The sequence below is a fragment of the Pelodiscus sinensis genome, chromosome W (assembly GCF_052426305.1).
Source record: "Pelodiscus sinensis isolate ZL-2025 chromosome W, ASM5242630v1, whole genome shotgun sequence".
Taxonomy (NCBI): domain Eukaryota; kingdom Metazoa; phylum Chordata; order Testudines; family Trionychidae; genus Pelodiscus; species Pelodiscus sinensis.
In genome coordinates, this window is record NC_143084.1 from 10,243,466 (window position 1) to 10,752,189 (window position 508,724).

The 508,724-nt window shown below is 54.1% G+C and overlaps 3 protein-coding genes, 1 long non-coding RNA gene and 3 pseudogenes across 4 annotated transcripts; 6 read left to right on the forward strand and 1 right to left on the reverse strand.

Annotated features, from left to right (window-relative positions):
- Positions 1-825: 825 nt before the first annotated feature.
- Positions 826-265,464, forward strand: LOC102454332 (scavenger receptor class F member 2-like). The gene is made up of 11 exons (XM_075914780.2): positions 826-1,115; positions 55,835-55,893; positions 89,110-89,211; positions 100,186-100,705; positions 100,918-101,136; positions 103,324-103,452; positions 153,155-153,258; positions 160,730-160,847; positions 224,651-224,772; positions 261,221-261,373; positions 264,112-265,464. The coding sequence occupies exons 1-11, from the start codon at positions 1,009-1,011 to the stop codon at positions 265,398-265,400; spliced, it is 2,922 nt and encodes a 973-aa protein (XP_075770895.2). The 5' UTR covers positions 826-1,008; the 3' UTR covers positions 265,401-265,464.
- LOC149520855 (uncharacterized) lies at positions 39,049-45,468 on the forward strand. The gene is given in 1 exon segment (XM_089775091.1): positions 39,049-45,468. A coding segment is annotated over 1 exon segment (2,070 nt). The 5' UTR covers positions 39,049-40,349; the 3' UTR covers positions 42,420-45,468.
- LOC149520856 (uncharacterized) lies at positions 64,017-68,999 on the forward strand. The gene has a single exon (XM_089775088.1). The coding sequence runs from the start codon at positions 66,996-66,998 to the stop codon at positions 67,749-67,751; it is 756 nt and encodes a 251-aa protein (XP_089631214.1). The 5' UTR covers positions 64,017-66,995; the 3' UTR covers positions 67,752-68,999.
- On the reverse strand, positions 188,014-195,300 carry LOC142823555 (uncharacterized). The gene is made up of 3 exons (XR_012898739.2): positions 195,056-195,300; positions 189,127-189,277; positions 188,014-188,142 (listed from the first exon to the last, which is right to left on the reverse strand). It is a non-coding gene; the product is annotated as an uncharacterized LOC142823555 (long non-coding RNA).
- On the forward strand, positions 230,988-232,685 carry LOC149520857 (uncharacterized; annotated as a pseudogene).
- A 133,322-nt stretch (positions 265,465-398,786) lies between the features above and the next one.
- Positions 398,787-399,896, forward strand: LOC149520858 (uncharacterized; annotated as a pseudogene).
- A 39,230-nt stretch (positions 399,897-439,126) lies between these two features.
- LOC149520859 (uncharacterized) lies at positions 439,127-444,432 on the forward strand (annotated as a pseudogene).
- The last annotated feature ends 64,292 nt before the right edge of the window (positions 444,433-508,724 follow it).

Sequence of the window (508,724 nt, forward strand, 5' to 3'; positions counted from 1 at the left end):
ACAGTCCCTCTTGGTATGGCTTAACTTTGATGCTGAGGCAGACAGAACTTCCTGCGATTCTGTCTCATAGAGATGCAGCTCATACGCACAGGTCATTTGCACGTTGTCTTGCGCGCCTCCCACTTTCTGCTGTGGGCAGCGACCTCCCAAGTCTGTTCCCGAGGTTCAGGCATTTGCAGCGCCCCGCAACTAGCCCAATCGCATACACACAAAGCACCTCGTCCCCCTCTCTGAGCCCGACCCCTTCCACGGGCTCCTGGCTACGCTCAGGTCCCAGCTCCCTTCCTTGCCCACCCCCGCAGCGAGCCGCACAGGCTGTCTCCTCCCCGTCTAGCGCTCTCTCCTCCCCAGGGCTGTAGCGAGATCCTTTTCCTCCGCAGAAACTGACCAGTGCAGCGACCGAAACACTGAAACTGTGACGGTCACAAAAACTGAGAAGTTTCACTTTTTGACTATACACCGGCAGCCTCCCTGTGTCTCTCCCCGGCAGCTTGGTACATGTGCTGCAAAGTGCCTCGCCCGCTCCGGGTCACTCTGCAAGGCATTTGGCCCCGGGGCACACTCCACACAACAGCGAGGGTGGGCGGTGCCCTCCCGCCCCCGCTCCCTAGCGAGCGGGGGCCAAGGGTCAGCCCGCTTCTGCCCAGCGACCCTACAATAACTTCAGGGGGCCACGAGGGGACAGGGCCGCGGCGGGGCGAGGCGCTGCAGCCTGGCCGGGCACAGCGCGGGGAGGCCCTGGGGCGGGCGGGAGGCGGCGGCTCCGCGTCCCCCAGCGCCTGGCCCGGGATCAGGGGAACCAATGTGGAATTTCCTGGCTGGCCGGGCGCCCTCCCGCTGCTGCCGAGAGGGGCGCGGAGGAGGCGGCGGCGGGGCAGCTCGGCGCTCGCACGCAGCTTCCGGCCGGGACCCCGCAGGCAGCCGCCATCGGGGAGCCAGGGGCTGCCGCGCTCGGGCCGGAGAGCGGACCGCGCTGCCCTGGACCCGCTGCGAGCGCGCGAGACGCCGATGAAGGCGCCTGGGGGCCCGGCTGCCGCGCGGCTGCTACTGCTGCTGAGCTGGGGAGCTGCCCAGGAGCTGAGTCCCGGCGGGAGGAACGTGTGCAGAGCGCCCGGGTAGGAGCCGCCGCGGGACCCCGCCGCCCGGCACTCGCTGCTCTGGGGGCGAGCCTCCTCCCGCCGGAGAGGGGCCCTGCGTTGCACCCCCTGCCCCCGAGGGGCTGCCAGGGGAAAGGGTGGCCTTGACCTCCCTTCGGAAAGGGGGCTGGTGCCGATCCCCGCTGCTGGGGAGCCCAGTCCCGGTGGGCGCTGGGAGCCAACAGCTCCTGGGGAGGAGGTTTTGGGCGACTGGGTGGGGCTGGAGCACCAGAGGATTGAAGTGTCTCAGTTGGGGGCGATGTCAGTGAGGGTTGGGGGTTTTGAAGGTTTTTTTTCTCACTTGTGTGGTCCCCAAGTGATTTTTTTTTCTGTGGATCAGTGGCCCCTGACCCAAAAAAAGGTTCTTCACCCCTGCCATAAATAAAGAAAATATGGGAACCTTTTGTGTTGGACATAAATAAATATTTTACTTTATTGAAAATGAAGTTTGATAAACTAACATGAGAAAGTTAAAGCACTTATTAATTTAAATTATTAAACAGACTATTTCCTTTCCTACTGGTTAAACTAAATGGGTTTCCCCAGCTGCAGCACTAGCCAAATGGCTCAGGTGTAATTACATAATTAACGGAGAGTTTCCATTAGCACAGGCCTGGGCAAAATATGGCCCATGGAGGCAACAGAGAGTCCAGGGCTGGCCCACAACATTTTGGCAACTGAGACGGGGAGCTCAAATGACACCCCCCATGCCCCCTCGCTTGGGCCAAAACTTTGAAAGGTCTCAATCCTGTCTTCTTCCTGTTCTACTCCTCTCATGGGACTGCTCTGCTACCTACCCCAATACAGGAGAACTAACAACTTAAAATGCCTTGTTCAAAAATGTTAAGTAACACGTAACTTTCAAACGCCTGAACAGCAAATGTAACTTTTCTTATCTGTGTAGTAAACACTGGCATTTTTATCTGTTTGAATACTCAAAGTGGTGCTTTCCGTGCCTTCTTGGTTGCAAAGATTTGAACAGCTTCCTGAAGGTCCACAGACTGGGCCAGCTCATGCTCTATTGAGATGGTTGCAAGGCCGACCAGCCTCTCCTGTGTCGTTGTGGAGCGTAGATGTGTTTTTATTAACTTCAGCTTGGAGAAGCTGCGTTCCCCACTCGCAACAGTTACAGGAAGTGTTAGAAGTACACGCAGAGCAACAAAAGCATTTGGAAAGAGGGTGGTCATCTTATTTGTGCACATATATTCCAGAACAGCCTTTGGAGTTGATCCTGCTGAAATGTATCTTGAAAGGGCTTTCAGTTCATCACCTAAATCACTCGCCTCAATATCGCACATGTCATCATGTGTCAACACTGTCTCTAGTGCCCTGCATTGCTGGTGTAGGTCTTCTTCAGGTATAGTGAGGAGTTTTGGGATATCATACAACATCCCAAATATACTGCTGTGTTCCTTGAGCTGCATGAAATGTTCTTCAACTGACTGTATTGCACAATCTAGCACCTGGCTAAAGAATTCAACTTTGAATTGTTGTTTGGGGTCTCTTATGGGATTATCCGTGCCTCGTAATCAAAATGTCTTCTTCTTCGGTGACTCTTGTATTCTTGAATGGGTAGGAAAATAGCTTCAGTGTGAAGTTCCTCTGCCAACTTCTGTGCACTCTTCAGAACATTTTGAAATCCCCCATCTGACTGGTAAGACTGTAGGCATGACCTTGCTTTGTCCAGTTGTTCCATTGCTCCAGATATATCAAGGTCAACACCTTGGAGTCTCTTACTTACAACATTTATTTCAAACAGTATGTCATGCCACAACACTAAGCCACACAGAAATTTGAAGTTATGTATGTTTCTGGTGATTCCATTTCCCTCTGCCACTGTTCTCCCACAAACAGTTCCTGTCATAGCATTATCTTCCATAATGGCAACTATGGCATCATCTATCTTCCCAATATGGTGTTTGATAGGCTTTATCGCCGCCACTCGACTTTCCCATTGTGTGGCACTCAGTGGTTTCAGTGTCAGAGAGGATGTTCCCAGATGTTGCTTCAAAATTTGCCATCGATGTAGTATCATCAATGTCAATACATTCTAGAAAATGCTCTCTGACAGTCACCATTGCAGGGACATTTTCACTAGGTTCTGTTGTTGTTACAAAACGCACCATTAAAGTCATTTGTTCCCTATGGCTGTCAGGTGTGCAGTCCAGTAATATCTTGCTGACTTCAGATCTGTCACAATCTTCTGTTTGACTTTTGTTGTCAGTAACTGTATGATCTCATTTTGAATTCTTTTTCCAAGGTAGTGGTGTGTACATTTCTTGGGTGGTGACTCTTCTTAGATGCTCCTGGAGTACAGCATCAAACTCAGAAGGCAGAGCTGTTGCTGCGGAGCCGTTACCACCTAGCTCCTGAGTGAGAGGCCTGCCCGTTAGGACTCAGACCTTTCAGTTGCAGGTGTTGCCTGCAGCCATTACCACAGGCGGCCTTAAAGCCAGGAGGCCGGGCCCGAAGGGGCGATCTAAAGGGGGCTGCCCTTTTGAGAGAGCCCTTCGGGGGCAGACCGAGGGCAAGGGTGTGTGCTGTGATGGTAGATTGTAATTGAGTGTGTGTTTGTGTGTGCTGGTGAGAGCAGCACACTTGGTTGTGTGGTGGCCTATTCAGTCCCTGGTGAGAGCAGGGAGGGCAGGCGAGGGTTCTTGGTGAGAGGAAGTTCCCTTTAGCTACCCAAACTGAAGGTGTGTGTTTGTTCTGCTCTCCCGCCCCCCAGCCACTATGTGGTTTGGCACAGATGGGGTGCCTATGGAGGAGGGCTCCGATGGCATCGTGGCAGTTGTGACAGGTAGGGGAAGATATGGAAGTATGATCCGGACTGGCCAGCCAAGGGGAATGAGGTTTAGACAGTTATGTGCTATTCCTTTTTCCGGTCCTGTTCCCAGCCTTAAAAATGTTGGGAACTTGAATACCTGGCCATCAGCCCTGAGGGTGCTGTTGCTGAATGCCAGGTCGGTATCCCAGAAGACAGCTGTCATCCACGATTTAATTCTGAATGAAGGAGCTGACCTGGCTTGTATCACTGAGACCTGGCTGAGAGTGGAGGGAGGCGTCGACCTTTCCCAATTGTGCCCGGCTGGGTTCTCAGTACAGCATCAGCCGTGGCTTAATGGTCGGGGAGGTGGGGTGGCAATTGTCTATCGAGATACTATCTCACTGGCTAGGGTTGCGGTCCAACAAAGTGTCAGATTTGAGTGTCTGTCCTTGATGTTGGGTGGCCGGGATAGGTTGGGTACGCTGCTTGTGTACCGCCCACCTCGCTCTACGGCAGATGCTCTGCTTGAGCTGGCCGACGTGGTCTCAGACGTGGCGTTGAGGACGCCGAGGCTTTTGGTCTTGGGGGACTTTAATATCCACGCCGAGGCTGTTCTGTCTGGTCCGGACCAAGATTTTATGGATACCATGACCACCCTAGAACTATCCCAAGAAGTAACTGACCCAACACATGTTGCAGGTCATATGCTCGATTTGGTTTTTTGGACTAAGGGCGATGGAGTTCTTGGGATAAGGGATGTGGCTACACTCCCTTTGTCATGGACTGATCACTACCTGGTCAAGTTTAGACTATCTGCTGACCTTCCCCTACACAGAGGCGGAGGACCAATTAAGATGATCCGCCCTCGGAGGCTGATGGATCCGGAGGGTTTTCTGAGGTCCCTGAGGGATTGTTCAGCCATTATGGCAAATGGTCCTGTAGATACCCTAGTTCCGTGGTCACCAACCAGTAGATCGCGATCTACCGGTAGATCTCAGGGGCTCTAAGAGAAGCTCTTGAGCCCTCTCTGAACTGTGCGCCTGCGTAGTACATTTACATTAGATTTCCTCATGTAATGTAGGCGGGGCTTCAAGGAAGGGGTGGGGGAGTATATATTTGCCTGTTTTTAGATTTAAAAAGTGATCTTGGGTGTAAAAAGGTTGGAGACCACTGCTCTAGTTGATACATGGAGGAGTACTAGAGCTGAGTCTGATCGACTGTGGGTTAGAGCTGAACTGCGAGCTTACTCTGTGGCGGTGCTGACAGCGAAGAAAAGCTACTTCTCCACCCGTATCGCATCCGCACAATGCCGTCCAGCGGAATTGTTTCGAGTAGTGCGGGGCCTGTTGCAGTCTGGCACTCATGACGAAATAGAGGAGCCTCTGGCCCCCCGCTGCGATCTGTTTGCAAAGCATTTTGCTAATAAGATCGCCTGCATCCGGGTGGATTTAGACTCTGGTTGCTGTGTAAGTGGGGCACAGAATGTGTTGAGTGCACCACCCAGTCTTTTTTCTCTGGATCAGTTTCAGCTATTGCAGACTGAGGATGTGGACAACTGGCTGGGTCCAGGATATTATTAATGCGTCTTTTAGATCTGGTATGGTTCCTGCTGCCTTGAAAGAGGCAGTGATAAAGCTGTTACTCAAGAAGACTTCCCTAGACCCATGTGACTTAAATAACTATTGCCCAGTTGCTAATATTCCCTTCTTGGGCAAGGTACTCGAGCGGGTGGTGGTGCTGCAACTCCAAGCTTTCTTGGAAGAAACAGACTACTTAGATCCATTTCAGTCTGGCTTTAGGCCTGGTTTGGAACTGAAACAGCCTTGGTCGCCCTGGTAGACGATTTACGCCAGGAGATAGACAAGGGGAGTGCATCCCTGTTGATTCTCCTAGACCTCTCAGCGGCTTTTGATACCATTGACCATGATATCCTTCTGGGACGCCTGGCAGAGTTGGGTATCAGAGGCACTGTTTTGCAATGGTTCCGGTCCTACCTATCAGGATGCTTTCAGAAGGTGGAGCTAGGGGGCTGCTATTCGACCCCGTGGCGATTGTGCTATGGGGTCCTGCAAGGTTCCATCTTGTCCCCTATGCTGTTTAACATCTACATGAAGCCGCTGGGGGAGGTCATAAGGAGTTTTGGAGGACGGTGCCATCAATATGCAGATGACACCCAACTCTATTTCCCTGTGACATTAGAACCAGGTGTGGCAGTGACTGATCTAAATTGGTGTCTGGAGGCAGTGATGGTTTGGATGAAGTCAAATAAGATGAAGTTGAACCCAGATAAGACTGAGGTCCTGTGGATCAGGAGGCCATCTGTTCGGGAATGTGGCATGGCACCTGTTCTAGACGGGGTTACTCTCCCCTGAAAGAACAGGTGCGCAGCTTGGGAGTCCTCCTGGACCCCTTTTTAACATTTGAAAATCAGATTTTTTCGGTGGCCAGGAGTGCCTCTGGGCAGCTTCGTTTGATCCACCAGCTGCGACCCTTACTGAACAAACATGACTTGGCCACAGTGATCCATGCTCGTGTTACATCCTGACTAGATTACTGTAATGTACTTTATGTGGGGCTGCCTCTAAAGAGCCTTTGGAAACTTCAACTGGCCCAGAATGCGGCTGCTCGAGTTTTAACTAACACTCGTTATACGGAGCACATTATGCCAGTGCTTCGGCAGCTGCACTGGCTTCCGGTATGTTTCCGGGCACAATTCAAGGTTTTAGTTCTGACCTATAAAGCCTTAAATGGGTTGGGTCCGGGGTATCTGAAGGACCATCTTCTCCCATATGAACCTGCCCGGGGATTGAAGTCAGCTGGGGAGGCTTTGCTTCGTGTTCCCCCACTTGTGGAGCTAAGATTAACATCTACGCGGAACAGGGCATTCTCAGCTTCTGCTCCCAGGCTGTGGGATTCTCTTCCTCGGGATAGTCGCATGGCGCCAACGCTAGCGTTGTTTTGGCGTCAGGCTAAAGCCACCCTTTTTACTCGTGCTTTTATTAATGTTTGAGTTTGTATGTGTGTGTTCCTCCTCTCTATGGGTACGTCTACACTACAGCGCTAATTCGAACTAACTTAGTTCGAATTAGTTAATTTGAACTAAGCTAATTCGAACTAACGCGTCTAGAACTAAAAACTAGTTCGAATTAGCGTTTTGCTAATTCGAACTAGCACGTCCACATTAAGTGGACCCTGAACCGGGCTTAAGGATGGCCGGAAGCAGTGCCGGCAGGGCATGAGAGGAGGACTTAGAGCGTGGAGATGCTGTCTCAGGCTAGCCGAGGGCTGCGCTTAAAGGGTCCCGACCCCCACCCCGGACAGACAGTTCTCAGGGGAGCCCCGCTTGCAAAGCAGTCCTGGCTTGGAGTGCCTGGAGTACCCACACTGGGCACATGACACCACTCAGCCATCAGCCCGGCTGCACTTGCCACAGGCTGCCATCTGGGGAGAGGGGGCAATTGGGGGGCTGCAGGAGAGCTTCCACCCCCAGAAGCCCGCAGAGCCAGCCCAGTCCTCCCCATCGAGGGCTCGTACCCCATTCCTCCCTCACCTCCTTCCACTTACCCTTCCCTAGCCCCTTTTCTTGATGTACAAAATAAAGGACAATTGTGTTCAAAAATGGAATCTGTCTTTATTGAACAAAACTGGGGGAGACTGGGAAAAGGAGGTGGGATTGGGGAAGAGAGAGGCTGGGAGAGGAGAGGGCAACTAAAATGATCGGGTTGGGAACAGGTCCCATATGAAGAGAGGCTAAAGAAACTGGGACTTTTCAGCTTAGAAAAGAGGAGATGGAGGGGGGACAGGATAGAGGTCTCTAAAAGCAGGAGTTGGGTGGAGAGGGTGCATACAGAAAAGTTCTTCATTAGTTCCCATAAAGAAGGACTAGAGGACACCAAAGGAAAGGAATGGGTAGCAGGCTTCAAACTAGTAACAGAAAGTTGTTCTTCACAAAGCAAAGAGTCAACCTGTGGAACTCCTTGCTGCAGGAGGCTGTGAAGGCTACAACTAGAACAGAGTGTAAAGGGACGTGAGATCAAGTCATGGAGGTTGGGTCCATGGAGTGCTATTAGCCAGGGGGTAGAAATGGTGTCCCTGCCCAAGGTTTGTGGAAGGCTGGAGAGGGATGGCACAAGACAAATGGCTTGGTCACTGTCTTCGGTCCATCCCCTCCAGGGTCCCTAGGGTTGGCCGCTGTCGGCAGACAGGCTACTGGGCTAGATGGACTTTTGGTCTGACCCAGGACGGCCATTGTAAGCTCAGGGCTCAGGGTCAGTGATCTCAGTGGACCCCCTTGATTTTCATGCACACCTGCTCCTGGGTGGGCAGGCTGGCAGCTCTCCTGCCTTAGCTGGCCACTTTCCTGTGCCTAGTGCGGAGATCGTGGATGAGGTCCACGATGTCCGCACTAGCCCAGGCGGGTGCCCGACTCTTGCGGTCCCGGGCAAGCTCCCGGGAGCTGCCAGCCTGGTCCCGGGAAGAGGGGGAGGGCTGGGGGGCATCGGGTGGGTGGCTCGATCCGTGCCAGGTGCAGGGTCTGCTGGCTGGGTGCTGGCAGGCTTGCACCTGGCACGGGCACCGTAGCCAGCCCGTGCCCCTTTAAGGGGTCCGGGGCCGGGAGGGGGGCATAGAGTTTCCCTGGTGTTGGCCAGAGTGGCCACCAGGGAAAGCTGGGGAGGGCTAGCCTCCCACTAGTTCGAATTAAGGGGCTACACAGCCCTTAATTCGAACTAGTAAATTCGAACTAGGCTTAGTCCTCGTAGAATGAGGTTTACCTAGTTCGAACTAAGCGCTCCGCTAGTTCCAATTAAGTTCCAACTAGCGGAGCGCTAGTGTAGCACCTATCAAAGTTAATTCGAACTAACTTTGTAGTGTAGACATACCCTATATGTTTTTAGCTGGTTATGTCCCTCTGAGGCCTCATATTTTAAATTCCCATATAAATTTTTTTTTTTTTGTTTGTTCTTGTAAGCCGCCTTGAATATTTTAAATAGGGGTAAAAATATTTAAATAAATAAATACATTAAATAAACTCGGCCATCAGCTCCACAATTTTAAGGAAGTTTCCAGTGTTTGGCACATACAGCTGATCTGAAGTGCCACACAGTGCTAGGTTTTGGGCAGCAAGCATTATCACAATGGCAATGAGCCTCTTCAGAACTTTTCCATGCAGTAATTCTGCGGGTGATCTTTGCATTGTGGCATGTCGTGTAGCCCTGTATGCTTGCAAGAAATCAGAAGTGAAGGTTATCCATGAGCGCCCTTCCAGTTTAGCCATTTGAAAACTCTCTTTCAAGCTTCTGTTAAACCTTTCGATTTCCCCATTGGCTTGAGGGTAATACAGGGATGATCTTCTATGTAAAATGTTCCTCTCTGCTAGAAAAGTGTCAAATTCCAAGGAAGTAAATTGACTACCATTATCTGAAACCAGTTCTTTGGGGTTACCTTCCCTGCTAAAAACTGTAGAGAGGCACTGAATTACTGTAGCAGAAGAGATTTGCAATGTAAACGCTACTTCAGGCCATTTACTGAAATAGTCTATTAAAATGATGGCATAACGACAGTCAATTGGAGCAGTATCAAAGGGTCCTATGATGTCAAATTGCAACTTTTTCCCATGCAGAATCAGGAAGAGGAACAGGCTGTAATGGTGGGGTACATGTCACTGCTGTCTTATCATGCATTTGGGTAGGATAGTGGTGGTCGGAGACTCTCTTCTGAGGGGGACGGAGGCGCCCATCTGTCGCCCTGATATTTCATCTCGGGAGGTGCTGCCTGCCAGGGGCCCGTATCCAAGATGTTACGGAGGCATTGTTGAGGATTATCCGGCCCTCTGACTACTACCCCATGCTACTCATCCACTTGGGCACAAATGATACTGTGAGGTGTGACACTGAGCGGAACAAGAGTGACTACAGGGCTCTGGGAGTACGGGTGAAGGAGTTTGGAGCACAGGTGGTATTCTCTTCAGTCCTCCCTGTCGAAGGTAGGGGCCCGGGCAGAGACAGGTGCATCCTGGAGGTGAATGCCTGGCTGCGAAGATGGTGTCGCCAGGAAGGCTTTGGCTTCTGTTACCAGATTTGCCCAATACTCTGGGGTATGCTCATTTATCCGGGTTACTCTTATGGGACTGGGGAAGGTTAACAATTCTATCCGTGTGCTGCTTGTGCTACTTGTGCTCTCATATGGAGCTGAATTCTCCCTGCTGCCAATTCCCCCTCCCACTGGAGCTCTCCTGCAGGAACTAGGTTCTCAGGATGGGGCTCTTCCCACCTTGGCAACACACACAGACACTCACACCCACTAACAGAGCACGTCTGAGAGGACTGGGTACTCAGCACTCACAAGCTGACCCCCTCATATGTCCCTGGACTCAGCAGGCTAGTTTCACAGCAATGCCACACTGCACCCTCATGTGCCTTTGGACTCCGTGGGCTGGATTAAACAACACTTTAAGAAATGGTACCAGGTGTCGGCATTTCTAGCCCCTAGGGAGGAGGTGTGGGGAGTGCTGGGGCATTGTCGATTCTTTTGTCAAACCCCCCACCTTATTAGAAGCCCCCTTCTTCCTTGTAGAATGAGGAATACAGTGGCTTCTGAAAGAGCGCGTTTGCTCTTCCACAAAAAAAACCAGAAGAGCAAACGTATCCCCAACCCCCCCCCCCCCCCCGCAGTCTAGCCGTACCCCAAGTAAAATGGAGGTTGGGGCAGGGGGAGAGTTTTACCTTAGGGAGGAGATTTCCCAAGTGATCTCTTCCCTGGTTTTTCTTGGAATTACTTGGATGGTGGCAGCAGATTCCCCACAATCCGGGTATTAGGATTTTGGAAGGAGTCTTTGTACCAGAGCCTGTAGAGGCAAGGTTTTGGAGTACTCTTGTGGGCCCCCAACTCCTGCATTCATCGTGCCAGAGTGGGGAACAGCCTTGACAGCACCTAATGTGGACTGGAACACAGATGACCAGAAGTGTACATTGTGTTCCAGATGAGGTCTTATCAGTGCCTTGTACAATGACATCAATACTTGGATATCTCTGCTTGAAATGCCTCATCTGATACAGCCTAGGATTACTTTTGCAGCTTATAGTCATTCTGTGATGGACCCAGGTACCCAAGTCCTTCTCTTCTTCTCCTCTGTCACTTCCAAATGAGGAGCCTTCAGCTGGTAGCAGAAATTTTTATTAAACCTGAAGTGGATGACCTTGCACTTCATACTACTGAATTTCATCCTGTTTGTCACTCTGGTCTTCAAGGTCATCCAGATGTTCTTGTATAACATACCCATCCTTCTCCATATTGGGCGATACTTCCCTACTGTGTATCATTGGCAAATGTCATTGTCACAACCCTTGTTTTTGTGCCAATATCATTACTAAAAATATTGAATAAGATTGTTCCCCAGACCAATCCTGGAGGAGATCCACTATTAACCACCACAGTAGAACCTCCTTCTCTGGGTTTTCTAAGTATCACAGGCATTGGGATGAGTCGATTTTAAAAAAGTACAAATCACATCCCTCTCATGTGGACTAGATTGTGGGGACAGTAGCACAGAGGGGGATGGCTGGGTGTGGGGGGGCAAGGTACTGGTAGTGAGTATGCAGGGCATAGTGTTAGTAGGTGATTGGGGCAGAACATGGGGCAGCGGGCTTAGAAGGCTGGGGTGGAAGAAAAGGATGCCCTCCTCTTCCCTATCCCAGCCAATATACCTTCCTCCCATCAAATCTCCTATCTTTCAGAACAGATATTGGGATTCATTACAGAGGAGGGTAGGGGAAACCACTATTTACTAGCTATTCCTTTCCCAGACTGACTTGTGCCTGCCCTCTCTCCCTGCCACTCCCACCCACCTGCCTATTGTATTTATGATTTCTGTTAAGCAGCTCCTAGACACTCCAGCTAAGATTGTGGCCCCCTGCAGCAGGAACTGCACAGAAGAGCTTCCAGTGGTTATCCCCATTGTAGAGATCAGGAAGTGAGACATTTATGAAATGGACTTATGAACATGAATATACATTACTCAAAGGTGTTTCTCGGTCTGTGAGCATTTGTTTGACTGTGTTTGGTGGTTTGAAAAGAGCGGCAGTTGGAAAGTTTGAAAAGTGTGAATTGGGAGTGCTTTGTTCCAGGTGGGCCTTCAGGGGATGATTGGATTAGAGGCAAGGCTTTGAGACAGGCCTAGCCTCAGCCTTATATAAAGGCAGCCAGAGTGAACGGGGCAGCAGCTAACAGGGGAGTTTGCCCTGGCGGGGAGCCCCATAGTGTTTGGTGGTCTTTTCCTTGAATTTTTTTCTCTTCCGCCCTTCGAGGGGGCATTTAAAAACATCTGAGGAATCTCTCTGAAGGAAGGCAGGTATGGATAGCGATAGGTCTGCTGTTGTTACCTGCACAGCATGTGCCATGTTTGTCTTCCTCCCAGAAGAAAGAAGGGATTTCATCTGCACTAAGTGCAAGCTGGTCGCCATTTTGGAAGAAAAATTAAGAGGACTTGAGGCCCAAGTATCAACCCTACGTTCCATCAGAGAAGATGAAGACTTCGTCGATAGAAGGCAGCATTTAATCCTGCAGGCGCAGCAGGCTGAAGAACCAGTGAGGGCAGTACAGAACAAGGAAGAAAACTGGCAGCATGTAACCTTTAGGTAGGAGAAGGCATCCAACTCAGGTATTCCCCATTCCTGTAGAGGTAAGTAACCACTTTCAGGCTCTCTGCACAGGCACTGCGGTGGAGAATGCTTTGGCAGGGACCCCTCAGGGAAGAAATCAGGAGGAGACCCCACATACCGGAAGGTATGGGATGCGTAGTCCATGACCACCCCCCGCAAAAGAAGACGATGGGTGGTGGGGGTCGGGGAGTCCCTCCTAAGAGGGACTGAGCCATCCATCTGCCGTCCAGACCTGGAATCTCGAGAAGTGTACTGCTTACCAGGAGCTCGAATTCAGGATGTGACCGAGAGTCTTCCAAAACCAATCAAACCTTCGGATCGCTACCCCTTCCTGCTTCTCCATGTAGGAACGAACAATATGGCCAAGAATGACCTTGAGCGGGTCACAGAAGATTATGTAGCCCTGGGAAGAAGAATCAAGGAATTTGACGCGCAAGTGGTGTTCTCATCCATCCTTCCGGTTGAAGGAAAAGGTCCAGGTAGGGATCGTCGAATTGAGGAAGTAAATGTGTGATTGCACAGGTGGTGTCGCAGAGAGGGCTTTGGTTTCTTCGACCATGGGACTCTGTTCTGGGCACAAGGATTGTTAGGAAGAGATGGGATCCACCTAACCAAGGGTATGTCTACACTACCCTCCTAGTTCGAACTAGGAGGGTAACGTAGGCATACCGCACTTGCAAATGAAGCCCGGGATTTGAATTTCCCGGGCTTCATTTGCATAAGCGGGGCGCCGCCATTTTTAAAACCCCTCTTGTTCGAACCCCGTGTAGCGCGGCTACACGGGGCACGAACTAGGTAGTTCGAACTAGGCTTCCTAGTTCGAACTACCGTTACTCCTCATTCCACGAGGAGTAACGGTAGTTCGAACTAGGAAGCCTAGTTCGAACTACCTAGTTCGTGCCCCGTGTAGCCGCGCTGCACGGGGTTCGAACAAGCGGGGTTTTAAAAATGGCGGCGCCCCGCTTATGCAAATGAAGCCCGGGAAATTCAAATCCCGGGCTTCATTTGCAAGTGCGGTATGCCTACGTTACCCCGCTAGTTCGAACTAGCGGGGTAGTGTAGACATACCCCAAGAGAGGAAAGAGCATCTTCGCTGGCAGGCTTGCAAACCTAGTGAGGAGGGCTTTAAACTAGGTTCGTTGGGGGACAGTGACCAAAGCCTTGAGGTAAGTGGGGAAGTCAGATACTGGGAAGAAACACAAGGAGGAAGGAGCAACAAAGAGGACCCCTGATTCGAATGGAGAAGGTAGGGCAATCAACTGGTTATCTAAGGTGTTTGTACACGAATGCAAGAAGCCTGGGAAACAAACAGGAAGAATTAGAAGCCCTGACCCAGTCAAATAACTATGATTTGATTGGAAGAACAGAGACTTGGTGGGATGACTCGCATGACTGGAGCACGGTCATGGAAGGGTATAAACTGTTGAGGAAGAACAGGCAGGGGAGAAGAGGAGGAGTTGCATTGTATGTAAAAGAGCAATATGATTGCTCGGAGGTCCAGTATATAGAGGGAGAAAAGCCTGTTGAGGGTCTATGGGTTAACTTTAGAGGTGAGAGCAAACACAGGTGATGTTGTGGTTGCTGTGGACCACCAGATCAGGTGGATGAGGTAAACGAGGTTTACAGGAGCGGTCGACAAAGGCTTCCCTTGTCGACTGATCTGCATCTTGACTCGCACGCTGTGCCAACGATCTGCTGAGCTGGCACAGCTTGGCGGCCATTTTTATTTTAATGAAGCCAGGGATATTTAAATCCCCACTTCATTGACTATGTGGTGGGGTACACTCACTGCCACAGTGCCACCAGCTGTCGGTCCTGGGAATTAGCTCGGACAGCAGGTGGCGGGATCCTTTTTGGGACACTGCCCTCCGGCAGTGCCCACAACAGCCTCTACACTTCCCCCCTTCTGGGGGCTGGTCATTGATCGGTAGGCCTTCAGGAGGGTGGGGTTCCTCCGCCTCCGGTGCAGCAGGCGGCCAGTCCACCCCACTGCCCTACCGTACCTTAAAATAGTCCAAGTCAGTGAGTCTATACCCGGCCTTGCTTCAGGTCGGGGTGAGAGACAATAGTTCACGTGCCCAGCCTTGCTTCAGGTCCAGGCCACAGGGGGAAGAAGTTCACCGTGTCTCAGCTCACAGTTCTGGGCAGGGCAACAGTCCTAGTCCTGCCCCTTTAAAAGGCTCGGCCCGGATCCCGGCCGGGTACCAAAGCACAGTATGTAAGCCCGGGCCCTCGAGTAAGGCGGGGCGACAAACACAGTGTGCAAGCCCAGGCCCTTGAGCAGGCCGGGCAGCTAATCAAAATGGCAGCCAGGCCCTAGTACAAGGCATAGCCGTAAACAAACTGGCAGCCCGGCCCTAGCTCAGGGCGGGGCCGCAAATGGCGGCCAGGCCCTGGTGCAAGGCATGGCCGCAAACACAGTGACTAGGCCCTAGTCCTGGGGCAGGGTGGGGCAACAAACACAATAAGCAAACCTCGGGCCCTGGAGCAGGGCGGGATGGCCCTAACTCAGGGTGAGGCAGCAAATGGCAGCCAGGCCCTAGTGCAAGGTGTGCCCGCAAACAAACACCCAGGTTTGTAGAAGCTCCTAGTTCAGGAGCTGGGCAGGTAGCACACCTACAGCAGAGGTGAGGGGGAGACTGCCACCTGGTTGGTGGGTGGCAGGGGGGGCGCAGGCCCACCCACTCCACTTCGCCCCAGCCCAGGGGCCCTGGATGCAGCAGTGCAGCTGCTACTGGCTCAGCAGGGCCCCAGCCCGCAACATGCTGGCCTAGGGCTGCTCTCAGCCCGTGCTACCCCCGGGCCACTTCTCGTCTCCCCCTTCCCAGGTACCTGTACCTCCAGCAGGTCCATCAGGGAGTTGAGGGCGGTGTTGTCCCAGCAGGGTCCGGGTGGCCCGATCCAGGCTTCAATGGCTTGGAACCTTGCAGCGTCCAGAGGGTTAGTCAGGCAGGCTCCGGGGTTCCAGCCAGTCCACCAGCTCCAGCAAGCCCTCAGGGTCCCCATCAGTCCATAGGTCCTCTAGCCCAGGCAAGGCCTTAGGATCTCCAAGTGTCCACAGGCCTCGGGGCTTGAGCAGGACCTCCGGCTCAAGCAGGTCCTTAAACTCACCAGGCACCAGCACAGCCCCAGGCTCCTCTGGGGCAGAGGGTAGCTCTGCTAGCTGGCCTGGCCAGACCTCTACAGCCCAGGCAGGGCAGTCTTCGTGGGCCCCGTGGAAGGCAGCTGTGGGCGGCCCACACCAGGTCTCAGCCTCCCAGTCAACCAGGAGCCCTGGACAGACCTCTGTCTCCCTGGGTATGTCTACACTACAAAGTTAATTCAAACTAACGGACGTTAGTTCGAACTAACTTTGATAGGCGCTACACTAGCGCTCCGCTAGTTCGAACTTAATTGGAACTAGCGGAGCGCTTAGTTCGAACTAGGTAAACCTCATTCTACGAGGATTAAGCCTAGTTCGAACTTACTAGTTCTAATTAAGGGGTGTGTAGCCCCTTAATTCGAACTAGTGTGAGGCTAGCCCTCCCCAGCTTTCCCTGGTGGCCACTCTGGCCAACACCAGGGAAACTCTTCTGCCCCCCTCCCGGCCCCGGACCCCTTAAAGGGGCACGGGCTGGCTACAATGCCCGTGCCAGGTGCAAGCCTGCCAGCACCCACCCAGCAGACCCTGCACCTGGCATGCCATGAGCCAGCCACCCGATACCCCCCAGCCCTCCGCCTCTTCCCGGGACCAGGCTGGCAGCTCTCGGGAGCTTGCCCGGGACCGCAAGAGGCGGGCACCCGCCTGGGCTAGTGTGGACATCGTGGACCTCGTCCATGAACTCCGCACTAGGCACAGGAAAGTGGCCGTCTAGGGCAGGAGAGCTGCCAGCCTGGCCACCCAGGAGCAGGTGTGCATGAAAATCAAGGTGGTCCACTGAGACCCCCGATCCTGAGCCGTGAGCTTAGAATGGCCGTACTGGGTCAGACCAAAGGTCCATCTAGTCCAGTAGCCTGTCTGCCGACAGCAGCCAACCCTAGGGACCCTGGAGGGGGTGGATCAAAGACAGTGACCAAGCCATTTGTCTCGTGCCATCCATCTCCAGCCTTCCACAAACTTTGGGCAGGGACACCATTTCTACCCCCTGGCTAATACCACTCCATGGACCCAACCTCCATGACTTGATCTCACTTCTCTTTAAACTCTGTTCTAGTTCTAGCCTTCACAGCCTCCTGCAGCAAGGAGTTCCACAGGTTGACTCTTTGCTTTGTGAAGAAGAACTTTCTGTTACTAGTTTGAAGCCTGCTACCCATTCCTTTCCTTTGGTGTCCTCTAGTCCTTCTATTATGGGAACTAATGGAGAACTTTTCTTTATGCACCCTCTCCACACCACTCTTGCTTTTATAGACCTCTATCATATCCCCCCTCCGTCTCCTCTTCTCTAAGCTGAAAAGTCCCAGTCTCTTTAGCCTCTCTTCATATGGGACCTGTTCCATACCCCTGATCATTTTAGTTGCCCTCCCCTCTCCCAGCCTCTCTCTTCCCCTCTTCCACCTCTTTTTCCCAGTCTGCCCCAGTTTTGTTCAATAAAGAGAGATTCTATTTTTGAACACACGTTTTCTTTATTTTGTACATCAGGAAGGGGGGCTAGGGAAGGGTAAGTGGAAGGAGGTGAGGGAGGAATGGGGTACGAGCCCCCGATGGGGAGGACTGGGCTGGCTCTGCGGGCTTCTCGGGGTGGAAGTTCTCCTGCAGCCCCCCGATTGACCCCCCCCCGGATGGCAGCTTGTGGCAAGTGCAGCCGGTCTGATGGCCGAGTGCTGTGATGTTCCGCATGTGGGCACTCAGGGCACTCCAAGCCAGGACTGCTTTGCAAGCGGGGAACCCTGAGAACTGTCTGTCCGGGGTGGGGGTCGGGTCCCTTTAAGCACAGGCCTCGGCTAGCCTGAGACAGCAGCTCCATGCTCTAAGTCCTCATCTGATGCCCTGCCGGCACTGCTTCCGGCCAGCCTTAACCTCTGTTCAGGGTCCACTCAATGTGGACATGCTAGTTCGAATCAGCAAAACGCTAATTCAAACTAGTTTTTAGGTCTAGATGCACTAATTCGAATTAGCTTAGTTCGCATTAACTAATTCGAATTAAGTTAGTTTGAATTAGTGCTGTAGTGTAGACGTACCCCCTCAGAGGCCGGGCCCTGACTGAGCTCCCTGGCAGCCTTCTTATAGTCCTAGCCATGCCCCTTAACTTCCTGTCATGTGAGGGGGCGGGGCTAGGCTGCACATAAGATGGCATCCAGAGGGGTATTTTCTCCTCTGTGGTAGTGGGGGAGGTCCCCCCGCTCCACTCTAGAGAAAGAGGAGAGGGAGCAAGGTGCAGGGACTGCTCTCTTTCTTCTCCCCCTGTTCCTGCTCCTGCTGCCTGCACTAGCTAGAGCCCTCCCTGCCCAGCTGCCTGCCTGCTGAGGCCTGCTCCCCTGGACGCTGCTCCTCACCACCACCACTAACTGCTGCTGCTGCCTGAGAGGGGAGGGGGGGCTTGCCGGCTGCCCCCCTCCCCTCCACTGCTCCAGAGAAGGAGGAGGACCCCACCAGCACCACTACCCAGAGGCCTTCCCCCACTGGCTGCTGCCCGCCCGCTGCTGCCGCCGTACCACCTGCACCCCGCCGAGGGGGACAAGGATTGCCAGTCGGACTGTGGAGGGGTTTGTTTGTTGGGACTGAGCCATTCGTCTGCTCTTGGGGTGGTGGTGGACAGAGACACCGAGAGGGGGGTTGAGGGAGAGGTGCAGGAGCCCTCCCCCCGGTCCAGCTGCCCCCCCCATACCACCACCCCCACAACCCCCTCCACCAACCCTTGCACCACCAGGACTTGCCCCTCGGTGGGGCTGGCTGCTCCCCCCGTCTTTGTTATCTGGGACTGTCCTGCTGCAGCTGTGGGCGAGGACTGAGCCTCCCACAAGCGCTCGTGGGTGTGCTCCCCCCTTGGACTTGGCCCCCCTCCCTCAGCAGTGTTGGGTTGGGGTCCCCCCTAACCCCTGCTCTCCCTGCCCTACTCCCCACTCTGGAAGCCTTTCCCACCCCACTCCCTTAGCCAGTTCTGTTTCCTTCTCCCTCCTTCAATTTGCTGACCAGCCCCGCCCAGCCTCAGTTTGTCTTCGCCTGCCCTGCCCACCTTTAGTTTGTGCCCTACTTCCCAGCCCTAGTTTTGCCCTGCCCCACTTCGTTTATCCAGTGCCTGATCCCAGCCTCCCACTAGTTCTCTGGCCCCACCCAGAACTCTGGTCCCCGCCCCGAGCGCTCGTACCCCTTCCCTCCCCCCTCCTTTTTAGTTAGCCCCCTTGCACGTTGCAACGGCCCCATAGCCCCCTCTTGTACCCCAGTGCAGCCGGAGGAGCCGGCCCCCGCCCTGTACCCGTTACCTTGCCCCCTGCCTGTCCTGCCAGCGCCCTCCTCCTCCGCCTGCAGCCTTGCGGGGAGGAGTGGTTGCTGGCCCCTCGGTTCCCCTGTCCCTATCCTGCCCTTTTCTGGTTCCCTCCCTCCCAGCAACTAGTCGGCGGGAGGGAGTGGCTGTCCCCCCTTCCTTTTCTCCCCTTCCCTCCCAATTGTACCCTCCCTTCCCTCGTGTGTCCCTTCCCCCGTAATAGCGCCCTCCTCCCCTGCCACAGCCTCAGCAGGGAGGAGAGGCTGCTAACTCCCCCACTTCTTCAATCGCCCCTCCCAAAACCAGTGCCCTCTCTCTCTCCCGCCCTCTCCCCCACGGACACCCTCCTCCCCTGCCTGCTGTTGGTGGGGAGGAGTGGTTAACCCTTGTTCCCCCGTCCTGTCATCTGTGCCTCCTTCCTTACATGATGGAGGAAGTCCCTGCCCCTGTCAGTCCCACGGTCCCCTCGTTACCACCGGGCCCAAGGAATGCCGTGGCTGACCTCCCGACCCCAGGTCCGAGCTCCGCCGCTGCCACAGCCGACGCTCCCTCAGATCTGGGAGCAGCCTCCACCTCGGCCGGGAAAAAGGGCGGGGGGAAGAAAAAGGGCAAAGGCCCGGCCCCGAAGGCCAAACCTCCCAGGGCCGAGGCCGCCCCACCCCCTGTGGCCTCATCGTCTGCCACAGCCCCTCCTTCCCCTGCTGTTCCCTCCACCAACTCTGGGGGTGATTCAACCAAGGACCCCAGAGCGTACGCCCAGGTGGCCGCTGCCGTCCCCCACATGCCGTGTCATCTGCCCCAACTGCCGCCTCCAGCTCCATCCTGGGTGGCCGGGGCCCCTTTCCCGCCATGACCAGGAGGCACGGCGTTCGCTGCCTCCTGGTCGCCCGCTTGCCCCACGTCGAAACTTACGTGCGGGCGTTGGCGAGGGTGGTGGCGGCCTCCAACATGTACGGCAAGGCGGTGTTCTTCCTTGCCTCGGAGGCCGCTGCCCAGGAGGTGGTGGAGAGGGGCCTGGCGGTGGGGGGCGTGCACGTGCACCTCAAGCCATTGGAGGACCTGGGGGAGCCCATTTCCATCATCAGCCCTCTCCCGTTGGGCTGTAAAGACCCCGCCCTCTGCCACGTGTTATCGTTCCGCCGGCAGGTGCAACTAAAAATGCCGCTGGTGGCGCGTGGCGGGGAGGCGCTAGAGGGGTCCTTTATGGTGCCCTACCAGGGGGCCCTCTACCGGGTTCATTATTCAACGGGTGAGGCCCGATGCTTCCTCTGCTGGGCGATGGGGCACATCCGGAGGGACTGCCCCTTGGCCCGGTCGGGGGAGGCGTCCGGGCCCCCCGGGGCCCGGGAGGGCGCCGGCCCTACCACCGCCAGCCCCCCTGGTAGTCCGGCCTCCGCGGCTACCCCTCCCCCAACCGACGGCTCTGCTCGGGAGCCGGAGGCACTCCCTCCGGCGTGCCCGAGCGAGCAGGCGGGCCCCGCCTCCATTCCCTCTGTCTCTGCGGGGCCTGAGGGGGAGAGGGTGGCGCAGCCGTTGCCGGGCGAGGGAGAGGGCTCCCCCCAGGTGGAGGTTTCCTTACCCTCCTCTCTCCTTCCCTTGCCTCACCGCTCCCCGCGAAAACCAACTGTGCCCCCTGGCCTTGCCCCTGCTGACCAGCCTTCCACCTCCACCTTGGAGGGCTGGACGCTCGTCGGGGGAAAGCGCAAAGCCCACCGTTCGTGGACTCAATCTCCCCGCTCCGAGGGGGGCCAGCGCTGTGGAGATCGCCCCCGGCGAGCGTCAGCAGGAGGCGCCGGCTGAGGAAGCCGTGGCAGTGAGGGGGGACGACGACGTCCCCCCTGTGGAGCCTATCTGCGAGGAGGCCTCGGTTTCGATTGCAGTCCCCGCAGCTACCGCCGAGGTAAGTGTCACCTCGGCGGCCGGTGGGGGAGGCTCCGGGGCCGAGGGGATGGAATTGAGCTCCATCTTCGAGGAGATCGAGGCCCTGGGTCTGACCCCGCTTACCCAGGGGGATGACGGCCCTCTGCCAGTGGGCCTCGGTCTGGGCAGCGACTCTGTGGCACCACCCCCTTCTCTCCCTAACCCTAGTCCTAATCCTGACCCTACGTCCCAGGTGGTCGACCCCGTCCTTACACTCGGGGCGCCCCTACTGTTACCTATTGGCCCGGCCGACTCGGACGCCGTAGGCGCCGAGCCCTCCGGGGTGACGGCCAGCACCGAGCGGCCGGGTCTTGAGCTCGGGGGCGCCCCCTCTCCGGCGAGTGAGGCGGGGTGGTCATCTTCCCTTCCTGGTGGGGGCCCAGCAGAGAACACCATTCAGGCCGACGCTGTGTTGACTACTCCTGCCTATCCATCTGCACCAGGCGTCGGCGCGGGCCCCCTCCCTGCTCCTGTCCCCCTGGTTCCCATTCGGGAGGAGCCGCAGCCTGGTGGCACAAATCCGGAGGACCTTCCCCTAGGCCCCGCCCCAATTTCTGGTCCCCTTTCTTGTCCTGAACCCCCCCCTCACTCCTGCACATGCCCTTTGCCCCGACCCTACACTTTACGAACCCATTTCTAGTCCCGAGTCCTCCCCTGTCCCTGATCCCTCTCCTACCGTCACCGCCCTCCCTTTTCCCGCTCCCGCCCTACCGTCCGGCCATGAGCCCGCTCCCCGCTTCCACCTCTACCATGTTGCCTGTCCCGCCTTCACCGTCCTCCCAAACCGCCGTCATTGCCACCCCCACGGGGGCCGTCTCGTTCATGTTGACCGTGAGCGGCCCTCAGGGGGTGGTGTTCATGTCCCCGGTCCCTAGTTCCCTAGGGGCTGCCTTGTTCCCTCCGCTGCACCTTCCCTCGCCGGGGTTGGGGGCGGGTAGTGCGGCGCTGTCGCTCTTGGTGCCGTGCCGGGGCTCGGACCCCGGTTTGCCTGCCTCTGTGGCCTGCGAGGTCTTTCGGGGGGCCCAGACGGAGGAAACGTCTGGCGCCCCCTCGGCGCTGGGGGACGAGCTCTGCCAATTCCTCACGGATACGCGTGGGGCTAAGGGAAAGGTGGAGCTTGCCCTTCAGCGCTGGGGGGACTTTCATTCCATCTTGGGGGCCACAAGGGCCCTCTTGCAGGAGGGGAGAGGGACCAGGGGGTGGGACGTCGCGGCCTACCGACAGGCCCGCAAATTCCGCGACGCCCTCCTCGCCTTCGGGTCGGGGAGCGGCCTGTTGTGGGGCCTGCGGGAGGCCGACGATCACCCTGCCCGTGAGGATCCACCCCAGCCCTCGTCATGAATTACACCACCACTGCAACGTTGAACGCCCGAGGCTGTAGGGCGGGTCTCCGCAGGAGCCGGGTGCTCTCCTTCCTTTGGGAGGGGGGGTACTCTGTGGCTTTCCTGCAGGAGACCCACACGACTCCAGCCATTGAGGCTGGCTGGCGGCTGGAGTGGGGGGACAGGGTGTATTTTAGCCACCTCGGCGCTCGCTCGGCCGGGGTGGCCACCCTGTTCTCCCCTGCCCTACGGCCCGAGGTGCTGGGGACCGCCAAGGTTGTCTCAGGCCGCCTGCTGCGCGTCCGGGCCCGCGTAGAGGGGCTGACATTGAACTTGGTCAACGTCTACACCCCGAACGCGGGCCCAGACCAGGTCACCTTTTATCGGCAGGCGGCCACCTTCCTCGGCACTCTGGATCCTCGAGAGTGTCTGGTCCTGGGCGGGGACTTTAACACCACCCTCGATGACCGGGACCGTGTAGGACGCGCGAACTGCCAGGCCGCAGCAGGTGTCCTCAGGGAGATGGTGGACAACCACTCCCTGGTGGACGTCTGGTGAGACCACCACCCGGACGACAATACCACCTTCACCTATGTCCGGGTGGAGGACGATGGGTCGAGCCACTCCCGGTTGGATCGCATCTACCTTTTCCGTTTCCATCTGGCACGGGCCCACTCCTCCAGCATTCGGCCGGCCCCGTTTACGGACCACCATTTGGTGGCCATGAAAGCCTCTCTGACTTAGGAGAGGCTGGGGCCGGCTTATTGGCACTTTAATAATAGCTTGCTGGAGGATGTGGGCTTCGTGGCATCCTTCCGGGAGTTCTGGCAGGCCTGGCGGGGGCAGCGGCCCGCCTTTCCCTCGGCGCGGCGATGGTGGGACGTGGGGAAGGTGCGTGCCCGGCTCTTCTGCCGCGACTACTCCCGGGGCGCCAGCCGGTGGAGGGATGGTCTTGAAGCTTGAGAGGCGCCTGGTGTCCGACCCCGAGGATCCACCCCTCCGCGAGGCGTACCGGGAGAAGTGGGAGGAGCTCCGGGCCCTGGAAGATCACAGGGCCCGGGGTGCCTTTGTTCGATCCCGCATCCATCTCCTTCGGGAGATCGATCGCGGCTCCCGCTTCTTCTACGCCCTGGAGAAAAGGAGGGGGGTGAAAAAGCACGTCACCTGCCTTCTGGCAGAGGACGGCACCCCCCTCACGGATCCGGCGGAGATGCGTGGAAGGGCCAGGGTCTTCCACGCCAGTTTGTTCTCCCCGGATCCGACCGAAGCCGACGCCTGCAAGGCGCTCTGGACCGAGCTCCCGACAGTCAGCGCGGGCGACTGAGACCGGCTGGAGACGCCTCTCACTCTGGCTGAGTTCTCGGAAGCCCTCCGTCCAACAATAAAACCCCGGGCATGGACGGGCTGACCGTGGAGTTTTACCGCGTGTTCTGGGACGCCCTCGGCCCGGACCTCGTCACTGTCTGGGCCGAGTCCTTGGAGAGCGGGGTCCTCCCTCTGTCGTGCAGGCGAGCGGTGCTCGCCTTGCTACCGAAGAAGGGGGACCTCCGCGACCTACGGAACTGGCGTCCCGTCTTGCTCCTCACCACGGACTGCAAGGTCATAGCAAAAGCCATCTCGCTGCGACTGCGGTCCGTGCTGACGAACGTGATCCATCCCGACCAGACCTACACCGTCCCGGGCTGCAGCATTTTTGATAATCTATATTTGGTCCGGGATCTCTTGGAGCTCGGGTGTAGGGATGGCTTGTCGTTCGTCCTCCTGTCCCTGGACCAGGAGAAGGCGTTCGATAGGATGGATCACGGGTATCTCCTGGGCACCCTGCAGGCCTTCGGCTTTGGGCCCCGTTTTGTGGGTTTTCTCTGGGTGCTGTACGCCCTCGCGGAGTGTTTGGTCAGGCTCAACTGGACCCTGACCGAGCCGGTCAGCTTCGGGCGGGGGGTACGTCAGGGGTGTCCGCTGTCGGGCCAACTGTACGCTCTGGCGATCGAGCCCTTTCTCTGTCTCCTCTGTAGGAGGCTGACGGGGTTGGTGCTTCGGGAGCCGGAGCTGCGGCTGATCCTGTCGGTGTACGCCGATGACGTGCTCCTCATGGTCCAGGACCCGGGCGACCTGGCGCAGGTGGAGGCCTGCCAAGCTGTCTACTCGGCGGCTTCCTCCGCCCGGGTCAACTGGGTCAAGAGCTCTGGCCTGGTGGTCGGGAACGGGTGGCGGGCCAGCTCCCTCCCACCCGCGCTTCAGGCCATCGGGTGGAGCGCGGGTCCGCTGCTCTATATGGGCGTCTATTTATCCGCCACGCATCCTTCTCCGCCGGAGAACTGGCAAGGTTTGGAGGCCAGGGTGGGTGAGCGGCTGCAGAGATGGACGGGACTGCTCCGGTGTCTCTCCCTTCGAGGGAGGGCGCTGGTGCTAAATCAGCTGGTCCTGTCCATGCTCTGGCACCGGCTCAACACCCTGCGCCCGGCCCCAGAGGTCCTGGCCAAGCTCCAGAGGACAGCTCTGGAGTTCTTTTGGCCAGGACTGCACTGGGTCTCTGCAGGGGTCTTGTCTCTTCCCCTGGAGGAGGGGGGTCAGGGCCTGGTCTGCATGCGCAGCCAGGTCCGGACCTTTCGCCTCCAGGCCCTGCAGAGACTCCTCTTTAGTGCAGGTAGTCCGGCATGGAGCATTTTGGGGTGCGCCTTCCTCCGCCGCCTCCGAGGGCTCCGATACGACCGGCAGCTCTTTTTTTATCCACTCGAGGGGCCTTCTGCGAGACCTCTCAGAGCTGCCGGAAATCTACCAGGACCTCCTCCAGACCTGGAAGTTCTTTTCGGCAACCAGGTCCGTTTTGGCCACCGAGGGAGCAGACCTCCCCGCGGAGCCCCTGCTCCACAATCCAGCCTTGTGCGTGCAAGTGGCGGAGTCTCCTGCAGTGCGCCGGAGTTTCATCCTGGCAGAAACCACCAAGGTCGGAGACCTCTTGGACTACGACAGGGGGGACTGGTTGGATCCCCGAGCGCTCGCTTGGCGCATGGGGCTCTCTACCCTTTGGACCCCCCTGCGTCTACTCCAGGAGGTGGAGGCTGCTTTGTCGCGGCCCACTCTCGACCTGCTACAGAGAGCCCTGTGAGAGGGGAAACCCCGCCCCTCCCTTCCTGCAAAGCTTCCGTCCCTTTTTATTGGGCCCCTGTTCCGTGGGGCCCCCCGGCCTTCCCTTCCCTGGACTCCCAGCCGGCTGCAAAATCTGCAGCTGGTTTGTTTCCGAACCGCGCCTAGGGAACAGCTGTACACGCTCGTGCTCCACACCCTGCATTTCTCCACCCTCGTGTCCCGCCCCGATACTAAGTGGCGGGACTATTTAAGGTCTGTTGAGGGTGGGGGACCCCGATGGGCCAGTGTGACATTAGTTGGCGGCTCCTCCACGGGGCCGTGAGCACGGGCGTGTACTTGGCGCGGTTCACCCCAATCCCAGACACCTGCCCCTTTTGCGGTGTGAGGGAAAACCTGGCACACGCCTACCTTGAATGCGCCAGGTTGCAGCCCCTATTCCGGCTCCTCCAGAACCTCTTATTGAGGTTCTGGCTGCACTTCTCCCCTCACCTTTTCATTTATGCACACCCAATCCGTGGCCCCACAAAGTCGCGAGACCTCCTCGTCAACCTCCTCCTGGCCTTAGCGAAAGCTGCCGTCTATAATAGCAGGAGGAGGAGGTTAGACGAGGGGGTTCTCTGCGACTGTGGGGCCTATTTCCGCTCTTCCCTCGTGTCACGAATCCGGGCAGAGTTCCTCTGGGCGGCGTCCACTGGCTCCTTCGGTAGCTTTGAGGAGCAGTGGGCACTGTCCGGGGTTCTCTGCTCGGTGTCCCCATCCGGTTCCTTTATTTTAAACCTGTGACCCACACTCCTTGACCCTTTCGTCATTATTTGTTCCCCGTAATCAGTTGGACATGGGTCCAGTTGTCCCTCCCGTAAGGCTGGGGAGGGGCTTTTAGTTGGTGGGCGGGCAAAGCCCTCCCACCTTCCCTTGATTTTCAAATAGACCCCACTACAGTTGGGTAGCCTATTTTACATGCCTCTGTTGGCAGAGGCATGTAGTCTAGACATACCCTAAGGCTATGTCTACACTGGCGGGTTATTGCACAAGAACGGCTGTTCTTCCAGAAAGCATCCACACTGCCCACCTGCTCTTGTGCAAGAAGATTTACAGTACGGCGTGGTAAGAGAGGGCTTTTTGCGCAAGAGCTACGCTCTTTTTTAACAGGTATAAGCTCTCTAGTGCAGGAGCTCTTGCGCAAGAGGGCAGTGTGGACGCTCAGCAGAGATTTCTTGCGCAAGAAACCCCTATGGCTAAAATGGCCACCAGAGCTTTCTTGCACAAGAGACCGTCCACACTGCCAGGGATGCTCTTGTGCAAAAGCACAGCTCGCACATGGCAGTGTGGACATTTTCTTGTGCAAGACTTCTTGCACTAGAACCCTTGCGCAAGATGTTCTTGTGCAAGAAGTCGCCAGTGTAGACATAGCCACAGATGGCTAGAAAGCTGGCCAGACTGTCGGGCCCAACGGGTAGTGATCCTGGTTTCCCTTGGATCTAAAAATTGAACCACATGACACACTGTCAGTAGAATGATGTCAGTAGAAGAGCAGCTGGCTTGGTCAATATCTGATTATTCACTCATCATGCTTGCCAACCTTATCCTGCTGTCCTTACATGCTCATGACTGAAAGGAATTCTGCATGTGAAGAGACTGCAAGATCTTAAATGACAAAGGGTGCACTTCAGCCATCTTTAGTCACATTGACCAGTACCTTAACTAATGCATAATTCCATTGGAGGCAATTTATGCAGTCAGGTAATACTCTATGTTCATGGGTGGCAGAATCAGGCTCAGAAGGATGTATCTGTCCTGCCCCCTCCAGTCTTCTGAAGAAGTGGGCTGTGCCCACGAAAGCTCGTGATCCCATCTACATGTTTTGTTAGTCTTTAAGGTGCTACCAGACTATTTGTTGTTTTTTAAGTTTTTCCTGTTACAGACTAACTCGGCTACCCCTCTGAATCATTATTAAGAATGATCAACTATGACAGATGGTAAATCACCAACACTGCAGGCTATCATGCCAAAGTTAAAGGTCATCCTTTATCACTTTTGTCTGCTTGCATAATAGATTTAATCATACTGGGATCCACAAGGAAGAAGAGACAGGAGGACATATCCCACAAATGAAGTTAATGTAGATTAAAATTTAAAAGAGAGAGAGAGAGAGGTTCTTAATTGCTGGTTCTCATGGTGGCCTGTATCACCTATCAGCCCAATTGAATATTATTCTAGATGTATATTAAAGTGCGCACTGCAACGATAGTTGATTTTGCACAAATATGTTTGTATCAGCAAACGTGTTTGTTTATAGTTTCCAAAATCAAATTTGATTTAATATCTTATCTCATAACAAAACATATATTAGAGGAGAAACTGATTCCTTAACTTGTATACTATTCACAGCATGTGGTAGGATCGCAGAGGTGTCAGCTAGAGAAGCAATTTTATCTTGAAATTCATGGATGTCAATGCGGCAATTTCTGATGTTTGCTATTATTTTATACACTTGTTCCTGTAGTGTCATTTAAAACCAAAAAAGAAATTCAGTGATGTTTTGAAGTTTATCCAGGAATGATAAGCAAATCCTGCCAGCCAAAGCTGAACCCTGATTAGCAGCATAGACATCACATGTGACCCGAGCAAGATGTCATTTCAAAAAAATTCATAGCAGCTGATGTGCACCCCATTCAGTGAGGCTACGTCTACACTGGCACCCTTTTCCGGAAATGCTTAAAACGGAACAGTTTTCCATTATAAGTATTTCTGGAAAAAGCGCGTCTACATTGGCAGGATGCTTTTCCGGAAAAGCACTTTTTCCAGAAAAGCGTCCGTGGCCAATGTCGATGCGCTTTTCCGGAAAAAAGCCCCGATTGTCATTTTTGCGATTGGGGCTTTTTTGCGGAAAAGACTACTGTGCTGTCTACACTGGCCCTTTTCCGGAAAAGGACTTTTGCCCGAATGGGAGCAGCATAGTTTTTCCGGAAAAACACTGACAATTTTACAGTAGATCGTCATTGCTTTTCCGGAAAAGCAAGCGGCCAGTGTAGACAGCTCACAGCCTATTCTGGAAAAGCGGCTGCTTTTCCGGAATAAGTGGCCCAGTGTAGACACAGCCTGAAGGTTCAGATGCAGCCTGAGGCATATGGCAGGAGTAATTGCAACCTATCAAGCAGTCTCCTGTGTTTTAGCTAAACACAGTATCCTCTGTTGCTAGCCGAGACCTTTCCTGAGATCAGGCTTATACTGTGTTGCTTCAGTCCAGAATGTCCCAACAGACTTTATTCACAAAGCCAGCTGTGTTAAACGTCTTGAAACTCATGTTCCAAAATTTAAAGTCAGGGTTGTGACAATAAAAGGATGGGAAATTCTCAAAGCAGGTGACAAGCTTTCTCCTATCTGCTTTTGGCAAACTACATGGAAGACAAACCCACTGAGTTCTCCGGTTTGTGCTTCAATGACATTCTGTGTCCCATGCATGTGAAAAGATGGTTCTCGTTTTATGACAATGACTGTATGTCAGAGATCAAAAGATAGCTGGAGCTAGAATCTCCTCTATTTATGCACTTTCTGAATAATTTTCTTGCAGTTTCTCAGGATCTTTCCCCACTTGAAGTAGGTAATTGGAATTAGTAACCAAAAAGGGATATTCCAACAAATCTGACAATCAGGTTTGGATACTTTATTGGAATGCACTGTAGAGGAACCCAACAGTGGATCAATAATAATTTTTGAAGCAGGATTTTGATGAACTTGTGTCTCTTACTTTGAAACTGTCTATTCTGCAGAGAGTGTATATGGCAAAACTTTGAGAATTATCTTTCTAGGTAAGTATTAAAGCATGCTTAATTATCTAGCACAGTATCTGAGTTGTCATCTGGTAAAATTATGCCAGCTGTATGCAGAAGTAAGGGGCTGGTAAAACACGTTGGGTAAATACAGTAAAACTATTGTCACATTAGACATTTATGGTAAAACACTGCTACTTTATGATAATCTCGTGGACCTGATTTTCTTCTCCTGTGCGACTGCAGAGAAACTCTACTGAAATTCAGAGGACGCCACATGGTTGCTGCAGTCTGTGTATATGCTATGGATTGGAACATTGGGACCCTAATTCACACCAATGCACAATAAATTATTTTTAAAATGTCAATTAAATAAGAATTTAAGAAACCCCAAGAAGCCAAAGCAAATATATCTTGATAATTTTCTGTTAAGGAACACAGAAATTGTCATACTGGTTCAGTTCCATGATCTATCTAGTCCAGTACCCTGTCTCCACTGGTGGCCATCATGCCTCTGAGGGAACTGCAAAAAGTTTCACATTAGGCTGACAGGGGATACTATCTCTCCAGGGGAGCCTTCTCCTAATCCCCAATAGTTAGTCAGAGATGGTCTTAAATCCAGAAGCAGGAAGGTTTATATCTTTCCCAAACACTTTTAAAGGATAAAGAAATAACTTTTCAGAGCAGTTTATGGTAAGATATACTCCAGTTCAAACCGGAATTCAGTCAGGGTATGTCTACAATACAAAGTTAATTCGAACTAACAGACGTTAGTTCGAATTAATTTTCATAGGCGCTACACATGCAAACCGCTAGTTGGAACTTAATTGGAACTAGCGGAGCGCTTAGTTCGAACTAGGTAAACCTCATTCTACGAGGACTAACGCCTAGTTCGAATTAACTAGTTCGAATTAAGGGCTGTGTAGCCACTTAATTCGAACTAGTGGGAGGCTAGCCCTCCCCAGCTTTCCCTGGTGGCCACTCTGGGCACCACCAGGGAAACTCTTCTGCCCCCCTCTCGACCCCGGAGCCCTTAAAGGGGCACGGGCTGGCTACGGTGCCCGTGCCAGGTGCAAGCCTGCCAGCACCCAGCCAGCAGACCCTGCACCTGGCATGGCACGAACCAGCCACCCGCTGCCACCCAGCCCTCTGCCTCTTCCCGGGACCAGACTGGCGGCTCCCAGGATCCTGCCCAAGTCCGCAAGAGGCGGGCCCCACCTGGTCTAGTGCGGAGATCGTGGACCTCATCCACGACCTCTGCACTAGGCACAGGAAAGTGGCCGTCTAGGGCAGGATAGCTGCCAGCCTGGCCACCCAGGAGCAGGTGTGCATGAAAATCAAGGTGGTCCAGTGAGACCCCCGACCCTGAGCCCTGAGCTTAGAATGGCCGTACTGGGTTAGACCAAAGGTCCATCTAGCCCAGTAGCCTGTCTGCCGACAGCGGCCAATACCAGCTACCCTGGAGGGGATGGACCGAAGACAATGACCAAGCCATTTGTCTCGTGCCATCCATCTCCAGCCTTCCAAAACAGAGGCCAGGGACACCATTTCTATCCCCTGGCTAATACCACTCTATGGACCCAGTCTCTATGAATTTATCTAACTTCTCTTTAAACTCTGTTCTAGTTCTAGCCTTCACAGCCTCCTGCAGCAAGGAGTTCCACTGGTTGACTTTGCTTTGTGAAGAAGAACTTTCTGTTGTTAGTTTGAAGCCTGCTACCCATTCATTTCATTTGGTGTCCTCTAGTCCTTCTATTATGGGAACTAATGAAGAACTTTTCTTTATGCACCCTCTCCACACCACTCGTGCTTTTATAGACCTCTATCCTATCCCCCCTCCGTCTCCTCTTTTCTAAGCTGAGAAGTCCCAGTCTCTTTAGCCTGTCTTCATATGGGACCTGTTCCAAACCTCTGATCATTTTAGTTGCCCTCCCCTCTCCCACTCTCTCTCTTCCCCTCTCCCACCTCCTTTTCCCAGTCTCCCCGGCTACGTCTACACTGGCCCCTTTTCCGGAAGGGGCATGTTAATTTCACCTATCGTAGTAGGGAAATCCGCGGGGGATTTAAATATCCCCCGCGGCATTTAAATAAAAATGTCCGCCGCTTTTTTCCGGCTTTTAAAAAAGCCGGAAAAGAGCGTCTACACTGGCCCCGATCCTCCGGAAAAAGCTCCCTTTTCCAGATGCTCTTATTCCTACTTTGAAGTAGGAATATGAGCCTCCGGAAAAGGGTGCTTTTTCCGGAGGATCGGGGCCAGTGTAGACGCTCTTTTCCGGCTTTTTTAAAAGCCGGAAAAAAGCGGCGGACATTTTTATTTAAATGCCGCGGGGGATATTTAAATCCCCCGCGGATTTCCCTACTACGATAGGTGAAATTAACATGCCCCTTCCGGAAAAGGGGCCAGTGTAGACGAGCCCCCCGAGTTTTGTTCAATAAAGAGAGCTTCTATTTTTGAACACACATTTTCTTTATTTTGTACATCGGGAAGGGGGGCTAGGGAGGGGTAAGTGGAAGGAGGTGAGGGAGGAATGGGGTATGAGCCCCCAATGGGGAGGACTGGGGTGGCTCTGCGGGCTCCTCGGGGTGGAAGCTCTCCTGCAGCCCCCTGATTGACTCTTCCCCCCCCCCCCCCCCCCCCCCCCCCCCCCGCATGGCAGCCTGCGGCAAGTGCAGCTGGGCTGATGGCCGAGTGCTGTGATGTGCCGAGTGTGGGCATTCAGGGCACTCCAAGCCAGGACTGCTTTGCTGCCCCTCATCGAGTTAGAGTGTGGAGCTGCTGTCTCAGGCTAGCCGAGGGCTGTGCTTAAAGGGACCCAACCCCCACCCCGGACAGACAGTTCTCAGGGGTTCCCTGCTCGCTTGTCTAAGTCCTAACCTGATGCCCTGCCGGCACTGCTTCCGGCCATCCTTAACCTCGGTTCAGGGTCCACTCAATGTGGACATGCTAGTTCAAATTAGTTTTTAGGTCTAGATGCGCTAGTTCGAATTAGCTTAGTTCGAATTAACTAATTCGAATTAAGTTAGTTCGAATTAGTGCTGTAGTGTAGACATACCCTCAGAGAAGTCCTATGGCCTGTGTTATACAGGACGCCAGAGTAGGGGCTTGCCTCCAGCATAAGGTGGATTGACACTGTGGTGCTCAATCCACAAAGGGTTGATTTAGAAGGTCTAGTGAAGGCCCACTAAATCAACTGCCGCTCACTCTCCAGTTGACTCCAGTACTCCACCAGAATGAGATGAGTCAGGGGAATCAATGGGAGAGCTTCTTCTGTCAATCCAGCTCGGTGTAGATCCTGCGGTAAGTAGATCTAAGCTACTTCGATTTGAGTTACGCTACTATTGTAATTCAAATTGCATAGCTTAGATCGACCTGTCCTTGTAGTATAGACCTGCCCTCAATGATGAATAATCCCATCTGACTTTATAATAAGAATTATGGGTCTGAATATCTGGCCACCATTTGACATTTTGCCCAGGGACCTTTATTGCTACTGGTTCAAAAAAATGGAATGACCATTTCAAAGCACTTCCTTTAAATGTTTCACAGCCTGGAGTGTCTCTCTGCCTGGGATGGAGAGAATACTATATCATTGCTATAACGTGAGAGTTGAAAATTTACTGGCTTTAACAGTAAAGCCAGTACTAATCTACAGACCTGGAAACATAGGGCTGCACTATCACATGATTTTACTGCTCCTCTGTGTAATCATCATCTATCATGACTGCTACCTTCTGCAAGAGCAGCTTTAATGTTCTAAGAAAATACACACTTAAATACATTGCATGATATATACTGGCCACGTTCCCTGAAAAGTGTTCTCTCGTGGCTGGAGCAAGCATCTGCAATCAAGACTCCTGGAAGATAGCTATATATATATATTCCCTGTTCTGCTTCTCACTTACTAGCTGATCTTAATAAGTCACCCACAAAGATTGGTATATAAAAAGCCTACTTGGGGAGGCATTTGTGAGGGGTATTGTGAAGTTCTGCAAAGTGCTCCGAGATCCTCAGATGAGAGATGCTTGCTATACGCACTAAGGACAAGTGTTACTATAGATTTCACTCTTTTGCTAGATGCTCCACACAAGGTAGCAACTTGATCTAGTGAAGCCAGATGAAGATCCATGCAAGTACAAATGCTGCCCTGCAAAATGAGAAGGAATAGTACAGCCATAGTCCAGCAAAGGCACGTCTGTCATAATTTCAATACAATGCACAAGCAGGAGTAGGATACATGCACAGTAGGAGCCTGATGCAGAGGGCCATAAGGAGCGGACAGCGGGGCAAAGGCTAGCATCTAGCAAGAGAGCAGTTGTTTCCCAGCTGATAGTGGAGCTGGATGGGCACAGAAGAGTATGGAGGCAGCAATCTCACAGAGGATGATGCAGTGTCTACCTTTGTAGCCATGTAGCTAAAATGTAGTATTATCCCCCCCCCTTTGACCACCAAAGAGCAATTTTTAAGAGGGTGTCATCACTATTTCAATATGAACTAGTAAAAGTTATTGGATTTGCCTGGCATTCAAGAAGGGTGAAAAGCCAAAAGAGATGGCTCCCAAAAATTGTATTGAACTTCTATGGGTAACACTAAATTAGGAGTGGGGAGTACTAAATGCTACTAACACAAAGGTAATAGCAAATAAATGAATACTTTTAAAGATTGATCTCCCTCATGGACATCAGTCCTGAATACCATGATTCAGCCTATAATCATGTTTTGTATCAACTGGAATATTGTTTGCTATACTGTGCTGTATATGTTGAACAAAAATAATAGATTTTAAATTCAAATCACCAGCTTGTATAGTAACACATATTGCTTTGAAATAGTGATGTGACCCAGTCAAGAATTGTTCTTGAGGGGTTAAAAGAGGGTAATGTAGCCATAGAAGAGTGTTTCTCAAAGTGGCCCATGGACCCACTCTGTAAAAGCTGTTATTGAGCTGCTACTTCCCACGGCTCCCCTTCGCTGCAAAAGGTGCACTACAGCCAATGGGAGCTGCGAGGCGCTGTGGCTGCAGAGCCAGTAAGTAAACAAACCAGAGTGGCCCGGTAGCAGCTTTCTCAGAGTAGGTCCATGGACTGCTTTGAGAAACACTGTCATAGAATTATAAAATACTAGGCCTGGAAGGGATCTTGAGAGGTCATCAAGTCCAGTCCCCTGCCCTCGTGGCAAGCCCAAGCACCATCTAGACCATCCCTGACAGGTGTCTGTCTAACCTGCTCTTAAATATCTCCAGAGATGGAGATTCCACAACCTCCCTGGGCAATTTATTCCAGTGTTTCACCACCCTGACAGTTAGGAACTTTTTCCTAATGTCCAACCTAAACCTCCCTTGCTGCAGTTTAAGCCCATTGCTTCTGCTATCATCAGAAGTTAAGGAGAATAAATTTTCTCCCTCCTCCTTGTAACATCCTTTTAGGTACTTGAAAGCAGCTATCATGTCCCCTCTCAGTCTTCTCTTTTCTAAATGAAACAAGCCCAATTCTTTCAGTCTTCCCTCATAGGTCATGTTCTCTAGACCTTTAATCATTCTTGTTGCTCTTCTCTGGACCCTCTCCGATTTCTCCACATCTTTCTTGAAATGTAGTGCTCACAACTGGACACAATACTCCAATGCAGAGTAGAACGGAACAATTAGTTCTTGTGTCTTGCATTAACATGAGTGTTGTGAGCATCCCAGTATTGTGTTTGCTTTTTTTGCAACAGGGTCACACTGCTGACTCCTATTCAGCTTGTGGTCCACTATAACCCCTAGATCCCTTTCTGCCGTACTCCTTCCTAGACAGTCGCTTCCCATTCTGTATGTGTGAAACTGATTGTTCCTTCCGAAGTGGAGCACTTTGCATTTGTCCTTATTAAACTTCATCCTGTTTACCTCAGACTATTTCTCTAGTTTGTCCAGATCATTTTGAATTATGACCCTATCATCTAAAGCACTTGCAACCCCTCCCAGCTTGGTCTCATCTGCACATTTATAATCGTACTCTCTATGCCATCATCTAAATCAGGGGTCTCCAAACTTTTCAGCCCGAGGGCCGCATTAACTATCAAACAGCAGTTCGGGGGCCGACTACACACTTGAGGTCCAAATAAAAAACAATCAAAACATGGATGTTGTTTTTAATTATTTATTTAATATTATTTTATTCAGTTATTATTTAATAACACATTGATACACTACACATGAACACCTGTATTAGTGTGAATGGTGAAATTGTTTCCTGGATGCCAAAATAGCAGACATTTCTGGCTTTAGATTTGTTGTCCCTAACATCAACAGTGACCTGAGATTATCATCGGACAAGTTTGTTCTCAAATTGTTCTTCACATATTTCATTCTTGAAAATGTTTGTTCACACAGGTATGTTGTTCCAAAGATTGAAAGGTACCTTGATGCAAAAGTTTTGACATTAGGAAAGTCTTCCTTGGGCAAAAACTGGTAAAAACCCACCAGTCCTATTTTGAACTTGTCCCTAAGGAGGTCATTTGCTTGCAACTCAATGACTTCCAGCTGCAGTTCATCTGGGCAACTGGCCACATCTGCTTCAAATGGGTTTTGAAACAATCTCACTTCTTCTGCCTTTGAATCCAAGTCAGAAAACCGCTGCTGAAACTGCAGCTGGAGGTCTTTGATGATCTCGCATGCAAATGACGTGGGGAACTCAGCTGTTGCTTCAGCCATGAAGACCTTGCACTGCTGAAAGTGCGTCAAGTTGTTGGCCTGTACTTGTTCCAAAAACAAGACAAGTTTGGATCTGAAGGCCTTTAGGTGGGTGTATAGATCAGAAACTAGATTTTGCTCTCCTTGTAGTTTTAGGTTCAGAAAATTTAAATGACTAGTTATGTCTGCAGCAAAAGCCAATTTCCATACCCACTCTTCATCAGACAGTAATGGCTGTGGCTTGCCTTTACTTTCCAGGAAGTCACCTATTTCCTTTCTTAACTTAAATACTCTGCTCAGAACTTTCTCACAACTTAGCCATCTTACTGCTGTGTAATATGGTAAATCTTGCGATTCTGTGTCTGTATCTTTCAACATGTCTCTGAACTGTCTATGGTTGAGCCCATGTGACCTTATTAAATTCACCATCTTCACCACAGGATTCAGTACACTGCTAATGTCCACATATTTAGCACACAAAGCTTGCTGGTGAATAATACAGTGCAGGAACATTGGTTGTATAATGTTTTTCTCATTACACATCTGCTTCACTTGTCCAACCAAGCCTTTCTTTATGCCACTCATGTTCTTTCCTCCATCAACAGTCAGGCAACTGAGGTTAGTCCAGTCCAAGTTATAATCAGCAAATGTTTTTTTCAACTCATTGAATATATCCTCTCCGGTAACAGTGCCATACATGCTATGTAGGGAAGCCAGCTCTTGTGTTATGTTCATGTCTTCATCCACACCTCTAATGAACACAAGCAGTTGAGAGGTGGAGCAGCTGTCCAGCGATTCATCCATTGCAATTGAAAAATGGCGAAACTTGCTTGCATTTTTCGCTATTTGAGTCACAATGTTTTCACCCATGTCTGCAACACGGCGGGCAATGGTATTCGCACCCAAAGCTACATTTTCAAATTGTTTTGACTTTTCTGGGCAAAGTTCCTCAGCCACTTCCAACAAACATTCCTTCACTACTTCACCATCTGTAAAGGGTTTGCCACTTTTAGCCAGGACGTAGGCAACTTTATAACTGGCCTTAGTTAAGGATTCATTTTCATTTGAGGATTTACTGAACAATGTCCTCTGAGATGTGAGTTGATTTTGTAATTTAGAAAATTTTTCAGCACGGACTTTACCCTTCAACTGTACATATTTCTCCTGATGTTTGCTTTGATGATGACGGCGCAGGTTGTATTCTTTCATCACAGCCACGGTTTCGTTGCAAATCACACACAATGCTTTCTCGCCGGATTTGATGAAGAAGTATTTCAAACTCCATTCTTCTTGAAATTGCCGACACTCATCGTCTATTTTTCTTTTCCTCTTCTCGGCCATCGCTGGGCACTAAAATAAAGTGAATTCAACATGAATAAATAATGAAACTGAAAGTATCTTGCACACAATATCGCTCAAAAAACCTGATTATGCGAACTAATTTTGTCGCAATAATAGCTGCAAATGACCCGAAACAATTTTTAAAAATTCTTATGATTTCTTAAGTTAAACTTACCTGAATATAGTGTGCAAATATATCCACTTATGGTAGAGAGATTGTTGCTTTTAATGTTTCCTCTTCAGAATATTCGCCTGCGAATCCGTTTCTCCCGGAAGGGGGGGGGGGCTTTTCCCCCTGCTCTCCCCTTCCTCTGCACGCTGTCCTCCCCTCCTGCTTGCCACCGCTCACTCCTTCCCCCCCCCGGGCGGAAGGGGTCACCTTTTTAAAGTTCCCGCCGGGGTTCACGTTCCCCCGCACGTCGCCGGGCGGGCGTTACCACCACCGCCCATCCTGCCCCCTGATTGGCCGGCTGCCCTGTCAGTCTGGGCGGGGGAACGCCGCCCGTGCTAACCCCCGCCCCCTGCGCCGTTTGCCGCCGCGCGGCCGCTTGTCAGAGGAGCGGCCCGCTTCTCCTGCCCCCTGATTGGCCGGCTGCCCTGTCAGTCTGGGCGGGGGAACGCCGCCCGTGCTAACCCCCGCCCCCTGCGCCGTTTGCCACCGCGTGGCCGCTTGTCAGCGGAGCGGCCCACTTCTCCTGCCCCGGCGCGGCGTGAGTACACGCCGCACACCCCTGACAGGGCCCCCCCCCGTGGCAAGAAGGGCCCGTTCGGCGGCACACCAGGGACGGTCTCCACGGGCCGGATGAGAGGGCCTCGCGGGCCGCATCCGGCCCGCGGGCCGTAGTTTGGAGACCCCTGATCTAAATCATTGATGAAGATATTGAACAGAATCAGTCCCAAAACGGATCCCTGCAGAACACCTTATTATCTTCCAGGTGTTTGCAGATTAATTCCTTAATTACTTGCTCCATTATCTTCCCTGGCACAGAAGTTAAACTAACTGGTCTGTAGTTTCCTGGGTTGTTCTTATTTCCTTTTTTATAGATGGGTACTATATTTGCCCTTTTCCAGTCTTCTGGAATCTCTCCCAACTGCCATGCATTTTCAAAACTGATAACTAGAGGCCCAGATACCTCCTCTATCAGCTCCTTGAGTATTGTAGGATGCATTTCATCAGGCCCTGGTGACTTGAAGACATCTAACTTTTCTAAGTAATTTTTCACTTGTTCTTTTCCTATTTTAACTTCTGAACCTACCATATAGCTAAAATGTAGTATTACAGTGTTTGTATAAGAATACAATAACAAGCCTCATACAATATAATGTGCCTCAGTGTACCCTGCCAGCAACCCTTTCTGGTTAGCAGAAAGGAATGGCCTAGTGTCATTGGTAAAGATGCATCAGACAGGCTGATTGTGTCTGTCAATTATGTCAAGGCAGGAGCAGATCAGAACAGTCCTAATGACTGACTATGATTACCAGGTGGTATAGGGTTAGTTGATGTAAGCGATAGATGTTGCAGAACTCTGTCATTTGCAATTAAAAATAGTTCTGGGTATGTCTACACTACCCTCCTAGTTCGAACTAGGAGGGTAATGTAGGCATACCGCACTTGCAAATGAAGCCCGGGATTTGAATTTCCCGGGCTTCATTTGCATAAGCGGGGAGCCGCCATTTTTAAAACCCCGCTGGTTCGAACCCCGTGCAGCACGGCTACACGGGGCTCGAACTAGGTAGTTCGGACTAGGATTCCTATTCCGAACTACCGGTACACCTCATGGATCGAGGTGTACCGGTAGTTCGGAATAGGAATCCTAGTCCGAACTACCTAGTTCGAGCCCCGTGTAGCCGCGCTGCACGGGGTTCGAACCAGCGGGGTTTTAAAAATGGCGGCTCCCCGCTTATGCAAATGAAGCCCGGGAAATTCAAATCCCGGGCTTCATTTGCAAGTGCGGTATGCCTACATTACCCTCCTAGTTCGAACTAGTGGGGTAGTGTAGACATACCCTCTGTGCTTTGTGGTGATAGTGGTTTAGTGTGAGTGAAGAATGTGTGTCTTAGATAAGTTTGAAGGTTGTTTCTAGGCTCAAATGTACCAAAAGGGGAGAACCGGGATCTCAGATGCACCGAAAAATCATGTAAACACTTCTGTCACGAGAGCAGAATGACAGCCCTGAACTTAGAAGCAAGCACTCCCAACGTGTGATGATAACAAATCCCACTGAAACCAGGGTGAGACAACACCCAGAAAAGACATCAGCAGATTGATGTTAAACAACAATGAAAACAATCTTCAGATAGACAGATCTTGGGAAGTGACTGATTACAACATGATGCAGCAAAATCCATAGACTTGCATTCCTATAAAATATTTGATGTCTTGCACGGTTCTTTGTCCTGCCAACAGCTTTGGAGCATCGGAATCACATCCAACAAAACCTGGCTCCCTCCTTGCATCCACTCTAACTGGCCACTAGGTTGGTACCAGCCTCTGATTGGTAACTATAACATCAGTTCTTCTTTGGGGATGTCCCCGTGGGTGCTCCACTATGGGTGCTGGGCTTGCCCCGGCGCCACAAACGGAAGCTTGTGATGAGCAGTGTTCGGCCGGACCGCGCATGTGCCGCGGGCTCGCGGCTTTCGCACTCTTTTCTGTCTCGCGTGGTCCGGCCTCCCGTCAGTTCCTCTTCACCGCCTCAGGCTGCAGACGCTTGGAACTGCGCTCTTCACTTGCTCACTAAATTAGACTATTTCTAGTTTTTCCCCCTTGTACATATACCTTACTTCTCTTTCTCCTTTATTTCCCTCATTTCTTTAAAAAAAAAAAAAAAAAAAAAAAAGGAGAAAAACCATAGAATAACAAAACTTGAACGGGAATAAGAATAAAAGCTGCTTGTTCTTATCTCCCGCTTCTCAGCTGTTTTCCCTTCCACTCCTTTGTACATAGTTACCAAAAAAACAAAAACAAAAAACAAACAAAAAAACAACCCCACAAACAGAGAAAGAAAGAAACAACAGGCGATAAAGACAACATAATAGAGACATTATCACCACATTATCTCTACCTAGAGATAAGACTCAGCTAGGAGGACCTCAGGGGAACCGGCAAAATGTCAGCTGCCGGCTTTAAGAAATGCAGCTCTTGCTGGGAGGCAATGCCAGCCTCCGCTGGTCATTCTGAGTGTATCCGCTGTCTGGGGGAATCCCATGTCCCCCAAAATGCACCCACTGCACCAGACTTACCTCCAGGGCCAGGAAGGACAGAGAGAGGCGTCTTCGGATGCTTCTCTTTGATAGAGCCCTGCAGCCCCAGCAAACTGATCCGGACCAACAGCCTCACAAGCGCAGGGCTTCTTCCCCGATTACGGGGCTTCAGAAAAAGCCCAGGATCTCTCCCACAAGATCCCTACCAGCTGCCCTGAACACCAGAGAAAGCCAGCCTGAAAGACCGGGGACTTCTGGCGCGGCTAAGCCAGGTCCCCCTGTCTCAACGGCTCCAAAGCCGAAACGACCACGGGAGCCTTCGCATGTGCAGGCTCCCCAGGCAGCATTGCCTCAGCTACCGCCTCTGCCTCCCTTGCAGAGAGCTGAGTCGGCTCCGAGAGCGGACCCGGAGCCGACCATCACGGCACCCGCACCCGCACCGCTCCCAAGCCTCCGTGCGGTGCTGGACTGTGCGGCGCCGACCTGCCTCCCTGCTGGCACGGTGCCGGCTGCTGCGGCTGCCTCTGAGCCCCCGGCACCGATTAACACCGCGCCGGCTGTCTCTGCAACAAACGCCGGCAGATCAGGAGCTCCAGGTCCTGCTCCTTTGATCTCCCCGCGCCGGAGCTCTTCTCACTCCCACCTTCTATCGCCGGCACCGTCCTCGCCTCTCCCGGTACCTCACTCTCCACGCCGCTATAGCCATTGGCATGGATCCCCCCATGCTTCCTCCAGGCTGCCTTCACCATTCCTGGCTGCTGCACCTTCCCACCGCAGACACCACTACAGGCAGCTCTCTGTGTCTCCCGCTTCTTCCAGGGCATCAGACATCCGTTCCTCTTCGCTCTGTTCTCCGTACCAATACCGATGTTACGCCCGTTCCAACTATCACCACGACTGCTCACTGCGGCATGACAAAGGTCATCACATCGACCGCCACTCTCGAGACTCCCGCAGTGGCTGTTCCTATCGATCACGTTCTGCTTACGATTATGTACCACGCAGACGATCTCCAACTCCAGCTCCTCTTACCCCGCCACACCATTCAGCATCACCACCTCATCCTCCATCAGAGATGGATCACACCGCCTTCAGGGACCACCTACCAGGGTCTTCCATCCCAGACTCGTCCCCACCAGATGAGGCAGTCACACCGGGCGACAGCTCTCCACCAGATGACCTCCGTCAGTTCCAAGAGTTGTTTAAGCGGGTGACTATCACACAAGAGATCCCGCTACAGGAACTCAAGGACAAGCAACACAAGCTTTTCAGGAATCTCCAACCGCAGCATAGCTCACGCCTGGCCATCCCTCTTGACGAAGGCATCCTGGAACTGGCTGATGAAGTGTGGCGTGCTCCAGCGTCGGCTCTTCCGACCAACAAGCGGGCCGACAGGAAATATTTCGTACCACCGAAGGGCATGGAATTCCTCTTTGCCCATCCACAACCTAACTCCCAAGTAGTTGACGCAGCTCAACAGAGGGCTAGAGCCCCACACCTCAAACAACAGGGCTCCGATAAGGACGTAAAAAGACTTGACGTCCTGGGCAGGAAGGTCTACACTTCAGCCACGCTACTCCTCAGAATCGCCAATTACTCGGCGCATCTCTCCAACCACACTTTTGACACCTTTTCACGCTTCACCCCCCTCATGGATCATCTCCCTGATTCTAAGAAATCGATCCTGAGGTCAGTAATCCAAGAGGGCTACACATCAGCGAGAACGTCCCTCCAAATAGCCATGGACGTTGCTGACACTGCTGCTCGCTCCACTGCTACTGCCATCGTTATGCGCAGAGCTTCTTTCCTTCAAGCGGCGGGAGTTCCGAAGGAACTACAGGCCAAAGTCGAGGACTTACCCTTCGACAAGGATAAGCTCTTTGCAGAAACCACGGACTAAATCTTACACTCCTCTAAAGACTCCCGAACAACCTTGCGAACTCTGGGGATGTACACTCCCCCCTTTAAGAGACGCCGGTACTCACCATACCAGTGCAGATACGACTACTCCTACATTAGACATCAGTGGCAGCAACAACACCAGCAACAGAGGCCCTTCGATAACCAACGCTCTCGCCAGAGGCCTCAGCGACGCCGAAACCCAAACGGCAGGACGAACATGCATCCCAACAAGCAACAGGTTTGATGCGTTGGTCGGGGGCGAGCAGACAGTCACAGGCAGCATCACGAATCGTACGACCCAGCTCTTTCACCACCGGCTGAGGCCCTTTCTACATCAATGGGCAAAAATCACCACAGACAGATGGGTCCTCGAGATTGTTCAATCTGGCTACCCTATCCCTTTCATAGCCACTCCTCCCACCCCGTCCCTCTTCAGGGACCCCTCTCACGAGACCCTCCTCCGACTAGAAGTCGACTGCCTTCTCTCTCTAGGTGCCATAGAGCCAGTCCCAAAGGATTTCAGGAACAGGGGCTTTTACTCACATTATTGCCTCACCCAGAAGAGGTCCGGAGGTTGGTGCCCCATCCTAGATCTCCGCCATTTGAACAAATATCTCAAGAAACAATGATTCAAAATGACGACTTTAGCTGCCATAATCCCTGCGTTAGATCCACAGGACTGGTTTGCCACCCTCGACCTCCAGGACGCCTATTTTCACGTCCCTATCCATCCAGCTCACAGGAGGTTCTTGCGCTTCGTCGTAGCAAAGGACCACTTCCAATACAAGGTCCTCCCCTTCGGGCTATCGTCAGCCCCCAGGGTGTTTTCAAAGGTTCTATCCATGGTCACGGCCTTTCTCCGACGCCAAGGGGTACTCATCTTCCCTTACCTGGACGATTGCCTACTCAAGGGCCCTTCTGCACACGAGGTCTCCCAGATGGCTCACCCCACGAGGCAAGTCTTTCAATCGCTCGGACTCCTCCTCAACGAGCAAAAGTCCGTTTTGCGCCCGACTCAGAATATCGAGTTAATTGGGGCCCGCCTGGACTCACTTGCCAGCAGAGCGTTCCTACCCTTACAGAGGTTTCAAGCCATCCAAGACCTCATTCACACCATCACCGTCAGCCCTACCATTCCACTCATCACATGCCTCAGACTGATGGGTCATATGGTAGCCACAACATACGTGGTGAAATACGCCAGACTACATCTGTGCACCCTTCAGTACTGGCTGACTCTTGTATACGACCACACCAGATACGATCTCCACAGGCCGGTAACGCCGCCACCTGGCGTTCTCCAATCACTCCTATGGTGGACCAGCCACACAAACCTACTGTCAGGTATACCTTTCCATCAGCAGGAGCCACTCCACCAAATCACAACGGATGCCTCCCTACTAGGCTGTGGGGGCTCACATGGGCTCCCTCTCAGTCCAAGGCCAATGGTCCCCACAAGAAGCAAGGCTACACATAAACCTTCTAGAGCTACGCGCCATTTTCAACACATGCAAATCCTTCCTCATCTACATTCGAAACACCACAGTGAGGATACTCACAGACAACATCACAGCCATGTATTACGTGAATCGCCAAGGCAGCGCTCGCTCCCGTTCCCTATGCACGGAAGCCATCCGCTTTTGGAACTGGTGCATTCGCCAGAGTTACACCTACGGCATCCTACTTACCTGGCACCACAAACGTGACGGCAAATTTCCTGAGCAGACATTTCCATGTGAAGCACGAATGGGAAATGCACGATGACGTCCTACGCAAGATCTTCCAATGTTGGGGTACTCCCCGAGTGGACCTCTTTGCAACTCCCGCCAATACAAAATGTCGCAAGTACCGCACCAGGGCGGGCCTAGGCCGCGCATCCCTGGGGGACGCCTTCCTTACAACTTGGCGTGGACCCCTCCTCTATGCATTCCCCCCCATACCTCTGATCCCCAAAGTCCTTCAGAAGCTGAAGGCGGACAGGGCAACGCTGATCCTCATAGCCCCGGGCTGGCCTCGCCAGCACTGGTTTCCCTTCCTCCACTGTCTCTCCGCGCGGACACCGATCTGCCTTCCGCCTCTCCACAATCTCCTCACACAAGACCGAGGATGCCTGAAACACCACCAGATACAAATGCTGAACCTAACAGCATGGTTCCTAACTGGCTGACTCCATTCGAATCCCTCTGCTCCGTCCCAGTCCAGCATGTCCTTGTACACAGTAGACGACAAACCACGAGAAAAACTTACCTTCACAAGTGGCGCAGATTCTCCTCCTGGTGTACCTCGAACCACCATGATCCGACACGTCCGTCGATCCCCTCCGTACTGTACTACGCATTGCACCTAAAGAACAAAGGCCTCGTGTTAGCCTCCATCAGGGTGCACCTCGCAGCAATTTCAGCATTCACATCACCGATAGATGGTGTTTCTGTCTTCGCCCATCCTACTACTAAGAGATTTCTCAAGGGCCTTACCAACATGGCCCAGTCCCACCGGTGTGGAGCCTGGATGTAGTCCTCAATGCCCTAATGAGGCCGCCATTCGAGCCTCTGGCGACTGTATCCTTGCATTTCCTCACTGAAAACCGTTTTCCTGCTTGCCATAACATCGGCACGCAGAGTGAGCGAGCTTTCTGCCATGATGGCCACGCCACCATCTACAATTTTCCATAAGGATGGAGTAGTCTTGAGAGTACACCCAAGATTCATACCCAAAATCGTCTCACATTTCCATGTCAACGAACCAGTGATCCTGCCAACCTTTTTCCCAAAGCCCCACGCCTCACCACGGGAAGCGGCCCTACGCTCCTTGGACACCCGCAGGGCCTTAGCATTCTACATAGTTTGCACTAGACCTTTCAGGCGTACGGACCACTTATTCGTCTCCTTGGCACAGAGGTCAAAGGGTCAACGCCTGTCTTCCCAGAGGATTTCCAATCTCGTAACCTCATGCATAACGCAATCGCACGCAGCGAAAGGCTTATCCCTTCCATCCCAACCACGCGCCCACTCCACTAGAGCCATGGCCACATCTATAGCGTTTCATAGAGGGGTATCTCTGAAGGACATCTGCAGGATGGCGACCTGGTCCTCACATGAGACCTTCGCCAAACACTATTCTATTTCTCTAGGCACTCGTTCAGATGGGGCAGTGGCGACTGCGGTGCTGTCTGCAGCAGATAAATGGGGACTCCTTGCCCTCCTTCCATTCTGGCGACTACTGCTATGCAGTCACCCATAGTGGAGCACCCGCGGGGACATCCCCGAAGAAGAAAGCGAAGTTACTCACCTTCGGTGCAGTAATTGTCGTTCTTCGAGGTGGTGTCCCCGCGGGTGCTCCACTACCCGCCCTCCTCCCCGCTTTGGAGTCCTCTCTCTCTGCTTTTGTCTCTTACAGACTCCGAGGCGGTCTCAAGGAACTGGCGGGGGGCCAGACCGTGCGAGACAGAAAAGAGCGCGAAAGCCACGAGCCCACGGCATATGCGCGGTCCGGCCGAACACTGCTCGTCACAAGCTTCCGTCTGTGGCGCCGGGGCAAGCCCAGCACCCCCATAGTGGAGCACCCGCGGGGACACCACCTCGAAGAACGACAGTTACTGCACCGAAGGTGAGTAACTTCGCTTTACAGTGGGACTGTGTGTGTGTGTGTGTGTGTGTGTGCATATACTGATTTCTATGTTCTCAATAAACATGGAGCATTGTCTGTTCCTCTAAAAAGATTCCGTGTGCTTCTTATAAGTGTAACATCCTCCCTCTTGTGCTCCCTGGAGTTCTAGGAGGCTCCCTGTCTTGCCTACTTGGGGACAGTTGGAAAACGAATTAAATTTGAAAGCGAATTAGTTGAAGCAATGAAGCTCCTGTGTGGATGCGCTCATTCAGAATTAAAGTGGCCTTAATTCAGTTTAGCATGATTCACTTTGAAAGACATGATTATCTACCATGGTTTCTAGGCCTGGTTTTGAAAGAATCAGCAGGTCGAGAACTTGAAGTGTAAAGGGACAGAAATTTTCAGACTCCTCATTGTTGCTCAGCTCCTCTGATATATTTGTTTGGAACATTTCTGAAAGACTCTCAGTTCAGAGAAGTGGAACTATTTATAGTTCCATGACAACAGGTTGCAGGACAGTAGTCCACTGTCACTTTCACCACTCACTTGCTCAAAAACTCAGCTAACCTCTGTTCTCACGCACAAGTTACACCAGGATGGTTTTATCCATGTTTCTTCAGGGATCGTATATAGATATATTTTTAAAAAAGAATTATGTGATTCCACTCCATACTTGTGAAAGGTTTTTTTAAAAGTTCTTTTCATTTCTTCACAGAGAAAGCTGCAAAGTGGTACAAGCGAACAGCTATTGTCATGTTTGCTATCTCTCTCTCATGGCTCAGACTTCATACTGCTCAAATTTCCCATCCCTCGAGGTCATGGTCAACCTGACTATTCTCCAAGGGTATGTCTACACTACAACGTTAATTCGAACTAACTTAGTTCGAATTAGTTAATTCGAACTAAGCTAATTCGAACTAACGGATAGAGACTAAAAAATTAGTTCGAATTAGCGTTTTGTGCAAGAAGCCCTCTCTTACCACGCTGTACTGTACATTTACTTGCGCAAAAGCAGGCGGGCAGTGTGGACGCTCTGCAGATTCTTGCGCAAGAACGGACGTACTTGCGCAAGAAGCCTCGAGTGTAGACATAGCCTAGGTGTTTGCGCTTGCAGGGTACAAGGTTACCAGGCTGTGTACAGCTGGGATGGAAACTTCCATCCCAGCTCTCTGAGGCCTGCCAGCATGTCATATGACACAGATGACCTGGATGCTTTTTTGGGGACGTTTGAGTGGGTAGCCATGGGCTCTGGATGGGAGAGGGCTACCTGGGCCCTGCGTCTGGCTCCCTACCTGGCAGGAGAGGCTCAGGTGGCCTATGTGGCCTTGGGGGATGATCAAGCCCGTAACTATGAGGCAGTGAGAGTGGCCATTTTGGACCGGGTGGGTCTGTCCACGGAAAAGTACCGGCAAAAGTTTCGGACAGCTCGATGGACAGCAGCAGTGAGGCCCCGGGCGTTTGCCCAAAAGCTACTAGACTGGGCAACCCGCTGGCTGAGGCCAGAGACATGAACAGTGCAAGAAATAAGGGACTCACTCGTTCTCGAGCAGTTGGGAAATGGTATCCCAGGAAGCTGGGCCCTTGGACCAGAAGAGGTTCAGTGTCTGTGCTGCTTTTCGTAGGGGCAGGGATCTCAGCTTGGGGCCTTGGCTGGGGGAGACCAATGGAGCTGTCCCAGCAGGACCGGGTGGTGAGGAGTCCCCGAGAGCGGGAACGCGAGTGGCAGTGGCCGTGTCAGGACCTCAGGAGGCACCCCCGAGGGGTCTTCTGACACCTCACCCCATCACATGGTCCCTCCACCCTAATGCAGTGAGGGTAACTTTCCAGCAATCGGGGATTCCCCACATACATTTGTAACCAAACAGAACAGGAAACGTCATCAATTTTGCTCCTATAAGGCTGCAGCCTGGTCTCACTCATGAATGCTTTCCTGGTCCCTTAGACACAGCACCTGTTCTGCACCTTTCCTCCCATTCCTCTTGTGCACAAGGTCCTGGTGAAGATCAAGCAGGACAAAATGCAGGCCATTCTCATAGCCCCAGCGTAGCCTCACCAGCACTGGTTTAACACACTGCTAGGTTTTTCAGTAGTGACCCCAATGCTGCTCCCTCACCTCCTGGACCTGATCTCCCAGGACCATGGTCAAACTAGGGGTCACCGAATGAAATTAATAGGTAGCAGGTTTGAAACAAACAAAAGGAAGTTTTTCTTAACGCAGCGCACACTCAACCTGCGGAACTCCTTGCCGGAGGATGTTGTGAAGACCAGGACTTGAACAGGGTTCAAAAAAGAACTAGATGGATTCATCGAGGTTAGGTCCATAAATGTCTATTAGCCAGGATGGGTAGGAATGGTGTCCCTGGCCTCTGTCTGTCAGGGGCTGGAAATGGGTGACAGGGGAGGGATCACTTGATGATTACCTGTTTCTGTTCCCTCCCTCTGGGGCACCTGGTGCTGGCCACTGTTGGCAGACAGGATACTGGGCTAGATGAACCTTTGGTCTGACCCAGTACGGCCGTTCTTATGTAAATGCTCCGCCCAAATGTCAACACCCTCCACTTAACAGCTCAGAAGCTCCAGGGTTAAATCCTAAGGAGAGGGCCTGCTCAGAGAAAGTCTGCAAGGTGCCCTGGCTGCTGGAGCAGCCACCCTCCACGTGGCTCCGCCAGCCAGGCTGTGTTGCATTCCACCGTATCTGGAACCGGGGCCATAGTGAGGCTGTCCCAGTAGGGACAGTCTCACTGCGGCCCTGGCTCCAGCTGCAGCACGCCTGTCTGCCCATCGTGCTGCTGGTAGGGAAGTGGGCAGGAGGAGACTTTTTTGTGCGCACACCTCATGGAGAACACCAGTGGGCGGGGCTCATTAACAGCTGGGGGCATGGCCTGGCAACGTGCCACAGCCCAGCAGGCAGGAGTTTGTGACCCGCCACTGGTCCACGGACTGGCGGTTGGGAACCGCTGATCTAGATGTTGCTGGGTCCTGCCATAAGTGCAGGAGACTGGACTTGATGACCTCTTCAGGTCTCTTCCAGTTCTATGATTCTATTGCTGCACCTAGAACCAAGCTCCAGTCAAGTTCCTCCTTTTTGAGTGCATCTGGAAAACACAATGGGGTGGGAGGCAGCCTGGATGTGGTCTCTCTGCTGGCTCTCACTGAATTTTTCAAATGAAGGTGGGGGCTAGTTGGTAGATTTTGTAGAAAATGGCAGGTTTCCCCTCTGAACAGCAAATGTTCAGAGGGGAAACCTGCCATTCCCCCCCGCAGCAAGAATGCCAGCTCCTAAGTGAGCACATGGCTGGGATTCTGAAGCCCGTTCAGGTTCATAAACTGTCTCATTAGAAAAGGCAGCCTGTAATTTGAGGAGAGGGCACTAGAGCTCACAAGTTTTGCTCAGTGAGCTCATTATCCAAGCCCCTCCAGAGCCCATGAAAGGTGTGTGTTGTTCCTGCAGCCTGTGGACTCGCTTGACCTCACAAGTTGTGATACAAAAGGTGAATATATGCACTGTCCTCAAGTAGGAGCCCACCCTTAGCACAGGCAAGGGGCTCGAAAAGAGAGGGGCTCTTGCCTCCCGCAGAGAGCAGGTCTCGGCTTCAGCTCCACAGACCAACTAGCTGCTTTGAATGTTGGGTTTGTTGGCAGTTCTTCTGACCCCCCTTCCCTCCTCCCACTCCAGCCATGCTGAAAACGAGATATTGCTCCAAATCCAGTGCTGTGGAGCAGTTGAGCTTGTGAAAACAAATCTGCAGTGTCAGGCATACACTCAAATGGGAGGAAGTGGTGGCCTCTGGGCAGCTGTTTGGAGTGTGAGGCAGGGACACTAGCAACTCCCTGGAGTTCCTGAGCCCTGCTAGTGGAGTCTGAGACTGGCAAAAACAAAATACAGGACTATGTAGCACTTTAAAGACTAACAAGATGGTTTATTAGGTGATGAGCTTTCGTGGGCCAGACCCACTTCCTCAGATCAAATAGTGGAAGAAAATAGTCACAACCATATATACCAAAGGATACAATTAAAAAAATGAACAAATATGAAAAGGACAAATCACATTGCAGAACAGAAGGGGGGATGAGGCACAGAACAAGGCAGAGGCTGTGGAAGGTGAAACGGCAGCTCATCTGGTGACTAGGAGAGTCAGGACATTTGGAACCAAAATTAAACTCTTTGTGATTCTATACTGCTGCAGCCCACAAACTGCCCAGGGGTGATCTAACTTTGGTGCTGGGCCTGGGAAGGGGCAGCATGAGAGGCATTCAATCACCACGTACAGAGGTCAGGCCAGGGTGTGTTCCTCACCAGGCCCCATTTACAAACACACACACAATTGCTCCCACTGTCTCCTTTCCACCGTCTGTTAGGTATCGTAGACCCCAGCTCCTCATGCTACTCCCCCAGCCCCTGACTAGCCCCCCCCAGCACGGTGCTGTCAGACCCCACTGTCCCACAGTACCACACAAGAATGACTTTGTCTTGCAAGAAAAACAGACCAGACGCTTCCTAGGGAGGGGGTGGGGGGACCTTGTGCAGAAATTCCACAGAACTGGAAAGTCCTCTTGTCTAGGAGGGTTTGTTTGCAAGAGTTTAAATCCAAAGCAGATGGAGCGCTCCTTGCCACTGGGTTTTAGGTTACACTTGAGCTGTGTGTTCCCCCTCCGAACCTCGCAGAAGGGGGGACACCTGTTGTATGGAATTGCCCCAGAAATGCCCGCCCTGGAGCTGGGGCCAGCGGTGCAGGGCTGCTGGTGGGCTTGGGGCGGGGGAAGGGAGCTGCAGCATCCCAAGAAGCCTAGCCCACCATGGGGTTAATTCTCCAGAAAGCGGTGCCCCGAGGGAGGAGAAGCCAAAGGCATTGAGCTCCGAGCTGGCACTCCATGCAGGGACCAGAAACGTGTGACTAAAGTTAGAGGCTCGGCCAGTCCGAGCGTGGCACAGGGGGCGATTCAGGTGACCCTTTCGGTGAGGCAGTCCCCCTCCCAACCCAGGGCAGCAGTGCACGGATGTGGAGGCGCACACAGAGCCTGCCCTGCCAGGTGCCTGCCTGTCTGCGGGTCAGCCGGGCAGAGACCATTAGCTACAACCTGCCCCGTTTCCATATCCCCAGCCACCCAAAACCTCCTTCTGAGGAGCTGCTGGCTCCCAGCTGCCAGTGCCCCCCGAGACTGGGCTCCCCAGCAGCGGGGATCGGCACCAGCCCCCTTTCTGAAGGGGGGCAGGGCCACCCTTGCCCCCAGCAGCCCCTTGGGGGGGAGGGGGGAAAGGGCACAGGGCAGGGCTACTGGGCTAGATGAACCTTTGGTCTGACCCAGTACGGCAGTTCTTATGTAAATGCTCCACCCAAATGTCAACACCCTCCACTTAACAGCTCAGAAGCTCCAGGGTTAAATCCTAAGGAGAGGGCCTGCTCAGAGAAAGTCTGCAAGGTGCTGCTATATAGCAGGAAGCTCTCTACCAGAGCTACAGACCTCTCCAAGCGGAAGCATTTTTTCATTTGGTCTTTCCAGCAAGGTTTCTCACCCACCTGGCTAGCACTGCAGACCACAAGGGCTTGGCAATCTCATCAGTTAAAAAGCTTCAGAGGGGTAGCTGAGTTAGTCTGTAACTGGAAAAAGCAACGAATAGTCTTTAAGGTGCTGCTAGATCAGGGGTGGGCAATAATTTTTGACGGGGCCACTCCAAGATTTTGGAAAGTGGTCGAGGGCCGCACTCTTCCATGATATTGACAGAGGTTGGCTGCAGAAGGGACCTTGGGTAAAGGATTGGGGTGCAGGAGGGAGACTGGAGTCTGGGAGGGAGTTTGGGTGAAGCAGGCAGTTGTGACCTAGGGCAGGGGACTGGAGTGCAGGGGTTTGGGATGTGACCTAGGGTAGGAGGGGATTGTGATCTGGGATGGGAGATTGGGGTGCCAGATCTGGGAGGGGGTATGGGTGTAAGAGGGGGACAGAGGGGTTGGGTATGTTGAGTGGGGGGGCAGGAAAGGGCTGGGGTGCCAGAAGCAGGCTGTGGCCAAGAGACTTACCTGCCAGCTGCCAAACTAGCCTGTTTGCCTGGCCATGTGCTTCATGAATAACTGAGCCAAGGAGAGGGGGCGTGGTTCTTCTTGGCTGCTTGTTACTCCAACAAACTGGCCAGTGGGATTGTGCTGGGGGCGTGGTTGTTGCATAAATTGCAAGGTTCGTCCCCTGGAGGCTAAGTCAATTTGCCCACAGAAGAGAGTCACACTTTTAGGCTGGGTCCAACTCAATTTTATTGGTTGCAACCAAGGTTCGGCTAAGAAGCTCAGTGCTCAAAGCAAAGCCGACCTCGGGCGTAGGCTAAGCATCCTTTTTTATACTTTCTTTAACTTTCTTATCTAACTTGGCATGTCTTGATTTGTTACCTTAGCTTCGTGTTGCAGCGTTATTGGTTAGCATACTTCAACTTTATTCCACTCAGTAACAACCACCAGTATAGCTTACTTAAGCAATAGCAATTAGCAAATTTCCCTAACTCAAGTAATACGTGTAATCCAGTCCTTGAGAAATGGGTCTAAACAGCTAGTTCCCCTTTTTACTGCAGCTTCTAAAACATGCGCAATTAGCTAAATGATATGTGCTGTTTCAAGCTTAAGTAATGGAAGGGGGAAGAAGCACACATAGTCTTTACTATATTTTACTACATGGTGGCTCCTAAAACTTCCCCCTTCCCCTCCAGTTTTAAAACAGAAACAGAGCCTGCAGTCACGTTTCTGCACGACACACAGGGCTGCGGGGCAAGCTGGGGATTCCCTCAGGGCTGGCCCTACCATGAGGTGAACTGAGGCGGCCACCTCAGGTGCCAGACTGTGGGGGGGCGCCACTAGGACCCAGAGTGTAGAAAATTGTGTCTGCTGCTGGTGCATCTGTATTCTCTCTGCTCTAGATGCACAGAGGTGGTGGAGTGCTGTGCTGGAGGAGGGAGGGCACAAGAGACATAACAGGCGGGCAGGAGAAAAGGTGAGAGGGAATAACAGAAAGCAGCAGGAGCTGCAGGGAGAGAGAGGAAGAAGAGCCTCTTATGTACCTCTCTAGCACCCCCAGGAACCTGGACTGATTGGCACCAGCTTCTCAGGGAGCTTCCTGTTTCCTGCTGCTTCCCTGAACCCACTTGAGGAGAACAGGCAGTCAACTGAAGTAGTAGGAGCCAGTTAGGCCCTTAAGACGCTGCTATCTTCCCTCACTCAGGCCCTGCTACCAGCCTGCTTATTTGTCCCCTTCAATTGAGTGTTGAGAGCCACTATAGCTGGCACAGAACAGCAGTCATGAGTGAAAGAAGAAAACGCCCCTCTGGGGCAGCATTAGGGGTTGACAAGTGTCTGGCATTTACCTGGACAATCCGGTATTTGCGGGCTCCGTCTGGAAAAAAAACCCAGGAAATACCGGACATGTGAAATGTCTGGTATTTCCTGTTTCCCTTGGACGGAAGCCCAGCGGGGACAATTTTCCCCTGCCGCATCTGGCGGGGGCAGGGGACTGAGGAGCACGGCAGAGGCATAGCGAAGGAGGACAGGAGGGGGCACTTGCCGGGCGCCACACTAGGGGGGCGCCGGGCTGGGGTGGGAGTGGAGCACACGCCACTCTGGCCCACGTGACCAGCAGAGACCCGGGAGCTGGCCACGTGATGCCTCCCTCAACACCAGCTGTGGCCCACATGTGGCTCTTGCCCCCCTGCTGCCTCCGCAGGCTGGATCCAGCCCATGGGCCATATTTTGCCCAGGCCTGTGCTAATGGAAACTCTCCGTTAATTATGTAATTACACCTGAGCCATTTGGCTAGTGCTGCAGCTGGGGAAACCCATTTAGTTTAACCAGTAGGAAAGGAAATATTAATTTAAATTATTAAACAGACTAAGTGCTTTATCTTTCTCATGTTAGTTTATCAAACTTCATTTTCAATAAAGTAAAATATTTATTTATGTCCAACACAAAAGGTTCCTATATTTTCTTTATTTATGACATGGGTGAGGAACCTTTTTTCTGATCCACAGAAAAAATCAGTTGGGGACCACTCAAGTGAGAAAAAAACCTTCAAAACCCCCAACCCTCACTGACATCGCCCCCAACTGAGACACTTCAATCCTCTGGTGCTCCAGCCCCACTGGGAGACAGGGAGGGACAGGGCTTCCCATAGGCCAGATTTCCTCTTCTGGGGTTCCAGGGTTAGTGGATTTTGTGGAGCCTCCTAGGCTCTGGGGTTGGGACAAAAATGGGGGGATTCAGTGTAGGGATGTGAACAACTAGTTGACTATCTTGATTGGCCTGGGGGTGGGGGTGAGCGTGCAAAGTCTCCTCCTGCTCTGTGAGGGGCGTGGCACTTCTGAGTACCGCATGCTCCTTGCAGGACGGGGGCAGGGTGAGAGGAGACTTCGCATGTTCCCCCTGCCCCAGGTCAATCAGGGCTTGGGGGCGGGGGAGTGTGTGAAGTCTCCTCCGGCTCTGCAAGGGGCTCCGCACTTAAAGTCAGCCACCAGCTGTTGCTCAGCTGGCAGTTGACTCTAAGCACAGAGCTCCCTTACAGGGCGGGGGCAGGGAGCGAGAGACTTCACGTGCTCCCCCTCCCCAGGCCCTGATTGACCTGGGGACAGCAGGAAGGTGCATGAGAAGTCTCCTCCCACTGCCAGGGGCATGGGTACCTAGAGGGAACCGCCAGCTGTTCAAAATAGCTGGGAGTTCTCTTTGGGGGCAGGCAAAGACTTTGCAGCTCCCCCCACCCCCAGACCAATCAGGGTCTGTGGGTGGGGAAGCACAGAAGTGTCATGGCTCTGCCCCTTCTGCCTGAGACCCTGCCCCTTCCAGGTGGCCCGGGGCCACTTCAAAAATTTCTGAAGTGGCCTCCAGTCAAAAAATTTTGCCCACCCCCTGGGGTAGGGTGTCTGGCCAGGTGGGAGGGTGCAGGAACAGGCTGGGGGTGTGGGGTTTTGGTTGGGTGGTGGTGCATGAGGGGGCTGTGGGTGCGAGGGTCTGGTCATGAGGGGTGGGGGTACTTACTTGCCTTTGCGCCCCACGCCGGTCCCAAGCACTGCCTCCTGCTGCTCCCATTGTCTGGATTCTGCTGAAGTGCCAGCACTGGCTTCCCATGGCGGGGGGGGGGGGGGGGGGGGGGGGGGGGGAAGAAGAGGGGTATCCCCAAGCCTTGGTGTGTGATCCAGCTTGCAGGGAAGAAGTGCTCCCCCTTCCCCTCCCTTCCCCCTCCCCCAGATGGGGGAACAACAGCGTGCCCATGGGCCCCAGCCAGGAGAGGGTGAGGTTGAGCGCTCCTTCCCTGCGAGCTGGATTGCAGCGAGGCTCAGGGCTTCCCCCCCCCGCCCTGCAGTGGGAAGCCAGCACTGGCACTCCAAGTACACAGGGAGGGAGGGCAGGTGAGGCTGCAGCGCCAGCGTGGGCTCCCTGCTGCGGGGGGAAGGAGGGGAGCTGAGCTGGAGACGCGGACCACCAGGAAGGCAGCCATGGAGCCCCCTCACACTGACTTGGGGGACCATGGGGGGTGCATTTGCACCCTTCGTACACACCTCCCCCCTGCATACGGGCCTGGTCTTGGAGCCTAGACCCTAGCTCAAGCAGGAATGTGCACAGGCTGCTCTTTTTAGCCCATAAGACAAGCCAAAGTCTGTTGACTCACGCTCTGAGACTCCCTGCGGCTGTGTTCTTTTGTTTGGTTTGTATTGTAGCCATCGGCACCCTGCATTGGACAGCCCTGGAGGAGGAGAATTGCCCCAAAATACTCTCTGAGGTGGGGGAGGGGGGAGGGGAGGGTAACGGAACAGCCCAGGAGGGAATGCACCAGCCCCTGTGATGGTCAGGACTCGCAGCCAGTGACGCTTGAGACATTTGTCTTCCTCTCAAACAGGCCTGCCTGCTGGGTTTTAAAGTGGAGCCCTGGACTTTCTGGCTCATTCCAAGCCGTTGGGGTGGAGTGGCTCAGAGCTGTGGAACCCACATACAGGAGAGGGAGTTCTTTCCAGAAGAAGAGGAAGCCTTTGGCAGAGGGACCGAGGCACATGAGAATTGTAAACAGACTTGTGTGTTTTTCTTTGTGCAGCTTCTCTGGGTCTGTGTGCTGCCCAGGATGGAGGCAACAAGGAGTCGAGTGTTTGATAGGTAAGCACCAGCAAACCTTTAGACAGCTTCAGGGGGTAGCCAGGTAGCCGAGTTAGTCTGTACAGGAAAAACTTAAAAAACAACAAATGTTCTGGTAGCACTTTATAGACTAACAAAACATGTAGAAAGGATCATGAGCTTTCATGGGCACACTCCAGTCATCTGAAGAAGTGGGCTGTGCCTACAAAAGCTCATGATACCATCTTGTTTTGTTAGTTTATAAAGTGCTATTGTTGCATAAATTGCAAGGTTTCGTCCCCTTGGAGGCTAGTCTGATTTACCCCAAGAAGAGAGTCACACTTTCAGGCTGGGTCCAACTCAAGTTTATTGGTTGCAACCACGGTACGGCTAAGGAACTCAATGTTCAAATCAGAGCCGACCCCCAACATCTCATATGCAGGGGTTTTTATAGGGTTCACATCCTTCCTGGTTTAGGTGCCTTAACATGATAGGTTACTTCATTTTTTGACGTTTAGCATTCCTATAGGTCAGGTTAATTTTCCAAACGAGGTTAAATACAGTGCCTACTTGCTGACTTTGCGGTTACAGCTGTATTACATTCATTCACTCTTGCTGAACAATGGGCAAGCCATACTTCCCTTTTCCCTTTCCTGCTTGAGCCGGTCACAAGTTTAAAGGATGTGGAATCTATCCATATCTCTACTTAACAGAAGACTGGTTTCACCTCCCCTCGTCTCCTTATTATAAGTTATTACCTGTGACAGGCCTTGACCTTTGTCATGTCTTACTCCTATACAAATAGCAAATATATCTAAGCATTAGCAATGTATGTATATTGTACGTGCCCCTCATAGGGGAATCAATGGCTCCGGGGGATTTGACTTCCCTTTTACACATCAATTCCCCCCTCAAGAGGCTTTCTCTTTCTTATACCTCATCAGTTTCTTCTTTGGCTAATCTTTGGTAATGTACAAGCATTTCACGGTTGACAGTAGTCAATACAGTGCGACATATAGAGGCAATTATACAAGGTATAAAACAGGGCATTAAGCATAATATAATCACAACAAAACAAAACTAAACAGGAATGTGTACCAACATAGCACAACAAGAGTTTTCCTCTTTTTCTTTGAAACAGTCGTGGTTCAGCATCATGCAGGGGAGAGGTTACTAGCACATCACCCTGTAATATTTCGATTCTTCTGGTGTCCAACAGGTGGGAAAGCAGGACCAGAAGGGAGAGAGGCTTATCAGCAGTCGGGGTAGGATCATTTTGCAATGGGAAGCATTGGCTAACAGTCAGTTCTTGGCACTTCACAGCGCTGATGGACATAAGAGTCTTTATTCTCTGAGCCAAAAGCCAGCTAGCTCTTTTGGAACCAAGGTTATTTCCTAGGAATAAAGCAAACCATAAAAACAATCCCACGCGGTTGCTTGATACCGGCCTTATCAAAGTGAGGCCTTTTTGGCATGTGGTTGCCAGGGGAACCAGGGTCGCAGTTACTGCTGTAGCATACGCTTCTCAGGCTGACTTAATTATTTGAGTTTGTCAGTCCTTAGCAAGATACCATGGACTGCCTCAGTTTACTCCTATAGTTCTTTTCTCTTGACTTTGGGGTTCTTCTTAATCTACTAGGTTAAATACAACAATTTAAGGGATTTTAATTTACTCTGGAAGTGCTGGTACAGCACTATCATTATTATAAATGTTAAAATCAAAACTCTCTACATAATTTGGCAAACACTATTCAAATCCATCCCCAAGATATTTCGTCGCCTTACTGGCACTGCCCATGATTATAGGTTTGACCTCTACTGCCTGGTTGAGTGCTGCAGAGATAGGTGTTTGGCATGGTCCACGGTGTTTCCCTATCTGTGTGTACCTCAGACGGCTAGCCCCAATATATCTTTGGGCATTGGCCACCAACTTCTTGATCTTTGCCTGCAGGGCCAGTAAACCCTCCTCTTGGTACTTACTTCCGCCATGCCACTCAGCATCTCATGTGTAGTTATCTCCACTACCAAAGTGCGATATGTCCACATTCTATTGACGGTTAGGCCGCTTGATGAGGGACCGTTATGCACACAGATGGATATACAGAGGGGCAGGATGGAGTGATCTGTCTGGGTAGTCAAACACCAGTAGGTACCGTTCATTTGGACCAGCTCGATGTTCATTTGTTTTTCTATGACAACCACATCAAGCCTAGGCAGATTCGTCATGATGTTAAATGGGCAGGTACATAAAATTTCCTTATCAAAGTGGGTGCAACAATCCCTGGGTATAGGGAGGCTCCCACACCTTCAGAATAAGCAATGCCTTCTATTCTATCTATATGCCCTTGCTTTGGTACAAGCAGGGAGGTTACCATTCTGATCTGATCTGAGTGAGGAATCCTCAGAGAGACCAAAAACAAATGGTTGTACTATGCCCTGTCCAGGTGGGCCTTTGGGTCCTCATGGATTCTCTCTTTCCCTACTCCCATGGGTAGGCACAGGGGAGATTGGGGACTCACCACCATAAGAACTAAGTGGTAGTGGCTAAAGCTTACCTTATTCTTCAATACTGGCCTTCTAATTTCTTTATTTTACTTCTAATCCAATTAGTTTCTGGTCCAAACATCAGGTTAGGTCTACAGAGCTGGACAGATCCTTCAAACTATTTAGGATCAATTGATTAGCTTGGCTGGTGTGTAGGCCTTTACGGGCACTGGATATTACTGCATTTACAAGTCTGGATTCTCATACAATTTCTGGGCTATGACATAAGTGTTGCTGATAGGGTTACCAGGCTCAAACCAATCTGCGATGGTATCTGCTAAGCCTTGTCATTGCCTAATCAGGCATTTGCCAATTTGATTAACCAGTCTAGCACACAACTGGTCTGTACCAGTGTGGAACATCATCAAGGTAAGGACCAGTGACAGTTGTCCTTGTTCTGGAACAGGGGCCTGTTCAGGGCATGGTGCACAACTGGGAGGCTCCATTTTGTCCTTAAAGTCCTGGTTGATGATATCCAAATGAGGGCAAGTTAGCAATGGCCATTAAAGCAAAACTAGTCTGGTGGGAAGGAGCTAGTCCTGTCTCCCATCCTTCTGTTCACGTGATGTACTCCTTGCTTCCTTCCAGTTCTTTTTGTTCACCTGTGGAGACATTGTTAACATTCTCCTAGCCTAAACAATTTTCTATTCACAACATTTGCAATACGTATTACAATTAAGACACACAAGACAAACTTGGACAGAACACAAACACATGTCATGACACAGAACCATGGCATTTTGTTGTTGTTTTTCTTCAACTGGCGCCAGCGCTTTCTGATGATCTGAAAGACAAGAAAACATTTCTTCCCCCCCATCGGGGTGGCCTATTATAACTTAAAATACTGCCTAAGATCTGCTAGGGGAACAGGTTACAGCTAGTTCCTTACCATTTTCATGTGCGAGTGAGCTGCAACTTTCTGAGAACAAGAGCGCTTCATCGGTACTCGTGACCTTCCACTCCCTTGAATTACCTTAGAGTTACTAGCCCTCCCCAACAGTGGCATGGTTCTGTTTCCCTCTCGTATTGCAGACCGGGCTCTTTTTTTTTTTTTTCCCTTATGATCTGTCTTGATCCTGCTAAATGACTTTTCTTAATTACACAGATTTGTCTAGCATTAATTTGGTAAGGAGAGTGGGCTTTCTAATTAGCCCCCACACTTCCTAATTCTTTTCAGTATATGATTTTCATAACATCCAGGCTGCAGCAGTTGAGTTATGCTGCTGGCTCTGGGGTGAATCACTTGCTCATGTTCTGTAAGGAGATTTATGTTGCAGAATGTGTCTCCTTGTTAAGGCAGATTTAGTTTTTAGTGATTACATCTTCACATTCAATTTCTACTGGTTGACATCTGGGTGGCTTTTAAGTTACCTTCCCCCACGCCCTCAAGCCAATTATAACAGCGTGTGAGGGAAAGGTTTTAACTGTTTGTTATGTTTTTTTCCTCTGGATGGCCCCCACTCATATGTTGTGAAACATCTTTGGGTTGCCTGCGTTTCTAGCCGTAGAGGCTGTCGTTATCTATTTGCTAAGAAGGGCTTGAGAATTTCCTGAAGTTGCTTGGATTCGATCCTTGCTCAAAGCCCGCATTCCCTTTTCAATCTCATAGCTTAGGAAGGTGCATATTTGGGCCTTCTCTTGTGAAACTTTATATCCCTTCTTCCCTAGGGCATTCAACAGGGGTTCCGTTGCCCTTTTTCCCTTTTGCATATCAGGACTGGTAATCAACAAATCATCAATATACTGGAGGAGAGCTACCTCAGGGTGCTGCCCCCTCCAGTCTTCTAAGTCTTTTTGCAATGTCGTCCCAAAAATATGGGGGGATGACACAAAACCCTGGGGCAACACAGTCCACAACAGCTGGGTTTTGTGATGGGTGTCTGGGTCTTCCCATTCAAAAGCAAATAATTTCCAACTACTTTTGTGTAAAGGTATAGAAAAGAAAGCATCTTTCAAGTCTAATACCGTAAACACTGTTGTGTCTGCTGGAATTTGTGTTAAGATAGTGTGTGGGTTGGGGACCATAGGATGGTCTACAAGAACTTTCTTATTTATTGCCCGTAAGTCTTGCACGAGTCTATAAGAGACGCTATCCAGTTTTGGCATCCCTAAAATAGGGGTGTTGAAGGGAGAGGAACTTTCTACTACCTAGCCATATCTTTTGAATTGTTCGATTAATGGCTTTAAGCCTATCCAGGTGGCTCTTTTTTCTCTCAGGGGATATGGCTTTACACCCACAGAGCCTTCTCCTTCAATGAGAGGAATTCTTACTGGAGTCACAAACTTTGCTCGGGCAGGGGTCTCATCTGCCCATACACATGGATTGACTCCTTCTAAGACCTCAGTCCCTTTTGTCTCTAACAGCATTTCAGCTGCACAGAGAGCCATCTGGTAATTTGAGCCCTGTTTCACCGGCAGCTGCACTACATTCTGATCACTACGGAAGAAAATTTTAGCTTGCAGCTTAATTAGCATATCTCACCCTAGCAGGGCAACTGGGCATGCAGATGAAACAACAAAGGCATGCTCTAGCATAATTTTTTTTTTTTTCTAATCTTCGTGAGGAGGGGTCTACATACGGGTAGCCTGCTTCTCTTTCCCTCAATTCCTTCCACTATCACATGCTTTCCACTTTCCTTAGCTGAGGGGGGTTTTACGGGAATCATAGAAAATGTGGCTCCAGTATCCACCAAAGCCTCATAGTCCCTGCCACCCACCCTTATTTTTACCATGGGATCCTTTCGAGCTTTAGCTCGTAGGGTAGTGGCCTTAGATTCCCGTCCCCTTCAACTAGATTCTTCTCCGGAGGATTCTGCCCGCATCTGGCGGTTCTCCGGTTGTCTTTTCTTCCCCTTTGCCTTCAATTTTTGGGCAGTCTCTCTTCCAATGTCCTTTTTCCCCATCAGTGCACACATCCATCAACTGCTACCCGTCCCTTTCCTTTCTGAGGGGGCCCCTTATGGTCCGGCCTCTGGTTGCTGGAGAGTGCTGCAGCCAGCACTGCCATCTGCTTCTGCGCTCTCTTATCTTCCCTCCTCTATTACTTCTCTAAGGGGGTACTGATGGTATGATGATCCCGGATCTGATGGGCCTTTTCGCAAGAAGTATTTTTTTTGCCTGAATTGAGTAGTCCACCCTGTTGGCTCAGCCCCCCTCACTTCAGCCTCTGCAGGGGGGGCTGAAGTGAATCCAGGACCAGCAGGAGTCTGATAAGGGGGGGGTAACTTTTCAGATGTAAGTTCACTTATGATTTCAGAGTTACTGTTTCCTCCTGAAGTGGCAGGAGAGGAACAATTCTCATTCTCTCTAATAGGGCCAGACCCTCCTGAAGAAGAAGGGGGTTTCCTCTTTTTTCCATAGGACTCAAATTCCTCATCACTAGAGGGAGCCAGTATTTCAGGGCTTTTACCTCCCAAGGTCTTTGCCTTTGCAGCCATGACCTTACACACACCCATACTACATTTTAATATCCATTTTGGTCGATCTGGACGTGGAATAACCAACAATCAATATATGGAAGTGATCCCACTGTCCGTCCCGCGTCACAACGCTATGTGTTAGGGATACCAGGTTTACATCAAAGGAGCCCGTATCTGGCCATCCGACACCAAAAGTAGGCCACTCAAGTTGACAAAATTTAATTAACTCATCTTTTGCCATTTTTACTCTATAGTCACTTTTAAAATTACTAAAATTCTGTAACATGCATCCCAATGGGGTTGCGGAGTTTTCTATCCGGGAACTTCCCGAACCCATATCTATCTATTTATATATATTGCGCGCACACACACATACACAGTCAACAAGCTTTTATCGCGGCTCCGTGTGTCGATGGAATGACACCACACCAGCTTTTAGCGTCCGAACTCAGAGAGGGTCCAGCGCTTGGCTGCCTCACTAGAGACACCGGTGTGCCCTTGTGGAGCCGTGACACTTAAGACGGGCCTATTAGACAGCAACAAATATAGACAAACAGGGGGCTTGGAGACTCGCTGGGTCACGAGGTTCGGCTGACCCCCCTTGCAATCAAGAAATCCTGGTCATCGGGTTTCCCCTTGCAGGATTCTTGGGGCGGCTGGAGTCAGCTTAAGTCTCAGACCTGGTCAGCGACAGTTATGCTTACACACAAACCTGTGGTTTCACAATTTAGGTTTCCAACAAATCATTTAAAACAAAGAACAAGAGTACTCCTACTAAAAACAAAAGCAATCCACTGGAGTTTTCCTAACTCCTCATAACTTCCCCACGCAACCCACGGGTTCATGGTGTTCCTTCTGGGGCTTACAGAGGCTTTTACCATTCGGGTGCGACCCGCCTACCCTATACGTGTTTTCCTACCGGATACACCGTGTTTATTCGAAGTTCCTACTGTCCTCGAAGGACAGTTCTCGAATTACCAACACTACCCAAAACACAGGGAATTATCGGTATACTCACTCTGTCTCTGCCCCGGCGCCTTCTCTTCGGACCTTACAGCCTAGTTGACTCATTCAATAGAGACTCCTTTAACTTTCCGGATGTCCCGACTCACGCTTTCGGTGCCGTGACGGACTCAAACAGTCCGGTGCGCACTTCACGGTCACCTACAGCGAATCTTGTCGTCCGACTCCGGAGTAGTCCAAGGGAGGTCCCATCTGGGTCGCCAATTTGTTGCATAAATTGCAAGGTTTCGTCCCCTTGGAGGCTAGTCTGATTTACCCCAAGAAGAGAGTCACACTTTCAGGCTGGGTCCAACTCAAGTTTATTGGTTGCAACCACGGTACGGCTAAGGAACTCAATGTTCAAATCAGAGCCGACCCCCAACATCTCATATGCAGGGGTTTTTATAGGGTTCACATCCTTCCTGGTTTAGGTGCCTTAACATGATAGGTTACTTCATTTTTTGACGTTTAGCATTCCTATAGGTCAGGTTAATTTTCCAAACGAGGTTAAATACAGTGCCTACTTGCTGACTTTGCGGTTACAGCTGTATTACATTCATTCACTCTTGCTGAACAATGGGCAAGCCATACTTCCCTTTTCCCTTTCCTGCTTGAGCCGGTCACAAGTTTAAAGGATGTGGAATCTATCCATATCTCTACTTAACAGAAGACTGGTTTCACCTCCCCTCGTCTCCTTATTATAAGTTATTACTTTGACAGGCCTTGACCTTTGTCATGTCTTACTCCTATACAAATAGCAAATATATCTAAGCATTAGCAATGTATGTATATTGTACGTGCCCCTCATAGGGGAATCAATGGCTCCGGGGGATTTGACTTCCCTTTTACACATCACTATCAGACCATTTGTTTATCTTTAGACACTGATTCGTTCTTGTTCCTCAGAGCCACGTCTCCTCCCATCCCCGAAGACCTTTCCCAGAACTATTATATCTGAGTGCAGCTCCCCCAGAGCCTGCCTTGCTCAGAACGCTGTGTCCAGGTGGTTCCTTTGGGAGGTCCTGCCTTTCCTTCCATGGTCAGCGCTAGCCCTGGGGCAAGGTTGGGACCAGCAGCAAAACTGCAGGGCTACGTCTAGACTGGCATGATTTTCCGGAAATGCTTTTAACAGAAAAGTTTTCCATTAAAAGCATTTGCGGAAAAGAGCGTCTAGATTGGCAGGACGCTTTTCCACAAAAGCACTTTTTGCGGAAAAGCGTCTGTGGCCAATCTAGACACGCTTTTCCGCAAAAAAGCCCCGATCGCCATTTTCGCGATTGGAGCTTTTTTGCACAAAACAGTACTGTGCTGTTTACACTGGCCCTCTTGCGCAAATGATTTGTGCAAGAGGGCTTTTGCCCGAGCAGGAGCAGCACAGTATTTGCGCAAGAAGCACTGATTTCTTACAGTAGGAAGTCAGTGCTTTTGCGGAAATTCAAGCGGCCAGTGTAGACAGCTGGCAAGTTTTTCTGCAAAAGCAGCTGATTTTGCGGAAAAACTTGCCAGTCTAGACACAGCCCAGATGTCTGCGGTGCAGTGAGAGCACCCAGGGCAGCATGTATATCCCCAGGCTCCTGTTGGCCAAGTGGCATTGCAACCAGACAGGTTGGAGTTCAGTCTGCCCTGTGCTGGGCCTCCCCACAGACAACTAGTCACAGCTGACGTCCTTTCCCATTACAATGCCAGATGCCTCCAGGAGACAGCAGAGTTCAGACATCAGTTCCAAAAGCAGTGTCTGGCTTTCCCTAGTCCCTGCCCTGATTTGGGGTCTCTTCGCTGTTACTGCTGACAGCTGTTTACATCCATAGCGAAGCCTTGTGAAGCTGAGCCAAGAGAGCCATGTACACTCAGGGGAAGAAGTCTACAGCAGTTTTTCCTGCATGAATCATTTTGAAGTGTTCCTCGTTTAGGGTCCTTGTCACACACTAGGTTTTTCATTTGGGCCTTGGCAGGAGAATGAAACTCAGGCTGGCCACTTACTCACTATGCAGGGGTTGAGGGGTACTTTGGAGACAGTCCTTTCTGCCCCCATGCACCTCCTCCAACTCTGGATCCACCGTGTTTGGAATGTAATGGGTGTGTCTAGACTACAGGGTTTTGTCAACAAAAGTGGACTTTTGTCGACAAAACTATACCTGTGTCTCCACTGCCACTGAGTTCTGTCGACATAACGTCAACAGAACTCGGCAGTTTTGTCGATGGCTGTAAACCTCATTCTACAAGGAAGAACGCCTTTTGTCGACAGTTCTGTCGATAGAAGGCGTTATTGCATCTACACTGTCCTTTGCGTCTACACTCTCACGTTGACAAAGCGGCTTGCTTTGTCGACAGAACTGGATGTAGTCTAGACGCTCTTTGTCGACAGAAGCTTTGTTGACAGTATCTGTCGACAAAACTTCTGTTGAGAAAAGCCTGTAGTCTAGACGTACCCAATGAGAGCAAATTGAGGGGTTTCAGAGTATACTTCACAGCCCCCCAGAAAGAAGATGTAGCTAACAGAGAGGCCTCGTCTCTGAGGTGGGAAAGGAAAAGAAGTGAAGGAGGGGGCACAGAGATAGGGGGTGGAGAGAAAGAAAGGCTGTGTGGCTGGAACGTGAAGAGCTTCAGTGAACATTGCTAGAGTTCTAATGCCTGATGTTTGGCCTGACCATGTTTGTGGTGAGTGGAAGAAGCAAATGGTTAGAATTTGGGGGTCTGCATATGTGTGTTCTGTGTACAGCCTCACACTAACACACTGTTCACGCTGACACAACTGCAGGGAATTCAGAGGCTACAGTTCCTACAAGAGAATTAAGTGAGCCCCTTTTCCCTGCTGCTGCACCATTGCCTGGATGAGAGGCCTGCAACTTTAGGACTAAGATCATTTGCTGCAGTTGTGGCCTGCAGCCACTACCAGGCGAGGGCTTAAACCCAGGAGGCCACCACTGGTGGCGGACCACTGCCAGTGGGTCGCACCAAAGCGGGGAGCCAAAGGGGGCCGTCCTTTGGTGGGGGCCGTCCTTTGGTGCAGCCCTTCGGGGCAGACTGAGGGTGTGTGTTGTACTGGGGTGATGGTTTTTGTGTGTGTGTGTGTGTGTGTAATGAGCCCGGGACAACAACATGGCCGCCTGCTGACCCGGAAGAGGAAGCACCCTCTGTGACCCCTTGGTGGGCAGGTCCAACCACACCTAGCCCCGCCCACAGGAAGTCAGAGGGCGGGTCTAGGACTCTAAGAGCCCCGGGCTCAGTTAGAGCCAGGCAGCCAAGCCGAGCAGACGCCTGGTCTCAGCTCCCGCAGCAGAGGCCTCGTCCGTGCTGCCCTTGGCTGGATGACTGGGTTGGGCCGCCTGGACCCCTGCCAACCCCGGAGCCCTGGCCTGGGCAGCGGAGACACCGGCTGCCGCCTGAACCCACACCGATCCCACCGGGACCCTCGTTGGGCACCGACAACTGGACTGGGCCTCCGGGACCCCCGCCTGAGCCGGAGCCCATGGACATCCTGCCAGCCCCTCCATCGCCTGAGGACACCCCGGAGAAGCGCCGGAGTCTGGTAGGCCTGCAGGGGGGATCGGAGTGTGGCCCAGGGATAGCCGACCTCGGGCCGGCTGAGGACATGGACGTCGGGTGGTCAGCATGTTGCGGCCAGGACCCCCGGCAACCCTCGACCTTGTCAGCGTGTAACAGCCCGGATTCCCACTGACCTAGTGGTTGCCAGGCTGCCAGTATCAGGGCCCTGGGCCGGGATGCAGTAGAGTAGGTGGGCCTGCATCTCCCCCCCCCGCCGCCACCCCTCCCATTGGGTGGCAGGTTCCCCCTGTGGGGCAAACCCCCCGGAGCGAGGAGACCCGACCCCTGCCTGGCTGGAACCTGGCCAGAGATTCAACTACTGCTTTCCCCCATTGCTCATCACCCTGACCTAGGGCCGTGTCTTAAACTGTGTTCATAAACCCTCTGTGCTTCCCCCTCCACCTGGTGTCCTGACCCCAGGCTGGGTCATAGGGGGTTGTCGCTCAGCCAACCGGAAGGCCAAGGCGTGTCACGCTGACTTGTGGACACCCTAGAGAGTCAGCGGTGCCCCATTCACTGACGAGAGACTCTTTACATGTGGTGGAGAATGTGAGCAACGCCCACTCCCCTGACATGAGGGAATTGTTGGAAGTTAGGGATTTTTGGGTTTAGGGAACTACAGACTCCGGGATCATGAAGCCACTTGTTAAGTTCCTCGTTGAGAGTCAGCAGCAGCAAGAGCTGTTGCTACAACGCCTTGCTACGCAGCAGGAGCAGCTGCTCCAGCAATTGACGGCCCAGCATCGGGAGCAACAACAGCGACTGGCCACTTTAGTCCCCTTACCTGGGGACAACTCAGCAGCAGGGGCTAGAGACTCGCCATCTGCTGCACCACCGATCCACCTCTCCAAGATAGGGCCAGAGGACGACCCCGAAGCATTTTTGGAAACTTTTGAAAGGGTGGCCTTGGTGGCCGGATGGCCCCAGGGACAGTGGGCTGCCATAATCACCCCCTACTTAAGTGGCCTCGCCCAGATGGCTTATCGGGGCCTCTCTCCTGTGGTGGCCAGAGACTATGGGCAGGTAAAGGCCGCTATTCTGGACGCCCAAGACATCACCCCTGAGACCTTTCGGTGGCACCTTAGGACGCTTACCTATCCAGCAGGGGCTCAGCCCCGGGCCATCGCCCAGGAAATCCAGGATCTGGCCTGTCGCTGGCTACATCTGGAGAACCGGACTGTACAGGACGTAGTGGAGGACATAGCCCTAGAACAGTTCATGCACGTCTTACCTCCCCAAGGCAGAGCCTGGGTACTCCGCCACCGGCCCACAACTCTAACTCGGGTGGTCACCCTGATGGAGGACTTTCTGGTGGCAGAAGCCCCTGTGGGTCCAGAGATGCTGAGAGCTAACCCTGACCTTGCACCAGGACCTCCCCATCAACTGTGACGGTGGGCCCCAGAGGGGAGAGCCAGCCCCCTGAGAGGAGTCTTTGAGGCTGAGCCCAAAACCACGGGCGGGGAGGACCACGCACAGGGCCCTCAGACATACGCCCTGAGAGAAACCGAGGCAGCAGACCCCACTCCACACACAGGGAGCCCCTCCAACCGGGGCGGCCTGAATTGGGACCCTGCTTTTCTTGCGGTCAGCGGGGACATTTGCAACATGACTGCACTAATACAGACTGTAATTTTGGGAAGGTCTGTGCTGGGGAGTCTCATGCCTGACTCCGGTCTCCCCTTAAATTGAGCACCTTGGTTAAGGTTGGGTCCCAGGACTGGGCTACTCTCATAGACTCGGGTTGTGGATAGACCCTCATCTGGCCTGGGCGGCGGAGACACCGGCTGCCGCCTGAACCCACACCGATCCCACCGGGACCCTCGCCGGGCACCGACAACTGGACTGGGCCTCCGGGACCCCCGCCTGAGCCGGAGCCCATGGACACCCTGTCAGCCCCTCTGTCGCCTGAGGACACCCTGGAGCAGTGCCGGAGTCTGGTAGGCCTGCAGGGGGGATCGGAGTGTGGCCCAGGGATAGCCGACCTCGGGCCGGCTGAGGACATGGACGTCGGGTAGGCAGCGTGTTGAGGCCAGGACCCCTGCTGACCCTTGACCTCATTGGCGTGTAACAGCCCGGATTTCCACCAACCTAGTGGTTGCCAGGCTGCCAGTATCAGGGCCCTCGGCCGTGATGCAGTGGAGTGGGTGGGCCTGCGTAGTCCCCCCCCCCACTCCTCCCATTGGGTGGCAGGTTCCCCCTGTGGGGCAAAACCCCCTGTGCTTGTTGGCTCTCCTGGAGTGAGAAGACCCGACCCCTGCCTGGCTGGAACTCGGCTGGAGCTTCAACTACTGTTTTCCCCCATTGCTCATCGCCCTGACCCAGGGCCGTGTCTTAAACTGTGTTCATAAACCCTTTGTGCTTCCCCCTCCGCCTGGTGCCCTGACCCTGGGCTGAGTCGTAGCGGGTTGTTGCTCGGCCAACCGCAAGGTCAAGGCGTGTCATGCTGACTTTTGGGCACCTTCAAGAGTCAGCGGTGCCCCACCCACTGACGGGTATAGCTTATTATTTTGTGGTGGTGAGAGCAGCACATTTGTTATTTGTGTGGTGGCCTATTCAGTGCCTGGTGAAAGCAGGGAGGGCAGAGGAGGGCTCCTGGTGAGAGAAGGTTCCCCCTACCTGCCCGTACTGAACGTCAAGGATGGGGTGTGTGTGTGTGTGTGTGTGTGTGTGTGTGTGTGTGTGTGTTGTAGACTTCCCTCCTCCCCCAATTGTGTTGTGGCCTGGGTGGGGTGGTTAACAGGGCGGGTTCAGATGGCATAGTGGGAGTTGTGATGGGCAGGGGGAGATATGTGGTAAGATCAGGATGGGTCAGCTGAGGGGATCGAGGTTTAGACAGTTACAAGCTATTTCTTGTTCCTTTGCTGTTCCCATCCTCAGTGGTCTTGGGAATCTTAACAGCCAGCTGTCAGGCCTAATGGTGCTGCTGCTGAATGCCAGGTCAGTATCCCACAAGACAGCTGTCATCCATGATTTAATCCTGGATAAAGGGTCTGACCTGGTGTCACGAGGCCGCCCTCTCCTGTAGCCCCCCAGGCCGCGCTCAGGATACCACTTGACTCGGGGTCACCGGGCGGAGTGGGGGGTCCGGGCCCGCCCTCTCTCCGGACCCCGACCCAGGGCCCTGACACTGAGAGGTGCCCTCTCAGTGGTAGCAGGGGGGGCCGGTACCCCCAAAACGCCCCTGCTCTCGGGTTACACAGCCCGCCCTGGGTCTTGCTCCACTCCGCCGACCCTCACTGCTTTGGGTACCCGCCTGTCTCTGCGGGCTCCCCGCTGCCTTGGCTGCCTCCTTGCCTGGCTCCCGTGGCTCGTTCCTCCCTCGCTCGGGCCCCTCCTCCGGCTGGCTTGGCTGCCGCAGGTCTCACCCCCGCTGCCGCTGGCTCCTGCTCCGCCGCCGCTGGCTCCTGCCCAGTCGCTGCCGGCTCCTGCTCCGCCGCCGCTGGCTCCTGCCCCGCCGCCGCTGGCTCCTGCCCAGTCGGGTCCGCTGGCACCGCCGGTTCCGCCGGTTCTGCCCCCCTTCCCCTGGCCTCCCCGGCTCCTTTTATCCCCCCTCCCCTTGCCGTCCCTGGCGTTGCTCTCCCGACGTCATCACCGGCGCGCCCCGGCGCCGCGTGATGACGTGTCCCTCCGCCCCCGCTCGGGCCTGCCGTGCTGATTGCCGGCTCCGCGGCGGCCCCGTCTGCCTCGCTCAAGTGGCGGGGTTGCTCCACCCCGTCACACACCTCCCCCCTTTGCAAAGTTCCTACACCCCCCGGTTGCTCGTCACCCGGCAACCGTGAGAGGCAGTCTGCATTCCCATTGTCCTTGCCGGGTCTGTGTTTGACTTCGAAACGAAAAGGTTGTAAACTTAAATACCACCGCATTATCCGCGCGTTATTGTCCTTCATGGTCTGCATCCACTTCAGGGGTTCGTGGTCCGTCACCAGCGTGAAGGCATTGCCTGTAAGGAAATAGCGCAGAGAGTCTATGGCCCATTTGACGGCTAACGCTTCCTTTTCAATCACTGCGTAGTTTTTTTCCCTAGGGAACAGCTTGCGGCTCAGGTAGGCTACGGGGTACTCCGTGCCCTCTTCCTCCTGCGCGAGAACCGCTCCGAGCCCCACTTCGGAGGCATCGGTTTGTAATATGAACGGTCTTTCGAAATCAGGTGGCCGTAATACTGGCCCTGACATCAGGCACTGGCGGAGCGCCTCAAAGGCCCGCACCCCTTGGGGCGTCCACACCACCCTTTGGGGGCGATCTTTCTTTGTAAGGTCTGTTAGCGGGGCCGCCAGTGAGGCAAAGTGGTTTATAAACCGCCGGTAATACCCCGCGAGGCCTAAAAACTGGCGGACTTGTCGCTTGGTGTGGGGCCGAGGGTAGTCTCTAATGGCTTGTACCTTGTCCAGCAATGGTTTTAACCGCCCCCTCCCCACCGTGTATCCCAGGTACGATACTTCCCTGTTTCCGAATTGGCACTTCTTGGGGTTTGCCGTGAGTCCTGCTCGTTGGAGCGCCCGCAGGACAGCTTCCAGCTGTTGCAGATGGTCCTCCCAAGTCCTACTAAAGACGACAATGTCGTCTATATATGCCGTGGCGTATTCGCGGTGGTCTTCTAATATCTCGTCCATCATCCGCTGGAATGTAGCTGCCGCGCCGTGCAGCCCGAATGGCATGGTGACGAATTGGAAAAGCCCAAACGGGGTAGCGAACGCTGTCTTCTCTCGGGCTGCCGGTGCTAAGGGTATTTGCCAATACCCCTTTGTGAGGTCGATTGTCGACAAATACTCTGCCTGCCCCAACCGTTCCAGCAGCTCGTCTACTCTGGGCATGGGGTACGCGTCAAACTTAGACACGGCGTTCAGCTTACGGAAGTCAATGCAGAAACGTGTCGCTCCGTCCTTTTTTGGCACTAGCACGATGGGGCTCCGCCACTCACTCCGCGATTTCTCCACTACTCCCCACCGTGTCATGTCCTGCAGTTCCCTTTGGACTGTGTCCCACAACTTCCGGGGGATGGGGCGCACTGGGTCTCGAACCTTTTTTCCCGGCTCCGTGGTGATTTCGTGTTGTACTAGGGTCGTTCTCCCAGGTCGGCTCGTTAGGCTGGCCGCTGCCCGTTGCAACACTGCCCGGAGTTGGCCCTGCTGAACCTGATTTAGCTCTTTCCCCACAGGGCTAGCTGCCCAGGTGACCTCTTCCTCGCCCCAGGGCCCAAACTCGATCTCTGTACTCAAGGCCTCTGCTAGGGGCTCTTCCCGTGGTACCCACCGTTTTAATAGGTTGATGTGGTACACCTGGCTTTGACGGTGCCTACCCCCCACTTGGACTTCATAGTCTACCTCTCCGATCTTTTTAATGACCCGGTACGGCCCTTGCCACTTGGCTAACAGCTTGGACTCCCCTGTTGGCAGCAGCACCAAGACCGGGTCGCCCGGACTGAGGGTCCTCGGCCGTGTCCCCCTATCGTAGTGGCGGGCTTGGGTTTCTTGAGCTTTCTCCAGGTTTTCCCGTGCCCACCTCCCTATGGTCCTCATACGGTCCCGTAGCTTAATTACGTATTGGACGGCCCCCAGTGCGGAGGACGTCTGCTCCTCCCACCCTTCCCGCACTAAGTCTAGTATACCCCGCGGTCGCCGGCCGTACAATAGTTCAAACGGCGAGAACCCCACCGATGACTGTGGTACCTCCCGTACCGCGAAGAGCAGGGGCGGTAGCAGCTTGTCCCAATCGTGTGGATCATCCTCCACCAACCGCCATAGCATCGCCTTCAAAGTTTGATTAAATCGCTCGACGAGGCCGTCCGTCTGGGGGTGGTAGGCCGCGGTGCGGATCTTCTTCACCTGCAGCCAGTTGCATAGCTCCTTCATCAGCCGCGACACCAGGTTCGTGCCCTGGTCGGTCAAAATCTCCTTTGGGAGTCCAACACGGGCGAACATCTTTACGAGCTCGTCGGCTATCGCGGCTGCAGTGGTCTTGCGTAGGGGCACGGCCTCCGGATAGCGCGTCGCGTAATCAACTACAACCAAAATGTACTGATGCCCCCTCCGGGTGCGCTCCAGGGGTCCTATCAGGTCCATGCCTATTCGCTCGAAGGGTTCCGATACCAGCGGCATGGGCACTAGGGCGGCTCGGGGTACCCGGGCCCCAGAGGTCCGTTGGCATTGCGGGCACGACCGGCAGAAATCCTTAATGTTCTGGTACACCCCTGGCCAATAAAACCTCTGGAGCACCCGTTGCTGCGTTTTCTCGGTCCCCAGGTGCCCTGCCCAATGGTTGTTATGGGCCATCTCCATCACCCGCCACCGATACGCCTTCGGCACGACCAATTGGGTTGCCCCATCTCCTAGCCCCGGGACCCGATACAGCCGATCCCCCTGGATCTTGAAATATGGGCCTTGCCCGGGCCTCTGCTCGGCCTCTTCGCCCTCCCCCGGGGTGCTCAGTGCGTTCTCCCATGCGTGCTGTAGCGTCGGGTCTTCCCGCTGCAGGACTAGAAAATCGCCCTTATCGATCTCTAGGGCTGCCAATGACTCTCCCCTCCCCGGTTCCTGCGGGGGCAGCGGCCCTGCGTCCTCCTCCTGGGTGGCCCATGCCTCGTGCGTGCCTCCCTGGTCGCGGGGGTCCCATTCCCCCAGGAGCCGCCGCAGTCCGGGCCAGTCTCTGCCCAGTAACACGGGGCAGGGTAGCCGGGGTGTTATTGCTACTCGCAGATCCCCGCCCTGCTGCCCGTCGTGTATCTTCACCCAGGTCGTGGGGTACGACCTAGTGTCCCCATGCACGCATTTAATCCACACCGGGGTTCGGGTGCGCACCCCTTTCCCTAGCGCGTCTCGCCGCACTAGCGTCTGCCCGCACCCCGAGTCCAGTACGGCCTCCACTGCCTCCCCATTTAGGCGTACCTGCCCTGTTATACGGGCCCGGCTTACCTCCGATCGCGGCCCTCTCTGGGGTTTGGGCTGTCCGAACGTGCAGTCCATCATGGGGCATTCCCGGCGGAAGTGGCCCTCCTGGCCGCACTGGAAGCACGTCGGTTTTACTTGGGGGCCCGGTGCTTCTTCCGTGCCCCTTTCGGCCCCGGTCCGTGTTTCCACTCTCTCGCGGTGCTCGGCCCCGCGCCACACTGGGGCTAATCGCCGTTCCGGCCCTCGGGTTGGGGGGCTTCTGGCCCTGGGCCCTGTGTTGCCCCGCCCTTCCTTCCCTCTGGGGCTGGGGTCTCCCCGACCCGCCGGGTTGGTCACGGACCCTATCTTGCCGTGTCCTACTGGTGCCTCGGCCGCCATGAAGTGCTCCATGAGCGTCACGGCTTCTTCCATAGTCCCGGGCAGGTGTCGGCGTACCCATTGCTGGCCCTCCGCGGGGAGCACCTGCAAGTACTGCTCAAGTACCACCAGGTCCGCCACCTGGGCTGCTGTCTTATTAGATGGCTCCAGCCACCGCAGCCCGGCTTCCCGGATCCGCTGGGTGACCGCTCGGGGGCGCTCCCCCGCTCCGTACTTTGCTGCTCGAAACCGCTGCCTGTACGTCTCTGGGGAAATGCCCATCTGGTCGAGGATCGCCTCCTTGACCTTGTAATAGCACAACGCGTCGCGGTCCGATAAGCTTCGGTAGGCGAGCTGCGCCGGGCCGGACAGGTAGGGGGCGAGTATCGTAGCCCAGTGCTCCTGGGGCCAACGGGCTGCTATGGCCACCCGCTCGAACGTCACTAGAAACGCTTCGGTATCGTCCTCCTCCCCCAATTTGGCGAGCCTGATGGGTAGTCGTACTGGGCCCGTCATGTCCTCCTCCCCCTCGTCGGTGGGTCCCGCCGGCCTTGTCCCATCCCTCAGCTCCCGAACTAGCTGTTTCTGCTGCTCCCTAAATTCGGCTGTCAGTTGCCGCAATGCCTCTGTCTGTTGCCTCTGTAATTGACGCTGGCTATCCACCAGCCACTCCACGATTTTGTCCCCATCCATGGTGCCTCAACCTATTCGGGGTGGCAATGGAAATGGAAGAGGGGGAAGGGACCAAAACCGAAAGAAAAACGAGGCCCCTCTCCTCCTGTGCCCTCCGTTACAGGGCCGCCATTGCCCACATTCTCCACCACGTGTCACGAGGCCGCCCTCTCCTGTAGCCCCCCAGGCCGCGCTCAGGATACCACTTGACTCGGGGTCACCGGGCGGAGTGGGGGGTCCGGGCCCGCCCTCTCTCCGGACCCCGACCCAGGGCCCTGACACTGAGAGGTGCCCTCTCAGTGGTAGCAGGGGGGGCCGGTACCCCCAAAACGCCCCTGCTCTCGGGTTACACAGCCCGCCCTGGGTCTTGCTCCACTCCGCCGACCCTCACTGCTTTGGGTACCCGCCTGTCTCTGCGGGCTCCCCGCTGCCTTGGCTGCCTCCTTGCCTGGCTCCCGTGGCTCGTTCCTCCCTCGCTCGGGCCCCTCCTCCGGCTGGCTTGGCTGCCGCAGGTCTCACCCCCGCTGCCGCTGGCTCCTGCTCCGCCGCCGCTGGCTCCTGCCCAGTCGCCGCCGGCTCCTGCTCCGCCGCCGCTGGCTCCTGCCCCGCCGCCGCTGGCTCCTGCCCAGTCGGGTCCGCTGGCACCGCCGGTTCCGCCGGTTCCGCCCCCCTTCCCCTGGCCTCCCCGGCTCCTTTTATCCCCCCTCCCCTTGCCGTCCCTGGCGTTGCTCTCCCGACGTCATCACCGGCGCGCCCCGGCGCCGCGTGATGACGTGTCCCTCCGCCCCCGCTCGGGCCTGCCGCGCTGATTGCCGGCTCCGCGGCGGCCCCGTCTGCCTCGCTCAAGTGGCGGGGTTGCTCCACCCCGTCACACCTGGCCAGTATCAGAGGGTATGTCTACACTACAAAGTTAATTCGAACTAACGGATGTTAGTTCGAATTAACTTTGATAGGCGCTACACTAGCGCTCTGCTAGTTCGAACTTAATTCGAACTAGCGGAGCGCTTAGTTCGAACTAGGTAAACCTCATTCCACGAGGACTAAGCCTAGTTCGAACTTACTAGTTCGAACTAAGGGCTGTGTAGCCCTTTAGTTCGAACTAGTGGGAGGCTAGCCCTCCCCAGCTTGCCCTGCTGGCCACTCTGGCCAACACCAGGCAAACTCTACTGCCCCCCTCCCGGCCCCGGAGCCCTTAAAGGGCCACGGGCTGGCTACAGTGTTTGTGCCAGTTGCAAGGCTGCCAGCACCCTGCCAGCAGACCCTGCACCTGACACCCCATGAGCCAGCCACCCGATGCCCCCCAGCCCTCCCCCTCTTCCCGGGACCAGCCTGGAGGCTCCCAGGAGCCTGCCCAGGGACGCAAGAGGCGGGCGCCCGCTTGGTCTAGTGCGGAGATTGTGGACCTCATCCAGATTTGGGGGGAAGCCTCCAATGTCCACGATCTCCGCACTAGCCACAGGAACGCGGCAGTCTACGGCCGCATGGCTGCCAGCCTGGCCGCCAGAGGCCACCACTGCAGCAGGGAGCAGGTCCGCTGCAAGATTAAGGACCTGCGGCAGTCCTACTCCCGGGCCTGCCTGCCAGGGGCCGACCCAGAGGCCTTCCCCCACTTTCTGGCTCTGGACCGCATCCTGGGGGCTCATGCCATCCCTGCCCCCCGGGAGGTGATTGACCCTGGGGCAGAGGGACCACTCCCTGACACCGAGGAGGAGGAGGAGGACACCGAGAGCAAGGAGCTTGGCGGCAGCCTGCCCAGGACCCAGGACCCCCGAGGCACCCCACTGAGCCGCTCGCCTGTGTCGTCCGAGGCCGGGGAGGCCTCCACATGTGAGTACCATCATGCTCCCCTTATGTGTACGGGGGGCTGGGGGGAGAGGGAACCCAGGGACCGTGCGCCTGGGCCTTGCCCACCATGGGGCAGCAGCTGGGTGTCATGCAGGGGCCCTGGCCTTGCAGAGGGGGGCTGGGTTTCACCCACCTGGGCCCCAGGGATAATTGACCGCTGCTCTTGTTTTACCACAGCTGCAGCACCTGGGCCTGCAGGGCGCACCACCCCGCCTGCAGCAGCTGCCCGCGCCCGGGCCAGCAGGAGAGCCAGGAACCAGGAGGAGTACCAGCGGCGGCACCTCCGCTTCCTGGATCACCAGCTCTGCACCCAGGACCACTGGGTCCAGGAGGACCTTCGGCTGCGCCAGCGGAGCTTGGAGGCGCTGGAGGAGCAGTGCCGTGCCCTCAGAGGCCACCTCCAGAGCCTCCTCGACCGGTTCCCGCCTGCTCCTGCTCCTGCTCCCCCTTCCTCCGCAGCCCCTGTCCCTCCTGCCCCAACCTCCACACCCATTCCCCCCCAAGGCCCCCGCACCCGCAGTGCTGCAAGACGGGAGAGGCAGCCGGACCCCCACCCCTGAGCTTTCCATTCCCTTCCTCCCTTCCCTCCCCTTCCAGCTCCCTCCTCCCAGGTTTCCCCCTCCCCTCTCCCACCCTCACTCCTCCGTCCCCCCACCCCATTTATGTTAAATAAAACGAGAGGTTGTTTGCCAAAACAGGTGTCTTTATTTGACATTAGGAAGGGGGGTTAGGAAGGGGAAGGGGGGGAGGGTGGAAGAAGGCCCCAGTGGGGCATGCAGGGAGAGTTCAGTCCTCCTCCTCCTCCACCAGGAAGCTCTCCCGCAGGGCTTCCCGGATCCGGACGGCCCCCCGCTGGGCTTCCCGGACAGCGGCGGTGCAGGGCTGACCGTAATGGCCAGCCATGCGGTCAGCCTCAGCCATCCAGGCTGGCAGGAAAGCCTCCCCCTTTCTCTCACACAAATTGTGGAGCACACAACATGCCGCCACCACGGGAGGGATGTTGTGCTCGGCCAGGTCCAGACGGGTGAGGAGGCATCGAAAGCGGGCTTTCAGTCGCCCGAAGGCCCCCTCCACCACGATGCGGGCCCTGGTGAGCCTGGCATTGAAGGCCTGGTGGGAGGGATTGAGGTGCCCCGTGTAGGGCTTCATCAGCCACGGCTGCAGTGGGTAGGCGGCATCCCCCACCAGGCAGACGGGCATGTCCACGTCCCCGACCCTGATGTGGCAGTGGTCCCGTCCTGCAGCCTCTGGTACACGGAGGAGTTGCGGTACACCCGTGCGTCATGTGCCTTGCCGGACCAGCCCACATTAATGTCCGTGAACTTTCCCCGGTGGTCACACACGGCCTGCAGTGTCCCTTCTGCGCAGGGCAGGGGCGAGCCACTCGCAGAGCTCCAGGAAGGTGTCCCTCCTCATCCTGAAATTCTGGGTCCACTGTCGGTCTTCCAAGCGCTCCAGGACGATGTGGTTCCACCAGTCGCTGCTGGTGTCCAGACGCCAGATGCGGCGGGGCACGCCAGCGTCCAGGCGCCGCTGCATCTCCTCCACGGCCCCCAGGGCGGCCAGGCGAAGAGGCAGGGGGCTAACGTGCACCAGGAGGTGCCAGGCAGCCTCGAGCCATTGGTGGCAGGCTTGCAGCAGCAAGTCCAGAAAGTGCACCAGAAGGTGCAGGGCGAGCTCTGGCTCCATGTTGCCACCTGCGGCGGCGTCCCTGAAGGGAAGCACCGACACAGACGGGCACAGAGAAAAACGCTTTGCTGTCCCTCGGCGAGGTTGGCAAGCAAGCAGGAAAAGCTGAGAACCGGCTGTCCAGGGGGGTCCCTTTAAGCACGAGCCTCAGATAGCCTCAGACAGCAGCCACACAAAGCAACTACTGACCTGATGCCCTGCCAGAACCGGTTTCAGCTGCCCTTAAATGTGCCCCTGCGTCCAATCAGTGTGGACACGCTAGTTCGAATTAGCAAAATGCTAATTCGAACTAGTTTTTAGGTCTAGACGTGTTAGTTCGAATTAGCTTAGTTCGAATTAACTAATTCGAACTTAGTTCGAATTAGCGCTGTAGTGTAGACATACCCCCAGAGACCTGGCTGGGAGTGGAGTCTCCAGCCTTGACTTGATGGTCGGGGAAGGGGGGTGGCGATTGTCTATCGGGATACCATGTCACTGGCCAGGGCCCTGGTCCAACAAAACACTAGATTTGAGTGTCTGTACCTTTTGTTGGGTGGCTGGGATAAGTTTGGGTGTTCTGCTTGTGTACCACCCACCTCGCTGCACGACAGATGCTCTGCTCGAGGTGGCAAGGTGGTCTCAGATGTGGCATTGAGAGGACCCCAAGGCTTTTGGCTTTGGGGGACTTTAATATTTATGCCGAGGCTGTCCTGTCTGGTCCAGCTTGAGAATTTACGGCCACCATGATGACCTTAGGACTATCCCAAGAAATAACTGCCCCCACACATGTGGCAGGTCGTATGCTTGATCTAGTCTTTTGGACTAAGGGTGATAGAGATTTCAGGATAAGGGATGTGGTTACACTCCCTTTGTCATGGACCAATCACTACCTGATCAAGTTTAGACTATTTTCCGATCTCCCCCTCTGCAAAGGTGGGGGGGTGGCGATTAAAATGGTCTGCCCTCGGAGGCTGATGGATCCAGAAGGTTTCCTGAGATCTCTGAGGGCTTCTTCGGCCATTATAGCTCGTAGTCCTGTTGATGCCCTGGTCGATATATGGAACTTGAGGTAGCCCAGGCAGTGGACATGATTGCTCCTAAGCACCCTTTTCGGGCTAGTCAAACCAAGTTCTCTCCCTGGTTTTCTGGGGAGTTGCAGGCGGCGAAATGGGCTGTGTGACGGTTAGAATGCCACTGGAGGAGAACTTGAGCCAAGTCCAATTCACTGTGGGTTAGAGCCGAATCACAAGCCTATTCTGTGGCAGTGCTGACAGCGAAGAGGTACTTCTCCGCCTGCATCACGTCTGCACAGTGCCGTCTGGCGGAATTGTTTCAAGTGGTGCGGGGTCTCTTACAGCCTGGCCCTCGTGATAAAATGGAGGAGTTCTTGTCTCCCTGCTGTGATCTATTCACGAAGCACTTTACAGATAAGATCGCTCGCATTCGGTCTGATCTGGACTCTGGCTGCTATGTAAGTGGGGCACAGAATGTGTTGAGCGCACTGCTCAGTCATTTTTCTTTGGAACAGTTTCAGCTATTGCAGACCAAGGATGTGGACAAGGTGCTTGGAGGAGTGCGACCAACCACGTGCTCGCTTGACCCCTGCCCTTCGTGGCTTATTAAATCGAAGCGAGAAGGGATGACTGGTTGGGTCCAGTGGATTATTAATGCGTCTTTTAGATATGGGTCGGTTCCCGCCATGTTGAAAGAGGCAGGAACCGTTCCTTAAAAAGCCTTCCCTGGACCCATGTGATGTGAATAACTATTGCCCAGTCGTTAATATTCCTTTCTTGGGCAAGGTACTTGAGTGGGCAGTGGCGTTGCAACTCCAAGCTTTCTTGGAAGAAACAGATCCATTTATCTAGATCCATTTCAGCCTGGCTTCAGGCCTGGTTTTGGAACAGAAACTGCCTTGGTTGCCCTGGTAGACGACCTATGCTGGGAGACAGACAGGGGGAGTGCATCCCTGTTGATTCTCTTGGACCTCTTGGTGGCTTTCGATACCACCGATCATGATATCCTTCTGGAGCACCTAGTGGAACTGGGTGTTGGAGGCACTGTCTTGCAGTGGTTCCAGTCCTACCTGTCAGGACACTTTCAGAAGGTGGAGTTTGGGGGTTGCTGCTTGACCCTGTGGCGATTCTGCTACAGGGTCCCGCAAGGTTCCATCTTGTCCCCTATGCTGTTTGTTTAATATATATGAAACCGCTGGGAGTGGTCGTAAGGAGATCTAGAGGATCTCATCAATATGCAGATGACACCCAACTCTATTTCCCTGTGACATTGGATCCAAGTATGGCAGCAATCAATCTAGACCAGTGTCTGGAGGCGGTGATGAACTGGATGAGGTTGAATAGGCTGAAGCTGAATCCAGATACGACCAAGGTCCTGTGGATCAGGAAACCACCTGTCCAGGAATGTGGTGTGTTACCTGTTCTAGACGGGGTCACTCTCCCCCTGAAAGAACAGGTGCGCAGCTTGGGAGTCCTCCTGGACCCTTTTTTAACATTTGAAAATCAGATTTCCTCGGTGGCCAGGAGTGCCTCTGGGCAGCTTCAGCTGATCCGCCAGCTCTGACCCTTCCTGAATAAGAATGACTTGGCTGCAGTGATTGATGCTCTTGTCATAGCCTGATTGGATTATTGCAATGCGCTCTATGTGGGGCTGCCTTTGAAGAGTCTTCAGAAGCTTCAACTGGCCCAGAATGCGGCTGCTCGAGTTTTAACTAACACTCGTTATACGGAGCACATTATGCCGGTGCTTCGGCAGCTGCACTGGCTTCTGGTATGTTTCCGGGCACAATTCAAAGTCTTGGTTATGACCTATAAAGCCCTAAATGGGTTGGGACTGGGGTAAATGGGTTGGGACCGGGGTATCTGAAGGACTGACTCCTCCTATACAAACCTGCCCAGAGATTGAGGTCGGCTGGGGAGGCTCTGCTCCGTGTTCCTTCACTTATGGAGATACGGTTGACATCTATGTAGAGCAGGACCGTCTCAACCTTTGCCCCTAGGCTGTGGAATTCTCTCCCCTGGGACATTCACCTGGCACCGACATTGGCACTGTTTCGACGCCAGGCCAAAGCCACCCTTTTTACCTATGCTTGTATTGGTGTTTAGGGGTGTGTGTGTGTGTGTGTGTCCCTCCCGCCTCTTGAGGTGTTTTAGCAGGTTTTATGTCTCTTCCCCCCGCCCCCTTGGGATCCTATATTTTATACATATTTATCGTGTTTTTAAGAATGTTGTAAGCCGCCTCGAATATTTTAAAGAGAGAGGCAGGGTAAACACATTGGCTGCGTCTAGACTGGCAAGTTTTTCCGCAAAAGTGGCTGCTTTTGCGCAAAAACTTGCCAGGTGTATACACTGGCCGCTTGATTTTGTGCAAAAGCACTGACGTTCTACTGTCCGAAATCAGTGCTTCTTGCGCAAATGCTCTGACGTACCCATTCGGGCAAAAGCCCTTTTCCGGAAATGTTTTTGCGCAAGAGGGCCAGTGTAGACGCTAAAAACTGTTTTGCACAAAAAAGCCCCGATGGCGAAAATGGCGATCGGGGCTTTCTTGCACAAAACCGTGTCTAGATTGGCACGGATGCTTTTCCACAAAAAGTGCTTTTGCAGAAAAGCGTCCGTGCCAATCTAGACGCTCTTTTCCGCAAATGCTTTTAACGGAAAAACTTTTGGTAAGAAGAGCCGGGCGCGCACCTTCCCCACGTCCCACCATTGCCGCGCCGAGGGAAAGGCGGGCCGCTGCCCTCGCCAGGCCTGCCAGAACTCCCGGAAGGACGCCACGAAGCCCACGTCCTCCAGCAGGCTATTGTTAAAGTGCCAATAGGCCGGCCCCAGCCTCTCCGCTGTCAGAGAGGCTTTCACGGCCACCAAATGGTGGTCCGTGAACGGGGCCGGCCGGACGCTGGAGGAGTGGGCTCGTGCCAGATGGAATCGAGACAGGTAAATGCGATCCAACCGGGAGTGGCTCGACCGTGTTTTCCCCACCCGGACGTAAGTAAAGGTGGTACTGTCATCCGGGTGGTGGTCTCGCCAGACGTCCACCAGGGAGTGATGTTCCACGATCTCCCTGAGGACGTCTGCCGCGGCCTGGCAGTTTGTGAGTCCTACACGGTCCCGGTCATCGAGGGTGGTGTTGAAATCCCTGCCCAGGACCAGGCCCTCGCGAGGATCCAGAGTGCCGAGGAAGGTGGTCACCTGCCGATAAAAGGTGACCTGGTCCGGGCCTGCGTTCGGGGCGTAGACGTTGACCAGATTCAACGTCCGCCCCTCCACGCGGGCCCGGACGTGCAGCAGGCGGCCCAGGACAACCTCGGCGGTCCCCAGCACCTCGGGCCGTAGGGCAGGGGAGAACAGGGTGGCCACCCCGGCCGAGCAAATGCCGAGGTGGCTAAAATGCACCCCGTCCCCCCACTCCAGCCGCCAGCCAGCCTCGGCGGCTGGAGTCGTGTGGGTCTCCTGCAGGAAAACCACCGAGTACCCCCCTCCTGAAGGAAGGAGAGCACCCGGCTCCTGCGGAGACCCGCCCTACAGCCCCGGGCGTTCAGCGTCGCGATGGTGGTGTACTGCATTGAGAGGGCTGGGGTGGATCCTCGCGGGCAGGTGAATCGGCGGCCTCACGCAGGCCCCGCAGCAGACCGCTCCCAGACCCGAAGGTCAGGAGAGCGTCTCCAAACCTGCGCAGCTCGCTCCTCAGCGCCAAGGGGGAACCAGGGTTCTCCTCCGTCTGGGCCCCCGGATGGAGCTTACGGGCCACGGAGACGGGCAAACAGGGATCCGATCCCCGACGCGGTGCCGACACAGATGGTGCCACGCTGCCCGTTCCCAACCCTGGCGGGGGAGGGGGCGGCGGAGGGAACAAGGCAGCCCCTAACGGGTTGGGGACCGGGGATACAAAAACAACCCCCCAAGAGCCGCCCACAGCTAATGGGAAGGAGACGGCCCTCGCGGGGGTGGCACTGGCAGACATTTGGGGGGGGAGTGGGGACTGGTCAGGTAACACAACGGGGACCGGGATGGGAGGAGGACGGGGGGACGGCAGCGGAGGGGTTTTCTCCACGGTGGGGGTGGGGGGAAGGATGGGCTCTAGGCCGGACGGTGGGTTGGGGTTGGGGAGGCAGGGATAGGAAAGGGATCGGGAGCAGCGGAGGGCTCGGGGCTGGAGATAGGTTCGTAGAGGGCGGAAGCGGGAGTAGGGGGAGGATCGGGATGTGGGAAGGGATCAGGATCCTGGACGGGGTCTGGAGGGGCGTCCCCCGTGGCAATCCCACCGGGCTGCGGCGCCTCCCGAATGGGGACCTGGGAATTGAGAACAGGAAGGGGGGTGCCCGCGCCGACGCCAGGCTCAGGTGGAAAGACAGGTGTTGGTGCCTCGGCCGGAGTGGTGTCTTGTGTGGGGCCCCCAACGGGAAGGGGGGATGACCGCCCCGCCTCGGTTGCTGGAGAGGGGGCACCCCCAGCCCCGGGACCTGGCCGCTCGGCACCAGCCATCGCCCCTTAGGGCTCGGCGGCATCACCTCTGGCGGTCGAGTCGGCTGGGCCAGTGGGCAGTATCAGGGGCGCCCCGAGTGTGAGGACGGGGTCAGCCACCTGGGACACAGGGTTAGGGAGAGGAGGGGGCGGCGCCACAGAGTCGCAGCCCAGACCGAGGCCAACTAGCGGAGGGTCGTCCTCCCCCTGGGTGAGCGGGGTCAGACCCAGGGCCTCGATCTCCTCAAAGATGGAGCTAAGCTCCATCCCCTCGGCCCCGGAGCCTTCCCCTCCGGCCGCCGAGGCAACAATTACCTCAGCGGGGACGGAGGGGGGCTCAGTTGGAGCCGGGGTCGGGGGGGCTCCACCCGAGGCCTCCTCGTGGAGAAGCTCCGCAGGGGGGGCATCGTCATCCCCCCTCGCTGCCACGGCTTCCTCGGCCGGCGCCTCCTGCTGACGCTCGCTGGGGGCGGTCTCAACAGCGCTGGCCGCCCTCGGGATCTTTCGGGGGGCCTTCCCACCTTCCCCATCGGAGGGGGGAGAGGGAGCCCGGAGGGGGGAGAGGGGAGGGCGTTGCGGTAAGGGTTGGAAAGGGGGGGTAGCTCCACCTGGGGGGGGCCCTCTCCCTCGCCCGGCAGCAACCGCGCCACCCTCTCCTCCTCGGGCCCCGCAGTGACTGATCGAATGGAGGTGGGGCCCGCCTGCCCGCTCGGGCATGCCGGAGGGGGCGCCTCCGTCTCCCGAGCAGGGCCGTCGGTTGGAAGAGGGGTGGCCACGGAGCCCGGACTACCAGGGGGGCTGGCGGTGGTGGGGCTGGCGCCCTCACAGGCCCCGGGGGGCCCGGACGCCTCCTCCGACCGGGCCAAGGGACAGTCCCTCTGGACGTGCCCCATCGCCCGGCAGAGGAAGCACCGGGTCTCCCCCGAGGAGTAGTGGACTCGATAAAGGGCCCCCTGGTAGGGCACCATGAAGGACCCCTCGAGCGCCTCCCCGCCACGTGCCGCCGGCAGCAGCTGCAGCTGAACCTGCCGGTGGAAGGACAGGACGTGGCGGAGGGCGGGGTCCTTACAGCCCAACGGGAGAGGGCTGATGGTCGAGATAGGCTGCCCCAGGGTGGAGAGGAAAGGCAGCAGGGCGGCATTGGGGAGGAAGGGTGGGACGGAGGTGAGCACCACCCGTACGCCCAGGTCCTCCAGCGGTTCGAGGGGCACGTGCACGCCCCCCACCGCCAGGCCCCTCTCCACCGCCTCCTGGGCGGCGGCCTCTGAGGCAAGGAAGAACACCGCCTTGCCATACATTTTGGAGGCCGCCACCACGGCCGAGGCCCCCACCACCCTCGCCATCGCCCGCACGTGGGTTTCCATGTGGGGCGAGGCGGCGACCAGGAAGCAGCGGACGCCGTGTCTCCTGGTCATGGCGGGAAAGGGGCCGCGGCCGCCAGGGATGGAGCTGGAGGCGGCAGTCGGGGCAGATGACCCGGCACGTGGGGGGGGGGGGGGCAGCGGCCACCTGGGCGTACGCTCTGGGGACTGTGGGTGGATCGCCCCCAGAGCCGGTGGAGGGAACAACAGGGGGAGAAGGGGTTGCGGTGGCTGTTTGGGCCGCAGTGGGCGGGACGGCCACGGCCACAGGAGGCGGAGCTTTCTGGGCCTGGCCTTTACCCTTTTTCCCTCCCCGGCCCTTCTTACCGGCTGAGGTAGAAGGCCCACCCGCACCAGGGGGGGCATCAGCCGTGGCAGCGGCAGGGCTCGGGCCAAGGGCCAGGAGGTCAGCCGCATCAGTCATTTGAGGGCCAACAGGGGCAGGGGCCTCCTCCATCATGGGGAGAGGGCGGAAGGAGGCACAGATGACAAGGAGGAAGGGTGAGGACTAGCCACTCCGCCTCGCCAAGCAGCAGGCAGGGGAGGAGGACGTCAGTGAAAGGAGAGGGGGTGGAAGAGGGGAGGGCACTGGGTTCGAGGAAGGGGCAACCATGGAAGGGGAAGGTTAGCAGCCACTCCTCCCTGCTGAGGCTATGGCAGAGGAGGAGGGCGCTATTGCAGGGGAGGGACACGCGAGGAGAGGGGGTACACAATTGGGGAGGGAGGGGGAACCAACCACTCCCTCCCACCGACTGATTTCTGGGAGGGAGGGTTCTACCAGGGGTAATAGACTAGGGAGCCTAAAAGGCCAGCGACCTGTCCTCCCTGCAAGGCTGGAAGCAGAGGAGGAGGGCGCTGGCAGGGCAGACAGGAAGCAAGGTGGTGGGTGCAGGGCGGGGGCCAGCTCCTCCGGCTGCACTGGGGTACAAAGGGGACTATGGGGCTGTTGGGGGGGGGGGGTGATGTGCGGGGGGGCACTAACTACAAAGGGGGGGACAAGCGCTCGGGGTGGGGACTGGAACTCTGGCTGGGGCTACAGGACTGCTGGGGGCAGGGGTATTGGGTGAACAAGGCGGGGCAGGGCAAGCAAGGGCTGGGAAACAGAACACCAGCCAAATGTGGGCGGGGTGGGTAGAACAAACTGAAGCTGGGCGGGGCTGGTCAGCAAACTGAGGGAGGGAGGAGAGAACAGAGCTGGCTAATGGGCTGGGGTGGGCAAGGCTGCTACAAAGGGGAATAGGGCGAGGAAACCGAGGGTGAGAGGGGCCCCCCAACCAGACACTACTAAGGGAGGGGGGGCCAATCCTATTCAACTTATTCATAAATGATCTGGAGAAAGGAGTAAACAGTGAGGTGGCAAAGTTTGCAGACAATACTAAACTGCACAAGGTAGTTAAGACCAAAGCAGACTGTGAAGAACTTCAGAAATATCTCCCCAAACTAAGTGATTGGGAAACAAAATGGCAAATGAAGTGTAATGTTGATAAATGTAAAGTAATGCACATTGGAAAAAATAACCCCAACTATACATATAATACGATGGGGGCTAATTTAGCTACAACTAATCAGGAAAGAGATCTTGGAGTCATCGTGGCCAGTTCTCTGAAGACGTCCACGCTGTGTGCAGCAACAGTCAAAAAAGCAAACAGGATGTTAGGAATCATTTAAAAAGGGATAGAGAATAAGACAGAGAATATCTTATTGCCCTTCTATAAATCCATGGTACGCCCACATCTTGAATACTGCATACAGATGTGGTCTCATCTCAAGAAAGATATACTGGCATTAGAAAAGGTTCAGAGAAGGGCAACTAAAATGATTAGGGGGTGGAACGGGTCCCCTATGAGGAGAGATTAAAGAGACTGGGGCTACGACTAGACTGGCATGATTTTCCGGAAATGCTTTTAACGGAAAAGTTTTCCGTTAAAAGCATTTTCGGAAAAGCGCGTCTAGATTGGCAGGACGCTTTTCCGCAAAAGCACTTTTTCCGGAAATGCGTCCGTGGCCAATCTAGACGCGCTTTTCCGCAAAAAAGCCCCAATCGTCATTTTTGCGATCGGGGCTTTTTTGCGGAAAACACTACTGTGCTGTCTACACTGGCCCTTTTCCAGAACAGCACTGATGATTTTACATGATATCGTCAGTGCTTTTCTGGAAATTCAAGCGGCCAGTGTAGACAGCTGGCAAGCTTTTCCAGAAAAGCGGCTGATTTTCTGGAATAACTTGCCAGTGTAGACACAGCCTGGGACTTTTCAGCTTGGAAAAGAAGAGACTAAGGGGGGATATGATAGAGGTCTATAAAATCATGAGTGGTGTGGAAAAAGTGAATAAGGAAAAGTTATTTACTTGTTCCCATAATAGAAGAACTAGGGGCCACCAAATAAATTTAATGGGTAGCAGGTTTAAAACAAATAAAAGGAAGTTCTTCTTCACACAGCGCATAGTCAATCTGTGGAACTCCTTGCCTGAGGAGGTTGTGACGTCTAGGACTATAACAGGGTTTAAAAAAGAACTAGATAAATTCATGGAGGTTAGAGTCCATTAATGGCTATTAGCCAGTATGGGTAAGGAATGGTGTCCCCAGCCTCTGTTTGTCAGAGTGGAGATGGATGGCAGGAGAGAAATTGTTTGATCATTACCTGTTCGATTCACTCCCTCTGGGGCACCTGGCATTGGCCACTGTCGGCAGACAGGATACTGGGCTGGATGGACCTTTGGTCTGACCCAGTACGGCCGCTCTTATGTTCTTATGCCCCCAGGAGGGTGGGTGGCTGGCCAAGTCACCTTCTCTCCATGCTGCCAGCTGTCTTAGCTGTGTCTGCCACAGGCTGCCTGGCATTCTCAAGCCTTGGAGTAGGCCTGGGCTAAATACAGCCCGCCAAACCACTGAATCCAGCCCGCTGAGGCAGCAGGGAGCCCCAGGCAAGCTACCCTGCTTGCCCCACGCACTGTGCAGAAACGCAGCTGCAGGGCTCCATTTCTGTTTAAAACAGGAGGGGAGTGGGGAAGTTTCAGGAGCCGCCCCACCCCCAGCACATTCCCATTGGCCGGTTTCTGGCCAGAAACCAGCCAATGGGAGCTGCTTGTTGGAATAACAGGCAGCCAAGAAGAACCACACCCCCTGTCCTCGGCTCAGTTATTCACTGAAGCACATGGCCAGGCAGGCAGACAGGCTGGCTGGGAAACGTTTTAAGCTCTGCATGCCTTAGCTCTGCAGGCAGGCAGGCAGGCTAGTTTGGCAGCTGGCAGGTAAGTCTCTTGGCCACAGCCTGCTTCTGGCACCCCAGCCCTTTCCTGCCCCCCCACTCAACATACCCAACCCCTCTGTCGCTCTCTTACACCCATACCCCCTCCCAGATCTGGCACCCCAATCTCCCGTCCCAGATCACAATCCCCTCCTACCCTAGGTCACATCCCAAACCCCTGCACTCCAGTCCCCTGCCCTAGGTCACAACTGCCTCCTTCACCCAAACTCCCTCCCAGACTCCAGTCTCCCTCCTGCACCCCAATCCTTTACCCAAGGTCCCTTCTGCACCCAACCTCCATCCCAGACCCTGCATCTCCTCCATTAATATCATGGAAGAGTGCGGCCCTTGACCACTTTCCAAAATCTCGGAGTCCCCCCCCCCCCCCATCAAAAATCATTGCCCACCTTGGAGGCTGGCATCCCCTCACCCCTGAAGTTGGCTGGCTGATGCTGCTTTTGACATTTAGGCTGTGTGTAGACTGCATCCCTTTTCCGTAAAAGGGATGCAAATTAGACACATCGCAATTGCAATCCCTTTTATGGAAAAGGGATGCAGTCTAGACACAGCCTAAGTGTGTAACAGGACTGGCCCTTTCTGCCTGTAGCTGCCATGTTCCATCCTGGGTTTTGCAGGAGACTTCCTTCCTTGCCCTCTTGCAGCACTGTTGGCCTGTCGCTCACCCAGAGCCAGTGCAGGGCCTCCCTCTCAGCTTGACCTCTCCCCCGACTCCCCAGGCAGACCACCTATCAGATGGCAGACAGCCATGGCACCCCCTTCTGGCAGGCAGCCAAGTCCTTGCTGTGGGGTTTAGCCATAGTCAGACTCTGTGGCAAGGGGAGGCTAAGAGGGAGCAGCCCCCTTCTGTTAGACCGAAACCACACTAGACTGGACTTTTGCTTTCTCCCTCCACGGTGTCCTTCATCTTCTATCCGAAGTACCTTATTAGGTGGCCAGAAGGCAGCAGTCTGCTGAGCACTGAGGCACTAATTACTGTTCTGCCACTGTATTCTGGCATCCAGGATCCCCCCACCCCAACCCACCAGGCACTTGCATGGGTGCCAGTAACTTCCTGAGGGAGCTCTCTTGTTGGGAAGAAGAGCGATGGTGCTGCCTAGTGCCTGTTTTCCCAGAGTGCTGGAGGATTTCCTCCCTTCCCTTCGCTAGCAGGCAGTGCTAAGCTCTGGCCTTGCCTTACCTTACCCTGCCCCTGGACAATGTCTCTTCCTTTCTCTCCACAGCTGTGTGTGAGGGGAATTTCACCTGCAAGGAGAATGAGGTGTGCGTGAGACCCAGTGAGTGCCGCTGTCGCCATGGATACTTTGGGGCCAACTGTGACACCAGTGAGTATCAGGCATCTGTTGGAGTTGTGGCGCAGCAGCTCTTTCCTCTGTTCTGGCATCACCCCCTAGCAGTGACACAGTCCTGCCTAGCTCTGGGTCGTTAACCCTGGGTTAGTTCATAAGCAGTAAAGTCAGAGTGCAAAAGCTCTGTTCTTGCAGTGCTTATGGCAAAAGAATCCAGGGTGCACAGGGTTAACTTACCATGCTGCACACCACACCAGAGATGTGAGTGTTTGATGGGGTGCTGGGCCTTTTGCATGTTGTGCTATGATTCGGAAAGTGCAGTAGGGAGTTTACTTGGAGTAGATACTCACTGACCCCTTTGCTGGGGTCTTGCCCAGGCTTAGGTGCTACAGGGTGCTTTTAGGGGGGCTCCGCTGCAAATTGATCAGCTTTCTCCTTGGCTAGAAGATGACATTTCCTATCTGGCTTACACCTTCAAAGAGCAGAGAGAGTGGAGCAGGGAGGCCTCTATAGACTCTGGGTATGTCTACACTACACAGTTAATTCCAACTAACAGCCGTTAGTTCGAATTAACTTTGATAGGCGCTACACATACAAACCTCTAGTTTGAACTTAATTGGAACTAGCGGAGCGCTTAGTTCGAACTAGGTAAACCTCATTCTACGAGGAGTAAGCCTAGTTCAAATTAAGCAGTTCGAATTAAGGGCCGTGTAGCCCCTTAATTCGAACTAGTGGGAGGCTAGCCCTCCCCAGCTTGCCCTGGTGGCTGCTCTGGGCACCACCAGGGAAACTCGTCTGCCCCCCTCCCGGCCCCGGACCCCTTAAAGGGGCACGGGCTGGCTACGGTGCCCGTGCCAGGTGCAAGCCTGCCAGCACCCACCCAGCAGACCCTGCACCTGGCACGGATCGAGCCAGCCACCCGATGCCCCCCAGCCCTCCGCCTCTTCCCGGGACCAGGCTGGTGGCTCCCAGGAGCCTGCTCCGGTCCGCAAGAGGCGGGGCGCCCACCTGGTCTAGTGCGGACACCATGGACCTCATCCACGACCTCCGCACTAGGCACAGGAAAGGAGCCGTCTAGGGCAGGAGAGCTGCCAGCCTGGCCACCCAGGGGCAGGTTTGCATGAAAATCAGGGTGGTCCACTGAGACCCCCGACCCTGAGCCCTGAGCTTACAATGGCCGTCCTGGGTCAGACCAAAGGTCCATCTAGCCCAGTAGCCTGTCTGCCGACAGCGGCCAACACTAGGGACCCTGGAGGGGATGGACCGAAGACAGTGACCAAGCCATTTGTCTCGTGCCATCCATCTCCAGCCTTCCACAAACAGAGGCCAGGGACACCGTTCCTACCCCCTGGCGAATAGCACTTCATGGACCCAACCTCCATGAATTTATCTAACTTCTCTTTAAACTCTGTTCTAGTTCTAGCCTTCACAGCCTCCTGTGGCAAGGAGTTCCACAGGTTGACTATTTCCTTTGTGAAGAAGAACTTTCTGTTATTAGTTTGAAGCCTGCTACCCATTCCTTTCATGTGGTGTCCTCTAGTCCTTCTATTATGGGAACTAATGAAGAACTTTTCTGAATGCACCCTCTCCACACCACTCATGATTTTATAGACCTCTATCATATCCCCCCTCAGTCTCCTCTTTTCTAAGCTGAGAAGTCCCAGTCTCTTTAGCCTCTCTTCATATGGGACCTGTTCCAAACCCCTGATCATTTTAGTTGCCCTCCCCTCTCCCACCCTCCCTCTTCCCCTCTCCCACCTCCTTTTCCCAGTCTCCCCGAGTTTTGTTCAATAAAGAGAGTTTCTATTTTTGACCACACGTGTCCTTTATTTTGTACATCAGGAAGGGGGGCTAGGGAGGGGTAAGTGGAAGGGGGTGAGGGAGGAATGGGGTATGAGCCCCCAATGGGGAGGACTGGGTGGGTCTGTGGGCTCCTCGGGGTGGAAGCTCTCCTGCAGCCCCCCGATTGACCCCCCGGATGGCAGCCTGCGGTAAGTGCAGCCGGGCTGATGGCCGAGTGCTGTGATGTGCCGAGTGTGGGCACTCAGGGCACTCCAAGCCAGGACTCCTGAGAACTGTCTGAGAACTGTCTGTCCGGGGTGGGGATCGGGTCGCTTTAAGCACAGCCCTCGGCTAGCCTGAGACAGCAGCTCCACGCTCTAAGTCCTAATCTGATGCCCTGCCGGCACTGCTTCCGGCCATCCTTAAGCCCGGTTCAGGGTCCACTCAATGTGGACATGCTAGTTCGAATTAGCAAAATGCTAATTCGAACTAGTTTTTAGGTCTAGATGCGTTAGTTCGAATTAGCTTAGTTCGAATTAACTAATTCGAATTAAGTTAGTTCGAATTAGTGCTGTAGTGTAGACATACCCTCTGGGAGCCCAGGATGGGTTCTGCAAGGGCAGGGGTGGGCAATAATTTTTGACGGGGCCACTCCAAGATTTTGGAAAGTGGTCGAGGGCCGCAATCTTCCATGATATTAATGGAGGAGATGCAGGGTCTGGGACGGAGGTTGGGTGAATAAGGGAGCTTGGGGTAAGGGACTGGGGTGCAGGAGGGAGACTGGAGTCTGGGAGGGAGTTTGGGTGAAGCAGGCAGTTGTGACCTAGGGCAGGGGACTGGAGTGCAGGGGTTTGGGATGTGACCTAGGGTAGGAGGGGATTGTGATCTGGGACGGGAGATTGGGGTGCCAGATCTGGGAGGGGGTATGGGTGTAAGAGGGGGACAGAGGGTTTGGGTATGTTGAGTGGGGGGGCAGGAAAGGGCTGGGGTGCCAGAAGCAGGCTGTGGCCAAGAGACTTACCTGCCAGCTGCCAAACTAGCCTGCTTGCCTGGCCATGCAGCGAGGAGTCCTGTGGCACCTTATAGACTAACTGAAGTGTTGGAGCATAAGCTTTCGTGGGCAAAGACCCACTTCGTCAGATGCATGTAGTGGAAATTTCCAGAGGCAGGTATAAATTTGCAGGCCAGAATCAGGCTGGAGATGACGAGGTGGATCCAATCAGGGAGGATGAGGCCCACTTCTAGTAGCTGATCTGGAGGTGTGAATTCCAAGAGAGGAGAAGCTGCTTTTGTAGTTAACTTTGAGTTTTGTAGCTTGCTAACTACAAAAGCAGCTTCTCCTCTCTTGGAATTCACACCTCCAGATCAGCTACTAGAAGTGGGCCTCATCCTCCCTGATTGGATCCACCTCGTCATCTCCAGCCTGATCCTGGCCTGCATATTTATACCTGCCTCTGGAAATTTCCACTACATGCATCTGACGAAGTGGGTCTTTGCCCACGAAAGCTTATGCTCCAACACTTCAGTTAGGGTATGTCTACACTACCACCCTAGTTCGAACTAGGGTGGTTAATGTAGGCAACCGAAGTTGCAAATGAAGCCCGGGATTTGAATTTCCCAGGCTTCATTTGCATCTTGCCGGGCGCCGCCATTTTTAAATGTCTGCTAGTTCGGACTCTGTGCCCGCGGCTAGACGCGGCACGAACTAGGTAGTTCGGATTAGGTTTCCTATTCCGAACTACCGGTACACCTCGTTCCACGAGGAGTAACGGTAGTTCGGAATAGGAAGCCTAATCCGAACTATCTAGTTCGTGCCGCGTGTAGCCGCGGGCACGGAGTCCGAACTAGCAGACATTTAAAAATGGCGGCGCCCGGCAAGATGCAAATGAAGCCTGGGAAATTCAAATCCCGGGCTTCATTTGCAACTTCGGTTGCCTACATTAACCACCCTAGTTCGAACTAGGGTGGTAGTGTAGACATACCCTTAGTCTATAAGGTGCCACAGGACTCCTCGCCGCTTTTGCAGATTCAGACTAACACGGCTACCCCTCTGATACTTGCCTGGCCATGTGCTTCATGAATAACTGAGCCAAGGAGAGGGGGCGTGGTTGTTCTTGGCTGCCTGTTATTCCAACAAGCAGCTCCCATTGCCCGGTTTCTGGCCAGAAACTGGCCAATGGGATTGTGCTGGGGGTGTGGCAGCTCCTGAAACTTCCCCACTCCCCTCCTGTTTTAAAACAGAAATGGAGCCCTGCAGCTGCGTTTCTGCACGGCACGCAGGGCTGCGGGGCAAGCTGGGGAGCCTGCCTAGGGCTCCCTGCTGCCTCTGTGGGCCGGATCCGGTGGCTTGGTGGGCTGGATGCGGCCCGTGGGCTGTATTTTTTCCCAGGCCTGGTCTAAGTGAACTACAGAGCAGCAGCAAAATATTCCTTGGAAGCAGAAGTGACTGAGGCCTTGCCTTAAATTCCCCTCCCCCCCCCCAACCAATCTCCTTCAGGCTGACACCAGGAATGGAAAATTTCAAGCCACAAGGGGGATTTCTGGGAAAGCAAACTGAGATGATGTAGCTGGCTGTGGAATAACAGGCTTCTCTTTTTTTCTTGTGCGTACCTCAGATAAAACACAAGAGGGAGACCTTAGGTGACACTGTTGGCCCCCACAGCCTCTCGGGGTCTTTATTTTATTTACCTGCTTCAGGGCTGAGCAAAAGGCAAAGCCTGACCTGCTGCAGTGAGATGTCTGGTAATTTTAGGGGAAGGGTTGGGGACAAAACACTTTTGTTCATTTAGCGTGGCCAGGAAAGTAACACTGACTAATGGGCCTGTCTTATTCCACAGATCAGCTTCCATTGGATTTAGTCATGCCAGTGATGTAAAATAGGTTTTGAGTCCTCCTTACTCCATTTATCCCTGTGGAGCCAGCCTAGGCCAGGCCAGAGCAGAGACAGCTGGAGTCTGGCAGCTGGCCATGTATTCTAATGTCAATGTACTTACATTGTGCTAGCGCAATTCAGCCTGGAGAGCTAGGCTGGCTGGTGAGAATACCCCTTCACAAATGGCACTTGCATCCCATGGCACTTGCAGCACTCGCATAGACAAATCACATCCACTGAACAAACTCAGTCTAGCCTGGGAGACACAATGAACAGGGCACCTCACAGCACCATTTTTAAAGAGCTGAGAGGGGCCAGTCATTACAGGGTGCATTTATTGCTTCCTGAGGGAGGGGAGAAGTCAGGTGGGAATCAGAACCCTGAACTAGGAGAAAAGTCCATGCGTCTCAGAACCATCCTATGCTGACTTGCTCCTGGTGGTGGCTGCAGTGTTTAATCTACTCTAGGGCTTGGCAGTGCATAACCCTGGCACCTCTGGGCTTGACACATTAGTTATGAAAGTAACTGAGGGTATGTCTACACTACAGCGCTAATTCGAACTAACTTAATTTGAATTAGTTAATTCGAACTAAGCTAATTCAAACTAACGCATCTAGACCTAAAAACTAGTTCGAATTAGCGTTTTGCTAATTCAAACTAGCGCGTCCACATTGAGTGGACCCTGAACCGGGGTTAAGGATGGCCGGAAGCAGTGCTGGCAGGGCATCAGAGGAGGACTTAGAGCGTGGAGCTGCTGTCTCAGGCTAGCTGAGGGCTGTGCTTAAAGGGACCCGACCCCCACCCCGGACAGACAGTTCTCAGGGGTTCCCCGCTCACTTGTCTAATTCAATGAGGGACAGCAAAGCAGTCCTGGCTTGGAGTGCCCTGAGCGCCCACACTCAGCACTCGGCCATCAGCCCGGCTGCACTTGCCACAGGCTGCCATCCGGGGGTGGGGGGGTCAGTCGAGGGGCTTCAGGAGAGCTTCCACCCCGAGGAGCCCGCAGACCCAGCCCAGTCCTCCCCATCGGGGGCTCGTACCCCATTCCTCCCTCACCTCCTTCCACTTACCCTTCCCTAGCCCCCCTTCCTGATGTACAAAATAAAGGACACGTGTGTTCAAACATAGAAACTCTCTTTATTGAACAAAACTCGGGGAGACTGGGAAAAGGAGGTGGGAGAGGGGAAGAGAGAGGCTGGGAGAGGGGAGGGCAACTAAAATGATCAGGGGTTTGGAACAGGTCCCATATGAAGAGAGGCTAAAGAGACTGGGACTTTTCAGCTTAGAAAAGAGGAGACGGAGGGGGGATATGATAGAGGTCTATAAAAGCATGAGTGGTGTGGAGAGGGTGCATAAAGAAAAGTTCTTGTGGTCCTGGTCCGGCTCCTGGGAGCTGCCAGCCTGGTCCCGGGAAGAGGCGGAGGGCTGGGTGGCAGCGGGTGGCTGGCTCGAGCCGTGCCAGGTGCAGCGTCTGCTGGCTGGGTGCTGGCAGACTTGCACCTGGTACGGGCACCGTAGCCAGCCCGTGCCCCTTTAAGGGCTCCGGGGCTGGGAGGAGGGCAGAAGAGTTTCCCTGGTGGTGCCTAGAGTGGCCACCAGGGAAAGCTGGGGAGGGCTAGCCTCCCACTAGTTCGAATTAAGGGGCTACACAGCCCTTAATTCGAACTAGTTAATTCGAACTAGGCTTAGTCCTCGTAGAATGAGGTTTACCTAGTTCGAACTAAGCGCTCCGCTAGTTCCAATTAAGTTCCAACTAGCGGTTCGCGTGTGTAGCGCCTATCAAAGTTAATTCGAACTAACGGCTGTTAGTTCGAATTAACTTTGTAGTGGAGACATACCCAAAATTACTTGTGCCCTTGCACCTCTCTTGTTACAAATTAAGCACTGTCCAGCTCCTGTAGCCAAGGAATAGCGAACGCACCAGTCCCCTCTCTCTCTGCTGCCTCCTTATCTAGGCAGGAGGCCTCCTTCCCACCCCCGAGTAGCTGAGCATCAGACTCCCTCTCAGGCATAGGAGAAGGTATGTTCAATTGATGGACCAGAGATTGCTTTTGTGATGAAGCTACATGTGCAAGATGAAGCAGCTAAGGAGTAAGGAAGACAGAAGTCATCCAGCACAGCAAACATGTTCCCTTAAACCAGGGGTCTCCAACCTTTATAACCACAAGATCACTTTCTGAATTGAAGTGCAATGTAAGATCTACCTCAAACCCAAACACCCTGGCCCCGCCTCCTTCATGCCCCTTCTCTGGGGCCCCGCCTCTGCTCACTCCATCCTCCCTCCCTTTCACCAGGCAGGGGCAGAGGGTTGGGACACAGGCTAAGGGATTTGGAGTGTAACAGGGGCTCTGAGCTGAGCCTGGGGCAGGGAGTTGGGGTGCAGGAGGGGGTTCAGGATACAGGGTCTGTAAGGGAGTTTGGGTCTAAGGAGAGGGGTTCGTGACTGGTGCAGGGGTTTGGGATTCAGGCTCCAGCTGGGCACTGCTTACCTCAGGTGGCTCCTGGGTGGTCATGCAGTGGGGCTAAGGCAGGATCACCCCTGCCCTGGCCCTGCACCACTCCCAACGGCAGCCAGCAAACTCCTTCCATCCCAAGCCCTGTGCCACTCCATCCATTCTGTAGAGATAGAATACTGGGTGGAAGGGGGGGCACCCCGACATCAGTGCCCCTCCTCTTCCTTCTGTGCTCTGCTCAGCAAGCAGGAGGCTCCCCAGGGGAGGGGCAGCTCCAAGGCAAAGGGCAGGAGGTGCGCAGCAGCAGGTGGAGGGGCAGCTGAAGTGTAGGCACTTGATAACCCCTTGGCCAAACCAGTCAGGATCACCTGTCAGAGGCTCCAAGATCTACCAGGAGATCCTGATCGATTGCCCAGTGATCACTACCCTAAATAGTAACAAATGTCTACCAAGGGGAAAAGGCCCTTTGCAGTGGGAAAGCCAGGGAAGGAGGGCTGTGAGAGGCCAGGCTTTGCCTGGAAACCCCTGAGGTCAGCCAGACAGCTCTTAGAATTGTTGCTTTTGGAAGCTGCAACAGGGCTGGGCCCCAGCCCTTGTTCTTGGGACCTGCCTAGGCCTATGGTTTATAGCAGGGGTGGGCAAGAGGCTGCCAGTGGGCCGAATCCAGCCCACAGCTGCCTCGCTGGAACCCTTAAGCACAGTGCAGCATCAGCTGCTTTAAATGTGGCTGCTGTATTCTGGGAATGTGGAGGGAGGCTTTGTGCTCTGTCCCATCACTCAGCAAAATCTTTCAGCTCCCATTGGCCAGTTTCTGACCAATAGCAGCTGAGATATTTTGCCGGCATCAAGGGGCAGCCAATGAAGCCCCCCCCCCATCCTGACAGGAGCAGAGCCACATGGAGCAGCTTGTGACTGCACCCTTCAGGTTCCTGCAGGGCTGCTGCCTAGGTAAGCACCTCCTAGCCAGAGCCTGCCCCTGGCACCCACCCCGCAACGACCTCACCACCCAAACTCTCTGTACCCCTTTACCCTGGGTCAAACTCCCTCCCCAACCCTGCACCCCCTCCTACCCCCTTTCCCCAGGCCAGAATCCTCTCCTGCACCCATAACCCCTCCCTGACTCTGCACCCCATTCCCCTGCCCCAAGGCATCACCCAAATCCTCTGCACCCCCTTCACCCAGGTCACAACTCCCTCCCACACCCTGTGCCCCCTCTTAGAGCCCCTCCCTCAGGCCAGAATCCTCTCCCCTCCTGGACTCTGCACCCCAAGCCTCTGCCCCAGATCACAACCCTCTCCTTCACCCAAACTCCCCTCTCAGGGTATGTCTACACTACAAAGTTAATTCGAACTAACAGCCGTTAGTTCGAATTAACTTTCATAGGCGCTACACATGCAAACCGCTAGTTCGAACTTAATTGGAACTAGCGGAGCGCTTAATTCGAACTAGGTAAACCTCATTCCATGAGGACTAAGCCTAGTTTGAATCAGCTAGTTCGAATTAAGGGCTGTGTAGCCACTTAATTCGAACTAGTGTGAGGCTAGCCCTCCCCAGCTTGCCCTGGTGGCCACTCTAGGCACCACCAGGGAAACTCTTCTGCCCCCCTCCCAGCCCCGGAACCCTTAAAGGGGCATGGGCTGGCTACGGTGCCCGTGCCAGGTGCAAGTCTGCCAGCACCCAGCCAGCAGACCCTGCACCTGGCACGGCTCGAGCCAGCCACCCAGCCCTCCGCCTCTTCCCGGGACCAGGCTGGCAGCTCCCGGGAGACTGCCCGGGTCCGCAAGAGGCGGGCGCCCACCTGGTCTAGTGCGGAGATCGTGGACCTCATCCACGACCTCCGCACTAGGCACAGGAAAGTGGCCGTCTAGGGCAGGAGAGCTGCCAGCCTGGCCACCCAGGGGCAGGTTTGCATGAAAATCAAGGTGGTCCAGTGAGACCCCCGGCCCTGAGCTTAAAATGAGCTTAGAATGGTCAGACCAAAGGTCCATCTAGCCCAGTAGCCTGTCTGCCGACAGCAGCCAACACTGGGGACCCTGGAGGGGATGGACCGAAACAATGACCAAGCCATTTGTCTCGTTCCATCCCTCTCCAGCCTTCCACAAACAGAGGCCAGGGACACCATTCCTACCCCCTGGCTAATACCACTCCATGGACCCAGCCTCCATGAATTTATCTCACTTCTCTTTAAACTCTGTTATAGTTCTAGCCTTCACAGCCTCCTGCAGCAAGGAGTTCCACAGGTTGACTATTTGCTTTGTGAAGAAGAGCTTTCTTTTATTAGTTTGAAGCCTGCCACCCATTCATTTCATTTGGTGTCCTCTAGTCCTTCTATTATGGGAACTAAATGAAGAACTTTTCTTTAAAAGCATGAGTGGTGTGGAGAGGGTGCATATAGACCTCTATCATATCCCCCCTCAGTCTCCTCTTTTCTAAGCTGAGAAGTCCCAGTCTCTTTAGCCTCTCTTCATATGGGACCTGTTCCAAACCCCTGATCATTTTAGTTGCCCTCCCCTCTCCCACCCTCCCTCTTCCCCTCTCCCACCTCCTTTTCCCAGTCTCCCCGAGTTTTGTTCAATAAAGAGAGTTTCTATTTTTGACCACACGTGTCCTTTATTTTGTACATCAGGAAGGGGGGCTAGGGAGGGGTAAGTGGAAGGGGGTGAGGGAGGAATGGGGTATGAGCCCCCAATGGGGAGGACTGGGTGGGTCTGTGGGCTCCTCGGGGTGGAAGCTCTCCTGCAGCCCCCCGATTGACCCCCCCCCCCCCCCCCCGGATGGCAGCCTGCGGTAAGTGCAGCCGGGCTGATGGCCGAGTGCTGTGATGTGCCGAGTGTGGGCACTCAGGGCACTCCAAGCCAGGACTCCTTTGCAGACGGGGAACCCCTGAGAACTGTCTGAGAACTGTCTGTCCGGGGTGGGGATCGGGTCGCTTTAAGCACAGCCCTCGGCTAGCCTGAGACAGCAGCTCCACGCTCTAAGTCCTCATCTGATGCCCTGCCGGCACTGCTTCCGGCCATCCTTAAGCCCGGTTCAGGGTCCACTCAATGTGGACATGCTAGTTCGAATTAGCAAAACGCTAATTCGAACTAGTTTTTAGTTCTAGATGCGTTAGTTCGAATTAGCTTAGTTCGAATTAACCAATTCGAACTAAGTTAATTAGAATTAGTGCTGTAGTGTAGACGTACCCTCAGACTCCGCATCCCCTTCTGCACCCCACTCTCCTACCCCAAGCTCCCTTCTGCACTCAACCTCTGTCCCAGACTCCAACCCCCCACCTGTTAGAAATGTGGCCCTTGACCACTTACCAAAATCTTGGAGTTGCCCCCTATTAAAAATGATTGCCCAGCCCTGGTTTACATGGTGATTTTAGGGGTTTCTGCTGAAAATTGCTTGGCTTTCTCTTTCGTTGGGAGTTGACATTGTTTCCAAACTAACACAGCTAGAGGTGCTGGCAGGGCTGCAGCTTCTTGTCTCCCTGGCCTGCTCTTCTCAGAATCCCATGATCAGTGGCAGCCGAAGCAGCAGCACAGCCGGTGGGCACTGTAGGCTCTCGTGGGTCACTTAACCTGCTGGGGAAGAGCAAAGTGCAGATGCAGAGCCAGTGCGCCATGTGCTGGGGAATTGTGCCAACAATGCACAGTTGCTGTTACTGACTGATATTCAAACACCCTGCACCACTCTTGGCATTGAACCAGGACTCTATCAGTCAGCATATGAGTGTGCTGGAGGGGGCTCCTTGAAACTTAGGCGGGGAGGGGTGCAGTCCTCCACGGAGTTGCAGCTTGTATTCGAGCTGGAAAGATGGTGGCAGAAGGAGCCTGGTGACTGATCCAGGAACCCCTGCTCTCTCATCTTGGTTTTGGTGGCTGCTCAGCATGTGTTGGCATGTTGCTTGTTTTGCAGAATGTCCCCACCAGTTCTGGGGTCCCGACTGCAAGGAAATGTGCAGCTGCCACCCCAATGGCCAGTGCGAGGATGTCACAGGCCAGTGCACGTGCAACCCCAATCGCTGGGGGCCCAAATGTGAGAACGCCTGTCTCTGCAAGCATGGCAAATGTGACCAGAAGACGGGCAAGTGCACCTGTGAGCCCAATTGGTGGGGTCCCCAGTGCTCCAGCTCTTGCTACTGCAGTCTCAACTCCCAGTGTGACCAGCAGACAGGTATGTGCATCTGCCAGCCTGGCTGGTGGGGCCGGGGTTGCAACAACCAGTGCTCCTGCAACAATTCGCCGTGTGAGCAGTTCACCGGGCGCTGCCAGTGCTGGGAGCGAATGTTTGGCCCGCGCTGTGACCGCTACTGTCAGTGCTACAAGGGGAAGTGTAACCAGGTGGATGGTACCTGCACCTGTGAGCCGGGCTATCGGGGCAAGTACTGCCGGGAGCCCTGCCCAGCTGGCTTCTATGGACAAGGCTGCAGGAAGCGGTAAGTGTGCAGGGCCTTGGGTGGGTTTGGGCCCCCATGCTGCACTTGGCTCTGGCCTTCCAGTGCTCTTGCAAGTTGAATGCAGTCCCTGCTGCATTTGCCTTGTGCAATCATGGCTTGGTCTAAGAGCCAGTGATCCGGCTGGAGGGAGGGACCCAAGATGAGCGCGGCAATGTTCAAATGATGGCTAACATTCTGGGTTGCATCTGTAGATGTGGGCAATGCAAAGGGCTGCAGCCCTGCACCATTGTGGATGGCCGCTGCCTGGCCTGTGAAGCTGGCTGGAATGGCACCAAGTGCGATCAGGCTTGCTTGTTGGGCTTCTACGGAGATGGCTGTGAGAAAATCTGCCCCCTGTGCAAAGACGGCCACACCTGCAACCACATCAATGGCAAGTGCTCACACTGCAATCCCGGCTGGATAGGAGACAGGTGAGTGGAGGCTGGGAGGCTGCTTTGTGACAATCCGGACTGCATGCTCTTGTGCTCTTCTGTTGGCCAAAGTGGCGCAGGCTACACAGGACATTTGGGCACTACTTATATTAGACCCATAGTCCCCTGACACCTGTCCTTTGCCTTAACTACTAGGTAATGCTTTCCTCTGAAAGCCCTCTTCTAGGGGCGGCTCTCTCCTCCTCCCAACAGCATCCAACACGCTGGCACCTTCTGTAGCGCTCAGTCAGCATGCCCCAATCCTGTCACGGAGCCACCCTGCTGGAGACTCTGGTCAGTCATGCACGGACGTTGCCCTGGCCAGTGTGATTGTTCTGGCCCTCACCAGCTTCCTGCAAGGGCAGGGAGTGCAAAAGGTTTCCTGCAGTCCCTGAAAGCCACCAACCTCACCCGTTTGCTCCCCGCTCCCAGGTGTGAGCCCATGGGACACAGAACCCAAGGGAGATGCATGTGGCTCTGAGAGGAGCACACAGCACAGAATGCAGCATCAGAGCCCAGTACAACAGAAACCCCTCACACAACCATGTCTCTGTTGCCCATAGCATGTTCCTCCTACAATGGAGCCTGGCCTACTTCAGCCTGCAGGGAAACAGAGCCCTAGTGCCCTCAGCCAGACCCTCTCTGCCAGACGGAGAGAGAGAATGGCAGCCCCTTCCTCTATGCCCAGAAGCTGCCTGCTGAGGACAGAGCTGTGGCCTCTTGCCTGGCATTGCAGAGGCTGTGATGAGTGCTGCCTAGATCTGGTGACTTGCTACTCCAGGGCAGTGCTCACCCCTGGGGCTGTCCCAGCCTGCTGCAGTGTACCCAGTGCTTGCTGCTATGCTGGAGCAGGTAGCACCTCCAGGCAGCTCTGTGGAGATGGGGGATGCCCAGACCCTTTTTTCCATCCCATGTTGTCAGCTCTGGAATTTACTGGGAGTTTGTAAGCCCAGCAAATGGGAGGATTGTTAACAAGACAGTGAAGTTGCTGGGTTGTCATCTATCCAGATGGGTTACTATCTATCAGGTTGGCAGGATATAAAAACATAAGAACGGCCGTACTGGGTCAGACCAAAGGTCCATCTAGCCCAGTAGCCTGTCTGCCGACAGTGGCCAGCACCAGGTGCCCCAGAGGAAGGGAACAGAACAGAACCCTCTCCTGTTACCCATTCCCAGCTTGTGACAAACAGAGGCTGGGGACACCATTCCTACCCATCCTGGCTAATAGCCATTGATGGACCTAACCTCCAGGAACTTTAGTTCTTTTTTGAACCTGTTATATCCTGCCACAGCTCTAATCCTGGCAGAAAGTGCCATCCAAGCAGCTCTTGCTCTGTGTTCTGTCCACAGGCATTTATGGCTGGGCCTGGGCTCCAGATAGAACCCAGTCTAAGAGCAGAGTGTGGTCAGTGGCTTGTGGGGACATCCCAGGGTCCTGGTCTTGGAGCAGACCATGGGCAGTGGCCAGTGGGGCTGTCCCGGGGGGCCAGTCTCATGGTGAAGAATGGTATCTCAGGTTAGAAAAGGAGGAGAGTGTTCCAGGGTGGTGGTGGAGGCCCTGCTGACTCATGTCTGTGCTTTGTGGTCTAGAGAAGCGCCTCTCTGCTGCAATCACAGTTTCACCTGCCAGATATGCTGTAACCCAGTGGCAGGAGTGCCAGAGCAGCACTAACACTGCCTTTCCAATGGCCACAGTTCCCGCCAGTGATCATGGCACCCTCACTCACAACCTGGAGCTCCCAGAATGTTTGTGGTGACCCTGTTTGAATCCTGGCTAGGACCTCACTCTGTCAGCACTGTGGGCTGTGGCATAGGCTGCTGCTTTCCCAAAGGCCCTGAAAGGGCTCCGTATGCTGAGAGAGGCAGCGGAATCTTTCTTTGTGTTTCCTACATACCCCACAAACATCATTATCAATACATGACCCTGAGCCCAGTGCTACCTGCATGGACCCAAGGGTCAATTAGCTGAGGTGGAAATAGCCTGGCAGCTCCCTGCATCTAAATCCAGCCTTTCTACCTGCTGGCCTCTACTTGGGACAGGGAGGGACCACACCAGGTCAGTGGCTTTCCAGCACACAAATGTATTTGTCTGGAGAGTCCAGCACCCCCACAAAGCTGCCTGATGCTGCCAGAGTGGGCTCTCCTCTTGTCCTCTTCCTGTAACCTGCTCCTTTGGCCCTTTCCTAGGTGTGAAGTGAAGTGTCACAATGGGATGTATGGTGAGAATTGCGCCTTTGTGTGCAGTGACTGCTTCAATGGAGAATGCCACTTTGAGACTGGCAGATGCCTCTGCCAGGCAGGCTCTCACGGCACCTAGTAAGTAACTCTTGTGTCTCGCCCCCTGTGTGTCTGGTACTCTGGTTGCATAGGCTGCTCTGGCTATTGCAGAGTTGTCTGGATAAATACACATGGATTTGGGCACATGGGTGGGGCTATCTCTGACATCCCCAGGAGAGGAGCCCAGAAAAGTGTGACAGTGACCAGTGCTTAATTTGTAATGAAAGAGGAGCCAGGGTTCAAGCAATTTACTTTCATAACAGATGTGTCAAACCCAGAGGTGCTAGATCTGTAAACTGCCAAGCCTAGAGCCCTGGCACAAAGTAAGCACTGACAACATCCCCTAAATAATCTCTTTGGAGCCTGGAAGAATATACAATGTGTGGAGGTGGGTGCCTTTTTATTGGAATCACAGCTCCCTCCATGGGGAGCTAATTGATTACTATTTGTTTTTGTCCTACCTGGGGTGGCAGGTGAGGGGGGCTTCACGTGTCTCAGATCAAGTGACCATTCAATTATTAGTGCAAAGTTATCCTTATTTCTTCATTCCTGGCTTCCATCTGCATCAACCCTATCAATGAGAATATTCTGGGCATTGGGTCTGTTTCCTACTTTCAGTTGCAGCACTGTCTTTTTGCATTTTCACAAACAGCCCTTTTCAGGCTGCCCGCTTTCATTCAGACACTCAAGCAGAATTTGCTGAAGAATACACCTGAATTTTGTGAAATTTTCCCTTTGTTGTTATGCTGGTTTTTACTGTCAGATCCCAAAATAGAGGGACAAACTGAACAAAATTCTTCATACAAGAGAGTAAGTGCTAGTAAAGCAGTATCTTACTTCCCAGATTCCGTCACCATTTGTCAAGGGGCCAGTCCCCTCGCCAGTCCAAAAGTCCCCAAAGTTTGGGTCCGTACTCCCTTTTTGCAGGGCAAACGTGGCCTGTAGGCTCAGTTCCTAGTGTAGCTCCCCCTCTCCACCCGGTTACCTTCTTTAATGCCAATCTGCTTACAGGTGTCTGTGGACAGGTCTGGGTTCTTCTGGATCCCACCACCCACTCAGCAGGGTCTATCCTCTTTATTTTTCCCCTATCAATTTATTTGGCGGTGCTTCTCCCCCCTCGCTCCTGCCTGGCAGGGTCACTAGGGCAGCTTGGGAGGAAAATTCTAACCCAGAGTAATCCCCACTTACTTGCCAGATAGTTGGAGACTTCCAAGAAATAACACAAACACACACAATATGTTCAACAGAATAATTATATTAAACAGGAGACAAATGTAACATAACAGGGTAAAACACTATTTTTAGGTTCACCGGTGCCCACGCTGCTAATACCTGTGACTTCCCCAGTCACGTGACTTGATGTAGCAAATATAAGATTAGTGTAAATCCCTCCACAGGTTTAATATGCAGCTTTTTGTGACACCCCCCCCCCCCCCGATCAAAAACTAGTCTGAGACAAAACCAACACCACAAACCCACTGAGAAACTCAGGGCAAAACAAATAAACAAGCAGACCCCCCTCAGAAGATTTTTGAAATAGAACAGAACATCATGTGTTACTCATATCACATGTCTGTTCATCCTTCAAACATAAATGGGCACACCTCATTCAGCACAAGAAACCTGTAAGGTTGTGAGGAAAACACAAAAAGCCAGGAATCCACTGGTGTGCTTGGTTTGTAATTAGATCAAGGCAAATTTCTGCTGACAGTTGTCATGAGTCTGCCAGGTCCCACCTGAAGCACTTTGAATTGCTTACGGAAACCTCTCTGTATCAACCCTTTCCTGTTGAAAATATCTACTGCAGTCTTGTTCAAATTCCTTTTGGTGATAACTGGCTGATAATAGAGATATGCTTTTCCTGAGAATTCAATCAAAGTCACTGGGAATTTTTCTTGTCTAGTTACACAGTCAGGAGCCTGACAGTGATTGCAGAAGAAGGCATGAACAACAATGTGCTTTAGCAGAGTGCTGGTTTTTGTTTTGTTTTGGATGCACAAAGTGGTACCAGCTCAGGATGACTGAACCTGAGCATTCTCTCATCTCCTTCGTTATATTTCCATTATCAGCCCTTCTGGTGGATACAACCACCTTAGGAACAATTCATTGTCACCAACTGTGGCGGGCCCCTCCCACCTGAGTCCCCAACACCGCTACGATGCAGTTTATAGCTGGCCCCTTAAGCAAGGCCAAGCCCCTCCAGCCTGAGTCCACAACGCAGTTCAGGGGTTGTAGCGGGGCACACCCCTGGGTAGGGGGACCTGGGCCCACCCTACTCCACCGGGTCCCAGCCCAGGGCCCTGTGAGCAACCGGTAACGGGTCACTCCCTCGGCAGGGCAGTCCGGCCGAAACGCGCTGAGGTTCTCTGGGCGGGAGAGGCGGCTCCCACTCCTGCCCTGGGCCACTTCCTACCCAGTCCCCAGGGGTGCTTTCCCCTGTACTTGCCCAGCTTGCTGCGACCTCCGTGCCGGCATCCCCTCAGTCAGTAGTCCCAGGGTTACCCCAACTCGCCTCCGCATCCCTTCTGGCCTCTCCTGGCGTCCCCGGCAACAGCTGAGTGGGAGCTCCCTGCCCCGGTCCTTCTCCTCCATCTGTCTCCCCCGACTGAGTCCTTCCCCAGGCTTTTATAGCCCCGCTGCAGCCCGGGCATGCTCGGTAGGGCTGTGGGGGAGGGGCCTCTGCAGCCAGGTAACCCTGGCTGGGCCCTGCAGGTTCAGTGCGGGGCTGCCTCGCCCCGTCACACACCCTCCCCCTTAAGAGGGTTGGCGATGGGGTTTCGGCCGACCCCTCTTCACTCATCCTTGAAAAAAAGTCTGCGTTAGTATGGGCTTTTCCCGGCCGATGCGCTACCTGGAAAGCGAATGGTTGTAATGCTAAGTGCCAACGCATGAGCCGCGCATTTGAGTCTTCCATGGCCTGGAGCCATCTCAGGGGGGCATGGTCAGTCACTAAGGTAAACGGGCTCCCCAATAGGTAATATCTTAGGGTATGTCTACACTACAAAGTTAGTTCGAACTAACGTCCGTTAGTTCGAACTAACTTTGATAGGTGCTACACTAGCGCTCCGTTAGTTCGGATTTAATTCGAACTAACGGAGCGCTTAGTTCGAACTAGGTAATCCTCATTCCACGAGGACTAAGCCTAGTTTGAACTTACTAGTTCAAATTAAGGGCTGTGTAGCCCCTTAATTTGAACTAGTGGGAGGCTAGCCCTCCCCAGCTTGCCCTGGTGGCCACTCTGGCCAACACCAGGGAAACTCTATTGCCCCCCTCCCGGCCCCGGACCCCTTAAAGGGGCACGGGCTGGCTACGGTGCCCGTGCCAGGTGCAAGCCTGCCAGCACCCAGCCAGCAGACCCTGCACCTGGCACGGATCGAGCCACCCACCCGATGCCCCCCAGCCCTCCCCCTCTTCCCGGGACCAGGCTGGTGGCTCCCGGGAGCTTGCCCGGGACCGCAAGAGGCGGGCACCCGCCTGGGCTAGTGCGGACATCGTGGACCTCGTCCACGATCTCCGCACTAGGCACAGGAAAGTGGCCAGCTAGGGCAGGAGAGCTGCCAGCCTGGCCACCCAGGAGCAGGTTTGCATGAAAATCAAGGGGGTCCACTGAGACCCCCGACCCTGAGCCCTGAGCTTACAATGGCCGTCCTGGGTCAGACCAAAGGTCCATCTAGCCCAGTAGCCTGTCTGCCGACAGCAGCCAACCCTAGGGACCCTGGAGGGGATGGACCGAAGACAGTGACCAAGCCATTTGTCTCGTTCCATCCCTCTCCAGCCTTCCACAAACCTTGGGCAGGGACACCACTCCTACCCCCTGGCTAATAGCACTCCATGGACCCAGCCTCCATGACTTGATCTCACTTCCCTTTAAACTCTGTTCTAGTTCTAGCCTTCACAGCCTCCTGCAGCAAGGAGTTCCACAGGTTGACTCTTTGCTTTGTGAAGAACAACTTTCTGTTACTAGTTTGAAGCCTGCTACCCATTCCTTTCCTTTGGTGTCCTCTAGTCCTTCTTTATGGGAACTCATGAAGAACTTTTCTGTATGCACCCTCTCCACCCAACTCCTGCTTTTAGAGACCTCTATCCTGTCCCCCCTCTGTCTCCTCTTTTCTAAGCTGAGAAGTCCCAGTCTCTTTAGCTTCTCTTCATATGGGACCTGTTCCCAACCCCTGATCATTTTAGTTGCCCTCCCCTCTCCCACCCTCTCTCTTCCCCTCTCCCACCTCCTTTTCCCAGTCTCCCCCAGTTTTGTTCAATAAAGACAGATTCCATTTTTGAACACAATTGTCCTTTATTTTGTACATCAAGAAGAGGGGCTAGGGAAGGGTAAGTGGAAGGAGGTGAGGGAGGAATGGGGTACGAGCCCCTGATGGGGAGGACTGGGCTGGCTCCGTGGGCTTCTGGGGGTGGAAGCTCTCCTGCAGCCCCCCAATTGCCCCCTCTCCCCAGATGGCAGCCTGCGGCAAGTGCAGCCGGGCTGATGGCCGAGTGCTGTGATGTGCCCAGTGTGGGTAGTCCGGGCACTCCAAGCCAGGACTGCTTTGCAAGCGGGGCACCCCTGAGAACTGTCTGTCCGGGGTGGGGGTCGGGACCCTTTAAGCACAGCCCTCGGCTAGCCTGAGACAGCAGCTCCACGCTCTAAGTCCTCCTCTGATGCCCTGCCGGCACTGCTTCCGGCCAGCCTTAAGCCCGGTTCAGGGTCCACTTAATGTGGACATGCTAGTTCGAATTAGCAAAACGCTAATTCAAACTAGTTTTTTAGTCTGGATCCATTAGTTCAAATTAACGTTGTAGTGTAGACGTACCCTAAGTACTGTGGCAAGGGTCCCTCTTTCCCTGGCCAGCATTTGGGCCAGCAGCCCTTCCCCTTTGTCAGGGGTTGTGGCTTGCAGCTGGTTTCTGGGGTAGGGAGCCTAGCCTCCTTCTGGGACTCCCTCCACTGCAGTTTCTAGCTCTATAACTGCTAGTACTTTGTCTCAATCCCTTGCTCTCAGTCTCTCCCCCCACTTTTTAACTGGGGTAGCCTTTAAAGGCTTCCAGCAGGCCTGAAGTGGAGTCAGCTGGCACCAATCTGCCCAGGCCAGCTCCCTGCCAGCTGCTCCTAATTGCCCTGCAGCCCTCCACCCCTAATTAACAGGCCTTTGAGCCTGCCTTTTTTCCCCATTCTGTAGCAGTCCTCTGATCTAACCTTGGCACAATATCTACAGAGAAAGGTCTAACATAATCTAATAGGTGGAAGTTGAAACTGGACAAATGCAGACTGGAAATAAGGCATGTATTTTTAACAGAGTAACCACTGGAACACTTTACCAAGGTCACATGGACCTCCATTACTGACAATTTTTATATCAAGGTATTTTAAAAAGGAGTGGGTTTATTTTACTTATTTGAAATTTGACACACAAAAAGGTAATCTGAAACTTTCCATTTTGAAATACTTATTTCAGGGGTTTTGTTTATTCCCCCAACCACCTGCGATTATAGTGCACAGACTGTCTCTTCCTTTTCCTCCCTCTGCTTTCCCCCACCCACACACTTTCCTACTGGGAAAGGGGGCAAAAAGAACAAACAAACAAACAAAAGAATACTGAAAACACAAACTAAACGTTCAATGTTCTTCTTGTTTTATCAACAAAGAACAATGTTCAAAAATTAACAACCTACATGAAAAATGTTGGAGAGAGAAGACTATTTATTTATGAACACCTCTTTTCTTGTTCACAAGATTTCTGCCAAGTTCAAACAAACCCTTGAGGGGACTCAGGTGAAAGCCTGACAGACAGAGTTGGGAGAAGGTCCTATCCTGTCTCCCAGATCCTCAGGCCCAGGTAGTTGGGGGGCTGTTCTGTTTCCAAATGTATGGAAAGATTTTTAAGTCTTCAGCAACTGATATCCCTCATCTTGGCTCCTCACTACTGCTATGCACAGGGGTCAGGGCTGTTCCCCACTCTGACACTCTGGGTATGTCTAAACTTGCAGCCTATTGCAGGAGGAATAACAGGTATTTCGAACTAGGGCTTTATTTCAAACTCCCGTTTCACTGCCGCATGTAGACGCGGGCAGTTATTCCAGGCTTGTAAATTTCAGAAATGGCGCCCGGCCGGGAAGATGCAAATCAAATGTGGGATATTTAAATCCCGGGCTTGATTTGCAATTCTGAATGCCTCCATTTGCAGTCCTATTCTGAAATAGGCTGCAAGTGTAGACATATCCTCTGAGTGCAGAAGGTGGGGGCCTGCAAGAGGGCTTCAAAACCTTGTTTCTACAGCCATGGTCACCAACCCGTCGATCGGGAGGGCTCAACCAGTCGATCACAAGGTGTTCAGGGCCCCCCCATTTCTCCCCACTCCCAAGAAGCCCCACTACCTACCTCCAGCGACAATGGAGGTAATGCCGGCTTCCTGCAGGGTGGATGGAAGTCCGGCAGCTGTGTGCCACTTCCAGGTTTCAGGAAGTGTGCTGGCTGCTCCCCCTCCCCCAAACAGCCAGCGCGGTACCAGACCCAGGTCTGTGGCACGCCGGGGACTTGCTGCACAGACGGGGGAAGTGGGGTAGGAGTCCCCAGAAGAGGCACGTGCTGGGGCTTCCCTTCTCTGGAAGGGGGAGGAGGAGTCCGGGGAGGAGTCCTGGGAGGAGGCACGTGCTGGGGCGTCCCTCCTCTGTGTGGGGGTAGGGGGTAGGAGTCCCAGGGGGAGGCGCGTGCCGGGGACTCCCTGCCCCCACCAACACCCTGCCCTCTGCCCCCACTGGCACCCTGTCCCCTGCCACAGAACCCCGTCCCCTGCCCTCAGTGGCATCCTGTCCCCTGCCCCAGCACCCACTAGCACCCTTCCCCAGTACCATGTCCCCTGTTCCCATCAGCACAGTTGGGGCCACATTAGTGAGGCTTGGGGCGGGGGGTTGGAGGAGTCATTTTTTTGCATCTCACTTGTGTGGCCCCCGACTGACTTTTCTGTGGGTCAGTGACCCCTGACTCAGAACAGGTTCCCTGCCCTTCTCAGAAATAAAGACAATGCTGAAACTTTGTGTTTAACATAATATTTTATTTAAACATGAAGCCTGGCCAACAAACCCCCAATTGGGGCCAAGCCCCCATCTGGCCACAGCATCATGACACTCCTGCACCACCCCATCTCCTGACCCTAGATCTGAGTCTATTATACACTGGAACCCCCTGCCCTGAGCCTTTCACATCCCCAGTCTTCTGCCACAACACTCCTGCACCATCCACACACTGCAAACCTGTGTCCTGAGCCCCTCATGCCTCCCAGCCCAAACTCCTGCACCCTCACAGCCACAAGCCTGTGCCTTGCTCAGTACCCCAATCCTCCACCTGATCCCAACACTCCCCAGCCTGGAGCCCCCTCCCCAAGCCAGCGTCCCCTTCTCCACCTCCTCCTGCATCCAGATTTCCTCCCAGAGCTTGCATCTCTTGCCCCTTCCCACACCCAAATCCCTCATTCCCACCCCAGAGCCCACACATCCTGCCTCAACCCTGCATTGGAGACAACTTTCTGTTTCAGAAGGTTGAAAAAGCTACCAGAGGAGAAGCTGTTCTGGATTTGGTTTTAACAAATAGGGAGGAACTAGTTGAGAACTTGAAAGTGGAAGACAGTATAGGGGACAGTGATCACGAAATAATAGAGTTCATGATCTTAAGGAAAGGTAGAAGGGAGACCAGCACAATTGAGGTAATGGATTTCAGGAAGGCAGATTTTGATAAGCTCAGAGAACTTGTAGGTAAGGTCCCATGGGAAGCAAGACTGAAGGGAAAAACAACTGAGGAGAGTTGGAAGTATTTCAAAGGGACGTTGTTAAGGGCCCAAAAGCAAACAATTCCGCTGTGTAGGAAAGATAGAAAATATGGCAAAAGACCAGCTTGGCTTAACAAGGAGATCTTGCATGATCTCAAAATAAAAAAGGAGTCATATAAAAAAATGGAAACTAGGACAAATAACAAAGGATGAATATAGGCAAGCAACACGGGAATGCAGGGGCAAGATTAGAAAGGCAAAGGCACAAAATGAGATCAAACTAGCTACAGGCATAAAGGGAAACAAGAAGACCTTTTATAAATACATTAAAAGCAAGAGGAAGACCAAGGACAGGGTAGGCCCACTGCTCAGTGAGGAGGGAGAAGCAGTAACAGGGAACCTGGAAATGGCGGAGATGCTCAATGACTTCTTTGTTTCGGTCTTCACCGAGAAGTCTGGAGGTGTGCCTAACGTAGTAAATACAAGCAGAGAGAGGGTAAGTTTAGAAGATAGGATACACAAAGAATAAGTTAAAAATCGCTTAGGAAAGTTAGATGTCAGCAAGTCACCAGGTCCTGATGAAATGCATCCCAGGATACTCAAGGAGCTGATAGAGGAGGTATCTGAGCCTTTAGCTATGATCTTTGAAAAATCATGGCAGACAGGGGAGATTCCAGAAGACTGGAAAAGGGCAAATATTGTGCCCATCTATAAAAAGGGGAATAAAAACAATCCAGGAAACTACAGACCGGTCAGTTTAACGTCTGTCCCAGGGAAGATAATGGAGCAGGTAATTAAGGAAATCATATGCAAACACTTGGAAGGTAATAAAGTGATAGGGAATAGCCAGCATGGGTTTGTGAAGAACAAGTCATGCCAAACTAATCTGATAGCTTTCTTTGATAAGATAACGAGCCTTGTGGATAAGGGAGAAGCGGTGGATGTCATATACCTAGACTTTAGTAAGGCATTTGATACGGTCTCGCATGATATTCTTATTGATAAACTAGGCAAATATAACTTAGATAGGGCCACGATAAGGTGGGTGCATAATTGGCTGGATAACCGTAGTCAGAGAGTTGTTGTTAACGGTTCTAAATCCTGCTGGAAAGGGATAACAAGTGGAGTTCCTCAAGGGTCTGTTTTGGGACCCGTACTGTTCAATATCTTCATCAATGATGTAGATATTGGGATAGAGAGTACGCTTATTAAGTTTGCAGATGATACCAAACTGGGTGGGGTTGCAACTTCTTTGGAGGATAGGGACATAATTCAAAATGACCTTAGCAAGTTAGAGAAATGGTCAGAGGTAAACAGGATGAGGTTTAATAAAGAGAAATGCAAAGTGCTCCAATTAGGAAGGAACAATTAGTTCCATACATACAAGATGGGAAGCGACTGTCTAGGAAGGAGCATGGCAGAAAGGGATCTAGGGGTCATAGTGGACCACAAGTTGAATATGAGTCAACAGTGTGATGCTGTTGCAAAAAAAGCAAATATGATTCTAGGTTGTATCAACAGGTGTGTTGTAAGCAAAACTCGTGAAGTCATTCTGCCGCTCTACTCTGCACTAGTTAGGCCTCAGCTGGAGTACTGTGTCCAGTTCTGGGCGCCACATTTCAAGAAAGATGTGGAGAAATTGGAAAGGGTACAGAGAAGAGCGACAAGAATGATTAAAGGTTTAGAGAACATGACCTATGAAGCCAGGCTTCATGAACTGGGCTTGTTTAGTTTGGAAAAAAGAAGATTAAGGGGGGACATGATAGCGGTTTTCAAATATCTAAAAGGGTGTCACAAGGAGGAAGGAGAAAATTTGTTCCTCTTGGTTTCTGAGGACAGGACAAGGAGTAATGGGCTTAAAGTGCAGCAGGGGAGGTTTAGGTTGGACATTAGGAAAAAATTCCTAACTGTCAGGGTGGTCAAATATTGGAATAAATTGCCAAGGGAGGTGGTGGAATCTCCCTCTCTGGAGATATTTAAGAACAGGTTAGATAGTCATCTGTCAGGGATGGTGTAGATGGAGCTTGGTCCTGCCTTGAGGGTGGGGGGCTGGACTCGATGACCTCTTGAGGTCCCTTCCAGTCCTATGATTCTATGATTCTAACCCAGCGAGGGTACAGCTAGACTGCAGGAGTTTTTCCGGGATTCCAGAGGTATCCTGGAAAAACTCTTCTGCATCCAGGGATGCGTTTTTAGCGGAAGAGCAAACATGCTCTTTCGGTAACCCCTGTATTCCTCGTCCCACGAGGAATAAGGGGGCGTCCAAAAGAAGGGGGTTTTCTGACATTTGGTCCAGTCTAGACAGGCCAATTGTTGGAAAAACCTCTTCCTACAGAAGAATCCAAAAAAAAAAAAAAAGTGGCAGTGCAGCCGTACCTTGAGAGTGTATAAGGGCTGGGGATAGCAAGTGATGGAGAGGAGGAGAACAGAGAGGGCGGGGCTTCAAGGAAGGGGTGGGGTCTTGGGGGAAGGATGGGGCGGTAGATCTTGGCTTATTCTGACATTTAAAAAGTGATCTTGGGCATAAAAAGGTTGGAGATCACTGTTCTACAGGCACTGGTTACAAAAACTTCCCCTCAGAATCCTAATACACAGGTTTTGGGGAATTGCTGCCACCATCAAGTGCTTTTTGATCCCTAAAAATCAACCAATACTGGTTAACCTGAGGCAAAGCTCTCCCTCCTGCCCGCCCCCCCCCGCCTCAAACTGCATTTTGCTTGGAGTTGGGGAAACAAGAGATAATCCGCAGAGAAGAATGGGGCTCTGCTTCTCCTGGGTAACGTGGTGTCACTTAGGCACATAGGTTTAAGGACACACACACACACAGAGGAATCAACCAATACTGGTTAACCAAAAAAATCCCCCAAAAAACCCACCGCCCCACTTATTAAAACAAGACTAATGTTGCAAGCACAGTAAGGGTGTGTCTAGACTACATGGCTCCGTCAATGGAACCATGTAAATTAGTTTATTCAGCATAGGCAAAGAAGCAGGGATTTAAATAATCCCCACTTCATTAAAATAAACATGGCCGCCACGCTGTGCCAACGATCAGCTGATCCGACAGCACGGCAGTCTAGATGCGGATCTGTTGGCTGGGGAAGCCTTTGCTGAACGATCCCTTATGCCTCATGAAACATAATTATTTAAATCCCCGCTTCTTTGACTATGCCGAATAAACTAATTTACATGGTTCCGTTGACAGAATCATGTAGTCTAGACACATCCTAAATGACTGGGTGTTAAAAGCCATGGATTGAAAATAGACCCAGGGAGAATCCCTGGGCTGTAATCCTTGGTTACAAAAGAGAAAAACAATTAACCAGCTCAGAAATGGTTTCCAAACAAGGAAAACAATAAAACCTTACTATCTAAACTTTTCCCTACTTACACATTTCAATGAATTCAAGGAGTCTGTTCCTGGGAGAGTCCATCTCTTCTGCTCTGTGGGGAAACTGCTGCTTGCTCCAAACAAAGGAAAAAAAAACCTCTTGGTTTGAAATTCCTTATCTGTATTTCATTGGCTGAATACCTAAAGCCCCCTCCCTCAGGTGCAGTTCCAAGTTAGCTTAACCTTTTCATCACTCTCCCTTGCAGCTCCTATTCATGACAGCTGTGGCACCATGAGCTTTCAGGGTGATATGCTGACTGTGGGAGAATAACTTTGGCAGCAGCAGGGCCCATTACTGAGCATGAACCTAGCCATGAGGGTGACCCTGCTAAACATTTGCACAGCTGCCACCAAACCAGCAGGGAGAGAAAAGAAAAGGGACAATAGCGTTGGAGGGAATGTGATGGGGGTGCTTCTCACTGCTTTGTCCTGCTGGGCCAGCTCCCTGGTCTTCCCCAGCCAAGGCACAGAGCTGAGGGTATGTCTACACTACCACCCTAGTTCTACACTACCACCCTAGGCTTCCTAGTCCGAACTATCTAGTTCGTACCGCGTGTAGCCGCGGGGCACGGAGTCCGCAATAGTGGACATTTAAAAATGGCGGCGCTCGGCAAGATGCAAATGAAGCCAGGGAAATTCAAATCCCAGGCTTCATTTGCAACTCCGGTTGCCTACATTACCCCGCTAGTTCGAACTAGGGTGGTAGTGTAGACATACCCTGAGATCATTCCCCCCACCCAAAGAAGCAGTATAGACACTGAAACTGTTCAGGTCCAAGAAAAATGCAGTTTTGGGCCCAGCTTCCTGAGATACCACTCATCAAATGGGATCAGAACCCCAAATCAATTATTGAGGTAGGCCCCCTTTAATAATGAAAGGAGAACGTACACACTGATTGCCGCCCCCCCCCCCCCCCCCGGTAACAATTATTTACACTGGGCTTGATAGTAAATTGAAGTGATTTTATTAAGTATGAGCAATAGGATTTAAGTGGTGATAAGTGAGAACAGGCAGAGCACAGTAGATTACAAACTTAAAACAACAGAAAATGCATAGCTAATTCTAACACTAAAACCTCACCCTACAATTGTTCTTATTCATAGAATCATAGAACCATAGAGCTGGAAGAGACCTCAGAAGCTCATCAAGTCCAGCCCCCTGCTCTAGGCAGGACCAATCCCAACTAAATCAACCCGGCCAGGGCTTTGTCAAGCCGAGACTTAAACACCTCTAGGGATGGAGACTCCACTACTTCCCTAGGTAACCCATTCCAATGCTTCACCACTCTCCTAGGGAAATCATTTTTCCTAATATCCAACCTGGACCTCTCCCACCACAACTTGAGACCATTGCTCCTTGTTCTGCCACCTGTCACTACTGAGAACAGCCTCTCTCCATCCTCTTTGGAACCTCCCTTCAGGAAGTTGAAGGCTGCTACCAAATCCCCCCTCACTCTTCGCTTCTGCAGACTAAACAGACCCAAGTCCCTCAGTCTCTCCTCATAGGTCATGTGCTCCAGCCCCCTAATCATTTTGGTTGCCCTCCGCTGGACCCTCTCCAATGCGTCCACAGCCTTTCTATAGTGGGGGGCCAAGCCTTCAAACCAGGGATCTTCCCTCTCCCTGGGGTCTTTGGTTCCTTCCCTTGGGTGTGCCACAGCAGCCAGCCAAAGACAAAGCCCCTGCTGAGCTTCCCATTGTTTTATGGATTCCCTGTTACATGGGGAAGTTACCTGGCCAATCCCTACCAGTTAGGGAGGTCACGTGACTTCCTAAGACCAACCACTGCTGAGACTTAAAGGATAAAAGAGGGTGTTTACATATGATTGCCCAGACATTGAGGCATCCCAGCATTGGTAACACCCTTGATGGCTTTCACTTGCACATTTAAAACTATAAAGCATTCCATACTCCATGGCTATGTCTACACTGGCAGGTTCTTGCACCAGAAATATGGAAATGAGGCTAAGCGTGGAATATCGCCGAGCCTCATTTGCATACCGAATGAGCTGCCATTTTTGCGGAAGAGACTCTTGTGCCAGAAGGAGCGGCTACACTGCCCCTTCTTGCGCAAGAAAAACCCTCTTGCGCAATGCCGCTATGCTGATTATTTTCTTGCGCAAGAAGGGGCTTTTCTTGCGCAAGAAAGGGCAGTGTAGCCGCTCCTTCTGGCACAAGAGCCTCTTCTGCAAAAATGACAGCTCATTCGGTATGCAAATGAGGCTCGGCGATATTCCACGTTTAGCATCATTTCCATATTTCTGGCGCAAGAACCTGCCAGTGTAGACATAGCCCATATGTCTAATTTTACATACAAGAACGATACATTCACCAGAATAAGATTGACGTTAAGATTGATAGGTTACATGTGATATTTTGTCCAAAGCACCTTCGAGTTAAGCATATCTGTGTCCATAAATCCATTTCCTAATGGGGTCCGTCACAAGGAGGAGAGAGATGGAAACACATTTTCCCAAAACCCCAATCCCTTTCATCTCCTCCCTCCATCCAGGGAAGGAGAAGGGTACCTTAGACCACTGGCCTGGCCTCTTGTGAATGTGGTGACTGCTGGTACAAGAGCCCAGAGACATGAGAGAGGAAGCCAGAAGGAAGGAGAAGTAACACACTTGTTTGCTACAGTTGTTGCTAAGTCTATAGGGGGTCTGACTCTCCTCTCATGCTGGAGAAACCCCACTGAAATCTGTCAGGGATTGAAATCTGTCAGGGTAACTCTTGGTTCAGACACGTGTATCGCACACATTATGGCTACGTCTACACTGGCGCGTTCTCACGCAAAAATTCTTTTGCGGAAGAGTTCTTCTGCAAAAACTCTTCCAGAAGAGAGCATCTACACTGGCATGTGCTTTTGCGCAAGAGCATCCATGCCAGTGTGGACGCTCTCTTGCGCAAGAAAGCTCTGATGGCCATTTTAACCATAGGGCAGTGGTCCCCAACCATTTGAGGTTGCCGGGCGCCAGGGGGCGTGGCCGTTCACCCGCCGGGCACCAGAGGGCGCTGTGACGGGGCAGAGGCTCCCCACACTCCGGTTCCCCCGGTGGCTGCGTGCTTGTCAGCTCTCGGGGCAGAGCCGGCCGCTCCGCGATCAGCGGGCCGAGCGGCCCCGGCGGTCACTGGCCGGCGGTGCGCCAGATGCTCCTGGGCGGCCGCTGCGGCGAGGTGCCCGGGCCAGCCGGGGATTCCGGGTGACGTCACCATGGGGGCGACGTCACCACGCGACACCGCCACCCGGCCGGAAGCAGGCCTACGCACGGGGGGCGGAGGCCCCTCCGGTGGGAAGCGGTGCGGGGATTTAAACCCCCGATCAGCGCCGGTGAGGGGGGGAGCTCGGAGAGAGCCCTCCCGCAACGCAGAGCAGTGGATGGGACCCAAGTCGAGGAGGTAAGCTGCCGGCTCGGACGCAGTGGCCCGGCAGTGAGAGAGGAAGTAGCCCAGGGCGGGCAGAGGGAGCCTGCGGGCTGGCGCGTTACGGCAGACGCCCCGCCAGCTGGACCAGACGACGCAAATGTCCGAGTCCTTAGGGCCCTGGGCTAGGGTCCGTGAGAGGGGGGTGGGTCCGGACCCCCCCTCTCCGCGCCATGGGAGGTTAGGCGGCCTCCAATCACGAAGAGGCCCCATGGGCCAACAGGGAAACTAACTGGGACGCCGGAGGGTGATTCACAGGGTGACAGGAGCACGGGACTGGGGAGAAGAGATAGGGGGCCATCGGGGCCCCCAAGAGACTTATTTACAGGTGGTGGAGAATGTGGGTACTGTAAGACCCCAAACGGAGGGGGGGAAAAAAGGGGGGTGTCGGTTCTCCCCCCCCCCCGTTTGTGTTATTGACCCGGAAGCACCCCGCATTGGGGTGCGAGGGCTGAGTGCCGGGGCTGGGAGCATTGTGTTTTTGTTTTTCCCTTGCCTCACCTAAGAGCCAAAGGCACTGAGATGGATCCTGCTAAAGTGTTAGACTGGCTGATGGAGAGTCAACGGCAACACCAGCAACAACAGACCGTGCTCATACAGCAGCTCTCCACCCAGCACCTCGAGCAGCAGAAGCAGCTGGTGTACAAGCTGGCAGAACAGTTCGAAGCCCAGCAGGACCCGTGGAGGCAACAGTACAGGCCACCGCGGACGGCGATCCCGGGGTCCACAATGGCGGAGGGAGCCAAAGGCGGAGGGCTCCCAATGGCCCCGGTTAGATTATCAAAGATGGGGCCTGAAGATGACCCTGAGGCGTTCCTGACCACATTTGAGCGGGTGGCGACTGCCACAAGATGGCCGGAGGAACAGTGGGCCACTATACTGGCCCCCTACCTGACAGGGCCCACCCAGATGGCATACAAAAGTCTGGGCACCCGGGAGGCACTGCACTATTTTAAAGTGAAGGAAGCCGTCCTAGACCAGCTCAGCATCACCCCCGAAACATATAGGCAGAAGTTCCGGCAGGAACGGTACGCCAGCGGTGTCCAGCCGAGGGCTATAGCCCAGAGACTACAGGAAGCGGCCTGGCGGTGGCTGGAGCCGGAACAGCAGACAGGGGTCCAGGTCGCTGAGAAGGTGGTGCTTGAACAGTTCCTGAACATCCTGCCGACGGGAGGCCAACGCTGGGTGAGGCGGCAACACCCCTCGACACTGGAGGAGGCCGTGGTCCTCATGACAGACTACGAGGCCGCTGAAACCACCGAAGGAGTAGGGAAGGGGGATCGGCCCCCATCTCCTCCAAAGGGCGAACCCCAGAGATCAGCTAAGTCCCGGGGGGCTCCTGATGACATGAGGGCCCAAAGGGCCGGGAAGCCTGAAACCCGCAGGTTAGCACCAGCCTGGACAATCCCCGGAAAATGACCCCCATCGGGACCCCCACCGCAGCCCGCGGGGGCAGAGCCGACCCAGGGAGAAACAGGGCCAGCAAGGGGCGCATGCTTCCGATGTGGTGAAGAGGGGCATTTCCAACGAGAATGCCCCTACATGGATTGTACATATGCCCAAGGCCTGGCCGGGGATCTACTGCGAGAAGAGGGGGAAAAGTCGCGGATTACAAGACAGGTGGTGATCGGAGGACGGAGTGTGGAAGCCCTAGTAGACTCTGGCTGTAGCTGTGCCGACTGTTGCGTATATGAACATTACGAACGTCGGTATACCACCCCCAAACCGACGGTTTCGTAGAACGATTCAACAGGACTTTGAAAAGCATGCTGAGAAAGTTCATAGAGCATGATCCCCAGGCCTGGGATCGCCTACTACCCGCTTTAATGTTTGCCGTGAGAGAGGTCCCCCAGGCCTCAATGGGGTTCTCCCCCTTTGAACTCCTCTATGGGAGACAGCCCCGGGGGATATTGGATATTGTAAGGGAGAACTGGGAGGAACAGGAGACGCGGGTGAAGGGCTCGGTCCCCTATATCCTAGAGTTGAGGCAAAAGTTAAAAACTCTAGGGGAATTCGCCCAGTTGCACCAACGGGAGGCCCAGGCCCGGCAGGTGGCCTATTATAATATTGGGGCCCGCCTAAGAACCTTCGAACTGGGGGACCGGGTGTGATGGCGCGTTGGGGGCCCCCCGTCTCCTGCACCCCGAAATGGCATGAACAGACTGCACCAGCCGGTGGAATAGAGGAAGTTTATTGCCTCTCCAGGATACAGCACAGCACAGATGTAATCTGGTCACAGAGCTGGGCTAGGATGCCTCAGGCCCCCTTGAGATGGGGGAGACTGGGCCCCTAAACTCCAGCCCCTTTCCCTAGCCTGTCTCCTCCATGCTCCCAGACAGCCAGCAACTAACTAACCCTCTTCCAGCCCTGCCCCCCAGCCAGGGCAGCATTCCACCTCCCTTTGTTCCTCTCCATGGGGGGTGTCTGGCCACTGGTTTGCATAGTGACTCATCCTGTTTTGCTGGGTCGTGGTACCCACAGCAGCCAGTGGGGGTTACCCCAGAGCCAGCAGCATAGAAACCAGCCAGGTACCCCCACTACGTCACACCGGGTCTTACTCTTGTTGCCTGCTCAAGACTCTAAACTGTTAGCCAAGTGGCAAGGGCCCTTCGAGGTGGTTAGACGGGTGGGGGAAGTGGACTATGAGATATGCCTGTCCGGAGCTCGCAGAGAAACAAAGATTTACCATGTGAATCTCCTGAAGGCCTGGAGGTGTCAGGAAGCACTAATAGTGAACCCCATAGAACCCGAAATAGACCTGGGGCCTGGAGGTACGTGCCACACCACTCCACTGGAACCAGGAGTGAACCCCGAATTGACGCCGAGGCAGAGAGAGGGATTAGAACGCCTGCTCCAAGAATTCGCCGACGTTTTGACCAATCAACCGGGACGAACGATCCGAGCCTACCACCACGTGGATACCGAGACCGGAAAAACGGTGAGGGACCCCGTACGCCCCCTCCCGAGGAAGATGTGGGAGACGGTGAGGGAGGAGATCCAGAAGATGCTCCGGTGAGAAGTGATCGAGGAGTCACATAGCGCTTGGCGGAGTCCTATCATACTGGTCCCGAAATCTGACAGCTCGACGCGCTTTTGCATCGATTTTCGAAAAGTCAATAGTATATCACGCTTTGATGCATACCCCATGCCGAGGGTGGACGAACTACTGGACCATCTGGGTCAAGCACGTTACTTGTCGACGATCGATCTAAGCAAAAGGTATTGGCAGATCCCCCTCACCAACACCTCAAGAGAAAAACACATATCAATTCATACGTATGCCGTTTGGCTTGCATGGGGCGGCAGCCACGTTCCAGCGGCTGATGGATAAGGTATTGAAGGACCACCAGCGGTACGCGGCTGTGTAAATTGATGACATTATAGTGTACAGTGGGTCATGGGAAGAACACCTGAGAAGACTCCAGGCCGTCTTGAGAACATTACAGGAAGCGGGGCTAACAGCGAACCCCAGCAAGTGCCACTTCGGAGAACGGGAGATGACGTATCTAAGCTACACGGTGGGGCGAGGCCGTGTGAAGCCCCTAGTTGATAAGGTGAGGGCTCTGCGAGAATACCCTCCACCCACGACTAAGAGACAGGTCCGCCAATTCTTAGGCCTAGCCAGTTATTACCGGCGGTTTGTACCCCACTTTGCATCCCTGGCGGCCCCACTGACAGACCTGACGCAAAAAGCACGCCCTAATAAGGTGGTGTGGATGGAGGCCTGCGACCAGGCCTTCCAGGTACTCAAAAGCAAGCTGACCGAAGCACTGGTACTAGCCCAACCGAATTTCGATAGACCCTTTATAGTGCAAACTGACGCTTCCGAGGACAGGTTGGGGGCTGTCCTCTCCCAAGTGCAGGAGGGGGCCGAACACCCCGTGATATATATAAGCCGTAAGCTGTTTCCCCGGGAGCGCAGGTACTCGACTATAGAGAAGGAGGCGCTGGCAGTAAAGTGGGCTATAGAGATGCTACGGTATTACCTATGGGGCAGCCGGTTTACGGTCATGACCGACCATGCCCCATTGCGGTGGCTACAAAATATGAAAGACGCAAATGCCCGAATCGTGCGCTGGTATCTCTCTTTACAGCCGTATGCCTTTGACGTAGTCCACCGAGCTGGCACCACGCATGGGAACGCGGACTTCTTTTCCCGAAATGACATCCAAGAGGAAGACTCGGATCATGGGGTAAAGGGACTGTGACGGGGCGAACAGGCCCCGCACTGCAGGGCAGGGAGTAGCCCAGGCCCAGCTGGCGGAGAGGGCCCCGCCCTTCCGGCCCTGCTGGGCATGCTCCCAGCAGAGGCCAGGTATAAAGGCAGAGGGAGCCCAGCAGGCAGGAAAACAGCTGGGTGAGGGAGGAGACCAGGCCAGGCCAGTGTTTTTGCAGCTGCTGGGACCAGAGTCGCTGCCAGTGCTGGACCCTGACACCAAGGAAGCGGACCCCGACCCCGGGAGGTATAGTCTCAGAGGCCAATGGGCCCCAGGGGAACCGGGGCGTAGTGGGAAGCAGCCCAGGGCAGGGGATACAAAGCGTGGCTCGGTGTGTATCGGCCGGATTCCCCGCCGAGCCGGCAGGAGCCATAGACCCTGCCTAAAGGGCCCTGGGCTGGGACCCGGTGGAGAGGGAGGGCCCGGGTCCCCCTACCACGCAGGCCCCCCCCCCCCCCGGACAACCAGGCCTGGGGCCAGAAGAGGCTCCTCAGAGGGACTAGGCCTTTGATACCGTATATCCCCTGATAGAGGGGCCTGGACTTTTGGGGACTTTGAGTGCAGTATAGGCCCGGACTGAGACGCGGGCCAGTATAAGGGGGGGCAGCAGCCCCCGTCAGGGGCGTACCCCCTGACAACCTGGTGGAGAATGTGGGCATCGAACACCCCTGAACTGAGGGGATAACTGGATGCCTAGTAAACCAAGACAGGGGCTTAGCGATAGCGGGATGGAACCCGCAAAATTGCTGGAAGTACTGACAGAGAGACAACGGGAGCAGCTCCTACAGCTGAGCGAGATGCTGCAGAAATGGACTGCCGAAAAAATGGAGCACCAGCCGCAGCTGCTACAAAGGCCAAGCGAGGAGTGCATAGCCCCCCGAGATGGGCCAGGGCAACCAGAGGCAATAGCAGACTGTGGATATACCCAGGTACTGACCGAGGAACGCCGGGCTCGGGGAAGCGGGCCGGCTGAGGTCGTGGCAGAGGTATGGGTGGAAGGGACCCGGGTCAAAGCCCTAATAGACTTGGGGTGTAGCCAGACGTTGGTTCAGGCGAGCCTGGTGGCGGATCCCGAGCCTGCTGGGGGTCCCATCCTGCTGCAGTGTGTACATGGGGACATAAAGTCATACCCGACTGCCTGGGTGCGAATAACCGATGACTGGGAGGAACAGATTTGCAGGGTGGGGTTGGCCCCCCGACTGGCATACCCAGTGATATTGGGGCGAGATTGGCCTGGTCTCCGCAGGATAATCCGAGCCTGGGCCCAGGAGGAACCACCAGCAAGGGGAAGGAGGCGCCGAGCGGGGCCGATAGCAGCCCAGGGGGACAATCCGAAACCCGACAGAGCACCGGAAGAGGAAGCAGGGACGCCAGGTCCGGCGAGAACCCCGCGGCGGCCTGCAGAGGAGGAGGAGACAGCGTGGCTGGGAGGTAGCAATGATTTTTTACAGGACCAGCGGGAGGACCCAACACTCAGCCGCGCCTGGGAGCAGGTCCAGGAGACACGGGACGAGGAGCCGGGGGCTGCACCGAGGCAGCAGGGCCCCAGGTTTGAGGTGCGCAACGACCGGCTCTACCGGGTGGTCCGGGAACCGCAGACCGAGGAGGAACTGGCGCAGCTCCTAGTCCCCACCAAGTATAGAAAGGGGGTGTTGCAGCTGGGTCATGCCAACCCCTGGGCCGGACACCTGGGTCGGGAGAAGACACTACAGCGGGTGGCCCAGAGGTTTTTCTGGCCAGGGATCCATCGGGAGGTGCGCGAGTTCTGCGAATCCTGCCCCGAATGTCAGCACACCAACCCGAAGGGGGTCCCTAAAGCCCCCCGATGTCCCTGCCGGTGGTAGGCACCCCCTTTGAACGCATTGGGTTGGACCTGGTGGGGCCCCTCGAGAAGGCTCGCTCGGGATGCCAGTACATCTTGGTAATAGTGGATTATGCGACCCGGTACCCCGAGGCTGTGCCACTGAGAAATACGACGGTCGCTACTATAGCGGCAGAACTTCTTAAGGTGTTTTCCAGAGTAGGGATACCTAAAGAGATATTGACGGACCAGGGCACAAATGTAACATCGAAATTAATGGCAGAGCTATGCCGCCTGTTAAATATCCGAGCCCTGCGAACAACTGTGTATCACCCACAAACTGATGGCTTGGTGGAGCGATTCAATCAGACATTGAAGTCAATGCTTCGTAAGTTTGTGGAGGAAGAACCCCGGGGCTGGGACAAAGTTCTCCCGGCCTTACTCTTTGCCGTGCGAGAAGTGCCGCAAGCCTCAACGGGCTTCTCTCCCTTTGAGCTCCTTTATGGGCGGCAACCCCGGGGAATACTCGACCTCCTGAGGGAAGATTGGGAGGCGCAAGAATCCCGAGTGTTGGGCACCGTCCCCTACGTGTTACAGCTCAGGGAACGGCTCCAGAGATTAGGAGAGTTTGCACGAACCAATCTTTTGCAGGCGCAGGAGACCCAAGCTCGGTACTACAACCGAGGGACAAGACTGCGGACGTTTGAGCCCGGGGAGAGGGTGCTCCTGCTGTTACCATCCCACGAGTCGAAGTTACTCGCCAAATGGCAAGGCCCCTTCGAAGTGGTGCGCAAAGTGGGGCCCGTAGATTATGAGGTGAGATTGTCGGGGAGGAAGAAAGGCCTGCAGATTTATCACGTGAATCTGCTAAAAAAATGGAGACCGCAGGAAGGACTCTTGATTGATCCCTGCCCACCAAAGGATGACCTGGGACCGGTGGCTGCGGAGCTAGGCATGGATCAGCCAGTCACCATGGGAGAGGAACTGACCCCAGCCCAAAAAGAGGAACTGTTCGGATTAGTCCAGAAGTACACACATGTCCTGTCCAGCCAGCCAGGTCGCACAAACATGATGAGTCATCATATAAGCACCATACCCGGCCATAAAGTTCGGAACCTGTTACGACCACTACCCAGGAAAATGTGGGATCCGGTGCAGAAGGAACTCCAGGCGATGCTGGAGATGGGGGTCATCAAGGAGTCACGTAGTGAGTGGCGCAGCCCCATAGTGCTGGTCCCGAAACCAGACGGATCCCTGCGTTTTTGTATTCACTTTAGGAAGGTCAACGCTGTGTCGCGGTTTGACGCTTACCCCATGCCACGTGTGGATGAGTTACTGGAGAGGCTGGGGAAAGCTCGGTACCTCTCCACGCTGGACTTAACTAAGGGGTACTGGCAGATCCCGTTGACCCCGGCTTCCAAAGAGAAGACAGCGTTTCCAACCCCCTTTGGGCTCTACCAATTTGTTACTATGCCCTTTGGCCTGCACGGAGCAGCCACCACCTTCCAGTGCCTAGTGGACCACCTGTTGCGCCCCCACCAGCTATACACCACAGCCTACATAGACGATATAGTGGTCTACAGCCACACGTGGCAGGAACACCTACAACACCTGGAAGCGGTACTAAAGACCCTGGCGGAGGCAAACCTCACAGCAAACCCAGGGAAGTGCCACTTGGGGCGGAGAGAGGTGACCTACCTGGGGTACACCGTGGGAAGAGGGACGTTGAGACCCTTGATTGACAAGGTACAAGCCCTCCAGGAGTGGAAAAGACCAACGACAAAGCGACAGATTCGTCAATTCCTGGGACTAGCGGGCTATTATCACCGATTCGTGCCAGACTTTTCAGCTCTGGTGGCGCCACTATCAGATCTAACAAGGAATGCCATGCCAACAAAGGTACAGTGGTCACGGGAGTGCGAGCAAGCTTTCTGAACACTGAAAGGGAGGTTGACAGAAGCACCAGTGCTGTTTCCCCCGGACTTTTCGAAGAGCTTTATCCTTCAAACAGACGCCTCCGAGAGAGGACTAGGGGCCGTACTAGCCCAAGAAATAGAGGGGGAAGAACACCCGGTACTATATATGAGCCGGAAACTTTTCCCAAGGGAGCAGAAGTACTCCACGATCGAAAAGGAAGCGCTGGCCGTGAAATGGGCCGTAGACGCCCTCCGGTACTACCTATTGGGCGGCCACTTCCAACTGATAACGGACCACGCCCCGTTACGATGTCTACACAGCATGAAAGACACCAACCCCCGGATAATGCGGTGGTACTTATCGCTGCAGCCATACGATTTCGAAGTGGCTCACCGTCCAGGTAGGACACACCTGAATGCAGATTTTTTTTCCCGGGTAGGGGAAGAGGAAACCAAATCAAATCAGACCGTAATCAACCCCTTAAGGGGGAAGGCATGTGACGGGGCGAATAGGCCCCGCACTGCAGGGCAGGGAGTAGCCCAGGCCCAGCTGGCGGAGAGGGCCCCGCCCTTCCGGCCCTGCTGGGCATGCTCCCAGCAGAGGCCAGGTATAAAGGCAGAGGGAGCCCAGCAGGCAGGAAAACAGCTGGGTGAGGGAGGAGACCAGGCCAGGCCAGTGTTTTTGCAGCCGCTGGGACCAGAGTCGCTGCCAGTGCTGGACCCTGACACCAAGGAAGCGGACCCCGACCCCGGGAGACCGGAGCGTACCCACAACCCCGGCAGGTACAGCCTCAGAGGCGAATGGGCCCCAGGGGAACTTGGGCGTGGTAGGAAGCAGCCCAGGGCAGGGGATACAAAGCGTGGCTCGGCGTGTATCGGCCGGATTCCCCGCCGAGCCGGCAGGAGCCATAGACCCTGCCTAAAGGGCCCTGGGCTGGGACCCGGTGGAGAGGGAGGGCCCGGGTCCCCCTACCACGCAGGCCCCCCCCCTGGACAACCAGGCCTGGGGCCAGGAGAGGCTCCTCAGAGGGACTAGGCCTTTGATACCGTATATCCCCTGATAGAGGGGCCTGGACTTTGTGTTGAGACAGTTGATACCGTATATCCCCTGATAGAGGGGCCTGGACTTTTGGGGACTTTGGGTGCAGTATAGGCCCGGACTGAGATGCGGGCCAGTATAAGGGGGGGCAGCAGCCCCCATCAGGGGCGTACCCCCGACAGGGACCTTTAAGGGGGGAGGTGTGTGATGGGGCAGAGTCGCCCCGCACTCTGGTTCCCCCGGTGGCCACGTGCTTGTCGGCTCCCGGGGCGGAGCCGGGCGCCCCGGAGCTGGCCGCTCCGCGATCGGTGGCTCTCGGGGCAGAGCCGGGCGCCCCAGAGCCGGCCGCTCCGCGATCAGCAGGCCGAGCGGCCCCAGCAGTCGCCGGCCGGCGGTGCACCAGATGTTCCTGGGCGGCCAGCGCGGCGAGGTGCCCGGGCCAGCCGGGGATTCCGGGTGACGTCACCACGGGGGCGACGTCACCACGCGGCCCTGCCGCCCAGCTGGAAGCAGGCCTACGCACGGGGGGCGGAGGCCCCTCCGGTGGGAAGCGGTGCAGGGATTTGAACCCCCGATCAGCGCCGGTGAGGGGGGGAGCTCGGAGAGAGCCCTCCCGCAACACAGAGCAGCGGATGGGACCCAAGCTGAGGAGGTAAGCTGCCGGCTCGGACGCAGTGGCCCGGCGGGGAGAGGAAGTAGCCCAGGGCGGGCAGAGGGAGCCTGCGGGCTGGCGCGTTATGGCAGACGCCCCGCCAGCCGGACCAGACGACGCAAACGTCCGAGTCCTTAGGGCCCTGGGCTGGGGTCCGTGAGAGGGGGTGGGCCCGGACCCCCCTCTCCCCGCCACGGGAGGTTAGGCGGCCTCCAACCGCGAAGAGGCCCCACGGGCCGACAGGGAAACTAACTGGGACGCCGGAGGGTGATTCACAGGGTGACGGGAGCACGGGACTGGGGAGAAGAGATAGGGGGCCATCGGGGCCTCCGAGAGACTTTTTTACAGGCGGGGACATTTGCGCACCCGGGGGCGGGGCCCCCTCCAAGGGCCGCACGCCCGGAGCCGGCGCCCCCCCCCCAAGTGCCGCGCGCCCGGGACCGGCGCCCCCTCCAAGCGCCGCGCGCCCAGAGCGCGGGCGGCCAATCCGTGACGCTCCCAGGGCCGGCGCTCACCGTGCGCCACGTGTCCGGGGCCAGGCCAGCCCTGAGCACTTGGTGGGCACACACAAATGCGGGGCACCGTGTTGGGGACCACTGCCATAGGGCTTTCTTGCGCAAGAAATTCATGTTGCCTGTCTACACTGGCCTCTTCTGGAAGAGCTCTTGTGCAAGAGGGCTTATTCCTGAGTAGGAGCGTCAGAGTTCTCACGCAAGAAGCCCTGATTTTATACATTAGAACGTCAGTTTACTTCCGCAAGAACACGCGGCCAGTGTAGATAAGCAGCAAGTTTTTGCACAAGAGCGGCTGCTTTTGCGCGAGATCGCACCAGTGTAGACACAGCCTGTGTGTTCTCAAAGACAGAGCCCTGCAACACTGCTTCCATGTCTGAGGGTATGTCTACACTGCAAAGCGTCTATACATGCATACGAAATTAATTCGAAATAACGGAGCATTTACTTCGAATTTGTTAAACCTCATTCTACGAGGAGTAATGTCAAATTAGAAATAGCTATTTCGAATGAAGTGCTGTGTAGACACTTAATTCGAAATAGGGGGCCTCCAGCCCTTCCCAGGGCGCCCTGGTGGCCACTCTGGGCACAACCAGGAAAACTTACTCTCCTCTCCCCCAGCCCCGGAGCCATTAAAGGGGTAGACCCTGGCCACAGTGCCTGTGCCAGTTGCAAGCCTGCCAGCAACCCGCTGCCACCCAGCCCTCCACCGCTCCCCAGGACAAAGCTGGCGGCTCCCAGGAGCCTGCCCGGGACTGCAAAAGGCAGGCGCCTGCCTGGTCTAGTGCGGAGATCATGGACCTCATTGAGGTTTGGGGAGAGGCCTCCAATGTCCACGATCTCCACACTAGGCGCAGGAATGCGGCCGTCTACAGCTGCATGGCTGCCAGCCTGGCCACCAGAGGCCACATGCACACCCAGGAACAGGTGTAGACAAAAGTAAAGGAGCTGCGGCAGGCCTATGCCAGGGGCTCCCAACCAGGGGCTGACCCGGACACCTGCCCACATTATGAGGCCCTGGACCGCATCCTGGGGGGGTCAGATGGTCCGTGCCCCCCTGGTCGTCATCGACGCCAGGGCAGAGGGCCCTGCCCCGACACAGGGGAAGAGGAGGAAGAGGAGAAGGACGACAGCCAGGAGCCTGCAGGGAGTGTGCCCTGCACACAGGACCCCCGAGCCGTCCCAGAGAGCCTGTCAGCGGTCTCATCCGAGGTCGGGGAGGCCTCCACATGTGAGTGCCATCACAGTCCCCTTATGTGGGGCAGGGGGGGAGGGGGATCCCAGGGACTGTGCGCATGGGCCTTGCCAACCATGGAGCAGGCAGCAACCTGTGCATCTGCCATGCCAGCCGGGACATGTGGCCCCAGCTGTGTGCCATGCAGGGGCCCTGGCCTGTTCCCGACACGCGTCTATGCGTGAAGGAACATGACAGGGTCCTGACCCCAGGGAGAGACACTGCACACTGCCCTCCCTCCAGACGCCCCCTCTACACAGAGGCAGGGCACATCTCCCCCTCCCCCCCGACACATCACACTATAGGCAGCACAGGGGCTGGGGTGCAGTCCTGGGCCAGCTCTCACTCCTGGGGATGGCAGGACGTGATGGTGTGGAGACCTGCCGTCCTTGCGTTGCAGAGCGGGGCTGGGTTTCACCCACTGTGTCCCCAGGGAGAACTGACCACTGCTCTTGTTTCTCCACAGCCTGTGACACCTGCGAGTGCAGGACGCACCACCCTGCCTGGAACATCCACCCACACGCGGGCCAGCAGGCGCACCTGGAACCAGGAGTACCACCAGCGGCAGCACCTGGGGTTACTGGGAAGGCAGGTCCACAGCCAGGAGCACTGGGTGCAAGAGGACCTGCAGCTGTGGTGGGAGAGCTTGCGGGAGGTGCGGGAGCTGCGGGAGCAGGGCCGCGCCCTCCGCGAGCACCTGCAGACCCTGGTGCAAAGATTGCTGCCTCCTGCTGCTCCAGCCCCTGCGGCTGCCCCAGCTATTGCTCCTCCTCCCACCCCTGCTCCCCCTCCCACTTCTTCCGCGCCCCCCCATCCCTCCTGCCCCACCTTCCATACCCAGTCCCCCCCGGGGGATGCCGAGGCCCCCGCACCTGCAGTGCTGGGAGACAGGAGGGCCGGCAAGACCCCCAACCCTGAGCTTCCCCTCCCCCTTCCTCCCCTTGTCTCCCCCTTCCAGCTCCCTCTTCCCAGGTTTCCCCCTTCCCCTTTCCCGCCCTCATTTCCCCCTCCTCCCACCCCAGTTATGTTAAATAAAGAGAGTTTTTCGTGGCAACATGGGTGTTTTTATTTTACATCAGGAAGGGGGGTTAGGGAGGGGAAAGGGGAAGGAGGTGGGGGTGGAATGTAAGGCACAAGGCCCCAGTGGGACACGGCAGGGGGACTTCACTCCTCCTCCACCTGGAAGCTCTCCCACAGGGCTTCCTTGATGCGGACAGCCCCCCCAAAGGGCCTCCCCGATGGCAGCCATGTGGGGCTCCGCGTACTGGCCAGCCAGGTGGTCAGCCTCTGCCATCCAGCCTGGCAGGAAAGCCTCCCCCTTTCTGTTACATAAATTGTGGAGCACACAGCACGCTGCCACCATGTGCAGAATATTGTGCTCGGAGAGGTCGAGGCGGGTGAGGAGGCATCTAAACCAGGCCTTCAGCCGGCCAAAGGCACCCTCGACCACGATGAGGGCTCTGCTGAGCCTGGCATTGAAGGCCTGCCGGGAGGGGCTGAGGTGTCCCGTGTAGGGCTTCATCAGCCAGGGCTGTAGGAGGTAGGCCGTATCCCCCACCAGGCACAGTGGCATGTCCACGTCCCTGACCCGGAGGGTATGTCTACACTACAGAGTTAGTTCGAACTAACTTAGTTCGAATTAGTTAATTCGAACTAAGCTAATTCGAACTAACGCGTCTAGAACTAAAAACTAGTTCGAATTAGCGTTTTGCTAATTTGAACTAGCATGTCCACATTGAGTGGACCCTGAACAGGGCTTAAGGCTGGCCGGAAGCAGTGCCGGCAGGGCATCAGAGGAGGACTTAGAGCGTGGAGATGCTGTGTCAGGCTAGCCGAGGGCTGCGCTTAAAGGGACCCAACCCCCACCCCGGACAGACAGTTCTCAGGGGTGCCCCGCTTGCAAAGCAGTCCTGGCTTGGAGTGCCCGGAGTGCCCACACTGGGCACATCACAGCACTCGGCCATCAGACCGGCTGCACTTGCCGCAGGCTGCCATCTGGGGAGAGGGGGCAATTGGGGGGCTGCAGGAGAGTTTCCACCCCCAGAAGCCCACGGAGCCAGCCCAGTCCTCCCCATCAGGGGCTCGTACCCCATTCCTCCCTCACCTCCTTCCACTTAACCCTTCCCTAGCCCCCCTTCCTGATGTACAAAATAAAGATAACGTTTCTTCCAACATTGACTCTGTCTTTATTGAACAAAACTGGGGGAGACTGGGAAAAGGAGGTGGGAGAGGGGAAGAGAGAGGCTGGGAGAGGGGAGGGCAACTAACATGATCAGGGGTTGGGAACAGGTCCCAGATGAAGAGAGGCTAAAGAGACTGGGACTGTTCAGCTTAGAAAAGAGGAGATGGAGCGGGGACAGGATAGAGGTCTCTAAAAGCAGGGGTTGGGTGGAGAGGGTGCATTCAGAAAAGTTCTTCATGAGTTCCCATAAAGAAGGACTAGAGGACACCAAAGGAAAGGAATGGGTAGCAGGCTTCAAACTAGTAAGAGACAGTTGTTCTTCACAAAGCAAATAGTTAACCTGTGGAACTCCTTGCTGCAGGAGGCTGTGAAGGCTACAACTAGAACAGAGTATAAAGGGAAGTGAGATCAAGTCATGGAGGTTGGGTCCATGGAGTAGTCTTAGCCAGGGGGTAGGAGTGGTGTCCCTGCCCAAGGTTTGTGGAAGGCTGGAGAGGGATGGCACAAGACAAATGGCTTGGTCACTGTCTTCGGTCCATCCCCTCCAGGGTCCCTAGTGTTGGCCGCTGTCGGCAGACAGGCTACTGGGCTAGATGGACCTTTGGTCTGACCCAGGACGGCCATTGTAAGCTCAGGGCTCAGGGTCGGGGGTCTCAGTGGATCCCCTTGATTTTCATGCACACCTGCTCCTGGGTGGCCAGGCTGGCAGCTCTCCTGCCCTAGCCGGCCACTTTCCTGTGCCTAGTGCGGAGATCGTGGACGAGGTCCACGATGTCTGCACTAGCCCAGGAAGGTGCCCGCCTCTTGCGGTCCCGGGCAAGCTCCCGGGAGCTGCCAGCCTGGTCCCGGGAAGAGGGGGTGGGCTGGGGGGCATCGGGTGGGTGGCTCTGTGCCGTGCCAGGTGCAGGGTCTGCTGGCTGGGTGCTGGCAGGCTTGCACCTGGCACGGGCACCGTAGCCAGCCCGTGCCCCTTTAAGGGGTTCGGGGCCGGGAGGGGGGCAATAGAGTTTCCCTGGTGTTGGCCAGAGTGGCCACCAGGGAAACCTGGGGAGGGCTAGCCTCACACTAGTTCGAATTAAGGGGCTACACACCCCTTAATTCGAACTAGTAAGTTCGAACTAGGCTTAATCCTCATAAAATGAGGTTTTCCTAGTTCGAACTAAGCGCTCCGCTAGTTCGATTTAAATTCGAACTAGCGGAGCGCTAGTGTAGCGCCTATGAATGTTAGTTCGAACTAACATTGTAGTGTAGACATACCCGGATGTAGCAGTCAGGGAAGAAAGTCCAGCCTCTGGCACACGGAGGAGTTGCGGTACACCCACGTGTCATGTGCCTTGCTGGACCAGCCCACATTGATGTCCATGAACTGGCCCCGGTGGTCAGACACGGCCTGCAGGATCACTGAGAAATACCCCTTGGCTGCTTTTGCGGAAAAACTTGCCAGCTGTCTACACTGGCCATTTGAATTTCCGCAAGAACACTGACGATCTCATGTAAGAAATCAGTGCTTCTTTTGCAAATACTATGCTGCTCCCGTTCGGGCAAAAGTCCCTTTTGCGCAAAAGCTTTTGAGCAAAAGGGCCAGTGTAGCCAGCTCAGATTTGTTTTGCGCAAAACCGCGTCTAGATTGGCCATGGACGCTTTTCTGCAAAAAGTGCTTTTGCGGAAAAGCGTCCTGCCAATCTAGACTCGCTTTTCCGAAAATGCTTTTAACGGAAAACTTTTCCGTTAAAAGCATTTGTGGAAAATCATGCCAGTCTAGACGTAGCCCTTACGTTTAATGTAGAGGGAGGCCTGGTGGTCCGAGGCACGGATGGGGATGTGCGTCCCGTTGATTCCCCCCCCCCCGCAGTTGGGGAAGCCCAGGGCGCCGAACCCCTCGATGACCATGTCCAGGTCGGTGAGGCGGACGACTCTGCGAAGCAGCACCCTGTTGATGGCCTTGACCACCTGCAGAGGGACACACAAAACTGAGGGTCACTGGGGTGCCTGGGTGGCTGGGAGTGTTCGTTCCCTGCCACTGCCCTGCACCCCACTCCCAGGAGCAACCCCCGCTGCAATCCTGGCCACCGTGGGCGGTCTGTAGCATGGCAGGGACAGACCGAACCCTCCCAGGGAGGGCACTTACACCACCTCCCCCCCATTTTCCCTGGGGCAGCCCATCTCCTCCTTGCAGCCCCCCCTCCTGGCCCAGTGGCCGACGAGTGCCATACCTGCATGAGCACCGCTCCGACGGTGGATCTCCCCACGCCGAACTGGTTCCCGACGGATCGGTAGCTGTCCGGCGTGGAGAGCTTCCAGAGGGCGATGACCACCCGCTTCTGGAGGGGAATGGCGGGCCTCATGCGAGTGTCCCGTCGCCGCAGAGCAGGGGCGAGCCACTCGCAGAGCTCCAGGAAGGTGTCCTTCTTCATCCTGAAGTTCTGGGTCCACTGTTGGTCTCCCCAGCGCTCCAGGACGATGTGGTCCCACCAGTCGCTGCTGGTGTCCAGACGTCAGATGCGGCGGGGCACGCTGGCATCTGGGAGCTGCTGCTGCTCCTCCACGGCCCCCAGGGCGGGCAGGGGGAGGGCCAGGGGGCTGGCCTGCAACAGATGGTGCCAGGCAGCCTCCAGCAATTGCTGCCAGGCTTGAAGCAACACATTCAGAATGGGCACCAGAGTGCCCAGGGGCAGCTCTGGCTCCATGGTGCTGAGTGCTGTGGTGTCCGAAATGAGAGTGACCAAATCAGACAGAGAGGAAAACGCTTTGCTGTCCCTCAGCGAGGTAGACAAGCAAGTGGAAAAGCTGAGAACCGGCTGTCCGGGGGGTCCCCTTTAAGCACGAGCCTCAGATAGCCTCAGACAGCAGCCACACAAAGCAACTACTGACCTGATGCCCTGCCAGAACCGGTTTCAGCTGCCCTTAAATGCCCCCCTGCATCCAATCAGTGTAGACACGCTAATTTGAAATAGCAAAACACTATTTCGAAATAGATTTTGTGTGTAGATGCGTTAATTTGAATTAGCTTAATGCGAATTAACTATAGTGTTTCGGGAACAGCGCCAAGGACACACCCGTGGTCACAGTGCCATGGAGAATTCTCCAGCTGATGTCCCCGGTGGGCTGTGGAACCAAGGTGGAATAGAGATTGTCCCACCGGGGCTCCCCACCCTCTACTGGCGGCAGGAGGTCCTGCCACTTGGTGTCTGGGCGGGACACAAGGGTGGGGAAGTGGAGTGTGTGAAGCACGAGCATGTACAGGTGACTCTTTGGCGCGGTTCGGACGGGGACCAGCTGCATCGCATGCAGTCGGTTCGGGTGACAAGGGGGAGTCAGTCAGGAAGGTACGCGGGGCTGGGGGCCAATAAAAAGATCAGGCGTGCCAGGGGTGAGGGGCGGGCGGGGTGCACCCTCTTGACTGCTTGTGTTGTGGCAGGCAGGCAAGCCTTGGCTACACCCTTATTCTGGGCCAGGCCCCCTCTTCTCTTCACCTGCTCTGTTTGAAGGCAGCTTCCTCCCCCCGCCCCTTTACCTCAGCTGGCTGCAGGAGCTACTGGGTGTGTGGTGGTGGGTAGGGGAGCCTCTGCTCTGCCCTGCCTTTTCTTGAGCAGGCCCTTCCTTACTGCCCACCCTCCCTCTCCACTACCCCCTTTCCCATGTGCCCATGCCCCCCATTCTTCTTTTGTTTGGTGCCTGAGCCTCATTCTTTCTTGGTTATATCCCCCCATGGTTTCACTTACCCCATGTTGTTAACATAATCTACCCCCTCACCTTCCCAGTGCAGCCAGAGGAGCCGGTCTTACCATCCTGTGCTGGGAGCTGTACCTCTTGCTCCTTTATCCCCGTTCCTCCTTTCTTTATTGCTGGCCTCCCACCCCACTTCCAGCCTGAGGCGGGGTGGGGGGGGGGGATAAGTGGTGAAACTTCTTCTTCCTCTCTCTTCCTCCCCTTGCTCCCACCCCTGGCACTATTGTCCTGTCCCAGTTGTTTGTTCCTGTCCTTCCCTCCCCACCCATGGCAACAATCTTAATGAAGGAGCTGTCAAGTACCGCCCCTACCACTCCTTCCCCTCCCATCCTCACGTCCACCTCTGCCAATGCTGGCTCCTCTGAGGCTGCTGTGTTGCCCACCAAACAAACGGTGGCGGTGCGCATGGATGGGAACCATAGGACCCCTGCCACTCCTGCTGCGGCGCCTTCTGCCAATGTCACCATTAAGAAGGCCCCCCTGAAGGGCAGAAAGTGCCAGGGGACCAAGAAGGGCAAGAGCCTCACCAGGAAGGTTAAACCTCCTGTGGTGGTGGCTCATCCTCCTGCTGTGGCCCCCGTGTCGGCTGCGGCTTTCCCTCTCTCCTGTTCCCTCCACTAGCTCTGGCAGCAATGGCGTTCCAGCCCCCAGGGTGTACTACCAGGTAGCCGCCACCCCCCCACACCTGCCGCCTCCCAATCCACTCAGGCTGCCTCCCAGAATTCCATCCTCAACAGCCATGGCCCCTTTCCCACCCTGACCAGGAGGCACGGGGTCCGTTGTCTCCTGGTGGCGGCCTCGCCCCACGTGGAAACCTACATGCGGGCGTTGGCACGTGTGGTGGGGTCCGCGGCCATGGTGGTGGCCTCTAACATGTTCGGGAAGGTGGTGTTCTTCCTGGCGTCTGAGGCCGCCACCCAGGGGGCGGTGGAAAGGGGTTTGGCGGTGGGGGGAGACCACGTTCCACTCGAGTCTCTAGAGGACCTGGGCGTATGGGTGGTATTTTCCTCCGTTCTCCCCCCCCCACTCCCCAATGCCGCCCTACTGCCTTGCCTCTCCACCCTGGGGAGGCCCTTGTCGGTCCTAAGTCCCCTTCCTTCGGGCTGCAAGGACCCTACCCTCCGCCACATTTTCTCCTTTCGCTGGCAGGTACAAGTCCAACTGCTGCCGGCAGGATGTGGCGGAGAAGCCCTAGAAGGGTCATTTGTGGTGCCCATTCAAGGGACCCAGTACCAGGTATACTACACTCTGGGGAAGTCCCAGTGCTTTCTCTGTCGGGCAATGGGGCATGTTTGAAGGATGTGCCCCCTGGCCTGGCCTGGAGAGGCACTTGGGACCCCCGACACCCGGGAGGGCACCAGCCCTACCATCGCCGGTGGCCCTGATGGTCCGGACCCTGGGGTCGCCCCTCCTCCAACCATGACCATTGTCAATCCCACTTGGGCTCTGCAGGGCCCAGAAGAGCGTGCAGGTGCCGGTGCCGCTGCCACTGTGATAAGCAGGAAGGCCAGGCCCACAGGGGAGAGGGCAGTGTGGTCAGTGATGGGACTCAGGCAGGACTTACCTCGGGAGGATGTTTTTCCCTTCCCCTACTGCCCAGCCCGTCTTCCCTGACCCTCCCACCACTGCCCTTGTCCCCTGGCCCTTCCTCTTCTAAAGTACAGCCCCGCCCACCCCCCCTGCTCATCGGAGGGTTGGGCACTCGCCATCGGGAGGTGCTGCAAGTGGGCCCGGCACTCCACCCCACCTGCTGAAGGGGGAGATACTCCCCTGATTCCTCTGGGGGTGGATGTTGGAGCCAGCCAATCCTCTGAACCCCTGGATGCTTCACAGTGCCGCGGGGTGGCTGAGGTGACTGCAGTGGTTGCGGAGGGGGTGAACACCTCCCTCCCGGAGTCCCTGCAGGGGGAGGCCATGGAGGATGCTCCCTTTGCCGTGCTCTTCATCTGTGCCCTCCGCCTGTGTGGAGGCGACCGCTGACCCTGCCTCTGCATCCTGGTTCCTACTCTGATGAGGCTGCTGACCTTTTCCCTGCACCTGACACATGTCCTAGCCCCTGTCCTAATTGTTTTTCACATTATCACACAGCGAAAAACTACATGAGAGTTATGAATGTAAGGGTATGTCTACACTACCCTGCTAGTTCGAACTAGCGGGGTAACGTAGGCATACTGCAATTGCAAATGAAGCCCGGGATTTGAATTTCCCGGGCTTCATTTGCATAAGCGGGGCGCCGCCATTTTTAAATCCCCGCTCGTTCGAACCCCGTGCAGCACGAACTAGGTAGTTCGAACTAGGCTTCCTAGTTCGAACTACCATTACTCCTAATGTCCAACCTAAACCTCCCTTGCTGCAGTTTAAGCCCATTGCTTCTTGTTCTATCCCCAGAGGCCAAGATGAACAAGTTTTCTCCCTCCTCCTTATGACACCCTTTTAGATACCTGAAAACGGCTCTCATGTCCCCCCACAATCTTCTCTTTTCTAAACTAAACAAACCCAATTCCTTCAGCCTTCCCTCACAGCTCATGTTCTCTAGACCTTTCATCATTCTTGTTGCTCTTCTCTGGACCCTCTCCAATTTCTCCACATCTTTCTTGAAATGCGGTGCCAGCTAGAGGCTCAGACACCTCCTCTATCAGCTCCTTGAGTATTCCAGGATGCATTTCATCAGGCCCTGGTGACTTGCAGGCATCTAACTTTTCTAGGTGATTTTTAACTTGTTCTTTTTTTATATTACCTTCTAAACCTCCCCCCTTCCCACTAGCATTCACTATGTTAGGCATTCCTTCAGACTTCTCGGTGAAGACCAAAACAAAGAAGTCATTGAGCATCTCTGCCATTTCCAAGTTTCCTGTTACTGTTTCTCCCGCCTCACTGAGCAGTGGGCCTACCCTGTCCTTGGTCTTCCTTTTGCTTCTAATGTATTTATAAAAAGTCTTCTTGTTTCCCTTTATTCCCGTAGCTAGTTTGAGCTCATTCTGTATCTTTGCCCTTCTAATATTGCCTCTGCATTCTTGTGCTGTTTGCCTGTATTCATCCTTTGTAATTTGTCTATTTATTTCCAAATAAAAAAATGTATATTAATTTTATATCAAATATGTGTCAACTTTTTGCAATTGCACGAATAATTATATGTTTATGCAAAATCTCAAACTTACAAAGTAGCTGAAATTTTTACAGACGCCTGTTCTATTTGATTGACCATGGTCTATACTTGTTTTTATTTCAACAAAACAAGTTATGTATCATATACAAAATTTAAAAGTACCTTACATTTATATTTAAATTAAAAATTATTTTATGAGTAAATAATTTTACACATCAAATTATTGTACTATATTAAAACATGACCTGAAAAATATTATAAAATATACCTAAAACATAATCTATAATAATAAATAATTACAACTGTTCAATGGAAGTACATTTTCTTTGGTGTCCCTGAAAGGTATCAGTTTTCATTTGTGGCCCTCAGTGGACTTCAAGTTTGACATGCCTGATCTATATGTTTATTAGTCTGTAAAATGTAACCAGATTATTATTTTTTTTAAGTTTTTCCTTTTGGTATAAAATATCTTTTATTTAAAAAAATTATAAGTAACCCTAATGCACCCACCTCTCCCCCCAGAGCCAGCCCCTCACCAGCATCCCCCCATCCCAATGCACTCATACCTCCCACAGAGCCAGCCCCCCCCGTGCCCCATCCCAAAGCACTCACCCCTCCCCCTGAGCCAGACCCCCAGAGCCCCCATCCGAAAGTACCCGGAACAGCCGGGTAAGGGATTCTAACCTTTACAGTGTCCGCTGCTGCCACCTGGCCCTGCTGCCTCAGCTCGCAGCGTGTAGAGAGCCGGGAGCACTTAGCCAACTCCCAGTCTCTGTTCAAAAGCATCACGTGGGCCAGAGCAGAGTGCGCTTCGCTCCCAGCCCAGCTCGGTGCCCCCCGGCGTGGCGCCCGGGGGCAAATGACCCCCCTTCACTATGCTTCTGGGACATTGGTGGCTTCAAGAACAAGGTGACTCTAGCTCTTCAGCGCTGGGGGGATTTCCATCTCGTCCTCCAGACCATAAGGGCCATTTTGGGGGAGGGCAAAGGGACTGGACGGCAGGAGGATGTGGCCTTCCAGAGGACCCACTGCTTCCGTGACGCCCTGCTCACATTTGGGTACTTTCATGGTGTGAGCGGTGCCCCATAGGGACTACCAGCACTCTTGCCAGCGAGGATCTTCCCCAGCCCTCCCAATGCCGCTACTCATCTTTGTCACTCTGAACACCTGGGGCTGTAGGCTGGGTCTCCACAGGTGTCAGGTACTCTCCTTCCTTCGGGGAGGGGGGTATTCTGTGATTTTTCCTGCAGGAGACCCACACCGCTCTGGCCGCTGAAGCTAGCTGGCAGCTGGAGTGGGGGGACAGGATCTTTTTTAGCCACCTGTCAGCTCGTCACACTGGGGTGGCGACCCTGTTCTCCCTGAAACTACAGCCCGAGGTGCTGGGGACTGCCAAGATTGTGCAGGGTCGCTTGCTGCACCTCCGGGTTCAGGTGGAGTGGCTTACATTAAACCTTCTTAACATCTACGCCCTGACGTCTGGCCCGGAGAGGCTCCACTTCTTCCAGTGGGCGTCTGCCTTCCTCGGCTCTCTGGATCCTCGCGAGTGCCTGGTCCTGGGTGGGGATTTCAACTGCACCCTCGAGGAACGGGACCGCACGGGGACTGAGCAGTGCCAGGCAGCCATAGACGTCCTCAGGGAGATAATAGACAAACACTCCCTGGTGGACGTCTGTTGCGACCGCCACCCAGATGAGGACACCGCGTTCACCTTTGGAAGGTCAATGGTGGTTTCACTCCTGGTTGGACCGCATTTACTTTTCTCATCATCATCTTTCTTAGGCCCACTCCTCCAATATTCAGACAGCCCTATTCTCAAACCACCACTTGGTGTCTGTGATGGCTTCTCTTTCTTCTGAGAGGCCAGGGCTGGCCCACTGGCATTTCAACAAATGCCTGGGGTGGGCAGCGGTGCGCCTTTTCCTCAGCACAGCGGTGGTGGGAGGTGAGGAAGGCGCACGCGGGGCTCTCCTTCTGTGACTACACCCGGAGGGCCAGCCAGCGGTGGGATGGGGTGATAGAGCAGCTGGAGTGGGAGGTTTTAGAGCTGGAGAGGCATCTGGCCACCAGTCCCGGAGAGCCATCCCTCTGCGGAACGTACTGGGAGAAGCGTGAAGAGCTCCGGGCCCTTGACAACCTTCGGGCCCAGGGTGCCTTTGTTCATTCCCGCATCCATCTCCTCTGGGTATGGATTGTGGCCCCCGCTTCTTCTACACCGTGGAGAAAAGGAGGGGGCTAAAAAGCACATAATCTGACTTCTGGCAGAGGACAGCACCCCCTCACGGTTCCAGTGGAGCTGCACGAGCAGGCTTGAGCCTTCTGCACCTCACTTTTCTCCCCGGATCTGACTGACGCCAGCAGAGTTCTCTGGAATGAACTCCCAACAGTCACCATGGCCAACCCGGATCAGCTGGAGCTGCCTCTCTCTCTCTGGCCGAGTTCTTGGAAGCCCTCCGTCTCATGCCCACCAATAAGTCCCTGGGCATGGACAGGCTAACTGTGGAGTTCTACCGTGTATTCTGGGACATCTTCGGTGTGGACCTTGCTAGCGTCTGGGCTGAGTCCTTGGAGAGCGGGGGCCTCCCTTTATTGTACAGGTGAGCTGTGCTTGCCTTGCTGTCTAAGAAGACGGACCTCCGCAATCTAAGGAATTGGCGTCCCATCTCGCTCCTCAGCACGGACTATAAAATCTTCGTCAAAGCCATCTCACTGAGAGTGCGGTCCATGCTGGCGGATGTGGGTCATCCAGAGCAGACCTACACCGTCCCGGGCCGTACCATCTTCGATAATCTTTATTTGGTGCGGGATCTCATAGAGCTGGGGTGTAGGGATGGTCTGTCATTTGCCCTCCTGTCCTTGGATCAGAAGGTGTTTGACCAGGTGGACCATGGGTACCTCCTGGGCACTCTGTGGACCTTCAGCTTTGGGCCCCACTTTGTGGGGTTTTTCCAGGTGGCTGTATGCTTCTGCAGAGTGTTTCGTCAAGCTCAACTGGACCCTGACCGCAGTGGTCAACTTCTGGTGGGGAGTGTGTCAGGGTTGTCCACTGTCAGATCAGCTGTACACTCTGGCCATCGAGCCCTTCTTCCATCTCCTTCTCAAGAGGTTGATGGGATTGGTGCTCCGTGAGCTGAAGGTGTGGCTGGTCCTGTCGGCATGTGCCAATGACGTGCTCCTCGTGGTCCGGGACCCGGTCGACCTGGCGCGGGTGGAGGCCTGCCAAGCTGTCTACTCGGCAGCCTCCTCCGCCCGGGTCAACTGGGTCAAGAGCTCTGGCCTGGTGGTCGGGGGCAGGCGAGCTCCCTCCCACCTACGCATCAGGCCATCCAGTGGAGCACAGGTCCGTTGCTCTATTTCAGCATCTTTCTTTCTGCCATGCATCCCTCCCCGCTGGAGACCTGGCAAGGCTTAGAGTCCAGGGTGGCTGGGCAGTTGAGGAGATGGACGGGACTGCTCCGGTGCCTCTCCCTGTATGGGAGTGCACTGGTGCTTAACTATCTGGTCCCGTCCATGCTCTGGCACCGTCTCAACACCTTGGTCCTGACCCCGGGTTTCCTGGTCCACATCCAGCAGCTGATGCTGCGGTTCTTCTGGCCAGGACTGCATTGGGTCTCTGCAGGGGTTCTCTATCTTCCCCTGGAGGAAGGAGGGCAGGGCCTGACGTGTTTGCGCATGCGGGTCCATGTCCTCCTCCTCCAGGCCCTGCAAAGGCTTCTATATGATGCAGGTAGTCCGGCGTGGAGCACGCTGGCTCACGGTTTCCTTCACCGCTTCCGAGGGCTCTGATATGACGGGCAGCTCCTTTATTTGAGAGGTCTTCCGTGAGACCTCTCTGGGCTGTCAGCCTTCTAACCAGGACCTCCTTTGGACCTGGAAGCTGCTTTCGGCAACTAGGTCCTTTTGGGCCACCATGGGGGCAGACCTCCTCGCGGAGCCCCTGCTACACAATCCCCATCTACGTGTGCAGGCGGCAGAGTCCCCCTCGGTGCGCTGGAGGCTGGTCCTGGCAGAAGTCACCAGGATCGGAGACCTCCTGGACTACAACTGGGGAGACTGGGTGGATCCTCGGGCTCTCGCCCAGCGCATGGGGCTCTCCACCCTACATACTCCCCGGCGCGTACTTCAGGAGGTGAAGGACGCTTTGCCACCCACTGCTCGGATTTATCTAAACAGAGTCCTGCGAGAGGGTGCACCCTGCCTGCCCCTCACCCCTAGTCCTCCTGATCTCTCCATTGGCTCCTGGCCCCACATGCCTTCCAGGCCACCTCCCCCTCACCACCCAAGCCAGATGCACGCATTGCAGCCAGTCCACTTTTGAACTGCACCAAAAAAGTCATCTGTACACGCTCATGCCCCACACCCTTCAATTCCTCACTGTCATGTGCTGCCCAGATAACAAATGGTTGCCACCGACAGTGGATGGGGAGCCCTGGTCGGCTAATCTCTACTCCACCTTGGTTCTGTGGCCTGCTGGGGACATTAGCTGGAGAATCCTCCACAGCGCTGTGAACCACTTTGTCATGGTTCACCCCTGTTCCCGACACTTGCCCCTTCTGTGGCTTAAGGGAGACCCTGGCACACTACTTTCTTGAGTGCGCCAGGTTACAGCCCCTCTTTCGGCTCCTCCAGAACCTCTTGTTGAGGTTCTGGCTGCATGTCTCTCCTTATCTATTAATTTTTGCTCACCCCATCTGTGGTCCCATAAAGTTGTGGGACTTCCTTGTTAACCTCGTCCTGACTATAACCAAAGCGGCCATTTATAAGACATGGGAGCAGAGGTTGGCTGAGGGAGGGGCCTGCGACCATGGGGCCTACTTCCGTTCCTGCATATGTTCATGTATCCAGGCAGAGTTCAACTGGGCGGCATCTGCTGGCTCTCTTGATGCCTTCGAAGGGCAGTGGGTGCTGTCGGTGGCTCTCTGCTCAGTGTCCCCATCCAGTTCCCTTGTTTTTGCCCTTTGACTTTTACACTCATCCCTTTTTTTTCTTTATTTGTACCCCAGAATTATTCGGTGTCTAGGGCTCTCTGGTTCTTCCCCATAGGCTGGAGGGGGTCCTGGATCCCAGTAGGATTAGTGTGCAGCAGCCAGCTGGTCTGGGTCTGTCACACTACATACAGCGTAGGTGAGTGTTGTGACAATTTGACTTTCTTATCCAGCTCACTGTTTATCCTGGAGGGCCTGTAGTAAAATCACTTGTTTATGTCAACTCTTCATTTTCTAGAATCCCTGTCAGTAATTGATGGAGCCTCTGACTTGATGGCAGTGTTTTCCCCAGGAATTGAAAGTGTTCAAATTTACAGTGGGGTGTCAGAGCCAATGAGGGCTGAGACTGTAAAGTTGTCAGTGGGCTGCATGATAAATGCAAATTAGTGCACAGTGGGAAACACAATCTCAATTGTACATACAAAATGTTGGGGTCTAAATTAGCTGTTACCATACAAGAAAGAGATGTTGGAGTCATTGTAGATGGTTCTCTGAAAACATCCACTCAGTGTGCAGCAACAGTCAAAAATGCGAATAGGGTGTTAAGAAACATTGGGAAAGGGATAGATAAGACAGAAAATATCATAAAGCCGCTGTATAAATCCATGGAACGCTCCCATCTTGAATATTGTTTGCAGTCAGGTCACCCCTGAACTTGGAATTGGAAAAAGACAGAGAAGGGCTACTAAACTGACTGGGAGTATGAAATAGTAGCAGAGATTCATAGAATCCTAGAATCATAGAGCTGGAAGAGACCTCAGAAGCTAATCAAGTCCAGCCCCCTGCTCTAGGCAGGACCAATCCCAACTAAATCAACCCAGCCAGGGCTTTGTCAAGCCAAGACTTAAACACCTCTAGGGATGGAGACTCCACTACTTCCCTAGGGAACCCATCCCAGTGCTTCACCACCCTCCTAGTGAAATAGTTTTTCCTAATATCCAACCTGGACCTCTCCCACCACAACTTGAGACCATTGCTCCTTGTTCTGCCATCTGTCACTACTGAGAACAGCCTTTCTCCAGCCTCTTTAGAACCTCCCTTCAGGAAGTTGAAGGCTGCTAGCAAATCCCCCCTCACTCTTCACTTCTGCAGACTAAACAGACCCAACTCCCTCAACCTCTCCTCATAGGTCATATGCTCCAGCCCCCTAATCACTTTGGTTGCCCTCAGCTGGACCCTCTCCAATGCGTCCACATCCTTTTTGTAGTGGGGGGCCCAGAACTGGACACAATACTCCAGATGTGGCCTCACCAGAGCCGAATAAAGGGGAATAATGACATCTCTGGATCTGCTGGCAATGCTCCTCTTAATGCAACCTAATATGCCATTAGCCTTCTTGGCTACAAGGGCACACTGTTGACTCATATCCAGCTTCTCATCCACTGTAACCCCCAGGTCCTTTTCTGCAGAACTACTACTTAGCTGGTTGGTCCCCAGCCTGTAACAATGCTTGGGATTCTTCCGTCCCAAGTGCAGGACTCTGCACTTGTCCTTGTTGAACCTCATCAGATTTCTTGTGGCCCAATCCTCCAATTTGTCTAAGTCACTCTGGACCCTATCTCTGCCCTCAAGCGTATCTACCTCTCCCCCTAGCTTAGTGTCATCTGCAAACTTGCTGAGGGTGCAATCCATCCCCTCATCCAGGTAACGAATAAAGATATTGAACAAAACCGGTCCTAGAACTGAACCTTGGGGGCACTCCACTAGAAACCGACCTCCATCCTGACATTGAGCTGTTGATCACTACCCATTGGGCCCAGCCTTCTAGCCAGCTTTCTAGCCATCTTACTGTCCATTTATCCAATCCATAGTCCCTTAACTTGCTGGCAAGAATATTGTGGGAGACCGTATCAAAAGCCTTGCTAAAGTCAAGGTATATAACATCTACTGACTTCCCCATGTCCACAGAGCCAGTTACCTCATCATAGAAGCTAATCAGATTGGTCAGGCACGACTTGCCCTTTGTGAATCCATGCTGACTATTCCGGATCACTTTCCTCTCTTCCAAGTGCCTCAAAATGGATTTCTTAAGGATCCCTTCCATGATTTTTCCAGGAACTGAGGTAAGACTGACCGGCCTGTAGTTCCCTGGATTGTCCTTCTTCCCTTTTTTGAAGATGGGCACTACATTTGCCTTTTTCTAATCATCCGGGCTCTCTCCCGATCTCCACAACTTTTCAAAGATAATGGCCAAAGGCTCCGCAATGACATTTGCCAACTCCCTCAGTACCCTTGGATGCATTAAGTCCGGACCCATGGATTTATGTACGTTTAGCTTTTTTAAATAGTTCCTAACCTGTTCTTTACCCACCAAGGGCTGTCCATCTTCATCCCATCTTGCGTCACTTGGCGCAGAAGTCCAGGAGCCGACCTTGTCCATGAATACAGAGGCAAAGAAAGCATTGAGTACTTCAGCTTTCCCCACATCATCTGTCACTAGGTTACCTCCTTCATCCAGTAGGGGCCGCACACCCTCTCTGATCACCTTCTTCTTGTTAACATGCCTGTAGAAACCTTTCTTGTTATCCTTCACATCCTTAGCCAGTCGCAATTCCATTTGCGCTTTTGCCTTCCTGATAACCCCCCGGCATTCTCGAGCTATACCTTTAAACTCCTCCCTGGTCATTTGTCCAAGTTTCCACTCTTTGTAAGCTTCCTTTTTGTGCTTAAGTTCACCAAGGATTTCCCCTGTAAGCCAGTCCGGTCTCCTACCATGTTTGCTTCTCTTGCTACGCAGCGGGATGGTTTCTTTCTGTGCCTTCAATAAGGCTTCTTTAAAATACTGCCAGCTCTCCTGGGCTCCTTTCCCCTTCATGTTAGCATCCCAGGGGATTCCGCCCATCAGGTCTCTGAGGGAGTCAAAATCTGCTTTTCTGAAGTCCAAGGTGCGTATTTTAAATTAAAGTGACTGGGGTTTTTTTTTCAGTTTGGAAAGGAGACAACAAAGTGGAGCTAAGATAGAGGTCTAGAGAATCTTGATTGGTGTGAAGAAAGTTAATAAAATGTTATTTAATCCATCACATAACACAAGAAGTAGGAATGAAATTGATAAGATGCAGATTTTTTTTTTAAGATGCAGAAGGAAGTACTTCTTCTCACAACATGCAGTCAGCCCGTGGAATTCTTTGCCAGGCCAAAACTATAATATGGTTAAAAAAAGAACTAGATAATTTCCTGGAAGAAAGGTCCATCAATGGCTATTAGACAAGATGAGCAGGGCCTCAACACCATCTTCTCTGTGTCCCTAGCCTCCGTTTTTCAGAAGCTGGGACTGGAAGACAGGGGCTGGATCACTTGATTATTGCCTGTTCTGTTCATTCCCTTTCCCTCTGAAGCACCTAGCACTTGCCGCTGCTGGAAGACAGGATACTGAGCTAGATGGAACATTAGTCTGACCCAGTATGGCCGTTCTTATGTAAACATTTATTATAATAATAAAAATGTTTAGTACAGAAATTCCTGAAGATAATGACCTCTCAAGATAGCCATGATGTGAGAAATAAGGCATTTTAAAAAATCTTGGCCTACTAGGAAACATGTATTTATATGTGTTTCCCAGTCACAAATCTAGGGTTCTGGAGCAAAGTCACTAAAACCTAGTCCAACAAAGAAATGCTCCTTTAACGTGCTCATGACTTTCCCTCCACCACACTCCATGCACTGTTGTCCTTGGTCAGTGGAGACTCAGAGTTCAGAGGTGCTTTCATGTGAATTCACCCCCCAGAAAGGGAGCAGTGCAGGGGGGAAGGCCCCTTGCTTGTTTCTCCAGCTGCTCACCACTCACTCTGGCCACTGTTGTTCATTGGGCCACTGTTCACTCCACCACCCTGTTGCCAATGGCTCTGTACTGTCACCTTCTGCTGCCACCTGCCACTGTGACCTCTGCTCGTTGGTCTCTGGAGGTTCCAAGAGAGAGCCAGATAGTGCACGCTGGGCTGTCTCTTCCACAGAAACACTATCCCTGAGCAGGTCTAAGCACTTAGATATGATTATCAGTGATTTCAGCTCTACCAAAACAAAAACCAGACACCTGTCTCATCCCGACGTGCCAGTTCCAGCACATTCGACTACCCACTACATATATCTATTTATGTCTTAACTTTATACCCTATCTCAACAAAGAAAGGAAAATCTTATATCTTATATCTTATCTTTACTGCCAAAGCTAACATCTTATGGGTTAACATCCCGCAGGCCTTGCCTTACTGCTAAGGTAGAATAGTGAAAAGTAAAAAGTTTATCAAAAATATATTGGTTTGCAAGCAAGATTAACAGGCAAGGTTGGATTTATAGGCTACAAAGGAGACATCCTCAATCAGGACAGGCTAAATACAGTTCTGCTGCCTTTTACTAGTACAATAAAGATAACATTTCATCATGACCCCCACATTCAATACTAAAGTGATTTGTAAGCCAACACCAGCCTAAACTGATCACATTGGTAGCAGCGCTCTAACTGCTGGATATGTAGTCAGAGGAGGTGACTTCACATAAATACAGTCTGATCCAGAAGCCTGCCCCCCCTGCTCTGGCTCATCACTAGCTATCAAGGGAGAAAAGCTTCAGAGAGGTAGCCGAGTTAGTCTGTAACAGGAAAAACTTAAAAAACAGCGAATAGTCTGGTAGCACCTTAAAGATTAAATAGTTACAAGAGGCTGATAAGAACCATTAGTTTGCACTTGGGAAGGAAGATGACCAACACCAGATTCTTACAAATCCTCATTTGATTGGCCAACGTTCCTGAAACAAATGTGCCAACATTGTCAGAATATACAGCAGTTGTGTAAGAAAGCTAGTCCTTGTTCATACTTTTCAAATCTATGATACTTTTTCAGGTAGATGTATTTTATCATACTCTGTATATGCTTTTAAAGTGTATATTAATGTTTCAATTTAAATGTAAATTTCCAACCAATGACTATAATTGGCAACACTGCATGTAACTAGCTGACCATTGGTGGGGGGTGCTGGGGAAATTCAGGGTGGAGGGGTTACACCTGCATTGGGGGGTGCAGGAAAATCCTTTCTTGAGAGAAATTTGGTCTTTGACTAATCACTGTCTGCTTCACTGCTTTGCTTTGCGTCTTCAAAACTACACAGCTGTGATTAACTCTAGACAGCCAGGGTTCCTGTGCTAAATCACTTTTGTTGGCCTGTATTAAACAGAGTTGTGCATGTGTCTCTCTCTGAGGGTTTTATCAGTCAGGTTTGGAGATTTAGTACCAAACTCAGAAATAGTAGCCAGGACAGAGAGCACCTCTCCTTGTCATCATGGTAGCTGCTAGAGATCAAGGCAAAAGCTGAAGTACTGTGGATTGGAGCAGACCGCAGTAGGGGTTTGTGGCTCATCTCTGAAGTGGGGTCTAGGGACTCAGGGCTCTGTCAGGGCTTCAGACACTTTCTTGGGTGGGAATTAGTGAGTGCACAATCATGCACACCAATGCTGCATCTCCCTTTCCAATTCTCTTGACATTTGAGGTGTATGATCCAGTCTTGGGGCTGGGACCAAGACACTCATGGATTCTCATATGTCCTGCTGGGGTCTGCATTCCCATATGACACATAAAAACCATGCTGGCAGTGGGGGAGAGCTGTGCTTATATTTTGAAGGAGGGCTTTGATGATTTTGTTAGGGAGTTGGACAGTAGGGGTGTGTCTAGACTACAGGGTTTTGTCAACAAAAGTGGACTTTTGTCGACAAAACTATACCTGTGTCTCCACTGCCACTGAGTTCTGTCGACATAACGTCAACAGAACTTGGCAGTTTTGTCGACGGCTGTAAACCTCATTCTACGAGGAATAACGCCTTTTGTCGACAGAAGGCGTTATTGCATCTACACTGTCCTTTGTGTCTCCACTCTCATGTCGACAAAGCGGCTTGCTTTGTCAACAGAACTGGATGTAATCTAGACGCTCTTTGTCGACAGACACTTTGTCGACAGTATCTGTTGACAAAACTTCTGTTGAGAAAAGCCTTACGTACCCTAGCTTTGTGATTGGCTGGCTGAGTCCAGCAGGGAGCACTGGATCATTCCTTTTACACATTGCACCATGTGGTTCCAAACCTGTCTATGGAAGGACAAGGTCAAGCCTGATGCATAGCTCCTGGCAGGGAAGGCTTTGCAGGGAGCCCAGATGTTTGCTGACTTGATGCTGTCCAGCCTTTTGCTCCTGCTACTTTGTTCACTGAAAGGAAAGCAGTGGTGTTTTTGTGCCAGTGCCCCCTTCACTGTCACCCACCCCAAGGGTTCAGGCCTCCAAAATCATGAGATTGACTTTAAAAAGTGGGAGATTTGAAAAATATGTTTTTGGTTTATTTGCCTTCTGGTCTTACATTTTGAGGATTCCCATTTCCTAAATGGAGTTCCGTGATGACCCTTCCTCACCAGCTTTGCTCTCTTTCTAAGTCAAGAATTAGTTTTCTTGCTGCTGTTGTGCAGACTCACCTGGGCTCTGGCTCTCATGGACTGAGTTTTCTCTGATGTTACCTGTGGGAACATTGGCCTTCTAATTACAGAAGCACTTTAGGTCTGTGTTCCTAGTCAGGCAGAGCTGTGTGCTTGTGTCACTGCAGGGCTCTGATATCTGAACAGATACTTGACTCTCTAAGAGCCATCCCCTCCAGAAGGCTTTGTCAGTGGTTTAAAGCCCTGCAGATGAGTGAAATAGAACTTTGGTCAGACGTTACTCATTGCTCGGGCTTACAGACACACTTCTGAAAAGGACGTGGCATGGCTTTGCTCAGGATAGAAAGCTTTGTGGTCATTTCCCCAAAAAGTATGTGGGAATTTCTCCGCAAGGCACCCAGTGACATCAATGAGAAGCAAACCTGCATTTACTGCTGACAGAAGCACCACTAATTACAAGAAGGGAAGGAAACCAAACAGCTGGAGGCTGTTCCACTATCATGATCCCCCAGGAACTGAAAAGCAGAAACTTTGGGAAAGAGTAATACCAAGCTCACAGCAGGGGCCCTCAATCTCACCTCTATCTCAAGCAGTTCCATGGAGTATAAATAATTTGCCATTGCACCTGGGGGTCTAGACTCAGGGGGTACGTCTACACTGCAACACTCATAGAATCATAGAACCATAGTGCTGGAAGAGACCTCAGAAGCTCATCAAGTCCAGCCCCCTGCTCTAGGCAGGACCAATCCCAACTAAATCAACCCAGCCAGGGCTTTGTCAAGACGAGACTTAAACACCTCGGCTGTGTCTAGACTGCATCCCTTTTCTGTAAAAGGGATGCAAATTAGACCTATCGCATTTGCAAATGAAGCGGGGATTTAAATCCCCCCCGCTTCATTTGCATAAACATGGCTGCCGCTTTTTTCCGGCTCGGAGCTTTGCCGGCAAAAAGTGCCAGTCTAGACGGGGATCTTTCAGAAAATAAAGCCTTTTCCGAAAGATCCCTCATTCCTTTTTTTCCAAAACAATTCAGTCTGAGACAGGCACCCAACATAAAAAATGTCAGCCCAAAGTTTGGCTCAGTTATAATCAACTGAAAATAGGGTCTTATAACAGGAAATGTCAGGCATCATATATATAGTAGCCCAATGTCTGTGACTCTGTAACATTGAAATGCTGGCTGTTCCCTCTGGACGGCGCTGTTGCCTGAGTCACGTCCCCGTGCTGCATGGGGAGCGCGGAGCCCAAACGGCCGCTTGCACCACTTGCTCCCCCGTGGCGGCCCAGCCATGTATGTCACCACCCCGCCCCCCTTCATGCCCCCCTTCGCCTCCCGCCATGGTGCTCAGCTGACTTCTGCGCCACTCAGCTGGGCCGCCGCAGGGGAGCCCAAATGGCCGCTTGCTCTGCTTGCTCCCCCGCGGCGGCCCAGCGCAGAAGTCAGCCGAGCACCATGGCGGGAGGCGAAGGGGAGCGGGGCGGTGACATGTGGCATGACAGCAGCTCCAGGCCCTGCCCCCTGGCCGTGAACGTCACCACCCCATGCAATGAGGAGTAACAGTTAATTCGAGGGAAGGGTTTTGGATTGGACTGCCGCGTCTACACGTGGCGAGTTAATTTGGGCAACCAGCATTTTAAAATGGCGACTGGCCATTAATATGCTAATCAAGCGTGGGATATTTAAATTCCGCGCTTGATTAGCAACTTCAGTATGCTTCATTTGCCTCCCTAGTTCGAACTAGGGGGCAAGTGTAGACATACCCTGACAGATTTCTCAGGACGGCTACCTCAAAAAAGGGATGGTCCTGGGAAGACATGGAGAGGTGGCAGCCCTAGTCACATGCTACACTCATGCAGTGCTGCTAATGAGTGGATGGTTGCATTCCATGCCTGACCACAGCTCATGTAGAGTGGTCTACACTGATTTAGGCTGGAGGACACGAAGGAGCTTGGAAAGGCTGTGTTTCTGTATTTCCAAGTTCTTGGAGTGCTTGCTAAAGCCCAGGAGGTGTTCAAGGAGCCAGGGCTACAACCTGTGGGCTAGACCCATGGCCTCTTGGCTGATGAATCAGGTGAGGAAAAAGTGTGACTTCATTATCTATTGAGATTGCCAATGCCTCCCCTTAGGCCTGCCTCCAGCCATGCAGTTAAGCATGTAAGGAATCCCACTGAAGTCAATGGGATTAGTTAACCCATTCTCATCATACTCCTACTGTCATACGTGGTTTGGTGATTGCTCCATTGGGGCCATAGTGAGGCCAAAGTGCCAGCTTCAATTAGCCATTCTGCTAGCAGGACCCCATCCCTGACTAAAGCACACTCTTGAATCACTTGTAAGGAAGGTTGCCTTTAGGTACTGACAGCAATATATGGGGCCCTCAAATTCCCAGGAGCCCTTTCTGCCAGCTGTTAGATTGCTGGTCTCATCAGTAGTAACTCCTCCTGGTGGTGGACCAAGATGAGTTACTGTGGATCTGATTGCATCCACAGACAGCACTGACTGTGAGGTCCTGTCCTATGCAGATCCTCAGATGGCTGCCAAGTGCCCTGTCTGTGGAGCCCAGCTTGGATGGTCAGAGTTGTGCTTAAGTGGCTCTGTTCTTTTCTTACAGGAGGACCTGCACAAAGGGCACAGTTAGGTGTCCATTTATCTCACTTGAGGAGATTTCTGCGTAGGGTCTTGTCAGGGCTGTTCCCCACTCTGGCACTCCAAGTGCAGAAGATGGGGGCCCGCAAAGAGCTCAAAAGAAAAAAAAAAACGTTGCCTCTACAGGCACTGGTTACAAAAACTTCCCCCCAGAATCACAATGCACAGATTTTGAGGAACTGCTGCCACCATCAAGTGATTTTTATCCCTAAAACCGGGGGTGAACACTTGAACCCACCCCCAGGGTGTCACGGCTCACGGGAACTCCCACTCCAGTGCAGCATCCCAATCTTGGGATGCCCACTCTCACCTGGGAGGTCTGCCCCTCTGCCTCCGGGACAGCGCCTCTCAGGGCCTCCAGCCCCCTGCCTCCGCCGTGAGCCCCTTTGGGGGGGTCCACTCCCTCTGGACCCCTGGGGCCTCCACTCCCAGAGGGTATGTCTACACTACCCCGCTAGTTCGAACTAGGAGGGTAATGTAGGCATACCGCACTTGCAAATGAAGCCCGGGATTTGAATTTCCCGGGCTTCATTTGCATAAGCGGGGAGCCGCCATTTTTAAAACCCCGCTCGTTCGAACCCCGTGCAGTGCGGCTACATGTGGCATGAACTAGGTAGTTCGGACTAGGCTTCCTAGTTCGAACTACCGTTACTCCTCGTGGTACTGAGGTATGAATACACAGAGAGGGCTGTGGGGAGCCAGTAGGGTGCTTGGACCCACTAATGTGGGATTCTCTCTCCTCTCCAGCTGTAACCTGACATGCCCAGTTGGTCAGTACGGAGTCAACTGTGCTAAGTCCTGCAGCTGCCACGACGACACTTGTGACCCCCTGACTGGAGCCTGCCACATGGGTAAGTGCAGCCATTGTGTCTGGGTGTGGAGTAGGATGGGGAAGGGGAGCAGGGCCCCTTTCTGATATATTATCTAGAAAATAAGAGCTGTGGGGGGTGGGGCTTTCAGCTGTCCTGGTGCTTCTCTCCCCAGGTGATCCAGCCCCTCCTACCCAGTGCATCCAGTCCTGTTGCTAAGAGGAGCCAGGCTCACTTTCCCCCCCAATTGACATGTTCCCCAATTCCTCTGGCACTCACTGTCCAGGAGAGCCCCCCAGGCTTCCCATCACTGGTTGGCTTGGATCAGGTAGGTGGTCCTTGCACCAGATGTGCATTTTAGAGACACATCTCCGGCACACTTCCTTGTCCAGGTTCTAGAATGGCCACTGTGTCAAGGGAGGCTAGGCATTGGAGAACACTCTCCTGACATTGGCATGACGCTCTTCCATCGCCTGATTTATTGTCTGCAAAGCTGCTCCATCATCACAGTGTGGGGAGGAAATCAGAACAAGTTGGAGCATGGGTGCAGCGGCTCTGGATGAGCCAGAGAGTCACCTGTTGAGCCTGGTACAGGATCTACAATCAGGCAAACAAGGAAGCAGGTGAAGTGATGGATTCCTGAATGTATTTACTGTGTTAGAATCTCTTTCCCACTGATGCTACTACTCTGTAAAGACCAGCAATAGTGAAGATAAACACCAGGGAGTGTGAAGAGCTATTGATAGAGCCTTTATATCTGTGGCTATCTGCATCTGCAAAAATGATCTGCAGATATCCACATTCACATCCACAGATGTGGATACTCGTGGATATCTGTGGATTAGCAGGACTCAAGCTATTGAAGCTAAAGGACAGTGTTGGCCTGTGACGGGGCATACCAACCCCACACTGGCCGACGGGAGGCTAACCAGGCCTGCTGAGCTGAGAAGGCCCCTCCCCCACAGCCCTGCTGGGCATGCTCCAACTGCAGATGCAGTATAAAGGCCAGAGGAGCAGCTTATTTGGGGCTGACCAACGGAAGGGAAGGAGCTCCTGCCAGACGAGCTCCAGCCGCAGATGCTGCGCCAGCCGCAGACTCTGCACCAACCGTAGCCGCCGCCACTGCAGCAGCATCCGCCAGCACAGGTGGGGACTACGCCGGCCAGGGGATTGGGGTAGGAAGCAGCCCAGGGCGGGGAGCAGGAGGTGCCCCGGCGGGCTTGGCACATTTCGGGGGGAACTCCCCACTGAGCCAGTGGTGGAAACCACCTACCACTGACAGGGCCCTGGGCTGGAGCCCGGTGGAGAGGGAGGGCCCGGCCCCTCCTACCCGCACCTTCCCTTGCTCCCCAGAGGGAGAGTACCCACTTAGCAAACTATAGACTCGGTCACTGGGCCATACCAACCCCACAGAAGGGGGACATTACAGACTCGGCCACTGGGCCATATTTACCCCGCAGATGGAGGGGTGCTAGAGACTTGGCCACTGGGCCTCCCTACCCCACTGACCGAGGTGTGATGGATTAGGCCCTGAGCTGAAAGGTCCAGCCTACCGGGGCTTTCACCAGGGCTAGACCATGGGGTGAGCCGCTGGGCCCAGGTCCCCAGAGTGGGGATAGGCCATCCACCCCATGACATGGCTCAGGAGCAAATGGAGGTAAATTGGCTGTGGGTAAACTGAGGCTGGAAATTAGATGAAGGTTTCTAACGATGGGAGGAGCGAGGTTCTGGAACAGCCTCCCACTGGAAGAGGTAGGGTAAATAAACTGACTTGGTTTTGAGCTGGAGCTTGATAAATTTATGAATGGGAGTCTATGATGGACTGCCTGTGAGAACAGCTCCTTTCCAAGTCCTGTGACCTCAGCCTGCACTGTCCATTGTAGGGGAAATCTCGCTCCCCTGGGGTACAGAGTCCCCAGAAGGGTCCGGGGCTGGAGGTCAAAGCAGTGAGGCAGGAGAGAAATCTAGAAGGAAAACTTTATTATGCATGCATGCAGGCTGACAGCTACCAGAGTGAAAGCAACCCTGAGAGACAGGTTCAGGGATCCTTTATACAGTATGCTCAGACAGTTTAGTTGTTGATTGTTTTCTTTAACATATGAAAGTCTCAGCAGAAGTACTTTGAAAGTAGGAATAAGAAATCCTCCGGAAAAGGCTTTATTTTCCGGAGAATCACGTCTAGCCTGGCGCTTTTCTCCGGCTTTTCCCCAAGCCGGAAAAAAGCAGCAGCCATGTTAATGCAAATGCCGCGGGGGATATTTAAATCCCCCGCGGATTTGCCTATTCCAACGTTCTACATTAGCATCCCTTTTCTGGAAGGGATGCCAGTGTAGACACAGCCTAGGAGTCTCCATGAAGTTGAGATCGGAGGCATTGTAAGGGTCTTGATGAGAGTTAATTTGATTTCTCTCTGTTACAGGGAGAGAGGTCTGGAAAACTTTTAACCCTTACAGCAGTTTTCTTTAGAGAGTTTTGATTTCCTGCACAGTCCCCCCTTTAGACACAATTGGAGTTATTTGATTTTTCTCCCACACCATCACCTGGGGGCTGAGTTTTAACCAGGGGGCTCTTTATTTGTGCCATGTGTGGTACTTTGCCTATCATCAGCATCGAATCCATTAGGAGTGTGATAGGCTGGAGCATCCCTGGTAGGAGGGGGCTTCCTGGCCTCTGTCCCTCTTCACAGCGAGCTAGGCTGGACTCTGAGTCAACCCCCTCTCCAGAACCACCTTGTGTCAGGTTCTAGTACCTTTGGAGAAGACAAACTTTCTGGGGTGATGACTTCTCTGCTCTGCTTGGCAGATGCTGCAGCTGCACCAAGCTCTATGCTGTTCCCTTTCATTCCAGGAAGCAGGGTGAGGCATGCAGCCTGCCTGAGCCTCCACATCCAGCTGTGAATTCTATGCACAGTTGTGAGAAATTGGGGCTGCCCTGAGCCAGTAGTCCATAGCTCCTGTTTCACGACAGCTTGGGCAGGGCCTACGTGGGCAAGTGCTGCTGGCTGCCCTAGAGGCTTGCAGCTCAGGGCTGGGCTCCATTTACTCACTGGCTTGGTGTTTGTCTCTTCTTTTCCAGAGTCTCCAGGTTCAGTTTAGTGACTCCATTGGCCTTGTAGTTGCAGGGCCCTGTGCTGCTCTGCAGGCTGTGCAGCAAACGCCCTGCTGTTAGCCGGTGGCCGGGGTAGTGAGTGGTCTGTGAGCCCTATCACACTCAAGTCTTTGACTGCTAGGACAGAGTCCCTTCACAGCAGGCAGCCAGGGAGGCTGACGGGCACCCCAAGAGTCTGCCCCGTGGAGGCGGCACGACTCAACACTCAGCTCTTACTGCGTTTACCCCGACCAGCTATGGTTCTTTTGATTGTGTTTGGTTCTGTTACAGCAACAGGAGGAGTCAGGTTAAAGCTTAAATAGTTACTATTTTATTGTTACAAGGCAAGCTTAGCTGTTAAATGTTACTGCTGGGTTACAGACAACACAATACAACAACAGTCACTTAAAGGTACCATGGAACCCTTTTGGTTCCCTGAGCTCTTATTAAATGCGCACAAAAATAGACACCTAGCAGGTATATTCTCACCCCTGCGATCTTTACTCCGGTGACGGAGAATTTAATCCGAGGGTTCAGATGGGGGCCCAAAACCCCTACCAAATCAATTCCAGACACCCTTCTTAAGCAACCAGCTTTATTCAGGAATGCATTCCAGGGCAAAAACCTCCAGGATACTCAGGAAAAAGTTTCTGCAAAGTTTCTGCAACTGCCCAAACAAAAGGCAAGGTCTTTTGGACTATCTTACATGGTAATTACCCCTCTTTCACTGACCACTTACAATTGCATGCATATACAGGTCATGCCCCTTTGCACCAAATTCCCTCCAATCATTATTTGTCCCCTCACAGTCCCTTTTCAGGCCTTACAACAGGTTCAAACCAGTTTCACCGATCCCCTCCTTTTGTATACCTGTGTTCAAGCACGTACCTCTTTACAAAGACCAGACTTAACATCCAGGTCACAGCAGGGGTCATACTGACAACAAATTAAGTTTATCCTTCACCGGCGAAGCCAGCGTTTCTCTCAATCCCAATGGGAAGCAGTCAATACGAGACGAAGGCGTCCCTAAAGTCTCGGGGGTCCAAGACCGCCTGACCAGCAGGTATATGGTTGGATCTCCAATTAGAGTGGGGCACAGGGCCCCACTTTATACCCCTGTGGTCACATAGATGTTTCTCTTGTCATTAAAATGCCAATTAAGTTGGAATGTCTTTGTGACGCCCATTCCCACAGAGGGTCCAAAGCTTAATTTGCACCTGTGAGGTGGAGGTAACTAAATCATTAGGGCCAGACATTCTTTCTGATGGGGTGGCAGATTCCTCTTCCGGGACGGTGTGTAGACGTATCAATTACTGGTACCAGCCAAGGGCAGCTCAAGGCCCCGATCGCCTGCTGGCCCAGTTGTCGCTGTTATCTGGTTCCTGTCTAGCATCCAGGGCCATTGTAATTCCAGCACCTCTGGAGGCCCTGGAGCCTTTGAAGACAGAGTTTTGCTCTCAAGGATTCTCTCTCCCAAGGATGTCAGAGGGAGGGGAGGGGAGGGGAGGGGAAGGGGGGGGGGAGAGAGAGAGTGAGAGAGAGAGAGAGGCGGGGTTTCTGTCTGGCTACACTTGCTCACCCCCTCATTCTTGTTGGCAGATTCACATATGTGAGACAGCAGCTCTGTTTGCTGGCTCTGCCTGGGGACTCTTCCACACTGTTTAGTCCAGTGGTTCCATCTGGAATTTGCAGAGTGGGTACTTGCACAGGAAAGAATAGGAGGGGAAGCTGGAGAAATTTCATTGGTGGTTAGCTGGGTTCTCTGGCTTCAGCTCTTAGCTCTGATCTACTTTTCTCTCTCCCTCAAGCCCCATGTTGAAGTCCCTTTGGAGCCTCAAAGAAGCCCCAGTTGGAATGAGGCATGCTGGGCCAGAAGGCTCCAAATCTCACTTTTGTTCTGTCCAGGGAAAGCAGTGCAGGGCCTTAGGGAATAAGGATATAGGGATTCTGTGGTGTTAGGAAGTGAAATGCATGGAATGCTCCAGTTAAAATCCTGCAGGGCCAGGAATTCCAGTCTGTAAAATGTAGACAGAAACTCTAGCCTCATTGCACAGCAGAAGCACTGCTCCTTCTTGCATTTCTGGTTACACAGATGGTTTAAAATTATGCAATTTCCTGTGGGACCCATGAAACATGCCTGATGCTTTCAACTGCCACACCATTTCCTTTTTCCCTTTCATCTCAAAGCTCATTGAACCTGTCATCTGCAATTGCTGATTGGAGTTCCTCTCCTCTAGTGCCATTGTAGACCCTTTTCATTCCAGCATCTTCCTTCTGTGTACCACTGAAACAGCTCTCACCAGAATGTCTTCTCTCTGGCCACACCCAGATCCAGTGCTCCATCCTCTTTAATTTGCCAGACACCTCCCATGCCATCAACCATGCTGTCCTTCTTGGAATGGTACCCGCCTCCCTCGGGTTCTGAGCCTCCTCCTACCTTTCTCATCACTCTGTCAGTGTTTCAGATAGAGGATTCTCTTGTTGCATTCTCTTTTCCCTTTAACCTTATCTGCAGAAGCTCATTCAAAAACATGTGCTGACTATTGTCCTTATGTGGACAACCTCCAGATTTTAATGGCAGCCCTATGAACTCTCGGGGAAGATTGGGTAGGAACAGGGAGGTGACATATAGGTGAGATGAGACCATGATTAAAAACTGCATCCAGTTCTAGTGTCAACATTTCAAAAACAATGTTGGCAAATTGGAGAGGATTCAAAGATGAGCCACAAGAATGATTCAAGATCACCCTATAGTGAGAGATGCAAGGAGATCACTGTGTTTACCTTAATAAAGAACAGATTAGGAAGTGACTTATCACAGTGTACAAGTGCCTACACAGGAGATTTCTGATAGTAAATTGCTCTAAATCAGCAGCTGCAGAGGACTTGCACCCAAGAGTTTTAAAAGAGCTGACTGAGGAGCTCAATGTACCATTAATGTTGGTTTTGAAAAGTCTTGGAATAGTGGGGAAGTTCCAGAAGATTGGATGAAAGGGAATTGTGTGCTCATTTCTAAAAAGGGTTAATGGACTGACCCAGGCTATTATAGGCTTGTAAGACTGACATCAATCCTGGGCAAAATAATGGAGCAGCTGCCACAGAACTCAATAATAACAAAGGGGGGGGTAATGTAATTAATGCTAATCAAGGTGTATTTATGAAAAAAATACTTAGGATGCCCATTCCCCTGTGTTACCAGCTCCTACTGTCTGACTCTGGTCTCCTGATAACACGACCCTGCCTGTGATTCTCCACCTGCCATCTGGCCTGTCTCAAACTATGATATCTTGGTGTACACCTAGCCTGGCCCTGCCTCAATTGCAGCTATTACCTCAGACCACTCACATGCTGGTCATGACATGAGCCAATTTGATATATTCTTTGGATGAGATGACAGGTATGGTTAGTATAGTGTTGGTGTCATATATTTAGGCTTCTGTAAGGTGTTTGACTTGGTGCCACTAGAGGTATGTAAAATTAACATGGCACACATTAAATGGATTAAAAGATGGCTAATTGATAAATCTCAGTTTAACTATAAACAGGGAATTGTCATTGAGTGGATGTGTTTCTTGCCCCTACACTACTTAGCAGCTTTATCAATTCTCTGGAAGAAAAGTAAAAACCCTCACTGATAAGGTTTGCAGATGATACCAACTAGGGCAGAGGTAAATAACAAACTAGTCATTGATTCAGAGCAATCTGGATCAATTGGGAAACTGGGCCAAGCAAACTATATGCATTTTGATACGGTTACATGTAAATGTGTACATCTAGGAATAAGGAACATAGGCCATAATTTACAGGATGAAGGACTTGAGGGTTGTGACAGAGTGTGCATCACTGACAATTTTTAAATCAAGATGGATTTTTTTTCTAGAAGCTCTGCTCTGGGCATTATTTTGGGGCAGTTGCCTGGCCTGTGTGAAACAAGAAGTCAGAATAGATGATTGTAAGGGACCCTTGTGGACTCTCTGAACTATCTGTGTGACAAAGGCAAAACAAGATCTCACAGGTGGAAGTTGCAGCTGGTGCAAATCAGACTAGAAATAAGGGACCCATTTTTAACAGTGAGGATACCTAGAGATGTGGTGGATTATCCATCACTTGGAAACTTTAACTGGGATTTCTCAAAGGATGTCAATGCCTGAGTTACAGTCAGTACTGGGCATCTAACCATCTAGATGGATTCTCTGGCCTGTGTTATAGGGGAGGTCAGGCTAGATGATCACAATGGTCTCCCCGCCCAGGTTTAAAATGTATTAAATGAATATTTTTGCTTTTTAGCCCCACTCTCATCCACTCAGGATGCAGCTGGCTCATCGCTTTGGCTGTGCTACTCCTCTTTGTGCATCTTTCCTTGGGAGTGGGATGGGCAACTGGCTCCCCAGGGCAGTGTGTTAATGGGTATCTCGTCCCTTTTCAGAGGCCAATCAGCGGATGGGAGTGATCGCAGCAGGGGCCCTGCTGGCTTTGCTACTCATCCTCCTCCTCTCACTACTCTGCTGCTGCTGTGTCTGTCGCAAAAAGGAGGAAGCTCAGGGGTAAGTGTCTGTGCCTTTGCTTCCACACTGAGAGCCCAGCGTGTGGCCTTCTTGGGCCAACGTCTAAGTTGCTGGGTGCCTTATCACTTGCCTTAGGCACTAGCCACCCCACCTCATACGCCAGCTCTGGCTGCTGGGGGAGGCTCTGTCCCATGTGGTCAAAGTGCAGCACTGGGGAACAGGGGTTGCAGGGGCTAAACCTCGGCCCAGTGCTGACTCCGTGCCCTTAGACAGGTCTCACCCAGTGGTGGAGTGGGAAAAAAAAAGTGGAGAAATCAACCTAAACTAAACTCCACTTTCCAAGAAAGAGAAGCGGACAAGCTGTTTATCCTGGTCTATGCCAGTGGTCTCATTGATGTTCTGTGTCTCAGCATCACCATCTGCAGGCTGGGCGGGGTAGAAGGGGAGTCTGTTCAGGTGGCTGTAAAGGGTTTTGAGATCCTCCCTATACGAGCGCGCTCAGCCTCTGGCTCATGCCCCTAGGTGCGTGGTGCATTTTTTGGAGCAGGAAGGGGAAAATACAGCATTGCCAGCAGAAGCAAGATCCCTTTAACTAGATCAGGTTGTTCCCTGACGTATTGGGAAATGGCGCCATTCAAAGTGCCAAGGGAGTGAGTGTGCCTGTTCCTAAACTAACCCTCAAAGCAGCCAGCCATAGAGGGCACAGAACCAGATCAATGAGAAATTTGCATGAGAGGACTGTGCAATGTGCTTGCCAAATGCTCGGAGATCAGTCCCGTGGCCAGTTCGCACAGAGAGAAGAGAGCTGGCATGGGAGTGTGTTAATCCGGCAGAGTGGGATCTGATGGCTGGTAGCTCATGCTAGGCAAATCCAGAACTGAAACACGGCACAGTGAGGGGTAGAGAACATTGAAACAATTACCCAGGTACGAGGGCCTGTGTGTAACTGGGAGCCCTTCCATCAGGACTGGGGGTTTCTTTCTAAAGATCTGCTGTGGTTCAAACAGAGGTTCTTGGGCTGGACAGCAGAATCCCTGGGTGGGTTCTCTGGCCTATAACCCAGAAGGCCAGACAGAATGATCAGGATGGGCACTTCTGGCCTTGAAATCTGTGAATCCATGAAAAAAAAATCCTGTTCGAATAGGAGCATGATCACTCAGCCAGGACGCTAGCCCCTTCACCCCTCCTCCTCCCATCTGCTGCTCAGCCAGGGCCCCCACTTGGCACATTCCCTCCCACCCATCTCTACAGTAAAGCTGTTTAAAATCAATGTAAAATGTTTCCACAGCAGGGGAGTATATTATTCCTCATTCTCTGCTATGACTGAACTACTTTTGCAGACACAGACTGAGCCTGCAAAATTTCAACCAAAAAGGTGAAGACTTCTGAAAACTCTGGGTAATTGCAAACAGGGTTATAATAATGGCCACATTTAGTGGCCTTCACTCCACTGGCTTAGGCCCAGTCTCCAGGACTTTTCTGTCTGCCAGTGCATGTGTCCTCCAGTGCAGGGTGACTATGGGCAGGGCTGGGGGGGGGCATGAAGCCACCTCTGGGCAGAATGTCCCTCTAACAATGCACTGCAAAGAGGCCTGGGAGCCAGGGATAGCACTCCCAAGAGGAAGCTTAGGGAAATATAGGGTGAGTGGAAGACTGCCTTCCACACCCATCAAATTTGGGTAAGACACTTGGGTAAAACTCATGCTGTTACAAGATGTGCCATGATGCCCACAAGGGATCAGGCATGAATTTCCCCAAGAGGCATAGCAGTAGAGTGGAGGAAAGTGTATGGCCTGCTAAGTACTGGTGCCATTATGCCCTCAGCTTCCCCTAGGGGCTTTATGACCAAATACTGGTCTCCTGATTAAATAGCTGCCTGAATACATACCCATGTGGGCATATGGTCTGGCCCTTGGGCAGCTAGCCCCAGCTGCTGCTCAAGCCTCTACTGCTAAAGTGCTATTTTTAGCATGCTAGCTCACTTCTGTGTACATCTCACCAAGCTAGCATGTGTACATCTCCCCAAGTTGGGAATCACACCTGCCAGTTGCTGTGCCCTAGATGGTGACGGCAGAGATGGAGTGAAAGTGTAAGGGACACAGAAGACAGGGAACAAATAGCTCGCTAAGAGAAAAATTAAAGAGTGTCTGGACGTTTGAAGAAATTGGGTATGTTGGGCAGTTTAGTAAAAGACTGGCCACTTGTATCAAGAGACTACAATGGCCTATATGTCATGGCAGGACATGGATGGTCATGCCTAATGGCTAGAGCAGGAATTATGCTTGGTGGTTGGAGCAGGACTTCAGAGCCAGGAACCTAAGTCAAGGGTCAGAGCTACAGTCAGGAACCAGGAGTCAAACCGAGGTCAGAGCTGGAGTCACAAGGAAGCAGGACTGGAACAGAGTAGAGTAGAACAGGAACAAGGCTAGGAATAAGGCAGGCACAGGACTGATTGTGGCTGCAGAGATAATCATTGAGCAGCCAGCAATCTGCTGAAGCTGAGCTCAGAAGCAGGCCTGCTGGTTCTCTCCAGACAGCCAATCAGACTGTCAATGGGATGTCCACATCCCAGCTGAGCTCATTAATCTGCCTGAAGGCTGGGCTGGCTAGCCTTCTGTCTCAGCTGAAGAATCTCACTCCTGATGGTGCCCTCCTCTCAAAGGTTCCTTCCAGAGGCCCTTGGCCCAGGCTTCTCTGGATGAATTCAGTGGAAATCCCATGGTAGAGCTGGTCACAGAGTAGATATTATCCACTGGCTTCTGGAGCAGTAAGTCAACTTCAGGTTGGGCAAAAAATAGTGACCAGGAGATTTGACACTGTTTGGCTATGTCTACATTGGCAAGATTTTGCGCAAATACTTTTAACACAGGAGTTTTTGTGTTAAAGTATTTGTGCAAGAGAGCGTCTACACTGGCATGTGCGTTTGCGCAAGAGCATCCATGCCAGTGTAGACACTCTCTTGCGCAAGAAAGCTCTGATGGCCATTTTAGCCATCGGGCTTTCTTGCACAAGAAATTAACATTGCCTGTCTACACTGGCCTCTTGCGCAAGAACAGTTGCGCAAGAGAGCTTATTCCTGAGCAGGAGCATCAGAGTATTTGCGCAAGAAGCCCTGATTTCATACATTAGGGCTACGTCTACACTGGCCCCTTTTTCGGAAGGGGCATGCTAATTTTGAAAGTGGGAATAGGGAAATCCGCGGGGGATTTAAATATCCCCCGCGGATTTAAATAAACATGGCCGCCGCTTTTTTTCCGGCTTGGGGAAAAGCCGGAAAAAAAACGTCTAGACTGGCCCGATCCTCCAGAATAAAGCCCTATTCCGGAGGATCTCTTATTCATACTTTGAAGTAGGAATAAGAGATCCTCCGGAAAAGGGCTTTATTCCGGAGGATCGGGCCAGTCTAGACGCTTTTTTTCCGGCTTTTCCCCAAGCCGGAAAAAAAGCGGTGGCCATGTTTATTTAAATCCGCGGGGGATATTTAAATCCCCCGCGGATTTCCCTATTCCCACTTTCAAAATTAGCATGCCCCTTCCGAAAAAGGGGCCAGTGTAGACGTAGCCTAGGACATCAGTGTTCTTGCATAGGTACTCGCGGCCAGTGTAGACAGGTGGCAAGATCTTGCCAATGTAGACACAGCCTTTAAGTTTTGGGTCATCCAGAAATATCCCAAGTTCTTGTGATCAGTAGGGAGCTGAAACAGAGTCCTTCCAGGAGATGACACCACTTGTCAAAAGCTGCCTTGATTACCAGTAACTTCTTATCCCAAATGTTGTTGTTCCCTTCTGGTGGGGCTAGCTTTTGTGAATAAAAGCACATGAGTGGAGTTGATTATGTGACCCTATTTTTGTGATGTGTGGCTCCAGTGGTAAATTAGATGCATTGGCCTCCACAGTGAATTATATGGGATCTGGATGAACAAGGATGGAAGCCATAGTGAAAGCTCTCTTTGTCAAAGGTGTATTGAGCCTCAGGAGAACAAATACTTTTCCCTTCCAGAAGAGCACCCTGATAGGGACTACCAGGTAGAAATACCCCTTGTTAAAACATTGGGAAAATCAAGGAATTATACCTCTCACACATTCTTTGGAACTTCCCACTTGGAGGTGGCAGATACCTTACATGGATCCACAGTCAGCCCTTCAGGCAAAATGGTGTACCCTATGAACTCCACAATACATCTGTTAGTCTATAAGGTGCTACAGGACTCCTTGTCGCTTTTGTATTTCAATGGTATAGCTGGGGCTACTGGGGGAGTCGCAGGTGTTGATGGAGGTTTTGCTGATATGATCCCCTTTGTTCCTGAATTACAGGGGATGCCAGGGTTTATTAGGCTTAAACTACTGATGGCCTCTGGCATGGAACTGGGTTTGAGCAGACAACATTGCCAGCAAAATGGAGAGCAAAAACAAAACACGCTTGCCTCCCCCCGCCCCAGTGAATATGCAGACTATACATAGTGAGCCAGGAGATGCCAAGAATGACTAGGAAATGCAGGGAGTGAACTAGGCTGATCTGCAGGGTTTTGCAGTGGCCCTGAAAGGCTGTGAATTCCAAAGGCACTGTCTCTCACATGACTGGGTCCAATGATAGGTGGGAAATAGCAACAGATTGCATAAGGTTGCTGCTGGTCTTGCGCTGTTTTGGAAAACCCATGTGCCCAGGCGAGCTTCAAGTCCATACAGGTAGCAGAGACTCCAGAAATGACCTGTTCTTCTTGACTGGCCTTTTATGGCAGGGTGCCACAGACAATGTGGAAGCTGGAGGGGTGTTGGCTGCCAGTTGGGCATTGCAAAAACCCTGATAGACAGATGCGGCCCAGCTCAGACCTGTCTGTTGGGCTGAAGCATTTCATTATAAGAAGACTGAGAGGGGACATGAGAGCGGTTTTCAAGTATCCAAAAGGGTATTATAAGGAGGAGGGAGAAAAGTTGTTCTTCCTGGTCTCTGAGGTTAGGATGAGAAGCAATGGGCTTAAACTGCAGCAAGGGAGGTTTAGGTTGGACATTAGGAAAAACTTCCTACCTGTCAGGGTGGTGAAACACTGGAATAAATTGCCCAGGGAGGTTGTGGAATCCCCATCTCTGGAGATATTTAAGAGCAGGTTAGACAGACACCTGTCAGGGATGGTCTAGACTGTGCTGGGTCCTACTGTGAGGGCAGGGGACTGGACTCAATGAGCTCTTGAGATCCCTTCCAGTTTTAGTGTTCTATGAGTTTATGATTATTGAGGTGTGGGTCAGGCCTTACATGGGCAGGATGAAGCAAAATGCCCAGGTTATCCACACTACAGAGGTCTTCTGCCCAACGTTGAGCCTTCTCCCATTTAGAGAGGTGGGTCCAACTCTGGGCCATACCAGTCTGCATGGGTTTGGATTGCACTGTGGGCACACAAGTTGGACTGGCAAGGGCAATCAAAACTGTCACAACTCCTTTCTTAACAGTGTTAGTTGTCTGTGTTAATGCCCTGATCAATAAAATCATCTAGGCTAGCCATAGGCTCTATCCTGCTGCTGTTAGGGAGTGCAGAGGGGACCAGCAGATCCTTTCCAACTGAAATTGCTGTGGGGAAAAATCTCCCGTCAGTGTGGCTGCATCTCATAAAGTCAACTGCTGCCAGAAGCTTCCATTTGGCAGTAGTGCCAAGTAAATTCCAAAACTGCACATGTGGTTTGGGGAACATGTGGTCTGCATAGAATTACTGAGTAGATAAAAGAAGCCACTTTGCAAACACAGACTCGTTTTCAGAAGTATTCCTTTGGAAAAGACTTGAAATAGTTTCTTTCATCCATAGCTTGTTGGACTCTCTGGCTTTTTGTGGCTGTGCTGGCTCATTGCAGGATGGGGTTAGCTCTGGAAAAGCATAGGCTGCTGCTTCCCCAGCACAGAGCTCCCAGAGGGAACGGCTGTGTTCTGGCTAGCAGCACTGGAATGGCGGAATCTTTTCACAGTGGGTGGGACAGTTCTGGTTGTAGCTCATTCTAAACTTCGGCCAGTCTGCCCCATGTACTGTGCTAAATCCTTAATCAGTGGCCCCAAACTTTTTACCTCATGCTTCTCTTACCCCTGTCTGTGCCCCCCCTCTCCCCAACAGCCAGGAGTGAGGGATGAGGACAGGTGTAAGGGAGTTGAGGCTGGAGCTACAGATGGGAGTAGCCAAAGCTGGCAGCCAGGGCCCCAGGTGCAAGGCCAGCAGAAGCAGCTGAGAGCAGAGCCCCAGGCATGGCACCCAGGCCAGGACCTCTGGATTGTGGCCAGGAGCAGATCCTTGAGGGTGGGATTGGCAGCCATGGCTCTGAGCATAAGTTCCCCAGTGCTTTGTGAACCCCTAGGGGCCCTGACAGACTGAACAGGAGTACTATGAATTGGTAATGTGCCTGGTTCACAATGAACCCAAGGATCCTTCTGTTGCCTTGGAATATCGAAATGTGGAAGTAGTCATCTCTTACTGAGGGCACTGCACCAGGCCCCAGGGAAGGGATTATGGAAGCCAGAGAGACCATGCAAAACTTTAGAGCAGGGGTGTCAAACTCAGTTTACCTTGGGGCCAGTGGCAGTCCTCAAAGCCTCATAGTGAGGGGGCAGGGGTCTCGGTGCGATTGCACCCCTCCATGTATCTCCTGGACCCTCCTGCACGCCCATGCGCTTCCCCTTCCGCACATCCCCTGGCCCCGCCTGCTGCCCCCAGGTGATTTAAAACTCATTGGGGGCCCCTGCCACCATCACTGGCAGCGCAGCGGGGCTAGAGTGGCTTCATGCTGCCAGCTCAACACAGCTGACAGCTCATCCTTGTGGCCTGGAAGGGTGTGTGCAGCGCTGTCCCATCCATAGATGTAAGCTGTGAAACTAACAACTCATTTTGTGAAACTGACTAGATATCAGTGATGCCAACTCTCCTGATTTGATCACAAGCCGCCTGATAATTGAGGCTTTTTTTTTCTGGAAAGCCCCAGCTGTGTTATGAGAAATAAGACAGATCTGGAAAATTCACTGCCTGATGCACCGCTGTCAACTGTGATTGCTCTGGTTTAGTAGATTATGCTTGTTTGTTGGTGCATGGTATTAGAAGAGAATCCCAGCCCTCTGTTTCCTTTTTTTTTTTTTTTTTTTAAGAAAGACTTTAGGGCTCATGGTTTGTGGAGAAAGCTAGAAAACATGCCCTGAGTCCAGCCAAAGACCTCAACAGTGGCATAGCTTGGGGGGGGGGGGCAATTGCCCCCAGACACCACACTAGGGGGGGACGCCAATTTAGCTGCCAAAAGTTATGTTATTGTTATTGTTATTGTTAACTTTATTAGTTCCTATTTTGTATATGTTCCAACAGTCGACTATGAAAAGGTTTCAGCAAAACCTTCAAAAAGTAAATAGGACGATAGCTATGTTACGCTGAAACCTTTTCACAGTCGACTGTTGGAACATATACAAAATAGGAATTAATCATAAAAAAGTTCAAAACAACATAAATTTTGGCCACTAAATTGGCACCCCCCTAGCGTGACACCCGTGGGTAACTGCCCCCCAGCCCCCTTGCTACACCACTGGACCTCAAACACCAAATGTCAGATAAAAAGATCCCAAGTGTACTTTTATCTGTGATTTAAAGGAAAACCTTCTCTTGGGGGGGGGGGGGGGGGGGGGGCTGATTCATGAATTTTGAATGCTTGGGGTTGGCAATACAGTACATTCAAGTTGATAGTGTCTTCTCCTGCATCCAAGAGCCCAGACAGAGACCAGGATCCTACAAAAGTCATGAAATGGAGTCCTCACCCTGACACCCTCATGTCTCACCAAACTGAGTGATTGGGCAACAAAATGGCAAATGAAATTTAATGTTGATAAATGTAAAGTAATGCACATCGGGAAAAATAATCCCAACTATTCGTACAATATGATGTGGACTAATTTAACTACAACTACTCAAGAAAGAGATCTTGGGGTCACTGTGGATAGTTCTCTGCAAACATCCACTCAGTGTGCAGCGGCAGCCAAAAAAGCAAATAGACTGTTAGGAGTCATTTAAAAAAGGGATAGAGAATAAGACAGAAAATATTTTATTACCTCTATATAAATCCATGGTACGCCCACATCTTGAATACTGCGTGCAGATGTGGTCTCCTCACCTCAAAAAAGATATCTTGGCATTGGAAAAAGTTCAGAGAAGGGCAACAAAAATGATTAGGGGTTTGTAACGGGTCCCATATGAAGAGAAATTAAAAAGACTGGGACTTTTCAGCTTAGAAAAGAGAAGACTAAGGGGGGATATGATAGAGGTCTAGAAAAGCATGACTGGTGTGGAAAAAGTGAGTAAGGAAAAGTTATTTATTTGTTCCCATAATATAAGAACTAGGGGCCACCAAATGAAATTACTAGGTAGCAGGTTTAAAACAAACAAAAGGAAGTTTTTCTTCATGCAGCGCACAGTCGACCTGTGGAACTCCTTGCCAGAGGATGTTGTGAAGACTAGGACTTTAACAGGGTTCAAAAGAGAGCTGGATAGATTCATGGAGGTTAGGTCCATCAATGGCTGTTAGCCAGGATGGGTAGGAATGGTATCTTTAGTTTCTGTTTGTCTGGAAATGGGTGACAGGAGAGGGATCATGTGATGATTACCTGTTGTGATCCCTCCCTCTGGGGCATCTGGCATTGGCCACTGTTGGAAGACAGGATACTGGGCTGGATGGACCTTTGTTCTGAACCAGTATGACCGTTCTTCTGTACTTGCACTGGGATGTCCACCTCCCCGACTAACATCTGCACTCTCATGCTGGGATCCTCTGCCCCTGCCTGGGGTAACCGAAAGCAAAACCCACACACTGGGTGCAGAAGCGTATCAACTCATTAGTCTCCTTGGCAAGTACGGGGTTCACGTTGCAGTGGAGGGCAGTCAGCATGGCTTCCCAGACAGAGCAGTGCCTTCTGCAGCCGGAACTATGTGGGAGCTGGGGGCCTGTGTGCTGCTGGGATCCCTGTGTGAGGGCAAGTCCCTGTGTGCCCCCCCGCCCCCCCCCCCCATGTCAGCAGCCACGTGGGCTTGATTAAATAACTTTTTCAAAACATTTTGTGGGCTGGATTGGGGAAGTGCTCAGGCTGCAGATGGCTCTCAGGCTAGGATTTTGAGACCCTTGCTTTAGTTTCTTGAGGTAGCCATTGAGCAAGTGCAGGTCTATAATAGGTCTGAGAGCACCCTTGGATTTTGTAATTAGGAAATAGCAGGACTAAAATCCCTCACCTCTTAAATCCTATAGAACATCTTCCACAGCTCCCACCCAGAGGATAGCTTGCACCTCCTGGACTAGAAGTTGCTTGTGAGAGAGGTCCCTGAAGAGGGACAGGGAGGGAGAGTGGGGGTGGGTAGAAATAAATTGGTGTGTATAACCTGCTTCTACTATGCTCAGCACCTACTGGTCTGTGCAGATATGGGACCATGCCATGATGAAGCAGAACAGGTGGCTCAAAAATAAAGGGAAAACAGGATCCAGCAGCACAGGAACTGGTATAACATCCAAGAGCGTCCCATTAAAAAGTCTGCTTAGAGCCCCTGGGTGTCTGAGCAGGACATACGTTGCCACTGAGGTAAATGGGAGGGGCGGCTGCCTGTGTTTAAAACCCCTGCTCCCTTTCCTCTGCAGGGCATGGTGGGGTGGAAAATGGGTGGGCTGCTGAGGCTTGTAGCACTTCCTCAGTCACCAGGGTATACAATCTCAGGGATTTGAACGTCACTGTGGAGTCCTTCAGCCCATGAATCTTGGTGTCTGTGTGCACCAAGAGCAAAGCCCTTTTGAAGGGGAGATCCTGAAGGGTTGTTTGGAGCTGAAGTGGGAGACTGGAGGACTGTAGCCATAAGATCTTATGCATAGCCACCGTGGGGCCATAGACCTGGCTACTAAATCTGCCACATCCAGGATGGTTTGCAAGGAAGCCCTGGCTATTGACTTCCAATCCTTCACCCGCAAGAACTCCTTCCCTGTCTCTTGGGGAAACGAATCTTTGAACTTCAAAATGGAGTCCCACATATTCAAGTTATATCTGTCCAGCAGTGCCTAATGGTTAGCGATCTTAAGCTGTAGTCCCCTGTTTGAGTAAACCTTTCTACCAAAAAGGTCCAATTTTTTGGAGTCTTTTGCTTTAGAAGTCACCCCTGTCAGGCCCTGCTTCTTGGCTGTGGACACCACCAAAGACCTCAAGGTGGGTGAATGCATAGGAACTCATAACCTAGGGCAGTCACGAACTACTTCATCTCAGCCCTTTTTGAGATGGTGGGAAGGAAGGCAGGGGGTTGCCACAGGGCTTTCACCAGTTCCATAATAGCCTGAGTGAGAGGTAGGGCTGGTTTTGACAGGCCTGCTGCGGTCATGATGTCAACCAGCCTATGGGAAGACTCCTTTGCTACCTTTTTCCGTAAGACTAAGTTTGAAGACACCCTCTTCAGCAGCTCCTGGTGGGCCTTTTGACATTTTGAGGCAGTGGTGACTGCTGGGGAGGAACGCTAGGGAGGCACTGGCCAGGTGACTGCCCCCCCACAATTCCTCCCCACACCACCCCTAGCCTGGGGGTGGTGTGGGGAGGAACCTTTTCCCACCCTGCCCCCCACTCCACCCCTTCTCCCAAACCCTGCCTCTGTTCCATCCCTTCCTGCAAAAAATTAGAGGGAATATTGCTCCTTACCCCTGAGCAACATGGCCCAGGAGTCTACCAGGGAGCCTGGTACTGGCAGCGGGAGTCCCCCACCCCCCACACTCACTAGCAACAGCAAGAAGTGGAGCTCCCTGGCCCCAGCCTGCTCCACTCCGACGGCTCCCAGCTGCGTCGCTCTGCTTCCTGCAACTGCCGGTGACTGCAGGGGCAGGCCCAACCCCTGCTGATGGTGCAAGGCCCCCTACTAGCCCTCTGGTCCCCGAAAGCATGAGGCCTGGGGCAGCTGGACAGACAGGATGGCTCTGCCCACCAGCTGCTGGCTCCTTGCCCCTCCCTCCCTCCCTCCCTTTGTGCCATCCCCATGCATCATGCTGTTTTGAGGAAATTACATGCCTGCCCTGACACAGCTTCCTCTGGGGAGGAGGCCTTTAGCAGCAGAGGGCCGTCCTCCTCCCCTTCTGCACCAATGGGATCCCATTGATTCAGATCATGAAGCTTGATGCTCAGTTCAGTATCAGAGTGTGGATCGAGTGCTGCCTGATGGAATGCAGGCACCCTTCTTTCAGATACAACTGAATAGGGGCATCTGGAATAGGGTCCTGACATTGGGGGAAAACCCCACAAATTCCAAAGCAGCCCCTGGCATAGGCCAGTGACCACTATTCCAAGCACTCAAGAGCACACCTCTGCCAGGATCCATGGCAAGGGAGAGATGGCTGAAGGAGTAGGGGGATGACTCCCTATGAGAGAAGTGGGACCCCTCCCACACCACTGAATCCAACAACAGCTTTCCTCTAAAGCAGGGGTGGGCATGATCTGGCCTGCAAAGCCGTTTGATTCAGCCTGAGTCCTGCCCTGGTACGGGGACAGAGGCGAGAGACTTTGCACACCCTAATTGGCCTGGAGGCAGGGGAGTGTACAAAGTCTCCTCCTCCCCCTCCCCCCCAACCCTGGCAGGGGCGAGAGATTGTGCGTGCTCCCCCGCCCCCAGCTGCAATAATTGGCCTGGGGGAAGGGGAGCATGCAAAGGCGATTCCCTCTAGGTGCTGCGTGACCCTGGTGGGGGGCGAGAGAGTTTGCACGCTCCCCTCCCTCAGTCCAATCATCACAGCTGGGAGTGGGGCCTGGGGGTGGGGGGAGTGTGGAAAGTCTCTCACCCCCCAGGGATGCGTGGCCCTGAGCAGCACATGGAGGGAACCCATGTGGCTGGGACTGCTGCAGGAGAGAGCCTGCTTCAGGAACCCTGTTTAGCTGCTGTCCAGGAGCCACCTAAGGTGATGGGTGATCATTCATTGCCTAGTATGATCATCTTCCATGGGAGTTGTGGACCCTCAGGTGGCTGATAAGGCCGATCCTTGAACCACAAGTTCTGTTACAGTGAGGACAGATGTTTCCAGGTACAGCAGGAGGCTGTTGACCATGACTAGAAGCCAGTCTCCCCCTCCTCCTGTGGCTCTTCTCCTCCTCAGTATGTCGGTGGGCAAATTTAAAATGCAGGGAGCCATTGTGTAGGACTTGTCTCCATTTTGAGCGAGCCTGGGCAAGTGTCGCTCAAGTGTCGACGTCAATGTTGCATTTCTTTAAATTATCCTTTAGCAAGTCCTTATAACGCTTCCATTGTCCTCCCACATTACGTTATCCTTCTTTCAGAACAACGTGACCAATCCAGTGAAGTTGCTGATGGATGATCATTGTCTCAATACTGGTGGTCTTTGCCTCTTCCAGAACACTGATGTTAGTGCGCCTGTCTTCCCATTTGATTTTCAAGATCTTGCGGAGGCAGCGTTGGTGATACCTCTCAAAGACTTTCAAGTGACATCTGTAGGTTGTCCAGATTTCAGACCCATACAATAGTGTTGGGAGAATGATGGCTGGATAGATAAGAAGTTTGGTATCTATTCGAATGTCACGATCTTCAAAAACCCTGTGTTGTGAACGAGCAAAGGCTGCACTGGCACAGCTCAGACGATGCTGGATTTCTACATAAATACATGCCTTGGATGAAAGATAACTTCCAAGGTAGAGAAAATGATCAACATTCTCCAGTGCTTCTCTGTTGATTTTAATAGATGGGGTGCATGGTACCTCATTTGGAGATGATGAGGGAGCACTTTGGTTTTCTTGATGTTGAGAGTGAGACCAAGACATGCAGAAGCATCAGCAAACACATCTGAGATAGCCTGAAGATCTTTCTCTGAATGGGCAAAAACTGCATTGTCATCAGAATACTAAAGTTCCACGATAGATGTCTTGGAAATCTTACTCTTAGCTTTCAGCCTGCTAAGCCTAAACAGCTTTCCATCCATTCTGTAGATGATTTCAATGCCAGCTGGGAGCTTCCCAGCAATTAGGTCAAAAATGACAGCAATAAAGACTGCAAACATGGCTGGGGCGATGATACAGCCCTGTTTGACTCCTGTTTGTACTTTGAAAGGTTCACTCTGGGAGCCAGTGCTACTCAGAACAGTTGCTTTCATGTTGTCATGAAGCAACTTTGGATGTCCTGATAAATAAATCATGTCCCAATCTTCAAAAGTACAGTCCAAAGGGCACGGCGATTCACCGAGTCAAAGGCTTTAGTTAGATCAATAAAAGCCATGTACAGTGGTCAGTTTTGCTCCTGATACTTCTCTTGCAGCTGCCGTGCAATGAAGATCATATCCGCAGTTCCGTGACATGGTCGGAAGCCACTCTGTGACTCTGGTAAAATTTCTTCTGATGGAGCAGAAGACGTTGGGGGATTTGCTCAAGAACTTCATCTGCAACCATGGAGTTACGATTAAGAAGATCTTCAAAATGTTTTTTCCAGCAAAAATTAATGACTTAATTGTCCTGCAAAAGTGTGGTTCCATCCTTTGAGCAAAGGGGGTTCATACCATGACAAACTGGCCCATCAACAGCCTTGATAGCACTTAAGAAACCACGTGTATTATGGGTAGCCACAAAATGTGGAGTTCTTGCGCTTTCAGTCCACCATTTGTTCTTGAGTTCTCTGGTTTTATGTTGGACTTCCACCTTCGCCTTAGCATGGGCTTCTCTCTTTGTCTTGCAATTTATATCATTCTGCCAAGCACAAAAGGCCATTCTCTTCTCATTGATGAGCTGCTTGATTTCAACATAATTCTCATCAAACCAGTCCTGATGCTGTCTGGTGTGGTAGCCAATGGTTTCGTCACAGGTATTGATGATTGCTGCTTTCAGCTGGCTCCAATGTTCCTCAATTTCTTCTGGAAATTCTGATGGAATCTTTTCTTCTAAGACTGCTTGGAAGTGGTCATGCTTAATGGGGTCCTTCAGCTCTTGCGCCTGATCTGTTTCTTTTGCAGCCTCCATTTGGGGGCAATCTTAATATTCATTGCAGATCGAATGAGGCAATGATCAGTCCAGCAGTCATCGACACTTGTCATTGCTCATGAGAAGTACTTCACTATGATCTCGAGCACAAACTATGACATAGTCGAGAAGATGCCAGTGCTTTGAACATGGGTGTCTCCAAGATGTTTGGAACTTGTCCTTTTATTGAAAAAGGGTGTTCATGAGGGTAAGTTCATGTTCAACACACATGGTCAGGAGCAGGATTCCATTTGAGTTGCTTTTGCCAACTCTGTCTTTCCCAATTGTTCCTTTCCACAGGTCTGAGTCTCATCCAACGTGTGCATTGACATCCCCCAGAAGAATTATCTTATCTTCCTTAGGGGTCTCCAATAAAATGGTTTCCAGCTGAGAGTAGAAATCTTCCCTTACATCCTCATCGGTGTCCATTGTTGGAGCATAGGCGCTCACAATAGTTACCTGTTGGTTTTTGGTGAGCCTCAATCGGCGTGTCATATGCCACTCATTGATGCCTACTGGCAGCTCAGAGAGGCACCTTATGAGCTTCTTCTTAATAGCAAAGCCCACTCCATACAATCGAGGTTCATCTAAGATTTTCCCTTCCAGAAGTAGGTGTATCCTCCTTTCTCCTCCCTCACCTGTCTTTCATCAGCTCTTCTGATTTTGGACAAGGTAGCAATATCGATGTTAAACCGATTCAATTCATGAGCAATGATAGCCGTATGTCGCTCTGGTCGGTTACTGAGTTGTCCATCAGGGTACGTACATTCCAAGTTCCAAAGTTGAAAAGTTTCTTACATTTTCGACTGCTGGGGTGGTGATCCTGCTGGATGCGGCTATCTAGCCAGGAGAAAAAGAAGCTATTGTTAGGGCACTTTTTCTAGCCCCCTCCCCATGTGGGGTGAGCAGAGTGGGCCCTAAAGAGGACTGCTCAGTCATGGGTGCAGCAGCCGAGATGCTCAACCTGCCTCAGTTCTTGAGCAAGACGACTGAATCACACACCCACCACCTGTGTGTCTGTCTGTGACTAGGAACTTCCAGAGCTCACCGTCCTGTTCCCATCGCCATACGTGGATCACCACCAGACTTTTGACTTGTGCAGGTGTTGTTTTCCCAAAATCTGGAAGATGCCTGTGCGGGACTTCTTTTAAAGTGGGGAGACTGGTGCATAACAGTCACCACACTGTCCTTGACAGATAGGGTATGTCTACACTAGCTCGTTAATTCGAGCTAGGTAGGCAAATCAGGGAACCGGAGTTGCAAATGAAGCCCGGGATTTAAATATCCTGGGCTTTATTTGCATGGTCCCGTCCGGCCGCCATTTTTAAATCCCTCATTCCACGAGGAGTAACAGTTAATCCGAACTAAGGACTTAGTTCGGATTAACTTTAAACTGCCGCGTGTAGCCGCGGGCAGTTCGTTTGGACTAAGGGGGATTTAAAAATGGCGGCCGGATGGGAACATGCAAATAAAGCCCAGGATATTTAAATCCCGGGCTTCATTTGCAACTCCGGTTCCCTGATTTGCCTACCTAGCTTGAATTAACGAGCTAGTGTAGGCATACCCACAGAGAGCTAGAAACCAATGGCATGGACACCACGACGATTGGAGATCCTCTGTCTGCTGCAGCCTTCATCTGCCTTCACAGCTGCTGTAACATTACACAATAGTTTCACCTCCATTGTGCAGTTATCCTCCGTCTGCTCTGAAGTTGAGGACTTTCTGTATCACACTTTGTCTGGAACCTCGCCCTTAACCATTCTGCCATGGGTGACCCTAAGGGAGTACATGACTCCAGGCAGTGTTGCTCTTGGAGGTCATTGGAACACGCAAGCCTTTCCACTACTTTCCCCCAGCTGCTCTACCATCCGTGCCCCCCATCGTCACTGCTGAGGCAATTCTTGCCTTGGCAGCCAACAGGAAGGACTCTGGGGCTGTGGGGATGGACTTTAGCTCCATCTTAGAGGAGATCGAGGCCCTGGGTCTGACCCCAGTAGTTCAGGGGGAGGACAACCCATTGACAGTGGGCCTCGGTCTAGGTGGCAACTCAGTTGCGCCACCCCCTCCTCCTCCTCCCTCCCCAATGCCCCAGGTGGCCGCCTCCGCTCTCACCCTCGCGGTTCCCCTAATACTGCCTGTCAGCCCGGCCACCGTAGATGCTTCATCTGAGGCCACTGAGTCCTTAGGGGTGATGGCTGGCGCCAAGTAGCTTGTGGGCACCCCCTCCCACCTTTGAGGTGGAGCAGTCGCCTTCCCTCCCTGCAGGGGACCCAGCAATTGACATCACCGTGACCAACGCCGTGGCTTCCGACACAAGCTCCACCTAGCCATCCAAGCCCAGCATCAGCACGGGCCCCCTCCCCACTTCTGTCCCCTCGGTCCTCGACCCCATTCGGGAGGCGCCGCAGCCCGGTGTCCCAGACCTTAGGACTGTCCCCTTGCTCCCTTTGCAAGCTCTGGTCCCTTTCCCTGTCCCGATTCTTCCCCTGTTCCCGTCCATACCCCCGATTCTGATCCCACCCCTATTCATGGTCCCAGCCCCAACCCTGCCCTAGTCCCACTCCCACCACTACCTTCATCCTCACTCCTGTTCTCGGCCTGACGTCCGACCCCGACCCTACTCCTCCTTCCCTCCCCACTGCGATACCTGTTCTCCCTCCACCGCCCCCGCCCCCATCCCACTGCTATTGCCAGCCCCATGGGGGCCGTCTCATTCCCACTAGCTGCGAGTGGCCCTCAAGGGGTAATTTTTGTGTCCCCCATTTCTAGCTCCCTAGGGGCTGCCTTGTTCCCTCCGCCGCCCCCTCCCTCACCGGGGATGGAGACGGGCAGAGCAGCACCGCCGCTCCTGGCGCTGCGCTGGGGATCGGATCCCTGTTTGCCCGTCTGTGTGGCTCACAAAGTCCATCCGGGGGCCCAGCTGGAGGAAAACCCCTCTACCCCAACCCCCTCAGCGCTGACGGCCAAGCTGCGCCAGTTCCTCACATACACCTGTGGGGCTAAGGACAAGGTGCAGCTCGCCCTTTGGCGCTGGGGAGATTTTCACTCTGTCCTCCGGGCCACAAATTCCCTTTTGCAGGAGGGGAGAGGGACCAAAAGGCAGGACATCACGGCCTACCGCCGGGCCCGCAAGTTCCGTGACACTCTCTTGGCCTTCCAGTCAGGGAGCAGTCTGTTGCAGGACCTGCGGGAGGCCGACGATCATCCTGCCCACGAGGATCCAACCCAGCCCTCTTTATGAAATACACCACCATCATGACATTAAACGCCCTGGGCTGTAGGGTGCTTCTTCACAGGAGCCGGCTGCTCTCCTTCCTTCGGGAGTGGGGGTACATGGTGGTTTTCCTGCAGGAGAGCCACACGACTCCAGCCATCAAGGCTGGCTGGCAGCTGGAGTGGGGGGACGTGGTGTATTTCAGTCACCTCAGCACCTCAGCAGCAGCCCGCCTTTCCCTCGGCGCAGCGATGGTGGGACATAGGGAAGGTGCGCGCCCGGCTCTTTTGCTACTCCCAGGGTGCAAGCCGGCGGAGGGATGCGGCGATAGAGCAGCTGGAGCAGGAGGTTTTGACGCTTGAGAGGCGCCTGGCATCCGACCCCGAGGATCCACCCCTGCAAGAATTGTATCGGGAGAAGCGGGAGGAACTCCAGGCCCACGACGACCACGGGGCCCGGGACACCTTTGTTCAATCTCTCATCGGTGTCCTTCGGGAGATGGATTGTGACTCCCGCTTCTCCTACACCCTGGAGAAAAAGCACGTCACTTGCTCCATTACAAAGATAGCTTCCCCAGTTATCACCTCCCCCCCCCCCCCCCGCATCCCCCTTCTGTTCTGAAATGTGATTTGTCCTTTTCATATGTGTTCATTTTTTTAATTGTATCCTTTGGTATATATGGTTATGACTACTTTCTTCCACTATTTGATCTGAGGAAGTGGGTCTGGCCCACGAAAGCTCATCACCTAATAAACCATCTTGTTATTCTTTAAAGTGCTACATAGTCCTGTATTTTGTTTCAGCCACACCATAGAATCATAGAATCATAGAACTGGAAGAGACCTCAGGAGGTCATCAAGTCCAGCCCCCTGCTCTAGGCAGGACCAATTCCAACTAAATCAACCCAGCCAGGGCTTTGTCAAGCCGAGACGTAAACACCTCTAGGGATGAAGACTCCACTACTTCCCTAGGCAACCCATTCCAGTGCTTCACCACCCTCCTAGGGAAATAGTTTTTCCTAATATCCAACCTGGACCTCTCCCACCACAACTTGAGACCATTGCTCCTTGTTCTGCCATCTGTCACTACTGAGAACAGCCTCTCTCCATCCTCTTTGGAACCTCCCTTCAGGAAGTTGAAGGCTGCTACCAAATCCCCCCTCACTCTTCGCTTCTGCAGACTAAACAGACCCAACTCCCTCAGTCTCTCCTCATAGGTCATATGCTCCAGCCCCCTAATCATTTTGGTTGCCCTCCGCTGGACCCTCTCCAATGCGTCCACATCCTTTTTGTAGTGGGGGGCCCAGAACTGGACACAATACTCCAGATGCGGCCTCACCAAAGCCGAATAAAGGGGAATGATGACATCTCTGGATCTGCTGGAAATGCTCCTCTTAATGCAACCTAATATGCCATTAGCCTTCTTGGCTACAAGGGCACACTGTTGACTCATATCCAGCTTCTCATCCACTGTAACCCCCAGGTCCTTTTCTGCAGAACTACTACTTAACCGGTTGGTCCCCAGTTTGTAACTATGCTTGGGATTCTTCCGTCCCAAGTGCAGGACTCTACACTTGTCCTTGTTGAACCTCATCAAATTTCTTGTGGCCCAATCCTCCAATTTGTCTAAGTCACTCTGGACCCTATCTCTGCCCTTAAGCGTATCTACCTCTCCCCCCAGCTTAGTGTCATCCGCAAACTTGCTGAGGGTGCAATCCATCCCCTCATCCAGATCATTAATAAAGATATTGAACAAAACCGGTCCTAGAACCGAACCTTGGGGCACTCCGCTAGAAACCGACTGCCATCCTGACATCGAGCCATTAATCACTACCCGCTGGGCCCGGCCTTCTAGCCATCTTTCTATCCATCTTACCATCCATTTATCCAATCCTTAACTTGCTGGCAAGAATATTGTGGGAGACCGTATCAAAAGCCTTGTTAAAGTCAAGGTCTATCACATCCACTGACTTCCCCATGTCCACTGAGCCAGTTACCTCATCATAGAAGCTAATCAGATTGGTCAGGCACGACTTGCCCTTTGTGAATCCATGCTGACTATTCCTAATCACTTTCCTCTCATCCAAGTGCCTCAATATGGATTCCTTAAGGATCCCTTCCATGATTTTTCCAGGAACCGAGGTAAGACTGACCGGCCTGTAGTTCCCTGGATCATCCTTCTTCCCTTTTTTGAAGATGGGCACTACATTTGCCTTTTTCCAGTCATCCGGGATTTCTCCCGATCTCCACGACTTTTCAAAGATAATAGCCAAAGGCTCCTCAATGACATTTGCCAACTCCCTCAGTACCCTCGGATGCACTAAGTCTGGACCCATGGATTTATGTACATTAACTTTTCTAAATAGTTCCTAACCTGTTCTTTACCCACCATGGGCTGTCCATCTTCATCCCATCTTGCGTCGCTTAGCACAGAAGTCCAGGAGCCGACCTTGTCCATGAATACAGAGGCAAAGAAAGCATTGAGTACTTCAGCTTTCCCCACATCTGTCACTAGGTTACCTCCTTCATCCATTAGGGGCCCCACACCCTCTCTGATCACCTTCTTCTTGTTAACATGCCTGTAGAAACCTTTCTTGTTACCCTTCACATCCTTAGCCAGTCGCAATTCCATCTGCGCTTTTGCATTCCTGATAACCCCCCGGCATTCTCGAGCTAGACCTTTAAACTCCTCCCTGGTCATTTGTCCAAGTTTCCACTCTTTGTAAGCTTCCTTTTTGTGCTTTAGTTCACCAAGGATTTCCCCTGTAAGCCAGTCTGGTCTCCTACCATGTTTGCTTCTCTTGCTACGCAGCGGGATGGTTTCTTCCTGTGCCTTCAATAAGGCTTCTTTAAAATACTGCCAGCTGTCCTGGACTCCTTTCCCCTTCATGTTAACATTCCAGGGGATTCTGCCCATCAGATCTCTGAGGGAGTCAAAATCTACTTTTTTGAAGTCCAAGGTGTGTATTTTACTACTCTCTTTTCTTCCTTTGGTCAGGATCCTGAAATCTACCATCTCATGATCACTGCTTCCCGGGTTGTCACCCACCTCCACTTCCCCTATGTGACGGGGTGGAGCAACCCCGCCACTCGGGCGAGACAGACGGGGCCGCCGCGGAGCCGGCAATCAGCGCGGCAGGCCCGAGTGGGGGCGGAGGGACGCGTCATCACGCGGCGCCGGGGCGCGCCAGTGATGACGTCGGGGGAGCGACGCCAGGGACGGCAAGGGGAGGGGGGATAAAAGGAGCCGGGGAGGCCAGGGTAAGGGGGGCGGGACGGGCGGAACCGGCGGGACCAGCGGACCCGGCTGGGCCAGGAGGACCGGAGCCAGCGGCGGCGGGGCCGGAGCCAGCGGCGGCGGGACCAGGAGCGCCAGAGGCAGCGGTGGTGAGACGTGCGGCAGCCGAGCCAACCGGAGCAGGGGCCCAGGCGAGGGAGGAACGAGCCACGGGAGCCGGGCAAGGAGGCAGCGAAGGCGGCGGGGAGCCCGCAGAGACCAGCGGGTAACCAAAACAGTGAGGGCCAGCGGAGTGGAGCAAGATCCAGGGCGGGCTGTGGAACCTGAGAGCGGGGGTGTTTTGGGGTACCAGCCCCCCCCTGCTACCACTGAGAGGGCGCTTCTCAGTGTCAGGGCCCTGGGTCGGGGTCCGGAGAGAGGGCGGGCCCGGACCCCCCACTCCGCCCGGCGATCCAGAATCGAGGGGTATCTTGAGCGCGGCCTAGGGGCAAACAGGAGAGGCGGCGGCCTGGACGGGCGGCCTCGTGACACCCTATTAGTTCCTCCCTGTTTGTGAGCAGAAGGTCAAGCTGCGCACGGCCCCTGGTCGGATCCGTCAGCACCTGTGTCAAGAAGTTATCCCCAACATTCTCCAAAAACTTCCTGGATTGCCTGTGTACTGCCGTATAGGTTTCCCAGCAGATGTCAGGGTGATTAAAGTCCCCCACGAGAACCAGGGCCTGCGATCTGGAAGCTTCACTCAGTTGTCCGAAGAAAGCCTCATCTACCTCATCCACCTGATTCGGTGGCCTGTAGCAAACACCAACCACAACATCAATGCTGTTGTTTGCTCCTTTAAACTTAACCCATAGACTCTCAACAGGTTTCTCTCCATCTTTATACTGGAGTTCAGAGCAATCGTAGTGCTCTCTTGTGTATACTGCAACTCCTCCTCCTTTTCTCCCCGCCTGTTGTTCCTGAACAGTCTATACCCTTCCATGACAGCGCTCCAGTCAAGCGAGTCATCCCACCAAGTCTCTGTTATCCCAATTAAATCATATTTCTTGGACTGGGCCAGGGCCTCCAGTTCTTCGTGTTTGTTGCCCAGGCTTCTCGCATTAGTGTACAAACACTTCAGGTAACCAGTTGATTGCACTATCTTCTCCATTCGAAACAGGGGTCCTCCTTTCTTGCCCCTTCCTCTCTGCATTTCTTCCCGGTATCAGACTTTCCCACTCCCCTCAGGGTTTTGGTCACCGTCCCCCGACGAACCTAGTTTAAAGCCCTCCTCACTAGGTTCGCAAGCCTGCCCGCGAAGATGCTCCTTCCTCTCTTCGTTAGGTGGATCCCATCTCTTCCTAACAATCCTTGTGCCCGGAACAGAGTCCCATGGTCGAAGAAACCAAAACCCTCTCTGCGACACCATCTGCGCAACCACGCATTTACGTCCTCAATTCGATGATCCCTGCCCAGTCCTTTCCCTTCAACAGGGAGGATGGAGGAGAATACCACTTGCGCTCCGAATTCTTGGATCCTTCTTCCTAGCGCTACATAATCCGCAGTAACACGCTCAAGGTCATTCTTGGCCGTATCATTAGTTCCCGTATCATTAGTACACCAGACTAACACGGCTACATTTCTATCACTATTCACCATGGATGTAGAAGCTCTTTACACCAACATTCCACATGATGGACTACTAGCTGTCAGGAACACCATCCCTGATGATGCCACAGCACATCTGGTGGCCGAGCTATGTGACTTTGTCCTCACCCACAACTATTTCCAATTTGGGGACAATTTATATCTTCAAGTTAGTGACACTGCTGTGTCCCCACAATATGCCAGCATTTTTATGGTTGACCTTGAACAACGTTTCCTCAGCTCTTGGCCCCTAGCACCCTTCCTCTACTTACACTACATTGATGACATCTTCATTATGTGGACCCACAGGAAGAATTCCACAGGGATTTCAACAACTTCCACCCCACCATCAACCGTAGCCTGGGCCACTCCACACAGGAGATCCACTTCCTTGACACTACAGTACAATTAAATGATGGTCAGATTAACAGCATCCTATACTGGAAACCTGCTGACCTACATGCCTCTAGCTTCCATCCAGGACACATCACCTGATCAATTGTCTACAGCTAAGCCCTAAGGGTATGTCTACACTGCCACCCTAGTTCAAACTAGGGTGGCTAATGTAGGCATTCAAAGTTGCAAATGAAGCCTGGGATTTAAATATCCCGGGCTTCATTTGCATCTTGCTGGGTGCTGCCATTTTTAAATCCCCGTTAGTGCGGACTCTGTGCCCGCGGCTACACGCGGCACTGAGTAGGTAGTTCGAATTAGGCTCTCTAATTCGAACTACCTACTCCGTGTTGCATGTAGCCACGAGCACGGAGTCCACACTAGGGGGGATTTAAAAATGGCAGCGCCCGGCAAGATGCAAATGAAGCCTGGGATATTTAAATCACAGGCTTCATTTGCAACTTCGAATGCCTACATTAGCCACCCTAGTTCGAACTAGGGTGGCAGTGTAGACATACCCTCAGATACACCCAGATTTGCTCCAATGCCACAGAAAGAGACAAACACCTACAAGATCTTTATCAGGCATTCTTAAAACTTAAATACCCACCTGGGGAAGTGAGGAAACAGACTGACAGAGCCAGTCAAGTTTCCAGAAATCTACTGCTTCAAGACAAGCCCAACAAAAAAAGCAACAGAACACCACTGGTCATTACCTACAGCCCCCAGCTGAAACCCCTGCAGTGCATCATTGACAATCTACAACCTCTCCTGGAAAATGATCCCTCACTCTCACAGGCCTTGGAAAACAGGCCAGTCCTTGCCTACAGGCAGCCCCCCCACCTGAAGCAAATACTTACCAGCAGCCACACACCACACCACAGATACAGTCAACCAGGAACCTACTCCTGCAATAAACCGCATTGCCAACTCTGTCCACACATATATACAAGTGACCCCATCACAGGGCCTAACCACATAATCCACCACATCAGAGGTTCATACAACTGCACAGCCACTAATGTGATATATGCCATCAAGTGCCAGCAATGCCCCTCTGCCAAGTATATTGGCCAAACTGGAAAGTCTCTACAACAAAGGATAAATGGACACAAGTCAGATATCAGAAATGGTAACACACAGAAACCTGTAGGGGAACATTTTAACTTGCCTGGTCACTCAATCATGGATTTAAAAGTAGCCATTCTACAAAGGAATTTCACCAGCCAATTACAGAGAGAGAGTGCGGAATTGGCATTCATCTACAAATGTTTTCCTGGGCTTGAACAAAGATATTAACTGGATGTTGCATTGTAAAGCCAGTCTCCCCTGCCTCTAACAACTGCATTTTTACATCAAAAGCTAAGAATGGGACACTTCGAGCCCACTTAATTAGCCTTATTAGCATTGGTCCTACAAATGACAGGTACTTTCCCCCCACTCTGTTATAAATATCTTGGTTCTGTTATTTTCACTCCAGCTCATCTGCTGAAGTGGGTTTTACCCGCGAAAGCTCATGATATATATTTTTGTTAGTCTCTCTAAGGTGCCACAGGACTACTCATTGTTTTCAACAATAATAATAAAGCTTGTCTGTGTGGGGGGCAAGACTTTCTCTGTGGTCAAGCTGAGACTCTGGAATGAACTCTCCTAGGGTATGTCTACACTACAAAGTTAGTTCGAACTAACGGACGTTAGTTCGAACTAACTTTCCTAGGCGCTACACTAGCGCTCCGTTAGTTCGAACTTAATTCGAACTAGCGGAGCGCTTAGTTCGAACTAGGTAATCCTCATTTTACGAGGATTAAGCCTAGTTCGAACTAGCTAGTTCGAATTAAGGGCTGTGTAGCCCTTTAGTTCGAACTAGTGGGAGGCTAGCCCTTCCCAGGTTCCCCCTGGTGGCCTCTCTGGGCACAACCAGGAAAACTCTTCTCCTCTCCCCCAGCCCCGGGCCCTTAAAGGGGTAGACTCTGGCCAGACGGCACTAGAGTCAGCCAGCCCTGCCAGGAGTCTCTGCCCCGAACCAGTGGCTGCAGAATGAGCCAGGCAGCCAGTGCCAGTGAGATGTCCCCTGCCCAGTCCCCGAGCACCCAGGGGCCAGCCAGGGGCCGTAGACGGCGCACGGCCTCCTGGTCTAGTGCGGAGGTCATGGACCTCATTGAGGTTTGGGGGCAGGCCCCCAACGTCCATGATCTCCGCACTAGGAGGAGGAATGCGGCCGTCTATGGGCGCATAGCAGCCGCCATGGCCAGCAGGGGACACAGGCGCACCCAGGAGCAGGTGCGCATTAAAATTAAACAGCTGCGGCAGGCGTACGCCAGGGCCACAAGAGGCGGAGCCGCTGCAGGGGCTGCCACCTGCCCCTACTTCACTGCCCTCCACCAACTATTGGGGGGCAGGGCGGTCCGTGCCAGCCCGGGGGACATCGAGCCGGGACCAGAGGGCCCTGACCCGAGCACACCAGAAGGGTCACCGCCAGCAGTGTCATCCAGGGAGACCGTACCGGGTAAGTAGTTTGAATTAAGTAGTTCGGGGGGGGGGGGGAGGTGGGAGGGAGACCAGGGACCGCGTGCGTGGGCCATGCCTTCCACGGATCACGCAGACACCTGTGCACGTGCGAGCACATGCCATGCCACCCTTGGGCAGGTGGCTCCAGCTGCGTGACACCCAGGGGCCATTGCCCAATAGGCACATGCTTGTGCAAAGAGACGTGACATGCTCCCGACCCCGGGGCAGGACCCAGCAGGATGCTTTCCCTTCACATGTCCCCTCTACATGGAGGCAGGGGACATCTCCCCTCCCCCCGCCGCCCCGGCCACACTATACATGGCACAGGGACATGGGTGCGGTCTTGGGGCAGCTCCCAGTCCCGGGGAGAGCCAGACATCCTGACCATGGCCTCTGTACAAGCACAGCGGCTGTGACGGTGCAGGACATGGTCACCCTCACGTTGCGGAGTTGGGGAGGGGGCTGGGCATCATCCTCTTCGTCCCCAGGGAGAACTGACCACTTCTCTTCTTTCTCTACAGCTGCACCAGCTGCTCGTGCAAGGCGCACCACCCCGCCCGGGACATGCTCCCGCACCCGCGGCCTGCTCCGGACCGCCAGCACGGAGCAGGAATACTGGGACCAGCACCTTGGGGCCCTGCAAGCCGTGCACCGCACACTACGGGCGTGGATGCGGGAAGACCTGCAGGTCCGCCACGAGCTGCTGGCTGAGCTCCGAGGGCTGAGCACCAACCTGCAGCTCCTGCTGCAGAGCATGGTGCCCCGTGCTGGTCCTGCACCTGCTGCCCCCCCAACTGCTGTCCCTCCTCCCACTCCTGCCCCCCTCCCACCTCTTCCTCCTCAACCCCCACAACCTCTTCCTCAATGTCCACACCCCCCACCTCAACCTCCGCACCCTCCACCCCATCCCCCCGGGGACGCCGAGGCCCCCTCCCTCGCCGTGCTGGGAGGCGGTCGGCCTGGCGAGACCCCCACCCCTGATCCTTCAGTTTCCCCACCCCCTCCTTTCCCTTGCTTCCCCCTTTCAGCTCCCTCCTCCCAGTTTTCCCCCTCCCCTCTCCCAGCCTCTCTCTTCCCCTCTCCCACCTCCTTTTCCCAGTTTCCCCGAGTTTTGTTAAATAAACAGAGTTTCTATTTTTGAACACACGTGTCCTTTATTTTGTACATCAGGAAGAGGGGCTAGGGAAGGGTAAGTGGAAGGAGGTGAGGGAGGACTGGGGCACGAGCCCCCGATGGGGAGGACTGGGCTGGCTCTGCGGGCTTCTGGGGGTGGAAGCTCTCCTGCCGCCCCCCAATTGACCCGTCTCCCCAGATGGCAGCCTGCGGCAAGTGCAGCCGGTCTGATGGCCGCGTGGTGTGATGTGCCCAGTGTGGGTAGTCCGGGCAGCCAGGACTGCTTTGCAAGCAGGGCACCCCTGAGAACTGTCTGTCCAGGGTGGGGGTCGGGTCCCTTTAAGCGCAGCCCTGGGCTAGCCTGAGACAGCATCTCCACGCTCTAAGTCCTCCTCTGATGCCCTGCCGGCACTGCTTCCGGCCATCCTTAAGCCCAGTTCAGGGTCCACTCTGTGTGGACATGCTAGTTCGAATTAGCAAAACGCTAATTCGAACTAGTTTTTTAGTCTAGATCCGTTAGTTCGAATTAGCTTAGTTCGAATTAACTAATTCGAACTAAGTTAGTTCGAATTAACGTTGTAGTGTAGACATACCCATAGAGTGATAGGGTGGAATAGGCTATGAGGTCCCCTGCTGGAGGCTTCGTGGCCTGGCCACATCCCACCTCAGAAAAGGGCAGTAGAGAGGTCCTCCAAGCTGCCTAAAGTGGCTGTGTGGAAAACAGCAAATCAGGGTCCAGCAGGCTAGTATAAGAAGAGCTGCAGGTCCAGAGTCAGTTCAGATCCTTTCTAGCCCTGGAGGACAGTGGAAGGTGCTCCTGGTGGAGCTCTAGGCTGGCTACTGTGACTCCATCAGGACAGGGCCCTGAGGTAAGGTTGAAGAAAGTGCTGGAGCCATGGGGAAGTGGCCCAAAGAATTGTAGCACTGATGCAATTTATTTAAAGGGACATGGAGGATGGCTGCTATCTATATGGTCCCTGGACTGGGACTCTGGGTAAAGGGCAGGCCTTCCCCCCCCCCAAATTGGGAAAATGGCCTGGAATTTGATACACCCCAGAAGGGGAACTGAACTGTAGTGGGCCAGCCTTCATTCTGTTGATAACCTGGATTCCAAGGCAGATCCCGGAAGGACTGGGGTGCTTGATGCAGGAGAGCTTTCAGACAGTCCATATCCTCTGTGTTTGGGAAATGATGTTCCAGATTTGAAAGCAGAAGGGGTAACCCAAAGTCCTCAGTTAGCTCCAGACTTGTGAGGGACTGTTTGCCAACATGGAGTTCCTGGGCGGGAGAGGAAGGGGAAGGATGAATCCTCTTGCCAGTATCTGAGAGAAGTCAAGTTACCTTCCCAGAGTATTCAGAAAAACACCTGGGGGCAGCGGGAAGGGGGAGACAGGCTCCTTCGCCTGCAGAGCAAGGGGTCTTATTGTCTTGAAGGAAAATGCTGTGAGTCCTGATGCCCAGTCCAGGGCAATAAGAACTCTGTCCACCCTACCAGGGAACCAGAGGCAATACACAGTGTGGGGATGGCAGTGCCTCCAGCCTAAAGCAGGGATGCTATGGCTGCTTTGGTGCACTGTCCAATCTGTGTTGCCCAGCCAAGGGTGGGAAATGCCCAGGTGATGTGTATGACAGCTGTCTGTGACAATAAAGGCACCTAAAGCCAGGAAGAAGGGATGACTCCTTCCCACAGACTGACTGCCCAATGGTCTGTGAGAATGTGGGAGAGGAAATTCCATGTACCTTGACTATGTGTCTGAGGGACAAAAAGCCACCCCAGTGGGTAGGTACCAGTATTCCTCCCCCTTCCCCCAGACAAGCTGAGGTTAGGTCACTGGCATGACCCTAGACTCCAACCTCTGAGTGGGGGGAGCAGAGAAAGGAATTTCACCATGGGGAAGATTTGAAGAATTACCCTTGCCTGACCCTTTTGCTCCTGAAAGCAATGTCTTAGAGGTTTTTACGGCAAGGCTTGACAAAGCTTTGTCTTGAATAATTTAGGTGAGGTTTGTCCTGCTTTGGTGGTTGGCCTAGAGGACCTCCTGAGGTCTCTTCCAACCCTAATCTTCTATGATTCTATGGGTGCAGTGCTCTGCTAATTTCTTGATTGTGGGCAATGCCCACTGATGTAGTGAGGTGGAGTGGCCTCCCACTAAGCCAGAGGTGGAGAGACCACCACTAATGGCTACATTCCCCCCTAAAGAACTAGGTTTAACAACGATGCCTGACCAGCATCCTATGGGAAATGAAAGTATCTGTCATTACCTTCCATAATTTCACATTTCAACTATTCAGATCATAAATATTCTGCTAGCAAGCCAGCATACAGCCTTCAAAAATCCATGCAGAGTCATTTGACAGGCAGCTGAGTCTGGGGTCCCGATGTGATGCTCTGAACAAAAGAGCTAATATGATCCTGGGATGCAAACAAGAGACTCTCCATTAGAAAGAGAAAGTATTTACCTTCATATTTGGTACTGGTGCAAATGCTTCTGGAATACTGTGTCCAATTATGGTGCCCACATTTCAAGAAAGGCATTGATAAATGGGAGAAGGTTCAGAGAAGAGCCATGAGAATGATTAAAGAATTAGAAAATATGTTTTATAGGGTATGTCTACACTGCATTCCTCTTTTGAGAGAGGAATGCAATATAGACATACCCATAGTGACAGAGTCACAAAGCTCAGTCTATTGAGCTTAACAAAAAAAGACTTAAGGGGTGACTTGATTTCAGTCCCTAAGAGCCTATTGTTAAATATTTGATACTCATGTGGGAGCTTCAGTCTAGAGAAGAAAGGTTTAACATGATCCAAGTTGATGGTAAACAAATTCCAACTGGAAATAACTTAAAATTTAACAGTGAGGGCAATTAATTACCGAAACAATTTACCTTTGCTCATGTTGGATTCTCCATTGCTGGCAATTCTTAAATTAAGACTGGATGTTTTTCTAAAAGGTCTGCTGTAGGAATTGCTTTCAGGAATTTCTCTGGCCTGTGCTATACAGGAAGTCAGACTAGATCACAGTGGTCCCTTCTGGCCTTGGAATTTAAGACAACTATCCTGTATAATTTCTCTTTAGAACGTACAGGGCAGAGCTCACATATGCCCTGTCTTACCTTTGTTACTATGTAAACATGATACCTGATTTTTGGACTCCCATCTGGTTTCTAGGGCATGTGCATGCTGTCCCTCAAGCATCAGCTGCCCCACTGAGGCTACATCTAGACTGCATCCCTCTGTCGACAGAGGGATGCAAATCAAGCACGCCGAAATTGCTAATGAAGCAGGGATTTAAATATCCCGTGCTTCATTAGCATAAACATGGCCACCGCTTTTTTTCAAAGTGGAGCTTTTTTGGAAAAAAAACAGCAGTCTAGACACGGATCTGTCGAAAATAACCCCTTTTTTGACAGATCTTGTATTCCTCAAAAAATGCCTCTCCCAGAGAGGCATAAGGATCTTGCGCAAAAGGGTTTTTTGTGTGCAAAACGGAAGCGGCTACACTGCTTCTTTTTGTGCAAAAACCCCTTGCGCAAAAAGCATCGGCAGAAAATATGCTAATGACATCGCGACTCATGCTAATGAGTCTGTCATTAGCATACTGTTTGACGCAAAAACCTTGTAGTGTAGATTTAGCCTAATGCTTTAGACTAAAGGAAGAAATAAGACAGGGAAGCAGCTCTATGGCTCTGGCCTGCAGTCAGGGCTGAGCCGCAAAAAAGTCAGTGTAGGCCCTCAGGATATTAGCCAGGATGGGCAAGGAGTGTCCCTAGTCTGTTTTCCAGGAGCTGGGAATGGGCAACAGGGGTTAGATCACTGGATGATTCCCTGTTCTGTTCAATCCCTCTGGGGCATCTGGCATTGGCCACTGTCAGAAGTCATACAAGCAATTTCCTTTAGACACTCTAGTTCAGTGGTTCCCAACCTTTTCCAGATGGGGACTCATTTTGACAATTCAGGAGGACTTGGTGACCCAAGGCAATTCAAAAACAGGGGGAGGAGGGGGCAGAGCCACCTGGGGAGACACTTGGCAACCCTTTTGAAATGTAATGGCGATCCATATTTGGGTCGTGACCCATAGGTTGGGAAACCCTGCTCTAGTTCTTCTGTGCCACCACCAGTACCACACCTGTGATGGCCACCCCGTGCTTTGTGAAAATTGGCTTATAAATGTACATAACTCAAAGATGCTTTATGCAAAACTGTTCAAGTAATATATCAATTTTATAGTTACAATCTGCTGCATCTGTATATCCTATTTTTGTTCATGTATCATTCTTGTATGTGAAGTTAGAAATTTGAAGCATGGATCTATTTATAGTTCTAAATGTGCTAATGAGGGCCATTATTGATGTCCGGGAAACATAGTGACTTGGTGATCAAATCAATGACCTGTGAATAGTCTTGTTGGTCCTAGAAAGACATGTGACCATACCACCCAGTACTGGAATCCATTTTGAACCTGGTATTTTTCCATGGGTTCCCGCCCAGGGGGAAAGGCTATTTAAGCAATGGGAAGCAATCAGCCTTTTGTCTTCAGCTGGATTTTGAAACTGCCTGGCAAACCCTATGAAGATACAAAGAACTTTGAAGAAGCTGTAGACCCAAGTCAGAGTAAAAGATCAGCTCTGATTTGAAGCTTTTACCCAAAATAAAAACAGCTGTTTAGGATAAGAATTTGTATGTAACAAGTTTCTTAGTGGATTAGAACTAGCTAAGCATTTTTTGTTCATTTTAATTTAGTAATTTACTTTGATCTGTTTTCATTTGCAACTACTTAAACCCTACAGTTTGTACTTAATAAAAACACTTTTCTTTATCATCAGGCACAGTGTAAATAATTGTTGTTGGGGAGGGGTGAGAAACCACTGTGCATATCTCTCTTTCATTGATAAAGCGGGCTGACCTTATAAGCTTTCTGTCTGTAAAAGTTTTACAGAAACATGGATTTATTTGGGGTTTTAGTCCTGTTTGGGGGGTTGGTTTCCTGGGTGTTGAGCTTCTAGAATTGAGACTTTCCAGAGCTGAACTGGTTCAGTGTCAGTATTGTTCTGCAAGGGAGCAGTAACCCCAACTCTGTACCTTGTCTGGTGGAGACTAGAGGATCTGGCCCAGCAGGATAGGGTCGTGAGGAGCCCCAGAGAGCAGGAAGGCAGGTGTCAGTGGCATGATCAGTACACCAGGGGACAACCCCAAGGGGATGTCTGTGATTTAAACCTATCACAAGACCTTATAAAGATGAGAGGTTATGAAAACTAATCTCACTGTGATGGACACCCCCCCCCCCCCCCCCATGCTTTATGGAATGGGCTCATGGACACAAATATGCATAACTCAAAGATGCTTGGAACAAATTGAGTCATGTAACCTATCAATCTTAATGTCTTAATCCAGTGTTTCTGAAACTGTGTTCCATGGCACACTGGTGTACCACGAGGAAGTTGGAGGTGTGCTGCAGAGAACAACAGAGTTCAAAATGGCCGCCCTTAAATGGGCAGGTGACCTATTTTTTTTTTTGCTTTTTTTCTTTTGCTCAATAACTTCTCCCCCCCCCCCCAACCCTTTTTCTTTTCTCAACACAAAATCCTTGGTGTTCCTCATAAAAAAATTTGTTTGGTGTTCCGCGATCTTAAAAAGTTTAAGAAACACTGTCTTAATCCGCTGGGTCCATATATCTTATTTTGGTGTAAGTATCATTCTTGCGTGTAAAGTTAGATATGAAGTATGGAATGCTTTATAGTTTTAAATGTGCAAATGAAAACCATCAAGGGTGTTTCCAACATTGGGATGCCTCAATGTCTGGGCAATCATGTGTAAACAGCCCCTTTTGTCCTTTGAGTCTCAGCAGTAGTTGACCCTAGGAAGTCATGTGACCTCCATAACTCGTAGGGACTGACTACATAACTTCCCATGTAAAAGTGGGAATCTATAAAACAATGGGAAGCTCAGCAGGGGCTTTGTCTTTGGCTGGCTGCTGTGGCACACCCAAGGGAAGGAACCAAAGACCCCAGGGAGAGGGAAGATCCCTGGTTTGAAGGCTTAGCTGGAATAAGAACAATTGTAGGGTGAGGTTTTAGTGTTAGAATTAGCTATGCATTTTCTGTTGTTTTAAGTTTGTAATCTACCGTGCTCTGCCTGTTCTCACTTATCACCACTTAAATCACTTAAATCCTATTGCTCATACTTAATAAAATCACTTCTATTTACTATCAAGCCCAGTGTAAATAATTGTTAGGGGGGGGGGCAGTGTGTACATTCTCCTTTCATTATTAAAGGTGTGAAAAGCTCCTACAAGAACTGGGTGGATTTGCTTGCCTCAGAGGCTCACAGCAGCTCACTATTTTAGGCACCACACCATGGGCTTTAGTTTGCTAAACTCTTTTCATCATCAGCCAGCATATGGTAAAACAGAATAAATTCCACAGTTATTCCCCCCCCCCCTCCAGTGGAAAATGGGGAGGTGAGTGTTGGGGGAACCCAGGCCCACCCTCTACTCTAGGGATGTGTCTACACTGGTGTGATCTTGCGCCAAGGCGGCCGCTCTTGCACAAAAATTTGCTGCCTGTCTACACTGGCTGCGTGTTCTTGCACAAGTAAACTGACCTTCTACTGTATGAAATCAGGGCTTCTTGCTCAAGAACTCTGATGCTCCCGCTCAGGAATAAGCCCTTTTGTGCAACTGTTCTTGTGCAACAGGCCAGTGTAGACAGGCACCATGAATTTCTTGCACAAGAAAGCCCGATGGTTAAAATGGCCATCAGAGCTTTCTTGCGCAAGAGAGCGTCCACACTGGCATGGATGCTCTTGCGGAAAAGCACATGCCAGTGTAGACGCTCTCTTCTGGAAGAGTTTTTGCACAAGAAGCTGCCAGTGTAGACGTAGCCTAGGGTTCCAGACCAGGGCTCTATAATAGTAGCTGCCTACATGAATCCCCAACACCTGCTACAAGACATCTCTAAGACCCCTGGGCTACTCCCCTCTCTCAAGTTCATTCTCCTACTGTTCAATTGGGCGGTGTCTACATTGGCATGATTTTACGCAAAAGCATTTGCTTTTGCACAAAAACATGCTGCCTGTCTACACTGGCTGTGAGTTCTTGTGCAAGAACACTGACGTTCTAATGTGTGAAATCAGTGCTTCTTGCGCAAGAACTATGATGCTCCCACTCAGGAATAAGCCCTCTTGCACAATTGTTCTTGCGCAAGAGGCAACATGAATTTCTTGCACAAGAAAGCCCTATGGTTAAAATGGCCATCAGAGCTTTCTTGCGCAAGAGAGCATCTACACTGGCATGGATGCTCTTGCGCAAACGCACATGCCAGTGTAGACGCTCTCCTGCACAAATACTTTAACACAAAAACTCCTGTGTTAAAAGTATTTGCACAAAATCTTGCCAATGTAGACATAGCCTTGTTGTCTCCTTTCTTCCTCCTCTCAGCTACATGTGTGCACCCCAGGGCTATGTCTACACTTGCGGCTTCTTGCGCAAGTACAGCCGTTCTTGCGCAAGAATCCGCAGAGCATCCACACTGCCCGCCTGCTCTTGTGCAAGGGAATTTACAGTACGGCGTGGTAAGAGAGGGCTTCTTGCGCAAGAGCTATGCTCTTTTTTAACAGGTGTAAGCCCTCTTGCACAGGAGCTCTTGCACAAGAGGGCAGTGTGGATGCTCAGCAGGGATTTCTTGCACAAGAAACCCCTATGGCTAAAATGACCACCAGAGCTTTCTTGGACAAGAGACCGTCCACACTGCCAGGGATGCTCTTGCACAAAAGCGCATCTCGAGCATGGCAGTGTGGACGTTGTCTTGAGCAATACTTCTTGCTCAAGATGTTCTTGCGCAAGAAACCGTCTGTGTAGACATAGCCTAACTGTAGGCAAAGCTTCTTTTATACCCAGTGTCACGGGGGTAACCACCCCCCTCCCTCTTAACCCTGCAAGAGTGTGGGGTAGGGTGGGCCCGCGTTCTGTTCACGGAGGGGCCCTCCCCTACTCTCGGTCCGTTTACTCTAGGCCTATAGGGCGTAGTAGGGTTCCCACGTACCGGGAAGTCCCGGTGGGCTCACACCCTCCTACTTATACCCTGGGGCCCTCTACCTATAGACTGCTCCGGCGTCGGGGGGTCCCCTTTGGTCCTACGAGGCGGGGCACCGTCCCGACTCTGCACCCTACCGGGAACGGGGCATTGGGTACCTCCTCAGTCGGCGGGCTTCTGCAGGGCTCCGGGTGGCTTCGGCGGGCTTCTTCGCAGGTGTCCCTTGGCTGGTCCTCGTTCATTGGAGGTCCTGTCGTGCTAGGAGGGGGTACACTCTTCCAGTCCTCCCCCAGTCCCTCTCTGTGGGGGGGCCGAGGGGTGGTCGCCACTGGCCCACCTGCCGGCCACAGCCCAGCCCCGTCTGGCGACGCTCCCCCGTCCGCGTCTTCCGCCCAGCGGGTGCGCCGCCTCCCCTCCTAGTGTGCCAGCGCCGTGCTTAAAAGCGGCCGCCGGCTTGCTGCACATGCGCAGCAGCACAGCCAGCGTTCCTCCGGCTTCTTGCGAGCCGCGTGAGCCGCCCGCATGCGCGGACCCGGCACGAGTGACGAGGTCAGCCCGTCACACCCAGTCTGAACTTTTGTCTTAATTACCCCCAGGTGTCCTAATCAGCCCATGCTGTGCTGACTCTGCAGGGCTGGTCAATTAGCCCCAGGTGTTCAACTGCCCCTGATTGCCTCTGCTGGTTCTAAACCAGCCCCTCCCTGTTACTCTGGGAGCAGAGATCTCCTCAGGCTGAGGCTAGTGGTCTACTTTTCTCTCAATTGATCCTGTCACATACCTCTCCTCCTCTCTTTCTTTTTGGGAGGGATGCTACTTCTGTTGTGGCAGACAGGCAAGCAAGCAAGTCTTGGCTACACCCGTATTCTGGGCCAGGATCCCTCTTCTCTCCACCTGCTCTGTTTGCAGCTAGCTTCCTCCCCCACCCTCTTCACCTCAGCTGGCTGTAGGGGGGTGGGTAGGGGGGTCTCTACTGCCTTGCCCTGCTCTGCCCTGCCCTGCCCTGCCCTGCGGAGGGGGGGGATCCCCATTTTCCATCTTCTTGGGGGATGATCTGTCCCCTCTCTTCACTGTTGCAGGCCTGGACTCCACCATTCCTGCTACTGTTGCTGCTGCTCCCTCTGGGACAGAGGCGGTAAGGGGGCTGCTTTGGGGAAGCTCCCGGAGCCCTTTCTCCCCACAGCCTACTGTCTGTGTGTGTGTGTGGGCGGGGGAGTCTGTAAAGGACCCTCTTTCCATCTGGGTTCCTGGGGTGGTTGGGGTGTAGTTTTTCTGTGCGGTGCTGGGGGTGGGATGTGGTTTCCCCCGGCATTTCAGCTGTTGCTGCCACCACCACCACTGAGCTCTCCCCTGCCTCAATTGCTGCAGGGGCCTTTTTCCATTCTTGGTCCCATTGCTTGCCATCTCCTCCTTTTGCTCTGTTGGGTCCTGCAGCAGGTGCTGTGGGTCTGCTACTCAGGCACCCTGGGCACACCTGCCCTCCTCCCCCAGCAGTGTCTAGCTGCCCTTCCCCCTGCCCCTTCTAGCAGCAGGCCCTCTCTCACTGCTTGCCCTCCCTCTCCACTGCCTTCCCCCCTCATTTTCTGTGTGCCCATGCCCCCCCTTTTTCTCTTGTTTGGCACCTGAGCCTCCCCTTCCTTTCTTAGTCACCGCCCCATACACAGTTTCACTTACCACATGTTGTTAATATAATCTACCCCCTTATCTCCCCACTGCAGCCAGAGGAGCCGGTCTTACCATCCTGTGTTGGGAGTTGTACTTGTTCCTTTATCCCCACTTTCTCTTTTCTTTATTGGTGCCCTCCCACCCCTCTTCCAGCCTAGTGAGGGGGAGTGGTGAGCCTTCCTCTTCCCCTTCTTTCCACCCCTTGCTCCCTCCCCTGGCACTTTTTTTCCCTCTCCCAATTGTTCCTGTCCTTCCCTCCCTGCCCATGACAATAATGGAGGGGCTGTTGTGTGATGCCCCTGCCGCCCCTTCCCTACCCATCCTCCCATCAACCCATGTAAATGCTGTCCCCTCTGAGGCTGCTGGGTTACCCACTCATACAACGGTGGCAGTGGGCATGGATGGGAATTCTGGGAGCCCTGCTGTGGTGCCTTTTACCACTGTCACCATTAAGAATGCCCCCCGGAAGGGCCAGGGGAGGCAAAACCTCCCACGGTGGTGGCCCCCCACCGTGGCCTTGGTGTTGGCCATGGGTTTCCCCCTTTCCTTCCCCCCCACCCCCGTTCCCTTCTTCAGCTCTGGGGATGATGGGGTAGCCCAGGTAGCTACCACACTCTCCTCCCTGCTGCCTCCCAATCTGCTCCAGTCACCTCCTAGCCCCTTTACCACCTTGACCAGGAGGCACGGGGTCTGTTTCCTCCTGGTGTCGGCCTCACTCCACATGGAGACCTACGTCAGGGCATTGGCACATGTGGTGGGGTCTGTGGCAGTGGTGTTGGCTGCAGTGGCCGCCTCTAAGATGTTTGGGAAGGTGAAATTTTTCCTTGGTTACGTCTACATTGGCCCCTTTTCCGGAAGGGGCATGTTAATTTCAGAGATCGTAATAGGGAAATCCGCGGGGGATTTAAATATCCCCCGCGGCATTTAAATAAAAATGTTCGCCGCTTTTTTCCGGCTTTTAGAAAAGCCGGAAAAGAGCGTCTACACTGGCCCCGATCCTCTGGAAAAAGCACCCTTTTCCGGAGGATCTTATTCCTACTTCAAAGTAGGAATAAGATCCTCCGGAAAAGGGTGCTTTTTCCAGAGGATTGGGGCCAGTGTAGACGCTCTTTTCCGGCTTTTCTAAAAGCCGGAAAAAAGCGGCGGACATTTTTATTTAAATGCCGCGGGGGATATTTAAATCCCCCGCGGATTTCCCTATTACGATCTCTGAAATTAACATGCCCCTTCCGGAAAAGGGGCCAATGTAGACGAGCCCCTTGTGTCCAACACTGCCACCCAGTAGGCAGTGGAGAGAGGTTTGGCGGTGTGGGGATTTCACATCACGCTCGAGCCTCTGGAGGACCTGGGTGTACCCCTCCCCCTCCCCCTCCCCCATCTGTTCTTCCCTTCCTCCCATATGCCCCCATCAGTCCAGAGTCCCCTTCCTGCAAAGATCCTGCCCTCCACCATGTTGTCTTCTGCTGCCAGCAGGTCAAGATCCAAATGCCGCCAGCTGGGCGTGGTGGAGAAGCCCTAGAAGGGTCATTTCTGGTGCACCAGGTATATTATACTATGGGGGAAGCTCGGTGCTTTCTCTGGAGAGGCACTCAGGACCCCTGATGCCCAGGAGGGCACCTGCCCTGCCATCGTGGTGGCCCTGAGGGTCTGGACCCCGGGGTCACCCTTCCTCCAGCTGTGACCGTGGTCAACCTTGCTCGAGCCCCGCCAGGCCCAGACAAGCATGCGGGTGCTGCTGCTGCCGTGATAAGCAGCAAGGCTGGGCCTGCAGAAGAGAGAGTGGCGGGGTCAGCGACAGGACTCGGACAGGGCTTACCCCAGCGGGAGGTTTTCCCTTCCTCTACTGTCCAGCCCCTGTCTTCCCTCACCCTCCCACCACTGCCCTTCACCCCAGCCCTTCCTCCTCTAAAGTCCAGCCCCCCTCTTTGGAGGGCTGGGAGATTGCCTGGCACTCCACCCCACCTGCTGACAAGGGGGATGCCCTCCTCGTTACTCTGGGGGTGGATGTCAGAGCTGGTCCTTCCTCTGAGGCTCCAGATGCTTCACAGCACCGGGGTGGTGGTGGCTGAGGCGATGGCAGCAACTGCGAAGGGGGTGAATGCCTCCCTCCCAGAGTCCCTGCATGGAAGATGCTCCCTCTGCCTCCTCTTCCTATGCACCCTCTACCTGTGTGGAGGCAGCTGCTCACCCTGCCACCGACGAGGGTGACCATGTGGTGGCAGGTGGCAGACTCGCCTTCCTCTCACAGGCGTTCGAAGCCCTAGGCTTGACCCCCCGTTGCCTCAGAGGGGGATCATCTTGTCCTGGAGGGATGACAGCTGCCCTCTCCTTTTCCCTGTGACCTATAATCCTCCCTTCTCCCTGCCTTTGAGTTGCCCCAGGGTGCTACTCTCTGCCCGGCCATGAGTGGCGCTTTGTCTGGAGCCCCTGGGTGCTTCTAGTGGGTGCAAGTTCCCGTTGTTCCCCATCACCCCTAGTACTAGGACCTCTGGTGCTGCACTACCTGTGGCATCGGGGCCTGGAGCTGGGGAGACACTAACTTCCCCTGCTACTGATCCCCTGCCCTGCGAGGAGACACTGCATCTCAGTGCCTCTTCTGCTGAGGCTGCTGACCCTGTTCCTGCTCCCAAACCCTGTCCTACCCCTATTCCCTGCTCAACCCCTGTCCCAACCGAATTTATCCAGTCCTCCTCCTGTTCCCCCTCCATCCCTTCCTCTTGCTCCCCTTCCTCCTCCTCAGCCTGACCTCCCTCCCTCCACTTACCCTATTGCTGACGCTCCCAGGGTTGCTGCGTTTACCTCAGATGTCCACACCCAGGTGACAGTTTTTGTTTCTCCTGCTCCCAGCATGTCTAGGGCTGTTCTCCCTCCACCACTGCCCCTACCATCATCGCAGCAGGGACTTCAGAGTCCCTGCTTGCCTATGTTGGTCAGCCATGGGGCCATAGAGGGGGTCTGGTCTGAGGACATTCAGGAGCTTGAGGACCCAATGACCGATGTGCGGAGGGACGAGATGCACAGTTACTTGGAGGACATTCATGGCTCTCAGAACAAGGTGGTTCTCGCCCTTCAGCACTGGGGAGACTTCCATCTTGTCCTCTGGACCGTAAGGGCCATTTTAGGGGAGGGGAAAGGGACTAGGTGGTGGCAGGCTGTGGCCTACCAGAGGAGCCGCAGCTTCCGTGATGCCCTGCTAACGTTGGGGTTCGGTCACAGTTTGCTGCGGGGCTCAATAGGGGCTGCCAGCACTCCCGTCAGCGAGGATCTTCCCCAGCCCTCTCAAGACCAACGCTCATCGTTGCCACTATAAATATCTGGGGCTGTAGGATGGGTCTCCACAGGTGCTGGGGGTACTCCATCATATTCCTGCAGGAGACCCATACTGCTTTGGCCGCCGAGGCTAGCTGGTGGCTGGAGCGGGGGGACAGGGTCTATTTGAGCCACTTATCGGCTCTTCAAGCCAGTGTGATGCCTGTGTTTGGCCTGAACCAGGTGCTGGGGACCGCCAAAGTCATGCAGGGTTGCCTGCTGTACCTCTGGGTTTGGGTGGAGGGCCTAATGTTACACCTTCTTAACGTTTACGCCCTGACGTGCAGCCCAGCGAGACTCTGCTTCTTCCAGCAGGCATCTGCCTTCCTTGGCTCTCTGGATCCTTGCAAGTGCCTGGTCCTGGGTGGGGATTTCAACTGCACCCTCGAGGAATAAGACCGTACGGGGACCAAGCAGTGCCACCATGGACATCCTCAGGAAGATTATAGATCAACACTCCCTGGTGGACGTTTGGTGTGAACTCCACCTGGACAAGGACACCATGTTCACCTTTGTCCAGGTGGAGGGTCAACAGTAGTTTCACTCCTGGTTGGACCGCATTTACCTTTCTCTTCATCATCTTTCTCGGTCCCGCTCCTCCAGCATTTGGCCAGCTCTGTTCTCAGACCATCACTTGGTGGCCAAGACAGCCTCTCTTTCTTTGGAGAGGCCAGGGCTGGCCTACTGGCATTTCAACAAAAGGTTACCCAAGGACGTGGGCTTTGTAGTGTCCTTCCAGGAGTTCCCCCTGGCCTGGCGGTGCGCCTTTCCCTCAGCACAGTGGTGGTGGGATGTGGGGAAGGTGCATATGTGGCTCTTCTGCAGCTACTAAACCCAGGGGGCCAGCCAGCAGTGGGATGGGGCGATAAAGCAGTTGGAACAGGAGGTTTTACAGCTGGAGAGGCATCTGGCCACCAGCCCCCGAAATCCATCCCTCTGCCGAATGTACCAGGAAAAGTGGGAGGAACTCTGGGCTCTCAATGACCTTCGGGCCTGAGGTGCCTTTGTTTGTCATTGCATCCATCTACCCCGGGAGATGTATCGCAGCTCCTACTTCTTCTATGCCCTGGAGAAAAAGAGGGGGGCTAAAAAGCACATAATTTGCCTTCTGGCAGAGGATGGCACCCCCCTCACAGAGCCGGTGGAGATGCGTGAGCGGGCTTGAGCCTTCTACGCCTCCCTTTTCTTCCCAGATCCAACTGACACCAATGCCTGCAAAGTTCTCTGGGACAAACTTCCGATGGTCAGCATGGGCGACTGGGACCAGCTGGGGCTGCCTCTCCCTCTAGCCAAGTTCTCAGAAGCCCTATGTCTCATGCCCACCAATAAGACCGGACTTGGATGGACTGACCTTGGAGATATGGGATGTGTTCTGGGACATCCTTGGCCCAGACCTTGCCGCGTGCCTTCCTGACTGCTTCCACCTCATTACCCGAGCCAATTGCATACATTGCAGCTGGTCCCCTTCTGAACCGCGCCAAAGGTAATCTGTAGACGCTTGTGCTTTACGCTCTTCACTTCCCCACCATTGTGTCCCACCCAGATAACAAATGGTGGGACCTCTTACCTCCAAGAGAGGGTGGGGAGTCCCAGTGGGCCGGTCTTTACTCCACCTTGGTTCCGCAGCCCACCAGGGATATCAGCTGGAGAATCCTCCACAGTGCTGTGAGCACGGGTGTGTACTTGGTGCGGTTCACCCCTGTTCCCGACATTTGCCCCTTCTGTGGCGTGAGGGAGACCCTAGCGCACGTCTACCTTGAGTGTGCCAGGTTACAGCCCCTCTTTCGGCTCCTCCAGAACCTCTTGTTGAGATTCTGGCCTCACAAAGTCACAGGACTGCCTTATCAACCTCCTGGCGATAGCCAAGATGGCCATTTACAAGATCAGGGAGCAGAGGTTGGCCAAGGGAGGGGCCTGTGACTGTGGGGCTATTTTTGCTCCTGTATCTGGGCAGAGTTTCACTGGGTGGCATCCATTGGCTCTCTCAAGGACTAGGGGGCAGTGCATGCTGTCTGGGTCTCTCTGCTCGGTGTCCCTGTCCAGTTCCCTCAATGTAGCCCTTTGACCCTCACATCCGTCCCTGTTTTCTATTGGATTTGTCCCCCATAATCATTTGGCGTTTTGGGTTCTGTGGATCCTCCCCATAGGCTGTGGGGGAGGTCCTTTAGATATAGGTGGTCTTGTGTCCGCCCACCTCCCAGACTCCAATAGGACTACTTTTTTATAGCCTTCTGCTGACCTTGTCACAGGAGGCTTACCTAAATTACTCGTTTAGGTTTCTGATCCCATTTGGAGAAAGGTGTCCTGGGAAGCTGGGCTTAAAACTGCATTTTCCTTGGACAGGAATAGTCTCTGTGTCAGTACTGCTCCTCGAGGGTGTGTGTGTGTGTGGGGGGGGGGAATTGATCTTGGCTCTGTGCCTTGGCTGGGGGAGACCAAGGAGCCGGCCCAGCAGAACAGGGTAGTGAGAAGCCCCAGAGAGCAGGAAAGGCTTGTCAGCACCCCGGGGAAGCACACCCATGGATAAGTCCCTTCCATGGCAAATTACCTGGTCAGAGCCTACCAGTTGGGGTGGACATGTGACTGCTTAGACTCAAAGGACAGAAGAGGCTGTTTTACAGGTGATCACCTAGACACTGAGGGAAACACCCTTGATGGCTTTCATTAGCACATTTTTAAAACCATAAACCATTCCATACGTTATAACTTTACACACAATGATACATACACCAAAATAAGATATACAGATCCAGCATATTGTGACATTAAAATTGATAGGTTACATGAGGTATTCTGTCCAAAGCATTTTGGAGTCATGCACATTTGTGTCCAGAAGTCAATTTCATAAAGCATGGAAGGGGGTGGGGTGGGGTGGGGGGGAGAAGACCATCACAGTGGAATTTGTTGTTCCAGCCAAAGCACTACCAGGAGTTAAGGAGAGGTCTGAAAGGTGATAAGGTGATATGATTTAGACATCCACCAAGAGCATGAATGCTGGGGATTTCTCACTGGCTACGTCTACATTGGCCCCTATTCCGTAATAGGGATGCTAATGTAGCACTTTGGAATAGGCAAATCCGCGGGGGATTTAAATATCCCCCGCGGGATTTGCATTTTCATGGCTGCTGCTTTTTTCCGGCTTGTAGATAAGCCGGAGAAAAGCGCCAGTCTGGACGCGATCCTCCGGAAAATAAGCTCTTTTCCGGAGGATCTCTTATTCCTACTTTCATTACGGAATAGGGGCCAATGTAGACACAGCCACTGTGTTCAAGGAGTGAAATGGGAGTGCACATGAGTTTGTGGGAGAAGCCCCTATCAAGGCTGATGTAGCTGAGGCAGAGTCAGTGCAGTAATAAGCAATTCACTTACTGGTATTGTACCTTTTGCATATGATTTGCAAGGCCAGCCAGGATTGGAGCATAGAGCCTGGAGGCCTCATGTGAGGTCAGGGACGGTGGATAATGAGAGGGGATATGGTGACAGAAAGAAACAGGTGGGAAGACCCTCCTGCCAAGCAGACTGCACTCTGAGGAATAGTCAAACGTATTCACCAATGGCAAGTCATTCCTGAACAACCTCATTGCCTTCTATGATGAGATAACTGGCTCTGGATATGGAGAAGGCGATGGATGTGATATACCCACACTTTTACAAAGCTTTTGATACAGTCTCCTATAGGGATTTTAAATTTAGATTAATGGGCTAATCGAATAGTTGATGCAATTTGCATCGATTATTCGATTAGTCGATATGGGCACCTCCACCTTGGAAGTGTAGCAACAGGCTTTTGCTACACTTCGAAGGTGAAAGTGCTGCAGGAAGCATGGGGCCAGCGGGGGACTCAAGCAGTCCCCCGCTGGCACCATGCACCCCACAGTTTTTCAAAGCAGCAACACCGCATGGAACCCAGGGTCAGCGGGCCCCGGGCTGCATGTGGAATTTCAAAGCAGTAGCGCCATTCGGAGCCCAGGGTCTGGCCCCAGGCTCCACGCAGTGCTGCCGCTTTGACGCACCCCCTCCTCTTCCCCCTTCCTGCCTCTTTCTGATAGAGGCAGCAAAGGGGGTGGGGAAGTGACTATCTGAGTAGTGTGTTGACTATCCAATAAGCATTTGCTTATCTGATAGTTGACTAGTCATTCACATCCCTAGTCTCCCACAGTATTATTAACAGCAAGTTAAGGAAGTATGGCTTGGATAAATGGACTGTAAGGTGAATAGAAAACTGGCTAGATCAATGGCTTGATGTCTGGTTGATGGTTTCAAGTGGAGTGCCCCAAGGGTCAGTTCTGGGGCTAGTTTTGTTCAACATCTTTTATTAATGACCTGGATGAGGGGATGGATTGCACCCTGTGATGTAGTGGGGGTGTTGTTACATTCACTCTTTGCTGTATTGTGCTGTGTGTGTGTGTACATGTACCTCAGTTTCCTCCCCCCACTGAAGCACTCTCTGCATGAGGGGGGAGACTCTGAGCATGACTCACTGCAGAAGTGTATTGGGCCCAGACCCCTGAGGGCCAGACTTAGGAGATAACAACTCCCGGCCAGGAAAGGAGACTAAGGAGAGGCGGAGCTGAGTCCAGGCTGGGCAGTAGGGCTTGGGGGATGAGTCAGTCTTGGCTGGGCTAGAATGAGAGATGAGGCTTGGAGCAGGAAAAGGGGGGTGAAGGACTCGGGAGGCCCCCCCCCCCCCGAGAGGAATAATGCTGCCTACTCTCGGGGCCTGTGTTAACATTGATCCTAAGCTATGCTGTGTCCCTGTGAACCAATAAACCTTCTGCTCTACCTACTGGCTGAGAGTCACATCTGGTTTCAGATGGGGGTGCAGGGTCAGGGACTCCCAGATGCACCGTGACAGTGGATGGTTCGACTGCACCCCATGGATGGAGCATCCGGCAGTAAGTGACTGGGGTGCAGTAGAAGGAAGGGGGCTTGCGAGAGCCAGGTGTGCTGGAGGCAGTGAGAAGCAGTTTCAGGGAGCAAAGGGGCAGGCGACTTAGCCCGAGTGGGGCCTCGGAGAAGGAGTGTTCCCCAGGACCGTGGGAAGTGGCTCTAGAAGGCAGAGGGGGCTACAGTCTATCCCCAGGGGGAGTGACGCTCAAGGAGGCTGGCACACTGAGGGGTTCTTCCTGGGAATTGTGGAGTGCTGTAGCATTGGCCTGTGAGTCTGCACCCTGGGAACAGCAGGGAGATGGCCTACAACCGACTCCTTAAGGCAGGTGTGGAACTGTGCAAGGAGAGAGGCCTGCCTGTGGGGAAATTGAACAAGGCCCAACTAGTTGCCCAGCTGGAAGAGAATAATCGTTCCAGGGGCTGGATCCTGTCCCAGCTGGGAGCAGCCAGACACCCCCTGGGAGCACTTCAGCCTCTGAGACAGGATAGAGGGCAGGAGACCACCAGACAGACACAGTGCCCACCAGGCCACGCTTGGCCAGCAGCAGCTTGTCCCAAGCAGGATCCCCCTCGGCAGATCTGTAATGGCTGGAGATTGAGCTACGGCTAAAGGAATTAGAGGCACAAGAGAAGGAGCACTGTTCTTTACCCACCAAGGGCTGTCCATCTTCATCCCATCTTCATCCCATCTTGCGTCACTTAGCGCATTAGTCCGGAAGCCCACCTTGTCCGTGAATACAGAGGCAAAGAAAGCATTGAGTACTTCAGCTTTTCCCACATCATCTGTCACTAGGGGTACACGTCTAGACTACATGGCTCCGTCGACAGAGCCATGTAGATTTGTTTGTTCGGCAAAGGGAAATGAAGCCGCAATTTAAATAATCGCGGCTTCATTTAAATTTAAATGGCTGCCCCGCTCTGCCGATCAGCTGTTTGTTGGCAGATTGGGGCAGTCTGGACGCTCCCCTGCTGACATGAAAGCCCTTTATCAACCTCCCCGATAAACCTCATCCTACGAGGCATAATGGGGAGGTCGACAAAGGGCTTTCAGGTCAGCGCGGGAGCGTCCAGACCAGCGCGCTGAGCGGACAAACAGCTGATCAGCTGTTTGTAGGCTCAATGCGACAGCCATGTAAATTTAAATGAAGCCGCGATCATTTAAATCGCGGCTTCATTTCCCTTTGCCGATCAGCCTCATCTACATGGCTCCATCGATGGAGCCATGTAGTTTAGACACATCCTAGGTTACCGCCTTCATCCAGTAGGGGCCCCACATCCTCTCTGATCACCTTCTTCTTGTTAACATGCCTGTAGAAACCTTTCTTGTTCCCCTTCACATCCTTAGCCAGTCGCAATTCCATTTGCGCTTTCGCCTTCCTGATAACCCCCCGGCATTCTCGAGCTATACCTTTTAAACTCCTCCCTGGTCATTTGTCCAGTTTCCACTTTTTGTAAGCTTCCTTTTTGTCCTTAAGTTCACCAAGGATTTCCCCTGTAAGCCAGTCCGGTCTCCTACCATGTTTGCTTCTCTTGCTACGCAGCGGGATGGTTTCTTTCTGTGCCTTCAATAAGGCTTCTTTAAAATACTGCCAGCTGTCCTGGACTCCTTTCCCCTTCATGTTAGCATCCCAGGGGATTCTGCCCATCAGTTCTCTGAGGGAGTCAAAATCTGCTTTTCTGAAGTCCAAGGTGCGTATTTTACTACTCGCTTTTCTTCCTTTGGTCAGGATCCTGAAATCTACCATCTCGTGATCACTGCTTCCAAGGTTGTCACCCACCTCCACTTCCCCTATTAGTTCCTCCCTGTTTGTGAGCAGAAGGTCAAGCTGCGCACGGCCCCTGGTTGGATCCTTCAGCACTTGTACCAAGAAGTTATCCCCAACATTCTCCAAAAATTTCCTGGATTGCCTGTGTACTGCCGTATTGGTCTCCCAACAGATGTCAGGGGGATTAAAGTCCCCCACAAGAACCAGGGCCTGCAATCTGGAAGCTTCTCTCAGTTGTCCAAAGAAAGCCTCATCTACCTCATCCACCTGATTCAGTGGCCTGTAGTAGACACCAACCACAACATCAATGCTGTTGTTTGCACCTCGAAACTTAACCCATAGACTCTCAACAGGTTTTTCTCCCTCTATATACTGGAGTTCTGAGCAATCATACTGCTCTCTTAGGGTATGTCTACACTACCCCGCTAGTTCGAACTAGGAGGGTAATGTAGGCATACCGCACTTGCAAATGAAGCCCGGGATTTGAATTTCCCGGGCTTCATTTGCATAAGTGGGGCGCCGCCATTTTTAAATCCCCGCTCGTTTGAACCCCGTGCCGCTACACGGGGCACGAACTAGGTAGTTCGAACTAGGCTTCCTAGTTCAAACTACTGTTACTCCTCGTGGAATGAGGAGTAACGGTAGTTCGAACTAGGAAGCCTAGTTCGAACTACCTAGTTCGTGCCCCATGTAGCCGCGCTGCACGGGGTTTGAACTAGTGGGGTAGTGTAGACATACCCTTACATATAGTGCAACTCCTCCTCCTTTTCTCCCCTGCCTGTTCTTCCTGAATAGTCTATACCAGGGGTTCCCAAACTTTTTGAGACAGGGACCAGTAAGTCCATTCACGAGCTTTTAGAGGACCAGTAACATTCATTTGCATATGTGCATATTCATTAAGCAAATGATGAATATGCAAATAAGTTTCTGGTCCCCCCCCAAAGCCGTCAGTGCCAGCTTTAGCAAAACTTCTGCTACGGTCACCCACAATATTCTTGCCAGAAAGTTAAGGGAGTATGGATTGGATAAATGGACTGTAAGATGGATAGAAAGCTGGCTAGACCAGGGTTTCCCAAACTTTTTACTTTAGTTGGAACCCATTTTTTTAGTACTGTTTTTTGCAGCCCCAAAATATAAATGCATATTAAGAAAAAGAATGAAAAATGAATACATTTTCACTGTGTATTATTTATTCACAATAATAACAGTACATAACATAAATCTTAATTATAATTTAACCAGTAGAATTTTAACAGTTGTAAAGTCTGTTTATTTATAATTGAATGAGTTGAAGTCATTTGTGTGCACTTTATAACTTTTAAATAACTAAAAAGAGAACTAATGGGAAGGGTGATGTTGTTTTGCATCACATAGCAACTTTGTCAGGAGCAAAAGAAGAAAGTTTTATCCTCAAATCTGGTTCAACATTCAATCTATTTCTATATTTATTTTTGAAGAAAACCAAAGACGAGAAACTCGTTTCACACTTATATGTTGTGACAAAAGGCATTAAGAATTTGACTGCTTTCTCAGATGAATGTGAATATTCATTTCTACAACTCAACCAAAAATCAATCAAGGAGAGTTTATCAAAGTTCTCTTTTAAGGCAGAGTCACAGGAAAGTTCAATTAATGAATCCACTTCTGATGCACTCAATTGTAGTATTTCTTCATTTTCAGTGTCAACAGTAAATGGGTTCTTAATCCACATTTTACTGGCGTCAATTGGAGGAAAATATTCATTTAAAATTGATGTTCTTGGATTGCTGCAGAAATCGCATCTGAGATATTAGTTTCAGTATATTTTTTTGTAATTCAGTTAAAGTACAAAAAGACTTAAGTTTCTCTTGTTAACTTGCTGTGCTCATAAATGAAGTTTTTAAATTGTTGCCTCAACTGTTTCATTAACTTTGAAAATATTAATTTTAGTGCCTTGTAAATTCAAACTTAAATAATGTAAAAGACAAAATATGTCACATAAGTAAGCCACCATTGTGAACCAATCAAATTCATGAAACCTGTCTTTAAATTTAAATATAACATCTTTTGCCGATGGAGGGTGTCGGCTCCAGGAACAATAAAACTTCATCCTTCATTTCAAAGAGTCGTTTCAAAATGTTTCCTTTCGACAGCCATCGACTCTCACAGTGTAGTAAGAGATGCTCATGTTCACTTCCTAATTCGTTGCACAAAGCAGTAAAGATTCTGGAATTCAAAGGACGAGCTTTTATATAATTTATAAACTTCACACATTCTTGAAGAGTGGAACTCAAAAGTGATGGCATAGTTTTCACAGCTAGTGCCTCTCTGTGATTACTGCAGTGCACCCATACACAGTCAGGCACTACAGCTCGAATCTGCAGAACAAGCCCAGTGCAAGACCCTGCCATTGCTCGAGCCCCATCACTGCTCAGTCCAACACACTTTTTCCAGTCAATATCGCTTTGAATAATAAAATCATTGATTAGCTTAAAAATGTCGGCAGCCGTTGTTCTTGTTGGAAGTGGTTTACAAAATAAGAGATCGTCTTGAATGGAGCTTTCATAATCATATCTAACAAAACACATCAAATTGGCAGCATCTGCTATATCAGTGATTTCATCCACTTGTAATGCAAAAAACTGACTATTCTGTAGTCGATGAATGAGCATTTCTTCAATATTTTTTGCTATTTCTTCAATTCTACGTTTCACTGTATTGTTGGATAAAGACAGAGAACCCAACTGATTTCCCTTTTTTCCTCCATAAATATGGGATGTAATACTATTCAATGCAGGAAGTATTAACTTTTCACCAACAGTATGTGGATAACCTGTCTCGGCTATTAGTTTTGAAACTTCATATGAAGAGCCCATTGAAAGTGTACTTTTCATGCTTTTTTTTAGCAAAAGCTAATTCATTTCTCTTATTTATGAAAAAAATCTATGGGCTTACTCACGTATTCTGGATGTTTGCATTCCAAATGGCGTTTCAGTTTTGATGGTTTCATGCACTAGTTGGATAGTTGTGTGTGACAGATTAGGCATAATGGCAAGTGATTATCACTACCAACACTTCTAAAACCAAATTTCAAATACTCATCAGAATAATTGCGGGTCCAAGGAGTTTTTATCTTCTTATTCTCACTTGTACTAGGCTGCACACTTGTACTAGGCTGCACAGCATTCAAACATTTTTTAGTTGTATTTACAGTCACATTCTTCAGCCATTTATCCATACTGAAGATGAAAATGAGAGGCTGTGTTATTGAAAATAAATGAAGAAAGCTTAAGCAGTTAACCTAAGAGGACATGCACATTGTCCCACTGTGCAGAAACAAGCTGAGGCTGCTGTATCACGTGACAGGAAAACCAATGACACAAGCTTGGTTGCATGAAAATACACGTGCTTCCAGAGAGATGAAGCCCTTTCCCGCTGCCCTTGCCAGGTGGCCTGCGCTCCCCGGCACTGCCAAAGCACTGTGCTGCTCCAGAGAGCCCGCCTCCTGGAGGAGCCACTGAAATCCCATAAGAAGTAGTCCGCCACTCACCCATGGAGACCGCCGCCGTCCAGCAACCGTGGCTGCATCCTCCGTCCAGCCCAGGCCAGGGCTCGGGGGACGCGGCGCCGCACAGGCCAGCTGGGAGGCGGGAACTCCCAGCTGCATCCTCCGTCCAGCCTGGGCCAGGGCTCGGGGACGTGGCGCCGCACGGGCATGCTTGGAGCCCAGAACACCCCGGCAGCCACGCTGAGGCCCGGTATATTTTTGCCGCAGCCCGGTACCAGGCTGCGACCCATAGTTTGGGAAACGCTGGTCTATACCCTTCTATGACAGTGCTCCAGTCATGCGAGTCATCCCACCAAGCCTCTGTTATCCCAGTTAAATCATATTTCTTGGACTGGACCAGGGCCTCCAACTCTTCCTGTTTGTTTCCCAGGCTTCTCGCATTAGTGTACAAACACTTCGGGTAACCAGTTGATTGCCCTATCTTCTCCATTCGAATCAGGGGTCCTCCTTTCTTGCTCGTTCCTCTTTGCATTTCTTCCCAGTATCTGACTTTCCCACTTCCCTCAAGGTTTTGGTCACCGTCCCCCGACGAACCTAGTTTAAAGCCCTCCTCACTAGGTTTGCAAAGCCCTCTCTGCGACACCACCTGGGCCACCACGCATTTACGTCCTCAATTCGACAATCCCTGCCCAGTCCTTTCCCTTCAACAGGGAGGATGGACGAGAACACCACTTGCATTCCGAATTCTTTGATCCTTCTTCCCAGCGCTACATAATCCGCAGTAACCCGCTCAAGGTCATTCTTGGCCGTATCATTAGTTCCCACGTGGAGAAGCAGGAAGGGGTAGCGATCCGAAGGTTTGATCAGTTTGGTAAGCCTCTCAGTCACATCCTGAATTCGAGCTCCCGGTAAGCAGCACACCTCTCGAGATTCAAGGTCCGGACGGCAGATTTATGGCTCAGTCCCTCTTAGGAGGGAATCCCCGACCACCACCCCCCGTCGTCTTCTTTTGGGGGTGGTGGTCGTGGAACCCCCATCCCTAGGACTACACATCCCATGCCTTCCAGTAGATGGTGTTCCCTTGCGGTTTCTTCCTTGTGAGGTCCCTTCCAAATCATTCAGCACTGCAGAGCCTGTGGAGAGAGCCTGAAAGCGATTACTTACCTCTATAGCATTGGGGGATTTCTGTGCTGGCCTTTTTCCCCTTCTAGAAGTTACATGCTGCCAGTTCTCTTCCTGGTCCCGTACTGCCCTCTCTGGCTCTTCTGCCTGCCGTGCTTGCAGGATTAAACGCTGCCTTCTATCGAGGAAGTCTTCATCCTCTCTGATCGAGCGTAGGGTCGACACTTGGGCCTCCAGTCCTCTAATTTTTTCTTCCAAAATGGTGACCAGTTTGCACTTAGTGCAGATGAAATCCCTTCTTTCTTCCGGGAGGAAGACAAATATGGCACACGCTGTGCAGGTAACAACAGCAGACCTATCACCATCCATACCTGCTGTCCTGGACAAAGGATTTAAAAGAAAGGCAAGAGAACCTCGCACCCTTCCCAACTCCTTCTCTAAACTCCCTGTTAGCACTCACCTGTTCGCAAGCTCCTTGGTCGCTTGCTCACTGCTTTATAAAGCCCTGGACTGCCTGAAAGTCCCTCCCCCTACCAAGGCTCAGCCAATCAGAGGCTTCTACAATTCAAACTTTAATTAGAAGCCAACAGTTTCCACCTGCCAGTCACAGCACACACTCCGTGAAGGGGAGGGGGAAGGGAGAAACAAAAACCCTCACTCACAAACACAAGCTCAGCACACAGCAAGAAAGCCCCAAACACAAGACACACTGCAGACAGCCACTTCCCTCAAGAGTCCTGTATCTGCTACTCCTTTACCTGGAGAACTCCCTCTCTAAACTCCCTGTTAGCACTCACCTGCTGCACAAGTTCAGGCTGACCCCTGAGGTGTACAGGAAAAAGTTCCAGGGTGTGCAGAAGGGCCCCGAGGAGACCTATGTAGACTTGGACTCCCGCCTGATACAATACTTCCGCAAGTGGGTGTTCAGGGCTGGGGCCCAGACTGTAACAAAGGGAGTGATCAAAGGCCCCCCCCTTGCTGTAACAAAGGCCCCCCCCTTGCTTCTGTCCCCTTTTTAGTCTCTCCCTCGCTCCTTCTTTCCACTCCCCTTCCAGGTTCCACCTCTTTCACCTAGCCCGGTCCCGGGTGTGGTGGATTTCTCGGCGTCCGGTCAGCTCCCAGGTTGCCCGTCCCACTGGTGCTTGCGCCGGCTGCTGACGGGTCGCTCCCCTCCCGGGTCGACGGCTGGGTGTCTCGCTGGGGCATTCGGCGCTCCTCCTGGTTGTTCGGTGCCTGTGGGTTTGAGAGCACAGCCAGCTCCTGCTCTCTCCCCCCCCCCCCCCCGCTTCTCTCTCCTCCCTCCTCCCTTTTGTCCTCACGGAACGGCGTCACAACACACCCTGGTGTCGGCGCCGGCCGGGCGTCACTGGGTCCTAAGGCCCACGGGTTTGGGCTCGGGTGCTGACGCACCTGCGCAAGCATCCCCGCGCCCGCCGTTCAGTGTAGCGGACGCGTCTGTGCCTGGGCGGCAGGCTTCCACCACCGGGCCACCGGTAGTGCGCAGGCTGGATCCCCTGTCACACACCTCCCCCTTTTGTATCTCACTGTCCTGCGCTTCCCCTATCTGCTTTGCACACCGCGACAGAAAGTCGGCGTTCGCGTGAGCTCGCCCTGCCCGGTGCACTATTTGAAACTTGTACTGTTGCAAAAATAAATACCACCTCATTATACGGGGATTAGCCTCCCTCATGTTGTGCATCCATTTCAGCGGTGCGTGGTCTGTCATTAACAGAAATGGGTTACCCAACAGATAGCATCGAAGAGATTCGACTGCCCACTTAATTGCTAGTGCTTCTTTCTCTATGGTAGAATATCGCTGTTCCCGCAGCAGCAGTTTACGGCTTATATGCAGGATGGGGCGTTCCTTGCCTTCCTGGTCTTGGGATAATACGGCCCCTATCCGTACATTCAAGGCATTTGTTTGTACTATGAACTTTTTAGAAAAGTCCGGTTGCGTCATTAACGGCGCCCTCGTGAGGTGTTGTTTTAACTGTCGGAAGGCTCCTTCACACTGCTCTGTCCATTGCATCCTCTGGGGGTGCCCATTCTTCGTCAACGGGGCCGCTACCGTGGTGAAGTGGGGTATGAACCTCCGATAATAGCCGGCCAAGCTTTTTGGTGCTCAGTGTCCGGTAATTGTGCACAGCTTCCACCTTGTTTACTTGCGGTTTCAGGTGACCTCTCCCTACGACATATCCCAGGTACGTCACTTCTGATCTGCCGAAGGCACACTTGCTCGGGTTGGCCGTTAACCGGGCTTTCTCGAGGGTTTCCAGAATGGCCCGAATATTCCACAGATGGTCCTCCCAGGATGCACTGTAGATGACAATATCGTCGATGTATGCCGCAGCATACATCTGGTGGTCACATAAGATTTTGTCCATTAACCACTGGAATGTCGCCGCGGCCCTATTTAATCCGATCGGCATTGTTAGAAAGTGGTATAGCCCAAAGGGGGTGGCAAATGCCGTTTTCTCCTGGGAGGCGGGCGTAAGGGGGATTTACCAGTATCCCTTTGTGAGATCGATCGTGTATAAGTACTGCGCCTTCCCCAGTCGTTCCAGAAGCTCCTCTACCCGGGGCATGGGGTACGTGTCGAACCGTGACAGTGTGTTGATCTTGTGAAAGTCTATACAAAAGAGCAGGGAGCCATCAGGCATAGGGACTAGAACTATTGGGCTCTTCCACTTGCTCCTAGACTCCCGAATCACCCCCATCTGCAGCATTTTATGGATTTCTTCTCTAACGGGCTCCCACATTTTCTGCGGCAGGGGACGGAGGGGTTCGCGTACCTTTTGTTGGGGGATGGTCTGGATGTGGTGGCTGGCCAGGGTCGTCTTTCCGGGCTGTGCTGACAGGACGGCCGTAAACTCCTGGAGGAGGGCCCTCACATCCTCCCTCTGGTGATGCGTCAGTTCTGCTCCGAGGGAGGCCTCCCCTGCTGGGGTGTCCAGGTCCCCTCCCCAGGGTCCTAACTCGGGCTCCGAGGGCTGCAGTGTGACCAACATGCCTTCCCAGGCCTTCCATCTTTTTAGCAGATTCACGTGATATATTTGCGTGCTTTTCCGTCTGTCTGTCAACCTGATTTCGTAGTCCACGGGCCCCACTTGCAGGAGGACCTCATAAGGGCCCTGCCATTTAGCCATCAACTTCGACTCGGAAGAGGGTAAAAGCAGCAGTACCCTGTCTCCCGGCACAAATGGGCGGGGTTGTGTCCCCCAATTATAATATTGGGCCTGTTTTGCTTGGGCCCGTATCAAGTTTTGCTAATTCCCCGGCTACCTTTAACTTTTTCCTTAGGTCTAAGATATAGGGTATTGTGGGTGAAGGGGACGAGTCCTGTCCTTCCCAATCTTCCTTTAGGAGGTCCAGGATCCCTTGCGGTTGCCTCCCATATAGTAATTCGAATGGGGAGAAACCCGTGGATGCTTGGGGCATCTCCCGCATCGCGAATAGGAGTGCTGGCAGAAAAAGGTCCCAGTCCCTTGGGTCCAACCCCAAAAATTTCTTCAACATCGCCTTTAGGGTCTTATTGAAACGCTCCACCAGTCCATCTGTCTGGGGGTGGTAAACTGAGGTACGGAGCATTTTTACCTTCAGCAGTCGGCAAAGTTCCGCCATTACATGCCCCGAAACGTTCGCCCCTTGGTGGGTCAGTATTTCCTGGGGTATACCTACCCTTGCGAATATCTTTACCAGCTCGGCCACCAGTATGGGGGCTTTGGTCCCCTGGAGGGGTACGGCCTCCGGGTAGCAGGTAGCATAGTCTATTAAAACCAGGATATACTGGATGCCCTGCCTTGACCTTTCCAGTGGGCCCACCAGGTCCATGGCTATCCTTCTGAAGGGAATGTCCACCACAGGGAGGGGCACCAGCGGAGCCCTGGGCACGTTCTTCCCCCCAGCTCGCTGGCACTCTGGGCAGGACTCGCAGAAGTCTTTTGCCTCTTTGTACACCCTGGGACAATAGAATCATTGTAAGATTCTCTGTAGCGTCTTTTCAGTTCCCAAATGTCCGGCCCAGGGGTTGGCGTGAGCTATATCCAGTACCTGCCACCGGAACTGCGAGGGTATCAGTAATTGCCAGGTTTCCCCCATCTCCCCGGGTGGTTGAGTACCCTTACCTCGAACCATGATCCCCGACGCGTCGTTGCCTCCTCGTTCGTACACCGGCCGGCTTGCTCCCAGGCGTGTTTTAGGGATGCACCCTCTCTCTGCTCCTGGAGAAAGTCCACCTCATCCTCCACCGCCTCCAACCGCGAGCGTACAGGTGCCGCTTCCGCGGCTTGGGACTCCGCTGTTCTCCAGTCCGCCGGTTGTTGTATGGGTCACCCTCCGGCCTCCTCCGCCATCGTCTTGCCCCACTCCTCGACAAGGTGTCGAAAGCCGGGCCAGTCTCATCCCAGGATCACCGGGTATGCCAGCCTCAGGGCCACCGCCACCCGGCATGTCTCTTGCCGTACTCCCTCCCTTATGAGTACCCACCGAGTGGGATAGTGCTGAACGTCCCCGTGTATGCACCGCATGGCCACGGGCTGGCCCTCTTGACCCCCCCTCTGGTACTAACTCTGCCCGGACCACCGTCTGGTTACACCTGGAATCCACCAGGGCCTACACGCTTTTCCCCTCCGGGCTTACCTGGACTGTGATCTTGGAGCCGTCTCTTCCTCGGGCTTGCTGGGCTACTGCCGTCACCCGCCCGTACGAGCAGTCCATGAATGGACAATCACGCCGGTAATGGCCCTCCTGCCCACACTCAAAACAGGCGCCTTGCTTCTCGGGTTCCAGTGGGTGGGCCTGTGCCCCTTCCCTCGGTCTTGGGGCGTTCTTCCCCTGGCCCTCCGCTGAGCCAGGTTGCGCTCCTTCTCCCCATCTTCTCCATGGTATTGGCAGGGGAGCCCAGGTCCCTCTTCCTCTCGCTGACCTTGCCCTCCCGCTCACCGGCTTGGTCCTGGGGCTCTCGGGGCTTGTCCTCTCCTCTGTCGGCCACCATGTAGTTCTCCAGGATGGAGATGGCTTCCCCGAGGGTCGTGGGTTGGTGTCGTCGCACCCACATCCGGCTGTCTGCTGGCAGAATCTGTAAAAATTGATCAATCACGAACATGTCCACGATTTGCGTGGCCGTCTTTTTCTCCGGTTCCAGCCAACGGGTGGCGGCCTCTTTAAGTCTCTGCACTACGGCCCTCGGCCGCTCTCCCAGCCGATACTTCTCCGATAGAAACCTTTGCCTATGGGTTTCGGGGGCCTGATCTAGAATGGCCTCCTTAACCTTGTGGTAGTGTAAGGCATCTTGGGCCGACAGTCCCCTATAGGCCCACTGGGCCTGGCCCGTTAGATAGGGGGCCAGCAAGGTTGCCCAATGCTCTTCAGGACATCGGGCAGCTGTGGCTACCCTTTTTAAATGTTAAGAATGCTTCTGGGTCATCCCCGGGGGTCATTTTCACTAACCTTAGGGGCAACGCCAGGGCCGACCCTACCCCTGGTCCTTCCCCTTGGGTCGCGAATGGGTTCGGTCCCATTGACCCTGCCCCCTGTTTGACCCATTGTTCGTGCTGTCTGTCATGATTATGATGGTTAGCCAGCAGCCTGGGGATTAAGGGGTTAACTACACCTAGCCAGGTGGAGTGACCAGTAGGAATGTAGATGGGACTTTCAAACTGGGACAAAGGAATTTGGGTTTTTTCCTTTCTCCTTTTGTCTCTCTGTGGGAGTCCTCTGCAGCTACAGGCAGGGACAAGCATGTCTCTCTCTCTCTCCAAGACACCATTCTTCACTTTCTGTAAATAGGGTAAAGTTTAGATAGTTTTGTTAGGTTTTATTGTTTTAAGGGTTGGATATGGGATTGGGTTTATTCCTAAAATCTAGGTTTTCAAGATTTTGGGGGAAGTTTTATACCAAAGCCTGGTAGATAAGGCTTTGGGGTACACTTGCTAGCCCCCACTTCTGCATTTATCATGCCAGAGTGGGGAAGGAGCCATGACACTGTCTCTGCTGGTGCTCCATCAGTTCTCTAACTAACTGTTGCTGCTCCCTCTGTTGGGGTACGTCTACACTACAGCGCTAATTCGAACTAACTTAGTTCGAATTAGTTAATTCGAACTAAGCTAATTCGAACTAACGCGTCTAGAACTAAAAACTAGTTCGAATTAGCGTTTTGCTAATTCGAACTAGCGTGTCCACACTGATTGGACGCAGGGGGGCATTTAAGGGCACCTGAAACCGGTTCTGGCACGGCATCAGGTCAGTAGTTGCTTTGTGTGGCTGCTGTCTGAGGCTATCTGAGGCTCGAGCTTAAAGGAACCCCCCTGGACAGCCGGTTCTCAGCTTTTCCTGCTTGCTTGCCAACCTCGCCGAGGGACAGCAAAGCGTTGGTCTCTGTGCCCGTCTGTGTCGGTGCTTCCCTTGGGGGGGGCCGCCGCAGGTGGCAACATGGAGCCATGGCTCGCCCTGCACCTTCTGGTGCACGTTCTGGACTTGCTGGAGCACACAACATGCCGCCACCACGGGAGGGATGTTGTGCTCGGCCAGGTCCAGACGGGTGAGGAGGCATCGAAAGCGGGCTTTCAGTCGCCCGAAGGCCCCCTCCACCACGATGCAGGCCCTGGTCAGCCTGGGATTGAAGGCCTGGCGGGAGGGATTGAGGTGCCCCGTGTAGGGCTTCATCAGCCACGGCTGCAGTGGGTAGGCGGCATCCCCCACCAGGCACATGGGCATGTCCACGTCCCCGACCCTGATGTGGCAGTCGGGGAAGAAGGTCCCGTCCTGCAGCCTCTGGCACACGGAGGAGTTGCGGTACACCCGTGCGTCGTGTGCTTTGCCGGACCAGCCCACATTAATGTCCGTGAACTGTCCCCGGTGGTCACACACGGCCTGCAGGATCACGGAGAAGTACCCCTTTCTGTTGACGTACCGGGACGCCTGGTGTTCCGGGGCACGGATGGGGATGTGCGTCCCGTCGATGGCCCCCCCGCAGTTGGGGAAGCCGAGGGCGCCGAATCCCCGGATGACGGCGTCCGGGTCGGCGAGGCGGACCACCCTGCGGAGCAGCACCCGGTTGATGGCCTTGACCACCTGCGGAGAGAGACACAGCAAAGCGCCAATCAGTGGGGCGCCCGGGTGGCTGGGAGCGTGCGTGCCCTGGCAGTGCCCCGCGCCCCACTCCCGGAAGCAACCCCCCCGGCGGCGTGTAGTACGGCCGGGACAGCCCGACCCCTCCGGTGCGGGGCGCTTTCGCCTCCTCCCGCCCCCTCTTTGTCCCTTGGGCGGCCCATCCCCTCCTCGCAGCCCCCCTCCCCCCCGGCTCGGTGGCCGACGAGTGCCGTACCTGCATGAGCACCGCTCCGACGGTGGATCTCCCCACGCCGAACTGGTTCCCGATGGATCGGTAGCTGTCCGGCGTGGAGAGCTTCCAGAGGGCGATGGCCACCCGCTTCTGGAGAGGGATGGCGGGTCTCATGCGAGTGTCCCTTCTTAACAGGGCAGGGGCGAGCCACTCGCAGAGCTCCAGGAAGGTGTCCCTCCTCATCCTGAAGTTCTGGGTCCACTGTCGGTCCTCCCAGCGCTCCAGGACGATGCGGTCCCACCAGTCGGTGCTGGTGTCCAGACGCCAGACGCGGCGGGGCACGCCGGTGCCGGGGCGCCGCCGCGGCTCCTCCACGGCCCCCAGGGCGGCCAGGCGGAGAGGCAGGGGGCTGACGTTCACCAGGTGGTGCCAGGCAGCCTCAAGCCATTGGTGGCAGGCTTGCAGCAGCAAGTCCAGAACGTGCACCAGAAGGTGCAGGGCGAGCCGTGGCTCCACGTTGCCACCTGCGGCGGCCCCCCCCCAAGGGAAGCACCGACACAGACGGGAACAGAGACCAACGCTTTGCTGTCCCTCGGCGAGGTTGGCAAGCAAGCAGGAAAAGCTGAGAACCGGCTGTCCGGGGGGGTCCCTTTAAGCTCGAGCCTCAGATAGCCTCAGACAGCAGCCACACAAAGCAACTACTGACCTGATGCCCTGCCAGAACCGGTTTCAGCTGCCCTTAAATGCCCCCCTGCGTCCAATCAGTGTGGACGCACTAGTTCGAATTAGCAAAACGCTAATTCGAACTAGTTTTTAGTTCTAGACGCGTTAGTTCGAATTAGCTTAGTTCGAATTAACTAATTCGAACTAAGTTAGTTCGAATTAGCGCTGTAGTGTAGACGTACCCCGTAAAATGAGGATTACCTAGTTCGAACTAAGCGCTCCGTTAGTTCGAATTAAATTCGAACTAACGGAGCGCTAGTGTAGCGCCTAGGAAAGTTAGTTCGAACTAACGTCCGTTAGTTCGAACTAACTTTGTAGTGTAGACATACCCTTGGTTTGTCAGCTGCTGGAGCAGCTGAGTTTGCTGTTGCTGCTGCTGCCGCTGGCTCTTGGCCAGCTACTCCAGCAGCTTCCTGGTCTCCATCTCTATTCCTCTGCTATATCTAGCCCCTCACCCTAGACATGCCCTTTTTTTATATATATATATACCCACGTTCTCCACCAGTGTAACAAAGGGAGTGGTCAGGTGGGCTCCACCCCAAGGCCCTCCCCCCCTTTGCTTCTGTCCCCTTTTTAGTCTCTCCCTCGCTCCTTTCCACTCCCCTTCCAGGTTCCGCCTTTCACCTAGCCCGGTCCTGGGTGCAATGGATTTCTTGGCGTCTGGCCAGCTCCCGGGTTGCCCGTCCCACTGGGGCTCAGGCCAGCCGCTGACGGGTCGCTCCCCTCCCAGGTCGATGGCTGGGTGTCTCGCTGGGGCATTCGGCACTCCTCCCGGTCGCTCGGTGCCTGTGGGGTTGAGAGCACAGCCAGCTCCTGCTCTCCCCCCCCTTCTCTCTCCTCCCTCCTCCCTTTTGTCCTCCTGGTACGGTGTCACAGCACGCCCCGGCGTCAGCTGGGCGTCCCTGGGTCCTAAGGCCCGTGGGTTCAGGCGCCGACGCACCGCTCAGCGTAGCGGCCGCGTCTGTGCCTGGGTGGCGGGCTGCTGCCAGGCTTCCAGTAGTGCGGGGGCTGGATCCCCCATCACACAGACCACAGAGGACCTGGTTAAGCTGATAGTCCTGGAACAGCTCTATGAAATTTGCTCACCTGACCTGAGACTGTGGCTGAACGACAGGAAGCCGGAGGACCTGCTCAGCGCAGGGAAGCTGGCTGATGAGTTCAGAGACAGTCAGTCTGGGTGTGAAAAGGAATTCTAGAGAGACCAGTTCTTGGCTGTGCAACTGGGGGAAGCGCCTACGGGGCGGGTCCAGAACGACGGTGCCAGCAATCCTCCCCCCAGAGGACCAGCCAGTACCCAGGCAGACCAGCCAGCCCAAGGGAACCCATGGGACCTGACCTGCCATCACTGTGGGCAAAGGGGCCACAAGCGAGCTCAGTGCCCCAAACCTACGGACAGGCTCCACAACCCGAGACTTCCCAGGGTTAACTGGGTGGGCCTGGAGGAGGAGAAGGCTGCCCCAGTGGCAGGGGCTGGCAGGCTGCCCTCAGCTCAGATGAGGGAGGCCGGTCAGGCCAGCTCCTCTGGGAGGCCTGGTGCTCCAGAGGCAGGTTTCTCAGTGTACCGGGTGGGGGCAGGGCGGCCCCTGAGGAACGAGTGCCTCATGCCCCTGGAGGTGGATGGCAGGAAGGTTATGGGTTACTGGGACACATGGGCAGAGGTGACGCTGGCCCAACCTGAGCTAGTGGCCCCGGACCACATGCTGCCCACCGTTCAAGGTGCCTGTAGCCCGGGTACATCTGAAACGGGGGGCTAAGGAGGGCCCCAAGGAATTGGGGGTGCACCAGCACCTGTCTGCTGAGGTGCCAATGGGCCAGGACCTTCAGGATTGGCCAGAAGGACCCCACAGTGCTCCGGTCACTACCTGTAGCCAGAGCCGGTGAGGAGCCCATGGCCCTGACCCTGGGGAGGGCACCCTGTAGGGGGCACAGGGTTCCATCCCAGCAGACAAGGGGCCCCAGGGGGTCAGGCTCAACAAAGCTGGGACCCTGGACACAGGCAGTGAGGGAGAATGGGTCCCTGTCCCTTCCCCAGCTGCTGAATTCCAGGCCGAGGTGCAGGCAGATCCCTCAGTGCATAAGCTGAGGGGCCGGACTGGCCTCGGTGCAGTTCAGCCCCTGCGGGGAGGCTGCTGAGAGAGGTTCCTGTGGGAGAGGGGATTCCTGTACCAGGAATGGCTCCCCCAGGGAAAGCGGAGTCATGAGGGGTCCAGCGGCAGCTGGTGGTTCCCCAAAGGTATTGCCACAGGCTGCTGCACCTGGCCCATGACACCCCATTCTCGGGGCACCAGGGGATCCAGTGCATCCAGCTGAGGCTGCTGCAGAATTTTTACTGGCCGGGGATCTTTGCAGCTGTGCAGCAGTACTGCTGGTCTTGCAACTCTTGCCTGAGGATAGGGAAAGCCTGAGATAAGAGGAAAGCTGCCTCGGGTGCCCTGCCTATCATAGAGGAGCCTTTCTAGAGGGTGGCGATGGATCTAGTGGGGTCCCTTGGCAAGGCGACCCAGATGGCGAAGAAATGCATCCTGGTAGTGGTGGATTTCACTACTCGCCACCCTGAGGCCAGGGCTCTGCCCTCTATCGAGCAGGCAGGCCCCGCCTCCATCCATCCTGATTTGGCCAGGCCCAAGGAAGGGCGGGTGGTTCGGTTGCCACTGAGGGAGGGGGCTCACCCCAGGGGGAGGTTTACTTGCTTGTTCCCACTAACTGTGAGTGGCCCTCAGGGGGTGCTGCCTTGTTCCCTCTGCCACCCCCTCCCTTGCAGGTGATTGACACAGACAGTGAGGCGCCACCTCATTTGCCTATCTCCGTGGCCAGCGAGGTCCATCCAGGGGCCCAGATGGAGGAAAACCCTGCTGTGCCGACTCCCTCAGTGCTGAGTGCTGAGCTGCGCCAGTTCCTTGCGGATACCTGCGGGGCTAAGGATAAGGTGCAGCTTGCCCTTTGGCACTGGGGGGGACTTTAACTACATCCTCAGGCCCACAAGGGCCCTTTTGCAGGAGGGGAGAGGTACCAAGAGGCAGGACATCATGGCTTTCCCCCCTGCCCGCAAGTTCTGTGATGTTCTCCTGGTTGGGTGGAGGCCTGCCAAACCACCTACTCAGTGGCCTCCTCCACCTGGGTCAACTGGGTCAAGAGCTCTGGCCTGGTGGTCAGGGACGGGTGGCAGGCTGGCTTCCTCCTACCCACGCTTCAGGCCATCAGGTGGAACTCGGTTCTTCTGCTCTATCTCGGCATCTTTCTATCCACCACACCTCCTTCTCCGCCAGAGAACTGGCAGGGTTTGAAGGCCAGGGTGGGTGAGTGGCTGTGGAGATGGACAGGACTGCTCCAGTGTCTCCCCCTGTGGGGGAGGGCACTGGTGCTGAACCAACTGGTCCTGTCCATGCTCTGGCACTGGCTCAACACCCTGAGCCCAGCCCTGGAGGTCCTGGCCTGAATCCAGAGGATAGCCCTGGAATTCTTCTAGCCAGGACTGCACTGGGTCTCTGCAGGGGTCCTGTGTCCCCCCCTGCATGGGGATATGGCCTGGTCTGCGTGCACAGCCAGGTCCAAACATTCTGCCTCCAGGCCCTGCAGAGACTCTTCTATAGTGCACCTCCTCCAGACCTGGAAGCTGTTCTCGGCGACTAGGTCCATTGTGGCCACCGAGGGAGCAGACCTCCTCGCGGAGTCCCTGCTCCACAATCCAGCCTTGTGTGTGCAGGTGGCGGAGTCTCCCGCGGTGCGCCGGAGGTTGATCCTGGTAGAATCCACCAGGGTCAGAGACCTCCTGGAGTATGACAGCGGGGACTGGATGGATTCCCAGGCACTCGCTTAGCGCATGGGGCTCTGCACCCTCTGAATCCCCCAGCATGTACTCCAGGAGGTGAATGCGATCCTGTTGCGGCCCGCTCTCAATTTCCCATAGCAAGCCCTGTGAGAGGATGCCCCCCACTGCAAGCCCTCCAACCCTCTTTCTCGGGCCCCTGTTCTGCAGGCCCCCCCCCCCCCGCCTCCCCATCCCTGCACCCCCAGCTGGCTGCAGGATTTGCAGCCTGTCTGTCTTCGAACTGCACAGAGACCATCTGTACATGCTCGTGCGCCATATGTTGAATTTCCTTACCCTTGTGTCCCGCCCCGACACCAAAGGACGGGACCATCTAAGACCTGTTGTGGGTGGGGAACCCTGGTGGGCTAGTGTGTATTCCATTCTGATTCCATGGCCCATCGGGGACATCAGTTGCTGGCCAGAGTGGCAGCTGGAGTGCTCTGTGTGACTTGTTTGGTGCCTTATAGGGAAGGACTCCAGTCTTGGGCTGTAAGTAGCCCTGGTTTTAAGCAATTTGCCCTGATTTGACACTCGCAGCAGTGCCCAGACCAGCCTGATATGTTACAGAAGGCTACCGGTATATTAGGTTGCATTAGTAGAAGTGTTGCCAGCAGATCTAGAGCAGTGATTAGTCCCCTTTATTCAGCACTGGTGAGGCCACATCTGGAGTATTGTGTCCAGTTCTGGGGGCCCCGTTACAGAAAGGATGTGGACGCATTGTGGAAAGTCCAGCGGAGGGAGACCAAAATGAGGAGGAGGCTGGAGCACATGCCCTAAGAAGAGAGGCTGAGGGATTTGGGCTTATTTAGTCTGCAGAAGAGAAGAATGAAGGGGGATTTGATAGCAGCCTTCAACCACCTGAAGGGGGATGGAGGATGGAAAGAGGCTGTTCACAGTGGTGATGGATGGCAGAACAAGGAACAATGGTCCCGAGTTACAGTAGGGGAGGGCTAGGTTGGATATTAGGAAAAACTATTTCCCTAGGAGGGTGGGGAAGCACTGGAATGGGTTACTTAGGGAGGGGGTGGAATCTCCATCCCTAGAGGTTTTTAAGTCTCAGCTTGACAAAGCCCTGGCTGGGATGATTTAGTTGGGATTGGTCCTGCCTTGGGCAGGGGGCTGGACTTGATGACCTCCTGAGGTCTCTGCCAACCCTAGGATTCTGTGATACAGGTGCTAGTACCATTAACAAGCTTTGTAGAGGCCAGTAAATTACTGAGTGTCAGGTACCTAGCAGATCAGAATGGCACCTGAGAATGATTTCACTGAGCTGCAGAGAAAAGATCTCAACATGTATATGTCCCTGGCCTGGCCCAGACCTGCTCTTCTCTATAAACCATGTGTCATTGCTCATACCCAAGATTGTAAACCTGTGCCTAGTCTGACATTTTGTTGGCTGATTAATCCCCCAAGGGCTTTGCCCCAGGCTAAGGCATTGCCTCTTTGCTGACTTACAAGCTGTGCTGACGTTCCCATTCTGTGCTAGTGTTGGCCTTGCACAACTCTCTGAAGACCTAGGGCCTTCTCTTGACAAATGAAACCACCTTGGCTGTATGCCCTGGCTTGGCCATTCTAAAATGTCTCCAACAAAGCTCGTGTTGGGGCCCCAGCATTTGGCTGCTGTGCTCTCTGTACTGGCCTAGTGCAACTGCACCCACTCATGCTCTGCCAGCTCTTTGACTGACCTACAGTATTTTCTTGCAGTGAGAACCAGGACCCAGCAGCAAGCAAGAAATCACCAGGACACCTGTGTGGCCGGTTCACTCGAATTAGCATGAAACTCCCCCGAATTCCTCTGCATCGCCAGAAACTGCCTAAAGTTGTTGGTAAGGTGGTAGGGCTCATTAACTGCTCTGGTGTGTTTTCCAACACAGCTGTGGAAGGAGCTGAAGGTTCTAATTTAGACAACACACTAACCCTGAGGCTGAGGCATTCAACACCCATGTACCGGTTGTCAACTCAGGGCCAGGGCCAAACAGGATTATAGATTCACTTCAAGACAGAGTCGATTAGGGACAGTTGCTTTTATTAATCTCACTATGTCACTACTATTACAGGGTTAATACGGCCAAATGGTTGCACAGCTGCTGCAAAGTGACATCAATAAGCATAGGCAGAGCAATGCATAAAAGAATAACAGGCACTTGGAAATGCTTATGCCCCTTCAGTCTGCGGGGAGTCCCATTCCTGTCACCTTGCACCAGGGCTGCAGTGGACATGGCTCCAGCTGGGAGAATCCAGGGCACCCTCCAAGGTCTAGGTCCCTGGTTAGACTCACCGGACATGGGACTCCCTACACTAGTTATATACTACAGTGGTTTACTGGGTGTGCACGTATCTGACTCAATACCATTCTTATCACTCTTATGAGCTGAGACAGAGATCAAACTTGTTTACCGCTTAGTAGTTTCCTAGCTCAAGTGCATGGGTTAAAGCTGATAAGGGCCAGCTGCTGTTTGCGCTTGCAGGGTCCCAGGCTATGTAGTCCAAGGATGGAAACTTCCATCCCAGCCTGCTAAGCTACAGGCCCTACATAGTGGTTTTTAATGGGACACCAGTCCCACTTCTATTGCATGCTGCTCAAAGCACACTCACCCTGTCCTGCACAGAACACTTCACTGTCTTGCTGTGTCAAAGTCAGACAGGACTCACAGATTTGTCAGACCGCTCTGTTTATTAGCAAAGCTGCTCTGCTAAATTCACCCAGAAAATGAGTGCCATACAAGGTTCAAACCCCTTGATTTATACAGTCAAAAGAAAGCCAAAATTAACAGGATTAAAAGAGGGGCAAAACTTCACATAATTAGTGTGAGGCTAGTCAAGTATCTTCATTTCCACATCAAGCACACAGCAATCTCCTGTCCATATCTCCTTGGTTATCTCAATTGCTTTCTCCCTAACACCTAATGTTCCTTTTCCTATTAACTCTGGCTAGCACTCTGATCTGCATACCTACAAACAACATTAACATACTTTTCTTCCTCCTGTTCAGAGACAAACAGTATTCCTTCAACTTATTCAATTATTACAGCATAATTCATCTCTCTTACAGTATAATTCTTTCTACTTTCACAGCTGCAAGGAGCTACTTACCCCATGCATCTGGTGCTAGGGGTCCAAATGTGGAATATGTGCCCTTTTGAATGCTTGATTATGCTGTACTTGCTGTTGTGATGTCTGAGTGCATGGTATGTATATGCTGAATGATGTGTACTATGTGTGTGTTGTGGTGGATAAACAGATTGTGTAGTATGTGGTGCTGGATGTAAGGTATGTATGTGCTATATTGTATGACTGTGTTGTGCTATGTATGGTTGTAGGTGTACTGGAGTACTCCCTTTCTTCACTCTGCAGAGTCCCTGCTCCTCTGCTTCAGTCTGTAGAGGAGAGTGCAGGGCTGGATGTAACAATGAGAGCAGTGAGCTTTGCAGTGGGGTTGCAGAGCCATGTTTGTAGCAACATGAGGAGTTTTCACCATCTTTAATTTCTTCTTGAAGGTTGCTTGTGTAACCCACATGCCTACTGAGTGTGGTTCAGTGTCCCATGTAGTGGCACTTAGACCACTTACAGAGACAGAAAATGAGTTTACTGTTCTACAGTACTAGCTGAGAGCCAGCTGGTTTTTAGCTCAACTGGTAGAGGCTTATGCACAAAGCTCCTGAGATCCCAGGTTCCATTCTGCCTGTCAGCAATACACTTACTGATGCCTTAGGTGTTCTCTGTCCCGGCTTATGTTTGTGCTGGTGGGTGAGAACCTTCCTGCTGTCAAGGTGTGATGGGCGCCTCTTTAAAGGTGCGGTTCATGCGCTCTACCTGACCCGAGGATTGGGGTTGGTATGGTATATGAAACTTCTGTTGAATTCCTAGAGCCTTTAACATTGAAGTAAAAATGTCTCCCACAAAGGCTCCCCCGTTATAGAATCATAGAATCATAGAATAATAGGACTGGAAGGGACCTCGAGAGGTCATCGAGTCCAGCCCCCCGCCCTCACACTCATCTGAGTCTATTATCTCTGGGGTGCTGTATCTGCATACCACCTGTGACATGCAGGTGGGCTAGAGCAGGTTAAAGGGCTTGGTACTATTTGGCATCCAGGAGGTGGGCGGGCATTAGCCCGCCCACATCTAAAAGACCACCCCCCAACCTGTGGGGAGGGTCCACAGAGACTGGACAAGCCAACTAATTACGGGGGACAAATAATGAAAAAACAGGTACAGGTGTGAGGGTCAAAGGGTTAAAACGAGGGAACCGGATGGGGATACCGAGCAGAGAACCCCAGACAGCGCCCACTGCCCCCCGAAGATCTTGAGAGAGCCAGTGGACGCTGCCCATTGGAACTCTGCCCGGATACGTGAGCGGATGCAGGAACGGAAATAGGCCCCACAGTCGCAGGCCCCTCCCCCGGCCAACCTCCTCTCCCTGGTTTTATAGATTGTCCATTTGGCCATCGCTAGGAGGAGGTTGACCAGGAGGTCCCGCGACTTTGTGGGGCCACGGATGGGATGTGCGTAAATTAACAAGTGGGGGGGAAAAGTGCAGCCAGAACCGCAAGAGGAGGTTCTGGAGGAGCCGAAAGAGGGGTTGTAGCCTGGCGCACTCAATGTAAATGTGCGCCAGCGTCTCCCTCACGCCACAGAAGAGGCACATGTTGGGGGTAGGGTTGAACCGCGCCAAGTACACGCCCGTGCTCACCGCGCCATGCAGGATTCTCCAGCAGATGTCCCCGGTGGGCCGTGGAACCAAGGTCGAATAGAGGCTGGCCCACCGGGGCTCCCCACCCTCCATTGGTGGTAGGAGGTCCCGCCACTTGGTGTCTGGGCGGGACACGAGGGTGGGGAAGTGGAGCGTGTGAAGCACGAGCGTGTACAGGTGACTCTTTGGCGCGGTTCGGAAGGGGACCGGCTGCATCGCATGCAGCCGGCTAAGATGACGAGGGGGAGGCAGTCGGGAAGGTACACAGGGCTTGGGGCCGATGGAGTGTTCGGGAGGGCTGGGGGTGAGGGGTGGGCGGGGTGCACCCTCTCGCAGGACCTTTTCGAGGTAAACCCGAGCAGTGGGCGGCAAAGCGTCCTTCACCTCCTGAAGTACGCGCCGGGGAGTACGTAGGGTGGAGAGCCCCATGCGCTGGGCGAGCGCCCGAGGATCCACCCAGTCTCCCCGGCGGTAGTCCAGGAGGTCTCCGACTCTGGTGGTTTCTGCCAGGACCAACCTCCGGCACGCCGAGGGAGACTCCGCCACCTGCACACGTAGATGGGGGTTGTGTAGCAGGGGCTCCGCGAGGAGGTCTGCTCCCAAGGTGGCTCCCAAGGACCTGATCGCCGCAAGCAGCTTCCAGGTGCGGAGGAGGTCCTGGTAGAAGGCCGGCAGCCCGGAGAGGTCTCGCGGAAGACCTCTCAAATAAAAGAGCTGCCGGTCATATCGGAGCCCTCGGAAGCGGCGAAGGAAGGCGTGCGCAAACGTGCTCCACGCAGGACTACCTGCATCAAAGAGGAGTCTCTGCAGGGCCCGGAGGCGGAGGACGTGAACCCGCGTGCGCAAACACGTCAGGCCCTGCCCTCCCTCCTCCAGGGGGAGATGGAGAACCCCTGCAGGGACCCAATGCAGTCCTGGCCAGAAGAACCGCAGCATCAGCTGCTGGATACGGGCCAGGAAACCTGGGGGCGGGACCAGGGTGCTGAGACGGTGCCAGAGCATGGATAGGACCAATTGGTTAAGTACTAGTGCCCTCCCACGCAGGGAGAGGCACCGGAGCAATCCCGTCCACCTCTGCAACCGCTCAACCACCCTGACCTCTAAACCTTGCCAGTTCTCCGGCGGAGAGGGATGCGTGGCAGAGACAAAAACGCCGAGATAGAGCAGCGGACCCGTGCTCCACCGGACGGCTTGAAGCGCGGGTGGGAGGGAGACCGCCTGCCACCCGGCCCCTACCACCAGGCCAGAGCTCTTGACCCAGTTGACCTGGGCGGAGGAGGCCGCCGAGTAAACGGCTTGGCAAGCCTCCACCTGCGCCAGGTCTCCCGGGTCCTGGACCACGAGGAGCACGTTGTCGGCATACGCCGACAGGACCAGCCTCGTCTCCGGCTCACGGAGCACCAACCCCGTCAACCTCTTGCGAAGGAGACGGAGGAAGGGCTCCATGGCCAGAGCATAGAGCTGGCCCGACAGCGGACAGCCTTGACGTACTCCCCGCCCGAAGCTGACCGGTGCGGTCAGGGTCCAGTTGAGCTTGACCAAGCACTCTGCGGAGGCATACAGCACCTGGAGAAACCCCACAAAATGGGGCCCGAAGCCGAAGGCCCACAAGGTGCCCAGGAGGTACCCGTGGTCCATCCGGTCGAACGCCTTCTCCTGATCTAAGGACAGGAGGGCGAACGACAGACCGTCCCTACACCTGAGCTCCAAGAGATCCCGGACCAGAAAGAGGTTGTCGAAGATGGTTCGGCCCAGGACGGTGTAGGTCTGGTCTGGATGAACCACGTCCGCCAGCACAGACTTTAGCCTTAGGGAGATGGCTTTGGCAACGATTTTATAGTTCGTGCTGAGGAGCGAGACGGGACTCCAGTTCCTCAGATCGCGGCGGTCCCCCTCCTTGGGCAGCAAGGCAAGCATGGTTCGCCTGCACGATAAAGGGAGGACCCCGCTCTCCAAGGACTCGGCCCAGACCTTGGTAAGGTCCGGGCCGAGGACGTCCCAGAACACGCGGTAGAACTCCACGGTCAGCCCGTCCATGCCCGGGGATTTATTGGTGGGCATGAGACGGAGGGCTTCCGAGAACTCGGCCAGGGAGAGAGGCAGCTCTAGCCGGTCCCGGTCGCCCGCGCTGACCGTCGGGAGTTCGTTCCAGAGAACCCTGCGGGCGTCGGCGTCGGTCGGATCCGGGGAGAAGAGAGAGGCGTAGAAGGCACGAGCCCTCTCGCGCATCTCCACCGGATCCGTGAGGGGGGTGCCGTCCTCTGCCAGAAGGCAGGCGATGTGTCTTTTAGCCCCCCTCTTTTTCTCCAGGGCATAGAAGAAGCGGGAACCTCGATCCATCTCCCGAAGGAGATGGATACGAGAACGAACAAAGGCACACCGGGCTCGAAGGTCCTCGAGGGCCCGGAGTTCCTCCCGCTTCTCCCGGTACGCTCCGCTGAGGGGCGGATCCTCGCAGCCGGTGGCAAGCCGCCTCTCTAGCTCTAAAACCTCCTGCTCCAACTGCTCTATGGCCGCATCCCTCTGCCGGCTGGCCCCCCGGGTGTAGTCCCGGTAGAAGAGCCGCGTGCGCACCTTCCCCACATCCCACCACTGCCATGCCGAGGGAAAGGCGCACCGCCACCCCAGTGTTGGGCTCCAGTGCCACAGAGAGTGCAGCACCAGAGGCCTCAGCACCGGGGGTGACGGATATTAACGGGACCTCCCTCCCTCTGAGAGCCTCAAGGGTTTCGGCAGCCGCGGCCGAAACGCTGCCGATGGCCGGGCAGACGGTCGCACCCTGGGGCAACTCAGAGGCAGGGAGAAGAGATAGCAGCGAGTCGGAAAGGGAAGGAGAGGTCTGTTGTTGTCCTTCCAGGACCTGATGATCCCCCTCTGAGGCAAACGGGGTCAGCCCCAAAGCCTCCACCTCCTGAGAGAGGAAGGCGAGCCTGCTGCCCGCCACCAGATGGTGATCTTTGTCGGTGGCAAGGTCAGCGGCCGCCCCCTCAGCGGAGGTGGGAACAGTGGGAGCATCCTCCACAGATGCCCCCTTTTGCAGGGACCCCGGGAGGGAGGTGTTCACCTCTCCCGCAACCGCCACGGTCACCTCAACCGCTTCGCGGTGCTGTGTTTCGTTCGAGGGCTCAGAGGGTGGGACGGTTCCAGCGTCCATCCCCATAGGTGCAGGGAGGTTGTCCTCCTCCTCAGTGGGCGGGGTGGAATGCCGAGCACGCTTTCGGCGCCTCCCTGTTGTAAGCTCCCATCCCTCGGAAGAAGGGGGCTGGCCCTGATTGGAGGAAGAGCCAGGGGACAAGGGCTGTGATAGGAGGGCAAGGGTAGATGAGGGCTGGGCAGCAGGGGAAAGGGATGCCTCACCCTGAGGTAGGTCCTGCCCGAGTCCCGTCACTGACCCCGCCGCCCTCTCCTCCGCGGGCCCGGCCTTGCCGCTTTTGGCGGTGGCAGCAACAGCACCCGCACGCTCGTCTGGGCCCTGCAGAACCCGAGCGGGATTGACGACGGTCACGGTTGGAGGAGGGGCGACCCCAGGGTTCGGACCGTCAGGGCCACCGGCGATAGTAGGGCCGGTGCCCTCCCGGGCGTCGGGGGTCCCGGGTGCCTCTCCAAACCGGGCCAGGGGACAGTCCCTTCAGACGTGCCCCATCGCCTGACAGAGAAAACACCGGGCCTCCCCCATGGTGTAGTATACCCGGTACCGGGCCCCTTGATGGGGCACCAGAAATGACCCTTCGAGGGCTTCTCCGCCACGTCCCGCCGGCAGTAGTTGGATTTGTACCTGCCGGCGAAAGGAGAGGACGTGGCGGAGGGTAGGATCTTTGCAGCCCAGAGGAAGGGGACTCAGGACTGACAGAGGCCTCCCCAGGGTGGAGAGGAAAGGCAGTAGGGCGGCATTGGGGAGGAAGGGAGGAACGGAGGACAAAACCACCCGTACGCCCAGATCCTCCAAAGGCTCGAGGGGAACGTGGACGCCCCCCACCGCCAAACCCCTTTCCACCGCCTCCTGGGCGGCGGCCTTGGACGCCAGGAAGAATACCACCTTCCCGAACATCCTAGAGGCCGCCACCACGGCCGCGGGCCCCACCACGCGTGCCAACGCCCGCACGTAGGTCTCCACGTGGGGCGAGGCCGCCACCAAGAGACAACGGACCCCGTGCCTCCTGGTCAGGGTGGGAAAGGGGCCGCGGCCGCCGGGGATGGTATTCCGGGAGGCGGCTTGGGAGGCGGCAGGTGGGAGGGTGGCGGCTACCTGGGCGTACGCCCTGGGGCCCGGGACACCGTTGCCCCCAGAGCTGGTGGAAGGAACAGGGGAGCGGGAAGGGGGGGGGGGGCCGCGGCCAGCAGATGGGTCGCGGCCGGGGAGTGAGCCCTCGCCTCAGGAGGTTTTGCCTTCCGGGCGGGGCTCTTGCCCTTCTTGGTCCCCCGGCCCTTCCTACCCTTCAGGGGAAGTTCTTCAGAGGTGACCGGAGGTGCCGCGGCAGAAGCGGTCGAGGCCCCGGGGTCCTCGTCCATTTTCGCCCCCTCTACCATAGTGACGGGGGCCCCGGCAGCCTCAGAGGGGTTCTTGTTTTTAGGGAGGGGTGGGGAAGGTCTGGCAGGGGTGTCGCTGGACAGCCCCTCCATTGTGGTTATAGGTGGGAAGGACAAACAAACAAACAATTAGGGGAGGACCAAAAACACCAGGGGAGGGAACAAGGAGGGAAAGGGAGGGGAGGAAGGAGGTTCACTGCTCCCCCCGCTAGGCTGGAAGTGGGGTGGAGGGCGACAATTCAGGAAGGGGAAAGGGGAAGGAGTAAGGAATACAGCTCCCAGCACAGGACGGCAAAAGCGGCTCCTCCGGCTGCACTGGGAATGTGAGAGGGTGAATCATTGAAAGGCATGTGGGAAGTGAAAAGGTGTTTGGGGGAGGGTAACTAAAGAAGAGTGGGAGGCTCAGGCGCCGAACGAGATGCCAGAGGGGGCATGGGCACACGGGTAGAGGAGAGGGGATGCAGGCTGTGCGAAGGGGCCTGCTCAAGAAAGCAGGAGGGCAGCAAGATACTTCAGGCCGGGGGGTGGGGGGGGGGAAGGAAGCTAGTGTGCCCACGGGCGCCTGAGTGGCAGGCTCTCTGTACCTGCTGCAGGACCCACCAGAGCAAGGGAGGGGCAGGGAGGCAAGCAGTGGGGCCAAGGAAGAAGATGGCCCCTGCAGTACCTGAGGCTGGGGAGGGAGCAGCAGCAGCAGCAGCAGAAATGCAGGGGAGACAGCAGGGAGCAGAGGGAACCACCCCTAGTCCCAGCACCCCACAAAAGCTGCGCCAGCTGCCACCTAGGGGCCCAGATGGCAAGAGGCCCCTCACAAACTCTCACCCTCCCCCCCAAACTTGTGGAGGGGAATTAAGAACCCCAGGAGTTGCTGTAAAGCAGCCCCCTTACCTCCTCCACTCCAGAGGGAGTAGCAACTGCAGGAACGGTGAAGTCCAGGCCTGCAACTGTGGAAAAAAAGGGGCCAGGCAGTCCCCAAAGAGATGGAAAATGGGGGTCCCGTTCCCCCCACCAGGGTGAGGCAGCAAAGTCCCCCCTGTCCACCCCCACACCCCCAGCAGCTCCTGCAGCCAGCTGAGGGGTGGGGGTGGGGAAAGGCTGCCTGCAGACAGTGCAGGCAGAAACAAGAGGGGACCTGGCCCAGAATGTAGCCAGGGCCTGCCTGCCACAACCCCAGTAGGCCCCCCACACACCCCTCCCAAAAAGTGGAGGGGAGGGGTGCAGGGAAGGAAAAAGCACAACAAGCCCAGACCAGCAGCCTGCCGTGCTCAGTGGAAGAGGGATTGCTTTTCCACTCCAGTCAGGAGACAGAGCTTGGTCTATTTGAACTCATGGGATGGTGGGCGGGCGAAGCCCGCCCACCTTCTAAAAGCCCCTCCCCAACCTTATGGGAGGGACACTGGACCCATGTCCAACTAATTGCTTGGGACAAATAATGACTAAAGGATCAGGAAGTGCGGGCTAAAGGTTCAAAATAAGGGAGCCGGATGGGGACACCGAGCAGAGAACCCCGGACAGCGCCCACTGCTCCTCAAAGCTGTCGATGGAGCCAGTGGACGCCGCCCAGAGGAACTCTGCCCGGATTCGTGACACGAGGGAGGAGCGGAAATAGGCCCCACAGTCGCAGAGAACCCCCCCGTCTAGCATCCTCCTCCTGGTATTGTAGATGGTGCTCTTAGCTAGAGCCAGGAGGAGGTTGACGAGGAGGTCTCGCGACTTTGTGGGGCCACGGATAGGGTGTGCGTAAATGAATAGGTGTGGGGAAAAGTGCAGCCAGAACCTCAATAAGAGGTTCTGGAGGAGCCGGAATAGGGGCTGCAACCTGGCGCATTCGAGGTAGGCGTGCGCCAGGTTCTCCCTCACGCCGCAGAAGGGGCAGGTGTCTGGGATAGGGGTGAACCGCGCCAAGTACACGCCCGTGCTCACGGCTCCGTGAAGGAGCCGCCAACTGATGTCCCCGACGGGCCGCGGAATCAGATCGGAATAGACGCTGGCCCACCGGGGTTCCCCACCCTCTACGGGTCTTAGATAGTCCCGCCATTTGGTATCAGGGCGGGACACGAGGGTGGGGAAATGCAGGGTGTGGAGCACGAGCGTGTACAGATGTTGCCTTGGCTCGGCTTGGAAACAGACCGGCTGCAGATTTTGCAGCCGGCTGGGGGTCCAGGGATGGGGAGGCCGGGGGTGCAGTGGAACAGGGGCCCAATAATAAGGGACGGAGGCTTTGCAGGAGGGGAGGGGCGGGGTGTACCCTCTCGCAAGGACCGCTGCAGGAAGTCGAGAGCGGGCCGCGGCAAAGCCGCCTTCACCTCCTGGAGTAGGCGCAGGGGAGTTCGGGGGGTGGAGAGCCCCATGCGCCGAGCGAGCGCTCGGGGATCCACCCAGTCCCCCCTGTCGTAGTCCAGGAGGTCTCCGACCATGGTGGTTTCCGCCAGGATCAGCCTCCGGCGCACCGAGGGAGACTCCGCCACCTGCACGCACAAGGCTGGATTGTGGAGCAGGGGCTCCGCGAGGAGGTCTGCCCCCTCGGAGGCCACAACGGACCTGGTCGCCGAGAACAGCTTCCAGGTCTGGAGGAGGTCCTGGTAGAATTCCGGCAGCTCTGAGAGGTCTCGCGGAAGACCCCTCGGGTGGATAAAAATGAGCTGCCGGTCGTATCGGAGCCCTTGGAAGCGGCGGAGGAAGGCGCGCGCCAAGGTGCCCCATGCCGGACTACCTGCACTGAAGAGGAGTCTCTGCAGGGCCTGGAGGCGGAAGGTCCGGACCTGGCTGCGTATGCAGACCAGGCCCTGACCCCCCTCCTCCAGGGGGAGGGACAGGACCCCTGCAGAGACCCAGTGCAGTCCTGGCCAAAAGAACCCCAAAGCTGCCCTCTGGAGCTTGGCCAGGACCTCCGGGGCCGGGCGCAGGGTGTTGAGCCGGTGCCAGAGCATGGACAGGACCAGCTGATTGAGTACCAGCGCTCTCCCGCGAAGGGAGAGACACCGGAGCAGTCCCGTCCATCTCCGCAGCCGCTCACCCACCCTGGCCTCCAAACCTTGCCAGTTTTCCGGCGGAGAAGGATGCGTGGCGGATAAATAAACGCCCAGATAGAGCAGCGGACCCGCGCTCCACCTGATGGCCTGAAGCGCGGGTGGGAGGGAGCCGGCCCGCCACCCGTCCCCGACCACCAGGCCAGAGCTCTTGACCCAGTTGACCCGGGCGGAGGAGGCTGCCGAGTAGACGGCTTGGCAAGCCTCCACCCGCGCCAGGTCGCCCGGGTCCTGGACCACGAGGAGCACGTCATCGGCGTACGCCGACAGGACCAGCCGCAGCTCCGGCTCCCGAAGCACCAACCCCGTCAACCTCCTACGGAGGAGACAGAGGAAGGGCTCGATCGCCAGAGCGTACAGCTGGCCCGACAGCGGACACCCCTGACGTACCCCCCGCCCGAAGCGGACCGGCTCGGTCAGGGTCCAGTTGAGCCTGACCAGACACTCCGCGAGGGCGTACAGCACCCGGAGAAAACCCACAAACCGGGGCCTGAAGCCGAAGGCCTGCAGGGTGCCCAGGAGATACCCGTGGTCCATCCTGTCGAACGCCTTCTCCTGGTCCAGGGACAGGAGGGCGAACGACAAGCCATCCCTACGCCTGAGCTCTAAGAGATCCCGGACCAAATACAAGTTATCAAATATACTACGGCCCGGGACGGTGTAGGTCTGGTCGGGATGGATCACGTCCGCCAGCACGGACCACAGTCGCAGCGAGATGGTTTTCGCTACGATCTTGTAGTCCGCGCTGAGGAGCGAGACGGGACGCCAATTCCGTAGGTCGCGGAGGTCCCCCTTCTTCGGCAGTAAGGCGAGCACCAGACAGAGCTTGGTGGAAGGGGAGAGGCAGAGAGAGTCAGCAATCCTGGCTAATTAGGGGCAGCTGAGACAGGGCAGCTGCAACTCAATTAAGGTCCAGGTGAAGCTGATTAAGGCTGCCATGAGGCCTCTTTTAAAAACCCTCCATGGGGGAGGCAGGGAGGAGTGTTAAGAAGGAGTTTGGAGAGTGAAGGAGAGGTTTGGAGTGTGGAGAAAGACAACTCATAAGGAGACCAGAGGAGCCAAGTAGAGTAGCAGCAGCCCTGATAAAAGCTGTAGGGAGACGCCAAACACCAACACAAGGCGAGTGAATCTTATACAGCGACTCCTAAATTGTGGGACAGTGGCCTGACCAGGGGCTAGGGGCCCAGGAGTGGGATTGACTCTGACACACATGGTGCCAGGAGTGGGATATGTTTTGCTGCAGTGAGACCTTGCAGCAGACCCACCCAGAGCAGACTAGGCCATCCTAGTAAGATGGGAAGAAAACAAGATGGAGGATGTAGTCAAGGTCCTCATCCAAGCCACTGCAGCACAGCAAGAAGCTACCCGGGATCAAGTGGCTGCCCAGTGGGAGTCAGTGCGACTACAGCAGGAAACAAACCAGCTACTGATGAGCCAGGCTGCTCAAGATCAAGCCACCTTACAGGAGGTAATAATGCAGCTGAAGACCCTGGCCACTCAGCTACATGACTCAGATGGAGCACGGTCCCTGCTCCAGAAAATGACCAGGGAGGATGATGTGGAGGTGTACCTCCTGGCCTTTGAGAGGACAGCCCTGCGGGAAGGCTGGCCCCGAGCCCAGTGGGCCAGCATCCTGGCTCCATTTCTGTGCAGTGAGGCCCAGAGGGCCTATTTCAAAATGCCTGAGGAGGCCGCCACTGAGTATCCCCAGCTGAAGGCTGAGATCCTTGCCAGGTTGGGAGTAACCACCACTGTCAGAGCTTAAAGGTTCTATGAGTGGTGATACGGGGAGGGCAGAGCACCAAGGTCACAGCTCTTTGACCAGATCCACTTGGCCTGAAAATGGTTGCGGCCGGAGACCTACAGCCTGGAGAAGATCATGGAAGTTGTTGTCCTGGACTAGTTTATGAGGGGCCTACCACCCGATCTGCGAGTCTGGGTCAGCCAGAATGACCCCTCTTCATATGAGGAGATGGTAGCCCTCATGGAAAGACAATTAACGGCTAAAGGACTCCTGCCACCCCTCAGCAAAGAAGGCCGGAGGGATAAGAGAGTTGGACTAGCCCCAAAGGCCCGTGGCTCTGAACCCTCGAGTAAGACTTGGCCAGGGAAGAGGGAGACAGAAGAGCGGCCCAAGGCCACAAAGGGACTTGGGGACCAGGGGCCTGACCAGGGGTAAGACCCAGTAGCCCAAGAAATAGGGGGATGCCCCATGCGGGGTATCGATGCTATGCATGCGGGGAGATAGGGCATATAGCAGCACACTGTCCAAACCTGACAGAACCCATGCAGTGTGACCTGGGGGACCTGGGAGGCCCCTGCAGCCTCATATATTTGGCAGGCATAGCAATAGCCCCCCCATCTGTACACCCGACCCGTTAAGGTGAACGGGGTAAAAACCACAGCCCTAGTGGACTCAAGGAGCACCGTTACATTGGTCTCAGGGCAGCTGATGGAACCAGATCAGCTGACCCATGCCAAGCGCACAGGGATCTCCTGTGTTCATGGTGATGTCAATTATTACCCTGTTGTCCCTGTAAAAATAGAGATCCAGGGGAATGTCACAAGCATTGCAGCGGGGGTGGTTCCAAGGCTCCCATACCCAGTTGTGATCAGGCGGGACTTCCCCGGGTTTAGTGACCTGCTCTGTACAATTGAGGGGAATGAAGAGAGCCCCCTCCCAAGCTTTCACGAATTTTCCCAGGACCTATTTTCTGAGCCTGGGAAACCCCGGAAACCAAGGCGGGAAAGGAGGGCAGCCAAGAAACTGGGCACTCGAATCCTGACCCAGAACCTCAGGCAGGCCCTGGCTGGTGGGGAAACTGAGCCAACCGATAATGGAGCACTGTGAGAGGTAGACAAGCCTGAGGCTGGGCCTAGCTCAGCAGGGCCCCCTGGTTTGGAAGGGGCTGAAGGTTCCCCAGAGCCCAGGCAGGTAGGGCCCTTGCTGGAAAATTTTGGACAGGACCAGGCCAACGACCCGTTGTATCAGAACATTCGTAAAGAGGTAGTTGAAATAAACGGGAACCCTGTAAAAGGACGACTCAAGAGCCCCAGACCCTATTACGTTATCAAGGGGGATCTACTGTACCGAGTGTTGCCAGGCCAGGGACAGGCAGTGGAACAGTTCTTGGTGCCTCAGAATCACCGGTGAGCCGTGCTGAACCTAGCCCACAGTCATTTATTCGGGGGTCACCTAGGAGTTGAGAAGACCCTAGATCGGATTTTACGAAGGTTCTATTGGCCCGGGGTATATATGGAGGTCCGGCGGTATTGTGCCTCTTGCCCCGAATGCCAGCTTCATGGGCCCCGGCCTCACTTGAGAGCCCCACTGATACCCCTACCTATTATTGAGGTTCCTTTTGAGCGCATCGCTATGGATTTAGTGGGCCCATTAGAAAAGTCAGCTCGAGGACACCAGAGCATATTAGTGGTCCTGGACTACACCACCCAATACCCTGAGGCAGTACCCCTGAGAAATACTCATTCTAAGGGTATGTCTACACTAGCCCCCTAGTTCGAACTAGGGAGGCTAATGAGGGCGACTGAAATTGCAAATGAAGCACGGGATTTAAATATCCCGCGCTTCGTTAGCATGTTCCCGGGCGGTCGCCATTTTGGAAATTGACTATCCCGGAATAACTGCCCGCGTCTACATGCAGCAGTGAAACGGAAGTTCGAAGTAAAGCCCTTAAATCGAATTAGCTGTTAAACCTCATTCCAGGAGGAATAACAGCTAATTTGAGTTAGGGTTTTACTTCAAACTCCCATTTCACTGCCGCGTGTAGACACGGGCAGTTATTCCGGGCTAGTCAATTTCCAAAATGGCGACCGCCCGGGAACATGCTAACGAAGCGCGGGATATTTAAATCCCGTGCTTCATTTGCAATTTCAGTCGCCCTCATTAGCCTCCCTAGTTCGAACAGGGACCTAGTGTAGACATACCCTAAGACAATAGCAAGGGAGTTAGTTCAAATCTTCTTGAGAGTGGGGATACCCAAGGAGATCCTAACCGATCAGGGTACTCCCTTTTTTTCTAAGTTAATGAAGGACCTGTGTGCACTGCTCCACATACAGGCCCTGAGGATGTCAGTATACCACCCGCAGACAGATGGCCTCGTCGAATGGTTCAACTGCACCCTCAAGGACATGATCCGGAAGGTAGTCAGTTGGGACGGGAAAGATTGGGATGCCCTACTCCCATACCTCGTGTTTGCCATCCGGGAAGTGCCACAGGCTTCCACAGGTTTTTCCCCATTTGAACTGCTATATGGGTGAAACCCCCGAGGCCTCCTAGGCCTCGCCAAGGAGACTTGGGAGGAACAGCCAAACCAAGGACACAATATTGTAGAGCATGTCCTCCAGATGAAGGACAGGATTGCTCAGGTAACCCCCATTGTAAGGGAGCACCTAGAAAAAGCCCAGCAGGCCCAGCACACCTACTACAACCATCGGGCGCCGGTCTGGAAATTCCAGGTGGGTGATCGGGTCATGGTACTGGTCCCAACAGCTGAGAGCAAGCTCCTTGACAGGTGGCAGGGACCCTATGAAGTGGTTGCCAGAAACTTGAACAAATTTACCATGTTAACCTGCTGAAACCATGGCGAGACAGGGAGGTGGAGCTGGCCGCCCTGGGGGCAGCAATACCAGATGAAAGCCACCAGGGACAGGTGGGGATCTCCCCAGGATTAACCCCGGGTCAGAGGGCAAAAGTTCTTGCGATGCTGGAGCAACACTCAGATGTGTTCTCAACGGAGCCTGGATGGACCACTGAAGTCAAACACCACATAATCACAGACCCAGGTGTAAAAGTGAATGTTAGGCCCTACCGAATCCCAGAAGCAAAGTGAAAGGAGGTACAAAAAGAAGTAAGAAAAATGCTGGAACTAGGTGTAGCCCAAGGTCCAGTGTGTTTCAGCAGCAGCCCTGGGAGCTACAAGTTGTGGACTAAAAACTGCAGCATGTTGGGAGAACTTCCTGCTTCCTGCCCAGATGTGCCTTCTGCCCCCAGCAGGGTCTGTGCTAGAAGCAGCACACGGGCTGCATGCAGAGAGAAGGGGCTGCTGAACTGTGATCCTGTTCTATGTATTTTTACAGAATAAAGCCTGTTCCTGGTGGTTTGTCGGAGTGGGTCTGTCTGAGGTGCTCACACACACCCACAATACACAACGCAGAGCACACCAAGCAGCCTCAGGCCTAGCCTCCCACAAGGCTTCCCCTATGCTGAATAACCTCACACTGGACTACCCAACAGGAGGGGTTACATAGGTGTCATTGAGGAGTCCCACAGCCAATAGTCCAGCCCCATTGTCTTAGTGCCTAAGCCTGATGGCAGCCTCCGTTTTTTCCATGATTTCCGGAAGTTGAATGAGGTGTCAAAGTTTGATGCATACCCCATGCCGCAAATAGATGAGTTCATTGATCAGCTGGGAAAGGCTCAGTTTTTGTCCACCCTTGACCTGACCAAGGGGTACTGGCAAATTCCCTTGGCCAGGGAAGCCAGAGCGAAGACAGCCTTTGCCACCCCCGAGGGCCTATATCAGTACACTGTCCTCCCATTTGGACTACATAGAGCACCTGCAACTTTCCAGCAACTTATGGACAAGCTACTGTGCCCTCACTGTGCATATGCGGCTGTGTATCTTGATGATGTCATCATCCACACCCCAGACTGGGACACACCTTTGGAGAAGGTGGCGCCATATTGGATACCTTAAGGGAAGCTGGCCTAACCGCAAACCCAGCGAAATGTGCAATAGGACTAGCAGAGGCCAAATACCTGGGGTACATAGTAGGGAGGGGCTTAGTGAGGCCCCAGTTGAATAAAGGGGCTGCAATACAGAACTGGCCCCGGCCTGTACAAAAGAAACAGGTCCAGGCATTCTTGGGAATAGTGGGGTATTACCGGATGTTTATCCCCCACTTTGCTTCCTGGTTTCCAATGATTCCTTTTGTACCACTCTCATTTATATGTGACGGCTGGTTCTATTTCTTCCTTTTTAGTGGGTCATGGTCCAGAGTGAGTAGTTATCTGTTGGACCAATCCCCTTAGCTCCCCTAGAGTAGCTGGGTGATTATTCTGCCAAACTGCAAGTTTACCAAAGTAATATGGGGTCAAAGAAGCAGCACAATCCCTTAAGGATTGGACATCAAATGATAAATCATCTATTATGGTGGCAGCGGCATCAACTTGCAATAAACCAGCCATTATCTGCATCAGGGCCCATTGGGTTAAATAGTTTTCAGGGTCCTCATTAGGCTCCTGGGTGGATGCTACAGCCTGTGCCATAAAATTACGTCTGCCTATCTGTGTCCCAAATGTCGCCATCAGAGCCAAGAGTCCAGTATTGTGGTCGACTGCCAGTCTATCCATGGTGGCTCTGATCTCTGGGGCTGCACACACTCCCATTAGTCGGTAGACTTCCAGGGTAGTCAGCCCTTCCCTTCCTGCGACTAACATCACGTTCGTGCACCACCTGGAAAAGGTATCTCGATTCAGGGTCCCCAGACCCTCAGCCATTGATTTTAAATCGGTGGCTGATACTGGCACTGTGGTAATAGTGGTACTGCCCCCACCATCTATGGGGATTGTTACTGTGGTGTGTTGGATAGCTGATACTGGCACTACCTCTATGAATACCGAACCCTCTGAGGCTGCCGGGCCGCCTGCTCATGCAGCGGAGGTGGTGGGCATGGACGGGGATTCCGGGACCCTGACCGTTCCTGCTGCGGCACCTTCTGCCACTAGTGTCACCACCAAGAAAGCCTCCCTGAAGGGCAGAAAGAGCCAGGGGACCAAGAAGGGCAAGAGACCTGCCCCGAAGGCAAAACTTCCTGTGGCAAAGGCTCACCCCACTGCCGTGGCCTTCGTCACTCCTGCTCGGGCTCCGCAGGGCCCAGACAAGCGAATGGGCACCACTGCTGCCGCCAAAAGCGGCAAAGCCAGGCCCGCGGAGGAGAGGGTGGCGGGGCTGGTGACAGGACTTGGACAGGGCCTACCTCAGGGAGAGGTTTCCCCTTCCCCAGCTGCCCATCCCCTGTCCTCCCTTGCCCTCCCACTGCTGCCCTTGTCCCCTGGCTCTTCCCCCATTCGGGCCCAGCCCTCCTCCTCCAAGGGCTGGGAGGTTGCCATGGGAAGACACCACAAGCGAGCCCAGCGTTCCACCCCACCCCGCCCACTGTAGGGGAAGATACCCTCCTCATTCCTCTAGGGGTGGATGTCAGAGCCATCCCTCCCTCTGAGCCCACGGACGCTTCACAGCACCGTGGGGTGGCTAAGGTGACCGCAACGGTTGCGAGAGGGGTAAAGGCCTCCCTCCCGGAATCCCTGGGGGTATGTCTACACTACAAAGTTAATTCGAAATAACAGCAGTTATTTTGAATTAGCTTTAATAGCATCTACACATGCAAACCGCTATTTCAAAATAAATTCGAAATAGCGGAGCCCTTAATTTGAATTTGGTAAACCTCATTCCACGAGGAGTAACGCCAAATTTGAAATAGCTATTTCAAATGAAGTGCTGTGCCACCCTGGTCACAACCAGGAAAACTTACTCTCCTCTCCCCCAGCCCCGGAGCCATTAAAGGGGTAGACCCTGGCCACAGTGCCTGTGCCAGCTCCAAGCCTGCCAGCCCAGAGCCAGCAGTGGCCACCGGGGCCCCGACCCAGTGGCCCCAAAACATGACCCAGCAAGCCACTGGCAGCCAGCCCTCCACCGCTCCCCAGGGGCAGTCTGCCAGCTCCCAGGAGCCTGCCAGGGGCTGGAGAAGGCGGGCGCCTTCCTGGTCCAGGGTGGAGATCATGGACCTTATTCAGGTTTGGGGGGGATGCCCCCAACTTCCATGATCTCAGCCCTAGACGGAGGAACACAGCCATCTATGGTAGGATAGCTGCCAGCCTGGCCACCAAAGGCCACAGGCGAACCCAGGAGCAGGCTTGCATGAAAGTCAGGTTGGTCCAGTGAGACCCCCAACCCTGAGCTTCCCCTCCCCCTTCTTCCCCCTTCCAGCTCCCTCCTCCCAGGTTTCCCCCTCCCCTCTCCCACCCTCTCTCTTCCCCTCTCCCACCTCCTTTTCCCAGTCTTCCCAGAGGCTCATCCCCCCCTCCCAGTTTTGTTCAATAAACCCAGTTTCTATTTTTGAACATACGTGTCTTTTGTTTGACATCAGGAAGGGGGGCTAGGGAGGGGTAAGTGGAAGGACATGAGGGAGGAATGGGGCATGAGCCCCCGGTGGGGAGGACCAGGGAGGCTCTGAGGGCACCTCAGGGTGGACGCTCTCCCTCAGGGCCTCCTGGATCCTGACAGCCCCCCGATGGACCCCCTTATGGCAGCCTGCAGCAAGTGCAGCTGGTCTGATGGCAACAACCCCACGAGATGCACCGGCATGCCCAGGGCTCCATGTGGCCGAGTGCTGTGGTGTCCCAAGTGCGGGCACTCAGGGCACTCCAAGCCAGGACTGCTTTGCTGTTCCTCATCGAGTTAGACAAGCAAGCGGGGAACCCTGAGAACTGTCTGTCTGGGGTGGGGGTAGGGTCCCTTTAAGCACGGAGCTCAGTTAGCCTCAGGCAGCAGCCCCACACCCTAAGTCCCAACCTGATGCCATGCCGGCACTAGTTCCGGCCAGTCTTAACTTCGGTTCAGGGTCCACTCAGTGTGGATGTGCTATTTCGAAATAGCAAAACACTATTTTGAAATAGTTTTTGTGTATAGATGTGTTATTTTGAATTAGCTTAATTTGAATTAACTATTTCGAATTAAGTTAATTCGAAATAGTCGTGTAGTGTAGACATACCCTGAGTGTCCATGGAGGATGCTCCCACCGTCCCCACCTCCACTGTGAGGGTGACCACTGATCCTGCCGCCGACAAGGGCAACCACATGCCGGTGGGCAGCAGACTCGCCTTCCTCTCTCTACAGATGGAGGCTTTAGGGTTGACCTTGGCTGCCTCAGAGGGGGATCATCATGCCCTGGAGGGACAACAGTTGGCCTCTCCTTCCCCTTCTGACCTGCCACTTTCCCTTCTCCCTGCCTCCGGGTTGCCCCAGGGTGTGACCAACTGCCCTGCCATCAGCAGCACTTCACACACTGAAACCCTGGGGGATCCCAGCAGGCAGGATTTCCCATCGTTCCCCATCACCCCTAGCGCTGGAGCCTCCAGTGTTGCACTCTCGGCAGTGCCAGAGCCTGGTGCTGGGGAGATACTAACTTCCCCCACCACTGCCACGGGGCACGTGGAGGGGTCTGGCCCGAGGCCCCGACACCCGCCGTGCTGAGGGGTGAGATGCGCAACTTCTTGGAGGACATTCGTGGCTCCAAGAACAAAGTGACTCTCGCCCTTCAGCGCTGGGGGGATTTCCATCTTGTCCTCCAGACCGTAAGGGCCATTTTGGGGGAGGGTAAAGGGACTGGGCGGCGGGAGGCTGTGGCCTACTGGCGGACCCACAGCTTCTGTGATGCCCTGCTTACGTTTGGGTACGGTCACAGATTGCTGCAGGGCCAATGGGGACTGCCAGAACTCCCGCCAGGGAGGCTCTTCCCCAGCACTCTCAATGCCGCTGTTCATCCTTACCACTCTGAACACCTGGGGCTGCAGGCTGGGTCTCCACAGGTGTCAGGTACTCTCCTTCCTTCGGGGAGGGGGGGTACTCTGTCATCTTCCTGCAGGAGACCCACTCCATTCCGGCCACCGAAGCTAGTTGGCGGCTGGACTGGGGGGACAGGGTGTACTTCAGCCACCTGCTGGCCAATCAAGCCGGGGTGACCACCCTCTTCTCCCCGAACCTGCAGCCTCAGGTGCTGGGGTCTGCCAAGGTTGTGCAGGGCCACCTGCTACATCTCCGGGTCCGGGTGCAGGGGCTGACATTAAATCTCATTAACATCTATGTCCCAACATCTGGCCTGGAGAGGCTCCACTTCTACGAGTGGGCGTCTGCCTTCCTCGGCTCTGGATCCTCGCGAGTGCCTGGTCCTGGGTGGGGATTTCAACTGCACCCTCGAGGAATGGGACCGCATGGGGACCGAGCAGTGCCTGGCCCCGTGGGCGTCCTCAGGGAGATTATAGACCAATACTCCCTGGTGGACATCTGGGACGACCTCCACCCAGACGAGGATGCAGCATTACCTTTGGTCACTCCCTGTTGGACCGCATTTATCTCTCTTGTCATCATCTATTTCAAGCCCACTCCTACAACATTCAGACGGCCCCATTCTCGGACCACCACTTGGTGGCCGTGACGGCTTCTCTCTCCTCGGAGAGGCCGGGCCGGCCTACTGGCATTTCAACAACAGCCTTGGGCAGGGGGCTGGACTTGATGACCTCCTGTGGTCTCTTCCAGTTCTATGATTCTATGACCAGCCCATTTTGTCCTGCTGCTCCTGAACTCTGCCTTGGAGCTGCCCCCCTAGCAGCCTCCTGCTTGCTGTACATAGATACTGGTTTTGAATGAAAAGGTGTTGATGTGGCTATTAAAAGGCTTCTTTGTTTGCAGGGTCCTTGTGCTTGTTGATTGTTTGGGGTTTTTTTTAAATTGTCACTGCATGACGATTGGATGCTTGCACATGCAGCTGTGCTTTAGCAAATCAGAATGCTGGCTTGCTCAACTGTCAATGGGGTGATGAAAGTAGTGAGTAACTAAGCGCTTCCGGAAATGGTAGTGGAGTAAAAAGTACAATATTTTCTTTAAAACCTACTTGAGTAAAAGTTGAAGTATCACAAAAATAAATTACTTGAGTAAAGTACAAATACCAAAAAAATGTACTGAGTGGAGTAACAAAGTATTTCTACTTAGTTACTTTCCACCTCTGACACTTCCCCACTTACCTCAGGGTTTAAGTCACTGTCCCCCAACGAACCTAGTTTAAAGCCCTCCTCACTAGGTTTGCATTGCTGTCTGCGAAGATGCTCTTTCCTCTCTTTGTTAGATGGATCCCATCTCTTCCTAACAATCCTTGTGTCCAGAACAGCAACCCGTGGTCGAAGAAACCAAAGCCCTCTCTCTGACACCACCTGCGCAACCACGCATTTACTTCCACAATTTGACGATCCCCCACTGGACCTTTTCCTTCAACTGGGAGGATGGATGAGAACATCACTTGCACCTCAAAGTCCTTTATCCTTCTTCCCAGCACCACTTAATTTCCAGTGACCTGCTCAAGGTCATTCTTGGCAGTATCGTTGGTTTCTACATGGAGAACCAGGAAGGGTTAGTGATCCGAAGGCTTGAACAATCTCAGAAGACACTCGGTCACATCCTGAATTCTAGCTGCAGGCAAGCAGCACACTTCTCTAGTTTCCCAGTCTGGGAACCAATGGAAATTCCCAGAAGAAAAAAAATGTGAAGAGGACTTAAGTCTGAGAGTCCATGTCAGTAAGACAGGGTAATATACAGTACAGGGTTATTGTGCTAATTCTCAAAACAAGCTTTATAAACTCAGAAAAATAAAACTCCAAACATTTTAAGATAAGCAAGTGAGGGCCAGTCACTGGGCAGAAAGGGTAAGTATTTGCTACAGAAAAAATTGAATAGAAACTAGGAAGTGAGAGATGGAGCAGGATAGTTTACAAAGTGAAATACTCTTTGGGTTCGTCTAGACTATCATTTATAAGTTAGCAAGATGTGTGCTCACATGTTTTAAACACCATCCAGCAGTTAGTGCAGATGGAGAGAGGGATGTCTCAAAATGTGATATGTGGTTGTGATCACCCCAGGGGTCTCCTCAAAAGCACACACACCTAATTAGAACCTCAGCAAATGCTCAGTGCTGAGAGATGTGCAGTGTCCAGGTTCCAGTGGGCTCCGTGTTGGCGGAGGAGTGTGACACCATCACTAGAAATCGTGCCATGCTGGAAGGGGACTAATGCATGGCGTGTGGTGGGATTCCTTAGCAGTTGAAGAACCATGGGAAGAGATGGTGTCTGGCTGCTGGCAGAAATGTACCATGTGGCCATTAGGGTCTGTTCCATAGCTTACCATTTCCTTGCTTCTACAGGGTTCACTGTAGAATGTTGCACTTACTGAACCTTCATCTTTGCTGTACAAAGTGTATATGTCACTTCCTGGGATTTTGACATGACATGTATGAGGCTTTGAGGGGGAGGCATGGAAGCGAGAGACAAGAATGCCCGTGTGGTGTAGAGATACGGGGTAGCAGGAATGTCTGAGGTGCAGGGGCAGGTAATAGTGTGGTGGGGAGCGTGGCAGAGACTGGGGACCCTGGGTGCTACACTCTTTGACTCCTAGAAAATTATGCTTGAGCCTGCCAAATGCCACAGCTGCTCAACAAGGGTAGCCACAACTCCTCAGAGCACAGACGCTGCGCCTCAAGCCTGTAGTGCCTCTTTCTAGGGAACCTCAGCCACAACTCCTCAGCTCAATTGCTGTTTGGGGTATAGAATGTCTCCACCTAGCTCTCATAGAATCCTAGAGCTGGAAGAGACCTCAGGAGGTCATCAAGTCCAGCCCCCTGCTCCAGGCAGGACCAATCCCAACTAAATCAACCCAGCCAGGGCTTTGTCAAGCCAAGACTTAAACACCTCTAGGGATGGAGATTCCACCCCCTCCCTACGTAACCCATTCCAGTGCTTCACCACCCTCCTAGGGAAATAGTTTTTCCTAATATCCACCACAACTTGAGACCATTGCTCCTTGTTCTGCCATCTGTCACTACTGAGAACAGCCTCTCTCCAGCCTCTTTGGAACCTCCCTTCAGGAAGTTGAAGGCTGTTATCAAATCCCCCCTCACTCTTCTCTTCTGCAGACTAAACAAACCCAAATCCCTCAGCCTCTCCTCATAGGTCATGTGCTCCAGCCCCCTAATCATTTTGGTCGCCCTCCACTGGACCCTCTCCAATGCGTCCACATCCTTTCTGTAGTGGGGGGCCCAGAACTGGACACAATACTCCAGATGTGGCCTCACCAGAGCTGAATAAAGGGGAATAATCACTTCTCTGGATCTGCTGGCAATGCTCCTCCTAATGCAACCTAATATGCCATTGCAAAATGCAGGACAATGTAGCACTTTAAAGACTAACAAGATGGTTTATTAGATGATGAGCTTTCGTGGGCCAGACCCACTTCCTCAGATCAAATAGTGGAAGAAAGTAGTCACAACCATATATACCAAAGGATACAATTAAAAAAATGAACACATATGAAAAGGACAAATCACATTTCAGAACAGGAGGGGGATGCGGGGGGGGGGGGGGAGGAAGGAAGGTAAGTGTCTGTGAATTGATGATATTAGAGGTGGGGAGAGTGGGATGTCTGTGAGCTAATGGTATTAGAGGTGATAATTGGGGAAACTATCTTGGTAATGGGTAACATAGTTTGAGTGTTTGTTCATTCCTTCTTGGAGAGTGTCGAATTTTAACATGAATGACAGTTCAGAGGATTCCCTTTCAAGTGCAGATGTAAAAGGTCTTTGTAGCAGAATGCAGGTGGTGAAGTCATTGGGAGAGTGTCCTTTCTGGTTAAAATGGCAAGAAACTGTTTTCTCTTTGTGATCTTGTCTGATATCTGTTTGGACAGCCACTCCCACACCTCTTTTGTCTCCATATTAAAACATTTTTTTTCCTACACCCTAGGACTTGGGACCAAAGGTGCTCACATTCTCCACCATCTGTCGTGGGTTGGGCTCACCCTCAGGCTTACAGCCCATTCATCATCGGGGTCGTCCGCCCGCGCACCTTCCCCCACCCGTTTTTCTCTTTCATTAGTTCCGCCCCTAGTCGTGGTCTGTGGCTCGGCGGGGAGCCCACTGGGTAAGAGTCCCGCTTGGCGTACATAACCCTGAATGAGGGAGGACGGGGACTCAGGCCCGCCCCCGCTCCGGGTCCTGACCCAGGACCCTAAAGGCAGCGACGTACCGGCGTTGCCTGGTTGGTGGGGATTCCTCCATATCTCACCAACCCTCAGGGTTTATGCGGAGCCGCCGTCTCCTGCCGCCGTCCTGGGTCACTTCCTCCTCCTCACTTGTGTTGCTCCGTCTCTTAGTGCATGGGGGTGTCCTTTGGGCTGCCGGCCACTGGCCCGGTCCCTCCGGTGCTTCCCAGCTTGTTCGGGGCACGTCCCCCGGCCCCTCTCCTGCTCCGGTATCCCCCCCCCCGTGGATCTCACCGGGCGCCATTTGAATGGCCTGCCTATCGTGGCCCCGCCCCGTGCCCCGGGGCGCAGGCTGATGACGTCACTGGCGGGGAATCCCTCGCTGGCTCCATCTCGGCCCTGGGCTACCCCCGTACAGGCGTGCCGGGGCGCCGCACACGCGCAGCAGAGTCCCTGGACCTCCACACCTGCCGCCCCGGCCAGTCCCGCAGCATCCCCACCTGCGCCTCCCCTGCCCTTGGCCTGCCAGGGAGTGTGGGGTGCCGTGAGCTTCACGTTGCTGGAGACCGGCGCCCCGTCACATACCCCCCTCTTTAAGTTACTCACCATTTCGCTGACCATACCTTCCTCATCTTCCATTATTCGTGAGAAGAAGTCAGCATTTTTGTGTCTAATGCCGGGGCGATGTTGTACTTCGAACTTATAGGGCTGTAGGGCGAGGTACCACCTCATCACCCTGGGATTTGATTCTTTCATCGCCTGGATCCACCGTAACGGGGCGTGGTCTGTTATCAACTCGAATGGGTTCCCGATCAAGTAGTACCTCAGGGTCTCTATCGCCCCCTTGGCCACCAACGCTTCCTTTTCGATAGTAGCATAGCGCTGTTCGTGGGGGAACAGTTTGCGGCTCAGGTAGGCTATGGGGTGTTCTTGCTCGTCCACCTGCTGTGCCAACATGGCTCCCAGCCCCACGGCGGACGCGTCAGTCTGTAAAATAAATTCCCTTGAAAAGTCGGGTTGCCTCAAAACCGGGGCTCGCGTTAATACCATCCTTAGCTGCCGAAAGGCCCGCATGCCCTGTTCTGTCCATATCACCTGTTTTGGGCTGCCCTTTTTTGTCTAGGCCGTCGATGCGAAGTTCGGGATAAACCGCCTATAATACCCGGCCAGTCCCAGGAACTGTCTGACCTGTTTTTTCGTTTTGGGCGGCTGGTACTCCGCCAGGGCCTGCACCTTACTTGCCAGGGGCTTTAGCTGGCCCCTTCCCACCGTGAATCCCAAATAAGTCACTTCACTCTGTCCTATGTGACACTTTTCGGGGTTCGCGGTGAGTCCTGCCTGCTGCAGAGCCCCAAGGACCGCTCGTAAGTGTTGAAGATGGTTGGCCCAGGTCCTACTGTACACAACGATATCGTCGATGTAGGCCACGGCATATTGCTGGTGTCCCCTAAGCACTCAATCCATGAGTCTTTGAAAGGTGGCAGCTGCCCTGTGGAGTCCAAATGGCATGGTCTTAAACTGGTATAGCCCGAAGGGGGTGGAAAAGGCCGTTCTCTCCTTAGAGGCATGGGTCAGGGGAATTTGCCAATATCCCTTTGTGAGATCTAAGGTTGAGATATACTGCGCCTGCCCCAAGCGTTCTAAGAGCTCATCCACCCTGGGCATGGGATAAGCGTCAAACCTTGAAATCGCATCGACCTTTCGAAAGTCTATGCAAAATCTTACCGACCTATCTGGTTTCGGGACTAGGACGATAGAGCTATGCCAATCGCTATGCAATTCCTCTATTACCCCCAGCTGTAACATCTTTTGGACTTCGTCCCATACGGTGTCCCACATTTTCCTAGGAAGGGGGCGTACCAGCTCTCAGACTTTACACCCGGGCTTGGTGGCTACATGGTGGCTTATACAGTCCGTGCGCCCTGGCTCCCTCCGGACCACTGCCTTAAACTCTTGGAGCAGCTCTTGTACTTCTCATCTTTGGTCCTGCGTCAGGTCTGACCCTACATCAAGGGCCGGGGTAAATTCAAGGCCCACGGCCCTAACTCGGTGGGCCGTGGTTGGGGGTCCAGGAATAGATTTTCTCTTGGGTTCCATTTTTTCAACAGGTTAACATGATAGACCTGTTTACCCCTTTTCTTTCCTACCAAGCGCACTTCGTAATCCACAGGCCCCACCTTGCGAATAACGTCAAAGGGTCCCTGCCATTTTGCCAGCAACTTTGACTCGCTGGAGGGTAAAAGGAGAAGGACCCTGTCACCTGGTTTAAACTCCCATGTCCGGGCATCCCGGTTATAGTAAAAGACTTGTTTGTCCTGGGCCTGCCTTAAGTTAGCTTTCGCAAACTCTCCGAGCTTTTGTAATTGCTCTCTGAGACGAAGGACATACGCCACCATCCCCTGGACCCTGGTCTCCTGTTCTTCCCAAGTTTCCCTCAACAAGTCTAAGATCCCCCGGGGCTGTCTTCTGTAAAGGAGTTCAAACGGGGAGAAACCGGTGGAGGCCTGCGGGACCTCCCGGACGGCGAATAGGAGGGCGGGTAACAGTTTATCCCACTTGTGGGGGTCGCTCTCCGTAAAGCGGCGAAGCATAGCCTTTAAGGTGCGGTTAAACTGCTCCACCAACCCGTCCGTCTGCGGGTGGTAAACCGAAGTTCGGAGCATTTTAATCCGTAGGAGACGGCACAACTCCGCCATGAGCTTAGAGGAGACATTTGTTCCTTGGTCTGTCAGTATCTCGCGGGGGATCCCCACGCGGGAAAAGATCTTCACCAGCTCTCCCGCCAGGGTTTGGGCTGTTGTGTTCTTTAGAGGTACTGCTTCAGGGTATCAGGTAGCATAATCTACCAGTACCAATATGTGCTGGTGTCCTGCCCTCGACCACTCAAGGGGGCCTACGAGGTCTAATGCGACGCGGTCGAAGGGCACCCCTATTACCGGAAGGGGGACCAGAGGGGCTTTCATCACCTCTCGGGGTCGGACGAGCTGGCATTCGGGGCAGGAATTGCAAAAGTCCTTCGTGTACCCCCGGCCAGAAAAACCTCTGGGTTATCGGTTGCAAGGTTTTCTCTCTTCCTAGGTGGCCGGCCCACAGGTTGGAATGCGCAAGCTCTAGGACTCTCGGCCGAGATGGCATCAGTACTAACAATTGTCTGAGAATCCCTCGTCCCTCCCCGGATTTTGTTACCCGGTACAAACGGTCCCCCCGCACCGCGAAATAGGGTCCCTGCCTCACCTTCTCTTCCTCATCCGTCTCATTGCCTCCTTCACAGGCCTGTTCCCAGGCTCGGCTCAGCGCCGGGTCCTCGCGTTGCTCCTGCACGAAGTAACTCTCCGTCTCGTCTCCCTAGCTCAGTCCCAGCTCTCGGTGCGACACTCGCTCCCCTGTTGACCCCTCTAGGGTATCCGCGCGTGGGTTAGAGCCTTGTTCGACACGGCGGTTGGCCAGCGCGCTTTCAACTATGTCGGTCTGTGTTCCCTGAGCCAGTTGCGGGGTCCAGGCCTCAATTAGCTGTCGAAAGCCTGGCCAGTCCCGCCCTAACAATACCGGGTACTCCAGGTTGTCTGTCACAGCCACCTGGCATATCGCCTCCTCCTGCCCATCTTCCAGTCTTACCCAGGCCATAGGGTAGGGACGAATGTCCCCGTGGACACACTTCATCCATACCGGAACCCCTGCGGGTTCAGGTCTGGGTACCAGCGAGGCCCGGACCATGGTCTGACCGCAGCCTGAATCTACCAGTGCCCAGACCGTCTGCCCCTCCACGTCAAGCCATACTAAAACGTTCTCATTTTCCCGCGGGCGGGCCCTCAGGCTCGGGGCTACGACCTGTCCAAATGAGCAATCCATAAATGGACAGTCTCGACAAAAGTGGCCCTCCTGGCCACATTCGTAACAAGTTCCCCTATTGCTGACCCCTAACCCGGGCCGGTCTGTGGGCTCCTCCTTCCCGGGGATCTTATCTCCCTTCCTCCCCTCCTCCGGAGGGCTCTCCCTTCTGGGGGCTACATATTCTCGGCCTATTCTTTCGACCCCCCTAAGCCTCACCCTCGGCCACCACGTGGTGTCCGGGCCCGCCCCTCCATGGGGCGTTGACCCTGCCCCCTCTCTGGGTTCCTGGGCCCTTCTCCAGCCCCCTCGGCGGCCATGTACGCCTCCATTAGCGTGACCGCCTTGGCCAGTGTCGAGGGTTGTTGTCAGCGCACCCATTTCTGGGGGTCACTAGGGAGGATCTGGAGGAACTGCTCTAAGACTATCACATCGACCAATTGACCACTAGTCCGTCTATCGGGCTCTAACCACCTACGGCATGCCTCCCGCAGCCTCTGAGTGAGACCGCCTAAACTTCTGCCTGAATGTCTCGGGGGTCACCCCGATTTGATCTAGGGCCGCTTCTTTTATTTTGTAATAATTAAGTGCCTCCCCGGGGGGGGGGGGGGGGTGTCTAAGCTCTGGTAGGCCAACTGCGCTGCTCCCGAGAGGTAGGGTGCCAGCAAGGTGGCCCAATGATCTTCGGGCCACCGAGCTGCAGTAGCTACCCGCTCAAAGGTCTCAAGATATGCCTCCGGGTCATCTTGGGGTCCCATTTTTGTCAACCGTATAGGCAACTGGGGAACACCCTCATGTCCCCCACCTATTCCAGCTCCCGCTCTCGCTAGCGCGGCCCCCTGCTGGAGCCAAGTCTCCCTCTGAGCTTGCTGCTGCTCCGTCAGTTCTCTAATTAACTGTCTCTGCTGCTGGGCCGCTAACTGTTGCAGCAGTTGGGTCTGCTGCTGCTGGTGTTGGCGTTGCTGTTCGGACAGCCACTCCCACACCTCTTTTGTCTCCATATTAAAACATTTTTTTTCCTACACCCTAGGACTTGGGACCAAAGGTGCTCACATTCTCCACCATCTGTCGTGGGTTGGGCTCACCCTCAGGCTTACAGCCCATTCATCATCGGGGTCGTCCGCCCGCGCACCTTCCCCCACCCGTGTTTCTCTTTCATTAGTTCCGCCCCTAGTCGTGGTCTGTGGCTCGGCGGGGAGCCCACTGGGTAAGAGTCCCGCTTGGCGTACATAACCCTGAATGAGGGAGGACGGGGACTCGGGCCCGCCCCCGCTCCGGGTCCTGACCCAGGACCCTAAAGGCAGCGACGTACCGGCATTGCCTGGTTGGTGGGGATTCCTCCATATCTCACCAACCCTCAGGGTTTATGCGGAGCCGCCGTCTCCTGCCGCCGTCCTGGGTCACTTCCTCCTCCTCACTTGCGTTGCTCCGTCTCTTAGTGCGTGGGGGTGTTCTTTGGGCCGCCGGCCACTGGCTCGGCCCCTCCGGTGCTTCCCGGCTTCGTTCGGGGCACGTCCCCCGGCCCCTCTCCTGCTCCGGTGTCCCCTCCTGCGGCTCTCACCGGGCACTATTTGAATGGCCCGACTATCGTATCCCCGCCCCATGCCCCGGGGCGTGTGCTGATGACGTCACCGGCGGGGAATCCCTCGCCAGCTCCATCTCGGTCCCGGGTTACCCCCGTGCAGGCCGGACAGGCGTGGCAGAGTCCCTGGACCTCCGCGCCTTCTGCCACCCTGGCCGGTCCCGCGAGTAGGAATAAGGGATCTTGCGGAAAAGGGTTTATTTTCCGCAAGATCCCGTCTAGACTGGCGCTTTTCTCCGGCAAAACCCCGAGCCAGAAAAAAGCGGCAGCCATGTTCATGCAAATGCCGCGGGGGATATTTAAATCCCCCGCGGCATTTGCAATTCCGACTGGTCTCATTAGCATCCCTTTTCCGGAAAAGGGTGCCAATGTAGACACAGCCAACTTGTTTTGTTGAAATAAAAACAGTATAGACCATGATCAATCAAATAGAACAAGCTTCTGTGAAAATTTCAGATACTTTGTAAGTTTGAGATTTTGCATAAACATATAATTATTCGTGCAATTGCAAAAAAATGGATATATATTTGATACAAAATTAATATACAGTTTGTGATTTTTTTTCAAAATCATATATATAGTAGCCCAATGTCTGTGACTGTAACGCTGAAATGCTGGCTGTTCCCTCTGGGCGGCGCTGCTGCCTCCCGCCGTGGAGCTCGGCTGACTTCTGCGCCGCTCAGCCGGGCCGCTGTGCAGGAGTAAGCACAGCGGCTGTTTGGGCTGAGCAGCGCAGAAGTCAGCTGAGCGCCATGGCGGGAGGCGAAGGGGGGTGGGGCGGTGACATACACGCCCAGGGGGCAGGGCCTGGATGAGCGTGCATCCCAGAGACAGAGGAGAGCAGAGAGAGAGAGAGAGGCAGGAGGGGGAGAAGAGAAAGAGAGAGACGGAGAGAGAGGCAGGAGGCGGAGGAGAGCTGAGGGGGGGGGGGAGGCAGTAGGAGGAGGAGAGAGAGAGAGATGGAGCGAGAGACCGGAGGCTCAGGAGAGAAGACCGACGTGGAGGAGAGACCTGAAAATCCCGTCTTATGACGGGCTAATTGGCTAGTAAATAAATAAAAACCAAAACATTAACAAAATATCCCCCTCCACTCCCCTAGAGCCAGGCACTCCCATATCCCCGTTCTAATCCAATTCCCCTCTGGTCCCCCAGAGCACCCCCCCTGCTCTATCCCAATGCCTCCTCCCCCCCCAGACCCAGGCACTCCCAGCCCCTCCCCCATACCTAATGCCTGGGTCCCAGAGCCAGTGTCGCTGCCGCCATACATTTCTTCCGCAGGCGCTGGGGAGGTGTGAGCACAGCAGCCAGCTGTGAGCAGGCACTTGATGCCTGTGCAGAGCATCCCGGCTAGCCGTGATCTGCGCTCAGCTCCGAGTGGCCAGCGGGCCTCACTTTATTCTTTTATAAAATGTAGTGGCAGGCCACAAAAAATTTCGATTGGGCCACATGCAGCCCGCCAGAAGCCTGTTTGACATGCCTGATGTAGATGGTATCATGAGCTTTTGTGGGCACAACGCACTTCCACCCACTAAAGCTCATGATGCCATCTACATAAGGGGTGGGCAATAATTTTTGCCCGGGGGCCACTTCAAAAATTTTTGAAGTAGCCCTGGGTCACCCCGGAAGGGGCAGGGCCTAAACAGGAAGGGGAGGGGCTACCCAAACGATGATTAATCTGGGGTGGGGGAGCACCTTTGCCCCCTCCTTCCCACTAGGAACCCATGTCTCTTGTAGGGCAGGAGGAGGCTTCAGGTGCTCCCCCAGCCCCAGGCCAATCAGGGGTTGAGGGTGGGGGAGCGCGGGAAGCCTCCTCCTGCCCTGCAAGGAGCACGTGGCACTTGGAAGTGCCGTGTGCTGCTTACAGGGCAGGGGCAGAGCAGAGAAAGCTTCACGTGCTCCCCCACCCCAAGCCCTAATTGGTCTGGGGGCGGGGAAGCAGCAGGGCCTCCGCAGACCGGATCCAACCTACGGAGGCCCTTTTGCCTACCTCTGATCTACATGTTTTGTTAGTCTTTACAGTACTACTAGACTGTTCTGTTGTTTTTTAAGTTTTTCCTGTTACAGACTAACTCAGCTACCCCTCTGAGGCTTATAAAAAAAGGTTCAGTACTATTCCATTCCTTTTTGCCTCCCTGTTTCCTTTCTCCTTTGGCAGAGCAGTTAAAATTGGAACAATTTACCAAGGACTGGTGAATTCTCCATCAAAATCAATGTTTAAATCAAGATTGGATGTTTTTCTAAAAGCTTTGCTCTATTAATTACTTTCGGGAAATTCTCTGGCTTTGTGAATCAAAGACCCAAGAAGATGTAGGAATGTTTTTAATTATTTCTCCAGAGGCATATTACCTTGCATTTCAATTCATACTTGGTAAAAATAGTCAAATGAAATATTGTTCTGATTAGAATTATGTAAAAAGGAAACAATTTTAACATTTTGAAAAAATCCACATAATTGTTTCTCTCGATTGTTTTTCCTTTTTGAACAGCTCTAGCTATTGTCCATACTCCCGTAAACCAACAACATTGGGTCTCTGGCTGGCTCCAACCCAGTGATGTCCAGTGTAGCTCAATACGGAAGTACATTTTGTACAGATGTTTCATTTTCCTGTATCAAATGGCAGCTTGTTCTTCTCTCAATTCCAAGCTGGGTGAAAGGGTATGCATTTTAATTGTAACTTGGGAGCTGTGCCCAGCTCACTACACTTGCCAACCCCCATCTCTCTGGCAGCTTTGCAACCAGAGAGCCTGATGACATCATTCTGTCATGTGTCAGGAAAAACTTTTTTATATATATAGCAAGAGACATATGGATTTTCATTGCATGCATATATATATATAGGGAGAGAGCACATTCAATATATAAATTCATTAACATTATTACTATCCACAATAGCTCTCTCATGACTGTGATGGATAGGAGGAGTGCTGGCCAGCATCTGGTGACTAAGGGGTTAAACTTAGGTAGCTCTGAGGGGCCAGAAGAACCAATGGGGATACAGTGCTGAAATTTGAATTGGATATAGATACCTGGTCTGCTCTTCTTTTGTGGGGATTTCTAAGAAAAGGGCTGGAGGGAGCAGATGCAGGGATCAGAATTACCATGCCTATAAGAAATACTGGATATGGGAGTGAACTGGACCTCGAAGTACAAATCAGCATGTACCGTGAGTAGAGGGAAAAGTGTATCTAGTCACGATCAGGGTAATTTTCTTTATTTTGGTTGTTTGGTTTAAACTTCTCCGTATGAATCTATGCCTTCCCTCCCCAATTCACTATTTAAGAGTTGTTCACAGAGATTTTCTGTGTTTTAATTTGTACACCTAGCAACCAAGTATATCTTTTGTTTGTTAATAAAAATCACTCGTGTGCTATAACAGGGGGTCAGTATGTGTATTTGCTTGCTTAAGACTGGGCCGTCAGCTACCAGAGACTGCAGCTTGTTTCTCTCTTTTCTTTTCTCAAGCTCTTTTGGGGTGTGTCTACACTTGCCCCCTAGTTCGAACTAGGGAGGCAAATGAAGCATACCGAAGTTGCTAATGAAGTGCGGGATTTAAATATCCCGCGCTTGATTAGCGTATTCGTGGCTGGTCGCCATTTTAAAAAGCCGGTAGCCCGATTTAACTCCCCGCGTGTAGACGCGGTAGTCCTATCCAAAACCCTTCCCTCGAATTAACTGTTACTCCTCATTGCATGAGGAGTAACAGTTAATTAGAGGGAAGGGTTTTGGATCGGACTGCCGCGTCTATTCGAGGGAAGGGTTTGGGATTGGACTGCCGCGTCTACACACAGGGAGTTAATTCGGGCTACCGGCTTTTTAAAATGGCGACCAGCCGTGAATATGCTAACAAAGCACAGGATATTTAAATCCCGCACTTCATTAGCAACTTCAGTATGCTTCATTTGCCTCCCTAGTTCGAACTAGGGGGCAAGTGTAGACATACCCTCAGGGAAAAAGAGATTGGGGTACCCCGGGGAAGGAAATTCCTCCTGTTTTTTTAGGGTGAAGTTACTTGATGATGGCAGGTTTGGGGGTTTTTTTTCTTCAGAGCCAGTGCATCTGTGACTCTGAGGAGGGTTTTTTTGTTTGGTTGGTTTTTTGTAAGCAGAGCCCTATAGAGGAAAGGTATTTAAGGTCTTTGCAGGCTCCCACCTTCTGCACTAGGCGTGCCAGAGTGGGGAACAGCCCTGACACTAACCTAAATAATTTTGTGTAATCTTCAAATTTTGCCACTGCTGTGCTGCCCCTCCCCACTTCCAGACCATTAATATGTCTATTAAATAACACAGGACCTAGTATGAAGCCTTGGGTCATTCCTTCTCTTTGCTCTCTGTCTTTAGACAAGTTTCTGACCCATGACAATATTTCACCTTTCAGCTCTTGACAACTTAGTTTCCTTAAAACTTTCATACAAGGCATTTAGTCAAAGGCTCCTTGAAAGGCCTTATAATTAGATAAACCAGGGTCTCCCTCTACCCTCTATTATAGTGACACTTTCAAAATATTGTAATAGGGTAGGTATGAGTTTCTGTTTTAGAGACCACCCTGGTTTGTTCAGATCATACTATGATCATCTAGACGTTTTACTATTTTATTTTTAATTATTGTTTCAACCAATTTCCCTGGTGTCACGTTATTGGACTGTAAGGGGAGCAGCCGGGTCACTGCTGCACCCATGGGGGGTGTTCGCCCCAAAAGTGGTACAAAGGGGGCCATGTGAGGAGTCAAACAAAAGCTTACTTTCTTCTGATTCTGTATCTGCTCTTCATATATCTGTATAATGTCTGTGTGTGTAGTTAGGAATCTGTGATCTGTATGGAGACTGGAAGTCTCTCTGAATGTGGTTGAGCATTGGGCAGAGCCCGGCCTATAGACATGCTAATTAGCGAGGCCCTGTGAGACAATGGCACTCAATGGGCCAAGGACACACCTCGGGAATGGTGACCGACACCTAAGGGCTACTAGCAGGGAACACAGTGATAGGCCGCCTGCCAGGCGACCTGCTGCAGTCAAGAAGAGACCAGGAAGGAGGTATAAAGAGGCCATGTGGCTGACTCCATCTTGGTACTCAGCTCAGCACTTCATCCCAGAGGCAGCAGTGCAGGGATTGAAGAGCCAGGAAGAACTGTGGACCCATCCTGATCCTAGGATGCGCAACAAGGACTTTTAAACCAGCAGCTGCAACATCTCTGCTAGAGCCTGCATCGAGGACTGGGAGATTCGATGCATGTAACGTACTATCCTTTAACAACCTTACTCTCATGCTTTTCTTTCTTGTGGTAATAAACCTTTAGTTGTTAGATGCTAAAGGATTGGCCCAGCGTGATTTGTGGGTAAGGTCCAGAGGGTAAATTGACCAGGGATCTGTGGCTGGTTTCTTGGAACCGGACAGAACTTGTTCGGGGTAGGTGGGATTGGGTGCTAAGACCCCCCGCCTGTGTATGAGGCCCGGGGCCATCTGGGGCACGGATATTGCTGGGGTGTCGGAGGGGTTTTGCTCATGAGGCTTCAGGCAGGCTGCTGAAGCGCTCTGTGGGACTGGCTTGTGGCCTGTTTGGAGAGGTCACCAGTATGGGGGCTGTAAGGAGCCCCGAATGTGAGCAATTCGCCCTGAGCGGGCTGTCATGATTATGAGGGTTAGCCAGCAGCCTGGGGATTAAGGGGTTAACTACACCTAGCCAGGTGGAGTGACCAATAAGAATGTAGGTGGGACTTTTCAAACTGGGACAAAGGAATTTGGTTTTTTTTCCCCTCTCCTTTTGTCTCTCGGGGTGTGTTCTCTGCAGCTACAGAGAGGGACAAGCATGTCTCTCTCTCTCTCCAAGACATCATTCTTCATTTTCTGTAAGTAGGGTAAAGTTTAGGTAGTTTCGTTAGGTTTTATTGTTTTAAGGGTTGGGTATGGGATCTGGTATCTGGCACTGCTTAAAAGATGTTTTGGCTTTTCTTTGTAACTAAGTTCTAGGCCCATGGAGTTTCTCCATGAGTATATTTTGTTACCTTCCTCTCTAGTCATTATACTTGCAACAGGAATATTATTGTAATAATAAAAGTTCTTTCTTTTCTTTTATTAACCTGGCAGTGGTTAATGGTGTGCCCTGATTTTTGTTTTAGGGGGAAGATTTCCCAAATGATCTTTCCCCTGGTTTCTTTATCAACATTTGGGTGGTGGCAGCGGAAGTTTTATTCCCAAGATCTAGGTTTTTAAGATCTTGGGGGAAGTTTTATACCAAAGCCTGGTAGATAAGGCTTTGGGGTACACTTGCTGGCCCCCACTTCTGCATTTATCATGCCAGAGTGGGGAAGGAGCCATGACACGGGCGCCCTCAGCTGTGCCCAGACACGACCCGGTCCGTCACACCCTGGTTTGTTCAGATCATACTATGATCATCTAGACGTTTTACTATTTTATTTTTAATTATTGGTTCAACCAGTTTCCCTGGTATGTAGTCCCTACTGGAAGTTCTAAGATGGCTCTGGATGGGAGGAAATTGTGCTCTCTAGAAACTGAGTTGGCTCTCCCAGTATGGGAGTGTCTCTCCTCGGCAGTGTTTAATGTAATTTAAAATTTCTTACAGGTGCTGTCCTATTGCAACCTTGGTCCCTGCCAGCTCTTTAAATAGCTCCCTGCTGGTTTTTGCCACAGCTCAGCCAGCTCTTGTTGGAGCTGCACACCAGGGAGCACCCTTCTTACCTTCACCTCTGCTCCCTGCTGAGGTTGTATAAGGAAGATTGGAACTCACATGGGAGGCTATGAGAGAGCACTACTCTAAACTCTCCACTCTCTCCCATTGCAGTGGCTCACCATGACCTGAAGAATACCATGAACTGCAGTTTCATTGAGCTGCCATCAGTAGTGGAGCAGCCATCTCTCTCCTGGTCCTCCCGGCACTCCTTCTCCTCCTTTGACACCATAGATGAGGGACCAGTGTACTGTATACCCCATGAGGGTGAGTGGACAGTGGGCAGCATGGGCACAGCCAGGAGCCTGATGGGGCTGCTGGACAGGGTAATCCCCACTGCCACTGCTAAATCAGTTTGGGCTCTCTGGATCTGTTGTTCCCCTGGCACTGTGACCCTTGGGGGGGGGGGGGTGTTACATGTCCTCACAAGAGAGGGAGTAATACAGAATGTCTGCCAGTGCACATTGGGATTGGAAGCAACCTACCCAATCCACTGAAGGGCAGTCCTGCCCATCAGAGGGGAGCTCAGCAGAGGAGCTGACCAGCCTGCCCACACTTGCACTCTCCTCCTCCATCTAGCTGATGGCTTAGGGTATGTCTACACTACAGCACTAATTCGAACTAACTTAATTTGAATTAGTTAATTCGAACTAAGCTAATTCGAATTAGTGCATCTAGACCTAAAAACTAGTTCGAATTAGTGTTTTGCTAATTCGAACTAGCATGTCCACAGTGAGTGGACCCTGAACCGGGGTTAAGGATGGCCGGAAGCAGTGCCAGGCAAGGCATCAGATTACGACTTAGAGCGTGGAGCTGCTGTCTCAGGCTAGCTGAGGGCTGTGCTTAAAGGGACCCAACCCCCACCCCAGACAGACAGTTCTCAGGGTTCCCCGCTTGCTTGTCTACCTCGATGAGGGACAGCAAAGCAGTCCTGACTTGGAGTGCCCTGAGTGCCCACACTCGGCACATCACAGCACTCGGCCATCAGCCCGGCTGCACTTGCCCCAGGCTGCCATCCGGGGGGGGGGGGTCAATCGGGGGGCTGCAGGAGAGTTTCCACCCCAAGGAGCCCACAGAGCCACCCCAGTCTGCCCCAGCGGGGGCTCGTACCCCATTCCTCCCTCACCTCCTTCCACTTAGCCCCCCTTCCTGATGTACAAAATAAAGGACACGTGTTCAAAAATAGAAACTCTTTATTTAACAAAACTGGGGGGGGGGGGGGGGGGGTTAAACCTCTGGGGAGACTGGGAAAAGGAGGTGAGAGAGGGAAACCTGTGAGGAGGGGGGGGAAGTATAAAACTATGGTACGCCATATCTTCAGTACTGTGTACAGATGTGATCTCCTCACCCCAGAAAAGAGATTTTGGCCTTGGAAAGGATTCCGAAGAGGGCAACTAAAATGATCAGGGGTTTGGAACAGGTCCCATATGAAGAGAGGCTAAAGAGACTGGGACTTCTCAGCTTAGAAAAGAGGAGACTGAGGGGGGGATATGATAGAGGTCTATAAAAGCACGAGTGGTGTGGAGAGGGTGCATAAAGAAAAGTTCTTCATTAGTTCCCATAATAGAAGGACTAGAGGACACCAAATGAAAAGGGAGCAGGCTTCAAACTAATAAAAGAAAGTTCTTCTTCACAAAGCAAATAGTCAACCTGTGGAACTCCTTGCCACAGGAGGCTGTGAAGGCTAGAACTAGAACAGAGTTTAAAGAGAAGTGAGATAAATTCATGGAGGTTGGGTCCATGGAGTGGTATTAGCCAGGGGGTAGGAATGGTGTCCCTGGCCTCTCTTTGTGGAAGGCTGGAGATGGATGGCATGAGACGCCAGCCTGGTCCCGGGAAGAGGCGGAGGGCTGGGTGGCAGCGGGTGGCTGGCTTGTGCTATGCCAGGTGCAGGGTCTGCTAGCTGGGTGCTGGCAGGCTTGCGCCTGGCATGGGCCCCGTAGCCAGACCGTGCCCCTTTAAGGGCTGCAGGGCTGGGAGGGGGGCAGAAGAGTTTCCCTGGTTGTGCCCCGAGTGGCCACCAGGGCAAGCTGGGAAGGGCTAGCCTCCAACTAGTTCGAATTAAGGGGCTACACAGCCCTTAATTCGAACTAGTTAATTTGAACTAGGCTTAGTCCTCATAGAATGAGGATTACCTAGTTAGAATTAAGCGCTCCGCTAGCTCCAATTAAGTTCCAACTAGCGGTTTGCATGTGTAGCGCCTTTCAAAGTTAATTCAAACTAACGGCTGTTAGTTAGAATTAACTTTGTAGCATAGACATACCCTTAGAGAGAGGCTGCCCAGGGTCATATTGCAGATTCTTCTGCTCTTGAAGCTGTTCAAAATGCGTTCAGTGTTTTGAGTGGCTCTCCCAAGCAAATGGGATTATTCTTTCACTTTCAAAAACAAAGCAGCCAAACTAACAGTCCTACAACACCAAAGCAGCTCTTAAAATAATCCCTTTTTAAAAATCAACTGTGAGAACAAAGGTCTCTGGTCAGAATGGACACTGTTCCTGTGGAGACTAATTCTGGGACAGGAGGCCAAGGACTCCAGAATGCCACACCAAACTTTAGGAGGGCTAACCACTTTACCTCTTGGCAATCCATGTCTCAGCAGGCTCTTGACCCAGGAATATAATTTTCTTGGACCATAGTTGTAGGTTGTCAGACTCCAACATGTGGCTTTGTTATTGTCCTGAGGGGTTTTGGCTGCTCAGAGCCAACCCTAACACACAAATGAGACTGCTTTGAGGGGGGTGGGGGGTGGTGGGGAGGAGGTGGGTATAAGGCCTATGGGCTAATGAATATGGAGGTGTGATATAGAAGGACTACCACAAGGGATATAAGGTCCATAGGGCAGTGAATAGCAGGGGGAGAAGGGCCAAGGGAGTGCTATAAAGCATTGCCTGAGTATAGCTTGTATACCTTTTCCTCCCATCCCTTTGTTGTGGGGCCCTTGTGCCCCATACTGTCTCTTAAGCACCATGTCAAAGTGTAAAATATCCATGCTTTCTCTTTTGCAGAGAGCCTAGGTGAAAGCAAAGAGAGAGGCCCTGCCTGCAGCCTGGTGGAGAAACTGACACCCCCAATCAGTGCAGAGGAGGCCAGGGAGTATACTTTCTTGAAAGAGATGGGCTCTGTCAAGGCCTTCCAAGCAGACAGCAGTGAAAGTCCCTTGCTCAAATCCTCTGACAGTGAAAGGTCATCCTGTAGCTCTGGCTCAACCAGTAGAGCCCTCTATGCCAGAATCACCTGCCTCTCCAAGCAGGCCAAGTACAAAGATGAAAATACAATGGATACCAAAAGCCTTGGAGTGAATGGCAAATCCCCCTCCCCAGAGAGAACCAAGCCTCCTCCCCCTGATCCCTCCACCAAGCCTAAAGTGTCCTGGATACATGGGAAGTACAACTCCAATCAGTCCAACTCGCTCCCTGCTCCCAGCAGGTCCCCTGAGAGAGCAACCATGCAGCCTGATGGCTCCAAACACACTCAGGAATTGGCCAAGAGAAAGAGAAGCCCAAGTAAGACCTCATCTGCTCTACACAGAAAAGCTGATAAGGGCAGCACGAGGAGCAAAGAGAAGGCACTGAAACATCTGAAGGAGATGAGCTTCCCAGATGGCAAAGCCACTTTCTCTGGGGAGCTCCAGTCACCATCCAAGCCCAAGCAGAAAACCAAGGCAAGTTTGGAGCAGATGGAAAACAATGGGGCCATCCAAAATGCTCTGAAAAAAATGGGAAACTACCATCCAGACAGGAAAGGAGGAGAAGGCAAGGAGGCCCCCCAGAGTCCCAGTCACAGAAAGTCACGGTCCAAGGCCGTCCACCCCCATTTGTTGTTGGAGACAGCCACTTTACTGGCTGCTCAACTGAAGGAAAAGACTCAAAGCCTCAACAAGGGTGATGGCAACACCCGACAAAATGGGGTGAGCCCCTTGCAGCCCCAGAGGGAGAAGCCTACCCCTCCACAGAAATCCAAGCACTCTGTGGCCACCAGCAGCAGCCAGAAAGCCAGCAAGCCTGTGCTGCCAACTTCCCCCAACCTGCAGAAACCGATCAACCCCGTGTTGGAGACCACGATCAATGAGGCCAAAAGGGCAGAGAAGCAAAATTCCAGCAGCAGCAACCAGGAATATGCTCTCCTGAGTGACCAGTCCAGTAAAAAGACACCCATTAAAAAGCCCCCTAGGAAGAAGAACAGAGAAGCCACCTTGAAGCAGCCCAAAGCAGCCACAGTGCCCCCTCAGACAGTACAATACAGGAGACCCATGGGCCCCAGATGCCAGGCTGGTACTGCACCAGAGAAGTGCTGATGGTCAAAGGAAGTCTCTCAGGGTATGTCTACACTACCCCGCTAGTTCGAACTAGGAGGGTAATGTAGGCATACCGCACTTGCAAATGAAGCCCAGGATTTGAATTTCCCAGGCTTCATTTGCATAAGCGGGGAGCCGCCATTTTTAAAACCCCGCTGGTTCGAATCCCGTGTAGCGCGGCTACACGCGGCATGAACTAGGTAGTTCGAACTAGGCTTCCTAGTTCGAACTACCGTTACTCCTCGTGAAATGAGGAGTAACGGTAGTTCAAACTAGGCTTCCTAGTTCGAACTACCGAGTTCGTGCCCCGTGTAGCCGCGCTACACGGGATTCGAACCAGCGGGGTTTTAAAAATGGCAGCTCCCCGCTTATGCAAATGAAGCCTGGGAAATTCAAATCCCGGGCTTCATTTGCAAGTGCGGTATGCCTACATTACCCTCCTAGTTCGAACTAGGAGGGTAGTGTAGACATACCCTCATTTCAGCAAGTCTGCAGGAAGGGTCAGAGGAAATGGAGGTCTGAACTGGGAAGTGGGATCTGGAGAAGCCTCCAATCCCTCTGGGTATGTCTACACTAGCCCCCTAGTTCAAACTAGGGTGGCTAATGTAGGCATTCGAACTTGCAAACGAAGCCCGGGATTTACATATCCTGGGCTTTATTTGCATGTTCCCGGGCGCTGCCATTTTGAAATGCCCCGTAGTTCAAACTCCCTGCCCTCGGCTACACACGGCATGGACTAGGTAGTTCGAATTAAAGCTCCTAATTCAAACTACCATTATTCCTCCTGCAATGAGGAGTAATGGTAGTTTGTATTAGGAGCTTTAATTCGAACTACCTAGTCCGTGCCGCATGTAGCCACGGGCAGGGAGTTTGAACTATGGGGCATTTCAAAATGAAGGCGCCCGGGATATGTAAATCCCGGGCTTCATTTGCAAGTTCAAATGCCTACATTAGCCACCCTAGTTCGAACTAGGGTGGCAGTGTAGACATACCCTCTGGCTACATCTACACTGGCATGATCTTGGGCAAAAACTCTTCCAGAAGAGAGTGTCTACACTGGCATGTGCTTTTGCGCAAGAGCATCCATGCCAGTGTGGACGGTCTCTTGTGCAAGAAAGCTCTGATGGCCATTTTAACCATAGGGGTTTTACACAAGAAATTCATGCTGCTTGTCTACACTGGCCTCTTGCGCAAGAACAGTTGTGCAAGAGGGCTTCTTCCTGAGTGGGAGCATCATAGGACTTGAGCAAGAAGCACTGATTTCACACATTAGAATGTCAGTGTTCTTGTGCAAGAACTCACAGCCAGTGTAGACAGGTAGCAAGTTTTGGCGCAAAAGCGCCTGCTTTTGCGCAAGATCGCACCAATGTAGACACAGCCTCTCTGTCTAGCACTGCGGCCTTGGACTCTGCCCATCACAGCCATCCTCCTCCAAGCTGCAGTGTGCCCTCTGCCATGCATCTTCTCACAGGGGCTAGAGCAGCTCGAGTCTCATGTTTCTTTTGCAGGACAATGTAGAAGGGTTGGCAGGGGTGCATTGCCCTGCCCTGAGTTCTGGGGAGCTGCATGAGCCTCTGAATAGGGTCTCTGTCCTACCCTTTTGTAGCAGTATTATTGGTTGCATAAGCAGTACGGCTGCGTCTAGACTGGCATGATTTTGTGGAAATAAATACTTTTAACGGAAACGTTTTTCCGTTGAAAGTATTTCCACAAAAGAGCATCTAGATTGGCACGGATGCTTTTGCGCAAAGAGTGCTTTTGTGCAAAAGCATCCGTGCCCAGTATAGATGCGCTTTTGCGCAAGAAAGCTCCAATGGCTATTTTAGCCATCAGGCTTTCTTGCGCAAAAAATTAAGGTGCCTGTCTACACTGGCCTCTTGCGCAAGTATTCTTGCACAAGAGGGCTTATCCCCGAGTGGGAGCGTCAGAGTATTTGCTCAAGAAGCACTGAATTCTTACATTAGAATGTCAGTGTTCTTGTGCAAATTCAAGCGGCCAGTGTAGACAGCTGGCCGCTTTTGCGCAAAAGCGGCCACTTTTGTGCAAAATCTTGCCAGTCTAGATGCACCGTGCTTGTTTACTAGAAATCCCTGCATTGTATTCTTGGTCTGGGACACCTTCTGGTCCATGAATCACCCAGAGAGCTTTCTGGTGCAGTCACCCGTGCTTTTATTAGTTCCCACCACCTTCTATGTACAAAACTTACAGTCCATTCAGTCAGCTCCTCTGTCTGCCTGGGGGCATACTCAGCCACACCCTGACTCCTTGCCCCCTCCTAGCTTCCGTCCTCTGCCTTATATAGTCCTTGCCCAGTGAGGCCCACAGCTGCTTCTAATAGCTCTTCAGACCTGGGCTTGCTCAGCTGTTTCCCCTCAGCCTCTTTAGCTGGGCTACAGTGGCAGAGCTCTGACTTAGCCAGCAGTGTGTCACAATTCTGCAGTAACAGATTAGCTTGCTTCCTGTATCCTAGTCTGGTCTCACATTCACGTTGGCGAATGGCAGACCGAGGCCACAGTTCATGCTCTGTTAGGCTATGTCTACACTCGCGGCTTCTTGCACAAGTACAGCCGTTCTTGTGCAAGAATCCGCAGAGCATCCACACTGCCCACCTGCTCTTGTGCAAGGAAATTTACAGTCCGGCGTGGTAAGAGAGGGCTTCTTGCGCAAGAGCTACGCTCTTTTCTAACAAGTGTAAGCCCTCTTGCGCAAGAGGGCAGTGTGGACATGCGGCAGAGATTCCTTGTGCAAGAAACCCCTATGGCTAAAATGGCCACAAGAGCTTTCTTGCGCAAGAGACCGTCCACACTGCCATGGGCGCTCTTGCGCAAAAGCACATCTCACGCATGGCAGTGTGGATGTTTTCTTGCGCAAGACTTCTTGCACAAGAAGCCGCCAGTGTAGACATAGCCCTTGATGGGCAGACAAGGCCTGTGCCAGCCTTCCCTTGTTGCCAGCCACATGCCCAAGGCTAAGAAGAGGCTTGGGACCCTGCAGCATCCATCCTGAAAGTGGCTGAGGCCAGTGTTCTCTTCCAACTATTGTCCTGTCCCTACAAAAACTCCTACCCTGGCCCAAGAAAAACTGTTCTGATACCTGGATTTAAACGGCATCAGTTCCACTGAGACTTCATCTCCTGTCTGATCGTGCTGGGGGCTCTGTTCTGCTTGTCTCCTGCCCTCTGGACCTCCGGCTACCATCATCATCTGGGAACCCCGATCAGTGCAAGCTCCACGGAGTGGTGAGGTCTCTCTTTCTCCCCTCAACTAGCTCTAAGCATAGCCCCCGACCCTGCTCTATGTAATCAGTTATATGCAAAATGCAGGACGATGTAGCACTTTAAATTGAAACTGATTACAAATGTTAGGGCTAGCAAACCATATAACTGATAGTGATAGAAATGTAGCTGTGTTAGTCTGGGGTAGCTGAAGCAAAATGCAGGACAATGTAGCACTTTAAAGACTAACAAGATGGTTTATTAGATGATGAGCTTTCGTGGGCCAGACCCACTTCCTCAGATCAAAACTCAGATCTGAGGAAGTGGGTCTGGCCCACGAAAGCTCATCATCTAATAAACCATCTTGTTAGTCTTTAAAGTGCTACATTGTCCTGCATTTTGCTTCAGCTACCCCAGACTAACACAGCTACATTTCTATCACTATCAGTTATATGGTTTGCTAGCCCTAACATTTGTAATCAGTTTCAATTTAGATTTAATATTGTAACTGTTGTGTGTTTGGCTTCCCATATATATATATATTCACTACCCAGAAATAAATAACTTTCATTGTTAAGCTGGTTGCTTCTCTCTCTTTCGCTCACTCTTCAAGGGGTGTTGTTTTGGCTTCCCCATTCGCTCTGCAACAACGCTTCTTGTACCCAAGCTAAAGATCCCTGTAGTGCCCAAAATCCCTGTAGTGTGGGGTTTGCTCATCGTGTGGTTTACCAGTGAATGACTGTGGTGTGAAAGTGGGGATAGGGGGTGCTGAACCTGGGGGCATATGAGGATGGCAGCTTAAAGTGCTGTTTAATCCAGCCCACGGAGTCCAAAGGCACATGAGGGTGCAGTGTGGCATTGCTGTGAAACTAGCCTGCTGAGTCCAAGGACATAAGGGGTCAGCTTGTGTGTGCTGATTAACCAGTCCTCTCAGACGTGCTCTGTTCAGGTACGTCTACACTAGCTCGTTAATTCGAGCTAGGTAGGCAAATCAGGGAACCTGAGTTACAAGTGAAGCCCGGGATTTAAATATCCTGGGCTTTATTTGCATGTTCCCATCTGGCCGCCCTTTTAAAATCCCCCTTAGTTCAAATGAACTGCCCGCGGCTACACGTGGCAGTTTAAAGTTAATCTGAACTAAATCCTTAGTTTGGATTCACTGGCCCCCTCCTCCAGGGGAAGACACAGGACCCTTGTAGAGACCCAGTGCAGTCCTGGCCAGAAGAACTCCAGGGCTGTCCTCTGGAATCTAGCCAGGACCTCCAGAGCCAGGCTCAGGGCATTGAGTCAGTGCCAGAGCATGGACAGGACTAGTTGATTCAGCAACAGAGCCCTCCAGGAAAGACACTGGAGCAGTCCTGTCCATCTCCCCAGCCGCTCACCCACCCTGGCCTCCAAACCTTGCCAGTTTTCCGGAGGAGATAGACGCATGGCAGATAGACGCCCAGATAGAGCAGCAGACCCACGCTCCACCTGATGGCCTGAAGCACAGGTGGGAGGGAGCCGGCCCGCCACCCGTCCCCGACCACCAGGCCAGAGCTCTTGACCCAGTTGACCCGGCCGGAGGAGGCTGCCAAGTAGACAGCTTGGCAAGCCTCCACCCGCGCCAGGTCGCCCCGTTCTTGGACCATGAGGAACACATCAGGGTATGCTGAAAGGAGCAGCACTGGCTCTGGCTCTCAGAGCACCAACTGCATCAGCCTCCGGTGGAGGAGACAGAGGAAGGGCTCGATGGCCAGAGCGTACAGCTGGCCTGACAGCGGACACCCCTGACATACCCCCCAAACATTCCGCGAGGGTGTACAGCACCCGGAGAAAACCCACAAAACGGGGCCAGAAGCCGGAGGCCTGCAAGGTGCCCAGGAGATACCCGTGGTCCACCCTGTCAAACGCCTTCTCCTGGTCCAGGGACAGGAGGGTGAACAACAGACCGTCCCTACAGCTAAGCTCCAAGAGATGCCAGACCAAGTACAGATTATCGAAGATGCTATGGCCCGGGACAGTGTAGGTCTCATCGGGGTGGATCACGTCCGCCAGCACGGACCGCAGTCGCAGCAAAATGGCTTTCGCTATAACCTTGTAGTCCATGCTGAGGAGCAAGACGGGACGCCAGTTCCGAACGTCGTGGAGGTCCCCCTTCTTCGGTAGCAAGGCGAGCACGGCTCTACTGCATAACAGAGGGAGGACCCCGCTCTCCAAGGACTCGGCCCAGAGGTCTGGGCCGAGGACGTTCCAGAACATGTGGTAGAACTCCACGGTCAGCCAGTCCATTCCCAGGGTTCTGTTGGTGGGCATGAGATGGAGGGCTTCCGAGAACTTGGCCGGAGTGAGAGGCGTCTCCAGCTGGTCTGTTGCCCTTGCAGGTGTCAGCTTCGGTCGGATTCGGGGAGAACAAACTGGTGTGGAAGGACCAGGGCCTTCCACGCATCTCTTCCGTATCCATGAGGGGGTGCCGTCCTCTGTCAAAAGGCAGGTGACGTGGTTTTTAGCCCCCCTCTTTCTCCAGGGTGTAGAAGAAGCAGGAGCCGCGATCCATCTCCTGAAGGAGACGGAGGCGGGATTGAATACAGGCACCCTGGGCCCTGTGGTTCGTGAGGGCCCGGAGCTCCTCCCAGTACACCTTGCAGAGGGGTGGATCCTCGGGGTTCGATACCAGGCACCACTCAAGCTTTAAAACCTCCCATTCCAACTGCTCTATCACCACATCCCTCCGCCAGGGAGTGTCCCAGGAGTAGTCACGGCAGAAGAGCCGAGCGTGCACCTTCCCCACGTCCCACCATCACCACGCCAAGGGAAAGGTGGGCCGCTGCCCCCGCCAGAACTCCCGGAAGGACGCCACGAAGCCCATGTCCTCCAGCAAGCTATTGTTCAAGTGCCAATAGGCCAGCCCCAGCCTCTCCGAAGTCAGAGAGGCTTTCATAGGCACCAAGTGGTGGTCCATGAACGGGGCCAGCCGGATGCTGGAGGAGTGGGCCCATGCTACATGGAAGCGAGCTAGATAAATACCGTCCAACCGGGAGTGGCTCGACCAATCGTCCCACACCCGGATAAATATGAACATGGTGTTGTCATGCCAGTGGTGGTTGCACCAGACATCCACCAGGGAGTGATGTTCCACAATCTCCCTGAGGACACATGCTGTGGCCTGGCAGTTCACAAGTCCCACACGGTCCCGGTCATCGAGGGTGGTGTTGAAATCCTCGCCCAAGACCAGACACTCACGAGGATCCAGAGTGCCGAGGAAGGTGGTCACCTGCCGATAAAAGGTGACCTGTCTGGGCCCACATTTGGGGTGTAGATGTTGACCAGGTACAATGTCAGCCCCTCTACCCGGGCCCGGACACGCAGCAGGCAGCCCGGGACAACCTCAGCGGTCCCCAGCACCTTGGGCCGTAGGGCAGGGGAGAACAGGATGACCACCTTAGTCGCCTGAGTGCTGAGGTGGCTGAAGTACACCCCATCCCCCGACTCCAGCCGCCAGTCAGCCTTGACAGCTGGAGTCATGTGGGTCTCCTGCAGGAAAACCACTGAGTACCCCCCCTCCCGGAGGAAGGAGAGCACCCGGTTCCTGCTGAGACCTGCCCTACAGCCCTGGGCATTTAAGGTGGCGAAGATCATAAATTTCATAGTGAGGGCTGGGGTGGATCCTTGTGTGCAGGGTGATGGTCAGCCTCCTGCAGGCCCCCCCCCCCCCCCAAAAAAAGGGCACTACCCAACCCCAAGGCCAGGAGAGCATCCTGGAATTTGCAGGTCCAGCAGTAGGCCATGATGTCCTGCCTCTTGGTCCCTCTTCCCTCCTACAACAGGGCCCTTGTGGCCCCGAGAGTGTGGTCAAAGTCTCCCCAGCGCTGAAGGACGAGCTGCACCTTACCCTTGGCCCCGCGGGTCTCTGCGAGGTACTGGCGCAGCTTGGCCCTCAGCACTGAGGGGGTCGGGGCAGCTGGGTTTTCCTCCGCCAAGGCCCCTAGATGGATTTGGCAGGCCACAGAGATGGGAAAGCAGGGATCCGAAGCGATGGCTGCCCGTCCCCTTCCCTGGCGAGGGAGGGGGCGGCAGAGGGAACAAGGCATCCCCCAAGGAATTAGGAATGGGGGACACAAATACCACCCCCTGAGGGCCACCCACAGCTAGGGGGAATGCAACGGCCCCTGTGGGTGTGGGAATAACAGTGGGATTGGGGGGGGGGGGGGAGGACGATGGAGAGGAAGCAGGCATCACAGTGAGGGCAGGAGGAGGGGGTAGGATCAGGGCCAGACAATAGGTTGGGAACAGAGGTGGGGATGAGGGTGGTGGTGGGAGAGGGGTCAGGAAAGGGAGTGGACTTGGGTCTGGAAACAAGTTCATAAAGAAAGGTGGGATTGGGACCGAGAGCCTGAACGGGGATGATGGGGGGGGAGGGGAAGAGATCGGGACAGGGAGGAGGACTGGAGGGTAGAATGGGGTTAAGGAGACAATCCCTCAGGGTATGTCTACACTACAAAGTTAATTCGAACTAGCAGACGTTAGTTCGAATTAACTTTCATAGGCGCTACACATGCAAACCGCTAGTTCGAACTTAATTGGAACTAGCGGAGCGCTTAATTCGAACTAGGTAAACCTCATTCCATGAGAACTAAGCCTAGTTTGAATTAACTAGTTGGAATTAAGGGCTGTGTAGCCCCTTAATTCAAACTAGTGGGAGGCTAGCCCTCCCCAGCTTGCCCTGGTGGCCTCTCTGGGCACAACCAGGAAAACTCCTCTCCTCTCCCCCAGCCCTTAAAGGGGTAGACTCTGGCCAGACGGCACTTGACACAGCCAGCCCTGCCAGCAGTCTCTGCCCCGACCCAGTGGCCCCACACTGAGCCAGGGCCAGCGAGCCATCCCCTGCCCAGTCCCCCAGCCCCCGGGGCCATAGATGGCGTGCATCCTCCTGGTCTAGTGCAGAGGTCATGGACCTCATTGAGGTTTGGGGGCATGATCTTCGCACTAGGTGGAGGAATGTGGCTGTACAGGACACGGTCACCCTCACGTTGCGGGGCAGGGGAGGGGGCTGGGCATCATCCTCTGTGTCCCCAGGGAGAACTGACCACTTCTCTTCTTTCTCTACAGCTGCACCAGCTGCTCGTGCAGGGCGCACCACCCCGCCCGGGACATGCTCCCGCACCCACGGCCTGCTCCGGGCCACCACCACGGAGCAGGAGTGCTGGGACCAGCACCTGGGGTCCTTGCAAGCCATGCACTGCACAGTGGAGGCTTGGATGTGGGCAGACCTGCAGCTCCACTAGGAGCAGCTGGCTGAGGTCCGAGGGCTGAACTCAAACCTGCAGGCCCTGCTGCAGAGCATGGTGCCCTGTGCTGGTCCTGTGCCTGCTGCCCCCCCCCCCCCCCAAATACTGTCCCTCCTCCCACTCCTGCCCCCCCACCTCTTCCTCCTCAACCCCCACACCCTCTTCCTCACTGTCCACCCCATCCCCCAGGGACATCGAGGCCCCCTCCACCCCATCCCCCCAGGGACGTCGAGGCCCCCTCCCTCGCCATGCTGGGAGGCGGTTGGCTCAGCAAGACCCCCACCCCACTCCCTGAGTTTCCCCTTCCCCCCCTTTCCCTTGCTTCCCCCTCCCCTCTCCCACACCCGCTCCTGCCCTTTCCCACGTCTCCCCACAGTTTTATTCCCCCCCCCCACTTTTGTTCAATAAGGAGAGTTTCTATTTTTGAACAGATGTGTCCTTTATGTTATACCCCTCCCTAGCCCCCCTTCCTGATGTAAGTGGAAGGTGGTGAGGGAGGAATGGGGTACAAGCCCCCACTGGGGAGGATGGGGGGATGATCATCTGCAGGGCCCCAGTCTCCTCAAAGAGGTCCATCCCCATGGCCCTAGAGTCCTCCCCACTAAATTAGAGGCAGGGGAGGAGGGCACCGAACTTGGGGGAAAAAGGGCAACAGAGGGAAGGGAGCAGCAGCCACTCCTTCAGCCAGTGGGGAGGAGGGTGTGAAAGAGGGGCGGGGGCATGGGCAACTGGGGGGGGGGGGGGGGAGGGAGAAGGGGAAGCAACCACTCCTTCCTGTTCGTAAGGAGGGAGGACGCTAACGGAGGAAGGGCATGGATGGGGAAACTGGCAACCACGCCTCCCTGCAAGGCTGGAGGTAGAGGAGGAGGGCGCCAGCAGGATGGGGCAGGGGACATGGTAGCGGGTGCAGGGTGGGGTGCCAGCTCTTCCAGCTGCACTGGGATACAGGGAGGAACTATGGGGCCATTAAGGGGGGGCTGAAGTGTACAGGGGGCTAACTAAAAGGGGACGGGAGGGACATGAGCGCTTGGGGAGGGGACCAGGGCACAGTGGGGAAGGAGGCAAGCTACTGAGGTAGGGTGGGGTGAGCAGAGGTAAGGTCCCTCCCCAGCCAAATGTAGCTGAGGGAGGGGGGCCAAGTCCAAGGGGAATGCACCCATAAGCGCTTGTGGGGGATCAATCCTCGCCCACTGCTGCAGTGGTACAGTCCCAGGTGGAGTTGCAGGCAGAGCAGCAGCCCTGTTGAGGGGCAAAGAGAAAGTCCAGGTGCTGAGGGGTGGTGGAGGGGGCAGTGGGGGGTGTTGGCAGCAGGAAGGGGGGCAGCTGGGCTGTGGGGGAAGGGCTCCATGCCACTCCCCCCCCTTTAACGACTCAACTCACCACTACCCCAGGAGCGCAGGTGAAAAAAGCTCAGTCTTTGGAAGCCCCCCTCCACAAGTTCAGGTGGTGGTGTCTTCTCCTCAACGGGGCACAGGTGGTGCAGCTGCAGCAGCAGGCAGGCAGCTGCCAACCAAGGTGGGGAACCCCAGATGGTGAATGCTGGTGGTAGTGGGGTGTTCTTCCTCTGGAAGGTGGGGGTCAGGCCAGCAGGCTCCCCTCCTCAGGTGGCAGCAGTTGGTGGAAGGCAGCAGCAACAGCCATGTCCAGGGGGAGCAGGTCCAGCAGCAGGCCTCAGGTGGGTAGTGGCTGGGTAGGGAGAGCTCCAGCCAGTGCAAGAGCAGGGGGCCAGGAGAGCAGCAGCAGAAGCAGCCACACCTTACTCCTCCTTCTCAGCAGTTGTTCTGAGTGGCCACCCACTGAGCCCAAGGGGGAGACACCCCTCCCAGAGCCTTGGCGGGCTGCACCTGGCCCTGCTGATTCACCTGGCCAGAAGCCAGGGAGCAGGGTCAAAAAGATAAAAGGCCTGCCAGCAAGACCAGTGAGAGGCCGGCCACTGAAGCCAGAAGCCTCTTCTGTGCACCCCAGAGAAGAGCTAGGCCCAGGAGAGGCAGAGAACTGGCTTGGGCTACTGGATCGCCTACTGGTCAACAACCCAGAGGGACTGCTGCCTGCACCAGGCTTCCTGGAGTCCCTGCAAGCCACTGAGTAGCAGCAGCTGGACCTGGAACTTTGACTCAAGAGACCTACTGGACATCCAGGTACATGCCAAGGGGGAGAAGGGAAGTGGCCTAGGGAATAGCACAGATGCATAAATGCCAGGGTCAGTGTGTTTTGGGCTGGAGCCCCCCCCCACTGACCCAGCAGCAGTCTATACTGCTGTGTAGCAGGGTACACTTACCACCAGTGCCACCTGCCATTGGTTCTGGGAATTAGCTCAGACAGCAGGTGGTGGGATCCTTTCCAGGACACTGCCCTCTGGCAGTGCCCACCACAGTCGGAGTTCCCCCCTTCCGGGGGTGGGTTGTAAGCCAGTAGGCCTTCAGGAGGTGGTTCCTCTGCCTCCAATACAGTGAGCAATATGCCTGTCCCACTGCGCTACCATGCCTTAAAATAGTCCAAGTCAGTGAGTCTATTCCCAGCTTTGCTTCAGGTCGGGGTGAGAGACAATAGTTCACGTGCCCAGCCTTGCTTCAGGTCCAGGCAGCAGGGGAAGAAGTTAACCATAGACGCAAGTCTATCAGCTCACAGTTCTGGGCAGGGCAACAGTTCTAGTCCTGCCCCTTTAAAAGGGGCAACCCGACTCCTGGCCTGCACCAAAGCACAGTAGGTAAGCCCGGGCCCTTGAGCAGGGCAGGGTAGTAAAACACAGGGTGCAAGCCCAGGCCCTTGGTACAGGGCAGCTAATCAAAATTGGCAGCTAGGCCCTGATGCAAGGCATAGCAGTAAACAAACACAGGTTTGTAGAAGCTCCTAGTTCAGGAGCTGGGCAGGTAACACCTGCAGCCGTGAGGGGGGAGACTGCCACCTGGGGGGCAGGCAAAGGCCCACCCACTCCACTGCACCCCCGCCCAGGCTGCAGCAGTGCAGCTGCTACTGGCTCAGCAAGGCCCCAGCCTGCAACGTGCTGGCCCAGAACTGCTCTCAGCCCATGCTACCCCCAGGCCACTTCTTGTCTCCCCCTCCGCAGGTACCTGTACCTCCAGCAGGTCCATCAGGGAGTTGAGATCAGTGTTGTCCCAGCAGGGTCTGGGCAGCCTGGTCAAGGGGTTGGAGCTCTGCAGTGTCCAGTAGGTTCACCAGGCCCTATGCAGCCATCAGGGTTCCAGCCAGTCCACCAGCTCCAGCAAGCCCTCAGGGTCCCCATCAGTCCATAGGTCCTCTAGCCCAGGCAAGGCCTTAGGATCTCCAAGTGTCCACAGGCCTCAGGACTTGAGGCAGGACCTCCGGCTCAAGCAGGTCCTTATACTCACCAAGCACCAGCACAGCCCCAGGCTCCTCTGGGACAGAGAATAGTGCTACTAGCTGGCCTGGCCAGACCTCTACAACCCACACTGAGCAGTTTCAGCTGACAGCTGTAGAAGACCCAAGCCAAGTCTCAGCCTCCCCCAACCAGATGCTCTAGACAAACCTCTGTCTCCCTCACAAGCTGGGCCTTGACTAAGCTCTCAGCCAGGCTTTTTATAGTCCTAGCCCCACCCCTTGCCTTCCGGTCAGGTGACTGGGCAGGGCTAGGCTGTGCCCAAAATGGCAGCGGGGGAGGTCTCTTTCCTTTGCTCTGCTTTAGAGAAGGAGAAGAGGCAGCAGGGTGCAGGGGCTGCTCTCTTCCTTCTCCCCCCACACCGCTGGTTCCTGGTTCCTGCTTCTGCACCAGCCGGAGCCCTCCCCACCCAGCTGCCTACCCGCCCGCCCGTCTGCTGAGGCCTGCTCCCCGGACGTCACTGCACCCCACCACCACCACCACCGCTACCACCACCACCACCTGCTGCTGTTGCTGCCTGGGGGGAGAGGGGGGGCCTGCCAGCTGCCCTCCCTCTCCCCTCCACCACTGCTCCAGAGGAGGAGGACCACCCCACCAGCACCCACCACCCGGAGGCCTTCCACTGCTGCCTGCCTACTGCTGCTGCTGCACCCCGCTGAGGGGGAGAAGAAGAGATCAGCACCATCAAGAACTGTGGAGGGGGTTTGTTCACAAACTGAGCTTTTTCAATCCGCTCCGGGGTGGTGGTGAATTGAACTGTTAAAAGGGGGGCTGGGGGAGAGGCTGAGCCCTCCCCCCAGTCCAGTTGCCCCCCCCACTCCACCCGCTGCCACCACCCCCAACGCCCCCTCCACCACCCCTTACCATCTGGACTGTCTCTTCTCCCCCTAGTGGGGTTTGCTGCCCTGCCTGCCACCTGGGACTCTGCTGCAGCGGTGGGCGAGGTTGAGCCCCACACAGCGCTCGTGGGTGTGCTCCCTCCCCCCTCTTCTGGACTTGGCCCCCCTCCCTCAGCTACATCTGGCTGGGGGGCCACCCTTACCCCCGGTCACCCACCCTACCCCAGCAGCTTGGTTTTTTCCCCCACTGCCTGCCCCTCCCTGTTAGCTTAGTTTGGTTCCTTCCCTCCCTTCCCAAATCCACTTACCCACCACACCTGTTCCCAAAGTCATCTGCCATGCCCCTGCCCCAGCCAGCCCAAGAGTGTGTGCCCCGCCCCACCCAGCTGTTGTTTGCCTCCATTTTATCCCTCCCCACCCCCCCCACCCCCCCAGCCCTTGAGCACCACCAGATTGCCTCGCCCCCTCCCTGCCCTGAGCGCTTGTGCCCCCCCTTTTTAGTTAGCCCCCTTGTTCACTGCACCTCCCCAACGGCCCCATAACCCCCCCCCTCCCGTATCCCAGTGCAGCCGGAGGAGCCGGCCCCCGCCCTGTACCCGTTACCTTGCCCCTTGTCTGCCCTGCCGGCACCCTCCTCCTCCGCTCCAGCCTTGCGGGGAGGAGTGGTTGCTGGCCCCTCGGTTCCCCTGCTCTATCCGCCCCTTTTGGTTCTCTCCCTCCCAGCAACCAGTCGGCGGGAGGGAGTAGTTGCTCCCCCTTTTTCCCCTTCTCCCCTTCCCTTCCAATTATACGCCCCCCCCACCCTCCCCTTCCCTTGCGTGTCCCCGCCCCTGTATTAGTGCCCTCCTCCTCTGCTACAGTCTCAGCAGGGAGGTGAGGCTGCTAACTCCTCTCCCCCCCCCCCATATCTTCAGTTGCCCTCCCCAAAACCAGCACCTCCCTCTCTCCCACCCCCTCCATTTCAATCACCCTCCTCCCTCGCCTGCTGTCTGGTGGGGAGGAGCGGTGAACCCTTGCTCCCCTTCCTGTTATCTGTGCCTCCTTCCTACCCCCCCCCCTTCCATGATGGAGGCAGTCCCTACCACGGCCCCCTCGCTACCACCAGGCCCGACAACCGCTGCGGCTGACCTCCCGACCCCAGGCCCGAGCTCCGCCGCCGCCACGGCCGCCGCTCCCTCAGACACGGGAGCAACCATCACCTCGGCCGGAAAAAAGGGCGGGGGGAAGAAAAAGGGCAAAAGCCCGGCCCCGAAGGCCAAATCCATCATGGCCAAAGCCGCCCCGCCCTCCGCAGCCCCTCCTTCCCCTGCTATCCCCTCCACCAGCTCTGGGGGTGACACAACTAAGGCCCCCAGAGCGTACGCCCAGGTGGCCGCTGCTACCCCCTCACCTGCCCCGTCATCAGCCCCGACTGCCGCCTCCAGCTCCATCCCTGGCGGCCGCGGCCCCTTTCCCACCATGACCAGGAGGCACGGCGTCCGCTGCCTCCTGGTTGCCGCCTCGCCCCACATGGAAACCTACGTGCGGGCGATGGCGAGGGTGGTGGGGGCCTCCAAGATGTACGGCAAGGCGGTCTTCTTCCTTGCCTCGGAGGCCGCCGCCCAGGAGGCGGTGGAGAGGGGCCTGGCGGTGGGAGGCGTGCACGTGCCCCTCGAACCTTTGGAGGACCTGGGCGTACGGGTGGTGCTCACCTCCGTCCCGCCCTTCCTCCCTAATGCCGCCCTGTTACCTTCCCTCTCCACCCTGGGGAAGCCCATCTCGACCATCAGCCCTCTCCCGCTAGGCTGTAAGGACCCCGCCCTCCGCCACGTTCTATCTTTCCGCCGGCAGGTACAACTGCAGCTGCCGCCGGCGGCGCGTGGCGGGGAGGCGCTCGAGGGGTCCTTCTTGGTGCCCTACCAGGGGGCCCATTATCGGATTCATTACTCCTCGGGGGAGACCCGGTGCTTCCTCTGCCGGGCGATGGGGCACGTCCGGAGGGACTGTCCCTTGGCCCGGTCGGAGGAGGCGTCCGGGCCCCCCGGGGCCCGTAAGGGCGCCGGCCCCACCACCGCCGGCCCCCCTGGTAGTCCGGGATCCGCGGCCGCCCCTCCTCCAACCGACGGCCCTGCTCGGGAGCCAGAGGCGTCCCCCCTGGCGCGCCCGAGCGGGCAGGCGGGCCCCACCTCTATTCGGTCAGTCACCGCGGGGCCCGAGGAGGAGAGGGTGGCGCGGTTGCCGCAGGGCGAGGGAGAGGGCCCTCCCCGGGTGGAGGTATCCCCTTCCTTCCCACCCTTGCCACAACGCCGTCCCCGAACCCCAAAAGTGCCCCCCGGCCTTGCCCTCGCTGACCGGCCCTCCACTTCCACCTTGGAGGGCTGGACGCTCGTCGGGGGCAAGCGCAAAGCCTGCCGGTTGCGGGCTCAATCTCCCCCCTCCGATGAGGAGGGCGGGAAGGCCCCCCTCCGAAAGATCCCGAGGGGGGCCGGCGCTGCCCAGAGCGCCCCCGACGAGCATCAGCGGGAGGCGCCGGCCGAGGAAGCCGCGGCGGCGAGGGGGGACGACGCCGCCCCCCCTGCGGAGCTTCTCCACGAGGAGGCCTCGGGTGGAGCCCCCCCGACCCCGGTTCCAACTGAGCCCCCCTCCGTTCCCGCTGAGGTAATTGTTGCCTCGGCGGCCGGAGGGGAAGGCTCCGGGGCCGAGGGGATGGAGCTTAGCTCCATCTTCGAGGAGATCGAGGCCCTGGGTCTGACCCCGCTCACCCAGGGGGAGGACGACCCTCCGCCAGCGGGCCTCGGTCTGGGCGGCGACTCTATGGCGCCGCCCCCTCCTCTCCCCGATCCCGTGTCCCAGGTGGCTGACCCCGTCCTCACACTTGGGGCGCCCCTGATACTGCCCACTGGCCCGGCCGACTCGAGCGCCGGAACGGATGCCGCCGAGCCCTCCGGGGCGACGGCTGGCGCCGAGCGGCCGGGTCCCGGGGTTGGGGGTGCCCCCTCTCCAGCTACCGAGGCGGGGCAGTCATCCCCCTTTCCCGTTGGGGGCCCAGCAGAAAATGCCATCCAGGCCGACGCCGTGGCATTAATACCTGCCTCTCCACCTGAGCCCGGCGTCGGCGCGGGCCCCCTTCCTGTTCCCGACCCCCAACTTTCCATTCGGGAGGCGCCGCAGCCCGGTGGGATTGCCACACGGGACCCTTTCCCAGACCCCGTCCAGGATCCCGATTCCCTCCCACGTCCCGATCCTCCCCCTACTCCCGCTTCCGCCCTTTACGAACCCATCTCCAGCCCCGAGTCCTCCCCTGTTCCCGATCCCTTTCCTACCCCGACCTCGGCCCCATTCTCTGTCCCCGACCCACTGTCCGGCCCTGAACCTACCCCTCCCCCCGGCTCTGCCATGGAGGTAACCCCTCCCTTGCCGTCCCCCCCTTCTTTTCCCATCCTGGTCCCCGTCATGTTGCCCGATCCGTCCCTACCGCCCCCCCAAACATCCGCCAGTGCCACCCCCGCGAGGGCCGTCTCGTTCCCGCTAGCTGCGGGCGGCCCTTCGGGGGTCGTTTTTGTATCCCCGGTCCCCAACCCGTTGGGGGCTGCCTTGTTCCCTCCGCCGCCTCCTTCCCTGCCGGGGTCGGGGGCGGGCAGCGCGGCGCCAGCAGCAACGGCGCCGCGTCGGGGATCGGATCCCTGTTTGCCCGTCTCCGTGGCCCGTGAGCTTCATCCGGGGGCCCGGACGGAGGAGAATCCTGGTTCCCCCTCGGTGCTGAGGGGCGAGCTGCGCCAATTCCTCGCGGATAACCGCGGGGCGAAGGGAAAGGTGCAGCTCGCCCTCCAGCGCTGGGGGGACTTCCACTCCATCCTCCAGGCCACTAGAGCCTTGTTGCAGGAGGGGAGAGGGACCAGTAGGCAGGACGACGCGGCCTACCGTCAGACCTGCAGGTTTCGGGACGCTCTCCTGACCTTCGGGTCGGGGAGCGGTCTGCTGCGGGGCCTGCGTGAGGCCGCCGACTCGCCTGTCCGCGAGGATCTACCCCAGCCCTCACTATGAATTCTACCATCTTTGCAACATTGAATGCCCGGGGCTGTAGGGCGGGTCTCCGCAGGAGCCGGGTGCTCTCCTTCCTTCGGGAGGGGGGGTACTCGGTGGTTTTCCTGCAGGAGACCCACACGACTCCAGCCGTCGAGGCTGGCTGGCGGCTGGAGTGGGGGGACGGGGTGTATTTTAGCCACCTCGGCGCCCACTCGGCCGGGGTGGCCACCCTGTTCTCCCCTGCCCTACGGCCCGAGGTGCTGGGGACCGCCGAGGTTGTCCCGGGCCGCCTGCTGCACGTCCGGGCCCGCGTGGAGGGGCGGACGTTGAACCTGGTCAACGTCTACGCCCCGAACGCGGGCCCGGACCAGGTCACCTTCTATCGGCAGGCGGCCACCTTCCTCGGCACTCTGGATCCTCGCGAGGGCCTGGTCCTGGGCGGGGACTTCAACACCACCCTCGATGACCGGGACCGTGTAGGACTCGCGAACTGCCAGGCCGCGGCGGACGTCCTCAGGGAGATCGTGGAACATCACTCCCTGGTGGACGTCTGGCGAGACCACCACCCGGACGACAGTACCACCTTCACTTACGTCCGGGTGGGGAAAACACGGTCGAGCCACTCCCGGTTGGATCGCATTTACCTCTCACGATTCCATCTGGCACGAGCCCACTCCTCCAGCATCCGGCCGGCCCCGTTCACGGACCACCATTTGGTGTCCGTGAAGGCCTCTCTGACTTCGGAGAGGCTGGGGCCGGCCTATTGGCATTTTAACAATAGCTTGCTGGAGGACGTGGGCTTCGTGGCGTCCTTCCGGGAGTTCTGGCAGGCCTGGCGGGGGCAGCGGCCCGCCTTTCCCTCGGCGCGGCGATGGTGGGATGTGGGGAAGGTGCGCGCCCGGCTCTTCTGCCGTGACTACTCCCGGGGCGCCAGCCGGCGGAGGGATGCGGCGATAGAGCAGCTGGAGCGGGAGGTCTTGAAGCTTGAGAGGCGCCTGGCGTCCGCCCCCGAGGATCCACTCCTCCGCGAGGCGTGCCGGGAGAAGCGGGAGGAGCTCCGAGCCCTGGAAGATCACAGGGCCCGGGGCGCTTTCGTTCGATCCCGCATCCACCTCCTTCGGGAGATGGATCGCGGCTCCCGCTTCTTCTATGCCCTGGAGAAAAGGAGGGGGGCAAAAAAGCACGTCACCTGCCTCTTGGCGGAGGACGGCACCCCCCTCACGGATCCGGTGGAGATGCGCGGAAGGGCCAGGGCCTTCTACGCCAGTTTGTTCTCCCCGGATCCGACCGAAGCCGACGCCTGCAGGGCGCTCTGGACCGAGCTCCCGACGGTCAGCGCGGGCGACCGAGACCGGCTGGAGCTGCCTCTCACTCTGGCCGAGTTCTCGGAAGCCCTCCGTCTCATGCCCAACAACAAAACCCCGGGCATGGACGGGCTGACCGTGGAGTTCTACCACGTGTTCTGGGACGTCCTCGGCCCGGACCTCGTCACCGTCTGGGCCGAGTCCCTGGAGAGCGGGGTCCTCCCTCTGTCGTGCAGGCGAGCGGTGCTCGCCTTACTGCCGAAGAGGGGGGACCTCCGCGACCTACGGAATTGGCGTCCCGTCTCGCTCCTCAGCACGGACTACAAGATCGTAGCGAAAACCATCTCGCTGCGACTGCGGTCCGTGCTGGCGGACGTGATCCATCCCGACCAGACCTACACCGTCCCGGGCCGTAGTATATTTGATAACTTGTATTTGGTCCGGGATCTCTTAGAGCTCGGGTGTAGGGACGGCTTGTCGTTCGCCCTCCTGTCCCTGGACCAGGAGAAGGCGTTCGACAGGATGGACCACGGGTATCTCCTGGGCACCCTGCAGGCCTTCGGCTTCGGGCCCCGGTTTGTGGGTTTTCTCCGGGTGCTGTACGCCCTCGCGGAGTGTTTGGTCAGGCTCAACTGGACCCTGACCGAGCCGGTCAGCTTCGGGCGGGGGGTACGTCAGGGGTGTCCGCTGTCGGGCCAGCTGTACGCTCTGGCGATCGAGCCCTTCCTCTGTCTCCTCTGTAGGAGGTTGACGGGGTTGGTGCTTCGGGAGCCGGAGCTGCGGCTGGTCCTGTCGGCGTACGCCGATGACGTGCTCCTCGTGGTCCAGGACCCGGGCGACCTGGCGCGGGTGGAGGCTTGCCAAGCCGTCTACTCGGCAGCCTCCTCCGCCCGGGTCAACTGGGTCAAGAGCTCTGGCCTGGTGGTCGGGGACGGGTGGCGGGCCGGCTCCCTCCCACCCGCGCTTCAGGCCATCAGGTGGAGCGCGGGTCCGCTGCTCTATCTGGGCGTTTATTTATCCGCCACGCATCCCTCTCCGCCGGAAAACTGGCAAGGTTTGGAGGCCAGGGTGGGTGAGCGGCTGCGGAGATGGACGGGACTGCTCCGGTGTCTCTCCCTTCGCGGGAGAGCGCTGGTACTCAATCAGCTGGTCCTGTCCATGCTCTGGCACCGGCTCAACACCCTGCGCCCGGCCCCGGAGGTCCTGGCCAAGCTCCAGAGGGCAGCTTTGGGGTTCTTTTGGCCAGGACTGCACTGGGTCTCTGCAGGGGTCCTGTCCCTCCCCCTGGAGGAGGGGGGTCAGGGCCTGGTCTGCATACGCAGCCAGGTCCGGACCTTCCGCCTCCAGGCCCTGCAGAGACTCCTCTTCAGTGCAGGTAGTCCGGCATGGGGCACCTTGGCGCGCGCTTTCCTCCGCCGCCTCCGAGGGCTCCGATACGACCGGCAGCTCTTTTTTATCCATCCGAGGGGTCTTCCGCGAGACCTCTCAGAGCTGCCGGAATTCTACCAGGACCTCCTCCAGACCTGGAAGCTGTTCTCGGCGACCAGGTCCGTTGTGGCCTCCGAGGGGGCAGACCTCCTCGCGGAGCCCCTGCTCCACAATCCAGCCTTGTGCGTGCAGGTGGCGGAGTCTCCCTCGGTGCGCCGGAGGCTGATCCTGGCAGAAACCACCATGGTCGGAGACCTCCTGGACTACGACAGGGGGGACTGGGTGGATCCCCGAGCGCTCGCTCGGCGCATGGGGCTCTCCACCCCCCGAACCCCTCTGCGCCTACTCCAGGAGGTGAAGGCGGCTTTGCCGCGGCCCGCTCTCGACTTCCTGCAGCGGTCCTTGCGAGAGGGTACACCCCGCCCCTCCCCTCCTGCAAAGCCTCCGTCCCTGATTATTGGGCCCCTGTTCCACGGGCCCCCCCGGCCTCCCCACCCCTGGACCCCCAGCCGGCTGCAAAATCTGCAGCCGGTCTGTTTCCAAGCCGCGCCAAGGCAACATCTGTACACGCTCGTGCTCCACACCCTGCATTTCCCCACCCTCGTGTCCCGCCCTGATACCAAATGGCGGGACTATCTAAGACCCGTAGAGGGTGGGGAACCCCGGTGGGCCAGCGTCTATTCCGATCTAATTCCGCGGCCCATCGGGGACATCAGTTGGCGGCTCCTTCACGGAGCCGTGAGCACGGGCGTGTACTTGGCGCGGTTTACCCCCATCCCAGACACCTGCCCCTTCTGCGGCGTGAGGGAGAACCTGGCGCACGCCTACCTCGAATGCGCCAGGTTGCAGCCCCTATTCCGGCTCCTCCAGAACCTCTTATTGAGGTTCTGGCTGCACTTTTCCCCCCACCTATTCATTTACGCACACCCTATCCGTGGCCCCACAAAGTCGCGAGACCTCCTCGTCAACCTCCTCCTGGCCCTAGCTAAGAGCACCATCTACAATACCAGGAGGAGGATGCTAGACGAGGGGGTTCTCTGCGACTGTGGGGCCTATTTCCGCTCCTCCCTTGTGTCATGAATCCGAGCAGAGTTCCTCTGGGCGGCGTCCACTGGCTCCATCGACAGCTTTGAGGAGCAGTGGGCGCTGTCCGGGGTTCTCTGCTCGGTGTCCCCATCCGGCTCCCTTATTTTGAACCTCTAACCCGCACTCCTTGATCCTTTATTCATTATTTGTCCCAAGGAATTAGTTGGACATGGGTCCAGTGTCCCTCCCATAAGGCTGGGGAGGGGCTTTTAGAAGGTGGGCGGGCTTCGCCCGCCCACCATCCCATGTTTTCAAATAGACCAGCTGGAGCCCTCCCCACCCAGCTGCCTACCCGCCCGCCCGTCTGCTGAGGCCTGCTCCCCGGATGTCGCTGCACCCCACCACCACCACCACCACCACCACCACCTGCTGCTGTTGCTGCCTGGGGGGAGAGGGGGGGCCTGCCAGCTGCCCTCCCTCTCCCCTCCACCACTGCTCCAGAGGAGGAGGACCACCCCACCAGCACCCACCACCCGGAGGCCTTCCACTGCTGCCTGCCCGCTGCTGCTGCTGCACCCCGCTGAGGGGGAGAAGAGGAGATCAGCACCATCAAGAACTGTGGAGGGGGTTCGTTTACAGACTGAGCTTTTTCAATCCGCTCCGGGGTGGTGGTGAATTGAACTGTTAAAAGGGGGGCTGGGGGAGAGGCTCGGAGCCCTCCCCCCCAGTCCAGCTGCCCCCCCCCCACCCCACCCGCTGCCACCACCCGCAACGCCCCCTCCACCACCCCTTACCATCTGGACTGTCTCTTCTCCCCCTGGTGGGGTTTGCTGCCCTGCCTGCCACCTGGGACTCTGCTGCAGCGGTGGGCGAGCTTGAGCCCCACACAGCGCTCGTGGGTGTGCTCCCTCCCCCCTCTTCTGGACTTGGCCCCCCTCCCTCAGCTACATCTGGCTGGGGGGCCACCCTTACCCCCGGTCACCCACCCTACCCCAGCAGCTTGGTTTTTCCCCCCACTGCCTGCCCCTCCCTGTTAGCTTAGTTTGGTTCCTTCCCTCCCTTCCCAAATCCACTTAACTTTGGGAGCAGGTGTGGTGGGTATCTGCCACGCCCCTGCCCCAGCCAGCCCAAGAGTGTGTGCCCCGCCCCACCCAGCTGTTTGACTCTATTTTATCCCTCCCCACCCCCCCAGCCACCCCCCAGCCCTTGAGCACCACCCGATTTGCCTCGCCCCCTCCCTGCCCTGAGCGCTTGTGCCCCCCTTTTAGTTAGCCCCCTTGTTCACTGCACCTCCCCAACGGCCCCATAACCCCCCCCCCCCCCCGTATCCCAGTGCAGCCGGAGGAGCCGGCCCCCGCCCTGTACCCGTTACCTTGCCCCCTGTCTGCCCTGCCGGCCCCCTCCTCCTCCGCTTCCAGCCTTGCGGGGAGGAGTGGTTGCTGGCCCCTCGGTTCCCCTGCTCTATCCTGCCCTTTTTGGTTCTCTCCCTCCCAGCAACCAGTCGGCGGGAGGGAGTAGTTGCCCCCCTTTTTCCCCTTCTCCCCTTCCCTCCCAATTATACGCCCCCCACCCTCCCCTTCCCTTGCGTGCCCCCGCCCCTGTATTAGCGCCCTCCTCCTCTGCTACAGTCTCAGCAGCGAGGTGAGGCTGCTAACTCCCCCCCCCATATCTTCAGTTGCCCTCCCCAAAACCAGCACCCTCCCTCTCTCCCACCCCCTCCATTTCAGACACCCTCCTCCCTCGCCTGCTGTCTGGTGAGGAGGAGCGGTGAACCCTTGCTCCCCTTCCTGTTATCTGTGCCTCCTTCCTACCCCCCCCTTCCATGATGGAGGCAGTCCCTACCACGGCCCCCTCGCTACCACCAGGCCCGACAACCGCTGCGGCTGACCTCCCGACCCTAGGCCCGAGCTCCGCCGCCGCCACGGCCGCCGCTCCCTCAGACACGGGAGCAACCATCACCTCGGCCGGAAAAAAGGGCGGGGGGAAGAAAAAGGGCAAAAGCCCGGCCCGGAAGGCCAAATCCATCACGGCCAAAGCCGCCCCGCCCTCCGCAGCCCCTCCTTCCCCTGCTGTCCCCTCCACCAGCTCTGGGGGTGACACAACCAAGGCCCCCAGAGCGTACGCCCAGGTGGCCGCTGCTACCCCCTCACCTGCCCCGTCATCAGCCCCGACTGCCGCCTCCAGCTCCATCCCTGGCGGCCGCGGCCCCTTTCCCACCATGACCAGGAGGCACGGCGTCCGCTGCCTCCTGGTCGCCGCCTCGCCCCACATGGAAACATATGTGCAGGCATTGGCGAGGGTGGTGGGGGCCTCGGCCGTGGTGGCGGCCTCCAAAATGTATGGCAAGGCGGTCTTCTTCCTTGCCTCGGAGGCCGCCGCCCAGGAGGCGGTGGAGAGGGGCCTGGCGGTGGGGGGCGTGCACGTGCCCCTCGAACCTCTGGAGGACCTGGGCGTATGGGTGGTGCTCACGTCCGTCCCGCCCTTCCTCCCTAATGCCGCCCTGTTACCTTCCCTCTCCACTCTGGGGAAGCCCATCTCGACCATCAGCCCTCTCCTGCTGGGCTGTAAGGACCCCGCCCTCCGCCACAACCTATCCTTCCGCCGGCAGGTACAGCTGCAGCTGCCTCCGGCGGCGCGTGGCGGGGAGGCGCTCGAGGGGTCCTTCCTGGTGCCCTACCAGGGGGCCCATTATCGGATTCATTACTCCTCGGGGGAGACCCGGTGCTTCCTCTGCCGGGCGATGGGGCACGTCCGGAGGGACTGTCCCTTGGCCCGGTCGGAGGAGGCGTCCGGGCCCCCCGGGGCCCGTAAGGGCGCCGGCCCCACCACCGCCGGCCCCCCTGGTAGTCCGGCCTCCGCGGCCGCCCCTCCTCCAACCGACGGCCCTGCTCGGGAGCCGGAGGCGCTCCCTCCGACGTGCCCGAGCGGGCAGGTGGGCCCCGCCTCTACACGATCTGTCTCTGCGGGGCCCGAGGAGGAGAGGGTGGCGCGGCTGCCGCCGGGCAAGGGAGAGGGCCCTCCCCAGGTGGAGGTATCCCCCTCCTTCCCTCCTTTGCCACAACGCCCTCCCCGAAAATCAAACGTGCCCCCCGGCCTTGCCCCTGCTGACCAGCCCTCCACCTCCACCTCGGAGGACTGGACGCTCGTCCGGGGGAAGCGCAAAGCCCGCCGTTCGCGGGCTTCCTCTCCCCCCTCCGACGCGGAGGGCGGGAAGGCCCCCCGAAAGATCCCGAGGGGGGCCAGCGCTGTCAAGATCCCCCCCCGGCGAGCGTCAACAGGAGGCGCCGGCCGAGGAAGCCGTGGCAGCGAGGGGGGACGATGAAGTCCCCCCTGAGGAGCCTATCCACGAGGAGGCCTCTGATGGAGCCCCCCGGCCCTGGGTTCAACCGAGGCCCCCTCCGTCCCCGCCGAGGTAATTGGTGCCTTGGCGGCCGGAGGGGAAGGCTCCGGGGCCGAGGGGATGGAGTTGAGCTCCATCTTTGAGGAGATCGAGGCCCTGGGTCTGACCCCGCTCACCCAGGGGGAGGATGACCCTCTGCCAGCGGGCCTCGGTCTGGGCGGCGACTCTGTGGCGCCGCCCCCTCCTCTCCCCAACCCCGTGTCCCAGGTGGCCGACCCCATCCTCACGCTCGGGGCACCCCTGATACTACCCACTGGCCCGGCCGACTCGAGCGCCGGAACGGGTGCTGCCGAGCCCTCCGGGGCGACAGCTGGCGCCGAGCGACCGAGTCCAGGGGCTGAGGGTGCCCCCCCTCCAGTAACCGGGGTGGGGCGGTCATCCTCCCTTCCCGTTGGGGGCCCACCACAAGATACCATACTAGCCGACGCCGAGGCACTAATACTAGCTTTTCCATCTGAGCCCGGCGTCGGCGCGGACCCCCCCGTTCCTGTTCCTGACCCCCAGGTCCCCATTCAGGAGGCACCGCAGTCTGGTGGAACGGCCACGGGGGACCCCTTCCCAGACCCTGCCTGGGATTCCGATGCCCCCCCCCACGTCCCGATCCTCCCCCCCACCTCTGTTTCTGCCCTTTACGAACCCATCTCCAGTACCGAACCCTCCCCTGTTCCCGATCCCTCTCCTACCCCCATGTCTGCCCCTTTCCCCAACCCTGACCCATCGTCCAGCCTAGGGCCCACCCTCCCCCCCACCCCTACTGTGGAAAACATCCTTCCGTTGCTGTCCCCCCACCCTTTTCCCATCCCGGCCCCAGTCGTGTCACCCGATTCATCCCTACCACCTCCCCAAATGTCCGCTAGTGCCACCCCCACGAGGGCCGTCTCATTCCCGCTAGCTGTGGGCAGCCCTCGGGGGGTTGTTTTTGTATCCCCAGTCCCCGATCCGTTAGGGGCTGCTGTGTTCCCTCCGCCGCCTCCTCCCTTGCCGGGGTCGGGGGCGGTGGGTGCGTCAGGGGTGTCCGCTGTCGGGCCAGCTGTACGCTCTGGCGATCGAGCCCTTCCTCTGTCTCCTCCGTAGGTGGTTGACGGGGTTGGTGCTTCGGGAGCCGGAGCTGCGGCTGGTCCTGTCGGCGTACGCCGATGACGTGTTCCTCGTGGTCCAGGACCCGGGCGACCTGGCGCGGGTGGAGGCTTGCCAAGCCGTCTACTCGGCAGCCTCCTCCGCCCCGGTCAACTGGGTCAAGAGCTCTGGCCTGGTGGTCAGGGACGGGTGGCGGGCCGGCTCCCTCCCACCCGCGCTTCAGGCCATCAGGTGGAGCGCGGGTCCGCTGCTCTATCTGGGCGTTTATTTATCCGCCACGCATCCTTCTCCGCCGGAAAACTGGCAAGGTTTGGAGGCCAGGGTGGGTGAGCGGCTGCGGAGATGGGCGGGACTGCTCCGGTGTCTCTCCCTTCGCGGGAGAGGGCTGGTACTCAATCAGCTGGTCCTGTCCATGCTCTGGCACCGGCTCAACACCCTGCGCCCGGCCCCGGAGGTCCTGGCCAAGCTCCAGAGGGCAGCTTTGGGGTTCTTTTGGCCAGGACTGCACTGGGTCTCTGCAGGGGTCCTGTCTCTCCCCCTGGAGGAGGGGGGCCAGGGCCTGGTCTGTGTGCGCAGCCAGGTCCGGACCTTCCGCCTCCAGGCCCTGCAGAGACTCCTCTTTAGTGCAGGTAGTCCGGCATGGGGCACCTTGGCGCGCGCTTTCCTCCGCCGCCTCCGAGGGCTCCGATACGACCGGCAGCTCTTTTTTATCCATCCGAGGGGTCTTCCGCGAGACCTCTCAGAGCTGCCGGAATTCTACCAGGACCTCCTCCAGACCTGGAAGCTCTTCTCGGCGACCAGGTCTGTTGTGGCCTCCGAGGGAGCAGACCTCAGCGCGGAGCCCCTTGTGCGTGCAGGTGGCGGAGTCTCCCTCGGTGCGCCGGAGGCTGATCCTGGTAGAAACCACCATGGTCGGGGACCTCCTGGCCTACGACAGGGGGGACTGGGTGGATCCCCGAGCGCTCGCTCAACGCATGGGGCTCTCCACCCCTCGAACCCCCCTGCGCCTACTCCAGGAGGTGAAGGCGGCTTTGTCGCAGCCCGCTCGCGATCTCCTACAGAGAGCCCTGCGAGAGGGAACGCTCCGCCCCTCCCCTCCTGCAAAGCCTCCGTCCCTCTTTATTGGGCCCCTGTCCTGCGGGCCCCCCCGGCCTCCCCACCCTTGGACCCCCAGCCGGCTGCAAAATCTGCAGCCGGTCTGTTTCCGGACCGCGCCCAGGGAACAGCTGTACACGCTCGTGCTCCACGCTTTGTGTAAGCGGGGGAATGGTCCCGCTCTTGTGGGGAACTTTCCTGGCTTCTATACACCCCGGTGAAATGAACCAGCGAAAGGATCTGAGTCCCCGCTCCCACTTCCTTTACCCCACGGCTCCCTGATCCTGAGGGCTCCCCCTCCACTCTCCTGAGTAGCAGAGCCCTTGAAACCCCAACAAGGCTGGGCCCAGGTTTCCTGGGGCTTAATCCCTGACCTTGTAGTCACTAGGGGCAGGAGTTAGGTTGTCCCCACTCCGAGGTGCTCTCTTTACACTGCAGGCCTTCTTGGCCCAGTGACCACTTCATAAGGTTCAAAGCAAATACAATTTATTAAACATCAACTGATTAAAGAGAATAGAATAAGAAACAATGAGAATGGTTAAATGGGAACACACAGCCCTGCTCTGTAGCACAGGGACATCAACACAGCAGTCTGCAGAGTGTAAGAACAGTTCACAGTCTCTTCCTTAGAAGCCCTGGATGTGCTGCAAGGGGCTGCAGGCTGGACATGCTTGCACTGGCAGTGACCACACAGCCTCAGTCTCTAAGTGGCCAGACCCCTCTCCCAGTCCAGAGCCTTTCCCCACACTTTGCAGGTCCCAGTAGCTCACCACATCCAGCTGCAGGCTGTGCTGCTTGGCCAGTTCCAGCTCCTTGTGTTGTTTCTCTGTTCCTTTTGGCTTTCTGAGCACTGCCAGTCTGCTGCTCAACACAGGGTCTGCACTGCTTGGCCTGTCTGTGTCTGGTTCTGTCGCTGCAGGACTTCTTGTCCTCCTCTTTCAGCTCTGTCTTTGCAGGACCTCTTCTGCACACAGCTTGTTTGTTCAGAGACAGAGCCAGAACAATCCCCACTTACAACCTGTCAGTCAGGCTGAGCTGGAGTGTTGACTGCTTTCCATTGTCTCTGGGGTCTGTCAGTCTCATGAACCCTTCCCCTTCTGAAGCTGGTAAACCAAAAAACTCCCACAGAGTTTTAGTAAGGGGTAACAGTCCCCTTACATTTGCATTTCCCCACCCTCGTGTCCCGCCCCGATACAAAGTGGCGGGACTACCTCAGACCTATAGAGGGTGGGGAACCCCGATGGGCCAGCGTTTATTCGACCTTAATCCCGCGGCCCGTCGGGGACATCAGTTGGCGGCTCCTTCACGGGGCCGTGAGCACGGGCGTGTACTTGGCGCGGTTCACCCCTATCCCAGACACCTGCCCCTTTTGCGGCGTGAGGGAGAACCTGGCGCACGCCTACCTCAAATGTGCCAGGTTGCAGCCCCTATTCCGGCTCCTCCAGAACCTCTTATTGAGGTTCTGGCTGCACTTTTCCCCCCACCTATTCATTTATGCACACCCAATCTGTGGCCCCACAAAGTCGCGAGACCTCCTCGTCAACCTCCTCCTGGCTCTAGCTAAGAGCACCATCTACAATACCAGGAGGAGGATGCTAGACGAGGGGGTTCTCTGCGACTGTGGGGCCTATTTCCGCTCCTCCCTTGTGTCACGAATCCGGGCAGAGTTCCTCTGGGCGGCGTCCACTGGCTCCATCGACAGCTTTGAGGAGCAGTGGGCGCTGTCCGGGGTTCTCTGCTCGGTGTCCCCATCCGGCTCCCTTATTTTGAACCTCTAGCCCGCACTTCTTGATCCTTTAATCATTATTTGTCCCAAGAAATCAATTGAACATGGGTCCAGTGTCCCTCCCATAAGGTTGGGGAGGGGCTTTTAGAAGGTGGGCGGGCTCCGCCCGCCCACCATCCCATGATTTCAAATAGGTCCACTTTAGAGAAGGAGAAGAGGCAGCAGGGTGCAGAAGCTGCTCTCCCCCTTCTCCCCCGCTCCTGCTCCTGCTCCTGCACCAGCCAGAGCCCTCCCCACCCACCCAGCCGCCCTCCTGCCTGCTGAGGCCTGCTTCCCTGGACACTGCTCCAGCCACCACTGCTGCTGCTTCTCACCACCACTTGCTGCTGCTGCTGCCTGAGGGGAGAAGGGGGGCCTGCCGGCTGCCCTTCCTCTCCCCTCCTCCACCGCTCCGGGGAAGGAGGACCCCACCAGCACCCACCACCTGGAGGCCTGCCCCACCTGGCTGCTCCCCGCCTGCTGTTGCTGCTGCTGACTACCTGCACCCCGCCGAGGAGGACAAAGACTGCCGGTTGGACTGTGGAGGGGGTTTGTTTGCAAGAACTGAGCTTTCTACCTGCTCCTGGGGTGGTGGTGGACAGAGACACCAGGAGGGGGGCTGGGGGAGAGGCGTAGAGCTCCCCCCTAGTCCAGCTGCCCCCCTCCCATACCACCCCCTCCCACAACCCCCTCCACCAACCCCTGCACCACCAAGGAAGCGCCCCTCGGTGGGGCTGGCTGTTCCCCCTGTTTGTGCCACCTGGGACTGTCTTTGCTGCGGCAGTGGGCGAGGACTGAGCCTCCCACAAGCGCTCGTGGGCGAGCTCCCTCCCCCCCCTTGGACTTGGCCTCCTTCCCTCAGCAGTGTTAGGTTGGGGGGCCCCCCCTTACCTTTGGTTCCCTTGCCCTGCTCCCCACTCTGTTAGCCAGCTCTGTTCCCTTCCCCCTCCTCAGTTTGCTGACCAGCCCCGCTCAGCTTCAGTTTGTTCTCACCTGCCCCGCCCACATTCAGCTAGTGTTCTGTTTCCCAGCCCCTACTGCCCTATCCTGCCCTGCTAACCCAATGCCCTTCTCCCCTAGCTCCCCAGAAGTCGTGTAGCCCCACCCAGTTTTGCCCCCCGCCCGAGCGCTTGTGCCCCCCCTTTTTAGGTACCCTCCCTTCACATCACCCCTGCCCCTCAACAGCCCCATAGTCCTTCTTGTACCCCAGTGCAGCCGGAGGAGCCGGCCCCCCGCCCTGCACCCACCACCTTGTTCACTGCCCGCCCTGCCAGCACCCTCCTCCTCTGCTTCCAGCCTTGCAGGGAGGACAGGTCGCTGGCCTTTTAGGTTTCCAGTCTACTACCCCTGGTAGAACCCTCCCTCCCTGAAATCAGTTAGTGGGAGGGAGTGGTTGGTTCCCCCCCCTCCCCCTCCTTCCCTCTCCCCCCCCATTGTGTACCCCCCCTTTTTCCCTCGCGTGCCCCCTCCCTTGCAATAGCGCCCTCCTCCTCTGCCCTAGTCTCAGCAAGGAGGAGTGGCTGCTAACCCTTCCCTCTTACGGTTGCCCTTCCTTGGACCCAGTGCCCTCCCCCTCTTCCAGCCCCCCCCCTTCCATTGATGCCCTCCGCCCCTGCCTGCTGTTTGGTGGGGAGGAGTGGTTAACCCCCGCCCCCCCCGCCCACAGTTTGCCATTTGCACCTCCCTCCACCCACTCCCCAGGATGGAGGAGACCCCCGTCCCTGATGGTCCCTCGGTCCCATCAGGGCCATCGGCCCAAACAACTGCTGCGGCCGACCTCCCTACCCCCGACCCGAGCTCTGCCGCTGCCACGGCCGCTGCCCCCCCTGACAAGGGTGGATCCTCTGCCTCGGCCGGCAAGAAAAACCGGGGAGGGAAGAAAGGCAAGGGCCCGGCCCGGAAAGCCGACCCTCTCCGTGGCCAAAACCGCCCCGCCCGCTGCAGCCCCGACACCGGCTGCAGCTCCTCCCCTCCCTGCTGTTCCCCCCACCGGCTCTGGGGGCGATCCACCTACAGCCCCCAGAGCGTACGCCCAGGTGGCCGCTGCCGCCCCCCCACGTGCCGGGTCATCTGCCCCGACTGCCGCCTCCAGCTCCATCCCTGGCGGCCGGGGCCCCTTTCCCGCCATGACCAGGAGACACGGCGTCCGCTGCCTCCTGGTCGCCGCCTCGCCCCACATGGAAACCTACGTGCGGGCGATGGCGAGGGTGGTGGGGGCCTCGGCCGTGGTGGCGGCCTCTAAGATGTATGGCAAGGCGGTGTTCTTCCTTGCCTCGGAGGCCGCCGCCCAGGAGGCGGTGGAGAGGGGCCTGGCGGTGGGGGGCGTGCACGTGCCCCTCGAACCGTTGGAGGACCCTTCCCTCTCCACTCTGGGGAAGCCCATCTCGACCATCAGCCCTCTCCCGCTGGGCTGTAAGGATCCCGCCCTCCGCCACGTCCTATCCTTCCGCCGGCAGGTACAGCTGCAGCTGCCGCCGGCGGCGCGTGGCGGGGAGGCGCTCGAGGGGTCCTTTATGGTGCCCTACCAGGGGGCTCTCTACCGAGTCCACTACTCCTCGGGGGAGACCCGGTGCTTCCTCTGCCGGGCGATGGGGCACGTCCGGAGGGACTGTCCCTTGGCCCGGTCGGGGGAGGCGTCCGGGACCCGTGAGGACATTGGCCCCACCACCGCCAGCCCCCCTGGTAGTCTGGCCTCCGCGGCCGCCCCTTCTCCAACCGACGGCCCTCCTCGGGAGCCGGAGGCGCCCCCTCCGACGTGCCCGAGCGGGCAGGCGGGCCCCGCCTCTACATGATCTGTCTCTGCGGGGCCCGAGGAGGAGAGGGTGGCGCGGCTGCCGCCGGGCAAGGGAGAGGGCCCTCCCCAGGTGGAGGTATCCCCCTCCTTTCCTCCTTTGCCACAACGCCCTCCCCGAAAATCAAACGTGCCCCCCGGCCTTGCCCCTGCTGACCAGCCCTCCACCTCCACCTCGGAGGACTGGACGCTCGTCCGGGGGAAGCGCAAAGCCCGCCGTTCGCGGGCTTCCTCTCCCCCCTCCGATGCGGAGGGCGGGAAGGCCCCCCGAAAGATCCCGAGGGGGGCCAGCGCTGTCAAGATCCCCCCCGGCGAGCGTCAGCAGGAGGCGCCGGCCGAGGAAGCCGTGGCAGCGAGGGGGGACGATGAAGTCCCCCCCGAGGAGCCTATCCACGAGGAGGCCTCTGATGGAGCCCCCCCGGCCCTGGGTTCAACCGAGGCCCCCTCCGTCCCCGCCGAGGTAATTGGTGCCTTGGCGGCCGGAGGGGAAGGCTCCGCGGCCGAGGGGATGGAGTTGAGCTCCATCTTTGAGGAGATCGAGGCCCTGGGTCTGACCCCGCTCACCCAGGGGGAGGATGACCCTCCGCCAGCGGGCCTCGGTCTGGGCGGCGACTCCGTGGCGCCGCCCCCTCCTCTCCCCAACCCCGTGTCCCAGGTGGCCGACCCCATCCTCACGCTCGGGGCACCCCTGATACTGCCCACTGGCCCGGCCGACTCGAGCGCCGGAACGGATGCTGCTGAGCCCTCCGGGGCGACAGCTGGCGCCGAGCGACCGAGTCCAGGGGTTGAGGGTGCCCCCCCTCCAGTAACCGGGGTGGGGCGGTCATCCTCCCTTCCCGTTGGGGGCCCACCACAAGATATCATACTGGCCGACGCCGAGGCACTAATACTAGCTTTTCCATCTGAGCCCGGCGTCGGCGCGGACCCCCCCGTTCCTGTTCCTGATCCTGACCCCCAGGTCCCCATCCGGGAAGCGCCGCGGCCTGGTGGGACGGCCACGGGGGACCCCTTCCCAGACCCTGCCTGGGATTCTGATGCCCTCCCACGTCCCGATCCTCCCCGCATCCTCGCTTCCGCTCTTTACGAACCCATCTCCAGTTCCGAACCCTCCCCGCTCCCGATCCCTCTCCTACCCCCATGTCTGCCCCATTCCCCAACCCTGACCCATCGTCCAGCCTAGAGCCTACCTTTTTCCCCACCCCTACCGTTGAAAACACCCTTCCGTGGCCGTCCCCCCGTCCTTCCCCTATCCCGGTCGTGTCACCCGATTCATCCCTACCACCTCCCCAAATGTCCGCTAGTGCCACCCCCGCGAGGGCCGTCTCATTCCCGCTAGCTATGGGCGGCCCTCGGGGGGTTGTTTTTGTATCCCCAGTCCCCGATCTGTTAGGGGCTGCCGTGTTCCCTCCGCCACCTCCTCCCTTGCCGGGGTCGGGGGCGGGCAGCTCGGCGCCAGCCGTGTCGGCGCCGTGACGGGGATCGGACCCCTGTCTGCCCGCCTCCGTGGCCCGTGAGCTCCACCTGGGGGCCCGGACGGAGGAGAACCCTGGTTCCCCCTCGGCTCTGAGGAGCGAGCTGCGCCAATTCCTCGCGGACAACCGTGGGGCAAGAGGAGAGGTGCAGCTCGCCCTCCAGCGATGGGGGGACTTTCACTCCATCCTTCGGGCCACAAGAGCCCTGTTGCAGCAGGGGAGAGGGGCCAATAGGCAGGACGACGCGGCCTTCCGCCGGGCCCGCAAGTTTCGAGACTCTCTCCTGACCTTCGGGTCGGGGAGCGGTCTGCTGCCGGGCCCGCGGGGGGCCGCCGACTCACCTGCCCGCAAGGATCCACCCCAGCCCTCAGTATGACTTACGCCACCATCGCGACACTGAACGCCCGGGGCTGTAGGGCGGGTCTCCGCAGGAGCCGGGTGCTCTCCTTCCTCCGGGAGGGGGGGTACTCGGTGGTTTTCCTGCAGGAGACCATTTCTGCGGGGCCTGAGGAGGAGAGGGTGGCGCGGTCGCTGCCGGGCGAGGGAGAGGGCTCCCCCGGGTGGAGGTTTCCCTCCCCCTCTCTTTCCCTCCCTTGCCTCAATGCCTCCCCCGAAAACAAACTGCGCCCTCTGGCCTTGTCCCTGCTGACCAGTCTTCCACTTCCACCTCAGAGGGCTGGACGCTTGTCGGGGGAAAGCGCAGAGCCCGCCGGTTGCGGACTCAATCCCCCCTCTCCGATGAGGAGGGCGAGAAGGCCCCCCTCCGAAAGATCCTGAGGGGGGCCGGCGCTGCCGAGAGCGCCCCCGACGAGCATCAGTGGGAGGCGCCGGCCGAGGAGACCGTGGCAGCGAGGGGGGACGATGTCGTCCCCCCTGCGGAGCTTAACCGTGAGGAGCCCTCGGGTGGAGCTCCCCCGGCCCTGGTAATAGCTGAGCCCCCCCGCAGTCGCTGTCAAGGTAAGTGTCACCTCGGCGGCCGGTGGGGGAGGCTCCGGGGCCGAGGGGATGGAATTGAGCTCCATCTTCGAGGAGATCGAGGCCCTGGGTCTGACCCCGCTTACCCAGGGGGATGACGGCCCTCTGCCAGCGGGCCTCGGTCTGGGTGGCGACTCTGTGGCACCGCTCCCTCCTCTCCCTAATCCCGTGTCCCAGGTGGCCGACCCCGTTCTCACACTCGGGGCACCCCTGGTACTACCTATTGGCCCAGCCGACTCGGGCGCTGGAACTGAAGCCACCGAGCCCTCCGGGGCGGAGGCTGGTGACAAGCGGCCGGGTCCCGAGCTCGGGGGCGCCCCCGTTCTAGCAACTGAGGCGGGGCAGTCATCTCCCCCTTTCGTTGGGGGCCCACTGGAAAACCCCAATCAAGCCGACGCCGTGGCAACAACTCCTGCTCTTCCATCTGAGCCCGGCGTCGGCGTGGGCCCCCTTTCTGTTCCTGCCCCCTCGGTTCCCACTCGGGAGGAACCGCAGCCCGGTGGCACAAATAAGGGGGTCCCTCCCCAAATCCCGCCCCAGTCTCTGGTTCCCTTCCCTGTCCCGTTCCTTCCCTCACCCCTGCACGTGCCCTTGGCCCAGACCCTACCCTTTATGAACCCGTCTCCAGCCCCGAATCCTCCCCCAACCCCGACCCCTCTCCTACTATTACCGCCCCCTCTCTCCCCACCCCCGCCCCACCATCCGGTCATGAACCCTCCCCCCCTTCCACGCCTACCGTGCCGCCTGTTCCGTCCTCCCAAACCACCATTATTGCCACCCCCACGGGGGCCGTCTCGTTCCCGCTAACTGTGAGCGGCCCCCAGGGGGTGGTATTTGTGTCCCCGGTCCCTAGTGTTTTAGGAGGCCAGGGTGGGTGAGCGGCTGCGGAGATGAACAGGACTGCTCCGGTGTCTCTCCCTTCGCGGTACATGCTCTGGCACTGGCTCAACACCCTGCGCCCGGCTCCGGAGGTATTCCTGAAGTCCTCGAGACTATTCAGGCAGGCATTTGTCTGATCTGCAAAGAGGCCTGTGCTGTTGAATGGTAGGTCTTGGATGGTCTGCTGGACATCTGGTTGACGGCCCGATGGCTAGAGACAAGCATCGCAGTGTATAGCGATGCCCGACGAGAGGAACCCGCCCACAGAGTCTGATGTGTCAAAAGATGACTGCAGGGAGGTCCTGACCACCACTTTAGGACTCCTGTGATGAGTCTGGGGTGCTCATCTAGGAGTACGAGGCAGGAATTCCTGAAACGTTTGCATAGAAGTCCAGGAATTATAGTCCTATCAACTCGTATTAGCCTGTTGATTGGCTATCCTGAGCAGAAGCCTCCCAGTAGAATAAACTTTGCACCTAAACAAGTTCAAGCATTTGGTGTGTCTCAACTTGGGCATACCACCTGCTGTCATAAGAATGACCATACTAGGGCAGACCAAAGGTCCATCTAACCCAGTATTTTGTCTTCTGATAGTGGCCAATGCCAGGTGCCCCAGAGGGCATGAACAGAACAGGTGATCACCCATTCCAGGCTTCGGACAAACAGAGGCTAGGGACACTTTCACTGCCCATCCTGGCTAATAGTCATTGATGGACCTAACGCCCATGAATTTATCTAGCTCTTTTTTGAAGCCTATTATAGTTTTGGCTTTCACATCCTCTGGCAAGGAGGTCCACAGATTGCACGTTGTGTGAAGAAATACTTCCTTTTCTTTGTTTTAAACATGCTACCTAGTATTTTCATTTGGTAAGCCCCTAGTTCTTGTGTGTTTCAGCTTGGAAAAGTCTGAGGTAAACAGTCTGAGTCTTCTTAATCTCTCTGCATATGTCAGCTGTTCCATACCCCCTAATAATTTGTTTTTCCAAAGCCAATATATCTTTTTTTGAGATGAGGCGACCACATCAATATGCAGTATTCAAGATGTTGAGTGTACCATTGATTTGTATAGAGGCAATAATATATTCTCTGTCTTATTCTCTGCTTTTTAAAGAAAGGGATAAACAGAATGTTGGGAAACATTGACTGCTGCTGCACATTGAGTGGATGTTTTCAGAGATCTATTCACAATCTAAGATCTCTCTTGAGTGGTAACAGCTAATTAATTTCATCTGCCATTTTACTGCCTCGTCGCCTACTTTTTCAAGATCCTTTTGAAACTCTTCAGTCTACTTTGGACTTAACTGTCATGGCCTTACCTCTCCTTCTCGTTCACTGCTTCCTTCATGCGGGAACAGGGTGGAGGGTGGGTGAAGAGATGCCGATGGATGCCACAAATTGGACCAGCATGGTGCTAGGACTCAGAGCAGCAACAAGGTGTCACTGGCCAGAATGGTGGTCCCAGCAGTGCCATCATGCCTCTTGACATGGGTTGGTGAGGAGGCAGCAGCTTCTCCATGGTACCAGGCGTCCTTTGGGCTATGCTCTCAATGAGGTCCCCAATGGCCTCAATGGTGTCCAGGGTGGAGCTACTGACTACTTCCTCCGTCTGAAGAGTCGGGGTGTCCAACACCACAAGACAAGACTTTCTCAGGGCATCTGTGCTGGGTTGGCACTCCCATGCAGTGCCAGAGGCTGAGAATGGTGGTACAGGGGAATCATAGAATACTAGGACTGGAAGGGACCTTGAGAGGTCATCGAGTCCAGTCCCCTGCCCTCATGGCAGGACCCAGCACTGTCTAGACCATCCCTCATAGGGTATGTCTACACTAGCCCCCTACCTCGAACTAGGGTGGCTAATGTAGGCATTCGAACTTGCAAATGAAGCCCGGGATTTAAATATCCCGTGCTTCATTTGCATCTTCCCATCCGCTCGCCATTTTTAAATTCCACTAGTCCGAAGTAACTGCCCGCAGCTACACGCGGCAGTGAAACGGTAATTCGAACTAAGTCCTTATTTCGAATTAACTGTTCCACCTCATTCCATGATCCCTTTCTGCAGTATACCTCTCTAGACAGTCACTCCCCATTCTGTATGTGTGAAACTGATTGTTCCTTCCTAAGTGGAGCACTTTGCATTTGTCCTTATTAAACTTCATCCTGTTTACCTCAGACCATTTCTCCAATTGGTCCAGAACATTTTGAATTATGACCCTATCCTCCAGATTAGTCGCAACCCCTCCCAGCTTGGTATCATCTGCAAACTTAATAAGTGTACTCTCTATACCAATATCTAAATTGTTGATGAAGATATTGAACAGAGCCGGTCCCAAAACAGACCCCTGCGGAACCCCACTTGTTATACCTTTCCAGCAGGATTGAGAACCATTAATAACTACTCTCTGGCTACATCTAGACTGGCATGATTTTCCGCAAATGCTTTTAACGGAAAAGTTTTCCATTAAAAGCATTTGCAGAAAAGAGCGTCTAGATTGGCACGGACGCTTTTCCGCAAAAGCATCCATGGCTAATCTAGACGCTTTTTTGCGCAAAACAAATCTGAGCTGTCTACACTGGCCCTTTTGTGCAAAAGGACTTTTGCCCGAACGGGAGCAGCATAGTATTTGCACAAGAAGCACTGATTTCTTACATGAGATCGTCAGTGTTCTTGTGGAAATTCAAATGGCCAGTGTAGACAGCTGGCAAGTTTTTCCACAAAAGCAGCTGTTTTTGCAGAAAAACTTGCCAGTCTAGACACAGCCTCTGAGTACGGTTATCCAGCCAGTTATGCACCCACCTTATAGTAGCCCCATCTAAGTTGTATTTCCCTAGTTTATTGATAAGAATATCATGCAAGACCGTATCAAACGCCTTACTAAAGTCTAGGTATACCACATCCACCGCTTCTCCCTTGTCCACAAGACTCGTTATCCTATCAAAGAAAGCTATCAGATTGGTTTGACATGATTTGTTCTTTACAAATCCATGCTGGCTGTTCCCTATCACCTTATTATCTTCCAAGTATTATACAGATGATTTCCTTAATTACTTGCTCCATTATCTTCCCTGGGACAGACGTTAAACTGACCGGTCTGTAGTTTCCTGGGTTGTTCTTATTTCCCTTTTTATAGATGGGCACTAGATTTGCCCTTTTCCAGTCTTCTGGAATCTCTCCTGTCTCCCATGATTTTTCAAAGATGATAGTTAAAGGCTCAGACACCTCCTCTATCAGCTCCTTGAGTATTCTAGGATGCATTTCATCAGGCCCTGGAAGCCAAAGGTATGTCTTTCATCTGCTTTCCCTGCTTAGCTGGAGAGTGGGAGCACTGCCAGGACCCTGCAGGCTTTGGTGCCAGAGAGTACCAGTGCCAGTCCTGCTGCACCAAGTCCTTTCCTCTTGCTGATGTAGTGACCAATGGAGGAGCACTGTGGACTGATGCACTCTGTGCCAGGTCTTGCTGGGGCTGAAGAGCTGACTCCATGAGGAGCTGTTTGAAATGAAAGTCTCACTCCTTCCCTGGCTTAAAGGATTTGCAGATCCTACACTTGTCAGAGTGGCAAGTCTTCTATAGACACCAAAGACATGCATTGTGGGGGGTTACCATTCAGCATAGGCTTGGCACAGGAACTGCATGGCTCAAAACAATGGGATTTGGGCATGCCCTAGGTCCTGGAGGGAATGTGGGTGGAGAAGGGGGGAAAACCCAACACACCTGCAGTGAGCTAGATATAATGAAAACACAAAACCAACTAAAAACTCAGGGTATGTCTACACTACAGCACTAATTCGAACTAACTTAATTTGAATTAGTGCATCTAGACCTAAAAACTAGTTTGAATTAACGTTTTGCTAATTTGAACTAGCATGTCCACATTGAGTGGACCCTGAACCACAGTTAAGGCTGGCTGGAAGCAGTGCCGGCAGGGCATCAGAGGAGGACTTAGAGCGTGGAGCTGCTGTCTCAGGCTAGCCGAGGACTGTGCTTAAAGGGACCCCACCCCCACCCCAGACAGACAGTTCTAAGGGGTGCCCTGCTCGCTTGTCTACCTCGATGAGGGACAGCAAAGCAGTCCTGGCTTGGAGTGCCCTGAGTGCCCGCACTTGGGACACCACAGCACTCGGCCATCAGCCCGGCTGCATTGGCCGCAGGCTGCCATCTGGGGGGGGGGGGGGGTCAATCAGGGGGCTGTCAGGATCCAGGAGACCCTGCAGGAGAGCTTCCACCCTGAGGAGCCTGCAGAGCCACCCCAGTCCTCCCCATCGGGGGCTCGTACCCCATTCCTCCCTCACCTCCTTTCACTTACCCCTCCCTAGCCCCCCTTCCTGATGTACAAAATAAAGGACATGTGTGTTCAAAAATAGAAACTCTCTTTATTTAACAAAACGGGGGGGGGGGATTAACCTCTGAGGAGACTGGGAAAAGGAGGTGGGAGAGGGGAAGAGAGAGGGTGGGAGAGGGGAGGGGGAAACCTGGGAGGAGGGAGCTGGAAAGGGGAAGCCAGGGGGAGGAGGAGGGGAAGTATAAAACTATGATATGCCATATCTTCAGTACTGTGTACAGATGTGGTCTCACCTCAAAAAAGATATTTTGGCCTTGGAAAGGGTTCAGAAAAGGGCAACTACAATGATTAGGGGTTTGGAACAGGTCCCATATGAAGAGAGGCTAAAGAGACTGGGACTTTTCAGCTTAGAAAAGAGGAGACTGAGGGGGGATAGGATAGAGGTCTATAAAATCATGAGTGGTGTGGAGAGGGTGCATAAAGAAAAGTTCTTCATTAGTTCCCATAATAGAAGGACTAGAGGACACCAAATGAAATGAATGGACAGCCCGTTTAAAACTAATAAGTGGAAGTTCTTCTTCACACAGCACATAGTCAACCTGCGGAACTCCTTGCTGCAGGAGGCTGTGAAGGCTAGAACTAGAACAGAGTTTAAAGAGAAGTTAGATAAATTCATGGAGGTTGGGTCCAACGCCGGAACCACCAGCCAGCCACCTGGGACCCAGGCACTGGATCTGCCACCCCAACCCCAGCTGCTGACCTGGGAGGTGCTGCTACATCCACCTGACTCTCAGGGTGCAGCCGCTTTTGTGCTAAAACTTGCTGCCTGTCTACACCGGCCAGGAGTTCTTGCGCAAGAACACTGACATTCTACTGTGTGACATCAGGGCTTCTTGCACAAGAACTCTGACGCTCCCGCTCAGGAATAAGCCCTCTTGCACAATTGTTCTTGCACAAGAGGCCAGTGTGGACAGGCAACATGAATTTCTTGCACAAGAAAGCCCTATGGTTAAAATGGCCATCAGAGCTTTCTTGCACAAGAGAGCGTCTACACTGGCACAGATGCTCTTACGCAAAAGCACATCTCTTGCGCAAAGGCACATGCCAGTGTCAACGCTCTTTTCTAGAAGAGGTTTTTGGCACAAGAACCCTTCCGCAAAAGAGTTCTTGCACAAGATCATGCCAGTGTAGATGTAGCCACTTTGTTGCAGTGTAGTGTAGTGTAGTGTAGTGTAGTGTGCTGTGCTCATCTCTATTCCTCCATTTTTTTCCCCCACCTTGCCTGAGGGAGGGCTATTTATGGTGCACTCATCAGCCTTAACTGGCCTCAGGTGTTCTAATTTGCCTTCCCTTCAGGCTGATGCCAGATAGGCCTCAGGTGTGGCTGGCCGGCCATAGTCTTTAACAGCCTACTCAGGGAACACAAAGCTACATACCCAGCTCCTGCCCATCTGCAGCACCCTGTTCTCAGGGTGCTGCACTTTCTCCTGCACCCTTCTTCCTTTTTGGAAGGGGGTGTCTGTGGAGGGGGGCTGCTGCTGTTGTGGCAACTGGGCCCTGGCTCCCCCCACATTCTGGGCCGGGCCCCTTTTTCCACCTGCCTTTTTGCAGGCAGCTTTCTCCCCCCCCCTTCACCTCAGCTAGTTGCTGAGGGTGTTGGGGGGGGGGGTCTCTGCTGCCCTGCCTTTGGGTGGGGGGAGCTCCCCTCCCATTTTCTTGGGGGTCTATTTTGACCCCCTTTTTCTCCACCTTGGCAGGCCTGACCTTCACCTTTCCTACTGCTGCTGCTCTCCCTGAAGAAGAGATGGTAAGGGGGATGCTTTAAAGCAGCCTCTGGGGTTTCTTTCCACCCACAGCCTGCCTGGTGCTGGGGAGGGGAGATTAGGGGCCCTTTCCATCAGGGCTCCTGGGTGGGGGCTGGGGCAGCTCCTTTGGGGTGCTGAGGGCGGTTTACCTCCCCCTGGTTCATCGGCCCTCACGCTTCTCCTGCTGCTCCCTCCCCAAGCCCCAGTTGCTGTAGGGGCCTTTCCACTTTCGGCCCCACTGCTTGTCTCCTTGCTCTTCTGGGCCTTGCAGCAGGTACTGTGGGCCTGCTGCTCAGGCGCCTGTGGGTACACGGTTGCCCTTTCCCCAGCTGTGTCTCCTCCCTCTTCGTGCCCTTGAACAGGCATCTTTTCACTGCCTGCCTTCCCACTCCACTCCTTGTCCCATCCACCCTTTTGGGTGCCAATGCCCCCCCTTTCCTTTGTTAGGCGCTTGAGCTTCCCCTCCTTTTTAGTTACTCTTCCCACACACACAGCTTCACTTGTCCCCATGTCCTTTCAATGATAACTTACCCCTCATCTCCCCAGTGCAGCTGGAGGAGCCGCTCTTTCCATCCTGTGCTGGGAGCTGTATTCCGTACACCTTTCCCCTTCCCTTTTCTGAGTTACCACCCTCCACCCCACTTCCAGCCTAGTGGGGGGGAGTGGTAAATCTCCTTCCTCCCCTCTCTTTCCCTCCCTGTTCCCTCCTCTGGTGTTTTTCGTTCTCCCCTAATTGTTTGTGTTGTCTCTTCCTCCCTACCCATGACCACCATGAAGGGGTTGTCCCCTGCTGACCCTTCCCTTAAAACAAGAACCCCTCTGAGTCGGCCGGGCCCCCTGTCACTATGGTAGAGGGGGCAAACATGAACGAGGACCCCGGGGCCTCGACCGCTTCTGCTGCAGCACCTCCAGTCACCTCTGAAGAACCTCCCCTGAGGTGAGGCAAAACCTCCTGAGGCGAGGGCTCACTCCCCGGCCGCGACCCATCTGCTGGCCGCGACCCCCCCCTCCTTCCCGCTCCCCTGTTCCTTCCACCAGCTCTGGGGGCAACGGAGTCCCGGGCCCCAGGGCGTACGCCCAGGTAGCCACCACCCTCCCACCTGCTGCCTCCCAAGCCGCCTCCCAGAATACCATCCCCGGCAGCCGCGGCCCCTTTCCCACCCTGACCAGAAGGCACGGTGTCCGTTGTCTCTTGGTGGCTTCTTGCCCCACGTGGAGACCTACGTGCGGGCATTGGCACGCGTGGTGGGGCCCGCGGCCGTGGTGGCGGCCTCTAGGATGTTCGGGAAGGTGGTATTCTTCCTGGCGTCCAAGGCCGCCGCCCAGGAGGCGGTGGAAAGGGGTTTGGCGGTGGGGGGCGTCCACGTTCCCCTCGAGCCTTTGGAGGACCTGGGCGTACGGGTGGTTTTGTCCTCCGTTCCTCCCTTCCTCCCCAATGCTGCCCTATTGCCTCCAGGAGACCCACGCGGCTCTGGCCGCAGAGGCTAGCTGGCAGCTGGAGTGGGGGGACAGGGTTTATTTCAGCCACCTGTCGGCCCGTCAAGCCGGGGTGGCTACCCTGTTCTCACCGAACATGCAGCCCAAGGTGCTGGGGACTGCCGAGGTCGTGCAGGGTCGCCTGCTGCGTCTCCGAGTTCGGATGGAGGGGCTCACACTAAATCTTGTCAACATCTACACCCCGTCATCCGTCTCGGAGAGGCTCCGCTTCTATCAGCGGGCGTCTGCCTTCCTCGGCTCTTTGGATCCTGGCGAGTGCCTGGTCCTAGGTGGGGATTTCAATTGCACCCTCGAGGACCGGGACCGTACGGGGCCCGAGCAGTGCCCGGCTGCCGCGGACGTCCTCAGGGAGATAATAGACCATCACTCCCTGGTGGACGTCTGGCGTGACCTCCACCTGGGTGAGGAAACGGTTTTTACCTACGTCCAGGTGGTGGGTCATCGGTCTTTCCAATCCCGGTTGGACCGCATTTATCGGTCTCGCCATCATCTCTTCCGGGCCCACTCCTCTGGCATTAGGCCGGCCCTGTTCTCGGACCACCATTTAGTGGCCGTGAAGGCCTCTCTTTCTTCAGAGAGGCCAGGGCTGGCCTACTGGCATTTCAATAACAGCCTGCTGGAGGATGTGGGCTTCGTAGCGTCCTTCCGGGAGTTCTGGCTGGCCTGGTGCGGGTGGCGGTGCGCCTTTCCCTCGGCACGGCAGTGGTGGGATGCGGGGAAGGTGCGCACGCGGCTCTTCTGCCGGGACTACACCCGGGGGGCCAGCCGGCGGAGGGATGCGGTCATAGAACAGTTGGAGCGGGAGGTTTTAGAGCTAGAGAGGCGGCTTGCCACCGGCTCCGAGGATCCGCCCCTCTGCGGAGCGTACCGGGAGAAGCGGGAGGAACTCCGGGCCCTCGAGGACCTTCGAGTCTGGGGTGCCTTTGTTCGTTCTCGTATCCATCTCCTTCGGGAGATGGATCGAGGTTCCCACTTCTTCTATGCCCTGGAGAAAAAGAGGGGGGCTAAAAGACACATCGTCTGCCTTCTGACAGAGGACGACACCCCCCTCACGGATCCGGTGGAGATGCGCAAGAGGGCTCGTGCCTTCTACGCCTCTCTCTTCTCCCCGGATCCGACCGACGCCGACGCCCGCAGGGTTCTCTGGAACGAACTCCCGACGGTCAGCGCGGGCGACCGGGACCGGCTAGAGCTGCCTCTCTCCCTGGCCGAGTTCTCGGAAGCCCTCCGTCTCATGCCCACCAATAAATCCCCGGGCATGGACGGGCTGACCGTGGAGTTCTACCGCGTGTTCTGGGACGACCTCGGCCCAGACCTTACCACGGTCTGGGCCGAGTCCTTGGAGAGCGGGGTCCTCCCTTTATCGTGCAGGCGAGCCGTGCTTGCCTTGCTGCCCAAGAAGGGGGACCTCCGCGATCTGAGGAACTGGCGTCCCGTCTCGCTCCTCAGCACGGACTATAAAATCGTTGCCAAAGCCATCTCCCTAAGGCTAAAGTCTGCGCTGGCGGACGTGGGTCATCCAGACCAGACCTACACCATCCCGGGCCGAACCATCTTCGACAACCTCTTTCTGGTCCGGGATCTCTTGGAGCTCGGGTGTAGGGACGGTCTGTCGTTCGCCCTCCTGTCCTTGGATCAGGAGAAGGCGTTCGACCGGATGGACCACGGGTACCTCCTGGGCACCCTGCGGGCCTTCGGCTTCAGGCCCCATTTTGTGGGGTTTCTCCAGGTGCTGTATGCCTCCGCAGAGTGCTTGGTCAAGCTCAACTGGACCCTGACCGCACCGGTCAGCTTCGGGCGGGGAGTATGTCAAGGCTGTCCGCTGTCGGGCCAGCTCTACGCTCTGGCCATGGAGCCCTTCCTCCGTCTCCTTCGCAAGAGGTTGACGGGGTTGGTGCTTCGTGAGCCGGAGACGAGGCTGGTCCTGTCGGCGTATGCCGACGACGTGCTCCTCGTGGTCCAGGACCTGGGAGACCTGGCGCAGGTGGAGGCCTGCCAAGCCGTTTACTCGGCAGCCTCCTCTGCCCGGGTCAACTGGGTCAAGAGCTCTGGCCTGGTGGTCGGGGCCGGGTGGCAGGCGGGCTCCCTCCCACCCACGCTTCAAGCCGGCCGGTGGAGCGCGGGTCCGCTGCTCTATCTCAGCGTTTTTGTCTCTGCCACGCATCCCTCTCCGCCGGAGAACTGGCAAGGTTTAGAGGTCAGGGTGGTTGAGCGGTTGCAGAGGTGGACGGGATTGCTCCGGTGCCTCTCCCTGCGTGGGAGGGCACTAGTACTTAACCAATTGGTCCTGTCCATGCTCTGGCACCGTCTCAGCACCCTGGTCCCGCCCCCAGGTTTCCTGGCCCGTATCCAGCAGCTGATGCTGCGGTTCTTCTGGCCAGGACTGCATTGGGTCCCTGCAGGGGTTCTCCATCTCCCACTGGAGGAGGGAGGGCAGGGCCTGCCGTGTTTGCGCACGCGGGTTCACGTCCTCCGCCTCCGGGCCCTGCAGAGACTCCTCTTTGATGCAGGTAGTCCGGCGTGGAGCACGTTTGCGCACGCCTTCCTTCGCCGCTTCCGAGGGCTCCGATATGACCGGCAGCTCTTTTATTTGAGAGGTCTTCCGCGAGACCTCTCCGGGCTGCCGGCCTTCTACCAGGACCTCCTCCGCACCTGGAAGCTGCTTGCGGCGACCAGGTCCTTGGGAGCCACCTTGGGAGCAGACCTCCTCGCGGAGCCCCTGCTACACAACCCCCATCTACGTGTGCAGGTGGCGGAGTCTCCCTCGGCGCGCCGGAGGTTGGTCCTGGCAGAAACCACCAGAGTCGGAGACCTCCTGGACTACTACTGGGGAGACTGGGTGGATCCTCGGGCGCTCGCCCAGCGCATGGGGCTCTCCACCCTACGTACTCCCCAGCGCGTACTTCAGGAGGTGAAGGACGCTTTGCCGCCCACTGCTCCGGTTTACCTCGAAAAGGTCCTGCGAGAGGGTGCACCCCGCCCACCCCTCACCCCCAGCCCTCCCGAACTCTCCCTCGGTCCCAAGCCCTGTGTACCTTCCCGACTGCCTCCCCCTCGTCATCTTAGCCGGCTGCACGCGATGCAGCCGGTCCCCTTCCGAACCGCGCCAAAGAGTCACCTGTACACGCTCGTGCTTCACACGCTCCACTTCCCCACCCTCGTGTCCCGCCCAGACACCAAGGGGCGGGACCTCCTACCACCAATGGGGGGTGGGGAGCCCCGGTGGGCCAGCCTCTATTCGACCTTGGTTCCACGGCCCACCGGGGACATCTGCTGAAGAATCCTGCATGGCGCGGTGAGCACGGGCGTGTACTTGGCGCAGTTCAACCCCACCCCCAACACGTGCCTCTTCTGTGGCGTGAGGGAGACGCTGGCGCACATTTACATTGAGTGCGCCAGGCTACAACCCCTCTTTCGGCTCCTCCAGAACCTCCTCTTGCGGTTCTGGCTGCACTTTTCCCCCCCACTTGTTAATTTACGCACATCCCATCCGTGGCCCCACAAAGTCGCGGGACCTCCTGGTCAACCTCCTCCTAGCGATGGCCAAATGGGCAATCTATAAAACCAGGGAGAGGAGGTTGGCCGGGGGAGGGGCCTGCGACTGTGGGGCCTATTTCCATTGCTGCATCCGCTCACGTATCCGGGCAGAGTTCCAATGGGCAGCGTCCACTGGCTCTCTCGAGACCTTTGGGGGGCAGTGGGCGCTGTCCGGGGTTCTCTGCTCGGTATCCCCATCCGGTTCCCTCGTTTTAACCCTTTGACCCTCACACCTGTACCTGTTTTTTCATTTTGTCCCCCGTAATTAGTTGGCTTGTCCAGTTTCTGTGGACCCTCCCCACAGGTTGGGGGGTGGTCTTTTAGATGTGGGTGGGCTAACGCCCGCCCACCTCCTGAATGCCAAATAGTACCATGAAGGGGTTGTCCAGCAACACCCCTGCTTACCCTTCCCCACCCCTCCCTAAAAACAAGAACCCCTCTGAGTCGGCCGGGCCCCCTGTCACTATGGTAGAGGGGGCGAAAATGGACGAGGACCCTGGGGCCTCGACCGCTTCTGCCGCGGCACCTCCGGTCACCTCTGAAGAACCTCCCCTGAGGTGAGGCAAAACCTCCTGAGGCGAGGGCTCACTCCCCGGCCGCGACCCATCTGCTGGCCGCGGCCCCCCCCTCCTTCCCGCTCCCCTGTTCCTTCCACCAGCTCTGGGGGCAACAGTGTCCCGGGCCCCAGGGCGTACGCCCAGGTAGCCGCCACCCCCCACCTGCCGCCTCCCAAGCCGCCTCCCGGAATACCATCCCCGCCGGCCGCGGCCCCTTTCCCACCCTGACCAGGAGGCACGGGGTCCGTTGTCTCTTGGTGGCAGCCTCGCCCCACGTGGAGACCTACGTGCGGGCGTTGGCACGCATGGTGGGGCCCGCGGCCGTGGTGGCGGCCTCTAGTATGTTCGGGAAGGTGGTATTCTTCCTGGCGTCCGAGGCCGCTGCCCAGGAGGCGGTGGAAAGGGGTTTGGCGGTGGGGGGCGTCCACGTTCCCCTTGAGCCTTTGGAGGATCTGGGCGTATGGGTGGTTTTGTCCTCCGTTCCTCCCTTCCTCCCCAATGCCGCCCTACTGCCTTTCCTCTCCACCCTGGGGAGGCCTTTGCAGCCCAGAGGAAGGGGACTCAGGACTGACAAAGATCCTACCCTCCGCCACGTCCTTTCCTTTCACTGGCAGGTACAAATCCAACTACTGCCGGCGGGACGTGGCGGAGAAGCCCTCGAAGGGTCATTTCTGGTGCCCCATCAAGGGGCCCGGTACCGGGTATACTACACCATGGGGGAGGCCTGGTGTTTTCTCTGTCAGGCGATGGGGCACGTCCGAAGGGACTGTCCCCTGGCCCGGTTTGGAGAGGCACCCGGGACCCCAGACGCCCGGGAGGGCACTGGCCCTACCATCGCCGGTGGCCCTGATGGTCCGGACCCTGGGGTCGCCCCTCCTCCAGCCGTGACCCTCATAAATCCCGCTCGGGTTCCGCAGGGCCCAGATGAGCGTGCGGGTGCTGTTGCTGCCACCGCCAAAAGCGGCAAGGCCGGGCCCGCGGAGGAGAGGGCGGCGGGCTCAGTGATGGGACTTGGGCAGGACCTACGTTGGGGGGAGGCATCCCTTTCCCCTGCTGCCCAGCCCTCATCTACCCTTGCCCTCCTACCAGCGCCCTTGTCCCCTGGCTCTTCCTCCACTCAGGCCCAGCCCCCTTCCTCTGAGGGATGGGAGCTTGCAACAGGGAGGTGCCGAAAGCGTGCTCGGCATTCCACCCCGCCCACTGAGGAGGAGGACAACCTCCCTGCACCTAGAGGGTGGGACGGTTTCAGCGTCCATCCCCATGAGCCCTTGAACGATTCACAGCACCATGGGGCAGCCGCTGACCTTGCCACCGACAAAGATCACTATCTGGTGATGGGCAGCGGGCTCGCCTTCCTCTCTCAGGAGGTGGAGGCTTTAAGGCTGACCCTGGCTGCCTCAGAGGGGGATCCTCAGGTCCTGGAGGGACAACAACAGACCTCTCCTTCCCCTTCCGACTCGCTGCTATCCCTTCTCCCTGCCTCTGAGTTGCCCCAGGGTGCGACCGTCTGCCCGGCCATCGGCAGCGTTTCGGCCGCAGCCACCGAAACCCTTGAGGCTCTCAGAGGGCGAGCGCTCCCATTAATATCCATCACCCCCGGCGCTGTGGCCTCTGGTGCTGCACTCTCTGCTACTGCCTGCCCACCTCCCAGATACCAAATAGTATGAGGCTTCCACAGCTCCCTTTTCTCAGGCTGCCACACATAATACAACTCTATGGCAACCAACACTCATTTTTGAAACAGAAAAGCAATTATCTAATACTATACAGGTTGAACCTCTGTCTGGTCTGGGACCCTGGTTCAGCAACATACTCTAAATCCACCACAGTGGACCATGTAAGTGGGGCCCTGTGCTCAGCTTCATTTATGGGGACCCAGCCAAGAAAAAGAACAGTCACGCTTGCTGCTCTGCCCATTTTCCTTCTTTTTTCTTCATCCTCTTCCTATATTACAAGTAATAAGTAAATGAAAATCAAGTGAGGTACCTTGATTGTTTTTGTAGTCTAACTTTTTTTTTCAACTGACCACTGTTCCACGGGCCCCCCTGCCTTCCCCATCCCTGGACCCCCAGCCAGTTGCAGGATCTGCAGCCGGTCTGTTTCCGAACCACACCTAGGGACCATCTGTACACACTCATGCTGCACACACTGCATTTCCTCTCATGTCCTGCTCCGACACCAAGGGGTGGGACTACCTACGACCAGTCGAAGGTGGGGAACCCCGAAGGGACAGTGTCTATTACACCCTAATTCCACAGCCCATCGGGGATATCAGTTGATGTCTCCTTCATGGAGCTGTGAGCATGGGTGTGTACCTAGCATGGTTCATCCCTATCCTAGACACCTGTCCTTTCTGCCACGTGAGGGGGGGGGGAACTTGGTGCACGCATACCTAGAACGTGCCAGGTTGCAGCCTGTATTCTGGCTCCTCCAGAACCTCTTATTGAGGTTCTGGCTGCACTTTTCCCCTCACCTTTTTATTTATGCACACATGCTCACACTCACATTCATTCTCTCACACTCACTCTCACTCGCTCATGCTCACGCTCAAACAATCACTCTCGTTCACACACTTGCTGTCTGTCTCTCTCTCACACACTCACTCTGTCTCACTGTCACTCACTCATGCTCTCACGCACACTCTCTCTTTCTGTCTCACTCATTCTCATTCACACACACACTCTCTCTCGCTGATGCTGACACTCACTCTCTCTTTCACACTCTCAAGCTCACACTCTCTCCACGCACACTCACTCGTGCTCGCTGTCATGCTCACGATCTCTCTCGTGCGATCTCTCTCGCTTGCTGTCTCGTTCTCGCTCGCTCTCACTCGCTTGCTTTACCTCTCTCTCTTGCTTGCATGCTCTTGCTGTCCCTTGCGCGCATGGTCTCGGTCTCTCTCTCTCTCTCTCTCTCTCTCTCGCTTTTGCTCACGCTCTTGTTCATGCTTGCACTCTTGTTCACACTGTCACTTGCTCGCTTGCTGTCGCTCTCTCAGGCTCTCTCTCTCTCACTCTTTCTCTGTCGCTCACTCGCTTACACTCACATTCACACTCACACTCGCTATCACTTGCACTCTCACTCATTCTCAAACTCTCTCAGATTCACACGCTCACTCTCGCTTTCACTCACATTCACGCTCACACGGACACTCACGCTCTCACTGTCTCACTGACTCACTCATGCTCAATCTCACACACACTCTCATTCTCTCACACACACTCGCTCTCTCTCACGTGCACACTCACACTTTGACTCACTCTCTCATACTCACACTGACACGCTCTCACTATCTCATGCTGTCAGCCGACGGTCAGGGCAGTGTGTGTGTGTGTGTGTGTGTGTGTGTGTGTGTGTGTGTGTGTTTCCGAGAAAAGGTTTAACATCCGTGTCTTTACTGCTAGGACCGGGGTCCCATCGCAGAGGGTGGCCAGCAGGCCAACAGACGCCCCGTTATATAGGAAGAGCTTATTACACCTTAGATTTCAGCTGCTAGAACACAGGGGTTCCTTCGCAGAGGGCAGCCTAGGAAAGGCTGAAAAGGTGCCCCAACGGATCTTGTCACCTGGGAGTGACACAGATCCAAATGCCCAAGCTCTCCCTATGTCTGTCCCTTTATGACCGGCTGAAGTTCTTTTAAATTGTGCTTGGTTCTGTTACAGCAACTGAAGGAGTCAGGTTAAAGCTTAAACAGTTACAGGTTTATTAAAAGACTTATAAAAGCATATGGTTACAATGGCTATTGCTCTATTTCTTAACTGTTAACAAATATATATACAGATAGATCTTGAAGTGGTTACAGGAAAAAGGTAAAGACAGAAAATAGAAATAATGGTACCAAGTGACAGCTTCATCTTTAAAGAGCTCTAAGTCTATGTGTACACTTAAGACAAAGGACACATCCAGGTACAATTTTTACCCCCTTCTGTGCCTCTCGACTCCAGCGTGTCAGGCCAGGGCCGGTCTCTCAATTCCTAGGAAAGACGAATACGAGGTGGGCGTCCCCTTGGAACCTGGGCAGATCAAACACCTAACCCGGCCAGCAGATAGATGGTAGATTGACACTCAGAGAAAATGCGCTGCTGGACCTATCTTTATACCCCTGGGGGCCCGTATCCTCTTTCTTATCTAAGAAGCCAAATTGTACTGGTCCGTTTTGTGGCGCCAGTTCTTACAAGCAAGTTTCAAGTTAATTTACACTTGCAAGAGAGAGAACTAAATTGTGAATACTAGACATTTTTTTTTACTGTGCAAGAGATTCCTCCCCCTGCGGCTGGCTGTGTGTTCGTATCAATATGGGTTAAGTCAAGGACACTCCTTGGCAGCATCTTGGTCAGCAATTGGCATGTCTCTGTTTACAGCCATTCATGGTCACAGCAGCCTGGGCCTTCTGCTCTGTGTGCCCTGTATGCTCCAGGCAAGCAAAAATGGATGTTACAAGGGGGGTTCCTGTCTGGCTACACATGCTCACACTCAGTCATGCTCTCTTACACACACTCAATCTTACTGTCACACTCATTTTCACTCTCACATGCTGACTCACTCTCATGCACTCACTCTCTCAGGGGCACACTAACTCAGTCATGCTCTCTCTCACACACACACACACACTCTCTCATGCTCAAGCTCACACTCTCTCACACAAGTCGCTCTCGCTTTCTCACTCTCTCTAAGGGTATGTCTACACTAAAGCACTAATTTGAACTAACTTAGTTCAAATTAACTAATTTGAATTAAGCTAATTCGAACTAGTGCATCTAGACCTAAAAACTAATTTGAATTAGTGTTTTGCTAATTCGAACTAGCATGTCCACATTGAGTGGACCCTGAACCGGGCTTAAGGCTGGCCGGAAGCAGTGCCGGCAGGGCATCAGAGGAGGACTTAGAGCATGGAGCTGCTGTCTCAGGCTAGCCGAGGGCTGCGCTTAAAGGGACCTGACCCCCACCCCAGACAGACAGTTCTCAGGGTTCCCTGCTCGCTTGTCTACCTCGATGAGGGACAGCAAAGCAGTCCTGGCTTGGAGTGCCCTGAGTGCCCACACTCGGCACATCACAGCACTCGGCCATCAGACCAGCTGCACTTGCTGCAAGCTGCCATCCGGGGTGTGTGTGTCAGTTGGGGGGCTGTCAGGATCCAGGAGACCCTTCAGGAGACCTTCCACCCCAAGGAGCCCGCAGAGCCAGCCCAGTTCTCCCCATCAGGGGCGCGTACCCCATTCCTCCCTTACCTCCTTTCACTTACCCCTCCCTAGCCCCCCTTCCCGATGTACAAAATAAAGAAAACGTGTGTTCAAAAATAGAAACTCTCTTTATTTAACAAAACTGGGGGGGGGGGATTAACCTCTGGGGAGACTGGGAAAAGGAGGTGGGAGAGGGGAAGAGAGAGGAGGGGAGGGGGAAACCTGGGAGCTGGAAGGGGGAAGCCAGGGGAAGGAGGAGGAGGGGAAGTATAAAACTATGGTACGCCATATCTTCCGTACTGTGTACAGATGTGATCTCCTCACCTCAAAAAAGATATTTTGGCCTTGGAAAGGGTTCTGAAAAGGGCAACTAAAATGATCAGGGGTTTGGAACAGGACCCATATGAGCAGAGGCTAAAATGACTCTGACTTCTCAGCTTAGAAAAGAGGAGACTGAGGGGGGATAGGATAGAGGTCTATAAAAGCATGAGTGGTGTGGAGAGGGTGCATAAAGAAAAGTTCTTCATTAGTTCCCATAATAGAAGGACTAGAGGACACCAAATGAAATGAATGGGTAGCAGGCTTCAAACTAATAAGCAAAAGTTCTTCTTCACAAAGCAAATAGTCAACCTGTGGAACTCCTTGCTGCAGGAGGCTGTGAAGAACTATAACAGAGTTTAAAGGGACATTAGATAAAATCATGGAGGTTGGATCCATGAAGTGCTATTAGCCAAGGGGTAGGAACAGTGTCCCTGGCCTCTGTTTGTAGAAGGCTGGAGAGGGATGGCACGAGACAAATGGCTTGGTCACTGTCTTCGATCCATCCCCTCCGGGGTAGCTGGTGTTGGCCACTGTCGGCAGACAGGCTACTGGGCTAGATCGACCTTTGGTCTGACCCAGGACGTCCATTCTTATGTTCTAAGCTCAGGGTCGGGGGGCTCACTGGACCACCTTGATTCTCATGCAAACCTGCTCCTGGGTTTGCATGTGGCCTTTGGTGGCCAGGCTGGCAGCTCTCCTGCCCTAGATGGCCACTTTCCTGTGCCTAGTGCGGAGGTCGTGGATGTTGGAGGCCTCCCCGCAAACCTCGATGAGGTCCACGATCTCCGCACTAGACCAGGTGGGCGCCCACCTTTTGCGGCCCCGGGCAGGCTCCTGGGAGCCGCCAGCCTGGTCCCGGGAAGAGGGGGTGGGCTGGGGGGCATCGGGTGGGTGGCTCGTGCTGTGCCAGGTGCAGGGTCTGCTGGCTGGGTGCTGGCAGGCTTGCACCTGGCCCAGGCACCATAGCCAGACCGTGCCCCTTTAAGGGCTCTGGGGCCAGGACGGGGGCAGAAGAGGTTCCCTGGTGGTGCCCAGAGTGGCCACCAGGGACAGCTGGGGAGGGCTAGCCTCCCACTAGTTCGAATTAAGAGGCTACACAGCCCTTAATTCGAACTACTTAATTCGAACTAGGCGTTAGTCCTCGTAGAATGAGGTTTACCTAGTTCGAACTAAGCGCTCCGCTAGTTCGAATTAAGTTCGAACTAGCGGTTTGCATGTGTAGCACCTATGAAAGTTAATTCGAACTAACGACTGTTAGTTCGAATTAACTTTGTAGTGTAGACATACCCTAACTTACTCACTCTTGCTCTCACACACTCGCTCTCACAGACTCACACTCATGCTCATACTCTCTCACTCACACCCACTCACTCTCGCACTCTGTCACATGGATTTTCACACCCTCACACACACACACACATTCATTTTCACACACACACACACACTGACAACCACTCATATCCACTCTCACGCTCACTTTCACTCTCACACTTACACGCTCTCGCTCACTCACTGCATTCATTCTCTCACACACATTCACACATGGTCATTCTCACTCTCACGCACACTTTCACACTCACGCTCACACTGACACTCATGCTCTCACACACACACTCGTTCTGTCTCACTGTCTCGGGCACACTGACACACTCACGCTCACTCACTCTCTCATACTCATGCTGACACTCACTCTCTCACTCACACCCACTCTCACTCACACTCTCAGGCTGCGTCTACACTGGGCCACTTATTCTGGAAAATCAGCCGCTTTTCCGGAATAACTTGCCAGCTGTCTACACTGGCACCTTGAATTTCCGAAAAAGCACTGACCATCTACTGTAAAATCATCAGTGCTTTTCTGGAAATACTATGCTGCTCCCGTTCGGGCAAAAGTCCTTTTCCGGAAAACTGTTCCGGAAAAGGGCCAGTGTAGACAGCACAGTAGTGTTTTCCGCAAAAAAGCCCCGATCACGAAAATGACGATCGGGGCTTTTTTTTGCGGAAAAGCACGTCTAGATTGGCCACGGACGCTTTTCCGGAAAAGCATCCTGCCAATGTAGACGCGCTTTTTCCGGAAATACTTATAATGGAAAACTGTTCCGTTTTAAGCATTTCTGGAAAAGGGTGCCAGTGTAGACGTAGCCTCAGGGTATGTCTACACTAGCCCCCTAGTTCGAGCTAGGGAGGCTAATGTAGGCATTTGAACTTGCAAATGAAGCCCAGGATTTAAATATCCTGGGCTTTATTTGCATGTTCCCATCCGGTTGCCATTTTTAAATGCCACTAGTCCGGACTAACTGCCCGTGGCTACACGCGGCAGTGAAATGGTAATTTGAACTGAGTCCTTAGTTTGAATTACCTGTTGCACCTCATTCCAGAATGTGATGTATGTAACCTGTTGTGCCCTGACTGTGCAGTGTTTTATGTAGCCTGTTACCTCCTTCCCATTGAGAAATACACGAAAAGCACTGACACTGTACGCTTAATGCTGCTGTTGGTTACTTTTAAGGGGTTAGTCTTTGACCCTTGAGTGCTTCTCCCCCAGGAGAAAGAAAGGAACACAGGGCGGAAGAAGAAAGCCCCTGCAATTCAAAATGAAGAAGCTGTTTTCCCCCCAGAAGCAGAGGATGAGGAGATGGAGGTATCCAGGACAAGTGACAATGAAGAGGAGATGGCTGATGAGGCAGAAGGTGAGGCATTCAAGGGGCCATGACCATGGGGGCAATTGGTTCATGAGTAGCGACGAGGAGTCCTGTGGCACCTTATAGACTAACTGAAGTGTTGGAGCATAAGCTTTCGTGGGCAAAGACCCACTTCGTCAGATGCATGTAGTGGAAATTCCAGAGGCAGGTATAAATATGCAGGCCAGGATCAGGCTGGAGATGACGAGGTGGATCCAATCAGGGAGGATGAGGCCCACTTCTAGTAGCTGATCTGGAGGTGTGAATTCCAAGAGAGCAGAAGCTGCTTTTGTAGTTAGCGAGCCATTCACAGTCTTTGTTTAATCCTGAGTTGATTGTGTCAAACTTAAAGATGAACTGTAGCGGCAGGAATAAATACGCAGGCCAGGATCAGGCTACAGTTCATCTTTAAGTTTGACACAATCAACTCTGGATTAAACAAAGACTGTGAATGGCTCGCTAACTACAAAAGCAGCTTCTCCTCTCTTGGAATTCACACCTCCAGATCAGCTACTAGAAGTGGGCCTCATCCTCCCTGATTGGATCCACCTCGTCATCTCTAGCCTGATCCTGGCCTGCATATTTATTCCTGCCTCTGGAAATTTCCACTACATGCATCTGACGAAGTGGGTCTTTGCCCACGAAAGCTTATGCTCCAACACTTCAGTTAGTCTGAATCTGCAAAAGCGACGAGGAGTCCTGTGGCACCTTATAGACTAACACGGCTACCCCTCTGATACTTTACACCATGGTTCAGGAGTGTTTGCTTCATCCCTGGACCCATGGCTGCACTGGAGCAGCCCTTTTCTGCCAGGGGAGGTGTCAGGAGAAGGATTCCCCCCCCCTTGCAAATGTCAGTGCTTCCCTGGGTCTCCCAATAAGAGTATCTCCTGGGCAGGAGGAGCCTTGCTGGGTTGCTGAGTGGCTCTGGGACCCTGAGGATGTGTGAGGGTGTTGCTTTCACACCACACCAGAGACATGGAAGCAATGACATTTCTGGCTTCTCCAGATTTCACAGTCAGGGACTGTCCTGGGTCACAGGCCTGGTCTGAGTCCTGGTTACTGAAGGTTTATTTGTGTGAGGCTGTGAAGCCCACACTGGTTAGCTGCTACCAAGGATGCCCTCAGGCTGTGGTGGGGGTTGTTTTGGTAGGGGTTACATTGTCAGCTCCAGTCCTCTGTCTCCAGGAATGGGAGAGTGCCAGACTTTCCCCACTGCCTAGCTCTGGAGGGATTACCTGCAGACAGGAGGTTTATTTCTGCAGCCCATAGGGATCCCAGTTGGTGACATTTGGGGGGGGGGGGGGGCGAGAGAATTTTTGTTGGCTTCACTTTCAGCCACTACTGCTCCTGGCCCAAATTCTCACTGTCACTCTAGTGCAGGTTGTACCTCCCTTAACTGGGACTTCATGGTCCAGCAACATCTGTGGTCTGGCACGGACCACTGATATTCCTGGACCACAGAGGCCAGGAACAGGGAGGTCTGGTGGTGGGACAGGAGCGCAGTAGGGGCACCAGCAACTCAGCCGGAAGCCCAGTGTTGGGGAGAGAAGGGAAAGGGAAACAGGTGGCACAGTGGGCAGCTTTGGCCCCAGTGGCGGCCCTGGCCCCATTCTGGCTCCAGCGGCTAGGGAGCTCCAGCCCTAGTGGCAGCCAGGGAGATCTGGCTCTGGCCCTCCACCCTGGCCCCAGGGTGTTCTAACTGGCCTGATTGTCCAGACTGCTTCTGGAAAGTTCCTGCTGGTTCTAGGCTGGCCCCTGTCAGTTTACCCAGGGAAAAGAGACCTACTTAATCTAAGGCTCACATACTTTCCTTCGAGTGCTCTTCTGTAACCCTTTGCCCTGACCCAGTCACAGTCTGAACTCTGCTCCCCCCTGCACCCCTCTCTTCTCCAGGAGGGGTGTGTGGGGGCGGGGGGGGGGGGGGCTGTGGCAGGCAGGAAGCCTTGGCTGCCTCCATTCTGGGCCAGGCCTCCCCCTCAGCTTCCTCCCCGCTCCTGTCTTGCCTCAACTAGCTGTTGAGGCTGCTGGATGTAGGGGTGGGTGGGGGCCTCTGCTGCTCTGCCCCTGGGTGGGGGACGGGGAGGACCTCCTCTTCCATCTTCATGGGGGTCTATCTGGCCCCTTCCTTCACTGCTGCAGGCCTGGACTTCACCTTTCCTGCTGCTGCTCCCTTTGGGGCAGCGGAAGTAAGGGGGCTCCTTTAGGGCAGCTCCTGGGGGTTTTTCCTTCCTTGCCACAGTTTGCTGTGTGGTGGTGGGAGGGGAGAGAGTTTTCAGGGTGGTGTTTTTTGTGGTGTACTGGGGGTGGGGGATGTCCCCCCCCCCCCCCGCATTTCTGCTGCTGCCACCACCGCTGCTGCTCCCTCTCCCAACCCCAGGTGCTGCAGGGGCCTTTTCCTATGCTTGGCCCCACTGATTGCCTCCCCGCCCCTCCTTTGTTCTGGTGGGTCCTGCAGCAGGTGCTGTGGGCCTGCCACTCAAGCGCCTGTGGTCACACTGGTTCCCTTCCCCCAGCTGTGTCTTGCTGCCCCCCTGCTTTCTTGAGCAGGTTCCTCCTCACAACCTGCCTCCCCTCTCCACTGCTTCCCCCTGTTGTGTGCCCATGCCCCCCTTTTCTTTTGTTTGGCACCTCAGCCTTCCCTCTTTTCTTAGTTACCCCCCCCCCCCCATACACAGTGGCTACGTCTAGACTGGCATGATTTTCCGAAAATGCTTTTAACGGAAAAGTTTTCCGTTAAAAGCATTTTCGGAAAAGCACGTCTAGATTGACAGGACGCTTTTCCGCAAAAGCACTTTTTCTGGAAAAGCGTCCGTGGCCAATCTAGACGCACTTTTCCTCAAAAAAGCTCCGATCGCCTTTTTCTTGATCGGGGCTTTTTTGTGGAAAACAGTACTGTGCTGTCTACACTGGCCCTTTCACGCAAAAGTCTTTTGGAAAAAGACTTTTTCCCGAACGGGAGCAGCATAGTAATAGAAATGTAGCCGTGTTAGTCTGGTGTAGCTGAAGCAAAATGCAGGACTATGTAGCACTTTAAAGACTAACAAGATGGTTTATTAGATGATGAGCTTTCGTGGGCCAGACCCACTTCCTCAGATCAAATAGTGGAAGAAAATAGTCACAACCATATATACCAAAGGATACAATTAAAAAAATGAACACATATGAAAAGAACAAATCACATTTCAGAACAGGAGGGGGATGGGGGGGGAGGAAGGAAGGTAAGTGTCTGTGAGTTAATGATATTAGAGGTGGGGAAAGGTAGATGTCTGTGAGCTAATGGTATAGTATTTCCGGAAAAGCACTGATGATTTTACATTAGATCGTCAGTGCTTTTCCGGAAATTCAAGCAGCCAGTGTAGACAGCTGGCAAGTTTTTCCGCAAAATCAGATGATTTTGCGGAAAAACTTGCCAGTCCAGACACAGCCAGACAGTTTCACTTACCCGCCCCATGTTCTTTAAATAATTTACCCCCTCATCTCCCCAGTGCAGCTAGAGGAGCCGCTCTTCCCATCGTGTGCTGGGAGTTGTACCCCCTATTCTTTTATTTCCCTTTCTCCTTTCTGCATTGTTGCTCTCCCACCCTACTTCCAGCCTAGTGGGGGGAAATGGTGAAACTTCCCCTTCTCCTTCCTTCCCCCCTTCCCTCCCTGGCACTTTGTTTCCTTTCCCAACTGTTGTTCCTATCCTTCCCTCTTCACCCATGACAACAATATTAACTGGGGGGCTGTCGTGTGACACGCCTGCCGCTCTTTCCCCTCTTGTCCTCACGCATACCTCTGCCAATGCTGGCCCCTCTGAGGCTGCTGGGTTGCCCTCCATGCAAACAGTGGAGGAGTGCATGGATGGGACCCCCATCGCTCCTGCCATGGCCCCTTCTACTGCTGTCACCACTAAGAAGGCCTCCCTGAAGGGTAGGAAGGGCTGGGGGACCAAGAAGGGCAAGAGCCCCACCCGGAAGGCCAAACCTCCTGTGGTGAAGGCTAACCCCCTTGCCGTGGCCCCTGTGTCAGCGGTGGCTTCCCCTCCTTCCTGCGCCCCTGTTCCCTCCACCAGCTCTGGGGGCGACGGTGTCCCGGCCCTCAGGGCGTACGCCCACGTAGCCGCCACCCCCCAGCCTGTCACCTCCCGATCCACTCAAAGTGCCTTCCGGAATTCCATCTCCGACGGCCGCAGCCCCTTCCCCACCCTGACCAGGAGGCACAGGGTCCATTGTCTCCTGGTGGCGGCCTTGCCCCACGTAGAGACCTATGTGTGGGTGTTGGCACACGTGGTGGGGCTCGCGGCCATGGTGGCGGCCTCTAGTATGTTCGGGAAGGTGGTTTTCTTCCTGGCGTCCGAGGCCGCCGCCCAGGAGCTGGTGGAAAGGGGTTTGGCGGTGGGGGGAGTCCACGTTCCCCTCGAGCCTTTGGAAGACCTGGGCGTACGGGTGGTTTTGTCCTCCGTTCCTCCCTTCCTCCCCAATGCCGCCCTACTGCCTTTCCTCTCCACCCTGGGGAGGCCTCTGTCAGTCCTGAGTCCCCTTCCTCGGGGATGCAAGGACCCTAACCCTCTGCCACATTCTCTCCTTCCACAGGCAGGTGCAAATCCAACTACTGCTGGTGGGGCAGGGTGGAGAAGCCCTCGAAGGGTCATTTCTGGTGTCCCATCAAGGGGCCCAGTTCCAGGTGTATTACACCATGGGGGAGGCCCGGTGTTTTCTCTGTCGGGCAATGGGGCACATCGAAAGGGACTGCCCCCTGGCCCGGAGAGGCACTGGGGATCCCTGACACCCGGGAGGGCACCGGCCCTACCATCGCCGGAGGCCCTGACGGTCCGGACCCTGGGGTCGCCCCTCCTCCAACCATGACCATCGTCAGTCCCGCTCGGGTTCCGCAGGGCCCAGCCGAGCGAGCAGGTTCCTCTGCCACTGCCAAAAGCTGCAAGGCCGGGCCCGTGGAGGAGAGAGTGACAGCTAACAGGAGAGTTTGGAGAGGGAGTTCTCCAGGTAAAAGAGGAGTAAAAACGGGACCATTGTTGTAAGTGGCTGTCTGGAGTGTGTGTTTGTGTGTGGGGGAGTTATTTGCAGTGTGCTGAGCTTGTGTTTGTCTGTTTGGTTTGTTTGTTTGTTTGTTTGAAGGAGCTTCTAAAAGGTTTGAAATCTAGAAGCCTCTGTTAATTGGCTGAGCCTCAGTCAGGGGGAGGGGCTACAAGAGCTATATAAGCCTGTGACTCAGCGACCAGGGAGCTTGCGACCAGGAACAGCTGTTTGGAGAGGGAGTTTAGAGGGGGAGGCTAGAGGGCACTAGTGACTTCTGACCTTCTTTAAAACATAACTCTTAGAATAATCTATACTCCAAAGGTTTAAAAAGAATCCCAGTTTATACTTAAACGTATTCATTAGAAAAATGGAGACAGAAGCCCAGCAGCAGAGTGGGGGCTATCCTGTTTATTGCGTCTAGTGTAACATGTATGATTACCTGCCCTGTGGGCGGGTGGCGTATGTGTGCACCCGTTGCAAGGAGCTCCTGACCCTCAGAGACCGAGTTTGGGCTTTGGAGGCCAGGGTGGCTGAACTGGAGGAGCTAAGGGAGGTAGAGAGCTATGTTGATGAGACTTTCCGGGACACTGTAGTACTGTCCCACCTCCAGTCAGAGAGCCCCAGTGCTCTTAAGGAGGATGAAAGTCTCAAGGGAACAGAGCATTCAATGGGAGCAGAGGGAAACCATCCTGTAGTTGGGACCCTCCTCCCAGAGGATGCTGTGGTATCCTCTCGCACTGAGGATACCTCTGAGGGGGAGGGAATGCCAGTTAGGAAGAGGCAGGTGTTAGTAGTGGGTGATTCGATCGTTAGAAACATAGATAGTTGGGTTTGTGATGACCGGGAGAACTGTATGGTCACTTGCCTGCCTGGTGCGGAGGTTGCGGATCTCTCGAGGCATCTAGATAGACTTATGTGTAGTGCTGGGGAGGAACCGGTGGTCGTGGTACATGTAGGTACCAATGACGTAGGGAAGGGTAGGAGAGATGTCCTGGAGGCCAAATTTAGGCTGCTAGGAAAGAGACTGAAACCCAGGACCTCTATGATCTGAGGAAGTGGGTCTGGCCCACGAAAGCTCATCATCTAATAAACCATCTTGTTAGTCTTTAAAGTGCTACATTGTCCTGCATTTTGCTTCGACCTCTATGGTGGCATTCTCGGAAATGCTTCCAGTTCCACGCGCAGGGCCAGGTAGGCAGGCAGAGCTTCAGAGTCTCAATGCGTGGATGAGACGATGGTATAGGGAAGAGGGGTTTAGATTTATTAGGAACTGGGGACACTTTTGGGAGAGGGGGAGCCTATACAGGAAGGATGGGCTCCACCTATACCAGGGTGGAACCAGACTGCTGGCACTAAACATTAAAAAGGCCGTAGAGCAGTTTTTAAACTAAGAGATGGGGGAAAGCCGATTGGTGCGGAGTTGCGACTTCTCTTAGAGGAGAATCCATTGATAGAGATTCTCTAAGCTGTAGTCAGAAAGAGAGGAGGGGAGAGGGCAAACCATGGGCCAGAGCTGACAAACAACCACATACAAAGGAATCCAATGCATCAGGGAAGGGCAGACAAATAAGCAGTGGCAAATTTCTAAAGGGCTTGTACACAAATGCTAGGAGTCTGACTAATAAGATGGGTGAACTAGAGTACCTCGTATTAAAGGAGGAGATTGTGTCCCACAGATTTTCTTCATTCCACCAGGTTTCAGTGATGCCTATTATGTCAATCATACCGGGATATAAAATATATCGAAAGGATAGAGCAGGCCGGGTGGGTGGTGGAGTGGCACTGTATGTGAAAGATAATGTAGAATCAAATAAAATAAAAATATTAAGTAAATCAACATGTTCAATAGAATCGCTATGGATAGTAATTCCATGCTCCAATAATATGAAATTAGCAGTAGGGATATATTACCGACCACCTGACCAGGACAGCGATACTGACATTGAAATGCTGAGGGAGATTAGAGAGGCTACCAAAATAAAGAACTCTATAATAATGGGGGGTTTTAATTACCCCCATATTGACTGGATACATGTCACCTCAGGAAGAGAAGCGGAGATAAAATTTCTCAATGGCTTAAATGACTGCTTCTTGGAGCAGCTAGTGCAAGAACCCACAAGAGGAGAGGCAATTCTCGATTTAGTCCTGAGTGGAGCGCAGGATCAGGTCCAGGATATAACCGTTACCGGACCGCTTGGGAATAGTGACCATAATATAATAACATTCAACATTCCTGTGGTGGGAAGAACACCTCAGCAGTCCAGCACCCTGGCATTTAATTTCAAAAAGGGGAATTACACAAAAATGAGGAGGTTAGTTAAACAGAAATTAAAAGGCACAGTGACTAGAGCCAAATCCCTGAAAGCTGCATGGAAACTTTTTAAAGACACCATAATAGAGGCCCAACTTAAATGTATGCCCCAAATTAAAAAACATAGCAAGAGACCTAAAAAAGAGTCACCGTGGCTTAACCACCATGTAAAAGAAGCAGTGAGGGACAAAAAGGTATCTTTTAAGAAGTGGAAGTCCATCCTAGTGAGATAAATAGAAAGGAACATAAACACTGTCAAATCAAGTGTAAACATGTAATAAGAAAAGCAAAAAAAGATTTTGAGGAACAGCTAGCCAAAAACTCAAAAAGAAATAACAAAATGTTTTTTAAGTACATTAGAAGCAGGAAGCCTGCTAAAAAACCTGTGGGTCCCCTAGATGATCGAGCTATAAAAGGAGCAATCAAGGATGATAAAGCCATTGCAGAGAAACTAAATGATTTCTTTGCTTCAGTCTTCACGGCTGAGGACGTTGGGGAGATTCCTGAATCTGCACCGTCCTTTGTGGGTGATGAATCTGAGGAACTGTCCCGGATTGAGGAGGTTTTGGAACAAATAGAAAAACTTAATGTTAACAAATCTCCGGGACCGGATGGCATTCATCCAAGGGTTCTAAAAGAACTAAAATGGGAAATTGCTGAGCTATTATCTGTGGTTTGTAACCTATCCTTTAAATCGGCTTCTGTACCTAATGACTGGAAGGTAGCCAACGTGACACCAATATTTAAAAAGGGCTCTAGAGGCGATCCTGGCAATTACAGACCGGTAAGTCTAACTTCAGTACCGGGCAAATTAGTCGAAACAATAGTAAAGAATAAAATTGTGAAGCATGTAGAAGAACATAATTTATTGGACAAAAGTCAACATGGTTTCTGTAAAGGGAAATCCTGTCTTACTAATCTATTAGAGTTCTTTGAAGGGGTTAACAAACATGGGGTGGACAAGGGGGATCCAGTAGCTATAGTATACTTGGATTTTCAGAAAGCCTTTGACAAGATCCCTCACCAAAGGCTCTTGTGTAAATTACATGTCCATGGGATAAGAGGGACGGTCCTTTCTTGGATTGAGAACTGGTTAAAAGACAGGACACAAAGGGTAGGAATAAATGGTAAATTTTCAGATTGGAGAGGAGTAACTAGTGGTGTACCCCAAGGGTCAGTCCTGGGACCAATCCTATTCAACTTATTCATAAATGATCTGGAGAAAGGGGTAAGCAGTGAGGTAGTAAAGTTTGCAGATGATACAAAACTGTTTAGGATAGTCAAGACAGAAGCAGACTGTGAGGGACTCCAAGAAGATCTCACCAAACTGAGTGACTGGGCAACAAAATGGCAAATGAAATTTAATGTGGATAAGTGTAAAGTAATGCACATCGGGAAAAATAACCCCAACTATACGTACAGTATGATGGGGGCTAATTTGGCTACGACAAATCAGGAAAGAGATCTTGGAGTTAACGTGGACAGTTCTCTGAGAACTTCCACACAGTGTGCAGCGGCGGTCAAAAAGGCAAATAGGATGCTAGGAATTATTAGGAAAGGGATAGAAAATAAGACCCAGAATATCTTACTGCCCCTGTATAAAACTATGGTACGCCCACATCTGGAATACTGTGTACAGATGTGGTCTCCTCACCTCAAAAAAGATATTTTGGCTTTGGAAAGGGTTCAGAAAAGGGCAACTAAAACGATTAAGGGTTTGGAACGGTTCCCATATGAGGAGAGGTTAAAGCGACTGGGACTTTTCAGTTTAGAAAAGAGGAGACTGAGGGGGGATATGATAGAGGTATATAAAATCATGAGTGGTGTGGAGAGGGCCGATAAAGAAAAGTTATTTATTAGTTCCCATAATAGAAGAACTAGCGGACACCAAATGAAATTAATGGGTAGTAGGTTTAAAACTAATAAAAGAAAGTTCTTCTTCACACAGCGTGTAGTCAACCTGTGGAACTCCTTGCCAGAGGAGGCTGTGAAGGCTAGGACTATAATAGAGTTTAAAGAGAAGCTAGATAATTTCATGGAGGTTAGGTCCATAAAAGGCTATTAGCCAGGGGATAAAATGGTGTCCTTGGCCTCTGTTTGTCTGGGGCACCTGGTGCTGGCCACTGTCGGCAGACAGGCTACTGGGCTAGATGGACCTTTGGTCTGACCCAGTACGGCCGTTCTTATGTTCTTGTGTTCTTATGTAGGGTGGTGGGGTCGGCGACGGGACTCGGACGGGGCCTACCTCAGGGGAAGGTCTCCCCTTCCCCTGCTGCCCAGCCCCTGTCTTCCCAACTTTTCCTTATTCACTTTCTCCACACCACACATGATTTCATATACCTCTATCATATCTCGCAAGTGCCTGGTCCTGGGTGGGGAGTTCACCTCCACCCTCGAGGAATGGGACCGCATGGGGACTGAGCAGTGCCTGGCCACCGCAGACGTCCTCATGGAGATAATAGGTCAACACTCCCTGGTGGACGTCTGGTGTGATCCCCACCCAGGCGAGGAGGCGGTGTTTACGTATGTCTGGGTGGAGGGTCAACAGTCATTTCACTCCTGGTTGGACGGCATTTCTCTCTCTCGTTATCTATTTCAAGCCCAATCCTCCAGCATTCAGCCGGCCCTGTTCTCGGACCACCAGTCGGTGGTCGTGACGGCCTCTTTCTCCTCAGAGAGGCTGGGGTCAGCCTACTGGCATTTCAACAACAGCCGTCTGGAGGATGTGGGCTTTGCAGTGTCCTTCCAGGAGTTCTGGCTGTCCTGGCATGGGCGGCAGGGCGCCTTTCCCTCGGCGCGGCGATGGTGGGACGTGGGGAAGGTGTGCGCCCGGCTCTTCTGCCACAACTACACCCAGGGGGCCAGCCAGCGGAGGGATGTGGCGATAGAGCAGTTGGAACGGGAGGTCTTAGAGCTAGAGAGGCGGCTGGCCACCGGCCCCGGAGATCCACTCCTCTGCGGAGTGTACCAGGCGAAGCGGGAGGAACTCCAGGCCCTCTATGACCTTTGGGCCCGGGGTGCCTTTGTTTGTTCTTGCATCCATCTCCTCTGGGATATGGATCGAGGCTCCCACTTCTTCTACACCCTGGAGAAAAGGAGGGGGGCTAAAAAGCACATAATCTGCCTTCTGGCGGAGGACGGCACCCCCCTCATGGATCCAGAGGAGATGCATGTGTAGCGCCCCTCTCCACCCGGTTACCTTCTTTAATACCAATCTGCTTACAGGTGTCTGTGGACAGGTCTGGGTTCTTCTGGATTCCACCACCCACTCAGCAGGGTCTATCCTCTTTATTTTTCCCCTATCAATTTATTTGGCGGTGCTTCTCCCCCCTCGCTCCTGCCTGGCAGGGTCACTAGGGCAGCTTGGGAGGAAATCCCCACTTATTTTTTGAAGTCTCCAACTATCTGGCAAGTAACACAAACACACACAATATATTCAACACAATAATTATATTAAACAGGAAACAATTATAACATAACAGGGTAAAACACTATTTTTAGGTTCACCGGTGCCCACGCTGCTAATACCTGTGACTTCCCCAGTCACGTGACTTGATGTAGCAAATGTAAGATTAGTGTCCCGTTGGTATGTGTATTTTGTTGGGGCCCTTGATAACCTATGACCACAAAATTCTTCTCTGCAGTAGTTTAGCAGTGTGTCTGACTGGGTCCAGTACAGCCCAAAGGACTCACAAGCGGGAGAAGGTGGTAAATCCCTCCACAGGTTTAATATGCAGCAGGTTATAAAATCCCCAAACACTTACTCCCTGGCTTGAAGACACAGTTCAGGGACTAGGGGGTCCCCAAAACAAATTCCCTGACTAACTAGAAGATGGTGCACTCACAAACTCCATGAATGATCCTCAGGTTCAGAGATGACTCTGGGCTCCTCAGTCACTGCAAAGGGCTGATCTTTGCTAGCAAGGATCCGCTTCAAGCAGGAATCAGGCTGCTTCGGTCCCAGGATCTCCCCTCACCACAAAAGGTTGCAGGGCTCAAGGTGCAGATTACGCAACTGTACTAAAATCCAAATTAGTCTCCTAGCCCAGCACCCAGACACACACACACAGCAGGCAGCAGAGCTGACCACGTGGTGACTGGTCTCACCTAAGGAGCTAGAGGGCTAACTCAGCCTGGCTGGGGAAATTTCCCAGCAAACTCTACAAACTGGGAATCATCAGTGGAGGGATCTTGCTTTCTGGTCCCTAGAGGCCGGTTCTCAGGAGGAACCCTGCATGCAGGCCTGGGGCTTACCAGCTCCCCCACAGCCAGTCCTGCCCTTGCCCTGGCTGGCTCCAGACTGACTCATAAAAAAAACAATGGCCTCTCCCCTTTCCTGAACTCCCTGGGAGGGGCATCTCACTCCCTATTGGTTGCCAGGCAGACTCTGAGTTTGCCTTGGCTCCCCCTCCCTACCAGGGACAGTGTGCCTCTCCCTGAGCTGCCAGCAGACAGAGCCCCAGGAATATAGGTAATCTCCTTGGGGGTTACACGTGGAAGGGCCAGGGCATTCTATGCCAGTTTGTTCTCCCCGGATCTGACCGACGCCGACGCCTGCAGGGTTCTCTGGAACGAGCTCCCGACAGTCAGCGGGGGTGACCAGGACTAGCTAGAGCTGCCTCTCTCTCTGGACGAGTTCTTGGAAGCCCTCCGTCTCATACCCACCAATAAATCCCTGGGCATGGACGGGCTGACCGTGGAGTTCTATCGTGTATTTTGGGACGTCCTCAGCCCAGACCTCATCACCGTCTGGGCCAAGTCCTTGGAGAGCGGGTGTGACAGGTTGGGGTCACAGACGACCCCTCGGGGGTGCCTCCCGGGGTGCTGACATGGCCACTGCCACTCGCCTTCCTGCTCTCTGGGGCTCCTCACCGCCCGGTCCTGCTGGGCCAGCTCCTCTGGTCTCCCCCAGCCAAGGCCCCAAGCTGAGATCCCTGCCCCCCCGAGAAGCAGCACAGACACTGAACCTCTTCAGGTCCTAGGAGAGTGCAGTTTAGGGCCCAGCTTCCTGGGATACCACTCCCCAGATGGGATCAAACCCCAAGGAATTAGGTACAGGTGAGCCCCCTTTAGCAATGAAAGGAGGAAATGTACCCACTGGTTGCCCCCCCGGTAACAATTATTTGCAGTGAGTTTGATAGAAAATAAAAGTGATTTTATTAAGTAGACGCAGCAGGATTTAAGTGGGAATAAGTAGGAACAGGCAGAGCAAAGTAGGTTACAAATCAAAAGAAAGAAAACGCTTGGCGAATTCTACACTGAAACCTCAGCACAAACTCTTCACACTCACCCTAAAACCTCTTTCCCAGCTGTCCCTCCAAACCAGGGCTGTCTCCCCACCCTGGGGTCTTCGGCTCCTTTCCTTCTGGTGCAGCCCAGCCAAAAGACCAAGGCCTCTGGCTTTCCTATTGTTTTTGTTAAGGAATCAGGCCACTCCCTACCAACCACTGCTCAGGCTTGAGGACAAAAGAGATTAACAGTTGCCCATCAAGACTTTGAAGGTAACACCCTCCATGTCTCTCATTCACATATTTGAAACCCACGAAGTTTTCCCCACTTCAGGGGTATGTCTAGACTGCATCCCTCTGTCGGCAGAGGGAGGCAGATTAGGCAGGTCGACATTGCAAATGAGGCAGGGATTTAAATATCCCGTGCCTAATTTGCATAAAAATGGCAGGCGCGTTTTGCGGACTCAGCGCTTTGTCAGCAAAAAGTGGCAGTTTAGAGGCGGATCTGTTGAGAAAGAAAGCCTTTTTCGACAGATCCTGTAAACCTCCTTGCAGGAGGCATAAGGGATCTATCGAAAAAGGCTTTCTTTCTCGACAGATCCCCCTCTAGACTTTTTGCAGACAAAGCGCTGAGTCGGCAAAATGTGGTGCCCATTTTTATGCAAATTAGGCACGGGATATTTAAATCCCTGCCTCATTTGTAATGTCGACCTTTCTAATCTGCATCCCTCTGCCGACAGAGGGATGCAGTCTAGGCATACCCCAAATGTCTAATTTTACACCCAAGAATGATACATACACCAAAGTAAGATAAACAGAACCAGCGGATTGTTGAAGCAAAATGCAGGACAATGTAGCACTTTAAAGACTAACAAGATGGTTTATTAGATGATGAGCTTTCGTGGGCCAGACGGATTGTGACATGAAGATTGATGGGTTACACAAAATAATTTGCTTAAAACACCTTTGAATTATGTACATTCATGTGCATAAGTCCATTTAATAAAGCGTGGAGGGTGGGGTCCATCACAGCGGGGTCCTCCCTTTATCGTGCAGGCGAGCGATGCTCACCTTGCTTCCCAAGAAGGGGGACCTCCACGATCTGAGGAACTGGTGTCCCATTTCAGTCCTCAGCATGGACTATAAAATCATCACCAAAGCCATCTCACTGAGACTGCGGCCTGCACTGGCAGACGTGATCCATCCAGACCAGACCTACACCGTCCTGGGCCATACCATCTTTGATAGCCGTTATCTGGTCCAGGATCTCTTAGAGCTTGTGTGTACGAACGGTCTGTCATTCGCCCTCTTGTCCTTGGATCAGGAGAAGGTGTTCCACCAGATGGACCACGGGTACCTCCTGGGCACCCTGCGGGTCTTCGGCTTCAGGCCCCGTTTTGTGGAGTTTCTACAGGTGCTGTATGCCTCCGCAGAATGCTTGGTCAAGCTCAACTGGACCCTGACCGCACCGGTTAGCTTCGGACGGGGAGTACATTAAGGCTGTTCGCTGTCGGGCCAGCTGTATACTCTGGCCGTGGAGCCCTTCCTCCGTCTCCTTCGCAAGAGGTTGACGGGGTTGGTGCTCCATGAGCTGGAGATGTGGCTGGTCCTGTTGGTGTATGCTAACGACGTGCTCCTTGTGGTCCAGGACCTGACATGGGTGGAGGCCTGTCAAGCCATCTACTCGGCGGCCTCCTCCGCCCAGGTCAACTGGGTCAAGAGCTTTGGCCTGGTGGTAAGGGCCGGGTGGCAGGCGAGCTCCCGCCCACTCGCGCTTCAGGCCATCAGGTGTAGCGCGGGTCCGCTGCTCTATCTGGGCATTTTTCTCTCTGCCACGCATCCCTCCCTGCCAGATATCTGGCAAGGTTTAGAGTCCAGGGTGGTTCAGCGGTTGCGGAGATGGACAGGACTGCTCCGGTGCCTCTCCCTGCGTGGGAGGATGCTGGTGCTTAACCAACTGGTCCTGTCCATGCTCTGGCACCGTCTCAACACCCTGGTCCCGACCCCGGGTTTCCTGGCTCAGATCCAGTAGCTGATGCTGCGGTTCTTCTGGCCAGGACTGCATTGGGTCTCTGCAGGGGTTCTCCATCTCCCCCTGGAGGAGGGAGGGCAGGGCCTGATGTGTTTGTGCACGCAGGTTCATGTCCTCCATCTCCAGGCCCTGCAGAGACTCCTATTTGATGCAGGTAGTCTGGCGTGGAGCACGCTGGCGCACACTTTCCTTCGCTGCTTCCAAGGGCTCCAATATGACCGGCAGCTTCTTTATTTGAGAGGTCTTCCGCGAGACCTCTCCGGGCTGCCGACCTTCTACCAGGACCTCCTCCGCACCTGGAAGCTGCTTGCGGCGACCAGGTCCTTGGGAGCCACCATGGGGGCAGACCTCCTCGCGGAGCCCCTGCTACACAACCCCCATGTACGTGTGCAGGTGGTGGAGTTCCCCCTCGGTGCGCTGGAGGCTGGTCCTGGCAGAATGCACAAGGATCAGAGACCTCTTGGACTATGACCAGGGAGACTGGGTGGATCCTCCAGTGCTCACCCAGTGCATGGGGCTCTCCACTCTACGTACTCCCCGGCGTGTACTTCAGGAGGTGAACAACGCTTTGCCACCCACTGCTCGGGTTTATCTCAGCCAGGTTTTGCAAGAGGGTGCAGCCCACCCGCCCCTTAGCCCTGACCCTCCTGATCTCTCTATCAGCCCCTGGCCCCACGTACCTTCCTGACGCCTCCCCCCTCATCATCTGAGCCGGCTACATGCATTGCAGCCGGTCCCCTTTCAAACTGTGTCAAAAAGTCACCTGTACACGCTCATGCGTCACACTCTCCACTTCTCCACCCTTGTGTCCCACACAGATACCAGAGGGCAGGACCTCTTACCACCAATAGAGGGTGGGGAGCCCTGGTGGACCAGTCTGTATTCCACCTTGGTTCCATGGCCCGCTGGGGACATCAGCTGGAGAATTCTCCATGGTGCTGTGAGCACTTGGCACGGTTCACCCCCGTTCCCGACACTTGCCCCTTCTGTGGCAGGAGGGAGACCCTGGCGCGTGCATCTTGAGTGCGCCAGGTTACAGCCTCTCTTTTGACTCCTCCAGAACCTCTTGTTGAGGTTCTGGCTGCACTTTTCCCCTCACCTGTTAAGTTGCAGGACCTCCTCGTTAGCCTGCTCCTGGCTATAGCCAGGATGGCAATTTATTAGACCAGGGAGTAGAGGTTGGCTGACAGAAGGGCCTGCGACCGTGGGGCCTATTTCCGTTCCTGAATCTGTTCTCGCGTCTGGGCAGAGTTCCACTGGGCGGCATCTGCTGGCTGTCTCAAGACCTTTGATGGGCAGTGGATGCTGTGTGGGGCTTTCTGCTTTGTGTCCCCATCCAGTTCCCTCATTTTATTCCTTTGACCTTCACACCGATTCCTGTTTTCTCTTTCTTTGTCCCCTGAAATCAGTTAGAGTCTTTGGATGGGCTCTTTGGATTCTCCCTGTAGGCTGGGGGAGGGCCCTTTAGATGTAAGCGGGCTTATGCCCACCCATCTCCCGGACCCCAATAAGAGCACTCTTTTATATCCCTCAGACCTGACCCTGTCACAGCGTCTACACAGCAAGCCCGTTACTTCGAAATAATTTTGAAATAACGGGCTTCTTACTCCGACTTCTGTAAACCTCATTTCACAAGGAGTAAGGGAAGTCAAAGGAAGTGTGTTCTTCCTTCGACTTCCTGCTGTGTAGACAGCACCAAAAGCTGAGTTAAGGTACTTCGACTTCAGCTACACTGTTAATGTAGCTGAAGTTGTGTGTCTTAACTGGACTTTAGCCCATAGTGTAGATGTACCCTCAGAGAAAGCTGTCAGGTTGGTTTGATGCAGTTTATTCCTCACAAATCCATGCTGACTGTTACTTATCACCTTATTATCTTCTAGATGTTTGCAAATAGATTCCTTAATTATTTGCTCCATTATCTTTCTGGGTACAGAAGTTAAGCTGACTGGTCTGTAATTCCCTGTGTTACCCTATTTCCCTTTTTTTAAAGTGGACACTATAATATTTGCCCTTTTCCAATCCTCTGGGATCTTTTGTCTTCCATGACTTTTCAAAGATAATTGGCTCAAATAGCACCTCATTTGGCTCGTTGATTATTCTAAGATTAATGTAATCAGGCCCTGGTGTCTTCAAAACTTGTTCTTTTCCTATTTGGGGGGGGGGGGGGGCTTACTCACATGCTTTAAGTCAGTGGTCTCCAGCCTTATTAAGCACAAGATCACTTTTTTAATTGAAGTGCAATGTAAGATCTACCTCAAACCCAAATACCCTTGCCCCGCCTCCTTCATGCCCCTTCTCTGAGGCCCCACCCTTGCTCACTCCATCCCCACTCCCCCTCACCCTGTCCTCACTCACTTTCACCAGACCACAAAGGATTGGGGTGTGTGGGAGGGTGTGCAGGCTCTGGTCTTGGGCTAAGGGGTTTGGAGTGTGGGAGGGGTTCTAGGCTGAACCTGGGACAGGGAGTTGGGGTGCAGGAGGGTGTTCAGGGTAGGGATGTGAACAGGTAACCAGTTAACTGATTATTCGGGATTTTACATCCCTAGTTCAGGGCGCAGGCTTTGAGAGGGAGTTTGGGTTCAGGGAGGGTTCAGGGTGGGGGCAGGGGTCTGGGGTGCCAGAGGGGATTCAGGACTGGGATAGGGGTGAAGGTTCTTATCTCAGGCAGCTCCTGGGTGTTGGCACAGTAGGGCTAAGGCAGGCTCACCCCCACCATGGCCCTTCTAAAAGTGGCCAGCAAGCTCCCTTTATCCTTGGCCCTGTCATGCCCCCTCCGCTTCGATGGGGGGAGGTGCACACCCTGATATCAGCACCTCCCTTTCCATTCCCTCCTCCCCCACACAGCAAGCAGGAGGCTTGTTTCAAGGCAGAGAGCAGGAGAGCAGGGCAGTGCGGGAGGGGCAGTTGAAATGCCAGCGCTTGATAGCCTTACCAGCGATCCTGTGAGAGGCTCCAAAATCTACCAGTGGATACCAGTCTAGTGGTTGGTGCCCACTGCTTTATGTTAAACCCAGCTGAAGTGCTTGGCTGAATCAGGTCACCCAGGAATGAAGTAGGAGGAGGGCAGGTTGAGCCAAGACTGCCCCGTTCTCTTTAGGGCATTGTTTTTATGACTCTTCTGACCTAAACAAGAAACATCCCGTGGCTTCTGCTTTGGAAAGTAGTAATTCTTCATGGTAGCAGCACATTCCGTAATGGCTAAAGCAGGGCTGAGCAAAATACTGCCTGGGGGCTGGATCCGGCCTCCCAAGCCACCGGATCCGGCCCACGGACCACCCTGCTGGGACCCTCAGGCACACAGCTGTGTGGTTTAAAGTGCAGTCCAAGGGCTCTCTGCTCTGCAGGGAGTGGGAAGCTTTGTGCAATCTCCCCGCCTCCAGCCCAATCGTCAGCTCCTATTGGTCAGAAACAACAGGCCAATAGGAGCTGACTCCAGCCAATCTCTCAGCTCCTAGTGGCTGGAAACAACCAGCCAATAGGAGCTGAGAGATTGGCCTGGGGGATGGGAGCAGTGTAAATCTCTTTCCACTCCTGGAGCTGAGAACCACGTGGAGAGAGAAGCCTGCAGTTTCAAGCAGGGCTGTAGCAGGCAGGGAGCCCGGCCTGCCTTGGGGATGTTGCAGGGCTGCTGGTTTAGGTAAGCGCCTCCCAGCCAGAGCCTGTCTCAGGCCCTCTAGCCCCTTCTGCATCTCAACTCCCTCCCCCAGGTCACCATCCAAATCCTCTGCACCCCCCTGTCCCAGGTCACAATTCCCTTCCAGACCCTGTACCCCCTCCTACACCCCTCCCCCAGGCCAGAATCCTCTCCTGCACCCAAACACCCGCCCAGACCCTGCACCCCATTCCCCTGCCCCATGTCACCACCTACACCCTCTGCAGTCTGCACCCCCTTTCCCCCTTCTCCCAGGTCACAGCTCCCTCTCAGACTTTGAAACCCCTCCTAATGCCCCTCTCCCAGGCCAGAATCCTCTCCTGTACCCATACCCCCTCCCTGACCCTGCACCCCTATCCTCTGACCCAGGTCACAACCCCCTCCTTTGGCCAAACTGCCTCTCAGACCTCACACCATCTCCTGCACCTCAGACCCTTACCCCATGCGCCCTTCTGTACCCAACCTCCATCCTAGACCCCGCACAGAAAAGTGCAGCCCTTGACCACTTTCCAAAATCTTGAAGTGGCCCCCCACCAAAAATTATTGCCCATCCCTGGATTAAAGCCACAGGGTCAGTGCACCTCTGCATTTAATACCTTCTTTCAGGCAGGCAATTTCCACTCTCCCATTTGAGCAGAAGAAGGGGAGCCAAATGAAAGTGACAGTTTTTTCTATTTCTGGCTCAGAAAACTCAGCTGAGTTTGGGGAAAATGTGTGTAATTTACGGCAATGGCCCCATTTGACTTTGGTCAAATTAATGTAATAACTTAACCAGCACTGCTTTGGAGATCAGGCTAATGGGACTGGAAATGGCAAACCTTTTCAAGTCATTGTTGAAAGTGACTCATGATAAAGCTGGTTCCAGGTAAATCCTCTGCACTGGATGATCTGTGACTCAGACCCGGTGTAAGTTGTGGTTATTGCCCTTTGTGAGGACTGTTCAGAGTAAAACCATGTGTTTTAAGATTAAAGACGTGAACACAGATCTCTTGACACACTTAGAAGCTTTAGATTATTATGGCTTCAATTCTCATTTCTTATTCATTCTGGGTATGTCTACAGTAGCCCCCTAGTTCGAACTAGGGAGGCTAATGTAGGCATTTGAAGTTGCAAATTAAGCCTGGGATTTAAATATCCCGGGCTTTATTTGCATGTTCGGGTCTGGTCGCCATTTTTAAATTCCATTAGCCCGAAGTAACTGCCCGTGGCTACACACAGCAGTGAAATGGCAATTTGAACTAAGTCCTTAGTTCAAATTAACTGTTACTCCTCATGATATTCTTATCAAGAAACTAGGCAAATACAACTTAGATGGGGCTACTATAAGGTGGGTGCATAACTGGCTGGAAAACCATACTCAGAGAGTAGTTATTAATGGGTATCAATCCTGCTGGAAAGGCATAACAAGTGGGGTTCCTCAGGGGTCTGTTTTGGGACTGGCTCTGTTCAATATCTTCATCAGCGATTTAGATATTGGCATAGCGAGTACGCTTATTAACTTTGCAGATAATACCAAGCTGGGAGGGGTTGCGACTGCTCTGGAGGATAGGGTCATAATTCAAAATGATCTGGACAAACTGGAGAAATGGTCTGAGGTAAACAGGATGAAGTTTAATAAGGACAAATGCAAAGTGCTCCACTTCGGAAGGAACAATCAGTTTCACACATACAGACTGGGAAGCGACTGTCTAGGAAGGAGGACGGCAGAAAGGGATCTAGGGGTTATAGTGGACCACAAGTTAAATATGAGTGAACAGTGTGATGCTGTTGCAAAGAAAGCAAACATGATTCTGGGATGCATTAACAGGAGTGTTGTGAGCAAGACACGAGGTGGGTCTACCAGACCATCTCCCTCCTCTGACCTGATGGTGTAGGGGTTGGTGAGGAGAGAATTCCCCCTCACAGGCAGGATAAGGGAGTACCTGGAATCCATTTTTATGTGGGTTAAAGGGAGCAGGAGCGGACAGGGAGAAGGCCAGACCACACCACAGCATCAGTGAGAGGAGAGTGCAGAAGAGATGGGGAAAGTAGCTAGGGGTATGTCTACACTACAAAGTTAATTCGAACTAACAGACGTTAGTTCGAATTAACTTTGATAGGCGCTACACATGCAAACCGCTAGTTCGAACTTAATTCGAACTAGCGGAGCGCTTAATTCGAACTAGGTAAACCTCATTCTACGAGGACTAATGCCTAGTTCGAATTAACTAGTTTGAATTAAGAGCTGTGTAGCCACTTGATTCGAACTAGTGGGAGGCTACCCTCCCCAGCTTGCCCTGGTGGCCACTCTGGCCAACACCAGGGAAACTCATCTGCCCCCCTCCCAGCCCCGGAGCCCTTAAAGGGCCACGGTCTGGCTACAGTGTTTGTGCCAGTTGCAAGCCTGCCAGCACCCAGCCAGCAGACCCTGCACCTGCCACAACATGAGCCAGCCCACCGCTGCCACCCAGCCCTCCGCCTCTTCCCGGGACCAGGCTGGCGGCTCCCAGTAGCCTGCCCGGGGCCGCAAGAGGCGGGCGCCTGCCTGGTCAGGTGCGGAGATCGTGGACCTCATCGAGGTTTGGGGGGAGGCCTCCAACGTCCATGATTTCCGCACTAGCCACAGGAATGCGGCCGTCTACAGCCGCATGGCTGACAGCCTGGCCGCCAGAGGCCACGCGCGGACCCGGGAGCAGGTCCGCTGCAAAATTAAGGACCTGCAGCAGGCCTACTCCCGGGCCTGCCAGCCAGGGGCTGACCAGGAGGCCTGCCCCCACTTCCAGGCTCTGGACCGCATCCTGGGGGCTCACGCCGTCCATGCCCCCCGGGTGGTGATCGACCCCGGAGCAGAGGGCCCCATCCCTGACACCGAGGAGGAGGAGCAGGAGGATGCCGAGAGCCAGGAGCCTTCAGGGAGCCTGCCCAGGACCCAGGACCCCCGAGGCACCCCACAGAGCACATCGCCTGTGTTGTCCGAGGCCGGGGAGGGCTCCACATGTGAGTGCCATCATGCTCCCCTTATGTGTACGGGGGGTTGTGGGGGGAGAGGGAGCCCAGGGACCGTGCGCCTGGGCCTTGCCCACCATGGGGCAGCAGCTGGGTGTCATGCAGGGGCCCTGGCCTTGCAGAGGGGGGCTGGGTTTCACACACCTTGTCCCCAGGGAGAATTGACCGCTGCTCTTGTTTCACCACAGCCGCAGCACCTGGGACTGCAGGGCGCACCACCCCGCCTGCAACAGCCACCCGCACCCAGGCCAGCAGGTGCGCCAGGAACCAGGAGGAGTACCAGCAGTGGCACCTGCAGCTCCTGGAGCACAAGATCCGCACCCAGGACCACTGGGTCCGGGAGGACCTGCGGCTGCGGCAACGCAGTTTGGAGATGCTGGAGGATCAGAGCCGTGCCCTCAGAGGCCACCTCCAGACCCTGGTGGCCAGGTTCCTGCCTCCTCCTGCACCGACCCCTGCGGCAGTCCCAGCTCTCGCTCCTCCTCCCACCCCTCCTCCCCCTCCCGCTTCCTCTGCACCCCCCGTCCTTCCTGCCCCACCCTCCACACCCGCTCCCCCCAACGCCCCCGCACCCGCAGTGCTGCGAGACGGGAGAGCCAGCAGGACCCCCAAGCCTGAGCTTTCCCTTCCCTTCCTCCCCTTCCTCCCCCTTCTAGCTTCCTCCTCCGAGGTTTCCCCTCCCCTCTCCCACCCTCACTCCTCCCTCCCCCCACCCCAGTTATGTAAAATAAAAATGAGATTTTTGTTGGCAAAACAGGTGTCTTTATTTGACATTAGGAAGGGGGGTTAGGGAGAGGAAGGGGGGGAGGGTGGAAGAAGGCCCCAGTGGGGCATGAAGGGAGAGGTCAGTCCTCCTCCTCCACCAGGAAGCTCTCCCGCAGGGCTTCCCGGATCCAGACAGCCCCCCGCTGGGCTTCCCGGACAGCGGCGGTGCGGGGCTGAGCGTACTGGCCAGCCATGCGGTCAGCCTCAGACATCCAGGCTGGCAGGAAAGCCTCCCCCTTCCTCTCGCACAAATTGTGCAGCACAGAACATGCTGCCACCACGGCAGGGATGTTGTGCTCGGCGAGGTCGAGGCGGGTGAGGAGGCACCTAAATCGGGCTTTCAGTCGCCCGAAGGACCCCTCAATGATGATGCGGGCCCTGGTCAGCCTCGCATTGAAGGCCTGGCGGGAGGGGTTGAGGTGCCCCGTGTAGGGCTTCATGAGCCAGGGCTGTAGCAGGTAGGCCGCATCCCCCACCAGGCAAACGGGCATGTCCACGTCCCCGACCCTGATGTGGCGGTCGGGGAAGAAGGTCCTGGCGTGCAGCCTCTGGCACACGGAGGAGTTGCGGTACACCCGGGCGTCGTGTACCTTGCCGGACCAGCCCACATTAATGTCCATGAACTGGCCCCGGTGGTCACACACGGCCTGCAGGAGGACGGAGAAGTACCCCTTGCGGTTGACGTACCGGGACGCCTGGTGTTCCGGGGCACGGATGGGGATGTGCGTCCCGTCAATGGCCCCCCTGCAGTTGGGGAAGCCGAGGGCGCCAAACCCCTGGATGACGGCGTCCGGGTCGGCGAGGTGGACCACCCTGCAGAGCAGCACCCGGTTGATGGCCTTGACCACCTGTAGAGAGACACAGCAAAGCGCGAATCACTGGGGCGCCCGGGTGGCTGGGAGTGTTCGTGCCCTGGCAGTGCCCCGCGCCCCACTCCCGGAAGCAACCCCCCCGGGCGGTGTGTAGTACGGCCGGGACAGACCAAACCCTCCGGTGCGGGGCACTTTCGCCTCCTCCCCCCCCCCATTTTCCCTGGGGAGGTCCATCCCCTTCTTGCAGCCCCCCTCCCCACCGGTCCAGTGGCCGGTGGGTGCCGTACCTGCAAGAGCACCGCTCCGACGGTGGATCTCCCCATGCCGAACTGGTTCCTGACGAAGCGGTAGCTGTCCAGCGTGGAGAGCTTCCAGAGGGCGATGGCCACACGCTTCTGGAGGGGGATGGCGGGCCTCATGCGAGTGTCCCGTCGCTGCAGAGCAGGGGCGAGCCACTCGCAGAGCTCCAGGAAGGTGTCCCTCTTCATCCTGAAGTTCTGGGTCCACTGTCTGTCTCCCCAGCGCTCCAGGACGATGCGGTTCCACCAGTCGCTGCTGGTGTCTAGACGCCAGATGCGGCGGGGCACGCTGGCGTCCGGGCGCTGCTGCGGCTCCTCCACAGCCCCCAGGGAGGCCAGGTGGAGAGGTAGGGGGCTGACGTGCACCAGGTGGTGCCAAGCAGCCTCCAGCCATTGCTGGCAGGCTTGCAGCAGCAAGTCCATAAACTGCACCAGAAAGTGCAGGGCGAGCTCTGGCTTCATGTTGCCAACTGCGGCGGCGGCCCCAAAGGGAACCACCGACACAAGCAGGTGCAGAGAAAAACGCTTTGCTGTCCCTCGGCGAGGTAGGCAAGCAAGCGGAAAAGCTGAGAACCGGCTGTCCCTGGGGTCCCTTTAAGCACGAGCCTCAGATAGCCTCAGACAGCAGCCACACAACGCAACTACTGACCTGATGCCCTGCCATAACCGGTTTCAGCTGCCCTTAAGTGTGCCCCAGCGTCCAATCGGTGTGGACGCGCTAGTTCAAATTAGCAAAACGCTAATTCAAACTAGTTTTTAAGTCTAGATGCGCTAATTCGAATTAGCTTAGTTCAAATTAACTAATTCAAACTAAGTTAGTTTGAATTAACTTTGTAGTGTAGACATACCCATGGAGGTTAGGTCCATAAAAGGCTATTAGCCAGGTGATAAAATGGTGTCCTTGGCCTCTGTTTGTCAGAGGCTGGAGAGGGATGGCAGGAGACAAATCGCTTGATCATTGTCTTTGGTCCACCCTCTCTGGGGCACCTGGTGCTGGCCACTGTCGGCAGACAAGATACTGGGCTAGATGGACCTTTGGTCTGACCCAGTATGGCCGTTCTTATGTTCTGGCAGAAAGCACCAGAGTCGGAGACCTCCTGGACTCCACACCCTGCATTTCCCCACCCTCATGTCCCGCCCCGATACCAAGTGGCGGGACTATCTAAGACCCATAGAGGGTGGGGAACCCCGATGGGCCAGTGTGTATTCCAGCCTAGTTCCGCGGCCCATCGGGGACATCAGTTGGCGGCTCCTTCACGGGGCCGTGAGCACGGGCGTGTACTTGGCGCGGTTCACCCCCATCCCAGACACCTGCCCCTTCTGCGGCGTGAGGGAAAACCTGGCGCACGTCTACCTCGAATGCGCCAGGTTGCAGCCCCTATTCCGGCTCCTCCAGAACCTCTTATTGAGGTTCTGGCTGCACTTTTCCCCCCACCTATTCATTTACGCACACCCTATCCGTGGCCCCACAAAGTCGCGAGACCTCCTCGTCAACCTCCTCCTGGGCCTAGCTAAAACCACCATATACAATACCAGGAGGAGGATGTTAGACGAGGGGGTTCCCTGCGACTGTGGGGCCTATTTCCGTTCCTCCCTTGTGTCACGTATCCGGGCAGAGTTCCTCTGGGCGGCGTCCACTGGCTCCATCGACAGCTTCAAGGAGCAGTGGGCGCTGTCTGGGGTTCTCTGCTCGGTGTCCCCGTCCGGTTCCCTTCTTTAAACCTGTAACCAGCACCCCTTGACCCTTTCGTCATTATTTGTCCCCCGTAATCAGTTGAGCCTGGGTCTAGTTATCCCTCCCGCAGGGCTGGGGGAGGGACTTCGAGTGGTCTCAAATAGAACCCACTACAGCTAGCTAACTCGGACCCTTGTGAAAGCTTTTAAAAGTTTAGTGTTGTTGTTATTACAAATGTTACAAGTGTTCTCAAAATGTTAGTGTCATTATTACAAATGTTACAAGTGTTGCCGTCTATGATAATCTTTGGATAATGTTGTATGCAGTTACTTTTTATTCAAATGTAATTACTTTGTTGTGTAAAAAACATATTGGCGTCTTTTTACAGCACATGCACCGCCCCTTCCGCCGAGGCCCCGCCCCTTCCGGGTTGGCACACAGACACTTCTGAAATTTGCAAAGTGGTCCCCCTTCAAAAATTATTGCCCACCCCTGTTATGGGGTGTGTAGCCCGTCCTAAAGCCCAGCTCTCCACATCTAGTTTGATCTTCTGCATTGCACAGGCCAGAGCATTTCACCCAACCATTCCTAAGGCAAGCCCAATAACTTATGGTTGTACCAGAAGCATCTTTTTTCGTAAAGACAGCTGAATTGGGTGCAAAGCCAGCCCTGATCTTCATCTGCCTTTGACGGTTACTGATAAACTACAAGGCTATGTCTACACTGGCACCCTTTTCCATAAATGCTTAAAACGGAACAGTTTTCCGTTATAAGTATTTCCGGAAAAAGAGCGTCTACATTGGCAGGATGCTTTTCCGGAAAAAAGCCCCGATCGTCATTTTCGCGATCGGGGCTTTTTTGCGGAAAAGGCTACTGGGCTGTCTACATTGGCCCTTTTCCAGAACAGTTTTTCGGGAAAAGGACTTTTGCCCGAACGGGAGCAGCATAGTTTTTCCGGAAAAACACTGACAATTTTACAGTAGATCGTCATTGCTTTTCCGGAAAAGCAAGCGGCCAGTGTAGACAGCTGGCAAGTTATTCCGGAAAAGCATCTGCTTTTCCGGAATAAATGGCCCAGTGTAGACACAGCCCAACTGTCCCAGGTATTATAAGAACATCTAGTCACTGCAGATACCGAGAATTATTGGCTTGGCAGCTGACACCTTTATTCTGGATTTCAGGTCTCTTTCCATTCTTCAATGGTTTTTCAATTTTTTATTGCCATGTCAGTGACACTACATGACCCGCCTGAGATCCAAGCTGTCACTAGTGCTCTGGAGATGAGGTGGATCAAGCTTCTGGACAATTGCCTAGTGCTTAGTGAAAAAATAACTATCTCCTTGTGTCAAGTTACTGAATTTGAGGGAAGCAACCAGATCACTGCTGCACCTACAGGTGGGGGTGTTGGCCCCAGAAATGGTATAAAAGGGGCCATGTGGGGTGTTGAATAGAAGCTTTCTGTCTGATAACCCTGTGTACGCTGTTCATGTGATTGTATAATGTCTGTGTGTGTAGTTAGGAATCTGTAATCTGTGTGACCTGCTGTAGCCAAGAAGAGACCAGGAAGGAGGGATAAATAGTCCATGTGGTGGACTCCATCTTTGGTACTCAGCTCAGCACTTCATCCCAGAGGCAGCAGTGCAGGGATTGAAGAGCCAGGAAGACCTGTGAACCCATCCTGATCCTAGGGTGCGCAACAAGGACTTTTAAGCCAGCAGCTGTAACATCTCTGCTAGAGCCTGCATCGAGGACTGGGAGATTCAGTGCATGTAATGTACTATCCTTTAGCAACCTGACTCTCAGGCTTTTCTTTCTTGTGGTAATAAACCTTTAGATATAGATTCTAAAGGATTGGCCCAGCGTGATTTGTGGGTAAGATCCAGAGGGTAAATTGACCAGGGATCTGTGGCTGGTTTCTTGGAACCGGACAGAACTTGTTCGGGGTAGGTGGGATTGGGTGCTAGGACCCCCCACTGGTGTATGAGGCCCGGGGCCATCTGGGGCACGGATATTGCTGGGGCGTCGGAGGGGTTTTGCTCGTGAGGCTTCAGGCAGGCTGCTGAAGTGCTCTGTGGGACTGGTTTGTGGCCTGTGTGGAGAGGTCACCAGTCTGGGGGCTGTAAGGAGCCCCGAAGTTGAGCAATTCGCCCTGAGCGGATGCCCTCAGCTGTGCCCAGACCGGCCCGGTCTGTCACACCTTGACCTTTAGATCCCCACCCAAGGTGGAGAGCTCTCTGCCATCTCACCTTCCTGTGCTCCTCTTTGGGGGGGTTGGTTTCTGGATTTAGTAATGAGCAGGACTCCCTGCTCTGGTATGGCTCCGGCCTGGTTTAGGGAGATTAGTTTTATTTTATTAAAAATGTCTGCCCGATTCTTCTTTTGCTCATGTGCGTGTAAATCTGGAGTCACACTACTGAGGTCAGCTGGTGTGGAATCAGTGTCAGTAAGAGCAATGGCAGGCCCTGGAGCCTTCTCAGTGTACACTGAGCTCGTTGAAGGTGGCTGTAAGACCTTTCGCAGTGAATGTCAGAGGCCCCAATGAATGAAGGAAAGTACGTAGGCGCATGGACAGCTTTGTGGATCCCATTATTTAGCCACAGATGCTTAAATTAAGCACATGCTTAAGTGGTTTGCTAAAGTGGTGCCTCAAGGTAAAATTTGCAAAAGCACCAAAGTCCCATTTTCAGAAATGACCTGGGCACTTTTCAGGCCTTTTTCCATGTACTCTATGCAGTGGTGGATTTAGAGTTAGTGGGGCCCTGTGCTCAGCTTCATTTTGCCAACAAAAAGAACATTCACTCGTCCTGCCCCTCCCATTTTTCATTTGTTTTTCTTCAACCGCCTCCTATGTTATAAGTAATAAGTAAATGAAAATAAAGTGAGGTACCTTGATTGTGAAGCTGTTCTTCACACAGTGCACAGTCAACCTGTGGAACTCCTTGCCAGAGGAGGCTGTGAAGGCTAGGACTATAACAGGGTTTAAAAGAGAACTATATAAACTCATGGGCTATGTCTACACTGGCATCCCTTCGGGAAAAGGGATGCTAATGTAGAACGTTGGAATAGGCAAATCCGCGGGGGATTTAAATATCCCCCGCGGCATTTGCATTAACATGGCTGCTGCTTTTTTCCGGCTTGGGGAAAAGCGCCAGTCTAGATGTTATTCTCCAGAAAATAAAGCGTTTTCCGGAGGATTTCTTGTTCCTACTTGAAAGTAGGAATAAGAAATCCTCTGGAAAAGGCTTTATTTTCCGGAGAATATCGTCTAGACTGGCGCTTTTCGCCGGCTTTTCCCCAAGCCGGAAAAAAGCGGCAGCCATGTTAATGCAAATGCCGCGGGGGATATTTAAATCCCCCGCGGATTTGCCTATTCCAACGTGCTACATTAGCATCCCTTTTCCGGAAAGGGGTGCCAATGTAGACACAGCCATGGAGGTTAAGTCCATTAATGGCTATTAGCCAGGATGGGTAGGAATACCAAACTGGGTGGGGTTGCCAAGCAGTAGCCCCAGAGGACAGAGCAGGAGCCAGGCTGTTGGTGACAAGGAAAGTGAGATGCGTCTGTAGGTGATCTCACAGAGCCGGGACAGCAGTCCTCTTGCAGGTGGAAGCTAGCTTAAATGCTGATGGTGTTGCATAGCAGAATCATGCAGACACAGGACTAATTGGCCATGTTCATGGAGCGGTGCATCGTGCCTCTTGAACCTGCAGCAAATCCTGGAATAGCATCCAACACTGAGGATGGGGAGGTTGCCTTGGTTAGCGTTTTGGAGAGCTGGGGTCCTGGAGGCATGCCAGAGCTCTGGGTTCAGTCGCTCTTTTCTACCTTGTTTGCTTTTTACAAAGAATGCTTTTCATGTTCGGTGGGGCCTTTCTTCCATTTAAAATCAATGCTAATGCTGTGACTCGCCGTCCAGGGCTTCCTGTAAAGGTTCTCCAGGCCTTCCGCTTGGAATAACTCTGATGCAGCTTGGATACCTAATGAACAATTCACAGCTTCCCACCGTGGAGCATTGGGAGGGGTTGGGCCTTGGAGGGCAAGGCTTAGGGGAACTGAATGCTGTTGTATTTTTATTGGCAATTTCAAAGCTCCTTCTCATTGGAAATGTGGCCTGGACTGTGCTCTTTAAACCCCTGCATCCTTAGGAGAGGGGTTGGGTGTAGTCGGTTTTGAGGCTGACCAGATCCTGCAGCATGATGAGTGCAGTTAGAACAGAGGCAGCTTGGCACCTCGCAGGGCAGGGTGTGTGAGTTGTGGTGATACATGGTACATTAACAGATAGACATCAGCTAACGAAACACATGGGATAAAGCTCACGGCCTGGCTCCAAAGCCACAGGTGTCTTGTCAGGTGCCTGGGCTTGTACCTTCTTTCCTAGCCCTCCACTCGCTAGAGGAAGAGACCATTGCACTCACATAAACCTTTCAGCAGTGCCAAGATGCTGCACCAGCCAGTGCATCACCAAAGTTTGCTGCTCGTAGCCCTGCCATAAGTGAGATACCGCAGCCCCCATATCATGCGCTGTGTGCTCCCCTGTCCCTAGGACCTGATTTGCCTGGGGGTGGGGGAGTGGCAGGGCCTCCGTGGGCCAGATCAACCTGCTTGGTGGGCTGGATTTGGCCTGCAGAGGCCCTTTTGCCCACCCCGGTCTAATCAGTGTATTTTTTCCTTCCTCGTCTTGCACGAGAGAGAGTGAAATTTCACAGTTGCAAACAAACAAAATTCCTCTGTCCAGCTGCAGAACCAATAGGGTGCTTGCATCCCCAAGGCCGAGATTTGCTATCTCAGGGTATGTCTACACTACAGTGCTATTTCGAATTAACTTAATTCGAAATAGTTAATTTGAATTAAGCTAATTCGAAATAACGCACCTATACACAAAAACTGTTTCGAAATAGCGTTTTGCTATTTCGAAATAGCACATCCACACTGAGTGGACCCTGAACCAAAGTTAAGGCTAGGACTTAGTGTGTGGGGCTGCTGCCTGAGGGTATGTCTACACTACAAAGTTAGTTCAAACTAACTTTGATAGGCGCTACACTAGCGCTCCGTTGGTTCGAACTTAATTGGAACTAGCGGAGCGCTTAGTTCGAACTAGGTAATCCTCATTCCACGAAGATTAAGCCTAGTTCAAACTTACTAGTTCGAATTAAGGGCTGTGTAGCCCCTTAATTCGAACTAGTGGGAGGCTAGCCCTCCCCAGCTTGCCCTGGTGGCCACTCTAGCCAACACCAGGGAAACTCGTCTGCCCCCCTCCCGGCCCCGGAACCCTTAAAGGGGCACGGGCTGGCTACGGTGCCCGTGCCAGGTGCAAGCCTGCCAGCACCCAGCCAGCAGACCCTGCACCTGGCACGGATCGAGCCACCCACCCGATGCCCCCCAGCCCTCCTCCTCTTCCTGGGACCAGGCTGGCGGCTCCCGGGAGCTTGCCCGGGACCGCAAGAGGCGGGCACCCGCCTGGGCTAGTGCGGACATCGTGGACCTTGTCCACGACCTCCGCACTAGGCACAGGAAAGTGGCCATCTAGGGCAGGAGAGCTGCCAGCCTGGCCACCCAGGAGCAGGTGTGCATGAAAATCAAGGGGGTCCACTGAGACCCCTGACCCTGAGCCCTGAGCTTACAATGGCCGTACTGGGTCAGACCAAAGGTCCATCTAGCCCAGTAGCCTGTCTGCCGACAGCAGCCAACCCTAGGGACCCTGGAGGGGATGGACCGAAGACAGTGACCAAGCCATTTGTCTCGTTCCATCCCTCTCTAGCCTTCCACAAACCTTGGGCAGGGACACCACTCCTACCCCCTGGCTAATAGCACTCCATGGACCCAACCTCCATGACTTGATCTCACGTCCCTTTACACTCTGTTCTAGTTGTAGCCTTCACAGCCTCCTGCAGCAAGGAGTTCCACAGGTTGACTCTGTGCTTTGTGAAGAACAACTTTCTGTTACTACTTTGAAGCCTGCTACCCATTCCTTTCCTTTGGTGTCCTCTAGTCCTTCTTTATGGGAACTAATGAAGAACTTTTCTGTATGCACCCTCTCCACCCAACTCCTGCTTTTAGAGACCTCTATCCTGTCCCCCCTCCGTCTCCTTTTTTCTAAGCTGAAAAGTCCCAGTCTCTTTAGCCTCTCTTCATATGGGACCTGTTCCCAACGCCTGATCATTTTAGTTGCCCTCCCCTCTCCCACCCTCTCTCTTCCCCTCTCCCACCTCCTTTTCCCAGTCTCCCCCAGTTTTGTTCAATAAAGACAGATTCCATTTTTGAACACAATTGTCCTTTATTTTGTACATCAAGAAGAGGGGCTAGGGAAGGGTAAGTGGAAGGAGGTGAGGGAGGAATGGGGTACGCGCCCCCGATGGGGAGGACTGGGCTGGCTCTGCGGGCTTTTGGGGTGGAAGCTCTCCTGCAGCCCCCCAATTGCCCCCTCTCCCCAGATGGCAGCCTGCGGCAAGTGCAGCCGGTCTGATGGCCGAGTGCTGTGATGTGCCCAGTGTGGGTACTCCGGGCAATCCAAGCCAGGACTGCTTTGCAAGCGGGGCACCCCTGAGAACTGTCTGTCCGGGGTGGGGGTCAGGACCCTTTAAGCACGGCCCTCGGCTAGCCTGAAACAGCATCTCCACGCTCTAAGTCCTCCTCTGATGCCCTGCCGGCACTGCTTCCGGCCATCCTTAAGCCCTGTTCAGGGTCCACTTAATGTGGACATGCTAGTTCAAATTAGCAAAACGCTAATTCAAACTAGTTTTTAGTTCTAGACGCGTTAGTTCGAATTAGCTTAGTTCAAATTAACTAATTCGAACTAAGTTAGTTCGAATTAACGTTGTAGTGTAGACATACCCTGAGGCTAACTGAGCTCCGTGCTTAAAGGGACCCTATCCCCCACCCTGGACAGACAGTTCTCAGGGTTCCCTGTTTGCTTGTCTACCTCGATGAGGGACAGCAAAGCAGTCCTGGCTTGGAGTGCCCTGAGTGCCCGCACTCGGGACACCACAGCACCCGGCCACATGGAGCCCGAGCTGCCCCGGGCACGCCGGTGCATCTCGTGGGGTCGTTGCCATCAGCCTGGCTGCACTTGCTGCAGGCTGCCATCCCGGGGGGGTTCATCGGGGGGGCTGTCAGGATCCAGGAGGCCCTGAGGGAAAGTGTCCACCCCGAGGAGCCCTCAGAGCCTCCCCGGTCCTCCCTACCAGGGGCTCGTGCCCCATTCCTCCCTCACATCCTTCCACTTACCCCTCCCTAGCCCCCCTTCCTGATGTCAAAGGGTATGTCTACACTAGCCCCCTAGTTCGAACTAGGGTGGCTAATGTAGGCATTCGAAGTTGCAAATGAAGCTCGGGAGTTAAATATCCCGGGCTTCATTTGCATCTTCCCGGGCGCCGCCATTTTTAAAAGTCCCTTAGTCCGAACTCCGTGCCCACGGCTACACGCGGCACAGAGTAGGTAGTTCGACTGCCCAAACAAAAGGCAAGGTCTTTTGGACTATCTTACATGGTAATTACCCCTCTTTCACTGACCACTTACAATTGCATGCATATACAGGTCATGCCCCTTTGCACCAAATTCCCTCCAATCATTATTTGTCCCCTCACAGTCCCTTTTCAGGCCTTACAACAGGTTCAAACCAGTTTCACCGATCCCCTCCTTTTGTATACCTGTGTTCAAGCACGTACCTCTTTACAAAGACCAGACTTAACATCCAGGTCACAGCAGGGGTCATACTGACAACAAATTAAGTTTATCCTTCAGAGGAGAGCATCAGCAGGAATTCTCTCTCCTTGTGCAGAAGGGATCTTCTCTCCTGGTTCCCACTGGATCAGATGAAACCACATTGTGGCTCACTTAATGCCCTCGACCTGCACATGCTGGTACCGGGTTAGAGGGCAGTGTGCCCAACAGAGAGTATGAAAACCTGCTCCTATGGGGGAGTCTCTGAAGACATCAATCTCTAGGGCTGAATTCCCCTATGCCCATGGAAAGCCATTGCACCACTGAAGGCCCCAGCTAAGAGCTGATGGGTACATACTGGGCCCCATGCAGGTCCTCTGCCCTGAGGTGAACATTCCCTTGGATGTGGAAAGCAGTAACCTGGGCCCATCTTGGCCTAGGGCAGATGACTCCCTTCAAGCGTCACTCCCCTCTGGGACAAGGTAACGATGCTGAAAGCCCCATGGCCCAACACTGCAGCATCCCAGTGCCTCATCAGGGTGCCATGTCTCACGCTGAGCTGGTGTTGCCATGGGAGCATGCAGCAGCAGGGCCATACGACATTATCAGCCCTGAAGTATATGGGGACCCTTTAGTTGCCCTTCCAGCTGGGCTTGCCGGTGTCAGGGAGCGTCAGGGCCTCTACATGGAACTTGGGGCCTGTGGCAAAGCCCATCACACCCCTGGCTTCCCTTGTTGAGGAGAGAAGGCTTTAAAGGGTTTGCCAGGCAGCTGGGGTCTGAGGACAGGGGCATCTCTTGTCATGTCATAACTCAGCCTTCAGACTCTGCTGGCCTCCCTGGGCACAAGATGGCTTTGACCACTGGAGTCCTGCCTAGTGGTTAGAGCACAGTGCTGGGAGTCAGGACTCTGTTCCATCCTCTGCTCTAACAGGGTATGCCTACATTACCCTCCTAGTTCGAACTAGCGGGGTAGTGTAGACATACCCACACTGACTTGCCAGGGCATTTCAGGTAACACACAGGGCCAAAGGGCAGGAGAGAGCAGGTGTGAGGAGCATCTGGCTCTGCCCCAATGCAGGAGCCAGTCATAGATTGGCTGATTGCCATCTGGGTGAGTGTAATATAACAGGGGTCTGGGTGCACCACTGTGTGTGTCAAATCAGAGCAAATTGCTCAGAACCAGGGCTACTTACAGCCCAAGACTAGGGGTCCTCCTTTATAAGGCACCAAACCAGTCACACAGAGCACTTCAGCTGCCACTCTGGCCAGCAAGAAGTTACACAAGCAAATCACCTGAGACACTCCAGTTTTACCTGTGCCACAGACAGCAGCAGGCCTTATACAGATGAGATGTTATAGAAACCAATCTCACCAACTCCGAACAGGTTCTCCCATTCCAAAAGGACCAGCCACAGTCCCAGGTCAATTTATACTAAGGATGTTAAATTTAGATTAATCAACTAATCAAATAGTCAATGCAATTTGTATCGACTATTCAATTAGTTGATAAGGGCACCTCCGCCTTTGAAATGTGCATTTCAAAGGCAGAAGTGCCGTGGGGAGCTCGGGGCCAGTGGGGGACTCAAGCAGTGCACTGCTGTCCCCACATTCCCTGCTTTTGAAATGTACAAGAGCCCCGCTTTTGCTGCATTTCAAAGGCGGAAGTGCCGCCAGTTCCCTGCTGCGCTGCCCCCCCCCCATGGAGATGGTGCCGGCTGCTGCTTCTCCCTTGCTGCCTCTCTGATAGAGGCAGCAAGGTGGGGGGAGCGACTAGTCGAGTCAACTATCCAATAAGCATATGCTTATTGGATAGTCAACTAGTTGCTTACATCCTTAATTTATACCTCAGATCTTACCCAAAAGAGCATGCTGTGTCAGTCCTTTAGAACCTAAAATCTAAAGGTTGATTAATAAAAGAAAGAAAGGCTTGAGAGTGAGATTGTTAAAGGGAATACATTACATACATCAACCACCAAGTTCTTGATGCAGGCTCTTAGCAGAGATGTTACAAGCTGCTAGCTTAAAAGTCTCTCATGTACATCCTGTGTTAGGATGGGTCAGCAAATCCATCCAGGCCCTCTGTCTTCAATCCTGCTCTTGACTTCAGAAGCATCCCTGCTATGAACAAAGATGGAGAGACCCCCAGGGTCCTTTTTATAATCTTGCCCATGTGGAGGGAAATCCATTGTTCTCCTAAGTGATGTTACCTCCCAAAATAAAGCTGATCACATGATAACTCACCTGTCCATGTCCTTTTTACGCAAGCAGCCATGGCGTACCTGCTGGTCTGCAGGTTTGCAACAGAATTCCTCAGGTGTTTATTGGCAGCACTTAAGGGTCATTGTCCATGCAGCATAGCTATTCATGAATAACCACCCCTCACAATAGGTGCTCCATGCCTGCTGCTCCCTCTCAGACAGAGAACATTTACAATACAAGAACAGAGCCCATATTCATAACTCCACATACAAACATCATACAAGTACACACGTATCATACATAGAATCAGCACAGCATAAGCTTTCATTAGACACCTCACATGGCCCACTCTGTATAGAATTTGGAGCATTTTCCTGTTAAAACCCAATAATGTGATGAGTCAAGTGGAGACAGGCCAAAGGGGCAAACAGATGCTGGCCCCTGCCCAGTGCTGGGAAGTGCAGCCTGCACCTGGGGAGTAGGGTGTTGGCAGGGCCCAAGGCGCACACATCCCATTGCACAGCTGAGTGATTTGCTGTGGTGTCTGCCTTCCACCAGTGTGACGTCTCCTCCATGGGCCCTAAATGGCACCCCCTTCCAATACAGGGCACCCTTGTGGCAGTCTTCCTAGGCCCTTAACAACACTCAGCCTAAGTTTCCCACTCTGTAAATGGAGGATAACACCTACCCATTTCCCAGGTGCCGTGAGCTTGGTGTAGTCAAGGGTTAGATTGCTGTGGTGCTTGGAGAGCCTTAACGGAAAAGTTTTCCATTAAAAGCATTTGCGGAAAAGCGCGTCTAGATTGGCAGGACGCTTTTCCGGAAAAGCACTTTTTGTGGAAAAGCGTCCGTGGCCAATCTAGACGCACTTTTCCACAAAAAAGCCCCGATCGCCATTTTTGCGATCGGGGATTTTTTGCGCAAAACAAATCTGAACTGTCTACACTGGCCCTTTTGCACAAAAGCTTTGTGCAAAAGGGACTTTTGCCCGAACGGGAGCAGCATAGTATTTGCACAAGAAGCACTGATTTCTTACATGAGATCGTCAGTGTTCTTGCGGAAATTCAAGCGGCCAGTGTAGACAGCTGGCAAGTTTTTCCGCAAAAGCATTGTGGAAAAACTTGCCAGTCTAGACACAGCCTCTGTGTGTTACAGTATCAGCACTCAGTAACCAGCTGTTATTTCCTTCCCCAAGCCTGCTCCTCAGGTGGCAGGGTGGCCCTAAAAGTCAGCCTGCCATTTGCTCAGAAGCTCAGGTTGCTTCCATAAGAGAGAAGCAGATGTGAGGCTTACCAGTGACCCCTCCATGCAGCCCTACCATTGCACACTGCTCTTCCTTCAGCTTTGGGGGTTGGGCCAGTGCAGCCAAACACTGCCTAGGGAGAAGTCCTGACCCCACTGAGTCTGGAAGCACAGGATGCTGCTTTACAGAGAGCACCACCCTTGGGCCAGTGCATCCCAAGGGGCTTGGTAACCCGGCCGGTAGTGAAGCAGAGGCCTTTGGTGCCTGGCCAGAACACTCATGAGGAGCACAACTGACTGATGGATGCTTCGCTTCTGCTTTGAGTGTGAGGCAGAGATGACTAAGGAGAAGAACCTAATCTCAGATGCACCCGCCTGCCTCGCTTGTCTCTCAGATCTGCTCTTTGTCTGCCGTGTCACACCCCCACAGCTCACATTTCTCTCTAGAGAACAGCAGCCTCCAGGATTAGTTCATTGCTGCTGTGACCTGGCCAACCACAAAACAAGGCCAAGAACTGGGGAAGGCGATTTGGCTGCTAGCAGGAAGACCCAGTGTGGAGCACTGGCCATGCTCCTGGGCTGAGGAAGGAGCCACTGGAGAGAATGTGCCTTGTCTTGGCTCTTTTTCTGCCACTCATCACCACCATGGGCAGCCGCTTCCCCTCCCTCCTGCCCCAGGTCATGGTTCCTTGATGTGGGCTCCTGGGGGAGCTTGAAGGGTGGAATGGGAGGTTGCTCATATGAGGAGAGACTAAAAAGACTTGGACTTTTCAGCTTGGAAAAGAGGAGACTAAGGGGGGATATGATAGAGGTCTATAAAATCATGAGTGGTGTGGAGAGGGTGAATAAAGAAAAGTTATTTACTTATTCCCACAATATAAGAACTAGGGGTCACCAAATTAAATTACTAGGCAGCAGGTTGAAAACAAACAAAAGGAAGTTTCTCTTCACTCAGCACACAGTCAACCTGTGGAACTCCTTGCCAGAGGATACAGTGAAGGCTAGAACTTTAACAGGGTTCAAAAAAGAGTTAGATAGATTCATGGAGGTTAGGTCCATCAATGGCTATTAGCCAGGATGGGTAGGAATGGTGTCCCTAGTCTCTGTTTCTCTGGAGGTGGGTGACAGGGGAGGGATCACATGATGACTACCTGTTGTGTTCCCTCCCTCTGGGGCACCTGGCATTGGCCACTGTCGGCAGACAGGATACTGGGATCGATGGACCTTTGGTCTGACCCATTATGGCTGTTCTGATGTTCTTCTGTCGCGGGGAGGGGTGTGTGCCTGTGAGTGGGTCTCTCTTTCTCTCTCTGTTGGAGAATCTGAAAAGACAAGCTCCAATCCTGGCCCACGAGCTGTTGCTCAGTTCTGTTCCAGAACCGGTTGCTCAGCTTCCCACCGAGCACTTGGTGTGTGCATCAGTATGTCTGCTGACAGAGTGCAGCTCTCTGCTCAGCCATGCTGCTGGAGGAGAAGAGCACAGGCCCAGGATGGGCCAGCTGGGGGTCAGCACCCCGTGTCAGGTCTAGCATTTCCACTGGAGTCCGCACTCAGCAGCTATCTGCTGCTGATAGCCAGATGTCCAGGCACTCAGCACACAACTTCTGTGGATCAGAGTGCAAGCACAGCCTGCACCGCTAAGGTTTAATCACCGTGCCTCCCAGAGCTCCCTTGGCTTCGCAGCTAATGGTTGGATTGTTGCACAACAGGCATGAAGCCCCAAGCCAGCAGCAAAAGGGTTAAAACCCTACCATTATAGACAGCTCACGAATTTAGGCTTGGGGCCACATCTGTGGATTCAGTCTTGTACTGCATTGACCTCTCTGTGCTGGGCATGAGGAGCATTTTATTCAGTGGGCACTGCATGCAAAGTAACTTTGCTCCAGCTGGGCTTGGTGTAGCCTCAGGGGCTGTGTCTAGACTACATGCCTCTGTCATCAGAGGCATGTAGATTAGACACATAGGCAAAGGCAAATGAAGCCGCGATTTAAATGATCGCGGCTTCATTTACATTTACATGGCTGCCGCGCTGAGCCGACAAACAGCTGATCATCTGTTTGTCCGCTCAGCGCGCTAGTCTGGACGCTCCCCTGCCGACATCAAAGCCCTTTGTTGGCAGCCCCGTTATTCCTCGTGGGATGAGGTTTACCGGGGCTGCCGACAAAGGGCTTTGATGTCGGCAGGGGAGCGTCCAGACTAGCGCGCTGAGCTGACAAACAGCTGATCAACTGTTTGTCGGCTCAGCGCGGCAGCCATGTAAATTTAAATGAAGCCGCGATCATTTAAATCGCGGCTTCATTTGCCTTTGCCAAAACAACAAATCTACATGCCTCTGCCGACAGAGGCATGTAGTTTAGACGTACCCAGGGAGAGCTGGTAGAATCAGTGCCAGAAAACCAGACTGGAAATGTTTCTGAGCTGTCTTTGCAAGGAGTACTGGAGCTCTTTAGCCAGCACTCAGAATCAAATAGCTGGTCTTAAAAAATCACGCCGCAGTGGGGAGAAAAGCGAGAGCTCCTCTCCCATGTCAAATTCTGGTTTCATCATTGCATTAGCTGCCTGTGCTGTTAATCAGACCCGAGGGGATTACAAAATGGAGAGACTGAACTGCAAATGAAAGCTGTGAAACAAATTCCATCTGTCTCACATGACACATGTGCATCTCCCACCAAACCCCAGGGCTGCTGAACCTGCTTGTGCATGTACTTCATGTGACGCTACACATCTAATGATGATAGTGACTCTGCTTGTTACCCCTCAGAGCCAGGGCCGGATTAAGCCGGGGGCTAGCTGGGCAGCTGCCTGGGGTGCCAACCTATGGGGGGCGCCTGATTGAAGTGGTAAGGGGCGCCGCTGCCCGGGGCACAAGTACGGCTCAGTTTGGCACTACTCACAGCATCCATACAAACATCTAACCCATAGTGGCAGCAAGTTCCTAGTGGCTGGGGCCCTGAACTTAGGCTGTGTTTGGCTAATGAGAAAGTCAGATGCTCTTGCTCAAACATGAGGCCATGGAATTTGGAGTCTGAGGCAGGCAGGGAGGAGAGGGCAGCTGAATTTTCTGGAACCAAGAAGCATACTGGAATGCTGACAAAGCCCGCTGAGTGCAAACTGAATTGTGGGACTCATACCAGGGGCATTGAGCCTTTAGCAGACGTGAAATGACAGCAAACAGCTTCACTTGTTTATTGCCCCTTCTTCATGCTGCTCTTGTTTCTTCACCTTCTTTTATTTCTTAGGTGGAGTTGGTGCTTCCCAGTGCCCCAAGGAGGACAACCGAAGTGCTGGCACTTCTCACAAGACCACTGGTACCAAATGGACCTACAATATGATGGAGGGGAGGATCAGTCGGGGCTTATCAGCATGCGATCTGTCATCCACTAGCATAGAAGGTGGGTTCGGGGGTACTTTTCCATGGTGCCAAGTCAGTAGTCAAATGTGGGGGCAGAAACTGTGCAGCACCTTTCCAATCCTGAGCACTCTCCCAGTCTGCTAACAGCAGCAGGAGTGGTGGTAGCCTGTTCTGGAGGAGAGGCCTGGGCCTTCTAGCTCTTGTTTTCCTTCATCTAAAATAAGACATCCAAACTGAAAGCACATGTTTTGCTGCATGCTTGTGTCTGTGTATGTGCGTATACATGTGTGAGTGACAACCGTGACTCTCTTCTGGGACTATCAATACTGTGGGAACTTGCAGGCCTTACCCAAAAAATGGATCTTAATTCACCTGTCCTTCTCAACACCAATGTTTTGTGCTCTGCACAGAAATGGCCAAGTTGTTCTAAATGAAAGAGACAGGCTCCGATTTTCAGCAGGGTTGACAGGCGCACATCTCCCATGGGAGGTCCCAACTGTAACAGTTGAAAGGACATCAGCAGATAATTCTGGCTGTAAACGTTTTTGCTTAAAATAAACCCTAAAAAAGGTTTTACAAACCCAAACCCTAATATTTAGTAGACATTTTTTCTAGCCCTTTTGCCAAGAGAACCTAGTTACAACTCATCCAGCATCCCAGCCAGCTAAATTTGCACATATAAGATTGTAAGCTCTTGGGAACAGGGCCTATCTTTGTGTGAGTGTCTTTGTACCACACCTAACACAATGGTCTCCTGGCCCATGGCTGGGGCTTCTCGGCCCTACTGTAATCATATATATAGTAGCCCAATGTCTGTGACTCTGTAACACTGAAACGCTGGCTGTTCCCTCTGGGCAGTGCTGTTGCCTGAGTCACGTCCTTCACCTCCCGCCGTGGCGCTCAGCTGACTTCTGCGCTGCTCAGCCGGGCCGCCGCGGGGGAGCAAGCGACACAAGTGACCGTTTGGGCTCCGCGGTCCCCCAAGTGAGAGGCAAGAGGGGGAGGAGAAGAGAAAGAGAGGGTATGTCTACACTACAAAGTTAGTTCGAACTAACGGATGTTAGTTCGAACTAACTTTGATAGGCGCTACACTAGCGCTCCGCTACTTCGAACTTAATTCGAACTAACGGAGCGCTTAGTTCGAACTAGGTAAACCTCATTCCACGAGGATTAAGCCTAGTTCGAACTTACTAGTTCGAATTAAGGGGTGTGTAGCCCCTTAATTGGAGCTAGTGTGAGGCTAGCCCTCCCCAGCTTGCCCTGGTGGCCACTCTGGCCAACACCAGGGAAACTCGTCTGCCCCCCCTCCCGGCCCCGGACCCCTTAAAGGGGCACGGGCTGGCTACGGTGCCCGTGCCAGGTGCAAGCCTGCCAGCACCCAGCCAGCAGACCCTGCACCTGGCACGGATCGAGCCACCCACCCAATGCCCCCCAGCCCTCCCCCTCTTCCCGGGACCAGGCTGGCGGCTCCCGGGAGCTTGCCCGGGACCGCAAGAGGCGGGCACCCGCCTGGGCTAGTGCGGACATCGTGGACCTCGTCCATGACCTCCGCACTAGGCACAGGAAAGTGGCCGGCTAGGGCAGGAGAGCTGCCAGCCTGGCCACCCAGGAGCAGGTGTGCATGAAAATCAAGGGGGTCCACTGAGACCCCCGTCCCTTAGCCCTGAGCTTACAATGGCCGTCCTGGGTCAGACCAAAGGTCCATCTAGCCCAGTAGCCTGTCTGCCGACAGCGGCCAACCCTAGGGACCCTGGAGGGGATGGACCGAAGACAGTGACCAAGCCATTTGTCTCGTGCCATCCCTCTCCAGCCTTCCACAAACCTTGGGCAGGGACACCACTCCCACCCCCTGGCTAATAGCACTCCATGGACCCAACCTCCATGACTTGATCTCACTTCCCTTTAAACTCTGTTCTAGTTCTAGCCTTCACAGCCTCCTGCAGCAAGGAGTTCCACAGGTTGACTCTTTGCTTTGTGAAGAACAACTTTCTGTTACTAGTTTGAAGCCTGTTACCCATTCCTTTCCTTTGGTGTCCTCTAGTCCTTCTTTATGGGAACTAATGAAGAACTTTTCTGTATGCACCCTCTCCACCCAACTCCTGCTTTTAGAGACCTCTATGCTGTCCCCCCTCCGTCTCCTTTTCTAAGCTGAGACGTCCCAGTCTCTTTAGCCTCTCTTCATATGGGACCTGTTCCCAACCCCTGATCATTTTAGTTGCCCTCCCCTCTCCCAGCCTCTCTCTTCCCCTCTCCCACCTCCTTTTCCCAGTCTCCCCCAGTTTTGTTCAATAAAGACAGATTCCATTTTTGAACACAATTGTCCTTTATTTTGTACATCAAGAAAAGGGGCTAGGGAAGGGTAAGTGGAAGGAGGTGAGGGAGGAATGGGGTACGCGCCCCCGATGGGGAGGACTGGGCTGGCTCTGTGGGCTTCTGGGGGTGGAAGCTCTCCTGCAGCCCCCCAATTGCCCCCTCTCCCCAGATGGCAGCCTGTGGCAAGTGCAGCCGGGCTGATGGCCGAGTGCTGTGATGTGCCCAGTGTGGGTACTCCGGGCACTCCAAGCCAGGGCTGCTTTGCAAGCGGGGCACCCCTGAGAACTGTCTGTCCAGGGTGGGGGTCGGGACCCTTTAAGCACAGCCCTCGGCTAGCCTGAGACAGCAGCTCCACGCTCTAAGTCCTCCTCTGATGCCCTGCCGGCACTGCTTCCGGCCATCCTTAAGCCCTGTTCAGGGTCCACTTAATGTGGACATGCTAGTTCGAATTAGCAAAACGCTAATTCAAACTAGTTTTTTTAGTCTGGATCCGTTAGTTCGAATTAGCTTAGTACGAATAAAATAATTCGAACTAAGTTAGTTCGAATTAACTTTGTAGTGTAGACGTACCCAGAGAGACAGAGAGAGAGGCAGGAGGTGGAGGAGAGCTGAGAGAGAGAGAGGGGGAGGCAGTAGGAGAAGGAGGAGAGAGAGAGAGAGAGAGAGGGAGACGGAGCGAGAGACGGGAGGCTCAGGAGAGAAGGCCGACGTGGAGGAGAGACCTGAAAATCCTATCTTATGATGGGCTAATTGGCTAGTATAATAATAATGAAGTGACTATGCATGTGAAACCTCTGATCTCACTGGGGCTACTTACAAGTGTTACAGTGTTTGTAGGATTGGGATCCGAGTATGCCGGCTGATTGGCGGGGAGAAGTTGATCCCCTAGCGGCTAGCCCCTTCCCCACAATCTCTACCTACCTCCAATCACCCCGCCACTATGATGGAGGAGTTCCCCGCCCCCTCTCCTGTCCCCACAGACCCCAAGGTTCCCCCAATGCCACCGACGCCACAGACCACTGCGACCAACCTCCCGACCCCCGTCCACCACTGTCATGGCCGATACTCCCGCCAATATGGGAGGGCCTTCCACCTCAGCCGGCAAAAAGGGCCAGGGGAAGAAGAAGGGCAAAGGCCCGGCCTGGAAGGCCAAACCTCCCGCGTCCGAGGCCACCTTGCCCGCTGCGACCCCGCCATCCGCCGCAACCCCTCCTTCCCCTGCCATTCCCCCCACTGACTCTGGGGGTGATCCACCCACGGCCCCCAGAGCGTACACCCAGGTGGCTGCTGCCGCCCCCCCACGTGCTACCGTGTCATGTGCCCCGACTGCCGCCTCCAGCTCCATCCCTGGTGGCCGGGGCCCCTTTCCCACCATGACCAGGAGGCACGGCGTCCGCTGCCTCCTGGTCGCCGCCTCGCCCCACGTTGAGACATACGTGCGGGCGACGGCGAGGGTGGTGGGGTCTTCGGCCGTGGTGGCGGCCTCCAAAATGTACGGCAAGGCGGTGTTCTTCCTTGCCTCGGAGGCCGCCGCCCAGGAGGCGGTGGAGAGGGGCCTGGCAGTGGGGGGTGTGCACGTGCCCCTCGAACCTCTGGAGGACCTGGGCGTACGGGTGGTGCTCACCTCCGTCCCGCCCTTTATCCCCAATACCGCCCTGCTGCCTTTCCTCTCCACCCTGGGGCAGCCTATCTCGACCATCAGCCCTCTCCCGCTGGGCTGTAAGGACCCCGCCCTTCATCATGTACTGTCCTTTCGCTGGCAGGTACAGCTGCAGATGCTGCCGGCGTCGCGTGATGGGGTGGCTCTAGAGGTGTCTTTTTTGGTGCCCTACCAGGGGGCTCTCTACCGTGTCCACTACTCTTCGGGGGAGACCTGGTGCTTCCTCTGCCGGGTGACGGGGCATGTCCGGAGGGACTGCCCTCTGGCCCGGTTGGAGGAGGCATCCGGACCCACCGAGGCCCGGAAGGGTGCTGGCCCCAACAGCACCAGCCCCCCTGGTAGTCCGGCCTCCACAGCCGCCCCTCCTACAACCAACAGTTCTGCTCGGGGGCCAGAGGCGCCCCCTCCAGTATGCCCAAGCGAGCAGGCGGGCCCCGCCTCTGAAAGGTCCAACTTGGCGGGGCCCGAGTAGGAGAGGGCGGCGCGGTCACTGCCGGGCGAGGGAGAGGGCTCCCCCCAGGGGGAGGTTTCCCTGTCCTCCTCTCTCCCTCCCTTGCCTCCCCAACCCCCCCCCCCCCGAAAAAGATCTGCACCCCCTGGCCTTGCCTCTGCTGGCCAACCCTCCACCTCGGAGGGCTGGACGCTCGTTCAGGGGAAGGGTGGGAAGGCCGACGAGGAGGGTGGGAAGGCCCCCTTCCGCAAAATACTGAGGGGGGCCAGCGCTGCTGAAAATGCCCCCAAAGAGCGCCAGTGGGAGGCGCCGGCCGAGGAAGCTGTGGCAGCGAGGGGGGATGACGCCATCCCCCCTGCAGAGCCCACCCCTGAGGAAGCCCCAGTTGGAGTTCCCCCAGCCCCTGTACCATCCGTGCCCCATGTTGTCAACACCAAGGTAATTGTTGCCTCAGCGGCCGGCAAGGAGAACTCTGGGGCCGTGAGGATGGAGTTTGGCTCCATTTCTTAGGAGATCGAGGCCCTGGGTCTGACCCCACTTGCTCATGGGGAGGATGACCCTCTGTCAACGGGCCTCGGTCTGGGTGGCGAAGCTGTTGCGCCGCCCCCTCCTCCACCCTCTCCCACGCGTCCCTAGTGTTGCCCCTTGGCCCAGCCGCCTCTGGCGCCATATCCGAAGCCGCTGAGCCCTTGGGTGACAGCCGGCACCGAGTGGCTGGGTCCCAAGCTTGAGGGCACCCCCTCCTCCACCTCTGAGGCAGGGCGGTCGCCTTCCCTCCCTGTTGGGGGCCCAACTGCAAGCATTTGCACTGCCCAGCCATCTGAGCCCGGTGTCAGCGCGGGCCCCCTCCCTACTCCTGAACCCCTGGTCCCTGTTCGGGATGCGCCGCAACCCGGTGGCCTAGACCTGGGGGACCTTCCCTGTGACTCGATCCAAAGCTCTGGTCCCCCTCCCTGTTCCAATCCCCCTCTCATCCCCGCTCATGCCCCCGGTCCCGACCCCACCCTTTATGAACCCGTCTCCAACCCCGAATCCAGTCCAGTTCCAAGCCCCTCTCCCACCACCACCCTCATCCCTACCTCCTCTCCCGACCTATTGTCCGGCCCCGATCCTACCCGCCCCCCTCCTGTCCCCACCGCAGTGTCCGCTCTCCCTCCGCCGTCTCCCCATCCTCCTGTTACTGCCACCCCCATGGGGGCCGTCGTGATCCCACTAGCTGCAGGTGGCCCTCAGGGGGTAGTATTCGTGTCCCCAGTCCCCTAGGGGCTGCCTTGTTCCCTCCGCCGCCCCCTCCCTCGCCAGGGATGGAGACGGTCAGCGCGGCACCGTCGTTCCTGGCGCCGCACCGAGGATCAGATCCCTGTTTGCCCATCTCCGTGGCCCACGAGGTCCATTCAGGGGCCCATACGGAGGAAAAGCCTGGTGCCCCCTCGGCGCTGGGGGCCGAGCTCTGCCAGTTCCTCACGGACACCCGTGGGGCTAAGGGGAAGGTGGAGCTGGCCCTTCAGCACCGGGGGGACTTTCACCTAGTCCTTCAGGCCACACGAGCCCTCTTGCAGGAGGGGAGAGGGACCAAGAGGCAGGACATCGCGGCCTATCACCGGACCCGCAAATTTTGTGATGCTCTCCTGACCTTTGGGTCGGGGAGCGGCCTGTTGTGCGGCCTGCAGGAGGCCAACGATTACCCTGCCCGCGAGGATCCACCCCAGCCCTCATCATGAATTACACCACCATCGCAACATTAAACGCCCGGGGCTGTAGGGCGGGTCTCCGCAGGAGCCGGGTGCTCTCCTTCCTTCGGGAGGGGGGGCACTCGGTGCTTTTCCTGCAGGAGACCCACACGACTCCAGCCGTCGAGGCTGGCTGGCGGCTGGAGTGGTGGGACGGAGTGTACTTCAGCCACCTCAGCACTCATGCGGCTGGGGTGGTCACCCTGTTCTCCCCTGCCCTATGGCCTGAGGTGCTGGGGATCACCAAGGTCATCCCGGGCCACCTGCTGCACGTCCGGGCCCGCGTGGAGGGGCTGACGTTGAACTTGGTCAACATGTACACCCCGAACATGGGTCCGGATCGGGTCACCTTTTATCATAGTGCGACCACCTTCCTCAGCACCCTGGATCCTCGTGAATGCCTGGTCCTGAGCGGGGACTGCAGCACCACCCTCGAGGACCGGGACTGTGCAGGAGTTGAGAACTGCCAGGTCGCAGCAGGCGTCCTCAGGGAGATCGTGGACCATCACTCCCTGGTGGACGTCTGGTGCAACCATCACCCGGACGACAGCACCACCTTTACTTACGTCCGGGTGGGGGACGATCGGTCGAGCCACTCCCGGTTGGACCACGTTTATCTCTCTCTATTCCATCTGGTGTGAGCCCACTCCTCCAGTGTCCGGCTGGCCCCATTTGGTGTCCGTGAAAGCCTCTCTCAGTGCAGAGAGGCTGGGGCCGGCCTATTGGCACTTTAACAATAGCTTGCTGGAGGACATGGGCTTCGTGGCGTCCTTCCGGGAGTACTGGCAGGCCTGGCGGGGGCAGTGGCCCACCTTTCCCTCGACGCGGCGCTGGTGGGACGTGGGGAAGGTGCGCGCCCGGCTCTTCTGCTGTGACTACTCCCGGGGCGCCAGCTGGCTGAGGTATGCGGCAATAAAGCAGCCAGAACGGGAGGTTTTGAAGCTTGAGGGGCGCCTGGCATCCGCCCCTGAGGATCCACCCCTCCACGAGGCGTACCGGGAGAAGCGGGAGGAGCTTCGGGCCCTGTAGGACCACCGGGCACGGGATGCCTTTGTTCGATCCCACATCTGCCTCCTCCGGGAGATGGATTGCATCTCCCTCTTCTTCTACGCCCTGGAGAAAAAAAGGGGGGCTAAAAGGCATGTCACCTGCCTTTTGGCAGAGGATGGCACCCCCCTCACGGATCCGGCGGAGATGCGTGGAAGGGCCAGGGCCTTCTACGCCAGTGTGTTCTCCCCGCATCCGACTGAAGCCAACATCTGCAGAGTGCTCTGGACCGAGCTCCTGGTGGTCAATGCAGGCGACCGAGACTGGCTAAAGTTGCCTGTCTCTCTGGCCGAGTTCTCAGAAGCCCTCCATCTCATGCCCACTAACAAAACCTCAGGCATGGACGGGCTGACCGTGGAGTTCTACCGCGTGTTCTTGGACATCCTCGGCCCGGACCTCATCACCGTCTGGGACAAGTCCTTGGAGAGCAGGGTCCTCTCTCTGTCGTGCACATGCTCACCCCCCCCCCCACCGGCTTCCCCATCCCTGGACCCCCAGATGGCTGCAGGATCTGCAGCCAGTCTGTTTTCGAACTGCACCCAGAGACCATCTGTACATGCTCATGCTGCACACACTGCGTTTCCTCACCTTCATGTCCAGTCCTGACACCAAATGGAGGGACCATCAAAGACTAGTTGAGGGTGAGGAACTCCAATGGTCCAGTGTGTATTCCACCTTAATCCCACGGCCCATCGTGTTCACCCCCATCCCAGACACCTGCCCCTTGTGCTGCGTGAGGGAAAACCTGGCACATGCATACCTAGAATTTGTCAAGTTGCAGCCCCTTTCCCGGTTCCTCCAGAACCTCTTGCTGAGGTTCTGGCTGCACTTTTCCGCTCACCGCTTTATTTACGCACACCCCATCCGTGGCCCCACAAAGTCGTGCGAAGTCCTCATCAATCTCCTCCTGGCATTGGCGAAAGCGGCTGTCTATAACACCAGGAGGATGATGGGGGTTCTCTGCGACTGTGGGGCCTATTTCCGTTCCTCCCTTATGTCACGAATCCGGGCAGAGTTCCTCTGGGCGGCGTCCACTGGCTCCATCAACAGCTTTGAGGAGCAGTGGGTGCTGTCCGGGGTTCTCTGCTCAGTGTTCCCATCCGGTTCCCTCATTTTAAACCTTTGACCCACACCTCTTGACGCCCTGCCCCTGCTAACCAGCCCTACACCTCCGTCTCAGAGGGCTGGATGCTCATTCAGGGGAAGCACCTGCCCATCCCCTTGGGTTTCAGATAGTGCCCCACTATACAAACCTAGGCTAGTGAGTGGGCCACATAAGTGTTCCTACTGCCTCTCAGTGGCTGCAAGATTGTCATAAACAAGACAAACTTAAAAAACAACCAATAGTCTAGTAGCACCTTAGGGTATGTCTACACTACAAAGTTAGTTCGAACTAACTTAGTTCGAATTAGTTAATTTGAACTAAGCTAATTCGAACTAACGCGTCTAGAACTAAAAACTAGTGTGAATTAGCGTTTTGCTAATTCGAACTAGCACATCCACATTAAGTGGACCCTGAACCGGGCTTAAGGCTGGCTGGAAGCAGTGCCGGCAGGGCATCAGAGGAGGACTTAGAGCGTGGAGATGCTGTCTCAGGCTAGCCGAGGGCTGTGCTTAAAGGGACCCGACCCCCACCCCGGACAGACAGTTCTCAGGGATGCCCCGCTTGCAAAGCAGTCCTGGCTTGGATTGCCCAGAGTACCCACACTGGGCACATCACAGCACTCGGCCATCAGCCCGGCTGCACTTGCCGCAGGCTGCCATCTGGGGACAGGGGGCAATCGGGGGGCTGCAGGAGAGCTTCCACACCCAGAAGCCCGCAGAGCCAGCCCAGTCCTCCCCATCGGGGGCTCGTACCCCATTCCTCCCTCACCTCCTTCCACTTACCCTTCCCTAGCCCCTCTTCTTGATGTACAAAATAAAGGACAATTGTGTTCAAAAATGGAATCTGTCTTTATTGAACAAAACTGGGGGAGACTGGGAAAAGGAGGTGGGAGAGGGGAAGAGAGAGGCTGGGAGAGGGGAGGGCAACTAAAATGATCAGGGGTTGGGAACAGGTCCCATATGAAGAGAGGCTAAAGAGACTGGGACTTTTCAGCTTAGAAAAGAGGAGACGGAGGGGGGACAGGATAGAGGTCTCTAAAAGCAGGAGTTGGGTGGAGAGGGTGCATACAGAAAAGTTCTTCATTAGTTCCCATAAAGAAGGACTAGAGGACACCAATGGGTAGCAGGCTTCAAACTAGTAACAGAAAGTTGTTCTTCACAAAGCAAAGAGTCAACCTGTGGAACTCCTTGCTGCAGGAGGCTGTGAAGGCTAGAACTAGAACAGAGTTTAAAGGGAAGTGAGATCAAGTCATGGAGGTTGGGTCCATGGAGTGCTATTAGCCAGGGGGTAGGAGTGGTGTTCTTGCCCAAGGTTTGTGGAAGGCTGGAGAGGGATGGAACGAGACAAATGGCTTGGTCACTGTCTTCGGTCCATCCCCTCCAGGGTCCCTGGTGTTGGCTGGAGTGGCCACCAGGGCAAGCTGGGGAGGGCTAGCCTCCCACTAGTTCGAATTAAGGGGCTACACACCCCTTAATTCGAACTAGCTAGTTCGAACTAGGCTTAATCTTCGTGGAATGAGGATTACCTAGTTCGAACTAAGCGCTCCGTTAGTTCGAATTAAATTCGAACTAACGGAGCACTAGTGTAGCGCCTATCAAAGTTAGTTTGAACTAACGTCCGTTAGTTCGAACTAACTTTGTAGTGTAGACATACCCATAGAGTTTAAAGAGAAGCTAGATAATTTCATGGAGGTTAGGTCCATAAAAGGCTATTAGCCAGGTGATAAAATGGTGTCCTTGGCCTCTGTTTGTCAGAGGCTGGAGAGGGATGGCAGGAGACAAATCGCTTGATCATTGTCTTCAGTCCACCCTCTCCGGGGCACCTGGTGTTGGCCACTGTCGGCAGACAGGATACTGGGCTAGATGGACCTTTGGTCTGACCCAGTACGGCCATTCTTATGTTCTTAATTAATGGACACAAATCAGATATCTGAAAAGGCAACACACACAGACCTGTTGGAGAGCACTTTAACCTGCCCGGGCACTCATTAATTTACAAGTTTAATTCTTATGCAAATGGAATCAACAGAGACATGGGCTGGCTTGCACACTACCTTCCACATCCTAATGACTCAACCAATCAACCAAACAATGGAGGTGCTAATTGTTCTTCTCAACCTCTTGTAACTACTTGAACAATCTACTCACTGTCTCCTTTTTTTTCCCTCCTCCCCCACACCCCTTCCCTTATTTATTCTTGGATCTAGACTTCTAATACTCCGGTCATCTGAAGAAGTGGGTTATGCCCACGAAAGCTCATGATACCATCTACATGTTTTGTTAGTCTCTAAGGGTATGTCTACACTACAATGTTAGTTCGAACTAACGGACGTTAGTTCGAACTAACATTCATAGCCGCTACACTAGCGCTCCGCTAGTTCGAATTTGAATTGAACTAGAGGAGCGCTTAGTTCGAACTAGGAAAACCTCATTTTACGAGGATTAAGCCTAGTTCGAACTTACTAGTTCGAATTAAGGGGTGTGTAGCCCCTTAATTCGAACTAGTGTGAGGCTAGCCCTCCCCTGGTTTCCCTGGTGGCCACTCTGGCCAACACCAGGGAAACTCTATGCCCCCCTCCCGGCCCCGGACCCCTTAAAGGGGCACGGGCTGGCTACGGTGCCCGTGCCAGGTGCAAGCCTGCCAGCACCCAGCCAGCAGACCCTGCACTTGGCACGGCACAGAGCCACCCACCCGATGTCCCCCAGCCCACCCCCTCTTCCCGGGACCAGGCTGGCGGCTCCCGGGAGCTTGCCCTGGACCGCAAGAGGCGGGCACCTTCCTGGGCTAGTGCGGACATCGTGGACCTCGTCCACGATCTCCGCACTAGGCACGGGAAAGTGGCCGTCTAGGGCAGGAGAGCTGCCAGCCTGGCCACCCAGGAGCAGGTGTGCATGAAAATCAAGGGGGTCCACTGAGACCCCCGACCCTGAGCCCTGAGCTTACAACGGCCGTCCTGGGTCAGACCAAAGGTCCATCTAGCCCAGTAGCCTGTCTGCCGAAAGCAGCCAACCCTAGGTACCCTGGAGGGGATGGACCAAAGACAGTGACCAAGCCATTTGTCTCCTGCCATCCCTCTCCAGCCTTCCACAAACTTTGGGCAGGGACACCACTCCTACCCCCTGGCTAAGACTACTCCATGGACCCAACCTCCATGACTTGATCTCACTTCCCTTTAAACTCTGTTCTAGTTCTAGCCTTCACAGCCTCCTGCAGCAAGGAGTTCCACAGGTTAACTATTTGCTTTGTGAAGAACAACTTTCTCTTACTAGTTTGAAGCCTGCTACCCATTCCTTTCCTTTGGTGTCCTCTAGTCCTTCTTTATGGGAACTCATGAAGAACTTTTCTGTATGCACCCTCTCCACCCAACCCCTGCTTTTAGAGACCTCTATCCTGTCCCCCCTCCGTCTCCTCTTTTCTAAGCTGAACAGTCCCAGTCTCTGTAGCCTCTCTTCTTCTGGGACCTGTTACCAACCCCTGATCATATTAGTTGCCCTCCCCTCTCCCACCCTCTCTCTTCCCCTCTCCCACCTCCTTTTCCCAGTCTCCCCCAGTTTTGTTCAATAAAGACAGAGTCAATGTTGGAAGAAACGTTATCTTTATTTTGTACATCAATAAGAAGGGGCACTGCTTCCGGCCATCCTTAACCCCAGTTCAGGGTCCACTTAATGTGGATGCGCTAGTTCGAATTAGCAAAACGCTAATTCGAACTAGTTTTTAGTTCTAGATGCGTTAGTTTGAATTAGCTTAGTTCGAATTAACTAATTCGAACTAAGTTAGTTCGAATTAGCGCTGTAGTGTAGACATACCCTATTATAGTCCTAGCCTTCACAGCCTCCTCTGGCAAGGAGTTCCACAGGTTGACTACATGCTGTGTGAAGAACTTTCGCTTATTAGTTTTAAACCTGCTACCCATTCATTTCATTTGGTGTCCTCTAGTTCTTCTATTTAGGGAACTAATAAATAACTTTTCTTTATTGGCCCTCTCCACACCACTCGTGATTTTATAGACCTCTATCATATCCCCCCTCCGTCTCCTCTTTTCTAAACTGAAATGTCCCAGTTGCTTTAACCTCTCCTCATATGGGACCCGTTCCAAACCCTTAATCATTTTAGTTGCCCTTTTCTGAACCCTTTCCAAGGCCAAAATATCTTTTTTGAGGTGAGGAGACCACATCTGTACACAGTATTCAAGATGTGGGCGTACCATAGTTTTATACAGGGGCAGTAAGATATTCTGGGTCTTATTTTCTATCCCTTTCTTAATAATTCCTAGCATCCTATTTGCCTTTTTGACCGCCGCTGCACACTGTGTGGAAGTTTTCAGAGAACTGTCCACGTTAACTCCAAGATCTCTTTCCTGATTTGTCGTAGCCAAATTAGCCCCCGTCATACTGTACGTATAGTTGGGGTTATTTTTCCCGATGTGCATTACTTTACACTTATCCACATTAAATTTCATTTGCCATTTTCTTGCCCAATCACTCAGTTTGGTGAGATCTTCTTGGAGTCCCTCACAGTCTGCTTCTGTCTTAACTATCCTAAACAGTTTGGTATTATCTGCAAACTTTACCACCTCACTGCTTACCCCTTTCTCCAGATCATTTATGAATAAGTTGAATAGGGTTGGTCCCAGGACTGACCCTTGGGGAGTTATCCCCTCTCCATTCCGAAAATTTACCATTTATTCCTACCCTTTGTTTCCAGTCTTTTAACCAGTTCTCAATCCAATAAAGGACCTTCCCTCTTATCCCATGACAATGTAATTTACACAAGAGCCTTTGGTGAGGGACCTTGTCAAAGGCTTTCTGAAAATCTAAGTATACTATATCTACTGGATCCCCCTTGTCTGCATGTTTGTTAACCCCTTCAAAGAACTCTAAGGCTGTGTCTACACTGGCACCCTTTTACGTAAAAGGGATGCTAATGAGACACTTCGGAATTTGCATTTGCATGAACATGGCTGCCGCTTTTTTCCGGCTTGGGGTTTTGCTGGAGAAAAGCGCCAGCCTAGACGGGATCTTGCGGAAAATAAGCCCTTTTCTGGAAGATCCCTTATTCCTACTTGAAAGTAGCCAGCCCTCCACCACTCCCCAGGAGCAGTGTGCCAGCTCCCAGGAGCATGACAGGGGCTAAAGAAGGCGGGCGCCTTCCTGGTCCAGTGTGGAGATCATGGACCTTATTCAGGTTTGGGGGGGATGCCCCCAACGTCCATGATCTCCGCACTAGACAGAGGAATGCGGCCGTTTATGGCAGGATAGCTGCCAGCCTGGCCACCAAAGGCCACATGCGAACCCAGGAGCAGGTTAGCATGAAAGTCAGGTTGGTCCGGCGAGACCCCCAACCCTGAGCCCTGAGCTTCCCCTCCTCCTTCTTCCCCTTGCTTCCCCCTTCCAGCTCCCTCCTCCCAGGTTTCCCCCTTCCCTCTTCCACTTTCTCTCTTCCCCTCTCCCACCTCCTTTTCCCAGTCTCCCCAGAGGTTCATCCCCCCCCAGTTTTGTTCAATAAACCCAGTTTCTATTTTTGAACATACGTGTCTTTTGTTTGACATCAGGAAGGGGGGCTAGGGAGGGGTAAGTGGAAGGACGTGAAGGAGGAATGGGGCAGGAGCCCCCGGTGGGGAGGACCAGGGAGGCTCTGAGGGCTTCTTGGGGTGGACGCTCTCCCTCAGGGCCTCCTGGATCCTGACAGCCCCCCGATGGACCCCCTTATGGCAGCCTGCAGCAAGTGCAGCCAGGCTGATAGCAACGACCCCACGAGATGCACCGGCGTGCCCAGGGGCAGCTCTGGCTCCATGTGGCCGAGTGCTGTGGTGTCCCGAGTGCGGGCACTCAGGGCGCTCCAAGCCAGGACTGCTTTGCTGTCCCTCATCGAGGTAGACAAGCAAGCGGGGAACCCTGAGAACTGTCTGTCCGGGGTGGGGGTAGGGTCCCTTTAAGCATGGAGCTCAGTTAGCCTCAGGCAGCAGCCCCACACACTAAGTCCTAACCTGATGCCATGCCAGCACTGGTCCCTGCCAGGCTTAACTTCGGTTCAGGGTCCACTCAGTGTGGATGTGCTATTTCGAAATAGCAAAACGCTATTTCGAAACAGTTTTTGTGTATAGATGCGTTATTTCGAATTAGCTTAATTCACATTAACTATTTCGAATTAAGTTAATTCGAAATAGCACTGTAGTGTAGACATACCCTGGGTGCTGGCCAGTACTCCTATCCATTATAGTCCCCCAAGTACAAGAAGTAAACAAGCAGTTCAAAAGTTAAAAAGTAAACTAGCTGTTTAGAAAGCATTGTTGTATTAATCCCAGGTGGTGCTAGTAACACTGGAGATTTTTTTTTTAAACTAGATGATTTCTCTACTGTTAGTGTCCCTTTTAAAATATAATGAGAATAGCAGATATAGGTAGAGTGTCTGTCTTGCTACCTTCTGACTGTTCCCTTTGGCCTGTTCTAGAGCTAATGTGTTGAGTGATCCCACCCGATGGACACAGTCCCCATAACCTAAAGGAGCAGCATCATATCCGGGGCTCAATTACAGAAGGCAAGTATTCACATCAGGAGGTATGTATGTTAAGGGGCAGGCTGTGATTTGTGAAATTTCCTCATGTGCAACTGAGCACTCTCGGTTAACCCTGGTTGCGAAGAAGGAACTAAGTATTGCGTTGTCCCAGTGGTTCTGTAGGCACATGGCAGATCTAGACAACATCTGCAGAAGCAGAGAGTCCCAGTGAGTAGAGCACTGGACTAGGACTCAAGAGACTCATGGTCTACTACCAGCTCTGCCACTGGTGTGCTTGGTGACCTTGGGCAAGTTACTTCCCTGCTCTGTGACTCAGTTTCCCCATCTGTAAAATGGGGATAATGAGCCTGAGAGACACACACACATACACCCCCTTTGTGAAGTGTTTTGAGGTCTCCTGATACAAGGGGACAGGTAAGAATTAGATATTCACAATAGTAATAATGCTATCTGCTGCCTGGCAGGGGTGAGCTTTTCAAAAGTGAGCCATTAACTCTGCTCTTGTTTAAGTCACTGGTAAAACTCCCATTGGAAAGCTCACTGAGAGCAGAGCTGAGCATTTCTGAAAAACCCCATTCTTGGTGTGTAAGACTCCGTACAACAGCAGGGATGCAGAATCAGTTGGGTTGCCCAGGCTCTGTAGTGACTTTGCAGGTGAACTCCATCCGCCACCGCCGGGCAGACAGCCTGGTGGGGGCTGTAGGCACACCATTCTGTTTGCATTAACCTGCTTATATGGAGAATCACACTGATGCATTACCTTCCTGTGGGGGGTGCAGGAATCCCATGCACCTACATGGAGGGCCATGAGGATTATCTCCTAAGAGAAGCCAAACAGCTCAAGAGGGAAAATGCTCTGCCAAGGGACTTGTCCAACACCTACAAGGTTAGGCCTCATGAGGGCCTCACTCTCTTGAAAATGAAAGCAGGTTACAAAGGCCTCGTTGCCATGGTGAAGGAAGCAGGATGATCGAACCACGAGATTCCCAGGGAAGAGTTAAGGTGCACACCTGACATCCCGGTGGCAGCAAGGCCTCTGAAGGAAGGATCTATCACACAGGTACATACCGGGGAGGGGCAGGTTACTTTCTGTGTGGTAAAGGGGATCAGAAGGACACCAATTGGATAAAGGCAACAAGCACTGGAGGACTGGGCTCAAGAGAGGCCTCCATGAGGGTGCCCCCCTTAGAACTTTGGCCCCTATTTTGAAATATGCCAAAGTCTGGTACATAATTAGCCTTTTCCCCAACTGGGCCAATGTGCAGGTGGGGTGTCAGGAGAAGTCATGTTTCCAAAAGATCTCCAAGGGGCTGTGTGTCCTATCCCTTCTTGGGTGTCCTGAGGCTGGTGGGAGCAGGACTTGTCAGAGCAATTCTGTGTGGGGTTTGTTGCCTGGAGGGTATTTTAAGTCCTAGTAAACACCATGAGTGAGTCTTACATTTATTTCCTGAGTGAATCATTTAGTACCTGGGGTATGAGGGTAACCTCACAACTAATGGGACCTTATCACTCCTGGGGAACTTAGTTAAACAAAGAGTCTGTCTGCACAGCAAAGCTAGCTGCCTTGGCTAAATGGCCCAAGCTAGCTTGAACCCAGCTAGTGCAGGTCATGGCCACAGTGACGATAGCACAAACCCAGCCTGGACCCTGGTACGCACTCAGCTCGCTGGCCTCGTATGATGTCCACTGCACTGGCTTTGCGGCTGTTGTTAGCCATACTAGCTATCATAGAATCATAGAATCCTAGGGCTGGCAGAGACCTCAGGAGTCATCAAGTCCAGCCCCCTGCTCCAGGCAGGACCAATCCCAACTAAATCAACCCAGCCAGGGCTTTGTCAAGCCGAAACTTAAACACCTCTAGGGATGGAGACTCCACTACTTCCCTAGGGAACCCATCCCAGTGCTTCACCACCCTCCTAGGGAAATAGTTTTTCCTAATATCCAACCTAGACCTCCCCCATTGTAACTTGAGACCACCACCGGAGGGCCCCCAAAACATGGCTCTGGCTGCTCCTATTGGAGGAGCAAGTCTATTTGTCTATAGATTTCCTCTCCTCCCCCGCATCCTGGGAGAGCCTAGAAGAAACCACTGACACTTTATAAAGCTCAAGAATCCATGAAGTCGCTTTGATATCACAGTTTGTTTTATTGTGGCAAAAAATTGCTGAGCCTCCTAGACCTAAACTGGAAACAAGGGTGCAGCAGGGCATAGAGCTTCCACTTAGCGGTGTTATGTCAATGTGAGATCTTGCAGCTCAAGGGACTGGGCCAGTTTTATAACTGTGAATCATGAATCATAGACTCCTAGTGCTGGAAGAGACCTCAGAAGGTCATTGAGTCCAGCCCCCTGCTCTAGGCAGGACCAATCCCAACTAAATCAACCCAGCCAGGGCTTTGTCAAGCCGAGACTTAAACACCTCTAGGGATGGAGATTCCACCCCCTCCCTAGGGAACCCAGCCCAGTGCTTCCCCACCTGCCTAGGGAAATAGTTTTTCCTAATATCCAACCTGGACCTCCCCCACTGCAACTTGAGACCATTGCTCCTTGTTCTGCCACCTGTCACTACTGAGAACAGCCTCTCTCCATCCTCTCTGGAACCTCCCTTCAGGAAGTTGAAGGCTGCTCTCAAATCCCTCCTCACTCTTCTCTTCTGCAGACTAAACAGACCCAAATCCCTCAGTCTCTCCTCATAGGTCATGTGCTCCAGCCCGCTAATCATTTTGGTCGCCCTCCACTGGACCCTCTCCAATGCGTCCACATCCTTTCTATAGTGGGGGGCCCAGAACTGGACACAATACTCCAGATGTGGCCTCACCAGAGCTGAATAAAGGGGAATAATCACTTCTAGATCTGCTGGCAATGCTCCTCCTAATGCAACCTAATATGCCATTAGCCTCCTAATGCAGGGGTGGGCAATAATTTTTGAAGGGGGGCCACTTTGCAAATTTCAGAAGTGTCTGTGTGCCAACCCGGAAGGGGCGGGGCCTCGGCGGAAGGGGCGGTGCATGTGCTGTAAAAAGACGCCAATATGTTTTTTACACAACAAAGTAATTACATTTGAATAAAAAGTAACTGCATACAACATTATCCAAAGATTATCATAGACGGCAACACTTGTAACATTTGTAATAATGACACTAACATTTTGAGAACACTTGTAACATTTGTAATAACAACAACACTAAACTTTTAAAAGCTTCAGAGAGGTCCGAGTTAGCTGCCCTCTGAAGCTTTTGAGCATGCAAGGCACTGCATTCAGCCGTATGGAGTGGAAATCCATCAACTACACAAAGAAACTCGCCCAGATCCAAACAGACATCAGCTTCCTTTCCAAGTGCAAACAGATGATCATCATACCTAAGAGTGAAAAACCCACTACAATCTACATATCCCATGGACTACAGCCAGAGATTATGCCACACACTTGCAAAAAACCTCAGGAATCGCCTCATCAGCATTCTATACAACAAGAAACCATCATACAAAACCCAGGCATCCACACACACTTCATCTTTTCCAGACTTTACTGCAGTTCAACAAACCACCTACAAAGAACCCTTCTTCTCCCTTCAGAACCTGTACAGACTAAACTTTTAGTTCCATCAGTGGTGGGCAGTATCCGACCCGCGGAGCCGACACGGCTCACCAGGGTTAGCCCCGGCAGGCCACCAGTGCTTTATTTACATGCACCTCCACTGGTACAGCCGCTTGGACCTCCCCTTCACCCTGGAGCACCATCTCCAGCCAATGGGCACTGCGTGAATTGGGACACCACCTCCTATGTCTCACATGGGCTGGGAACGGTGATCCACAGCCAACAGGAGCTGTAAATGGCCACATCTGCAGAGCCACAGGTTAATAAGCACTGGCAGAAGCCACATCCGACTTGTTGCCCACCTGAGCTTAATGCAACTCACGTGCATTAAATTAAGTGTAAAAGAAAAAATGCAACTCAGTGTGAAGAAGCAAGTCTGTGCTGGGCATTAACAAGGGACGTGAAGTCAGGTGTCACTTCTGATGTTGCAATGCGGAGCACTACTGCAAGGTGGTCATCGGTGATCCAAGAGCTGGTCTTTGATTTACTGAATTTCATGACAGAAAATGTCTGCTCGCAGCTGTAAGTTGCTCCGCACAATACAAGCATCTTTTGGGCATGAGCCTTGGCCTTTGGAAAGCTTTGTTCGTTGAGAGATGCATAAAGTTCCAGAAGCGGCGCTGATGTGAATTGCTCCGCAAGCAAGGCGTCACTCTGCAAGTCAGTAAGCTCCATTTGGAGGTCACCTGGAGCACTGTCCACCACATGTGTGACAGGAGAGGCGAACAAAGCCATGCCCCCCACTGCTAACCTGTTGCCTGGCAGCTGCCCGGCAGGCACAAGCCCTTTGAAGAGAAGCAGTTGAAAGGGCTCACGCCTCCGGGCAGCTCCCAGGCAACGGCCAGTGGGGCAGAGCCGCGAGCCCTTTCAATTGCTTCCGTTTCCAGGGCTTGCGCCTGCGGGTGACTGCCAGGCAATGCAGCCCCCAGCAGGCGAGCCCTTTCAATAGAAGCAGTTGAAAGGGCTCGAGTCTCTGGCTTCCTAACAACTCATTAGAGGCCGGGGGAGCTGCGAGCCCTTTTCAGTGCTTTTGTGTAAAGGGCTGGCGCCTTCCCTGTGCCTGTCAGGCAACCCGCTGCCTAGCAGCCGGGGAACACGAGCCCTTTGAATAGACACAGCTGAGAGGGCTCGCAGCTCCCCGCGCCTCTAGCGCACTGCCGGAGACGCAGGATACCTTTGAGCTGGGTCTATTTAAAGGGCTCTCCTGTTCCCCGCGGCTGCTAGGCAAGGTGCGGGGAAGACGCCCTGAGCCCTTGAAATAACATAAGAACGGCCGTACTGGGTCAGACCAAAGGTCCATCTAGCCCAGTAGCCTGTCTGCCGACAGTGGCCAGCACCAGGTGCCCCAGAGAGGGTGGACCGAAGACAATGATCAAGCGATTTGTCTCCTGCCATCCCTCTCCAGCCTCTGACAAACAGAGGCCAAGGACACCATTTTATCACCTGGCTAATAGCTTGTTATGGACCTAACCTCCATGAAATTATCTAGCTTCTCTTTAAACTCTGTTATAGTCCTAGCCTTCACAGCCTCCTCTGGCAAGGAGTTCCACAGGTTGACTACACGCTGTGTGAAGAAGAACTTTGTTTTATTAGTTTTAAACCTGCTACCCATTAACTTCATTTGGTGTCCTCTAGTTCTTCTATTTAGGGAACTAATAAATAACTTTTCTTTATCTTCCCTCTCCACACCACTCATGATTTTATAGACCTCTATCATATCCCCCCTCCGTCTCCTCTTTTCTAAACTGAAAAGTCCCAGTCGCTTTAACTTCTCCTCATATGGGACCCATTCCAAACCCCTAATCATTGTAGTTGCCCTTTTCTGAACCCTTTCCAAGGCCAAAATATCTTTTTTGAGGTGAGGAGACCACATCTGTACACAGTATTCCAGATGTGGGCGTACCATAGTTTTATACAGGGGCAGTAAGATATTCTGGGTCTTCTTTTCTATCCCTTTCTTAATAATTCCTAACATTCTATTTGCCTTTTTGACCGCCGCTGCACACTGTGTGGAAGTTCTCAGAGAACTGTCCACGTTAACTCCAAGATCTCTTTCCTGATTTGTCGTAGCCAAATTAGCCCCCATCATACTGTACGTATAGTTGGGGTTATTTTTCCCGATGTGCATTACTTTACACTTATCCACTTTAAATTTCATTTGCCATTTTGTTGCCCAATCACTCAGTTTGGTGAGATCTTCTTGGAGTCCCTCACAGTCTGCTTCTCTCTTGACTATCCTAAACAGTTTGGTATCATCCGCAAACTTTACCACCTCACTGCTTACCCCTTTCTCCAGATCATTTATGAATAAGTTGAATAGGATTGGTCCCAGGACTGACCCTTGGGGGACACCACTAGTTACCCCTCTCCAATCTCAAAACTTACCATTTATTCCTACCCTTTGTTTCCTGTCTTTTAACCAGTTCTCAGTCCATGAAAGGACCTTCCCTCTCATCCCATGGCCATGTAATTTACACAAGAGCCTTTGGTGAGGGACCTTGTCAAAGGCTTTCGGAAAATCTAAGTATACTATATCTACTGGATCCCCCTTGTCCGCATGTTTGTTAACCCCTTCAAAGAACTCTTAGGGTACGTCTACACTACAGCGCTAATTCGAACTAACTTAGTTCGAATTAGTTAATTCGAACTAAGCTAATTCGAACTAACGCGTCTAGAACTAAAAACTAGTTCGAATTAGCGTTTTGCTAATTCGAACTAGCGCGTCCACACTGATTGGACGCAGGGGGACATTTAAGGGCGGCTGAAACCGGTTCTGGCAGGGCATCAGGTCAGTAGTTGCTTTGTGTGGCTGCTGTCTGAGGCTATCTGAGGCTCGTGCTTAAAGGGACCCCCCCGGACAGCCGGTTCTCAGCTTTTCCTGCTTCCTTGCCAACCTCGCCGAGGGACAGCAAAGCGTTGGTCTCTGTGCCCGTCTGTGTCGGTGCTTCCCTTCGGGGCCGCCGCCGCAAGTGGCAACGTGGAGCCAGAGCTCACCCTGCACCTTCTGGTGCACATTCTGGACTTGCTGCTTCAAGCCTGCCACCAATGGCTCGAGGCTGCCTGGCACCTCCTGGTGCACGTTAGCCCCCTGCCTCTCCGCCTGGCTGCCCTGGGGGCCGTGGAGGAGCCGCGGCGGCGCCCCAGCACCGGCGTGCCACGCCGCATCTGGCGACTGGACACCAGCACCGACTGGTGGGACCGCATCGTCCTGGAGCGCTGGGAGGACCGACAGTGGACCCAGAACTTCAGGGTGAGGAGGGACACCTTCCTGGAGCTCTGCGAGTATCTCGCCTCTGCCCTGCGCAGAAGGGACACTCGCATGAGGCCCGCCATCCCCCTCCAGAAGCGGGTGGCCATCGCCCTCTGGAAGCTCTCCACGCTGGACAGCTACTGATCCGTCGGGAACCAGTTCGGCGTGGGGAGATCCACCGTCGGAGCGGTGCTCATGCAGGTATGGCACTCGTCGGCCACTGAGCCGGGGGGGAGGGGGCTGCAAGGAGGGGATGGGCCGCCCCAGGGACAAAGGGGGGGCGGGAGGAGGCGAAAGCGCCCCGCACCGGAGGGGTCGGTCTGTCCCGGCCGTACTACACGCCGCCAGGGGGGTTGCTTCCGGGAGTGGGTTCCACGTTCCTCGTTCCTCGTTCCACGAGGTGTACCGGTAGTTCGTAATAGGAAGCCTAGTCCGAACTACCTAGTTCGAGCCCCGTGTAGCCGTGCTGCACGGGGTTCGAACCAGCGGGGTTTTAAAAATGGCGGCTCCCCGCTTATGCTAATGAAGCCCGGGAAATTCAAATCCCGGGCTTCATTTGCAAGTGCGGTATGCCTACATTACCCCGCTAGTTCGAACTAGCGGGGTAGTGTAGACATACCCCCAGTTTCTAACGATCGAATCACCCACTACTAACACCTGCCTCTTCCTAACTGGCATTCCCTCCCCCTCAGAGGTATCCTCAGTGCGAGAGGATACCGCAACATCCTCTGGGAGGAGGGTCCCAACTACAGGATGGTTTCCCTCTGCTCCCATTGAATGCTCTGTTCCCTTGAGACTTTCATCCTCCTTAAGAGCACTGGGGCTCTCAGACTGGAGGTGGGACAGTACTACAGTGTCCCGGAAAGTCTCATCAACATAGCTCTCTGCCTCCCTTAGCTCCTCCAGTTTAGCCACCCTGGCCTCCAAAGCCCGAACTCGGTCTCTGAGGGTCAGGAGCTCCTTGCAATGGGTGCACACATACGCCACCCGCCCACAGGGCAGGTAATCATACATGCTACACTAGACGCAATAAACAGGATAGCCCCCACTCTGCTGCTGGGCTTCTGTCTCCATTCTTCTTATGAATAAGTTTAAGTATAAACTGGGATTCTTTTTAAACCTCTGGGCTACGTCTACATTGGCCCCTATTCCGTAATAGGGATGCAAATGTAGCACTTTGGAAGAGGCAAATCCGCGGGGGATTTAAATATCCCCCGCAGCATTTGCATTTTCATGGCTGCCGCTTTTTTCCGGCTTGGAGATAAGCCGGAGAAAAGCGTCCAGACTGGCGCGATCCTCCGGAATAAAGCCCTATTCCGGAGGATCTCTTATTCCTACATGCAAGTACCACCAAACAGACAAACACAAGCTCAGCACACTGCAAATAACTCCCCCCCCACACACACACACAAACACACACTCCAGACAGCCACTTACCACAAGGATCCATAGAAGGGTGCATAGAAGCAGTTTGAAGGGCTTGCGACAAACTAGGGGGCGGGGCCTGAAACTGCCTTGTGGGCCGGATCAAAGCCCTAGGCGGGCCTGATGTGTGAAACTGCCTAGGCGGGCCTGATGTGCTTTTGCCCACCCCTGTCCTAATGCACCTAATATGCCATTAGCCTTCTTGGCTACAAGGGCACACTGTTGACTCATATCCAGCTTCTCATCCACTGTAACCCCAGGTCCTTTTCTGCAGAACTGCTACTTAGCCAGTCAGTCCCCAGCCTGTACCAATACTTGGGATTCTTTCCCCACCTCCTTCCTATATTGAGTTGCCTAGTGCATTTGTCTGGGAGCTGACCTGGTCTGTGAAGACAGAGGCAAACAAGCATTGAGTACGTCGGCTTTTCCCACATCATCTGTCACTAGGTTACCTCCCTCATCCAGTAAGGGCCCCACACCCTCTCTGATCACCTTCTTCTTGCTAACATGCCTGTAGAAACCTTTCTTATTACCCTTCACATCCCTTGCCAGCTGCAATTCCAATTCTGCTTTCGCCTTCCTGTTTACTCCCCTCGCTCAGCTAAGCTGCCCAAGCACAGCTTTGTAGAAATGTACCCTAGGAGTAGAGATGAGAAGAAATGAAGAGGATTGTGGTGTTGTAAAAATGTCAAGTTTTTGTTTTGTAAAATCAGGGGCCTTCAGATGCAGGTTCTATCTACAGGACACCCCCCTTCCCCACTCTGAGGACTCTCCTCTGCCTTGTTTCCCCAGGGTACCCCAATGAAATACGACAGCAACTCTTCCTCAGCAAGTGCCAAGAAGCATGATGCGTGGTCAATCATCGGGAGCCCAGGGAGGACTTTTCACTCAGTGCACTCACTGGACATCCTGCAAGACCCAGGGACTCTGGAAAGAGTATATTATGAGGAGAGCCTGAAAAGCAGGCCCAGCCCAGTTACAAATTCCGGAAGTTCAATTACCAGGGGAGCCCCTGTGATTGACCCCAAGCCCAGAAAGCTGCGCCATAGCCCGCTGTCCTACGAGGACCAAGGGGTGGCATTTAGTAGCCATCTGCATTGCGCTTTTCCAGTATCCACAAGGGAGTCGACCCCATGGCAGCATGAAGGTAATAGGTCTTCTCCGTAAGACCCTGATGCACTGGGGATATGTGGGGCTTTTAGGAAACCCTAGGACTGGAGAAGACAGAGCACTGGCCAGGTTCCCACCCTCACTGTCTATTTGCTGCCCCCTCACAAATGCTAGTGAGAAAGGTGATGTATCATAGAATCATAGAGCTGGAAGAGACCTCAGAAGCTCATCAAGTCCAGCCCCCTGCTCTAGGCAGGACCAATCCCAACTAAATCAACCCAGCCAGGGCTTTGTCAAGCCGAGACTTAAACACTACTAGGGATGGAGACTCCACCCCCTTCCTAGGTAACCCATCCCAGTGCTTCCCCACCCTCCTAGGGAAATAGTTTTTCCTAATATCCAACCTGGACCTCTCCCGCCACAACTTGGGTATGTCTACACTACAAAGTTAATTCGAACTAACAGACGTTAGTTCGAATTAACTTTGATAGGCGCTACACTAGCGCTCCGTTAATTCGAACTTAATTCGAACTAGCAGAGCGCTTAATTCGAACTAGCGGAGCGCTTAATTCGAACTAGGTAAACCTCATTGTACAAGGACTAAGCCTAGTTCGAATTAGCTAGTTCAAATTAAGGGGTGGGTGGCCACTTAATTCGAACTAGTGGGAGGCTAGCCCTTCCCAGCTTGCCCTGGCGGCCACTCTGGCCAACACCAGGGAAACTTGTCTGCCCCCCTCCCGGCCCCGGAGCCCTTAAAGAGCCACGGGCTGGCTACACAGTTTGTGACAGTTGCAAGGCTGCCAGAAGACCCTGCACCTGCCACAAGATGAGCCAGCCACCCGATGCCACCCAGCCCTCCCCCTCTTCCTGGGACGAGCCTGGCGGCTCCCAGGACCCTGCCCGGGGCCGCAAGAGGTGGGCGCCCACTTGGTCTAGTGCGGAGATCGTGGACCTCATCGAGGTTTGGGGGGAGGCCTCCAACGTCCATGATCTCCGCACTAGCCACAGGAATGTGGCTGTCTACGGCTGCATGGCTGACAGCCTGGCCTCCAGAGGCCACCAGCGGACCCGGGAGCAGGTCCGCTGCAAAATAAAGGACCTGCGGCAGTCCTACTCCCGGGCCTGCCTGCCAGGGGCCGACCCGGAGGCCTGCCCCCACTTTCAGGCCCTGGACCGCATCCTGGGGGCTCACGCCGTCCATGCCCCCCGGGTGGTCATCGACCCTGGGGCAGAGGGACCGGTCCTGGACACCGAGGAGGAGGAGCCGGAGGACGCCGCGAGCTAGGAGCCTGCCAGGAGCCTGCCCAGGACCCAGGACCCCCGAGGAACCCCACAGACAACATCTCCTGTGTCGTCTGAGGCCGGGGAGGCCTCCACCTGTGAGTACCATCATGCTCCCTTTATGTGTACGGGGGGGTGGGGGGGGAGAGGGAGCCCAGGGACCGTGCGCCTGGGCCTTGCCCACCATGGAGCAGCAGCTGGGTGTCATGCAGGGGCCCTGGCATTGCAGAGGGAGGCTGGGTTTCACCCACCGTGTCTCCAGGGAGAACTGACCGCTGCTCTTGTTTCACCACAGCCGCAGCACCTGGGACTGCAGGGCGCACCACCCCACCTGCAACAGCCACCCGCGCCCGGGCCAGTCGGCGCGCCAGGAACCAGGAGGAGTACCAGCGGCGGCACCTCCAGTTTATGGAGCAGCTGCTCCGCAACCAGGATCACTGGGTCCGGGAGGACCTTCGGCTGCGCCAGCGGAGTGTGGATGCACTGGAGGAGAAGGGCCGTGCCCTCAGAGGCCACCTCCAGACCCTGGTCGACCGGTTCCTGCCTCCTCCTGCTCCGGCTCCTGCGGCTGCCGCAGCTCTCGCTCCTCCTCCCATCCCTGCTGCCCCTGCTCCCTCTCCCGCTTCCCCCGTCCCTCCTGCCCCACCCTCCACACCCGCTCCCCCCGGAGGTCCCCGCACCCGCAGTGTTGCGAGACGGGAGAGCCAGCTGGACCCCCAAGCCTTAGCTTTCCCTTCCCTTCCTCCCCTTCCACCCCCTTCCAGCTCCCTCCTCCCAGGTTTCCCCCTCCCCTCTCCCACCCTCACTCCTCCCTCCCCCACCCCAGTTATGTAAAATAAAGAGAGGGTTTTTTTTGCCAAAACAGGTGTCTTTATTTGACATTAGGAAGGGAGGTTAGGGAGGGGAAAAGGGAAGGGGGGGAGGGTGGAAGAAGGCCCCAGTGGGGCATGCAGGGAGAGTTCAGTCCTCCTCCTCCACCAGGAAGCTCTCCCGCAGGGCTTCCCGGATCCAGACAGCCCCCCGCTGGGCTTCCCGGACAGCGGTGGTGCGGGGCTGAGCGTACTGGCCAGCCATGCGGTCAGCCTCAGACATCCAGGCTGGCAGGAAAGCCTCCCCCTTCCTCTCGCACAAATTGTGCAGCACAGAACATGCTGCCACCACGGCAGGGATGTTGTGCTCGGCGAGGTCGAGGCGGGTGAGGAGGCACCTAAATCGGGCTTTCAGTCGCCCGAAGGACCCCTCAATGATGATGCGGGCCCTGGTCAGCCTCGCATTGAAGGCCTGGCGGGAGGGGTTGAGGTGCCCCGTGTAGGGCTTCATGAGCCAGGGCTGTAGCAGGTAGGCCGCATCCCCCACCAGGCAAACGGGCATGTCCACGTCCCCGACCCTGATGTGGCGGTCGGGGAAGAAGGTCCTGGCGTGCAGCCTCTGGCACACGGAGGAGTTCCGGTACACCCGGGCGTCGTGTACCTTGCCGGACCAGCCCACATTAATGTCCGTGAACTGGCCCCGGTGGTCACACACGGCCTGCAGGAGGACGGAGAAGTACCCCTTGCGGTTGACGTACCGGGACGCCTGGTGTTCCGGGGCACGGATGGGGATGTGCGTCCCGTCGATGGCCCCCCCACAGTTGGGGAAGCCGAGGGCGCAGAACCCCCGGATGACGGCGTCCGGGTCGGCAAGGCGGACCACCCTGCGGAGCAGCACCCAGTTGATGACCTTGACCACCTGCGGAGAGACACAGCAAAGCACAAATCAGTGGGGCGCCCGGGTGGCTGGGAGTGCTTGTGCCCTGGCAGTGCCCCGCGCCCCACTCCCAGGAGCAACGCCCCCTGGCGGCGTGTAGTACGGCCGGGAGAGACCGGCCCCTCCGGTGCAGGGCACTTTTGCTTCCTCCCCCCCCGACCCCCCGTTTTCCCTGGGGCAGCCCATCCCCTCCTTGCAGCCCCCCTCCCCCCCGGTCCAGTGGCCGGCGAGTGCCGTACCTGCATGAGCACCGCTCCGACGGTGGATCTCCCCACGCCGAACTGGTTCCTGACGGATCGGTAGCTGTCCGGCGTGGAGAGCTTCCAGAGGGCTATGGCCACCCGCTTCTGGAGGGGGATGGCGGGCCTCATGCGAGTGTCCCTTCTGCGCAGAGCAGGGGCGAGCCACTCGCAGAGCTCCAGGAAGGTGTCCCTCCTCATCCTGAAGTTCTGGGTCCACTGTCGGTCCTCCCAGCGCTCCAGGACGATGCGGTTCTACCAGTTGCTGCTGGTGTCCAGACGCCAGATGCGGTGGGGCACGCCGGTGCCAGGGCGCCGCCGCAGCTGCTCCATGGCCCCCAGGGTGGCCAGGCGGAGAGGCAGGGGGCTGACGTGCACCAGGTGGAACCAGGCAGCCTCCAGCCATTGCTGGCAGGCTTGCAGCAGCAAGTCCATAAACTGCACCAGAAAGTGCAGGGAGAGCTCTGGCTCCATGTTGCCACCTGCGGCGGCGTCCCTGAAGGGAAGCACTGACACAGACGGGCGCAGAGAAAAACGCTTTGCTGTCCCTCGGCGAGGTAGGCAAGCAAGCGGAAAAACTGAGAACCGGCTGTCCGGGGGGGTCCCTTTAAGCACGAGCCTCAGATAGCCTCAGACAGCAGCCACACAAAGCAACCACTGACCTGATGCCCTGCCGGAACCGGTTTCAGCCGCCCTTAAATGCGCCCCTGCGTCCAATCAGTGTGGACACGCTAGTTCGAATTAGCAAAATGCTAATTTGAACTAGTTTTGAGTTCTAGATGCGCTAGTTCGAATTAGCTTAGTTCGAATTAACTAATTTGAACTAAGTTAGTTCGAATTAGCGCTGTAGTGTAGACATACCCCCAGAGACCATTGCTCCTTGTTCTGCCATCTGTCACTACTGAGAACAGCCTCTCTCCATCCTCTTTGGAACCTCCCTTCAGGAAGTTGAAGGCTGCTATCAAATCCCCCCTCACTCTTTGCTTCTGCAGACTAAACAGACCCAAGTCCCTCAGCCTCTCCTCATAAGTCATATGCTCCAGCCCCCTAATCATTTTGGTTGCCCTCCGCTGGACCCTCTCCAATGCGTCCACATCCTTTTTGTAATGGGGGGCTGTCACGGGGGTAACCACCCCCCTCCCTCTTAACCCTGCAAGAGTGTGGGGTAGGGTGGGCCCGCGTTCTGTTCACGGAGGGGCCCTCCCCTACTCTCGGTCCGTTTACTCTAGGCCTATAGGGCGTAGTAGGGTTCCCACGTACCGGGAAGTCCCGGTGGGCTCACACCCTCCTACTTATACCCTGGGGCCCTCTGCCTATAGACTGCTCCGGCGTCGGGGGGTCCCCTTTGGTCCTACGAGGCGGGGCACCGTCCCGACTCTGCACCCTACCGGGAACGGGGCATTGGGTACCTCCTCAGTCGGCGGGCTTCTGCAGGGCTCCGGGTGGCTTCGGCGGGCTTCTTCGCAGGTGTCCCTTGGCTGGTCCTCGTTCATTGGAGGTCCTGTCGTGCTAGGAGGGGGTACACTCTTCCAGTCCTCCCCCAGTCCCTCTCTGTGGGGGGGCCGAGGGGCGGTTGCTGCTGGTACACCTGCCGACCGCAGCCCAGCCCTGTCTGGCGATGCTCCGCCTCCCGCGTCTTCCGCATCCCTCTCCTCCCAGCGGGTGCATCCCCCCCCCCCCCCAGGTGTGCCGGCGCTGCGCTTAAAAGTGGCCGCCGGCTTGCCGCGCATGCGCAGCAGCACAGCCGGCGTTCCTCTGGCTCTTTGCGAGCTGTGCGAGCCACGCGCGCGCGCGGACCCGGCACGAATGACGGGGTCAGCCCGTCACACACCTTCCCCTCTAAGTCTCGGTTTGAGCTTTCCTTTTCCTCTCCTTCCATCGTCCTGGAAAAGAAGTCGGCAATATTATGTTTCCTACCTGGTCGATGAGCTACCTGAAATTCATAAGGTTGCAAGGCTAGATACCATCGCATTATTCGGGGGTTCGTTTCTTTCATTGAGTTCAACCATCTTAAGGGAGCGTGGTCTGTAACTAGGAGGAAGGGAGCTCCTACAAGATAATATCGTAGCGCTTCGACTGCCCATCTCACGGCGAGCGCCTCTTTTTCAATAGTCGCATATTGGCGTTCCCTAGGGAACAGCTTACGACTCAAATAAAGTATGGGGTGTTCTACTCCTTGTTCTTCTTGTGACAGGACCGCACCAAGACCCACTTCTGAGGCATCAGTCTGTAAAATAAAGGGTTTAGAAAAATCGGGTTGCGCTAATACCGGAGGCTGGGAGAGTCGGTGTTTCAGCGTTTGGAAGGCTCGTTCACAGGGTTCCGACCAGCTGATTTTTCGTGGTTGTTTTTTTTCTTGTCAGATCTGTTAGCAGGGCTGCTATTGTTGCAAAATGGGGGACAAACCTCCTGTAGTAGCTGGCTAACCCTAGAAACTGCTGTACTTGTTTTTTCGTGGACGGGGCTTTATATTCTTGTAAGGCCTGTACCTTCCCAACTAGAGGCTTCACTTCCCCCCCCCCACCCTGTGAATCCGAGGTACGTTACTTCATTCTGCCCTATGCAGCATTTCCCTGGGTTAGCCGTCAGACCCGCCTTTCCTAACTCCCCGAGTACTGCCTCTACCTGATCTAAATGGTCGGCCCAAGAGCGACTATAAATGATGATATCATCAATATAAGCAGCTGCATATCCCTGATGATTTTGCAACACTTTGTCCATTAATCTTTGAAACGTGGCCGCGGCCCCGTGTAATCCGAAAGGCATGGTGATAAACTGAAAGAGGCCGAAGGGAGTTGAAAAAGCTGTTTTTTCACGGGATGCTGGAGTGAGCGGGATCTGCCAGTACCCTTTAGTGAGGTCTAAAGTAGATAAATACCTGGCTGACCCTAGCCTTTCTAACAGGGTGTCTACTCACGGCATTGGATACGCGTCAAACCTTGAGATCACGTTGCCCTTGCGGAAGTCTATACAAAAGCGGAGTGCTCCATTGGGTTTGGGTACCAGGACTATGGGACTCCGCCATTCGCTCTTGGACTCTTCCACGACGCCTAATTTTAGCATGGTCTGGAGTTCTTGCTTAACGGGGTCCCACATCTTGTAGGGTAGTGGTCGGATTCCGTCCCGTACTTTCTGGCCTGGTCTGGTGGCTATATGGTGGCTCGTTAATGTCGTCCTCCCCGGGAGAGACAACAGGACGTGATCGTAACGTCTCACTAACTGTTGAACTTCGGATCTTTGTTTGTCGCTTAAATTGGCGCCCATAACCACGGTCTCATATCCCCCCACCTCTCCGGGCTCAGGGCCTAGTTCCATTTGGGGAGTCAGGCGCATAATCAATAAGGCCTCCCGCGGCCGCCACTTCTTTAATAAATTCACATGATACACCTTGGTATCTTTCCTGAGTCCCAACAATTTAATTTCATAGTCTACGGGGCCTAGCCGTTTCACCACTTCATAGGGGCCCTGCCAGCGTGCTAATAACTTTGACTCTCTTACAGGGAGCAGGAGTAGAACCCTATCGCCGGGGTTAAACTCGCGCACCTTGGCCGTCTGATTATAGTGTTGCACTTGCCGGGCCTGGGCTTCCCGAAGGTTAGCTTTCGCGAATTCCCCAAGTCGCTGCAACTTTTCACGCAGCTCTATAATATAGGATACGGACCCCAGGGCATTGGACCCCTGGTCTTCCCAGGCTTCCTTAAGTAGATCCAAGACCCCCCGGGGTCTCCTACCGTATAATAACTCGAACAGGGCAAACCCTGTGGACGCCTGGGGCACCTCGCGGATTGCAAATAGCAGGGCCGGTAACAGGCGGTCTCATTCTTGTGGTTCTTCAGCCACGAATCGCCTCAACATCGCCTTCAGTGTCTGGTTGAACCGTTCTACCAACCCGTCAGTCTGCGGGTGGTAGACGGATGTGTGCAGTGCGGTTACTTTGAACAGCTTGCACAGTTCCTTCATTAAATTCGAGGTCAGGTTGGTTCCCTGATCGGTCAAAATTTCAGAAGGAATCCCTACCCTTGAAAATATTTCGACTAGTTTTTCAGCTAGCGTAGAGGCTAGAGTATTCTTTAGCAGTACCGCCTCTGGGTAGCGAGTGGCGTAATCTACCACTGCCATGATATACTTGGAGCCCCTCTTGGATCTCTCGAACGGCCCAACTAAATCTAGCCCTATACTGGTGAAAGGGACCCCTACCACGGGTAGGGGCACCAAGGGCGCCCTCGGGGCTGGCCGTAGATTGGCGCGCTGACACTCGGGGCAGGATTCGCAGAATTCCCTAACCTCCCTGTAGATTCCGGGCCAAAAGAACCTCTGGATGATGCGTTGCTCCGTTTTTTCGCAGCCTAAGTGCCCGGCCCATGGATTGGAATGTGCCAAGTCTAGGACCTTCCAGCGATAGCTTCGGGGTACGAGAAGTTGCCTCCTTTGCCCCTCTCCTTCAACACCCTCGACTACCCGGTACAAGAGGTCATTTCCTACCTCGAAATAGGGTCCTTGGGGTTCCCTTGACTCGGGGTCCTGGTCCTCCACGGGCTGTGGGATCCTCCCGCTGTGCCTGCAAGAAATCTTTCCCTCCTAATTCCTCTAACCCTGGGGCGGGATTACTTATTGCCTCGCCCTGGGCCCCGACCTGCGAGGCCTCTTTGACTGTCCCTTCTTCCGCGCGGGATTCTTCGGGGTGACTCCACTCTTTCAGGATCCGGCGGAACCCGGGCCAGTCTCTCCCCAATATGGCGGGGTACACCAGGTCTGGCACCAAGGTCACGCGGCAGTAGCTCTCGCCTTGTTGGTCCTGTACCCACACCCTGGTCGTGGGGTAGGCCCTCACGTCACCATGGATACACTGCATTTGTACCGGTGGCCCATCGGCCCGGGCCTCGGGGACTAAGCTGGCCCGGAGCAGCATCTGACTGCACCCCGAGTCGACCAGCACGGTAATCTCTAGACCATTAAGCACAATCGTAGATGTAATGTGGCGGGGCCGTGGGGGTTCTTCCCCCGGCCCTTCTGCCATCACCTCTCCAGATGAGCAGTCCATAAAAGGACAATCTCTTCTAAAGTGGCCCTCCTGGCCACACTCAAAACAAACGTTCCGGGGCGGGGTTGGGACCTGCGGGGTTCGTTCTTCGCCCCTGGGCTCCCTTTGCTCGTTCCCGTTCCCCGGGCGGGGGGCCAACCCCCGGCCTACGCCGGCCCTTCGGCTGGATATGGGCCGAAATGGGGAGCTGCTTCGCGGCTCGCCCCTACCTCGGGGCTGTGGTGTTCTCGGTTCTCTTTCGGGCCCACCCCGCCCTACTTTCCCCCCTGGCTCCTTTTCGCCCGGGCCCTCTGCGGCCACATAGTCCTCCATTAGAGTTACGGCGTCTGCCAGAGCTTCGGGGCGGTGGCGCCAGACCCATCTTTGCGCTCCCGCAGGGAGGATTTGCAAGAACTGTTCTAGGACTATTACCTACGCTACCTGGGCCCCTGAGCGCTTGTCAGGCTCCAGCCAGCGCCACCCTAGGTCCCTCAGTTTCTGGGCCACGGCTTTGGGGCGGGCCCCTGGAGGGAATCGTTCCGCTCTAAATCGCTGGCGGTACGACTCGGGGTTAATACCCGTCTGGTCAAGAATGGCTTCCTTGACTTTATAATAATTCAGTGCTTCTCGGTCTGGCAGCCCCCGATAAGCCGTTTGGGCCGGGCCGATGAGGTAGGGGGCCAGCAATGTGGCCTAATGCTCTTCTGGCCAGCGGGCCGCCGTGGCCACACGCTCGAATGTAATTAAAAAAGCCTGGGGGTCATCCCCCGGGCCCATCTTGGCCAGACGCACCGGCAACTGGAGGAAGTCGGTTTCTTCCCCCGGCCCGCCTGTGGCTAGGGGCCCTCCTAGGTTCTCCCGAGCAACCCATTTTTGGAACCACCGGTCCTGTTGAGCCTGGTGCTGTTCCATTAACTCTCGGACTAACTGCCGTTGTTGTTCTTGCTGCTGCGTTGCTAACTGCTGCAGCAGCTGAGTCTGTTGCTGGTGGTTTTGCCACTGCTGCTCTGCCAGCCAGTCTAACAACTGTTTTGCCTCCATTCTTCCTTCACCGCAATCGGTCACTCGTGTTCCCCTCTGCCGGGGTGTGGGTCTATGCCCACATTCTCCACCATCTGTCACGGGGGTAACCACCCCCCTCCCTCTTAACCCCGCAAGAGTGTGGGGTAGGGTGGGCCCGCGTTCTGTTCACGGAGGGGCCCTCCCCTACTCTCGGTCCGTTTACTCTAGGCCTATAGGGCGTAGTAGGGTTCCCACGTACTGGGAAGTCCCGGTGGGCTCACACCCTCCTACGTATACCCTGGGGCCCTCTGCCTATAGACTGCTCCGGCGTCGGGGGGTCCCCTTTGGTCCTACGAGGAGGGACACCGTCCCGACTCTGCGCCCTACCGGGAACGGGGCATTGGGTACCTCCTCAGTCGGCGGGCTTCTGCGGGGCTCCGGGTGGCTTCGGCGGGCCTCTTCCCAGATGTCCCTTGGCCGGTCCTCGTCCGTCGGAGGTCCTGTCGTGCTAGGCGGGGGTACACTCTTCCGGTCCTCCCCCAGTCCCTCTCTGTGGGGGGGCTGAGGGGCGGTCACTGCTGGTACACCTGCCGACCGCAGCCCAGCCCTGTCCGGCGATGCTCCCCCTCCCACATCTTCCGCGTCCCTCTCTGCCCAGCGGGTGCATCCCCCCCCCCCAGGTGTGCCGGCACCGTGCTTAAAAGCGGCCGCCGGCTTGCCGCGCATGCGCGGCAGCACAGCCGGCGTTCCTCCGGCTCTTTGCGAGCGGCACAAGCCGCGCGCGCGGACCTGGCACGAGTGACGGGGTCAGCCCGTCACAGGGGCCCTGAACTGGACACAGTACTCCAGGGCTGTGTCTACACTGGCAACTTATTCCGGAAAATCAGCCGTTTTTCCGGAAAAACTTGCCAGCTGTCTACACTGGCCGCTTGAATTTCCGGAAAAGCACTGACGATCTAATGTAAAATCATCAGTGCTTTTCTGGAAAAACTATGCTGCTCCCGTTCGGGCAAAAGTCTTTTTCCAGAAAACTGTTCCGGAAAAGGGCCAGTGTAGACAGCATAGTTCTGTTTTCCACAAAAAAGCCCCGATCGCAAAAATGACAATCGGGGCTTTTTTGCGGAAAAGCGCGTCTAGATTGGCCACGGACACTTTTCCGGAAAAAGTGCTTTTCCGGAAAAGCGTCCTGCCAATCTAGACGCGCTTTTCCGAAAATGCTTTTAACGGAAAACTTTTCCGTTAAAAGCATTTCCGGAAAATCATGCCAGTGTACACGTAGCCCAGATGTGGCCTCACCGAAGCCGAATAAAGGGGAATAATGACATCTCTGGATCTGCTGGCCATGCTCCTCTTAATGCAACCTAATAAGCCATTAGCCTTCTTGGCTACAAGGGCACACTGTTGACTCATATCCAGCGTCTCATCCACTGTAACCCCCAGGTCCTTTTCTGCAGAACTACTACTTAGCTGGTTGGTCCCCAGCTTGTAACTATGCTTGGGATTCTTCCGTCCCAAGTGCAGGACTCTACACTTGTCCTTGTTGAACCTCATCAGATTTCTTGTGGCCCAATCCTCCAATTTGTCTAAGTCACTCTGGACCCTATCTCTGCCCTCCAGCGTATCTACCTCTCCCCCCAGCTTAGTGTCATCCGCAAACTTGCTGAGGGTACAATCCATCCCCTCATCCAGGTTATTAATAAAGATACTGAACAAAACCGGTCCTAGAACTGAACCTTGGGGCACTCCGCTAGAAACCGACCACCATCCTGACATTGAGCCGTTGATCACTACCCACTGGGCCCGGCCTTCTAGCCATCTTTCTATCCATCTTACTGTCCATTTATCCAATCCACAATCCCTTAACTTGCTGGCAAGAATATTGTGGGAGACCGTATCAAAAGCCTTGCTAAAGTCAAGGTATATAACATCTACTGACTTCCCCATGTCCACCGAGCCAGTTACCTCATCATAGAAGCTAATCAGTTTGGTCAAGCACGACTTGCCCTTTGTGAATCCATGCTGACTATTCCTAATCACTTTCCTCTCAGCCAAGTGCCTCAAAATGGATTCCTTAAGGATCCCTTCCATGTTTTTCCATGATGTTATATACCTTGTAGTTGCAGTGGACTAAATCTTGTGGTGTAAATCTGGAATATCTCTTGGAAGCCAATGGAGATGGCTCCAGATTGCCCCTGGTATAATTGAGAATGGAATTTGACCCTGCTTGATTCTGAAGGCAGCATGGCCCGTGAGGTGTCTCCTCTGTACACAGGCTTTGATCTGGACCACACGTGTTTTAATGGTGTGAGAGAAAGCTCAGTGCTAAGAAACATGGGAAATGGATGGGGGGTATTTTCTCTCCACTCTTTTGTGCAAATCTAGGAATTTTCTGCCTTATCCCTCATCTATCACCATAGCACAGTGTTTCCCGACCAGGGTTCCATGGAACCCTGGGGTTCCGCAGACCATCGTGAGGGGTTCTGTGAGAAATCATGGAATAAATAAATACAACTTTTGAAATACCGTGAACAATTCCAAATATCCCTCGAAATATCATGGGAATTTTTGTCCGGCAATTGGCAATACTGGAGTAATCTTTGTACGCTACCAACTGCCTCTTTGTTTTGTTTTGATCAGTTCGTATCTAAGGTTATATTTGAAAAAAAAGATTAGATAATACAGAAAAAGACAGGAAAAATGCTCCAATTTTTTTTCTTACAATGTAAGCTGACATATCATATATATATAGTAGCCCAATGTCTGTGACTCTGTAACACTGAAATGCTGGCTGTTCCCTCTGGCCTGTTCCCTCCTTCGCCTTACACCGTGGCGCTCGGCTGACTTCTGCGCCGCTCAGCCGGGCCGCTGCGGGGGAGCAAGTGGCGCAAGCGGCTATTTGGGCACCGTGGTCCCCATGCAGCACCCCTGTGCTGCATGGGGAGCACGGGGCCCAAATGGCCACTTGCACCGCTTGCTCCCCCGTAGCGGCCCGGCTGAGCACTGCAGAAGTCAGCTGAGCGCCACGGCGGGAGGGGAAGGGGGCGGGGTGGGGCCTGGATGAGCATGCATCCCCCGACAGAGACAGAGGAGAGCGGAGAGAGAGTGAGAGGCAGGACGGGGAGAAGAGAAAGAGAGAGACAGAGAGAGAGGCAGAAGGCGGAGGAGAGCTGAGAGAGAGAGGGGGAGGCAGTAGATCGGAGGCTCAGGAGAGAAGACCGACGTGGAGGAGAGACCTAAAAATCCCGTCTTATGACGGGCTAATTGGCTAGTATATATATAACAGCTCTTTACAAATAAATTTTCTTGACAGTAATTTAGCAGTAATTGAATTGCTTTCCCCGCTGTCAACTTTTTATGGCCAAGCAAACGTTTTCATAGGTAGGGGTTCCTTGGGATATGAAAAATTATTTTAGGGGTTCCTCCATGGGAAAAAGTTTGGGAATCACTGCCATAGCATCTGAGGGCTTTGGCTGTAGTTGGGTATCATTCCTACTAGTCAGCAGATGGAGACAGAGCAGCTGGGTTCTTGAGCTCTGATGTCTCCTTTTTGTTGCCTCAGAATGTTCGTGTGTTTTCAACAGGGGATGCAATGCCGCCTGCTTGTGTTGAAATGAGCGAGACCCCCCCCCCCCACCCAAACCTTGGAAAGCACTGGGATTGTGTTGCTTTAGCCGCTCTCTGAGGCTGCCTTCAAAAGCTAGCAATGTTTCTTGGTCAGGCAGCATTTGGCATGGGACCAATCTAGCAATCCAGAGCACAGATGTAGCCAGAATGACCCGCTGCCTGGCTGATAGGATTGATCTTCAGTCCAGCAAACACCTCTTTCCTTTCATCCTGTTAATTCTTGGTTGCTTTCTGAACCCTAAGGACAAGAGCACATGTGCATAGAGTGCATTTACTGTAACAGCCAGCGTCCTCTCCAGCAATGCTCCCCCCTAAATCCAGCTGGAGCCTCAGGGATCGCAAGTCATCAGGGAGAGTGAGATAAATCTCATCCTGTCTCCAACTGCAATTCAGAAAATTGTAGTCTGCATCCAAGAGTGTCCTGGCCTCCTCAAGCTCCCTCTTCCCTCCTCGGGTGCTCTCTGGCAATGAGAGGGGTGGCCAAAGAGAGTGGCGCTGACCTTGCCTGTGATCCTTAATAGAGGAGAATTTGTGAAAAGCCACCTCGGCCAACAATCAATGGAACCAGGGCAAAAGGTCCCCTGGATTTCACCCTGCACCCCCAGCCCTGTTACCAACAGGTCCAGCTCTAGGCACCAGCAAAACAAGCAGGTGCTTGGGGCAGCACATTGCCAGGGGCGGCATTCCAGCCAGCAGGAGGAGCAGGCAGGGAGCCCCGCGGAGACCGCCCTGAGCTGGGAGCCCTGCGCCCGGCTGCTCGGAGCCTGCACCTGGCCCCGGGGCGCTGGGAGCTCTGTGCAGGCAGCCCCTAGGTTCGGCCCCTGCTGGGGCTCTTCCTGGAGGGCTGTGTGGGGCTGCTGTGGCTGCTGCTGGTGACGCTGAGCCCGGCAGGGCAGGCCACGGCCATGGTGGCTGCTCCCGGCAGTGGCTCCCGGCTCACTGGAGCAGAGTTCAGGGGCTCGGCGGGCGCTGGGGCTCAGCCGTGGCGGGGCCTCATCCCCCGAGAGCCAGGGACAAGCGAGACCCTTCTCCAGCTCCTCCGGCCGCAAATGCACCTAAGGGGCACCCGCGGCCCGGCGCTGTCACCGCACGGGCCCCCCGCTGCGGGTGCCCCCTGCCCGGGCTCCGGCTTGGGGCAGGTGGCAGACATTCCCCCGGCCGCCCCTCAGCAGCCGGCTCCCATTGCTGCCACCGCCCCTACAGCCGCCTCCTGCCCGGTGCCTGCCAAGTGCTTGAGCAATCAGCATCTGGAGACAGCCATTGCCTGCTCTGGCGGGAGAGCTGCGATTGCAGCCGCTCCGCTGAGCCACCCTCCGCCGCGGGTACCTCCAGCCGGGAAAGCAGCAGCAGAGAAAACTGGGGGGCAGGGATAAGAGAGGCCGGTTCTATTTTGGGGGAGGGACAATTGCTAGTTTCTAACAGGGCCCCATGCAGCAGCAGCCTCTGGGGATCCCTGGTTGCAATGCGCGGCGCCCTCCACAAAGTCTCCGCTCTGGCTGGAGGGAGGGCAAGGCAGCTGGCTAATCCCAGGTGCTACCAAAGCCCCAGGGGTGGCTGGGTCTGGCTTGCTCTCTCCCGTGCGCACGCGAGCCCCTTTCCCCCTCACACCCCCACCCCCACATGCGGTCCCAAGCTGGCCAGCTGGAGCCGGGAGCCGCAGCTCCTCCACCCCGCCCGCGCGCTCAAAGTTGCGGGGATCTCCCTTCTGGAGGCAGGCTCATCATTTTTCAATGGTGACACCGCGAGGGCGGGGGAGCCAGGGGAGGGGGAGGTGAAAGAACGTGCTAGAAAAGGGCCCGTTCACCTCTCACCGCCGCACAGGCACAGTGTGAACATGATAATTCGGAGGGAAGCCCCAGCGAGCGGAGCGGTAACGACAGCCGTTCCTGCCACTGCGAAGCGGCTCGGGAGCAGGGTGACAGCGAATAGCAGCCAGGCACGCATGCAATCCCGACCCCCTACTTCCCCGGTGGTTCTCCAGCAGCCTAGCCAAAGGCGGGGAAGTTGGGGTGGGATGCAAGAGAAGCCAGAGTCCCGTGTGAATACAGGGCGCTCAGCCTCAGCAGTAACATCGCCTTCCTCCCAGCCCTTCCTTCTGTATCGGACACAGAGCTGCTTTGGGTGAAAGTGAATCCCCAGCCTCGTAGGGAGCAAAGGAGAGAGAGAGAGGAGCTTTCTGCTCTGGTGCACACAGATTTATGGCTCCCAGGACACACCCGGGCTGCAGGACCCCTAAGTTCCTTTTTCTCTGACTACTCGGAGTTCGGAAGTAAAAGCCCAAATATTCTCCAGACTTCCACAACCTGCAAAAGGTTGCTAGGCAAGCCTATTCCCTCTGTTAAAAAAAATCACTCCTCCTGCGAATGATTAAGAGCTGGTTAGAAGGAAACACACCTACGCAGTCTAGGGAACCTTCCAGCTAAAACCGATACACACTCTTTTAAAGGAGAAGATAAACCAGCTAGTTTCCAGGGCTTTATAACCACTGAATGCATCCTGAGCTGCGCCTACAAACATCTCTACGTGGGCGGTAGATTTACTGATCGCCCTCTAATAGGCAATTATGGATTGCTGTTATTGTTGTGTTTGATAAACTATGGATGTGTTCTCTATTGGGCACTGACAATATGTACCAGGTATAGAAAATCCATATAGTCTCCCCCAAGGAGTTTACCAATAAATTTGACACAATAGGTTTCACAATCCTTATTATCTTAGAATCAGAAGGGTAGCCCTGTTAATCTGAATCTGCATAAACAACCAGAAATCCTGTTGCACCTTATAGACTAACAGATTTATTGGAGTACAAGATTTCGTGGGCAAAAGTGGGTCTTTTGCCCACGAAAGCTTGTGCTCCAATAAATCTGTTAGTCTATAAGGTGCCACAGGACTTCTCCTTATTAGCTCATTTTCTGTAAGCATGGCTTTTGGACCTCCCTCTCCGGTCTATCAATTTGGTTTTGGTAATTGTGATTTTGTTAAAGTTAAATGAGTACACTAGTAGGATATTGTTTTTTTTCACTAACTACAAATTTTCTGTTTTCATTTTTTTAAAAATTTTAAACAGTCAAAACAAAAACATTGCAAAGTGCAAACATGTGTAAAAGCCAACAAAAAAAGGGGGGGTTGGCCACAAATTTTTTTGCTTGGGGCGGCAAAAAACCTAGAGCCGGCCCTGCCGACGGGCTACACATGGTGGAGAATGTGGGCACAACCCAAACCCTGAGGTAAGGGGCTTAGGAGGTGTCTCATTCGGAAAGAAAAGGAAGAAAAAAAAAGGACATTATGGATCTAGACAAAGTTTTCAAGTTCCTGGCTGAAAGCCAGCAACAGCAACAGTTGACACAGCAGCTTGCAGCCCAACACCGGCAGGTGCAGTATTTGGACATCCAGCAGCAACAAATCCTACAACAGATGGTAACTCAAAACCAAGAGCTCCAGCGGCAGTGCTTCCAGCAAATGACAGCCCTCTGGTCTTGGCCTGATGTGCAGCCATCAGGTCCCCCTGGAGACCACCCCAGCCCTACTTCACTTGTACGCCTCTCCAAGATGGGACCGGATGATGACCCAGAGGCCTTTCTCAAGACCTTTGAACAGGTGGCTGTGGTCACGAGGTGGCCCTGAGATCAGTGGACCATGCTCCTGGGCCCGTACCTAGTAGGAGCAGCTCAAACAGCATACCGAGGTCTCCCAATTGAGGCGGCCCAAGACTACAGGCAGGTTAAGGCATCCATATTAGACGCCCTGGACATTTCCTTGAAGACCTTTCACCGGCGAGTCTGGACCATAAGCTACCTCCTGGGAGCCCGACCCTGAACAGTCGTGCCTGAGATACAAAATCTCTGCAGACTGTGGTTGCACCCAAAGCATAGATCGGTGGAGGCGATTGTGGAACAGATTGCCCTGAAACAATTTACCCAGGTTCTCCCGGCCCGTGGCAGCGCCTGGGTAATTCGGCACTGCCTGATGACATTAAAGAAAGCTGTCACCTTGATGGAAGACTTTTTGGCAGTGGAGAACCCCGTTGGGCCAGGAGGCCATGCCCCAGCCCCAATACCAAGGTCACCTGGCTCCTCGCCAACCACTAAACCCAGATGGAGACCTGAGCTGCACTCTGACACCTCGCTACGTGAGCGCCAGAGCAGCGAGACCCCGCAGCTATTCAGGCCCCAGGCCCATGAAAGACCCAAGGCTCCACATCCTGTGCCCCGGGCCAATCGACACCACCCTCCTCCTGAGGGCCCCGCACGGTCCATACGCTCGGAGCTTGGACCCTGCTTATATGCAGCCATTTGGGACATTTGCAGCAGGACTGCCCTGAAATGGATTGTAGTTATGGCCGGGTCTGCACTGCAGAAACCCGGGCTTGCAACCCAGTCCCACCAAAACTCATGACACCTGTATAGGTGGGGCCCCGGGAAGTGGTAGCCCTCCTTGACTTGGGGTGTGGACAGACCCTTGTATGGAAGGAGGTCATCCCCACCTCCGTGGTACCCGAAGGGGATTTATGATTGCAGTGCATTCACAGGGATGTGAAGGTGTGTCCCTGGGTGAGGGTTCCCCTCACCCCCTGTATGGTAACCGAAGAAATGGTAGTAGAGGTGGCTAACATGCTAGCCTACCCCATTATCTTGGGCCGGGATTGGCCCGGATTCAATGAACTGCTCCGAAAGGCCAGCTTTGGAGTACCTCCAGCCCGGGTTGTCCTAGAGGGAGACCCCGTTAGCAACAACCCAGCGGAACCCCAAGCAGAGGAGTCAGCTGAGGAGGGGCCCCCAGAGGTAGGAGGGCACAAGCCACCAAGCCAGTCTGGCTCTCACCTCAAGAGGGAACCCAGGAGGATCAACTTGACAGACTTCCCCTGGGACCCCACCCTGACGGCGGCATATGACCAGGTGGCCTGTATCAATGGCATGACCATCGACCTGCAGAGAGCTGCGCAGTGGCTCCCGAAGAGCAAGACAGAGTTCTGATATGTCCTCGTCCTAGTGGACTATGCTACGTGCTTCTTGGAGGCCATTCCGTTACGGAATACCAATGCCCATACCATCGCGTCCAAACTCGTGAAGATTGTTGCCCACGTGGGGCTTCCCCGGGAGCTTCTTACGGATCAGGGGACTAATTATACTTCATGGTTACTCCATCAGGTGTGTGCCTTACTCGGCATCCAAAAGTTACAGACATCTGTCTACCATCCTCAAACCGATGGACTTGTTGAGCATTTCAACCTCACGCTCAAGAACATGCTCAAGAAGTTTCCCCTTCTTGAGCTGCAACAGTAGGATCAGCAACTTCCCCCTCTGTTACTAGACATTCAGGGAGTGCCCCAGTCGTCAACCCGTTTCTTCCTGTTTGAACTCCTGTATGGACGATGACCTCGCGGCATACTGAGCTTGGTAAAGGAGACCTGGGAGCACACCCCCTCAACCTCCCAAGGCCTACTCCAATATGTGATTCAGCTGCAGGAATGGCTAACCTGGGTGGGGGCCCTTGCTCATGAAAATCTTCAGGCCGCCCAAGGGACCCAGGAGCACTATTACAATCGGGGAGCCCAAGAGAGGACCTTTGAGCCCGGGGATTGCATGCTCCTGCTCCTCCCTTCCAAAGAGTCAAAGCTCCTTGCCCACTGGCAAGGCCCCTACGAAGTTACCCGCCGAGTGGGACCCATCACCTATGAGGTATACCAACCCAATCAAAAGAAGAAGAAACAGGTATACCATGTAAATCTTCTGAAACCCTGGCAGGAGGGGGAAGGGTTGATGATTACTCCCTACCCCCCTGAACCAGCCCTGGGCCCACAGATACCCGAGCTGATTGATGAGGGAGGACCACAATTTGGGGATACTTTATCAGAGAGCCAGCAGAAGCAAGCTCGGCATCTCAGAGGCATTCCGGAAAACCTTCACGACGTGCCCCGGTTGGACTACGGTTGTGTCCCATATCATCCAGACCACTCTAGGCCAGGTGGTCTGGGAAAGTAATCGCCCTCTCCCACAATGCATGAGGGAATTAGTTGAGCAAGAGGCCCAAACAATGCTGGAGCTCGGGGTAATCAAACACTCAAAGAGCAAGTGGCATAGCCCCCTGGTGCTTGTGCTGAAGCCAGATGGGAGCTTCCGGTTCTGCATAGACTTCCTGAAAGTGAACGCCATCTCCAAATTGGATGCATAGCCGATGCCTAGGACTGAAGAACTTCTAGACCGCTTGGGGACTGCAGCTTTCATCACAACCCTTGATCTCATGAAGGGTTACCGGTAGATTCCCCTGGATCCAGGGTCATGGGAGAAGACAGCGTTTACTACTCCCCTGGGACTATTCCATTTTGTCAGGATGCCCTTCAGCCTCCATGGTGCCCCCGTGATCTTCCAGTGGATGATGGACCGTCTGCTTTCTCCCCACATGGAATATGCTGCGGTCTACATCAATGATGTAGTTATTTATAGCCAGGATTGGGAAGAACATTTATTACAAGTAGCAGCGGTCCTACGGACCTTCTGAAATGCAGGCCTTACAGCCAACCTGAAAAAGTGCCGGATCGGATGACAAGAGACCATGTAGCTAGGCTACCATTTGGGATGGGGCCTCGTCCAGCCCTTGGTGGGGAAAGTTGAAGCCATCCAGACGGATCTGGAACCCACCACCAAGAGGAAAGTGCGGAACTTCCTGGGACTAGCTGGGTATTATCGCCGCTTTGTCCTGCAGTTTGCAGCCATTGCAGCCCTGCTCACCGTTCTCCTCACCAAAGATAGCCCCCAAAGGGTACAATTGTCAACGGAGTGTGACAGTGTTCCACACACTCAAGGATGCCTTATGCAGGGAGCCCGTCTGTAGAGGGGTGGAATGGCCACCCTCTGAGCCGGAAGCAGAAGAAACCCTCTGGGAGCCATCTTGGGGCCAGCCTAGCTCCGCCCCCTCACCTGACCGGAAGTCAAAGGGCGGGGCTAGGACTATAAGAAGGCTGCCACAGAGCTCAGTGAGGGCCCAGCCTCCGAAGGACCCAGAGGCCTGGCTGGAGCTCCTGCCTGGGGAGGCTAAGACCCGGGCTAGGCCGCCCTCGGCCACCTTCCCAGAGGCCAGCCAGGGACTCCCTGCCCGGGCTACTAAGGCCTGGCCTGGCCCGCCAGCTGAACCACTCGAGGACCCAGAGGACGGGACCGAGCCGCTGGACCAGCTGGACCCCCGGTGGGTACGGGAACGCCGGGCCGGACAAGCCCCGCGGGACACTACAGAGCTCCGACCTCTTGACCCCTGGATTGGGCCGCCGGCCCCTGCGGAGACGACGCGGGCTTCAACTCCCCGACAGGCCGCTGGGGCTACAGGTACTGGGGAAGGGGGGGGAGACGAGGAGTGGCCCAGGGGGTAGCATGGGCTGAGGACAGCCCTAGGCCAGCAAGTTGCGGGCTGGAGCCCCTGCTGAGCCCGTAGCAGCTGAACGGCTGCATCCAGGGCCCCTGGGCCGGGGCGCAGTGGAGTGGGTGGGCCTGCGCCCCCCTGCCACCCACTAACCGGGTGGCAGTCTCCCACCCCCTTGCCACTGCTGCAGCTGCACTGCCTGCCCCGCTCTTGAACTAGGAGCTCCTACAGACCTGTGGGTTTGTTTGCGGCCCTGCCTTGCGTTGGGGCCTGGCCAGCAGTTGCTGCCCTGCCCTGCTCGAGGGCCTGGGCATCCGTATAAGGGTTTTGGCACCCGGCCAGGATCCGGAACGGACCTTTTAAAGGGCCAGGACTCGGACTACTCTAAGGCACGGTAGGGCCATAGGACGGACTAGCCATCCATTGTACCAGGGCGGAGGATCCTCCTCCTAAAGGCCTGCTGGCCTACAACGAACCCTCCCCCCCCGGAAGGGGGGGAAAAGCTCAGGCTATTGTGGACATTGCCGGAGGGCAGTGTCCCGAAGAGACCGCACCACCTGCCGGCAGATATAATTCCCCGAGCAGACGGCAGGGGCGCTGTGGTGGAGCGGGAACCCCGCTACAAGATGGTGGAGAATGTAGGTGCCTCGACCCCGCCCCTGATGTAAGGGGCTGAGTGTGTGCCTCAGTTGGGTTTTAAAAAAAAAAAAAAAAAAAAAAAAAAAAAAGAAGGGGGTTTGGATTTTTTTTTTTGGTGGTTGGGGTTTGTTGGGGTTTTTTGTTTTGTTCTCCAAAGCCAGGATGGAACTGGACAGCATGGTGAAGGCGGTGGCGGAGTGCCAGAACCAACAACTGCAACAACTGGTGGCCCGACACTGGCAGATGGCTCAGCAACTGGTCACCCAACACGGGCAGTTGGTACAGCAGCTAGGGCTTCAGTTCCAGCACCTCCAGGCGCTGCAACACCAACACCTCCAACAATTGCTCAGTTCCTGGGCTCAGCCCCACAGGTCAGTGCCGGGACCGGCCCCTGGGCCCGCCTACCTGGCTGGAGGGATTCGGGCCCCGAGGGGTGAGGCGGAAAGTCCACCCGAAACTGGCATGGGGCAAATGGACGAGGTGGGGCCTAGGGACGTTACTAGGCTAGGGGTGTGCTCCACAGCACCCCGACCCAGGACGCTCAGTCACGCACCTACTTCCCCGTTGCGGTCCCCGACACCCCCCAGGAGGGGACGGTTACCTCCGAAGGGCTTGGACCAGGGGATGACGGAACCACCCAAGGGGTGGCAAGGGAGCTGTCTGGAGGTAGGGTGCGACTACGGTCCAGGGGGACCCGAGCAGAGTTACATCCTACCGGTCAACCAGGTGGAATTTGTGCTCCAAGCGCCGACGGATACAGATAAGGTGGCCGTCCTTCTGGACTCCGGCTGTGCGCAGACTCTGGTGCGACACGACCTCCTTCCTGAGGGCTTGAAGCCAGAGGGGGAGCTGTACCTGCGTTGTGTACACGGCGATGTGAAGGCATATCCCCGCGCAAAGGTCAGACTTACAATACAAGGGAGGTCAGCAGAAATGGTCATAGGGGTAGCGGCGACACTCCCCTACCCGATTATCCTAGGCCGAGACTGGCCCGGATTTGCAGACCTAATGCGCGAAGTCACTAACAGGTGTCCGGCCGATCCCGGAAAAGTGAAGGGAACCCTTTTGGGGGAAACGCGGCCCGAAGGGTCAGCGGAGGATGACGAGCACCGGGGGAAAGAGGCAGGGGAATTGCCCGACAAAGCCCAGGCGCCAGCAGAGGCCAGTGCCCAGGCCCTGGCCCTGACAGACTTTCCCCGGGACCAGAGGGAGGACCCCACCCTGAGGGCAGCATATGAGCAGGTAGCTGCAATCGATGGCACTGTGGTAGACCCCCAGGGGGCATCCCAGTGGCCCCACTTCGAATTGAAGGGCGACCGCCTCTATCGGGTGGTGCAAGACCCCCGGACTCAAGAGGTCAAGACCCAGATCCTGGTGCCCCGGATTCATCGCCGGGCGGTATTGAAATTGGCCCATGATATTCCAGCCGCTGGCCACCTGGGGGCTGAAAAAACGTTGGCGAGGGTACTGTCCCGGTTCTTTTGGCCCGGGGTGCACCGGGAAGTACGAGACTATTGCCAATCATGCCCAAACTGCCAGCTAGCCTCCGACTCGGGAGTGCCACGGGCCCCGTTAGTTCCCATGCCGGTGGTGGGAACTCCTTTTGAAAGGGTGGCCATCGACCTAGTGGGGCCCCTGCCAAAAAGTAAAGCAGGGTTCCGCCACATTTTGGTTTTAATGGACTATGCCACCAGATTTCCAGAAGCCATACCGCTGAAGAACACCTACGCCCGAACCATCGCCTCGGAGCTGGTAAAAATTTTCGCTCGGGTGGGGCTTCCCCGTGAACTCCTTACGGACCAAGGGACTAATTTGACATCACAACTATTCCGACAGGTGTGTTCCATCTTGGGAATACATAAATTACAAACCTCCGTGTACCATCCCCAAACCGACGGGTTGGTGGAACGCTTTAATCGGACGCTAAAGGGAATGCTACGACGGTTTCCCCCAGCAGAATTACAACAGTGGGACCTGCTACTACCTCCCCTGCTGTTGGCGGTCCGGGAAGTGCCCCAAGCATCAACCCAATTTTCCCCATTCGAACTTTTATATGGGTATCGTCCCCGGGGAATCATGGATCTCGTGAGGGAAACGTGGGAGCAAACCCCTTCGACCTCACAGGGCCTCTTGCAGTATGTTTTTCAGCTCCAGGAGCGACTAAGACAAGCCGGAGCCCTCGCGCAGGAAAACCTACAAGCGGCTCAGGCCAGCCAAGAGCTGAACTACAACCGACGAGCCCAGGAAAGAAGTTTTAAACCAGGGGATCGGGTACTCCTCCTCCTCCCCACGGAGCAATCAAAATTTCTAGCGCGTTGGAAAGGGCCTTATGAGATCACCCGGCAGGTCGGGCCGGTAAACTATGAAATCTATCAGCCGGACCGGAAAAAGAAAACCCAGATATTCCACATAAACTTCCTGAAGCATTGGCGAGAACGGGAGGCCCTGATGATTACCCCCTACCCAGCAGAACCGGCCCTGGGGCCTGAAACCCCCAACCTGGTAGAGGAAGGGGAACCACAGCTTGGGGACACCCTCTCTGCGACCCAGGTGAAACAGGCACGCTGTCTCCTCGATACATTCCGGAAAACTTTTACAACCCAACCTGGACGGACCGTGGTGATAACCCATCACATTCGGACCCCTCCAGGCCAAGTCATACGAGAAGGGACTCGTCCTCTCCCTCGCCGGATGCAGGAGGTAGTCGAGAAGGAGGTACAGACTATGCTTCAACTCGGAGTGATAGAACGATCCAAGAGCGAGTGGCGGAGTCCAATTGTGCTTGTACCAAAGCCAGATGGTAGTATCCGCTTTTGTATTGATTTTAGACGGGTAAACGCCATTTCAAAATTCGATGCCTACCCCATGCCGCGAACAAATGAACTGCTAGATCGCCTAGGGACGGCTGAATTCATATCCACTCTTGATCTTACGAAAGGATATTGGCAGATCCCCTTGGACCCAGACTCAAAAGAAAAAACTGCGTTTTCAACCCCCTCGGGACTGTTCCAATTTACAAGAATGCCCTTCGGTCTGCATGGGGCACCGGCAACCTTTCAAAGAATGATGGATCGCTTACTAGCCCCGCATACGGCGTATGCGGCCGCCTATTTGGATGATGTGGTAATTTATAGTCAAGGATGGGAGGAACACCTCGAGCGGGTAGCGGCCGTATTGCGGACCCTTCGAGATGCAGGCCTGACGGCCAATCCGACAAAATGTAAAATCGGCTGGCAGGAAACCACTTACCTGGGGTACCAACTGGGAAGGGGCCTAGTCCGGCCCCTAGTAGGGAAAGTGGAGGCGATCCAAAATTACCCGACACCTACCACAAAGAAAAAAGTAAGGCAATTTCTGGGATTGGCAGGATACTATCGCCGTTTCGTGCCACAGTTTGCGACCCTAGCGGCGCCCCTCACGGCGCTCCTCACGAAAGACCGGCCCCAAAGGGTCACATGGACGGCTGAGTGTGAAGCCGCTTTTCAGAACCTAAAAGCGGCTCTGTGTAGTGAGCCGGTTCTGTTTAGCCCTGACTTTTCCCGACCGTTCATTGTCCAGACAGATGCATCAGACTGCGGGTTGGGAGCAGTGCTGTCCCAGGAAGTTGAGGGAGAAGAACACCCAGTGCTGTATATCAGCCGAAAATTGTTTCCTCGGGAGCGCAGTTATGCCGTAATCGAGAAAGAGGCCCTAGCGATAAAATGGGCCATCGAGGCCCTGCGGTATTACCTCCTTGGAGACTCTTTTATCCTTTTTACAGATCATGCACCCCTACAATGGCTCCAGCAGATGCGGGACACCAACAGCCGTATTATGAGATGGTACCTGTCCCTCCAACCGTATGTATTCACAGTGAAACACCGAGCGGGGAGGGACAACGCAAATGCAGACGCCCTGTCCCGCATAGAGAAAGAGCAGAAGCCCAGTCCCGGAAACCGGGAACTGGACTTAAGGGGGGAGGAGTGTAGAGGGGTGGAATGGCCACCCTCTGAGCCGGAAGCAGAAGAAACCCTCTGGGAGCCATCTTGGGGCCAGCCTAGCTCCGCCCCCTCACCTGACCGGAAGTCAAAGGGCGGGGCTAGGACTATAAGAAGGCTGCCACAGAGCTCAGTGAGGGCCCAGCCTCCGAAGGACCCAGAGGCCTGGCTGGAGCTCCTGCCTGGGGAGGCTAAGACCCGGGCTAGGCCGCCCTCGGCCACCTTCCCAGAGGCCAGCCAGGGACTCCCTGCCCGGGCTACTAAGGCCTGGCCTGGCCCGCCAGCTGAACCACTCGAGGACCCAGAGGACGGGACCGAGCCGCTGGACCAGCTGGACCCCCGGTGGGTACGGGAACGCCGGGCTGGACAAGCCCCACGGGACACCACAGAGCTCCGACCTCTTGACCCCTGGATTGGGCCGCCGGCCCCTGCGGAGACGACGCGGGCTTCAACTCCCCGACAGGCCGCTGGGGCTACAGGTACTGGGGAAGGGGGGGGAGACGAGGAGTGGCCCAGGGGGTAGCATGGGCTGAGGACAGCCCTAGGCCAGCAAGTTGCGGGCTGGAGCCCCTGCTGAGCCTGTAGCAGCTGAACGGCTGCATCCAGGGCCCCTGGGCCGGGGCGCAGTGGAGTGGGTGGGCCTGCGCCCCCTGCCACCCACTAACCGGGTGGCAGTCTCCCACCCCCTTGCCACTGCTGCAGCTGCACTGCCGGCCCCGCTCTTGAACTAGGAGCTCCTACAGACCTGTGGGTTTGTTTGCGGCCCTGCCTTGCGTTGGGGTCTGGCCAGCAGTTGCTGCCCTGCCCTGCTCGAGGGCCTGGGCATCCGTATAAGGGTTTTGGCACCCGGCCAGGATCCGGAACGGACCTTTTAAAGGGCTAGGACTCGGACTACTCTAAGGCACGGTAGGGCCATAGGACGGACTAGCCATCCATTGTACCAGGGCGGAGGATCCTCCTCCTAAAGGCCTGCTGGCCTACAACGAACCCTCCCCCCCCGGAAGGGGGGGAAAAGCTCAGGCTATTGTGGACATTGCCGGAGGGCAGTGTCCCGAAGAGACCGCACCACCTGCCGGCAGATATAATTCCCCGAGCAGACGGCAGGGGCGCTGTGGTGGAGCGGGAACCCCGCTACACCGTCCTATTCAGCCCTGATTTTGACCGGCCCTTCATGATCCAGACTGATGCCTCAGAGGCAGGGTTAGGAGTGGTGCTCTCACAAGAAATAGATAGGGAGGAACACCCCGTTCTCTGTCAGCCAGAAGCTTATTCCCTAGGAGCAGAAGTACTTGGTTATTGAGAAGGAGGACCTGGCCATAAAATGGGCCATTGAGGCACTGTGTTATTACCTCCTTGGAGACTCTTTTACTCTGATCACAGATCATGCAGCTCTAAAGTGGCTACATAATATGAAGAACACAAATGCCCATATCATGAGGTGGTACCTGACCCTGCAAAAATATGCGTTCACCATCCAGCACAGGTCAGGAAAGCACAACACCAACGCAGCCACTCTGTCCCACCTAGGGGAGGAGCAAGGGGCCAGTCCTGGGAACTGGATTTAAGGGGTATGTGTGTAGTGAGGTGGACTGGCCGCCCATTGACGTGGAAGGGGAAGAGCCCCTCCGTGAGCCCTCTTGGGCAGAGCCTGGCCCCACCCTCTCACCTGACTGGAAGTCAGGAGGTGTGGCCAGGGCTATAAAAAGCCAACCCAGGAGCTCAGTTAGGCCCCAGCTGTCAGAGGAACCAGACCCCTGCCCTGTGCTCCTGGGCTGGGAGGCTGAGGACTGGCCTGGAGCCCCATGCCTGCCGGATGCTGCGGACTGGTCTGGACCAGTGGACCTGCCGGAGCTGTCAAACCCCAACACCCCAGGTGTACATGAAGGGGCGAAATGGAAGTAGCTCAGGGAAAGCCAACCACAGTTTGGCTGAGCCAGAACGGGATCAGCGTGTTGCAGTCTGGATCCCCGCTGATCCAGCAGGAGACTGCTCTGTTGCTGTTAGGGCCCTGGGCTGGGACGCAGTGGAGTGGGTGGACCTGTGTCCCCCCTGACACCCAACCTCTGGGTGGCAGCCTCCCCCCTCCACCACTTCAGGCTAGACACCTGTGTTTGCCAGATCTCCGCCCAAACAAGAAGACCCAACAGCTAGTGCAAACTGCTAACTATATAGACTGCTTGTTTTGCCACCCCGCCCCGAACCAGGGCCTGGGCCTTACTAACTGTTTGCCTGCTGCCCCACCCTGCACCAGGGCGTGGGCTACTGACTGTACCCCGTGACTACTTGTATTGCAGCTCCACCCTGAACCAGGACCGGGGCCAGTGCCTGTTTTGCTGCCCCGCCCTAAACGAGGGCTTGGGCTATTCACCCCGTACCTTGGAACTGTTTGTCTCCTGCCCCGCCCTGAACCAGGACCTGGGCTCCTAAGGGTATGTCTACACTACAACGTTAATTTGAACTAACTTAGTTCGAATTAGTTAATTCGAACTAAGCTAATTCGAACTAACAGATCTAGAACTAAACACTAGTTCGAATTAGCGTTTTGCTAATTCGAACTAGCGCGTCCACATTAAGTGGACCCTGAACCGGGCTTAAGGCTGGCTGGAAGCAGTGCTGGCAGGGCATCAGAGGAGGACTTAGAGCGTGGAGCTGCTGTCTCAGGCTAGCCGAGGGCTGTGCTTAAAGGGACCCGACCCCCACCCCGGACAGACAGTTCCCAGGGATGCCCCGCTTGCAAAGCAGTCCTGGCTTGGATTGCCCAGAGTACCCACACTGGGCACATCACACCACTCGGCCATCAGACCGGCTGCACTTGCCGCAGGCTGCCATCTGGGGAGAGGGGGCAATTGGGGGGCTGCAGGAGAGCTTCCATCCCCAGAAGCCCGCAGAGCCAGCCCAGTCCTCCCCATCGGGGGCTCGTACCCCATTCCTCCCTCACCTCCTTCCACTTACCCTTCCCTAGCCCCTTTTCTTGATGTACAAAATAAAGGACAATTGTGTTCAAAAATGGAATCTGTCTTTATTGAACAAAACTGGGGGAGACTGGGAAAAGGAGGTGGGAGAGGGGAAGAGAGAGGCTGGGAGAGGGGAGGGCAACTACAATGATCAGGGATTGGGAACAGGTCCCATATGAAGAGAGGCTAAAGAGACTGGGACTTTTCAGCTTAGAAAAGAGGAGACGGAGGGGGGACAGGATAGAGGTCTCTAAAAGCAGGAGTGGGGTGGAGACGGTGCATACAGAAAAGTTCTTCATTAGTTCCCATAAAGAAGGACTAGAGGACACCAAAGGAAAGGAATGGGTAGCAGGCTTCAAACTAGTAACAGAAAGTTGTTCTTCACAAAGCACAGAGTCAACCTGTGGAACTCCTTGCTGCAGGAGGCTGTGAAGGCTACAACTAGAACAGAGTTTAAAGGGACGTGAGATCAAGTCATGGAGGTTGGGTCCATGGAGTAGTCTTAGCCAGGGGGTAGGAGTGGTGTCCCTGCCCAAGGTTTGTGGAAGGCTGGAGGGGGATGGCACGAGACAAATGGCTTGGTCACTGTCTTCGGTCCATCCCCTCCAGTGTCCCTAGTGTTGGCCGCTGTCGGCAGACAGGCTACTGGGCTAGATGGACCTTTGGTCTGACCCAGTACGGCCATTGTAAGCTCAGGGCTCAGGGTCGGGGGTCTCAGTGGACCACCTTGATTTTCATGCACACCTGCTCCTGGGTGGCCAGGCTGGCAGTTCTCCTGCCCTAGCCGGCCGCTTTCCTGTGCCTAGTGCGGAGGTCGTGGACGAGGTCCACAATGTCCGCACTAGCCCAGGCGGGCGCCCGCCTCTTGCGGTCCCGGGCAAGCTCCCGGGAGCCGCCAGCCTGGTCCCGGGAAGAGGGGGTGGGCTGGGGGGCATCGGGTGGCTGGCTTGATCCGTGCCAGGTGCAGGGTCTGCTGGCTGGGTGCTGGCAGGCTTGCACCTGGCACGGGCACCGTAGCCAGCCCGTGCCCCTTTAAGGGGTCCGGGGCCGGGAGGGGGGCAGACGAGTTTCCCTGGTGTTGGCCAGAGTGGCCACCAGGGCAAGCTGGGAAGGGCTAGCCTCCCACTAGTTCGAATTAAGGGGCTACACAGCCCTTAATTCGAACTAGTAAGTTCGAACTAGGCTCAGTCCTCGTAGAATGAGGTTTACCTAGTTCGAACTAAGCGCTCCGCTAGTTCCAATTAAGTTCGAACTAGCGGAGCGCTAGTGTAGCGCCTATCAAAGTTAGTTCCAACTAACTTTGTAGTGTAGACATACCCTAAGTACCTAGACTGGCTTGTTAACTGACCTTAACTGGGCTGATCACACACCCAAGACCCAGGACTAAAAGGGCTCAGTGGACTTAGGTGCAGTGGCTGCCCACTGACCTGGGGCAGGAAGAGCCCCTCCGTGAGCCCTGATGGGCTGCAATGATACTGTGAGTTCCCTGTCCCCTTTGATTCTAGCACTGAAATTTGTATGTAGCTTGTGCCATCCTCACCCGCAGAACAAACCAATCTGAGCTAAGGCCCTCAGTCATGTGCCCCGCTCCCCCCCGCCCATATGAGAGAATTCTCAGTTAAGGTGACCCCTGCCCTTTCTCCTACCCTGGCATGCAGAGAAGGGGGTGCACTTACAATCTCAGAAATGCGGGGCTGGAAAGAATCTTGAGGCCACCTAGTCTAGCCCCCTGCACTGCAGCCATCCCTGTCAGGGGTTTTTCCCAACCTCTTCTTAAAAACCTCAAGACTAGGATTCCACAAGCCTCCCATGGAAGCCTGTCCCAGAGTTTACCAATCCTTCTTGTTTCCATTTTGGTAACTATCCCAGGGGGGGCGGGGTGGAGTGTCCCACCCTGCAGAATTAGAACAACTAGAGCAGGGCCTGGGAACCAGCTGTTCAAAAGAAAACAACCCTGATTTCATTTGCTTTCACTGTCCAAGCTGAGTAAACCAAGGGTGGAATTCCCCCTGTGAGAGATGGGACTGAACTGGGATTTATGTGATGCTCAAGCCTTCAGCTGGGCCTTGAGCCTTCAGCTGGGCCTCTGCACCAGGGTGGATTTCGCCCTCTGATTGTAAATGGCCTGGGGCAGGGTCCATCTTTTGTGCTCTGTGTCTGTCCAGTACCTAGCACTGTGTGGTCCCTCCAGGGCCAGGACTGGGGCTTCTAGGTAGAAATAATAAATAAGAACCCCCAAAGTATCAGTGGTTAGAAGTAGACTCTAATTTTTCAATGATTCCTCCTTAATAATTCATCTCCAGTGAGGTTCACAACCCAGAGCGGGTAATAGCTTTGATATTGTGCCACTAGCCTTAAGCTATCTTTATTCCCTTGCTAAAGTCCTTGTACCAATTGCCAGGGGAATGTTTGTTCATGCACTGTCCTGATTCCCTGGGCTTTCCCACAAGCATTGATCTTCACACCATCTTGTTTTTTATTGTCATCTTGCCAGCCCTTTTGATTTTCTCTCCAGGGATCATCAACCTGTCCCAAGTACCACGCCTACCTGTCCTCATGCCCCCCACACCTGGCACCTCCGCTGCCTCCATGGATCGAATCATGTACATCCCCAGTGCCCTCCAGACATTTAGCAGCCAACACAGTAGCTCCCTGCTCTCCCCAGGTAAAGCCTGCAGGCGTTGATTTGCCACCAGATACCCTGCCTGGATGGACAACAGTAAACCGAACCCCCACCCTGTGTCTGTGTGTGTGTGTGTGTATGTGTGAGGGTTCCCAGGAACTCCCCTTGCTACAGGATTTTGGTGTTGTGAGCCCAGGGTGATTTGTTCTACAGCTTGAATTCTTAGTCCCCACCTTTCTTTCCACACGAATAGTACTTCCCATCCAAGGATCTCCAAGTGCTTAAGATGCACAGATTAAAACAACAGGTGAAGGGAGCTGGTATTACACCTGTATTTTGGATGTGTAAACTGGGGCACATATAACTTGTCCAAGGTCAATCCAGACCCAGGTGTAGAGCACAGCAGCATCTTGCGCCTACTCCTCTTGTCTGATCACTACCTACCAGCATAGTTCCCTCTAAGCTGCATGGCAGCACAGCCCCACAGTTGCTTAATGAGCCCTGTTCAGCCAGTGGCTCAGAACTACAGGCATGGAGCTGCCCAGCTGGGGGAGGGGCACATTTCCCTCAGCTACAGCAGCAGCGCCCTGCTGAGGGCAGAGCAGCTAGTCTCTCCCAGCTTGTAGGGATGTGTTCCCTCCCTACTTACTGGGAGAGACTCGCTGCTCTGCCCTCAGCAGGGTGCTGCTGCTGTAGCTGAGGGAAATGTGCCCCTCCCCCAGCTGGGCAGCTCTGGGTGCAGAGCCCTGAGCCCCTGGCTAGGCAGGGCTCATTAAGCAGCTGTGGGGCCCTGCTGCCATGCAGCTTAGAGGGAACCTTGCCTACCAGTCCCTCTTGCCTGGGCTTAACCCAAGTTGAGGTTGGGGCCAGCTGGGGTGCTGATCAATAGGGCTGTTGCTCTCTTTCATGGAGGGCTCTGAGGCTGGAAGGACTGTTCTTGTCTGCAGGTGCAGGCAATAATAATTGGCTTGAAACACTGCTAGAACTTGAACTGCTCTGGTAGTTTGGGCTCATCAGCTCTCTGCATTGTTATTCATCTAGCACCTGATGCAGGCTTGCAGCTGAGCGAGAAGTTTTCCCCTCCCCTGAAGAGTTCACAAACAAAACACAAACAAAATTTCACTTGTGAAGACGGGAAAGAGGAGGGACTGTGAGGACTAGAGTTTTTCAGTGGCAGAACTCCAGTGATTTCTGTGGGGTAGTAGTGGTTAAGGGTTCTCAGGCTAGCTGCACCTTTGTCCTCTTCCAGGTGCTCTTAGGGTACGTCTAGACTACAGGCTTTTGTTGACAGAAGTTTTGTCGACAGATACTGTCAACAAAGCTTCTGTTGACAAAGAGCGTCTAGACTCCATCCAGTTCTGTCGACAAAGCAAGCTGCTCTGTCGACATGACAGCGTAGACGCAAAGGACAGTGTAGATGCAATAACGCCTTCTGTCGACAGAACTCCATCGACAAAAGGCGTTATTCCTTGTAGAATGAGGTTTACCACCGTCGACAAAACTGCCAAGTTCTGTTGACGTTATGTCGACAGAACTCAGTGGCAGTGGAGACACAGGTATAGTTTTGTCGACAAAAGTCCACTTTTGTTGACAAAACCCTGTAGTCTAGACACACCCTTTTAGAGAGACTGACCCACAGTCTTGCCTCTCCAGTTGAAAGGGAATTGTGTGATCCTTTTGTGGAGCTGTGTGTACCAATCACTTAAGTGCTGCAGCCCTGGCTGCCTGTTGGGCACCTGCATTTCCTCCCCTTGCACACCCGTGACCAGCAATACTGTAACCAGCAGCCTTAAGTTGAAGTGTTTGCTTTAGCTGTTGGGAGCAAATCACTAGAGAAACAAGGATTTGAAAGCCACAAACTGCTGACATGCATATATTAGCCCCATCTAACCCTATGCTGCCCTCCCAGCTAAGCCAGACAAGTTTTCCTCTTTAGTTACACGCCCAGACCAGACCCAGCTTACATTTTTCTAGTCAGCTTGAATCCTCCTGGAGTGTCTGTCTGTGTCCCCCTCTCTCTGGTTTAGGAGTGCTCCCCCTTCCGCATGGGGCTCTGTACTCTAATCACCACATTGCACATGGGGCGGGGAACAAAGACCCTAGTGAGCGAAGTCTGGTGCTTGAGTGCATCGAGCTGATGGGGGGGGGGGGGGATTCCCAGCCCTAGGAGACCATGCACTACTTTAGGTTGTGCTGAGTAGAGAAGGGTCCCTCATGGTTTATGTGAACAGCAGGAGGGGCTAGTTACTTGAGATTGTGGATGGGATCATAGTTGAGGCAGCTGGCCCCTCCTATTGCTTGTGAGGCTGCAGCTGCATTTCTATTTTTTGCACATTAGGTCAATAAGAGCTAGTGTGTGGCTGTCTCCCAGCCTGATCGCCTTCCAGATCTAGGGCAGACATACCCTGCAAGTGTTTACCCCAGTTCCCATCCAGCAGGACCTACCTATGAGAATGCCCCCAAAATGGGCAAATAAGCCCATTCAGTCACAGTGGGTTATAATTGCTGGCCTAAGGGCTCTCTCTCTCTATAGGCAAGGGTGTGGAAACTGTCTGATCCCTTTTTTCAGTTGAACACGCTATCTTGGAAGCGTAGTTCCCTCTAAGGTGCACACCTGCGTGGACGCACACAAAAAATTCTCCTCCCACCCACCTCCTTTGCAGAGCCGCGCAGCAGCACTCAGGGTATGTCTACACTACCCCCCTAGTTCGAACTAGGGGGGTAATGTATGCATACCGAACTTGCTAATGAAGCCCGGGATTTGAATTTCCCGGACTTCATTAGCATAAAGCCGGGCGCCGCCATTTTTAAAAGCCGGCTAGTGCGAACCCCGTGCCGCGCGGCTACACGCGGCACGGACTAGATAGTTCGGATTAGGCTTCCTAATCCGAACTATCTGTACACCTCGTTCCACGAGGCGTACAGATAGTTCGGATTAGAAGCCTAATCCGAACTATCTAGTCCGTGCCGCGTGTAGCCGCGCGGCACGGGGTTCGCACTAGCCGGCTTTTAAAAATGGCGGCGCCCGGCTTTATGCTAATGAAGTCCGGGAAATTCAAATCCCGGGCTTCATTAGCAAGTTCGGTATGCATACATTACCCCCCTAGTTCGAACTAGGGGGGTAGTGTAGACATACCCTCACTTCCCTGCTGGAAGGTGAGTGGAGCGGTGGGTTCCTGCTCCAGCAGCAGCCACATGGCTGCCCCAGTGTGCCATGGCTGGAGCAGGGCTGAGATAATGTGCTGCATCTGCTGCTCCCCAGGGAAACCCCAGGGATTAGCCGTGCCCAGGTGGCCGGAGAGAGGCTTCCCAGTGGAGGCTGTGGGGAAAGCGATCACTGCTCCCACCACTAGACAGCCCAGCGCCCCGCAGCCAGCTGAGACAGAGCCAGGCAGAGTGGAGGCGAGCTCAGGGTGTCCTGGCCGAGCAGGACTGGCAGAGCAGGGTGGTGGCAGAGGCCTCACCCGAGCAGCCCCTGGGCAAAGCCACCCACTTCAGGCTGGAGGCGCTCCGGCTGAGCAGCAGCACCTTCGCACTGGCCAGGGACTCGGATCACAACCAAGCTATGGTGCACTGGTCCAGCCACAACAGCAGTGTGAGTAGCCATGGGGGGCATGAAGCCTGCATTTGCTGTGTAAATAGGACCCAGTGGGGCACATCAGGGTTCACGCCGCAGTTGGCAGAGGTGCTCTTGGGTGCTTCTGCAGCAGCAAAATTTTTCTCCCTCCCCAAACACTCCCTGGGTTGCACTCCCATTGTGCTTAACTCAGGGAGGTTTTTGGAGTGGGCCGGGGCAGAGGAGGAGTGTGATTGTAGGGAGTGAAGGGAATAATCAGTGGTGGTCATAAAACTGCCACCCCCTTCCCAGCTGGCAGGTAATGCACCCCGTGCTGTCCCAAGCAACAGAACTGGGTAGAAAAGGTGCAAATTATACCACCTGGTCCTTCCCACCCCTTTCTCTTCCCCGCTCTGGTCACTGCAGGAGGAAGGGGGGCCTACTCCAGGCCAATGGCAGACAGAATCTGATTTCAATCAGCCCAAACCCAATTTGAAAGATGCGTGTGTGCAGCAGATCAAGGGTTCCCGCTGAAGAACAAATCAGTGGTTGTTTAGCTTGTCCCCGGGGCTGTTCCCTATCTCCACTAGCCCAGATCTCTGCCGTGTGAACAGCAACCACACATAGCAGGTGACTCCATTTCCAAGACCGAAAGAGAATTCACCGCCCAAAGAGCAGACGTTTTCTCAAGTTAACCTGTGCTCTGCTTCCTCTGAACCGTGGCAAAATGTGAACAGGTTCTTCTAGCCGTGTGAAACAGTTGTCTTGCTTCTTGTGCTTTGAAGCTAGTTCTGGGAAGGCAGAAGCTAGCAAATGTGGCTGATTAGATATTCAAAGCTTGGTGTCTTGTGGCTTAAAAGAAGCAAAGAGAATATCAGTAGGCGATCTGGTGGGATGCAGTGCTGGCCGGGACCTGTTTTCTTATTATTTATCAGTGACTTAGGCAGCCTAAGGTGTTTTCAGCTCCTTTGCTAGGCTAGGAGAAGATTTCTGGATACCTGTGCTTACCTTCTGCTTTTAATAAGACAATCCAGTACCATTTGAAACTGTTGGCCTGATCATGATTAATTCCCTTTGGTATATATTGTATTAAGGGAAATCATCAGGAGCCCATTTAGTATTAATGTACATGTCATAAGCACTTTCAGTCTTCATTGACTGGACTGGTATTTTATAGTCTTATCAGGAACTTTTAAATCAAATCATTGAAGCAGAATTTCTCAGCATCCAGGTTTTCAGGATCTTTCCACATACCCTACCTGTCAGATCTCTCACAGGCACTACTAAAATTAATCCTCCCCTTAACTTTCCAGTGTTCTAAAATGGATTGTGTTTGCCGCCTTTTGAAAGAGACTAATTTGTTAAGCAAGCACTTATTAGGGCAGCCTCACCACAGCCCCAGTTCCAGCTCCAGTGGCACACTGGAGGCTTAAGATACAGCAGTAGAGATTATCTTATTTTTGTCTACAAAAATTGTATCATTTTCTTTGAAGGCCTGTATAGAAAACAGTATGTCTCTTTTTATGGGTGGCTGCTTCTGATCAAGTTAGAAAGTACCCACTGTCTTATCTTTCTTGTGTTGTATGCTCACTAGAAGATTTACCCAGTGTTGCTTGGGTCCTTAGTTCAAAGTTTTGTTTTTCTTCATTTAAATCTTTGCTCTGTAGCTTATGTGAATGGAGTCTGCAAACATATAGTTTACAAGACAATCCTGAAGAGAGAGAATTTACATGTGTATGTTAATGGAGGAAAGTTTATATACCCTGTATCTTTTAACCTCAGCACAGGGTCCAGGAAGGTTTTACCATAAGGGACCCTGAGAGATCATCTAGTCCAGCTGGGGGAGGATCTGGGCGAGGGCTATAAACAGAGGAAGTTGGCCACTGAAAATTTTGCAATATTAATTTTCTTTTTATTTGACTTCATATCAAAAAACATTTCAAGTCATGTGCCTTGTTTATTATCTGTTGTTTTAGTATTCTTTCTTCCATAAAATTTTAAAATTAAAATTTAGCTACAACTACTTGAGAGAGATCTTGGGGTATGTCTAGACTACATGCCTCTGCCAACAGAGGCATGTAAAATAGGCTACCCGACATAGTCAATGAAGCAGGGATTTAAGTATCCCCGGCTTCATTAAAATAAAAATGGCTGCCGCGCTGTGCCGGCTCAGCTGACGGTCGGCACAGTGCATGAGTCAAGACGCGGATCAGTCGACAGGGGGAGCCTTTGTCGACCACTCCCTTATGCAAAACCGCGCCTGCTTTGGCAGTAGCTTTTGTCCCCAGCACGCCGGGGACGGCACCTCAGAGGTGCAGGCTCTGCTCGGGGCCCCATCACATACACCTCCTCCTAAATGTCCTCCTTCCTCTTTCTTAGTCTCCCCTCCAGACCGCGAAAAGAAATCAGCATTGCAGTGCGCCTTGCCCGGTCGGTGAAATACCTCAAACTGGTACGGCTGTAATGAGAGGTACCACCTCATAATCCATGGGTTGAAACTCTTCATGGAATTCATCCACTTCAGCGGGGCGTGATTGTTTACAAGCTGGAAGGGGTTTCCTAGGGGATGCTATCTTAACGAGTCAATGGCCCATTTAACCGCGAGCGCTTCCTTCTCGATCATTGTGTAGTTTTGTTCCCGCGGGCACAATTTCCTACTTAAATACAGGATGGAGTGCTCCTCCCCTCGCTGCTCCTGGGATAGGACCGCCCCCAACCCTACCTCCGATGCATCTACTTGCACGATGAAGGGGCGGGGAAAGTCAGGCTGGACTAATACGGGCGATTGGGTTAAACATTCTTTCAGCATGTGGAATGCCTCTTTGCACCGTAGCATCCACTGGACCCTATTCGGTTTGGTATTCTTAGTCAAATCTGTCAGGGGCGCGGCTACTGTTGCAAACCCTGCGATGAACTGTCGGTAATACCCGGCTAGGCCAAGGAATTGGCGTACTTGTTTCTTTGTCTTTGGGCAGGGGTAGTCCTTTAGGGCTGCCACTTTATCCACCAACGGCTTCAGGGTCCCCCTCCCTACCATGTAGCCTAGGTATGAGACCTCTTTCTGTCCAAATCGACATTTGCCTGGATTGGTGGCCAACCCCACCTCTTGTAGGGCTAGCAGGACTGCTTCTACATGCTGGAGGTGGTCCTTCCATGACTTGCTATATATTATAATATCATCTATGTATGCAGCTGCGTAGAGCTGATGATCTTTTAGGACCCTATCCATAAGCCTTTGGAATGTGACCGCTGCCCCATGGAGTCCCCATGGAGTCACTAATTGGTACAACCCCCACGGCGTGGAAAAGGCTGTTTTCTTTTTAGAGGCAGGCGTTAAGGGGATTTGCCAATACCCCTTGGTTAGGTCCAAGGTAGAAATGAACTGGGCCTGCCCTAAACGATCGAGGAGCTTGTCAATTCTGGGCATCGGATATGTGTCAAATCGTGAAATAGCGTTAACCTTCCAAAAAGCTATACAAAATCTTACGGTCCCATCCGGTTTGGGCACGAGTACGATTGGACTGCATCATTCGCTATGCAACTCCTCAATCACCCCTAGCCGCAGCATGGCTTGTACCTCATCCCTCACCGTATCCCACATTTTCCTAGGGAGGGGCCGCATCGCGTCTCACACTTTCTTACCCGCTGGTGTTGCGATGTGGTGGTTCGCCTGAGACATCCGTCCTGGGTGGATGGATAATACTGAGGCGTACTATTTTAGAAGCGTTTGCAGCTCGGCCCATCGATTGGGGCGTAGCTCGGCTCCTAGCTGCGACACCGCTGCTTGTTCCAGGCTGTCCATCCCTGGCCCTGGCTTGGGCTCGGGTGGAGTGGGCATGATGAGTAGTTGCTCCCGGACATTCCACCTTTTTAACAAATTCACATGATAGATTTGCTTCCCTTTCCACTTCGCTGTTAGCTGAATTTCATAGTCTACTTCCCCAACCCGGTGTAGCACCTTGTAGGGCCCTTGCCATTTGGCGAGCAACTTTGATTCGCAGGACGGCAGCAACAACAGTATGTCATCCCCCGGCTCGAAAGTGTGGAGTTCGGCACCCTGGTTATAATACCTAGCCTGCCTTTCCTGTGCCTTCAGGAGATTTGCTTTGGCGTATTCACTTACAGCCCTGAGCCTTTCCCTAAGTTGGATTATATATTGAATGGACCCGCCGCCGCGGGGTTCTTGCTCTTCCCAGGTCTCTTTTAATAAGTCTAATATTCCCCAGGGTTGGCGCCCGTATAGTAATTCAAATGGAGAGAACCCTGTAGCGGACTGGGATACCTCTGTGATAGCAAACAGCAGGGCAGGGAGCAACCTGCTCCACTCCCGGGAATCATCTGCCACCAGCCGTCGGAGCATTGATTTGACCGTCTTATTAAATCGCTCCACCAAGCCGTTGGTTTGTGGATGGTATACAGATGTCTTCAGAGTTCTGATCTGTAACAGCTGACACAGTTCAGCCATTAGACGGGATGTCACGTTGGTGCCTTGGTCGGTTAAAATTTCCTTAGGTAGCCTCACTCACAAGAATATTTTCATTAATTTGGTTGCGAGCGTCGGGGCTGTGGCGTTTCACAAGGGGACGGCCTCTGGGTAACAGGTGGCATAGTCCACAACGACGAGGACGTACTGGTGCCCCCCCCCGTGACCTTTCCAAGGGTCCCACCAAGTCGAGGGCTATTCTCTCGAAAGGGGTATCCACTACCAGGAGAGGGATTAAGGGGGCTTTAGGCATCAACCCCAGCCCGGTGCACTGACATGCCGGACACGACTTACAGAAGTCTTTAACTTCCCGATAAATTCCCGGCCAGTAGAACCTCTGGCCCACCCGTTGTAACATTTTCTCATGTCCCAAATGTCCGGCCCAGGGGTTCTCATGAGCCAGTTCTAGCACGGCCCGGCGGTAATGCATGGGTACCAAAAGTTGCAATAGCTCCCCCCTTCCCCCGGGCTTATTGGTGACCCAATAGAGCTGCTCTGAGTGTACCTCAAATCTTGGCCCTTGGGCTTGCGATTCCGTTGGGTCTCTGGTGCCATCTGTCGCGACGTCCCATGCGCGTTGGAGGGTTGGGTCGGCCCTCTGGGCGTCTATGAAATTCCTTCCGTCTGACCGATCCTCCCTGGTGCTCGCCGTGCCAGGCCCACCTCTGTCATCACCTGCATTGGGCCTTGGTCTCACTCCCGCCCCGGAGGTTCCAGGAGTCTCCCCTTGGGCCTCGGCGGGTTGTTCCTGGTGGAGGAGTGCCTGGTCGCCCGCGCTTTCCTGCTGCCAGCCCCGTAGGATGTGCTGGAGCCCGTCCCTGTCACGTCCGAGGATCACAGGGTATGCTAGTTGAGGAGTGATGGCGACTCAACACCTCATTTCCTTGCCCCCCTCTGTCAGGCGAACCCAGGTGGTTGGGTAAGCTCGAATCTCCCCGTGGACACACTGCATGCGCAGGGGAGGTCCTGTCGCTTGCAAACCTATTAATCCCACTCTCACGAGCGTTTGGCTACTCCCCGTGTCAACTAGAGCGTCCACAGGTATCCCTTCCACCTTCACCTTGGCTATGATCCTGACGGCCTTCCCCTCCTGCCCCTCGGGGTCTAGGGTTAGCGCCTGCCCAAAGGACCAGTCCATGAAGGGGCAGTCCCTTTTAAAGTGCCCCTCCTGGTCACACTCGAAACAAACATTCTTAGGCACCGCCTTCACCCCTGCAGGCGGGCTCTCTTCTTGGTCGCCAGCGGGGGTATCCGTGACGCCTTCCTTCAAGGGCCCGGACCGGACTGGGGACAACCGTCACCCATTGCCTTTCCTCGTGGTCCCGCTTCCCAGCTTACCGGACCCGCTCCCTTGTTTCCGGGGGAGGTTCATCCCGCGGGGGCCCACTGACCCTTCCCTCTCTCCGGGCCGTCGTTCTTCCACTCCTTCAGCGGCCAGGCAGTCCTCCATGAGGATCACAGCTTTGTTCAGAGAGGATGGCTGGTGGCGGCGGACCCATCTTTGCCCCTCGCCAGGTAGGTTTTTCAGAAACTGTTCTAATATAATCACATCGGCTACCTGTGCCCCCATTTTCTGGTCGGGTTCCATCCAGTGCCACCTAGCCTTGCAAAGTTTTTGGGCCACAGCCCTACGGTGAGCCCCCAGGGGATACTTCTCCCGCCGGAAGCGCTGGCGGTATGTCTCTTGCGTGACTTCCAGCTGGTCAAGAATTGCCTCTTTGGCCTTAAAATAATGTGACTAGGCTTCCTAGTCCGAACTACCTAGTTCGTGCCGCGTGTAGCCGCGCGGCATGGAGTCCGCACTAGCGGACATTTAAAAATGGCGGCGCCCGGCTTTATGCAAATGAAGACCGGGAAATTCAAATCCCAGGCTTCATTTGCAACTCCGGTTGCCTACATTAACCACCCTAGTTCGAACTAGGGTGGTAGTGTAGACATACCCATACATAAAATCAGTAGAACATAAGCTTTCATTTCAAACCTCACACGGCCCGTTTGTACAGACTTTGGGGCAACCCCCCCCCCCCCACCTTGGGTGCATCAGTGACCTGTCTGATCCCCTTAAAATCCAGTAATGTGTCACAGGCTGCCACCTGCACCAGCTTGCCTGGGCCCTGGACCACGAGGGGCACGTCGTCAGCATACGCCGACAGGACTAGCTGCATCTCCGGCTCACGGAGCACCAACCCCGTCAACCTCCTGCAAAGGAGACAGAGGAAGGGCTCCATGGCCAGAGTATACAGCTGGCCTGACAGTGGACAGCTTTGAAGTACTCCCCCCCGAAGCTAACCGGTGTGGTCAGGGTGCAGTTGAGCTTGACCACGCACTCTGCGGAGGCGTACAGCACCTGGAGAAACCCCACAAAATGGGGCCCAAAGGCCTGCAGAGTGCCCAGGAGATTTGTTGGGGGACGGTGGTCTAAGCCCTGACGTAAGTGTGGAAGTAGGATACTGGGAGGAAGGAGCAACAAAGGAGGACTCCTGATTCGAATGAAGGTGGTAGGGTGATCAGCTGGTTAGCTAAGGTGTTTGTACACCAATGCAAGAAGCCTGGGAAACAAACAGGAAGAATTAGAAGTCCTGGCCCAGTCAAATAACTATGATTTGATTGGAATAATGGAGATTTGGTGGGATGACTGGCATGACTGGAGCGCTGTCATGGAAGGGTATAGACTGTTCAGGAACAACAGGTGGGGGAGAAAAGGAGGAGGAGTTGCATTGTATGTAAGATAGTGATCTGAGGAAGTGGGTCTGGCCCATGAAAGCTCATCACCTAATAAACCATCTTGTTAGTCTTTAAAGTGCTACATAGTCCTGGTTTTTGTATGTAAAAGAGCAGTATGATTGCTCAGAGCTCCAGTGTATAGAGGGAGAAAAGCCTGTGGAGAGTCTGTGGGTTAAGTTTAGAGGTGGAAGCAACAGGGGTGATGTTGTGGTTGGTGTCTGCTATAGACCGCCGGATCAGGTGGATGAGGTAGGTCCGGGGCCTGCTCCAGGCAGAGCTGGGGGAGAGACCCAGCTCCACATATTGCTGGAGCAGGGCCCCCGGCTCTGTAACTCGCTGGCACTTCCGGGTTCAGGGGCACAGGGCCCCCTTAGGCGTGGGCCCCGAATTGGCCGAAGGCCGGCCCTGCATAAGGGCTCACACAACCAGAGCCCTGGCTACCTTAGTAGCATTCCTCTGCAAAGTACCCATAAGAGACATTTGCACAGCTGCTACATGGTCATCTGACCACACATTTGTAAAGCACTACGCACTTACGCAGGGACCTCTCTCCAACATGAAACTCACTAAGGCGGTTCTCTCCACCGCTTTTTTGCCAGATACGAAGTCCCTACCTCCCCAAACAGAAATAGCTTTGTAGTCACCTAATGTGGAGCACCCACAGGGACATCTCTCTCTCTCAGGGTATGTCTACACTACAACGTTAATTCGAACTAACTTAGTTCGAATTAGTTAGTTCGAACTAAGCTAATTCGAACTAACAGATCCAGACTAAAAAACTAGTTCGAATTAGCGTTTTGCTAATTCGAACTAGCGCGTCCACATTAAGTGGACCCTGAACCGGGCTTAAGGCTGGCCGGAAGCAGTGCCGGCAGGGCATCAGAGGAGGACTTAGAGCGTGGAGATGCTGTCTCAGGCTAGCCGAGGGCTGTGCTTAAAGGGACCCGACCCCCACCCCGGACAGACAGTTCTCAGGGGTGCCCCACTTGCAAAGCAGCCCTGGCTTGGAGTGCCCGGACTACCCACACTGGGCACATCACTGCACTTGGCCATCAGACCGGCTGCACTTGCCGCAGGCTGCCGTCTGGGGAGAGGGGGCAATTGGGGGGCTGCAGGAGAGCTTCTACCCCCAGGAGCCTGCAGAGCCAGCCCAGTCCTCCCCATCGAGGGCTCGTGCCCCATTCCTCCCTCACCTCCTTCCACTTACCCTTCCCTAGCCCCTCTTCTTGATGTATAAAATAAAGATAATGTGTCTTCCAAAATGGAATCTGTCTTTATTGAACAAAACTGGGGGAGACTGGGAAAAGGGGGTGGGAGAGGGGAAGAGAGAGGCTGGGAGAGGGGAGGGCAACTAAAATGATCAGGGGTTGGGAACAGGTCCCATATGAAGAGAGGCTAAAGAGACTGGGACTTTTCAGCTTAGAAAAGAGGAGACGGAGGGGGGACAGGATAGAGGTCTCTAAAAGCATGAGTGGGGTGGAGAGGGTGCATACAGAAAAGTTCTTCATTAGTTCCCATAAAGAAGGACTAGAGGACACCAAAGGAAAGGAATGGGTAGCAGGCTTCAAACTAACAACAGAAAGTTGTTCTTCACAAAGCAAAGAGTCAACCTGTGGAACTCCTTGCTGCAGGAGGCTGTGAAGGCTACAACTAGAACAGAGTTTAAAGGGAAGTGAGATCAAGTCATGGAGGTTGGGTCCATGGAGTGCTATTAGCCAGGGGGTAGGAGTGGTGTCCCTGCCCAAAGTTTGTGGAAGGCTAGAGAGGGATGGCACGAGACAAATGGCTTCGTCACTGTCTTCGGTCCATCCCCTCCAGAGTCCCTAGGGCTGGCCGCTGTCGGCAGACAAGCTACTGGGCTAGATGGACCTTTGGTCTGACCCAGTACGGCCATTGTAAGCTCAGGGCTCAGGGTCGGGGGTCTCACTGGACCCCCTTAATTCTCTTGCACACTTGCTCCTGGGTGGCCAGGCTGGCAGCTCTCCTGCCCTAGACGGCCACTTTCCTGTGCCTAGTGCGGAGACTGTGGACGAGGTGGCCACCAGGGCAAGCTGGGGAGGGCTAGCCTCCCACTAGTTTGAATTAAGGGGCTACACACCCCTTAATTCGAACTAGCTAGTTCGAACTAGGCTTAGTCCTCGTGGAATGAGGTTTTCCTAGTTCGAACTAAGCGCTCCGTTAGTTCGAATTAAATTCTGTAATGGAATAACAGCCTCTCATTATACCATCCTCAGATCTCCTGAGCAAAGCAAAGTGGCTGCTGGGAGTGTACCAGATGACTGCATTGAGCCTGTCTCGCCACCAGAGAGTGTGGGAGAGTCAGAGCATGCAAGGAGCACCACCTACCCGATCTTGTACGGAGAGGGAGAACAGTCAGAGCAAAGGTAACCACAGGAGGAGGGGAATGTGGACTTTTCCTGCCTGGCTGGGGGTTACACCACAAAAGCAATACTCAGGAGTCAGAGCTGGGCCATCCTGGAGCACAGAAGTTTATGGTGGTCTGCTGCCATTCTGTGCTGCCTGCTCTTTAGTGCTCTGGCCCAGGCCTGCAGTGGCTTTCTGAGCTGAATGCTGGCTTGCTTTGTTTGTATTGCTGCTGGGGTTGGATACGCCAATAAATAACAGGGGTGAGAGAGTAACTCACTTTCCAACCTCGGCCCAAAGTCATCCCCTGCCTGGGGACAGCACTTTGCCTTCCATCTGCAGCTCTCCAAGAATAATTTCTTAACTCTCCCTACCCCTCTTTGTAGTGTTCAGTCCCTTTTGCAGGGAGATCTACTGAAGCTGAGTGACTCACCCCAAGGTCACATGCAGAGTCCAAGAGGAGAATCCAGGCATCCTGACTCCCTCCCATTTTGTCCTGTAGCTCAGGGCCACCCTGTCTTGGCAACTCAGAGCTCCCCTGCACTTGTCCTGCATCCCTCCCAAGGTGCCTTCCCATGTAATCTTTCTGGTCCAATGTTCACCTGAGCAGGAAGAATTCACTTCCTGGGTAGAGGATTTCAAGGTAGGGATGTAAAGGAGTAACCAGTTAACCAGCCCAGCTGGAGCAGCCCCCCACCCGCAGTGCACCCTGGCTGGGCCTGCCACGCCGCGAGCCAATATAGTTTAACCAGTTAACATTTTGAACAGGTTTTTACATACTTATTTGAAGGGCCGGTGGAGAATTTGGATGGGGCCATTCAGTCTAACATAAGAAGAACTAGGCTAGAAGTGTTTCTCTCCCAGCCAAGAGATGTTTTGTGGTATGGGACCTCCAGAGGGAATTAGACACACTGCATTTAGGGACATTTGATCAGTCTCAAATTGAAACCAACCTGACTCATAAGTCTAAACTGGAAACCCCCAATGTCTGGGTGGCCTGGGAGCCAGTTCAAAGGATAGGGGCTCAGTGGTAGGGATGTTAATGTATACCGGTGTACACAGTTAACCGATGAGCCTAGGCTCATCAGTAAACCCTCACAGTTACACGCAACACCACCACCCCCCGATGCTGCTGCTGCCCACAGAGGCAGCAGCACGGGGGGAGTGGGGGGGAGCCAGTGCTCGTGGAGAGCTGGCTTAAAAGCTGGATCCTGCTCCCCTCCCATAAATGTGTAACCGCTGAAAATTTCAGCGGTTACACATTTACAAAAATAAACACATTTTAACATCCCTACTCAGTAGACAGAAGAGTATATATTGGGTACTCTGCAGCAATTTCTGATAACCTTTTGCTACCTTAAATACCATTTCATACCTTAAATGACTTCTTCTTGGAGCAGCTGGTTCTGGAACCCACAAGGGGAGAGGCAATTCTTGATTTAGAACTGAGTGGAGCGCAGGATCTGGTTCAAGAGGTAAATATAACTGGAAGGCTTGGAAATAGTGACCATGATGTAATAAAATTTAACATCCCTGTGGTGGGAAAAACACCTCAGCAGCCCAACACTGTAGCATTTAATTTCAAAAAGGGGAACTACGCAAAAATGAGGAAGTTAGTTAAACAGAAATTAAAAGGTACAGTGACAAAAGTAAAATCTCTGCAAGCTGCATGGAAACTTTTCAAAGACACCATAATAGAGGCCCAACTTAATGTATACCCCAAATTAAAAAACACAGTAAGAGAACCAAAAAAGTGCCACCGTGGCTTAACAACCAGGTTCCACGAGGAGTACAGATAGTTCGGAATAGCTACGTAGTTCGAACTATCTAGCCCGTGCCGCGTGTAGCCGCGCGGCACGGGGTTCGCACTAGCCGGCTTTTAAAAATGGCGGAGCCGGCTTTATGCTAATGAAGCCCGGGAAATTCAAATCCCGGGCTTCATTAGCAAGTTCGGTATGCATACATTACCCTGCTAGTTCGAACTAGCGGGGTAGTGTAGACATACCCGAGGTGATCCTGTCAGTTACAGACTGGTAAGTCTAACGTCAGTAACAGGCAAATTAGTTGAAACTGTAGTGAAGAATAAAACTGTCAGACACTTGGATGAATATCATTTGTTGGGAGAAAGTCAACATGGTTTCTGTAAAGGGAAGTCATGCCTTACTAATCTACTAGAGTTTTTTGAGGGGGTCAACAAACATGTGGACAAGGAGAATCCAGTGGATATAGTGTACTTATTTTACTTAAGAGCCTTTGGTGAGGGACCTTGTCAAAGGCTTTCTGGAAATCTAAGTTGCCCTGGGATAAGAGGGAAGGTCCTTTTGTGGACTGATAACTGGTTAAAAGACAGGAAACAAAGGGTAGGAATAAATGGTAAATTTTCAGATTGGAGAGGGGTAACTAGTGGTGTCCCCCAAGGGTCAGTCCTAGGACCAATCCTATTCAACTTATTCATAAATGATCTGGAGAAAGGGGTAAACAGTGAGGTGGCAAAATTTGCAGATGATACCAAACTGCTCGAGATAGTTAAGACCAAAGCAGAGTGTGAAGAGCTTCAAAAAGATCTCACCAAACTAAGTGATTGGGCAACAAAATGGCAAATGAAGTGTAATGTGGATAAATGTAAAGTAATGCACATTGGAAAACTAATCCCAACTATACATATAATATGATGGGGGCTAATTTAGCTACAGCTACTCAAGAGAGAGATCTTGGAGTCATTGTGGGTAGTTCTCCGAAAACATCCACTCAGTGTGCAGCGGCAGTCAAAAAAGCAAATAGAATGTTAGGAGTCATTAAAAAAGAGATAGAGAATAAGACAGAAAACATCTTAATGCCTCCATATAAAACCATGGTACGCCCACATCTTGAATACTGAGTACAGATGTGGTTGCCTCATCTCAAAAAATGATGGGCTCAGATACTGATTCCTTTACAGACAAAAAAAATTACTCTGAAACAAAGAGGCTTAAAGCCTCACTCAGTAATGATCCAGCTGCAAATGTTGTGCTAAGTTAATACTTGGTTAGCGCAGGCATCATGCAAGCTGCTGTGCATTCCAGATGTAGAAACCATCCCTGCCCTGAAGAGCTTCCTGTCAAAATGACTGAGACCTGATGGGAAAAGGGGGCTGGCTGTGGAGAGTCTTAAATGACAGGGGTGGGGGTGGCAACTTGACAGAGTGAGTCTGGAAGTTCAGGCCACACGCTGTGGGGGCATTGTGGGTCTGCAGAGCCCGACACACAGTTCAGCTGTTGAGAGCTGTCTCTGCAGGGGTGAGAATGCAAGGAGTGGGTGGGGCTGGTCATATTCATAGGCAGACAACACTGTTACCATTTCCATGGATGGGCCAGCAGAAATTTCCCTGCTGTCATGGGAACAGAGATTTCCCTCCTCGTTACTGACTCATTTTTAGCATCAGTAGTCGCATTTGTCCTCCAGGAGCTCTCTTTCGGCCTGAGGCTGCAGTCACATAAGAGTGTGGGAATCTTTTCAGGCCCAGCACCCTACTAAATTCCTGCCTGCCCACCCATGGGCGTTTGCCACTGAGCAACGAGTTTGTGTGCGAAAGAGACTTCTGCTCCCTTCCTGCAGGATGGGGGCTCTGGAAGTGAAGAGACAGTACTTCTTCAAGTGCTCCACTCTGGGTGCTGGTGCGTCCTTGCGCCAGCGACCGGAGATTTTTGTAGCCGTGCCCCACTGTGCCACGCATGCACTGTGGTGCCTCCTCGTGCCATTGGTGTCCGTTAGGTGCATGACTCCCTCAGTTCCTTTTCTACCGTCCTCAGCGGCAGATGGAGCTCCATTCTCTCACCCCCTTTCTTGACAAAAAAACAACAAACAGTTAATTCTCCTCAGATTTAGTCTCCTTTCCAAGTTTCGAATCCCTCCCTACCCACTCCTAAAAACAACAACATTTTCTTCATTGTTTAATCTCCGACTTCATGTTTTCTCATGCCTGGGTCCTCAGGCTTTAAACACTGTGAATCCTGCCCCGAGGCTATTCCCATCTCTGACAGACACGCCATGTGCACAAAGTGTCTGGGAGAGGCCCATCTGATGCAGAAGTGCACGCATTGCTTGAACCTCACTCCTAGAGCACAACGCGACCACACCAATAGGCTGACAACATATCTCTATGAAAAATCCCTTCAGCCTCCATGGGACGACTTGCCCCCCAGAATCAAGGCATCAAACAAGCCAAAAGGTATGGACAAAAGTCATCCCTCTACCTCTTCTGGCAAGCCAAAAGCAAAAACCCAGGTCTCCCCAGCAAGATTGCTACTCCAGCATCGAGCTCATTCAAGGGTGAGCATAGGCAAGAAGCCCAGCACCTCTACGACTGCACCGCCCAAATCATCGGCACCACAGAAGAGGGCTCATTTCGAGCTCAGACTAAAACTGACAGCACCGACCGCACTGACGGAACCCTTGACACCTGCCTGACATAAATCGGTGCCGAAGACAGCACCGGATGCGGCACCAAAGAGACCCTGCACCAAAATGCCTCCTCCCAAGGCACTGTCCCCTACAGCACCAGCAGCACTGAATACTACACACTCGGTCTCGGCACCACCACCGGAACGGACACGGCACCGCACGTCAGCCTTAGTCGGCCACCTGTCGGCACAGCCATCCCCATGCTCCTCGGTGCAGTTCATTCATTCCCTGTGGTCACTGGTCCCATCAATCTCTCCCAGTGAAGCTGGCACTGAACCACATAGCTGCTTCCCATCACAGCACTCCAGCCCAATGCAACAGTACCCACCTTGGGAGTCTCACCCCTTGGCACACTCTCACCTGCCTCCACCACCGCCTTGGTACTCACAACACTGGCCGTATCCACCCCCTACCCCACCCTGGACAGTGGTATCCCTGGGAGTCCTGCTCTTCTTGTTGGAGCAATCACACTGCTCCTTCAACAACATAAAAAAGACCACCTCAGTCACTGCAACCTACACCATCAGCCACAGCACCAAGTTCTCCGCAACCCATTCAATCGGACTTTGAAGACTCCTTATCAGAAGGGGAAGATAGGTCCCCTCTACACAACTCCTCCTCTTCGCCGGACGAGGCCATCATTCCTACCACCCTGCCTCCATCCGACAACAACCAAACAATTCCAGGAGCATTTTAAAAGAGTAGCCTTGGCACAAGAACGGGACCTGCAAGAGCTTCAGGAGAAACATTACTGACTCTTGTGCACACTACAACCCCCGGCATCCTCCCGCATTGCCCTCCCGATGGACGAAGCTATTATGGACCCTGCCAATAACATCTGGCAAACCCCAGCGTCCATTACTCCCACCAATAAAAGGGCCAACTGCAGATACTTTATAACACCCAAGGGGATGGACTTTCTTTTCACACACCCTCCCCCAAATTCCTTAGTGGTGGACTCGGTCAGGCACAGGACAAAACAACCCAATATGAGGTCCACTCCCCAGGACAAAGACCATAAACGCTTGGATATTATAGGGCATGAGGTCTATTCCTCCGTGGCCTTGATTCTCAGGGCAGCAAATTACACTGGTATGCTGGCAGATTATGACTATTCCAACTACTCAAAACTCCAGGGCTACGTCTACACTGGCCCCTTTTCCGGAAGGGGCATGTTAATTTCAGCCATCGTAGTAGGGAAATGCGCGGGGGATTTAAATATCCCCCGCGGCATTTAAATAAAAATGTCCGCCGCTTTTTTCCGGCTTTTAGAAAAGCCGGAAAAGAGCGTCTACACTGGCCCCGATCCTCCGGAAAAAGCGCCCTTTTCCGGAGGATCTTATTCCTACTTTGAAGTAGACGAGCCCCAGGAGTTCATACAATTCCTCCCCGAGCATAAGAGGCTGGTACTGCTCAATGTAATGCAGGAGGGCCACATCATCTCCAGAATGGCACTACCATCTGCCATGGACATGGCCAACACATCTGCCTTAGTTACAGCCTTGACCATAGTTATTCAAAGGGCATCATGGCTCCAGGCATCGGGGATACCCAGAGACCTCCAGCAGAAAGTCAAAGACCTTCCCTTCAACAAAACCTCTTTATTCGTGGCTAAAACAGATGAAGTTCTTCATTCAGTGAAAGACTCACGCACAGCCCTCCAAACTCTGGGTATGTACACGCCCCCCAATAAAAGGACAAGGTACAACACCTACCAGAGACCCAGAGAACGTACTGCCCACAGACAAGATACGACTTCCAACAGAGACACAGACCCCAACGGCACAGACCTCAGCGCCAACAACAACCTTCAACATCCCAACCTTCCATATCAAAGCAGTAAATTTGAAGGTTTGGTCAGGAGCCAGAAAGATGTCCCCACTGCTGTTACACCACCAACTGGACAGCTACAGTTCACCCACTGCCTCCGACCCTATTTACATCAATGGGCATGAATAACATCAGACAGATGGGTCCTAGAGCTTATCAAAGTGGGTTACTCCATCCCCTTCATCTCTACTCCCTCTACCCATCCACCCTCCCCATCCCTCTTCAGGGACCCCTCTCACAAGACCCTCCTCCAACAGGAGGTCCTCCACCTTCTGCAAATAGGTGCAGTAGAGCCAGTACCAATGGCTTTCCAAGGGAGATGGTTTTACTCAACGTACTTCCTAACCCAGAAAAAGAATGGTGAGTGGAGACCCATTTTAGATTTAAGAAGGCTCAACAAGTATGTCACATGCCGACGATTCAAGATGGTAACACTGGCAATAACACTAGACCAAGGGGATTGGCTTTCAGCTCTCGACCTTCAGGGCGCATATTTCCACATAACGATACATCCTGTCCACAGGCGCTTTCAATGATTTACACTGGGGAGCCACCACTACCAATATCAAGTTCTCCCTTTCAGTCTTTCAACAGCTCCCAGAGTGTTTTCCAAGACTCTAGCCGTTGTTATGGTGTACCTACATTGTCAGGGAGTCATAATATTCCTTTACCTGGATGACTGCTTTATAAAAGGCACATCCTTCCAGGAAACACAAGACATGGTCAACGCTACCACTGACATTTTACTCCAACTGGGCTTTCACATAAACTACCAAAAGTCCATGCTCCAACCCACACAGACTCTAGAGTCTATAGGAGCATACATCAGTGCCGTTGCAGCCAGGGCAACTCTGCCCACACACAGATTTGAGGTCCTCCACAACCTCGTAGAGCTGGCACGCACAACCCCACTATAACAATCCGTGAATGCCTCAAGATTCTGGGTCACATGGCTGCCACCACTTATGTAGTCCAACTGGCCAGAATACACATGAGATGCTTCCAGGCCTGGTTGGCCACACTTTACACCCCTTCCAGGGACCCCCTTTCCAAGACTGTCACCATCCTGCCATGTGTCCTCAGTTCATTGGAATGATGGATGGATCCACACAATGTACTGCAGGGCGTACCCTTCCATCAGCCGACCCCAACAGTTACCATTACGACTGACGCATTCCTTATGGGACGAGGGGCTCATCTCGGACCTCACAGTTCAAGGCAAATGGTCCTTCAGCGAGCAAACACTCCACATCAATCTGCTAGAACTCAGAGCATTGCACTATGCATGCCTCCATTTTCTGCACCATATGGCACACAAGACAATCAATATCATAATGGCGAGGAGTCCTGTGGCACCTTATAGACTAACTGAAGTGTTGGAGCATAAGCTTTCGTGAGCAAAGACCCACTTCGTCAGACATGCATCTGTCGAAGTGGGTCTTTGCCCACGAAAGCTTATGCTCCAACACTTCAGTTAGTCTATAAGGTGCCACAGGACTCCTCGTCGCTTTTGCAGATTCGGACTAACACGGCGACCCCCTGATACTTAATATCATGATGGACAATACAACCTTCATGTGTTACATCAACTGGCAGGGTGGAGCCTGATCACCCTCCCTTTGTGCAGAAGCGCTGAGATTATGGAACTGGTGCATTACACATCAAATCACCCTCATAGCCACATACCTATCAGGGGTACTCAATATTACGGCAGACACCCTCAGCTGCATTTTCTTCTTCCTGTTTAAAAACAAAAATCAAAAAAACCCTCCATTTCAACATGCTGGGCTCTCCCGCATTCCTCTTGCGAAGAAGCCATCCCTGTGTCTGATGGCCACTCTCAGTGTGTCAGATGTTCGGGGGAGTCCCATGGCCCCCCAAAATGCGCTCGCTGTCAAAAATTAAAAGCATGGACTCAGAAAGACAGGGAGCTACGTCTGAAGCTATCACTGCTCCAGGACTCCCTCAGGCCTGCATCTGACCCTGGACAAAACTCTGCAGAGTCTCGGCAAAAAACCTCCAAGTCCAGGAAAAGACCTGCTTCCCGTGCTTTCCCAGGCAGAGGGAAGAAGCACAGATTGTCAGTTTCTTCAGCGTCAGCCACTCCGCGGCTGAGCACTTTTGACTCTGCAGACACCTCCGGTAGGACTGTGAGTCAGCAGCCACTTTACAAGATGCTGAGGCAAAGGGCTTTCAGCTGCCTGCCTCTCTGAATGCACCCCCGGTCCACGCAGTGACCCCAGTGCTCGCAGCAGCCTATTCAAACAACAGAAGTGGCACCACTTCTTCGAGTGCTTGTTCATGTCCATTCCAGTTAGGTGTGTGCGCGCTGCATTCGCAGATTCCGGAGCTTTTCCCTTAGCAGTATCTGTTGGGCCAGCTGGGGAGCCCCCTGGAGTGGCGCTGGTATATCAGATCATATATATCCCTGCTGGCCCCTCCACCCCCTCAGTTCCTTCTTACCACCCATGACGGTAGCTGGAGTGCTTGACTACATAGCTAGTCTCTCCCTTAGTGTTACGCAGTTTTCAGTTCTTAGTTTAGATTAGTTAAAAGTGTAAATAGTTGTTAAAGTTAATTGTTCTTATCGGGGGAAGTTCCCCCACTTATCTCGTCCCGCTTGGGGAGGGGATGCCTGGAGTGCACGGCTTTAAACCGTGTGTGAGATGCTCCAAACCTATGCCCTGCGGTGAGCTGCGTGACTCCTGTTTGAAGTGCCTAGGAGAGGGCCACCGCACTGACAGTTGTCAGATTTGTAAAAGTTTCAAGCCAAGGATGAAGCAGGAGCACGATTCCTGGCTGAAGCTCATTCTGATGGAGTCTGCACTCCAACCGGCGGCACCAGAACCGGCACTGGGCATACGTAGTGCACCAGCTTCTGTTAGAGAACCGTCTGTGGCACCGAAGCACACGGCACCGGTGAAAGCCTCGTCATTGAGGATCACAATCCCAGGCACCGTCACGAAAGAGGCAGCATAGGGGACAATCCCCAACAAAGCACGGCCTTAAAGTGCGCCACAAGGATGAGCACTCGGCCGAAGGGTCAGGAGGCTCCCAGACTACAACGGCACCGACCGAGCTCAAAGGTGTGTTGTGAGCAAGACATGAGAAGTCATTCTTCTGCTCTACTCTGCGCTGGTTAGGCCTCAGTTGGAGTATTGTGTCCAGTTCTGGGCACCGCATTTCAAGAAAGATGTGGAGAAATTGGAAAAGGTCCAGAGAAGAGCAACATGAATGATGAAAGGTCTAGAGAACATGACCTATGAAAGAAGACTGAAGGAATTGCGTTTGTTTAGTTTAGAAAAGAGAAGATTGAAAGGGGACATGAGAGCCGTTTTCAGGTATCTAAAAGGGTGTCATAAAAAGGAGGGAGAAAAATTGTTCTTCCTGGACTCTGAGGATAGAACAAGAAGCAATGGGCTTAAACTGCAGCAAGGGAGGTTTAGGTTGGACATTAGGAAAAAGTTCTTAACTGTCAGGGTGGTGAAACACTGGAATCAATTGCCCAGGGAGGTTGTGGAATCCCCATCTCTGGAGATATTTAAGAGTAGGTTAGATAAATGTCTAGCAGGGATGGTCTAGACAGTATTTGGTCCTGCCATGAGGGCAGGGGACTGGACTCGATGACCTCTTGAGGTCCTTTCCAGTCCTAGTATTCTATGATTCCATGATGTAGGATCATATCTGCAGTTAGGGTATGTCTACACTACAGCACTAATTCGAACTAACTTAATTCAAATTAGTTAATTCGAACTAAGCTAATTCGAACTAGTGCATCTAGACCTAAAAACTAATTTGAACTAGCATGTCCACATTGAGTGGACCCTGAACCACAGTTAAGGCTGGCCAGAAGCAGTGCCGGCAGGGCATCAGGTTAGGACTTAGAGCGTGGAGATGCTGTCTCAGGCTAGCCGAGGGCTGTGCTTAAAGGGACCCGACCCCCACCCCGGACAGACAGTTCTCAGGGGTTCCCCACTCACTTGTCTACCTCGATGAGGTACAGCAAAGCAGTCCTGGCTTGGAGTGCCCTGAGTGCCGCAGGCTGCCATCTGGGGGGTCAATCGGGGGGCTGCAGGAGACCTTCCACCCCGAGGAGCCCACAGAGCCACCCCAGTCCTCCCCATCGGGGGCTGGTACCCCATTCCTACCTCACCTCCTTCCACTTACCCCTCCCTAGCCCCCCTTCCTGATGTACAAAATAAAGGACACGTGTGGTCAAAAATAGAAACTCTCTTTATTGAACAGAACTCGGGGAGACTGGGAAAAGGAGGTGGGAGAGGGGAAGAGAGAGGGTGGGAGAGGGGAGGAGGAAACCTGGGAGGAGGGAGCTGGAAGGGGGAAGCCAAGGGAAGAAGGAGGAGGGGAAGTATCAAACTATGGTACGCCATATCTTCAGTACTGTGTACAGATGTGATCTCCTCACCCCAGAAAAGAGATTTTGGCCTTGGAAAAGGTTCTGAAAAGGGCAACTAAAATGATCAGGGGTTTGGACCAGGTCCCATATGAAGAGAGGCTAAAGAGACCGGGACTTTTCAGCTTAGAAAAGAGGAGACTGAGGGGGGATATGACAGAGGTCTATAAAATCATGAGTGGGGTGGAGAGGGTGCATACAGAAAAGTTCTTCATTAGTTCCCATAATAGAAGGACTAGAGGACACCAAAGGAAAGGAATGGGTAGCAGGCTTCAAACTAACAACAGAAAGTTCTTCTTCACAAAGCAAAGAGTCAACCTATGGAACTCCTTGCTGCAGGAGGCTGTGAAGGCTAGAACTAGAACAGAGTTTAAAGAGAAGTGAGATAAAGTGATGGAGGTTGGGTCCATGGAGTGGTATTAGCCAGGGGGTAGAAATGGTGTCCCTGGCCTCTGTTTGTGGAAGGCTGGAGATGGATGGCACAAGACAAATGGCTTGGTCATTGTCTTCAGTCCATTCCCCTCCAGGGTACCTAGTGTTGGCCGCTGTCGGCAGACAGGCTACTGGGCTAGATGGACCTTTGGTCTGACCCAGTACGGCCATTCTTAATTTTTTATGTTCTAAGCTCAGGGCTCAGGGTCGGGGTCTCACTGGACCACCTTGATTTTCATGCAAACCTGCTCCTGGGTGGCCAGGCTGGCAGCTCTCCTGCCCTAGACGGCCACTTTCCTGTGCCTAGTGCGGAGGTCGTGGATGTTGGAGGCTTCCCCCCAAACCTCGATGAGGTCTACAATGTCCGTACTAGACCAGGCGGGCGCCCACCTCTTGCGGCCCCGGGCAGGCTCCTGGGAGCCGCCAGCCTGGTCCCGGGAAGAGGGGGAGGGCTGAGTGGCAGCGGGTGGCTGGCTCATGTCGTGCCAGGTGCAGGGTCTGCTGGCTGGGTGCTGGCAGGCTTGCACCTGGCACGGGCACCGTAGCCAGACCGTGCCCCCTTAATGGCTCCGGGGCCGGGAGGGGGGCAGACGAGTTTCCCTGGTGGTGCCCAGAATGGCCACCAGGGCAAGCTGGGGAGGGCTAGCCTCCCACTAGTTCAAATTAAGTGGCTACACAGCCCTTAATTCGAACTACTTAATTCGAACTAGGCGTTAGTCCTCGTAGAATGAGGTTTACCTAGTTCGAATTAAGTGCTCTGCTAGTTCGAATTAAGTTCGAACTAGCGGTTTGCATGTGTAGTGCCTATGAAAGTTAATTCGAACTAATGGCTGGTAGTTCGAATTAACTTTGTAGTGTAGACATACCCTTACACGGTTCAAGAATGAAATATTGTAACTCTTCTGCCAGGTAGCATCAGCAGCAGCCAGGGCCGGGTTCAATATCTAAGGGTCCCATTTCATCCATCTCACACAGAACCAGCTCGAGCCCCCACCCAGTAGCCTGGGAAATTCACACACCCCTGGGCGCCTCTGAGAGGCAATGCTTCCCCACTCGCAAGCAGAGTCTGAGCGTAGAAAATAAACTTTTAATGAAAGAGAGAGAGAGAGAAGTCACATGGCATTAGCTTGGGAAAGTACCACAACCAGTGTTCATAACCAACCCATGAGTAACTGTCCCAGCTCAAATGGACTGAGCAATGTCCTTTGCCTCTCAGGCTCACTAGTCCAACAATGTAAGGGTCCCATTCACCTACCCAAACGTTCTCCGTACCCCACGACAAATGCCCCACTTACAGCTCTGGCCAGTCAGTGCAGACCCAGATACATCACCCTGATGAGTCCTCATTGAGCCTGAGGCCACGTCACCTTTGTGCTGCTCCTGTGGTCCGCTTGATCCTGCCAGCCGCCCCGGTCTGCTCTCGCCAGCCGCCCTGCTGGCTGCGTGCCGTTGCTCCTACCGGCCACCCGCCGGTCGCTCCCACCAGCTGCCCTGCTGGCTGCCTGCCACTGCTCCTACTGGCCACCTGCCAGTCGCAATGGGTCTGGCTCCAGGCCAAACCAGTGACTTCATCTCTTAGGCTATGTCTACACTGGGGGGTTATTGTGCAAGATCTCTTGCACAAGAGAGCATCCACACCTGCCAGAACATAGCGCAAGAATGCTGAGCTCTTGCGCAAGAAAGCGTGCACCCTGGCGGGACGCTGTTATGCAATAACTTGGCCCCGGAACCACTTTGGCCATGTCAAAAGGTCACCAGCGGCATCTGTGGGCACGCACCGGACCTCTGCTGGGTAACGCGCTTAAAGGGACCCCTGGACAGCCATTTTCCTGCGGCTGCATGCAGAGGAACCTCATTGACGCATCCAGACACACAGCCGTGTCCTCCAACTCAGCCTCTGAGCAAGTGCCCCTGGGCACCATCGCTGCCTTGCTCACAAACATGGAGCCAGAGGAGGACCCCACCCAGCAATGTCCCATAACGTCCATAATTGAGGCTGTGGAGGTCCTTCTGCAAGGACCCACACTGCTCCAGCAGGAACTGGAGACTGGGCAACACATGCTCAATCAGATGCATGCAACAGCTGCACTCGGGCACCCCCACCCCACCACCGACAGGCGCCTCTGGAGCTACGACACCAGTGGGGACTGGTGGGAGCGCCTGGTGCTGGGACAATGGGGCGACCAGAACTGGGTGCAGAACTTTAGGATGCACAGGGGGACATTTCATGAGCTCTGCACCTAGCTCGCCCCTGCGCTCCGGAGGCAGGACGCCCGCCTGCGCCCCGCCATCCCCATGGAGAAGAGGGTTGCAATTGCCCTGTGGAAAATGGCCACCCCAGACAACTACCGCTCCGTGGTGAACCAGTTCGGGGTGGGCAGGTCCACGGTTGTCTGGCAGGTAAGGCCCTCCGTGGACCACGGGCTCATCCTTGGAGAGGGAAGGGGCCAGACTGGGTGGGGGGAGGCTGTAGGGGCAGGGGGAAGCCCCGCACCCAGGGGGTCATGCTGTCCCTCCTGCACACAGCCCCGCTGGTGGAGGGGGGGGGAGATCCCGGGGGGCAGAGGGCCCTGGACTGCATGGGGGGAGGGGCCATCAAAGGGAGGGTGAGCACACCCCAGGGGCCCATGTACGCATCCCCTGTGCTCCCATGGGCCCCTCTGCAGGTCGTCCACGCCATCAATGACGTGCTGCTCCAAAGGGTGATCCGGCCCCGGGACATGGACACCACCATTGCCGGCTTCGCCAGCCTCGGGTTCCCGAACTGTGGGGGAGCCGTAGATGGGACCCACATCCCCATCCAGGAGCCAGAGCACCGAACAGCCTGGTTCATAAACCGGAAGGGCTACTGCTCCATGGTGCTCCAGGCACTCGTGGACCACCAGGGCCGGTTCCAGGACATTTATGTGGGGTGGTCCGGCCGGGCCCATGACGCTCGCATCTTCAGGCACTCATAGACTCATAGACTCATAGACTTTAAGGTCAGAAGGGACCATTATGATCATCTAGTCTGACCCCCTGCACAGCGCAGGCCACAGAATCTCGCCCACCCCTCTTAGAATAATCCTCTCACCTATGTCTCAGATATTGAAGCCTTCAAATACTTTGAAGGCCCCAACATGCAGAGAGTCCTTCAGCTGCGATCTGTGCCCAATGCTACAGAGAAAGGCGAAAAACCTCCAGGGCCTCTGCCAATCTACCCTGGAGGAAAATTCCTTCCCGACCCCAAATATGGCGATCAGCTAAACCCTGAGCATGTGGGCAAGACTCACCAGCCAGACACCCAGAAAGTTCCCTATAATGAATGGTCAATTAGTTACCAAGATCATGTTATTTCATCCAACCATCCCCTTATCATAGAATCATAGAACTGGAAGAGACCTCAGAAGGTCGTCAAGTCCAGCCCTCCGCTCTAGGCAGGACCAATCCCATCTAAATCAACCCGGCCAGGGCTTTGTCAAGCCGAGACTTAAACACTACTAGGGATGGAGACTCCACTACTTCCCTAGGTAACCCATTCCAGTGTTTCACTACCCTCCTAGTGAAATAGTTTTTCCTAATATCCAATCTGGACCTCTCCCACCACAACTTGAGACCATTGCTCCTTGTTCTGCCATCTGTCACTACTGAGAACAGCCTCTCTCCATCCTCTTTGGAACCTCCCTTCAGGAAGTTGAAGGCTGCTATCAAGTCCCCCCTTACTCTTCGCTTCTGCAGACTAAACAGACCCAAGTCCCTCAGCCTCTCCTCGTAGGTCATATGCTCCAGACCCCTAATCATTTTGGTTGCCCTCCGCTGGACCCTCTCTAATGCGTCCACATCCTTTTTGTAGTGGGGGGCCCAGAACTGGACACAGTACTCCAGATGTGGCCTCACCAAAGCCGAATAAAGGGGAATAATGACATCTCTGGATCTGCTGGCAATGCTCCTCTTAATGCATCCTAATATGCCATTAGCCTTCTTGGCTACAAGGGCACACTGTTGACTCATATCTAGTTTCTCATCCACTGTAACCCCCAGGTCCTTTTCTGCAGAACTACTACTTAACTGGTTGGTCCCCAGCCTGTAACTATGCTTGGGATTCTTCCGTCCCAAGTGCAGGACTCTACACTTGTCTTTGTTGAATCTCATGAGATTTCTAGTGGCCCAATCCTCCAATTTGTCTAAGTCACTCTGGACCCTATCTCTGCCCTTAAGCGTATCTACCTCTCCCCCTAGCTTAGTGTCATCTGCAAACTTGCTGAGGGTGCAATCCATCCCCTCATCCAGGTCATTAATAAAGATATTGAACAAAACCGGTCCCAGAACTGAACCCTGGGGTACTCCGCTAGAAACCGACCGCCATCCTGACATCGAGCCATTGATCACTACCCGCTGGGCCCGGCCTTCTAGCCATCTTTCTATCCATCTTACCGTCCATTTATCCAATCCGCATTCCCTTAACTTGCTGGCAAGAATATTGTGGGAGACCATATCAAAAGCCTTGCTAAAGTCAAGGTATATAACATCCACTGACTTTCCCATGTCCACTGAGCCAGTTACCTCATCATAGAAGCTAATCAGATTGGTCAAGCACGACTTGCCCTTTGTGAATCCATGCTGACTATTCCTGATCACTTTCCTCTCATACAAGTGTCTCAAAATGGATTCCTTTAGGATCCCTTCCATGATTTTTCCAGGAACTGAGGTAAGACTGACCGGCCTATAGTTCCCTGAATCGTCCTTCTTCCCTTTTTTGAAGATGGGCACTACATTTGCCTTTTTCCAATCATCCGGGATTTCGCCCGATCTCCACGACTTTTCAAAGATAATGGCCAAAGGCTCCTCAATGACATTTGCCAACTCCTTCAGTACCCTTGGGTGCATTAAGTCTGGACCCATGGATTTGTGTACGTTTAGTTTTTCTAAATATTTCCTAACCTGTTCTTTACCCACCAAGGGCTGTCCATCTTCTTCCCATCTTGCGTCGCTTAGCACAGAAGTCCAGGAGCCGACCTTGTCCGTGAATACAGAGGCAAAGAAAGCATTGAGTACTTCAGCTTTCCCCACATCCTCTGTCACTAGGTTACCTCCTTCATCCATTAGGGACTGCACACCCTCTCTGATCACCTTCTTCTTGTTGACATGCCTGTAGAAACCTTTCTTGTTATCCTTTACATCCTTAGCTAGTCGCAACTCCATTTGCGCTTTCGCCTTCCTGATAACCCCCCGGCATTCTCGAACTATACATTTAAACTCCTCCCTAGTCATTTGTCCAAGTTTCCACTTTCTGTAAGCTTCCTTTTTGTGCTTAAGTACACCAAGGATTTCCCCTGTAAGCCAATCCGGTCTCCTACCAGGTTTGCCTCTCTTGCTACGCGTCGGGATGGTTTCTTTCTGTGCCTTCAATAAGGCTTCTTTAAAATACTGCCAGCTGTCCTGGACTCCTTTCCCCTTCATGTTAACATCCCAGGGGATTCTTTCCATCAGATCTCTGAGGGAGTCAAAATCTGCTTTTTTGAAGTCCAAGGTGTGTATTTTACTACTCTCTTTCCTTCCTTTGGTCAGGATCCTGAAATCTACCATCTCATGATCACTGCTTCCCAGGTTGTCACCCACCTCTACGTCCTCTATTAGTTCCTCCCTGTTTGTGAGGAGAAGGTCAAGCTGTGCACGGCCCCTGGTCGGATCCTTCAGCACTTGTACCAAGAAGTTATCCCCAACATTCTCCAAAAACTTCCTGGATTGCCTGTGTACTGCCGTATTGGTTTCCCAACAGATGTCAGGGGGATTAAAGTCCCCCATGAGAACCAGGGCCTGCGATCTGGAAACTTCGCTCAGTTGTCCGAAGAAAGCCTCATCTACCTCATCCACCTGGTTCGGTGGCCTGTAGCAGACACCAACCACAACATCACTGCTGTTTGCTCCTTTAAACCTGACCCATAGACTTTCAACAAGTTTTTCTCCCTCTTTATACTGGAGTTCAGAGCAATCATAGTGCTCTCTTACATATAGTGCAACTCCTCCTCCTTTTCTCCCCTGCCTATTCTTCCTGAACAATCTATACCCTTCCATGACAGCGCTCCAGTCAAGCGAGTCATCCCACCAAGTCTCTGTTATCCCAATTAAATCATATTTCTTGGTCTGGGCCAGGGCCTCCAGTTCTTCCTGCTTGTTGCCCAGGCTTCTCGCATTAGTGTACAAACACTTCAGGTAACCAGTTGATTGCCCTATCTTCTCCATTCGAAACTGGGGTCCTCCTTTCTCGCTCCTTGCTCTATGCATTTCTTCCCGGTATCTGACTTTCCCACTCCCCTCAGGGTTTTGGTCACCGTCCCCCGACGAACCTAGTTTAAAGCCCTCCTCACTAGGTTCGCAAGCCTGCCCGCGAAGATGCTCCTTCCTCTCTTCGTTAGGTGGATCCCATCTCTTCCTAACAATCCTTGTGCCCGGAACAGAGTCCCATGGTCGAAGAAACCAAAGCCCTCTCTGCGACACCATCTGCGCAACCACGCATTTACGTCCTCAATTCGACGATCCCTGCCCAGTCCTTTCCCTTCAACAGGGAGGATGGACAAGAACACCACTTGCGCTCCAAAGTCTTGGATCCTTCTTCCCAGCGCTACATAATCCGCAGCAACCCGCTCAAGGTCATTCTTGGCCGTATCATTCGTTCCTACATGGAGAAGCAGGAAGGGGTAGCGATCCGAAGGGCCTCAGGCCTGTGCCACAGGCTAGAGGCAGGCACCTACTTCCCCCAGTTGGAATTCACCATTGGGGATGTCAAAATGCCGGTCTGCATCTTGGGGGATGCAGCCTACCCCCGATGGCCTGGCTGATGCGGCCATACACCGGCCGACTGGATCACAGCCCGCCCACCTGGACCGGGCCCGCAATCCCGTCGAGTGCGCCTTTGAGCGTCTGAAGGCACGGTTCAGGTGCCTCCTGACCCGCCTGGACATGGGGGTGCAGCACATCCCAGAGGTCATCTCGGCATGCTGTGTAATATTATTGAGGAGAAGGGGGAGGCCTTCCTCCCGGGGTGGATGGCAGGTGAGGGTCAGGCCTACCAGCAGCCCCACATGGCCGCCACCCGGCAGACCAACCGCCACGGGGTTCAGGTTCGGGAAGCCCTCTGGGTGATGCTGGACCAGGCCCCACAATAGGCTGCCCCTACACCTCTGACCTCAGGGATGCCCCCGTGCCCCCACTTCCCGCTCCCATCACCACCCCTTCCTGCCACCCTTCCCTCACATCCCAATAAATAAAATGCACTTGCTTTATATAAGGCACTTTTATTTACACGGGGAAGGGGGTGCACCAGGAGGTGCCGATGTTGAATCCAGAAATGCCTCATTAACCAATCAAACTCTCAGTCTCAAAATCAAATTTAGAATAGCATGGGGTCTTGATCTAAAGTTCAATTGACCAGGTTCTGTGTCTCTTGAGAAATACATCACTATCATACACCAGGCCAGGTCTTGGCACCACTGAGAGTGTCAGCTCAGGGCGAATTGCTTAAAACCAGGGCTACTTACCGCCCTCAACTGGGGTCCTTTCCCAGGCACCCCTCAAATTACACCGAGCACTTCAGCTGCCTGCCCGGTCAGCCGGAAGCCTCACCAGCAAAACCCCTTAGACACTCCAGCTTCCCAGTGCCATCACCAGACTTAGGCCTCCATACACAGGTGAGAGGTTACCAAAACCCACTCACCAACTCCAAACAGATCCTCCTGGTCCAAAGGACTCAGCCACTGTCCCAAGCCAATTTCCACTTTAGATCTTACCCACAAGATCACGCTGGGCCAATCCTTTAGAATCTAAACTCTAAAGATACATTACTGAAAGGAAGAAAATGTTGAGAGTAAGATTGTTAATGAGAACCTTCATATATAAACATCACACATATACACATGCCTCATACATAGGATCAACAGTGAACAAGCTTTCATTAGACACCTTACATGGGTCCCTTAGCACAAAATGTTGCCGTGCCTCAGTTTCCCTTCCCCACACAGCATATCAATTTTGGAATGTCCCTTCTCAGGTGAGAAGCTCCAACACTAATTACAAGTATTAACAGTGAAATACCAGGGTCACAAGGCTTTTGAACATCCAGTGTGTCCTTGGGTACATCTTGTAACAGTTTCCAGGGTTTTGGTACAAAATCATGCATAGTGGACATAGTTACCATTCTTAGTAACAGCAGTACAGTGGTTATGCAAGTTAACATAAGCAGTAGGAACAAATCCACCCCAAGTGTACATTGACAATTCTGGCTTTTTACATTTAAAAAGTTGCAACCTTCCTGGGCAAACACAAGTCTTGCCCCTCCCCCATGCCCTGTGGGGTTAAGTTCAAAACTCCCTCTTCCAAAGACATAGGCCTGGCTGGGTGTGGCTCCCCTGCTCACAATGGCTATGGAATTCCTTTGCTCCTCACAGGATCTTTCTATCCCCAAGTCACTTTTACCCCCCTCAGGCACAGCAACCTGCTGGCCAGCCTCACCATAAGGATCTTCTTCCTTATGTAAGGGGACTGTTACCCCTTACTAAAACTCTGTGGGAGTTTTTTGGTTTACCAGCTTCAGAAGGGGAAGGGTTCATGAGACTGACAGACCCCAGAGACAATGGAAAGCAGTCAACACTCCAGCTCAGCCTGACTGACAGGTTGTAAGTGGGGATTGTTCTGGCTCTCTTTGAGAAAACAGGGAGCTGAAAGAGCAGAGCCAGCTGTGTGCAGAAGAGGTCCTGCAAAGACAGAGCTGAAAGAGGAGTACAAGAAGAAGTCCTGCAGCGACAGAACCAGACACAGACAGGCCAAGCAGTGCAGACCCTGTGTTGAGCAGCAGACTGGCAGTGCTCAGAGAGGCAAAAGGAACAGAGAAGCAACACAAGGAGCTGGAACTGGCCAAGCAGCACAGCCTGCAGCTGGATGTGGTGAGCTACTGGGACCTGCAAAGTGTGGGGAAAGGCTCTGGACTGGGAGAGGGGTCTGGCCACTTAGAGACTGAGGCTGTGTGGTCACTGCCAGTGCAAGCGTGTCCAGCCTGCAGCCCCTTGCAGCACATTCAGGGCTTCTAAGGAAGAGACTGTGAACTGTCCTTACACTCTGCAGACTGCTGTGTTGATGTCCCTGTGCTACAGAGCAGGGCTGTGTGTTCCCATTTAACCATTCTCATTGTTTCTTATTCTATTCTCTTTAATCAGTTGATGTTTAATAAATTGTATTTGCTTTGAACCTTATGAAGTGGTCACTGGGCCAAGAAGGCCTGCAGTGTGAGGAGAGCACCTCGGAGTGGGGACACCCTAACTCCTGCCCCTAGTGACTACAAGGTCGGGGATTAAGCCCCAGGAAACCTGGGCCCAGCCTTGTTGGGGTTTCGAGGACTCTGCTACTCAGGAGAGTGGAGGGGGAGCCCTCAGGATCAGGGAGCCGTGGGGTAAAGGAAGTGGGAGCGGGGACTCAGATCCTTTCGCTGGTTCATTTCACCGGGGTGTATAGAAGCCAGGAAAGTTCCCCACAATAGCGGGACCATTCCCCCGCTTACACTTATGACTTTCCGCAAGCAAAAGCTCATCTTCCCCTGGCCCAACAGAAGCTGCACCCTGCTGAGCCACCACCAACTCCTCCTGAGTTCCCTTTACCCCCTGAACAGGCAGGTCTTCACACAACCCCCCTTTCAGGAAAACCCACAGACTCCTCTGGGGGGAGATCAGAGACCTCCCCCTCCCCCTTCTGGGCTTCAGCTGCCCCCAGAGCTAAATCTGGGCCCACGGCACTCTCCTCAGCCAATCCAGGCTGACAGGCACCTCCTGTAGACCAGGAACTGGGAAGAAGCCCTTCCCCCACATGCATACCTCCCTCCTCAGCAGCCAAACTGCCAGGCTCCACACACAGAGGCTGCTCACACTGAACACCCTCCAGAATTTGATCTTTTTCCCCAACTAAACTTTCACTCTGGCCAGCCACTCCAGACTGCACCAGAGGGGCACTTTCCCGAAACAGGGCAGAGAGAGCCCAAAAATCTGACTCCAGCCTCTCCTCTGAGGCTCCAGGCAGACATGTAGAGGCCTCACTCACAGACACACAACTATCTCCCTCAGGCAAACACTCAGAGAAACTTTTACCTTGCTCCCAGGACAGACTAGTCATAGACAACTTCCCAGATTCACACTCACCCCCTTCCCAAACCTCATGCATGTTCTGGGGCTGGGTTAAGGTATCTGCCTGATTATACATACTATTCATGCCATAATCACACCCCATCCCCACATGGTTCTCCACTGAACCCCCCGAGGATACAGTCTCTGTTGTTCTTCCACTCCCTGGACCTGGAGTTTCCTGGGATATTGAACAGGGACTGGAACATTCATGGGAGCAGGATGGTCAGTTGATGGGGCCTTCGCTTTAGCAATCCTCTCCTGTGTTTCCACTTCTATTCGCCTGGTCTCGGCCTTTATTTCCGCTAGTCTTGCCTGTGCTGCTGCTAGCCTCGCCTGGTGTTCTCGTTCGTTGCGCTCCTCCTCGGCCTCACGCTGTGCACGCTTTGCCTTTGTTTCTGCTTTTATTGCGGCTAGCTTGGCCTGGTGTTCTTGTTCCTCACGCTCAGTTTGTGCTCGCCTCTCCTCTATCCGTAGGATAAGCTCAACCTCTTTCTGAGTTAGAGGTCTGCCAACTGCCTTACAGGCAGCTTCCCATAGAGAGGGCAGAGGTGAGGGAGGAGCAGCACTGCTGTACATTGCTCCTGCCCTCTCCTTGGGGAATGAATCTGTCCTAGAGTTGGACATCCTGTCTTAACTAGCCTAGCTATCCAGTTGTCCCGAAAGCTAGACAAACAAACTGTTTGGGTAGGTCTGTGTCTGGCTTAGGGTCTGCCCCTCCCTGAGGCAGCCCAAAAACAAAAGAAAAACAAAAGGAAAACTGCAAAGCTTGCAACTCAAAAGAAAACTTGTGCCCTTTTAAAAATCCTGGGTCCTCAAAATAATCCCACCGCTATGCCACCATGTCATGGCTCCTTCCCTACTCTGGCATGATAAATGCAGAAGTGGGGGCCAGCAAGTGTACCCCAAAGCCTTATCTACCAGGCTTTGGTATAAAACTTCCCCCAAGATCTTAAAAACCTAGATCTTGGGAATAAAACTTCCGCTGCCACCACCCAAATGTTGATAAAGAAATCAGGGGAAAGATCATTTGGGAAATCTCACCCCTAAAATAAAAATCAGGGCACACCATTAACCACTGCCAGGTTAATAAAAGAAAAGAAAGAACTTTTATTATTACAACAATATTCCTGTGCAACCATAATGACTATATGGGAAGGTAACAAAATATACTCATGGAGAAACTCCATGGGCCTAGAACTTAGTTACAAAGAAAAGCCAAAACATCTTTTAAGCAGTGCCAGATACCAGATCCCATACCCAACCCTTAAAACAATAAAGCCTAACGAAACTACCTAAACTTTACCCTACTTACAGAAAGTGAAGAATGGTGTCTTGGAGAGAGAGAGAGACATGCTTGTCCCTGCCTGTAGCTGCAGAGGACTCCCACAGAGAGACAAAGGGAGAAAGGAAAAAACCCAAATTCCTTTGTCCCAGTTTGAAAGTCCCACCTACATTCCTACTGGTCACTCCACCTGGCTAGGTGTAGTTAACTCCTTAATCCCCAGGCTGCTGGCTAACCATCATAATCATGACACCCCCCCCCCAGGTCTGGTCGAGCAGAATCCCTGGGGTCCCAGGCGTGTGCTGGGGCTAGCTGCCGCCTCTCTGTGCCACTTGGTCTGGCTGCACGTAGGGTTGCCAGACGGTTTCAACAGAAATACTGGACACACTTGCCATTACATGACAGTCTACATTACACCTTAGTTAGAAAATACCGGACATTTATATTTTCTCATTTATATCCTCTCAATTTGTTTCCCGAACAGAAAGCTCAAAGACTGGACTGTCTGGTTCAAAACCGGACACTTGGCAACCCTAGCTGCACGAGGTTGCACGTGCTGCATGCCTCTGCGCAGCATGTAGCCAGGCTGTGCCATGTGCCGCTACCTCTCCCCCACCCTGTGGCCTCCCTCCCTGCCCCCAGCACACTTGCGAATGGTAGCCACTGCACTCACCAGACAATCCCTCGCCAGTTTCTGAGGATGCCTGGGACACGTCCTGACTACTGCTGGGCCGGGATGGTGAGGTCTGGCTGCTGTCCTCTGCCGCCGCCTCCTCCTCCTCCTCGTCCGTGGACCGGTCTCCCTCCTCCTCCTCTGGTTCCCTGGGTTGGACCACTGGGGTGGCCATGGCTGTGTCCACCTGGGACAGCAGGGGACTGGCCCGTGTCCCCCAGGATGCGTTGCAGGCGGTGGTAATGGGGACAGGCAGTGGCTCTGCCGCCCCCATGCTCGCTGGCCTGCACATAGGTGAGGTGGAGGTCCTTCACCTTGGCCCGGACCTGTTCCAGGGTCCGGGCCAGGTATCCCTGTGCGGCCAGCGCCTGGGCCATCCGGGAGAAGATCTGGGCATTTCTCCTCCGGGACTTGGGGTCCCAGAGGCCTCCTCCTTTCCCCAGAGGTCCAGGAGGGCAGTCACCTCAGCGGTGCTCCAGCACGGAGCCCACCATTTGGTGCCCCTGTGGGCCTGCTGGGTGCTCTGGGGTGGCTCCTCGGTGAGGGTCTGAGGGACCTGGCTGAGGCTGGGCAGCTGCCATTACTCCCCCCGGGTGCTATCTGGGCTGCACGTGGCAAATGGCTGTGCTGCATGCCTGTGCCTTTGGGGGGGGGCCAACTAGGGGGAACCAACGAGTGGTGATTGCCCGTACGGAGTGTCGGAGAGGCCACCTGTGTTTTTGACTGGAGGCCAATTCTTGCGCAAGTACGTGTTTGCCTAATGTCCACACTGCCCTCTTGCGCAAGAGAGCTTACACCTGATACAAAACAGCGTAGCTCTTGCGCAAGGAGCTCTCTCTTACCACGCCGTACTGTAAATTTCCTTGCACAAGAGCAGGTGAGCAGTGTAGACACTGCGGATTCTTGCGCAAGAACGGCCGTACTTGCGCAATAACCCGCCAGTGTAGACATAGCCTTAGGGTGTGTCTAGACTACATGGTTCCGTCGACAGAGCCACGTAGATGAGTTTACTAGACATAGAAAAATGAAGCGGCGATTTAAATAATCGCCGCTTCATTTACATCAAAATGGCCGCCACATTGTGCCGATCAGCTGATTGTCGGCACAGCGCGGTAGTCTAGACGAGGATCAGCCGACCCCAACACCCTTTGTCGTCAGATCCTTTATGCCTCGTGCAATGAGGCTTACAGGATCTGATGACAAAGGGTGCTGGGGTCTGCTGATCCCCATCTAGACTACCGCGCTGTGCTGACAATCAGCTGATCGGTACAGTGTGGTGGCCATTTTGATGTAAATGAAGCGGCGATTATTTAAATCGCCGCTTCATTTTTCTGTCTAGTAAACTCATCTACATGGCTCCGTCAACGGAACCATGTAGTCTAGACACACCCTTAGTGATTTCAACTCTAAGCCACCACCTAGGCTGGCCAAAAGTTTCCAGCTTCCACTGGAATAACAAAGCGATTCCTTATGGCAGTGGTCCCCAACGCGGTACCCGTGGGCGCCATGGCACCCGCCGAGTGCCGGCTCTAGGCACCAGCAAACCAAGCACGTGCTTGGGGCGGCACATTGCCAGGGGCAGCATTCCGGCCGCCCCTGAGAGACACTGGCCAGAGAACTCCTAACCCTTACTGCCCGACGTGGGCCTCCCTGTGGCCGCCCAAGGCAATGGGAGGGGCGGCAGAGTACGTGATGGGCCAGCAGCGAGCCACCCTTGGCAGGTGGGGTGCATGGGGCAAGTTGCGCTCGCAGCCCTGCCGTGATTGGCTGAGGCGTCATGACATCACAGTTCTGGGGCTGCCTCGCTGCCTTCCCTTGGCACCAGGGAGAAAAGTGCGCCCTCTAGTGAGTGCGAGAGGGCATCGCAGCGGGCTGGCCCTGGCAGGAGCGCTGGCCACGCGCTGCTCCAGTCGCTTTCCCAGCGCAGCTGCAGCTGCCCAGCACCCAGTGGTAGCGGAGTGGGAAATGCCTGAACAAGCCTCCCATCCATGAAGCAGACTCCGGCGCCCGGGGATAGTTCGCATTCCTCTGACTGGCACCAGCCAGTGTGGCCCGATGTGCAGGGGGCGCACCATGGGCTTTAAGAACAGCAGCGGCACCGGAGCGCTACGGCCCTGGTGGGAGAGCCGCTCTCCCTGGGCTGTGTGGGGCAGGCTGCACAGAGCGATCTGGGGCCGGGCAAGGGGCAGCCTGGGTCACTGCATCCAGGGACCACACTGTGAGCCAGGTGTCTTTGGTCATCTCTCCACCTGCCTTGCGCTTACTAGTGACCCCTCCGGCCGGAGTGGGCATGTGACGGACCGCCGCAGGTCCGCACTAGAACCGGGGCCGGCGGCGCCCCCTGGAGGCTGCCGGACGGGCCGGCAGGCAGCCCCGGGAGCAGGGGAGAGCGGGCCAGGGGGGAAGCCCCGCCGGGGGAGGGGCGGCTAACTCCCCGACGGGGAAGGAGGGGCCGGGAACGGCCCCAACCGAGGGGCGAGGAGCCTGAACGGCACGCCGCTCGGCCGGGGCAGTGCGGAGCCAGCGTGAGGCCGGCACGCCCCGGCCGTGACGTCAGAGGACGCCAGGACGCCCGGGGGACGGAACAGACGCCCCCGACGTCATCACCCAGGCCGTTTGAAAAGCGGCCCGGTGGAGTAAGGCGTGTCGGCACTCAGAGGAGCTGCCGCCGCCGCCGCCGCCCCGGCTGCCAAGGGGAGCCCCCCCCGCGTTGGAGGAGAGGAGGGAACGACCCCGAACCCCTACGACGGCTGCGGGACGAGACCGACGCCTCGGGCGGGGTAAGTGACTGCGGGACCCCCACCAACAGGGCGGAGGGTAGTGGGGAGTGGAAGGATCCCGGGGCGGGGGCCTTCTGGCGCCCGTGGACAGGTGCGTTACGGGGATAAACCCCACCTGTCGTGGGAGGAACGCCTGCATCGTTCCCCCCCCCCACTTAGGGCCCCGGGCTGGGACCCGGTGGAGAGGGCGGGCCCGGGTCCCCCACGTCCCCCTCCCTAGCTCAAAACCCCAACCCACGTAACCCCATAGGGGGTGGCTAACCAAGGGGGCGAAGACCCTTGCATTTCGGCTGTCCCGGCGGGGACCTGACTTACAGACAAGCCCACAAAGGCGACCCCGTCTCCTCACCCAGGCACCCGGGCAGACTGGTAACCCGGGATTGCCCCGAGGAAACGGAACCACGAGTTCGCTGATCCCCGACCCGGACTCGCGGCCGGGTGATCGCACTCGAACTTCTAGACGGCGGGTCCGCTGAACCCCCTTCCCCCGCTGGGGGGGGTGTTCGCACCCACCCAGGCCGTCACAGGGCACCCTTGTCCAAGGAGTTTGCAGGAGTGTGTGTGTGGGGGGGGGGGGGGGTAGCGCACATTGGCAAATGGGGGGTGACTCTCCCCCTTTTCTCTACCTCAGTGCTGGGCGGAGGGAGGGGAGAGCTGCAGCCTTGGCGGGGCTGAGCAGAAGGAAGGCCCTGCCAGGTCCAGGATGATTCAAGCAGAGGTGCCTAGGCTAGGGGGAGGGGAGAGCTACTTTGCAGCCCAATCTGGTTGGTCTGGCAGCGAGGAGCCGCTGGAGGGGGCCTCGCCTGCCCCGGCTCAGAGATTGGGGGGGGGAGAGGTGTCCCTGGCCTTGCCCTTTATGTTTCCTGACTGTCCGTGCGCATCCCCAGGGGGACCCATGCCACTTTCACCCCTCCCCCAGGGTGCTCTGACATTTCTGCATGTGCTGGGGGGAGGGGACATGAGGGTTTGGTGGGGAGAGGGAAAGGAGACGGAGTTCGGTCAGTGGGGGGAAGTGGGAGAGGGGAGCGGACTGGGTCCGGTGGGGGGGGGGGATCGGGTTTGGCTGGGAAGGAAGAGAGGGCACAGGGTGGATCAGGTAGGGGACAGAAGGGGAGCAGACCGCATCCGGTCACTGAGGGGTCAAGTTTGCCTGGGAGGGGAGAGGAGGTGGAAACGGTTCGGTGAGTGGGTTTGGGGGGGGGGGGGAGTTGGGGATATATGTGGAGGGGAGACAAGACTTAGGCTGGGTTTGGCTGGAGGGCTGGTGGGAGTCAAAGAGCTGCAAGGTGGAAGGGGTGCTTTCTTCCTCAGTGCCTGTCCTGCAGCAGCGGGCGGGCGGGGTGGGGGGTGGCCAAAAATGTTTTTGCTTGGGGAAGTAAAAAACCTAGAGCTGGGCCTGCGCGTGGCGCATGCGTGGCTCCACCCCAGGCGCGTGGCGGATACACGGCCCTGCCCCTGGATGCACAGCACATGCATGGCCCCGTCCCCAGGCGCCCGGCGCACGCACGGCCCCACCCCCAGGCACCCGGCAGCCCCAAAAGGTTGGGGACCACTGCCTTATGGAGTCTGCTTTAGGTCTATCCTTAGGGTGGGGGGGCAGGGAATGAGACAGGTTGACCCAGTCTTACAGCTCACACCTGGAGGCATGAAGCAGGCTGGCTCAAGCCTCTCCCCTCCCCTGCCCAACTCAGTTCACTCAGCTCTGGAAGGGGGAGGCTTGTTTATCTGAGACCCCTAACAATGATGGTGTCTCTCCTGCAAGCACTGGTGGCATGTTTTAAAGTTCCTACATTTAGGGGTAGCATGATTTGTGACCCCACAATGGCCAAATTATTTACACTACACCACATTCCATTCCAACACTGACCCTCCATCAGCCCTGGCTGAATTGGATTTACGTAACCACACCCCAGATTTCTTCCCCATCCCAGCAGGAGCTGTATTTACATATCAACAGTTAATTACCTTGCAGAGCTGAACCAGTCTTACAGCTCACACATGGCAGCCATGAAGCTGGCTGCATTGCAAGCAGTCGTTCAGACCACCCTGCTTACGTCCTCCCTCCAGCCAAAACTTTGCTGTCCCAGCAAAATACATTCCTGATTATACCAGTGTCAGGGGGGTTGCCCCCCCCCTCAGTCCCAAAGGATTGTGGGGCAGGGGCGGACCCACGTTGATTTCACGGAGGGGCCCCACCCTGTCCGCTGCCAGTTTACTCTAGGCCTTCCGGCATCTGAGATGTAATAAGCTCTTCCTATAAAATTCTGGGGTGTCTGTCAGCCTGTTGGCTGCCCTCCGCGACGGGACCCCGGTCCTATTGGTAAAGGCACGGATGGTAAACCGTTTTCTCGGTAACACACACACACACACTGCCCTGACCATCGGCTGACAGCTCCCGAGCCCCGTCCCCAGGACCCTAAGGGTAGGCCGTCTGGCCCTTACTCGAATGGCGAGGATCGCGTCATCGTCCCCTCACCACCCCTCTCGGGGGTGTTTGACGTCGGCTTCCTCTGCCGGCGCACCCCATCCTGGGTCTCCTTCCTACCTCCACTAGAGACTGTGTCTGTGGGGTTGTGGTCCCCGAAGCAGCATTGGTCTTGTCGGCATTGCTCCCCGGTTCTGCGGTTGGGGGACTGGGCGAGTCTGCCACGCCTTCGGATCCCCCGAGACCTCGGTGGCCCCCAATGCTCTCCAGGCTGGCTCTCGGGCTCTGGACCACCGCTGCTCGGGCTTCTACGTGCTCGGCCCTCTCTGGTTCTGGCTTGGGGTCGGCGTCGCTCTCCGTCGCCTGCCCGACGTCTTCCTCCAAGCCGGCCAGGGTGCCTCGGGCACTGGCTTGTTCCGCCCTGCTGCCGGCCTCTCCAGCAGCCCCTCTCTTCCCCCCTTGTGACGGGGCTGCCCCCGCCTTTTCCTCAGCGTCCTCTGCTCCCCCCTCTGTGGCACGGACACTCCTCTCCACCAGGTGAGCCGGCGCCGCATTTGAATGCGGCTGCCGGCTTTCTGCGCATGCGCAGCAGCGCCGGCAGAGATTGCCCAGCTCCCCGTTCTCGGCGCGGGCGGCCAGCCCGCCCATGCACGGAAGGGGGAACGGGGCTAGCCCATCACAACCAGCAACCTGAGTTCTCCTCAAAGGGTCTAAGGAACCCCACTATGGCCGCTACAGGCCTGTGTGCCAGGTGTATCACATCCTCACTAACCACTCCTCTCCTGGTGCTTTGTAAGTTAGCCTGTTCACTGGTTTTATAACCCTATCACGCCTATTGAGAGCAGGCACAGCAGGAACTGTGGAGACTTCTTCTGGGGGTAGAACTGATGAGGGTTTGCTTGTAGGCTCCCTCTCTACAGACACAGGCCTTTGCACCTCTTGCTGAGATGCTGGGATGTCCAAGGCACCAGGGACACCTTCCCCTGGAACATTCCCTCTGTCTACTGACATAGGTGTGTCATCACAAGCCTCTTCATCTCCCAGAAGGTCAGGAGATGTAGATGGGACAAGTTCATCATGCGAGGTTGGTCTGCTTGTGGACGGCAGGTTGCCTTCCACAGGCCTAAATACTTCAGCCATAGGATTCAGAGCCGAAGAAGTGGAGCTCTCCCCATGTATAACTGATGGAGTTCGGAATCTGGTCTGCATCCTAATATACTCCATGGGATCATCTTCCTCTTCAGATTCACTCTCAAAGGTGCTGGGTAAAGGCAGATTAGCTTCACAGGGCCCACCACGCGTGCTGGGTAGTGGATTTGGCCGGACGCCCCCTTTTCACCAAGGTGCCATGTCATGGTCCATTTTGTAAGGGGCACCTACCAATTCTCCCACAGGCAGCAAAAGGTTCCGATGCACTGTCTTCACTTGCCCTGGCCCAGTTTCCAGTTTAATCTTGTAGACCAGTAGATCTCTTGAGTTTTTCCACCACCAGGTAAAGCATTGCCTTCCATCTGTCAGCAATCTTGTGCTTACCAGGAACACCCAAATTTCGTAGCAGAACTCTGTCCCCGGGATGGAGCTCCTGTGGGCGCACTCGCGCATCATATCGGTGTTTATTACAGTCTGCATTTTTCCGGGCAGCCGCTGTAGCCAAACGATAGGCATTCTGCAGCTTTTCTCTTAGTTGGGAGACATACTGCAAGTGTGTCTCTTAGGGTACGTCTACACTACAACGTTAATTCGAACTAACTTGGTTCGAATTAGTTAATTTGAACTAAGCTAATTCGAACTAACGGATCCAGACTAAAAAACTAGTTTGAATTAGCGTTTTGCTAATTCGAACTAGCATGTCCACATCAAGTGGACCCTGAACAGGGCTTAAGGATGGCCGGAAGCAGTGCCAGCAGGGCATCAGAGTAGGACTTAGAGCGTGGAGATGCTGTCTCAGGCTAGCCGAGGGCTGTGCTTAAAGGGTCCCGACCCCCACCCCGGACAGACAGTTCTCAGGGGTGCCCCGCTTGCAAAGCAGTCCTGGCTTGGATTGCCCGGAGTACCCACACTGGGCACATCACAGCACTCGGCCATCAGCCCGGCTGCACTTGCCGCAGGCTGCCATCTGGGGAGAGGGGGCAATTGGGGGGCTGCAGGAGAGCTTCCACCCCAAAAGCCTGCAGAGCCAGCCCAGTCCTCCCCATCGGGGGCGTGTACGCCATTCCTCCCTCACCTCCTTCCACTTACCCTTCCCTAGCCCCTTTTCTTGATGTACAAAATAAAGGACAATTGTGGTCAAAAATGGAATCTGTCTTTATTGAACAAAACTGGGGGAGACTGGGAAAAGGAGGTGGGAGAGGGGAAGAGAGAGGGTGGGAGAGGGGAGGGCAACTAACATGATCAGGGGTTGGGAACAGGTCCCATATGAAGAGAGGCTAAAGAGACTGGGACTTCTCAGCTTAGAAAAGAGGAGACGGAGGGCGGACAGGATAGAGGTCTCTAAAAGCAGGAGTTGGGTGGAGAGGGTGCATACAGAAAAGTTCTTCATTAGTTCCCATAAAGAAGGACTAGAGGACACCAAAGGAAAGGAATGGGTAGCAGGCTTCAAACTAGTAACAGAAAGTTGTTCTTCACAAAGCACAGAGTCAACCTGTGGAACTCCTTGCTGCAGGAGGCTGTGAAGGCTACAACTAGAACAGAGTTTAAAGGGAAGTGAGATCAAGTCATGGAGGTTGGGTCCATGGAGTGCTATTAGCCAGGGGGTAGGAGTGGTGTTCCTGCCCAAGGTTTGTGGAAGGCTGGAGAGGGATGGAACGAGACAAATGGCTTGGTCACTGTCTTCAGTCCATCCCCTCCAGGGTCCCTAGGGTTGGCCGCTGTCGGCAGACAGGCTACTGGGCTAGATGGACCTTTGGTCTGACCCAGGACGGCCATTGTAAGCTCAGGGCTCAGGGTTGGGGGTCTCAGTGGACCCCCTTGATTTTCATGCACACCTGCTCCTGGGTGGCCAGGCTGGCAGCTCTCCTGCCCTAGCTGGCCACGTTCCTGTGCCTAGTGCGGAGATCGTGGACGAGGTCCACGATGTCCGCACTAGACCAGGCGGATGCCCGCCTCTTGCAGTCCCGGGCAAGCTCCCGGGAGCCGCCAGCCTGGTCCCGGGAAGAGGGGGAGGGCTGGGGGGCATCGGGTGGGTGGCTCGATCCGTGCCAGGTGCAGGGTCTGCTGGCTGGGTGCTGGCAGGCTTGCACCTGGCACGGGCACCGTAGCCAGCCCGTGCCCCTTTAAGGGTTCCGGGGCCGGGAGGGGGGCAGAAGAGTTTCCCTGGTGTTGGCCAGAGTGGCCACCAGGGAAAGCTGGGGAGGGCTAGCCTCCCACTAGTTCGAATTAAGGGGCTACACAGCCCTTAATTCGAACTACTTAATTCGAACTAGGCTTAGTCCTCATGGAAAGAGGTTTACCTAGTTCGAATTAAGCGCTCCGCTAGTTTGAATTAAGTTTGAACTAGCGGTTTGCCTGTGTAGCGCCTATCAAAGTTAATTCGAACTAACGGCTGTTAGTTCGAATTAACTTTGTAGTGTGGACATACCCATAGCTCTTGCCATCCCCTGATACTCCAAAGCATATGTCTACAGGTAGTATGGGCTCTCGTCCAAACATCACGAAGTATGGGGTGACCCCTATAGCATCATTCCTTGTAGCATTGTAGGCATGCACCAAAAATGCAACATGCTGGCTCCAGGATGCCTTCTGGTCCGGGCATAGAGTCCCCAACATATTTAATAGAGTCCGATTGAACCGCTCGGGTTGAGGGTCACCTTGTGGGTGGTAAGGTGTTGTTCTGGACTTCTTAACTCCGGACAACCGTAGCACCTCCTTCAAGAGGTGACTCTCAAAGTCCCACTGTGACCATGCCCCCGCCCTCAGTCTGGTCCAGGGTGCGGTCAGCAGTCTCCAATCCAGTTAATTTTATCTCTGTGTGTCGAATCCGACTACGTTTCCCTTTTCCTTGGTTGGGGGAAGGAAGGGGGAGACTGCGCTCCAGTCTCGGTCCAGCTGGCGGGGTCGTGCCCCTAAACGCACCAGCCCACAGGCTACTTCACCGCCCTGCCCTGGGCTGCTTCCTTCCTCCCCCACTTTGTCTTCGGGATGCCTTTTACTCATGGGGTCGGCTCCCCCCCCCCCCCGGGAGATTGTCCCGAGTGCGTCCAGGTCTCTCCACTCCTCGGGGAACCCTGGTCCTCTCTGTGTCCCCCCTCCCTTCTCCGGTGGCTGGCAGGCTTTTAAAGTTCCCGCCGACCCGGGAGGGGTTTATGCGCCCTGCCCCCCTGACGTCTGCCGCGGCGCGTCATTGTGCCTCATCTGACCGGCGGGGCTGGGGCTGACTCAGCTGCGCCACGGCGTTCCTGCAGCTGAGCCGCGGCGCTAATCAGCTGAGCCGCGGTGCCGCTCAGCTGAGCTGCAGCGTGGGAACAACAGGCGCACCGCCGGTATCCGCTCTGCTGCCCTTCTGCAAGGGCGCAGAGTCCCGGGTGTCAGGTGCGGGGTCTCGGCACCCCGTCACACCCGCCCCTGGTCAGAGTGTATCCAAGTTGGGAGACCATATACTGAGAAATATCTTTCCCACAAACCTCAAGCCATGGTGGTGGCCTGCTGGTCACGTGTGGGATATGCCTGTGCATATCGGGTATAATGGTCAGTCACTACTAAAATATTCTCCATCTTTTTCCTGTCCACTTCTAAAGACAAGAGATCGATGCACACCAGCTCCAAAGGCCTGCTCCTGGTGGTATTCTCCAGATAGGCAGCTCTAGTAGGTAGAGTTTTCCTCTGAACACATCGGGCGCAGGTCTCACATTTTTTCCATACGTCTTCAGCCATCCATGGCCAGTAGAACCTACTACGGATAAGTTCCAGGGTTTTCTCCATTCCCAAATGCCCAAAATCATCATGCAGGGCTCTCATGGCCAGGGCTCTGTACTCTTTTGGTAGCACTAGTTGTGTTCGTTAATTTTGCAAAGGATCTACGGTGATCCGGTGCAGCACCCCCCGTATCACTTCCAGTTTGCACCACTCCCGCAACAGTAGCTTACCCTCAGAGGTGGATGGGGCAACTGCATTAGGGCTTTGCCCATCTCTTTTTGCAAGTAGTGTGTCACGGATGTCAGCATCTTGCATCTGTGCTCTCTGCCAGTCAGAAGCATTGAGCCTGAGCAATGGAGATTGGTCCAACACAATATAGTTCACGGAGACAGAGGATACACTCCCAGGGTATGTCTACACTACAAAGTTAATTCGAAATAACAGCCGTTATTTCTAATTAACTTTAATAGCGTCTACACATGCAAACCGCTATTTTGAAATAAATTCGAAATAGTGGAGCCCTTATTTCGAATTTGGTAAACCTCATTCCACGAGGAGTAACGCCAAATTCGAAATAGCTATTTCGAATGAAGTGCTGTGTAGACACTTAATTCGAAATAGGGGGCCTCCAGCCCTTCCCAGGGAACCCTGGTGGCCACTCTGGTCACAACCAGGAAAACTTACTCTCCTCTCCTCCAGCCCAGAGACATTAAAGGGGTAGACCCTGGCCACAGTGCCTGTGCCAGCTCCAAGCCTGCCAGCCCAGAGCCAGCAGTGGCCACCAGGGCCCCAACCCAGTGGCCCCAAAACATGAGCCAGCAAGCCACTGGCAGCCAGCCCTCCACCGCTCCCCAGGGGCAGTCTGCCAGCTCCCAGGAGCCTGCCAGGGGCTGGAGAAGGCGGGCGCCTTCCTGGTCCAGGGTGGAGATCATGGACCTTACTCAAGTTTGGGGGGGATGCCCCCAACATCCATGATCTCCGCACTAGACGGAGGAACGCGGCCGTCTATGGCAGGATAGCTGCCAGCCTGGCCACCAAAGGCCACATACGAACCCAGGAGCAGGTTAGCATGAAAGTCAGGTTGGTCCGGCGAGACCCCCAACCCTGAGCCCTGAGCTTCCCCTCCCCCTTCGTCCCCTTGCTTCCCCCTTCCAGCTCCCTCCTCCCAGGTTTCCCCCTTCCCTCTTCCACTTTCTCTCTTCCCCTCTCCCACCTCCTTTTCCCAGTCTCCCCAGAGGTTCATCCCCCCCCAGTTTTGTTCAATAAACCCAGTTTCTATTTTTGAACATTCGTGTCTTTTGTTTGACATCAGGAAGGGGGGCTAGGGAGGGGTAAGTGGAAGGACGTGAAGGAGGAATGGGGCACGAGCCCCTGGTGGGGAGCACTTGGGAGTCTCTGAGGGCTTCTTGGGGTGGACGCTCTCCCGCAGGGCCTCCTGGGGGGTGGGGGTTGGGTCCCTTTAAGCACGGAGCTCAGTTAGCCTCAGGCAGCAGCCCCACACACTAAGTCCTAACCTGATGCCATGCCGGCACTGGTTCTGGCCAGTCTTAACTTCTGTTCAGGGTCCACTCAGTGTGGACGTGCTATTTCGAAATAGTAAAATGCTATTTCAAAATAGTTTTTGTGTATAGATGCGTTATTTCAAATTAGCTTAATTCGAATTAACTATTTCGAATTAAGTTAATTCGAAATAGCACTGTAGTGTAGACATATCCTCAAGGGGTAGGCCCAGAATTTCTGCAATACACCCAGGTGGACTCTCTTGTGCCTTGGGCTTCTGATAACTTCCGTTGCAAATAGCTCTCACTCCATCTACAGGAATCTCACCAATTTCTGATGGCTGCAGGCGCTGAGACAATGCATCTGCATCTACATTGTTTGTCCCTGATCCGTACTGTATGCTGAACTCATAGCTGGCCAGGGTGACCACCCATCTTTGTCCAGTAGCATCCAGATTATCACTTGTCAACACATAAGTCAGTGGGTTGTTGTCTGTCCATACTTGAAATTTAGCACCATACAAATAATCCCGAAATTTCTCAGTGATAGCCCATTTCAAGGCCAGGAACTCCAACTTGTGGATGGGGTAATGAGTTTCACTGTCGGACAACCCTCAGCTGGCAAAGGCCACAGGTTTACGGTTGCCTTCCACTTCTTGGTATAAGACCGCTCCCAAACCCTCCAAACTGGAATCTGTATGTAGGAGAAATGGCTTGCTTGGGTCAGCAAAAACTAAGACTGGAGCATGAGTTATACAGCTAATGATCTCTCGAAAAGCCCTTTCACATCCCTCATCCCATCATGGTCCAAAGGGCTCTAGGGGGCCATATTGTCTTGGATTGGGAGGTCGTGGGGGCCTCCCCTCATTCTTGGTCTTAGCCTTCCTTTTGGTGGTCCCCTGGTAAGATCATTCAGAGGTTTTACAATGGTGGCATAATTCTTCACAAACCTCCGATAGTAGCCAGTAAACCCAAGGAAGGTCTTAAGCTCTCTGTAGTTTCTGGGGCGTGGCCAGGTAGTGAGTGCTTCTACTTTATCCGGGTCGGTACTCTCACCTTCTTGGGACACAATGTGACCAACATACTTCACTGATGTTCTGCAGAATTGCCACTTATCAATGGAAAGTTTCAGTCCATAGGCCTCCACCTGTCAAGTACTTTAAGAAGTCTGTCTTCATGCTCCTTGTTGCGGGGCGCGGCGTCAGTGCCCCCCCGCCAGGGGCACGCAGGCCCCACCCCTCTCCGCCGTACCCCCCCCCCCCCCCGCAGTCCCTTCCTCTCGTGCTCCCTATCACCCCGCTTCCCTGCCCTGAGTCCGGCAGGGTTGGTCCGCCAAGCTAGACTGGTCTTAGCGGCGTTCCAGTTGGCGGGGAGAGGTAGGGGGGCTCGGGCCCACCCTCACTCCGAGCCCCGACCCAGGGCCCTGAGGCGCTCTGCCCCAGTCCTGGTTGGTGGGAGAGGGAATCCCCTAAACACACCAACCCTCCGGGTTCCAGCACCCTGCCCTGAGTCGCCGTGACGGCTTGGTCCGACGGTCTCCGCAGGAGTGGCCCGAGGTGTCTCTGTCCGGACTCCCAGTGTCCTGCTGCTCTCCCACCCCCCTTGGCTGGCAGCGGCGGTTCTTTTAAGCATCCTGCCGTGGTGACGTTTCCTGCCGCTGGGCGGGGACACCTCCGCCGCTTGATGGCGCCGCCCCGCCGAGCCGCCTGCGTCGTCCCGTGCCGCGGTGGTTTGCCGGTTCCCCGTCCTCCCTGCCTTGTGGGGGCCGGGGCCGCGCGCGCGGGTGCGGCTAGCCCGCTCCCGGGATCTGCCCCACCCGTGGCAGAGCAAGCCGCGCAGGGCAGGAACTGGCGCGCGGCCGCCGCTTCTCCCCAGCATGCCGGGGATGGCGCCGGGTTTGTGTGGGGCGCGGGCGCTGCCCCGTCACACATTCCCCCCCTTAGCTCTGGCGTCTCCCCCTTATCTGTGACCTCATGCACCCGGGAAAAAAAGTCTGGGTTCCCGTGCGCCTTACCTGGCCGGTGCACGATCTCAAACTGATAAGGCTGCAGGGCGAGGTACCACCGCATCACCCTGGCGTTGTTGTCCTTCATTGAGTTGATCCATCTGAGCGGGGCATGGTCCATCACCAGCTTGAACTCGTTGCCTACAAGATAATAACTTAACGAGTCGACTGCCCATTTCACCGCCAACGCCTCTTTTTCTATAGTGGTGTAATTTCGCTCCCCGGCTACCAACTTCCTGCTCAGATAAAGTATGGGGTGTTTGCTCCCGTCTACCTCCTGTGAGAGGACGGCTCCCAAACCCCCCTCGGAGGCGTCCGTGTAGACAATGAAGGGCCGGGAGAAGTCAGGGTGCCTCAGGGCTGGCGCATGGGTCAGCCGGTCCTTCAGGACCCGCAAGGCCCTCTCGCACTGGTGGGTCCACCGTACCTTTGTCGGCTGGTCGTTTCGGGTCAGGTCCGTCAAGGGGCCGGCTATGGCCACAAAATCCGGCACAAACCGGCGGTAGTACCCAGCCAGCCTGAATAGCTGGCGGACCTGCTTCTTAGTCTTAGGGGCCGGGTAGTCTCTCAGCACCCCGATCTTATCTACAAGCGGCTTCAGCGTCCCTCCCCCGACCGTGTACCCGAGGTAGATGACTTCCCGTCTCCCGAACCAACACTTGTTGGGGTTGGCCACCAGTCTGGCTCCCTTCAGGGCTTTTAGGACGGCCTCAAGGTGCCGAGGGTGATCGGCCCATGACCTACTAAAGATGGCTATGTCGTTGATGTAGGCCATTGCGTATTGTTGGTGGTCCTGAAGCACCTTGTCCATGAGTCTTTGAAAGGTCGCCGCCGCACCGTGAAGGCCGAAGGGCATTGTCACAAACTGGAATAACCCGAAGGAGGTGTAAAACGCTGTCTTCCTCTTCGAGGCGGGCGTAAGGGGGATTTGCCAGTACCCCTTGGTCAAATCGAGGGTCGAGATGTACTGGGCCCCCCCTAATCGGGCCAGCAGTTCGTCTATTCGCGGCATGGGGTATGCGTCGAACCGCGAGAGGGCATTAACCTTTCTAAAATCTATGCAAAACCTGAGCTTTCCGTCTGGCTTGGGGACAAGGACAATTGGACTCCTCCATTCGCTATGGGATTCTTCAGCTACCCCTAGTTCCAGCATCGCCTTGACCTCCCCCCGTACCGTGTCCCACATCTTTTGCGGGAGGGGGCGGATCACGTCGCACACCTTCTTACAGGGCGTGGTCGCGATGTGGTGGCTTGTCACCGCCGTCCTCCCTGGCATGGTCGACAGTACCGTTGGGTACTGCTGGAGTAGTTTGCAGAGGTCGTCCTGTTGCTCCTGCATCAGCGCCTCATCCATTAGTATCGGCCCGGCGGGGTCTAGGTCTCCGGCCCACGGTCCCAGGTCCACCTCGCGGTCCTCCGGGACAACCAGGAGTTGTTCGCGGACCCGCCACCTTTTTAACAGTTTCACATGGTAAATCTGGGAGGTCCGCCTCTTCCCCTTCCGCCGTACCTCATAGTCCACCTCCTCGACCCTGCGGATGACCTTAAACGGGCCCTGCCACTTGGCCAGCAACTTTGACTCCTGGGAGGGGAGGAGCACCAGCACCTGGTCCCCGGGCTCAAAGCTTCTCCATTCCGTACCCTGGTTGTAGTTCCGGGCCTGTCTCTCCTGAGCCTGCGTAAGGTTGACCCGGGTGAACTCAGCCAGCTTTTGCAACCTCTCTCTTAGTTGTATGATGTACTGGACCGTGCTCGTCCCCCTCGGGCCCTGATCTTCCCATGTTTCCTGCAGGATGTCCAGTATCCCTCGGGGTCTCCGCCCGTACAGGAGCTCAAAGGGGGAGTACCCCGTGGAAGCCTGCCGGACCTCCTGGATTGCGAACAACAAGGCGGGGAGGAGGGTGTCCCAGCCACTGGGGTCCTCTTCCACAAACCAACGGAGCATCGCCTTCAGCATCCGATTAAAGCGTTCTACCAGGCCATCGGCCTGGGGGTGGTAGGCCATTAAGCGGGAGGTCACGTTCGTGTCCTGGTCCGTCAAGATCTCCTTGGGAATCCCTACCCTCGTGAACATTTTTACCAGTTCGGTGGCGAGTGTGGGGGCGGTGGTGTTCCTTAGTGGGACCGCCTCAGGGTACCTCGTGGCGTAATCTACGACCACCATAATGTACTTATTCCCGGTTTTGGAGCGCTCGAGGGGCCCCACCAGGTCAAGGGCAATCCGTTCGAATGGCTCACTCACTAGCGGCATGGGCACCAAAGGGGCCTTGGGCACCCTTCCCGAAGCTGTCCTCTGACAAGCCTCACATGACTGGCAGAAGTCCCGTACCTCCCTATGCACCCCGGGCCAATAGAACCTTTGCAGGATTCTCTGGAGGGTCTTTTCTGTCCCCAGGTGTCCCGCCCATGGGTTATCGTGGGCCAACTCCAGGACCGCTCTCCTATGGGTGGCCGGGACGAGTAGCTGCCTCCGGTCCCCCCCGCCTACCGGGTTGCTAAAAGCGTGGTACAGTCGGTCTGCATGTACCTCAAACCGGGGTCCATCTCGCCCGCCGCCGGGGTCGTCCACTGTCCCATCGGTCGTGTATTCCCAGGCTCGCCGGAGGGAGGTATCCGCGCGTTGGGCCTCGACGAAGTCCCTCCCCTCAAGGACCCCCTCCATCGCCAGCTGCCATTGCCCCTCGTTGCCTCGGTCGGCCCCCCGGGGGGCATCGTTAGCGGTCTGGGCCCCCGGGGTTGCGGGTTCGGCCGCGCAGGCTCGGCCTGCTCCCTCGGGTTGCCGCCACACCTCCCACAGATGTTGAAACCCCCTCCAGTCACGTCCCAGTATCGCGGGGTAGGGCAACCGTGGGACTAAGGCCACCTGGCACCGGGTCTGCCCCCTTTCGTCGGTCAGGGTCACCCAGGCTGTGGAATACTCCCGGATGTCTCCATGGACGCACTGCATCCGCACCGAGGGACCCCTCGGACTCGCGGGGTCCACTAGGTCCTCTCGGATGAGGGTTTGGCTACTCCCGGTGTCGACGAGGGTGTCTACCTGGGTTGCGCCGAGGTGGATCTGGACCGTCAGTTGGGTGTTCCCCTCCAGTCCCCCTTGGCATATTGTGGGTACGTCTAGACTACAGGCTTTTGTCGATAGAAGTTTTGTTGACAGATACTGTCGACAAAGCTTCTGTCGACAAAGAGCGTCTAGACTACATTCAGTTCTGTCGACAAAGCAAGCCGCTTTGTCGACATGGCAGTGTAGACGCAAAGAACAGTTTAGATGCACTAACGCCTTCTGTCGACAGAACTCTGTCGAGAAAAGGCGTTATTCCTCGTAAAATGAGGTTTACCAGCGTCGACAAAACTGCTGAGTTCTGTCGACATTATATTGACAGAACTCAGCGGTAGTGTAGACGCAGGTTTAGTTTTGTCGACAAAAGTCCACTTTTGTCGACAAAACCCTGTAGTCTAGACACACCCTAGCTTCCTCTGGCTGCAAGTCCTTGCTATTCCTATTTTCCCTTGTAATCCTCTTCAACCCATCCTGTATCCTCCTAATGCTCATTATTGGTGTTGTCTCCATCAACTCTTCCCCTTTATCTATGGGACTAGCCACTCTTCTCTTCTTCCTCACCCTTCCATCTTCATTATCTACCTGCTGTACCCCTTCTTCATTCTCCAGCTCCACATACCTGTTCTTGAGCTCTATTTCTCCTTCACTGACCCATCTTTTCCTCTGCCTGGTTCTCTGAGTCACATGCTTCCACTGTCCATTTTCTTCGCCCAGCAGTCCCCCCTCTGAGGCCCTTGATCCTGCTTCCATCTGCATATCTAAACTTTCCCCTTCAGCCACGTCATGCCTTTGCCCCATCATCTGCTCAAACCCCCTTCTAAACTCAACCAGAGTTTCCATCTGCATCTTCAGTCCTCGGATCTTTTCTTCCATCAGCTCTACCAGGCGGCACTTCATGCAAACAAAACTCCTTTCAGGTACCCCCTCCAGAATCATGTACATACCGCAGCAACCACGTCCAGTCATCCTCCTTGTGTTCTCTGCTACTTGGGCCATGGCCACTACTGCCTCTGTGTTTTATCTACTTTCTCACCAAAATCCTATTAGTCTGGTGAACACAAAAACAAACCAAAACACCCCCTCCACAGCAAAAACAAACTCCAAACAAGTCCCACAATCCAAACTCCCCTGTTTACAGCTCTGTTTGCTTGGCTCCTGTGCCGCTGCAGCTATCTTCTGTCGCAACTACTCCTGGGGCACCAGCCGGCGGAGGGATGCGGCGATAGAGCAACTGGAACGGGAGGTCTTGAAGCTTGAGAGGTGTCTGGCGTCTGCCCCCGAGGATCCACCCTCCGCGAGACGTACCGGGAGAAGCAGGAGGAGCTCCGGGCCCTGCAAGATCACAAGGCCCGGGGCGGCTTCGTTCGATCTCACATCCATCTCCTTCGGGAGATGGATCGTGGCTCCTGCTTCTTCTACGCCCTGGAGAAAAGGAGGGGGGCTAAAAAGCACGTCACCTGCCTTTTGGCGGAGGACGGCGGCCCCCTCACGGATCCGGCGGAGATGCGCGGAAGGGCCAGGGCCTTCTACGCCAGTTTGTTCTCCCCGGATCCGACCGAAGCCGACGCCTGCAGGGCGCTCTGGACCGAGCTCCCGACGGTCAGCGCGGGCGACCGAGACCGGCTGGAGCTGCCTCTCACTCTGGCCGAGTTCTCGGAAGCCCTCCGTCTCATGCCCAACAATAAAACCCCGGGCATGGACGGGCTGACCGTGGAGTTCTACCGCGTGTTCTGGGACGTCCTCGGCCCGGACCTCGTCACTGTCTGGGCCTAGTCCTTGGAGAGCAGGGTCCTCCCTCTGTCGTGCAGGCAAGCGGTGCTCACCTTGTTGCCAAAGAGGGGGGACCTCCACGACCTTCGGAATTGGCGTCCCGTCTCGCTCCTCAGCACGGACTACAAGGTCGTAGCAAAAGCCATCTCGCCGCGACTGCGGTCCGTGCTGGCGGACGTGATCCATCCCGACCAGACCTACACCGTCCCGGGCTGCAGTATTTTTGACAACTTGTATTTGGTCCGGGATCTCTTAGAGCTTGGGTGTAGGGACGGCTTGTCGTTCGCCCTCCTGTCCCTGGACCAGGAGAAGGCGTTCGACAGGATGGACCACGGGTCTCTCCTGGGCACCCTGCAGGCCTTCGGCTTCGGGCCCCGGTTTGTGGGTTTTCTCCGGGTGCTGTACGCCCTCGCGGAGTGTTTGGTCAGGCTCAACTGGACTCTGACCGAGCCGGTCAGCTTTGGGCGGGGGGTACGTCAGGGGTGTCCGCTGTCGGGCCAGCTGTACGCTCTGGCGATCGAGCCCTTCCTCCGTAGGAGGCTGATGGGGTTGGTGCTTCGGGAGCCGGAGCTGCGGCTGGTCCTGTCGGCGTTCGCCGATGACGTGCTCCTCATGGTCCAGGACCCGGGCGACCTGGCGCGGGTGGAGGCTTGCCAAGCCGTCTACTCAGCAGCCTCCTCCGCCCGGGTCAACTGGGTCAAGAGCTCTGGCCTGGTGGTCGGGGACGGGTGGCGGGCCGGCTCCCTCCCACCCGCGCTTCAGGCCATCAGGTGGAGCGCGGGTCCGCTGCTCTATCTGGGCGTCTATTTATCCGCCACACATCCTTCTCCGCCGGAAAACTGGCAGGGTTTGGAGGCCAGGGTGGGTGAGCGGCTGCGGAGATGGACAGGACTGCACCGGTGTCTCTCCCTTCGAGGGAGGGCGCTGGTGCTAAATCAGCTGGTCCTGTCCATGCCCTGGCACCAGCTCAACACCCTGCGCCCAGCCCTGGAGGTCCTGGCCAAGCTCCAGAGGACAGCCCTGGAGTTCTTTTGGCCAGGACTGCACTGGGTCTCTGCAGGGGTCTTGTCTCGCCCCCTGGAGGAGGGGGACCAGGGCCTGGTCTGCATGCGCAGCCGGGTCCGGACCTTCCGCCTCCAGACCCTACAGAGACTCCTCTTTAGTGCAGGTAGTCCGGCATGGGGCACCTTGGCGTGCGCTTTCCTCCGCCACCTCCGAGGGCTCCGATACGACCGGCAGCTCTTTTTTATCCACCCGAGGGGTCTTCCGCGAGACCTCTCAGAGCTGCCGGAATTCTACCAGGACCTCCTCCAGACCTGGAAGCTGTTCTCGGCGACCAGGTCCGTTGTGGCCTCCGAGGGAGCAGACCTCCTCGCGGAGCCCCTGCTCCACAATCCAGCCTTGTGCGTGCAGGTGGCGGAGTCTCCCTCGGTGCGCCGGAGGCTGATCCTGGCGGAAACCACCATGGTCGGAGACCTCCTGGACTACGACAGGGGGGACTGGGTGCATCCCCAAGCTCTCACTCAGCGCATGGGGCTCTTCACCCCCCGAACCCCTCTGCGCCTACTCCAGGAGGTGAAGGTGGCCTTGCCGCAGCCTGCTCTCGACTTCCTGCAGCGGTCAATGCGAGAGGGTCTACCCCGCCCCTCCCTTCCTGAAAATCCTCCGTCCCTTTTTATCGGGCCCCTGTTCCGCCCCCCCCCCATCTTCCCATCCTTGGACCACCAGCTGGCTGCAGAACTTGCAGCCAGTTTGCTTTCGAACCGCGCCTAGAGAACATCTGTACACGCTCGTGCTCCACACTTTACATGTCCCGCCCCGATACCAAGTGGCGGGACTACCTTAGCTCCTTTGAGGGTAGGGAACCCCGATGGGCCAACGTATATTCCACCTTAGTTCCACGGTCCATCGGGGACATTAGTTGGCGGCTCCTTCATGGGGCCGTGAGCACGGGCGTGTACCTGGCGCGGTTCACCCCCATCCCGGACCCCTGCCCTTTCTGCGGCGTGAGGGAGAACCTGGCACACGTCTACCTCGAATGCGCCAGGTTGCAGCCCCTATTCCGGCTCCTTCAGAACCTCTTACTGAGGTTCTGGCTGCACTTTTCCCCTCACCTTTTCATTTATGCACACCCAATCCGTGGCCCCACAAAGTCGCGAGACCTCCTCGTCAACCTCCTCTTGGCCTTAGCTAAAACGGCCATCTCTAACACCTGGGAGAGGATGTTAGGCAAGGGGGTTCCCTGCAACTGTGGGGCCTATTTTCGTTCCTCCCTAGTATCATGTATCCGGGCAGAGTTCCTCTGGGTGGCGTCTGCTGGCTCCCTTGACAGCTTCGAGGAGCAGTGGGCGCTGTCCGGGGTTCTCTGCTCGGTATCCCCAACTGGTTCCCTTGTTTTGACCCTGTGTTCCCTTGTTTTGTACCCCCGACCGTGTTTTTTATTATTTTCCCAGGTATTTAGTTGAACCCCAGGTCCAGTCATCCCTCCTTCAAGGCTGGGGGAGGGGCTTTTAGAAGTGGGCGGGCTTTGCCCGTCCACTTCCTGGGTTTCAAATAGGCCCCACTACACCAACCTAGACCTCCCCCACTGTAACTTGAGACCATTGCTCCTTGTTCTGCTATCCGTCACTACTGGCAACAGCCTCTCTCCATCCTCTCTGGAACCTCCCTTCAGGAAGTTGAAGGCTGCTCTCAAATCCCCCCTCACTCTTCTCTTCTGCAGACTAAACAGACCCAAGTCCCTCAGCCTCTCCTCATAGGTCATGTGCTCCAGGCCCCTAATCATTTTGGTCTCCCTCCGCTGGACCCTCTCCAATACGTCCACATCCTTTCTATAGTGGGGGGCCCAGACCTGGACACAGAACTCCAGATGTGGCCTCACCAGAGCTGAATAAAGGGGAATAATCACTTCTCTAGACCTGCTGGCAATGCTCATCCTAATGCAGCCTTGTAGGGTAAATGGAGGCAGTCCATGGTATCTTGCTGAGAACTGACAACTCAGATCCAAAACTATTAGGCCAGGCCTGGAGAGCACACAGACAGCAGTTAACTTGACCCTGGTCGTCCTGGCAACTACATTCCAAAGGGGCTTCACTCTGATAAGGCCTGGCTGGTACCAGCCAGGCTGCATGGTTTTCTCACTGTCTCTTGTGATTTCAGATTAACGAGCTTGGATCCCATGGACTGTGACAGCACAAGGATGGAGTCATCCTGCAGTAGACATCACAATTTCAGCTAACAGCTACATGTCAATTTGGGGCTGCCATCCTGCTTATGTTGGCTCATTTAGCTTGTTATGTTATCACTAATACAGGTAGTTATTCCTGTTTAATTGGCAATGGGCGGAGATTCTGTGTAACTCTCTAGTTCATTGGCTTATGTGCATATCTCACTTTCGCTGCTAGACCTATCAAATCACTTCTCCTCCGTCCATCTGCTACCTATATAATCTAATGTATGTTTTGGTTAAGTTAGTGCTGTCCAGGTTAACCCCTGGTTGGTACTCCACCAGTGCTGTGTGTTCAATAAATCCTCGGCTTGTTTTCACCTGCACCCAGCGTGTCCAGAAATTATTTCTTACAAACCTAATATGCCATTAGCCTTCTTGGCTACAAGGGCCCACTGTTGACTCATCTCCAGCTTCTCATCCACTGTAATCCCCAGGTCCTTTTCTGCAGAACTGCTACCTAGCCAGTCAGTCCCCAGCCTGTAACTATGCTTGGGATTCTTCCGTCCCAAGTGCAGGACTCTGCATTTGTCCTTGTTGAAACTTGATGAGCATGAGCTTATCGGTTAATCATAATGACTACATGCACCCTTGTTATGCTTAAACGAAGCATGAGATCTTTTATAGGGGGAAAGGCAGTACGCCGCATTTATTGAGGATACAACAGTTGCATATGCTTTTCAGTCACTCACACACAAACACCATACACACACACAGTCCCGCCAGATGACATTATAGTTACCAGTTCAGAGTCTGTATCAATCTAGTGGCCAGCCAGATCGATCACAGAGGGGGAGCTGGGCTCTGTCGGTCGATTGATCCAATGCTCCTGGAGTTAGTGGCAAGACGAACCCCCAAAGTCCCATAGCAAGGCACCCTGCTTTTATAATCCTCTCCTCTATGGATTTCACAGTAACAGGTCACAGACTGACACAGTTATCTTTTGATGTTGACATTCATTCCCAAAACATCTCGAAAGGCTCATCCTGTTCTGGATTTAATCAGTTGTTTTCAGGGGTGCCCACCCTTCACCTTCAGAGCCGTCAATTCTGCCAATCCCTGACCATGGGTACGCACTGATGTTTTCTCTGATGCCGATATGTCTCTTCGCAGTCTGTCTTTTACAGTTTGTCTTCACCCCGCATTCTCCCCCTTCTCTCTTGACCATCTGTCTCTGACGATGACCTTCACACCGTATCTCAGTCATACAAACAATCTTTCACAGAGATACAAACAGCAAAGTTTTATATTGAACAAAAGCAAACAGCATTGTAAATCGCCTTACTAAATTTTGTAATTAAAACAATTCACATTGAAGGCTCAGGCCTTCAACACTCCTCTCATCTCATTGACATGTAGACAATATGGGTATGTCTACACTACAAAGTTAGTTCGAACTAATGGACGTTAGTTCGAACTAACTTTCCTAGGCGCTACACTAGCGCTCCGTTAGTTCGAACTTAATTCGAACTAGCGGAGCGCTTAGTTCAAACTAGGTAAACCTCATTTTACGAGGATTAAGCCTAGTTCGAACTAGCTAGTTCGAATTAAGGGCTGTGTAGACCCTTAATTCGAACTAGTGGGAGGCTAAGGCTTCCCAGGTTTCCCTGGTGGCCACTCTGGCCAACACCAGGGAAACTATTGCACCCCTTGGCCCCGGAGCCCTTAAAGGGCCACGGGCTGGCTACACAGTTTGTGCCAGTTGCAAGGCTGCCAGCACCTGTGCCAGCAGACCCTGCACCTGCCACACCATGAGCCAGCCACCCAAGGACACCCAGCCCTCCACTGCTCCTCAGGACCAGCCTGGTGGCTCCCAGGAGCCTGCCCGGGGGCGCAAAACGCGGGCGCCCGCTTGGTCAAGTGCGGAGATCGTGGACCTCATCGAGGTTTGGGGGGAAGCCTCCAATGTCCACGATCTCCACACTAGCCACAGGAACGCGACTGTCTACAGCCGCATGGCTGACAGCCTGGCCGCCAGGGGCCACCAGCGCAGCCGGGAGCAGGTGCGCTGCAAGATTAAAGACCTGCGGCAGTCCTACTCCCGGGCCTGCCAGCCAGGGGCCGACCCAGAGGCCTGCCCCCACTTCCACTCCCTGGACCGCCTCCTGGGGGCTCATGCCGTCCCTGCCCCCCGGGACGTGATAGACCCCGGAGCAGAGGGCCCGCTCCAGGAGACAGAGGAGGAGGAGGAGGGCTCTGAGAACCAGGAGCCTGCCGCCAGCCTGCCCAGGACCCGGGACCCCCGAGGCACCCCACAGAGCCGCTCGCCTGTGTCGTCCGAGGCCAGGGAGGCGTCCACCTGTGAGTACCATCATGCTCCCCTTATGCATATGGGGGGCTGGGGCGAGAGGGAGCCCCGGGACCGTGCGCCTGGGCCTTGCCCACCACGGAGCAGCAGCTGGGGATCCTGAAGGGGCCCTGGCCTTGCAGAGGGGAGCTGGGTTTCATACACCTGGGCCCCTGGGGTAATTGACCGCTGGTCTTGTTGCACCACAGCCGCAGCACCTGGGCCTGCAGGGCGCACCACCCCGCCTGCAGCAGCTGCCCATGCCCGGGCAAGTAGGAGAGCCAGGAATGAGGAGTACCACCAGAGGCGGCACCTCCGGTTCCAGGATCACCAGCTCCGCACCCAGGACCACTGGGTCCAGGAGGACCTGAGGCTGCGCCAGAGGAGTTTGGAGGCCCTGGAGGAGCAGGGCCGTGCCCTGCGAGGCCACCTCCAGAGCCTGCTTGACCGCTTCCCATTTCCTCCTGCTCCTGCTCCCCCTCCTGCTCCCTCCACACCCCCCGTCCCTCCTGCCCCCCCCCCACAACCATTTCCCACCGACGCCCCCAGACCCGCAGTGTGGCGAGACGGGAGAGGCAGCCGGACTCCCACCCCTGAGCTTTCCTTTCCCTTCCTCCCTTCCCACCCCTTCCAGCTCCCTCGTCCCAGGTTTCCCCCTCCCCCTCCCCCTCCCATCCTCATTCCTCCCTTCCCGCACCCCAGTTATGTGAAATAAACATCTGTTTTTCAAACAAAAACGTGTGTCTTTATTTTACAGTAGGTAGGGAGGGGAAAGGGGAAGGGGGGTAGGGTGGAAGAAGGCCCCAGTGGGGCATGCAAGGGAGAGGTCAGTCCTCCTCCTCCACCAGGAAGCTCTCCCGCAGGGCTTCCCGGATCCGGACGGCCCCCCGCTGGGCTTCCCGGATGGCGGCGGTGCGGGGCTGACCGTAGTGTCCAGCCATGCGGTCAGCCTCAGCCATCCAGGCTGGCAGGAAAGCCTCCCCCTTTCGCTCACATAAATTGTGGAGCACACAACATGCTGCCACCACAGGAGGGATGTTGTGCTCGGCCAGGTCCAGATGGGTGAGGAGGCATCGAAAGCGGGCTTTCAGTCGCCCGAAGGCCTCCTCCACCACGATGTGGGCCCTGGTCAGCCTGGCATTGAAGGCCTGGTGGGAGGGATTGAGGTGCCCCGTGTAGGGCTTCATGAGCCAGGGCTGCAGTGGGTAGGAGGCATCCCCAACCAGGCACACGGGCATGTCCACGTCCCCGACCCTGATGTGGCGGTCGGGGAAGAAGGTCACCATCCTGCAGCCGCTGGCACATGGAGGAGTTGCGGTACACCCGGGCGTCGTGTGCTTTGCCGGACCAGCCCACATTAATGTCCGTGAACTGTCCCCGGTGGTCACACACGGCCTGCAGGATCACGGAGAAGTACCCCTTGCGGTTCACGTAACGGGACGCCTGGTGTTCCGGGGCACGGATGGGGATGTGCATCCCGTCGATGGCCCCACCGCAGTTGGGGAAGCCGAGGGCGCCGAAGCCCCGGATGACGGCGTCCGGGTCGGCGAGGTGGACCACCCTGCGGAGCAGCACCCGGTTGATGGCCTTGACCACCTGCGGAGAGAGACACAGCAAAGCGCCAATCAGTGGGGCGCCCGGGTGGCTGGGAGCGTGCGTGCCCTGGCAGTGCCCCGCGCCCCACTCCCGGAAGCAACCCCCCGGCGGCGTGTAGTACGGCCGGGACAGACCGACCCCTCTGGTGCGGGGCGCTTTCGCCTCCTCCCGCCCCCCCTTTGTCCCTGGGGCGGCCCATCCCCTCCTCGCAGCCCCCCTCCCCCCCGGCTCGGTGGCCGACGAGTGCCGTACCTGCATGAGCACCGCTCCGACGGTGGATGTCCCCACGCCGAACTGGTTCCCGACGGATCGGTAGCTGTCTGGCGTGGAGAGCTTCCATAGGGCGATGGCCACCCGCTTCTGGAGGGGGATGGCGGGCCTCATGCGAGTGTCCCTTCTGCGCAGGGCAGGGGCGAGCCACTCGCAGAGCTCCACTGTCGGTCCTCCCAGTGCTCCAGGACGATGCAGTCCCACCAGTCGGTGCTGGTGTCCAGACGCCAGATGCGCCGGTGCCGGGGCGCCACCGCGGCTCCTCCACGGCCCCCAGGGCGGCCAGGCGAAGAGGCAGGGGGCTAACGTGCACCAGGAGGTGCCAGGCAGCCTCGAGCCATTGGTGGCAGGCTTGCAGCAGCAAGTCCAGAAAGTGCACCAGAAGGTGCAGGGCGAGCTGTGGCTCCATGTTGCCACCTGCGGCGGCGTCCCCGAAGGGAAGCACCGACACAGACGGGCACAGAGACCGACGCTTTGCTGTCCCTCGGCGAGGTTGGCAAGCAAGCAGGAAAAGCTGAGAACCGGCTGTCCAGGGGGGTCCCTTTAAGCTCGAGCCTCAGATAGCCTCAGACAGCAGCCACACAAAGCAACTACTGACCTGATGCCCTGCCAGAACCGGTTTCAGCCGCCCTTAAATGCCCCCCTGCGTCCAATCAGTGTGGACGCGCTAGTTCGAATTAGCGTTTTGCTAATTCGAACTAGTTTTTAGTTCTAGATGCGTTAGTTCGAATTAGCTTAGTTCGAATTAACTAATTCGAACTAAGTTAGTTCGAATTAGCGCTGTAGTGTAGACATACCCTATGAGATCCTGTCTCTTTACTTATTAAACATTATACATAACTAAAGGGCTTAGTTTAATAAAATATTAAATGTAATAATATGTTACCTTATATTGCCACATTATTAATCCTAAAATACAAATATAAAAAGGATAAAACTTTTAATCCTAACACCCTGCCCCCATTGATGCGTCTGTATCAGAGGCCGTGGGGGACGGGCGGGATCTGGTGCCTGTAGGGAGCCAGCTTCCACGGAGCTGCCTGGCATACTCCCTCCCCCCACCCCACGCTGCTGCCTCTGTATCAGAGGCAGCAGTGCAGGGGATAGGGGGCAGGCGGGAGCGGATAAGTACAGGGAGCCAGTTGAGCAGAGCTGCCTGTCCCTCCCCTTGTTGCCTCCCACAGAGGCAGCAGCGTGGGGGGTGCAGGGGGGAAGACTTAAAAGTTGGCTCCCCACAAACACTGGCTCCTGTGGCAATGCCTGCCCCCTGCTCTGCTGCCTCTGTGGCAAAAATTCAGCCGTTACACGTTTACACAAATACACGTTGGAAATTAGGGATATTAACTACTTCCCTTTTTCTCGGCAGAGGATGATATCCTCATCTAATGATTCAAGGAGAGATTTAACTAGTTTCTTCAAACTCATTTTCACTTAAGATCTTACCTGGAGTTTAACTGCAGTGTAGATATACCCTGGATTCTAATAGCCTTAATGGCTTGTGTCAGCTGACTCAGGCTTGCCCGGGGGGGGGGGGGGGGGGGGGAATATGTTTAATTGAGGTGTACACAAGCCCCAAACATCTGCACCACAACTAAATAATTCCTTAACCCAAGTTAGCTGACATGGGTCAGCTGCAGGTTTTTAATTGAAGTATAGACATATCCCAGGCTTCCTGAGGTGAGATTGTGTTACACTGCAAACTAGTCATTTTAAGAATGTTTATTTCATCTCATTGGCTTCTGGGTTTTTTTTCGCTTAGATCTGGAACCTGGCAAACAACCGTCTGTTTTTTAAATTCTTTCAAAATGAAAATGTCAGAGATTTTTTGAGTGACTCACGTGACTTTTGAAATTATTCTGGGGGTCTTTATTGTAACATTCATTTACTTCCCATAGTTACAAGTGGTTAAAGTTGTGACATTTCCAATTTTAAGTAACAAACATTGATCAGAAAATAACTGGAATGTTTTTGAGAACTGAGCAAAGGAAATGTGAATTCAGTTTGAAAATAGTTTTTAAAAATAAGTCAGTTTTTGCTTAAGATCCTGATTTCCATGGAAAAAATATAGGAAGGCCAGTGTTATGCAGAAAAATCTGTGGCCTTTGAGTTGTGAGATTTTGTGCTGTACGTCTAGAGAAGGATGGGTTTCAAGCTGCTAGTTTTGGACCCCTCCTAACCTCTTCTGTGTAACATTGTTAATGCCTTGGTTCTAGTTGAAACATTAATGTTTCATATGCATATGCCAAAAAAAAGGCAAACATAGAATCATAGATTTCAATGAATCTATGATTTGAATAATCCCATTGCACACTAGAACTGGAAGGGCCCTCGAGAGGCCATAGAGTCCAGTCCCCTGCCCTCACGGCAGGACCAAGCACCATCTAGATCATCCCTGACAGGTGTCTGTCCAACCTGCTCTTCCATATCTCCAGTGATGGAGATTCCACGTGCCCTGTCTCCCAGCAGAGGAAGCACCGGGTCTCCCCCGAGGAGTAGTGGACCCAGTAGAGGGCCCCCTGGTAGGGCACCATGAAGGACCCTTCTAGCACCGCGCCACCGGCGGCATTTGCAGGTGTACCTTCCAGCGGAAAGACAAGACGTGACAGAGGGCGGGGTCCTTAGAGCCCAGCAGGAGAAGGCTGATGGTAGAAATCGACTTTCCCAGGGTGGAGAGGGAAGGCAGCAGGGCAACATTGGGGAGGAAGGGCGGGACGGAGGTGAGGACCACCCGTACGCCCAGGTCCTCCAGCGGTTCGAGGGGCACGTGCACGCCCCCCACCACCCAGGGCCGGCAGATTTGTATAATTTTTGGTGGTGCCCCATTAGCCACACCCCTGACCCCTGTTAACCAGGCCTCTGGCGGTAACACGCTCGGGGCAAGATGGACACATGACCAGAAGTAAAAGGTGTCATGTCACCCCTCTCGAAGGACTTTTCCCACCATCCTCCTACCAACAGGGATTAGTTTGGCCCCCACCAAACCCCCCACATGCAACTATCCTGCAGTTGCATTAACCCAACGTGTGTGACATTAACTCGGGGGCGGAGAGACGGGGGAAGTGTTCCCTCTAAGGCTATGTCTACACTCGTGGCTTCTTACTCAAGTACGGCCGTTCTTGTGCAAGAACCCACAGAGCAGTCACACTGCCCGCCTGCTCTTGCGCAAGGAAATTTACAGTACGGCATGGTAAGAGAGGGTGTTTTGCACAAGAGCTACGCTCTTTTCTAACAGATGTAAGCTCTCTTGCACAAGAGGGCAGTGTGGATGCTCGGCAGGGATTTCTTGCGCAAGAAACCCCTATGGCTAAAATGGCCATTGGAGCTTTCTTGCTCAAGAGACTGTCCACACTGCCATGGGCGCTCTTGCGCAAAAGCACAGCTCACACACGGCAGTGTGGACGTGTTCTTGCACAAGACGTCTTGCACAAGAACCCTTGCACAAGATGTTCTTGCACAAGAAGCCACCAGTGTAGACATAGCCTAAGAGTTTCCTCCCACGAGCAGAATGAATTTGGTGTTGTGCACCAGTACTGAGTTCATGTGGCTTGTTTGGATGTGCCACTGGGGCACTCAAGTTATTAATAAATATTTTAAAACCTTTACCTTTTCTCTCTGCTGCCATGTCTCCTCTCCTTGCTCCATCTCCCCTGGTGCCTGCTGCCCCCCAACCCCTCACTCTCCTCTGCTGTCCTGACTCCTGCCCTTCTCACTGCCCTCAGCCCTCCTGCGACCTGCCCCCCCTCCACCAGCCCTTCTCTCCCCCCTGTGCCCACTCCTCCAGTAGCCCCACTCTGATCAAGTGAGCTACCCCTCCTCAGCCCCTCTTCTAACACCTCCCTCTACACACCTGCCCTGCCTCTCTCCTCTGGTGCTGGTCCCTCCCCTGCAGGTGTCTGCCCTTCTGCTTCACCCCCAGAATCCCCTGGCACCTGCATCTTCCCTTAGCCCTGCACCCTCCTGGTGCCTCCCCCTTCCCTCACTGCCCCTGCCCCCTTTGCCCTCTTTTTCCCTGATGCCCACCCCCTCAGCACTCTCTGCCCCCGTTCCCCTCATGCCCCTGTGCCCTCATACATGACTTGCTCCATCCCCACCTTTCTCATGCCCACCCCTTCTTTCAAGCCTTCTCCCAGCACCTCCCCCTCCCCCCTCCAGCCCCCAATGCCCTTACCCTCTCCTCTCCCAGCATCATCCTGTCCCTCCCCCCACTGACACCTCCCCTCCTGCCCTTTTCCTCATTGTCTGTGCTTGGCCCCCTGGCATTTCTCTCTCCATGCTGTCCCTTGGTGCCTTCCCCTATTTTCCTCCCCCACCCCTTCCCCTATTTTCCCCCTCTGCACAAGCCGCTTCCTCCCCCTCCCCTTACCGTTCCCCTTACCTTACCTTCTGCCTTCCACTTTTCAGGGCCGGAGTCTGCGCTTGGGCCCCAGAAGTCCCCAGACTCCGAACCCAGAACTAGGCCGCGTGGCGCAATGCCGCGCCGAGCAGTTTTAAAGTCCCGGGCTGTGACATCATGTCATGCCTGGGCGTCTCCCCATTCACCTGTAAACGCCACGAATGGCAGCAGCAGCAGCTGGCAGCGTGTGCTGGCAAGGGGGAGCCAGACTGAACGCTGCACACGGCGGGGCCGGGCGGGACGCTCTGGGGCTGGGGCCGGGTCTGGGGGGTGGGACACTCTGGGGCCGGGGTGGGAAGACGCGCGGCGGGGGGCCGGCAGGTGGGGGTCGGGGGAGAGACCCAGCTCCAAATATTGGTGAAGCATGGGCACCATGAGCCCATATAACTCGCCACCCATACCACCGCCAGGCCCCTCTCCACCACTTCCTGAGCAGTGGCCTCCGAGGCAAGGAAGAACACGACTTTGCTGTACATTTTGGAGGCCACCACCCTCGCCAACGCCCGCATGTATGTTTCAATGTGGGGCAAGGCGGTGACCAGGAGGCAACAGATGCCGTGCTTCCTGGTCAGGGTGGAAAAGGGGCCCCAGCCACCAGGGATGGAGCTGGAGGTGGCAGTCAGGGCAGAGGACACGGCCAAGAGAGGGTTTTGGTGGTACAAGGGGGGTTGGTGGAGGGGGTGGCAGTAGAAAGGGGGAGCAGCTGAATCAGGGGAGGGCTCCTCACCTCTACAATGCTCAGTTTACCACCACCCCAGGAGCACAGGTGTTAAAGGCTCAGTCCCAACAAACAAACAAACCCCCTCCATCGTGGTCCTCCTCTTCTTCCCCTCGACGGGGAGCAGATGGTGCAGCAACAGCAGCGGGCAGGTGGCAGCCAGCCAGGGAAGGCCTCTGGGTGGTGAGTGCCAGTGGTGGTGGGTCCTCTTCGCCTCTCCCTCCAGGTGGGGGATGACAGGCCAGCAGCCCCCCCGACAGCAGCAAACTGTGGGTGGTGGCAGCAGCAGTCCAGGGAGGGAGAGGCCCAGCAATGGCAGGCAGGCAGCCACAGGAGAGGGCTAGCCAGGGCGGGATCCCAGCAGCAGGAGCACCAGCCAGGCAGGCAGGGCAGGGGAGAGAGGAAGGGAAGGGTGCCCCAGAACACAGGAGAGGAGAGGAGAGGAGAGGAGCAGAGCAGCATCTGCACCCTGCTCCTCCTTCTCTGGAGCCAGGCATTGAGGGGGCACCTACAGACCCAGAGGAGGAAGAGCCCTTCTGTGAGCCCCAATGGGCTACACCCCACCACAGTCAAATTGGTTACAATGGGGGGGGGGGAATGGGTAATAGCTCAATATCTAACACATCTAAGCTAAGCAGGGGCAAACCCTAGTTACATAGCCACACCCAGCATTTCTTTCCCATTCCAGCTGGTTGTAATGGAAGCATTGATTCAGACACTGTTTACATCTATATTTATTTTAGCTCAGACTTTGTACAAAGCAATGTGATGGAACATTCATGGAAGATGTGATTGACAATGTATGTCATTTCATGAGAGTTAGAAATATATTTTATTTTGTGCTCATCAGAGAAATAACCTACTGTGACAGCCTGCCGGCTAAGCCAGAGCTCTGCTACTACAGCCTGGCTGAAAAGGCCAATTACAGCCAGATGAGCAAGCCCAGGCCTGAAGGGCTAATGGAAGCAGCTGTGGGCCTCATTAGACAGAGGGCTACATAAGGCAGCCAGAGGGGAAATGAAAGGGAAGAGCCAGGCGGTGGCTGTGTGCGCGTGCACCCAAGCCAGAAGCAGAGTTAGCTGCTGGAAGAACCAAAGTTGTGTAAATAGAAGGTGGTGGGAAATTGGTACTGACAATAAAAGGCATAGGTGACTGCACCAAAAAGGGTCTCCAGTTGGTTTGTGATGCAAGAAGAGGTCCCAAGGCATAGGGTCTGGGTGAGGATCTTACCACACCACATGAAATTAGAGCCTTTTACAGAAAACCCCCAAAGCATAACTCTGTAGTTAAAACTGTTTTAACCTCCCACCTCTGACTTTTATTGCACTGTTTCATCCATTTTTCATCTGCACTTAAAATAGAAAACCTAATTATAACAAATCAGTTGGACAAAGACAAGAGTTAAGTTGATTGAAGAAAGATCACACTGGCTACGTCTACACTGGCATGATTTTGCGCAAGAACTCTTTCAGGGAAGAGTTCTTGTGCAAAAACTCTTCCAGAAGAGAGCTTCTAAACTGGCATGTGCATTTGCGCAAGAGCATCCATGCCAGTGTAGACACTCTCTTGCGCAAGAAAGCTCTGATGGCCATTTTAACCATAGGGCTTTCTTGTGCAAGAAATTCATGGTGCCTGTCTACACTGAGGCGCAACAGTTGCGCAAGAGGGCTTATTCCTGAGCAGGAGCATCAGAGTTCTTGCGCAAGAAGCCTTGATTTCACACATTAGAACGTCAGTGTTCTTGCGCAAGAACTCACAGCCAGTGTAGACAGGCAGCAAGTTTTTGCGCAAAAGCTGTTGCTTTTGAGCAAGGTTGCACCAATGTAGACACAGCCAGACTGTGTTTTGAAGCACCTCCTACAATTCCACTAAGCTACCTAGGACACAGCTCTGACTTCAAATATAATAGTAAATTATCAGTAGTATTTTACACTTTATAAAATATGAAACAAAAAATGTCATAGATTGTCAAGACAGCCAAATGGAGCAGCACCATGAAGAGGGTGGGTTCTACACACTTGCATAAAAACACTGTAAACAGCTTTTTACATTTGTAGGGAGTATGAAGGCTTTGTCTACTTCAGGGATTTTTGCACAAATGTTGCAAGCCTTCTTTTTCCACTGGTGCAGTCAATCTATACAAGGGGGTTGTGCTGATGTAGTATGCCAATGCAAAAATCTAGAAGGTAGACATTTCATAGGCTAGGACAATGCCTGAGTCTGACTTCTTGATGCTGCTCTGAGTTCTGCTGCTGCTTATATCATCAGATTAATGCCCCTGTGAGGGGGTGTGCATACCCTGCACTAGAGCAGGAAGGGTAAAAACCCTGTGGGCGGAGGAAGTCCCACCCCTTCAACCAGACTGGGCATGCTCCAAGTGCTGGGGCAGCATAAAAGGCAGCAGAGCAGCTCAGTCTGGGCTGGCCTGTGAAGGGGAAGTGTCTCTAGCCAGAGTTCCTGAGCTGCAACAGCTAGTGACCCAGGCAGTGGGAACCGAAGTCCCAGGAGATGGCTGCTGCCAGGGAACTGAGAGACCCAACTGCTATGTGGGATGATGCCCCAGTAGCACTGGTAGGAGGTGACCCAGGGAGAGTGCAGAAGCGGCCTCTCCCACCCAGGTATACTTGGTGGCTGTGTCTACATTTGCATGTTCCTGGGTGGGTGCCATTTTTTAAATCCCCTTAGTTCAAACTGATTGCCTGTGGCTACATGTGGCAGTCAGAAGTTAATCCGAACTAAGGACTTAGTTCAGATTAACTGTTACTCCTCCTGCAAAGTCCTTAGTTCGGATTAACTTCTGACTGCCGTGTGTAGCTGCGGGCAATCAGTTTGAACTAAGGGGATTTAAAAATGGCGCCCACCTGGGAACATGCAAATGAAGCCTGGATATTTAAATCCCGGGCTTCATTTGCAAGTTCGAATGCCTACATTAGCCTCCCTAGTTTGAACTAGGGGGCTAGTGTAGACATACCCTGACTCTGTGCTGCCCTTGGACAAGGGCTATTTGCTGACTCTGGCCATTGGGCCATACTGCTCTGTGACCAGGGCTGCTTATGGGCTCTGTTACAATGAGACAAGGGGATATTTATGGACTAGAGAGACAGCCGGCGACCCTGCAGCCAAGCAGGCGGCATCCCCACCCTGGAATATTCTCACACCTGTGATGGAGTGTGCATACCCTGCTACAGCCCCCAAGCTAAACCTCCAAGAAGGTGAAGGTTAGAAAATCACTACCTGTTCAACAATTGCATCCCTGCAGGGTATCCATGTGCCCATGTGGGACCCACTGATTTCAATACAGCTCCATGTGGTAGCAAGCCCCCTCACCCCCATGCAGATCCAACTCAAGGATCAGGGCCGTGATCCAAAATTAAATAGTGAGGTCCCAATTCTACAAACATTCACATTAGAGTAACTTAATCCATGTAATCAGTTCCAACCGATTAGCCACAAATGTAAAGTTACTTACATTTATGTTTGCAAATCTTGGAATTAAATGTAAACTTGGTTTTCACTTGTTTAATTATATATATTTTTTTTCCTGTTAAATTATTAGACTTTCAGTTCTAGTTTAGCTTGCATCACTAGTTAAGTGATGATGTAAGAGTAAAGAGAATGAAAGCAATGGAGAAGGAAAGGGATTTTAGTCAGATTTCAAAACTGTGTTCACACCTATTTAACTGCAATGACTAATGAACATTTAGGAAAAATAATGTATTCAAATTCATCTCCCCTCATCCACTTCCCCTTCAATGAGACTGCCAATAGATTCTGCAGGAAAAACAAGGCAGACAATAGTTCAGATTCCTAAGTAAAGAACAAGTAAGAAAAAAAGCCTTAAAAATGCAGGCCCTCTTTTTACATATCAGAGACAAAACCTTTTACAGGTCACCTTTAACTAGTCCCTCCCTAAGGTAATTTGCGGTTACTAAAAGTTTTGAAGTAGCTCCGGTGAGGAGATCAACAAAATAGATTATCATGCATTTAACTTTACCATTAAAGTCAAATCTTGGACATTTTAAAAATGTGAAAATAAAATTTGAATTTGCAATTATGGCTTCACAGGCAGTCACTAGGGGGCAAAAACAAATTAACCATCATCTCCCCCAGCAAAAAAAGAAAGCCATGTCATCTAAAAGAGTCTGCTATGCTGGACAATGTTATCTTTTTTTGTTTTGTCACCTCCATTACATTTTTAAGAAGTTGTTACTAGTGCCAGCTTCAAAACTCAGTCACCTAAGCATAATCTTTTTTGGTATTGCAACAGCAGCCACTAAAAAAACTGTAGCTAAAATGTTTTAATAGTTACAATTATGTGGGTAAAATTAAGGCAAACATTGGATTTGCTTAAGGGAAAAAAGCACTTCAGCTCAAAATGAGCTTTTAATGTAGATTTTGTTTTTAAAGTTCTGATCTTTAAGGGTATGTCTTGTGAAGGCAGGAAAAGGGAATAAGGGAATTTGTGTGCAGCCATCTTGGTCTTGTTAACAAGAGAGCAAGAGTCAGGCTAAGTCTGTGGCCTGACAACGCGAGATCTGTAATTAGACGCTGCCTTCGCCTCTCGCCTCCATACGGAGATAAGGGTAGAACGCTGACTCTGGCAGGGACCTTGAGATAAGGAGCATCTGGGTGGAACTAAATAACTGTTAGCCATTGGTGTTTGCAATGGAAAGGAGACTAATTGTTATTATTATATCTAATGGACAGTATAGAAACTGCTTCATAATTGCTTGTATTCGAAGATCTGCCTCCGCCCCGTCCGAACCAGTTTTTCCCTTGCTGCAGCTCGTAATAAAACTGCCTCTGGCTACTTGTTGCTTACAAACTCAGAGTGAGGACAATGTTTTCTTCCACAATTTGGTGCCGTGACTCGGATGGCAACGCCCGATTGAAGACAGCGACAGCGGCTGCAGACCATCCCCCTTCACCCCCAGATTTCCAAACGAGAGGTAAGAGACCTTTTGAAATCTCTACTGGGGTGTGGAGGAGGACTGCCTGTGGGGTCGTCTGCTTCTTGTGGGCTCACGCCATCCGAACTTCTTGAATCAGCAACAAGGTCACACGCAAAACGGTTCCGGGGAGGTTGTTTTGTTATCCCCGGGTAGGCCTAAGTTTACGCAGTGCTGGGAACTGCTGTGGTATTGGTGGTGCCGCCCCGGGTACGGGAAGAAGGTTGTATTGCGTCCGGACATAAGGTTTATGCAGTGCTGGGAACTGCTGTAGTTCTGGGGGGAAACGTGTTGTTTGCCGCCCCTGGGGGGAACAGTGTTGTTTGCCACCCCAAATATGGACAAGGTCCATAATGAGAGATGCATCTAAAAGTGGGAACATTTCTGTGTGAAAAGCATGCTGAGTGTGAATGTAACGAGTGGAGTGTGAATGCCGCTGCCCAGGTCTGAGACAAGCTGATTCCAGCCGCACCAGGGCTCTCCCACAAGGGAGTTCTGAACGCAAGGGGGGGGGGTCAGCCGAACCTCGAGACCGAGCGGATATGTGAGGGAGTGACGACTCCCCTTATTTCATGAGCTGCTGATAAGGTCTGACACTCTAGACCCAGCAGACCCCTTCTTCGGAGTGTGTAGATTTAGTTTCCTATAAGCCACTGAACGGACGGGGAGTGGACAGGATGCTCCCCTGAATGACTAAAATGGATGGGGATCAGTCTAAGCATACCCCCCAGACTGCTGAAAGGCACCCCTGCGTACTACATGTACGTGCATCATGGTCCAAGAACCTGTAAGCATTTGACAGATTGACAGAGAAAGAAATTAAAGCCCTGAGGGATGAGATTGAAGCTCAAAAAAGCAAAAATCTGCCCTGCAGTGAGAAATGTAACTTACACGCAAGTGCACAGCCTCTCCCAAGCTTAGGGGGGAATTTGGCCCAACATTACCTCCACTCCTCTCTATGCCCAGCCCTATATGGGCCCTTACCACACATTACTGAAGATAGAGAGGAGGCACAGAAGATAATTGAAAGGGATCAGATCTTCCCTCTAGAAGAACGGGCTCTAGTTACAAATCTGTCCGATCCAAAGCAAAACACTGAGTTTTGGAATAGACTTAACAGCTTGTGGGAAGTATTCCTCCAAATTCTCAAGGAAGGAATGCCTGCCGACCAGCAAGCCATATTGGCCCTAGGCATTTTGGTTGGAAACATATACACGGAACACAACGCAGGAGTAGGAAAGGGCTGCCAAGCAACTTTAGGAGATTCTCAAGCCCTTGTTAGCGAATAGATAACTACAGCTTCTCTGGCTGGAATCGCAGGCTACCCAAGGATGTTTCTCAACGCACGAGTGGGGGCCGTCCAGAAAAAAAATAAACAGTTAAAACCTTTCCCTCACACACTGTTATAATTAGCTTGAGGGCGTGGGAGGACGTAACCTAAAAGCCACCCTAAAAGCCAACTAGTGGGAATTGAATTTGAAGATGTAATCACTAGAAGCTAAATCTGCCCTAACAAGGAGACACATTCTGCAACATAAATCTCCTTACAGAGCATGGGGGAGTGGATCCACCCCAGAGTCAGCAGCATAGATCAACTGCTGCAGCATGGATGTTATGAAAACCCTATACTGAGAAGTTTAAAATTAGTAATAGCTGACTGCAATGATACACATTTGGATTTACCTACTGAAAAGAATTAGGAGGTGTGGGGGCTAATGGGAAAGCCCATCCTCCTTACCACATTAATACTGGACAAACATGTGTCATTTGGAAAAAAAGGTCATTTAGCAGGAATCAGGACAGATCATAAGAAGGAAAAAGCATGTGAAAGGGGAAGGCAAAAGGTTTGGAGCCCTATGGGCATAGTGGAAGGAATAAGGAAAGTAGGAATACAGTCATTGGAAAGTTAAATTAATAGGAATGAGGAAAGTTTTGAGGGATTAAAGGGTATGCAAAGGTGAGAAGGGACTCTGTGGGAGAGTGGAAGGAATTAAGCCATTGTCGTAATGGTGTGAGAAGGGAACCTGCTTTAAAAATGACTCCTTGTTTCTTGCAGCCTTTTTCAATAATCCAGGCAAAGAAACAATCAAATTTAAACATTTGGCTACAGACACTTTGTTAAATCTGCAGAAGAAAAGAAGGAATTCTATTGACACTTAACTGGTTAACTGTATAAAAGAATGAAATCTATACATTCAATCCTTAAGGTTAAACTTACTCTTTAAGAAAACAAATCTTTGTTTTAAGAATCCAAGCCCTGAAACATAGCAGACGGACACATTATCAATAGATTACAGCCTATACTGGAACAGGATACTAAACTCCGAGAGGCTCTGGGAGACAGACCCATAGTCTCCTATAGACAACCACCTAACCTCAGGATGATTCTTACCAACAACCACAGGACATACCACACTAATACCAACCCTGGTACCTTCCCTTGCAACAAACCCCGTTGCCAGCTTTGTCCACATATTCACTCTGCTGACACCATTATTGGGCCTAACCAAGTGAGTTATAAGATCAAGAATACATATTCCTGCGCCTCCAGAAATATCATCTATGCTATCATGTGCCGAAAGTGTCCGTCTGCTATGTACATTGGACAAACATCTCAGACACTTCGCCAAAGGATCAATGCCCACAAAACAGACATTAGACATGATCACAAAGAAAAAACAGTTGCTTGTCATTTCAACCAGAAAGGACACTGTCTGAATGACCTGCTAACCTGCATCCTACTTCAGAAGACATTCAAATCTGCACTTGAAAGGGACTCCTCTGAACTGGCATTCATGCTAAAATTCGACACTCTCCACACTGGACTTAACAAAGACTCCAACTATCTTACCCATTACAAAGACAGCTTCCCCAATTATCACCTCTAATACTATTAACTCACAGACATCTACCCTTCCCCACCTCTAATATCATTAACTCACTGGCATTCACCTTCCTTCCCCCCGCCCCCCCCCATCCCCCTTCTGTTCTGCAATGTGATTTGTCCTTTTCATATGTGTTCATTTTTTTAATTGTACCCTTTGGTATATATGGTTGTGACAATTTTCTTCCACTATCTGATCTGAGGAAGTGGGTCTGGCCCATGAAAGCTCATCATCTAATAAACCATCTTGTTAGTCTTTAAAGTGCTACATTGTCCTGCATTTTATGACATCATAAGTTTGTGTTCTGTCCAAGTTTGTCTTGTGTGTCTTAATTGTAATACGTATTGCAAATATTGTTGTGTGTAGGATATTGTTTTAATGAAAGGATATTAAGTAAAGCAGAAACATGAATTTAAACAAAATTAATAATTGGGCCCTATCAATTGGCAACTCTAAACTTAGTCAATTGGCAACTTTAAAATGTAGTGAAAGGATAATAGTTTGGTAATTGTTTAGGCTAGGAGAATGTTAACAATGTCTCCACCGGTGAACAAAAAAAGGAACTGGAAGGAAGCAAGGAGTGCATCACGTGAACAGAAGGACTGGGAGTGGGGTACCAGCTCTCTCCCCCACCAGATTGGTTTTGCTTTAATGGCTACACAAATGAAATATTTAGCTTCTGCAAATTTGCACACCAACCATAAAAGTGGTTTGGCCAGAGATAATAAGAAATCTGTAAGAAACAACATGGGCAAGTGGGACATCAGCATGTTTAAGTACAGGTGCCCACAACAACGAGGAAACTAGTAACCTCACCATTGCAATAACAGCTACTTGCCCTGCTACTCATTGGTGCCTGATGCTGTGACGGACCGGGCCGGTCTGGGCACAGCTGAGGGCGTCCGCTCAGGGCGAATTGCTCGAATCCGGGTCTCCTTACAGCCCCCAGACTGGTGACCTCTCCAAATAGGCCACAAACCAGTCCCACAGAGCGCTTCAGCAGCCTGCCTGAAGCCTCACGAGCAAAACCCCTCCGACACCCCAGCAATATCCGTGCCCCAGATGGCCCCGGGCCTATACACAGGTGGGGGGTCCTAGCACCCAATCCCACCTACCCCGAACAAGTTCTGTCCGGTTCCAGGAAACCAGCCACAGATCTCTGGTCAATTTACCCTTTGGATCTTACCCACAAATCACGCTGGGCCAATCCTTTAGAATCTATATCTAAAGGTTTATTATCACAAGAAAGAAAAGCATGAGAGTAAGGTTATTAAAGTACAGTACGTTACATGCACCGAATCTCCCAGTCCTCGATGCAGGCTCTAGCAGAGATGTTACAGCTGCTGGTTTAAAAGTTCTTGTTGCACATCCTACGATCAGGATGGGTTCACAGGTCTTCCGAGCTCTTCAATCCCTGCAGTGCTGCCTCTGGGATGAAGTGCTGAGTTGAGAACAAAATGGCATCGACCACATGGCCTCTTTATACCCCCTTCCTGGCCTCTTCTGGTCTCAGCCGGTCACCTGGTCCTCAGCCTCTCTCTGCTGGCAGCTCTTAGGTCTCCGCCCTCATGCTTTAGGTGTGGCTTTGGCCCATCAAGTGCCATTGTTCTACAGGGCTTCGCTACTCAGCCTGTCCACAGCAATGCTTAACCACATTCCAAGAAATATTCAGCTTCCACACAGATTCCTATCTACACACACAGACATTATATACTCACATAAACAGTGTACACAGGATCAGCAAACAACAAGCTCCCATTCAATACCCCACATGGCCCCCTTCTATATCATTGTTGGGGCCAGCACCCCCACCTATGGGTGCAGCAGCGATCTGGCTGCTTTCCTCCAATTCGGTAATGTGACAGATGCCTTAAAAGGCCTCAAGAATTATAGAATTGCATGGGTTAACAATCAAACATCTGTGAACCATGCTTGGTCCTATAAGAGAAACAGCGACGCTAGTCAACGTAACCTCCTTCAAGTCACATACATAGAACAAATACACACTAATAGCAATGGGGAATACACGGCCTTGGGCCGCCCCTCATTCACACAGAATTATTTTGTTTATTATAACACTACAAGGACAAAATACACAGTCCTCTGAGTTAAAGTTTGTGTGGAATATTGTGGGGAAGAAGCTAAACACTGACATCAGGCCACTGAAGTTGGACCTACTGACTCCCACTGGGGCTTACCACTTAAAGCCCAGACAAAGGTAACCCCTGAGGCATGGCTGTCATTTGTTAAACAATGGCCATTGCTAACTTGCCCTCATTTGGGTATTATTAACCAGGTCCACAAGGACAAAATAAAACCTCCTGAATGTACATCATGCCCTGAGCAGATCCCTGTCCCAGAACCCGGACTGGTAATGAAAGGACCAGTGTTGCCAGTCCTCACCTCAGTGGTATTCCACAGTTATAAGGTTAAGATCCGCATTGCCCTAAAAGGTATAAACCAGCAATGCACCAACACTACCAGACTGGCTGATGGAATTGGCAAGCGCCTGATTAGGCAACGACGAGGCTTAGCAGATACCATCGCAGATTGGTTTGGGCCTGGAAACTGTCAGCAACACTTATGTCATAGCCCAGAAATTGTATGAGAATCCAGGCTGGTAGATGCAGTAATATCCAGTGCCCGTGAAGGCCTAAACACCAGCCAAGCCAACCAATTGATCCTGAATAGTTTGAAGGACCTGTCCAGCTCTGTGTCCACTTCACTAAACCTAACCAGATATTCGGACCAGAGACTAATTGGATTGTTAATTAATGGAACTAAATTAAAGGAATTAGAAGAGCAATGTTGGAGGATAGGGTAAGCTTTGACCACCCAGCCCTTATGGGCTCAAAAAGAAATAACTCAAAAAGAAATAACAAAATGTGTTTTAAGTACATTAGAAGCAGAAAGCCTGCTAAAAAACCTGTGGGTCCCCTAGATGATCGAGCTATAAAAGGAGCAATCAAGGACGATAAAGCCATTGCGGAGAAACTAAATGATTTCTTTGCTTCAGTCTTCACGGCTGAGGACGTTGGGGAGATTCCCGAATCTGTACCGTCCTTTCTGGGTGATGAATCTGAGGAACTGTCCCGGATTGAAGTGTCATTAGAGGAGGTTTTGGAACAAATAGAAAAACTTAATGTTAACAAATCTCCGGGACCGGATGGCATTCATCCAAGGGTTCTAAAAGAACTCAAATGGGAAATTGCTGAGCTATTATCTGTGGTTTGTAACCTATCCTTTAAATCGGCTTCCGTACCTAATGACTGGAAGGTAGCCAACGTGACACCAATATTTAAAAAGGGCTCTAGAGGCGATCCTGGCAATTACAGACCGGTAAGTCTAACTTCAGTACCCGGCAAATTAGTCGAAACAATAGTAAAGAATAAAATTGTGAAGCATGTAGAAGAACATAATTTGTTGGACAAAAGTCAACATGGTTTCTGTAAAGGGAAATCCTATCTTACTAATCTGTTAGAGTTCTTTGAAGGGGTTAACAAGCATGCGGATAAGGGGGATCCAGTAGCTATAGTATACTTGGATTTTCAGAAAGCCTTTGACAAGGTCCCTCACCAAAGGCTCTTGTGTAAATTACATGGCCATGGGATAAGAGGGAAGGTCCTTTCTTGGATTGCGAACTGGTTAAAAGACAGGAAACAAAGGGTAGGAATAAATGGTAAATTTTCAGATTGGAGAGGAGTAACTAGTGGTGTCCCCCAAGGGTCAGTCCTGGGACCAATCCTTTTCAACTTATTCATAAATGATCTGGAGAAAGGGGTAAGCAGTGAGGTAGTAAAGTTTGTGGATGATACCAAACTGTTTAGGATAGTCAAGACGGAAGCAGACTGTGAGGGACTCCAAGATGATCTCACCAAACTCAGTGATTGGGCAGCAAAATGGCAAATGAAATTTAATGTGGATAAGTGTAAAGTAATGCACATTGGGAAAAATAACCCCAACCATATGTACAGTATGATGGGGGCTAATTTGGCTACGACAAATCAGGAAAGATCTTGGAGTTATTGTGGACAGTTCTCTGAAAACTTCCACGCAGTGTGCAGCGGCGGTCAAAAAGGCAAATAGGTTGCTAGGAATTATTAGGAAAGGGATAGAAAATAAGACCCAGAATATCTTACTGCCCCTGTATAAAACTATGATATGCCCACATCTTGAATACTGTGTACAGATGTGGTCTCCTCACCTCAAAAAAGATATTTTGGCCTTGGAAAGGGTTCAGGAAAGGGCAACTAAAATGATTAGGGGTTTGGAGCGGGTCCCATCTGAGGAGAGGTTAAAGCGACTGGGACTTCTCAGTTTAGAAAAGAGGAGACTGATATGTGATAGAGGTATATAAAATCATGAGTGGTGTGGAGAGGGCCGATAAAGAAAAGTTATTTATTAGTTCCCTAAATAGAAGAACTAGAGGACACCAAATGAAATTAATGGTTAGCAGGTTTAAAACTAATAAAAGAAAGTTCTTCTTCACACAGCGTGTAGTCAACCTGTGGAACTCCTTGCCAGAGGAGGCTATGAAGGCTAGGACTATAAGGGTATGTCTACACTACCCTCCTAATTCGAAATAGGAGGGTAATGTAGGCATACCGCAATTGCAAATGAAGCCCGAGATTTGAATTTCCCGGGCTTCATTTGCATAAGCGGGGCGCCGCCATTTTTAAATCCCCGCTCGTTCGAACCCCGTGCCGCGCGGCTACACGGGGCATGAACTAGGTAGTTCGAACTAGCCTTCACAGCCTCCTGCAGCAAGGAGTTCCACAGGTTGACTCTTTGCTTTGTGAAGAACAACTTTCTGTTACTAGTTTGAAGCCTGCTACCCATTCCTTTCCTTTGGTGTCCTCTAGTCCTTCTATTATGGGAACTAATGAAGAACTTTTCTTTATGCACCCTCTCCACCCCACTCATGCTTTTATAGACCTCTATCCTGTCCCCCCTCCGTCTCCTCTTTTCTAAACTGAAAAGTCCCAGTCTCTTTAGCCTCTCTTCATATGGGACCTGTTACAAACCTCTGATCATTTTAGTTGCCCTCCCCTCTCCCACCCTCTCTCTTCCCCTCTCCCACCTCCCGGGCTTCATTTGCAATTGCGGTATGCCTACATTACCCTCCTATTTCGAATTAGGAGGGTAGTGTAGACATACCCTAATAGAGTTTAAAGAGAAGCTAGATAATTTCATGGAGGTTAGGTCCATAAAAGGCTATTAGCCAGGGGATAAAATGGTGTCCTTGGCCTCTGTTTTTCAGAGGCTGGAGAGAGATGGCAGGAGACAAATCGCTTGATCATTGTCTTCGGTCCATCCTCTCTGGGGCACCTGGTGCTGGCCACTGTCAGTAGACAGGATACTGGGCTAGAAGGACCTTTGGTCTGACCCAGTACGGCCGTTCTTATGTTCTTATGGTGGTGAGTCCCCATCTCCCCCATGCCTACCCATGGGAGTGGGGAAGTAGAGAATCCATGAGGACCCAAAGGCCCACCTGGACAGGGCATAGTATAACAGTTTGTTTTTGGCCCCTCTGGGGATTCCTCACTTAGATCAGATCAGAATGGTAACCTCCCTGCCTGTACCAAAGCAGGAGCATATAGAGTCGAGGGCATTGCTTATTCTGAAGGTGTGGGAGCCTCCCTGTACCCAGGGATTGTTGCACCCACTTTGATAAGGAAATTTTATGTACCTGCCCATTTAACATCATGACGAATCTGCCTAGCTTTGATGTGGTTGTCGCAGAGAAACAAAAACATCGAGCTGGTCCAAATGAACGGTACCTACTGGTGTTTGACTACCCAGACAGATCACTCCATCCTGCCCCTCTACATATCCGTCTGTGTGCATAACAGCCCCTCGCTGGATGATCCTGACCGTTGATGGAATGCGGCTCTATCGCACTTCGGCAGTAATGGGTAACCCAACATGAGATCCTGAGTAGCACGGCGGAAATAAATACCAAGAGGAGGGTTTACTGGCCCTGCAGGCAAAGATCGAGGAGTTGGTGGCCAATGCCCAAAGATATATCGGGCCTGGTCATCCTGAGGGGTACACAGATAGGGAAACACCATGGACCATGCCAAACACCTACCTCTGAGGAACTCAACCAGGCAGTAGAGGTCAAGTCTATTATCATGGGGAGCGCCAGTAAGGCGATGAAATATCTTGGGGATGGATTTGAATAGTGGTTGCCAAGTTTATGTGGGGAGTTTTGATTTTAACATTTATAATAGTGCTGGTGCTGTACTGTTGCTTCCAAGGTAAATTAAAAAAAAACCTGAAATTGTTGTATTTAACCTGGCAGGTTAAGGAGAACCCCAAAGTCAAGAGAAAGGAACTATAGGAGTAAACTGAGGCAGTCCATGGCTTGACCGTGCTTTAAGTTATGATAAGAGGTAGCTGCCTGCTGAACTTGGTAGTCATAGCTCTTACCATTTAAGAGGTGTTCTTGAACAAACAGACTCTCAGATGGATGGATGCACAGACAGACGCACAAACTCTCTCAAATTTATAGTAGATACATAGCAATGGGGAAAAAATGCCTGACCAATAAAAGCCTGGCAGTGTGGTGGTAAATTACACAGAGTGATTTTATATAAGATCATATATTGCTAATTAACATTTAATTAAAATATCAAGATATGACTAATTACATTTCCTATATTATGGGGGTGGAGTTAACAGCATCCAGAGCAGCAGCTGCTGAAAATGAAAATAGTATCTCAGGCCCAAAGCCTTAAAGGTGTTTGAGTGCTTAACTCCCATTGATTTCAGTGGAATTCAGGCATTTAAATACCAGTACCCAATGCGGCCCAATTCAGCAAGGTACTTAAGTGCAGGAATATCTTAAAGTTAGGTACATGCTGAAGGACCCAGATCTGCTAAGACTTATGCATTAGCTTAATTTTACATTCTGTAAATAGTTCCATGAGAGTCACTGGGACAACTTATGGTGCTAGTGCATAAAGTTAAGCACAAGCATTACTCCTTGCAGACTGGACTGGATTCTGTGTATCCTTCTGTTGAGGGGTGGGCCACGTGTCGGGGTGTGCCGCCCACACACAGGGTAAACTTCAGCCCTCCCTGGCCCCATCCCCCCAAAGTACAATGCCCCTGGCTTCAGAGCAGGTGGCATGCGGAGTGGTGGGGGAGGCAGGAGGACCTGGGCCCTCCCACTCCACCAGGTCCCAGCCCAGGGCCCTGATGACAGTGAAGGTTTTCACTGCCTGGTCGGCGGGGATGTCTGCTGGAACACGCCAACCTCCCGGAGGTCCTTCCTCCGCCCTGGGCTGTCTCCTACCTCTCCCCTTGCCGGGTCGAGCCCTCTGCAGGTTACTCCTCGGCTGCTCCTGGGTCGGCTTGGACGGTGAGCGATACTCCTGTGGGGGCTGGTCGGCTTCCCGAGGCGGCAGTAATAGCGGACTGGGTTCAGGCGGTGGTTTGGGCTGTTTCGGAACTCCTCTCTGAGCCTCTTCGCCCCCATCTGCCTGCTTGTCTGGGTATTTATCCCCGGCCTGCAGCTGGAGCATGCTCCGCAGGGCTGCAGGAGTGGGGCCCCTCAGCCACCTGGGCCAGGTGGACTCCTTGGGCTTGAGTGCAGGGCGGTGCTGCCCCATCACACCTTCTGAATCAGGGCCTGAATACAGGAATTATACAACAGTATTAAAACATTTTATATTTTATGGCAGAAAATTTTACATTTACATAGGTGCACTGTGATGGTGTGTACCAGCCCCACACTGGGGAAGCAAGGCTTAACCAGGCTCACCTGGCTGAGGAAGTCCCGCCCCTGCAGCCCTACTGGGCATGCTTGGGTTGCAACCCAGGTATAAAGGCCTGGAGAGAGGCTCAGTCTAGGCTGGCTGCTGAGGAGGAAGGTGGTATGACCAGAGTGCCTAGAGGTGAACTGCCAGAGGGACACAAGAGAAACTGCAGAGGATCTGAAGGAAGGACCTTGGAAGGAGTCCAGCAGAGACTGGAAGTAGCTCAGAGTGGGAGATTGTATCCTGAGGAGCTCAGTGTGTTGTGGTAGGATTCCCTGCTGAACAAGCAGTGGCCTGTGTCACTGCTAGTGGGGCTCTGGGCTGGGACCTGGTAGAGGTAGGGAGGGCCTGGGTCCCCCTACCCCCTCCTGAATCCCCAACCTGTGGGGCCTGTTCCTCTTGCTATGGACTGTGGCTATTAGGCCACCCTGCCCCAAATGAGAGTGGTGCTTGCTATTGACTTTAGCTGCTAGGCTGCACTACTCCACTGGAAGGGGCACTAGTTACTGACTTTGGCTACTAGGCCACCACCCCACAACAACTGGTGGAGAATGTGGGCATTTTAACTAGGGATGTAAGGGTATGTCTACACTACAAAGTTAATTTGAACTAACGGATGTTAGTTCGAATTAACTTTCATAGGAGCTACACTAGCGCTCCGCTAGTTCGAACTTAATTGGAACTAGCGGAGCGCTTAATTCAAACTAGGTAAACCTCATTCTACGAGGATTAAGCCTAGTTTGAACTTACTAGTTCAAATTAAGGGCTGTGTAGCCCCTTAATTCGAACTAGTGGGAGGCTAGCCCTCCCCAGCTTGCCCTGGTGGCCACTCTGGCCAACACCAGGGAAACTCGTCTGCCCCCCTCCCGGCCCCAGAGCCCTTAAAGGGGCACGGGCTGGCTACGATGCCCGTGCCAGGTGCAAGCCTGCCAGCACCCAGCTAGCAGACCCTGCACCTGGCACGGCTCGAGCCAGCCACCTGATGCCCCCCAGCCCTCCCCCTCTTCCCGGGACCAGGCTGGCGGCTCCCGGGAGCTTGCCCGGGACTGCAAGAGGCGGGCACCCACCTGGTCCCGTGCAGACATCGTGGACCTTGTCCACGACCTCCGCACTAGGCACAGGAAAGTGGCTGTCTAGGGCAGGAGAGCTGCCAGCCTGGCCACCCAGGAACAGGTGTGCACGAAAATCAAGGTGGTCCACTGAGACCCCCGACCCTGAGCCCTGAGCTTACAATGGCCGTCCTGGGTCAGACCAAAGGTCCATCTAGCCCAGTAGCCTGTCTGCCGACAGCGGCCAACCCTAGGGACCCTGGAGGGGATGGACCGAAGACAGTGACCAAGCCATTTGTCTCGTGCCATCCCTCTCCAGCCTTCCACAAACTTTGGGCAGGGACACCATTCCTACCCCCTGGCTAATAGCACTCCATGGACCCAACCTCCATGACTTGATCTCACTTCTCTTTAAACTCTGTTCTAGTTCTAGCCTTCACAGCCTCCTGCAGGAAGGAGTTCCACAGGTTGACTCTTTGCTTTGTGAAGAACAACTTTCTGTTACTAGTTTGAAGCCTGCTACCCATTCCTTTCCTTTGGTGTCCTCTAGTCCTTCTTTATGGGAACTAATGAAGAACTTTTCTTTATGCACCCTCTCCACCCCACTCATGCTTTTATAGACCTCTATCCTATCCCCCCTCGGTCTCCTCTTTTCTAAACTGAAAAGTCCCAGTCTCTTTAGCCTCTCTTCATATGGGACCTGTTACAAACCTCTGATCATTTTAGTTGCCCTCCCCTCTCCCACCCTCTCTCTTCCCCTCTCCCACCTCCCGGGCTTCATTTGCAATTGCGGTATGCCTACATTACCCTCCTATTTCGAATTAGGAGGGTAGTGTAGACATACCCTAATAGAGTTTAAAGAGAAGCTAGATAATTTCATGGAGGTTAGGTCCATAAAAGGCTATTAGCCAGGGGATAAAATGGTGTCCTTGGCCTCTGTTTTTCAGAGGCTGGAGAGAGATGGCAGGAGACAAATCGCTTGATCATTGTCTTCGGTCCATCCTCTCTGGGGCACCTGGTGCTGGCCACTGTCAGTAGACAGGATACTGGGCTAGAAGGACCTTTGGTCTGACCCAGTACGGCCGTTCTTATGTTCTTATGGTGGTGAGTCCCCATCTCCCCCATGCCTACCCATGGGAGTGGGGAAGTAGAGAATCCATGAGGACCCAAAGGCCCACCTGGACAGGGCATAGTATAACAGTTTGTTTTTGGCCCCTCTGGGGATTCCTCACTTAGATCAGATCAGAATGGTAACCTCCCTGCCTGTACCAAAGCAGGAGCATATAGAGTCGAGGGCATTGCTTATTCTGAAGGTGTGGGAGCCTCCCTGTACCCAGGGATTGTTGCACCCACTTTGATAAGGAAATTTTATGTACCTGCCCATTTAACATCATGACGAATCTGCCTAGCTTTGATGTGGTTGTCGCAGAGAAACAAAAACATCAAGCTGGTCCAAATGAACGGTACCTACTGGTGTTTGACTACCCAGACAGATCACTCCATCCTGCCCCTCTACATATCCGTCTGTGTGCATAACAGCCCCTCGCTGGATGATCCTGACCGTTGATGGAATGCGGCTCTATCGCACGTCTGCAGTAATGGGTAACCCAACATGAGATCCTGAGTAGCACGGCGGAAATAAATACCAAGAGGAGGGTTTACTGGCCCTGCAGGCAAAGATCGAGGAGTTGGTGGCCAATGCCCAAAGATATATCGGGTCTGGTCATCCTGAGGGGTACACAGATAGGGAAACACCATGGACCATGCCAAACACCTACCTCTGAGGAACTCAACCAGGCAGTAGAGGTCAAGTCTATTATCATGGGGAGCGCCAGTAAGGCGATGAAATATCTTGGGGATGGATTTGAATAGTGGTTGCCAAGTTTATGTGGGGAGTTTTGATTTTAACATTTATAATAGTGCTGGTGCTGTACTGTTGCTTCCAAGGTAAATTAAAAAAAAACCTGAAATTGTTGTATTTAACCTGGCAGGTTAAGGAGAACCCCAAAGTCAAGAGAAAGGAACTATAGGAGTAAACTGAGGCAGTCCATGGTATCTTGCTGAGAACTGACAAACTCAAATCATTAGGTCAGCCTGAGAAGCATACAGTGACCCTGGTTCCCCTGGCAACCACATTCCAAAGGGCCTCACTTTGATAAGGCCGGTCCCAAACAACCGCGCGGGATTGTTTTTAGGTTTGCTTTATTCCTAGGAAATAACCTTGGTTCCAAAGGAGCCAGCTGGGTTTTAGCTCAGAGAATAGAGACTCGTATGTCCATCAGTGAAAGACCGCTCTAGAAAGACCTTTACCAAGTCTTGCTAACCACCAACACTGCTGTGAAGTGCCAAGAACTGACTGTTGGCCAATGCTTCTCACTGCAAAAAGATCCCTCCATCTCGAAATGATCCTACCCCGATTGCTGATAAGCCTCTCTCTTCTGGTCCTGCTTTCCTACCTGCTGGGCACCAGAAGAACCAAAATATTACAGGGTGATGTGCTGGTAACCTCTCCCCTGCATGATGCTGAACCATGACTGTTTCAAGAAAAAAAAGGAAAAGTCCGCTCCTCTGACATCGACAAAGCCCAAAGATTTCTGACTACAAAAGGACATTAAGAACTGACCTTGGTGAAAGAAGGGAAGTATTGTATATAGCCAAGGAGAAACTTGTGGGCGTGGTTTGGGTTTCTCCCTTTGATCTGGACTCTGTGCTTACGGACGGGTACCATCAGCGTGTACTGCCCTCCCCGATTGGTTTTTAGATGCAATTAATCCTTAAGTTCCAAATACCCTTTAATTGGATTACCTTAGTACCTGACCGATTCCAAAATCTGTTTTCACTCTTACCAGAGGTTCAAAGAAATCTCTGAATATCCATTTAATCCATAGCACATTCTCTCTGGTGTGCTAATTATGATATGTTGTGTTATGTTACTAAAATTATAGAACAGCCCCATCACAGAATTATATTGGGGATATTAATGATTATATTGCTTTTGCTTATTAAAAGTTTCACTGCTTCCGGCCATCCTTAAGCCCTGTTCAGGGTCCACTCAATGTGGACACGCTAGTTCGAATTAGCAAAATGTTAATTCGAACTAGTTTTTAGTTCTAGATCTGTTAGTTCGAATTAGCTTAGTTCGAATTAACTAATTCGAACTAAGTTAGTTCGAATTAGCGCTGTAGTGTAGACATACCCTAAGTGAGTAGTCACTTCCCCCCACCCCTCACCGCCTGCCTTGCTGCCTCTGTATCAGAGGAAGCAAGGGCGAGGGGAAGCAGGAGCCAGCTTAAAAGCTGATTTTTTTTTTTTTTCCCCCCAGCACTGTCTCCGCCGGGGGGACAGGGGAAGTAGAGGCGCAGAGGGAAATGGCATGAGCAGGGACTGCTTCAGTCCCTGCTTGCGCTGGTCCAACTGCTGTGCCTCTGCCTTTTAAACATAGCAAGAGCCCCATGGGGGGGGCTCTTACTACATTTCAGAGGTGCAGCTGGGATAGCAAGCGTCCCGCCCCACCCCTTATCAACTAATTGAGTAGTCACTGGAAATTCTGTCAACTGCTTGATTAGTTGATTAATTGAAATTTTACATCCCCAATTTTAACACTATCCTACCCCTGACATAAGAGGAAGAGGGAGTAGCAGAGAGTGAAAGAAGCAAATATCAGGAGAGAGGGGAAAAAGGATCCAAGCCAGTTTTTCGAATGGTTACTGGAGAACCAGCAGAAACAGGCCGCCTAACAGCAACAGCCTCAGCTACTCCAACAGTTGGTTGCCCAGCTACAGATGACCCAACAGCAGCTGCTGCTACGGGAGTTGGCCACCCAACAGCAGGCCCAGCAGGAGCAACTGGTCCAGCAGATGGCAGCTCTGCAGTGGTCTGCTCCGGCCTCATTCCCTAACCCGGCAGAGGATGGAACTGGGGGCAATATGTTGAGGGTGCCCATATGCCTGAACAAGATGGGTCCCAGGCAGTGTTCCCTCTAAACTGCTTGGCAGCACAGCTTCACAGGTGATTAATCAGCCCTGCCCACTCAGAGGCTCAGGGCTCCCTTCACGGAGCTGACTGACTGGGCATGGCTGATTAATCACCTGTGAAGCTGTGCTGCCAAGCAGTTTAGAGGGAACACTGGTCTCAGGGATGATCTGGCGGCATACCTGGTTACCTTCAAGAGGGTTGCTAGCGCCACCAGGTGGCCAGCCAAACATTGGGCCACCATCCTTGCTCCCTATTGGACAGGAGCTGCCCCAATGGCCTTCCGTAACTTAGACCCCAGAAAGGTGCTGGAGTACCCCCAGGTGAAGGCAGCCATACTAGAACAAGCCAGGGTGTGCCCTGAGATGTACTGCTAATGTTTACACCAGGAAAAGTTCCCACTGGGGGATAAGCCTAGGGCTGTAGCGCAATGGATCCAAGACTTGTGCTGGCGATCGTTAGAGCCTGAGCATCAGACTGGGGCTCAGGTAGCAGAGACAGTAGCCCTAGAGCAGTTCCTACAGGTCCTGCCAAAAGGCGACAGAGAATGGGTTCAACGACACCTCCCGAAGACACTCACCACAGCCATCTCCTTAACAGACGACTATATAGCAGCTGAAGAGCCAGACCAGAAACCAAGTAAATGGCAGGTCAGGGGGCCCAGGAGGGTAAATGGAGGTGCACAGCCCTCCCATGCTGGACCACCTTAACAATCCAGGGTAACTTGGCTAAATGAAGCCATTAGGGACACCCCTGCCTGATGAGGGACAGACCCTCCAATGGATTGGGAAGCTTCCCCCCCCCCCCTCGCAAGACTCCACCTATGAGGCAAAGTGGGAGTGGCTTTTACTAGTGTGGCCAAGAGGGATTGTCCCCTCGTGGATTGCACTTATGGGCAAATGCTGGTGGTGGGGTGGAGGGCCCGCAAGAGAGATGTGGCCAAGGTAGTGCTGCCTGTACAAGTGAACAGAACGCACACCACTGCCCTAGTACACTCCAGCTGTAGCCAAAGCATTGTACAAGTGGGTGTGGTGCTGCTACCCGACCACCTGAGTGTTGCAGTACAACTACAGTGCATCCATGCACCTAACCGACAACCTAGGTGATGCTGGAAGCTGGACAGCATGAAGGATGATGTTGAGTCGTGGTGGCTCTGAAACCACCCTACCTGGTGGTCCTAGGGTGCGATTGGCTGGGTTTCACAGATCTGCTACAAGAGGGAAGCCCACAATCCACAAACACAGCAGAGGCCAGGACTGCTCAGAGAGCATTGATAGGCAGGCTGCAGGCTGATGACCCAGGCGAATGACCCTCGTGAGGCCTGGCAATCCCCAGAGCCGAACCCAGCCCAACAAGAGCCCCTGCAGAACCCAGGCCAGTAGAGCTGGAGCTTGATGGGGAGTTCCTCGAGGAGCAGAGGAACAATCCAACCCTCAGCCAAGCATGGGAACAAGCAGCACGCCCTTCCCCTGAAGGGGATCTGCCACTGCATCAGCCCCAAGGACCCTGGTTTGAGATATGCCAAGATCTTCTTTACCACCTAGCCCCAGATCCCCAAACCCAAGCTGACATTTGCCAGCTGCTGGTCCTGTGACAATGCTGACAGGGACTGTTATATTTGGCATGTGCAGTATCCTGGGTGGGACACCTGGGACAAGAGAAGACACTACAGAGGGTAGCACAGCAATTCTTCTGGCCCGGAATCCACCAAGGAGTTTGACTACTGTGCATTGTGCCCCAAGTGTCAGAAGACCAGCACCATGGGTGTCCCCCAAGCTCCGCTAGGTTCCTACTACTGGCAAGGCTACCTGTTTGAGCAGATCAGACTGGATCTGGTGGGCCCACTAGAAAGGAGTGGTACAGGACCTAAGTACATCCTAGTAGCAGTGGACTATGCCACATGGTCCCCCAAAACTGTCCCCCCATGAACAGGCATGGCCTGCACCATTGCTGAGGGACTCTTGAAAATATTCTCAAGGGTGGGACTGCCTCAAGAAATACTTTACAGACCAAGGGATGAAAGTGACCTCGAAACTTATAGCAGAGTTGTGACATTTACTGAACATCCATGCTCTCAGAACCTTGGTCTACCACCCTCAGACTGATGGGTTGGTGGAGTGATTCAACAAGACGCTGAAGTCAATGCTATGAAAGTTCGTGGAAGATGACCCCCGGCACTGGGATAAGATGCTGCCAGCCCTGATGGTTTGCAGTGAGGTAAGATCCCCAGGCTTCCACAGGTTTTTCAACCTTTGAACTCCTCTACGGGCAACAGCCCTGGGGGATTCTGAACCTCTTGTGGGAGACCTGGGAGGAACAAAAGACCCATGCTCAAGGGTCAGTTCAGTACATATTACAATTTGGGGAACAGCTGCATGAATTAAGCCGTCTAGCCTGGGAGAATCTGCAGCAAGCCCAGAACGCCCAAGCAGCCACTACAACTGTGGGGCGAAGACACAGACCTTCCAGCTGGCAGACCGGGTGTTGCTACTACTGCTCTCCTTGGAGTTGAAACTGCTAGCTAAGTGGCAAGGACCATTTGAGGTGACTCAACAGGTGGGGCCCATTGACTATGAGGTGCAGCTGCCAGGGCAGTGGAGGGAGATGCAAATCTACCAAGTGAATCTCCTCAAGGCCTGGAAGGAGCGAGAGGCCCTGATGATCACTCCCCCAGAGCCAGAATTGGGACTGTTAGCAGAAGGAGTTTGAGCCTCAACCTGTCTATGTTGGATGAGAACTCGACCCTGAGTGGCAAGAGCAGCTGCATTGGCTAATACACAACTTTGCACACATCCTGTTTTCTAAGCCGGGGAAGACAAGACTGATGAGCTACCAAATCACCACCCCACACAGGCCAGAAGGTGAGACAACCATCGTCTGCTCCCCAGAAAGATGTGGAACACAGTACGGGAGGAGCTGACCCAGATGCTAGCCCTAGGCGTAGTGGAGGAGACTGGGAGTGAGTGGAGGAACCCAATAGTACTGGTGCCCAAACCTGATGGGGCAGTCAGGTTCTGCATAGACTTCAGGAAGGTGAATGCCATATCACGATTTGACGCGTACCCAATGCCTAATGTAGAAGAGCTGCTTGAGTGGTTGGGCTGCACAAAGTTCATATCCACCCTTGACCTGACCAAAGACAACTAGCAGATCCCACTCATGCCAGCAGCAAAGAAGACAGCATTCCCAACCCCCTTTTGGGCTTTCAGTTTACCATGATGCCTTTCAGCTTGCATGGAGCGACAGCCACCTTCCAGCAGCTTATGAACAAGGTGCTGGGCCCCCACAATGCATACACAGCTGCCTACATTGACAACATTGTGATCTACAGTGGCAGTTGGGCAAAAAACCTACAGCACTTCACACAGGTTCTGTAAGCCTTGGCAGAGGCAGGTCTCACTGCAAATCCAGCCAAATGACACTGGGGCCAGCGCAAGGTGAGCTATCTGGGCTACGTAGTCGGCAAGGGACAACTCCAACCACTGATAGACAAGGTGTGAGCTCTGCAAGACTACCCCACTCTGATAACGAAGAGGTAAGTGTGGCAGTTCTCAGGGCTAGTGGGATACCACTGTTGCTTTATACCAAACTTTGTCACCCTAGCCGCCCCTCTCACAGACCTCATGAAGAACCACTAGTCTCAGCACATTGAATGGTTAGAGGACTGAAGTTGCCTTCCAAACACTGTGGGAGCAGTTGATGCGGGAATTGGTCTGCAACTCCAGCTAATCCCCCCCCGGCAGTGGGGAGCCTGCACTGGCACTCTAGCCTCCCGTCCGCCAAACAGGGAAGAGCGCTGCCTCTTGGGTCCGGTGCCCTAGGCTCCGATCGGTGTGGACCGAGGTCCCGATCCTGTCCGGAAGCTGGTACCAACGAAGAGGAAGGGGACAACTCAATAAGGTCCCTGGCCGCCTCAAATGCCTCCGGAGTTGAAGGCTCCGGGAAATTGCCCACCAGACTAGGGTCCCAGTGCGGGCTGGGCCTTCTGCCCAACCTCAGCGCCCGATGGTGCCATGTGCCCCACTGGAGGGCGCATGGAGGGCACGCGCCATGGGGGCGACCTGCCCCTGCTGGGCCTCCTCTTCTTCTGAGGCACTGGGGACTGGGAACGGTGCCGAGGTCTGCGTGGTGCCGGGGAGGGACACGTGCGGCTCGAAGGCTCCTGCACCGAGGCCGGTGCACTTGGCGTCGCCGGTGCTGGGTCCAACCGCCTCTCCATTAAGATAATCTTCAGGCGTGGACTGGTGCTCCCGCTTCGTTCGCGGTTTAAACTCCTTGCAGGTCTTCCAGGCCTCAGACAAGTGAGCCTCGCCCAGGCACTTAAGGCAGGCAGAGTGCAGGTCACCGCAAGGCATAGGTCGCTGGCACCGTTCGCAGGGTTTGAAGCCCTGGGGGCCGGGCACGCCCTGCTGCACACGCAGAGCAAGGAGCACTGCGGGCCCTTAGCACTACCAAACAGTACTTAGCACTAAGAAAACACCCTCCCTCCTGGCCAGACACCCTACCCCTTGCCTGCTCCTGCACCCTGTCTTGCTCCTGCACACACACACACCCCGCCCAAACACCTACCCCCACCCTGCTCCAGCATCCACTGTTGCTCTTGCACCCTCCCTCCTGGCCAGACACCCTATTCCTAGCCTGCTTCTGCACCCTACCTCCCACCCAGACCTTGCATTCTGCACCCCCATCCCTATCCCATTCACTGGCAGCCCTGTCCCACACACTGAACCCCTCATTTTTGTCCCCACCCCAGAGCCGGGAGGGGGGGTGGTTTCTACAATGCCCACTAACTCTGGAACCCTAGAAATGTAAATCTGGTCTATGGGAAGCCCTGAACCTCAGTCCTCCCTGTTCCTTCCACTCATCCCATGGGGCTGGAGCACCAGAGGAGTGAGGTGTCTCAGTTGGGGCACATCAGTGAGAGTTGGGGGTTTGGGGAGGAGTTTCTTTTACTTCTCACTTGTGTGGTCCCCAACTGATGTTTCTGTGGGTCAGTGACCCCCACACAAAGTTCCCCACCCCTGCCATAAATAAAGAAAATATTGAAGCCTTTTGTGTTGGACATAAAATGAAGTTTGATAAACTAACATGAGAAAGTTAGAACATTTAATCTGTTTAATAATGTAAATTATACCATTGTCCCCAGCTAGAGCACTAGCAAAATGGCTCGTGTGTAATTAGTGGTGAGTTTCCATTAGCAACAGGTGGTCCACGGAAAGGTTTGCTTTGAGCCAGGTGGGCCATGGGCCAAAGTTTGAGAACCACTGATCTAGGAAAATAAATGCTTGAAACTTTATTAACACAATATGGCATATGTCAGGGACAAACATTCCATCTTGATATAAACTAATTGTCACGTTATTGGATTCTAAAGATCAATGTTGCACCCCGGGTGGGGGGGGGGCGGTTGCCCCAAAGGCCTATACAAAGGGGGCCATGTGAGGTGTCACATGAAAGCTTATGTTCTACTGGTTCTGTATATGCTATTCATGTACTTGTGTGATATCTGTGTGTGGAGTTATAAATATATACTCTGTGTTGATGCTGGAAGATTCTCTGTCTGAGGCAGAGCAATGTGCCAGGAATGTTCGTTCAGTGGCTATGCTAATTAGCGAGGCTCCAGGGACAATAGATCTCTAGGTGCCAAAGACACACGTGAGGAATGAATCTGGATGCCTGCAGACCAGCCAGAATAATGATTGCTGGCTTGGGACACAAGGATATGTCACTGGGCCATGTGACCTGCTCCAGCTTCAAGAGACCAGGGATGGATATAAAATGCCATGAGGCAGACTCCATCTTGTCTTCAGTTCAGCTGCTGATTCCAGATGCAGCCTTGCGAGGAACAACGAGCTGGGAAGAACCGTGGACCCATCCTGACATAAGTCTCTGGTGTACATCCTAAGACAGCAGTTTATAACATCCCTGCTAAGAGCCTGTATCGAGAACTGGGCGATTTGATGCATGTAATGTATTGTCCTTAACCTTACTCTCACGCTTTTTTCTTTCTTTTAGTAATAAACCTTTAGATTCTAAAGGATTGGCCCAGTGTGCTCTTGTGGGTAAGATCCAGAGTGTAAATTGACCAGGGAACTGTGGCTGGCTTCTTGGGACCAGAAGAACCCATCTGGGGTAGGTGAGATTGGGTTCTATAACCCCTCATCTGTGTGCAGGCCTGGGACTGATTGGGGCACAGGAAGAGCTGGGGTGTCGGCGGGGTTTTGCTCGTGAGGCTTCTGGCTGGCCAGATTGGCAGCTGAAGCATTCGGTGTGACTGGTTTGTGGCCTATTTGGGAAGGTTTCCAGTTTAGGGCTGTAAAGCCCCAAGTTGGAGCAATTCGCCCTGAGCAGACACCCTCAGCTGTGCCCAGACCCAGCCCGGTCCGTCAAACTAATATTCAGACTTTTTTAATACTTGATCACCATACAGCAGTGGTTCTCAAACTTTGTGCCACATGGTCCACGGGCCAAAAAGGGGTGTCGCAGCAAAGGGGTGTCAAGGTTCCTTGGCATTTTTGGTGGAACTCTATATTGCCCAGTTCTATCGCGTTACTAGGCAGCTGGAGAAACCCCTCTTTTTTGGGAAGAAGCGTCATTATGCTACCGTTCCTCCAGTGAGCTGTGAGGGAGGGGGGCGAGAAACCGCACCGTGGAGCCGCTTGTACTGCTCTCCCTTTTGAGCTGGTCTGGTGGGTCAGGGCAGTCCATGTGCTGTTAAAAGACGCCAATGTTTTTTACACAACAAAGTAATTAAATTTGAATAAAAAGTAACTGCATACAACATTATCCAAAGATTATCATAGACGGCAACACTTGTAACAATAACACTAACATTGAGAACATTTGTAATAACACTAAACTTTTAAAAGCTTCAGAGAGGTCCGAGTTAGCTGCCCTCTGAAGCTTTTGAGCATGCAAGGCACTGCATTCAGCCGTATGGAGTGGAAATCCATCAACTACACAAAGAAACTCGCCCAGATCCAAACAGACATCAGCTTCCTTTCCAAGTGCAAACAGATGATCATCATACCTAAGAGTGAAAAACCCACTACAATCTACATATCCCATGGACTACAGCCAGAGATTATGCCACACACTTGCAAAAAACCTCAGGAATCGCCTCATCAGCATTCTATACAACAAGAAACCATCATACAAAACCCAGGCATCCACACACACTTCATCTTTTCCAGACTTTACTGCAGTTCAACAAACCACCTACAAAGAACCCTTCTTCTCCCTTCAGAACCTGTACAGACTAAACTTTTAGTTCCATCAGTGGTGGGCAGTATCCGACCCGCGGAGCCGACACGGCTCACCAGGGTTAGCCCCGGCAGGCCACCAATGTTTTATTTACATGCACCTCCACTGGTACAGCCGCTTGGACCTCCCCTTCACCCTGGAGCACCATCTCCAGCCAATGGGCACTGTGTGAATTGGGACACCACCTCCTATGTCTCACATGGGCTGGGAACGGTGATCCACAGCCAACAGGAGCTTTAAATGGCCACATCTGCAGAGCCACAGGTTAATAAGCACTGGCAGAAGCCACATCCGACTTGTTGCCCACCTGAGCTTAATGCAACTTACGTGCATTAAATTAAGTGTAAAAGAAAAAATGCAACTCAGGGTGTGTCTAGACTACATGCCTCCTTCGACGGAGGCATGTAGATTAGCCAGATCGGAAGAGGGAAATGAATAATCGCGGCTTCATTTAAATTTAAATGGCTGCCCCGCTCTGCCGATCAGCTGTTTGTCGGCAGATCGGGGCAGTGTGGACGCGACGCGCCGACAAAGAAGCCTTTCTTCATCGGCACAGGTAAGCCTCGTGAAACCAGGTC

Bases quoted from the DNA above. Each gene is read 5' to 3' on its own strand.
- LOC102454332 (XM_075914780.2), top strand. From the start codon at position 1,009: ATGAAGGCGCCTGGGGGCCCGGCTGCCGCGCGGCTGCTACTGCTGCTG. The intron at 101,137-103,323 runs GTGAGTGGAGGC...GCCCTTTCCTAG, and splicing joins CCCGGCTGGATAGGAGACAG to GTGTGAAGTGAAGTGTCACA. The intron at 160,848-224,650 runs GTAAGTGTCTGT...ATTTTCTTGCAG, and splicing joins AAAAAGGAGGAAGCTCAGGG to TGAGAACCAGGACCCAGCAG.
- LOC149520856 (XM_089775088.1), top strand. From the start codon at position 66,996: ATGAAGCCACTTGTTAAGTTCCTCGTTGAGAGTCAGCAGCAGCAAGAG.